Source organism: Agelaius tricolor, unplaced genomic scaffold (assembly GCF_023055355.1).
Source record: "Agelaius tricolor isolate 1412-34295 unplaced genomic scaffold, bAgeTri1.0.p SCAF_13, whole genome shotgun sequence".
Classification (NCBI taxonomy): Eukaryota; Metazoa; Chordata; class Aves; order Passeriformes; family Icteridae; genus Agelaius; species Agelaius tricolor.
This window is the reverse complement of record NW_027269273.1, coordinates 19,000,378-19,577,093: the sequence shown is the minus strand read 5'-3', so window position 1 is coordinate 19,577,093 and position 576,716 is coordinate 19,000,378. Positions and strand designations below refer to the sequence as shown.

At 40.2% G+C, this 576,716-nt stretch overlaps 11 protein-coding genes and 1 long non-coding RNA gene across 20 annotated transcripts in view; 9 read left to right on the top strand and 3 right to left on the bottom strand.

The window, feature by feature from the left end:
• Positions 1 to 8,377: 8,377 nt before the first annotated feature.
• Positions 8,378 to 24,649, top strand: TMEM273 (transmembrane protein 273). The gene is made up of 6 exons (XM_071439068.1): positions 8,378 to 8,520; positions 13,614 to 13,667; positions 14,385 to 14,495; positions 15,009 to 15,033; positions 21,717 to 21,743; positions 22,524 to 24,649. The coding sequence occupies exons 1-6, from the start codon at positions 8,469 to 8,471 to the stop codon at positions 22,567 to 22,569; spliced, it is 315 nt and encodes a 104-aa protein (XP_071295169.1). The 5' UTR covers positions 8,378 to 8,468; the 3' UTR covers positions 22,570 to 24,649.
• An 8,581-nt stretch (positions 24,650 to 33,230) lies between these two features.
• LOC139595322 (uncharacterized) lies at positions 33,231 to 33,962 on the bottom strand. The gene is made up of 3 exons (XR_011681006.1): positions 33,838 to 33,962; positions 33,419 to 33,501; positions 33,231 to 33,295 (listed from the first exon to the last, which is right to left on the bottom strand). It is a non-coding gene; the product is annotated as an uncharacterized lncRNA (long non-coding RNA).
• Positions 33,963 to 41,514: 7,552 nt separating this feature from the next.
• Positions 41,515 to 73,352, top strand: VSTM4 (V-set and transmembrane domain containing 4). Its single transcript, XM_071439067.1, has 8 exons — positions 41,515 to 41,874; positions 47,091 to 47,489; positions 51,105 to 51,173; positions 51,961 to 52,068; positions 54,588 to 54,621; positions 59,536 to 59,648; positions 60,470 to 60,531; positions 70,758 to 73,352. Exons 1-8 carry the CDS (start codon positions 41,706 to 41,708, stop codon positions 70,881 to 70,883), a joined length of 1,080 nt encoding a protein of 359 aa, XP_071295168.1. The 5' UTR covers positions 41,515 to 41,705; the 3' UTR covers positions 70,884 to 73,352.
• A 6,605-nt stretch (positions 73,353 to 79,957) lies between these two features.
• On the bottom strand, positions 79,958 to 192,837 carry WDFY4 (WDFY family member 4). The gene is made up of 62 exons (XM_071439064.1): positions 192,686 to 192,837; positions 188,467 to 188,749; positions 184,767 to 184,881; positions 184,052 to 184,155; positions 182,520 to 182,666; positions 181,972 to 182,161; positions 180,694 to 180,883; positions 178,659 to 178,819; positions 177,842 to 178,294; positions 177,360 to 177,464; positions 176,305 to 176,495; positions 173,155 to 173,762; positions 169,086 to 169,179; positions 164,286 to 164,500; positions 163,315 to 163,415; positions 162,148 to 162,355; positions 161,801 to 161,877; positions 160,894 to 161,112; positions 159,724 to 159,908; positions 156,551 to 156,782; positions 154,450 to 154,601; positions 153,857 to 153,968; positions 153,549 to 153,739; positions 151,906 to 152,058; positions 151,485 to 151,558; positions 150,526 to 150,687; positions 148,276 to 148,367; positions 147,317 to 147,416; positions 146,312 to 146,517; positions 145,559 to 145,728; positions 145,057 to 145,182; positions 144,452 to 144,613; positions 144,144 to 144,341; positions 143,033 to 143,150; positions 142,304 to 142,461; positions 141,618 to 141,856; positions 139,667 to 139,776; positions 138,509 to 138,700; positions 137,810 to 137,949; positions 128,871 to 128,948; positions 127,735 to 127,938; positions 126,818 to 126,869; positions 125,792 to 125,958; positions 122,291 to 122,439; positions 121,032 to 121,152; positions 119,431 to 119,516; positions 118,021 to 118,083; positions 105,655 to 105,697; positions 104,743 to 104,862; positions 104,150 to 104,267; positions 103,351 to 103,460; positions 99,585 to 99,738; positions 97,887 to 97,978; positions 94,778 to 94,990; positions 94,098 to 94,245; positions 93,498 to 93,655; positions 91,755 to 91,913; positions 87,739 to 87,918; positions 84,643 to 84,825; positions 83,967 to 84,054; positions 81,611 to 81,722; positions 79,958 to 80,633 (listed from the first exon to the last, which is right to left on the bottom strand). The coding sequence occupies exons 2-62, from the start codon at positions 188,746 to 188,748 to the stop codon at positions 80,567 to 80,569; spliced, it is 9,597 nt and encodes a 3,198-aa protein (XP_071295165.1). The 5' UTR covers position 188,749; positions 192,686 to 192,837; the 3' UTR covers positions 79,958 to 80,566.
• Positions 114,418 to 115,321, top strand: LRRC18 (leucine rich repeat containing 18). The gene has a single exon (XM_071439066.1). The coding sequence runs from the start codon at positions 114,433 to 114,435 to the stop codon at positions 115,261 to 115,263; it is 831 nt and encodes a 276-aa protein (XP_071295167.1). The 5' UTR covers positions 114,418 to 114,432; the 3' UTR covers positions 115,264 to 115,321.
• A 16,864-nt stretch (positions 192,838 to 209,701) lies between the features above and the next one.
• On the top strand, positions 209,702 to 331,120 carry ARHGAP22 (Rho GTPase activating protein 22). 3 transcript variants are annotated; one of them, XM_071439051.1, is made up of 11 exons: positions 209,702 to 210,382; positions 223,729 to 223,928; positions 227,892 to 227,979; positions 290,919 to 291,095; positions 307,868 to 308,075; positions 311,728 to 311,860; positions 316,341 to 316,414; positions 317,377 to 317,498; positions 319,726 to 320,629; positions 324,655 to 325,745; positions 325,894 to 331,120. In XM_071439051.1, the coding sequence occupies exons 1-10, from the start codon at positions 210,349 to 210,351 to the stop codon at positions 324,881 to 324,883; spliced, it is 2,169 nt and encodes a 722-aa protein (XP_071295152.1). In that variant the 5' UTR covers positions 209,702 to 210,348; the 3' UTR covers positions 324,884 to 325,745; positions 325,894 to 331,120. The 3 variants fall into 3 exon arrangements, with proteins under 3 accessions (XP_071295152.1, XP_071295153.1, XP_071295154.1); XM_071439052.1 differs by having other exon boundaries at positions 209,704 to 210,382; positions 290,919 to 291,047; XM_071439053.1 differs by lacking the exons at positions 209,702 to 210,382; positions 223,729 to 223,928; positions 227,892 to 227,979; positions 290,919 to 291,095 and adding an exon at positions 302,120 to 302,301.
• MAPK8 (mitogen-activated protein kinase 8) lies at positions 328,980 to 560,174 on the bottom strand. 6 transcript variants are annotated; one of them, XM_071439059.1, is made up of 14 exons: positions 560,047 to 560,174; positions 498,112 to 498,243; positions 451,105 to 451,262; positions 352,229 to 352,395; positions 349,595 to 349,724; positions 348,317 to 348,375; positions 348,065 to 348,203; positions 343,699 to 343,864; positions 339,558 to 339,629; positions 337,102 to 337,284; positions 336,206 to 336,330; positions 335,185 to 335,248; positions 334,398 to 334,475; positions 328,980 to 333,945 (listed from the first exon to the last, which is right to left on the bottom strand). In XM_071439059.1, exons 4-14 carry the CDS (start codon positions 352,348 to 352,350, stop codon positions 333,800 to 333,802), a joined length of 1,284 nt encoding a protein of 427 aa, XP_071295160.1. In that variant the 5' UTR covers positions 352,351 to 352,395; positions 451,105 to 451,262; positions 498,112 to 498,243; positions 560,047 to 560,174; the 3' UTR covers positions 328,980 to 333,799. The 6 variants fall into 6 exon arrangements, with proteins under 6 accessions (XP_071295160.1, XP_071295162.1, XP_071295161.1 ...); XM_071439061.1 differs by lacking the exons at positions 451,105 to 451,262; positions 498,112 to 498,243; positions 560,047 to 560,174 and adding exons at positions 354,984 to 355,041; positions 369,062 to 369,141; XM_071439060.1 differs by lacking the exons at positions 451,105 to 451,262; positions 498,112 to 498,243; positions 560,047 to 560,174 and adding an exon at positions 399,490 to 399,628.
• LOC139595660 (FERM and PDZ domain-containing protein 2-like) lies at positions 392,083 to 403,564 on the top strand. Its single transcript, XM_071439199.1, has 10 exons — positions 392,083 to 392,224; positions 393,077 to 393,203; positions 394,988 to 395,119; positions 397,486 to 397,570; positions 399,569 to 399,719; positions 401,346 to 401,417; positions 402,092 to 402,266; positions 403,084 to 403,234; positions 403,330 to 403,468; positions 403,541 to 403,564. The coding sequence occupies exons 1-10, from the start codon at positions 392,192 to 392,194 to the stop codon at positions 403,562 to 403,564; spliced, it is 1,089 nt and encodes a 362-aa protein (XP_071295300.1). The 5' UTR covers positions 392,083 to 392,191.
• On the top strand, positions 404,198 to 413,162 carry LOC139595589 (FERM and PDZ domain-containing protein 2-like). The gene is made up of 10 exons (XM_071439056.1): positions 404,198 to 404,497; positions 405,834 to 406,019; positions 406,915 to 407,071; positions 407,893 to 408,103; positions 408,979 to 409,082; positions 410,062 to 410,160; positions 411,251 to 411,358; positions 411,478 to 411,594; positions 412,062 to 412,294; positions 412,855 to 413,162. Exons 1-10 carry the CDS (start codon positions 404,345 to 404,347, stop codon positions 412,981 to 412,983), a joined length of 1,497 nt encoding a protein of 498 aa, XP_071295157.1. The 5' UTR covers positions 404,198 to 404,344; the 3' UTR covers positions 412,984 to 413,162.
• Positions 424,209 to 444,034, top strand: PTPN20 (protein tyrosine phosphatase non-receptor type 20). 2 transcript variants are annotated; one of them, XM_071439055.1, is made up of 15 exons: positions 424,209 to 424,413; positions 425,564 to 425,601; positions 428,113 to 428,199; positions 428,607 to 428,671; positions 430,107 to 430,268; positions 431,106 to 431,274; positions 432,529 to 432,605; positions 433,873 to 433,958; positions 434,503 to 434,618; positions 436,530 to 436,678; positions 438,378 to 438,468; positions 439,003 to 439,337; positions 440,563 to 440,778; positions 441,049 to 441,111; positions 441,928 to 444,034. In XM_071439055.1, the coding sequence occupies exons 7-15, from the start codon at positions 432,594 to 432,596 to the stop codon at positions 441,997 to 441,999; spliced, it is 1,140 nt and encodes a 379-aa protein (XP_071295156.1). In that variant the 5' UTR covers positions 424,209 to 424,413; positions 425,564 to 425,601; positions 428,113 to 428,199; positions 428,607 to 428,671; positions 430,107 to 430,268; positions 431,106 to 431,274; positions 432,529 to 432,593; the 3' UTR covers positions 442,000 to 444,034. The 2 variants fall into 2 exon arrangements, with proteins under 2 accessions (XP_071295156.1, XP_071295155.1); XM_071439054.1 differs by lacking the exons at positions 424,209 to 424,413; positions 425,564 to 425,601 and having other exon boundaries at positions 428,049 to 428,199.
• On the top strand, positions 559,599 to 570,019 carry GDF10 (growth differentiation factor 10). The gene is made up of 3 exons (XM_071439057.1): positions 559,599 to 560,327; positions 563,801 to 564,708; positions 569,001 to 570,019. Exons 1-3 carry the CDS (start codon positions 560,030 to 560,032, stop codon positions 569,190 to 569,192), a joined length of 1,398 nt encoding a protein of 465 aa, XP_071295158.1. The 5' UTR covers positions 559,599 to 560,029; the 3' UTR covers positions 569,193 to 570,019.
• Positions 570,020 to 574,619: 4,600 nt separating this feature from the next.
• The window catches only part of GDF2 (growth differentiation factor 2), a 3,290-nt gene continuing 1,193 nt past the window's right edge, over positions 574,620 to 576,716 (top strand). Inside the window, exon 1 of the mRNA XM_071438351.1 lies at positions 574,620 to 575,207. Coding sequence (XP_071294452.1) covers positions 574,865 to 575,207 — 343 coding nt within the window. The 5' untranslated portion in view covers positions 574,620 to 574,864. The remainder of the gene's footprint in view (positions 575,208 to 576,716) is intronic.

Sequence of the window (576,716 nt, the reverse complement as noted above, 5' to 3'; positions counted from 1 at the left end):
GGATAGCAAGAGCTCACTGAAGAGACAAGGATAGTCTGAACAGCCAAGGGGATATGGACACTCAGTCCATGGGATCAACTGCAAGAGGCACCTGATTGCTACAGGGCTTCTTTGGAAAATGCTGCATGAGCTTGGTAGCTCTGCAGAATGAGCCAAGCCCTTTTACTGGCTCTCTGCTCAGACTAACATTGCTGCTATGCTGTATCTCTGTCCCCTTGTCTGACCTGACATCTGAAACTTCATCTAAAATTTCCTTAGCCTAAGAGCCCTCAAATATGCTTTACAAAATATACCTACTCATTTAGCATCAGTCCCCACATGCCCACCCCAGACTTGGCACTTCATAGTCTGTAGTTTTAGTGTGACCCTCAGTTTTGCAATTCCTTTCTCCTTTAACATGTCATGCCACTTTTGCTGTAGTCAAGGGTGTCCCTGGCCCTGTTCTGTAGCCATCAGTGTCCTCCTACAGCTATTTAAATCTTCCCACTTCTGATACTGTCATTCCCTCCCTCCCCCATGGCCTCCCTACATCCCTACCCCCTCAAACCCTGCTCCCAGCTCCACACAGAAGCCAGAGACTATACTAACCTCTTCCATGGGCATTTGTCTCAGAAGTGAATAATGATCAGACTGGGCTTCCCTAAGTCTTGCATTCTTGCAACTTCAAGTAAATACAGAAGCCCCAACTAAGCTGTTAATTACCCATGGTAAGTGCTGGTAAAAGCTCTTGTATTTCAATCCACTAGAGGCTGCCAGGGTGAAGGAATGACCTCCTAATGCTGTTCATAAAGGACTTCATGGGGGAGAGTGCTGAAAGAAAAAAAGACACCTGGTAATTTTATTGATGTTGTCTAAATGTTGCTGGATTGGGGTCCTTCCTACTGGTGACTTGAGAAATTTAGAAATCCTTCAGTTACAGAGAAAACAGAATAAGATACTAAAGCAGTGACACAGTAAGCTGTACACATGTAGCTCAGTCTAGAATTTTTCCTACATGATTTAGACAATTGATTGCCAAAGGAACATGATATGTGAGGCACTGGAACTGAGGAGGCAGTGCAAGAAGTTGCCCAGACAAGTTGGGGGTACCCCACCCCTGCAAGTGTTCAGGATTGGTTTGGGCTCTGAGGAACATGGTCTAGTGAAAAGTCCCCCTGCCCATGACAGAGTGGTTGAAACTAGATGATCTCTAAGGTTCTTTTCCACCCAAACCATTCTATAATGCTACCAAATGAACCCTTGCCTCCCTTAATCACAGAGTCAGACCATGTGAACATGTGGACCACTGAAAAATCTTCCATTTTCAAGTCAGAAATTTCCCACCACTACAGCAGGTGATGACTCAGGTTTTTATTAATTTTTTATTTTTATTAGTTTTGTCCATCTTTGGGCATCAGGGAAATAAATTTTGAACAAAACTTTCTGCTGCATCTGGATTCACTGCTAGGTGATAGTACAGCCAAAGGACTGGACTGGAAAAGGCAAAAGCTCAAAAAAGCAGAAAGCAGACAATTAATACTGAAGATCCCAAGAGATGCAAATGGATCCAAGCAAGTCAAGAGGACATCATTTCCAGCCCAGCCTACATTTCCAGGCAGGTGTTACCGAGGCATGACTTCCTTAGATAACCAAGGAAAAGAAAATCATGGAAAAATGCTGTAAAAGTAAAAATTAATCTGGACATGAAAAATGCCCAGAGGCATTGGACATGTCTTTACACTGGAAATGTCTAGGCAAACCCAGAGCTGTGAGCTATAGGCATAAACAGACCCACAAGCTGCAGGAGTGGCACCACTGCACAGAACACTCTCCCTGGCATCCCAGTGGTGGATGGAGGCATTTAAGGATACTCATCACCAAAAGGGGATGGGACGGTTTTGATTTTCTGCAGCCAAAACAGGGACACATAGATGTGATCTCTTCTTCATTCCTCATCCTGCAAACCCTTGTTTAGCTGAACCCACAAAGAGACTTGGGATACACAGGCCAGGCTCAGGTGCCAGCAAGCCCACAGGGAAAGTTAGAGCCCAAGAGAAGCCAAAGTGCACTTCAGATTTCCCTTGAACACAGGAGTCCCAGCCTAAGCTGATACCCAAGTACACTGAACAGATTTATACAAACCCTGCAAAATTCACACCAAGAGATCAGGGGTAATGTTCTGGGTACTGTTTCCACCTCTTCCCTGGGGGAGAAATAGAGGAGTTTGCCATGATGTCACTTGTGCCTCTTTATAGCAACCCTCAGAATCTACATTCCACTTTCTGTTCTACCCTCCCTGATGCTCCCCCTCGACCAAAGCCCTCAACAGCATGGTTTTGGAATGACAAATATCTTCACAGGCTTGAGTGACTGCAGTAACCTCACATTCCCTTTCCTGGTGCAGCTTGTGTGTCACAAATTCACATAGTTCGAAGTCAGCCCTTGAATACTTTACATGCTGGTTCTGCTGCTTCCCCCTATGGCATCAACAGCTTTAAGCAAGCCCATGCTGCCCCTGACCTGGTTCATCTGATATGCTCTAGAACAAGGCCAGTGACAAACAAAAGGGAAGGAAATCAAGAAACCTGTTATGGCAGAGGTCTTGATTTCTACAGAGCAATGAAGACCACATTTACATAAGCTGCCATCAGTGATCACCTCACATTTGTTGTCCACCACCTCAAGCTTTTAAGGATATCTTCAAATTAATCTAACTCACTAAGGGCTCTGTGTGAGGGGAACCAGAGGTGCAGGAGTCTGCAAGCTCAATAGAGATAGACAATGCAGAGGAATGGCATCCACCAGAACTTGTGGTGCTGCAAGGATTCAGTGAGAAAGGCAGTCTTGTTTCAGATCCCTCCCATAGGATAAAATTGGGCTGTGATGTAGGCAGACGTTAGTACACAGCAAAAGCTGAATGCCTTGGCTGTCACTTGATCAGGCATAGTGATGATTTTACTAGCAAAGTGCCTCTGCACTGAGATGCTGTTTCTGCTAACTGCCTATCATTAACTCTACCTCCATAGGAAAGACTTCAGGCCTCATCCATCAGAAAGATAACATAGGTTAGATCCTATAAGAGTTTAAGATTTTATCTTAAACCATTATGTAGATACTTAAATTCCTGTTGAAGGAGTTAAAACAAGATTTTACGTCCCTGTATCTATATATAACTTATAGGATTAAAGAAAGAAGGGAGGTAACATATTTAACTCTCTTACTTCAGCTATCTAAATTTGAATTTTAGTGCCATTCTTCCTTTGTCTATAAACATCTTTCCACTCACTTTGGCAGACACAGCCCTACCATGCACAGATGAGATTTCTGAATGCCTCTGTCAGAGGCTGAAAGCTTTCAGCTTTCCACAGAACTGTGCACGTGAGCAAAAGGACTGTTTTCACAGGCAGATACTGTAATCTATTTTGGGAATCTGCATGGAAATGAATGCTGAATGGTTGCTTAACTTTAACCTGGTGTTTATGAAGATGTCTAGTGACTTTTAGTGCTTTTAGATGTAAAAGAAGAAATACATTTCTAATCCCAAAGAAGGGATTAACTTGTTTATACCTCTTATATTCCATTAAAGATGCAACATTTGCTTTATGTCAAGAGAAGTCCCAGCTTCTTAAAAGCCTTGTGTAAGTGCAAATATTAGCTGGCACCAAAATGGGATACAGTTAGGTCTAATGTCATGTCACCAGTATTGCTCATATTATAAAGAAAGTGGCAGTGCCTTTGAATAGGAACTGCATGGTTTGTTCAAGTAACTCTGCTCTATGTACATTCAAAATTGGCTTCTGACAACAGGATTTCAAAAGTAAAGTGCAACATGTTTGTACATGCAAGGAATAATAAAAATGACCTGTAGGAGCCCAGCTGTCCACTGTTCACTAGGCATAGCTGCCCTTGACTAGCAGTCTGACAGCAAAACTTCCTTATCACTAAATCAAACACACACACACCCAAAACCACAAGCTGAACATTTCACCCAGAAACTAACCAGGCTTTCTTGTAGAAGTTACATATTTCACATTTCATGTTCCCTCTTTTGATGGTTGAACTGAGAAGCAATAGGAAAAAAAAAATACCTGGGTACATCAAATTTTTGCTGGGCCAGTGCAATGGATCATTCTGTTCTCTGGTTACAGCACATCATGAGAATGCAATTCAGTGGGTGACCCAGCCAAGAGGGAATAACAGGGACATGAACTACCTGAATTACCACTCCTATGGAGCACTGAATCTACATTTTCACAAAGGAACAGCTGGTGTTTTTTCAGGAGTTAATTCCTCACAAAGATGCTCAGCCTTTCCACTCTTACAGCATATTTTCCTTTGAAGATTCAGTCTGTTGAAAATCCTATTTTACACTTGAAATAGGAAAGACAAAAGAAGTTTCTTCTACTCCACTACCTATGTTCTTTAGTAGATCATTTAGAGGAAACTCACCATGGTTTCCTTTTAATAAAGTCCAACATGCTTATACAGAATACAGATGGACAGGAGATGCAAGAATATTGGAAGGAAATTGGACATACTTTACCCTTTCCTCTTGCTCTGACTGCATTTTGCTCCTCCTCCACGCTCCACCTTCAGAGAGTAAGAACCTAGCCATTTTCAGAGGCTGCTTAGGAGCTGTCTAAGTTATCATCATACACGTCAAAAGTATTTTAAGATACAGCTGAGTGTACCAGAATATGCAACAATGACAAAGCCAGGCTGCCTGGCATGTTTTGTTCATGCTGTATGAATACCTACATAGGAAAAATTCCAGCAGTGCTGCCTCAGTAAAGGAACTTTATCAACAAACACCCCTCCAGTGACTGAGATAACCAGAGGACCAGACAATATCATCCAGTGAATACTGGAGCCTTTCATTTAGGGTCACCCAGTCCAAAACTCACTGCCCAGAGAGCCAAACTCTCCCACAATGACTTGTTTCATGAGCTTTGTGGGATTGTTTCTCCTCCCTGTAGCATCCCAGTTCCTCTGGCACTTCTACAAATACTACAGTATCTCCACTGGGACTTAGAGTGCTTCAGAGAATATACACCCTATGGAAAAATCTCCTCCTCCAGTTGCTCACTCAGATTCCAGCAATGAGACAAATAATGTAGAGACTACTTCAGCACTGTCCTTCCTGATGCACACAAGAGATTTGAGTACATGTCCCAAGGCTTTTTTCTTTGCCTTCTTGCACCTTTCTGAGTTGGTAACAGGGCCAAGCTATAGTGTCTCTCAAGTAAAATCCAGAAAACACGTTTTTAAAATGTACCAGCATCTCCGTAACATAACACATTACTTTACATGGAAAAGGAAAGAGAGATGGAGGGGAATAAAAAAGGAGCAAGACTGGAATGCCGAATGGTTTCCCACAGTATTCCTTAACAGCAAGGGAGGAAAGCATTGAATAACTGGTGCAGGCGTGTTTCCCTTTGTTAGCACACCCGACATCTGTGATTCTGCTGCTTGCTGCCCTGTGGAATCCCTTCCAGTTGTCCCAGCAGCTCAGAGTCCTGACAGAGAGGGTGATGGAGAAAATAGCAAAGGAAGAGCAGCTGCGAGTTTTCAAGCATAGTTTCCATTTGTTCTGGATGCCCACAGCAAAAGCACCTTGATTTTTTGGCAGTAGCCAGCCTGAACATGTTTTCTTCAATTTGTTCCATGATGTGACATGACACATTAATGGAAGGCAGCATACCCACACACAGCAGGCTGCCTGAGGTTGTCTAATCACCACGGTATCCACCAAGAAAAATGTACAAAATCTTTCAATCTTTTTCAATTGGACTCAAGATTTACTTGGCCACACTCTGAAAGCATATATTTGAGCCTGAGGACTGGATCTGTGTGATGATGAGCTCTTCTTAAGAGCTGTTAAGGAAACAAAGGAAATGACCCCTTGGATCAGATCAAGGAACTGTTTCAATCGGTGTCCCGCTGAAGTGGATGCTGGAATCCTGTCAACAGAGGATGTTGACATGAGTCAGCCAGCAATGTTTGCATGGCTCAGTCTGTAACAGAATATTCTGCTTATATAGGGTGCTTCTTTGTGATTTTTCACTTTGTGACTGCATCCCATTGCACTGGACCTACTACTTGCTTTTCAAATAGGTTAGCTTGCCATTATTGAGAGATCTTTTGTATGTTTGTCTGTCTGATTTTTCCTGTTGAAACTCTTGATTTTACAATATTTGTTTTTTTCATTTTTTAAGAGAATCTCCTTTTTGAACCCACAACTATCATGGCACCCCATGCTACCATAAGCTGTTGCACTGGTCTTTGCTTCGTGCTGTTTAGTGCCATCTGAGTCCATTTTTTTGCCCATAGAATGAATCCCACAGAGAATCAAAGTTGGCCAGGACAGATTTCTTTTGAACCTCAGATGGAACAGAAGGAACGGCATTTTAGTGTGTCTTTAATTACATCCACCATGACAGTTCATATGTGTAGCAATAAAAATAACCATAAACCTACCTAATCATTAAAGTAAAGCAAACAGCTCCTCTCTGTATCATCATACACAGGTACTGGAGTTGCTAATAAACCAGGAAGAGCACTGAGGCACTGGAGTAGCATCTTTCCTATCTCCACAGTTTCTTAAACAACTTTAGAGGCGTATTTTTATTAAGTATATGAAAGGCAGATGATCTTAAACCTCAAAAAGAGTCTGTATAATAATTGTGTGCTCTTCTAATGCTCTCCAAAGACCTATTCAGAGTCCGTTCTGAAAGACAATAATATATCAAGAACTTCTGCAAACTTCCTCCTAATGAACACATGCCAATTTGAGACCAAGAATTCTGGCCTCAGAGGACAAAATAACCACTGCACTTAGTCTCTGGGTGTTTTGCTACTTTATTTCAGAGTGATTCAAAATCTAATTAAATTTCTAAACTCTAATGAAATTACAGAAGAAAAATCATTTAGGATTATATTATATACAATTACTCACAGCTGAAAATTACAGTTAGCCTCTTTCACCAAGACAGAGTCTCCTGAGAAATCCTTGTTATTCATATAACGTATAAATCTGACATTACTCCCACTATTTACAGGTCGAAGGTAAAAGCAGAATTAATTAAACATATATATCCTACCCACTGGCTGGATGGTGAAGAACAGAGGGAAGGCTGATAATGATGACGGTGCTTGAAGCCACATTTCCCAATTTGGTCAAGAATCAGAATAAACCTATTACAAAGCAGGATTATATTAAGTCTGTCTTATTCTGGTCAGTGCTTTTCCTTGCTGGAGGTCTGCTGTGAACAAGAACAGTGAAGCTTACACAGTGAGCTGTGTGCAGTCACCTAGATAAGCTCTTTGAAGCATTCATGGAAAAGTAGCAATGCAATAAAGCAAAAAGCTTTAGAGATTTCATCCAAATACTCAGATGCTTAGTTTCTTCTCTGAAATACTGAAACTACTTGAGACTGCTGATTTGGGCTATCAGAAGCAACAAAAGCCAACAAAAGCAAAATAAAGCAAAACCACCCCCAAATAAAAAAAAAACCCAACCACCAAACCCCAAAACAAAACAAGCAAGCTGACATTCCTGTTATTACTTCTAGAAGAGGTTTTCAGGAACCTTGAAGCATGGGATCATTTGCAGATGAAACATGAGGTACAAAAACACTGGAGGTTTCTTACAAGTGTCCTGATCTTTCCCATCCAGCTGGTGCAGAGATTTTTGTTTGCTTGGTTCTGGTGTTTTCAGTTCTGGTCCCATAGAGAACCAGGAGCAGAGAAAGAGCAAAAATGAACTACACACACACACACACGTGTGTGTGTGTGTGTGTGCACACCAACACTACAGGTCAAGGCAGTAACAAATACTTTCTATGACATCTGCCACACTCAATCTGTTGTAGCAATGCTTCACACAGCAAAATAGGACAGGGACATCAAGACATTTTTCTCAGAAGTTACTGTCTGGGAACTGGCTTGCAATAATTTAGCAGCCATAGTGTGCTGCTTCTCTACTCCTGAAAAAGCTGATTATGAAAGGGAAATATTCAAATGAGTGCTCTGCTGAAAACATGATAGCATTCAAGTTGAGTTCATAAGAAAGCTAGCAATACTGAAAGAGAATGCCTCAGAAAACTCTTCTTCTAAGATAGAAAATCCACTTGGTTATCCACAGATTCAGAAGATTTCAGCAGAAACAAATTCACTGTGATAGGATGTTTTCAATATGCAAAAATAACTGCTAGTGTTTAAAGGTCCCTTAGAAAGCAAATCTCTAATCTCAGTTGAACTAGGCTGTGCTGTTGGCTGTCCACCTTCTCTACAAAACATTTTCAAGTTTGTTTATGCATTGAGCTTAAACCCAAAAAAGGGAACTTTTGTTTGCAAATCTAACTACTCAGGATGTGACTGTAGTTTCTCAATAATCATGTGACCTGCTTTAGCTTTTTTTTTTCAGACACTGCAGAAGAGCAAAATTCATGAAAACTTGAGTGAAACCACTCTGTTGCCACAACTTCATAATGCCCTTACTAACAAGCTGGATATCAGCACCAACAGCATTTCTTCTCCTACGTAAGTGATCTAACTCATTTGTTTTCCATTCTTTCTGAGAGCTTTTATTCTTGAGCTTGATGGGCTTATTTGTTCCCCAGCTTAATTGTCTGTATCTTGTGTAAAACTTTGTTTCTTGGAAAAAAAAGTTTGTTGAGCCAGAGGGATATTTTGCTGAGTTTTCTAGGTCAGGTTTCTTATTCTGGGTGCAAAGGGCTCAGCTGTGCACAGTCCAGAAGACACAGTGAAGTCAAATGCCTGCAGCTTTGCAGATTAGATGTGCACCTGCTGAGCACCTTGTTTAGCACTTTGTTTCCTTCTCCCTGTCCAGGAAACAGTACTTCAGTAGAGTTTGAGGGAAAACTGACCTGCGTGCATGCTGGCTGCAAGCTGCTTTTGGGCTCTGCATCTCTCCCTTACTGACCTGCCAGAGTCCCAACTCACGTTGCTTCTAATGCTCCCTGCTGGCCCAAGCAGGGCTTTCTCACAACCTGTTTCCTACTTCATTCTTACTCATCTCCACTTTGTGCAGGGAAGAAGTGGGGCTCGTGGCTAGGAAGCCTCAGCAGGAGCACTGGGACAGTGTGGTCTAACGGGGAGGGGGGGCTGGCAGCAGTTCCATGGGCTATTGCCCTGCCTGGATGCTTGGTAAGGGGGCAGGCACCACCCTCTGGTGGCAAGGCTCAGCTTTTACCTAATGAGCTCCTCCCATGCTACCCGGCTTCATGCAGACATTCACAGAAAATCACCATCTACCCTTGGGGAGCCCCACAGGAGCAGTTTGCCCCACCTGAGACATGCAGACCAGTTATTCCCGCTTGCACCCACTGGGTACCCGCTCCTGCCTCACCTTCTGCAAAGCTGTCCACAGATCTGCAGCGTGCTCTACCCTGCCTCAGGGGCTCCCAGAGATTTGCATCCTTTCCTATTTGCTGCCTCAATTACAAATGGCAGTGAGGTCCTGGCTGCTGCAAAGCCACTGGACCAGCCATTATCTGTTGCAATGAGGAGAAATATGAGTTGTTGGAGGAAAAGAAAAAAAGTCATGCGGAAGCAGGAGGTAACAAGCAAAGGGACTAAGGCAGACGCTGTGTACTTAAAAAGACGAGGCACACATTGCTGTTATGGCTGGTTCACAATACCTAATCCGGTGGGGAAATTGAGCTCTTCCTGCTCCCTGATTTTATGCCCAAATTGCATTCTGCACCATTTTCCGGGCTGAGCTGACCTCTGGGCAAGGCACCGCTGTGTCGCAGGGAGCCCGGGCGCAGCAGTGTGACACAGAGGCTGCTCTCTGCTTGGCTCAGCTGTGTGCAGCAAGGCCTGGGGAGAGCTGACTCTGCCCAGAGTCACACCGAGATCACAGCCTGGAGGCGGCCAGCCCAGTGAGTTTATCTGCAGCTCCATCGCCTGCTCAGCAGCTCCACCTCGCCGAGGGTAACCGCAGCGGCAGAGCCGTACTCTGTTACAGTGCGATACTCCGCCTTGCAGAGAGATACTCTGTGTTACAGAGCCATACTCTGTGTTACAGAGCCATACTCCGCCTTGCAGAGAGATACTCTGCGTTACAGAGCCATACTCTGTGTTACAGAGCCATACTCCGCCTTGCAGAGAGATACTCTGTGTTACAGAGCCATACTCTGTGTTACAGAGCGATACTCTGTGTTACAGAGCCATACTCCGCCTTGCAGACAGATACTCTGTGTTACAGAGCCATACTCTGTGTTACAGAGCGATACTCTGTGTTACAGAGCCATACTCCGCCTTGCAGAGAGATGCTCTGTGTTACAGAGTGATGCTCGGAGTCGCAGAGCGTTTGCAGCCGGCAGGGAGAGCTTCCCCGCTGGCACCCGCCTCCAGCCCAGCTCACCCCGGCACGTTCTCCGTTCCTGTTTCTCCAGTGCCCCCACCTGTAGCAGGGCCCATCCAGCCCGCGGTCTGTGCCAGCGGCGCACTCACCAAGGTGCTCCCCAGCGGCTGGAGGCGCTGCCCGGTGTCTCAGCGGGCTCCTGGTGCTGCCAGAGCCGGGGGCACATCCCCATCCTGCGCCAGCTGCACACCGTGCCCGAGCCAGCGCACAGCACAGGGCAAACAGCACCGCACTGGCTTCGGGGCTCTTTGAAAAATGATCCACAAGTCACTCAAGCCTGGGTATCAAATTCATCTGCTAGGCTCTTCCACACAGGAGCAAGTACTCTGCAAGTCCAGAGGGTTTATTCAAGACGTGAGAGTTAGTCTGAACTCTCTATAGAGTCAGAAATCCAGCACTGCAGAGTTTAAACCATCATTTCTAACCCCCCCCCAAATGAGAGATTTTTGTATCTCCCCAAAAGATCTAAATTGCAGATAAGATCAAGATCAAACAGAAAAACATGTATTTGAATTAGTTAATCCACCTATTTCCACCCAAGAAAAAACTGAAACAAATAGAATCCACCTAACACTGCCTTTGAAAGCAAACGGTATTTAAACAGCATCCAGTAAATGATATTAAACCTTAATTAAAAGCATATTGCAAGAATGAATTGAAAATATTCTCTTTAGTCTTGTGGGTTTTCAGGAATTTTCCTCCCTTTTTAAAAAGAAACTAATAATTTAATCTCAATATATTAAACTGACCTACATATAATATTCCATGTAAAATATTATTTCTGCCATAAAACACATAATCTGTCACTGGTTTAATTCCATTAGAAAGCATACATTAAGGTCTATGTATTATGATCATTAGGATAATAAAAGTAATACAATATCACTTTTATTATGCTTGAATTTAAAACATTTTTCATATGAGCACAAAGAATAATTAAGGGGATGGAAGAAAGGTGGTTTTTTTAAAATTTATAATGAAATAAAATCACAGGCAAGAGCAAAGAGACCAGCTCTTAATATGGAAAAACCAGAAGCTATGCTTTTTGTGCCCACTGTGTAGCCTTAGAGCTTTTTGTTATCTTTAAATTTCCTTATCTTTATAACTTTGGTACTGGTCATTTAGTAGAGCCAGTGTATGTGACAGTGGTCACAAGGGTTCTTGGATGAGGGAAGAGACGAGAATGTTGACTCCATGTTCAGAAGGCTTGATTTATTATTTTATTATATATATATATATATTACATTATAACTATACTAAAAAGAAATAGAAGGACAGGTTTCCTCAAAAGCTTGCTAAGCTAAGAATAGAATAAGAAGAATAAAAACAAAAGGCAGCTCTCTCGGACTCTGTCTGAGATAGCCCCGTCTTGATTGGCCATTAATTATAAACATTCAAGATGGCCCAATCAAAAATCCACCTGTTTCATTCCACAGCAGCAGATAACCATTGTTTACATTCTTTTTCTGAGGCCTCAGCTCCTCAGAAGGGAAAATCCTAAAGAAAGGATTTTTAGTGAAAAAGATGTCTGCGACAAGTGTAAGCACAGATTCTCTACTCCTCACAACTCTCCTCTGAGTGTCATGGAGGTTTTGGAGAGAAAACATTTCTGCTTGCACAAAATAAGTTTCCAGACATTTTCATTTCGTAGAAAAGTTTGCCAAAAAAAAAAAATACTTTCAGCTCTGAATTATAGTTCCCAAAACATATTTGCTTGAAAACTCAAGATTTTTTTTTAAGCTCTTCTCCAGATTTTTGAAGCTTGATTTGTAATTTATTAAAATTTGAGAATAGAAATGTGATTAAGACCAGGAAATAAAAATAAATCTGTTGTAAGCCACCCAATATATCAGGGGTTTTTGGCATAACCTGGAAGCCCCAGGCCCACACTCAGCTCAAGAGTTTTAGCAGTCTGAAAAAAAGACACGAGATTATTTCTGTAAAGATACCAAAATGCCTTGTTTTGGAATGTAAGCTTCAAGCTTAAAAGCAGTCATGTTTCTAGCATTCATTTTACTGGACAACAAATGAAAGTACAGACCCCAAAACCTCAAGAAAATAAAATTCTTTCTCCACAAAACATGGAGGGGAGGAGCTGGGACTTACAATGTTGGACACCTTAGCAATAGGAAAACTGAGTGCGTTTAAGACATTGAAATTCTACTTGTGTTTCAGCCAGATAACACTCCCTTCCCAATTCCTGCTATGGTGGGGAATGCCAATGAGAAGATGCTGCTGTGTGCAAGGCAGCTGTGTCCCCACCAGGTGCCCCTGGTGCTGTCACCCTGGCAGTGACCTCGTGCTGTGCCTGCAGCACGTGCAGGGGGCAGGGGTTGAGCAGCACACAGGTTTAGAATGCAGGAGTCATATCTGCCTTTAAAGCCTCCTCATGGTCCAGCACCTCATGCAGCTGCACATCAGTTACATCATTTGGAGCTACTTGAAAAGCCCCTGGTGGAAATATCCTTGCACTGAAAAAAACATTCAAGTGTACATTTTAAACAATTTCCTATAATAACCAAGCAACATTAAAACTAAACGTGACCTCTCCCTTTTCTCATTTTTAAAAGATGTTGATTCTGTTTTCTTGCTAAAGTATGTGGGAATGAATTGTTTTCTTCAAAGCCACTCCATTCTGAGGGCCTGCACACTCTGAGCATCAGAGTGGCTTAGTGGCTTTATGGAGTAGGAAAGAGCCAGGAGGTGTCCTTTTCATGAACAGGGAACTTGGTGTAGAACTCTCTGGAAAGGTTTGTTTCCAGCTGACAAAATTTGCTTGCAAGAGGAAAAGACTCTTCTCTGCCAGCAATAAATCCCATTCTGAAGACTGGAACTCCAGGCAGGATTGGGATTTGTGGGAAAAGGGGTGTTGGGCTATGCCATATCCTCACTTATTAGCATGTTTTATTAGCTTTGGTGCATCTGTAATCTTTTCCTTGATTTAAAGCAGCTTCTCTTGCATAGAGCTCTCTGGCTTGCAATGACAAAATCATGGAATGGAAACAGTTGTAAGGCAACATAAAATTTTGGAATTGTATTTTCTCTTCTGGTCAAAAAGTGGCACATTTCTCTGTGTGTGGCCACATTTCTAGGATGCTGTCATTAACTTGACTGATAACATTTCACTACTGCAGGAAGGCTCAGATTCTATCCTAGGATTTATTAGAATCAAGTATCCCCTTGGAAAAAGCCAGAAATGGAATTCTGCTCAGTGTCCTAACAGGCTAAAATATTTCCATTCCAGATTTTTGGAGAGCAAAGGTACATGCTTCTGGAAACCCATGGGAGGAGGAAATAGGTGAGTTCATGGTAGGATTTTCACTTCCAGACAGGAAGTTAGAGGCAAAATAACAAAACTGAATGTCCTTAGAAGACTTCATATACTTTTTAGGTGTAGAAAATAAACATTGTGAGTTTGTAATTGCCTATGCTGCAGAGTCCTGCCATGTGACTGACTCTTTAAATCACGTGTATGAGGACAGAGTGTGGGACTCAGATCCTGAACACAGGCACCCCCTGCTTGACATACTACCCTTGTGTACACACAGTGATGCCAAATCACAACACACAGTTTACACTTTAAAATTCTCCTTCCTCCCAGCAAAGACTTACAGAGGCAGAGCAGCTGGGCAAGGCAGGAGGCTCAGGACTGGGAGGTGGATATGTGCATATCTGGAAGCAGCAATAACAGTTTGGAAGGATGCAGATTGGCAAAGGAGCGTGGATGGGGGATTTTGCTTTTGGGGTAAAAGTAAAGCCCTGGCTCTAAAACTCAGCTGAGACCTGCACACACCAAAAGCTGAAGTTGTTCATTATCATAAAACACCCTCGAGCCCCTCAGCCACAGGTTCACATGGCTTCATTTTATGCAGGGATTTTAAAGAACAGACTCAGACTCTCCTCAGCCACTTACTCAGGCTTAGCATTCTTTTTAGGGATGTGTTACATCTGAAACTAAAAAATTTATTTATTATTTAAAGGTGTATATTCACTGAGTTGTCTTCACTATTTGCAGATTACACATATGTTATTATAGGAGTTACTCTGGGAGCAGTTCTAGCACTCGGTTTTCTGGCAGTAATAATATGCATGATCAAAGACAAAGAGATTGACAGTGTCTTTGGAGGTAAGAAAAAAATACTCCTGATCCCTTTTCCATAGATCTAGCTCTCCTCATCTTCTGATACAGCAGATCTGAGCTTCAGTGTTAGCAATTGTGTATTTACAACAGCTCTGGCATTCCTGCGAAGAACTAATTTAAAAGTGTCTGAATTGCTGGACTGCCTATAACTGCAGACTTACATTTCACTTATAACCAAGTCTACTCTTTAGCCTCAAAGTTGTTTCTCATCATACCCTGGGGATATCCTACAACCTAACTCAAACCAGACAAAGTATTAGCTAAGACACAGGTCTGAGAAACCTGTCATGAGATATTCCAGCTGGAAGAATCAAGAAGGGCTTTAGGAAAGTTGCATGACACAACTAATATCAAAGAGTTTTGCCTCAGAAAGGATGGCTGGATCTTTACCAGCTGTAACTATGTACTCCTGGTTGCCTCCTCACAAATTCTGTGGAGGCCTATCACCACTCTGTTCCTTGTTTCTTGACTAACCACATTTTCCTCTTCTCACTTTAGAGTCAGATGGAAAAATGGATAGAAGGTAAGAGTCACTGTGTTTTCTGTTATGCACAACTTCTAATTTCTCTCTCTCATTATGCATGATGCTTCCCCATGCTGGAATGATTGCACATAACACACATGGTAAGCCCCTAGAGGACTGTGATATCTAGTGAGTATGCATGGAAAAAGGAATGTTCTTTTAACAACTTCTCAACATTTCAGAAATACACAAGAAAACCCAGCAGACATTCTTTTTAAAATGAAAATCCTTCAAACACTTGTGATGAAACTTCTTTTTTTTTGTACCATGAATAATAACAGCAAACTCTGGGTAACCTTCTAAGGTTACTCTGTTTGCAACTCAGTTCTGAAAACTCCCTTCACACTTACAAGTCAGGGTCCTGCAGTGATCATTCCTGCTGGGAGGGATGCCTCTCTGCCCTTCACCTTCCTCCCCCTTACCCAGAAAGAGCAAGGCCATTTTAGGGTCTGAGCACCTGACCAGCTCAGCAGCAGGAGGGCAGTGCCAGCCTCCTTGGGCAATGGCCACTCTGCATCTCCCCCAAGGACAGGCAGTGGGGAAGGGGTGTACAGGAGCAGAGGCTCTGGACTGCAAGCTCTGGTGGCTCATGGTAACCTACAGATGTTACACATGTTACAGATGTATCCTACAGATGTGGACACTTTTTTGTGTCCCTCTGAGACATTTTATAAGTGACTAAAAACCCCCAAACATCAACTAAAGAGCATTCTCATCAAGGGTAGACAACAGCTGTACTCTATGATTTCAGAAATGGCTTTTGGCCTCTCTCAGAGAGCTGGATAGAAGACTGTCCCCACCACAGCCATTCCTCATAAAGAGAGCACAGCATATGTAAACACTGAATTAAACTGAATTAAACACTGAATTAAAGACCAAAGCAAGGACAGCCTTTGCAGGAGCAGCTTCAATGTTTTGTGTGCCTGACAGAGAAGGGCCTCAGTCCTGCAGCACGTGTTATTTACCCAGGGAGACACTCTTTCAGTGTAACTGGCACAAAATGTTTCCTTTTTTAGTAATACACCATTCTCTGACAAGACTCCAGCAATTTCTGTGCATTAGCCTGAAATAGATTAGGGCTATGATAAAGTCAGAAGAACAAACATAGAATACCTGGTAAACTTTATGATGCTTTCAGGGCAGTGTAGACAGAGCAATTAATGGGAAAGTCATAAGGAAGAGCTAAGTCAGAACAGAAAAGCCAGAGACCAGAGTCAAGAGAAAAGAGAATAAAGGGATGAGAGGGACAAAGACAAGAAACACAGAAGGCAGTGGTAGATTTATTGCCTGGGTGAAATGCAGACAGGATGATCTATGAACTGCTCCACACTGGACTTCTCTAGCTCTCTTTGCTGTTTATTATGTGCCATATTTTCCTTCAGAGACAGTCTGAACATTTATTACATCATCCTCTGATCTTTCTAGGGGAAGTGGCTGACTTTGTGGTGGCAGCAAAATTTAACATCTTTAATGGTGACCTTACATTGACCTCTTTGATGTTTCCTTATCCCAGTCTACAGGCATTTGCTAAAAGGTAGAGTGAAATTTCCAGTTTCATGACAAAATTCTGGTCTTAAGGCTGGAAGTGTGACACAATACAGAAACGTTTTGCCTTAGAGCCACTGACACTGACCAGTGAGACAGACTCTAATTCCACAATATTTTGGGGCAAAACTATTTATGTTAAAGATGACACTTTTATGGCTAAGTAGAAAAAAACTTAGAAATCCACTGTCACTTCTTAATCAGTGTACTCAATTCTGCTGTACTAATCAGTAATTTACTAGCAAATCTTTGTTCTCATTCGCCTCAAGGCATTTATGTACTACTCTCTGGGATTCTATAATGCTGGTAATAATCTGTGGGAACAGAATAGCCTTCTACTGGTTTTGAGGAAACCTCTGGCAGTAAAAATACTACCAGAGCTATATAAACATTTAAAAATGCTCCTAATAAACTAATACTTAGTAGGATTTATTTAGGTCACCAGAGACACATATGATAATTAGGTCTAAGTTGATTTTGCTTACTTGCTTCAGTTCCCTAGGGAATTCTAATTAATGGAATTTTAGACCAGTGGCCAGTCCTAGAAAATGCTCTGATAAAGTGAAGTCTATTATCTGAAATCACCTGATTTATTCTAACCAACCATATAGCCATCCTGAATCCCTCAGGGAAAGGCAACCTGGAACCTGTTCAGTGTTAAGAGACACCATCCCTTTAGGACTGGAGAGGAGAATTGGCAAATCTTCTGCAAACAGCTTCATTTTCTGCTTGACCAGGGGTGATTATTAGTGCTTGTTCTGGAGAAAAATATTTAATCCAACTGATAGAACACTCAACCAAATTCACCTTCAGCCAAATTTTGTTTTAAATTTTACATCATTATTCCTACAAATGCCACCAGCCACTCAGTATTTCTCTAGATGGGAAATACTGAGTGGGCATCACCCAGCACTGCACTTCCATAGCCAGTGGAGTTGCTCAGCCTCATAGCAGCTGAAGGTCTTGATGCAGATAATCATCCTCTGTGTCAGAACCCAAATTAGCTGGTACTGAACCCTTCCAAGAACAGATTTCACTAAAATCAGGAAGTATTTGAATGCATCCCCCTCGATAATTTCCAAAACACTTAAAACACAAGTGTTTCAATACCCACATGCCACTGACAGCTCATTGTGAAATAATTAACAGAATTTACCACTTTATTTAGTCAGGTACATAACATTAAGGTTTAAACAATCAATTCACAATGGGTTGCCCTTAAACTCAATGGGGTATTTACTAACACTTGAGAAGAAAAAGGCTTGAGGCAAGATTCTGTCAGCCAACAAAACAGCAATTTATATGTCAACTGACAATTATTTAACGTCCTCTTTTTTAATTAATAGCTCATGTCAGTATCAAATGCCATCTTGGTGTAAGCTTGGTAAATTATAATGCCTAAAAATTTCATGCAAGTTTAATGTATTCATAAAAATGTCTGGGCACATTTAATGCTGGCAATATTTTGAGTTAACTACAGTGCATGTCAGCCAGATTTATTTTGACAGGAGACAAAGAAAGAGACATACAGAGACAAGGAGAAGGGTGGAGAGACAGAGAATGTTTACTAAAAAAGAAAAGGTACATATTTTAAACCTGCCATAAATGAATCTTTTGTCAACACATCCTGGGCAACAGCACACACAAAATTCCCCATGCCATTCACTGGGTTCTACAGGACTCCATGTAAATCATTCAGTAGAAAAATCAGGTTCTAAATGCAATACACAAGTTCTTCTGATGTTTTACGGAAGAGAGGAGGAGCTTGCCAAGCGTATTGGTGATTTTCTTTCCCTATCCAAAGCCTCATCTAAATATTCTCTTATATTTTCCCTCCTGACTTCTAAAGGACCAACTTCTCTCTCCTTTGCTAGACTGTGCTTGAGAAACACAGAATACTTTTGAGAATTGTAGTATTCTTTAGGTGAATGGAGCAGGTCTTGGCATGTAACTGCACTTTAAAACCTCGAATATGTTCTAAAATTCATTAAAAACAGTGCCAGACATTGCATAGGAAGTGAAATTGTCCACTTTGCAAATATAAACATCACAGACAGATGGCATGGAAAAGACAAGGTTTGGGCAATCGTGTGCAGGTTTCAATGTTGAGCTGCAGTTTCTTCCAACTACCAGAACTGTGGCAGCCTGAACAATTGAACCAGGAGTCTTTTTCCTAGCATTTTGTCATGTTCAGGTCTGTAGCCTGACAGGCAGGGACAGTGAACAAGATCTGATCTAAAAATATCATATCCTTCAAACAGGTTTGAAGTCAGATAGAAAGACAAACATCTTGTTTTGGAGATGAGAAGAGTTCTATCTGATCCAAAATTGATCTATAGCACTGTGAATTGCAGAATGCCACACCTCATGAGTCCCATCACCTGCATATGGGAGACACAGTCTGTCTAGTCACTGGAGTCTGAGCTCACAAATAAACTTAACTGGAGATCAAGTTTTGATGCTAGAGTGGGTACTTGAAAAAAACATATGAGAGTCCTTTGGAAAATGGTTCCAAAATTTACAAACCAAAATCCCTAAGTAAATACAAATTGAAAAAAAAAAAGAGACTTTGGCCTTGGCTGAGAGTGTCACTGGAAGGGTGGTGCACAAGGGGAAAGGGTCAATATGGAGAGCACAGGTTTCCCAGGATGCTGGGCACTGAAATGCATTGCAGCCCCTCTGATACTGTGCCAGCTATTCACAGGTAACACGGTAAGTTCAGCCCACAGCCTGGCAGCAAGTTCCCTGCATCTATCCTTACTCTCCTAAAACAAGCCTACTTTTTCTTTTCCTCTCCCAGGAATATTTTAAACTATGCAATCAGTTTGATCTTCTTGGATCTGCAGCAGACCAGTCACGTAGACTCAGCAGAATCCTTGACACCTCTGTGTGAATGGATTCTCTTAACATCCCTCAGTGGTGCCCTAAGCTGTTCTTTCACTTGCCACTCTTGGTTTCCCAAGCAGACCTTCATAAGGTCTTTCATTCTGACAAGGAGGATATTCTATGTACAATTCAATCATCATGTCAACAAAGTTTTCAGAAGTTGTCACTGGTTTACATTGAAGCAAAACCAGTGAGCAACGACACTTAACTTCTTCAACGATCCAAATAAGCCTTGCAAAATCAGTCACAAATTATTCTTGTGAGGTCTGTTTGGACTACAGAGCCTCTCTTCACATTGCCACTGTGGCCTACAGCCAGTAGTGAAGAACTGACACGAGAATGGGAGTGGAAGACAGCTTGGAGGGCTCCAGTCCTCTTAGGCAGGAGAACATTTGCACTTCCCTGGGTAGATAGCACCTGCACAAGACAAGTGTGGCCCTGTTGATACAGCAGCACAGGCCCAATTCCTTGCTCAGCACTGTAGGGATTAGTGGGTGTTGATAGGCAGAAGGCTGTATTCACTGCTTTAGGCTTCCTAGCATGCATCCTGGGAATTGAGTTTAATGGAAAATATTTAAAGCTTCACAGATGCCATAATAATGCATGCTATTGCAAATAAATATAAGGACAAGTAGAGATGATCTAAACAACTCCATGTGTGTGTAAATGTTTAAAAATGGGCAAATAATCTCAGCAGAAATGGCTGTCTCAACTCCTTGTACATATATATTTGCATAAACAAAATGTCAATACCCATTCTGTGTTGAGGCAATAGTCACCAGTGACTAGAGTAATAAACTGTTTTTTCTTCCTACTCCTGTCACTGCCCTGTCTAGCTGAACTTGCTCTTCTGAACAACCTTGGACAAGTCCCTGGCTCAGGTTACCCGTTCCATAAAATGAAATTAATCTTTTTATCACACACTTCAAAATCAAGGACATTAAGCTTTGCACTATGCTAGGGACAGCAGGCTTTAAAAAGCATCAGTAAGACACTCTGTAGGCTTCAGCTCCCTTAGCACCATTCCTGGATTGAGGGAATACAGACACAAACAGTCCCTAAAAGACAGGTTTTATACATATATATATATATATATATACATGCACAATACACATGTATGTATGGCACAAACTTCTAGGGTGAGATTAATTCATTAAACCCATTTCAATGATACAGCATACCTCACTGATGCCAGCTATGAACCTGATGGGCAGAGCCACACTTCTGGCTATTTTTTGCTCCTCTGGCCACCCTCCACATTCCCTGGGAGGGCACCTGGCCCAGGGTATCTGTTCTCCTCTTGGATCTGGGGACTGCCTTTGTGGTTGACCTTTTCACAGCTGCCAAACAGGGAAGAATCCTTACTCCTTCCTACCCCTCTGCACAACTGTTTGAGGCTAGTCTTGAGCAGCTCTAAATAATTTGATTGTAAGAGTTGGTGCCAAACCTGCTGAGTCAGGAGAATGCTTTCCTGGTAATATTCAGACACCTGTCAGAGGCAATTCCTTCCACAGCCATCGTGGTTGCTGCTGGCAAACTTGCTGGTGCAGATGATTCCAGCACTGAACGAGTAATTCCACCCTTCCCTAGAGCTGCTGCAAGTGTGGATACAAAAAAAAAAAAGGCCAAATGTTTCTGGAAGAGCACCCTCTTCACCCCTGTCAGCAGGCACCCAGGGTAACTCAAATATTAGATGCCACTGAGCAAAGAGCCTCCTGCTCCCTGGCAGCACCAGTCTGCCAAACAAACTGAGTAGCTTTGTGTTGCCTAGGGCTTGTCAGAGAAGTGACAACAAGGGATTAGCCAGGAATGAAAGCTGCTATGATAGCTAAAGGACAGCTTAAAACCAACACAAATCAAGGCCTCTTGACGCAAGAGACAAGAGTGCCAGGTGTTAGTCAGACAGGAACAGCATCGAATTAGAGCTCCTGCATGTTCCAGCTCACAGGTTCCTGGGGATCACATTTAATTTCTGCACACAAGTTCACACCAGCCTTATGAAAAGAGAATCACTGATTTCCGATCCTTGTGGTGTCGTGACATTTAACATAATCGAGGGCTGCAAGACAAGATCGCTTTCCCAAGCACTGACACTAGATGGAGCAAAACTGAATAAAAGATTTAGAGCAGTGAAGAAAAAAATAAAAAAGTTCACGCATTTCTGCAACTCTAATGTGCTACTCATTTGAATTCTCACCTTTGATTATGGCTCTGGAAGTCACAATTAATAGCTCACTCTTTACACTTTGCAGGTCAAACACGGGATCAAGCCAAAACAGGTATGTCCTGGGGAAGTGGTGCTGGTGGCACAGGGAGGTGGGGTGGCAGTACTGGGCAGACCCAAAGCAGTAGAGGCACATCCACCTAGGGGAAGGTGCACAGCAATAAAGGCTGTGGGGTTACCCTGGGTTACAGAGAGCCCAGATGCGCTGGGCACTGTGCATGGGCTAAGGCAGGTGATTTACCTGTGCTGTGCCACAGCTTCCCAGTGCTCACCTGGGGCTCCCTGGCACAGGCACACTGCAAGGCTGGCTGCCCTGTGCAGCTGCCCCACAGCAGCAGCCACTCCAGGTAATAAACTCCTGGGAAAATGCAGCCACAAAAGGACCCAGGAGCTGCCGCTCAGCTGCTCCCCACCCTGTGAAAAGGCAAGAGTGGGAAGCACCCCAAATGAAAATAATCCAGTGTCTGCAATTCAGGGAGCCCTGGGATGCTACCCAAAAATGCATGGCTTGCTGATAGTGGATTCCTGCTTGGCAGTGACAAGGGCACCTGGAAGTCACCACAACAGCCACAAACATGAATTTATTCTGTTAATTCACTTAGGAAAAACAGATGCCTCCAAAGGTACAAAGGAACATCTACTAAAAGGAAAGTTAAGTGAAAGGAACTTCATGAATGTAACTCAAGCATCTCCATTAATAATTTTCTAGAATTCCTGTGATTTTTATCTGAGTATCTCCCAGCTCAGCTTTTACAATGATGTTTTACCTGGCATAATCCAGGTAAAACCAAAGCCAGAGAGTTATTGTTAACCTGCAATTTTTCTTTCTTTTCAGAGATGACAGCAATACAATAAGAAACCAAAGTACAAGAGATCAATAACCCTTTTGCAATCAACAGTTACCTGGTCTGAGGATCAATAGAAGTCTCTTGTGCACAGGCAGGAATCCTACCAATACCAATCCTTTTCTTTGTTCTTTAGTTGAAAGGCTGATTGATTGTTTACAGGAAGAGCTTATAGTGCTCCTAACTTCAATCACCTGCACCCAAAAGGTCTGCAATCCCCCTCAGCATGTCTATGCAGGAGATGTGTGAGGAAAATGAAATAGATGAGCTCTGTTCACTAATAGATCCTCCTTATTCTGTGATAAGTATATGATTGATTTATAAAGTCAGTGAAATACCAGATAATCAGAAAAGTGGCAATATAATTCAGCAGCAGAATTCATGGTCACACCCATATTTCAAGATAAGTAACTTGATAACTTGAAAAATCATTAATTTGAGGTTAGAACAAAATAAGGCTTCTCATTTATTTCAGGAAATAATACATTTTTTGTGTTAGTAAAAAACCATTTCAATCATTTAAAGTTTTAATTTTTTAAATCTAGAACTGAGGTCTTTTGTAGGTGTTAGTGATTTCAACCATTTAAAATTAATTACAACCATTTAAAATGAAAAATTCCTTTTTGAAACAATGTTTTTCATGTTTTGTTGACACTTCATGTCAACACTGTACAAACAAGCTAATCTGTTATTTCCATAATTTCTCTATCTCTATTTTTTTAGTATAAAACAATGCACTAAGTTCAATCAGAACTTGTGAATAATTTCAGTTTCCCAGCACCTTCATTCTTGTTCTCGCCTTATATGTTCTGGTGGGCTTGATTACATCAAAATTTCTTTGCCTGGCTCCAATTTCAAGCTTCTTACAGTGGGAGTGATAAGAAGAAAAATTAGAGCTTCATTTCAGAACAATGAGTGTAGTTTAAATAATTTAAAATAATTTAAGCCCAAGTTATTCTGTAAACACTTCCCAACTTTTAACAATGCTTTGAGTCAGTGGCTCTGGTCTCAGTTCAGAAAATAATGCTCTAGATTCTATTCTGTTTAATCCTCTTCTTTCAAGAATCCTGTATATAATCACAAGGTGCAAGAAAACAGGGAGATTTTTGTATTTGTCAGCTGTGGGAGCTTTGGGAACTCTTGGCCAGCATCCTCTGCTATTCCTACAGCTTCTCTCAGGAAACCCAGCAGAATTTCAAGGCTTGGGGGCCTCAGGTACATGGCATGCCCAACTTAATTAAGTAATATCCCAATATTTCACAGGCAGAGCTTTATGTTGTAGCATTACAGGATGACTCCAAACAGGATGTTACATTATTTTATTGCAACTTACCATTATCCAGAACCTAAGACCACAACCTGTAAACAAATAGGATCTTCATAACCTTTTAGCTCAAGCCAATGTCTATAGACATATGGGTTTTTAAAATCTCTCACCTTACATACATTCTTAAGGTTCACTTTTGTACCTGTTTCTGCTCTCTGTGTGGCAGTTCATAATGCAAATAATAAATAAATTCTTTCCAGCTCTCCACTAATATAAGAGATTTAATCCAACTTAAAAAAACCACCGACCAAACAAAAAAGCAATTGTAAGACTGAAGTCCAGCCTAGAAATTCTGTGTGTTATTAAGAAATATCACTCAGAAAAATCACGGGGACCAGGGCGTCCCATCCAGTAACCAACTTCCAGATCAGGCAGAGCTGATGTGCTGGGTCAGGGATTTGGAGGAAACATGCTGTTAGAGCATAAAGGCAGCTATAACAGAATTTTGTTTTTATCAAGAATAAGTTACTGTACTACTTGTAACTAACTGAAGGGATTTCAATATGGGCATTTTTTGGCTTTCACAGGTCATTTGTCAAATGTACAAAGAAAACTGGATAGTAATTTTTCCACACATTTTGAACAACAAAATGTAAAATTTATTTTGAGAGAAGAATGATATATTGGAATACTTTCCCTGGTTTCCTAGGTGTCTGTTACCCATTGCAGTAACACTCCAGTTCATTAGCAGCATTTGCTAACAGATAAACTAAAGCAGTAATGTGATACTTGTAAGTAATTTTGTGTACATGTGTAAGTGAATAAAGCATCTTGTAAGGTATCTGTTAATTGATTTGCTTCCTGTAGTATCATTTTAATTAAGACTTGGAACAGAAGAGAGAGCATGTGGTCAGGGAGGAAAGCTATCACCTTCCCTTATTTGTGTGAACAAATGTTTCAGTACACATCATTTCAGTACACTATGGGAAATAAAGATGAAAATAAACAAGAAATGCTAAGTTACAAGCAGTAGAGGAGAAAGGCCTGGAGAATTAAGGTAGGTAATCTTGATCAGGCAAATGTGCTGGGGTGGTGAATAGATTATGATTTCTCCAAAGCTTTTGGTGAGTGCCCTGGCTCCCTGGGAATGGGAGAAGGATGAGCAGTACTGAGACATGACAGCTGGGCACAGGGGACCCTCAGAGCTACTGCTGCTGCTGTCACTGAGAGCTTTGGGCACACTTACACGGGGCTGCAGCCTTTTGCCACCCCAGGGAATTGCTGTTTTGCCCATTCCTACAAAGCAGCTTTACCAGCACCACTTGGAGCATCAGCAACTCCTAAATTCAGGCCAAACTGCACAGCAGTGCTTGGAAATAATCATTGAAGGAAAACTAAATGAAAGAGGAACATCTGGGAGGCATTCAGTCACAAGACTGAACAAAACACACTGTAAGCCCCAGGAATTTTTGGTCAAGGATTCAGCCCTGGCAGTCAACATGCAGTAGAACAGACACCTGTCTGCACTCCTGCCTGTCCAGCACAGGTCATGGCTGTCCATGCTCAGCACCCCCTGCTCCCCTGAGCTCATGGGCATTCCCCTGGATGGTAACAGTGGGAAGCTCTTTGCAGCCAGGGCTTGGACACATGCCCCAGCATGTCATGCTGGACCTCAGCCCCTTCTCAGCAGATGCCCAGCAACAAAATGATGCTGGTGAATGGAGTTATTCAGAGGAGCAGACAGTTGTAGGCACAAGAAGTGAGCTAAGAGGTGCAGGCACAGCATGCATTTCTAAAGAGATAACGACACAGCTTTGGCTTTAATTACAATGCACGAGCACAGCAACAGTGAGATCATTCAAGTCAATTCCTTCTGTCAGCTGCATCAGTGCAAATCAAAACTAACTGCAGGAGTCACACAGCTTGGTGCAGCCCTTGTTCACATGATAATAAATCAGGCAAAAATCCACTGGACTCAGTACAGCTGCACTGGTAATAAAAAGGTGTCAGTGGGTGGAGTCCTGGAAATCAGGCCCCAGTGATATAAATCCACTCTAAAAAGTATGAGGAAGAGGAGAGTCTGATTCAGCTCCCCCCAAAGAGAAAGGATGACAACTGTCAATGATCAAAACATTTGCAATATGATTTTTTTTTGCTTCCCTCATGCCTATAAATGAAAACTCAGATAATTTTAGTCAGGAATGTTTTTTCTGTTTCTCGCAACTGCACTTGATCAAATAAAAAAGATTATTAAAATTCTTTGACTCACCAAGCAAATATGGGAAAACACAAGCAAAGAAAGTACCTAATTAGCAGACCTGATAAAGAAAGGATGTTTATACTATACAAATAGGACCTGTAGAGGCTTCAAACTTCTGAAAATTGCTCTCATCACACACAGGGAATATTACAATAGTCAGCCTAGGTCTGACAGAGGTCCATCTTCTCTGATAGCCTCTTTGCCCCAGCAAACATCTAGATGAAGCCTAAGAGCATTGCAAGCATGTGCCAACAATCTCCTAAAGGACCCTACTATCCTACAGCAAACTTCTGCTCTGTGTCACTAAGCCAAAAGTGTTGATTTTATTGTTTTCTGGTGTATTTTTCTTCTATTGTCAGAAGTGGTTAATTTCATAGATACTATATAGTTACATATAAAAAAATCACAAAGGCCTTTGTCCTCTCTGTCAGTACCTCAGTGAATTTGTACAAATTTTCATCCTAACACATCATGAAAGCAATTCACATAGTCCTAAGAAGGCATGTTCACTCTTAACCAGGAGGGGAAATGAGACATGGAGCAGCCCAAGTGCTGCAGCAAAGGCTAGTGCAGGATCAGCAGAGCAAAAAATACAAAGTTTTCCAAGTTCAACATGGTGAGCTACCTAGTAGACCATCATTCTTCTCGATTTCTGCTTCCAACAAAAATGCTGCTTTTGGAAAGGTTAGGTGTTAAGTATTTCACCCTATTGAATATATATGGTTTCAATTCTCATATTTCTGGCTTTAATTCCTAGACAAACCTTGTGCTTTCACTGACAGCTGCAGCAAAGGGAGCCTCAGCAAAGTCAGTGACATTACACTGGGCTTGAACACTATGTGAGCTAATTACAAGCCCAAATGCACTGTAAGCAGTGTCACAGTGCACACATTCTGTCTTCTGCATCCAGACAAAGTGTGTTCCATGTTTCCTGCCCATAATCCACAGGCTGCTTGCACGATGCAAGTGGGATCATTTGCACCCCTCACACCACTGCTGGTGGGGATCTGTCCTGATGCAGACAATTCACAAGCCTTTCCTTTACAGATCAGATCCTATCCAGCACTATCAGAAATCTTCCTCGGTCAATGGGCAATTAAAATAATTACCTTTAATCCTATTCTTCAATTACTCCACAGTACTGAGGGAGGATGCAGAGGGCTGGGACCAGATGCAAGCATATTCTGTTGTGATTAAAACTACTGAAATGCTCCAGTGAATATAAACCACTGACTATTCACCTTTTTTGGAAACAACCCCTGTATGTTTTAAGCTGCTTCATATTTAAACTCATTAGAGTGACACCAGGGAAGCAACAGAAAGCTGTGCTGAGTGCCCAAGGGCTCCTGAAGGGATGCCTGCAAAGGAGCTGCTACCTTGAAATGCAGGCAAAACACAAAGTAGCTCCTCAGAAGAAAAGGCCACTGTGTGCTCCTGCCTGCAAAAGGGATGCAGTGCCCAAAGTAGAGCTGGAATGGCTCTCAGGTACCTCAGGGGGTCCTGGTGTGAGGAGATGACTGGATGTGTGTGGTAGGGGACTGTGGACAGTGGTAGGGTCAGAGACTTGGCTGGGCATGCCTGGGAAATTGTTTTTTCTTACAAGCCAACTGATGATATAAAGGACAAGTAAATATGAGAGAGAACCAACTGATATTGGGTAGGGGTAAAAAAGTGATTGCAGAGGAAAAGGCAGAATATGTGAACTTATACTTGCATCAAATCACTGTTTTAGCAGTCAGAACAACAGGAAAAGCAGAGTGGTGCCAACAGTCATTATTTAATTTGGGAATTTTGCACTATCTGATACTCTGCTTGAGACACTAAGCCTTCAAGTCATGTGGCTGTGGCAACACCCACTATAATTTTAAATATACCTTACTTTTGAGCACATAAATAAATAATGCAGATCTAATTCATAACATTTTCCAAATAATGTTAATGAGACAGTAATTCAAATTTAGTTCCTATTACAGCATGATCTACATGTACAAGACAGTGCAAATGGAAGATTATTCTCAAACTCATGTGATGTAATATTAACATAACCAATGAACTTTTGATTAAGATCCAACACCTGCCAGGCTTTTCAAACAGGATGACAAAGCTGTGACAGGACCTTCTGTGTGAGTCATAAATGCCCTCCTACCATGACTAAAGGAAAATTAAAAATACATCTCATGTTGTTGATTATTCAGTAGAAACCATTCATTGACCTAAAGGCAAGTGTTTTTTCAGGCATCCTTCTTGGGGAGGTGATGTTATTGATCAGAATTGGGCTGAGGCTTTGAGCATGTCAGGGAAAGGAGCAAAGGGTGGCTGTGAGAGCAGCAAGGCTCATCTCCAGCAGCAGCAGCAGCAGCAAAGAGCCCATACAAGGATCAGGGTGAATCCAGAGGTGGCACCTAGACCCAAACCAAATAACAGCTGCTAGTTCTCTGCTCCCAAGCCTTCCTACTATTATCTTTTATCTTCTCCTGCATAATTTGTCATTATCTCTGACTCGTAAGGCCAATTAATCATGCTTCAGAAAAAATGAGATTTCTCACAAGCAGATTATCTGTCTCTGACAAACAAGAGATAATTCAATTAGCTTCCTTTTCTAAACATTTAGTAACTGGTTTTGGTAAATTAGTCCTTTTCGTAATTTAGCTATAATTTAGGAAGATTTAATATATCATTAGGCACACCAAATTCTGTGTTAATATAACATTATGGCTGAGATTTTAATTGCCCCAGAGTCAGGAACTGTATACATAAATGGCTTGATTCCCACATGGAAGCAGCTGATAGGAAATACATAGAGCTCCACAGAAATTCTCCTTAAAATCCCTTCTTTTAGTTAAACACATGCTTAAGGACTCTGGAGAACAGAAGGCTTTCTCTGACTTGGGTAAGGACTCCAAGAATTCAGTGTAAAAGACAAATATTCACATATTTATTTGCAGAATTTCTACATACTACAGAAATTTATGGATTTAACTTGGATTTAACCCTCTTCACAGTTCTCAAAGTTCTTGTTTCCCATCCTGCAATTTCCTGGGAAAATCCCAGTATCTAACAGTAGTATCTGACTGTGGCCTGTTCGATGAGAATTTCTTCTGTTTCATTCTGGAAACAGGCCTTTTAGTCCTTTTGGACATTGCCAATTGATACTAATGTAATGGCATTAAAGAAGTCGATGAACTACACACTGAGAGTAAAAATCAGCTTCTTTTGTGCTGGGGGAAAATCAAAGCAATTGAGTTGTATGGATGTTAAAAGGCCAAAGTGGAGAAGCAGATTTCAAAGCAATGTTAATTGCTCTACCCCAGCAGGGTCAGCCAGACTTTGCCTGGGCTGAAAGTGAAGAGTCAGTTAAAGCAGACTGATCCCCACGCACTGCTGGCTGCAGCCTAGCCATTCCTGACTGGTCCCTGGAACAGATGAACAGGGTATTTCCCACTGTACTGAGTAGTAACCTGCCCATGGCAGACCCTTTCAGAGCTCGTGTTTGACTGTATGGATCCACCAAAAGGTGCTATGATTTGGAGAATCTCTTCTTTCAGGGAATTTTGGAGCTCAGGCCAAGGCAGCCTCCTGCCACCATTTGAACAGATTTGCCAATTTCTATCAGAAGTTGATAAAAGAGCAGAAGCCTCTCAGACTTTTACAGTCCAGCATGCTTCATGAAGGCAAGCAGCTGAAAAAGAGGACTCAAAACCCTGTTTCAAGCTTTTTCCCAGACTGGGGGCTTCTCTAGATCTTTCTTTGCAGGTTTCCTGCTGCCTACTAAGATCCATGGCCTTACTTAACAAACATCAACCAAGCACATAACCAAACATGTTGGGAAGCTGACTTCATTAGTTCTTTCTTTCTCTCCCAAGGCAAATGTGCTTATACTGGAAAAACATATCTCTCAGCAGAAGTAGTAGGAAAATTGCCACAACTTACACCAAGGCAGTTCAGCCCATCAGACTGGCACATGCCAACTCTGCAGTAAACCACACTGAAGAAAAGAAACCCTAAGGTGGTTATCACGGACCTTTTTCTCACAGCCTTTCTGATTCTCAGCTGGAATGACTGGTACCCATTTACAGCCAAGTTGACCAAAAAAAGCCTCAAAGCAGCACAATCTGATTCTCTACCTGCCTTGAAAACACTCATCACTGTCATGACAAGGGAGTTTATACCTCTGTCAAAATGCCATATGTGGTAACCATTCTGCCATCACACTTTCATTTAGAGAAAAATAAGAATTTTCCTCAATTTTATTTTAGGGTTAAGATACTGCATGATTCATTAGAAGTCATGCTGTTCACTAGTTTAAAGCCCTAAATTAATATTTGAATATTAAATTGTGTAAAACTGAGGCTTTTCATTAGTTATTTCATGTGGTAATAGGAGGCATGATTCTGCACTCAGTGTGCACCAGCAAAGACTGGAGTAACTTGATAGAATTACTGCAGGAAAGAGCAGTACAGACAGAAGGAGATGTCAGCCCATGTATTTTTTAATTTAAAATATTCCTATATTTAACCACAGTTCCAAACTCAATGCTTATTACTATTAAGGGATTTATTAGGCAAGGATTTCTCTGGACAAAGCCCAGCTGACCTCAGTGGGAATTTTGCCCAAGTAAACTTCCCATTGGTGTATGCAATACTCTTTGTATGTTCACAATCATAAGCATTAGCAGAGACCAGACCCACATCTGAAAACTGTTTCATTAGCTCTCAAAGGTGACATTACCAACAGAGGTGAAGCTTTAAAAACTGTTGGGACAGATTCCCTCTGTGCCTTTTTGGCCTGCATGGTGTCCATTAACACTCTGCAAGCAGCTGAGATGAATTCACAGCCCTGGGCTGCAGCCTGCATTAAGCTCTTTTAATTTTCCACCTCCACAATGCCATTGTGGGGCATAAAAGTGAGGGGTGGAAAGGTAAATGTCCTGGGGAAAATGTGCTCACAGCATGTGTGCAGCTGTGCCTTTAAAACTGCTGTATGGGACGTGTAGAAGGAAATGCTCAGTTCGATGGTGCTCCATGCAGAACAATGCTGACACATTCAGATATCACATTTACAGGCTGTCAGGCTCTCAGACTTGGCCTTAGCTCAGGACAAAGTACAGTATCAGGGAGAATCAAACTGTTCTGCAGCAATGAATAGAGGAGTGGGTAAACTCCCTACTAGTGGAAAAAAACCCTCAGAGAAGACATGCACAGATTCTACAGCCACAGTGAATGCTATCAGAAGGATACTGGGCAGAAAGTCAATTTTATTTCTGATAAAAGTTGGTTCTGAGTTGCTTGAAGTTTTATTAGTTTTCAATTAAGACAGCCAAGAGTCTCGCAATGAAAATGGATTGCAGAACCTTAAGCAGGACTGCATTCTGTGCAAAAATGGGGCAAGACTGTTTTAATGCAGGGGGAATGGAAAGTATTAGAGGAGTCTGTAACAGATCAAAGACTTGAAAGATGAACATTTTTTTTTCCTGGAGTGGGGAGTTAGGGGGTTGGGGGAGCATGGTAGTTGACTAGACCTGATAAGAGCAGAGTTCATCACAGGCATGATGACACACATACATGCACAGAGAAGCCAAAGAGAGGATCATGAAAGACCCAGAAATAAACTCTGCCAAAACATCTGGAATCTGACAAGAAAAGGAAGTCACCCAGACTTAACTGAAGCTTACAGGGAGCAGGCTGCTCTGATAATGTGGCCATGATAGCATGAAAATACACCATAAGTAAAGAAATAAAGACAGGACCTGCTCATGGCATTCAGAGTACAAAACAACAGTACGTGACTCGGCACACAAGCCAAAACCATGCCCAGAGCTTAAAACTATTTTAGAGCTGTAATTCTTGATGAGATGGCAAGGGAGGCCTGGCAAGTTCAGTGATGACAACACCAACACTGCTGCTTTTGGAGATGTCTGGACACCATGGCTACAAAACATGATTTGGCTGCAGCTGTGGGCTGCTCAATAATATTGTGTCTTCCAAGATTTAGTGAAGAAGGAAAAATCTTATAGCTGATCTTAACATTCTGAGTCTGGTTAAAACAATGCACTCATTAGAGAAGGAGTGACCAAAACAAATAAAAATGGCTTTAGTGACACTTTTGGGAAATTGGGATGCTCTCAAAGAGGGCAGAGCAGTGCTGAAAGGACACAATTTCTCTAATTCACAGGGTTCCAGGAAAACTACTCTTGTAAAGAGAGGCCAAGCTTAGACACATTTGTCTGGGAAGGCAGAGAAGAAATATCAGTCCAGTTGTTGAACATTTGTTCTGGTTGCTGAAAGGGGCAAAACAGACAGTTCATGGAAAGCCAGGATGTCCCTGATGACAAATACTGATATGAGCAAAATCAAAGTACAACTCAGGGTATTTTAATTTTTAAATTTAAACTTCAAATCTGCTTTTGCACATTTTATTAATCCAGAGATTGTGCAGCCTTTAAAAACGGAAATATGATCGCTAGAAAGAACTACAGATGCTAATAATCAGTGACACATTACTCACATTTTATTGTAAAACAGATGTGTGTACTAATCTAATTATAATGACTAATATAACATAGGCCTTTGACATACATATGTGAGCATAATGTTTTCTGTGAATCAGTGATTTAAATATGGTTTTGATTTTGTTTACTTTCCTAAGTTCAGTGTCAGAGAAGGAAAGTGTATTTGTTACAGGCCAACAGATCAAAAGAAGCAGAGAAAGTCTCTGGGTATTATCGGAAACCCGTGTTTTGACAGTAGGCATTTTCAACGGGTGAGTGGAATGTTATGATCTCCAGCTTCACTCAAATTACTTCTTTTTAATGATAATACTTCCTTCCTCTGAGGCTGTACCACAAACAATTATAGAACATTTTGGAGCCTGTATTGTGTGCTATTACTTTTAAAAGATAGTATCCTGCTTCCTTTTTTCCCTATAATCTTTTTTTTCTTCAGAGCAATGTTCAAATAGACTCCTTTTCGGAAAATCACTTGCCTATGCCATGGCTCATATTATGGCCATTTAGCACTGTGGTCATTCACTGTCTGGCTAGCTTTTCTTTTGAGTCAGAGTGTTGACTGCTTGTGCACTGAGGATTCTGAATAACAAAAATAAATAAATCAGAATTCAAGAGCAGAATCAGCAGCAGATATTTAACAAGACACTACAAGGTACAACATACCTTATTTGCCAGTCAAGCAGAATTTAGATGCTCTCACTCACTCATCTGATTTAACTTTAGAGGTTTCCTAGATTCAAATACAGACTTCCCTTAAAGATCAGCATGATGTCTGCTGTGAGTCCCAGAGAAGGAGGTGAGTTCTCCTCCTTCCCATTTGTGTCTCTCCCCAGCCACTCAGGCACACACAAACCTTGTAGCCAGGTGAAGTCAGCCTCAGGTGTGGGACACCCTTCAGCAGTCACTCCCCAGGTGGAAGCCTTTGCTCAATGTCTGCTGTGGATAACATACATTTTGATAGAATTGCAGCTCCAAGAAACTGCCCTGTTTTTCTAGATATAATCCCACAAACCCATGAAAAGCAACTCAGCCACTGCTTACTGGCACTCCTCATCAACAATCCCCATCAGAAACTTCCACTGCTATTATTAACTTTTGACAGACTTTAACCATCAGAATAGAAATAGTCTACGCATAGGCTCTCCACAAAGAGAATTGTTTTTTCAAACTGTGCAAATATTATTATTCTCTTTAAAACAAACAAACCAACCAACCCACCACCAGAGCTTTGCCAATATCTGACTTAACATCAACACAGTACACTTTTAATACCTTCATGGGTGACAAAAATATTTTTTTCATTTTTCCAGGGTACAATCCTGATTCAAAGCTGCCTATCCCAAGCCATAAAGAATCATTCACACAGGTTTTCTGTCATTTGGAAAGTGCAGAGGAAAAGCCCTCTTAGTGCTGTGCAGAGGAATTTGACGGATGCTCACTTGTAATTCTGCCCACGTCCCAGCTGCCCTGCACAGACTATTGTTCCACGTAGCCATGGAGCCAGCAAATCAGACCAGACACAGTCAAAAGGGATCTGGCTGCTACTTCACCACATCAAAATCACTAGTTTTTCATGGGTCAGGACCTCTCCTCTTCCATCAAACAATGCAAATAATTTGGCACCTTTCAAAGGCCTGCTGTTGAAGCAGTTATCTTCTTCCTGCTTTAGGAGACAAACTTTGTCTATTGCCTTCTCATGTAAGGAGAGGAATGCAGGAAAAAAAAATCAGATTCTTTTTTTTAATAGATAGTGCATATTTGGGAGCTTATTTGAAGCAACTTCTCAGACAGAAAAAATACAAGCTGGTTTGGTGATATGACATCTCTACATCTTTTCCACGTGGCCACAATAATGCTAAGAAAAATATCTATTTTTGGTTAAGGGATGCATCCAAGCTTATGGTATGTGCAGCATGTGAGATTGGCTTCTTTCTCTGCAAAGAATCTTTTAACAAGTGGCAACTGAACTTCTGTACTTTGAAAAAGACCAGACATATTTCTTTTGCTCCTTATTATTACCTTTAAAGGAAAGAAGATGAAGAAGACAATATTCAGTACCTGACAGGTACATGAAAGAGATGCCTTTAATGTGCTACTGTGTCTGCCTGTTTTTCACTTAGATGCAGTGTTGAGGAACATATGTCCTCATCTACGACATGAAAGACATTCTATTCTAAAATACCCTGTATTTGAAGGACATGAAACAAATATTTTGTTTATTCAAAGCTGGGTCAAAAATTCTTCAGAGAGCTCATCTTAGAAACACAAGTGAGGTAACTTTTTAAGCAGTCCACAGACCTACTGGATGTTTGGATAAATACTTTTCCATTATTTCACTGCTCAGCAGGAAACACAACCACTTGTCTCATCCATAAGTCCTCCTGAAGCTTAGAGTTCAAAGTTCAACCACTACTCAAACCTGCATAGCACACAAAATTTGACTGAAGTTCCCTGATTAAAATGTCTCTGATAAAGATTTTTACTGGAAGAATTCCTTAAGAAACAGTAGGCTTTTGCTTCTGTTTTTAAGTTTAAAGAATCTGTTTTAAAATTAGCAGCTGCCGAAGTGCAGCAACACCGTTCCTCACAACAGAGCAAAAGTGCAGCACATCTTCCAGGGACATTCCTGAGGTTAGGGAAGGATTCCCTGCTTTTCTGACAACAAACTGTGCTGTGACTATGTGCGTGGGTATTTTGTTTTCAGCTTGGAATGTTTTAAAAAACTCAAAACTCAGAGTCACAGAGTCACAATTTATTATCCAAATAAGAAATTTGGTCAAGGATTTATTATCCTTAAGAAAAGCAGAAACAGAAGAAACTCTTGGTGGACATGGTAGAAAATGGAGATCAGAGGGCAAGATTCTATCTATGTCCAAGAAGGACAAAGTAGGTCAGATACAAAATGTTTTTATTCCTTGGGATGTGAAGACCTTAAATGATTTCTTCTGTGGTCTGTTCAAGAATTTAGTATTTCTACTAAAGGAGACAACATACAGAAAGTGTAAAGCAGTCTCAAAAAAACCCCCAAGGCTAGAAGAGCTCTTTAGATCTCATTTAGTCCAACATTCTTCCCTTTAATTCACCTTCACCCAAACCTTGCATTCCACAACCATTCAATTCTCTGCTTGGACACTACTTCAATCTTTCTCAATCCAGGTCACTGGGTAAGGGCAGATCAGAAATACCAGGAAAGGGGAAGGGGTACATTTCTTGTAGTATTTCTGGTTTCTGAACAGAAGCAGGTAGGTCAAAAGAATTTATATGGAAGCATTTATTCTTAAGATACATCAAGGCTAAATGAGCTACTTTGGAAAACTTGTTGAAGAGATGTTTGAAAACTTAAGACAATAAATCCAAGTATAACCCAACAAATCTGAGACAAGTACACTACACCTTCTGACTTTAGTTCACTGCTTTTGTAGTGTGACTTGCCAAGAGCCATGTAGCAGCTCTTCAACCATCCCTATGTAGATACAGTGATTGTTTCATGATCAGCTTCACCTTAAATTTTTTTCCTTCCCATCAAGTTTTATTCTATTAGAAACCACATCTGGCGCCATTGGAGCCACACCTCTACCCTGTCCACAGAGGAGGGATGGACTGGAAAACTTCTGTCTCCTCAGCCCAGAACTGAGTGACAAAAGAGCACATTGAGTGGTTGGGTCTGGTCAGGAGGCTCTGAGACACATCTTGCTGAGACAGTACATGCTGCAAACCATATGAAGCTGGAAAAGTCTCCTGGGAACACAATACTGTGTATTTGCCCTGCCCTTAAGTGTTTGTTTATTCCAGCCACAGTCAGAAAAAGGGCACTGAACCAGCAGGATAATTTCTTTGTCTCAGTAGAGTCATCCTTACATCAGTCAGTCCCTTAGAAAATGGCAAGAGAGAGAGAAATTATGGACATAAAGTCCATATAAAATATGGTGCCAACACAGAATGTGTGGAAAGCACAGACTGAATTCCATGAAGCATGAGACTTCAGAGATAAACCATATCCTGTGGTCTTTCAGAGAGACTTGTCCTTCCCCAAACCTGCCTGCAATACTTGTCTGGGGAGAAAGGCAAGGCAGAACAGGTGATAGCACAGTGCATTATCAGGACAATCTCACTGACTGTGTGGTTCTGGAGTCTGTGTCCTCTCTGAGCTGAGCAGAGGGAGACCAGCAGGCTCACAGGGGCTAGCTTGAAGTCCTGTCAGTAATGTTTTAACTGGGACAGATGTCTAAGGAGAATGCATGGCCAGAACATACCAATCCACTGAAAAGCCTTTGAAATCCATATTAACATGATATTTGCTCACCAACTGCCAGAAATAAGGCCACCTAAAATTGACATTTTAATATTTTTGGAGAATAGAACTGGAGCAGCAATGGACTTTTTAATGGTTCCAAATGACACTGCCACCTACCACTCTATGAAATTACTGCCACCTACCACTCAATGAAGGTGACACTGCTATATTCAACTGTATGAAGCTGGAACTGTGTCTTTGTGCATGAAAATCACAGTAAGACTCTTCAACTCTTGCATACACCTAACTATGCAGGAATTACATGACAGAGTCTCTAAACTCTTGCAAAATACCCACAGGTCTCATTTTTTCTCAGGATTACCAGTGCCCTGAAAATTGGAATGATCAAACTTGAAGCAAAAGCTAAAAAAAATATACTAAATCCCCTGTGCTTTAGTGCAGTCCTAAACGGAATCATAAAAATAATAACAAAAGCAAGTTTCCTGTAGCAAAACAAAATGTGCTCTTATGTGAAGAAAGAGAAAATGAAAACTACATTACAGCATCAATAGTAAGGATTTCACTTCTTGAAAGTGGCTGCACAACAGCTACAAAACCTCAGACCCTACCCAGATACATCAGTATCATTCATTCATAATCCTGAAAGAATAAAGGAAAAGGGAATGGAAGAAGGACACTTTACTCAGGGGGAAAGGAAATCTGCAGTTAACAACATCACCCTATCTATTTAGATATTTTCCAATCAGTCAGAAATAAATGGCCACAAGAAAAATATGATCAAAGCCCCAAACACTGTGTAAACATTGCATGATGTTCAGAGACATAAAAGGCATGATGCTTACAATTTGGAAGCTCTTACATAGTGTTTTTTTCTGTTGACAAGGAGCTGGGTTCACAAAACTGTATTTTCCACATACTGGTCCACCAAATAGCCATAGAAAAATACCATGAGCAGAACCACATTGTTCAGAAGTTCTGGATTGCTACAGTTCAAAGGTAACTTGGCCCATTAAAGGAATAGGAAAATTTGGATGCAGATCCAAACACCCTCCATGCTTGGCAACATTGAATCAGTTTGGATTTTATCCATCTTCAATCACTGAACATTCATTTTTAATTAGGATTCCATGGGCCATGGGAGCTACCAGCTGCTGGCCTCTGAAAAAGACCTGGCCATAACTCATGTCTCTGAAGGTAGGTTCCAGACAGGCAGAGAGCATCTTTGCATGCTGCCTGCACGAGGTGTGGAAGGGTGATAAGCTGTAGTAGCCCTGAAAGGTGATGGCCAGGTGAAAAATGAAAAGTTCAGAGAGACAGTTTATTGCTGCAGGTGGGGAGCAAACTCCCATACATCACTCAGAACAAGCATAGCTCTCCTTAACAGCATATCAGGTGTGAAAGCAGGCAGCCCACCCCAGCCCCACAAGAGAGAGCTGCAGCCCTGAGAAAACCTTTTTTCCATGCTAGAGCCCAGCCAAAGCAGTCCAGTGTGAGTTGCAATGGATGCCACTGTGTCCCTCTGCCACCCTGCAACACTACTGTAAGGGCAAGCCACAATCCTGCTCACAGGAATCCTGCAGCAGGTTCTGGAGACAGATTTGGGAATGCAAGTAAGACCTTTCAAAGAAAGAAGGCAGGTTAAGAACAGCCAGAGAAGGAGGACAGGACAGCAAAAGCCAAGAGGCTGTGGTTACCTCTCCTGACAGATGTGGCTTTGCAGAGAGGCAAAGGGGATTTGCACAGCAGGTCTCACCCCGAGCGACTAAAGCTGGTATTTCAATAACACTGCCCCAGGGAGAGAGGGGCTCCAGGCTCTGCAAACAGCCAGGCTGCGCTGTGTCAGCTGCACTGGAGTGCTGACTAGGCACTTTTCTCCTCAGAGCAGACCCATTCAGCAGGAAACGAGGCCACATGCGTGCTGCCAGAGCTGAGAAAGCCATATCCTGCGGGTCAGAGGCTCCACTGGCGTGCGTCAGCACACTTCCACAGCAGCAAAGGGACGTGCGCTGTCTTACAGAGGGAGCTGTGCACCCAGCCTGGGCAGAAAAAGGCAATTGTACTGCATGTTCATTTGGCCTTTGGGATTTTTGGTGCGTGGGTAAACTGTGATGGCATCAGGTAAGAGACATAAAAAAATCTTGAAAAAACTTTTTACAAAAGCAGAAACATTTCAGTAGCAACAAATGGGTGGAAAGGATGTAAGATTTTAACAGCAAAGAAAGTCAAATCATACAACTGCCACCTTTCCTGGTTGCCTTAGTTCCAATAGCAAACCCTTCCAACAGAGGGACAAAGGAAAGTTGCATATCATCCACCTGCAGCCCAGAGGTGAGAACTGATTTGTAAAAAGTCATCCAACAAATCTGTATTTAACCTGGGAAGATGGGAGGTCAGAAGTTTATGTTTGCCCACAGCTCACTAGCCTGACTAGTGCTGTCGGGCCCATGAGTATTTCCTAAGGGATTGGCACAACGTAGATTTCCTCAGGTGTGTTAGCTGCTGGGTTACCTGATGAGTGCTGCTGGCAGTACAATTTAGAGATAGCAAGAGAGAGATGTGTACAGGTCCTGTTCTAGCTGTGCAAAGAAAAGCTCTCCCTTAGCAAAAACCTAAAAGGGCAGCATCACCTGAGCTCATTTATGCTATGACAAGTAAAAAAGACTTTCAGCCTAGACCACTTTTAAAAGTACCTCTGGAACTTTAGAATAAATATCCCTTTAAGAGTAAGAATCACTTTTTATGTTTTTATGTTGAAGAAGTTTCAAGACGGAGCAATAAAAGCGATTCTACACAAAAGACATAACCCACAACACAGAGGGAACTGTCAAAAGTACAGAGATCACATGCTCAAAACAGAGAGAGTATGTTTTCAGTAAACTGTCAGACACAAGAGACTTCATAAACTGTCAGACATGAGAGATTTCATAAACTGTCAGACACAAGAGATTTCATAAACTGTCAGACATGAGAGATTTCAGAAGTCCAGATGTGCCTTTGACTCCTCTTCTGTCTTTATATACATTATATAAAGCCTTCTCCCCAGTTAAATGATCTAGTTCTGTCCCAAAGCTTGTTAGGGCTCTTGATGCAATTAAAGGAACTGTTGGTGCCAATAGGAATGGGGATTGTTGACAAACAACAAAAATTGATACTGACTCTTGCAGTGCATCTTTCAGCTCTGTAGGGCCCAAGCACTCACATGGGACCTTAGGCAGTCCTTACTGATGTCTTTACACCAGTATTTTGTATACACCATTAAAAGATTAGTAGGCTGAAGTCATTTATAAGAGACATGGCGTGAGGCATGAATGAGCCTAGCAGAACTATATGAGAAGGTTTAAGATGTCCATCCAGCCTAATATCTTCTCTTGAGCAACAGCAAGGAGTAGATGCATTGGAAGGGTATGCAAAGTCAGTCATCCCTGGTTTCCTCCCAATCAGCAGACCAAGGACGTCCTAAAATGGAGTTTCCATCAGGACTATCAAACTACATAATTGCTGGTAGAATGTTTCTGGTGAATTTGTCTGTTTGTTTTTGAATTAGTTTATCTCTTTGACAGGATTTCCCTTTGCTGTGTTAAAAGAGTAGATTTGAATCTACAAATTTTAATTACTTCCCCAGGCAGCATAAATTTTAAAAACTGCTTCTGCTTCCTCAAGTCTGATAGTGCCCTGTGCATAATCCAGACCTGTCACTCTCTTGTGAGAAGAGTTTGCTGTATGGACACCAAAGTCTCTTCCTGGAGGAAACAAATTACAAGATTTTAAAGGCAGTTTTCCGTCTCATAAGGATCAGATTTAGCACATGATAAATTATCTGTGATGCTTAAAAGCAGACATGTATGATCCTGTCTAAGTAATTACTAGGAGAGGGGTGGAGTAGCTAAATCCGTACTAATTGCCCTATCCAGGGAAGCAGGAATGCCAATGTGTTTGTATCATCCATACTTCATGCAAGCTGATATATAACCTATCATACCTGCTGGCAGAAGTATTAAATCCATATCTGGGGAGATTTGTAGGCTTTCAAGTGATAAACACTTCAAAAGGAGCACAGGGGAGAGGCAGGAATGGACTGCAAGGTGCCAACTTCCCTTGTCTGTTCTGGCCTAGCACTGTAGTACCATTTGTGAAAACAAGGACATTAACGTTAGGGTGATGCACCTGAAGCTACGCTATCAATTAATTTAGGATGGTTTTCGAGAGTTTGATTGTTAGTGGTCAGTGGGTGCGCTCACAGCAGAGGGCAAACACGAAAGCACAGTATGCAATGTCCTGGCACAGGTGTCCTAAATGCCTACAGTGTTCATTCCCATGCCTGCTGAAGGGCTGCTCCTGCCTGCCAGACCTCCTTTTCTCCAGGCTGCCACCACCTGAACCCACGGAATGGGAGATAATGTTAACTAGAACTGCCAGGGAGTGGTGGTCCTGTTCCAGCTATGGAATGGGATGAGTGGAATGGGCATGAGGGCCTGCAAAATTGCCAACAGATCCAGGATACCTGAGAGGATGCCTGATACAGCCTTCCCCATCCCAGCTGTCTACCCCACAGCCTCCAGCTGCCGGGCTGCCTCACCTGCTCGTACAGAGGTTTTCTGTACTCAGGGAGGGAGGGAGTTTCTCATTTCCCCTCGACACAGACCCGTGTCCTTTGGGCAAGGGGTGTGTGTGTGCAGAGAGGATCGCGGAGGCTAGAGATGGAGCATCCCTGTCTAGCCCTGATGCCACCCTACAGGCATGGTGTGGACAGAAACGAAAGGCAAAGGGAGCGTGAAAAAGAGGAGAGTTGAAGGCGTCAGGGGAAGCGCAAAGGAATAGGGAGGGAAGGAAGAAAGCGCGAAAAAAAAAAAAAAAAGGAAAAAAAAAGGAGGAGAAAGGGGAGGAGATGAAAAGCAAGGAGAGAAGGGAGGACCGGGCGGGAGGAGGCGAGAGGCCGGGAGGAGAGGAGGGAGGCAGCTCGGCAGAGGGGGACGGGACGGGACCCGGCGCCCCGCGGGCCATGCGCCTCTTGGCTACGGCGCTGGCCGCCCTGCTGGCCACGGCCTCGGCCCCAGGTAAGCGCCAGCGGGACCCGATCCTCCCTCGGCCTCGGTGGGACCCGAGCCCTCCCCCGGCCCCGCGGGACCTCGGCCCGCCTCGGGCAGCCCCCGCCCAGCGCGGAGCGGGCCCGGGTCCCGCAGCAGCGGGCGGCTCGGGCGGCGGGACGGGCCGCGGGCCAGAGCTGGGGGCCGGGCCCCGGGGCCCCTCCGCCCGCCCGCTCCCTGTCCCGCTCCGCTGCCGCTTCCCCGGCTCCAGGCAGCAGCGCTTCTTCGCAGCGATCCGATCCTGTTTAGAAAGGAAAGCCAGACTCTCCATGGAAGTTCATGGAAATGGGTCCTCGGCCGTCTTCTCTGCCAGGCAAAGCCGAAGCAAAGGGAGATTCGGCGTTGTTTTTGCCACAGGTGCCCTGATCCTGTTGGCATCAGGTGGAAATAGAACCTGTAGGTTGCAGTTGTAGGTCACTTGTAAAAAGTGTCCTCGCTTTAAGACCCTTTATTGCTCTAAAAACAAAGGTATGTTGGACAGCATTATGTGTCCTGAAGCTGCAGAACAGACACAGAGTGTGGATCTGAACTTCCAGGTGCGGTGAGCTTAGAGGGGTGAGGAAGCCTTGCTCATTCAAGGCTAATTTAAAGACTTGAATTCGAACTTCAGAAGGGCAAGAGATGGTGGAGGCAGAGGTTTGGTTCAAGTCCGTCTTTAGTCAGTGCAGAAGCTTTCTCTGAGGGGGGCTTCTGACTTGTGAAACTTGCTGACAGATCTGTTCAATTGAAAACGGCTGGTTGTTTGTCGGTGCTCTTGCTAGTCAGCTCCTAATTATTTTCATTTAAACAAAGAGCTTTGCTGCTTCTTGGCTCATCTGCTCTTTTTAATTGTAAAGAAATCAAACGAAAGCAGGCTTTAACAGTAGCATAGCTTCACTGAACAAACTACAACACAGATAAAAGCCACCCCATATGCTTCTGGTTGTGCAAAGCTAGATCAGAAGGTAAGCACCTCCAGTCCCCAGCTATCAGTCCTTGCGGCACTGGAGGCTGGGTTGCAGATTCTGCCCATCATCTCCATGGAGGAAGAGAGAGAGGCCCGTATACAGCACTAAACCTGGACTGTGAGCAGCTGAGCACAGGAGCAGCTCCACTTCTATCTCAGCTGGAGTAACTGGGGTTCCCCACAAAACCACAGCCATGCTGAAACTGCTCACCACCTGTAAGGACCCAGTGGCCACTGTAAGTCCTCTGGCACTGTTCCCGCACAGAAAGAGGGGAGCAGCCCTGGCATAAACAAGATTCTGGGTGCTAGAAGTATAGTTTGGTACCCCTGACAGTGCTGTTAAAGTGTTTTGCTGTGTAATATGGCAGACAGCAAAGTCCAAATCTAGCTAATTCTTGGATTTGAGCTGGTGTAAGCAGAAGTGGACTATTTTCAAAGTGGATTTTTTAAACATAGCTTAGGCAGCAGTCACCTTTCCTGAGTCCCCACAGGCTATGGAGACATGCTGGTGGAACATACCAGAGAAGCAAACAGGTAAAATGTTGGGATGGGAGCAACTAAGCAAGCTCATTGCAAAAAGGAGAGAAGTTTGATGGTTAAGCACACTGCAAAGAAATCACCAAGTCTCTGACTCTTTCTCCTCCCATTCTATAAATAATTTCCCTTTCCAAGCAGAAATGAGACTGAAACTCTTGTGGTGAGCTCCACCTGAACAGCTACATCGTACTAAACCAGGAAGGCAGAAGAAGATAAACAGTGATTCCTCACTCGAAACAGCAATCTCAAGTCTAGAAATTCAATGTTATGTTGGCACAGAAGCCTGCGCTTAAGTTGTGAGGTCTCTTGCTCTTGGCAAGGAGCCCATTACAAGGGTAAACCTCATGTTGGGCCTGACCAGTGCCTGCTAAAGACAGGAGGAACATGTCCACTATTGTCTGAGAGCCTTGAATGAGGGTTTTGCTTTCCACATTGGAGGGAAATGAATTCTTTCATTAAAAATCCACTGTTTCTCTTCCAATGGCAGTAGGAGGATAAAGTCACATGGATACTGTTTTTCTGCTTTATATAAAGCATCACCTGACCCTGTTCAACATGAGCTGGTACCATGATAAAAGCAGCATGAGATCTCCAAAACTCTTCTCATTGCTATACTTGTGCAGCTGCACCAGTGGGAGCCACAGAAGGAAGATAAGGAGATAGGTTCCCACTGATTAGAAACATGAAGGATGCAAAATTTGATATGTACCTATAAAAAGGCATGTCCCCAGAGGAAAAGTAGAAGCATTAGGTATAAAATACCAATGTTTGTAAGAGTGTAAACAGCTAGAAAGGGATCAGAATCTGTCCATCATCACCAGATCTGACTTCTTCTGCATTTTCTCTTGGGTACTTCTTGGCACTATGTTCTGCCTAGTTTGGAATTAAGCAATGATTTCTTTTTATTTTTTCCTTTTATTTTGGGACTCTGTTTCACAATTACTCCTAGCCAGCTTTTTCAAAAAAGAAATTCACATGTCAGGAAAATGACATAATTGTTTTTCTTTACAGTTTTCATGACATGTTCACAATTTCAGTAGAAAAAAGGTCTGTCTTTTTCATTTACCCAAACCATAATTTTATAAATGATTTATTAAACATTCATTGTTGAAGTACATTTGAGGACACCAAAAAGTGTTGAAAACCTCAAAGTTATTCCTTATTTACTAAGCAGCACAGCCTTCAAATTTAATCTTATTTTGATAGCAGAGACAGCCATTTACTGGCTTCCCTTCTGCTGGTAAAGCACCAAGGTTGGTAAGTCCAGAGAATCATAACTGAAGTTTCATGCCTGGAAAGCTTTTGGTGGGATTCAGCCTTAATTTTAAATTTCAACATCCTGTTCTACTTTTATGCTTTCTACAATCCAAAATAACCTCTTGCTTTGGCATTTACGTGAATTGCAGACAAATGCATTTACGTGAAATGCAGACAAACATAATGCACAAATAATTTTATCAATAACCTCATCCATGCTTAGCTCTAGTTTCTTCAATATTTTTTTAAAAAATCCAAATTGTTCTTTATACAAAATATTTTCTCCTTCATAACAAAAAAATAATGTCTACTTGGAATAAACATGCCATTCAGTAGAGACTTTGACAGAAGTGGCACAAAATAATTATCATACTATTAATTTTCAGAATTCTTCTCAAACAGTTGCAATGCAACTTCTTTAATTTAGTGGATTTACTGTATGTAAGGTGATATAATTCACTACTTCATTTCACTGCTTCACTGGGGTTATAAAACCAGTGTCTCCAAAACTCCTTCAGAAATAGAATGGAAATACTTTACTTGCTTATTTTGAAGATAAATATATGTTTGTGTTTCAGGAGCTGATGTCAGACAATAGTCTCTGCCAAAACACTCATCCCCTTTGTTAAAATGTTCCTTGCTGATGTGCTAGAAAAGTGTCCAGAAATGAAAAAATCATTTTCCCAGAGTTGCAATTCTCATTAGAATTTGAGTACAGTACAGTATTCACATAACAGGAAGTTCACAGTTTAGAGGACATTTCATGCTTTGCAGAGTGCATTGCAGGGAGAGCTTGCTCACTGCTGGAATATGGTTCTCTCTCTAGTGGATGCCCTCAGACCAGTAGATTGCTCATCACAAATCATTTAGGGAACACATTGCCACAATACAGCACTGGTCAGAAATAGATCACTCTCTGATATGACTAATCAGGACTTAACGTGCATTAGGAAGGAAATAAAACGAGTGTTGATTCCCATGCCTCAGAAAATCAGTCCAGTATAAATCAGTTCTGTCAGGAAAGGGAAAACATCCTCTGTTTAACTGCTATGGACACTTCTTTCATCCTTCACCTATACTGGCTATTACTAGAGAGACAAAGAACTGGTCTAAGTGATGGTTTAGGATGAAAAACATTAAAGACAAGAACCAGAAATTAATGGAACAATGGAATAATCATTTGTCCCCATATGATCTCATGTCATATTTTGTAATGCAAATACTGTCAGATTAACTTGAATTTGTAGTCAGAAAAACTCGTCTGATGAATTTAACCCAAGTTTGAGATGACCATTTGATTATGACAAGGAGAACATTACTTAAAACAGAGGACATGGGGAACAGTAGGACATAGAGAATTCAGTGGTCTTCCAGTGATAGTCTAAGGAACAGTATGATGTAAGGTCTGCACAAATGATGTCTAAAAGAAGTAGACAGAAGCATGCACATTGAAATGCTACATTCTTAAATCAGCATAAGAAGAGGACAGCACATAGGAAAAACTGAGGATGGGGTAACAGAAGTGGAGCAGAAGTTAGAACAGCTAAATCACATACTTGAGGATTAGTAAGAATTTCTTCGATACGCTGGTGACTGAACCGCAAATGACAAAGAAGGGAAAACACCCAAGTATCCTATTTATTTGTCACCTGAGATAAAATCACATATGGAAGTACCATGAGAAAGGAGGAGATAATTCTGGGATATACCAGGCAAGGTATATCCCAGTCAAATCTGAGCAGTACTGTGAGTATTCCACAGGATATTGAAGAACTTCTTTCTAGACACTGCCTGTAACAGCAGTCAATTACATTAAAAAAAAAAAAAAAACACCAATCAAACCCAAAATTGAAACTGTAACCAATGTAGAGAAGGGCTGTTAGGGTGAATAGGAAAGACACTACTTTACAAGAGGAAACTAACAGAGCTTGTCTTCTTTAGCTCAACAAAGCAAAGGCTGAGGCCAGATAATTGTTTTGTATATGGAGTCAGGAAGTAAGCTCTAGAGAAGAAAGCGCTATTTTAAGCTTAAAGCTGGCACAGGAACAAATGAGCATAAACTGGGTATTGAAAGCATTTAGCCTGGAATTCCTAAGAAAGATGCAAGCTGTCAGAAGAGCTGATCACAGAGCAGTTTCCAAAGCTGTTAAAAGACCGATAAAAGATTACGTGAAGTTGGTCCTGTGACAGTAGCAGGGTCTCCACATCAGCTCTAGGTTATTGATTAGTGACAGAAAAAATGCTGGGGCAGACTCAAAAAGGAGGGTCCCCTGCCATCCTTAACATTCACAGAGAGGCAGACAATGTCAGGTTCTACAAGGTCATTAAATTACTGCACACTAAACAGATGCCATCAGTTTACCTGCTGTGGGCTTGCGTGCTGGGACAGATTATGGTGCTGTTGTGCCAGTATGGAGGATTCTCACCATCTTTTCTTTCCTTACAGATGTTTGTGAGGCTTTAAATGTGACAGTCTCTCCTGGACCAATGGTGCAATACTCTGAGGGGGATAATGCTACTCTTTACTGCCACATTTCTCAAAAGAGGAAGACAGACAATTTGCTGGCTGTGCGGTGGGTTTTTGCTGCATCACCTGCCCAGGAGCACCTGATGATCAAAATGACAAAGTTTGGGTCTGTCCAGTATTATGGAAATTATACTCATCATTTTCACAAACAAAGACTTCATCTTCTTAAAGAGGAACATGGAACTATGTACAAATTTCTTATTTTAAGTCTCCAGCAAACAGATCAAGGACATTATATATGCAAAGTACAGGAAATTGGCAAACACAGAAATAAGTGGACAGCATGGTCAAATGGTACAGCAGCTACTGAAATAAGAGGTGAGAGATTACTGATTTCAAGTCTATAATTTCTTCTTGTCCTGTGATCCCTTTTTTTTCTTGCAAATTCACCCATAAGACATTTGAATTTAGATTATTTTTGAGTGTAATCTGTGGATAGGAGAAGAAAACCTAATATTCACATTTTGCCTCTCTCTTAGTGTTTCCCTTGGTCTTAGTTCTAGCCTAGCAGCAGTTGGTAAGTACTCTCACTTCAGTACTATTGTTTATACCACTTGCAGCCAGAAAGCAGAGCTACAAAAGCAATGGCCAGCTTGCTGGTATTGAACTTTGGATAAAATGACCAGCAACAAATGGCAGATGTGAACCAAGTTGAAAACAAGCCATCCCTTTGGTATGGATAAGCTCAAATCTTAAGTCACCACACTTTCAGAGATGGGTGAAGTTGGATTTTGGGAACAGACTCCTTTGCAGAGGTGGTTTTGTTTAGCAGCTGTGCCATCAGTGCTAGCTGGCAAACTACCCTGCTTGTGTCTCTATAAACAGAAAAGTTCATATCTCACAGGGACAACTTTAAATATAATGCCAGAAAGCAGTGTTGAGTGTTTTCTCGTTCACTGAATGATGTAGGTTCCTAAATGCCTGTAGTAGAAACATGTGGATTTGTCAGGAGTTCTTGGAGATGGAATGGCATGTTCCAAGTAAGTGGCAGCAGAAGAAAAAGCAACATAAAATATTGTCACCCCACCTGTCATATTCCTCCTCACAAAGAGACACTCCACATCTTTCATAGCTTCTCAGGCTATTGCTAATTATACCACTGAAACCTCTCATTACTTTTCATAGCTAAACTATGGAGTTCAGATCAATGAAATTATTGAAAAGAAGGAAATCCATAATTTTTCAGTCCAGTCCTTAAATAATATTTCTACCCAGATTTCGAGTATGAGTCATGAATATATGATTAGAATAGGGATTTGAGACCTCATGACTTCATCATTTTCACACTGTCTGCTCAGCTATATTGCTGCTCTCCACTTCAAATGACCCAAAGCAGAGCAGGAAACCTGAGACAAGAGAGGAAGGCTGGCCAGCCTGCAGAGAGTTTTTGACACCCTGTGGGGATCTGAGGCAAACACCACAACCACCCTGGCCTCTTAAAAGCATATTTATTCTAACTCTAAATCTAGATTAAACATACCAAAATATATCTGAAATACTGCATGTCTTTAAATGTCATAGCAACTGTTTTGCCACTTAAAGCCTCTTGACTGTAAGCAAAGGACCACCTTTGCTAGCATTTGCCTAATGCACCCTGAGTGCCCAGTACTTGCTGTGCTTGAGAGGGAAGGTAGCTCTTTTCCAAGTACTGATAAAGTTTCCAGTTTTCCCAACAGTAACACTTGGGCTTTTCAAGGAAATTTTATTCCAAACGCATTTGGTATTTTATATTATGATCAGTTACACTTTTTATTGCAAAGGGATTTACTTCTATTACAGTTAGACCCAGGATACAGCAAACGGAGCAATACAAATTGCCTGAAGCATTTGGATACTTAAGTTGTACTGCTTGTGCTTTATCAAATAAGGCACCAGTGTTCCACCACATCACAGTTGCTGTGTTGCCTAACATTTTGTTCCAGTAATGTCTCTGCAGTTATGCCCAAATTCAAAATAGTATCTCTATGCTAAAGCACCAGACAAATTTCTTAAAACTTTGCACATCAAGTAGAGGCAGAAATAGAAGAGTTTCTTTTTTAAAAAAAATAATTTACACAGAAAGAGGACGTTACTGTGCAAGACGCAGATTTCCAGGGGGAAAAGGATAATTCTGCTTCTTCAAAATGTAACTTGCTCTTGAAGCAAGTTGACAGCTGGATCTGTAGTATCGACTGCTATTAATTTATATTCAGATTTTGTTATTTGCTAGCAAGTTTGCTTGTGCAAATTTTCATAGGCCATTAATAAGTTGCAAATACATTTTGTCACAACACATAAATTTGTACAAATACACATATTGGACTTACAGAAAAACAGTTGAGTTACAGGCTGCAATTCCTTTCTATGTAATGATGACATTTAAATTTTACTTACATATCTGGCTTCTACTTTGATGGCAAAATACATTTCTTTGGAAAAGAAGCCTTTTTGTGGAGATGGAATCCTTACAGTTTTCTGTTCCTGCACTTGTGTCAACTACAGCAATTCTGTAGTGTGTTCAGAAGGTCCACCCGAAATTTGAAATTTGTTGCAAGTTTGCCCATTTCAGTGTTGTGAATACAAGACATCAGATAGCATTTATAAGAAGGCTATTGTTAAATCTTGTTAATAAAACCAAGAGAAACCCATGTGCCAGTGTTGCCAAAAAGTGCCTCCTAATCCAACCACACAGTGTCTTCTGTCTAAGTTAAGTTCAACTTTTTCTCCTCCTCCATATTCTCATTAAAGGCATCTCTTCCTGGGCTTGTGTCATCAATGTCAGACTAAAACCAAGTCAATTATAGCAGAGAATACACAAAAAGCCAAATTTATCAGAGAAAAAAAAATCAGAAAAATGGTTCTTCTGCTCCCTTCCTATCAGAAAAATCAAAATAATCAGTATTCTTCTCAGAACAGTATTCAAAAAAAGCATCCCAAAAACATCATTTACAATTAGGCAGTCCCTCATGATACTGCACATCTCTTAGGAAGATGTTCCAAATGGTTTACACTCCAAGAGAAGAGACTACTTGTAGGAGGACAAACATAGAAAATTAGGCAGTCCAACTATAATCCTACTGGCATGGACAACAAAAACAAGATGATCACAACAATCTGTCTTGTTGGAAAAATTATTTATCAGATTTTCCCATAGAAGAAAGTCTGAGTTCTTAAATATTAGTAACATGTGGCAATTTCTAACAGTAAAAATTTTGCAAGATACACGAATGCAAGATTTTTTTTTTCCCAAAATGAACAAAAGCCCTTTTCTCAGGGAAGTTATCCTGAAATACTTGCCAAAAATCTACACATGTGATGCTTTCATGTAACAAATGAGCAATTTGTTAAAATATTCAGGATGAGCTTCCCATCCCAACTGAAGAGAAGATTTCATTGGTCCTGAAAGTTGTATATCCATTGATCTAGCCTCACCCTTCACATGCCTGCAGGGCACTCCTTAGTGAATTCCCTTGCCAGTAAGATACTTGTTCTCTAATGATTTGCCACATGAAGCTCTCTTGGAGGTTCAGACCTCACAGGCAATCTGGAGGACATTGCCAGACTCCCATTTCATTGCAGTGATTAGTAGAGAAAGAAATCCCATAGAATTGGCCTAAGTGACATCATCTAATCTGATATCATAAAAAATATCAGCATGCATAAACAATCTGGCTGAGGAGAGGAGAGGGGGTTTTGAACAACATTTCAGCAGTCAGAGCATTTGCATTCTGGTTCTAGACTGTACAGCTGTTATCATATTGACAGTCATCCATCCTCCTGAAACAGAGAGGACAATTCTGTGACAATTCTGAACTGTTTCATCAAAAGGCTATTAGACAAAGCAAGATCTTGGGACACTGAAGTCTAAGGCAAAATATATTTACTTCCAGAGGTTCAAACTTTTTATGCCACACATTTTTCAATTTTTTTCATGTCTTGTTTGGTTTCTTTCAGTGATTTCATCAAAATCTTCTGATCATCCCACTTTCAAGAAAAATCATGAAGCTTGGAAGTTTTTTGAAGGTAAAGATACATCTAACTGCTACTGTGTTTATACATGATGTTAGTTTAGTCCAATGGACAGAACAACTAAAGTGCCCCAAATCAGGACCAACTTTTCTAGTTCCTGTGCAAACCCAGCCTTGCCTGAGAAATTATCCCACAAAGTACAAGAGTTACTGGACAAAAGAGAATGGAAGAGTCCAGCTTCAGTTTCTCATCTATCTGATATGGCCAATGGGAAAATAACCACTGGAATTATTTTACAACACCTGAATAAAAGCCATGAGGGGAGACTAAGGCTGTAGTTTGAAAAAGAAAAAAATAATCATACAAAAATTTCAAGCCAGTGCTGCCAGCAGAAGAAGCAATTGCAGACTTCCTTCTTCCCCAGCCACTCAGCACTCTCCCTACTGCCACTTTTCGTGTTTTATTGGGTGTTTGCTTTTTTTCTTTGTTACAAAAACAAAACAAAACGAAACAAAACAGCTGTTTGAGCTGGGAAATAACCCAAATGAAGTCCTTTTGGGTTTTGAGTTGTTGCTCAAAAAATCTCCAAACCAGTTCTTTGTTTGCTCCTGAAAGGCACAACTCATAAGTGCAGTTATGCCTATTTGCATTTGTGCAGACTTCAACCAAATTTCAAACTGAGCAGGATACTATAGGAAAGTTTCAAGAGGGTTAAACTACTTCTGAACTGTTACCCTAAATCTATTGGACCAGAGTCTGTTTAGATCTTGTAACTTTTTTCCTGTCCCATTGTCATGAAGCATCAGCTGCAGCACTGACCATAATCTGTGCTTGGTTTCAGATCTGTACGTGTACGCTGTGTTTGTGTGCTCCATAGGAATCATCAGTGTCCTCCTGTTCACACTTGTCATTCTCTGCCAGTCCCTTCTGAACAAGAGGAGATCCACAGGTGAGTGAAATGCCATTCTTGATGACTGTAAAGCCCTTGCCAAAAATGGAGCAGGGGGAGAGGGGAAGAGAATGCAAAGAAAGCAGGAAAAATAAATATTTCCTTACCTTGATTATAATTTTAATTAAAATTAGTAGGAAGAGAAAAATTCTGCCAGCCAAATTAGAACACAGGCATTTTCTTCCCTTTAAATAGAGAGGAAATAAAACTAAATTTCCTTTGGGCTTTTCAAAAATCTTCTACCTTTGCACCAACATAAGTTTAAAGTAGTTGGAACTTCTTTCAGAGGAGACCAAATGCTGAATCATTAAGTTGCATTCTGACCAGAAGCTAAAATTTTGCATGAGTCATTTTTCTCCAAATATGTAGAGGGGTTTCAAAGCAATGTTAAAATCTTAACTCTGTTCTATTTTATTCTCCTTTCTTGAGTAGTTGTCAATATTCTTGGGAATTTGAGGGGTTTTATTAGCACGATCTCGCAGTATTTTCTGAAACTAAAGCATCATTTTAACATTCAAATCTGTCTTTTCATAATGATATTTCAAAATCAAGGGTTACTGTGTCATTCTTGGCCTCAGAGAGGGTTTCTCAAAGAGGCAGCATCAAAGCAGTGTTGTTGTAAATGGAAGTGCTATTTCAGATCTGTGATGTAACCAGTGCAGTTTGAAAGTGGTTTATTTGGAGACCTCACACAAGCTGCAGGGATGAGATACCAGCACACTTAGCAGCCACCACATCAGAGCAGAGTGTAAGGACCACCTCTGAACAGAAGCTTTCAGGAGGAGCCTGGTTAGTGAGTTGCTTTGTTAATGACAGGAGAGAATGATGACTTTGCTGCCTCTGCAGCCTACACAGGTCCCAGGAAGGAATGAGTGACTCAGATACACCAGTGAGAAGACATGCAAGCTGGAAATAGATGTATAGAGAAACCCTTGCCTGACCACAAACACATTTCAGATTGTGGCTCCATCTTCCTGGTAGTGCACTTAGCAGAGTTACTCTGATTCTAACTGAACCCAACAACTCTGCTTGCCAAGAGGAAGGAGCAAGATTGATGTTATTCTTCTTACCCTGTTAAGTGATGACAAAGGTTTTGTGCCAAGAGAGTACCCACACTTAAGTATGTTGGTCATGGTGAGTCACCCTGAAGCCACAAGCACTAGACTGATGTATCCCAGTTCTTCTTGAGCAGACATTGGGTTAGAATTTGCTTGTTTTTGTCAATTTATTGCTGTGAGCATACAAGCAGCTTGAAGGAAAGGTCTATTTACATTGAACCAACACCAGCTAAATATTGAAATAATATACAATATAGGATAAGAATTTACAAAAGAGAAAAAGTAGGTTCTTTGGAGCTGCTAAAACCTTCTTTGCTACCCAAATATCTGAATATTTGCATGCTCAAAAACGTGTCAGCACTGTACATGAGCATTCCCTTACTCCTGAAGGATTGGGCCTACTGTTCTCCTATACATTTAAAAAAGGCCTGTCAGGTAGACAGAAGCACTGCCTTGACTGGCTTAAACATTGTCTCTGTATTAGTCCCAGCTCCTAGTGCCCTCAGCACCCATTTCCTTAGGATCAAAATGCACCACCTGGGAGCAGTATAGCTGCCTTAGAATGGGACAATTTAGCAAAGTCCAAATATGAAAACTTTCCCATAGAGAGGGGCAGGATCATTTGAGTGTCTGCTTTTCATGGCCCTTTAAAGAACAGAGAATGAGAAGGTAGGGGCACGTCTGTGTTGCATGCAACTTCACATCATGACCCAGGGATGCACTCTCTCATCCTTTTGAGATATAAATTGGCAGTAGGTTGACCAGAAGAGCCAGAGTCTGTCCTTTAAGAGAGGCATAGAAGCCACAAAGCCACAAAAGAGCATCTTAATAACCCTGGCTCCTAAAAGGCTGCAGTGGGGGCAGCTGCCCTTGCTCAGGACTACTGACTCAAAGGAATATGAAGAAGGATTTACACAGCTCACACACACAGCTGTCAGAGACAGGATGGTGGCTGGACTGGACCTCTGATCTGATCCCAGAAGGGATCCCTTTATGCCTGTGGCCACAATCTGACTTACATTAGCAACAGCCGTGGCTCCTGTGGGTGAATGGTTTATTTCAGGCTTCTGGAAATAAATACAGGCACTACAAGGGAAATAAAAGTCTTCAGAGTAAAATTACTGGCCTGCTGTGCTTTTCCTTAGCAAGCTGTCTTTTGGCTGGGCTGACCACTGGAATGTGTGTTGCCCAGCATTTCCACAGCACATTTTTGGTGTTGTTTAATGCATTCCCCTCTCCCAAGACTAGCTATGTCTTCTGCATTTGTGCTATGTCTTCTTCAGTCAGACTGCATTTTAAAGCACAATACAATGTATGGTGACTATCATTAGCTCTCCCAGTGTAACAACCTGGCAACTCCATCATCTCAGCAACACAGGTCTGATGCAGTGCTCATTTGAAACACATAAACTATGTTGGTGTGAAGCTACATTTTCTTTCTTTTTTTCTTTTCTTTAACAGTGAAGCATTACCTGGTGAAATGCCCCCAGAACAGGTAGGAGATTACACATCTCTTTGCTCTAAACCAAGGTACCAGTTCTGGATTTGTTTTGCTATGTGTGCTGAAGAACTGGAGTAATGTTTTCAAAATGCTCATGGGAACATAAAGATTCCCAGATCCCTGAATGTTCCTGCTGTTCATGAAAAGGGAGAATCTGCCTGGGCTAGCTGTAGGTCCTGCAGATGTTCCAGTGACAAGCCTCTCCTTGGTGTTCTGAATTGCTTTCTGAAGAAGCCTACTTTCATTTGTGTTGGTTTCTAGAGTTCCCCAACACCTCATGGGATGGTAATGACTTAAACTCTCCAAGCACACAGACCCAATCACAATGTTACCCAGGCAGTCCCACACCCACGGAGGGAGTGGTGTTCAAAAGCAGATTTTCAAGGCCCATAGTCTGTTCCCAGCTGAAGACTCAAAGTGGTGGGAAGAATTCTTCTGCTGCAGTGTTAATCACTGTCCCTTTAAATACCATCAGCTGCCATAAGGTTTTTATGGTGTGGCTATAAAGCTATAAATCCATTTTATGATTTTCCTGATATGTATATTGGACTGGAACTGCAGTAACAATATATGACAAATATTTTACAAACAAAAAAGATGAAAGAGAGATGCCTCATAACAACACAGAAACACAGCTGTTTCCCAGTTTTCAGTGACAGAAACCATGTGTTTCTAGCCTTGCAGTTTAAATCCAGTACCTGTTGGTATCACATACTGTTTCTCATAGTCTCTTTAGACACTGTGGGATTCAATGCCAAGTATAGCACACCCTAGATCCTCCAACAGTGTGATTTTTAGTGCATTCTCATGGGATTATCATGGTATTCAATTTAACTGCCACTCAGATGGAAGTGAAATCAAAACAAAGCAGCACAGGGTTCAGGAGAGGCCAGTACAAACCAAAACTTCCACGTTATTTATGGACAGATCTTTGTTCTGTGACCTTGACCAGCCATTGCACCATCCAAAAATTTAGAGACAGCTCAGCAGTTTTCATTTCTTCCTGGATGTGTTCGCTTTCCCCCTTCTTTATTAACTGCTGGGACAAAGTTGGAATTACAAAAAACAAACAAACCAAAAAGAACGGGAAGGGGGAGGAAATCAAAGTATACTGGTAGGGAACATAAAAAGAGAAGAAAAATGAGACCCAACTGAAAAAACGGAGCATGGCAGTGAGATAAAAACGCACACTGCAAACTCTGGCTCTCTGGAATAGATGATGTAGCAGTGATGCTGCTGCAAACACTGAACTTAGGGAGAAAACAAGCCAATGTGATTTCTTCACCATAAAACAGATTCTCTAGAACTGAAAGAAATGCATGACTCTATATGGATAAAAACATGGTTTCATGCATTTCAGTGTGACAAGCTATGCTAATGAAATCCTCAATCACACAAATGCATGCCTAAAGTGCATTGACTTTGGGGCTTTAAAATTAAATACCTATGACAGGGTTGCCAGCATCATAATTATGTTTCACACTTGGGACCATTTATTTTTCATCCTCTGCTCAAAATACAAACCATCACTTCCTTCAAACTCATTGCTCTTCACCTGCAAATTCCTTGTCTTTGAACTTAATTCAACACATTTAGACCCAAAGCCTACTGTCTAAATATCTATTAGGCCAAACTGATTAACTAATTTGCATGAGATTCTTGTCATTTAAAATTACTACTGTGCAAAATTCAGCCTTGATTAGAGAAGCTCAACTCCAACTCCCTTAGTGATATTTCAGACACAGAGTAGAGTCCACTTTCAAAATTACATTAATAGTCCGGTGTCTAAGAAATGTCTGTATTCCCACTGCAGTAGTACCTAAGCATCTTAAAATATTTTATGTCTTGACATCAGAATGATGTTTTTGCTTTTGATTGGAATCTAAAGCACAGCAGGCTAAATCATTTGCCCCAGGTCTCACAAAATGGCTGTGGTAGGAAAGAAAATTAAATCCAGATTTCCTGAGTATAAGAAAGCAAATGTTTAGGTTTTGGTTTGCTACTTGACCAATAACAAATTAAGGAAAAAAAATGAGTTGACCAAAACCCATTTCTTTACCACATTTTAAAAATAACTACCTAAATAAAATAGTATAGTTATTTTTAGTTTTCCAAACCACCTAATTGCATTTTCTGGTATTTTCTTTAAATATCCTTCTTCATATTATTTTCCTTGTTGTTGGATCATTTTGCCAGTTTTCAGATCCAGAAACCCCCAGGAGGTGAAGCTTTGAAAGCAGGAACATTTTTTTCTGTCTTTCATGTTTGTGTTGGCCTGAACTCTCTAGTCCTTCAGTTACTGCTCTTCTGGAGATAAGTAATTGGAGGTAAATAAAGAGTTTTCCTCAGAAAGCTGTCGTTCTCAACACCTTGGTTCCACAGTGCCAATCTCACATTACAGGAGCACTTACTGCTGCATGGAACCAGAAACAAGAATCCAGATATGCCTGGCACCTTTTCACACAACTCTCCTACCTGGAAAATATCCAAGTAACTCCCAGTTCACTCAAGTGAATTTTTTGTCACCCCCCTGCAGACTTTTAACAAGAAAAAATAGCTGACTTAGTTGGCAACAGGAAGAGTCCCACATCCTAGACTCTAATAAGGACAGCAAAGCCAAAATTCAGTAGTTTTCCAGGTCTAGCAACAGCCACGACCTTCAGGGCAACTGCTGCCCTGTTCCATGATCATTACACATCTTCCACAGGATACTTCCCCAAGCACCCATATTATTCTTGCTCTCTATAAACTCATTAGATCCTTCAAGAAATGCACAACATGACACCGTTGAAATAGAAGCCCAGGGGCTGAAGAAGGAGCTGGAGATAAAAAACTAACTTTCCTTTTAGGCATAGAACAAGACAAGCTCACAAAGAAGCAGTGTTTCTGGGCCAAGGAGTCTTTTCTGAGCCTCCTTGTTTGGTTTGAGGAGCTCAGTTCTGAGACAGCAAGTATAGTTATTGTATCTCCCAGAATTAGTTAACCCTGTGGGGCCCTGGTATTTAAAAGAAATCTGCAAGTCTCAAATACATTTCTTTGTAGCTTCACTTTTCCTGGCAAAGCAGAAATAATAACTAATGCAATGAATTGACACTAAGCTTAAAGAAGTTATGTTGTAACAACAGCATCTTTAGGCTACACATCTGCCTTAACGACCTTGGATTATTAAAACCAAAAATATTTTTAAAAAAGCATTCTCATCTCCTTTTTGGTAGTCTTTCTTCTTAGTAGTTTGCTGTTTGTACAAGAAGCCAAGCAGAACAATTTCATTTTCTGCTGGTTTTAAACCATTTCATCTTGATTTTAGTATAGAAACAGATGGTTGTTGTGGGATAGGTTCATAGTCAAGCAGGAAGATTTAGAAAATGCTTCAGTGCAGCCCTCAGTTTACATAAAATGTGATTTATTTGTAAATCACGAACATATTTTATTTTTTAAACACTTTTTAGAAAGTTTGGCAGCAAACCTATGTTTTTGACTGAGTACATGAAGTAGAACAGAATACCAGCAAACCAGAGTCTTCTTGCAATCCACACAAGTATAAATCCAAAATGATTTTACCAGTGGTAGTGACATTCATTTGAATTTACAACTGTGTAAAATGTGTCTGTAATTTTGTTGTTCTTGCGTGGGCAATAGCTGAGACATCTTAACCTTCATTAAGTCTTTTGCCCTGAATACTTTATTCTATTAATATAAAGAATATTTTATTCTGTTAATAAAGAGAATATTCCATCATGCAAAAGAATCTGGAGAGGAACAGGATCTTGGGACAAATGATTTAAAATTCAGTGAAATAAGTGTTAGCAGTGTTACAACCATGGAGACCCTGGTTGTGTTCCATGGCATGGTGGAACTCAGAGCACAGAAGGAAGGGTCCCTGTTGAAGCACAACCAAACTGCCCTAACCTTCCCCAGGGTGAGCCCAGGAGCAGGTGCAGCTGAGCAGCCAGTGCTTACCAAGTCACCTCCATCACTGTAGTCACCATAACTGAATGGTTTACACTCTCCCCACACCCCAGCTGTAAGTTAAGATTCCTTTCATTCCCACTTAAGCCAGGACAATTTCATTCCCCTTTACCTGCAAGCAGGGAGCCCCTGCAGAGTCAGTTCCCACAGCTCAGTGACCCACAGTGACAGCCACTGCAACCTGACTGCAGATCCAAGCCTGAATATTCAAAGCAGGGCTTTTGATCTCAGCCTTTGGGAGGTGATAAGGGTAAAAAAATCCAGCAGAAAAGAGTCTGTTTGCAGTATAACTTGTATTCTTCCCTCATAGCTAAGAGCACCTTTTCACCACAGATACACTGGGGAATGCTTGAGTTAGAGAGTGGAGCAGAGCTTCTTGTTTTATATTCCCTGGGCACACTGGCCCTCTTGAAGAAGCCAGATTTTGCAGATGTGGGTTTTTGAGCTGCCTGAAGACATGCTGCATGCTCTTCTAGTCCCTCAGCCAGTCTTAGCCCAGAATCTGCATCAAAGATTTTGCTTTTCCATTCAGTTCCCATGGGAGCTTATGCAACTATTGTAATCTGCCTGAGCCTCTGAGCCTCGAGGGCAGCTGGCAGAAGTTCACTCTGGGTGCAGCAGTGGGGTCATACATGCTTTTAAGGAATAGGTGCTATGAAATGGATCTTGTTTAAACCTGACAGTTTGCATTTTCTATGCCAGGATGAGTGAGACTCTTTAAGTTTCTCACCCATATTATATGGCTGAAAAAATGCAAAACCCAGAGCATTTCAAACCCCCATAAGTGGTTTTTCATTTTATACCCAGATCACATTCCAGGTTGTTGGGCACGGACTCCCACAAGTGGAAGATGATGTGTTTGCCTGAACTCACAGGGACAAACTTTCATTCCCTCCTTTGCCTTCATTTTCCCCTCACTTTTGGGCCTGTGCTTTGCAGCTCTGGGGAGACAGTTACCAGTGTGACAAGCATGTCTCCTCTACAGCCTAAGAAGGTAAAGAAAAAGAAGGAGAAAGAGAAACTGGAGCAGCCACCAGCCATCCCAGCAAAAGGTATGAAAACAGAAGCACAGAGGTATTTCAAATCCTGAGCACAACCATGGAGGGACAGCAGAGTGTGGGACGTCAGGAATCCTGCACTTTGCCACTGTCTCTGCCTGTTCTTGCTCCCATCTGGGGGGAGGAAATGCCCTGTACCTGCTGTGGGACAGGCTGGCACCTCCCTGCAGCTTTAGCCATCCTGAGATGCTACTCAGTGAGTCCAAGCAGGAGGTCTCAGCTCCCACTAACTAGAGGAGAGAGAGGAACCTCTGCAGCAATATTCACCCTGCTCAAAGAGAAGATTAAAGTTAGGCAAGTTGAAATTTCATTTTGGGGGTATTCTGAGGGAAGCCAGCACATTGCACTCTTTAAAACTACCCATGCACTTGGGAAGTCAAGCAAACTGAGTGGATAGAGACCAGCCTCTTGGAGACTTCATTTTCCAAGAGGATTTGCAGCTCCAGGGTCTGTCTCACTTTCTGAGCAATGCTGCCAGTGCTAAGCCAGTGGGAGAGAAGAGGGAAAGCACCTGAAGATTTGCTGTTGGTTAGGTCACAAATGATCAGTTCCCAGGGGGTAAATTGCTCTAGCATTTGCATACAAACAGCATATCTTGCATATCAGATTCCTTAATCTTATGAATTTTCTAATTCAAAACATTCATTATGTTTCCTTGTATAAAATACCTGAAATGTGGTTAAACACATATATAAGTACATGCATTTGCTTTTAATTTGCTATTAATATGTAATTTATGGATTGCTAATACATATACTAAAAATGACAGTGAATGATAATGATGTGAAATGATGCCTTAATATTTATTTTTGTAGCTCCAATTGTCAATAATTTCCCAAAGCCCAAGCTCTTGAAACCTCAAAGAAAATTGATCCTGGTGAGTAAGTTTCTATGGCATAGTTTTTTGTATATTCTTCTCTCTCAATACAAATGCTGTATGTTGCCAGAACTCTAAGTTCAGATATTATCATACAGGTCCTTTTTTTTTTTTAAATAATAATTTTTCAAATGATGAATTATCTTGGTTCTTTTCATTTTGAGCATTATGTTACACTGTATTATGCTTTCCAGCTTTCTAACCGTTGTCATGTCTACAAACTTGGCCTGTCCTTAAATGAAACCTGGTATTCATTCTCACGTGCTTCTAGCAGCTGGTGTTTTGGAAAAAAATACCAGTTACTGACAGAATCATAACTGTACTGTTCACACTTCTTTTGAGACTTTTCAAGTGAGAAATGAGGAGCCTTATTCTGCACTTCATTGGTGTAAGTCAGAAGTGCAGGAATAACATGAATATATATAGCTCATACTAAGGAAAAACCCTTCATATGACAGTTTCTCTTGGGTTTCTCAAACAAGTTTCTGTTTGAAAAATACCCTTGCAGATACATGCCAGACAAACCAGATGGATGGTGAGATGTTTCTCTGCTTTTGTTTTAAAGCAGTGCCTGGACAAGACATCCATTGGTAATAGAGTGACAGTTTTATACCAACTCACTTCAGATGCCTACAGCTGCTGTGGTCTGCTCTGTTCTCTGTGTAGGCAATAGAAAGAGAGATGAGTTAAAGCCAGAGTCTGATACTTGTGGTAATTCAGACTACTGCTCTAAGTTGCCTTTTGGGAATCCTTTCTTCTCTGGCAATAGAGAGATCCCAGAGAGACCAACTTTCTATATTAGGTGAAGGTGGGTGCCTAAAATTATGCCACTGGAATACCTAAAATGCCATGTGATGGTTTCACTTTCAGGTGAGGCTTAGAACTGGGAGCCATCTCACCAATTATCAATAAAAAACCTCTACTTTTTACAACCCTGGATACCTGGGCATAATGCCAGGTGACTTGAGAACAGCTCAGCTAATACCTTAGGCAATTTTACCTCTTGGGTATGGAGCTCATTGTTCCTCTACTGGTCCTGCTGGGATCACCCCTCAGCCAGACTCTGATTATACAGGTCAGGCTGTGGTCAAGGAAGAGGCAGAGTTTTAAAACTCCATGAAAAAGGTCTTGTGTTGACATGTGGCAGGCCAAAGCTATGCTAAGAGCACAAAGACAGATGAGAGCACTTGGCACCAGGGGTGAGAGCCACCCTTTGCTGAGCACCCAGAGTAAATCCCAACACCTGGGCACAGCAGTAATCAGGCAGTCTTCAGCCCTCTTAGGAAAACTTTCACCGGTTAAAACACTCAGATACTTCCTGCAGGTCAACAAAGCACATCAACACACACTGAACTTGAAGTAAATCTGTTTCCAGATACTTTCTCTTTTTGGAATAATTCCAAGGATAGCCCTCAAATAGCTGTTGCTCCTCCCTTCCTGCTACACAACACCAGTCAAGGTGCAAACACTTTGGAGGTGAGCAGGAGTAATGCCTTCTCAAGCAATGAAATCAGCTTTGTCTCCCCTAGCACAACTGAGGGTCCCCACGCTGCAGGCAGACAGCAAACTCTGTTTTAATGCCTTGCTGTTGGACTTCAGTCAGGCAGCTGTTTCCATGTGTTGCTCTCTTCCCTTTCCTATTTCACCTCAGAGTGCACCCAGCAGCCCCCAGACAGTTCACAATCTATGGACATGAGTTAGTTTTAAGTTAAAAGGTGATGCAACAAATACAGACTCACCTAGCAATAAAGTGCATTAAGGGACAAAGTAAACAAAGCCAAAGTCAGTCTATAAGGCACATTCAGAAGCTGAGCAGGGCACTTCCCAGAGCAGTTTCCCAAGTCTGTTCCTCTTACCTCCTTTGACAACACAGTTGTCTATGTTTTTGTATTCTCAGGAAAAACTAATCCACACTTTCTGCTTTTAAACTACTTTTTTTTTCAGTGAGGAAAATTAAACTAATTGAACTTAAAGAAATTTAAAGAAAGATAAAAAATACAGAAAATACAGAGAAAAAGACATAAAATACATCTAAATGAGACTATTTTTAATTTTAGTAAACTTCTCTCTCCATTTTAATTCTCAAAAAATTCTCACATTTTAAATTTTCAATCTGCTTTGGGGCAAAAAAAATCATCATCCTGCCAAATCTCTGCAGGATAAAATAACCTTTTCTTTCCAACTGTAATGATTGCACTGCTGGTGTCTACACTAGGTGTTTTTTCACTGATGGCACACTTACCATGTAATCACTACTGCAAAGACAGACACAAATTGCTAAGTTTCTGGGCTACTTCTGCATCTTTCCTGAGCAACCCAAGGAAGAGACTATATTGGGGCACCAGGAGAATATTCTAGAAAACTTAAGCTAACAAGCTAGAGTGTAAAGGAACATTACAAAATAATTCCAGTGTTTTGGGAAATTTTTTGTAATAGCCTAAATACCAGCAAAATTATTTCCAGAGGACATATGCTTTTGGTTTCTTGAAAGATGTTTATAATAAGCTAGAGAATTTCTTTTGTTGTTAACGTGCAAGAGTGGGTTGCAGTATAATTTTACAAGAACACAATAACCTGGATAAAATATGGACATAATCTCAATGAAAATTAAAAAAAAAAAAAAAGAGAGAGAGAAAGCCTAATACCAAGTTCAATTGCACAGCTTTGAGTAAAGCCTTTTAAATATTCTGCTTAAGTCATATTGCTTTTGCTTTAGCCAGAATAACAATTCTATGCTCCCCCTGTTGCAAAAATATTCCCCATCAGTGTCATTCTCTATTAGCATCAATGAGAAATGTGTACAGATCAAAGGAAATAGAGATGCTGAAATGCAAAAAGGGATGTTTTTTATAGCATGCAAGAAGCACAGAGAGTCATTACGAAAAAGAAAATTCTGGGCGCCCACAAATTCTTCTCTCTAAGGGCTGTTCTGCTTTAGCTTTAACTACTTAGCCCTTTGAGTTGGTAGAGATAAATCTTTTACTTCCTCAACCAAATTTTCTGGTAAGGCTTTCATTGCCTCATAGAGATTAGCTGTCATAGCCCAAGAGTGTCAGTTACAGAACATCATCTAAATGAAAAGGCTTTAGTGTCTTCATGAAGGTTTAAACCATCAATCTGAGGAGCTCCTGCGTGATTCACTACAACCAATGGAAAGGATGCAACTTCAGGTTGGATCAAACGTTCAAATCTTCACTTACACAAAATTTTTGTTGACTTCATCATTTTCACACTAAATTTTTAAGGGAGGAATATCTGCTCAGATAAGACAGGCTGTAGGGATTCTTCTGATTCTGCCACTGGCATGTGCACTCTGCTATATCATATAAATATCACACTTTGAAATCAGGTATATATCCCCTGTGTTACAAATTATCCCTTGGGCTTTGTTCTTCAGACACATCCATGTAAGTGTCACAGTCCACAAGAGTTGGCTTCTGCTGTTCCTACACTGACCACACCTTGAATACCCTCTCTGTTGAATAGAGTATATCTGGTTGTTCCCCAGCACAGAGTACAGGTTGTTCCTGTGTGACTTGTGGAGCAGAGTCCTCCCAGTGACCATGGTGCTGTTTAAGAGAAGCACACTTCTGCCTTCAGCTCAGACAGCATAAACAGCATTGTTTATTTCAGCATGGACTGGATCACCTGTGGCCCCAGGCTGCATGGTTACTGAGATCTGCTTATGATGATGATGTAAAAACTACTTGAGAAACAGGAAGGGATTATGGTTATCTAAGGTGGAGGGAAATTTCTAGCAGTCAGTATTTTGCACAACTAGTAGGATTCCTCAGTAGTCTTAACTGTAGGTACCATTGGCCCTTCCCTTGAGAAAGAAAAGGGAAGTGAAATACATCTGCTCAGTCATTTGTGAATTCTGGAGCTGGGAGCAATCAGGTCTTCCCCTCTACTGGATGACTTTAAATTAAAAGCTGTGCCACCCTCTATTAGAAGAGTTGCTTCCTCCACAATATGTAAAAATGAGTGATGATTCAAGCTCCCAATTTCTTAAGGCATTATTGAGGTCCACAGACTTCCAATAAGAATATACAGATGATATACAAAGGGGTGATGAACAGTTTTTCCCTTGACTCTCTGTTATTCTTTAATAATTCCATTCAGTCCTCATAATTCCTCTCTCTGTAAGATGAATAATCCTTTTTTTTTCAGTTTCTCCATAGGATGTGAGATGTCCATAGGACATGGATATCATTTGCATGTTCAGGTTGACACTTGGAACCCAACATACTCAAAGCTACTGAGTTATGTCTCCTGCTTTCCCATTCAAATTGAAGTTGCTATCTTTACTCTCAAGAAGGAATAATTTGTATAAATACATAAAATTACTCGTTGGATCAGTGTTGAGGCTTGTGTATTTACAAAATGCCACAGTAGATGATCTTTGTGTTACTCCAAACATTTGGAGTAACAAAAGTGCAACCAGTGAAGTGAAAACTTTTAATTACTTTGTTGGCTTTTTTTAAATAATAAGAAGAAATCAGCCTGATTTCCAGCAATGCTGTTTTAGAATCTAGGAGTAACTGCAACTGTAAAAGCCATAGACCATTAGCAAAGGTGAGGATGCTCTTCCCCCAAAACTCATTCAGTGAGACTTATCAAATCATCTTTGTCCCTGACTCTGTAATCATAACTTCTGTGAGATTCAATGACAAAATTTAGATGCAATGGTGAACAAGTCTTCACAAACTGTTGTAGATATTGTTCTCAGGTAGTGTAGGAAACATTTCATGCTATAGGGAGTAAAAAACAGGCGTCTTAATGGGAAAAACCTTTTTAACTGATAATGCCACTAAAAGATATAATTACTACTCTCCTTATTTTCCAATATTGTATTTCTTAGCTTCAGCACTGAATGTCTCTCTTGATATTTCAACACTCTTACTGGCCAGCAGATGGATTTCTAGAGGATAAGTCATTTTGCAGATCTAGCTTCAGAACTTCTGCAGAAGTAATTTTTGAAGCTCCTCTGTTACAGGGGAATCTCTGGCTTTCTGCTAGCAATCAAGTCACTGACATTGGTAAACACTTGAAGCTCTTAAAAAAAGGAATCTTTTTCTGACTTCTGAGTTATGGTACAATCTTAATGAGGAAGTCATCCCACTGAAGTTCACAGGATTTGAGCATTAAGTGTATCTGTGGCCCTCAGGAGCACTACTGATTTTAGCACAAGAAAAGCCACACATTTTAAAGGGAGGTATTTTCCAATGTAGATTTAAAAACAGGACTGTCAGATCCTTTTCTCTCTGAAGCCACAGTGAGTTTTCTCCTGCCTGACCCCACTGCCAGCATGTGCTTTCTCCAGTATCTCTGGTGGCCCAGGCAAGGGAGTTGCAGCCCATCCACCAAACATGCTGGATCTTTCCTTCAGCATATCCTCACTTTCACCTCCATCACTGCCCCTTCAGTGATGGCCAAGCTGGCAGCCATATCCCATCCCCTCCACAGCTGTCAAAAACAGATGCTTTGAAAAAGAGATATGCAGAAGAGATGATGGGCTACCCCCTTTCCCTCAGGCTGCACTCAGCATGCAGTTTCCACCCTTCTGGGCATGCATACAGAGACAGCCAACAATCTCTTCCTGTGGAAACAAGCCCAATCAGTTGGCCTGGAGAGTCCTGTCTCAACACTTTCTGATGGAGTGTGCTCAGCAGTGACACTGGATGCTCCTGAGCTGTGCCATCTGGACAGTATTTGCATTTTTTCTGTGGAGCTTTTTACCGACTACAAAACAGGATGTTTCTCAAACATTAAAGGAAAAAAGCCAAAGAGTCAAGTTTGGCTTTTGCAAGAGAAAGGGAGAGAAAAATACTGGTAGTTCCAGGGTGTGCTTGCTAAGAAGAGCTCCTTCATGGCAGTGGGGCAAGGCTGCTTGCTTGGTGCTGTGGAGTAACCTGGCAAGTGCAATTCCTAGGGACTGGATCAAACAGGCATCAGCAGCACCTCTTGACTCTGTACCTTTCCCATTTGCACTTCCTGCAGCATTCCTGGGCACCACATGTCCACCCAACAGCAGGCATGGCCGGGCCACAGGTGGCAGTTTGCCATGGACTGGCAATCACACCAGCAACATCTGCAGAATTGGCAGGGTGTTGTCCTTGCTGACCTCAGCCATTCACTCATGAGTGCAGGGCATGCCACTGAAAGTGGAGTTTCATTTTCAAGTGTTACTGCAGGAAACCCGAGTGACTAAAAATACTGTGAAACTCTGACTGGAATTTCATAGAATGGCTTTAGAAGGGACCTTAAAGATCATCTAGTTCCAACCCCGCAGCCATGTGCACAGTTTGGGACATATGCTTGTTAAATCCAGAAAACTCAGAGCTGAAAATTCAATTTCATCTTTAGGTTTTTTTTCCCCTGTGTAAAAGTCTTTCTGTATCATACCTCAAACAAAAACTACATTACCTGTGATTATATAGACCCTGAATTCAAAGGGGAATGTTTGCAGCAATAGTCTCTTAAAATATTTAAGACTGAAATGAACTGGCAAAGTCAGGTTTTTCCTGCTTATTTTTGATAGTAAACTAGAAATTCACACTGGGTTTGTCATCTTCATGATAACATGCATGGTCATGGAACTGAGATTGCAGAAGTCTCTAAGTGCAAGTTAGCATCAGTTGTTTTTCCAGAGAAGTTAAATTTAAGCAGTTATTATTTGCTTGTTTTCTTCATAAGTAATCACAAATTTGGATGAGAATAGTCTTAGTTAAAACTTCAAGAACTTTCAAGTCTGACATTGCGCACAGTAAACATCCTTGAGGCTGCAAAGAGACAAACGAGCTAAGCCTGGCAGGAGCAAAATTGACATTCCTGGTAATTATGAAATAAAATTCAGAATAATTTTGATTAAATCTCCAACCCTTCTAGTTAATTTCTAATACATTCATATACTAGACAAACCAAATAAAAACAAAACTATATACACACATACTTTAGTTTCTTTTACATAGTCACATGATAGACCTTGCAGATTGCTTAATAAGAAAAATGTTCCTATAAGTGAACTCTTTTGAATACTTGCCAGTGGGAAGCCCTGTGACTGGAATAAACTAAAATTAAACTGGAAGAAGCCTGGAAGAGGAATCATTTTGCATTTGCCAGAAGATACACTGGAAAATCATAACTCTTCCTAATTTATATTTTGGCAAAGTGTATGATCCCAAGATGAGAAAACAGACATACAAGATAAATACTGTATCTAGGAATGCCACATTGAAATAGAATCCTGCTTGAAAAAGTAATTTCAATATTATTTTAGAACAATGATGCAATTTTTTATAAAAGAATGTTGTAGCCCTAGAAATCCCAGCAAACTCCTAGAGGAAGACCCAGGACAGAAAGAGAGGGGTGAATGGCAAGTCATTGATTTTCTCTTCCTCTTCTGCCCTACCTTCCCTCCCACCTATAACACCAGTTATTGAAGTCACACAATTGTTCCAGAAAGAAGGTGGTGGCCCAGTTCCAGATTAATACTGCCAAGACAATATCCAATCCTAATGAGAGATGAAATTGTAGAATTAGGGGGCTTTTTCCCCTGTCTGCTCAAAAAAGTTGGTTTTGGACAAACAAACCAGCAAAATTAAATTAAACATGTGGTTGATAAATGAAGTGCAGAAGAGTGTATGGAATAAAAACCTGGCTACCACAAGTACTTAAAGTGCTGTTGGCTCCAGTGCACTGTTATTACACATCTTTTGCTGAAAACTGTATACCTTTCACAATTTTGAACCTCCTGTGTGTTTCCTCATATTTTCAATCAAATTATTACATACTAGAAATATGCATAAGGGAAATTATTCTACACATTTTATGGTGTGCTGTTGCTTGTAGCAGTAATTGAAGTACCTTTTCCACTTATGAAAGTACTAATTTTATTTGGTTTTATTGCTTTTCTAGATGCAATTATTTATTTAGTGTGTTTTGGCTTTATTAAATTATGTTTACTATAGGAACATCATAAAAATGTATGAAAGCAACACATCAGCCACTACTGCCCAATGACTTATTTTGGGGAATCTAGTGTTATTTTTCATATCCAAACATAATAGAATAAGGTAAGAATAAAGAGATAATCTACACTGGAAAACAATGCAATTTTGAGATAATGTAATAAAACACCTGGACAATATGATTTCATAAATCTTACTTCTAAAATTTACATGAGCTGGGCGTTAGGGTGGCTATTTTAGGACATGCAGCATTTTCTAAATGGAAACATAAAAAGAAATATGATTAAACAAAGGGGAAAATATACACAGATTTAGCTTGTCCTGAACAACTAACTGGTTCCTACAGAACAATGAAAATATTTCTACCTCAACAGATGTGTGCATCAGACTTAGGAAATGTAGAGTTTTACTCTGGCAGTGACCAACAGCTTTGTTTCAAAAGTTTTATCAGATTCATTTTTAGGAGGCTTTTCACATGCAGTGTATCATTATGCATTGAAGGTCTGATGTGACACTAAACTGGCAGCAAAATTCTCAATACCTTCAAACAGAAATTCAGTGTATTGTCATACACTGAAAATAAAATCCAGCATTTGTTGGTGCTACTGTGGAGTCCACCCTCAATGTAACTCCTGTATTTAGCATCTGTTATTAGCATGACTGAATAGATAGGCACTTATCATTTGAAATCTCAAAAGGAATATCTAACTTAACATAAAAGCAAAAAACCACTAAATGCCTAGAAACTGAGGCTAATACTTTCAGGATAGAAAGAAGAGGGTAATATCAAAATTTTTGAGGATTTGATCTGCAGGGAAGAAATAAGATCAAATTAATGCTGGAAAAGTGTAAACTTTTTCACCCTGATGTAAAGAACCCGAAATGCTGAGTGTGAGCAACTGTCAAGGCAAAAGGAGAGGATTCCAGGGCAGTGCAAAGGACAGGAAGCAGGGGAGCACAGGGGCTGATTTCAGAGGGTATTAGATGCTTATCTTTTTAGGCAGAAGATGATACAATACTTACTCAAACACATTTCAAGGGAACGGGAACTGTTTGTATTAAATCAGAAATAAATAAGCAATAAATAAAATGTGAATCTTTTGGCCTTGGCAAATATTTACAATTCCTTCCTAACATTTAAGTACTGTGTCAAAAATCTTGGGTTACAAACTTCGAAACATTATTTACTTTAAAACTTCAGTTTTAAGTTTACAACTGCCATTTCTTCGTCTGAGAGATGCAGCTTTCTCATGGTTACTTCTTGTGACTGCAAAAATTTGCATGGCTGAAATGTTTTGGTTTTTTAATTGTCTTCTGCACTTCAGCTTGAGGACACCAGTTATTTGGGTAGAACACAGTACTCAAGAAGATAAAGAACAAATTCTCCAGTTCACTGGCATAGGGCTGTAGAACTTCACCCTTTTTCAGGGAGCATAAACCTCAATCTTCTACAGATAAAATGAAATCCATTTCAAGTACTGAGGGTCTCACATACAATTCCACAGCAACTCTTTTATTTGTTGCTACATTTTCTGAGGTGAATTAGACATGAACAACCCACTCCCAGCTGTGAGCATAACACACACAAGAGTACAATACAAGATTTTCCTCCTCTAAGCCACCTGAATCTGGATGAAGCTGCCAATAGCAGTAGGCAGCTTCTGCCACACACAATAAATTTGTTCAGCAAATTTTATTGACCATCTCCCTTCGCTAAATTTTATAGTTTTAAGTCAAATTCAATCATGGTAATACAGCAGACAGTTTTGGTGGAATGGCCTTTGTTCTAAACTCTGAACTCATCTACAACTTGGCAAAAGTGGTGAAATTCCACTGGAATGGCAGTAATTCTATCCAGTTTTTTCTGCCTTTTGTGTATTTTTAACATTTTTTGGTTCTATTAAGAAATATAGTGAGAGGCTCTGTGAGTGGCTGTGATTAGAAATGTAACTGGTCCAAGGTTTACAGCTGGAAAGTACATCTGGTATATATCTTTAAAATTGTGAAATCTGTAATATTTGAATTGTCAAAATATTCTTTTAAATTAGAAGCAAATCTGAAAATCCTACTTAGCCCTGTTTCCTATTTTTAATATTATTTTAATTTCATCTTCTACGAACTAGCTCTAATGCAGAGTAAATTGATGAACAATATAGTAGAATTAGAATGGGTGGAGAAGAACTATACCCAATGTCATGAAATATCTTCATTCAGTGGTAACGACATTATAACGAATTTGTTGGTTCTGTTTTGCAGCCAAAAATTGCAGAGGAGAATTTAACATATGCTGAACTTGAACTGATGAAGCCAATTCAGGAAGCCAAAGGCATTTCCAGTATGACAGTCTATGCACAGATACTCTTTGAGGAAAACAAGCTGTAATAGTTCATGCCTGTATAAATGTCCTTTGTCTGTGTTCTATTTAATTCTTGCTGTGCTGTTTATTTATAAAAGTCATACAAATATCCTTATTTTTTTATTTCCATTCATACACTTCTATTTTTCTATGAGACTTTTAAACACTGTGTAGTTGAAAGTAATCATAGAAAAAGCAGCTGGCCAACAAGTGACATGCCAGAGATATCCTTTGTGGTGTTCCATACCTCTGTTGGAAATGGACTGAAGGTCCACCTGGGGCATTTTTAACACTAAACATTATTCCTTCTTTAATGCTGATGTGACGGGTCCAGCTGCCAGCATCAGTATCTTAGCAAGCCTCAGGAGGACAAACAGCAGGATCCACACCCATCAACCTGCTACTGAAGGAAAAGACCACTGACCAGGAAAATGGCCACTTTAATGCATTTCACCCCATCAGAAAAATAATAACCCAGTAAAGCTGAGACTTTTTGATACAGCCAAGGAAAAGCTAAAATTACTTTTTCTACTTCTTTTCCCCTTCTCAAGAAATAGTTAAAAAGGTTTGTGCTCTATGTTTTCAAATTCCCTTTCTAAATGACATTGTGTTGAAAAACTTATGTTACTTTTAGTATGGTTTGAAATAAAATATTTCAAAATAATCTGAAGGGAACATTTATAGTTAAACCCCTGTGATTTAAGGAAGAATATTCATAGCTTGAAAACATCTCAAGGATTTGATTTTTTAAAATTCTGATTGGGAGTAGGAAAAACTTGATAGTGAGTAAAAAACTGAAAGAACCAGGACGCTGCTTTTGGTCTTGGTTTAGTTTGGTATTTCCAAACCTGAAAAAGTTACCTCCTGTAGCCTGCACTAATGAGCTGCTGATCTAGAGGAAAAAAATTACATAGCTTCTCCTTCTGCATGGAACCTTCCTTCTGTAAAGCCCTGCTGACTTTGGAGTTACTTCTTTGGAAAGACCTGGGCTCAAGAGATAGGGAAATGAGCCTAATATCAGGACACAAAATAAAATTCCTCTTTCCTTACCTCTTGATAACTGAGAGGCATTCTTCCTTTTCCTTTGATACACTTGCATGGAAAATGAGCCATTCTGTGCCATCCTGGGCATTTCAGTCATGAGGAGTAGCTGGACTGATGTTTTCAAGCTCGTGTATCTTCAGTGTCTAAATGTCCCCAAAGCTCAGTGATAATTCAAATACCTAACATCTTTCAGCTCTTGGGAAGCTTTAACCCTTGAGTAACTGTGCAGTTCATGGAGCTGTAGAAGCTTGGGCTCTTAGTCACCATCAGGTGATGGAGAGCCAATACTTGGCACGTGCCAGGTCTTCTCCCGGTCTGTGAGGGAGCCCCATGACAGGCACTCATTCAGCAGTATCTAATGTGGGTTCTGGAGTCATAACTAAGATAGCCCAAGCTGCTTCTTCCTTTACAGATCACACCCCTTTAGTGATAGAGCAGCTTCTCACCAGGCTCAGAGCAGAGCTGGGAATCACCACAGGAACACTCGTGCCCTTGTTCCTGCTACATGGGAGTGCAGGAGAGGAGGGTGGCGGGACAATCGGGGATGGGGACAGACATCCAAGGGCACCCATGTGACAGAGCACATCACTGCATTTTGGAGGGGTTCACCAGAATAAGCAAGTCTGTATAAACTGCTTTTTAACTTTTTTGAACAGTAGTAGAGATTAGGCAGCACACATAATCTGCTATTGTCTAGCCAGGATCTGTAAATATAAAATGCAGTCATCCTCTTCTACATTGGATAAAAATCTCTTCTATAAAAAGGAATTTAAGAAAAGCTTATCAGGCTGCCATTATGTACAGTACTAATTCCAATTCTATTCCTTCATCAAAACAGTTCTTTCCAAACTACAGCCAGATTTCATCAATAGATTTGTTAGTAATTATTTGCATTTTTAATGTTTGCATTTGTGAGCTGTCAAAAATAATGTTTGTTTCACCTTTGCATTATTCCAGGATTTAATCACCCACCAAAAGGGCATGGTATCTTTCCTTGTTCTTGATCAGGTGTTGGACTTTCAGTGACAACAGCAATGAACTCATTGACCAAAACCAAACTGGTGCTAATGAGTGATTCAACATTCAGGCATCAATTTTGGAACATCCTAACTGATTATTCAAAGAGGACATCTGTAATGCAGACAGCTCTTCAAAAGGCCTTAGAAAAATATAGAATTTATTAGTTGCTATTTTGGAATTTGAAATCCTAACACATTAATGATTTGACCACTTAGCTGTGAAAACTTTCAGGTTTGGTTAGAAACATTTCTTTTGCATAGAGCTGGCCATTGTGCCCATTGTTCAGAAGAATCCTCTATTGCATATTTATGCCCAGCATGTTCGTGAATACCATTCTTTATGCATTAATATCGTATATATTCTTGTTTGTGTTTGATATCTAATTCCCCAAAATAATAGTTAATTGAACTGAATAAATTACCTTTTTTTAAGATTTGTTGTCTTAGTCTCTCTGTAGGATTTATTGCTTCCTAGGGAGAGATATTGCTTCCTAGGTTGAAGGACATGTGTTTATCTCTTACACAGCACTTAGAAAGTCACAGTATTTGGAACTGAATTCTTCATTCTGCAGAAAATTCCGGCTTTTTAAAATGTTTTCTATTTGGAACTGACTTCAGATGGCAGCAGAATCCCGAAAAGCAACAGACCAGCTGAGCGAAACAAGGCCAGAAATATTTACTTGGGAGAACACCCATCTTCCCAAGAAGACACCTCCTATATCTTTTCTTAAGCAATGTCCACCTAGATTTAATCATGTCAGATCATAGCACTGGGGAAAGTAAAAATATTCTCTTGCAATGAATTGCATATCTGTAAGTGTCAAAGCAGCCCACTGAAAGACTACAGAGAAGAAAATTTCATTGAGTGTAATATGCTTTAGTGTGAGAAATGCAGAATAAATGGATTTAGCTCCTTTTAAGAGGAGTTGCAAGGCCAAATTAATCCCTGGCCTAACTCTCTTCGGCTTTAGCAGAACAGCAGCAGAGCTGAAGGTGGCCCACAGTTCTTTTATGACAGGAGTTCCCATGAAGACTCTTAGTACCTTATTAAGCAGCAGTTGGAGTCTGTTGAGTCACACTATTTTGGTTACTCCTTCTGTTTTCATTGGTAAAAGATGGCTTTGTGCTGAAATCTTAACAAATACAGCTCTATTAGCTTCACACCAATTTAATATCAGATTGTTAAATGTTAATGTACTGCACCCTATAGCTTTAAATAGAATTAGATATGTTTACAGCTTTGGTTAAATGCACCTTGTTCCTCCACATTAAATTTTATTACTAGAATTTTCCATCAGCAAATAGGAGTAAATCATATTAGTGTCTCAGGCTGTGTGGGGGTTGAATCTGCAGCCCAAAGAAAAGGTATTTTATTACTCTTTATTACAATTTTCTAATTGGTAGGTGTGGTCAGCATGTCATTATCTCTGCAATTGCAAGCAAATTATTTGTTTTAGTATAACTGCAACGTAATTGTGGGATTCTCTTCATTAAAAAGTTCAATAAACTTGTGTCCTTAGCCAAGGTTTGGCCGGTACTGCTGGCAAAGAAGGACTCAGACCAGAAAAGATCGCATTTACTGTTTAATTTGTAGGTTAAATTCTGCTTTTAGAGGGGTTCTCCACCACACTTGGGTGAGTGGCGTCCAGGTTCCAAGATCCTTTTAGGCTTCAGTCTAACCTGCCAGGGTAAAAGATAAAATTCCTAAATTTTACTGCATAATAAGTGGTCATCTGAGTTTTCTGCACTGGTGTGAAATGCACTCATTCCATGTGCTTTGTTTCACCAGCAGGTTTGATTCCATTTTGCTAACTTGGTTGGGCTGATCAAAAGACTGCATGTCAGTGGAGGGCTCTTGCCTAGCAATGGGCATTTCAGGAATCCTCCCTGTCCTGGCACTTTGTTGTGTCTCTCTTGTTCCTTACCAGCATTGCTGGGCTGTTTCCAATCATTGAACAGCTTTACACATCTCCTTCCCCTGAACTTGTCTGCGGGGCTGAAGCTGGAGAGTTAGGCCAGGGATTCATTAGGCCTTGCAGTTCTTCTTAAAAGGAGCTAAATCCATTTATTCTGCACTTCTCACACTAAAGCATATTATACTTGGTGAAATTTTATTCTCTGTAATCTTGCAGTGGGTTGCTTTGATACTTATAGGTGTGTAATTAATTAGAAGATGTTCTTCTTTCCCCAGTGATGTGACCTGACCTTATTATATCAAGGTTGACATTGCTTAAGAAAAGTCAAGAATCATGGGCCAAGTGCTCAGGTCAGAGGAAGGTCAACAATTTTGCTATTCAGCTGTTATTTTCTACATGGCACCTCTTCATCTTAAATGGTCCTGCTTTGCAACTATACTCTGCTCTCAGAGGAAAATATGCCCTTTGAATCCTTCAGACAAACATAGCTATGCTCACTTCTACCTCTACTTCCTCCTTGATTGCTCTCAAAGAACAACCAGAGGATAGAAGAAGAACTAACACAGAAGCCAAAATTAGTAAATCACCATGCACATGATTACAGCAAATGGCAAAGGCCGCTCCTATGCATCACTATAAAAAATAACACTAATTGGGATGCTTTGCAATTTCCTGTACAACCCATAATTAGGTTAGATAAGAAACTAGCAGTGTCTAAGTGCTATAAATGTCTAAATTAAGTTATTTTGAAAGTGCTTGGCACTTTGACATTTGAGAGTTCAGAGTAATTGGGGTATTGAAATAAAATTGCTTCTGTTATTTAAAAGGTCATTATCTTCTTCGGGTAGATATATAAGGACTATTTTCTACTCTACTGAGCTGGTCTATTTGGTTCAATTAGACCTGCTTCAGTAGATTTCTAGTGGGCTTCCTCCCACTTATCACAGCCCCAGCACTGGCACAGAGAAGGGCCTGTAAATAGACAGTCCAGATATGGAGTATATATTCAGCTCATAACCAGGCTCTGAAGAGCCCGGAGCTCCCTCTATGAACACCACAGGCAGCTACACAACAAGGTGGCAAATGAGTCCTGACACAACAAAAGCCAGCAAATGCTGGCTGAAGCCAGCCTGCCAGGCAGAGCAAGGCTTTGGAACAAATCAGGATTTTGCCTTCCCAACCAAATAATCTCATAGTCCGGCAGCAGCTCTGGTTATTTCCATAACTACTGGAATTCCTGATTTACAGCATCCACAGTCCCACTGTCACACAAAGTCTTTTGCTTGCTTACTAGATCTGGTATTCTGCAACTGTGTCAGTCAAAGGTGGGAATTTAAATGGCTGCACCTTGACTACATTTGATTTTGGTCAGTCCAGCAGTGTCAGTAAATTAAGAAGTAAAAGACATCGACATTGGCTGAGGAGACTTAACTTACCACCACTTCTCCTGGAGATGCCACAGCTAGGAGATGGTAGGGAATGGACTGAGCACTGGAGGGGCCAAAGAGCACTTTCACCCCTGTGGCTCACTTCATGTGCTCCCTGCAGGAGAGCAGAGCATCCCATCAAAACTGGAGTAGATACGGGAACAGGAGAATTGGTTGTCTCTCTTGGCCAGAGAACATACGCAAGGGAGAAACAAAGTCCTGAGAGCCGCGTGTCCAAACTGAGCAAGGAGACAACTTCTGACCTAAACAAGGAAAGTTCCCATGCTGCTGTTACCCCCATGACTGCTCTACACCAAAATCTCCTCATGCATAGAGTTGCAACAGCTGAATATGAAACACATCAAGTGAGTGCTGGACAGAGGCACCACTGTCCCCATCAGAAGGGCTACATTTGCTCAGTACTCATTACAGCAAATCTTATGGTCACTAATATTCCAAGGTACTGCTGTAGGCTGCCTGGTTCTGGGTACCACATTTCCATAGGACACTTAATCCTAGTAAAGGGAATAAGGGTGAGTCCTTTGAGATGAGCCCTTTAAAATTTTTAATGTGGCAAATTTTCATGAGCTTCCTGATGCTTGGGAAGAGCACTGATGACAAACTGTCTGTCAGAAAAAAAATATAGAGAGGGTTGGCAATCCTCCACAGGAATTACACCAGCCTGTACCCTCTCACAACCCCCATCGGCCTTGGTGACTTCAATGACAATAACTGGCATGCACACATCTGAACAGTGACACCAATAATGCAACAACTGATCCCTGAGTTGGGAAGAGTAGCACATAGTGACAACTACAGGGAAAACTTCCCTGTGGGAATTACAGATTGCCTTGCATAGATTTCTCAAAAAAGGTTCAAGCAAATTGTCTTTTTTGAGGATACAAAGGCCTTGCTGTGCATGGGCAAATATTGCCTCATGAGTGTTAACTAGCCTGCAGAAGGCTAGAGATCAGACTCTACTTAATGCTCAGTGTAACACTTCTAAGAGTTCTGTTGCTGAAAAGGGAAGCAAGATAGCCTGTGTTATTACCAAATAAGTATAATTAAGGCATTTTAGGGTTTACGGTCTTCAATTAGATTAAACTAGTTTTTAAAGTTACAAATGTTCGGTTGCTCCATGTTTCTCTTCATTTCCCTATAGAGCAGAGTTAAAACTTATTTCTGCATTTCTTATCCTAATGGCAGTGGATTTCTTCTAAGGATAATTCTCACCCTGAGCTACTTACCCCATGCAAGAGTGGATTCTGAGATAATTATAATAGTCAGTTGATGTTCACACTGTTCCACTTACTAACAATGGAGTTATGCTAAAAGTATTTGCTGTGGAATTGCTAGACTTCATTTTTCAAGCATATTCTAGATCTGCTACCCCTACTTCCCAAGCATATGTCACACCAGGATATTCACAGTTCACAGCACTACTGTCCGTGACCTAGCACCAAGTCTTTCCTATGTATCAGTTAAAGCCACCTCCACATCCAGAGCTGATGGAATTTCCTGGACATTTTCATGGGACATTCCAATTTACCAAATACACAGGAGACCAAAACAAATATTAAAACAGGTGATTGCAAGAGGGTTGGTTTCAGGTGATCCTTCAACCACTTATTACAAATTTTGAGCAAAAACTTCCTGTCCCAGAGACTCATCTGTAGAAAAATTACCTGGTAGCACTCTACCCCTGTCAAACACACAGGCTGTATCAGGCCTCAAAAATTTGGTGACTGCAGCATGCTGACATTTGTGGCTTAACTCTGCAATCTGAGTCACGCTTTTGATACTGACATTATGTGTTTCTTCCCATGATTTATGTCATTGGGGAAAAATTCTCTGGAGCTAGAGAAGAACACACATTTTTTCAACCAAGCATTGTTGTACAGCAAATCCTTTTACCAGGACAAAACTGCAAACCACTTCTATTCATCTGCCTTTTATATTCTCCCAAATTACAGCTCCTTAAAGATGAGGAGAAGTTTGACTTGGGAAAACATTTAATGTGCTGATTTCCATTCACACATGTACACTCTGGACCTGTTCTCTGTGATTCAAAACAGATGTTGCTGAAGCAACTATTGAAGATTTAAGAGAACTGATGTTAGGCACAAGGAGCTGAGCTTGTCAAATCCATCCATGGATTTGGCATCTTATACCAAACAAAGCCAGGTTGATGTTTAGAGCAGTGGAGGCATTCCTGCAGCTGCCCAGGCTGCACAGTGAGTGCCACTGCCAGCTCTAGAACAGGGAGCATCTGCTCTTGGCAAACAGAGGCTGCATGGAAAGGCGGAAGGAGAAGGCAATTTGCAAGCTATTCAAGATGCTTACCAGGTAAATGAAAACACAGGGAGTGACCTTTTTTCACAGCTCATAATCACCTTTACCATGGTTCAGTAAAGCTGTATTTGCAGTAGACAGGAATCCAAGTCTTGCTGTCCACGTATCCAAATCTCAGCTTATTTCTAAGGAATGTGCAGAAGGAAGAAGAAAGAAGTAGCATAATTTTGTTGACAATTGACCTTTCGCCAGTCCTCAGGAGAAATAAAGATAGGCACAGTTCACCTTTGCTCCATATTTTGATTTGGATATTGGTGTGTCTTGGCCTGTGTTCAGTGTATGTTTCCCTGAGCAGAAAGACTTTTGACTCATCAAGTCATGCATATGGAGGTCAGAAAGGAAGACCAGACAGGTTATCTGTGTAGACATAATGCAGACTTCCTTGTATGCCTGCATCATGAGCTTACATCTAATTACTGCCTTTTCCACAGGCAATTACCTCACTCACTGTGGAGATCAGACCAGACCGGGCGGGGGGGCTGTGGTGAGGACATGTCTCAGCACTCTGTAGGGAAGGAGGCTGTATGCTACAGGAGGATTTGCTCATTCAGCAACATAATTCAAAGGAAGAGTCATTAGCTAAGCAGTGTCCCATAGGAAGAAGAAAGTTGATTATGTAATTAAAAGAAGACTGGTAAAAACCTGTGTTCTACTCCGGATTCCTCCTGATGATGCTAGCAAGTCTCTAGCACCAAGACTTTGGCATACAGCAACTCCTCATCTGCAGCACACATGGGGCTTCATTCCTGCTGTGCTATCCAGTCCCAGTGCACTGGAAATCAGGGAACTGTCTGCTCAAGGTGTGTTTGGTGGTATGAACAAAATGCCCACAATGTCCTTCTTGTTCTTCCTGGCACATCTCTGACCCAGTCTGCGTGTTCAGGATGCTGCTCTGCCTGTGGGGCTGCTCAACCCTTCTGTGTGTGAGGTAAGGTATTCAATCTCTTCACCAGGTCAAGGAGGAGCAGAAGGGAGAGGGAGTTATCAATTTAGCGCCTTTCAATTATGCTAAAATGTTAAAGAGGCTGATTTTTCACAGTTTTTCCATCCCCACTAGGGACACAAATGGCACTTGAATTTATTACACTATAGTATCAGCCTTCATTTACTACAAATACTTACTTTTACCATAAAGGGAGATTGTGGAGGTAAATCCTGAAAGATGTCTAATATACGGAACTTCCAGAGAGTATAAAGACAAGATTAGAAAGAAGACAGAAAAGAAGGAAAATTAATGAATATGTTGACCAGCCATGTCAGATCTTTCTCCTCACCGATTCCATGCATTTTGCCTGCCTTATTAAAAAGAAAAAGTCAAAGGTAGGAAACATTGCACCATAACACATGTTCACAGTGGGGCTGGATACAGGCACCAGCATCAGGCTGGGAATTCCAAATTTCACTTGGCAAACAAAATAGCTTTTCAAAAAGCATGCATACATTTTCATGCAAATTCAGGGAGTAGGGAAGAAGTAAGAATGGAGATATTAATATTCTTGCATGTCAGTGAAGAACAAAAATACTGGGACATACTTATTTACCTGTTTGAATATTTTTTATCTCATTATATTAAAAATACAATATGTTATTATTGAGCTACACTGCCCTTTGGCATAATCAAGGCAGTTTTATTTGCTAAATAATATTTGTGAAATACAATGTATTATGTCAAATTCAGTATCTAAAATAACATTTTAAATACAAAAGTTTTCCCAAGACAAATACTACAAAAATCTCATTGTCTATGTGCATATCTGTCAGTTTCTCTCACAATTTTGGGGTCCAGTGTCTAATTTAAATTATGCTTGACTGGAGGGTCAGTCCAACAACTTCCTTAAGATTCATTCCCCAAACAGAGGCTTCCAGTTTCTCAGCTTCTCTCATGCTCTGAAGGATAAATTTTCTCTCCATCCAAAGGGTTGAAAAACCAAGAAATCTTGACTGTTTCCTCCTACCCATCCACAGACCAGCAGCTGAGTCTTCCCCAGTCATCACCAACTAGGAGCTTAGAGGAATTTCTTGAGAAAGAGAGAAAAAGAAAAGAAAACCATGCTTAAGAAGACACAAACAGGATCAAGGCTTTTTCTGTACGTGCAGCAATTAGGAGGATGCAATCTTCAGAGGTGTACTTTATCTTTAAAGTTAAAATTGAAGACCCGTGTTAGAGAATATTCAGAGTTTGGTAGTTCAAAGATTGAGCTTAGAATTGTATCCAAAATTTTCTAGAGTTCAGTGGGTGAGTTGGGGACAACTTAACCAGATCAGAAGCTCTTAGCCTTCTCTGAGATTCTATGGATGTTAAATAACCTGCTGTCCAGATTCAGACTTGTTAGCATGATGTCCTGGCTTCAGCCAATGAAATCTCTGCTGCATGCAGTGCCACCAACACTAATGAAAGTAACCCTCACCCTGAACGTTCCCCCTTTCAATGCACATCAACATCACACTAACTGCTCTAAAGCTGAGCATGCAGAACGCAGGAACATTTTATCAACTGTCAAAATTGTAACACTTTCAGAGAAAGAAGAGAGTAAGTTTCTTTCAGTTCATCACAACATCTTGGAGCAGGAGATAACAACAAATATTACAGCCAGATGACTGCGAGAGGGGCTTGAGTAAACTAAAATACTGCTGGCTGTGCAAACTGAGAGGAGTTGAACAACAAAGTTGTCCTTTGGCCAAAACCTTCCTGTTCACATTTTAAAGGGGTTGTATCTCCAGCAACTCCTAAGATAGCACTTATTTCCATGTTGCAGAGATGTTGTAGCAGCTACTAAGTTCTACAACTATTCTGGTCAAAACCTGCTATTGCTCCTGGCTTGTCTCCTACCTATCCAATGACTCCCCAACATCGTTCATTAATGCACCTAGCCAGGCTAGCTCCTTGAGGGGCTGCTTTTGGCTACAAGAGGTCTGACTGAGCTGTCAAAAGTCCCAAACCGAAGGAGCAGCGGGAGCCCAGCCCCAGGGCCCCTCTGCTGGGCAGTGGCCCTACCTGGACACGGCCAGCGCCGTCACCGCCGGGCTCGTCCTGCTCGCCCTGCCAGTCAGGGCAACGCTGGGGTTCAGCTCCCGACAGAGAACAAGATGTTTTCCACACTTGTTACCTGTTGTGTGGTTTAAAAATAAATATTTAGAAAGCGTCTAGGGGGCAGCACAGATGAGATTGTTATTATTTACGGTCAGCAAGTTGTTAAGTTGAGAACAAATATATTTAATCTTGGCCTGTGCTGTTGCAAAATAGGCCCATCCCAATTTAATTTGTGGCTATGATAGTTACATGTGCTGACGTGCGGCGGTATCAATTGTGTGCTAAATTGGATTTGTGTATTATTGCTTTCTAAATTGCATGCCTAGTTCAGCAAAATTGTTCATCAGTTTTCACTGGCTCTGTGCTTAATAAGATGCCCCACAATACTTTGCTGCCAGGATATAATACAGCCTATAATTGCCTAGTAAAAAGAAATTACATAAAGCCCTGGTATTATCAACTTATCTAAATCTGCTCATAACAGAACCAATAATTAAATGCTGTGGACATTTCCCATACACACACATACATACACACACCTAACAACATAACTCAATCGCAGTTACTCTAGTCTTTCTAATGACTGTGTTTCGTATTAATTTTATTTTCTTTAATGCACAGAATGAGATGTGGGAATATTTGGTCATTTAAAATAATTCTATAGCCATCTGAATAGGTTAAGGGAGTATGATCCTGCTTTGATTACACCTTTCAACTCTTTATTAAAGAATGCTGTTCCTGTATCCATCTGAAAACACACAGCCTTCTGCTCATGTGCAAACAGGTGCTGTCTCTACACATCATTGGGTACTTGGGGTGGGCACAAATCTTTTACAGTCCTCTTGGACAAAACCCACAAACAATGTTCTTCTGTGCTCCCATGGATGGCTTTTAAGTCCTCATTTAGAGAACTGCTTAAGATATACATTTTACAAATAGCTAAAATTTCAACCTGTTCAAAAACATGCATATGCAATTATGCCTGGAAAGACCTGCCATGGGAAGTTATAGACAAGAACTTCAGAAATTCTTAAAGGAGACTTTTCTATAGGTAAAGAAAATCCACAAAATGACTACAGAATACCACAGGGATTTTGGAAAGAATGTTAAGTCTTTTGCTTTGACTTATGGACAAAACAATCTTTGATTAGAGACGAGAACAAAAACAAATATGAAGTTACCACAGCCAGACTGTCTCACATCTGGCATCTCAGGTGTTCTTACACCTTTCCTAGAAGCATCTGGCTCTGGCTACTCTGAGGCATGACAAAAGTTTTGATAAGCATCTGGTTAGGCCATTAAACATACAGAAGCATATTGGAAATATTTTCACAAAGCAATCTAAGCAATGCTGATGCCAAGTTCCATGAACAGCACTTCTGAAGATCTCTGTGGTAATGCCCAATTACTGTATAATATCTTTATTTTTGGCGATGTTACATCTATAGCTCTTTATTGATGCAAATTGCGTGCCTAAAATTGAAGTAATAGAGAATGTCTGTAATGAGGACCACAGCAAATAAGTGGAGTAAATTATACATAATAACACCACAATTCCTTCCTCTTAGAAAAAGCGCCGGGAAAAGAGCAAGCTGTGCTATTTAGGCTGTGTTTCTAAAGCTTTCTGACAGGTTTCAGCTCCTGTATTTGTTAGAACAGAGAAGTGAGCTTGAGTTGTTTTTAGTTCCAGTCAGCACCACAGTCCCACCATCTCATTAACCTCAGCTCTGTGAGAACTCCATGGTATCAGCTTCAGCTGCACACAGCCTTGAATAAACAGCGCCAAGCACTAGGGCCTGCTGCCGGCCTCCCACCAGTCTGAAGGACCTCTGACTTCTTTTAAGGTGGCAAAGACAGCAAACCTCTCTGTTCCATCCCAGAGCAGGATCTGGCACTGCCCACTCTGCCGTGATGCCAGGACACTTTAGCACAGGCCATCAGCAGGGGTGCCAAGGCAGTGGACTTTCTGGAACCAGGACTATTTCCAGGAACCAGGACTTTCTGGAACCAGGACTATTGGTTTAAGTCCACACAGAAAGGTCTTCTGAGGAAGACCTTTCACAGGCTCTCCCATGACAGAACCCGTGGGAGAGCCTGTGAAAAAGCCTTCAGCTTCATCCAGGTGTGCCCATGAGATGGTTGGCTCAGGTGTGCTCTCTGTTGCCACCCAGCACTGTTGCTGGTCACAGAAAGACTGCACCAGTTGCCCACACCATCTCCCCTTCACACCACAGTGCTCACACCCCTCTTGCTGCTCACCACCAAGCAAGGCTTGCAGCACTGGCTCCCAGTGCAGCTCCAGCCCATGCTGTGGTCATACCTGTGCCACCTGGCTCTTCCATCACACCGCTCTGCGCTCGCAGCCCAGCACCTTGCTCTGGGGTATTGCTGTATTTCATCTTCCACAGCTGTGCCAGGGAGGGGGCAAACATGGAAAAAGCATGGATTGTAACTATGAGAGAAAGATTCAGCTCCTGCTTCCCAGCAAGGCAATTTGACTTCTAACACCAGGATTTCGCAGCTGTCTCCCTGTCTGTCACTGTGCTGCAGGGTGTCACACTGGAGGAATGCATGCAGGGAGCTGGTGGGGATGCAAGGCTGACATGCTATTGAAAATCCCAGTAACCTACCATATTGGAGGCAGAATCAGCAGTAAATTCCTACCCATGAGAAAGTAGGTGTTAATATACTGAGATGTGAACTCTCAGAAACCATATTCATCAAACATTTCTGAAGACTGATAGAATTTTTGCTTTCAGAATCACCCCAGAACATTATCAAAATTCTCCCTGTATGGCAAGAAGTCCTCTTTTCAGGAGGATAAAAGTTTATAGGAAGCCAATATTTTACTCTGATTTTCATTTCTTGCCCTCTGCTGCACTGTTAATAAAGTGTCAGGGGCTTTTAGTAGCTCTGTCCCTCCATTTAGAATAAAAAATCTCAACCTCTGGTCTACAATGAATCAGGATTCCTTTTCCTCTCTCCCATGCACCTACCCTCACCACTCCATCTGTGCTTCCTGTGACGATGATGCTGCGTGTGTCCCAGTCCATCACTTCAGCAAAGCAGCAGCACACGATGTGGCAGCTGGGGCTGCAGGCAGTGCTGGTGCTTGCCAGGAGCTGCCCATTGACTGTCCACAGGTACAGGTAACATCCCGCACAAGACACAATGTCCCCCTGCAACACAGCAAGAGGCAATGTCTCCAAGTTCCACACTCATCCTCCTCATAACTTTTAAATGCTGATTAGAAATTGCTGAACTGCTCTGATGTAAATTCTGACCATTGGTTTTTTTTCTACTGGGCAGAAGATATGAACCAGACAAAGTAAAAATTACTTTTTTTTTTTTCCATGAAAAATTCTGACACCTTTACATCACAGAAACCTGAAACAACTGTCTCAGATTTAGCAAGATAATGCAGAAAAAGGTGTTTTTCTCACATTTTAAAATTAAAATATTTAATGAAATGTTCCCTTTCTGTTTTCCATAAAATCCAGGCTTTTAGTAAAAAAAGCAGACTGACCGTCTGACCCAGGTACTGTCAGGGACAGGGGCTGTGCACAAGCAGTGCCTAGCACAGGTTCTGGGCCAGAACTAGGGCTCTTACAAGTTTTGCAAATAAGCATTCCCTGAAACAAGGACGTGGCGTTCACCTGCTTAGCTATGAAGCCTTTGGTGATTTCACAATCCTCCTCTGCCCCTCACAGGGAGCTCACTGTCATCGCATTTCTGCACCGTGTTCTGCATTTGACCAATGACCAGCTCTGCATCCAGTGACCTGCACTTGTGATGCAGAAAACATCCTTTGCACCTCTCCCCTCCACTCCACGCAGGTGCAGCCTTACCAGAGGCTGCTTATAAGGAGCAAATACTCAGGTTAGTCTTTAGGGAAACACAAGGAACCAAGAGCCGATTGTGCAATTGCAAGTGATCTAATCAAAAGTGCATTTTGATCAGGTTATTAATTGAAATTCTACATGCCTTTTCTACTCTTGATCCATAGTAAGAATCAGCTAAAGAGAACCTCAACAGCAAAGTCATCTGATTCTGAGAAAGGACAGACATTTAAGTGCAGACACATTAAGGACACATGTAAGTGTGCCCTTAAATTAGCAGCATGCATCTGGTGTAACTCAACTAACACCCTACTTCACCCCTGCCTCATTTGGGGCCAGGGCTCTTCACACTGCTGGGCCGAATTCTGGAGATAAAAAATGATAGTATGTTCAAAACAGAGCTGCCAATAATTCAGGAGATTAAATTTCAGCTACCTTATCTGCATGAGAGTACACGATGTCCAGGCATTTGGCAATAATCTACAGCGCTTTTCAGGTCTGGATCAGGGATTTAAAACTAACTGAAATAATTACAGCAAGCTTCTACAATCCTCCTTTGTTTATGAACTTTTTGGGACAGTTCTTATTTTCTGTCAACACTACACAAACACCATGGAGTTTGGATCTATAGATGGAACTTCTAGATGTTCAAGCAACTCCAACAATCATATAATGAAGAGCTGTATAGGGTTCTTATTTCAGTGTTTTGGATTTTTTCTTCAAAACTTTGCTTTGAACCATTCTGAATTTTTCAGGAAAAAAACCCTTGCTACCAATCATGTAATTTTATGTCAGTCAAAACACTGTAGCACAATGGAAACACTTTGTTTCTATTTTCATGTAGCTTTACATAAACGTATAGAGAAGAATTTAAAAAAAATTACATTTCAGAATTAAATGTTCTGTTTTGCTAACGTCAAAAAGAATTTTTAATCCACAAGATATGGACTTTTTTTTTTTTCCTTGAAGCTTCAGTCATACTTTTCCAAGGTTTTTCCTCTATTAAATAAACCTTTTGATACACTATTGTCCAAACAACTTGCCCTCCAACAAAGTGGAGATCAGTCATTTGGATCAGTCTCCAGACTGTTCCTGGCACAGACTGTCTCAGTTTTGGACAGTTCCAGGAGAGCAGATACCTGAAAAGGCTGCTGTACTGGCTGGTGCAGAATGGAGAGACTCTGTCCCCTTGAGATCTCCAGCAGCTCTGTGCCAGCCCTCCCCTTCATTTCTGAATGCTTGGCACTGCTTCAGCTCATCTCACAAGGGACCAGCAAGATATTCTGAGCTGGCCTGCTGAGGCCACTGGCCACTTGACACTAACCAGCACTGCTAGGGCTGGGAGCTGAGCCGGCACTGAACAGACAACTTAATTCCCACCCTCAAATTGCTAGCCATCAGACTGCATGGTTAATAAAGCTCTGACAGGAGATGACTGCTTTGGCACAGACTGAGTCGAGAATATCTGCCTGGTTTCTTACTGCTATGAACTTAATTTTGCTCTTGTACAATATCCAGGACTGGATTCAACCTTGAATTGTCTGAGCAGCTGAAATCCTGTTTTATTATATTAGCAGAGAGAAAAAAAAAAAAAAACCCAAATATAAAAGTAACATTTTTGGGAGGTAAAAGGTTGGGAGAATAAAAATCTCATCCAGAGTGTTTATAGTAAAATCCAATACAGAATATTTTCCTATGAACATGCATGCAATTCTGGCCAGGCACAGACCTCAACAGATTTGTACCCACTGCTCTCAGGAGCTCTCCCTGCACCTGGGAGTAGAAAGGAAAGGAAAAAGCCACCATATCACTGCAAAGGTGTAAGGCAGTTGTCACCTGAGCTGGCAGACTGCAGTCTAACATGTCTCAGCTGCAGGAACATGCAGCTCAGATGTGGTTCTGCTGCATGAATGTCAGGAGAAATTAATGAAATAACAGGGGCAACAAGGTTATGGGTGATCCAAATCCAGGAGATACTAGGGTAATACTTCATGCTCCATAAAATAAAAGTTGTTTAATCCTGCTATCTATCTATCCACAGATGCTTCTTAGCTACTTAGCTACTCAGTCTAAGATGTTGCTTTTAGTGCTCGCCTCTCATCATTAAGAACACTATTAGCAATCTCGGTAGAAAGAAAAAAAAATCAATGTATCAGACTCTCAGGATGTTTTTATGTTGGGAAAAGCACCCATTACATTATCATGAAATGTTCATGGATGCATCAGAAGAAAGATGATAAATGAAGATCTTACTGTTGAATTGTTGATGGCAACAGAACGGAGGCTTTCCTCGTGGGCAGGAAGCTGGTTTATGAACGTCAGCTGGTTCAGGTCCCAGATGATGCACGTTCTGTCATCAGACCCACTCACAAAGATGCTGTAGGTTACAGATGCAGCAAGGCAGGTCACTGCCTGAGTGTGTCCATACAAAGCCTGGCGGGGAAAAACCAACCAATAAACCACAGCAGACGGTGGCTGATTTACTAGGGAACCACGGTCCTACCTCATTTGCTTAGTAAGAACAAGCAACCTAGTCATTCTTTGGAGAACTGAAGAGGGAATGAGGAGGAAATACCAAAGGATATTACAGAGAAGCATCCTTGTCCTCAATTCATAGTTGAAGAAAGCTGAGGGGCCAAGAGATTACATGACTTGCCCAAATTACACAGTGATTCAGGCCCCCTGGCCTACTCTTCAGACTCTAAGACAGTGCTTTGTGCTCAGCAAGAAAAAAAATCATTTTTCACTTCACTTCCATGGAGTTTTGACTAATATTTATGCTTGGAAATTTCTCAATATTTAAAAAACTTTTTGAAATACAATTTATCAAGATGCAATTCAGTAACCTTCTGAGTCCTATTTTTCTGTGTATCTGAACAAGTACTAACACATTTCTAATATTGGTTAAGAGGAGAAACAGCATTTATGGAGAATTCTTGCTTTAAAAGCCATGCAGGAATGCCTTTCTCTTTTATCATTACACAATATTCTATTGTTGTTGTTGTTTTATAGGTTCAGAGACATCAGGAGTGTCCAGTTAAACTTAGCTTTATTTAAACAGTTTCTTTAAAAAAGAAACATGCTTTAGGCAATTTAACAGCACAGATAGAAGGCATGGATTGAAGTATGCTGCTAACAATTGTTTTATGCAGTGTTCTCAAGTGATTGCAGTGTAGACTTCTGCTACATAACCAAAGTAAATGACAGTAAAACCTGTAGGGCAACAGAGAAAAAGTCCTTCACAGCTTTCCTAAAAAGCCTTTCAGGGCTCTTTTTTAGCTGCCTTACTGTGAAAAATCAGACCCACCAGTTTAATTTTTTGGCTTTCGTAGGAAATGCCTATTGCTTGCTGGCTTTCTTTTTATGACATTATTAGCACATTTCTAGATTCTATCTCAGCTTGAGATAGAGTTCAGTTCAGCTTGAGACAGGGGAGCCACATGTAGCAGATGGCTTTTCTGGACACACATTGTCCTCTTTCCCAGCATGTGAGTGTGAGACTGAACTCTTGCTGGCTAACACGTGCTGCCACTTGCCAAGGTCACCAGGACAGCAGCAATGAAACATCAATCCACTGGTGAAGAAGCTGAGCTGCAGCAGCCTCTGTGTTACTGAAAGTGACCTGCAACTGTGAGGGATGACTTTCAGCCTGGGATATATTCCATTCACAAGAACTGTCAACTACAAATACTGACACAAAACTAGGTCTCTAACTGTGGTTTTCAGAAGTCAAAAACACTCTCACCTAAGCATGGAAAAGAAGGCTCAGTGATAGCTTTGGACTGGCTGTGGAACATGTTTTTACAGAGGACTGGGCATAATCAAGTGCCTACACTTGAGAACTGTACAAGACTGCTGCAAAAAGGGCTGGGACAAGGCAGATTCAAGGGCTCAAAATGTCCTCTCCTTTCTCCAAAGCATAAAAGAAAACATATCCAATGTGAAAGCATCCGAACTGCAAAATCAAGCCAAGCTAAGCTCCTGCGCAAGTTTCACTAAAACATTTTTTCTCTCTTATTTTAACCCATGAAGATCCTACTTGGCAGTGAAACACTTTAAATACAAGCTGAGTGTGGAAAAGATGGATAGACCTGCACACAATTACAGTTTCAGCTTCAACCCAGCAGTCTCAATGCACATTCATGAAAAAGGTCTCATGCTTTTGACTCCCTACATCTTTGCATTATCGCTCTGCAAAGATTGACAGATTTTTCCTTAATGGGAAATCTCCTGCAGCATATTTGCATAAAGAGGCCTATCTCCAAGGTATTTTTAAAATCAAAAGACAAAAAAGAAGGATGCAAGGATGTTTAGTCCATGAAAACGTAAACCAAGTTTGACCACTCTAGTTAACTGGCTGACAAGGGGACAGACACACTACAGATATGTTTCACACCTTCCTGAGAGGTCTGTGAGGCAGAAAGGACACCTTGCCTGAGTGTTTTGTTTGGCCCAGAAATTCTGGCGACTGGATTGCACAGATCCCTCTGCTAGTAAATTGCATGGATCAATACTGAGGCAATTATGCTCAATCTTTAGTGCTCCACAAAACTGTAGAAGCAGATCCCACTAGAGAGGCAAAAGATACTTTTTCTGCAGAAATATAGTTTCTGTACTTTACTACATTCCAAATCAGAATGTGTCAGTCCCATGAGACAGCTGGTAAGTGAATAGCATCCACTTTATAGCACATAAGCTGTTCTTAAGCAAAGCTCACTCTCTTAGGAAATTTTTTTGTTCAGCAGAAAAAGCAGCCACCATGAAACAGTGAATTACAGGAAAGCAGAAAGCAATTCACTGGAAGACATTTAGAACCATAGTTCAAGTTTACATCCAGTCCAGACAGTCATAAAAAGGGAAAAAAACCTCCACTGGCAAAGTAAAGGAAAAAATACAAGATTTGTAATTGCATGATCTCATACCACTCTGTGGATTTTGGGTAATACCAAATTAATCACAGTGGAACACATCAGCAAGCTGATTTTAGATTGTTAAAGAGAAATACATTATGATGCAGATAAAAGACAGCATCTTTGGTTCCCTGAAACTCAGACTGACCCCCTAGATTTTAGATGCTGATGAAAATTATTGCTTATGATTTTCTCTACTGCTATTTCTTCCATTTCTAGATTCATGTCCTCCTTTGGAATAATAACCAGCTGAATTAAAAGGTCATTAGATCTCATCTCGTATTTGTCTTCTACAGCATTTAACATCATAAACCTCAAAAGAGAGGCTCCTCTAAAACAGTTTCCCACACTAATTGCAACACAAATTCCAACAGGAATGTCTGGTAAATGAAGATCTAAATACTTCTCTGGTATTCCAGCAGACTATGAAGTTTTCACTTCATTTAATGATAAATAAAATATGTTTTGGCTTAAGTTAGGAAGAGCACTGAGCTATCTGAATAAACAGAACAAACAAACAGAAGAAGCTTCTAACACTTGGAGACCTTGGTGATCAAAGAACCCTTTGTCTGCCTAAAATTAGCAGAGTTGTTTAATCAAGAGTATCTTCCTTTCTTTAGGGAAGAATGGCCCCATGCTACCTTCCAGATATGATAGTGGTGTACTCTAGTTCTACTTGTAAAGCTGAGAACTCATCATAGCTGGACCACACAAATCTTGCATGAGAATTCAATTTTGTAAATGAAATAGCATGTATGCAGGTGGTTGGTGACTATAGATGAGCTCTAAATCAACAACCACTTCAAGGCTTTGGATAATGAGGACAAAAGCTATAGCATTCCTTTTGGATGCATCCCTCCCTCACACAGTGACAGATAAACCTTTTAAGTTCTGAATTCAGGCTGAGAAAGAAGAATCAAGAACTTTGCCTGGCTGAGGCTTCATCTCCACCAGTTAAGTTTGCAGGATATTTTAGAGATCCTTTCCATTGCTGTAGCAGCCCAGAACAAATTATAAGCATCTCCAGGTGGTACTTGTTTCAGAAAATAACCCAAGGTCTGCACTTCAAGAGAGGAAAATATGCCTTATCTTCGTTATTTCTTTTATCATTATGAACTTTGAAAATGCTACTAAAGGGAAAACATCCACCAAGTGGCACTCATAGCTATGAGCTGTTGGTACAAGGTATATTATTAGCTCCTGCCCTGATACAGGCTGTCACATGTCTCATGCTTATTACTGCCTTTTTCCTGCCTTCTTATTCAACAAAGGTGCCTCTTCTGACAATCATCTGAGAGATAAAAACATTATCTTCTGGGTTTCATCAAGTTTCCATAGCAGAAAAGCCACAGGACTTACCTGTCTCAGGTTTAGACATTTCACTTTGTCCTTGACCAGGGAGAATTCCCAGACACACACAACTGAGCTTGTTCCAGATGTGATGATGGTAGTTGCTGAAGGACACACTGCACACAGGCACTTTCCCCAGTCTGCCATGCACTCAAATGTAGTCACATTCTGTACAAGAAAGCATCTTTAAGTCAAATTCTCATTGGGTGATACTATGCACTTATTATTACCAAATGACAGATTCAATTTTCAAAACTGACCCTCCATATTTTAAATCTAAGAAAAGCTCATCATAACCAGTCTCTATGTGAGGCCAGCTGTGAACATGTGGACCTGCACAGGCTGTGGCTGCATGCAGCTGTGCCATCTTCCAGGGACCAAACAGGAATGCTGAACAAAGCTCAGCATCTCATGTCTTAGGAGATCTGGGTCCCGATTCCTTTTGTGCCACACTTCCCACACAACTTCAGGAAAGCTCATTCTGCCAACCATATTGTAACAGAAGGCAAACATTACATGTAGATTAAAAAGCAGTCTCAGGCTGTGATGGCCACTGCCAACAGAGTTACTGCCAGGCCCTCAAACCCTCCCTTATTTGGATTGAAAAGCCAAAAGACAAAGCACTAAATTCCATTCTATGCTCTGTTAGCAGCACCCAAATCAGTCTAAAGCAGTGTCAGGTCTATTACACACTGCTACAATCACAGCACAAGCATCCTCCTGCACATTCTACATTAGCTCTTCCCCACACAGCTGGGACAACAGTCTGGTGCCAATGATTCTGGTGGAGTTGGATGGCACAGCTACAAATTCCCTAACCTAGACAGAACAAACCTTTACCTACCTACAACAAGGACTAAAGTTTTTTATAAGCCCATGTCCACTGGCACTGCTGACCCAGAGAAAATTCAAGTTGGACTCCCAAGTATTACTCACAATGACTGTGCAATCACACTCACCATGCTCAGCATCACCCTGAGTTTTGAAGTGACAAACTGAATAATTGATGCCTGCAGCAACACTATGAACTGCTAAGCACTGATTTTATTAGACAGGGAGCAGAAATTAAAATATATCTCATGGCTTTTTCATTTCCAATGACTTTAGGTATGTCTGTAAAAACATAATGAATGCCACTTGCACAAATATCCAAGCCAGTATCTTGCTGAATTACATGTTGTGCTATTCTGGTAACTAAGCTAACTCAGAATTCTTTGCGTAGCATTGTCCCAAATACATCCAAAAATCAGTGTACTTATGGCAGAGGAAGAAACTAGATCTGTCAAGTGCCCTAACAAGCAGTGTGATGATATAGACCATTTATTTTTAACAGCAAAGAATTAAGAGTATTAACTTCATTATTTTGAATGAATGCACTGGGCTATGCTAGAGCCTGAGGGGAATTGACAGATGGTTCTGCCTTAATTCCAGCAGAAATTTCTGCACAATGAAATTTCTAATCAGTGACCAGGAGACCTTGTGTTGTCCTTATGACCTATGGACAACACAATCACTAGATGGAAAACTTGAGATAATTTAGAGGCAAATGCCATGTTTTTGAGCAGTTTAAAATCATTTTACATTATCCTGGATATCCAACTTGAGATTCTTCAAGAAGGTTTACAGTGAGAAAGTCCTGTCCAGCATCCTCTGAAATCAGCTCCCCAACAGCCTCTGAAATGGGTGCCCAAACCAGTCAAAGACCACAACATACCATTAATTTCTTGAATTCTTAGAGTTTTTCTTATTTACCTTTTCAGATCCATAGGTGCCAAAGCAGCAGGTGAAGTCCTCAAATCCCCAGCAGAATGTTTTACTCCAAAGAGGAGGAATCAAAATTTTATTTTTTTCAACAGCCAGAATGCCTTTCTCTGTATGAACAATGTGCCCAATAGCTCCCTTGGGATAGTCTGGCAAGACAGAGAAAATATTTAATTCTTTTGGGTTTAGAGCACTTAAGTTTTCTCCTTGCACAGCTTGTGTGGTGAGGCTGGCATGTCTCACATCTGGGCTCAGTGCTTTGCCCAGGCCTACAGACAGAAATCCACTCTGAAACTGAGATTCCACACACAATAGTGGAAACAGGCCTCTTCAGTGGACAGCATAAATGCATGTGGAGAGGGTGACTTAAAAGAAAAATTGTTCCAAACTCTACAATAGAAGTTTGAAGAAGTTTTCAGTGCCCACTCCTAATACTAGGACACAAAAATCACAATTGGCAGAAGGGATCTTGATTGAACCAACCCATACAAAGCTGTGAGACTACTTGCATGATCTTGAAAATCCAGATTCATCCTGTCCAAAAATTGTGTACTTTTTAGCTCAGAAAATGGAACACAGCCCCTGCATCACCTTTTATGCTAACTGGTGAGAGCTTCAGATTTTGCAGACTGCTCAGAAAAGGAGGAAGAATTCCACTTGAGTGAAGGAACATCCCAGTCTCTCTTCCTGCGGAACCTTTCCCTTGAGCATTCCTAGATGGATGTGGTTTCGTGAAGAGCTAGAAGAAAGGAATGTCATTGAAAAATAAAATCTCTATTTGCAAGACCATTTAGAAGAAACACTTGTTTAAATCCTTAATCACAGACTCCAGGACCACCATACACAAACCTTTTAATTAAAATAAAACCTTACACATACTGCGTTTTCATCAGACTACATCCCTCTGCCCCTCAGAGAGACAGAAAGCTAATCCCAACAATTCTGGACAAGAAAGAAAACACTGGTGAGACTTCGAGCTGAGTGTTAATAGACTATACCCATTCTCAGACTAGTGATTACTTGTGTGGCTGTACTGAAGGAGCAGAACCCAGAGCTGATGCTGCAGCTGTACGGGATTCAACAGCAGCAGCATGGTTGGAAAGTGGGGGTGCATACTGAGGTAGTACCCAGCCTGGAAAAGCCTACAGCTCATCTTTCAGCAGATTTACATCAGATGATGTTTCTGATTTAAGTTACTATTTCTGGTTTGCAGTAAAAATACTGTAAGATCAAGACAGATTATGTTCTCTACTCTCATGATAAAATGGTACCTGCTTTGGTATCTGTCCAAAGTTGCTGATAAATCCCAGGATAGTGCCCTTAATCAGAGGATCTTTAATGTTGTTGAGATCAATCTTGTCTCCATAGAAGTAAGGGTGATAGGTGTTAACTGCCTCCACTGCAGCTGAGCCATGCTGCTTGTGGCCAAAAATCAGGTCTATCCAGCGATGAAGGTGGGCACTGACATAGTCACTTTCCAGTGCCTGGAACCAGAACAAAATGACTGAGTTCACCAGACTGTATCCATTACAAATGCATTACTGCTTTCCAGTCCTTGCTGGAGACAAATTTTCTGCAAGTCAATCATCACAAAACTTTCAGTTTCTCCACTACCACCATTCTCAACACAACCTCATAAAACACTAAGAGACTAAACTGGACCACCCCCTCAGGAAACAGGACAGGGTTGCCATGTTTGACTTAACAGACACCAGCAGCAATATCCTCAAAGACAACCAAGGTAGGTCTCACAAAGCAAAATGAAAGCATTCCACAGATCTTGGCACCCACAGTGATTGGCAAGAGGATTAATAGGACCAGAATGAACAATTAGTACTGGACACACTGGAAGAGATGCTACAAGGTAACATATACACCTAAATTTGAGCTTCATAGAAAGCTCAATGCAATCACAGAGGAAAACTTGAGCTTGGAAGACCCAGACAGCAAGTTCATTAGCAGGGGACACAAGTTCAAGCTGAACCTGTGCCCACCACCAGGTTAACCAGCCTTACCCATGAGGCTTCACTAAGTACTACTGCTCCTGCCAACACCTGCCTCACCAAACTTTTGTGTGTTCCCAAACAGCCTTGCCCAATGATTCAAGCAACAGTGTCAAGCTTTATTAAAAGCACTTTCCTATCTCCGAATCATTTGACTGAGTAATCCCTGATGTTCAGTGAAAGGTCTTCCAAGCAGACCAGCCCACCCAAAGCACAGCAGAAATAAACAAACTAATGGGATCCAGAACAATGGCTCATTTCACAGAGCAGGCAGTTGCCCAGTGCAGCTGGTGTAAATGACTGTGCCCACAGCTATAATGATCACAGGGCAGCTCACAGAGCAAGCACAGTGTACAATCTGTCCCTGAACAGGCTCAGAACTCATTAATAAAAGCAGTTAGTCCATGAATTACAAACTGTAAATTTTGACTGGCATTCCTGCCAAAGCAAAACAGAGCAACTAACAGAGCTGTAACTGTGCAGCCTCTCAGAATTTCACTGAGCACTATGGCAAGCCCAGCCAGGGAGGGAGAACTTGTGGTTTAGGGAGGAAGTAAATACATTTATTTAGTGACATGATTCCTAACTTATTAAGCATGAAACAGGAAGCTGTTCAGAGTTTTCTGTCAAAAACAATTATTTGTTCTCATATTGTTGAAAGGAATAGTCAAACCTCAGAACAGTGTCAACCTCAATCTGTTTTATGCACCAAACTCATTGTGAAGCCTCCTAAAAATGGCCACAATACCATTAGTACCTCCAGCCTTGTGGATATCATCAGAGGAGACAGAAACCCTCATGTTTCAGAATTCAAGATCTCTGACTCTTCACTTCAGGGCTAGACAAAGTCTCCCAGGCAGGTTAATTAAGATTTCTTGCAGTCCCCTGTGTAGTACCTAGTATCAGCTATGGTTGAAGAGACAATATTGCACTGACTGTACAGGAAATCTGATCAGGTCTGGCAAATTATTAACACAAGTCTATAAACATGATCTTTCATTTGCTAAGCTGTTCCTATTTGAGATTTAAATTAATTTATCAGCTGTGCCAATGTTATTAAATAGTACAGCCCAGTGGAAGCAGTTCTGTAAACAAATGGTAGAGAGCACCCAGTATCCACATTAAATGCTCTCTGGGGGTTTTACTTCCAACTAAATCCAGATTGTTCCTGCAGGCTGAATGCTACCAGCATCTGGAGCACACAACTGGAGCGCAGTTTTTCCTTCATTTCATCCAAAACAAATCTAGTTCACACAATCTGAGATCATTCTACAGTGACACCAAAAACATGCTATGCAGTGATGACTGTAGTTTGATTTCCAAACTGCACCATTACTCTAAAGCACAAGGCAAAAGCAGATTTCTCCATTGTATCCAAGTGCCTTTGGAGTGTTCATCATTACACAAGCAGTCAGGAGCTCAGCAGCTTATACTCCAAACAACACACAGAGTAGATAGGCTGTCTCCCTGTGTTTTTCTTTAAAATGCATCAGTGTAAAATTGCAGCATCTTTCAGTCATACATGGCTTTTTTTCAGCAGCATAGCTGGTAGGGAAGGACAGTGTTGCCTTTCCCTTATTTGGGGAACTGGGAAACAGAGATGGAGCACCTTGGAAAGACCACAAAACAGAGCATAAATTCATCACAGTTGTACACAGCAACAGTCTGTATGCACTCACACATGCAGCTCACCCTAAGAAATCTAATGGGGTATTGCAGGAGCACTAGAGAGACTTGCACCAAGATACTATGCTGCAAAGTCAGAGTTCAATGCAACAATCTTCATACAGAATTGCACTTGCATTCACTTTTATGTAGCAGATGACATCACATGGAAGACTTTCTAACTATTAATAGATAGCACTAATTGCAGTAAGTCTCAGGACCTTGGAGCTATTTGCTTTCAAATTGCCAAGGCTGATTCCATTAAGGGCAGAGAATTACATTAGGTTTCCCCCATCCCAACCCCCCAAAATAAAAAAGGACCTTTAGTTCTGGCATGACTCGGAGATGGAAATAAATAATTTAAATAAACACACAGAGTGTTACCAACAACATGGAACTGTATGCATATAAATTCCTGTGCATTATGCATATAAATTCCTGTGCATTATATTATGTTCTCTTACACATGGGGGCTGAGATGTGTTCATGCCACAAACCTACACGTAATCCACATCTGGTCTGGAAAGTTTGCCTTGATTGAAGGTGAATTGTTAGGCAGAGAAGCAGTCATGCACAGTTCAGAACCAACACAAACTTCAGAAAGGCAGGATGCATTTGGATCCAATGTTTTCATTTGTGACTCTGGCCTTCAGAGCTTCATTTTAAGTGGGACCCAGACAGCAATTTATCACAAATCTTTATATTCACCTACCTGTCTGTGCAGAAAAATGAATTTATGGGGGTCCCCATTTGCCCAAGGAGGAAGCTGCACATCTCCCAGCACTGTTCCATCCTGCATGCAGCCTGCAGGAATTACAAAGAGAGAATCCAAAACAAGAATCGGACACGTTGAAAATAGGAACAACTTTACTAAAACACTGAAGTCAAAGGAAATTGAGGTGATTTTCCCACATGCAGTTTCAGGTTCATCAAATTTAGTACCATAGAAGATTGAAGAACCAGTGTTCTGGGATTTCTGATCCAGTGATAAAGCAGTGAGAAGATGTTCTAGTAATTGTCACTAACAGCAAAAATATGCATGTCCTCAGCACAAACCATTTTAGTACAGAATGCAAATGCAGACAAGACAAATGTGTTTGCACAACTTTCTTTTTATACATAATCCTGCAGGCCTTACTGCCAAATATTCCAACCAAAGCAGCCACTGAGAGGGATTTTGTTCTCAAGTCCTTTGCAACCTGATCCTTTTCAGAAGGCGAGCATATGTTCTTAATTCAGAGCACAGTGTTGTGCAACTGGATGAATTCAAATCTAAATTGAGGTTCAGCTCTGGGACCGCAAGTTTCCGTACAATTTAGCAGTGAACAGATTCGGGTTCTTGGCTTTGCCTGTTTTAAAATCTTCCTGTCTATTTGCTCTCTACTGGCAAGATTCTGGTGCCCTTTGGGTCCCCGCACTCAATTCAGTCTCTGTATCTTGATTTCAGCCAGGCTTTGTTTCTTGGTCTTCTCTTAGGAGGAAACTACCCTAATTCCTTCTTATCCTTCAACAAACTTCTAATAGATTTTTTTTCCTTATTCTTATATAAAAATTTAGAAATATAAACATTACTATCTTTTAGCATGCCTCATTTCACTGATACCTTAAATGCAATATTAGCTAGATTTCAATGGGTTAAATTGCCTTTGCTATCAGAAATTCTGGATGATTCTTCAGGTATTTTTCCTCTGCCTTAATTGTTAACCAACCAGTGTCTATTAAAGAAAGCATCTTTGCATTGCAAATGGTGTGAAAGTCCTGTAAAATGAAGTGAGTCAGAACTGCCATGCCTATTTCTGACTAGTCTTTTTTCTGGATTCTCTCTGAGCCTTCGTCATGGATGCAGAAAGGTCTAGAGACAGTGTACATTCAGAGGGGACTGTGATGCTGCTTGAGAATAGGGAAAATCTATCAAGTTCATGTAAGTTGTGCAGAACCTTTGAAGATGAGAATGAGGACATTTGGAAACTAATCACCCTGTGATCTCATGCAGAGTGAAAAAAACAAAAACAAAAGTACCTTTCACCAACACCATTTAGCAATTGACACATCTCCAAAAGAAGAATACATTTTCAATAATTACACAAATATCATAATACGGCCAAACTTTCAAAAGCAGTCAACTAGATTGGTTATATAAAAAATCTACTTTTGTGTGACAAAACATGCAATTCTTTTGCCCAGAAATTAATAGGAACTACTTGCTTCTTTCCCTGGGCTGGAAACTTGGTTCTTCTGACATAATTCAGTTTTAGAAGCTTGTATTCTCATAGTGTTATTTGAATAAAAACTGATCTCATGGTTAGAAAGACTCATCCACATAGTCCAGAGACCAACTCTCAGCATATGATCTGGATGTCTCCTTTTGGTAGGATGCTGGAAGAACACTTATGTCCCTTCTAGAACTTACCAAGTTCAAAGTGATTTGCATTGGTTAGGAACTCTGGCAAGTAAAAGAACTCAGGGGTGAGCTCCCTGACATCACTCATGTTGTCCCTTGATGCTGATTCCCATGTGCTCTTGACACTGTGAAACATCCGGTCTGCAACATCAAAACTCCCGCCCTGTGAAATGGAGACAGACAAAAGGACTTCAGTGTGAGTATTCTGCTGCATTAGAAGCATCTTAGCCAATTTTGCAAGAATCACTGCCCTTTTGGCTCCCCCTGCATACTTGCACACTTAGGTTTCAACTCCTTTAGATCTGCTCTGCTCAGTCTGGCAACTGCAAGTCAAGAAGTAATTTTTGCCATGTCTTTTTTTAGGGAGAAAATACTTTCATGAAAAAGTTATCAGAAGACAGTAGTCAATAAACCTCAAGTGCTGAAGCCCCATTCCTTGCTTGTTTTTTCAGATAGACTCACACCAAAACTCAACATATATTCCAGGTGGAAAGATCCCACCCCTCTTTCCCCTAAGGTGAATTCTGGTCAGGCTTCTGGTCCAGCCTCATCTCTAAATGACAGCACAGTTCTGCTTTAGCTCCTCATCCTTCTTCCTTATACCAGTGACAATTGTGAAGCCTTCCCACACCCATTCAAGGGACAGAGTAAAAATGTGGCTAATCACATGAGCAAGCCTATCTGGAGTTAATCTGATGCACAAGGTCATCTTGTTCTTGATCATTATTAGGCAGGGACCCTTGGAGTCAAATTCAAATTGAAATTAAAACAGAGTAGAAGGAGGACTATAAATAAATCAACAGCTAACAAGTATCTCATTGAAGCATATTAAAGGGCTTTGTATATTTAATCTGCACACAGTGTGCTGTGTCTGGTGGTGATTGATGCTTTTTCATCTTTTTTTGCAGCTTTTATGAGAGCTGGTGGTAATCTCCTGAGAAACAATATGATTTGTAATAAAAAGATTACCTGTATTAAATAAAAATAATATATACATAGGAAATGCTGTTAGCGCGACAAATCTGGTTAAAGATATTACCACCACGAAAAAATGTGATTTTTTCCCTGGCTGTCTAATTCATTTTAGGGAAAAGTAATATCTTTAAAACTTAAGCCTGTATTATTTATAAAGGAAGCAATAACTGATTTTCCCATTTCCTATATTAATAAATTTATTTGCATATATTTATATCAGAATTAATGAGTTTTCTCTCTCTATGAATGCAAAAACTGCACTGAAAGGGAAAAAGAGAATCAAGAATTGCTTTATGCTTTTAGACTGCAAGACAACGAACTCTTATGACTTTTCTACAGCTAGACACAGTAAGTCTGTTTTCTTTTCTTTGAGTAGAGGCCTTACTGTCTTCAAAAATACTGGAAAAATATGCTTTTTAAAACTACAGTCCAGCAGGATACATACAAAGCAAGTAGGCAAAATGATCTCTAGAGAGAAGTCAGAACTTCACAAATTTGTAACACTAAGCATCCATCACCTTGGTGGTGCTCAAGACCCAAAGACCTCAGTGTTTCTAAGAGTTGCTTATGAAGGTGCAAAGACTTGCCCAGAGATGCTAAGAAGTTGTTTCCTGCTGGTAGTGACTGCTCAAGGGTCAGTAACACCATGAAGAGTAAAGACTCTGCTCTCTATAAGTACTTTTGAGAGGGAAATGTCAGGAAAAGTCAACCTAATAGCTGAAGTGAAAGAGTGGGATAAGAATAAAAGGGGATAAAAGAGTTGAATTGATCAAAATCTCAGTATTGAGGGCAGGTTCTAGAATGTCTTTCCAATAAAAACACTGGACATGGAAACCTTACTGCTCTTTTGTGGTGCTGAGACCAATTCTTGAAAAGAATCCCAGGAGGTACCAACCAATACCTGTTTGAAAAGCCAATTTTTCCTCCATTCCAGTACAATATGCAAAGCACATACAAACTTTTATCCAGAGCCAGATTTCAATACACTTAAAAAAAGTGAAATAAGGTTTCTCCTGTACAGTCCCACTACTGAAAGCAATGCTTCCTCACTTCAATGCTTCTGTGGTCAGGTGCAAATCAACTGTTTGACTTGAGAAACAAAATGTTATGCCAACATCAATTTTTCACAGAGAGTGCGCCCAAGTTGTTGCATGTCCTTGTCATGTATTCAGACAGTCCATTTGCAGATATAAATGTAGCTTTTTCACTTTTTAAGAATCTGAGAAACTTTCAAAGCTCCCAAAGGCAGCAGCACCCTTCCAAGGGTTTAAGTGTGGGAGTTCTCTTTTTGCAAGCTGACATTGACTTGATCATACAGTTCTCAGATCTGCTGTTTGCCTGAAAGCATCTCACAGTTAGCAATTCCTGAGCTACCACCCGGGGACCAGTCACCTGGGGAATATGACAACACTGAGCTCAGCAGAACACGCACCAAACACAAAAGCAAAAGAATAAGAACAGAAGGAGTTCAACAGTTTCTTTCAGTGGGTCCACACCCAGAACAATTTTTGCATGTTTGAGATCTCAGTAGCCTTTGAAGATAATTATGCTCATAAAACTGCTGGTTACCTGCTGCTCACACAAACACAGACACAAAGCATTCACTCAGACTGTGAACTCATTATGCATGAAAAGTGTGCCAGGGAGATCCAACAGCCTTTGTTGTTTACAACAACAAATAACTGCTCCACAGTCATTCATGACTGCAGCTAACATATGGCTCACAGAGTGTGATGGCAACCATTGCCTCAGGTGGTTCACTAACCCATCAGCTACTGCTGGTAACAGCCAATATCATAGGGCTTATTACTTAATTAACACAGCACTTTATTTGTATTACTTCACTGGAAAAAAACCCAAACCACAACAGCAAAGCACGTGGAAAGCTGCAGGAGACATGGCCATCCTGCACTATGCATACAGCACTCTCCAAGTGTGAACTATTCTGGCCAAGCTATCTTCCTGTATTTCTCCACAGGGTAGGTAGATTTCAGCAAGATGCTCTTTAAAAAATACACCTTGGAGGATTGGTCCTCCTGGTAGACCCCATTATAACACAACACATTACAAAAAAGAGGGTAACAATTCTCTGCTACAGCCCAAGAGTATTTGCTTGAGCATTACTAACTGCCTGCTGAAAAGGGTAATCAGGAAATTTGGTGCACCTATATGCTGGGCAGATGGGAAAGGTGTACACAACATTCAATTTCCATAAATTCAATTCCAGTGCCAAAGCCAGCTTGGCACTGCATAAACAGTAACAAGTTCAGAACAAGATTACACAAAATATTCCTTCTGGAGCATTGGTTGTAATCTCATCCCACTTCAGGAAGCTGATCCCACGATCCCTATCATTTCACACCTACCAGAACCTATATGTCCTCATCTGGCCCAGAAATGTTCTTTATGCCACTACAACAAGCTCCTAGTACTTGCCAGTAGCTGCATGGCTGTACTTGGGCTTAGAAGACCTCATCTTATAGAATATCATATCAAGTCTCATCTGCCCCAAAGCCAGAAGGTTATGGTCAGACAGGCAATAAAACATTATCTATTTGTTTATATGCCTCAGCTCTCACAAAGAGAGAAATCCTTCTCCCTCACATCAACCATGGTCTCCTTAAGCTGTTTTCACTGAATTCAACTTTCATGGCATAAATGTTGCTCCAAGTAAGCCCCAAGTCCACATATAGAGTACATCAAATGTCAGAAGAACTAATCCCCCTTCATTACACAGCCACAGTAACCCACTGCATGGCTCATAACAAGGAGTAGGAGGGAAGTTATCTTGCCCCCTTACCTGCAGAGAACAGAAGGTCTGGGTAAATGGCTCCATTCGGACCAGGTAAGATGCCACTATAATTGCTGATGAGTAGTGAGTACAGTAATGGCACTGGGCTGACAGGTCTCCTGGAAATTGCACACAAATCAGATTCCAGTAAAAAAACCCCACCATTTCAAGCCCATAGCATCCAGTCACCATAATACAACTAAACAGGTAACAGGTACTTTAAGCAGATGTGTTCAAAGGCCTGTGAGTTTCAGCACCCCTTGCACTGAATACATGCATTGAATGGGCACTGTTACTATTGAACTATGTTCATTTTTTCATAGTTCAAACATTTCATTTTCTGAAGAATAAGGCATTTAACTCTTCAGATCATCCCTTTCTCTAGTAGTGCCAAAAGAGGTCTTGACCTTCAGAGGTCAACAGCCTCAACATTCTGTTTCCTTTTCTTAAGGTAGCTGTTGGTTAACCTGCATGCAGCAGTCTCCTACATGTAGCCTTAGCTAACAAATAAGACCAATGTGTGCAGCTTTGCTAACAGCACAGTTTTTCCAGGAAACATTGCTTTCTGCTGTAGCTTTTTTTCCTGTCCAAGGGAAGAGAACAGAATGCAGCAGTACAAGGCACATAAGGCAGTACTTGCATTTCTTTCAATGAGACATTTCTCTTTGAATTGTCAGTCAGTATGTATACAGCAGTGGGAGAGGCTCTCCTTGGAATGGTGTTTCCCTTAGCCACAGATCTGCAAAGTTTTTGGGTGTTCTGGCAAGACTCAAGCCTCTGTTGTCTATTAGCCTCCTAAAACACTCACCCTCACTTTTTTCCACTTCATTAAAGCGCTGGATAAACTTTTGTTTCCTCTCCACAGTCTGTGCTCCCATGGGCTTTGACAGGTCTCGAAATGTATGAGGATCAGTGAGGTTTAGAGTCTGAAAAGAAACACAGCAGAGATGCAGATTTTAAGATCTTAGACATCATAACTATCCCAGTGACACTGGGAGTGACAAGGCTGTGCTGGAAGTTTCACTCATGCAAGAAAGTTACAGGTTTACCCTCCTCTGGAACTTCACAAATAAAGGACCTGGCAGGTTGCAAATTACTCTTAAGGCTTTTCTATCCAAAACTCCTCCTCTGTGTTCACAGAAACCTGTCCATGCCTATCTGCTGAGCTGATGCAGCATGTCCTTAACTAGGTCTGTATTAAACAGATGTTCATCCACGGAACATGATCCTCAGTCTGCTGACTTGAAGATTAACTTTATCTTATGGAATCAGTACAGTTCAAACTAACTACTTCAAATTTTAAACCCTTGGTCTAGACCCCTCTGCTTCAATGGCATCATTCATCAATCCTTTGTGCAGTTGCTACCATAGAAAGTATGGAATTCTGCAGCCAGCACTGACCTCAGAGTGGTAGTCAGCAAGGACCCATGGAAACACAGGATACTGCATGTAATCATTGTAGCTGCGGCCAGCCAGAGTGTTCAGGTACATGAGGTAATCAAAGTTGCTGATCTCCCTCTTCTGCAGGGAAAGGAAACAAGCATTAAAATCTCCAGACTCTGCCCCTAAAAAACCATGCAAAAGCAGCCTCAGAGGCCTGTGGCTCCCAGGTTCACCAGGACAAGAACTATGTAAATAGTGAAATCAATCATCCTTTGCCATTCAGATCAACACAATACCTCTTACACAACAATCCACTCCACAGAACCTGTCTTCATTCTGTCTCTTCTTCAGACAGGCCATTTGCATTTGTCTATAATCACACAGTGCTTTTATGCTGTATTTGCATAACAGAGCATTTTTTCTTGATTTAAAAGTGAGCCAAATGCATGCGACTGGATATTGGAAAATCCTGGACAACTGCCTACACAGAAAAGGCTGCACAAAGTGCTACATATAAGCAAGAAGGTATGGATTTCTTCATTTGCCTTGAGTCACCAAGATCATGGCTACAGAAAAGTAAACACGTCTCCCAGTTCAGCAAAACTCTGTGCATTGATTTAGCTGTAAAGATGATCTTGAACAGGCATTCAACTAGGTGGGTCTCTTTGGTCTCAAATTAAAAATGTGCACAAAATCACACTTAATCTGCCAGACAGTAGCACCATATGTTTCATAGCAGGAGGAGCAAAAACTCTGCAATAACCAGATGTAAATACTGTGCTCCTCTTGCCAACAACCTCACCTCCAGCAGTGAGAGAACAGCTTAGGCCTTGAGGTATATGTGTACATGCACATACACATATCTGTGTGCAGACATATCTGTGTGGTGGAATTCTTTGCTTAATTATGTACAGCCAAGATTTAGCTTACCTGCCACTTTTGGAGCATCGTCTTTTCCCCTCCTGAGTGCTTCCTGTATGGAACAAACATTTGATTGAAACAGCCTACTTCAGGACAATAAGAGAAAGTCAGCACATTAGCATCTGTGCTCCCTGTGCCCCCTGCTCCCATCACACAGAAATGAGAGAACACCAACACTAGAAGGCTGAAGTTTCTTCATTGACCAAATAATTCCAAAATCAGAGTGTCATTGATTAGTTTAGTGCTGTTCCGAGTCAAGCCACACTGCTCAGCCTGTATTCCCAGTCTCATGCCATTGTAGAACTATTGAGTGCTAATGACAGGTATCATTAAGCCTGTCTGATTCTATTCTGAAGCCTTATTCTCAAAAGCCCCTGCTTTTCTGAACCATTCAGAAAACACTGGCTTAAAACCAGAACTCTCTCAGTCTCCATATCAAAGACTTTTGTTACACAATCCACTTTGAAACCGTCTTTCTTAAAGAGTGGATTGCCATTTTAATACTTTTTAAAGTAATAAACATGTCATTTCCACATTTTTGCTTCTCAAAATGCAACTTGATATTAAAACTTAAAAAAAACCCAAAAAACAAACAACCCAGATCAACAAAAAGCAGGGGAATTCACTTGAAAATAGGAGTCAAAGGTTCTGAGGAAACAAAAGTTTCATTTCAACTGCACTGAACCAGAATGTATGTCAGTATCTGAAGACCATGGACTTGCTCTTGTCAACATCTAGAGACCAAACTGAGACAAGTGACAACTGGATTATCATGGTTTAGCCCCAGCTGGTAAAGGAGCCCAACACAGTCCCTTAGGCACTGTGTCCACATAGGGATGAAGGAATTGCAGGAGGAAAAGTGAGAAAACTTGTGGGTTAAGATAGTTTAACAATAAAGCATAGGATATGCACACAAGCAAAACGAAACAAGGAATTCACTCACTACTTCCCGTTGGCAGGCCAGCACTGAGCCATCTCCATGGCTCCATCACATGTAACCATGACTTATGAAAACAAACATCATCACTTGGAATGTCCCTGCCTCTTACTCTCCCAGGTTCATATGCCCAGTATGATCCAGTTTGCTGTGGAACGTGCCTTTGGCCAGTGGGGACCAGCTGTCCTGGCTGCGTTCCCTCCCAACATTTCACGCACCCCGAGCCTCCCCATGGTCCTGATGGAACAGTTTGAGAGATAGAAAAGGCCTTGACCTGTATAAGCACTGCTCAGCAATATCTAAAAATCCCTGAATTATCAACATTGCTCCCAGCACAAATCCAAATGTGATTTTCTTCTACAATGCGGAAAATTTACTCTATACCAGCCAAACCAGTACATAGATTGAAGAGACTTTTCATCTGCCAAAGTAAACAGGCTTACTGATGTGATACAATACTGGTGGTAAGAGAGGCTCTTCCCTTCAAGAAACAAAACAAATCCTAAGGTGCCAGCTCAGAGTCAGTCACTTCACTTCATGAAGCATAAGGAAATCTGTTCAGCGTAGATTATAAAACTACTGCAGGAATAACTAACTGCTACTTTTTACTCCTGTGCACTATATTTTGTAAACTATATTCTGTACACTATATTCTGGAGTGGGAACTCCAAAATACAAAAGCAGTATCATGAACACTTACCCTTTAAAATACAGTCCTCGCACACTCTATGTGCATTTCACAGAGCGCTGCCCCAGTGGCCTTTGTAAGGCCTCCAAGACACATTTGGAACTCAGAGAGGGTATCTTAAAGGGATGTAACAGGATCAGGATTCCTGGCATTACTTGAAGTGTGGCTGGATTAGGCTGTTTGTTACAGAGTGATCAAGTTAGGTTCTTCCCTTTCCACAGGGGCATACTCGCTCACTAAAACCATCCAGGTTTATTTTGGATTTCTGGTTGACTTAGAGAGCAGGGGAGAGCATTATAAAATGTTTCACATGGGACTAAACTGTGCCAGTCTTGTGTGGATGTTATGCAAATATACACACATTGATTTGTGGGTGCCATGACCCCCTAGTGAAACACTTGCTCTACTCACCACAAGCCTTAAACAGCTAATAAGACCACACAAGGGTCAAAATAATTCTCTCTGCTGACTTTGAGAGCCACTACATAACTCAAAGAGGTTGACAAGTTCACCATGTCATGAAAATAAGCCAGGCTAAATGTAGTCTCTCCCCTGTAAAATCCATCCTTCTGGGTCTCAGAGGATGCTCCCTCTAATTCCCCAGAGATCTGAAATTCTCCATTCTCCTCTGTTGACTCAGAGGAACTGCATTACAGGCAGCTAAAGCCTATTCCAACCTGCTCCTTGATAATCAATTCACATTTTGCCAGCCAACACCTCTCTAGACAGCACAGCAAAAGCTCAGTGTAGAATAAGGTCAGCTACCCAAGTGCAGTAAGTGAATTTAAAAATAAATATATAATCAAAGGCTGGGTTGTAAAAGAAACTGAAGTGCTTTATAAATATAAATAACTACAGTCCTAGAGGGAGTGAAATTATATGAACTCAAGAGAAGTACCTACAGATCCATCTATATCTTAATTTATAAGGTATTTGCAGGACAGTAGCCATGGCAGAATGTAAACATGATGTGTACTAATGATGATCCACCTTTGGCTACTCTATATGTGATTTATTAATCCCTCTTCCATTAACATCAGACTATGATCTCACCCTTGTGATAGTGAGTGTGCCATTTGCTAGAGACAGGTGGACCTCAACCCATTTGGAGATTCATTGCAGATGAGATAATCTGAACAGATAAGATTTTGCCCTTACTTTAATGTGAAAATTCCAATAAACTTAATAGATTCTTCGATTTCTGCCTTAATTTTCTTTTTTATTTTCTTCCATCCCTCAGACAACAGTCTAAAAAACTGTGCCAAGGCTCTCCTAAACCAACTTTTCTTTAAAAATCTTTGCAGTTACCAAGGATATTGTAAGGAAAATCTCCTTTTTGGTAAGCCACAACTTAGATTTAAGTCATACTATTAACAGAGGAAAGAAGCCTTGACAAGAAATACCAACTTTCCCTTGTGAAATAATCTGTCTCTCTCAAACTTAGAAGAGTGCTAGGTTAGATTACTTTACTCTAAAGGTACAGCAACTTCCTTGTTTAACTGTATCAGTCCACCTTCTGGTTTTGCTTAATCTGTGCTAAAGAATTGAGATGTAATTCAAAATAAAAAAATAAACATCATATTCAAGTACGGCTTCTTGAAGCAGGGTGTCTTGAAAGGGCTGGAGGGGGGGAGAAAGGAATCTCCCTCATGTATGGAACACTGCTTGCATCATGCGCATTCACAGTGCTTAAACCAAAGGGATAACATTTCCACTGTGGAGATGCTGCACTCAGGCATACTTCAGGTCATGAAGAAACACATCAAGTAAATCCAGTTAATTTGTTTAGGTGAGCAGAATGCAATCTCCAGCCCTGGAATCAGACATTAACATCATCAGCTTCTTTATGCAAATAATATCTTGGTCCTATTATCAGCAAGAGAGGTCTCAATGTTGCATCTCCTGTCAATAATACCCAAACAAACCACTCAGCTTCTTCTCATCCATAGTAGGATTTCTTTCAGATATTATTTTGAAATTACTGTGATCAGTTACTAAAAGCTTGAGCTTGGTAACTTCAGTCATAAGGACAAATTTCAATAAATTCACATGCTCCAGATGGAAGTCATTATACCAAGTGCACTTTTGAAGCATCACTGATAGATATGGCAGATAGATGTGACAGATAGATACATATGAACAGATAAATTGCAGCTCAAGTACTCTCTGCTGCAGCATTGAATGAGCCTTCCCTCCTGTGTCCACATCTATCCCATTTGGCACATGGTAAGGATGATATCACAAACATTGCGAGTTTGAACACACACAGACAAGTATCTCTCACTCTCTACAGCCAAGTAAAATTAAATAGTCAAGTGACTAAAATGGACAGTTAAGGCAATGTTAGAAGCTGACTAACAGCATCTAATGAGTTCCAGATGCTTTTTCTTTTGTCATATTTTTAAATACAACATTTCCAGGCACTGCATGCCATTCAGTTCTTTTCCATCCAGCTCGATCGTGCATTCTGGAACCAACCATTATGCTAATGATCTAATGATCTCCAAGGGCGTAGCACTCCTGTTGCTTGGTAACACAAGTTTCATAGGCTGCAGAAGTAACACTGAAGAGCAGGACCCTGGGCTTGGGGGGAACCCTTTAGCCACTCCTCTCCAGCATGATCACACAAGCTTGAAGAGCTGCCATTCTCCATCAAGGAAGTACCATTCTAAATCCACAGGACTGTGCAAAGGAAACTGTCCTGTGTTTCATGCTCATGGCTTTACTTACAGACTGAAAGACTAATTCATTATTCAAAGAAGAGCAGACAGAGGACACCTGCACAGTAACAGCCCACACTACTGAGAAAAACTGAGCAGCTTGTGACATCTGCACCTCATCCTCTGGGCCTTTCGAGCTACTTAGCTGGTAAGATCATACGCAGGGGGCAGCCTGGCAGAATTGTTGAGATGAAACAATGTTTTTGCTTATTCTTGGTGGGCCTTGGGTTTGCAAGTGACTTTGCACTGGGTGATAGTACAGTGGCCCTGAAAGTAATAATATTAAGAAAGGAAAGTAACATCTGGAAAGTAATAATATTAAGAATGGAAACTTTTCTCAAACTATTTATTCATGGTGGTATTTAGTCTAAATCTGGCTGTTTAAGACTGCATTTATGACAGTCAATGAATTAATCTCTTCCACAACAGATCACATCCAACAACGAGAAATGGTAACAGGCTTGTGAGCAGGGAAGTGGAACAGTTTGGCTTCATGCAAAATCATTTGCTGTATGAATGCTGGTTTTAAACTCCGCGTGCAAATATTTCACTATAGATGGTAGTATCACCTACTCCATGGGTGAATTAGCACACGTCACCTCACAGCCTTCCTGCCACAGAGGGGTGCAGGGAATGTGGAGCTCTGCTAGGCTTGCCATGCCTGCTCTGCAGCATGCAGAATTCCAAGAGGAAATTTCTCACAGAGTAGATCAAGATGGGCTCAAGATGGTCCTGTGCTGCTTTGGGTGCAGCGAACTAGGAAGCACCAGCTCTAGAAGAAAATAACAAGCAGAACCATGGAAAAGCAGGTCCCGAAGCACCAAGCAGTACTACAGGCAGAAGGCCAGTTCTGCTCCTACCTGGGCTGGGAAAGGAAAAAGAGATGCTCAGGGTCCAAATATGCAGTCTTTTAGGATCAGATCTTCTTAGGGCAGGCTTAAGATACAATGGGTCATGACTGACCCTTGTGCAAGTGCTTAAGTGCAGATAAGGAAAAATCCCCAATCCTTTCTTGCCTCAGAGAGACACTGACAGTCTTAGTACTGATGCTAAGGTCTGTTCTATCCCTGCAGCTCCCAGCAACAGTGAGCACCACAGACAGCATCATGTCCTTGACACATATTTTCTATTCATTTCTGTATCAGATCAACCTCTAAACTCTGGGCCTGTAAAACACTCCTAAAGCCTGGGCATTCAAAAGCCCATCCAGGCCAAAGATTCTAACAACTGTGGACAGAAAAGGAAAGGGTTTTCTAGTCAAGATTCATTTTAGTGAGATCTTACACAGAAATACAGCACCCTCCACCTGAGGAAAAGGCTTGCCAACAACTCAGAGGGTGAAGCCAGCAGTGGGGTGCAGGTTTAGAGAAAACAGATGGAAATTCTCATCATCATTTCTTAGGTGGTAGGGCAGCACATGTACCTCTGCCTTTCCAGGAGGTGCACTGTAAGATTGAACAGGCATAATCAACATTGAAGCAAGGAGGACTCCTGTGATTCCTGAATTTTTTAATATCAGTGGCTACAGGACTAGGGCCCTCTTACACAGAACCAAAGACAATGAGACATGGCTAAGTAAGCACCATTATCTCCAGCTACAGCCCTGTAAAACACTGATAATTAGTTTACAAGCATACAGAGGCAGGAGAGCTATTCATCCTCTTCAAGTTCTTAAGCACACTAAAATGTTTCTGCAGTCCTCTAGTACTAATCCCTATTTTTGGAATTGCAAATCATATTTTTCTAAGTTTGAAATATGGCTCCAACTTTTAACCCAAACTAAGTATCACTTAGAGTGAGCACTCCTTAGGGACTTGATCAGTGCATCTGAGAGGTTCACAGCTGGATGTAAAAAAACTCTGGCTAAAGTAGGCTGTGGGAAGAAACTCTTTGGAGTCTACACATTATGCAGTGCATCATACAAAGATCTGTCCTGAGAAAAATCACACTGAACTGTTTGCTTGGACTTCTTTAAAACTTGAAAGGTCCAGGTTCAAACTTTGTAGCAGCTTGGAAAGGGTTATTGACAGAGAAATACTCAAACCCTGCAGCACTCAGCCTCGTACGCCAGGCTCCCTCTAGTGCTGCCAGGCACGCACAGCGCAGAGGGACCCCGGCGCCAGGAACCAGGCACCAGAGCAGTGGCACAACTCAATGATTCCTTGCCTAGATGGTATTTTGTAAAATAGGAAAAGAAAATATTTTCGCTCAATGTTCTCCTCTTGGATTTTAAATGAAAAGTAATAGAAAAAAAATTTAGGAACGGAATACAATGTTTTCTGAGATTTAAACATGTTTTTAAAAAGCATTTTAAAAGAAGTTATAATTTTGAAATTAGGAAAAAAATTACATGTTTTTCTTTAAGGCCCCCATTCATTTTTTAAAAGCATACTTGTTTGAGAAGCTTCTTTTATCAAAAGCACTCAACGTCTTGGTCAACTCATCCAACACAAAATTCAAACAAAGAAAATGTCAGGCCCAAAGGCCACCTGGTTCATGTCAATTACAGGAAGCAGAAAGTCTTTCCATTCTGCCAGCACATAAGCAAGCTCCCCTATAGACCTTTTCCTGAAGCCTGGTAGTGACCCCACCTCTGTGCACCAGAAAGGACTCACCTGCTGGTATAGGTGTTCTGTATCAGCAGTAGGGCCCTGGCATTCCCCATACTGTTCAACTTTACCTTCACAGAATTGCCAACAAGAATATTGCATAGAATCCTTAAAATGAGTGAGCTGTGATTAGAAAACCCTGCCGTTTTGATCTCCAGAACTTTCTACTTACTCCTGGAGAAATTATTTACACTAACATCAACAAAGGTGAAAAGAGTACTTATTTACACTGTAGAGTACTTTGCTTTAGTTACCAGTCAACATATAGGTAGAACAGCATTGACATTGCCCTTGGTAATATGGTTCTGTAAGTACTCATGAGAGACAGAAACATGGGAGTGACACACAGAAACATTTAACTGTGAATATTTTCATATAAAATAACAAAAAACCTATTTTTGAACTTTCCCTCAGGGCAAGACTGAATCCACTGTGCTGCTTCCAGTACTTTCTGAAGCATCTGCCTCATTACAGAGCTCTTGGGAGAGTGAGTGGTAGCTGGATTAATGCTTTTGCATTATTTGGGCTATGGCATGTAATTGAAAAGAAGCTGAAATGCCTTAGTTGTAGCTTGAGCTTCCCCTTCATGTACTCACACATGATTAATGAGTAGCCAAAAAGCCTGAAGGGTTTGTAGTGCAATCTCTCTAATAGGGACATGTATTGTTGACAAATCTATATTTTGTCCTAAACAATCATTCATCAAAGCTGCAATTTGACTCTTCAAAATTAAATGCCATAGCACTCAGACCTGAGATTACTCAGCTGTAACCTGTGCTCCTCTCTAAACTCTCACTGGAAGGGACATTGTCATCCATTTCCAGGGAATCAGCCTATTTCCTTTGCCACTAGCCATAATTAGCAGCTGTATTTGATGACCTTTGATTAGAAAGAGTTCACCAGACCAGAGAGTAAGTGGACTATACTCTTACAGGCCTCATTCCAGGAAGCATGTAACACATTCTGAGCATCAGTAGGAGTCAAAAATCTGACTCCTACACCTATATGCATTTTTCTGTGGGCAGGGCACCTTGCAGTGGGAGACTCTCTACCCCACAGCATCAACAAGGTTAGAGTATCCAGAGGAGGAGACACTTAGCAAGGCCTGGTTTAACATGGCATTAAGCAGCACTGACATCAATCCCTGTTGCAGTTTACCCCGTAGGTGATGTATGAATTGCCAATCATTATGGCAAGCCTAGGAGCCCACCATGTTCCTGAGTCCTGGTCAAAAAAAAAAATTCTTAATAATTTCCTTTAAATTTTCCATCTTTCAATAACATCTAGAGCCCAAATCTCAAGTCCATTACACAAGAAATTTAACCAACCTGTTAGCAAATGCCAGGCCTGTAAAGATGGCAAGTGTTGATTTGGCAGAATGAGACAATTTTGGATAGCTTCTTTTAATGCAGTCTCTAAGGACTGTGTTGAGACCCACAATATATTTTTCTCCAGTCCTCAATTGGCTGATGGATAATAACATATTTCATTCAGTTTCATTATATCCTAAGCTCAAACCAGTATTTAGAAATGAAAGACAGCAAATGTGTCCCACTTGTAATTTCACCCTGTAATATAACATAGATGTCACATCGCAATGAAATGATATTATAAATTATTAGAATTTCACCGACTGAAAATACTTCCAAGAAGAATTTTCAGAGTTGCAGATTTTCAATTTAAAAGTTCTGACCTCAAAGAAAACCAACTTCAGAAAAGTCTAGCAGTAATGTTAACATATAACTGTGTGATTAACAGCCATGGCTTTCAAAGGCCTTATTGGAGTTCTCACATTCTGTCCACAGGGTCTGGTGTCTGTTTGTCAGCAGAGAGATGCCCAAGGGAAAAGGAAAAGGAAAAGGTCCACAAGGGAGAAGGATCACCTTGAAAGTGGCCAAAAATTCAATGCGGGTACTTTTTAATGGAAGGCGCCGTCTTGAGTTAAGCAAAATGGGCATTGCCGTGTTCCCCAAGTGCCTTCTGGAGCTGGCTGATGTGGAGGAAATTGATTTGAGCAGAAACATGTTAAAAAAGATTCCAAACATCATTGAGAAGTTCCAGAATCTGATGTGGCTGGACCTGCATAGTAACCAGATTGATGAGCTGCCCCCAGAGATAGGCACACTTCGCAACCTTACTTACCTGAATTTATGCAACAACAAGCTGACCACAAAAGGTCTGCCCGAAGAGTTGACCCTTCTCAGGAACCTGCGTACTCTCAACCTTGGCTTAAACTGTCTTGAGAGTATTCCAACCACTCTTGGGTCCCTGAAGGAACTTATTGAGCTAGGTCTCTTTGACAACTCCTTGACCATCATCCCGAAGAGTGTGAAAAAGCTCCCCAAGATTGAAAGAATGAATGTAAAAAGAAACCCTTTACCAGAATTTGCAAAGGAAGAGGAGCCGATTGACACCATTAAACGCATAGAATCACTTTACTTAGTAGAAAAGAAAGACCTGTGCAATTCCTGCCTGCAGACCTGTCAGGGTGAGAGAGACGAGCTGCACAAGTTAGAGGACATGACACCCGGCCCCTCAGAGAAGCCAAATTTCACTTCACTCACTACACCCAATTCTACTGCAATAGATAACCAAGAAGAATGGAGAATAAAAGATGACAGTCCTTCAAATACACCAAGGCACTCTCCAGACAATGTTCCATGAAGTCCAGCCCAAGCAAATAAAAAGCTGACTTCCCTCCTCCTCTGTTTTCCTGAAGTTCTGCTCTTTAAAGATCAGCTTGGTTTTAGAACACAACACAAGATATCTGTGGTTTCTAGAATGAAAACCATAACAACTAAGCCAGATGTGTATTTGGAAAAGGCTATTTACATCTGGGCCTGTCCCTACAACACGTTCTCCATGTTTGGGCTTTTTGGGGTCTTTTGTGTGTGCAGTGTCCAATGAAGGGATCTTTTAAACAATAGGTTTTTCTAGTAAATCCATTCCCACCATTAAGCCCCAAATATTATTTCTGCTCATTTTCATAGAGTGAGAAACAGTTGAACTAGTCTCAGTAAATGCCATTTGGAGGAAAAGGAAAAGACCTGGGAACTTTCTGCTGCTGGTGGCTGCCACCAAGCTCTCAGAGTCTCAAACAGGCACTGTCAGTGTAGGACTGTGAGCCTGTTCCAATTCAGCAGAGGCAGCAAACACAAGTGTTTATGCTCAGGAGTAACTAAGCAGTACAAACACAACGCTTAGAGATAGACAACCAGTGATCCTTGTTGCCATCAAGGGGCCAGATTCTGCAAGTTCTTTGGGATTTTGAGTGCTATACCTAGATGCAGCAATCTCCAAGTTGTACAACACAACCAGCACGACTGCCTATACTCATAGCATTTTGCCAGCCTCTAAGACTCTCTCCAAGGAGGATGTAGAAGGGGTGGGAAAAATATTTATCTTTTTAAGGGTCCCAGGCTTATCACTTAAGCAGTGACTAAAGTGATTAAGAGAAGAATCACTGTCTTCCATGATCCAAGAGTCAGCTTCTGCATTGACAAAGTCAAGTCTGGTAACCCCACAGCACTTTTAGCTTTCTGTTGACATGTACATATGGACATGTGCACCTGAGCACACATATTCACTTGCTGAAATCACATCTGTAGGGCAGAGAGTGCTGACATCCTGCAAACAGCAAAATACAGGGACAAGCAATGAGCAGATTATAAAAGCACTCAGGCATGACATGAGAAGGGCTGGCAGTGGCCATAATAACCTATGGTGACAGCAAATATTTAAGTATATTTGAATGAAGAAAAAAGTGCCAGGAGCACTTTATTTTTTAAAGGACTACAGTAGAGCCTGGGAACTCCTGCGTGTTTCCTATGAACTAGGTGTGAAAACTGACAAGGGATTTCCCAGGAATTCTATTACCTCAATGTCATATGATGGATCAAACTAGTAATTTCTTCTTTCCATGCTCCAACTGTGCAATTATTAGTAATGGGTCTGGGCAAAGAATTTAATCTGGCCTGCCTCCTTGTCTCAGGTATGGCAGGAAAAGCTTCAAAGATGTGGAAGTTTGCCATTGTCCCCTTAGATGGGGAAGAAGCCCCAAATGCTGCTTTTGAAATTTTCTAACTCTGAAAGAGCTCCCCAGTTCAAACAAAGGAAGAGTAAACTCATCAAGTCCTCAGTCTGTTAGTTCTAACTGGTAAAGGGAAGCACAGCTACTGAGGTAATTTTCTCTAATTTTCCACTTTAACATAACTTTTCTGGCTTCAATATTTAGGCAGGGATTAAAATAAATTTTACATTTATTTTATTTCAGTTCATGCTCTGACATGGTCCAGCCAAAGCTATGCCAAAGGCCTTTTACATTCTCAGAGTGAATAGGTTGTGCAGGGGCTTCTCTCAGCCAGTGGAAAAAAAACTAAAGGCAGAGCCTTACTGAAATTCAGGACAGATACTTTAGACCTAGGCATGCAGCCTGTCTCAAATTCTGACATCAACCATGATTCAAGTGTTTCTTCCAATAACCACCAGGCCAGTTAATGCCCAAATTTCTTGGAGCTCTAATGCATCTTCTCTCAAGACATTCACACCTCTTGAGCTCCCAGCAAGCAGGGGGAAAGGAAATCCTAGAGCCAGTTGCTGTTTACACAGAACAGATGTCATGCTCCACAGCCAGCCATCACCTCTGGCTTAGGTTAGGCTCTAGCTGGAGCTGGTTCCACATTGCACTGATATTTTTAGCTAGTCAATAAAAGTGAAAGCAGTTTCAGCACTGAAAGTGCTCACTTACAAGATAGGTAATGATCTGCAATGGGTAGACCGAAAATTAAAATGGATATAGCTGACAGGCTGCAACAACTCCAAGGCAATATGCACCTCAGGTCTCAACACAATTCCAGCCTCAGCAATCATTTCAGAGGACACCAATTAGGCACTTAGGGCTGTGCTCCCCAGATAAATTGAGAAAAGTTACTCTAACTCATGGAATGCATAAAACATTCTCTCAAGCACCTCCCACTAGGAGAAAACTTTTTTCCTGCAACAGTAAATCTGAGGGACAAGTTAGAATCTCTTCTCTGCAGCTAATACAACATGCCAAAACATCCATATGTACATCACTGTCTGCCCTGAGCATGCAATGAAGAGGTTGTTATGCCAAAGCATTATGGATTAGCTCTGTCCTCGCCTCACTATCTCTTCCCACAGTAACCATTTGTGTAGAGTTTATCAATAAAGTGATACAAAGGAGATAATAATTATTTATCATCTATGCACAGTCAGCTTTTTGACACTCATCTTCAGACTGTGATGAAGTATGCTAGAATGCTTTTTGAAGTCCTACTAACACATTTGAATTTTTAAAAGGATAGATACAAATAGGTATGTTTCTGTATGCTTTTTAAAGATGCAACTTATTCACATAATTGCACTTATTACAATTATCCAATGTTCCCTATGTTTTACCTTATATTTAGGGATTCTTCTGTTATCCCCTTCGACTTCAAAGCAGGTTGGAAAGAGCAAAATCTATAGGAGATATGAAAGGTCACATTATAGTTATGCAAATGGTTATTAGGACACATTACATATCTATATAACTGCTTTGTCCTCACAACTTTCTTCAGGAAGTCACAGCATTGTCCTGAGACACTAACCTAGGACAAAGCTACAAGACAACAGGCAAAAGCATACATTAATATGAAGGAGTTGCTATGGGGTGGATAAAAGCAGTTTCTTTCCCCAAGAGGACTTTGAATTTACATACACAGTTATGGATTTTTTGGTTTAAGATGCTATTAAAGTTGGAGAATAAGAACCCACTCTGATATTTATTTAGCAGAAATGGCAGAAAGAGGCACCAACCCTCATCTCAGCCATTCATATTTACATTTGTTGTGGGTTTATGATATCTGACAAACTATAGCCTTGAAATGTACAGTTTTGATGATCTTCAACTGAGGATCAAAACCTTGCCATGAACTGCCTTTGAAAGAGATCTCCAAGAGATACTTGTCAGAACTCAAAGACAGCAAAGATAAGGGCTGGCTCTGGGGCAGATCCTGGTGATTTTAAGTAACCTCACTATTCAGCCTCTTTGGAAAGGAAGAACAAATCTGCACTGACTTTTTAATGCAATACTGCAATAGGGGTTGTTCAGAGATTTCAGGAGCAGAAGGAACTCCTGTGATTCTTTAGAAATTAACAGTACCAATGCTCAGTTTGGGCTGCAGAATTTAGTACAGGAAGTGCTAGTACTGAAGTGGATTTTCCTGTGTAGAGGCCAGTGAATGCAATTCTGATCTAATGGCCAGAACTGCAGTAGACAATAACATGCAAGAAAACAAAGTGCAAAATTATCACTTCATAGTCTTACATTCAAGTTCCATTAAACAAGACAACCCAGAAGGAGAATTTTTTTAAAAAAATGCCATTGTTAAAAGTTAACTCCACAAAGATAAAGTTGGAAAGACAAAAATAAGTTATTCCTAAAGAATCTAGTGATACTATGAGGGTTGGAAGAAACCTTTCACCCAGTACTGTGAGCTGAGGTGGCTCCCATCTCAGTGGGAGGAAGGAAAACCGCTGCAGTCAAAATTTCCTGGGATGAAGGGACACACAACACCACTGGATGCTAGAAAAGTCCTACACATTAGATTCCTTGATAAGTCAATGGCTATATAATGCTCCAAACAGTCCACAGGTCAGCAAAAGAAAAATTTCACAGCTAAACTGTAACCCATTAAAACTCAAGGAAAAACTGGAAAACAAAGCTCCTGCGGCAACACAACACAGACACCTGACACCAGGATAAATAAGAGCAGTATACCAAGCATCACCAGGAGCATTCCCACGTTATTGTGAGCTAGTCATTACCTTTTAAATATCTTATTTCGGTCACTGTCATGGAAGACAAGAAATTTGGAGTATCCATTTTTGAAGAATATTTCCAAGGCAATCTCCTGGAAAGGTAAATAATTTAGTGTGAAGAGCTGCAGAGCAAAGCCTATTACTGCAAAAGGTCCATCATAGCCTGTCCAATTCTTCAAGGCTTTAAGACCTTGACTTTTCTGACAAATGTGCAGTACTAAAGCAAAATATGTCTAAAATTCTAAATTTCTTCAACTGTAGGGATGGTCCTACAAGATGACTAGCAGTTCAAACACTTCTTTGAAGCAAAACCAAACTCCAGAATATTGGTTCCATCACTCACCTTTTCCTTTTGCTTCTGAAACATTTTTATCATGAAATCTCAGTGTGATTAATAACACAATAGTAGCATTAAGTTCCAACTAGGTGATAAAGATAACACAGAGGGGATTCTAAATAAGAGTTTCTTTTAGAAAGCAACCATACTGCTTGCTAAATTAAGACAGCTGAACAGAACTGCCAAATAGTTTCTCCTGACTAGAAGCACCAAAGGAGAAAGGGGAGTTTATGACATTTTGCACCAAAACTTTGAGGAATTGAAGATGAAAGAGAAAACTTCACTCCCTTTTCCCTGTCCCCAAAATGTCTCTATACTTTGTTTAGATGGGCATTTGAATATCATCCTCTTATTTACTTAGTGAGAGGTCCTTTTTCTCCCCAAGTCATTCAAGTAAAACTATAAATAACATGTAGTGTCTGGGAACTCAGACATGAGTTTCAATCCAAATGTGGCAGGTGCAATACAAACCTAGAGAAACACTCTGATGACAGGTGGCCCATATATGATTCACAAATAAAATATAAAGCAGAAAGGTAATATGAGAGCAGCTATGACAATAAACAGCTTGCAGCATTTGCTCTGGAGCTCAGCTTTCCAAACCAGGTCTGCTCAAGTGTTGCCATTAGAGAATTGGGCCAGTGCTTTGCTCTGGGCTGGACTACGTGCATGGACAAGAGGAGACCAGCTGAGGCACAGTCACTGCCTCAACAGCAGATCTACCTGTCCTGCAGGGAAAGCACAAGGAATCAGCTTTCCTGTTTTCCCACAATGTTTTTGGCATAGAGTCCCAGCACAAGTCTGATACAGATACCTGAGTTTTCAGTTCATTAACTGAACAAAACAACCCTGGAACAACAAAAAGACCATGGAACAACAATAAAAAACCCTAAACTACAAAACCCCTCTAACCAACAAGCTCAGCCTTTGCCCCAGTCCCATTCAAAGACTGTTTCTACTCATCTCCACTTTTCACTTTGGGTCACACCAAAAATTTCCATTTTGTATGGTTAAAAAAACCATGCAACACTGACAGTCCAACAATTAATAAGCCAGCCACTCCAGTCAGGGTGTTCAAACACTGTGGTGTGTATAGAAAGGAGTTTGTATTAGCAAAGGCTAATAGAGCAATGATGGGACCAAAAGCATTTCGATACTCAAGCGAAGACATATCAGCAGTCTTAGTGGAAACTGAGCAAGTGGTTTTCAGCCACATGTCATTACTGCTCTTGCAGCTTTCCCTCAAATGGCTGAGCATGTTAATTCCTACCTGCAGGAGAAAGCGCATCAGATGAATCTCTTTGATATCCTGATAGGAATAACGGGAACATGTCTGGTCTCCCACAGGATGGTCTTTATGACATAAGTTGAAAATAAATGGATCACTGATTCTGGAGGAGAAAAATAAATTTAAAAAAAAATTTGAAACAAAAAGAAACCTGGAGAGCCCTCTTGAATATTTAAGTCCTCCCCTGAAGAAAAATAACAATACCAAGAGATATCAAGATCAACTGGGACATACATAAACAAAACCAAAGCTAAATAAATAAAGCTCAACACCAAAGGCAGATTTACTATTAGTTACCCAAATAAAGAGCCTGTGGAGGCTAAGGGTAAGTTTGAAGTTATTTTAGTATATGCAAGTAGGCAGACAGCAATGTTTTGCACACATTGGAGTCTGGGAATCAAGGGAATCAAGGGAATAAACTTGTTGGGAGAACCTGAAAGCACAAGTCAAGGGCAAGCATCATATGGACACACAGCTACTGTAAACAGCAAATACTTGGAATTAATAATTAAGCAAATAATTAATTATTATTTTAGTAGTGTATATATATTAGAATTGCAATCAACAGCCTAGCCCACAGAAAATCCCTTAGAAAAACAACCTAAGCTTTTATCAGATCCAGTCCAATCAATCCTTGAGTCACCTGATCAGATTGACTGATATTAAACTTTGTAAGATTTGGATGCAGAGCAGACAGGGAGTAAAAATGCTGAGCTACTCACTGTCCCATTGGGCTTTGCACATGAGCACACAGCATGCACAAAGAGCTTGGTCTGACAGACTCATTTGCAATATTGATCACTCTCAATAAATCATGAGTCAAGAGATGATAGCAGTGTGCCAAATATTAATTACGATTCTGTCTTGGAGAAACAAACAAAAAACTTATGAGACAATGAAGCTAAAGGTTCCTGACCTAACTGTTCCATATGAATAAAAGATGTGAGTTATTCAGAAAGAAATTTTAACATTATAACATGACTGAAAACCAGCAATGTAGGTGTGAGACTGTCCAACACCTGTTGAAGATGAGTGTTCTCATGGCACCTCCAAAGCCTGTGAACAAGCACCTATGTTAGTTATGTTAAACAGTTTTTGTAACAGATGGGAAGGATGGAAAACTTCTTGCTGTGCTATTATTCTGCTTGAAATCCCCAAAATATGTGCAAATTCAAGGTATCCATGTGCCAGTACTGAAGTTGACCAAGCAGATCTCTGGAAGGAAGGAAAGAATGACTCACCTGGACAAGCAGTGACGAGTACAATAGACTTCCTCCTGAAGGGATAACACAAAGCACTCACAGATGTAAAAGTACTCTTGGCCAAAGAGCAGCACCCCTTCCAGTGTTGTATGACCCTGCACAACTGCCACAGAGCACTTGAACGTCACCTAGAATGGAGACAAGCATAATAAGGCCAGGAGCTGGTAACACAGGAGGCAGCAGGGAGCCAGAGCCAGTGATGCAGAAGAACAAGTTTGTACCAAAGAAACTGCCATATTGATTCTTGGGTTCACAGTGACCAAGTCACAAAATCACTGCATGACTGACAGAAATCCAATCAGAATATAGGAATCTATCAATCTAATTGTCTTAAGGATTTAGATAAACATTCTAGAATATTTTTATTTCCCTTGATATACTAGGACTCAATTTCTTGTTTTTACTCTCAAGTAAACTAATTTGGCCCTTACAATAGGGGAACTTCTAAAACACAATTTAAAACATGGGGAATTTTTCAACTAAGTGTTTTGTTTATTATATATGCCAGTTGATAGAAAGCGTTCTTAGGAATTGACCAGTTTTGATAAAGAAAATAAAGCCTTTTTTTCTGGAACATTTTTTATAGCTGAGAGATGGTGCAGAGAGTAAACAAACTTCACTCTTTGCTTTTGATCCTAAACTCACTATTTCTGGAGTCAAATCTACAACCTTCCTTGCTGTCCCAAACTACATGTGGTCTAAGGTCAGCTGAAGCAGACCCACATTGCTTCACAAGCTTTTAGTCTTTGATGTTAGGATAACACAAATATTAAATTCATAAGTAAATTAAATGAAATCTTGTTTCCACACTTAAATACTTTACTGAAAAGCCATTATTTTACCAACAAATGGGGCGCTCCATTTTGAAATCACTTAGTGGGCACAGGAGGTTGTTTCCCTCATTCTGGGTTTAAGGGGAAAAAAAACAGCCCTGGGAGATTTCTGTGGGTAATTTTTCATGAAAATCTCTTCAATCTCTCTCCCTTCTAAACAATTTCTGAGAGGAAGGTAGCATTTTTCCATCACCTCTCCCACAGGAATGCTGTCTCTGCAGGGATGTGCCAACCACAGATCTCTGGACTGGAGCGCCTGCCATTACGTGGTTAGAGACATGTATGCTTGCACTGAGAATACTGGGGAATTCTGCTCACATTAGCAAACCACATGGCTTCCTGAAGTAATTAAATAGGAAAAAGATTGCTTCTTCCCAAAAGGAAGGTAACTGAATATTGAAACAACAGGCAGTTGCATAAAGCAGCTCTCCACAGACACAAAGTTAAAATCCAGACTTGTAAGAAATCCACCTCACCAAACCCAGAGATCATGCATGTGGGTATAGGAGGCACGTGGATCATGAAGGAGGTCTATGATCATTAACATGGTCTGGCACAAAAAGCCACTCTGCTCTTCTGCCTAAGGCAGAACCAGGGCACTTCAGTAGGCCTGGTTGAGGGGGAAGAGCACTTAATATCTCTTTCACAAACCTTAAACTCTAAGCCCTGTACTATCCAACCAGAAAACAGTCAACAGTAACAATCCCTTTCTTCAATTGTATATTATTTCTTCAAACTTATATTATTAATTAAACCTGCATTATTTGAAATAGAAAGCCCTTGAGCTGAGTGAATTTTTTTTCATTTGGGGAATGGGACTTATATTATTGCTGATGAATAACAAAGATCTGACTGAGTTGTACTGCAGAATCTCCACCAGGACAGTGCTGTACCTGCAAGTCTTGTAACTTCAGTCTTGCATTGAAACCCCAAGCAGCTTGGCATTATCATAAATTAAACAAAAACTTTCATTTTCTGTCAAAACAGATCAAAACCCAGTTCACAAGCTACTAGAATCATTAATCAATGAAGCAATCATGACATAAAATAATTGAATAATTACCTTTTAAGGTATTGCCCAAAGCCCTGCATCTCTTGATTGCTCTGTTCATTCAGATGTACAAGGGAACACATTCACTCAAACACACTGACACACACACACACACACACACTCAATGACTTTTCTGAGCAGTGCAGGAAATAAAATGGCTCCAGTTGCCTGCTTAAAGTGCAAACAGCTCAGAAGGCAGCCACTGACAAGGCAGGACCTCCGTGCACTAAGTGAGCACAGGACAGCTAATGTCACCCCCCGCTGCTTTTGTTAATACTTGTGTCAGCTCCGCAAGGCAGTGACTGCTGCTGGAAAAAAACATGCCTGGCATTTCTGATGGCTTCCTGCAGAGTTACATGGAGAAGAGACAGACAGCCTGAAGGCTCAAAATGAGATCAGTGCATGGAAATCAGGCCTCACATTTTCATGCCTGTCTCCTTCTGCTGGGGAGAGGTATGGGGAGGAAGGGGCAAAAGGAGGAGGGGCAGAGAAATGAATTCTGTTACAGAAACAGACTGCATCAAGAACTCTGAGAAAGTCATATTAGAGAGCACAAGAGTGACCCTTAGCCAGTGGCAAAGCATCAAAAAAATCTGGGGATGGTATTGAGCTACTTTAATAAAATAGCTATTTCTATATCTGTGTACAACTGTCACAGCACTGTGAGGTCTGAGTTTACATACTACAAGTATTTGGCTTCCACTATGGGATGCTAACTCCTGGGCCACTGAGGGAATGATGCCAATGAAAAAAACAGGTACACTGCAAAAAGATCAGGGAATGAGGCCAGGTTGTCAATTTCATTGGTGTTGTCTCAATTAAATTGACAACATCAAAGGTGCCATCTTCCTAAGAGTCACCCTTATTTACTCCACAACTCATTTCCTCTCCCAGTGTTCCCGAACATTGAGCCTCTTCCTTCTATTGGGAAGAAACCTTGGTGAAGAGCATCCAGTCCAGTACAAGAGCAAAGAAGGAACAGAAATGTTTTGAATATATAACACATGATAGAAGCATCAAAGAGGAAGCATGGAAAGTTTATATGGCCTTAGAGGGAAGAATCTGTCCAGTACTCACAGGGAGTACTGGACAGGGGAGACAGAAAGAAAGACATGTAAAAGGAGGAAGGAAACATTTTCAGGTATTCTTCAGGAAGACATGTAAACACCACTGAACTAGCAACCTATACAAAACTGGCCTACTCTTCCAGAGGTTATAAATAAATTTGATGTAGGCACTGCTCTGAGCATGAGTAAAGGTTGTAGAGCAGCACAGGAATTCTCAGAGTCTCATGTCTTCCATGTCTTAGGTAAATGCAGAAAGTCTCTCATAAGAGAATATCTTGCTTGCTATGCCCTAATTTTTTTCTCTTATTTCAAGGAATTAATGTTAATTGCTCTTCAAGAAAAGTTGTACAGGAGTTCATCCACAGTCTGGAAAACTGTATTTGCTGTAAGGAAAGAGAGAGTAATGATGTCTACTGTAGCCTGAATCCACCTGAACCCTGAACTGAAAGGAACAGATAGGACTCCATATGCAATTCACCCTCTAAAATGCCATGTCCCCAGAGAAAATTCTCTAGTTCATCTTTCCTACCTTTTCACTCTCTGCAAACTCCTGCAATATAATTTGCCTCTCCACGCACAGGTCCAAGAAGTCTTCTGAATGGAAACTTTCATGTAGAGCTGGGAAGAATGTTAGCTGGTTACAATCCAATCCCGTCTGATCCATCTCCCTCTCTGCTCCATTTAACATCAGCTCCCCTATATGAGTATAAAAGAGATTGTGGTTTTAGTGGCAGCTGGATGACACCAAAAGCATTTGCAATTTAGTCTTTCACACAATCTATTCTAACTTGGGAAATAGCATTATTTATCTCCAAAAAACAGGCAAGAGAATTAAAATCTGTGACTGCTGAAGAAGGATGCTTATTTCAGGGAACCAAAGACAGATACATGCAATCAGTCATAATTCAAACAAAATCCCTGCATTCACAGAAGATTAGGAAATTAGTAAAAATTTTAAACAGTGGTCTTTTAGGGACATGGACTGAGCAGGATCTTAAGAAAACCCAAAGAGAGACAACCCACTTATATCTTGCCCAAGCTATGCCCCAGGTTTTGCAAGCTCATGCAATGCATGCAGATAGAAAAGGCTCCATCAGCCTTCTTATTAAGGCTTCATGCAGAAACTACATAGTGCTTGCATCTTGTTTGGAGTCTAAAACAATGAGCTCCTCTCATTTATTTGATAGGCCCTATCACAGTAAAAAGTATACAATACTGCATATTTCCAGCAGCACTTTTTCCTAGTTTTAGCAATTAGGAGGTTTCCAGGTCCCCAAAAGTGCCCAAAGCTTACACTTCAGAATTGGTTTTTTGCTTTAGACCTTTCAGGTAGCAACAAGAGAGCAGAAAATTGTGAAGATAGCTGATGTATCACCTATGAAATTTGCATCAGTTTTGTCACAGATGTTACAGTGACATTTTCGCTCAGAGCACCAACAATAAGGTTTTTTTTCCTGGATTAAATTGTGACCTAGAAATTCATACCCTAATTCCAATTATCTTTGACTGTTTATGTCTACTGTCTTGATGATGCAATGTAGCCCTAAAAGGTTACCTGGATTCACTTCAGTAGGGGAAGTTGTTTCCTTTCTGCTTCCTAGGAGAACCTGTAAAGAGACTAGGTGTGACTAGAGTGGAACATGCAGATAGGTAAACATAACTCAGAACCTTGTTGGCAGAGAAAAACACAGATTTAGAACTATGCTGCAAATAAATGCCTTGGAAATTCAAATAAACTCATTGGAAAGGAACAATTAACCATCACTGGAAAGGAAACAAATGTAGACAATTTAGGAAAAGAACTATTATCTTTCTAAAGATGATCATACATGAGGCCAGTTATAGGATAAAAATCATACTACTCAGTATACAGAAAACTGCCAGAATCCAAGCAGCACAAAAAATGTCTTAGGTATGGGAACCTTACATTAAGGTGCTTCAGCCTTTTATTGATTGGGTTTGGCATATTGATATTAAAGAAACAGACAGGAGTAAATACCCCACATTCACAGTTCAGTCTTAGCTTAAACCACTCTTATTCCCCCTTTTGGCCATTCACCACTTTTAGCAGCACTAGTAACAGGACAGTGCAGGCTTCTAAGTGGACTCTGCTGCGTACATTGTAGAGCACTATATTGTTGAGATATTACTAGCAGAAAAGTATGGACAGCTTATACTGTCACCTGTCTGAGGAGATTTTATACAAGAAAAGACAAAAAAAATCATTCTGCTGCTGTTAAATACATTGCAGCCTTTCTTAACCTCAAAACCAGATCCCTTCAGTGGGTTCTCTAAACATGGAGCAGCATATTCAGGAGATAGGTGATGAGAACCAGAGGAAAGAGATGCATATATTTGTCAAAGGTTGGACTCTGCTGTTGAAGGTCTTTTCCAACCTTAATGTTTCTCTAATTCTATAAAGTCACCAGCAACTGCTACAGACACTGTGCACCTCCTGCAAAAGCTTTCTACCTCACTCTTCCTTTGCATCGCTGGCACTTGGGTGTTCACGTGCTGAATCCTCCTCCTCATTCGCGAGGGCCCCTCGTAACAATCAAGGATCCATCGTGGCTCTAATGAGGGTGAAGCATCTCTCCACGGGCCCCCTGTGTACAAAAGTTGTTCCTCGAGTATCATCCACTCCTTGGCTGCTTTGCTGTAAGCACACTGCTGCATCTGTGGGGCAGAAACACTTGGTGGTGGCTTTTGGACATTTCCCTCCTCTCAGCCACCAGTGGCACCGTCCCAGGATCTACCCAACCCACCAGATGGGACCTCTGCAGAGGGAGTGCTGCAGGCCTCACAAACACAAACAAAACTGACCACTGGAAGTGTGCTGCAGGAGGTGTTACTAGTGATAAAATAGCGATAGTCTGACTAGACAATACAGTGACAAATAAAAGCATGTCACGCACTTGAAAATGGCTGCTTTCATAAAATTTCCAACTGAAAAGCAGCAAGCCAGGAGAACTACATCACAGAGGTTTTTATTCACTCCATTTTTTTTTCTGGCAAACATGTATGACAAACAGCAACAACAGGGTTCACTGAAAACTGTCTGAATGATTCAGTTGTAAGTGCACTATGCTCCCTCTGAGCAAGGCATAAATTTAATTCTTTCTACCTTGGTGTTGTGTGCAAGCAGTTAGGGAGCATAAAATAGCAATTTAAAGGAGAGAAGAGGTGAGAATTCAAAAAGGCAAAAAGTTTGTTGGTCCCTGATGGCCAAACCTGAAAAAGAAACATACATGTGATGTTTTAAAGTCTATGAGCTTGAGATATATTTAAAAAGTTTTACTGGCTACTAAAGTAAAAAAAAAAAGAAAGGTCAAAGTTCTCACTTTCATTTCTGCCATTGGAAGAGTTGAATAATTCATTTAAACAAAGGGGGAAAAAAAGGTCCTGAAAATAAAGTGGGAGTCTGACTGCTGGGTGATGCTGTATCACACTTGTGCAATAATGTCAGAAAAGCAGTGCGGACTCATCAACTCTCAGCAATTCTTTAGGTGCAATATTCCTCTCACTTCTAAAATGCTCAGTTTCTCAGGGCAGTCCAAGAGTGACCTTTCAGCAACAGAAAGCTGTTGCCCAGTATTGCTGTCCTTTACCTGTACATGGTCCTTGTACAGAGAAGCATAGAGCTCCTGCCCGACTCTTCGGTACCGCTCCATACATGACACAAATCCCTGGAAGAAACATCAGAACGCATTATGCCAAGGTGCTGCAGGTGTAAATCCTGTCAGGGGCAGAAGCAGGCATTAGTTGCTCTGTCTTTTACTAGAACAATCAAGGAATATGGCCTGTGACTGCAAGTTGATTGCTCTGCAGGCAGAGTAGAGATGAGTCAACCACCTGAGAGCAAGTTGCACACTTACACCAGGAATATAAACATAGACATCATCTGAACAAGGGTCATTAGTGGAACTACTCAGAACTTTCTCAGAAGGAGAAAGAAAACACCAAATACAATGTAAGGTTCCTCTTTTTGCAGCTCAATTAGTACTGTAAATAGCATAAATTATAATCATCTATTAGAGACTCCACCTGAGGTAAGGATCTATAGTGAGACTGTAGGAGAGGTGAGTGCACCCAGTGCCATATGAAGGCTGTCACATCCAGCTGAACTTCCCTGACAAATGTGAGATTGCTGTGAGTCACAGCATGAGGCTAAACTTGCTGTAAAGTCCCAGTCTTGTACTACCTGAAGCCATGGGTCAGGCAGGTAACTTTTAAATGCAGGGACTCTGTGCCATGCTGGCAGTGGTCCCTCACACCAAACTTCTGTCTGCTGCTTGCACTGGGCTCTAATTAAGTTAACATACAGGGTCTGGGTGCTGTGCTGATTACTGCTGGCTGCCAGCCAGGTCTGTAACCCTGCTGTGAAGTCACATTTATTGGTGTTTCCCTGCAGGAAGCTCCTGTTTTACACTGATGAAAGTCATTATATTTTTGTTTGTTTAAAGCATCATTGAACCTGTAATCACAGTTGTGGCCTCACAAAATTATTCCATAATTCATATAAAACTCCCATAAAGGCTGACCTAGAAAGCAACAGCATTTCTGTGCTCTTAAACCAGTCCTGGTATAGGAGAAGAGCTGAGATCCTGGCTCTGTCTGGGTGGACTTGGGGCAAAACCATTCAGAGTAGAAAAATCAGTTCCTGCACTTTAGATATTCAGAGGCTGTTCAAGCCAAGTCAGTGGCAGCTATTTCAAAGTTGCTCATAGTCTGTATTTCACTCATGCTCATCAGTGAGACCCCTAAGGTTGATGTCCACATGGCAGATTCTCACTGACCCAGCTCCTAGACCTTGAAACATATGAAGGGTCCTAAGAAGGAAAACTTCTGCTACCCACATCTGGTCAACTGAAGACTAACCACTTTGGCTTCCAGATGAGCTTTAGCTAGCCAGCTTCAACCAGATGAACATGTCCCTGTTGATCTCATAGGAAAACCATCTGGCTGTAAAGTGAAATGAACAGTTAAAAAAACTGGAGATGACTGTGACTGAAGAAAAAAGTCAGATAAGCCAGACCAACACACAAAAACAAAACCTGAAAGAGATAACCAAAAAACATGGAGAATATAGATCAGACTATTATTTACTAAGTGTTCAGTCAAAACATTTGTACTGTAATGCCTAACAAATAACTAGTGCAAAGAAGTTTCCAACAAATAAACAGATTCATACAATTAAAAATTGTAGGTGCTTATCTTTTAAAAGAGCAACTCTTTATGGAGTAGATTAATACAGCAGTGCCACAGTAAAATCTATCTTATATAAGAACATGCCAGCTTTGATAATTGCTAATGTAGTGTAATATAAGGTTTGAGTTTTATATGCAGAAAAGCAGGTGTAAAGGTAAGAACTGTAATGTACATTTTTGGGAAGGGCATACTAAAGGGCCTTATTTATCCATCCTTTCCTAAAAATCTAGGAAACCATAGTAAGAAATAGTAGGAAACCATGCTTCAAGTGTTTTTAATATAGATTTCTCTACTTTGCAGCCTTAGGCAATCACATTGTGAGTAGAATGAGATCATTTTGCTGCCACATATTCCCCAGTCAATATTTAGAACTTGAAAAGGAGATAGAATTTACAAGTTATTTTCCTATTAAAAAACCAAAACAAATCACAGACTCAAAAACTCTTTCTTGTCTTGCTGCATGGAGTCCTCAAATAGGAGAGAAAATGATTAGCACTGAGGAAATGAAAGGTATGAATTTTCTATAATTTCTTTCAAGTAAAGCAATTGAGACACTGTTTGTAATGAGAAACAGTCGAAAAGAAAAAGAGATTGAGGTGTGACTTATAAGTTAACAAAACTCTACTGAGCTTTGGAATGCCTTATGCCTTTTTTTTTTAAATACATATAGATCACTTAACACTCCTGCACCTCAAATATTCAGGCAAGCTATAATATATTTGAATTTCATGATACAGACAGCACACATACCACAGTTCTTTCCTCAAGAAACATTATGTCACTGGGGCTCTGCACTTGGAGGCTTTGTATGTGTTGCATTACAGAATACGCATGCACACAAAAGTATGTGCCAAAACTCTTAATAAATGAAACTAAACATCAAGACAAACTAATTTTGGACTTGTAAGAGACACAAGGAAAGCCCAAATGCTCAAATCCCTTGCTGTGCCAAGTGAATTTTCCTGTGGATGATGGTGACAGTATCCACATAGTTGTTTTGAAGCATGTCTTTTAAGTCATCTGTTGGTAAGGGCTGAAAGTAGTGATTGCTCTTCTGAGCAAAATATTGTGTGTATATAAACATACATAGTAAGAGCATTAATGTAGCACCACAGCTATAACCCTTGTGCAGTACTTTTGACCAGTACCTCTTAGAGATATTTATGAGAGAAGGCAAAGTCTTCAGTTTACAGATGGGGAAGAAAAGAAGTGAGTTTCTGGAACATCACAGAATCACAGAATTGTTTGGGTTGGACAGGACCTTAAAGATCACCCAGTTCCAACCCCTCTGCCATGGGCATTTCATTTCAGAAGAGGAAAAATTGTTCCATTACTCCCCAGGTAACAATCATCAGGCTAAGGCAGATGATGTTTTCCTTAGCAGACTAAAGAGCAGTTTATCCTAGTCCTTCACATACACTCTCCACACTGAGGGTTGTTTGCAGGCTCTTTTGAATCACAAAATTGTTATTGCTGTGCGGATTTTATTGTTGGTTTGCCAAAATTCATTTAGCTTTTCAACAGCCTGAGTTCCAGCAGTGAAGTGTTGCATGGAGGCTTCGTGCCTCAGCCCGCTAGGAGGCTAATGCAATGTGCCAACTGCTCCTAAGGATCATGGATGGATTCCTGGCATTGCCAGTTGGTTGGGGAATAGCAGACCTAATGAGAAAATCCTCCATATTTCAGTGCATCATAAATGTATCCACACACAGGGGGGGTTTCAAAGGGTAAACCTAAAGTGTGGTGTGTACATGTGATGAGACTTCCACCCTGTATTTATCAGCTAAGGACAGGCAGTACAGAAGCCAGTCTACTTCTATAGCAACCATAAGTCTGCATGTGTGTGTGCATACACACAGCCCCCTTCAGCAGATGACATTCCTGAACAGATTATTTCCTGGGAGAACAGATAACTTGCCTCCTAATAGCAAAAATGCACAAGGCATGTTTGTTCCTTAATCCTGTCTCTGAGAATGGCATCTGTGACTTTGGGAGAGTTCATTCAACCTCTTGAGGACCCAGTTTCCGTCCTGCTACAGCAGGAGCATTAGGTTTTACCTCGGAAGTGGAAAGGTGAAGGTCAGACTTTGGCACTATGGGGAATAGCAGAGGAGTCTTTTGCCTTCACTTGCTCTTACTCACTGTTTTCCTATTTCTATTTAGAATGTGGAAGTCCTACAGGTGTATGTAACTTAGGCTTTATTACACACTATTATCTAAATGCATTTGTCCAACAGCCTCCTGTGCTGGCATTTTCTGATTACATTTGAATCATGGCTTTTATTTAGGGAAATTTGCCCTTCTAGTCCTTTAGCTGTTGAAAAAAATTCTGTAAACATCAGTCTATTTTTAGGGGTCAGAGTACAGAAAAACAAAACATTTGTCTCCTGACCCATAAAAATAACAGTTTTCCTAAAATGACTTAAATTAAAAGGTGAAAAGTCTACTTCTGGGGTTTTTAAGTGGATGTAGTTCAAGCTGCTCTGCAGCAGAAAGTATAAATAGAACACAGATAGACACAAGCACACTTGAAATTGGCTAGCAAAGATGAGAGCAACAAGAAATGAATGGTCACAAACTTCAGCAGAGTTAACAGCCCTGACCTAGAAGAAACATTTAAGCCAATCTTGCAGAGATTTCTAAGACCTCCCTTGATTTTCTGTTCTTTATTTTTAATTTAAATTGACACTTCAGTCTTTTGAATTCAAACCATTTCTTTCTGAAAGGATTATAAATAAAATCTTGAATCAAAAAAGCAGAAGAAAGCAGACATATTTGAACCAAGAAATATGAAAAATTATTTGTTTGTGTATTCAGCAAAGAAAAGAATAATCTGTTTCAGTGTCTAGCACATGTTTCTAGGGTTTTCTGCAACCAAATAAAACTCCTCTTTCATCCACATGAACACATTCAACTCATTTGGCATCAGCTCTGTTAAGTGAAAGGAAAACTCTGCAACCAGTAGCTCTTGAAAGGTGAGACTTTAGTGCCAATAGCTTTAAACATTGAATTCCACTTGCTGAAATCCAATATCCAGACTTAAGCCTGACCAGACACAATCTCTAACTTGAAAAGCAAACAGATATTTTTAAACAATATGCAGGAGAAATAACAGGCAACATTTTCATACAATGTGTAATTCAATGAAGGGACTTCACTCCCACAGAAGACCACTGAGTTTAAAAACACAGTAAAACTTCCCATGAAGAGCTACCCACAAAATATTTGTAAGCAATATCTCTTGTGTTTCAGGTTTTAAGATGAAACTGATATCAATCAAGAAAGAAACAATTATGCTAGGACAGGTTTCCTACTGAGCACTGGGCTATCACACACAATCTCCTGTAGCAGCCTCTGATGAATTTTTAGGGGACAGACAGAGGGGCCTGTGAATCTTAGTCAGTCTGAAGACTTGTATTCATCATACAACACTTATATTCCAATTCTCAGCTAAACTCTTGCCTTCAATGAATGGAGAAACGATCCCCACATGTTTCAGAAAGTTCAGTGATTTGTATCACATAATATGAAATAGGTCTATATTTTATGTTTTCATGCAATTCTTATCTAACATTGACCTGTTGAATGATTTCTTTATGATCTTGTGAACAATCTGAAAATGATAAATGAGCAGTGTGTCAGATAGGCGTGTAGGAGGACATGAAAATTTCTATGTTCAAAGTTAAAGAAACTTTTTTCAGCTTGCTACAGCATGCTGTAATTTAGCTTTGAGCCAGTTATTAAACAAGACAATAATATTATAATGGAAATTGTTTAATATACATCATTAATAGTAAAGTGCCTGCTTTCATTGAAGTAAAAAAAAATGCGTGCTATGAGCAGTTTTGAAATGAATATTTGATTCCAAAGTTCCCTTGTGCATTTAATGACATGCTAATTTACATTTTAATTACTTCCTAAGAAATCAAAGCATTTGTTGACAGAAGAACATAATGTCAACTTCACGGTGCACTGTTGGTGGATAGTTAATGAACTTAATTAGATAATTAGTGATGTTAATTATCCTTCTATTATGAAGATAAACATGTTACACAAATGATGCTCTTTTCAAAGAAATATCATTAAATGTTTGCTTGTTTTAACGCAGTCAACTTGAAAAGCTGATAAAAGACCAACTGAGTGACTGGTAAGAAAAAGATTTAAGTAACATTTCTGACTTTACAATTACAAGTTAGGAAGTCTCTTAACCTCTTCATTCTGAAGAATGGGATTAAAAAGGGGATTAAAAGGACCTTATCTATTTCAAGTTATATGGGTCTTTGTCATAGAGGAATGCAATTAATCAACAAAAACAGTAGAGGAAAGGCGCAATCAGATCTCCTGTAAAACTGAGAAGGCTCTGCATTTCTTGCAAAGAGTAACAGCTATGTCTAGAGTTCTGAGGCAGTGTCTTACAGGAGATAGAAGCATGGTGCTTGTAACCTTGCTCAGGCACTCATCCTAGGGAACCTCAGGTCAGGGCATGGAGAGGCTCTGACCAATTATTTACAGTTGACTGAAACACAATTGCTACAGTGGTCCTTTGCTGCTTTTGTAGCTTTTTATGATATCAAAAACAGTCACAGTCATTGTTAACCTGAGAGATTTTGACAGCAGAACTTGGTGGTAGGGGGAAAGGAGGAGAAAGAGCAAGAGATCAAAAGGCTCACTTTGAAACAGGAAAGTCAGTGATTTGAAACCTTTGTCACTGTATTCAGTCTTACAGACCTTACTGCTAGAAAATGTATCCAAGTCTGTCACCTGTAAGCATCAAAAAATCCAACTTTGTGCAATGCCCCTCATGCTCCTGCATGACTACTGAGACTTCCAAGAAGATACAATCACCACAGCAGATCACTGCCATTCTAGTACCAAAAATGTAATTACACTCTCTTTTCTACATGATCACGCCTCCCAGACAAAGCCACAAGCAAAGCATGAGATAGCACAGTATACTCAGAAATATGCAGAAAACACAGCTGCATTTGATGGCTAATTCCCACACTTGCCACCAAACAGCAGGAAATTGGCTTTGCTGATGATGGAGAACATGAGCAAAAGTAGAACGGAAACGTGGGGTCTGAGCTTTTGCTGGAGTGAATAGTTTGAATTTTGCTGGTTTTTCCAGAATGAGGATTGGGTCTCAAAAGCACTCTTCCTATCTTGTAAATAATCACAGGGTAAAACTTAAGAGGAGTGTTTTGCTGCTTGTTTTTTGTTTGTTTTTATCTGCAGCAAATACTACTACTGCTTCAGCATCTTTGTTTATTTTTCAGTTGATAAAGGAATCAAGTTAGTAACCCAGTAAACAACCACTTTCTTCTTTCTACTGGGCACACCTCTGAAATCTTGAGTGAATTTCTGCACTTCTCTCAGTAACTTTACTCAGTTAGGAGCAAATATCTTTATTTTGCTATGGAATTTAAATTCTTCATTCTTCGCTATGTAGTTCATACTGTTATTTTTCCTGTAATCTCCATGTTTCAACCAAACATGGAGATTTCCTGTTGCTTTAGGACATAAGTCCAAAACTGGCAGAAGTGAAGATAGAGGCCAGTAGTGAACACAGAAGTCACCTGACACAGAAAACGACATTACATCATTTTTTAAAGTGATTACCAAAGTTGTTAAAAATACAAATACCATTACTTTTAATGTAACTTTTCTAATATAAGTGTATGAAGGAAGAGGGCTGTTGAGAGGTAACTCAACATTTTGTTCCTCTTAGATTTCACCTCTCTAAAAAACACATCAAACTCTGAAAGACAGGCTGGAGGGAGAAAGAGGGAGAGGGAGAAAAGAGAAGAACATTTGCAACTGTAGCTTCATATCTCATTGAGAAGAACAATTTATCAGAGCTATGGAGCTGTCAGTAGTTGACATGATAAGGAATAACACCAAGTGAGTAATGTTTCTTCCAAACCCAGCTCCTTTAATTACAAGCAGCTTCCTTGCAGAAGAGAGACAGAAGATGTAGAAACACCAATTTCATGCACTTGTGCCTGAATAATGTCTCCGTGCTGCCTTTTCCAGATGGCAACCTTTTCACTGGAGGAACTAATGATGTGGGCATATTTAGGGAAAAACCAATAACAGAGTCTTTAACCTTCAACAGCAAAAAGCATGTTGTACAAAATGTTCCATGGGATACATTTACAAATATCAATTACATTGCTCACTGAGGTGTAATCAGCTGTAATAATCAAAATTAATTTAAAAAAATAATTAAACAGACCCCAGGGCAAATAGTCAACACTCTTGCAGTATGACATCACAGTATGCATATGTACCTGGGAAGAGCTCACTCTGTAAGCAGCAGTGTGATTTTAAGGAGTGAGAAGGATTCTGCAGCACACTGAAAAAGCCTTGCAGCTCAGTAAGGCACTGTCAGACATGTTAGCTGGGTGCCACAGTCTGCCTGGTCACCTGCAAGTGGACCAGGCATCACCAAACATAGCTGCAATCTCCTATAGCTTGAGCTGGAGGGTTAAGACTCCCTAAAGTGAGGCTAAGAACAGACTCCTTGTCTCCTCAGGAGGAAAAAAAAGACCTTAATATGTTGAGCACTACAGTAACTAACACAAGCTTGGTTTCAAGCTCTGAATATTCTGTCAATGCACTTCTACCCTACCCTATAGCTAGGTACTCTACCCCTAGTACACTCAAAAAGTAACATCTATCTAGTGCTTCTTATGTCTATTTTTGACAATGCTAAGCAAAAACATGGAAATGACCCTCTCTTTCAGCAAAGGGGGAGCTAACACACAGAAAAGATAGTTCACATCTTCACTGCTGAGTAACTATGCATACCCTCCAAACCCATCCCTGGATCATATACCAAGACTTGTTTCCCTGTTTCTAGGGGTTAAATTAAAATTTGGGCCTTTAATACTTCATACTGAGTAGAAAATGTAAGGATAGCACTATGATAACACCTGAGCCTTCCTTTCCTACTAATTCAGAGACTGAAGGACAAGGTTCACATAGGTGATGCAAGCCAACAGCAGCAAAGCTGGCATCTCCTCACCTTGCTCCACCCCAGGTGGAGGCCTGTAAGCACAAACACATCTGGTATGCTTAGGTTTTTCAAGTGCCATGATTGGGCCCTATGCAGAAAATATTCTTTATTAGACTATATGGACAGGCTGCCAAGAGAAGTTCTCCAGGTCACTGTTTCTTTGTGATTATTTGTAGCAGCATAGAAAAGGAACCTCAGCTGCAATAGCTGTCTAGTTTGCAATGGAATGTGTCAACCAACAGACACACTCAGAAGCCTCCCAAATCCAGATCCAGAGCTATACACAAGGCAGACCCAGAAAAGACAAAGAGCAAAATTTACCTCTGATTTACATGATGTTTCCTTTGTGTTTCGGCCAGGTATGAACCTAATAGCTGAAGAGAGGCTTTCACTCCAGGAATTGTGCTTGCTCTGAGACAGGCTTGACCCTGCTTTATTCTGGAGAAGCTTCTTTTCAGATACTGCAAGGGAAAACAGACAAAAAAAGCTTTTAAGACAAGGTTGAGCCTGTCAGAAAACAGAGGGGTTCTATCCCCATTGCACAAGACAAGACAACATGGCAGTGTGTCACTCCAGATGAATAATGTTCCATTTTTTATGAGAAGTGAATTAACACATACTTCTCAAGCTTTTATTTAAAAGCCTCATAGAGGTCTGCCATAGATCAGTTTCATGACACAGACATGAACTTTGAATCACTGCAGCACTACACACATTGCAATGCCCTTCTTTAAACCATATATCCTCCCTTTTAAACCTTCCTATGGGTTACAGTCATCTAAGGTGATTTCTCTTTCTTGCAGTACAACTGTATGGGCCCTGTGACCCCACCAGGTGATTACAGAAGGGCTAGATTATGACACAGTAAGTAATCACAGCCCTAAATGAGAGAAACTGAGAATCTGCTTTCTCAGCAGGTGAGGAAAGGCACCACCAAGGAGAAGCAGCTTTCCACCAGGCACCCCATTTACCGCAACATTTTTGCTTACTACAATGAGTGTTCCATAAAACAACAGAGACCTAGCAAGTGCTGCCAAGCTTTGGTCATAATCTCTTCCCATAAAGGAGTGATCTCCGTTATCTTCATGTCCCTTTCTTTGTCATTTCCTTTTACAGAGAGATCCATCTTGTAAATGTCCTCCAGAGCCTGCCGCCTCTGAGAAATGAGCTGCTTCCAGATGATGTCTACTGTCCTCAGAATCTCCTGGCGGACTAGGAAACAAAAGTAACACCAAAAATAATTCTTTGTTTTTGTTTTCAAGTCAATCAACAGGTAAAGCAAAAACATCTAATTTGGAAAAGCACTGTTTCAGAGTAACTGCCAGGGTCAGTGGAGTTGTTCCTTTTTGTCCACTGCCTCCATAGGTTCTAAGATAGACTAGTTAATCTAGTACAGAATACAGCAGGACATTTCTTCTATGATATTTCAGCTCCTTGAAAGAAACAAGTAGGAGTGACACACAGTTTCTTCTTTGGAAAACCATTTAATCAGAATTTTAATTTAATTCATCACAATAATAAGATGACCTTATTATTGTGCATAGAATGCTAAAGCACATAAAGGACATTCCTTTATGTTGCCAAACATTACTGGAGATGGAGGGGCAAAGGTAACCAAGTTGTGAAACAATTTGACACAGCAGGAGGATACTGTACAAGAAAGTGCTGAGTTTTTCTTTATTTCCCTGCAAACTAGACTGATTTGGTGGCAGCTTGACCAAGCCAATATATATTTCAAATAAAAATTAAAAAAACAAAACACTAATATGCTGCAGGGTTCAGCTGACCACACTGAATCCAATACATTTTTCCAGTGTTTCTCTGAAATGCTCCAACACTTCTTTCCGCATACAATAGACAAACGCTGTATGGACCTTGAAAAAAGAAATAGAGCAACAAATAGCGTATGTATCTCACCCCTTATACTGGCCATAACATGGAGGAGAGATCTCCAAACTGATACCCACTACTCCTGAGGATGCTGGGTGTGACTTTTGAATGAAAGCTTGATGCAAACACAAGTAATTTTTAGTACAACTCTCCTTTCTCTGTGCTGTGCCTGTAGTGGCTGTACACCAAAGAAGAAATAAGTAGCACTTGCACAAGCTGCTTTGATAACTGCTTAACACAGCTCTTTTCCTCCTCTCTAAGCCACAAGCAACACGTGCCATAAATTACCATCATCTGGAGTAGGCAGGCTGCCCTTTTCCTCTTCACTGGGTGCAAGGAAAATTTGGTGATAAGAAGCCAGCTTTGGTTTTGCATCCACCCCAAAACCTTCTGAACAGCTGTGACAAAGGGGAAAAAAAAAGAAAAAAAAAGGAGGGCAGGTAAGGAAACCAGACTGAAAACAAACTGAGAACAGTGAAAGAACAACAGGTGTTTCTGCACATCCAGTCCTACTTAATTCATTTAGTAGATGAGTATTTTCAGGTTTGGAGCTTATACCAGTCACGGAATACCACGGAATTTTCAGCAAGTGGGAACTTAACAACTGCCAGTCTGGTTTTCAAAGGCAAGGAGCAGTCATCATGACCCTGTAATCACTCTCCTGTATGTGCCTTATCCCTGCAATTTACTGCACTTTTATTCACTTCATTCACCCCAATTAGATAGAGAACAGGGCTGTCCTGATGTAGCTAGTCTGCTTCAGCCTTCTTGCACCTCCCCTGGGCATCTGGTACTTTGTCTCTTTACTCTGAATTCCTTTGCTAGTGGTATCTGCCACTATGTGGAAAGCAGTGTCTTGCTCTACCCTGCACTTGAACTGCTTACTGAGTTTTTTGTGTCATTGATGATTCACTCAGTTCCTGAAGTGCTCAGCACAAAAAAGCTATAAGCTCAGCTCCATGGATACTATTAGCATGCAGATGTGATTATTGAGAGCATCACCATGGCCAAGAGGACACTTCTGCTTTGGGACTGGGGGCTGTGCCACAATCTACCAGTCAGGAGGTAAAAGACACTAGGAACTTCAGTAGAGCAGTAATGCTTAAGAAAAAAAAAAAAAAAAGAAAAAGAAGAAACAGGCTTGTTTAAGGTATCCAGAAAATCTGGACTTTCTCACAGAATGGCTGTCAATACGAGCATATACAGCTACTAGTAACACAAAGTTCTTTCAATTCCGAACAGGCCCTACTATCTGGGAGAATCAAATCCTTGGGTATGCAAAGCTGCCATTTTTATTTCTGATTCTCTTTAAAATACCACATTTCTAATTCCCTGGATTGTTTAGCTTTTGGATATGTTTCGCTTTTGGATACCAAACTCTTCTGTACTTTAGTTTTTTGTTTAATAGTTTGTGCTCTTACTCCATAAAAGCAATCCTCATCCCATCTCAATGGGTTTTGCCTGGAAATTATTATCTGACTGGAATAAGAACATTCAGAAAAGATCTCAGGAAGTGCAGCTCATTTCTGGTGTGATACTGTATTAATGGATTCCATTCAGACCATCAAAGCAGTACAGAAGGTTATCATTGAAGCAAGAAACATTAAAGTAAAAAATGCATTTGCCAATGTTTGCTTTTTTTCACAAAACTAAGCTTCCAAGGTAACTCCTCAGCTTGCATTAGCAAGAGTACATCTGTTATATCAACATCTGTAAGAACAGCAAACAGTGGGTATGAATATTCTAGCCCTACCCCATGGCAGAGGGCAAAACTCCCAATGTCAGAACAACTAAAATGTTGCAGCTCAGATCCAAGAAACAATAACACAAAGATCACAAGATCCATTCACTCTTCTATATATGCTTTAAATGTTCTCACACACAAATGACTGCTGGATCAGAAAAAACCTCTCACTAAATTACCCCATGCAGATATCTCAGAGAATGGCCACCTACATGATTTGGGAGTGATCCTAGCCCACATCCCAGGAAGATTTCTAGATGCTCATTTTCCTGATAGGCTTGTGAGCCAGCTCCACTGAAATCAGTTCAAGCTTGCTAACTGCAGTTACTACTCTGAAGTGAATAGCTGCTGGAAATGCTGGATCCAGCTCAATCTCAGCTTCGAGTGATTCCCCAGAATGGAAATTGCCTAAGTTATGTGACATCTCCCCCTCTGCACCCACTTCCATAGGTACAGCACAAATATAAAGAAACATAATAAGATGAACACTTGTACCTGCCCGAGTTCAGTTGGCAAAGGCAGTACATCAGGCAGACGACAAAATTACTACTTGAGTTGTAAGTTGCAAAGATAATGTCCCACTGCTCTTGCAGAAGAATGAGAGTATTCAAGACATTAAACTGCTCAGGCAGTGATTGTTGAGGTCTGGATAAGCAGTATAGGATGGCTCTGTTTAAGCAGCTGTACAGGGCACTGAGGAAAACTTCCTTTTGAGAAACAGAGCTTTCTAAGACCTGTGAAAACACAAAACAGCAGTTTACTTGTCGTGCTCAAAGAACTTTCTCCCCAAGGATCCACTCCTCCCACTTCATTTGAATTGTTGGAAACTTATTTCAGCAAAATTCCCCTGAACTACCTGTTACATAAAAAATCCATCTTTTCTGTATTTCTGCTGAAGTCCCCATAACTGTGGAAGAGATTAATTTATTCCAGTTCAGCAATGTGTACATAGCCAACAGACAGTGTCACAAAAGGGTTAACTATCCTTTCTTTATGCTGCACCATCTTTCTCTAATTATAATTTACAGCTGTTATGTTCTAATGCAACAAACCAGGAATAAAAACAATCACCAAATGGATTACAGCCATCTTCTTCAGAATTGCAGTATCATGACCTCAGCGTAAAAAACCAGCATGTTACAGCATGTTGATAAAAGTTGGGGAGAAGAAAAGTGACTCACACACATAATCTGTTTGGCAATGAAGATCAGGATTTGCTTGGGATCAGCCACAAACATTCTGCTGCTTAGTTTCTCAACCAGCTTCTGAACAAAATAAGCAATATTCATCATGGATAGGGGTGCAGCTGATTCTGAAGTACCATGAGGATCAGTGTTCGCTGGAGAGGATATAAGAGGGTTGATTATTGCAGAACAAGAGAAAATGAAAAAAAGTGGAATGTGAGATTACCAGAGCTGAGAAGGAACAGTCTCATGCCGTAATATCTCAGAGCTGGGACATGTCTAAGAAGACATGTATCTAGGTATAGCAGAAACACCTTACTCAGACTGGAAATGACAGCTCCATCTTAAGGATGGAACCAAAATGCTGCAATGAAGAACTGGTTTAACTAACAACTCAGAAAGGAGAGCAGTAACAACTAAGTTAATGGGGCTGTTGCCAGAAGCATTCAAGGATGAACCTAGGTTTCTTTCTATATACTCCGTTTCTAATATTCAGAATCTCTTCTCAAAAAGAAAAAAAGAAGATGCTCTCCAGAAAAATTATAAAATTACAATAAGTGATGCAAACTGGTTTGCAGTAAGATACAGTGGACAGTGAAGCCTGCTGAGCAGGACTGTCATGCTAGCTATTGTTTCCAAACCTTTCTAACAATGACACCTACATGCTAAATATCAGGTAGCATGATATTCAAACAGGAGTTAAACAATCTGATTCTCACCACTCACCTCTTGGTCTCATTTTCCCCTCTCCTTGGCTGGTAACCTGAAAGACATCCATAGCAGACAGCAGAACTTTTGTCTGAAAAAGTCTCCTCTGCTCACTGGTGGCATCTTCTGGGGAAGCCTATAGTGATGGCACACATATTAGTACAGCAGGAAAACAGGAAATCTGACTGAACTCCACTTTCAGCAGGAGTGCATATGTGGACAGCTACTGGACAACAGATGAGATGGCAGAACTTAATTCCCAGATGGAAAACAAGGAACTCTTACATAGGAGTACACCATCTAGCTGACAGCCAGCACAGTCACCCTCAGCACACTGGACAGAAACAAGGTTTTGGAAAGGGCCAGAATTGGCTCACAGGTGGCTCCCAAGAGGTCTTGTGGTCAGGGACACTGAGCTCCATTAACAGGCCCAGGATTCAGACAACCAGAAATCCAAACTCTATTTTAACTGTACCAAATCTCAGGATAGTATATATAAACCTTTAGGGAGCTGGTGCTCCACAAGAGGATTTAAGTCATTACAATTGCAGTCAAGCTTCTTCTAATAACTTAGTAATTACTATCCATATTACTAAGCTAAGTCTGCATCAGAACCCACACCTGGGACACCTGGACTATTGACAATTTGGAGCTGAACCCTAAATTTTTCATTTTCCCCTTTCTTCAGACTACTCTGATTCTCTAGAGTGCTTCGAGTAGTTGAAATGTATAATCAGACTCAGCTGCTACAGCTTGTATTAATCTGTACTTACAATGGAGACAGGATTTTTTTCTTTGAGAACTGAGATTCTCTTATCTCAAAAATCAGTACACAGGATGCTCCATGTGACATTTTCTGTTCTCAAATTCAAGGGGTGCCCTGATGACAAGCAGATATTACTAAAGAAAAGGATTTTTTTCACACTTTTCTTCAATATTAAAGATTGCCTGAAAAATTTCTGTTTGCCAGGGACTGCATTTTCTTAGTTCATATTAATGCAGAGGAATTAGACAAGTCCTTTCCTTTAGTCACTGTTAGCACTTTTGTTACTAGGTCACTAGAAGGATATGTCCTGTCCTTCCACCCCCAGTGCAAGGTAGAACAGCAAAGCCTGCTGATGAGATAAACCTCAAGAAGCAGCTCAAGGGGATGTCCTTGTTTGCTTGCTGGGATGTTGAGAAGACTGTCCATCAGGAGGACTCGCACAAAATCCCACACTTGTTTCTTGGCGGGGTGTGGTAGGAGTGGGAGAGAGGAGGGATCAGCACAGCCTTTCCCTTCAGCAATGGCTGGACCATCAGGGTTCAGAAGGCCTTCAGACCCACCCTGTGAAAGCAGACAGCAATACATTTGCACTCAGTCTACCGTACATTGATTTTTTTTTTTTCCGCCTAGTGACCGATCTCTGGTCAGAAGGGTTTATGCTGTGCACATACCTTGGGTGATCCCGAATGAAAAGCAATCATAGCCAAAGCTTTCAAGAAGTCAGGACAGTGCCACACAGGGTCCTGTGTATAACTGTGATAGATCAAGCACAGAAACTCGATAACATTCCCTGGATAGGCAATTGCCCAGGAGGCTTCTGCATCTGCAATAGGCTGAACAGACAAATGTGCATCTGGTCAAGGCAGCATTCCTCTCATTCATAAAAGCTTATCTTTGTAAAAGCTTATCTTTGTTCCTCTTCAGGTATTATTAAGCAAGCATGACACAGGCACAAATTCAGACAAGGCACCAGTAGCCAATCCCATGTTGCAGACTGAAGATACACCCAACCAGAATCATCATCAAGAATGAAAAAACTGAGAGCTGTTGTGGGCAAGATGTGTCTCTGGTCTCTCTCAAGCATGAGCCCATCACATCCTGTGCTACATAACCAGGGCAGCAGCTGTTGTGTCCCTTGGCAGTGCCTGTTCAGTGTTGCCCTCTGAGGGCAGAGCAGGACTAGGGATTACAGGCAGAGGCTGCCACCAGCATCTCTCACACCTGGGCTCCTTACTCAGCCACTCACACTGCACTGTCCTTGCAATGAAACACTTACCTTGTCCACAGTGAATCTAACCATTTCCAGCAGTAACACAGCTGCCTCTGCACACAACCCAAATTTGAGGACATTTTCTCTATGGTGGTGCTGCAAGATCCACTGCAACATAGACTCAAGATCTTTCTACACAGGAGGAAAGATTTCATTAAGAGATGGGAATTGTACATGACACAATTTACATGACAAGAACAATGCCTACTCTCTCTATATCAGAACAAAACCAACATGTGTCTACGTCCAGCAGTTCCTTCCTCTCCTGTTAAATTTGTAACATTTAACACATGCGTGAACAAGGTTGTTCTGAGCATAAATTTTCTTAAATAAAAGTTAATTAACTTAATTAAAAAAACATGAATAGTTTTTATTATTACAAAATCCAAGTAGGGTTAACATGCCTGAGAATCATCTCATGGAAAAGGGCATAAAATGTCAAAATAGTAATGCAATAGCACATTCAGGCTTCAGGCACTTGTCTGCCTTTTTTTTTTTTTTTTCATACCTTGACTGCTTCAGGTGGTTCAGATGGTGGAGTTGCCAGAAAGAGCTCTGCCACAACCAAGTAGATCTCAGGGATGTGAACATGATCAGTCAGACATCTTTGCAACACAGAAAATCCAAAAATCAAGAAGTAGCCACTGTCAGGCACTGAAGGATGACTTTTTAAATTATCTTTAAAGGAAAAGAAAATGAAAGTGTCTAAAAAATAAATGTCATATTAGCAGAAGGATTACTGACACAGCTTTATCCTCATTAGTCTCTGTCCCAAACACAGTAGTCTGCTAGGCTGCAGTATCAACAGTTTAAAAAACACCTCCAGACTAACATAACAATTTTTACCACTATCACTTTTGTTAAAGGGCTTTCTCCCTGAATTATTCTTCTTCCTTTCTCTTTCCTTTCTCAGAACCCCAGGTCTTATTATCAAAAAGCAGGCTGAACAAATCTTTAAGAAACAAAAGGTCTCAGAGCACATGCTGACATCTGAACACCTTACAGGCTTGTCAAGTAGCCTGATTTTGTGCAACACAAAAAGGTCATCTAATCAGAGTTGCTAATTACCTGCAAGGGAGAAGTACTGCTTTCCACTTTTCAGCACAGAAATGCTCAAGTACCAGGACAAGTTTGCCCTAGAAAGTAATGTAAACTCTTGGTCTACTGAGATCAGTGGGAATCCTCCTATCATGTACACAGTGATCTTCTATCACTGAGCTGGATCAAGGCAGTGTTTTGGGAATGTTAAACCAGCACATACCCATTAGAATGTTCAACCCTGCAGAGCTGTTTTCCAGCCAACGCCCAACCACTATCCCCTCCTTGAATTTGTTCAGCAGCAAACGATTGTGGAGGAAGCACAGAAGCAATTTGATTCCCAGGACAACTGTGCTGAAGTGCAGGTAGCTCTGTGTGAACAGCAGAAACCAGTCTGGCCCCAGTGCCAAAAATGTCTTTTCTTTTTCCCTAGGAAAAACAGGTAAATGAAAACACATGGGAAGAAACATGATGGAAGACAGAAAGAAGATATTATATAAAATGATCTTGAAGTAATTTAGAACCCCACGTTTCTCTAGAAAAAACCTCATTAAAGGCATACCCTTTGAGAATCACAAAGATGTAACAATAGGCTCATCCACACAGCTGAAGTCATTCAATTCCTGCTACATCTAACCTTGTATTACTGTCAGGCAAAACAGTTCATTAATATGAAGCCCCTTCTGAGAGTGTGTATCAATAACCAAGGCAAACCACGTCACAGACCAGATCTTTCAAGCTATGAAATTCAAAATTCTGGTTTAAATTTTCAAGTCCAAGATGTGCTATCTAATGAAAATGCACAATTACAGCTCTCAGCAGTATGAAATCTGCCTTTCAGTAATGAAAGGCAGAATTCTAATAATGGCATTCTCATGGTCAAGATATGGCTGTGCAAGTAATCCCACATTAGATTGACTTGATTTTCAGAGACGGATTTCAACCCCTGCTATGCAGGAGAAATATCAATATCCAAGCTCCCCCTTCACTGTGTTTTCTGAAAACATGAGACTTTTTCCAAAATGGATATCAGATGTGTTATCAGACCACACAGCTGTGTGAATGCCAGATAAATCACTGACAAAAAAGTCTCTCTGAATCCAGTCTGTGCTTACTTAGTATTTGTTGAAATTCAAATATTATCGGTGTGTTTAGTCCTGGTTAAGCACCAGGACGATGAAAAATCTGGGAGACAGAGACACTTAACTTCCTAAACGTTTCTACTTACTCAGAGGACAGCTGAAGTTTGTCTGAGCATAATACATCTAACAGCATCTTCAGTAGCTGGTTTCGAAGACAGATTGTCTTCCCAGATGTTTGGTTTAAGGCTACAAATATCAGAAAGCAATAAAGAGTAAAAAAGAGACAAAACATGTTCCATTGCTTTGATGAACAATTTTGTTTGCACCCAATTATCCCCATAGAAGTACTTATATCTGGTTTTTGCAGAGTAAAAAAATGAGGACATGAAATTTTAGACATAAGGACTCCTGCTAACATAATAAACAACCAGTGCTTACGTTGCCCAAGTCCTCTCTTTTAAAACTCATTAACATTGCATGGTGAACAATATCTCAGGTTAACTAGAGAGAGAAATATAAACAGGCAATCTGACTTGTATTGCCCAGCTGAGATGTCTATATACAAGCTGCAGTTACCACTGTCACCTTAATATGATCTGTTGTTTAGAGGTGCAGTAACAATAAAGCCTCAGCTGAAAGATCCCAGTGAAAGGGCCAAATGACTGGATGCTCCTCCACATGAACCTGACAAACACACAGCTACTTTAAGAGGTGCAGAGCTCCTCATCATTATTTGCTACAACTCTTAAGGGTTTACAGAAAATCCAGGATGCCCATTGAAATTTTATTGCTTGTAACAGCCTAGTAGGTTGGTTTGGGGCAATTTCAAGTTAATGTCCTTTCTCTCTGTATATATCTGAAATCCAGCATTGTGTTGACTCTGGACAATGCAGCAAAAGTACTGCTGGTTTATTGGCAAAGAGAGAGCAAAGGGTCACCTCAGTGCAGCCCCTCCCTTTCCATATGAAGAAATTTGAATTTTGCCTCTTCCTGCAGCAGAAGGCAGAAGCACTAATGTTGCAATTAGGGTTGATCAGGTCCTGGGGAAGGAGGGAAATTCTGTAGTTAAACTATCACAACACATACCCCAAAGGCAGCCCCTCACCTTCAGTGGGCCTCTCAGCCACACTATCCAGGTAAATCTGATTTTCATCCACAGAAGAAGGTTTCAACGTGTAAACAAGGAACAATCCAATCCTTGCAGAGAAAGAGTGAAGCAGTTGTGGTCAACAGAAAGATTGATTTATTATTGATTTACTTAATTGGAGATTATATGCAAAGCTGCATACTGGTTAACAGTGACTTAACAACCACCATTAGACATTCTAGCCACTTCAGAGATAGGATGAAAACTTCATAAACTAGGAAGTAAATTAAAAGGTCACAGAATGTGCTGTGTTGGAAAGTACCCACAAGGATCAAAGCCCAGCTCCTGGCCCTCAGCAGGACAATCCAAGAGTCATACTTGTGCCTGAGAGCATTGTCCAAACACTTCTTGATCTCTGTCAGCCTTGGTGCTGTCACCACTTTCCTGGGGTGCCTATTCCAGTACCTGATCACTGTCCAGGTGAAGAACCTTTTTCTAATGTCCAGTCCCCTGACAACTTCAGGCCATTCTCTTGGGTCCTGTCACTGTCACCCCAGAGCAGAGATCAATGTCTGCCCATTCTCTTCCCCTCAGAGGAAGTTGTAACTGCAGTGAGGTCTGTCCTCAGTCTCCTCTTGTCCAGGCTGAACAGACCAAGTGACCTCAGATCTCCTCATCTGGCTTCCCCTAAAGGCTCTTCATCTTCATGGCCCTTCTTTGGATGCTCTCTAATAGTTTATCTTTCTTATATTTTGATGAATGAAACTACCTAAAAATCAAAGTAAAATAGATTCTGCTATGGAAACATTTTCTCTATCTACTTTAAAGGTCTTGCACCAAGAGGAAAGGAATACTGAGTAAAGCACCCAGTTTATCTGAAAGATTCTGAGCAGCCTGTGGCATTCTAATTTCACTGTTATTACCACTTGGTTTCCAAGCATATAGAGGAGAACAGAGAAACCTTAGCAGGTCCACAGTGAGGAGGACTGGCATCCTTTTTTCATCTGCAATTTGCTTTGACACATTATCTGGTTCTAAGAATAGAAAGATTAATGTGATATATACACATTTAGTGAAAGTCCACAATCTCCTCCTGCCCACAAGAAGGATATTTCTTAAGGGACAGACACCAGTTGTTCTGCAGGAATAGCCCACACAGCAATTCCCTCTAGAAGTCCAAATCTGGGACCAGCAGAAGCTGCAGCACCTCTCAGCGCTGCTGAGAGCCTGTTACAGTCCCTGCTGTCCTGGGGCCAGAAGGAAGGGACAGAGTGCTGTCTCTGCCCACTCTCAGCATTCATGGGCCTGACAACTAATTATATTACCATGGAATAACAAAACATTATTATTTAAGAAAAAATGCTCATTCACACTCCTTACAACATGACAAATTTGATACACTAAATCCACATTTGCCACCTGTCTCACCACCTATATGAAAAAAGAACAAACTAATTCCTACAAGCCTGGGGTAGGAATATACACATAAATAACACATATCCAGGAGCATAAAGTCACAAAAGAGCTGGAAAGCACCAAGTTCCATTATTAGCTTACTTCACAGTTAACTTTTAGAGGTGCTCATACTCTCCAACAGAGCAAAAGGCAGAGTCCACAGATTTGACATGCAACTCTGTTTTTACATTTTATTAAAAACAGAGCTTTAGAAATATAACTTTCATCTGTGCAGTACATTTCTCTGGGAATTAGGTGGCTGCAGACAGCACTGTGTGGACCTTCCTCAGTTAATATGTTGCAGGTTGATGCAGTTAGGCTGGGAATATAAAATGAAGCAGTGCTTACGTTCTGTGAAGAGCAAACAAGGATTTAAATGCTATGATTCATGAAATCCTGACAACATAACTGATTGAAATTCAGGAACAAAAAGGATTGTTACTGGGATATAAGCCAAACCAACAGGATTAGGTACACTGTTCTTTTGGGCCAAATTATAACTGTAGTGATTCTTTAGAGACAAGGCTTTAATGAAACCAATATTAAGTACATATTTGAGTAATCCCAGTCATACTACAGAACTGTGCCACCATTATAACAGGAATCACCATATTCATCTTCACACAAGTATAAGGTTGGAGTGAATGAAAAAGTTTTTCATCAATTTTTGACCAGGGGATCCTGCAGTTGCCAAAGATCTGGCATTCCACCAAAGACAAGGTGAGGGAAGCTCTACTGTCAAGCTCTCTCCAACACTAGCACAAGTATAGCTCATCTGCAATCTGAGGAAAAGCTATAGACTTTTAGGGTTACCTGAGAACATCCCTTGTATTAAAGTATCCTTGCAAGAGATGGGACAGGATAGTGCAGGCCACAGTGATCTTGGAGCTGCTGATTTCAGGATCATTGAAAAGGAAAACAAGCTTGGGCACCATTTGCACCTGGTAGGCAATTGCAATATTCTGACAGGCATCTCTGTAAAAAAACCACAGGGACTATTAAAGGTTTCTACTGGAAATGACCAAATTACAGAGTTTCAGCTAAAAGGATTCTCAGGTTGCACTGATACTTTGCACTTCTAGCTTCTAATACTGTCTTTATAACATTTCAAACACTGTCAGACAAATTGAACATGTGTCAGTGATGGAGATGGGAAGACTACTTTGACTACTGTGTTCTACTCTTCTCCTCTGCCCTCTCCCCCAGAAACTGATGCTTTCCAACAAGTTCAAAGAAAACATTATTGCATTTTCAAGCAGCAAGTTGGTAGCAAAAAATGCTATTCCTGTAAAACTTAGCAAGGGAACCAGACAGCTCTGCAGAAAAGCAGGAATCTAGCTTTACTCAGTCCCTCTGCCATGCTTTGTCTCTTTAAATACATTCAACTCCAGTCCAGATGATTAAAAATATTGATAAAGGGGTTGTGTTTTGATTTTAAACACAACTTCAATAATATATTAAAAAAAATAACTTCATAGTCAAGTCAAACATTAAGATTTCCCCTCCCCAGCGGATATTTGAATTTGCATTGTACAGTAGTGGTTCCACATGAACCAGGTAACCAGATATCTTTTCCCAGACTGTCCCCAAAGTCATCTCAGGAGCTGATCAAATCACTAACTCCAGGCTTGAAAGAGCAATACATGAATGATTCACTCCCAGAATCCCCTGATTCCAATTGGGATTAGACCCTTCATAGCCACCTCAGAGTTCCAGCTCAGGTTACAGATGAGTTTGTCCCACAGGTTTCTGACTCAAACAAAAGTTTATACCTGGAGGACTGCAAGATCTCCACAAGATGGGAAAGAAGAACAAGGTCAAGATTTTCTGGTGCTTTCATCCAAAGCTGAAAGACAAAGGAAAGCAGAGGTTTTACTGAGCTGTGAGAACAGTAGCTGCATCAGAGAAACAGTTAAAACTGTTTGAGGAGGAGAACACCATAAACGTTGAGTGTTTCTGTAAAGCAGCCTGCAGGCACTGGGAAGTCCCTGTTAGTGCAGGGAGCTGTAGCTCCAGTTCTAGCCCTGAGGAGCAGACCCTCTGGGAGTGTTCCTGCAGACCTGGGGGCCCACAGTCTGAAAAAGCACAACACACAAATATTGGATCCAGGACATGCTATGAACAAACCAAATCTTGTATTATAAAGCCATCTTTAATACAGCCAAACCCACAGAGTAACATGAACAGTTGTACCTCAAAGTTGCAGAGAACATACTGGAATGCACCATAATTCTTGATGACAGAAGACTCAAAGCCCAGCTCAGCTGTGCCCACTAGGGAGAATATTAACTGTAAAATCCTGTTGTTTAGCAGCTGAGTTTTCCTCTTCAATAGATAGCTTAGCAACTGAAAAGAAAAGACTGAATAAGTATCTGCCAAATATAAATCTGTATTTAATTCAAGACCAACATATAGTTTAGTCAGATGTAGCAGTCATGCATGCATGAGTTTTGCATAAGCATCATAAAGAAAATGAAGGTTTCAGTCCAGACAAAATTTCATGCAGAAGGTCTAAGGATGAATTTTTGAAGGTGTTGGCAACTCTGTGGCATTGAACAGGAGGAAAATATGTGCCATATTATGTTGAATATAATTTTAAAAAAGCAACAGACAAATGTAACTGTAAATAACCACAGTAGGTGTTCTATGCTATTCTCCATGATGTATTCTTAATTGCTTACAAATGGTGTTAATTTAAAAAACACTAAATTTTACCTCCCCAAATGAAAAACATTAGTGAAATATTGCCAGTTTCTCAGCTGAGCCTACCTTTGATTATCCAACAATTTTTCCATACTGTGAGAAGAATGTTCAGAGAGCCATTACATTTTGAGCAGGTTGGGAAGAATAGAAATTAATTTGAAAATACATATCAAGACACATATATTACTTGGCTTCTAAAAAAACTTCAATCCATTGCAATATAATGATAACTTGGAGAGAACATGTAGCAAAGAATCAAAAGGTACAGCTCATACACAATACAAAGGCATTGACCTACAGGAAAGGATTGGGCAAGCAGTATCTAAGTAGGATACATATATTCATATAAATTGCGATCAATTTATGAACAATTTGCATGTTGGGAAAATGGAAAGTTCATAATAAATCATTAACGAAACCCTAATGTTTAGGGTCCTGTTTGGAACCTTCTATATTAAAGAGTCTTTGTTCCTTCAGAGTTCTCTGCTTCACCTACACAGCACAAAGTAAATGATACTAAACTGAAACTTCATACTTGAGCCTCAATCCTTCCAATGTTACATATTTATACTTTACATACAACAAAAATCTTCAATCTGCATAGCTTTCAGGTTTAAAGATTAATTTGGGACCGACCTAATCAATGCAATTCAGGCAGCACTTATTTATATCAGCGCAATTCCTCATACACAGTGAAGACTGAGCCATAGGAATTCATTGTCAGCCCTACACTGGGCAGTCTGTAAAGAGGAATCTTAGGCTGGATGAACCAAGGGGAGGAAGAAAAGCTGCCTTAGACGTGGTCTTTTGTGTGTGGGATCGAGTGTGCGGGTAAAAGGCGAAGAGTGGATCAGTCACAAATCTGCTTCTCTGGCTTGTTTAGTTTTATTAAATCATGTCTGCCCAAGAGGCATCTGTCCTCACATTTCCTTCAGCAGAAAACTGTTACAGAGGTTCCCAGGAACTGTAAGCACAAGATGTAGAGCACCATCCTATATCCCCCTCCTAACCTGCTAAGTTCCACCCACAAGTGGCTATAGTCAGGATCTGTTTGGTTCATTCCCATTGATTTGGGGGTAAATATCCACAAGGGAGAGACTATAACCATAATGAGTGAACAAAAGTGTGTCTACCTGGTATCCATGGATGTGCCTCATCAGTTTTGCACTCAAGGGGCTGCTGTTGAGGATGGAGTTCAGGACTTTGACAGCTGCATACATGGTGTGGTCATCGCGGGCCTTAGCAATGAGACCCAGGAGAATGGCAGGGCCTCCAATAAAGTTCAGACTGGTGGCTGCTGGGGAGGACTGGAACACTCTCACCCCTAGGAAATTGCAGTGTTACTCTACCAGGAAGTTACACAGACAATCTATTATTGGACAGAATAATAGATTGTTCTATTATTCCACTCTTAAATGAATATTAAGACAAGTGCATTTACCATAGTGGCCCACAGCAACTGACCCAATAGTCCTCAAGGAACCTGAGAGGTGTCCAGCAATATTCTTAGCCAGGAATACTGGAGTTGAACTGTCCCGAGAATTAATCCCAATCTGAAACAGGTAAAAGGCACTTTAGGAAAAACTTTAGTAGTATCAGAGACACTAAAAAAATGCATGCTCTAATAGTTTAAATTATTTTAATAATTTTAGACTAATAAGTGATAAAAATTTGATTGTAAGGACAAGTATTCACCACCAACAACATCCTTCAATGCCACTACTTTCATATATCAATAGACCTGGTATTAGAAAGAGCAATAGACTAGCATGTGAAAAGTCCCTGTGAAGACATTCAGAAAACACAGACTGAAACAAATTATGCTAAAACCTGAAAATTATGGCTTCTGCTACTGCTTCAAAAAATGCTTTTAATAGGTGAAAATTAACCTACAAGTAGAACAAAGTTAAGGAATGGAAAAAGAAGTTAAAAAAAATCTCTGAAGGTACACAGGCAAGACAAAGTCAGAAATTTGGCTCTAGGAAACTGATTAGAAGCCAGAGAAAACTTGTTTAAGAAAGGGAAATTTGTGACCTCTTTGGCAATCAGCCGACCATCCACTTCATTGTAAGAGCTCTTTATATCTTGGACTGTAGTGAGAGATGAGCACACGGCATTGATTCCAAAAGAAATCTTATCTTCTGCCACCAGAGGTGCGATGATACGATCACTGCACTGGTCCTCACCTAAAACAAGAAAGGCTGTGAATGTCTAAAGGAGTTTCACTGTGCCTTATGCAAGACAGGAGAGAGGCAGGTGAAAAATAACTGAAGGAAACCAATGTTTAGGAAATAATTTTACTTTGTCTTAACTATACCCATGAAAAAGCATTCACCCTTTGCAACACAGGCCATGGCAGCTCGCATCACCAGCACATGGCTGTGTCCCCTGGTAACTGCTTTGCCTTGATTCTGTATCCTCTCATAACCTCTCATGGAGCTCAGAAATGTCCATAATAAACCTCTTTATCTGTCCACACAGTATAAATAAACTTTCTGGACATAGAAAACATTTCAGAGGCCTTCTGTTTCTGAGAACTTTATTGGGGTACTCAAAGCAAAGATTTGTGTGGAAGGAGAGCAGAGGCAAAAGTTCAGAGCTGCCAACTCACAGCATTTGGGAAACTTCTCAATAGTACCAGGTTCAGCAGTTTAGTATGAAATTCTCTTATGCATTTCTTTAAAGAATTTTCTATTCATTCTCACACTTGCATTAACTACATGTATCTTTATTTAAAAAAAAAGTCATGTTGTATTTTTGACAGTTTTATAGACTGGGAAAACAGCTGACTTACAAAACTGTTTACTAGTGCTGGTAACACAGCCCTTTTAGGCAAAAAATTAGTTCACACACCACATGAAGATTAACTATAAATAAAATGCCTCAAGACTGTGTCACTATTTCCCTTCCAGCAGGACTTGGTCTGCAGACTAAGCCTCTGTACAACTGCAGCTGATTAGCAAGAAGCAATGAGATAATGAGGAGACAGGACACACCTCTGCTAAAAATTGCCACTGCTGTTTGCAACAATGTCAAAAAACCCCATTTTAAGGGGGGAAAAAAAACTCACTGTAGTATTTGGAGGGATTGTGTAAAACTTTTTTAAAGTCAAAATTTCCATTTGCCCGAGTTCCTTTGGATGTTTTGATGGAAATAGGGAGAGTGCAGGGAGAGTGAGATCATTTCACAATTAGGAGATCACATCTTATATGCTGCTCAGTGATCTCCCCTAAACAGGGCATCCCTAGAGTCATGTGGCCACAACCTATGATTAGTACTGAAGTCCATCTGGGAAGAACTACACTCAGAACAAGCCCCCCAGACTTCATAAAGTCTCAATGATTCAAAAAATCAAATCTTCCTGACTTCTACAGGTAATGTTTTTATTTCAGAGTTGTATTTTGACACTATTTCTCTCTCAACAACCCCTTCCCACACTTGACTTGCAACTTTTTGTGTATATTTACAGCATTCTGTCAGAAGGAGTACTCTCAGCCAGTGTTTTTGTTATTCTTTTAGGCTGGAGCATGACCAAGAAAGATTATTTTGCTGTTTTCAAATGAGAAATGGCCATCCCATTTCATCCCAAGTTCTAGCACAGAGGGGAATGCACTACTTGTTGGACAAAGAGTAATCAATAACTGAAATGTTTTGTCTGTCTGTCTAATAATTGAAGCTAACAGCATACTTTAGTTAAAAAGCCTCTTCATTAAATTGAATGTAACTTACTCCCCTGCCCCTCTCTCTTATTCTGCAGGCATTTGCAGTTAAACTCCATACTTCTCTTTCTGCCTTTTTTTTTCCCCATTAGCACTGTTAATGCAGAATGTCTCCCTTAAAGCTTCTGCTTTAATGCTTGTCCAACAGAAATCACAATCTTGCAACTCAGGACACGCTGTCCCTCTTTACTCTTCATCTCTCTCTGCTGCTTGATTCCTACCCTTCTTTCCAATTCACAGGATGTTACAAGATCCTCATGTATCCCACTACAATCTTGTACAACATGCAGTAATGCAGTTTTGCAGACTTTAGAATAATCTCTAGACACAGTTGGAACACTAATAGAAGATTAAAAGAATAAAAAGAACACTGCCCTGACAAACAAACAGTGGCAGATATGAGAATTATCACATACCTTGAAGCTGTACTGCTTGGAAGTTGCTACAATACTGAGGGCCCAGCTTAATAATAACTTCTATGGTTTCCACAGAAATGGCTTCTTCAAACAAGTGTGTAGGACCAAGGCGCCAGGTCAAGGAGGACTTCTGTTTCCAAATGCGAGGAGTAGCTATGTACCCATAGACATCAATAAAGGAAGAGGGTTCCATGGAAATGCAGCTACCTGGTAAAGGCTGCAGATACTGCATCTGCAAAGAATGGAGGAATTCACTGCGGGGTTCCAATGCACTCAGGGTGCCCTGGGGTCTTGTCCCTGGAAGGTGCTGCCTGCCACCTCTTTGCTCATTGAAGTCTCAGCTGTGCAACACAATTATACTGGGCCTGGCTCAGCTCAGCTCCTTCTCCCACAGCAGCCCCACAGTGCTGTGCTCTGCACTGGCAGCTACAAAGGGCTTGGTAACACACCAGAGTTCTGGCTCTTACTGAGCAGAGCTGGCAGCATCAGCTCTCCAACATTGCCCTCATCAAGGGGCCGGGGGTGGGCAAGATCCTGGGAGGGCACACAACTAGGCCAGCTGACCCAAATCAACAACAGAGATATTCCATACTATATAATGTCAATGCAGACATAAAAGCTAAGGAAAGGAGGAGGAAGGGAGGGAATTCATTATTTACAATGGCTGCCTCCTATAGCTACTGCTCCATGTGCTGAAGGCCTGCTTCCCAGGAAGTGGCTCAACAGCACTCACTGATGGGAAGTAGAGAATAAACCTATTTTTTTTTTTCTCTTTGCTTGTGCACATGAAAACTCACTTCTGCTTTAATAAACTCAACATACAAGTAATTTTCCATCTTACTCTCCCTTATCTTACTGTCCAGCTGGGAAGGGGAGCAATACAGCTGCTTGGGGGGCACCTGGCATCCAGCCAAGGTCAACCCACCACAACAATTATTAACTACTGTTCAGAAATTGGATTTTAAGTACTGTAAACATAAGCATTTTGAATGTTTAAGCCAAATTATTGTTCCAAAAACACAGTCAAAAGAATTGCAAGTATTGGCAAAGAAAAACCCTGTCTTGACTCCAGGCATATTTCCTTTCCTAACTTCATAACCCTGACTTGACATTCAACACAGAGACAAGTTACAGTTACTTTGTACTGGCATAAATGGAGAATAAGCAGTTTCTGAAGAGTGTAGATTGTCCAATTGCATCAGTAAGCTTCAGTGGAACTAACATTGTTTAGAAAACAGGGCCATTTATTTTTGGTACCAGAATAATGATTTGGCCTCCTAAACTGAGTCTATTTTATTTAACTGTAGAGGAAGTAGTTGGAATTTTTTGGTAAATAGAAACTATATTGTACTTTGGGGCTTAGCCATGTCTTGAACATTTTGTTGCTAGGATGGGAGACTCCAAGCATTTACTGGTCTCTGACTACTGGGATTTAGAAAACAGGGATGGTCAATATTAAGAGGCAGGAGTTGACACTTCAGTGAATAGTATTAGATTTGTTGCAGCACAGTAACACACCCCACTCCAGCTCCACCAACTAAAAATAGCCTTTAGTAGTGTTAACAACCTTTATCAATTTCTAATATCTTAGGCCATCTTTTCTTCACTGTACATATCAAGATGAAGACTTACATTAATCAGTGAGCCCAACACTGGGACGATCTTTTGTTTACTAAAGGATTATTTTATTCATATGAGCTGTTTCACTGAATGTTAAACACACTTGTTGTGAATTCTTTCATCAATTGCAACGTTTAGGCCTAGTTTTATTGATGACTTTCAGTCTCATTTGAAGGAAGTCAAATCGAATTAAATTTTCATTCTTGAAATGGATATGGGTCCCAAAAGGCATTTATAAGACAGATGATTTTTCTCAAGTATGGGAAAGAGAATACTTGGAATTAAACAGGTTGTGTTTACAACAGTGAGCTTTGCATGTGCTGAGATTGAGTTGAAATATAGGAACAAAAAGGAGACCAAGGTTACAAGTTACAATTAATAAAAAGATTCTACTCGAAAACCAAAAATCCACCACACCAAGCAGAGTTATAATAGAAAGAACAGGCTGCATTTTCTACACTACATTCAAAACCCAAAAATCAGATCTCTGAAATAGTTTGAGATTAACTGCAATACCAGGAGCATGATGATATTAATAATAGAAACCAGGGGCTATTCTCATTTATCTCATAGATTATGAACCCTTCAGGTGCATTTGGATTACTTTTGCCTGCTATTTCATCCAACCTGGGAATTGACTGCTGTGTGACAAAAATCACAAGAAATTGCATATTAGGGGTAATGCCAGCACACCAATATTAGCAATGAACTCATGAATTGATATAATCTCAAACACTGAACAACTAACCCTGAGGAACACCTATCTGTTCCTGAATGCCTAGTGTTCTAGTGAGGAAAAAGACCACTGACTGATTGTTCAAAGGGTGTAAGAGAAAGAGGACAGCTTCACCAAATAAGATATAAAATAATACATGACCAAATAAGATGCTTGAGGAAATTCCTCCCACCTTTGGATTCTTGCAAAGAGCTGACCTGTCACAGCAGCTTATTTTTCTATGACCTTTCCACTTTCAAGAGCTTTCTTGAAAACAAAGAGTGGAGACCCTCTGTGTAAAAACTCACCACTTTTGCAGGTTTTAGCCTAAACCCAAGTCATCCTTGATTTAGGGCTCTCTGGCCACACCTTGATGTGAAGTACTTTTCATAGCTGACAACCTCTGCAGATGTTGGGCTTAAACTGATAAATCCTCTGAATCACTAGTAAACTCAGAAAATGCTGACCTAAGGGTACAACTGAATTTCAGCAACATAACCCTGACTACTGGCAAGCTAGTTATCCCCAACTCTACAGGAGCATCACCACACAAATTGCCCTGGTTATCTACATGCTGAAGGGGGAGAGAAGAGCTAGTTCAAAGCATCAGTATAAGCTGAGAACATAGTTCTGAAAAGCAGCACAAGTACACCCTGTTTTGTACAGATTTCTGACTCCACCCACACCCAGCACAGGGGCACGTGTTAAATGTGTAAATCGCCATGCTTTGAGTTTCTCAGATAATTACTGAAAAGTTATGGAAGGTGCATTGGGAAGTGGAAATGAAAAGCAATGCAAGGGCAAAGCCAGGCACAAGATCTATGCAGAGAACCTTTACCTTTGCAGAGCCAAGCATCTGACCATTTAGATAAGCTGACACAATGCAGTTCTTCTTTGCTTCTTTAGCAACTGTCACTGTGAGATGATGCCACTGGCCAGTGACCAGAAGTTTACCACAGCCAAACTTGACTTGCCTTGGAAATAGGGAGGGATTTAGGACCTCAGCCTCAGGTTCCATAATATCTGTAACAGCAAAAAAAGGGATAACTCAACAGAAAGTTTCTCATCTTCACCTGGGAACACAGCTCTCAGATGTTACAGGAAGAACATGACACTCTGTGGGTACAGTGTGCTTTGATGCTATTAGGTCTAAATTCTTTAAAACACAGCCCAAGGTCTGTCCCAGGACCTACAACTTCCACAGCTCTCAAGATGCCTGCAGCATACAACATGTCACCCTTCCAAATAACACCTGCTGTCTGCCTTGATGCTGCAAACCTGCCCTGAACTAGGACAAGCCCAACATGTTCACTAAGAGGAGAACCCCTCTGTGTATTTACAGAGTTAGCTGGCACAGAGAAAAAATCCCTAGCAGATCCGTGAGATGATAAAAGTCTCCATATTAATTTGTAGCTTTTATGAAAAAAGGCAAGCTGGAATTTTTATCATTATCTAAGGCAATCAGAGCACTCACACTATGTCAGCTGTGCATCAAAGTCCCAGCTACTATTCCCACATCATTTCCAACCTCCTCTGGAATATTCAATCAAATTTACATTTGAAGTATCTATTCTACTCAGTAAGGAAAAGGGATAAATATCAACAGGGAACAATATTAACAGACTGACATAATAGAAAACATTCTGAAAGCAAGGAGAGGAAATGAGTTGTTTCATTAGGAAGCTAGATCACTCCCCTAAATCCTCAGTCCTACTCTCCAAACCTGCTCTTGTCACACAGAACTGAATGGTTCATGCCCAGTCTCCAAAACTGCACACCACAATATAAGTAACACTCAAAAATTTTCCATTGAATATTGTAGTAATTCACAATGCCTACAGCAGACTTAAACATAGGCAGCAATTACAATCATGACTAGATTCAAGAAGAAAACTGGAGAGAAATCTCATTAATATCCTGGGTACTTCAAAGAAGAGGAAATTTATTAATGAAAAATTCCACATAACAAGAGGACACAGCACTGCAACTTGACTGAAAAGAGCCTTACCAAGTGGCTGGAATTCCACTTCTTCTGTGGAAATGACCAAAGAAAGGTCCTGCGGGAGGAAGCTTACAGAAAAGCAAACAAATTCTTGCTCTGCTCTTGACATGTGCCTCACAATGGTAAGGAAGCGGAGTGGGTGGCTGCTGTGCACCAAACCAAACTTGCTCACCAGGAACCAGCAGGACAGTGTCAGGCCACTTGAGGGAGGGAACGTTCTGCTGCCTGTAGACAGGAGCAAAAAAGCATTGAGGAAGTTGCTTTCCTTCTGCAGCCATTAGCAGGCTGCTTTCTGTTACATTCTTCCATACCATGGAAGAACCAACACTAGATTATGGGGTTTAATTTCTATTCTGTTGGACTTCATTGCCTGTATTCAATATCGCAGAGATTGCACATATGACTCTGTGCACATGTATAAATGACCTAAAGCTGACTGATGGGAAATGAGCACTAGATCTCCATGCTGTGGAGCAGATGAATTAGCAATCTTCAAGCCAGAAACAAGTTCTCAAATTTCGCAAAAAAATCAGGAAGCAAACAGTTCAGCCATTTCCCAGTCCACCCAATAGAGGATTTTGTTGTATAGGAGAAGCCCATTAAGTGAAAGATACTATTCCTTCCATAGATTAACCTAAAATCTGGTGGCTCTTACTGGTTAAGACTGTTTTCTTAGAAGCCTGCTTTAAATTTGTATTGCTAATATTCATTCATCACACTACGAAGTTGCAGTCAATTCCCCATTTTGCTGAGCAGTACAAGTTTTACAGTTCAGAGCAGGTCTGGGACACAGAGACAGAAGTGTTTTGGAACACACAGCTTATGGGCTGCCCTTTCTTACAGCTGTTGAAAGTTTTCATTGGGGCTGAGTAGCCAGTGCTCCCAGAAGCTGTAGGTGTGTCACAGTGCTTACCCGTGCCAGTCCCTCCCGAGACAGATTGGTCTGCACTGGATCCCATGACAGTGGCCAAGGTAGGCAGGTATAAACACCTATAAAAAAGCAAGCAAGAACCCGTCATCAGAAACAAAATCATCCCTGAGGGTCACCAGTAACTTCTAATACTGCAGAATCATGGTAGCAAGGCAGAGAGTAGGCTGTCAGCAATAAGACAGTAACGAAATGTGTTGGCAATGTTGCTCCATGGAAGGCAGCCATAGGATACATAGATTAAGATGAAGAGAGAAGTGAATAGTTGCTGTGCTCAGAGTAAGGGTTTGGAGACCCCAGAGCAGCTAAAATAAAAGCAACAGCAGCAATACCCATAGCCTTCCATGGACATGTCAAACTCCACAAATGATGGAGCTAAAGCTGTGCTGTGCAGCTGGAAGTTCCGAGGGGATGTCATGGAGATGAGACTCATGGCAGTCTGGAGTGCCAGTGCAGATCCCTTAGACAGCCAAGCAGAGTTCCTGACAGGCACAATGGTCTGAGGATCAGATTTACTGCCCACCACACTCTCTTCTGAACCTGAAAGAAGAACACAGTGCCTAGCCAGATCAATGTCAGCGAGTCATTTTCCATCCACAGGTATTGCCCATATTCGAGGCATCCCTGCTCAGAACAGCACTTCATGCTCTTGATATAACACATCCTCAGCAGCCCACAGAAATCCTACAGCAATACAAAAAAATATTGCACTGAAGACATTTCAAAATGGGAGGCATTCAGGAGAGCCATAGCCATATTTTAGCTATATTTTCTTCCTACACATCTTCAGGCAGCTCCAGAACTCACCTTACTAAAAAATGTCCCAAACCCATTGGTTTCATTTTTCTTATGCAAAGACCATTCATTCAACTGTGCTGTAACAGAATAGTCCCAAGCAACACTATGGGAGTCCCAACAAGCAATGGGAGAGGACTTGAAGAACGACTGCAAAGAACACAAGACTGACATACAGACCATGCTGTATCAGGTGTCTCAGGCATGAGACTAGTTTAAGCACCAAATACTGTAGCCTCTCATCTATAAAATACATTAGAGCAAAGAAATGACTCAGATGGAAAACAGCCTGCATAAGCAAGGTAGATTTCTAGGATATCCTAGAGACTACAAAAAGCAGTGCTCTTTATTCCCATCCTTATTCTATTTCTGTCTATAAATCACTAGAAAAATATGCTGCAAAACAAATGAGATATTCCCCTTGGTTTGTAGAATATTAGTATTTTTATAAACCATGTCCGACCCAGTAAAATCTGAGTATATACTCAGCATCTAACTTGAGCAAAGATTTAATTTGATCTCTGCTAGCCATTAGATCAGCTCTCAGTGTTGGTCAAGTACCACCCAATCTGGGTAATACCCAGTGAAACTCTCCTAGGCACACTCCACCTTCATAGGGACTGTCTTGGAGCAACCGACTCAACAGCACTTTCCTGTCATCACACAGACATCTCTAACTCAGCCCCTGTTCATTGTGTGCTTACCTGCATTAGCTGAATCACTCCCCTGACAGGGAAGGACCTTGGTCTTGTTGGTGCTGGGCCTAGAAGGTACTAATGGAGAACCTCCCAGCCACAAAAATTGCCTAACATGAAAAAAAAAAGTTATTTTAAAAAAGGAAACCAATCCAGACACTTGGAGTCACAGCAACCATGCAAATGGAGCTTAGACTTCTGGAGAACAATTTATTTTACTGAACACCAAATTTTAAAGACATCCCAAATCGAACAGAAGAAATGTTTTCCATTGTAGCAACACAAATATTTTGCTTGCTTTATATTTCCTTTCAAGGTTTTCACGTTGAAAAAAAAAATCAAAGATTTCTTTTCTTCATCACTATTTTTGAATAGCCCTAATTTTTCAGGAAAAAAAAATCTATGGATAGGGGTTTTTTATTGAGTTCTTTCTTATAAATCCTATTCCCTATTTGCCTGAAAGAAATACAGTCCTCCACTGAATATTTAAATTCATCTGCACTCTGGCAGCTGTTAGGTACTGTAATGTCTAGGACTTGTTAGCATTAATGAAGAAAGTGCAACCTCAAACTGGAAACAGTGACTGAGGAAGAAGAATGCACTTTTTATTTTTACATCTGTCATTAACATGAATCTGAGACATGAAAAAGTCATTTTTACCCTGCAGAAAATAGCTTCTCCATATAAATACCAGGAGAGAATAAACCTGTTTGCTTTACAATGACTTAATTAGCTCGTTCATAAGTGGCTTTATAACCCCTGCAGAGATGATGCAGAACACTACAGACTCATACCATCTTCAGGAGTCATTTAAGCATATATCCTGCAATCAGTGAGGAAGGAGGATTAACTGAGACTTGAAAGAAAAGGCTGGGTCTTGCTGAATTAGAGCACTACATGAAGCATCTAATTATTTTCTAAACTTTGGGAAAAAATGGCACCACTAAAGCAAATTGCTTCCATTAGATACAATCTCATACCTTAACACATGTGGCTCAACAGCCTGTGATGCAAGCTTCTCAAACACCCTGGTGAGGGGCAGGTGCAGGGGGTGGCTGTCACTGCAGAAAGCATCTTGGCAGGAGGTGATGACTGTGCTCAGCAGGCCACATTCACACATCACCTGACGACTCTTCTCTGACTTCACCAAGGACTGGATATGATCAACCAGAGCACATTGGATTTCCTGGGAAAGCTGAAATGGACACAGAAGTAAAGTCAGAGAGCTAGATAGGACAACTGATTTATTCTGTTTTAATTTGTTTTCCAATTGTCAAATCCCTGAGTGTAAACATCTGGTCCAGAAAAGAAGCCCCTGAGGCAAGAGGCTCAAGCAGAACTGCATGGCTGTTCTATCAAGCTCTGCACTAAAACAATGTGCATATATTCATCTGAGCAGCTGCCTGGCCATCCACAGCTCAGCTTTCCTGCCACGTCTCTGTGGCAGTGAAGGAAGAAAACAATCAGCTGGCATTCAAAAACAAGGCACCACCACCAAGGACAGGGTATTGGGCATAAACTCCAAGACCAACACAGGAATTCAGAATATATATAACAATAAGCCTGTGGAGAGCAATATTGATATGGTCTGCTCTTCATTCTAAAAGCACTGTTCTTAAAGAAAACTGTCTCAAGCAATGTCATGAAACAATTTTAAACACTTCTCTATATGTTTTGCTGAATTGAAGTTTTGCTTCATTATTGCTTCTTAATGATCTTTAAGTCCCTCAATTCTCATAAATTATCTTTAGAGCAATTTGTTTCTAGTTAGGAATGCACTGTACCCCATTGACCTAACTAGGTTTCATGTAGAAGTAACTGGATCATATATTTAAACACTTACAATCTTACAAGGACGAATTATTCCCTATTTCAAAGAGCTTTCAAACTTTCTCACATGATGTTCCAGGAAACAGACATGCAAACTTTTAAAGAAAAGGACAACAATAGGGACAGGCACACAAATAAAGGAATGGGATTTGATTTTATAACATGAATGAGAAGCAACTGGATTCAGAATAAGCTTATTAAGTGGAAAGAGGAATTGAGCTCTTTTGCATTCAACCAGACAAAGCCAACACAGGACAATTTTAAAGCCAACACAGGACAATTTGTATTCAAAGTGTCCCCAACTGCAGCACTTTGAAAACATTACATCCATTGCTCATATGTACTGTTTTTGCAAATTCAACTAAATTTGTCATATCTGAAGGGTGTGTTCTTTGTATAACATTTCCTAAGGGTGAGTTCTTTGGATAACACTTTCTTCTCTCTGAAGGAATATTCATTGCCAGGGACATCAGTTTCACTGTGCATCACATTACACACAGAAAGTGTCCACCAGACTAAACTACGTTATTGCAGAGTGTTTACAAGTTCCATAACATTTTAAAGCTTTTAATTAACATTTTACTTCATTTCTGACTATATGCAGGAAAGTATGTGTAAATAACACTAAACAGAGAATGGCACAGGTCTTGACTAAGTGAAGCAACTGGTTTATTCCAAAATAAATCCAATAAAAGCATAATGGTGTACAAAAAGATTGATTGTTTTCATTAGCCTAGCAGCTCTGTCAATAGCAATATTGCTTTGTTTTGAATAAAATGAGCTGTTTTCATGGATTTTTGTTCCAGTAAAATGAGATTTTAGTGGAAATATTAAAGGTGGCCAAGAAACCATGCTGTGTATTTCTGTATGCATGGATTGATTTTCTTAACACTTATTACTTGCACCTTGAATCAGGATATTGAAGTTGCAGTTAGAACACAGCTGAGCTCTGCCTCAGATTAGAGTTTTAAGGGCAAATGTCACCTAGCAATTTGCCCAATCTGCTTAAGTAGTTCCCAGATTCTTTCTCCTAAGAGCTGATAGTTTCAAAACTTGGTAGCTGAATTTAATTCACTGTTATTCATCTTCAGGGTTATTATGCTATTTTCAAGATAAGCAGAAATGATGAACTTTTGTCACTGTGCATTCACTTCAAAAGGATGCAATTTCCTTAGATTGAAGAACAAAATAGCAATAATTATGTGTGCAGAAATACTTGAAAAATTTTACTTTTTTAATATCTAAAGGGAGAACAAGTAATTTAGCCTAAATTTAAAACAGGGATAAGTGCCTTTTTAAAAAATGCAAAATCCTTATTCATGTTGATTTCACAACAGTGACTATGACAGCAGCTCATTATACAAGAGACATGAATGAAAACAAAAAGGAAAAATCCAGCTGTGGAAGCAATAGTATTACTTAGCAAAAATATAAATAATTTACATGATGAATTGTGTGAGGATTCTTTTTTGTCTGTATTCAGAAGAAACCTGCCAGGATGATGAGACAGAACTGAAACAAGCTTTTATTCTCTTCTCAGAAGTTCTTTCCTTTCCCTTACCCACCCTTGTCAGATCTAGACGATCTCTGTATCTGACATTACAAATGGGAAAGATTTGTCATGACACTTTGGAATCTCAAAATTTCAGTCAAGGATAACATGTGTCTGAGAGCAAAGTTCTTTCTTTTCAAGGTAGAAAATACCTTGAAAATTGTGAATATCCTGGGTCACATATCTGAAGTGGATGCGAACCTGTCTCAATTTACAAAGTGTTTGAAACATGTGCAAGGCTATCTTTCATCACTGAACAGACAACATATTAATGAAAGGAAAATCTATCTTGTATGTGGTCAAACAACACAGAGTCTGATGGAAACTGGCTTACTTTCAGTCATAGGCATGAACATGAGCAACATCCTCTAAATACAATTTACTGACTTGAAGACTGCTTACTGACTCAAACCTCTTGGTCAGTTTAAAATTTTTAAGCAAGTTTCTGGACCCACGACATTCAAATTATTTTTTTCTCATGCCTAGCAATGGCAAGAATATACATCCACAAATCTGTTCTCCTCAGCTCTTAACTGTCATTCCAGAAAGTATAAGAAATAGCTAAAGTGCAAAATCACCTGTTTTACTGTCTGCTACTGGGTTTTCTACACTGACAGGCTCAACATTGCTTCAGCCCATCATTTCTTGGGTCTGACAAAGGTCACTGAGACGTTGAAAACTTGGCAGGAAATTGATATTATTTCTGAGGGTCGGAATTGAAAGTACGTAAATTTTATTGAGTTCCATTTAAGTTTCTGTAAAAGCAGTGCTTTCTTGTTGCTAATTCTGTGAAAGCAAACGAATCACACATGACCTGAACTGATTCAAAGATTTTTCCAGATTACTCTCAGACACTTGGACCTAAAATATCTATCATGGCACTAGAACAAGCAGAAAGAGATGAATTATTGTCTCTTCTTCTCCACATTTGCTCCAAAAAAGGGTACTTTTTGATTCAGTCTTAAATTCAGAGCAAGAAGCCCCTTAAGACTTTTTATGAAAGTCTGCAGTGCATTCACAAAGCCATTATTTCATCTCACCTAGCTGTTTAATACTGTAGCACTAAAAAAATAAATAGTAACCAGTTTGGGACAGAATGTATCTACCCAAAGAGTAATTCCTTCAGTTATTTTCCTTCTAGCATGTAGCTCCCCTTCGCCAGCCACTGAGGTTAAACATTGTGCATCAGATCTTACCTGACTCCTGTGTTCCAAGCAGAATCTCCTGGCACAAGGATTCATGCAGTGATATATGTTATGATTAAAGCTAATAAAGTCCAGCCTTTTATGGCTCTACCTGGCAGCATCAGTGAGCTCCCCAAGCTCTGAAATAGTCTATTCATTCTCTCTCTCATTCAATGATTTTTCAATAGAAATAGCCAGGAAAATTCTATTTTTCCTTTAACCTTTTCTGCAGGTTATTTTATGAGAACTCCTCAAGACATTTGTCAATTCCTAGGTAGGTAGGGTTTGACTCAGGACTTTGCATAATAGTGGTCCAATTTTACCTGAGGTAATCATATTCACAACAGAAATACTAAAACACTACCAGTAATAATATCTTCTTGACTAAGAAAAAAGGAGTGAGAAAAAAAAGAAAATATGAGCATACTTAAATACATAACTGGAATGTGTGCTCTAGTCCTTCATACTTTTAAGAACACTGCCATCTACTGAGGATCTCAGGGGCTCTCCTTACAGAGCTCAAGTCCTGGAGCCAATTCCAATTTCTCAATGACACTCTTATCCAATTAACCCTTCTACTTGTTTTTCAGAATTTAATTACTGTAATTAACAAAATTTCACTAGCTGGTGGCTTGATTCCAATAAACAAGAATTGGAATGTGCCAGCAGTTATTTGTTCCTTTCAGAGCTCTGGATGAAAAACCTGGTTTTATTTCAGTCCCTTCATGTGTACTTTGACTGCATTCAAGTATGTTAGACCAAACAGCCAATACAATATAGGCCGTATATTTATTCAGAGTGGGTGTGTATATATATCGGGATGGTTTGACAAAGAAAAACACCTCCTAAGCTGCATTAAATGTTTATGGACCATTAGGTCTGAAGGGTCAGGCTGTTCTGGTTGCTTGGTCTGTTGGCTATACTTAAAACAGTTTTCAAGGCGCTTCTACATTATGGCTTTGCAATAAGTATTCTGGGACCAAAATCCATATACTGCATCAGGCAGGCACAGAAATGCTTTGGCAAACTGACAGCCAAAAGTCTTTTTTGCTCTTAATCTACTGACTCAGTGAAATTTGTGCTGTTCCTCCTGACAGCGTTTTAGGTAAATTTTAGTACTGCCACATTTGCAAAGACTAATCAATTCCTGGAAACAAAGCTACAGAGAAGTAGAAGACACTGTTTAGATGGCTTTTTGATATGTTCAGACTCACCTGAGCATATCCTTCTTTGTACAGCCTTGGCAACAACCTCACCATGACACAGACAGCACCTGGATGTACAATGGTGCAGTCTCTCATTTCCAACCTGCAGTAAAAAGACACATCATAATTATCATTAGAACAGCAAAGAGGTTCTAACCATGTTCCAGCAGAGCACAGCATTAAATCCTCCCAGTAACAACAGGCTCAGCATTGGAAACTAAGCAAACAACACAAATTACCCAGAACAACTGGATGCCTCCTGAGTAAAAAAAGACAGGACATCACCTGCTCATGAGCTGACATTTCAAGGACCTGCACATCCAAAGATGTGAGGCAGCCTCTTTAAGCAAATTTTGCCTTTGAAGGTATTTGCAGAACAGAAAACAGACAACCAGAGCAATCATTGATGCATCAGTCCACAACCAATGTTATCCTTTTATTTTCTAGAAGTTTATAACTTGGTTTATACAGTAACCTTAGTACTTTAAGATAAAATGGAAATAGGCAAAGACGAGACAGTCTTGATGAAATCAGTATGCCATCCTCCCCTTCCAACACTAGAATCTGTCTAAAGTAGTAAAGTTGAATATCTGCTTTCCCACCAGTTTTCATTTTTGCCACTTATGACCTTTTTATGTTCAGTCACAGGAAGGAACTGAAGAATCAGAAACATCACAGAGAAGATCTGCTTCCTCTAGCCATGATGCAGGCTAGAGGTCAGATATATCTCAAAAATGAACCCAGAGCACAGCAAAAGCTCTAGTTTAGCCACTACAAGCTCATCCTGTTTGGAGTAGCATCAGAATTTCTGGGTGCACCTCTGAACTGGAGTTGTGATGTGCACTGTCAGAAACATCTGTCCCAAGCAGATCTCACAAGAAAAGCAAAGGCAGCATCTAATGGCTGTAATTAGACTGACAAAATAAAGCATAATATGCTTTATGAACTGTATAAAACACAAGGTACAAGGATAAGAGTAAGCATAAAAAAAAAGTTTTACAAGGGACGTAAAGGTGGGTAAAAAGACTGCAATAAACATGTTTGTTTAGCCACTCCCAAAAAGGCTCATCTGATACAGCAGAACAGGGAGTAGTGTGTAGCACACTGCCACACAGTGACAAATAATTTTTACTGCACCCTCAAGAAGGATAATTTCAAATAAATTACTCATTTGCAATATTTTCTGTGCAACAAATCAAAATCAGGTCTGGTATAAAGAGTTGCTACTGCAGTGGTTTCAGTGTGGATACATAGACCTGTACTTAACATGAATGTGGGCAAGTTTTGAAATGTCACAGAAAAAAGTGCACTGAAAATACACCCTCCTCCTATTTCCCTGAGAAAACCCACACGACTTTAAAAGAGAGAAATGCAGGCTCACTAGAATCAACAGGGACAAAATCACAGTTGGAAAGCTGCCTGGCTGGAAACAAGCTTGGCGTGCTGGCCCATGCCCAGGGGAGCCAGAGTGTGCCCAGGTGGCCAATAAGGCCAATGGCATCCTGGCCTGCATCAGCAGCAGTGTGGCCAGCAGGAGCAGGGGAGTGATTCCAGCCCTGTACCTCACCCTGGCACAGGTGAGGCTACACCTCGAGTGCTGTGTCCACTTCTGGGCCTCTCACTACAAGGACCTCAGGGTGCTGGAGTGTGTGCAGAGAAGAGCAACAAGGCTCAGGAAGGGTTTAAGAATACTATATAAGCCTTATGTCCAGCCTTCTCTGTGGTCCTCATTTTATGGCCTTGGTACAAAAGCTGTGTTCCTGTTCCAAGTCCTCACCTCTGCAAACAGCCCATCTCTGCCACTCCTGCCCCAGGGCTATCCAATCAGCCCTGTGATTCCACTCCATCTATCTCACCAGCTTCATGGTGTGAATGGCAAATCTGCTCTGCACTGGTGCTACTTAAATAAGATAAATAAGAGGTTTTGGGTACAAAATGAGATGTCACAAAGAACCTGAAGAGCCATTAGCACAGTGAGCTGTCTGTGGCAACATGCTGCTTGGGTGGGCACAAAGAAGGGCTTCCCTCCCAAATAGATCAGCCCCAGTTAACACAGCTTGCAGCAGGCTATGTCTAATCACAAGGAACAAAAGGAAAACCAGAGACCCCATCTGCCACAAAAGGTGTTTCAAACATTACTGCAGGAGCAGGAGCACAGAGGGCTGGTTTTGAGATGGGAAGGACAGAGTCAATTCCCAGACGTTTGCAGCATCATTGACCACAGGACAGTGGAAGGGGCTAGAATATTATCCAGCATTAAAATGCTAACTTTGCTATGTATTAGGCACAGGCTCCTGCAGGATGACCTCCTTTCCCTGCCTCCTTGGGAATATTAAATGTGTTACAAGATGGGGCATCACAGGCCACCTACACTGACTGCATTCAAGTTCCTCCTTTCAAGCTGCTGCCTGAAAACTTTCAGGGGGAAGTGTGAGTGTGGATTATAGCTAAGAGGAAGCTGCACTAGGGGAACAACAGGCTTGCAGAAACTATGGGATGTCTTAGTTTTATTTTCATAAATTTTACTGGTGGAAAAGGATACAGCCTGCATATCTTGAAGACTGTCAGCTTTCCAGTACATGTTCCTCTTTTGTGTTTGCATACATTTGTCATGGACAGTTTCCAACCTCCCCTAGCTGATCTGGCTTCCTTTTGTGCCTTCACATCCCAGAGCAAACAATCCCAAATCAGACAGACACCGTGAACTGAAAGGGTCCCTATTTAGAGGATTAGTATCTCCACAAGTGGTATTCAGTTACTGCAGAGCACCACATCTCAGCAGGCAAAACAACACAAGGAGATGGGAAACCTTGCTCATTTCTTCATTTCAGACCTAGTAACTTCAGAAAGAAAGAACCACACCCCTCCCAGCACTGCCCCAACCTACTCTTTCTCCCTTAACATCCCATACAACAGACAGTGTACTTCACACAACTAACACCCTCTATGTACTCTATGCACAGGGACCCACGTTCTCCCAAATCAGGCTAGGAAGATCTGCTTGGAAAAGAGCATTTATTCCTCCTGAGCTATCAAGTCTTCTCCCTAACACTGAGTGCTACTCAGAAACATACAGCGTAATTTAAAGAGCAAACATATCCATGACTACTTTAAAGTCACAGGGAACAGAGAAATCCACCACATGTTCTTTCACTTGCTTCAAACAAGTATAAATATAACCAGAAATGCTTATTCAGCCTGCTTCAGTACTCATGGAAAAGAGTTCTGCTGACTTCAGTGGCTGCTGCTATGAGAGGCAGACATCATGTCTTGGTCTTTAACTTGGGAGATGACTTTGCAATAATCTAAGTGAGGGTTGAAGGAATCTCACACTTATCAACTTAGCCTTTTTAAGCATAACTCCAACCAGAAACAAATTTGGTAAAAGGATTGATATTCAAGATAAACCTAGAAGAAAATGAATGGACAGAAAAATCTCCTGAGTTACAAAATGCAGGAGATTCAGAACTGATTTCTAGCTGCCTGCTATACTGATTTCTGGTATAGTCTTCCCTTCCTACCAAGGATATATGTTTTGACATAAATATTTATTCAATAAGGTAGGCAGTATGACTCTTCCTTTTCCAATTTTCTCTACTTCAGCATGAATAAATGAGACACATCTTCTTGGACACACGTGCATGAGGGAGCATTTAAAATACCTTAGTGTAACTTATTTTCAATGTATTGAGTGACTGGAAGCAGGTTGCCACATAATTGAAAAAGTCAAAATTGATCAGAGCAGGTTCAAGCTGTGACTAAGCACAAGACTTAAGTCCCAGCAACCTTCTTCTAAGACTCCATTCCTGCTCCCAGTCTGCAGGTGTCAGAATCTTCAACATAAACTCTGCAGCTCTTGGGGCTGTGTGTCCCACTGCTGCACTAAATAATTTTTTCCAAATTTTTCCATCATTTACCTTTCCAAAAGCATTGACTTCTACTGCCTGGAAGCCTGGGAGTTGGGATTGAACTGATTTGCTTACCCTTGGCAGGTTATATCACACTTTCCCTCAGTTTATTACCATATAAAATGCACATATCTTTAGTACTCTATTTCCTGTAGTAAATAAAGGCTTACTTCTCTTCAGGGTTCCCCCATAGCATATAGGCAGAGGCAGGTAATTTGTTGCCTGGTCTTTTGAAAGGAACAGGATGCTCTCCTTGAGCTTGGGGTGCCTCCTCATCATCTCTTGCTTCTTCCATCTCTGGCTTCCTCTCCTTAAAGTAGCTTTCCTGATGGAGGGTTCCTTTGACCATGTGATCAAGAAAATTCAGAATCCAAATGCAGTTTTTTAGCCATTCTGGGAGAGGTTGTGAAGAACAGAATGCTGCATCCAAGAATTCTGCAAATGTCCTTGTCTTCTCAAGGCTCACAGGAATTTGCTTTTCCCCTTCTGTCCAGAAGCATCCAAGTGATCCAAGATCCTCTGCCATCTTTTCAAAGAGGCCATTCCTCTGGAAGAAGGTGCTGTTGACAGGGTCTAGGTGCAGGGCTGCAGTTATCCCCTGAAGAGCACAGCAAACCAGCTCCAGTTTGCAATTCTGTCCAACTGCTGCCCACTGCCCAGATGGAGGGTCCTGCAGTGCACCTTCCATGTCTGAGAGGAGGGACAGGAGCCCATTGAATCCACTGCAGGTTCTGAAAGCTGAATGGCTCTTGGGACTCTCCAGTATCCTCAAGAGTGACTACAAATGTTGGGAAGAACAAAAACAAACAAACAAAAAAAGCAGTTAAATCAAGGGGAAAAGAAGCTTTAGAATACTTTAAAATTACAAGTTTGCACAAAAATTCTTTCACCAAAATTTCACTCTGAGGAGGAAGGGGAAGGTGGTCAAAATAAAGGTCATCACTGCACAACTTCTCCTCCCTTTCCCCATATACCCAATGAATCATACAACCAGCTCTTGAATGCACCCTTAGGAGCACTAAAGCAGTCAGCCTAACGGGTACAGGACAGTGCTCACAGGAGGAAGCAAAGAAATCAAAACTTCCTGCTTTACAAATCCTAGTCAGTTTGGCCAGAGGTAGTTTCATATCTTTGGCTGTTCTTTTACCAGTCTTCTCAGACTCTCTCAAGAAACCTGATTTTGCCCTAGATAAATGGAAGTAAAGATTAAATTGTGAATACCTTCACATGGAAACGGGCAGGAAGGGACAGCTCTCTACAGACAACTGTTCCTGCAGCCCTGAATGCACATGAGAACCCACACTAGACTTTTGCTCCTATGACTGAGAAGGCCCTTTTCAAAAACACTGGTGACATGGGATGGCACAAAGAATATTGCAAGCAGCAGACTCTCTTCATTAAAAAAGACAAGAATACTTTTTCTCAGCTAAAGTATTTTTAAAGTTTGCACAACACTTTAGAGGAAAAAAAGCCATAAAAAGTAAGATCTCAAGACAATGAAGTCATTAGATTTTATCTAACTTCAATAGGCTTAAAGCAGGTTATAAATGAATACCACTTGACAATATAACACATATATAAAAATAACTTAAACTATCTTCCAATTCTGAATTTTATGGGTTTGCCATTTTAAAACAAATCTGGAAAAGTTATTAAGAACTGTGGAACTAAAATTGGTGAGAAAAAGGAGCTTGCAAGGAAACAGTCTACTGCACTTAAATATAATTGATCCCACATTTTTGGGGTGTTGTACAATTCATTTTTTACAGGGACTTTTCAAATTTGATGCTATACCTTTGCACATTGGAAAGGGTTAATTTCACATATAGATCTCCCTGAGAGATATCCAATGGAAAAGCTTTACTTCACAACCTCCTGAGGAGGAACAGTTTTTAACAGAAATATATTTGCCTTTAACAGGACCTGGGACTGTGAGAATGAGTTGTGAGAACTGAAGGGGGAGGGGGCACTCTATTACTGTCATTCAATTTTGTATGATAATGTATCAAACCAGGCAGAGACTTCTGAACAGGGAGTAAATTTAATAACTTAGAGTTGAAGTTATCAGGATGGCTTTAACACATTCCAGAGTAGGTCAACAGTAAACACATTTCCTCCAGCTTTAACTCAGTTAGAATTTAATCACCTATGAGTTAGTATTCCTCTGTCTTGAATCTATAAAACTGATGTCTGCTGGAAACCCCCTAACTCAGTTACTGCTAACAGAATTTATTTTGCACATTCCATTATTTGTTATTCCTCATAATTGTCCACGTGCCACACTGGAATACGGCAGTGCTAATTGCATTTGGGCTCAGGCTTTAACAGCTAAATGTACATTAGCAAATCAATCTGAATTTGTGTGTAACACAATCATAGTCCCAGAGGATAAAGAAAATAAATTCATTTGCTTACATTATACTTTAATACAGTTATCATTTGTCAAAATTAGACACTGAAGTTGCATTTATTTTCCTATTAGTTTGGACACCATACTCAACTTTTCCACAGGTATTGTTAAAGTTTACTATTTCAAATCAAAGCTATAAACTTGATCCTTTAAATTTTTTTTTAATAACATGGTTCTTTTGTTATAGAAGCAGTTGTTATATTGTATAGAAAAGTGAATTGCATTCACACTTGACAGACAAGGTAGAAAGAAATTGTAAAATCAGTGCTTACAACAGTGCTGCTTTTCAACTGGATGTCTATGACCTATAAACCAAAATAAAGCACTGTGATTCTTTGCTCTGTTTCATTGCTTAGGGGTCAGACACTCTGAGGTCAATAGAGGCTATGACTAGTTCTAGTTTCTTCCTCCAAACATTCATAAAATTCTTCCTTTCCATTGCCTCATCTCTTTTTACATGTGTTTACATGTGTTTACACTTGTGTTTGTGAGAAATGACAAAACTAAGGACAGCAAAGTTTTGACCTTGGAAACTTATCAGAACGAAGCTGTTTGTCTCATGCCTTTCCTGGCTCTTCCAATCTTGCTTCTTCACATCTTGCATCCTCTCTCTGCAAATCCACTTTCATTCACGTTTGTTTCTCCTTTCTCTGGCACCTTACATAGAACTGCCCATACAACCGTGCCTTTAGCATTTTCATTTTTCCCCCTTGCATTACTATTTATGTCTTCAAAATACTTTGTAATCTGATGCTGAGTGAAGGTATTGACAACACAGGCATTGCTAAAAATCAAAGTGCCCAAGTCACCATAATCTATAGCTGGCTTATGGCTCCTTCCTCTGCTCTTACATCTTGAAAACAGACAGTTCCCAAGAAAAAAATGCCCAAGTGGAAGCCACATTAGTTACCTTCAGAAGATCTAGTTTCAGGTGCAGTTCCCATTGAGTGGAAGAACAGAGGGCCCCAATAATAATGCTCATATATTCTTCATAATTGATGACTGATAACTGCTCCAAGATGCTGAGAGTAGCACTCCTGTAGCACTCATCATCCAAAAATATCTTGATATATGGCACCATTCCATAGTCCTTCAGAACAACTAGGGACAAACACATTATCATTTTTTTAGTTAAACTACCCTTTGCTTGTAATTTTTACAGGCAGATTTTCAGTGTTGGTGTGAAGTGCCTCATTTCTACAAATACAGCAGGACAGGTGAGAAGAGCAGCTGGTTAAGCTAAAGAGGACACAAACTGAATGGCACAAGAACAATTAGGGATTAAATGACTGGATGACCATGACTTACAATCATCAGAGATTGTATTCATACAATAATGAATGAAAAGGAAAAGACACCTTAGTTTCAGCTTAAGCATCTCTTTCATTTAGGAAGGGAACTTTTTGATAGTTTCTGAAAATATATTTACACCATGCAAGATGCTGCAAACATGATGATTTTAGGGTTCCAGAGGGAATTAAGTGGATTCCTGTATTCAGTAGCATTCACTCCTGTGCTACTGTGTTCCACAAGATTCCCTACAAACAGGTATAAGATTCTTAGGTATAACACACATATAGGAGTGCTCCTCAACATGCGCTGATCCAATCAAGATTTCAAATAACAGATAGTATGGCAGAAAATCTGGAACAAATGATACACAAGAGTCAAGTACACACACTTTTTTTCCACAAGCTAGGTTAGTGCATCCTATATAAACACTTCAGGAGTATGCACATGGATGAAGGAAACAAGCTGACTACTGGGGCAAAGCTTATAATTCAGGATGAGAATACCTTTGTCACATTTCCTTCTAGTGTAACACAGTTATCCCTACACTTCTTGCTTTTTTCCTCCATTTTTGACTGAAGCACAAAATTCAGAAAATTTGTTTGTGCTCCTTAAGACCATGGCCACTTACCACCAAATATTTCAAGGGTAACACAGTCATGTGTATTTCCTTACCTGTGTTCCTCACAGACCTTGCTGTAAGGGCAGCCACCATTTCCAGCATCACAACATTTAATTCCTTCTCAGTGCCTTCTTTAGGGTTAGGCAGATGAGTTCCAGCTGTCAGCATATTAAAAGTAATGTTACAATATACAAGAAATGGAAGGAAGTATTTTTCTTGCTCCAATCTCAAGTTTGCATTCTAGAGAACCCCAAATTAAGACCTGTTTAAAAGTGTGGGCTGAAGGGTGCCACACAGAAAAATTCAACATACACCAGCAAAGAAAATCCCAGAGCTATTTAGGCTAATGAGCAGAAAAATAAACAGCAAAGATTTCAGAGAGGACCCAGCTTGTGTACCAAATTTAGGCCAACTGGCTTGAAGACAATCTAGCTATTTAGTATAAAAAAATACATAAATTTACTGTAGAAAAAGATTATTTATTCCTATTAATCTGCCTGCTTCAATGGTCATTGTGAGTGGCATTAAGTTGTACCTGATTTCCTCAAGATCTTGGCTTCCTTCCTCAAGAGTGCCAGCAATAGACCTAAGAGCCCAGAGTCACGGAAAATGTCACTAAATAACAGGTCCTTCTGGGTCATGCTGAGAAGGCACTGGAGAGCTGTTAAGGTGCAAAATGGCACTATGTTTTCCTTTATCAAATACTGAACCTTCTTCAAAATCTCATGGGGAACATAGGACAGGTCCAGGACTATGGACTCCACCAGTCTGAAGAACTGGACTTGGACTGGGTGTGGTTTGAAGTGAATGATGTCAGTGAATTGGTTGATAGGTTGCAGTGTCCATTCCAGAAGAAAGAAATTCATTCTGTCCCAAGCCCATATGGTACCAATTGCTGACAAGATTCTTCCACACAGGTGCTGATCATTGCTTCTCTGGAAAATGGATTGCAGCACCTGGAAAGGCTGGAGGTTTTTCACTGTCATTCCTGTGTGGAAAAAACCCAGGTGAGATCATTTTGACATGAGTGTCATTTAAGTCTGCAAGCATCCTAATTGTAATGTTAGATCATCTGAAAGTGGAAATGAGAGCAACAGACATGAGGGATGTGACTGGGAGGAATATTCTTGAGTTTGGATGAGATGCTAGAGCTAACATGGTCATTTCAGTTTGATGTAGGTGGCATTCAGGCTCCTGCAGCACTGACACATGGATCTGAAGACACCACATCATACTCCTTTCCTCCATATTAAGACAAAATATCAATAGAGTTTCATTTTCCTATGACCCCCTACCCAGCCACATGTGCATATATAAATATATTTACACACACACTCAAATATAGACCATACCAGAAGACTGGGTCCGTTCAAAATCAAAATGTGGCAATTGTGGGTGCACAATATTGCCAGAAACTTTCAGTTCAGTTTTTCCACAGGTTGTAAGGCAAGTCAGCATGTCCAAGATCTCATCCAGATAGGGGTCTCCTTCATTTGGCTGCAAACCCTCACATCTAGGAACAAAACTCAGGACAGTCATATGTTCATGCCTTAATTGTGCAACACTTTGGATACAGCATCAGGCACAGAGTACATAGGAGCTACACAGAATAACCCACACCATGGTGACACTGAATCAGAACAAAACCTACAGACTGAAGGAAACTGAAGTGACACTGAAAGAGTCTTGTTAACAAAAGGAAGATAAATGTTTTAACTTAGTCCTGTTATGTGTCCTAAAAAAAAAAAAAGCTAATCAAAACAAGTCTGATTTGGGGGATAAAAATTTAAACTTTATGAGAATTCAAATAATTAAAACACCCTTCATATAAAAGGTGGACATACATATGGGTTGGCAAGATAAGAAACTTGATAACTGAGATAAATAACAAAAATCTCATTCCTGAGGAACAGAAAAACCTATTTCCTGAACTTTGTGAATCAGACATGAAGATGGCAGGTCTCTCCTAAGTAAGGAAATAGTTTGAAACGTAATCCCCAATTTACCATGGTTCATAGACTGAACTGACAGTCTGTCAAAGGACAGAGAGCTGTTTAGCACATCATCTTATTCTGTAGTTCTAAGATGGGTCAATTCTTAAGGAAAACTGCATAATCTGGGTGTGGGTTAGTGGCAGAGAAATAGACTGATACAGATAGGTTAGAAAAATCTCTGGAGAAAACAACAAAATATTCTGATTTAACCTAAACATGAAAAAGAAAAAAAAGAGCAAATGCTCTGTTTCAAAGAATGCTATTAGCAAGATTCTTTTTATCTGAAGAAAAAATTCTAACCATCAGAGAAGAGGGTACCTGCTCACATGAAACCTTCTGGAAAGAACTCTCCATATATCCCTTTATGCCAGCATATGCTGGGAATGAAGACTAATCTGAAGCCCTGAGCATCTATTATTTCTGCCTCTTCGGCCTAGTTACATCAGTTGAATAGGATGGGGACAGTCATAGCCCTTATGGAAAAGGATTCTGTGTTTCCTGCCCTAAAATGGCTAGAATTTAATCAGAAATATGCATCTCAATGCAGTTTATTTACAAGGAAAATCTAGACAGTCTCTGGTAACTAAAGAAAACACTGCCAGAAAAACATTTTTTTCCCCAATCATAAGTTAATAATTTTGTGCCATTCAAAAATCATGAACTGGCATAGTCACTCACAGATATCTCTGACTTCATGATTCAATTTACAATCCTCTAGATCCAAATTACAAAATACCCTCCCCACCCTAGTCGTTGTTCAGGGACCAAAGTTTTCACGAGTGTTGGATGAATACTACAAGAAGAGGCAAATCCAGAATGGAAACAAAAACATCTGGAAATGCTCTTTATTATCTGCTGATATTAAAGAAACTCAGCCTGGTGCAACAACACAAGGTGACAAGGAGAGTAACAGATTCTGCTTTGCACTTTGGACTGGGATAACTAGTGGGGATTTTTCCTGATGTGTTTATGCTCATCTGGGTTCTGAAGAATGTAAACATCTCAGATTTCAGTTTGGATGGGTTTTGTTTGCTTGCTTTTGCACAGCAAGGAGATAGTGTTTCCCTCCCTAGCTGACTGTATTCCTGGATTAAAAGCTCACCATAACTGAGACAAATGCCTCTGACCTACATCCTCTGTAATACTAATTGATGAAAAACCTTTGTCTTGTGTTCAAAAAGCCCCCATCCCACCTGCAAACTAACTTCCCCTATACTATTCTCCTTCTGTTATGGCTAAAGTAGTAAAACTTATGCACTGCTTCCCTTCCTAATATAGCAATGCTTTGCATCCACACAGAGTTACCTATGTGATTCATATTTTAAGAGACCACTATTCATTCTGAAAATTAAGCTTTACCATGCTCTAGAAGCCTACTAGAAACCTCTCTTACCTGAGTAAAATTTTTAGCAGGAGCTGGTAGCCATCATTATTTTCAAACTCTGTTAATAAAGCTGATGATACAGGATAAGAATCTTTCACAAAACACAACACAATGCTGGCAGCTTCACACACATCATGAGGAGGTAGAGTATCAGCCAGTGTAAAGAGATTCTGAACAGCTATTTTAATGCAGTCAACAGCTGTGAAGAAAAACCCCAGCAGGTATTTAAGAACTGACTGTCAAACAAATTTAAAGTTAGTAACAAAAATAAAAAAATTTTGAAGTTATTTCCCATTAAAATAGGAGTCAGATAACTATTTTTCTAAAAAGAAAAGAGGATATATGAATATCATACTAATTTCAGAAGCATTGCTGGCTTTAAAATAGGCATACATTTCTTTGCTTTACTACCAGAAACTGATTTAATCTCAGGAGTATAAGCTTTCAATCCCCCAACTCACCAAAATTGATGTATACTGAATTCAGCTGTCTGAGCACAAGGTAAGCAGAGACTAACAGATTTAATTGTATCATACTAAGTCAATCACACATCCTGTGCAGAGTTCACAGATTCATTCTTTGCTCAATTAAGCATATACAATGGGCTACACACATTTTGCTTTGAGAAATGAAGCCTAGTTTTCTTGTCTAATCTCATGGCCAGTCCTTCCAGGGCAGTTTCAAAATGCCCAAACAGTTCTTTCCATCTCACTCAGGAAGCCAAGTCTTTTGATTTAAAATATAAAAATATCTATATGCATTTACTCCATTACATGGAATACTGATGGTATTTTGTGCATTATAAAACTATTTTTTTCACTTCTAAGAAATTGTGCTCAGAGACTTGTGGCCTTTGCACTTCTTAATAAGAAAAAAAAAAAGAGTGAACTAAAAAAGCCTAGGAAGAAGAGAGGGCTTAACCAACCATGTTGTTGTCCCAAAAGATACCATTACTCTGACCCCAGCCTTGTATTTAGTGTTCATGAAGCTCAGACCCACAGACTGAGTCACACAACTTAAGAAAATCTTCCTCTTGCCTATGTCAGTGTGATTAAGTGGGATTGGCTCTTGCCTGTAATTTGGAGGGGGTTTTTTATGTTAAAGATCCTTCAGCTTCCAGATGACTATCAGTACTAAATAAAGCTCTCCTCTCTAAGTCACAAGCCCATGCTTTGCAGCTGACTACTGGATGATGTAAAGGAGATTACAGATGATGTAATCTGTCCTGGGGAAACTCTTTTTGGTAATTCATTCTCAGGGGAGCGATGGGGAAAGAAGAAGCCAAACCTTGTAGATACACAATGCTGTTTTTGGTCTGAGCCTTTGAAATTGTTCTTAGCACACAGCCTGTAGGTACTTTCCAGGAGTGGCTGCACTGGTCCCACAGAGAAGAAGTTGCTATAATTAATGACTGAAGCTTATCAGCTGCCAGCAGTTCCTCTATGCCTTGTTCCTCTTTGTACATGTTAAGCATTATCTGAAAAGCAAACAAATATCAGGTACAATAAACACCTCTGGAGATGCCCAGGAGATGAAGAAAAAGCCATTGGGGAAGGAGATGATAAATTTGATACTAATGCCAGGAGAAAGGATGCAGTGAAATGAAGAAGTAAAACTACCACTATGATATTCTTAATGGATTTTCCCAGTTGAAGTCATGTTGTTTTGTTTAGTAAAACAATATCAGATAGTTTTTATGTGGCTCCTGATGCTTATTCAACATTTTGCTGTCCAAGCTTACATATTTTTTGGCAGTTTGAATCAAATGAACAACTAGGAGCCTAAGTGAACATCTGAGTACCCAGGGCAAATAAACCCCCAAATGCACATCTCACCTTAACAAGCATTTCCTGGGTTTGAGCATCATCCTCACTTGTCTCCCTGTCATCACTGGTTTTCTTCAGAGGGACAGTAAAGAAAAGGTACAGGCACTGCATCAGAGCAGCTGGGAGTCCAGATCCAATAATGTTCCACATAGTCCTCTAAGAAGAAAAATACAATCAGCTCCTCCAGAAGCTGACCACAGTTTCCTTGTGTTCCTACACACTGAGAATAGCCATGGCAGATGAAAGACCCACTTGGGCATTTTACCCTCATGGGTGCTCTAGGGCACACAAGACTGGCAGTCACATAGCATGGCTGTGAAATCCACTGGCAGAATTAAACACACTTTGTGTTGCTGTAGCTGCTCTCAGGACTTCTTGCCCCAGCTGAACTACAGCTTTGGCAGTACTCTGTCCTGCATGCAGAGACCTGCAGTCAGTGAAGCACCAGCCTGCAAACTACCCAGCAGCTGGACCAACAGCAAGGCCAGGGACAGACAGTGTCCCCTTTACCAATACTTTCCAGGACACCCTGCAGCTAGAGAGGCTGGTATGCTGAAAGTATGAATTCTCCACTCCCTCTTGACTCAGGATAGCAGCAGTTTAACTATTATGCCTTCGCTTTTCTAACATATTGAATAACCGCATACACTTCTAAGTACAGGTTTTATAAATGCAAGTGGCAGTTTCTTCACAGTGTTTCTCAGTACTTATTTTCCTCTCATCTTCACTATGGCTGCATAGAACTTCCAGAGAAGTCCCAGTATGTGTGCGTGGCACACAGCAGTCATAACAAAAATCAGCACCAAACTAACTAGAAGAATGAGGTTTGTGATATGAAGTTTTGTGGGTATGTGTGCTACAAAAAATGGCAATGTCTTAAATCTGTGAAAAACACGAATCTCATCAGAAACTTCATGTAGTGACTAGATATATTTATAATTTTATAGAGCTCCTTATGATACAGAACATATCCACTATAATCTGACAGTAAGATTTTATTTTTGTGTGTCTTTGAACAAGAAAGACTAACACAAACTGTTTAACTAAAAGTCATGGATAAACACACCACAGATGCCACCAGCAGGCTGTACTCCTGATGCCAGTCTGCATTTGGGATGGCGGTACAAGTAGAGTGTGTGAAACATGTTAAAGTGAGAGACTATCAGGATTGAAAAGTAAAGTCAACCACCAGACAGATTCTTACTATTTATCTTTTTTTCTATGTAAACTAGACTGATAAATACACAAAAAGATACACAAAGTGGGGGGGAGGATAAGAAGTGAAACACTAGGAAAACCAGCTGTCTGATAACCAAAACTAAAAAGGTTTCAGAAAGCACAAAATGGTTACTTCTACCTTTTAGAAAAGTCTGGCCTACAAACCTGGTGGTGTGTCCTTTAACTGTATATCTCAAGTTAAAGGCATGCTCAAGCTCAAAATATTAGGGATAATGCAAATACTGAGACTTGGGTGTTCTACTGTACCTACACAGTTTCTCTGAAATAAAAAGGAAAGCATGCTTTGTGATACTTTCTCTTACCAAGTCAGTCTGTGAGAGCAGATACACTGCTTTCAGGAGCAAATGGCCATCTCCTGCTTCCCCTTTCTGCTTCAGCAATTGCTCCAAAGCCAGACGAGCTTCTTCTGTTATCACAAAAACATTAAAGTTTAATTCCTTAGTGAAAGATGAAAATGCTGCATTTATGCTTTATCTATGCATTATGCATTTATCTATCACAGATCTGACAAATTTAACAAAATTACAGTAGCAGGAGTCCACTAAAGTAAGCAGAAAAACATAAAATTATTTTGATTCAGCATCAAGCTCAGTTCATGTAAACTACATGTTTCAAACTGACAAATTTCACCAAGAATACCAGCTCAGTTCATGAGGCCTGGCAGCTGACAGCACAAGGAATGTACAACAGCCACCAGGAAAACCATATGTGGCTAGCAGTGTTTTTCTCATTTAAGAAAGCTCCTCAGAATAGTATGTAACCTACTCTTTCCCTCTTACCTGCATCATACATTACAAACTTCCAGCTACAGAAGTTCCAAACTAAAGATCAGCATGGCATACAAGGCCAAATCCTCAGTGCAACCACCTCAAATCAGTGCTAGCTCATACCCACTAAAATATCTGGCTTGCTACACAGCATTTTCCTGCTCCCCCTTTATTTCCAGCACAGAGTACAACTGAAAGACACACATTTCCAGAATAACTGGATCCAATGGAAATTGTATGGGATCTTTACCTGCAGGTTTTCCATTGAGGTTCCTCTTAATTTCTTTAGTCAGAAGGTTGGAAACCTTGCCGGCTAACAGCTGAAGGTTGGGGAATACAATTACTCCAGCAGACTGTTCCCAGGCCTGAAATCCAGGTGCAACTGTTAAGTCTCTGACACATCATGTCTTTGGTAGGTTGACAAAAACAAATAAACATAAATAAAGGAGCATAAGGCTAACATTCCTCTATAAAATTCCATCCCTAGTCAGTATAATCCATAAAGCAGTATTTCCCAGACAGGCTTAGGATAGGATTTCCCATACAACACTGAGGATGCAGAAGTCAAACTGGAGCTACCTTTTGAATCATGCAATGCACCTACTAGAGAGCTTTTACAGTATTGTCTACACTGAATACCATCCAAACAATGTAAATGTTGATCATAACCTGTGTCACTAATAATTTGTATCAAAAATTATATGCTAGCCCCTTTCAAAATATGACAAACACCCTGAATAAACACAAAATTATAGACAAGTTTATAAACAATTTTATAAATAGGTTTATAACTCCCTTGTTCAAGAATGGACAAGCAATTAAGTACAAAATTTACTAGATAAACAACAGGAAGACTTGCTGATTCCCTGAGTCTGACAAACAAACCCTTCTTATGTTTCTTAGCCCTACCTTTGGGGGAAAAAAAATCAACATCAATAAAGAAAATATTCCAGCAGACTAATACTATTGCACCCAACAGCCTTCAAGAACCAGGTGCCAATTCTTTTCGATAAAACCTCTGATGATGCACACATTTATGTATTAGCAAAAGCTCAGCATTCACCTCGAAAGACCAGTCTGAGATAACTCTGTCCTCAGCAAACTTCAAAATTTTTCTTTACAAAAGTCTCCTCCTTTTAGAAGCTCTGAAATACCACACTATAAGCCCCAATAATTAAAGGCAGAAAAATTACATATGTCTTCCTAAAAAAAATTGGATCAGACATCCCATAGTACTTTCTGCCAAGAAGTCAGTGCAACTTTTTGTAAATGAACGTTTTCCACAAATACTATTCCCTTCCCTACCGTGGCTTTCAATTTTTTCTTTCATCACAGATGTCAGTTTGTGGACAAAGTGTCAGTCACCTCTCAGTAATCAGACAAGCATCTACTTTTTACTTCATCTTACCACAGTCAATAAGTAAAATACACCCAAAATCTGTGCTACAAAAGTGAAATGCAATTGCAGTGTGCCTATTATTAATTTTCATCAATCAGGCAATAATATTAAAAGCAAACTATTTTTTTTCAGATTTTGACCCTAAGTTACTTTCAGAGACACAATTGCAGAAGCAAGGTCCACCAATTCACCCACCTCTGATGCAGAAGGGAGGGAATATCTATAAAGAGCAGAAGCAAGCTGGGCAAACACAATGACAAGAAACATACAGTCACTTAAAAATACACTATGTTTGTCATTAAGCTATGCCCTTTTTCAGAAGAAAGCAGTGCAAGATTTCTGCCCCTCTTCCTCAAAAAGGAACATCCTCTTTATACTTTAGAAAGGCCTTGCTATACTCACTCTTCTGCTAACAGAATGAGCAGGATAAGTTTTAGAAGCTCAGACCATACACAGCAGAGAGCTGTAATCAAATGTTCATAGCAGTGCTACTAGTCCATCTCCCTACAAAACAGGCCACTAATGTTCTGATTTGATTTTGTCAGTGCTCTTCCTGAGGGCCAAACACCCATCTTTAGAAAACACTGTCCATTAGGAACAGACTTAATTAATTTCATATTCATGTCTGAGCCTACAGAAGATCTGTATCTGGGAGCATATCAACCTGACTCCATTGTAGGATGTCTGCCTTTAGGGGAAACTCAAAAAATACGGTATCAAAGTAATCTGATTTTCTTTCTTCCTCTTAAACCTGTTTCTACATATTTAAGATTCTGCCACAAGTTCCCTGTGTCTGCTGTTCCCATCTGCCCTTCCTATTCCAGGGTTCACAGAGAGACACTAGCTCACAACCAGCCATGTAATAGAACGTTCTGATACTTTCTGAGGCACCAAGGGGGAAGATACAGAAGGCACATTAAAATGACTCCCAGCCCAGGCCTGAATCACGAGCAGATGGCTGACATTTCCCTCCCACACCTTCTCCTTCTACGTCAAGGAGCAGCAGTGAGTAACGAGCCCCCGCACCCCCGGTGTCTCCTGCTTGGTGACCCCTCTCTCCACCCGAGTGAGAGCTAAAGCACTGAAACAAAAAGGCAGAGATGCATTGGCATCTGCATGATCAGAACAGGGAAGTAAAGGCAAGAGAAAAATCTTCCAAGGAGGGAGAGGTCTCACTCAGAGCCCATTGTTAAACTGGGTAGTTTCTCTAAGAACTTCACAACGTGCACCACTCAAACTGAGACGCATTTCCCCAAGCCAGCAGAAGGCTGGCATATGAAGGGAGTAAAAGTCGTGTAGGGAAGGACATGATGACTAAAAGCTAAAGGGAAAGATTCTCCAGAATGTACTCTTAAATGAATGATGCAAAGCCAAAATGCTCTAGTCACACTTCTGGACCTAAATGCCTACAAGGCAATGCAAGGCTCCACTAGCATAACAAAGAGAAGAGGAGAGGAAGAATGCCATACCTAGGGAATAAAATCAAGTGTTAAGCTAATGAAAAATTCACTTCACCATTATGAATATATTCAGTAGAAAAGTTTCCTTTGAGAATTTAAAAGCCCCTTTTTCCAAGCATTACTGACATTCAGTATCAGGATTTTACAATCTTAAGGCTTATGAAGTTCAGCCCTACAAGAAGGAAACACTTGATGCACATGCATACGTACAACATTGCCAGTCCCTCAGCAATACTCATCTTGCCTCCTGGGAACAACTGTCCTTTGACCCTAAAGTACTAGTACTAAAATTTATTTGCTTATTTATTGTGACGTGGGAGAATTTTCTGCTATGTGGCCCAATTTTTAATTCCAAAGACTTGAAGATTTTATAACTTTTATCACCCTTGTTCTGCTTTCTCAGTTCTTTGAAAATTTCATTCCAAAAATTATCAGCTCATTAAAGGCATTCTTGTTTTTCATACTTAGTTAAGCATCAGTAAATATAAAGATGTTGTATATAATCTCATCTCACCATAACTTGTTTATTTCATGCTCACTACATGGTATTCAAAAACTAAAGCTCTAATAGAGCTTAGAAACTTTGAGATCTAAGAATTTCAGTTGTAATTGTAAATTTGAGGCAGGAAAATCTCAATGGAAGAATTTCACATAGAGCCGGCAATACATTTCTTATGAAGACAGGAGGAAGCAGTTTAGAGAGGCAATCTTCTATAGCAAGGCCAGTTCATTGGGATGAATAATTTCCTAGAAGCATTAAGGATGTATGTTTTCCATGGACCTTCGAGAGTAAGTACGCTGGTTTGGTCTGGGCTAGAGGCTGGTCTGGTTTCAATGGGGCTGTTTTGGATTTGTGCTGCACACAGGGCTGATAACAGAGATGTTGCTGTCATTGCTGAGCAGGGCTCACACAGAGCCAAGGCCTTTTGGTGCTGCCACGCTGGAGGGGAGGCTCCCAATGGAGTAAAAAATTATCACCTAGAGGGATCCTGCTTCAATTAACTACACTGGCTGTTTAGGTGACCACAGAATGGATAAAGCAAAAGAAACTCAAATTGTCATCTGCACCGAAGGCAATAAAGAGAACAAACCTTTAAGAAGAGGGGAAGAAATTCTAGCAGCCTTCTCTGTTGCTCCTCTGGGATGAGAAATGGAGCCACTTGTTCATATTCTACAAACTGTTTGCCCAGAGTCTCCCACAGGAGGGTACAGCTCTGAGGTAGCTCATCCTTGCTGTGTGGTTGCTCATCCTTGCTGTGTGCAGGCTGCTCCAGCACTTCTGCTGTGTCTCCACCATCACGGCTCTGCTCCTGCTGTCCTGCATTGTCAGGTGACTCCTCCAGCTGCCACATGAGTTCAGTTGCTTTGTCCATGCTGAGATGAGACCAGATAAATATACTGTGTTATTTACACCTCTTACCAGTCAACTCCCAAGAAATTAGACACTGACAGTTTTAACTGTTGGAGGTAGAGTTTAGAAATATGGAAACATTCTCAGTCACTGACTATTTTCCAATTTAATGGCAAATCAACCTGCTCCTGGAGAAGAACATTACTACACTGCAACTGCATGAACAAGCTCTCTTCCATGAGACGTATGCATGTGCTACACAACTCATCTGGGCTTTGGCAGAACAAACCAGTAAACCACACAGCAAATCTGGATTCCAGCCCCGGCTTTGTCACTGAGGCAGGTCCTCTCCCTTATACCTCAGCTACCCCAACTGTAAAAGAAGTTGTAACTATTACTATCAGCAGATCTGCAATAGAAGAGCACTAGCTAAGAGCCAGGTTACACACTTCATTGAGTATGGATGCTAAACCTAGCTGCGCATCACTGATATATGCCCCATTAGAGTGGGGCTGAAGCCCATCTGGAATAGTAGCTGTGTGGAAAAGCCAAAGATTCCTCACAGAGCTGTTCTGGCCCCAAGAGGCAGCAACATTCAGCTCTTTTTGTGGCAGATGTACAGCTCTGTACAATAGGTATTTTCACAACACTGCTTGTTTTGCTGATCCTATAAACTGAAGGGGATATGCTGCAGTGAAGGAGCATTGTGCTTCCGGCACTCTCATTTCCATCAAAATTAAAATGTGATTTTAATTTCATCTTCTGGTACCCTTATCTCAACCCCAAGTCCTCTCATCTACTTTACATCCATTTTTTCATCCATAGTCTTCTGGGGGATCACTCAGCCCTACTTTTTTTGCCACAGCCTCCGTGAACTTACCCTGCTATGATGAGCCTACATCATGACAACAATTACACCAACAGAGATCAGGCTTCTCCAGTTTCCATCAGTGTCATCCATATGCTTACTGGAGTCTAGGTCATTGTCTGACTACTACTGAGGACATTGTCTGACTACTACTACAACAGGACAAATTATGACAGTGTGGCTGGGCAGATGGGAGTGGTCACCAAGATGAATGTACCTCATTTTGCTTACCATATATATCGTTTTTTAAGAGCTCAAAAGAGTCTTTAAAAAGACTCAAATCATTGACCCTCAAAGAAAAACACTAATCTACCTTCACTTATGGGAAATAGGTTCTTTCTCTACAGTGTTTCTTTGATTGCTATTCCACCATTTCAATAAAAATGCCAAAAAAGCAAATATAACTAAAATTCTGAGTCAGATCCGCATTACCAACACATACATACATGAAAATAAATTTTAAAAGACAGTATTATGAGTCTGTCTTAGAATTATGAGCCCACACTAAAACATTTGGGATCTCTTCCTTCTTCATCCATCAGTTACACAGCTAGCTTACTGCTTGCATTCTGCCCACTCTGTGCCAGATGAACCAGTCTCACTTCCACACTCCTGCAGTAGTGCTGCACCACAGAGATGAAGGGCAGGGCATTTATCTTGTCACTGTGCACCATCACTGTGCACCACACCACCTGCAGCAAGATGATGGTCCCAGCAGACATCTATGTTTAAGTGCTGGTCCTTCACACTGCACCCAGGCTAGCTTATTTTACCACAGCCCATACTCTGTCCTTTGCTAGGAGATGGAGGCCTATATAACTTTGATCAGTCCCCAAGGAACAGTTAGTCTGGAACTTCCTATCTCCACAACATTTTCTGGTTTGCTGCTGTTGTTTTCCTTAATTATCTGTATTAAGACAACAAGCCCTATGAGAAGAAAGTGTGGTGAGTGCACAGAGTAAACAGGAAGACTCTGTTCCTCATGACTGTGTGGGAGTTACATTTGTCATATGTTATACTTAACTCTGGTGTGGGGATTTTGACCCACTTGAGTCATCCTGAAGCTGTGAGTGTGTTGGTTGAGAAAGCCTGGGTGCTGTTCTAGCAGTGAGCATAGTTCAGTTATGCTTTCAGTGAGGCTCAATTGCATCCCAAATAGGAAAGCCATTCTCTTCCACAAGGAGATCCCTCACCCTGGAAGCTACTCTGCTAAGCCTAAATCAATGTTTACAAGTAACTCACTCCAGTGCCTACATTCACCAGGGTCTTCTGCACAGAGAAGCCTAAAGTGTTTTGCAGAGGGATTCTATAAATGGTGAAATTAGTCATGGAGAGGTGAAATGAAGTGCTTCCACTGGCCTCAAATGAAGGTCAGTGACTGATGAGTCAGCTCCCTGAGCTGCACTGCATGGCCCTGGAAATATGGTTACCAATTTTCTCTTTCTATTTATGCTTGACTGAGAAGCCTTTCCTGTTGGTAGCACAGTTAAAGCAAGCAGGGATAGCTTCTCTAAGTGTTCACTCTGTGAATCTGTGTAATGAAAGAGTTCATCCCAGCTCCACAGAAACTCTTACAACCAGTTACTCACAAACAACTTCCTTAGTGAAGATCAGCTTGTAACAGGCTATGTGAGGCATTTAAAGTGTATATGAAACACTTTAATCTCCAAAACTACATGAAAGCAAAAGGAAGATTATGATATTCCTTGGTATTTATTCCAACTACCTAGACTACAAAAGCCATATCAGATTAAATATCAGCACTCCAGTATCAGTCTGCTGACTCTACTTGCACGACAGGCTTTAAATATTTCCACTAGAAGCCTTTTCTTGCATCTACCATTTGATTAGGACTTTTAAATCCTTTTAATTTTCTATTCATCTGGGAGGACAATTACTCTTCTAGACCAACCGCAAAATCACATAGCTCATAATTCAAATATCTTTGGTATTAAGGATATATTAGGTATTTTGAAAAAGTCTTATATGTTGTCTCTTGTACACTCCATCACTTGTTCTGATCCTCAGTGTAAGTTAATAGCTTATTTCAGTTTTTATAAGTTTTTTGATTCTTAAATTTGATAAGATACTTTTTGATAAGTATCACAATGATAAAAAAAGTAAAATCTAAATAATAAATATTTTAAAAGATATAAAAGTGAAGACTAATCAAATAAATCTGATAGTATCAGTCAGAATGCAGTGTCAGGTTACAGAGAGAAAAAGAGAGAAAATAGAACTTCATGGATTTTGCCTTTTTTCTAAATAAAGCTTGTGTGAAATCACACAGCAATGTGGTTACATCTTTCCAGACTGAAAAGACAGAAGGGAAGAAAGGCCTGACCAAAACTGGCAGAAGGACCAGCAGAATACTGTTGCTAACAGCTTACCAGTTGAACAAACATGATTTTTTAATGACATGTTAGTTATATTTATCTGTTATTACCCCCTTCAGCAGTTCATAGAAGCATTCAGGTAAAAAAATCCCAATTTGCACCAAGACCAAAAGAGAATCAAGTCTCATACCAAAATTCAGGCCAAAATTGGTCCCCTTTTTACAGTAAGTGTCTTCAAAAAATGTTAGTTAGTTCAGTGTACGTGCAATCTTTAATCTCCAAAAGTACATGAACACAAAATAAAGACTAAAATTGGCCTTCTTATTTACTTCAACTGTTCAGATAACAAGAGATATACTAGAAAAAATATCAGACCCCTAGTTCTAGGACTACCAGCTTTAAATATTCTTACTCTAATATACTTTGCTTGACTATTAAATTCCAGGATTCTATGGACTGTCAGAAACACACACTCAGATCATCCCAAAACTCCAGTGTGATATTCCTTTATGCTCCCTTCCTTTCATTAGCAGCCAAGATGACTCTTGAATGAACACAGTTATGACAGCTAATAATTGCAGATGTTAAAAACAGGAATTTTACTACTTCCTAAAGAAAACTGTCTTTGCACCGCAATTTAGAGTGAACTTTGACATAATCTTTCACTAATTGAAAGTAATCCTCTCAAAATACACCAGTGGCAGCCAACATTGCACTCTGTTCTGTCTGCTTTCACAGACCATCTCTTGACGTACCTGGGCTCCTAGATGTGGTAGCTCCTATTGCAGTCAATAACCATATCCAGAGAAATGAGTGTTGCTGCTTCTGCCCTTCTAGGCACGTTGGTGTATGCAGTAGCTCCCACTGTGCTCTTTAAACTTTCCACTGTGAATCACCTGATTAGCTGCTGCACTTACTTCCTGAGGAAAGCAGAAGTGAAAAGCAAATGAGCCACAGCTCAGGATCCATCAAGCTCCCACAGCAATTTAGAAACAGCTCAGCTAACACACAAATCTGGAAGGCACAGCATTCTTTTCCCCTCATCAAGAGTAACCAGGAATTTCCCCCTCTGTACCATATTCACAAGGGGGAAGGGGAGTGGGATTTCATTTTGGTTTTAAATTTAAGGCTTACAACGCTACTACTGGAATACAGCACCACAAAGCTCATGTTCTCTGTGCAACTATTGTTGCTCATGCTCTCTGTGCAACTACAATAGTCAGGCAACTATTGTAGTCCTTCCTCAAATGCTGCACCCTTAAAATAAATACATTTGAATGGCAAGGGGAACTCTGTGTCCCTGACCTGTTTACTGAAATGGTCAAGGCAGCTACTCAGATCAAGAGGCAAACAAGCACTATAAGCTCACTGACAACATAAATGAACCCTGATTAGATAGGGGCTTAGGGGAAGATTACTTCTCAGTTGTCTAGTTGCTTTTTTGTTCTTCCTAATAACACATCTGAAAGGCTTTATAATGTTTTTTTTTGTTTGGTTGGTTTTTTTTAAGGGGAGGTGGAGTTTAAAGATTTTTTACACAGGAAATTCAAGTGTTTCCAACTGCTTCTCCCCAGCAATTTTATGGTGATCTTGAGAGTCAACAGGATCATGACCTTACGGTGACTGAAACCTGAGGGGACTCTACCCTAGGTGGCTGTTTTCTGTTAATGTCTGCTTTATTCACATGCTTGAAAAAGCATTCAGAAGGAAAACTAACCAGCTTTCTCTTCCAACCAAGCTGCAACTTCGTTGCATAAAGTGCTGTTAATCCAGGCTGAAGACTCCTAGTAAGTCATAAACCAGGATAACAATTGCCTGTACTCCACAGGGACCTCTCTTGATGCAGTGGTGTTCCTGGCACAGAGCAATCCCAGAGGACAGTTCTCATTCCTTATGGGGAATGTCTTGTATTGGAATACAGGAATCAGCAAAATCATGGGTTCAGTTCATTCCTTTACACATTATACCAGGATTTAAGCAGAATTGTAGCTTTGCAGCAAACAGAAATATACCTTAGATCCCAAGGAAAAGACTCTGCACCAGTGTATACATACAGTAGCCTCTAAACTGACCACGTTTTGGAAAGCATTAGCTAAACTAAGTTTTATTTAGAGAGTATTTTCCAAGAAGATGCGAGGTCACCCGGAGCTGTGCACACTCAGGGCAGCTCCAGAGAACGCTGGATTTGGCAACTTCAGTGAGCCCCAGAGCCACTCCCAGCCCCTGCTGCACTGGTGTGGCTGTGGGGCCTCTGGCAGTCTCAGCACAGGCTGAGCAAGCGCCTGCAGCCTCCGAAGCTCTGTGCCAACACATCTGCTGCTTTCCTGCTGTAGGCCATTCACATACCAGCTGATCCTCTTCCAGCTGCAATCTAGCCCAACCCATGCTGCTGAGTTGAATGGCAGAAGCACAGAGATCCAGAACAGAATATTAATGCCAATCCAGAGAGAACATCACCATCTCAGACTTCCTAACTCAGAACCAAGCCTAAGTGTGCTCCATTTCCATCCTTCTACTACCACTTTAAAAGCACAGATGGTCATTTGCAGCATCCCCACCATGCTGTTTGGTTAAAGAGGTTTATTTCCCAGAGATGTTCCCAATCCAGTGGTACCTCCTCACTAGATGATGTCAGGACTCCAGCAGACACACACAGTCATTAGGAGAGTCACAGCAGAGGAAGTACCATTTCTCTTTTTCATACTTCACTAACTGTTGATGGGCCTGAAAGTCCAGTTTCAACACACCCACCTACTTAATTTCTGCTTCACTGGAGCAAAACAGATGTAACCAAATTATCTGTAGTAAAAATAACTCAAGGGGTAAAGACAAACATACAGTTCACATAGAAACAAACAGTGCCACAATACTCTTTGTCAGCCTGGGTTGTTTATGCTAAAAACCCCTTTGTACAAAAATGGGAAGAAAAATCCTTCTTTGTCCTCTTCCCAACAGTCTCAGGGAAACAACAACAACAAAAAAGACATGTCTGCCACTTGCATTTGCATCTATGTCAGGGCACCTAGTTCAAAGGAACCTTCACTTTGAGACATCTAGAAAGGGCACTAAATCTCCTGGTCCCAGGAGCCAGCTGTACCAACACGACTGGAAACTGCCATCTGGTAGGGCAGCACTGTGATGTGATCCATGGCCCAGTGGAGATGGTGACTGCCTGAGCCAGACCTACAGCTGGCTTTCTGAGACAAGAATCCAGAGATAACTGTAGCTACAAGGCCCACCTGTCTCACAGCATCCAATACTGTCCCTCATGTTGCTTCTTGTCAAACTTCTCTCTTTGCCACTCCAGTCTCCACACACAAGTGAAAAAAAAACTGATTCATGCCTTTACATCTATGATACCAGCCACACCAATTTATCTTATTGGTTCAGAATGCTAAGAATCACAGTACTTCTTCAGCCAGAGGTCAGCTAATGCAGATTTCCCCAAAAACACTACTTGCATACTTGCATACTGAAGCATACTTGCTTCAGTTGTATTACATTCACCAAATGGCTGACTGGCTACAGCAAGAGCAGACCCATCCTCTGGCTACTGCTGTGCCCCTGCCTTTGCCTGAGGGCTCATAGTTCAGCCCAACTGCAAACCCAAACAGGATGGGGCTTTACTGAAAAGCCTGTATTTCTCCCTTCAGCAGGTTTGTCTCCTTGTAGATATAAAAAATAAAATTCAGCTGAATTTGCTGAGACAATAAATTTTTGTGCTGCACATTTGTAACCTTCAATCTCAAGAAAAAAGCAAGTTAAACATATGTTCCTTTCAACATTTCAGTGTCCAAAAGTTGAATTAGCTGCAGGCTTTTCCCCACTCTTTGCCTTCTTCCTAAAATCCATCATCTTTTCTTGATAAAAAGAAAGTTGATTAAAAATGTTCTTAGAATGATTATTCATTTCTTTAGGGAAGCGGCTGTGTTTCATTTTCCTCCCCTCTTTTCAGTGGCAGAACGGAAGCTGACAGAGAAACCTCAGAGAAAGGCAATGCAGAAATTTAAACCATCTGCTTTACCATCATTTTCACTCATCATTTTTCTCAGCAAACCTTGAAATATGCAATGAAGGAGGCATTCAGCTCCCTCAGCACATCCTCCCAAAGAGGCAAAAGCAGCAGGAGCAAAGAAGCTGCAGACAGGGGGTCTGAGCAGCTCAGCTCCTCTCCCCGGGCACACGCACAGGGGAGGCGTGGAGCAGAACATGTACCCAGCCCACCCCTTGGGCTGGCTCTTCTCTGGAGGTCAAAGCCCTGGGGAGGTGGAAGGAGAAGTCAGCTTCTGTTGGTGCTGGCAGGCAGCCCCAGCTGAGCCAGGGCCCTCCCTGCCCAGGCCCTGAGGGGAAGGAGGCGCCAGGAGCCCAAGCACGGGCACACGGTGCAGACTGCCAGGTAACTCACCTGTCTGTGCACCTGCACGGGTGAATGCCTGCAGCTGTACATTACATGGAGCTCATGCTGAGGAAACCATGAGAGATGGCTGGTGAAAACACACAGTTTATCCAGAAGGAGAGTATTTCCTGCCTGCTGCCTGCCAGCATCCCTTGCACCTGAGCACTCCCAGCCTGTGCTGGGAGCCCCAGACACCTCATACTACCCTGGCACCATGGCTGTGGGTTTAAAAGAACTGGGCAGTTTTCAGCCTTGCTCCTGTGGTCAAGCTCCTAACTGTCTCAGGAAAGTGATCCATTTCCTTTGTCCATGTTTCTGCCTGAGCAAGGTCAGGAGTTCTGCAGCTGCTCCTCTGTGCCCCTGGCACCTTCCATCAGCAGCAGCAATGTCATGTACTAAGGATCATCTGTCACTTGAATTTTGCTATTTCAAAATGTTTCATTGGAAACAAATTTCCTCCATCAACACAAATGTGTTAATCAAAATGAATTTTTTCCAATGCTTTTGTTTTAACAGGAACCAACAGAGGTGTATTCAATTGCCTGCATCTTACATGTTGGGCTGCAACAGTGGTTTTCAGTCTTTCAAAATCTGTGCAATCCTGAGATAGTTTCCTACAAACTATTATGCAGCACATGTAAATCAGCTGCTTGATAGCTTCACCCTTTGGTCATTTTTTTGCCTTTGTAAAAATTAGTCAGGGGGACTCACTGGATGATATAACTACAGAAGTACACTGAATAATTTTAAGCTACACTTTTTAAAAATTCTGTGCCTGAATAAATCTCAAAATTATTCCAGAGTCAATAAAATAGCATCAACTTTTAAAAAGACAAGAAAAAAGAAGCCTCATTGTAAAATGTATATGCAATAAAAGTGAAAACATTTTTATTTGAAATTGTCAGACTCAAAAAGAACTGTATAAATTGAATATTTTTTCCCAGAAGGAAAAAAGTATCAAAAAGAAAGTTCCTCTGGGAAGCTGCTATTTTGATTAAATGTCACCTACTGACTAGAAAAGTGTTGTGCAGGAAAATTTTAAGGCAACTTGACTGAACACATGATCTCCACACAAGAATCCATGTTAGCCTAATGAGATGGAGGAAGTTGAAAGGCTGGTGCAAAAAATTTAATTGTCATATCAATGGCATTACCCCTCCTGTACCTCAGATTAGTTCTCCACTACAGGACACACAGGAATTCGTTGTTTTCTTATCAACACAAAAGTTGTTGAATTAAACTATCATGATACAGAAGTTCTGCATGATTTTTTAAAATATTTGCAAAGCAAAGTTAGACTAAGACAGAGTCAGTATCAGAAAATAGCTCTCACAGGCAGCTACAGATAAAACCACAAAATGTAATAACAAAACCCACATTGACCAAGACCTGCTTTTCTCGCAAGATTCATTCTTATGTTTTTCTTAGAATATTTACTCTTATTCTCTCTGCAGAAGGATCATCAAAATCTCTGCAGACAACATCACTTCCTTCAGTTTCATAAATGGGTCCTAGTTCCTGTTTTACACCCCCTTTGCTTTCTGCAAGGATGTTTTGTAGCTTGCACAGCCTACAGCAACACTCATCATCATCTTAGAGGAAATAGGGAGCCTGAAGTTCAGGCTAAACAAATTAAACAAGATCCTTCAAACACAAGTGTGAGAGCAAACATTTTTCCAGCTCTGATATGTCCCCTGCTAACTACTTTTTTTTTTTGTTGTTGGTTGGTTTGGCTTTTTGGGGTTTTTTTGCAGCTTCCAAGTCTACTGATAAACTCCAGCTCTTGTGACCTTGTTCTCCAATAAGCTGTGCTCCCAGAGAGACTCTGCACATATCCAGGAAGGCTGCTTTCCCACAGTCATACCTGCTCAGTGCCTAATAAGCCAGGCTCAGTAAGCTGTCACACCCTATTCATGGATAAGCCAGGTTTTGCTATTGATATTCTTCTAGCACTGTGAACTAGACTCAGGTATCTTCTCGTTTCTTCAATTCTTTATTTATAGAACCAATACTCCAATTGCATTTGGTTTGCCATGTCATACAAAATTCTGGACAAAAGGAATGGGGATGAAAACAGTGGTTTTGCTGTCTGGTATGCTCTGATTTGAAAAAAAAACCAAACAAACAATTCTTGAAGGTGAGTTGCTTCCCTGGGGGATCTTGCTTTTAGGGTGTTCAAACAACCCCGTTCTAGGCTAGTAAATAATTAGAAAAAAGTCTCCATCTCTACTTAATTTATAGCCAGATTCTACATTAGTGTTTGCTTTTGTATTAGGAACTGGACCAATAAGGACACACAAAATTGCTGCTGCTCATCAGAGAGGTAATTTTAGTCCTGAAATTAAACCTGAGCACTGTACAAGTAGAAAATACTTTGTTAAGGGGGTAAATTAGAGCAACAAGGAACTAGTCATTGGCTGTGTGATCATTTGGAGCTCAGAGCATTCAGCAGAACTTGAAAGCAGAGCTGTCACAGCAGAGGTAGCTACCACATGCAGTAAAGGAGGAACTGGTAAAAGAACACAGTCCTTACCTTGCAGGGGGGCTCACCACAAGAGGGAAGTGCAACAAGCTCTTCAGCAGCTCCACGTCACACAGGAGCCCCTTCTGCTGCTGTGCCGCTGCAGGGCTGCAGAGCATTGGCTCAGGTCTGACAGACCAGAGAATTCCTTCTGCAAGGCTGCACGTTAGGATGCCAGTCCAGACACAGGGTGTCTGGGATCACTGCCCTCAAGAGCTGCCTGGCTGTAAGCAGGGAAATGTGAATGGCAGGCTGCACATGGAGGCTTATTCAGTAACAAGATTTGTCAAGCTGTCTAAAAAACAGACAGCAGTCATAAGGTGAAGCTTAAATGATTGTTTTGTATCTCAGTACATCAGTCACAATACAGATGCCTCAAGTTATGGGAGGAAGCAGAAACCTACCTTGTCAAAGTCTGGGACCTACATGCACTCAGAATGTAACCTGCAAGGTTTGCCCCCTTCATCCAGATATGGAGCAACAAAGTAGTACCAGAGCCTGTGCTCAGAACGGGTTGACAGAAAAAAAAAAAAAGGAAAAAAATGTCAAAATCAGGCACATGGCTTATGCTTTATTCTGCACAAGTGGAAGAATAGCTCAGAGGGGGGATCCATCTTAAAAGACATCTGAAATGCACAGATGACAAGCATATGACTAAACCTTTAGTGAGGTAGGCCAGGATCTGGTGGCATTTCTGTTTCTATTTAATGTCTTATTTCATTTCCAACAAACTTTTTTTTTTTTTCCCCTCAAATGAGATGAGAATAAAGATGAAAAATTCAGACAGACAGCCTTTGCCCAACACAGGCATTCCTGCCAGAGATATTCAGAGCTATCCCCTTTCCACAGGGCAGTTTTGTCCATGTAGATGTTAAATAGGAAACTGTACCTTACAGCCTCCTAGCTGCTGTCTGAGCTCCAGAGAGCATCACCTGCTTTGTGGTTCCCAGCAGTAACCTGGGCAGTTTTCATTCTGAGCATCTTTTGTGTTGGCACCATCCTCCCTGAGTGTCACGAGGTGGCAGCACAACAGAAGGGCTTGCAAGGGCTGCTCCCGCGTCAGGCAGCCAAAATCTCACATACCTGCAAGTACACAGCTCAGTTTCGTCTTAGAGTTGCAGCTTCCAATTATTTTCCTGAGACCATCTTAAAAAATGAGACAGTAGAGTGCCACAGCACAAAATATAACCACTCACCTGCCTGTTTGCAGGCTTTCAGCTACTTAAGCATTTATAGGATTACATTTCACATTCCCACCAGCCTCTGGAATGGACAGGTTTTACTTGGGCACCCAGCAGAGAAGCCACTTAGAAAACAGTGCTGTATTTTGACCTTCTCCCTTTAGGGACACAGTTTATAAAGGTGTCAGCATGTAGCAGAGCAGATAAAAGATTGTGGATGAAGAATGAAACTCTGGGGGAAGCAAATTACCTTTACATTTTGTCAGCATTAGGAAAAGAAAAAACATAAGGGATATTTAGTTTAAAAAATAGTTTTTGATACTTTCAAAACCAATCTAGTTGATGCTTTGTTTTGGAAAGGTATTTTTTCCTTGAACAAAAATATTAGTAAGGTTAGATGAAGGATAACAAACAAGATACTGAGACAAATTGTATTGGTGGGGAGTTCAGGTGGGTGATTTTTAGAGGGTTATTTAGTTGCTTTTAACCAAAACAAAAATTCCATTCATAAAACTCTAAAGAATAGCTTGGCTCTCTCTGAAAATCCAGTAATATAGAACTTTTCAGTACCTTATTTTTTCCAAGTTGAAATTCTCTACAGGAACACAAGCTTAGGAATCTTGTTAAGGATCTAGAATCATAGGATTCTTTTGGTCCTACAGATTTCTGACTTTTCAAATGAAGTATCTCTATGCAGACTCATACTGCAGCTATGAGTGGACAACCTCCACAGCAGGACACATCTGAGAAAATATTTATAAAAATAAACAGTTGGATAGTCCAAATGAGTCTGCTCCACATATGAATATTGAGGGAGGCAAAGGGAAGAAGCATTTGTCTTCTTCCAGGAAAATGGTTCCCTTGTAAACAAGATGCTGATTACCAAGTTAAGACAACCTTTAATAGGATAATATCTGCTCTAAAATGAATGATGCTTTAAAATACTATGATTACTAAATTTTCTTCACCCATAGAGAAGTTGAAAATATTTTTAAAAGTAATATCACATTGTTTCCATAACATTTTGATCCAAAAATATTCATGGGAACATATTTTTAGATAACACATACACATAAGAAGTAATATTTCTTATTCTTCCATACATCTTGAAAAGCTTATGAGAGAGGTCAGTTTTACTGACTCCATTTCACAGGCTGGAAACAGTAACATTAGGAATTGAAATGACATTCCCAGCCAGTTCTGTGGCAGAGCCACAAATAGTACTTGGGCCTCCAAACCCCAAGTCTGGAAGTCATTAACAACTCTATTTTAATTTCATTATTTTCTTCTTCTCTGCTTAAAATGATTTGAAACAGAAGAAAAATGGGTCAGTATTAAAATAACAGCACATTTGAAATTTTTAGCTCCCTCCATTTTTCACCTAGCCTCCAGTTTTCACCCTAGTTTCATTTTGAATCAGATCTGACTAAATGACTATATTTTTCCCTGAGGCAGCAGGAGGAGATACATTCCTGAGGATGCCAGTTTCAGTCCAAGGTGTCTAAAATATGCATGCACTGCTCTTTGATTCCTGCCACTAAAAGAAAAAAAGTAACATTCATTCTGCAGAGATAGCATTCAAGTTTTAAATAATGCATTTCTTTAGCTCCTCTCCCAGCCAAGGACCTAATTTCTTACAGGCCCATAGGTGACAGAAAGGATAAGCAATTGCCCAGGTTCCTGTGTTTTATGCAGCTGATTCATGAGGTCCTGCAGCTCCTTGTCAAAGGATATATTACTGTCACTGTTCTCAAAGGTGCAGGGAAGGTCTGGGGGGTGTAGAGAAACAGCTGGACAAGAGAGAAATCCATGATGTTCCAGGCTTTCACATCCTACCTGTGTCTCTGTCTCTCTGCGAGCCTCTCAGGAACCCTGGGCCAGTCCCGAGCCGGCAGACACTGGAGGGAGCAGCCCCAACACGGCCGACAGCAGGGAGACACTGTCTGTGTGTGCCCCGAGGGTGCTGAGGGCACCTGGGCTGGCAGGGAGACACTGTCTGTGTGTGCCCCGAGGGTGCTGAGGGCACCTGGGCTGGCAGGGAGACACTCTCTGTGTGTGCCCCGAGGGTGCTGAGGGCACCTGGGCTGGGGGGAGACACTGTCTGTGTGTGCCCCGAGGGTACTGAGGGCACCTGGGCTGGCAGGGAGACACTCTCTGTGCCCCGAGGGTGCTGAGGGCACCTGGGCTGGGGGGAGACACTCTCTGTGTGTGCCCCGAGGGTGCTGAGGGCACCTGGGCTGGGGGGAGACACTCTCTGTGTGTGCCCCGAGGGTGCTGAGGGCACCTGGGCTGGCAGGGAGACACTCTCTGTGTGTGCCCCGAGGGTACTGAGGGCACCTGGGCTGGCAGGGAGACACTCTGTGTGTGCCCCGAGGGTACTGAGGGCACCTGGGCTGGCAGGGAGACACTGTCTGTGTGTGCCCCGAGGGTGCTGAGGGCACCTGGGCTGACAGCAGGGAGACACTGTCTGTGTGTGCCCCGAGGGTGCTGAGGGCACCTGGGCTGAGGGGAGACACTCTCTGTGGCCCGAGGGTACTGAGGGCACCTGGGCTGGCAGGGAGACACTCTCTGTGCCCCGAGGGTACTGAGGGCACCTGGGCTGGGCGTCTGTGCAGCACAAGAGACACCAGAGACATCCGTAGAAGAGAAAGGGCCGACTCTTAGCAGGGGTCAATCCAAGGTTTTATTAGGATCCCAAAGGAGCTCCTGCACCTCAGGGGCCTCCTGCCGAGAGCCCCAGGAGATGTGCCAAGGTCACATTTAAAGGGAGGTGGAAACCAAAAGTAGAGAACATTTTACCAACCAATGAGTGACCCTAAGGGATGGGCACTGGGGGATAGACATATAGGACAGCGTATGGGGCAAGGCTTGGGGGGCTGACCCCTGGCCTCTGGCTAAGCACTCAACGACTTGGGCCGAAACTTCTGGATGGAGGGATGGGAGGCTGAGTGATTGACAGAGAGCTAGGGTGGGGGTTTGGGGATGATCTTATCCTGGGAAAGGGATAACACAGGTAAAGGGAGGGGAGTACAGTCTGGGATAAACCATTTGGGAAAAATATGGGAATACAAAACAAAACTACTTCAAAGTATTACAAAATATAAAAACGCACTACAACATACCTGTCTCAGGAATATCAAAGAAGCTCAATCTGGCAAGTTTTGTTAGGTGATTGGAGCAGACTGCATAACTGGGTAGGTAACACAATTAGAATCAGAGATGTGAGCACAACAGCACAGTTAACTGGGACTTGGTCATGTCAAGAAACTTCATCTTGAAGTTTGAGATGCTTTGCTTACATAATGAAAAATCCAAACAATGTGAATTACTCCAATAAATTCTGATCCAGCAGGTCAGATAAGTATATATTTTGATGTGCTTGTGAGCACTCTCTCATTATTATTTAAATTTGAATAATTTCAAATGCTTTTCTATATTGGAATCAGGAAATTAAGTTCAGAAAGATCAGAATACATTTCACAGAGAATTTCAGTGAGAAGCTCACCCATTTAAAAGAGGCAATGATGAAGGGAAGATCTTCAACTGTGATTCCCTGATTTGACAGCAGTAGCAGCCCTCTTGGATCTGTGATGATCTGAAGGTGATAGTGAAGCAAGGGCTAGAGAGAAAAGTAGCATTTTGATAGATCAAAAGATACAGCAGCAAAAAAGAGGCTTTAAGACAGACTCACAAAAATGTTAATAGAAGGGAGCTCTGGAGGTTGCTTAGTCCAGACTTCTGCTTGGAACAGAAGTAGCACCAAAGCCAGACTGATCTAATCATCTTAAAAATCTCTGAAGGCTGACATCTCCCCTGCTCTGCAGATATCTGTCCCAGTGCTGCACCATCATCCTCCTGGTCAGAAAGATATTCTGGGCTCCATTCTGAGTTTCTATAAGGTCCAAACCTGGGGGCACTGCTTTTTCAGCATCTGTACTACCAGGTGTTTGATTTTATGCTCTGAAAATGCCCTTTAACTACTTGTGGGTTGATATTAGATTCCTTCACTAGCCTTTTTGCCAGCTTAACCAAGTCTGTCTCCCTCAAGTCTTCCCTGTAGGAGAGGTGCCCTAGTCCTCAATAGTCTGAGTACTCCCTATTCAAACGTGAAACATGTCAAACAAAATATGATTTGGGAAAAAATTATTTCTGTGTACCTTAGTTGTGTTAACTCTATTTTATCCAGCTTTGAGACACAAGCAGAAATGTCATTGTCATCCTATTTCAGATTGGAAAATATCCACTAGATCTTGCATGGAGCAGAACAAAATAATTCAAAGTCTCTGATCTGCCCTGACATGTCCCCAGTAAATATTACAATGGTTAAAAGATTTCTCTCTGCCTCACTGATAAAGTTATCATCTAGACAAAAATTAAGATGGGCACTGGTTGTCCATCCAAGTAGTATCCATTCTATATTTATCTCCTTTTCCTGTGAAAAGCAAATGCAATGCCATACTTAGAGCCATCCTGTCTCAGTATCCTTATGTTCACCTTCATTCCAAAGGAAATTGCTTTCAGACATGTTTAAAAATATGTCAACAGCAAGAGTCTGTAGTACTAAAGGGGACATATCATTTCTGATCTTGGTATAATAAAGGTAATACCACAAAGTCAAAACAGAAAATATAAAAAAAAACCAAAAACAAACTAGGAACATACTTTGTCTCTCTGATTATGAAATCTAGAATATCTGGATTTATAAGACACTTACTGCTCTGAAGAAAGTTCTTACATTCCTAATCTGAGTCTTGCTTAGATATAATAATCTAAGATATAATAATCTAATCTGTAATACATGAAGGTGCATCACAAAACACACTAGGAAATCTTTATCAGATCATTCAGAATTGTCTATCCATTTTTTTACCACCTATTCAATTGCACTGCCTAATAGCTTCTCAAAAGCTAAAAATTTCTGTCAAAGGTTTCTCTTCTCATTTGAGTAGTGCACCTTGACATGGTCAGAGATCCCTGTTTATAACAAAATCAGAAAGAGCACATCAACTTCTCTGATGTTTGTCAAGTAGAAACAAAAAAAAGAGAAAGAAATCCAAGCTCTGCTTTTTTAATCTTTGAGGGAAAATAGCATACAATTCTCAAGGTGTTTTTGCAGGGCACTTATGTAAAATACCTATTTTTCTTTCTTACAGGGCACTCTTTTGAATAAATTTGGATTTTGCTAAGGTATTTCCAATAGTAGTGAGATCTAACAGGAGTAGAGGTAGACTTGGTATATGTTCACCACTGCAGAGGGGAAAAAGTTAAGTGTGGCAGGAATATTTCTGCAGGGTAGTTTCTTATCCTACTGACGTCCAAGGCAGCTGTGTTATAGGCTTCTCTCAAGCTACAGCTGCTCTCTAGAGAGTCACTCTTACATCCTGAAATCAAAGATTAATTACTCTGGACCTATTTGTGGAACTTGACTAGATGGGAAGGAACATTGAGTGTAAAAGAATAATAAAGACACACAGAAATTCCCTAGTTTCACTCTGAAAAACAGTAAAAATTATTATTTTTCAGTGTCCCCCTTAATCCCCACTCCTTAATGTAGTTCTGCAAGAATCATAGTTCTGTCCTTTCCTAGCAACCCTGATGTGTTTGGCACATTCACTGCCTCCTGCAGTAACCATCACCCCTGGGAAGCCCAAGATGTCATTAGGCTTATGCATTTTCTTACTTTTCAGCCAAATCCAAAGAAATCATTCCAGTCTTTGTCCCTGGCATTAGATAATCCCCAAAGTTTTTCCTGAATCACCTTTTTTCCTCAAAGACACCTTTGAGCTTCCAGTTGTTTCCAGAGCTGCTCTAGAACATCCACACAGCTTCCTCCATTCTGCATTATCAGTTTACATGATACTAGAGAGGCCATCTCCAAAGAAGAACAGGAAAATCCTCACTTCATGGATTGAGTGTTTCTTGCTATAAGCCCCAAGACTGCCAGTAAAATCACTGGTTACTGGAAGCTGAAAGACCAGTAGCCTATTTCACCTGGAAAACCAGCTGGCATCATCAGCATCAAGAGATTTCAAGTGGTGACCATTTAGCCTGTAAGCAAGGGCTATATCAAATTGCAATTCCTTCTGGTCATTAGATACTTGAAAAGCTGTTAATTTATGCACAAACTTTTTCAGCAGAATTCCACAGTTCCTGAATACATAACCATTCAAACTTGCCTTGCAGAAGAAATGTTGCTGCAGTTACTGATCTCAAAGCACACACCGTGGTCTTTCGTTGTTTCTCTGGACCCTTTTCCATCAATTCCATTTTATAACATATTAGAACAGATTGCAATTTTTGTTACAGTCTAAATAAACTGTATCTGAGATTCAGTGGGGCCAAAGTCCAGGGTGGTTTGATCTTGGGCTTTGATCCAGGTGCATCATGCTGATGAGCAAAGAAAATGTTATCAGTCAGCTAGTTACAACAAGTCCTTGGCCTGCAGATGGAAGCAGAAGATGAGGAGGAGGAAAAAGGATATACCGTGTGCTAATTGGTAGGTGACAGCATGCTGTGTGTGCAGCCTGGGGAAACAGAGATCCATTCAATCTGCCTCACAACAGCTCCAGCAACTTCCCTGGCCCACGCATCTTCCGTCTCAAGCACCCGCCGTGTTTCATAGCCTCCAGTCATCAGCCTTGGCGCCAACACATGAATCATAGCTTCTGTGGGGGTCCCCACTGCAGCAACTCATTATCATCCTCTGCAGTTAGATAGCACTTGCCAATCCCAGATCTCAAAACACTGCATTAATATGGACATGACCTAGGCTTTAATATCTTGCTTGGAGCCATGGGAAATCAGCTGTCATTAGGACAAGAGACCCCATCTCCTTGCTCTCCTAAAGCTTTCTAATCCCTAAGTCACATCACCTGCCTTCATTTTGTGTGCTTAACCATCAATGGGGAACACTTGTGACAAACAGAAGAGTTTTTCCACATTTCAAAAAGGTAGCAGATAATTAATGACCACATTTATTTTTAGATTCCCATAAGAGTCACATACTAGCACTTCTTGAGTATGTGGCTAGTCAAATAATTTCTGTTTTCTAGCCTACTAGATGCTTAGTGCTCTACAATAGACTTTCCTTCTGGATTTAACCAAGCAGAGGGATAGAACCATGAGAGCACTGGTTTACAACAACTGGTGCACATTATCACTTTGGTATCCCAAGCCATCAGGGATGCCCCTCTCAACTCAGATCAGTCATAAAAAGTCCTATTGCCTACAGCTTAGCAGCTTCCTAACCCAGTCTGAAAGGCCTGCTAAATGGGTCAACCCTTAGAGCCCAGCTCTGGAATAGAATAACCAACAAACCCCCTTTTCCCCCTAAGGATAAGGGAGGGAGAGCACAGCAGGGCAGGCCGTGGTATCCATAGCATTTGAATAAAGTAAAGAGAAAAGATTTAGAAATGGCCAGGTTCAATGAGAGCATGAGCACATCCAACATGCTTAAGGCAAAGGAGAAGCAAGTCTAGGGTCAAGCTAGGAAAACACCCTGCAGCTCTAAGAGTGAGAATTCACATAGCATAACAATTACCAATACCAGATATAATCTTCTAATTACCAGGTAGATCCATAGTATTGAAGGAAACATAAGGTCTAGCTGAAAAAAACAGTCTCTAATTGTAACCCAAATTCATACATCACTAAAGGCTAATGTTCCTACAAGATAGCTAAAGCTGGATATGAAGCCCAAGCCTGGGCTTAAATAGAGGTCCTGGACCTGTGGGCAGAGGGTGTGAATGGTGACCATGTGAGGTGTGTTAGGGCCATTAAGGCTATTAATGCACTTCAGGACCACAACACAGGTTTCTTCCATCTTTGCAGAGTGTGTTTACATGGGAGAACATCTCTGCTTCTGGGATGGAAAGGAGCTGTTAAACTCATACGGGAGAATTAAGGTAAATGAAAATCATTGAGGTAACTCCTCCTGATTTTTTTCTTCAGTTTAAGCTTTCAGTATAGAAGCTTTAGGAATTAAACATTCCTATAGTGTCTGGTTTCTTCTAGAAACTTGTACTACCTTTCTACTGGATCTACTCTTAGTGTTTCTATAAGGAACTATTTCTCTAAATTTCTAGACTAAAGTATTGCAGCTAGTGTAGAACCACTTACTGGAGGTGGTTGTTTGGTTGTATTTTATTTTGGTTTTTTCTCTCAGATGGCTTGTTTGTTTTAATTTGGTTTGTTTTTCTTTCCTTGGCAAGCAGTTTACTTCCCCCAAATAGCGTTTCATAATTTTAGATCTAAATTTCAGACCAGTACTTAAATGGGGGGAAAACCCCAACATCCCCCCCCACACTTTCCTGGTCTTTAAAAGTTCATTTATGTTCATACTTTAAAATGGCTTTAAGAAGGGCCAAAAACATTTAAGTCAAAGCAAAGCAGGTCAAATTGAATGTTTCTTTTTCCACTGAGTATTTTTTATTTAACAAGCAAAAACTTAGAAGTTAGCATTTAGTGTTGAACTTGGCTTGAATGTTTCAATTTTACTCACAAACAGGATAATTATTTATATAGCTCACATTATATAATATTTTTCCTAGAGAGGAAATCAAGTTTTCATGGGAAATGACTTAGCAGGATGAAGTGTTCTGTGCTTCCCATGAGGTTAAAAGTTTAGTCAGCTTTATCCCTTGTCATGTTTACTGTACACACCTTTTGACTTCCTGGTCAAACTGTAAAATTATATGTGTAAACAGCACTAAAACAGACAGGAATTACTAAAAATACAGAGATAAAAATAGTTCTATTAAATAGTTAGTCAGAAAGGCAGGAGTGTAAAAAGCCCCTCTGCTGATGTTCTTCCTGCTTATCCACAGTATCAGCGTGCTTGCTAAGTTTGCTGGCCAAGGGACCATCAGCTATTCTTCACTGTGCTGAAACCCAGCTAAAACAGATGATTAGTGGAGAGATAGCTGCAGGAGGCTGTGTGTTCAGAACTGAGACAGCAGTTCAGATCCGTCTTCTGTCCTTCCTTACAGGTGTGTAAGTTTGAGTTCATGCCACCGTGGCCTCAAAGATTTACCAACACTTGTAAGCTGCTGGTTTTACCAGCAGCTAAAGGTCCAAAACATCTTAGCTATTGCTGTAGTTGCACATTGAGAAGCACAACCCCTGTAAAGAGCCAGAGAACCTCTTCCAGTACTGGAGATATGACTTGATAGCCAGCATTCAATATTCAAAATGTGATAGATCTTGGAAGAGGAGAAAACTGCCAATCTCAGATGCTTTTTGTCAGTATAACTCAGCAATACAGGGTGTTACTCCAATATACAAAATATGATAGATCTTGGAAGAGGAGAAAACTGCTAATCTCAGATGCCTTTTGTCAGTACAGCTTTTTGTCAGGGTGATACTGCAGGGCAGGTACACTGCTAGGGAGGTATTTACCCCTTTTTGGCACTCACAGAAGAAACTGCTGGGTGGATGGAGCTACAAGCAGCCAGGGTCAGGACATGTCCATTATTCAGATGCAATCATCATCCAATTATCTATTTATATTTTATAGATACTATTTAGGAGTTTCTATCTATGTCAATAAACGTTTGTCCTTTTCTCCTCTTCATTACTGGCTGCACAACTACAGACTTGCCTCCCTCCTTGGGAGGGGTGAGCTTAGCAAACAGTACAATTAAAAATGATGGGCGCTAAAATGTCATGTAATGTAAAACGTAATGAGGACATTCCCTTGTGCCCATCCTGCCAGTCTGCCAGCGCAGGCGAGAGGTATTTGTCTCTCTGGCAGAGAGCAGTGGGTCGTTTCTCGCTCGGCTCCCCGTCTCTCACCGGGATGCCTCGCCGGGAGGGATGCAGGGCTCAGCAGGTGGCCTAGCACGCCGCCGCCCTCAGGACCAGCGCTCTCGCTATTTCTTCCAGCGCAGAAGAAACCCCGCTGAATCAGGCTCAGCTCCCGATGCGAGCCTTGCCGAGCCGAAGCATCTGTTGAGCGCAGGGCGCGGAGGCAGGCGCAGCCCGGCCGCGGGGCTGAGCGCGGCTCGCTGGAAGCGGCGGCACATTGATCATCACATTGATCGCATTGATCACACGGCCGCGCGGCCAATTAGCGCCAGCAGCCGGGGCCAGCCCTCGTGTCTGCGCGCTGCCCATCTATCGGCACTAATTACCGAGACACTTCATGCCTACTTTGGATGGGAATTAATTCGAGGCCGGATAAATAATGCATTAGGGTTTATCCAGCCCCGCGTGAAGCGTCGCCCCCGAGGCAGGGCTGGAGCGGCGGCAGCGGCGGCGGGGATGCGCGGGGCGGCGGCCGGGGCCGGGCGCTGAGGCTGCGGGCAGCGCCCAGCCGGGAGCATGCTGAGCCCCAAGATCAGGCAGGCCAGGAGAGGTGAGTGTGCGACCCCTGCGCCCCGCGGGGTGGGGACGGAGACCGGCTGCTGGCACGGGGAAACTTCGCGGCGGCGGCGGAGGAGAGCCCTGGCGCTGCCCGCGGAGTGCACCCACCCCGGCTGCGGGGGCTGCTGCCCCGCTGGCCGAAGCCAGCCCTGGGGAGGAGTGACTGGTCGGGGAGAATGAAGCCTAGGAGGAGGAGACCTGTGCTGGTGCTCACCGGCGTGGTCTGCAATGTCTGGGCTAAACAGCATCGTTAATTAAAAAAAAATAAATAGTACTCTGTCCTGGGACTCGACATAGCCTTTTCATCCCCTTACTGGTTGCTAATGCTGTGTTTCTAATGCTGAGTTCATGATAACGGCTGGAGACAGGTGTGTCTAGTTTACCTGCAGCATCTTGGGGAAGCAGTTTGCTGTAGCACATTATCTTTGCAGGGCTGGATGCAGGAGGTGGAGATACTCGTTCTGTGAGCTGTGGGCAAAACAAAAGGAAGAAGGAAAACCTGCCCTGGGTTTGCAACAGATGCTTTGAGCAGTCATTCGGAGCTGTGAGGTGTAGTGTGCCATGTTTGTAAAGCAGAGAGCTGGGGCTGGGCACAGCCGTTGTCTCCATGTCAGGTCACCTGGAAGAGATGTGCTGGCAGGGGATGCATTCTGTGATCTTCAGGGGCAGCACCAGCTACTCGTTTGACATGGCATTTGGAAATCATCATTGCTACTCACAAACTAATGACAGTGTCAGAGGGATCTCTTCCTGCCCACTGGAAACAGATTAGAGTAATATCATTTAGGAGCTAAAGCAAACACATTCAGAAGAGTATGTAAAGATTAGGGTTTTCTTCAGCCATGCCAGTATTGTCAAATAGGAAAGATATCACTGGTTCTAGCTACTGTGATTTCTGCACAGGTACTTTCAGCCAAATGTCACTGCATCATGTATTGAAAGCCCTATTACGTGATGAACAGTCCTTAAAATACCGACAGCCCATTAAATAGCTGTTAGCATCTTGGAAAGAAGCTTCCTGCCATCTGGAGGTGTCAGGATCAGATATGTACTGCTGCACCCACAGTAAAGTCATAAGTACTTATTTTTCAGTTACACAGGGTTGTAGAAGTTCAGCAAGTCTTTTGTAGATGCTGTCTTTGCCATCCCCCTTCTAAGGGAGTCTTTTAATATATGTATTATCCAGCATTCCTGGTAGCTATTATAGCTCTGATGAGACAAGCTAGGTGATGCTGCTAAGGTTGTACAGGAAGGCTGTGTCATGCCTGCCATTCTTCCACTCTCTTCAAATCACCTGGAAGAGACTAATTTGTGTATTAATATATGTTGAAGTCTAGTTATAGGACAGACATTCTAGATCCCTAGGGCCTCCTGATACTCAGGGGACAAACTATAGTGTACCTTTGTGATTCAATTTCAATTTATAGCAGTATGTGTCATTCTCTCTGTGTTTGTTCTGATTGGTTCATTACCTGTGCATAGGTAAGTTTATTTCTGAATGAATTTAGAACTCAGGAAAAGAGCTGGGATTCTGGAAAGTTTCTTACTTTTGTAATGCTGTAGCAAAGCACTGGTAACCTCTTGCAAAACTTACCAAGTAGGACCTAATCCTGCAAGGTTCTTCTCTAGCTCTTGTTCACAGGAACTGTAAACAGGCCATGCTGGAGATGCTGAATGGTTCTTTAAGGTAAGTGTCCCACCTTGCAAGACTGAGCTAAGTAGGAAATGGCAGTTCATGCTCCCTGGAGTCTCAGCTGGGATTGCTAAAGAGGATTCACGTGATAAACAGTGGAAAAACAAAGTATTCAGAAGGCTGGGAGAATATTCTGCATACAGTGAACATCAAGAGCAGCTGATCTGCTGCAAGCTGCTGCTTGAGTTTGGCTGACTTTTCAGATTTGTGGCTGTCAGCTCTGCCATTGGGACTTAGTTGTGGAAGGGAAGCAATGTGACTTCTGTGAACAGACAGATTGAAGAGAAGGGACAAGGAGGGATATCCTGAATATCTGTCACACTTGAGTGTGGCAGAAGGCAGCAATGTGGCTGAAGCCAGAGATGTTCCTGTATTTGCAGAGTTCTTGAGGTTCAAACCCCAATATGTGTGTTTGGCTAGCTAGCTCTTTGCTTCAGGCTCCCCACATTTGTGGGGAATGTTTCATCAATTTCTTTTTTATTTCCAATTCTCTAGTGAGAATGTGCCTTTAAACATGGAGTTGTGATGTCTGATGCTGTCATTTTTGTTTGACTTGTAGATTGTCCTTAAGAAAGCTCCTGCGTTTAAAGACATTCAAGCTTTTGAAAATGCCTGCTCTGGACTTGAGCCTGACACCCAGGGTGTAGTTCCTAATGTCTGTGAAAGGCACAGTAGAGAACAAAGATAATTTGCCTTACTAAAAGTAACTATGTATAAGGCAGTCCTTGCTGTTCCACCAGCAGCCTCATATCTGTAACTCTGAAACGTGCATTCAGAGGTACACGTTCTTTTCATAAGATCTAGGAAGGTGTAAATCTCACAGATGGAAAATCTTAATGTGAATAAATGGGCCTTCTGGGAAGTCATTCATTCTGGCTGGGCCTGAATGGATTTTGCATTATTTTTTCATCTGTAGGGGTCCATGTACAGCAATTAGTGGAGTCCAGGATCCCAAAATAAGTAGCTGCAATGGAAAACATCTATTTTCGCTTTCTTCTTATGTGATAGGGTAGAAAAATATAGCCTTGCAGAGTGGAGGCAAGAGGACTTTCTGTATAGATTAGAGAGAAGGCAGTGTTCAGACTACATCCTTCAGTCTCAATGGATGCATTTTTGTTTAATTGTTTTTAAGAGATTAAAAAAAAGGCATTTGATCCTTGGCTTGAAAAGTCCCAAAAAGGTTGCCAGCCCAGTTGCATTTAAATGTGCTAGAAAATGGCAGTTGGACTGGCTACAGGCTTATGCATTTGTATTTTGAGTGATGTGATTGCCCTCTATAGAAAGAGAGTTAGCCTGCTGCCATCATATATAATTTACAGTATTCCTGTCTTCAGCACAATGTGTCTCAGTTGTAGAGGCACTAAGAATAACCCTTCTCCCCTTAATAGGGCTTCGTACTTTTGGGTGACACTATGACCTATTATTTCTGTTTGTGACATGCTCATACATATTTTACAAATTTTCCTTACAGTCATAATAATAAAACTTTTTTTGTGTGTTTTAATTAAAACTTAGAGTCTAGAAAAAGTGATGGGAGACATTGTGGTTAGTTAGGCTGGTGCAAAACATACTGATATCCTTCATATGCCTGTAGTGGAACAGTTATTTCCCTCCTGGTGTGTGAAGAGCCATCCTTTCACCAGTCAGAGAAAGATGATGGAAAAGGGAGCTCTCATGTGTCCAGTGTCCCTCACCAAATGCCAGCCTTGCACCTGCAGCCCCAGCTCTGCCCAGGGCAGCACTGGTGCCTGCACAGCCCCAGGTCAGCTCTGGTTAGAGGGGCTGGAGCTGTGCACAGCAATCCCAGAGCACGTGGGAGCCCAGTGCCTTGGCACCTCCAGCCTACCAGGCAAAGGGGAACACCCAGTTTCCTACTCCTGGAACCAAGGTAAACAGCCCTGGAGCTGTGAACTCCTCCAAACACTTCCTTCAGCCCTGAGAGCCCACCAACATTGCTGGGAGCACAGGAGGCCCCAGGTGGGAGCAATCAGAGTGGCTGGTGCAGCTGGCACAGAGGAGCCACCACTAAGGAGCAGCCCACCTGTGAGGGGGAGGTTCACTGCCCCACATCCTTGCAGGGGTGAGTCTGTAAGGCAGGAGAGGCAGTTTGGGAGCTCTCCTCTGGAAAGGTATGTGGGTTAAAGGCAAGGATGAGGTGTTGGAAAGTATAATTAGGTTTGTATCTCAGTTTGGTGGAGGAAGATATCTCTGAGATGGTAGGGAGCAGGAGATGGTTGTAGGGCTGCCTGCAGCATGAGCCTGGGTTTTGTCATGTTGCTTTGGAGGAGCTTGAGATGAAACTGCTGAGTTTAACTTAAAAACCTAAGGCAGGAGTACAGGGGCTGTGGAGGGAGTCATTGGTGCAGTATTGGATTAACTGCCCTGAAGGCAGCAGGAAGAAATAGGACCAGACTAAGGGGTAAAGAAGGGGACAAGTAAACTACAAGAGTTCCTCCTCACTGTGTGCAGCCCTAGGGAGGTGAATGAAGCATGGAGCTACTTTTGTTCTGTGGTACAGGCTTCTAGCACTGAGCTGCTCTGGTTGCAGGGGTGTGTGGCAATGACCTGTGTTATAAGCTCTGGGCTCTAATTGGTTTTTTTGTCTCTGTTCTGATTCAGTGGCTGTGTGCATATAGAGATAGGGTCAAGAAAGTGATGTTTGTGGCATTCCTCCAGAGACAGGTTCACATTTTCACCTTTACTTGGTGGCATGTCCCATGAAGAAGGACATGATTTGTTCAAAGGTGTAATCCTCTCATCTTTGTACAGATACCCCTCTCCAATTGGATTCACGGTGTGTGCTGGAGTAATTGCTGCTCTTGGCAATAGCAGCTTTCTACCCCTGCCTGAAGGCTCAGGCAGGCAGTCATTCTCCTTAGAAAAAGCCCTGAAAAGTTTGCAGGCAGGCACCAGCTTATTAAGCACAGGCAGTCTGAATTTGACATAATGAACCATAGCCTCACCTCCTGGGGAGGGAAAGGAGCATTGAGAAAGAGCAGTAATTCAGCTCTAAGGGCAGCTGGACTACTGGGGAGAGCACTTGTGGGGAGGGAATTAAATATTAAAAATCACAAAGTCATAGGCTCTCTAATTACTAATAGAACATCACTGAGGGAGTACAGGGTGAAACTGTCAGTGTATAAATAGCACAGTGGAAGGGCTACAAATGCAAGCACCCTTCTCCTGAGAGGACAGTCACCTGCACTTTTACCACCTGTATAAATGTATTACTCTTCATTGTAAGATTAGTACCAGAATTACTTTTTTTCCTTGCTGGCTTTCCCCTTACATTTATGGTAAATGATAGGCAAGCAGAGCAGCATAAACAACCTCATTTGTTTCCTTCAGCTCCCTGCAATATGGGCAGGGGTAGTTCAATGTAAGCTTCACTGGTGGGAAAGAGAAACTCCTTCATGAGGCTGCAGTGTGAGCTCTCTGCTGAGCTGGAAGAGGAAAGGATCTGTGCCCAGACTCTGCCCAGGCCTGCACATATTTAAGTCCTTAAAACTAACATGAGGGAGGGAGGGTCCTGCTGACAGTCTTTCTAACAGGTATTCCTTCCACAGAGCTTTTCTGTGCATCCTTTGTGCCCAATGAGTTGTAAATAAGCATTTATGAAGATCTCTAAAGAGAGATACTAGTTTTTTGCTGTGTTTGAAAGAAGTTACTTGTAATATCCTTCTTCTTAAAAGCAGGTGTTAGGAATTGTTACGTTCACTAAGACTGTCATCCTGTGAACTGGTATTTGAGTTAAAACAACCTGTGGTATAAGAAATAAAAGGTAAAGAAGCTGCATATGTTGTTTCTAAAATGAGAACTGATTCTGTTGCATGGGAAGGGATTGGGTTGCTCATGATCTCTTTGGAAGAACAGTAGACACAGGGTTACTACTGACTCCTTTGCAGAGCTCCAGTTCAGGAGGAGCCACCTTTGCTTTATTAACCAGTGATGTCACAAGTACTTGTGGCTTAATGATCTGAGTACTTAGATTCAGAGTATGAATTAATGCAGGAGTAAGAATTCCTGTATTTCTTCTGCCCTTGTACCCCAAATCAACCCTGCTAGTGCAGCGGGTTGTTTAGTCAGCTGTTGCACACAGTAGGAAGCAGGATTTGTTTGCACATTAAAAACAGGTACAACAGTGTTGAAATAGGCACACTGAGCTCTTGGTTATGCCCTAAAAAGCAGGGAAGGAATGATGACCCTCCTGATCTTTGGATGACTGAAAGAAAAGAAATATAATGTTGTGGCTGAATTCAGGGAAGTTTATTGCTGAAAGTGGCTGGGTTCTGGTATCATTTCATCTTATGGCAAGTTGTTGGTAAAAGGCCTTGAGAGAGTTTTCTCTACTCTAGATTCTATTTTTTCAGTCCAGAATAATTTTGGAAAATTATATCCACTGGAGTGGGGTGGAAAAATTTCTTTGGTGCTCATAACATCATTTTTTAGGAACCATTGATGCTGGCAGCCACTGTCTGAGGAATATGGCCCATGTGCTTGGCATGTCACAGACAGTATTTAACAAAAGCACATGGATGACCAGAGTGCCTCTGAGGAGCCTGAGTTTTCACACTGCAGTGGGCCTATGCCTATGCTGCATCTGTAGTGCTGCAGAGCTACAATTTTGATCAGGACTCCACAGTATTTGGTGCTGTACAAACTCAGGCCACAGTCCCAGCTCCAAACTGAATGTTATTGTAGTCAGCATTTTTTTGTTTGTTCCTTAATCTACTGTGACTGGGAAGATTATTAAAAATTAATAGCCATAGACATTGGGAGGATTACAAGGGGTTGTTTCTGATTGCAGAGGGAATTCAAGGTATTTATACAGCCTTCCTTCTCTGACCTGATTTGACTCACTAAAACACCAGGAAGAAAAAATATCTTAGAACTTTCTACCATTCCAGTGCACAACTTTTCTTATAAAAAGGTCTCACCTTGTCAGTGTAGGAATGTAAGCTGTGTGTATTGGCAGATGGAAAGAGCAGAATGGAAGAAGGAAGAAAGGAGTAAGACTTTTTTCTTCTGGCAGGGGTGAGCTGTAGCTCAGTGTGGTTGTCAGTGGGGTTACAAGTGCTGTGCCAGCAGCAGAGATGCCTTCAGCAGTGTGGGATATGGAGATTTCTTGTCAGGTATGCAGCTCTAACCAACCAGACAGAGAACATATACAGCTTCCTAGAGATTGTGCCAGGGTTCAGTGGGAGTGGAGGGCTGGTGCTCGGGTGTGCTGGATAACGTTGTAGTTGTGGTGTCTAACAGGTGCCATGTGCTTTAAAGCAACACATCCAATAGCTGTGACCTAAGTGCTGCTCTGTCCCTTGAACAGTCTGCAGTGGATCCAAGTAGGAGATCTCAGAGGATAGTGCAGATAAAGGGACTTTAAAATACAGTCTTTTGCTGGGAGCAGCTTCTGTACTTGTTCATGTATCATCAAAATGGCCGGTAAGTCTGGTTTTGCTATAAGAAAGGATGTGGGCTATTTCACTTTACTAGATTATAAATTGTTAGGTCAATCTGTTGTAGCAGAAAGAATTAAGTCATTATCCTTTCATCTTGGCACTTATCCATGATCTAATGCTAATGGTTTGAAAAGGCTGGCATGGCTATGTGGATTTGCAGGGCAGTTTCAAGAACAGCTGGTGGCAGGTTACTACAGTATTTAAGGTTTGTTCATTGACAGGTGTCAAAATCACCACACATTCCTACAACTTGAAGCTGTAACTCCAATTCTCTTGCAAATGCAAGGTTAAACTCAAATAATTATTCTGTGGAGTTGAGACCTGCTGGCCTTCTTGCTGATAGTGATAGTGAAGTTCAGGACTGAAGTTCAGGACTACTTTGTGCAATAGCTGAAAGGTCTCCAGTGTGAAATGTCAACCAACTAAGCAATGCCCCTTTACCTACATGATAGCAATGGATTGCCAAAAATCCATTTTCCTTTTCCATCCTTTTCCGGAAGTCCAACATGCCAACAATTTGTAACAATAAAGATGAATGTTCTTCAGGAGAAAGGGATTAAATTATCCCAATGACTATATGTTTTGGGTTGGGTTTTTTGTTTTTTGGGGTTTTTTTTGTATTGTGTGGGGTGGATCGCATCGATTATCAAATATACTTGTGTTTTCCTTGACCAGTAAATACACATAAACACACATACAGCAACACAAACTGATATATATTAATGCAGGAAAGGTCCTGCATTAATATATATCAGCTTGTGTTGCTGTATGTGTGTTCTCTGATGTGATAAAGACATCACCAGGCTGTTGGCTGAAAGAAAAACAAATCAAGGGAAGGAAGGAGTTAAACATAGCATGGCACTTTGCTCTGTAAAGTGTTGTGAGGAGACAGGTGCAGCTTTCTTGAGCAGAAGTGATGGAGCACAAGCTGGCTGTTAGGGTAGAGTTTCTGGATGTGGCAATTGTCATCCACATCACAAAATGTGAGCAGCTACATGGCTGTGTAGCACCATTTTGTTTCTGTAGAGATTGCTACTCTGTCTTGAGGGAGCTAAAAGCTCTTGTCAGTTCCTTATAAGTGATATTCTTCTAATTGCCTAAAAATATCTTGTCACTAACTACTTCAAATATTCTGCCTTTAATTATTCACTTATTGTGTTTCAAGATGCTTAATTCTCAGATTGTACTGAGGAAGTACCTTGGTTTTGTTTGTGTTTACTGACTCTGGTATCTTAGCAATCAAATTCAAACACTAATATGGTTCTGTGATGGACACAGAAAAATCTAAACCAGATATTTTATTGCCTACAGTTCAGTGAAAGGAAATTCAGTATCTGTTTATAGGCATATTACCTGCATTTCCAGTGAATCCTTTTTATAGGGACAAATTTGAATTAAATAAACCAGTGGAGAATATGATTTATAGTATGGGAAGCCACTTCCCTTTGTGGCTAGTACTTTAAATGAAGACTATATTAGAAATAATATGTAGTGTCACAGTGTCATCAGACTGAAGGAACACCAGAGCAAAGTGCCTTTATTGTAGGACAGTTTGTTGGCCAAAATCAATTATAATGACTGTATTGATTTTAGCTAACTGCCTATGAAATTTCAAAAGATTACATCTTTAATTGGTATTGAATTGCATTGATTTGATTGATTTCCATGTCTGGTTTAAGTAAGTACTTATGGAGTGCTCAGATCTCTAGTGGTGCTCAGAGCTGGTAGTGGGAGGGGAGAGCAGAAGAGATTGTATAATATTGCCAGGCAGGATTGAACTCAGGAAGGGGGGATGGTATGGACAGGGGAGGGAAGGTGTTGTCTCTATTGTGTGCATGCTCAGGGTGGGAGAGAGATAGATGTCATGAGAAAACAGGAATGTGGCTGTTGCTTGGAGGCAGGTCTGAGTTGCAGAGGAACTCTTGTAGTGGTGTGGGGCCCTCTGGATAGGGATTGCTGCCTCTGTAAGGAGTGGCAGTGTGGCTCCATCCAATTTGACCCATCCACTCCTTAGGATAATCTCTGGTTTTACTTTTAGATGCATGACAACCAAGTATGGGGTTTTGGAGGGGAGTTTATTTAGTGTAGTCTCAGGCATTTGCACAGTGAGTATGGAGCAGCATTTCACTGCCCTGTCTCATATTCCTCCTCCCATCTTCATGGATATGAGAACTTCCATGTGCCAGTGTCACTTCCAGTTGCAGGAGTGATTTCGAGGTCTGTAATTCTGATTCTTGCCTTACAGAACTATTTGCCCTCCCAGAATGGCCTGACTCGTTAGTGCCACCTGTGGGTCTGCCCTTACCTCGCTGTGCTGCACTCACCTTGTTTTTGGGGATGGTGTGGTTGTGGTTGGCACTTCAGTACTGCCGTGCTGTGCAAATGAATCCCAACCCTTTTCTCAAGGAGGGTTTGAATCCTTTCTACACTGATTTCTGTTTAGAACTTAGGTGTATGACTAAATCAATAGTCAGCTAATGATAATGTGAAGAGTGAAACCAACCTGTGTGGTGTTATTGAAAACACATTACTGGATCAGAACTCCAGAGCATGTAAAGTATTTGCTGAGTTGTGAATCTGATTTATTGATTTGTTTTCTTCCTGTTCTGCTGATTCCATAATTCTGTTAAATAGATAAGCACAAATAATATATTTCTACCATTAAGAATCAGGGGCTTGGTGTACTGCATTAGATTATCAAAGCAGATATTTTGATCCCAGTAACCTGAGATAGCTGCTGCTTAAAAGGCAGGCCGTGCTCATTCTGACCTCTATGCAATTATTGTATTCTGTGAAGCATGCAATATAAGCATCAATGCTGTTAATAGCCATAAATAATTCCTCTTTCTAAAAATTTCTATCTGATCCATGTTGTTGACTTGCAGATGAAGTTGCTAAGTATGTCCCTAATGAAATTAACTATTACAGTCTTGACCAGAAACGAAGGAAATGGAAAGCAAAGACAGCATGAAGAATTAACAATCATAGCAATTGATTGAGACATGGTGCTGCATAAAATAAAATAAGAAAAAGTTCTGCATTCTCCTGAGACTGATCATGAAAGCTCTAATTCTTGACTAAAATAAATAATTACTATGTGAGCTATACAAATAGTATCAAAGGGGGACTGAGGGAACATACAAGGTAACATATCTGGTAATATTTCAAAGCAAGATGTTTGATGTCTTTTGTGAGGTCTGTGTCAATACAGATGGTAGTTTTCCAGTTAAATTAAACTAATTTCTGTTTAGAGTGAGAGATAAAGTAGCAGAAGGTGTATATAACCACATGCAAGTCAGGAAAACTGGAGGCTGATGGGATTTTCATGCTGAAGTCAGAGAGTGCTAAGGTACTTCAATGTGGAGATGACTTAGATGCTTGCTGAAAGATGGATTTTGGTATCACTAGACTAATTGGTTACCTTAATAGCCAAGATGTCCCCTAAGAACCATTATAGTGCCTTTGATAAAAGCAAATTTTTGGGGTATTTATTTTTGTAATGACATAATTTGTAACATGAGTGTGGATTGGAAATTGGACAGTCTAAACCAGATTGCAGTTTGGTCATAGTTGTAAAATGGGGTTTGGGATGAGAGAGAGAGGTTTTATCCAACTCAATTCCTCTGGGCCTCTGCAACAGAGATTTAAACATGAGCAATGAGTTTTCTTACTGAGAAATAGGGTCCTCTGTGCCTGGTGGTGATGGGGAGGGGGCTGGAGGTGCTGGTACCTCTGTCACCATCTGCCAGAGGATGCTGTGCTGCCAGAAGGGTGGATGCTAAAGCCTGAGGATGCTGGCTGTGTGGGGGAAAGTGGTTCTTGATATTTACAGGAATGAAAATACCTGAGAGAGCTCAGACTACAGCGAGTGAGCTTAGATAATATGCCTGGATACACTAAAGCCTGATTTTAAGTGAACTCTGTATTATTTTTTTCTATTGTTTTGGCACATAAATGTAATCAGAATGAAGGAGTACTGGGTTGGAAGAGTCCAAAAGTTGCTGGTAAATTTTACTAATTTAAGACTAATGCTGTATATTAGCTCACATTAAATTCAGCAATGTATTTTGGGCATAAACTAAAGGAAGACTAATTCTTAAAAAGCTATGATGCTGCAGCAGCTCTTCTTACAAAATTTCAACTTTTAAATTAATTTTGAAGTGAAACTAAAAACAAACAAAAAAATTCTTACAGCACTAAATAGTTATAATTTGAAAACTAATTTTTCTTGAGTGAGCCACAAGGCAAAACCTGTTCTTTACAGTTTTGTGGAGAGCAGCAGGATTTACCTTAGTAGTTTAGAGAAACGGGAAAAAAATCCATACTGCCTGTCAATCAGGGCTTTCATCAAGTCTGAAATTTAACAAAGTGATACATCTTGTGTCTATAAATCTGGAAGGTTGATGGGGTCAGTATAAGTGCCTGCTGGATGGCTACAGGAGAGGTGAGTGGATCCTTAAGACAGAGAGGAAGGAGAAAATGAGGATTGTATCACAGAGACTTTTTGACAATGGGAGGGTGTGATACCATTCAGGTCTGCCCTCTGCTGATGGAAGTGTTTAGTGTGTAGATGTGCTGGTTTAGAGCTCTTTATAAAGCACAACATGATGACCTGACAGCCAGGTCATGAGGAAGGTCAAAGCAGATTTTATCACAGACACCAACGTGATTTTCCTCTCTGGATTACACTGAGGAGGCTCTTTAAAGATTTGACATAAGTCCCTTATCTGCCTCCTTATTTTGCAATTTGCTTCATGGAAGTGAAGAAATAGGATCAATTTTAATGTTGCAAATGTGATTTAAAAAAAAAAAATCCCCAAACCCTGCAAATCCTTGTTATTTTTCTTTGTTTGGTGAATACTGACAATTTCATCACTGTGTGGTGAGGCACCAGGAGCAGAAGCCAATCACGTGGTAACGTCAAGGCCATGGTTAGTTCTCTGAACACAAAAGAGGCAAAATTAGACAGTACTCTGAGAGGCAGAGGCTTGCTTTTCCCTTTCTTGTGGTGGTTTGAATTAGCTGTAGTGTATCGGGGTACCTGGATAAGAAGCTTGCCTGGTTTTAGCTGCAGCAGTTCACAGTGTTAATGTGAGATATCAGTGATGCAGATTTACTGGTACTGGCCTGTAAACTCATGCCTTGTTCCAAGTGGGCAGTTATAAATTGTGCTTTAAGTTAGCTGAATGCAGAAAATGGGAAGGGGCTGGATCATATTAGCCCCAATGAAGGAAAAATGGCATGAAATATTAAATAACTATTATTATAAGATACTTCATAAATCCAAAGGAGGTGGAGGGGGAAAAGACCTATGAGGACACCTAACCTATCTATTCTGGAGGACTGGCTTGCTGCCTGCAATATGGAATCATGGTCTGCTACTCCAGACTAGTTCTGACTGCCCCAAGCTTTAGTATTCTTAATGCAAGAGAGGAGGAAAGAAAGGGTCATAGACTTTTTTTCTATTTCTTAAACTTTTCCTCACTTGTTTTATGTTTCTGAAACCCTTCCTCAGATTTACATGTTGGTTTTTTCCTCTATTTTGTCTTTTTATTTTTTAATTTTGTTTTTCTGCTTCAGTGTCAGAATGCCCTGAAGAGAGAGATGACTTCAATAATTCTGGATAGCTGTGTTCTCTCTATGTCTTTTGTATGGATCACAGTCACTACTTTGATTGACAATTCTATTTTTAAATTTTCCTCAGTTTTTAATTTTTTTCTCTCCTATGGCAGCTGGGTTCCCTGGCTAATCCCCCCCAGACTGGTAGTGTCTGGAGTGAGAATATTTTTTTATACTCGCTTCTTCTCTTTGTGCCCCCTCACGATACATCTGCAAATCCTCATCAGGCAAGTATCCTGTTAGGAGAGAGCAATATCATTATTCCCATGTAGAGCTGGGAGGCAGTGATGATTTTTGCCACAAAGAATGGTTGTATGAGCAGTGGAACCTCAGTGGAGGTGTTATGTCTCCTTAGACACTCTGGAGTGAGAAGTGCCAAAAAAGGTGATGTTTGTCCTGTGTTTAACTGTCATGAATTTGAATGTACACCCTGAAAAACAAGTACCTGTTCAAGAAGGAAACATGTCTGTCCATATCTGAGGAGGAAGTGTGGAACAGTTATTTAGCCTCTCTGAGTGTTCTTGCTATTGTTTCTTTGTTTCACTTGCTCTGTAATTGCCTTTTCAGCCCGGTCAAGGAGTCTGGTGATGGGTGAACAGATTGGGCCTCCCTCCAGACCATCTTCCCCAAACCCTCAGGAACGTGTGCTGAAGTGTGGCTGGCTAAAGAAGCAGAGGAGCATCATGAAGAACTGGCAGCAGCGCTGGTTTGTGCTGCGTGGGGATCAGCTCTTCTATTACAAGGATGAAGAGGAAACGAAACCTCAGGTATGACTAGAGAGCTGCAGGAGCTGTGGTTGTGACTCCTGTGTGATCACAGCTGTGCTTGGATTGACAGCTCATTTCAGATGTTTTCTGTCCTCACCAAAGCCATTCACACTTAAGGAGGCTCAAAGGCATGAGATGTTGCAGGGAGGTTTTTCTACTACCAGACAAGTGGTGGAGCTTGGGAAAAGGTTAGAAGGTGCTTACTTACCCACTAGGGCATGCTGACCTCCAGATCTTAGTATAGTCAGCTGTGAGACTGGAGTTTGACAAGAAGAGCTATGGAGTTGAATATTACTGAGGCAGGAGTGATTAACCTTCTTGCTCAGCTGGGACTTGTTATCTCCCAGCTAATCCTTGTTAGCCATGAGGTGAAACAGCTGCTTAGAGCTGGCTTGTGTGTGTGGAGTGTGTAGGTTTGGCTACATGCTGAGAATGGGCTGTAATATGTGTTTTAGTGGGGAGGAGGGAGTGGGTGCTGTGCTATGGGCTAAAGTTTGCAGAGGAGACAAAGAATTTCTTATTCATGTTTTTCTAAGGCCTGAAAAATTCTCTCAGAGCATTTGAGCTAAGGTCTTTCCTGTTGCTGTAGTAGATTATGCATCATAATTCACGAAGACATTGTTTTGACTGTCAGGCCTTTAACCAGAGTCATTGAACAGAGGGAACATAATTGAATGAGCCAGACAATGTCCCTGTGCTGCTGGCTCCTGATGAGTCAGTACAGGCATTACAGAGTGACAGTCAGCCTGTGTAATATCATCACCATCCACACACTCATTAAAGACAATTATTAAACTGCTTGATGCAGCTGCCTGCTTGACTGTCACACATAAATTTCATTGTAGAGTGAGAATGGAAATTAATATTCCCCTGTGGGTCTGACATAAATACAGTAGATGAATGAGGATGTTGACTGCATCTTATATCTTGCACTCTCCTGATCAGGGATTTGGTCCATAATTATGGAAAGTCTGCTGTGTAAGGGCTAGAGAGATTTGAACTTGATGATGTAAGTTGATTACTCAGGATGCTTCCAGCAACAGATGGATTTTGCACTTTCAAACCAGGCACCTTATCTTCCATATGCAATGCATGTGGGAGAGCTGGGCACTTCTGAACCATGTCAGTGAACATGATGAGGAAGAAATGGCCTCAGCAGTCAGGCTGTAAAGGGTCTCTTTAACCCTGGCTCTTTTTGGGCACAGGGTTACATTTATCACTGTGGGAAGATATTTTGTACAGGGTGATACAGGACTATGTTCTGACTATTCTTGTAATAGTTGCAAATTAGGATTTGCATCTGACTCCAGCCAGGACTGCATGCATCCCATAGTGAGATGTACTTGTGGGACTCAGAGACAGCTGTGGCTTGGGATTCTCTGGAATGAAGGGGCAATGGCACAGGTGTGCCCATGCACCTTAGGAAGACAGCTGAGACCCTTTGTTGTAGGGAGATTTTTTTATAGGCTTTGAAGATATTTTCTCCAGTTGTTATTGATATTAATCCCTAATTTTCTTCAGCCCTAAAGGTACTCATGCCTAATTTAAGTATTTTTGGTTTATTTATTAAGTATGGCCTTTAGCTTGTATGTAAGAACTAAATCAATAGTTTCACTGAAATTCCCATTGATCTTCCACCTACTTGATTATTTCTACATAGTCTGGAAGAGAGTTGTATTCTTGTTGTTTACCTGATAAAGTCAAATGAGATTTATGGCATAATGTTTCAAAAGAGAAACATGAAACAACTTCTTTTTCTTCATGGATGTTGCCTTGCCTATTTTTATGAAAACCTGTTGTTTCAGATTCTTAGAGGAAACTGCAGATACTCTTCCTTTAATAATATTGCTGAAAAGGTGGAATTGTAATCTAATGGCAGGAGAATCACACAGGCTTTCTGGAGTGAAGTCGAATTTTTCTGTTGTCTTAATGGTTTGAGTACTGTTGAAGGTACTCAGTTTTTATTTGTGTGCCACATGACAGTTGCAGTTGCACAGCCCACTCCATCAGAGACCAAAGGTTAGAGGGTGGATCTGCAGCCATTGTTTTTCTGCAGAGTTTTCTTTTTTTTGCCCCGTGAGGACAGGGGGAAGGGAGGACTGACCTGCAAAGAGTTTTTGATGCTCCTACTGACTCTGTCAATATGTTTGTGTTTTTAAAGGAGCTTTGGGCTTGTTTCTATTCCCAGGAAAGGAGAGAGCATACATCCCTCCCCAGTTTCCAGGGGAAAAGAAGCCACTGTGCAGCTGATTGATTAACCCTTCCTTGAGTATTGACTTGACATGATGAAAGGCTTTAATGCATCTGCAGTGGGCTTGAATTTTGCCCTTTAGAAAGCTGCAGAATTTTCTAGAATGTGTTCTGGACTCTAAAGATGGTGTTCTATGCAATACTTTTTGATGCCATTTGGAATTCAGATGCATCTGCATTTTTGTCAAGTTGCCTTTCCTATGTTTTCCTGTTATCGATGGAATGTCTTCAATTTATCTTCTAATTTCAGTGAACCCCAGAGCCAAATTGCAGGGCAACAGGATTGGGAGGTAAGGGTGGTGAAGGCTTATCCTGTTGTGTTAACTTATTTTACCTCAATTTTAAATCTTACCACCATTCTTGAGAAACCACTCAGCATGGACTTTGCTAAGTGCCCTCCTCCATGGTGTCCTTCCACAACTTACACTGGGTAGGGGACAGGAGCTGAGCCTTGACTCTGTTGAACAAAGCATTTGTAGGAGGATGTATTCCTGAGGAGCAAATCTATGGAAGCTATACTGAATAGTGACAATGCAAAGTAACACATCTGGCTTCACTGTTTATAGAGAAGATTGCAAAGCTCTTATGATGAGTTGTCTTCTGTAAGTTGAAATTCTGGATTGTCTGTCTCATGAGACACTAATTGTATTACTCCATTGGATGTGGATCTGGAAGCTGACAAATAGCATAACTGGAATTTGTTTTGATTACCAATGTTATGATGGTCCTGTGTGTCTTGGATTTGGTTGTTGTCAGATCAGTAAACATACATAGCTACATTCTCATCAGCCAGAGATATGTGTGAAAAACCCAACTGAAACTTTCTTCATTTTCTGTTCATCAAGAAAAGATGCTTTGGACCCTGTTTGCATTCCAGGGCAGTTCAGTGCAGGAGTGGGAACTGCTGATTACCTTCTTCATGGCTTAACTCTTGAGAGTCCCAGAGTCTGTCTGATTGTGCATAGGTCCTGAAGAATGTTAGCTGGAAACCCTTTAAAATACCAGAAATTAAATGCTTGTTTCACTCAGGTTACTGGAGAAGAGCTTCTTGTGATGTCTTTTTCAGTTTTTCCATAGATTAAGAGGATTTTGTTCACTTTGAAGATACTATGTCACCAGCTATGCAGAGTTCCCAAACTGGAATACATTGTGTTAATTATGCTTGGGCTCAAAATGGAAATGAAGCTGAATACTGGCAGCATTTGAACTTTGGAAGTAAAGGGGCTCAGGTTTTTTCTAGGGAAGCAATAGTCTTTGGGATTAAAAAGCAGTCTGTTGTTTTTCAAACCTGAATTATCTGCTCTCTTCAAGTATTTCCCTGGGAACTTCTGTGTACTGAGCATCTCTGGAAAATCAGCCATTTTATTCAAATGCATGCTGCAACCAGAAATTCAAGGGTGTCAGAAGAGTCGGTGTAATGTGAGATGAAACTCTTGCAAGGGATAATTAGGTATGGAAACCAGGGAGAATCATTTCTGCATGCTCAGAGTAGTGTTATTCCAGAGGAAACAGCCTTAACCAGCAGTGTCCAGTGTGAGAGAAAGGACAGTGAAGCAGGTGGACGACCAGCTCAAATATTTTCTTGCTCAGAACTGTGGAAAGGTGTAGGGATCAGTAGATGAGCAGGACTTGAGTTCTACTATGCATTTTATTATCTTTTCCTTACCCTTTTAGAGGCCTTTTCCTTTTCACTAATGTTTGTGTCCATTACAGGGTTTGATACTACTGCAAGGCAGTCAGGTGAACGAGCTGCCACCTAATCCTGATGAACCAGGGAAACATCTGTTTGAAATTACTCCAGGTATGCCAGCATTTTTTTGTGCTTTCACTACAACATCACATCACTCCCATCAGTTGTCACTAATGGTAATTGAGGTGTATTGATCACTCCTGAATGTTCTGATACACTGGCAAGATTATCCAGTGAGACTGAGAAAGGGGACTTGACTACATGGTGTTCTTTTTTCTGGATATAAGTGCTGCTGTGGTGCCTCATTTTCATTTAACAGTAGTTGAGATGCATCATGATCCTTGACTTTCCTGTTTGGAGAGGCTTTTTTCTTGCAGCATTGTGTGGTCTCTCTATGGATGCATTCTTCTGGTTGTTGCAGGAGAAACAGGCACAGAACTTAAGGAAAAGTGGTATCTGGATGCAATTTCTTTCATGTATACTAATTATTTTGGGAAGTGGGTGGGAGTGCAGACAAAAAGCTTCAAAACACTTCCCTTTTGGATAAAAGGTTTAAGAAAATAAATGGCCTAGCATGGAAGTGAGGTTGAAATTTTTTCAGGTAGAAAATCTAATGATCTGTCACGGTAGTATTAATGTAAAACTTTTGCAGTCATTTTAGGTCCCATATTAATGCTTTCTGGGGACAGAGTTGGTATCTCCAAGATAGATTTAGAATTAAGTTCCATATTGCAGGAGCAATTTGATTCAGTTCTGATTGTATTTGGGAATATTTGTTGTTGTTGTATTTGTGTTCAAACCCTGCACATAGATTGTCTGCAAAATGAAGATGTTTTCCCTAACTTATGCTAAATCCCATTTGTAGTTAACTTAGTTGCTACATGGATAGTAAATATTGAAAACCACCATGAATAGCCAGTCAATACAGAATGTGATTGACGCAGACGTCACTGCAGAATGTGGCCCGAAGAGTTGCCCAATTTGTTCACAGTACATTTATTCTGTGCTGGTTTTGGCATTAATACCTTTTCTTTTTTTTCCATGTGTTCTGAAATGACCGTGTTCTGCGTGGCTGCCAGCCTGCAGAACACCCACATAGTGAACAGCTCTGAAACAGATGCCAGATAGGAAGGGCAGCACAAATGATCTTGCAGGACCCAGATCTCTATTTCCCATCACTGCCCATCTTTCCCTGTGTTGGATGTATGGCCATGATCACATTTCTGCCTAATTGTGTTTCATTTATCCCACTATAAGCTAGGACTCTACAGTTTCTATAGCAATGGTAAGATATTATTTTAAATCTGTCACAGCTAAGTTGGGGATGTTGTGAATACAGGTACATTCAATAGCTCAAGTATAGATTAGGGTTTTACTGTGCTAGTAAGCATCAAAGCTTTAACCAACAAAATTAAGAACGGAGTGAAACATTCCTAAAGTGTACCTATAGCTGATACCAGTTTATCTGGCAAAGAGAAGAGGCTGAGATCTGAGAAATGTCCAAAGGGTTCCAAAGTCTGTGGTACCAGTTATCTCCAAAAACCTATTTTGTGATTGTTGGCTAAGGTATTCAACGTCCTTGTTGTGCAACTGTTGCTGTGATCTTGCCACCTTTCCTGTGCTGCAGGCTGTATTAAGCTTGGCTGTGAGAGCTGTTCCCTCAGAGGGCAGGGACTGGAGTAACAGCATGTCCTGTGCTGTAACAGAGCCTGTATTGATTTTCTGCTGAGTAACAAGAACTAATGATGGGCATTGTGTATTATTCATGTTTCATCAAGTTCATTTCTAAGCTGTATAGGGCAGCTGGGAGAAGGGTTAACTAGGGACATGAGAGGCTGCAGAACAGTTCTACAGTCAAACCAGGGTTAGATCTGGTCACAGGACTTCCTGAAATATATTCTCTATATTCCTTTTTGGGGAAACTGTGTAAATTTCTGGACCCTTTTGAATCCATTCATGCTTCCCTCCATCATAGAAGTTCAGAGTGGAATGGTGGGGTAAGCTGTGGGTGTAAGTTGCTCTCATACTCCAGTGCACATTAGCAGGTGGTGGGGGATGTTTTTGTAAAGTTATGAGGGTAGTATGAGGTCAAGTGCAAATGTTGTACCATTTGGGGTAATCATTCCACAGCAGCTGGTATTTATGGATGAAATGATCTGTGTTGTTTGGGAGAGGAGTCCGAATCTGGCAACAAAAAACAGCATCTGCTGTTGCCAGGGGCAACAGAATAACTCAGTGCTGACCTGGGGTTACAGTGCATTTTGGAGTGGTGTAATGCAGCTTGTAAGAAACCACAGGGATTAAGCTCTGAGAAAGTCTTAAGGAATGTTGACGACTTAAGTGCTTCTGAAGTCTCACCTTTTAGAAAACAATGTTTTAATGTCTACCTAGTTTCATTCCCCAGCCTTTGCAGCACTATGAGATGCTCAAGTTCGTTGCAGACAGAGATTTCCTGATACAGTAAGGTTTTTAGAATCAAGAAGGGGAATGGTAAAAAGGTTCAGAAGTTAGGAGGTACTCATGGTACACATTTTGATGTCCCTTATCACTGATGATAGTTAGTTCCTGCTTCTTGCCATGGTGCTTTTCGCCAAGGTGAACAGTGACAGCTCTTAGCTGAGGGTTTCTGTGAGAATAGAGTGCAGTTTTGTAATGAGTTTAATATTTTCATTGGAAACAGCTGCTGAATGGGTTGATCTTGTTTCTGTATATTTAATCATATCTTTCATTTCAGCTCTCATGACTGAAAAAAAGTTCTGAAACCAGTTGGACTTCAGGTCAATCCAACTAAGGTGGTGAAAACCTGCAGGTTGGCTGCACCTTCAGGTTGTTTTCTGTGCTCCAGTTGAGTTAGCAACAGCCCTCTCATTGGTGAAGCAGTTAATTCCTTTTCATAGCTGTTACCTTGGTCTTTTTGCAGACTTAGCCAGAGCAAGGGTCACTGCTTATACATGATTTACATGTCAAAGGTTATTTTCAAAACTTTAGAAGTCAGTTCTCTATGGTGTGCTCTTTCAGTTATTTATAAAGACTGAATTCACCATAGGCAACTTGCCCTTACAAAAGGAACTTGCATGGAATACTGAGTCCTTCAAAGATGGAGTAGTGGTTGCATAATGCCAGAAGTTAGGCTGGGGCAAAATAAAATGCCTCATGCAGAAACATTGTGCAGGGCTTATGCAGGAGCTACTTCATGGCCTTGGTTGGGCTATATAACAAGAAGGAAAATCAAGAAAGGCAGAATAAGAAGGTAGGAGTCCTAATTCTTACAGGAACAGTAATTGTTGTCTATTTGTTCTGTAGGTGTCCATTTATGTTGTTGACAGTATCTGACAGAGAAGTTGGAGTGGCAGCTTGTTTGTCTTGTACCAGCAGGTGGAACGGTGCCCACAGAGCAGTCTGATCTGTGGTACACTTCTGCATCCCAGGTGATCAACACCAATTAAGCTATTTTTGTGGCCTTTTAATCTCAGTTCCTGTTGAGATGCTGTGTAATTAAAATACCAGGAGGAGAAATTAGAAATTCATACATTGAAAATCATTCCGTGTTCTCTATTATTCAATGCAAATTGCAATTCCAATTAACAGCAGGATCCTGAGTTTGCCATTGGTAATTAAGTTTTCTCCTGAAGTCTACAGCTGAAAACTGACTGTGCATATCTAAATATGCAATGATGTTGATATTTGAGAGGTATATTTAGATTCCTGTGATTTGGCATCCACCATATTGACTGGGGAAATGGCAGCAAAATAAAGTAATTTTGGGTCCTACAAGGAAGTTTAAGACAGAGTAGTTGCAGCAGTGAATTCTGGAAACACTTAGCAAGAGAGAGCTGTGGATGTTACCATGTCCATGGCATTGCATTGGCCTGGACAAGAAGATTGGTGGTGTTGGTTTTGCAGTGGAGGGCCCTGTCAGATCTGTGTTTATTACTTGTAGATGTCCAGAGCATAGCTGAGAGCATGCAGTTATAAGTCATTAAAAAACCTAAATGTCTCTTGGAACATAAGATAGACTTTTCCATTTATTGAGGGGTGAGAAACAATAAAAGTTGTTTCTAAATTGCCTTTCCAAAGGAGTGCCTAGAATGATAAAATTGTATGCTTTCTTTGCAGTCATAGTCTGGAAACAGTTTTTTGTATTATTACATTTTTTCTTGGGTTGAGACCTTTAAGGTAATAACGTTCTAACATTCAGATGATGATGAGTGCATCTCCTTGCCTTTTCCCAGCTGCAGTGTCTTTTTATGCTCAAGAGCAGTTTGAGTTTCCCTGGAAGCGTGTATGCTGAAGTTCTGTGCCTGGGAGTGCTGGTGCGTTGTTCTCTCTGTTCTGCTTGCTCCGTCTCTCCTGAGCACTAGATGGTGCTGCTTCTTTCCAGCTTCTGCTGGGGCTCGCTGTCTGTGGTGGCAATGCCTTGAATCCCTGGAGCGCGAGTTCGTCCTCTCGGAGCAAACTAACCACTCTGTTTTGCTCATTCGTGTCTCCTCAAAGCAAATCAGCAGCCAGGAGTTCCCTAACGACGTCTTTGCCCAGCCTGTGAAGCCAATGCTGTGCTCTGTAGGCAGAATGCAGTACTGAATACATTCCTGCACGTTTGCTCAGTTGGTTAGAGCGTGGTGCTAATGATGCCAAGGTTGTGGGCTTGATGCCCCTATGGGCCAATCACTTAAAAGCTGGGCTTGATGATCCTTGTGGGTCCCTTCCAACCCAGAATATTCTGTGATTCTGTAATATTCTATACTGAACACACTCCATGAATTCACAATGTACAGCTGCTGTCTCAGATGCCAAAATCAACAGTCTTTGAAAACATTCAAGTTCATATTGTTTGCCTATTTCAATCTTCTTTTGGTCTTAAAACTGTAATATAACAGAGAACGTGCTCTGTATAGACACACACAGTAATGTAGGGCAGCCACTTGGATGTAGGTCTCCACTGTTTCAGATTAACATACTGACCCAGTGCTTATGGGCTATTTAGTGGCATCTGTCTGACTATTTTCCTCTTTCCCCATTCTGAGTCTGCTAAACTTATTTTTAAAAATATGTATCTTCAAAATTTTGCAATTTTAATGCATTGGCATTTTCCAAAAGGAAAAATAGCTTCCTTGGGATTACTCCTTTCTTAATTCTACTGAGATTCTTTTATTGAACTGAAAAAATAGCTTTCATGGCCTGTCCAGACCTTGATAACTTCCTTTAGTTCAATGGAAATATCAATCAGGTGCCAGTATTTTTAGGCTTGTTTTACTAATGGATTTAAGTTGAAGAACTGGTACTTGAGTAATTAATGGAGTCCCTCATTTCCCTTGTGCAGATAAATGCTAGCAGCTCAAATCTCCTGTAAGCAAGGCTTCTCTTCTTACTGATATTCTGATCTGTACTTTCCCTGAATGCTTGACTATATCATGTCACTGAATTCTTATGAAAAGAGAATGTGGAAAAAAAAAAGGACTGAGCTTTGCTCTCAGTTCATGTAACCTTACTGATTTCAGTAAGTGTTGTGTTCAGTCCAGTGCTGTATCCCTACAGCTTGACCAATCCTCTTCTGCCTGCTTAAGGTGATGACTCCTTGCAGGTGAAGGTCTTGGGACTGCATCCAGGGTTTTGGGCAGAAAGGCTATTGGGCTCCTCTTTTCCCCTGAGGGTGATGAGGCTCTCTGATAGTTAAGAATGTTTTGGCTCACCTTATGTTATCAATTTAAAACATCTTGAAGGGCATCAGGAGGCACCTGCAGCCTGTAAATTGCTTTTTGCTTTGTTTTCTTTTTTCCCCTAGCATATGCAATGCCCAAGGCTTATGTTTGCATTTGGCAGGTAATGATCCTGCTTCATGCAATAAACAAGATCCAGCCTTTGTTTTATTAGAAGTGTTTGATCAAGTTGTACTGTTTCAGTCCCTCTGTGCTCTGGGGCCATGGGCAGCTGAAAGTAGGACTGGAAATGGGCTGCAATAGCATACCTGTGTTCTGCTTCCAGGAGAAGTTGTGCATTTGATCCCTGATCAGTAGCACCTAGCTGTCTTTAATGCACGTGCTGGCTTTAAAGAATGATGGTTTCAAAAACTTCAATTGCATTCGCATAAGGCCTGCTGTGAAAGGAGCGTGAGACTTTAGAAGTTTCATGAATAGGGTTTTCTGCTAGTGCAGATCATTAACATGTAACCTCTGACTGGTTTTGAGCAGTCTTCCTTAACCCATTGTGTTCCTGAAAGACAAATATAGCATTTTATATAGGTTGCCCTTTGGGTATAGAAATATGGCTTTGTAGTGTGATGACACATTGTAGTGGAAATGTACAAGGCATCATTTGATCTCCTCAGGTTGATTTTTCAGTGCAAATTAGGTAAGATTTGGAATACTTCCTGGTGAGACCTTCCATAGTGAGTTCTGCTATTGAATATTCTGCCTTGAGGATAATGTATTAAGTCCTAAGGCATGTGTAGTTAGTAGAGGGGTTTTTTTTTTAAAGTATTCTGATGCAAGTACAGCTTTGTTACACAGAGATTTGCTTATCAAACTGTCAGCATGCTCAGTTTTGTAGTACCATCTCTATATTTCTTGCTAGTTTGTCAGAAATCAAGTCTTCAGTGACGTTTTACAGCTTGTGTGCTCTGTTGCTGCTGTTATGGGTTATGTTTTGTTCAGCCCCAGAAAGAGCTGTTTTCCCATTTGCAATAACAATGGGTGAATCCTCCACAAGATTCATGCAATGTCTGGGATCTCTGAGGCTAATAAACTACTCTATTAGGTTAGCATGATGAAGTAAAATAAGATACATGATATATGGCAATGTCACAGCACACATTAAATTCTGGCAGAAGTGAAATAAAGACAGGAGGAAAAGGCCTCAAGCTGTGCCAGGGGAGGTTCAGGGCAGACATTAGGAAGAATTTATTCACTGAAAGTCTTGTCAAGCCTCGGAACAGGCTGCCCAGGGAGATGGTGTAGTCACTGTCCCTGGAAGTGTTCAAGAAAAGACTGGATATGGCATTTAATGCCATGGTTTAGTTGACATTGTGATGTTCAGTCAAAGGTTGGACTCACACTAATGATTCTGTGATTCTGTTCTGTGATACTGGCAATCCTGTAGGGCAGCACCACTCACCCTTTTGAGGCACCTGTTAGTGCTGCACCTTAACTGCTCAGTAGAATACACTGACTTGGAAATACCATGTGGAAATCATCCTGGGAAGCAAAGGTAAGAAAACTAAAGCACAGGTCCTTCTTACAAGGCCCACAGAAAGTGTGGGGGGGAAAGGGAGGTGCAGCTGATAGTGTGCTGATCCAGGATCCAAAAGAGAAAACAACTGAGAAACTGCTGTCTGGGATGTTTATGAATGCACCAGTACCAGTTTGAAGTGGCAGCTGGCCCACTGTCAAACACCTGTGAGAGAGGGTTCACAGGCAAAACCCCCTCTGTATTTGTCTGAAATGGCTTAGGGATAATTAGCGTGCTATCAGTGAGAACTTGTTTGCTCTGGGCTTTTTGAACTTCACAGGGAGGAGGAAATATGACAAGGATGTATTGCCTATGGGGTAGCATACCTTACACCCAGCTGGAGAACATGCAGGAGGGTTGGTTTGTTTGTTTGGTATTTTTTGTGGTTTGGGCTTTTTTGGGGGGTGTTTGTTTTTTTACTGGGAAGGGATTTAACTCCCTGCGCTGGTTATCCAAGTATTGTTTCACTGTGGGGAATGCATGAGTGCTGAGTACCCTTATGGCTAATATATGTTGAATTTACTAGCATTACAACAACTTGATTCCCTAAAATTTGTGATAATCTTCACAGTGTCTCTATTGTACTCATCACAGGGGCTCTGCTCAATGTAGTGTTCTCTAAAGGCAGTGAGGCAGCTGGGGCCAGGACTGTGGTCTGTATAGTGTAGTACATTCTGATGAGCTTAATATTCCTAATTTTTTTCAAGTGTTCTAATTGATATGAATGTGATGTCTTCCACTAGGAAGCCAAAGTTCAGGTCACTGGTCATTATACAGCTTTTTCTTTTGACAGACTTTAAATGTTTACTTATCAAAGTTTGTGTGTTCTGTCTCTGTTCTGGCAGGTGCACAGGCCTGTAAAGACACATTCTTTCAAAGTCTGCCTTTGAATCTTAGCAGGAGTCCATTGTTCTTCTAATTGAAGTCCACTTGAGATGTTGATACCCATGTTTCCACATGGTATCAGAAATGTTGTGTATCATCCTGGACCCCTAAAGCACTGTTATTAGTTTTGGAGTTTGTTTTTAACCACCAACTGTCAGACAGACATGAAAACTTGGGGTAAGGGGCAGGAGGAATTTGAGATAACAAAGAAAAGAGTTGTGAAATCAAAAGTATATTGTTAAAAGGGAGTGTGTGTAAGACAATAGAGAAAGATTGTTAAAACTGACCATGTATTATTTGCATTGAAGGATAATTGTGCAAACTGTGTTGCTTCCCTGAATTTTGGATTGTGTATTTTACTATGAAGATTTATGAGCACTCTGGCAACTGCTAATTTGAGAGATGAAGAGCCTTCTCTATATTAGTAATTCTGTTCCAGTATAATTGTGTCAAAAGAAAAGCTGTACTGGCATAATAGTGTAATGAGGAGAAAGATTACTTTTATTAACACAAAGAGAAATGTCTGCAAAGATCACTATTGTGTGAGAATCCTTCTGCTCCACAGAGACCACAAAGGCTCTGCTTTTACAATGTGTGGTTTGTATATGAATCAGAGACTCAAAATTATGTCTTTTGGAAGGGTTCAGTAGAAGATATATTCCAGATTAAATTAATTCTGGTCCACTTTGAGTGGACAGACCAGGTTTCAACTGCCTGTTTCTGTCCCTGTGTCCTGTATAGGTCTTGGGCACAGATCATAAGTGTCATGTGGTGCCAATACTCTAGAACATGGAAGGAGACATCCTACCTTTAGTTAGTTCTGTGACCCAAACACATCACAGCAGAGAACAGAGAAGTAAGTACAAATGGAAATATTGTGCTTATGATCATACTTGATAAGAGAAACCTTAGCACCTCAGCCCTGGTTCTGAAGCTGGTGGAGGTCTGTGGAAGGTGTCATAATTGTTGCTGTGGGCCTGTAAGGTGACTGTCTTACTGAAGGGAATATGTAAAGATTGAGGAGGACCAGTGAGAAGAAATTCAGTGTTCTCCCTTAGTAGCATTTTGAAGTTACAGCTCTTTCCTCTTGGAAAGCACAGTTTTGCCTTCATTTTTAATCCCAACATCAGCACAGGGTTCTGCTTTGGTCTTGGTAACTTCAATAAATATACTAAGCTATACATAAGGAGTTACTTCTTAGTTGCCTTCAGGAAGACATCCTTGGCTATAGGAGTCCAGATATTTTTATCAAGCTCAGACCTCTATGCCATTAGCTTTAAGTTCTGCAGCCAGTGAAGAGTTGTCTCTCTGTGAGCCAAAGCAGATCCTCCCCTTTTTCTAGAAGCAAGGATTCTTTGAAGTTAGTGAGTGCAAAAGCTTGCATACATTAATAGTAGGCTGTCTGCTCTGTGTACACTGGGATCTGTTAGGAAAGAGTTCCTTTTAGCAGTTTTGAGGGCTGAGGGCAGCAAGATGCCTTCAGGTATTTGCAGTAAAGCTGCTTCTCACAATCTGTGTGCTTAGCTGATCTTCCCCTTTGGGCTCTAAGCTGGTGTGAGCTGTACAAGAGCAGCTGTGGATCCATGGCTGTGCCAGGCAGGAATTGCTGATGGCAGCCCGTGTGCCTACCTGCTGCTGAGAGCTGTGCTAGCACTCAGCCAGAACTGCCCTTCTGCTGCCAAAAATGGAACAGTAACAATGGCAGCTCTGCCACAACCAGCTGCAAAAGGGGGCTTTGTCCATGTGTAAGGCTTGGCTATTTGGGATTTTTTTGTGTTCCCTCAGCACTTCAATGCCAGAGGCCCAAGAGCTTGCTAATGCCCTCGAAGCAAAAACCTGGGGATGTACTCTAGCACAGTGTGGCTAAATCTGTATTGGAATTTCCAACCAAGCTTTCTTCATTTGTTGATGCCTGCACCTAGAATTCTTTAATTTTTTTCAGTTCATCAGAATTCAGGAAATTCCTTTTTGCACTTCACAAGTGCTTTAGGCTGCACAGTCATTAATTGAAGGAAAAAGCAAAGAAGGTGGACACTTGTGAATCTCCTAAAACATGGCCATTTTCATATTCCATTAATATGAAAAAATGTCCAAATGCCAGTGAAAATTATTGTCATGGGAGTGTCAGATGGTCTGACTGAATATCTCTTGGAATTGCTGTGATTGGATGGAGAAGAGAAAGCAATGGATAAAGTCAAATCAGAAGAACTTTTTATAAACTTGGTGTCTTTTGACTCTTTCTGGACTAGAAATTCTTTAATAGGACAAGGCAGAACAGGTGACTTTTGATCCTTTCTTTTTTTTCTTTATTTTTTTAAGCCTGTGAGCCTTTTCATAACAGATCTGTGCTCATTTGTAAACTTAGCCTAACCTGGTTAACAGGAATGCATTTAAGGTCACTTGGGGCATGGCAACCTGTGAATACAAAATGTTTCCTTTCATGCTGTCTCTCATACAGTCTGGTGATGTATCTACATTGAACTCATGTTTTCTGTGCTAATGTCTTCTGTGAACAACAGATGAACTATAAATTGTTCCTTTAAACCATGAAGGTCTAATTCTTCTCTCAGCAGGTTATTTTTCAGAGTCTTAGGAGCTCAGAGAACTGGAGTTTTCAAAAACATTTCCTTTGCAGTTTATATTAAGCATACTAGAAGTGTGTATTTGTGGGGCAGGGGATGATGAAGACTGGGGTTTAAAAGGGTGAGGATGGTTTACATTGCTCTGCTCTCACAGGAAAAACCTTAGGGGAGGTAGCATGTCACTTTATTAATAAGTACTAGGCTAGAAAATTCACTTTGTAGTTTCAGACTCTTATAAGAAATGTAGTGGGTTTTAAGGGGGTTAGAGTATTTAGATATATGTGAACTAAGACTGGTTGTAATGTACTCTTCTACCTCTGTTATTACATTTCCAGAATAGTCTCTTCTTTCTTCTGAGTCCAATGCCTATTTGGAAATCTGTGGAGAGTCATAGTGTGTTTCCACTGTGGCCTGGCAAGCCACTTCTACTTGCTTCACCATGTATTTTGGAAATCCTGGGAATAATCCAGCCTGAATCTGACTTAGAAAGTAAACTTTTCATTTTATGAAGGCTTTAACTTTTGAAGAGGAAGTCTATAATTTGCCCTGGTTTACAAACTATTTGATTGATATGGAGAAGATCATAGTATAAATAATTTTACAGATTAGGCAAAACAAGCTTTTATTGGCCAAGCTTGAAAATTCCAACACATTCTTCTGAATTTTGAGCATGGGTCTTAGTACAAATTGTGAGCTCTTCATGAGTGCATATTTCATACTGGCTGGCTTAGGTCCATTCTCTATGAAGCCCAGCTCACCTGTTTAATAGTAATGATGCAAGGTGGTGTTAACATTTGTGTTCTTCAGATGAGTTGTTTTGGGAGGGAGGAAATGGTGAGGAAAATCCCCAAAGCTATGTAACCCTGGACTTGTGTCTAAAAAAGATTCCAAAATTATTGCTTGCCCAGTTCTAGAGGTGTAACTGATATAGTTGGGAATCACAAAAACCATTTGTTTCCTAGTAAAGGAATGATTAATAAATACCTTCAACCACTAATACTCTGTCATGTCTGCAATGAATCATTGAACTAGAATAACCTATTCCTCTGCCATCCTGCAATTTTTAAAAATTTACTTGGTTAGAGTATTTTTTCCTGCAGAATATAAGTGGTTGGCTTAACTAAAACTGAAATCTTTACCTCTGGCTTCCAGATGTTTAGCATTATCAAGAAATATAAAAGTTGTTTTTTCACACAGCAGAATTTAGCAGCTGGCTTTCCTTTTTAGTGGCAGGCAATACACTACTGTATTTCTTAGAAATGAGAGGGAAAATAAACTTTAAATCAAGAATTTCAGATGGTGGAACCAAGAGCTATGGCTGGAGAAAAAAAAAAGTGCAAAGTAGATGAATTATTCAAAAACTCTTAGGACACTCAGTCTGCTCCAGTTCATTTTACAGGGATCTGTCAAGTCCTTGGAGTTTTTGAAAGATCAGCCGAATTTTTTAGCATTTGAAATCCAACTTTAGACACTGAACTCTCAGCTCCCAGTTTTGTAAATCTTAGTTTAAAGTTGGTGTGTGCTTGGTGGTGTCTTAAGGAGAAGACATGCGTGGTTGACTCAAAAGGTAAGACAAACTTTTTGTCAGTTTTCTAAATATTTTGTGAAAATAAGGAGAGTTTAAACCGGTAATGTTTCAGTAATAGAAATGAAAAAAACCAAAAAAATTCTTGAAATGCTTTGTTGAAGCTGTCAGATTGATTGTCTGAACTAAGCACGTGTGCCAAACCCCTCATCAGCCTCACCTGTCCATGTGAAGTGATATATGTAATAGTCCTAAAACTTCCTAAATACTCCAATTTCAGGATCTTGTAGGTAGTCTGGGGGGTTCCTCTGACATACAGCATCCACCTTTCCATGGAGCTGACTTGGCTGCCAGGCTGGAACAGCTGCAGAGGAGGGTGCTTCCTCCATCCATGTTATCTGCCACTGCTCTGACAGTGCCTTAGCAAACACCTGGCTTTTCCAGAGCTTGGGAAGCTCCCCCTTGCTGGGAGCTGCCTGGAGCTTGCTTTAAAACAAAATGGCCAAGTGTTGCCAGGAGATTGTCCAGCCCCTCGAGCAGGTGAGATCAGATCACCCTCTAGCCAAGAGAAAAGGGGAGTTTCTGCTGCTGTACAAGGGCAAGGGAGCGCTCTGCACAAGAGATGGATTTCCAAGCAGCTGTCAGCTATTGGCACTGTCTGATGAGTTTAGAGGCTCAACAAAACAACTGAGATGAATTCTCACACATCTATCCAAGAGGAACAAGTTGGTACCAGCAAAGCTGGAATACTGGATTTCCTTCAGTCCTCTTGCAGGAATATCTTGAACTTCCTCAAGTGTGTTTGGTGGCAGTGGGAAAGCTTTCCTGCCCTGTCTGTCTTCTATCCTGTGTGGGATTTGGTTTTGTTTTGGTTTTTTGTGCTAACTAATGAATGCTCATACTCTGGGATTGCTCAAGTGTGCAGTTAACAGCTGAATACTCTGCAGAACATTCTCTCTGTAGAACATTATTTTAGTTTTTTTGTTTTGTTTTTCTTTTTTTTTTTTTTCTTTTTAATGATGGGAGACCTGGTAGACATTTACCCTTTAGGTCATTCATTTTCTCTCCTGGAAGTCCATTCTGGAGAACTTTATCTCAAGCTCAAGAGGCTGAAATATGTACTGGGAGCTGGAGCTGCAGATCAGTTCTTGAGCTCAGGCTGTTTCTGGTATTTTAACTGTATTGAAAGATGTAGCTCCTTGTTCCCTCCCCCACCCCCAAACCTCTATTTGTCTAGCTTTCTCCCCTCCCACCCGAACTAATTTTTGTGCATTGCATACTGCTATCAAAGAGTGTATTCTTCTGCAGTGTCCAGCCTGGAAAAGACTTCATCATTCAGTCACTTTCTTGTGCCATACAACTCTTTAGCTTGATCCAAGCTTTGCAAAGGCAGCCAGTTTGCCTGTGAGTTGGTGTATAAAACAAACTGTGTCTCTGCTGCAGTGCTCAGGGCATTGCTGCACCTGGGCACTGGGGCTTCAATAAGCAGGGTCCCTGCTGAAGTGAAGTGCTGCAGGGTCTAGGGAACAAGCACTGAGTGACCAGAGATCCAGCAAACATCTGTTCTAGGGATGTTGCTCTTTCCTCATCCCAAAACAAAAAGCTTATCTTGTTTTGGCTGGTGACTCAGTTAGGTTAATGCAATTAAAAGTGAGTGTGTAAAGGAGCCTTCTGAATATTGCTAGAGCAGCGCTGACCTTTGCAAGAATGCAAGGTCCCTGTAACACTCAGTATCTCTGTGGAGACTCAGATATATGGTGTTTACTCTTGCGGGGGATATACCATATGACCCTGTCCTGTCGTGAGAGAGTTTTGCAAGAGGTGAAATAGTCTATCTGGTATCTTTTTATGCACACTGAAGGTTTGTGCTGGGCGTCTGTTGCCCTCTGGCCATCTGAGAGCCTCTCGCACAAAGCAGGCTCCGGTGGCTCTCACCCTTCCAAGGGTGACTATAATTAATAAGCCAGTGCGGTTTAAGGGGCAGGGAGCCGTGAAGCGCCGAGTTCTGCCTCGAGGCCGGCTGGAAATACGGGCGACAAAGGCTCCAGGGCACCAACCTGCGCTGTCCCTGCGTAGCCTCTCGGGAGCCCTGGCCCGGCTGCCCGCCCCGCTGCCAGGGATGCTGGAGGCGGCCCCGCCTGGCAGGGAGCGGGCTGGCCGGGGCCGCGAGGGACGCTGCCACCTGCCATGGGGCTGTGCTCCTGCAAAGGCTGCCGTGAGGAGCCCAGAGGTAACCAACTCCCCCCGCGGTGTGACGGGGCAGCCCTGCTTGCCCCGCGAGTGCGTGCGGCGGGTGCGCGCTGCCCCGCCGGGAGAGCGCGGCTCGGGGCCGCCGGGCGAGGGCTCCGGGCTCCGCGCCGCCTGCGGGACCGGGCACGGCGAAACCAGGCCGGCTCCCTCCGTGTGCAGCGCTCCGCCGTGCCTGGTCCTTGGGGAGCTGCCGCCGCTTCTTCCGTGCTTCAGAAAAACCCGGCAAACTAAACCCTTGAAAACTGTCTCGATGGCATCTTATGCCTTAAACACGATCCTTGGTTCTTCTTTTTCTGTGCTAACTAGTAAAATTTGATGGGAGGGAGACTGGTTGTTTCTTTTCAGAAAGGCTGTTAACGTGGCGTTAGCATAAGCTGACAATCTTTGCTCATCTTTTCTGTGTAGTGGAGGACTTGGATGTTTTCTGAAGGGTCGAGCTCCCAGTAGAAGAAACTGCTTTAGGAGGCAGTGTCTCCAGAGCACTTAAAGCTAGTGGAGTTCTCTTACGGATTTTCACTTACTTCCAGGGTGGCTCCTGCATGGGTTTATGTGTTGGGAGCAGCCTCTGACATCCTGTCTGTTTTGGGAAAAGTTTGTAGTTGACATTCAGGGGCTCAAAGAATAGATGGTGTGTGAGCCCAGAGAGGAAGTGTATCTTTCCTCAGTAGAAAGCAGTTTCATAAGAATAGTGTTCAAAAATGTTACTGTGCTTGGAGTTTGTAGAATTGATGCTTGAGTGTTTTGACTTTTTGACAGCTGAAAATAATTGTCTTTCATTAATCAAAATCCTCTGAAGTTGGATTCTTGAGGAAAGAGGGGGGAAATTGCTTCCTGTGCAAAACTTTGGAATAAACACCCTTAATAGTTGCTACGCTGATGAAATATGATTCTGATAATGGTAGGAATTTAGCACACACATTCTAGTTTTGAGACAAAGGGAAAAATAAACACATTGCTGGAAATTCAGTGAGTATGGGGCTGCTGTCTTCATCACAGCTGCATCAGGTTAAAGTTTACAAGTGAAGGTAAGCTTCATAAAGCTAAAGGTGGCAGTCTAAAAGCTAAAGTGTGCTGATGTGAAGTAATATCAGTAACTGTCCGTTATATTAGAAGCATAAACACTGAAATAAATTTCCCTGTCAGGAGTAGAGAATACCAGGTGGAGGTATATGTAGTATTTCACTTATTATTGAGTTGACTATGCCTGGATTGTCAGTGTGGCACCCAGTGAATGGATGTGAATTTCCCTCCAAAGACAGGATAAGGAAAAAAGATTTGAGCAAAATACCCCTGAATTTTGGATTGGGAATACTGTAGGATTTTCCATACGCATCTGGTTTTAATCTGTTGAGGAAGGAGAGGCTTAGATTGGGTGTTATCAAGAAACATTTGTCCTCATTCTGGCATGAATCCAGTCACCTAATTCACTTGACTGAAATTGTATTTATCTTCTTCGGGAAGAGCTTCTACAAACAATGAGTGTTTCAGCTAGCATATTGCATTCAGGCTTGAAAGAACAAAGTATGTTTGTGTCAAAATTGCACATTTGTGTAAGCCTGCAGACATCAGTGAAGCCACACCATTCTCTGAGAACTGCTACAGTTGAGATACGTATTTGTGTAAAATTATACTTTGCCTGTGTAAACCTATCAAGTATGTAATACTAATAAATGTTTTGAGGACTTCTCTCAAGTTTAGCCTGTTAAGGGTCCTGCAGGATTCTTTTGTCTTATTTTGATAATATATTTTAAGTAATTCCTGTGTACCAGAATAAATCTATCTCTTAGTTGACTCCCCTAACCCATGTAGGAGCCTGAAGACTGCACAAGGATTGTGTGCATGAAACTTAACAAATCTCAAGTTTAATACAACTTTGCTGTTGATACTAATATGATTTGTGAGGTAAAAAGTCCGTGCCCTGTCTTGCTGATCAGTCTCTGTGAGGGAAGACCTCAAGTGCCAGGATGTCATTTGTATTCTTAATTGGGGACCAAATTTGGCTTTGAATGATGCTGCTGAAATTCATTTGTTCCTTGGTGTTTGGCATGGGTCCCTTTATAGCAGTAAGTTTATGTTCTAGTGCTTTTCAGATGTCTCTAAATTTGTAAGATCTGTAGAGAAGCCACTGATTTAGATTGCCCCTGCTGCTTTGCTTTTTTGGCTTTCAGGAATGGTTTAGGCTACAGATGCAGTGGCCTTTTGATCATGAGCTTCAACAAGTCCTGCTTTGCTGTGAAAATGCTTTCAGCAGATGTGGGAGGGGTGTGGCTGGGGACATGGTACTGATAACAATGTTTTGTGGTTTTGCATATGCCGTATCAGCTTTTTCTGATAGCCTTTTAGCACATCAGACACAGATAGGGCTAACTGATGAGTGGATTCCTACTTCTTGAAAGTTGCAGGCTGAAGTGTCTCCCTGAATGCAGCAGGTTATCTGCAGATAGCAGAGACTTAATAAGCTTAATAAGGTGGGGGGGGTGGGGAGTGTTTAAGGATATTTGCATTTGTTTAAGGCCAGAATGGAAAGCTTGAGTTGTCATCCTTCCTCACTCATCTCCCCTTCTGTCCCTGCAGTAGAATTCCCCTACTGGCTGGAAAGAAACAGATTCCTGGGCAGGAGTACTGAATTGTCCCTTTACCCTGTCTGTTAGATTCACTTGATTGCTGTGTGCTGAAACCATAACGTGGGAGAAGGACGTGATAGCTGGTAGGAATTGGAAGGGATCTGGAAATAAAATCCTCCTTCCTCCTCACCCTGTGGTGCTGTTGGCTCCCACTAGCCTAGAACTGAAGCTGTTGGGAGAGTGTTTGCCATGAGCTATGGTTGATGGTTTACACTTCACAATTTCCTGTGCCTGCTTGTTTCAGTGTGATTGTATTTCTTCTCTTGGCATTTTTTATACTGTTCCACACCAGATGTTTCAAAAAATTCTTGCGCTCTAGTGTTACAAAGATTTTGGTGGCTTTGCAGTGATGCAATGTAACCAAGATTGTGACTTCTGCCTTGGTTTAATCTGATCATCAATTGGTCCTGCTCAGTTTAGGTCTCTTGGGGAGACCCACCTTGTGTTCGCTATGAAAAAAAGTTTCAAATTGGTGCAAGCATGAAGGATGAAGGACAGCTCTAGTTCTCAGCCAAATGGTATTTGCCCTTTCAGTCTTGTCTGGTGTCAGCAGCCAAGGTGTGCTTTCTGTTACAATTTTGTGTTTAAGAAGGTGCAATGTTTATATAGGGCTTGTAAGACAGGGAAAATGGGGCTTATTTGAGATGCCAAAACTCACTAGGTTTTTTGATAATGGTTGTGCTTTGTGTAAAAGGAATAAAAGAGTTAAGTCAGTTGCATCTGTTGGATGACCTTATTACTTTTCTGTGTAGAAGCAAAAGGGGTGAAGATTTAGGAGAAGACCATGCTTTGGAAGTCTGCAATTCTTAAAGCAAATGAAACCTGTTCAGTATCTTCCAGTCTGAAATACTTTAGAAATGTGGCCTTGGGATCCATACTACTACCTCAGAGCTAAGGAATTAATTCTTCTGTTAAAAAAAAAAAAAAAAAAAAGCTAAATAGTTTCCTCTATCTTCTTGTTCCAGATTCTTTTTGCACCTCCCAGTAACTAAATATAGCTTCTAACAAAGTCCAGAATGAGTTCTCACTAGAAGTGCTGAGAAGATTTTAATCATAATCTTATACATTTGGCTCTCCCAGGGGCAGTGTGATTGGCCGTGCAGTCGTGTGAAGCACACAGGAGCACAGTTTCAGTATTTTACAGCTATAAAGTCCCCAGTAAGTGTATGAATAAACCTGCGTGCTTATTGTGTTGCACACTTTTTTTCCTGTGAGAAACAGTTCTCTGTGATGTGAACCTGAGAACTGTAAAAACAGCCTGTGTTGGGTGGGAATGTATATTAAGTTAGGATGTGAACTCATTCATCATTTCAACAGGGTGGTCAGTTTACATTACAACTGCAGTAGCAAAAAGGATTCCAGAGTTTTCTGCATTTTTTTGAAAACTGAAGACATAACAAAGGAGATAAAGGAGGAATTCACAGTCTCTTCCAAAGCATAAGATCAAGTGAATGGATTTTCTTAGTGAGTACAGCAGAGAGTGCCACCTGCATGGTTCTCCAGCTGGCATTCCCTGTGTGCACCCAAATGTGCTTCCTCTCCTTTTTCCATGTGCCTATAGCTACTCAGGGTGGCATTTGGAAGGTACATTTGGGGCACATGGGAGACTTTGGTTATTTCTGCTAAAATTAAAAAAAAAAAGGCTAGAAATTTGAAAACTTGGGGGATTTGTTTTGGGAAGAAAAATTATCCTGAAGTTATCTGGTCAATTATTACTTACCTAGGGAACATCTCTGTGACTGGTTTTGTCAATGAAAGCAAGGAGCAACCTTTGCCCTCACACAGCAGAGCTGTTGCTGTGTTAGTTGATGGAAAAATACTATTTACCTTTATGGTCTGTGCTACTTATGCTCTGAAGAGGAAAGGAATTGACTGATAGCATTGCAAAGGCTTGATCATATGTTAAGTCTCTTGTCCAATTCACCATCTGTTTTTTGATGTTGACTAGTTGCTAAGCAGAACTAATTGCAGTTCTTTTGTTGAAAACACTTCATTAAAAAGACTTTTTAAATAAAAACTTGTATTTCTACAGTTCTTGATTGCTGTAACTTGAAAATATCAGTTTCAATTAAGAAGATTTATTTCTTCCCACATTATTAATAATTTAGCAGAAGTGCAAAATATTTTCTGTTGTCATTTTTATCCAAGAAAGTCTTACTTTGTGCAGTGTTGGACTATGTCCCTCAAAAATGAGCACATATGGCATATTAAGTGGAGTGGGATACAGTTTTGCAGGAAATATGGGTCCAAAAGCAGAAAAGCCAAGCAGTGGATCAGTACCTGTATGTTAAACAGGGGAACTATGGAATACTGCTACATTGAGGGCAGATGCACAGAGGTTTTTAATGTGTAACAACTGCATAAGCTGAGAAGCTGAAGCAGCTCTTTCCTTAGTCTCTGCCCCTTCAATGAACTTCCATTTATAGGTTAAATTGCCTGCTGTGTTTTATCTGTAGACAACTGAACTAACACCTGAAGATTTGGTAACATCTGCTGTATACATAATCCCTAGCTTGTATTTAATGTCAACAGTCTTGTTACTTGTAGATCTGCATTCAGGCTTTCATAGTGAGAGAGCTCATAAATGCAGCATGAACCCCTGCAGTGACATTGCTTCTGCTCTCTCTTACTGCATCATTTGCTTGACAGGAAAGCTTTCTAAACTGCACAAAATGGGATGAACTCTTCTCTTCTCCAGCTTGTTTTATAGCCTCTCTTCTCTTTTTTCCTAAATGCAGTGTTCATCTCTACATAAAGGCTTTCAGTCTGGCCTCCTACCACAGGCAGAACTTGCATTCATTGCTCTTGGGGACATCTTCCAGGGATGGTGACTTCACCACTTCCCTGGGCAGTCTCTTCCAAAATTTAACTACTCTGGGTAATATCCACCCTTAACTTCTCCTGACATAACTTTTCCTCTTGTCCTGTCCCTGGTTACCTTGAGAGAAGAGGCTGACCCTTGTAACAGCCTCCTTGCACGTAGAGAGCACTAAGGTCTCCCCTGAGCTTCCTTTTCCCCAGGATGAGAAACCCCAGCTCCCTCTGCTACTCTTCAGAGGACTCAAGTTTCAGACTCTTCTCCAGCACTGTTGCCCTTCTGCTCCAGCACCTCAATGTCATTTTTCAAGTGAGGGGCCCAGACGTAGACACAGGACTTGAGCTGCAGCCCTACCAGTCCTGAGTACAGGGGACAATTACTTCCCCGGTCCTGCTGACCACACTATTCTTGGCATAAGTCAGGATGCCATTGGCCTTCTCTCCACCATGCTGGATCATTGTGTTCAGCTGCTGTTGACCAACACCACCAGGTCCTTTTTCCCTGGGCCACTTTCCAGCCACTCTGCTCCCAGCCTGTAGTGCTAGAAGAAAGATCTGCCAGACAGTGCTTTTGGGGTATAAAGTGCCATTGGAAAGAAGAGTTGGAGGTGTGAGGAGCACAGCAAGTCTGCAGTCTTTGATGCTCTGTTAAAAATGACTGTCTAATTGGATGTCAGAGCAAGTTGGATATTTAATTTCCATTCTCTTTTCTAGCCCACACTACTTAGTAGTACTGTATGTACATCTACTTAGTTTTGATTATGTAAATTGGGTGTGTTGTAAGCAATTGTTTGTGTTCTTCAAAAAAAAAACCCAAAACCAAACCAAAACAGACTTCTGAAGGAATTTCCTTAAGTATAGTGAAAATGGACACTAGAAGGGCTGTTTTCTGCCCTGAGGTGTTCTACATCTCTCATTCTAGGATGTTTCAAACTGAGAAGCCATCTCTGTGCTCATAATCCCCATTCCTTCAGCAGCCAGCACATGCAGCCTGCTGCCAACATGCAGTATCACACCTCTCTAATTGGTGAAAATGCTTTGTCTTACTGCTGGGCTCAGGTCTGCCTATTTAGCTTTATAGTATTGTCCTTGCACTTTTTAGGGTGATGTTATTTGTATGTAAACATTGGACTCTGATGTTTGTCCCCCGATTTTCAGGAAGATGGTCTTTTTTTCGTTAATACTTGTCAAGTGTACTGTCAGCGCTAACTGCTCGTGCTTTGGGGTGAAGCCTTTCCCATCCTGCAGCAGCTGCTGTCCCACAGGGCCCAGTCTGCTTCCAGTGACACTCAGCAAGGTACTCCAGAACTAATTAGGAACTCCAGAACCATTGGGAACTGAGTGGGGACTGGGTGTGTGCAGTTTGTTTCCCACCAGTCTGCTGCCCAAGATGGTTTTGCCCAGAGTTGCTCTGGATACTAAGGGAGGTGCTCAGGGTAAGAGACAGAGCAGTCAGTCCCTTAAAGCAAAATTCTTGGATGAGCCTTCTACTTTACTGCTGTCTCCTCATACTCTGTGAAGGCTGGTTTCTTTTCCATATGGAGGTCAGCATCTTCCTGAAGTTTAAACCACTTAAGCACCTCTAAAAAGGTGGAATTTGGGACTTTACTCCCATTGCCCTAAGCATGTAGGCCTTTTGTGTCTAGCTCTTGAAGTAATGCTTTGAAAAACCAGTGTTTCGGCTTTCTGTGTGGGAAAATCTGTGTGTGCCAATGTGTGTGCCTTGCTGATTAGCCCAGTGGGTCAGACAGCCCTCTGGAGCACAGAGTAGGGCTGAAGGGTGGTGGGAGGGAGGGCTTTGACTCCATCAATCCCCTTCTGTCTGTAGCTCTCAGGAATGCTGAGAAACCATATGCAGTATTGTTCCCCCCGGCATATTCTCATGTGCTCTGAGTGGCTTGGCTGTAAACAATTCAAGTGACAGGCATCCAGCTCTCCCTTGGGAGCCAAAATATAGTTCAGTCATCACTATAGGAAGGAGAATGAGGTTCCAAGGAAATGAGGGGAATCATCTGCTTGAAAACAGCAGCAATGTAATGGTGCTCTTAGACTTTGCTGTTAGGGATTTACCCAGTCTCAGCCAGAGACAGACTTGGGCAGTTTTGTACCTGCTGACAGTGGCAATGACTTAGGACCTTACTGTATGTTTCTATATTATCTTGTAATTTTCTTCTGATTCTGAAGATTTAATATTGCCATATATATGGTAGAGAGACTTCAGTATAGGGGAAACACACAAGGGAGTGTGTGACTTGAGTAAATCTTGTGAAGCAAAGGACACTAGACTAGTTGAGAGGCTTCATAGGCTGTTTAGGGGGCTGGAAAGGATCCCTGAGCACACTGATGGTGAGATGATTTGTGAATTACTGCCTTTAAACCTCTTGGTTCCTTGCTTATTAATACACAATGTGTATTGCTAGATCACCTGGCAGTATAAATGTGATTTTATCCATGTCATCAATTAATCAGTGTTTATATTGGATAAGGCAGAGCACATAGTAGGGTTTCATGGTGGTGCTTTATGCCTGTGGAAGCAGACTATGCCTGATCTAACATGAAGAAATTTATTCTTTCATAGCATTTTAGTACAGCTGAACCAGGCAGACAGAATTGGCACCCTTGTTTTGTATTGCACAACTGGGATGTTTTCTGGTATTATGGAAAATGCCCTAATATTTGCTTTGCTGCCTCAGAGAACAGTGGCCTTTCTAGTCTGTTGGCATCGCCCACTCCTGTTTCCCACAGCTCTGTATCTTCTCAGCTCCACACTATTGAGCCTCCCACATGAATTCATGGTAGTCTTAATTAATCAGGTAATTTCTCTCACTCACAGCATCCCAGTGATTTATCCATACTGAGTAACTCAAACTGTTGGAGACACTGTTGGTGTTGCTAACAGATTTGGCTAGTTCAGGGAGGGTTGAAGAATCATTCTCTCTTGTTTCTCTGATGCTGTAGGGGAGTGGTTGTTAGTGTATAATGGAGCCATGAACATTTTGAGTCAAGGAATACAAATAAGCCTTAGGAAGTTTGTGGTTTCTCCTCAAGAAAAGAAAAGTGCATTCTGATTTCATGAGCTTAGAAGCTGTTTTACCCACCTCTCATCTGCTCTCAACACTCCTTTCTGAATTACCTAAAGCTGAAGTAATATCATACTTGAGGAAATCTCTACAGCAGTAGCCTTTTACTGATAATGGCTAAACCAAAACATGCTCAAGGTCTGTTTTCACTTACAGTTCAGTTTCCCTGGATAGAACTCTTGCTGTGCTGTTAATATCAAATTATCAAGTCTGCTGTTTTCTTTTTTCTGAGAAAGCAGCGGTTGCTAGACTGGGTCTAACCCAGGGTCTGGTGTTCTGTCTCTGGCAGTGGCTAGCACCAGATGTCTCTGGAGCAGCAGGTGGGAGCTAATCTACCCCTACACTAGCTTTAATCATGTCTTTAACAGCTAGTGATAACTTCAGCTCTGGAAAAGGCATTTCAATATTTCAGCCAAATGACTGCTGTTGTAGTGGAGTGATCCTTCTGGATAGTCTTGCCTAGCACAGGAAGCATACAACATTTTGAATCATAAATTTTGTGTGTTCCTTAGTATTTTTCTCTTGTTTTTCCTTTTCTTATTGGGCTGGTGCCTCAGATATCTGTTGCCTTTATGTGGTGCTACTGCTCTTGTTTACTGAACTGTTAGTTTTTGTACTTTTTCTTCCTAGCTTCTCAGTGAACTTGGTAACTTTTTTCTTATGAAAGAGGAGTTTTCTTCTTTGTTGAAGCCAGGTCAGCTGCAGTCATGGTAAAAGTGTTTTTTGCTATCTACTACTCTTGGAGGCTGCTCTGCTGAACAGTGTTAACCTCTTGTTGCCTAGATGCCATCTGGCCACTTGTAGAAGCATAATCAACATTACCTGCCTTGGTCTTTTGTTAGCTAGAGTTCAGTTCAGTAAAAATAGCTCCACTTCAGTAGATGTATTTTCTGTGTGTTATAGAAAGGAAAACTGAGGCAGAGACCAAGAATGCTCTTTTATCAGCTGGAATTTGAGCCAGGGAATATGGTATCTCAGGTCCAATAATAGGCACTATTTCTTAAAGGAAAAGTCTGGGCTTGAGATGTTGATCTGTTAGTTCAGCTAAATAAGAAGTGTATGATCTGAGAATCATGAATTCTGAGAATGGAATAGCCTCAGTAGCACTGAGCACCACCCAAATATCACCACCTAGTGTAGTTCAGATTCAGATCCAGCAGGACCTATTTTGTTGCAAATTTTAACAGTAGCTTTCACCCTAGAGCTGCTTGTGAATATCCTGTTACTGACAGCTAGAACAATAACTTGAATTTTTAGAGCTGTATTGCTTGAAGAGAACCTACAGCAGCTGTAAATCTGCAGTTGTTGAGTGCTCCATTGATTCAGAGCAAAATAAAGACAGAAAATAAATGATGCCACACATTACTACAGTGCATGAGAGTAATTCAGCTGGAGTACAGATCTAATCTATTCCTATTTTACTGATGAGATTGCTGAGACACTGAGGAGTTGAGGGACTGACCTTCAGAAATGCAGTGCAGAACCCCCACTGAAGGCAGTGGGAGATAGGAGGGCATGGCAGCTCTGAAAAGCAGGTCCTGGCAGACTGCAGGAGAAAATTTGGGATTCCTGTCTCCCAGCACAGATTAGCATTCAGTAGTCTGTCCAAAAAAATACATGCTTAAATGCCACGTTGATAGATGTCTTAACCTTATTCTTTGCTGTGTGACAATGCAGGTTTGTTTCTGTCTGTTCAGTTGTGGAAGGAATGCAGAGCCCCAGAGGAGAGAGGATGAAGACTTATGTAGGCTATTTTAAACAAGTCTCTTTGCTGTCTTCAAGAATCAAAAGGTGCACAGACTGTTCTTTCATGGGGTCAATATGTGGGATAGTTTTTTATTAAATGAAACATACTGAGACAATTCTCCTTAAATAGCAGCAATGCTCCAGGGGTCTTGGTGTCCTTTTGTCCTGGAGCACCGGGAAAATTTTGCACTGAAGACATCCTGAAATAGTTTGCTTTTGTCTGGTTTTAATTTTTTTTTTGGTACTGTTCGCAAGAATCCTTTCTGGGTTAAGGTGTAACATGGCTCTCAGAAATGATGGTTTAATATCATTGGGGTGTGTGGCAGTCCCTGAAACTAATGCCACTGAGTGAGCTCCATCAGACATTAAGTGTAGCCTAAGAATAGATCTAGAGGCTTGTAGCAGAATGGCTTTTACTCCCAACCCTTTCCTTTTTGCTTCTTTCAATTTAAATTCAATTTAATTCCAGGTTTGAAACTGAGCAGAACTTGAGTGTAGGACATGAAATAATCTGTGCATGATCTGACAACTCGGCACAACCTCTGGTGCTGTTAGCAGTCCAGATAAACCATAGAATGTTGGGGTGTCATCCCAGGACATAGGTCCAAACCTGTACCATTTAATAGCAGAGTAGATGAGATCTATCTTTTGTCAGTCTTAAGTGAAAGCCATCTTTAAGGCAGCAGAGGCTAGCTGTTATTGCCTGGGTCCCAGTGAGACAGTGTGGCTTGATGAGGGGTTGGGAAGGAATGCCCAGTCTCAGAAACCAGTGTCTGATCTGCAGGGGAGGCATTGATATTTTAGTGGCAATTTCCTAAAAGATACACCCTTTAGCATCCAATACTGAATCCATAGTGAGTGCTCTTCATGTGAATAAATGTTGCCAAACTCAGTGATAAAGGATCTGATAATCTGGGTCAAAAATAGTAATAGAAAGGAGAATCTCCATTTGTGATTGTGTGTGGGGATGAGGAGGGTGATTTTCTTGGGTAGGTTTCTCCTGGGGGGAAATCAGTCAGTTCTGACATCCTCAGCCTGTGTTAGGATGTTGTGTCCAGTCAAATCAGAGTAATAGTCCCAGTAGTTTTCACTTCTGGCAGATCTATTCTAAAATGTAAATGCCATAGGGAATCAATATGAACAAGATAATAGCTTTCAACTAAAGCCTCCATCAAGCCCTGCTCCTCTGGGAGTTTTGTAATTGCTGTCACACGAGTGGAGTTGATGTTTTGTGAGTTGTGTGCCGAACTAGTCCAGGTTACCATACAGAACTCAGCAGCCATGAGAACTTTCAGAAATGGCTAAATCATGCACTAAAACATGTTTTTGCATTGTATGCATCCCTGTGATTTCTTCATTGCTGAAAGAGAATGAGCCTCAGAAAATGCAGGGGAGGATATCCTCAGAAAAATCGGGGAAGGCAACTTCTGCTTGTGGGTCTAGAAAAGGTTGTGTAGGTTTGGACTCCATTTTGAATCCATGCAAATGAACTGGAAAGCCTGAGACACGCAATATTGGAGGTCCAGCTTAGAATGAAATGGGGAAGAGTCATAATTTTATATAATAATTTTGCCCTTTTCAACCCTTAAATATATTCATACCTATTAAATACGCCTGAGATACCTCCAGCTATTTAGTCTACAGTGAGGCCCTGTTTAAGGAGGGTACATAAATGCTGTCATCCAAAGTGTCTTCCCAGGATGGGGATTATTGGAAGGGGCAGGACAAGTTGTTTTGCACCAGAAGTATGTTTGGCCTTGGCAATACTGACAGTGCTGTAGAGGACTTTGAGAGCAGTCAGACTGGTGCTGTAAGGTGCTCCTTGCAGTTGTGTACCAGCCTGCTCACTAAAGGAGGTGGCTTTTACGCTGTCCTGTTAGGGGAGAGGTGTGTCCCTTTCTGCTGCACCCACTTTGCCTTCCCAGTTGGGCTTGGGAGGGGCAGAACTAAAACCCACAAATCCTCAGTTCCTTGTATCTGGCCATCTGAAATGTATGGAGAGCTCTCCCTTTGTATTTTCTCTAACTTCTTATTCAGTTGTTGCATCTGGGTGTTTTAAAGTGCCATGTGAGCGCTCACTAAAAGTCACGTTAGTGATGCTATCCTAATGGACTGGCTAAACTGTGTACATGCAAGTAGCTATTGTCACAATTAATTGCTCAGGACTGGTAGTGCTTCATAATCAGAAGGATGATTTTGACAGTGATTTTTCTATTTCCTGTATTTTAGCATCCATGGTGAAGGGGTGAAACTTAGGTGCTGAAACCCTAGTTTTTGTTATTGCCCAGAAAAGTTCAAGCAGTTGAAGTCTATCACAGTGTTATCAAATTGGGTTGAAAGGAATTTATTGAAAGCATTATCTTTTGAAGTACAAGTGGAAGCTCTGTTTGGAGCTGTTACAGCCAGCAAACTTTCTTAGCAATACTTGTCAATAGCTATGCATTCTCCTGCTGTGGGCTTGTGGGTAGATCAGACTATGCATCATTTGTAAAGAGTGACTTTGCTTTGAAGGTTTCCTTCAAATCCAGTGAACCTTCATCAGAAGGACTTCTGGAGAAGGTAGATGTAGCATTACTTAAAGACCCTAGATATTATTCATAGCTCTGTTATTCTCAGCACAGATGCCAAGGAAACATGCAGTTTATAATGTAAATACAAAATGACTGTGTGAATAAAAATTTTTAAATTCTGGAAAAAAATAGAGGAATGATTCTTCAGACTCTAAAATACTTCATAAATTCTGCTCGGGAGTTAAGGCTTCCAGCCCAAGTTAGACCAAAAAGAGGTGCTGAAGAAAAGACACATGGGAAAGGAGAAGTATGTTGTATATAGGAATGAACTTTTCACCTCTGTATCCAAACTAACTAGAAGCTCTGGATCAAGGTGCTTAAACTAATCAAAGAATTAAAAAAAATATCTGCTGGAGGCTAGATTTAGTAAATTCAGAGTAGCAAATTAGCAGGTCTTTATCTAACGGAAGAAGAGCTGATTATAGCTCCTGTGGTGTTAAATTCCTGTTTCCACTGAGGTTCTCTCCTGCACCAGATTAAAATCTTCCTAGGCTTCAATTATTTCTGACAGACTGGTGGCCTCTTAGTTTATATGTATGTTAGACAAGACACATGCAAATATTTCTGTGTTACTTGCTCACTATGTTGGGAAGTCAGCAGCTGCAGCAGTAGACTCTTCCTAGCATTATGGTGGGCTTGTTTTCTACATCCTTAGGGTCAGTTCTTACCTTTAAGTAGTACTTAGATCTTTCTCAATGTGTGTCATTACTCCCTGGGCATTTCTGACCTTGGAGTATCATCAAAGTATTCAATTTGCATAAGGTTCTCATGCTGTTCACTTGTGCTGAAGCTTTTTTACATGTCGTGTCAGATTATGGGGTCTGCTGCTGTAATGACATTCCAATCTTATGGGGAGACTTCTAGAATAACAATTTTAATACTTTGTGCCTAAATGTTTAATAAAGGAAGGAAAGCATGCAGTACTTATGCCTGTGATATTTTAATTTTTGTCTGCTTTATTTAATTCTAACAGCAAACTTTTATGGCTAAATCAAAATTTTGTACTCAGCTGATTGTCCTCACTGGGTTACTTATGTCAGCTTGCTTGCTGTCAGTTTGATCCTCATTTGAAAAACATTTTAAGGAAATTGGCTCTTAAAATATAACTTGTTAGGAGAAAAAGTTCACACATAGCATGGAGCCTGTAAGCTGTGGACGGTAGAATAAAATGGTTGTAATTTGAAGTAATACGTCATTGACTTGTTCTTGAGTCTAAAAATGTAATACACTAAGATTGCTCTGTATCTGGGAGGTAAATTTTATTTTCAGTCCTTTGGCCTGACTCCAACATCTGTAGACTGTTTAAAGCTGCAGTTGTTTGAAGATATGTCTGTCCCTGCAGTGATACTCTTGTTTCCTCATCCCAGTTCTCAAGGGCATGTTGGATTAGTTTGAATAATGAATGTGTCTAATTGAGGGGAGTTGACATTGGATGTAGCTAATACAAAATAGGGTTGGAAACAGAGTGGGTATAATGTAACCTTTGAGAGGACATACTAATTTTTCTTTGGAAATGTATGTCATGAAAGACCATTATTACAGGTGTTGGCATGCCATGGTTATTAATATCCCATTCTCTGAGACTTCATGGATACTAAAGCTGGATTTGCCTCTTCGATCCTCATTTTGAATTGCTTGGCAACAGAGTGAGCAGGAGTGATGTTTGTACTCTGCATCTGCATGCAGAGCATGGCCTGTGGTCCCTCTGTTTCCCTCCCTTCCTAACATCTTTACTGATCTGCTGCTGTTTTTCCATAAAAGCAAATCTCACTCTGGCTAAAGAGATGAAAGCTTGTAAGAGAATGAGTTTTACATGATACAGAGTACAGTTTACAGCACAGTCACAACGGGCCAAATATGAGAATCAAAGCAGGTGGTTTAAAAAACCTTAGCTATAAAGAAAGGAGGTGGTGTGATAGGATCTCAGATTTCTGGATCAGCGCTTTGTCTAATGCAAGTGCCACTATTAGAAATGAAAAAACAAAGTAGGGGAGAGCCTCTGCTTTGTTTCATAACAGCCTTTGTTTTGTTTTTTTTCTCTGTTGGCTCAGCAATGTGTGCTGGCTCATGCATAAAGTTGTTTATTGAATGAATTGAAGGTTTTGCTTTTTTGAAAGAAAAAAGATTACTCTCTCTGCCACAAGAGGGAGAGCATGAGAAATGTCAGCGAGAGAAAACTGCAGTGTGGCAGTTCTGCTCATGTCTTCGTTTTAGACCCCACAGAGGGATAGGGAGGTTTTTGGAGCTGAATTCCTCCATCACTATGCCCAGAGTCACTAGAAAATGGAGGTGTTAGAGAAGGTCAAAATCTAGCAAAGCCTTGCGTAATCAGTGTTGCCTAGAGGTTCTTGCATTAATTGTGATTATATCGTAGCTTGAGATGTATATCACTAAGGTTTTATGAATTAAACTTGCAGACTAATTTATACAGCATGTCAGTCATAGTACTGGAGCTGGGACTTGGAATCTAGAGAAGAAATAACAGCAGTTGTTAGAATTCATCATTGCTTGTGTCTCATTGGCACTCTATTACTGAGCCCACTTAACTAAATGGAAATTGATTTTTAGTTAATTCGCTATCCAACCAACTCATGCTGATACACTTTTAATGTACTCTGACTTTAGTTATGCTGAAGGGCTACATCTATTTTAACTGTGTTGGGGTTTGTGTCAATTTAGTTAAATCTGTATAAAAGTGAGTATTGACATACTCAAAGTGTTTCCTAATGGAATTTTGCCTTGTAAGCTCATTTTCCATTAGGGTCGGGTTTAACCTCATCTTCTGTTCCTCATTTGTTCTTTGGTGATAACATTTTCTAGGTTTATCTTTTATTTTATTTTATGAAATCCAGCACAAAAGCAATTGAATACTAACACTCCAAGAATCAGTACTTCCAAGTCAAGAAATAACATAAATCTGCCTTTGGTTTTGCTTTCTTCTCCTTGCTGTAGAGGAGTGCTGTAATAAAAGACATCTCATTCAGTTATTTTGTCTCATATAATTTTTTTTCTTTCTCCTTTGATAATAGCTTTGAGATACTTTCCAATCCCTTAGTATTGTGATTAACTTGCAGAGTCTGTGAAAGGTGTCTGTAAAAGTTAATTGCACACAGACTGCTCAGCTCAGGTGAGTGGAATATAAAGCAGAAAGCAGATGTGCTGGGAATGTGTGTATTTGAGTGTGACAGGTTGCTGTTGTGGACAGTGGATCAGGCATGACAGAAGGGAGCAGTAAGGGTTCCTTCCCCTGCTCTGGTGATGCCTGTTGTGAACACACACTGCTGCCTTTGTCTGCCTGCAATTCCCTGCCTGTCTGTTCTCTAGTTGTGATGATGAACTCTGCAAGGCATGGACCAACTCTTGTTGTGGTCTGAAAAAGCCAGGCACGTGCTCATTAGCTACTGTTCTCTCCTCAGACTATTTTTAGTCACTGTTTGTCTCAAGCAGTTGTTACTTCTTGCAGACAGCAGAGACTGCCAGCTGCATGCTTAGACAGCACCCAGCACTTGGCAGCCCAGACCTGGTGAGCATCTTTAGGCACTACTATCACTCTCTTTCCATGTTTTAGTGGAGTGACACAAAGGATTTCTGGTATCACCTGAGTTTTTTAGCTGTGGCACTTGTCACAGCTAATTCAGTGCTGCTGTTATCAGCCATATTTCAGTGCATCTCAGGCATCAAGTTTATAAGCTGAGTTGAGAGAGCCAAAGTTTCAGGCATAAACTGAAGGGCCAAATTGCATACTAGCAGTAGTATATAAATGAGCATATTGACTTCTATTTCCTGAAAACTGAAGGGAAAAAAAAATCAACTCTCTTTAGCCAAAGTAAAATCTTCAAAGTTTAGGCAGGCATATTAATTCAGGACATTTCATCCTGCATTTACAGCTTTTCAAAATTGTCAGGGCAGCCTGAGGTTTCAGAAACATTAATCCAAAGATGCCAAGAATACACCAACACAGGCCAGAACATTCCCATTCCCATCCTGTTTTGTTGGTGGTTCTTCAGCTGTGGGCAGGAAGTGGTTTGAGGACTAGAGGTTTTATTCTTCTAGTCCTATCCCCATTCTGCTCCTACCTCAGAGGCTCCCTAGATTTTTCCTAGCACATGAAAAAAGTAAATTTTTCAGGTGAATGAAATTCTGACAGCTCCTATGCATGCAATAAGAGCACATCTGGTCATGTGTTAGAAAATGCCAGGACTCTGCATTAGAAAATGCATTGGACTCTGTATGTGCACATCCCATTGCAAGATGTCTCTGTTGTGTGACACTTACCTGTCATGTCATTTCTGTAATGACATGATGGGGTGCCTCTTAATGCTTAAGAGCCTCTAGAAGAGTTGATTTGCCCCGTGATCTGGAGTTATTGAACCTTGTGGGGCATCACAAATGGCAGACTTCCAAGTAGACCCTGATTACAATCCCCTGGGATCTGCTGTTCAGTTTGTTCCCAATCCACCTCACTGACCACTCATCCAATCCACATTTCCTGATTTTGCCAGTGAGGATGTTGTGAGAGGCAGGGATGAATGCCACACTGAAGTCTAGGTAAATAGCCACTGTTCTTCCCTCATCCAGCCAGGTAGCTGTTTCATCATAGAAGGCAATCAGGCTGGTCAAGCATGATGTGCCTTTAGTGAATCCACACTGACTACTCCTGATCCCCTTCTTGTCATCATGTGGAAGGAGATGGCCTCCCAAAGGAGCTACTCTATCTCCTTCCCAGGGAATGAGCTGAGGCTGGTTGGCTGGTAGCTCCCCAAATCCTCCTTGCCTTTGTTGAAGACCAGGATAACGTTTGCTTTCTTCCAGTCCTCAGGCATCTTTCCTGATTGCCACATCCTTTGAAAGATGATCGTGAACAATCTTGCCTTGGTGGTCCCCAGCTCTCTGAGTACTTGTGGCTGCATCACATCAGGGCCCATGGACTTGTAGATGTCAAATCTGTTTAGGTGTTCTCTGACCCCACCCTCCCTACCCAAGGGAAAGTTTTCCTTCCAACATTCCTTTACCCTCTCCTGGGTCAGAGATGCCTGAGGGCTGGTCTTGTCAGAGAAGACTAATGCAAGAAGGTGTTCAGTAACCTTTGCTTTCTCCTGCTCCAGAGTACCCTCCCATTTAATAATATTATCCTTTATTTTCCTTTTGTTGTTGATGCGCTTGGAAAAGCCTTTCTTGTTGTCTGTAACACCCTTGGATAGATTGAACTCCAGCTGGGTCTTGGCCTTTCCTGTTTCATTTCTACTTATTCTGACAACCTCTCCACATCCACCCCACGTGGCCTGACCCTGCTTCTATGTCCTGTGTTCTTCCTGTTTACGCTTGAATAATGACAGACAGCAAGGGCAGCAAACTGTGGGACTGAGGTGGCTCCCGTGCTGAAGAGCTGGGCAGACAGGAGGCTGACTCCTGGCTCCTGTGACTCCTGCCTGCTGCCCTCTCTCCAGGAGCTCACTCATGCTTAGCAACTCTAGTGCTGCAAACTGAGCTTCAGGCTGGAGTTGGTTTTGCAAGGGAAGGGGCATGTGAATAAAGAAAATGGTGTCACATCTTTGACATGCTTAAGATGCAGCCTATGCTTCGTATATGGAGTCTGTAATATGAATCTGTTGGAATTATTAATGTCTACTTCAGATAGGCTTGCTACCTTTTTTCCTTTTTTATTTTTTTTCTCATATGGCAACAGCTGCCTATTTTTATGTGAGCTTATGGGAAAATTGAGTATTTCTCCAATTAAAAATAATTCTGAAACTGTTCATATAGCTGCACCCATACAAAGGGCAGCCTAGCAGCCAAGGCAGTAGCAAGGGCTTGTGCCAAAGACTATGAAGAATTCCAGCTGTGAAAAAATGTGAGAGAGCAGCCTCTGGGTACCCAAGCACTGTTCCCTCCCAGCTATTATTTCTTTCACAGCTGTGGGAATGCTTTAAAATTATGGATGGCTAGGGAGGAGGGGGAAAAAAAGATCACACTGACTTTCAAATATTTGGCTGAAAGCCAGAAACACTGTGAGCAGAGATTCAGCATTAAAACTGCAGCCATGAGAGACACTCAGAAATGCTTGGGATTTATTTTTAAAGTGTACTTAATTCCAAGCTTCTTTCTCAGAGCATGTTGGCATGCTGAGGTCTGGCCTGTCCTTTCTCTTTCTCCTGAGAGTATCACGCTCCCAGTCTGTCTCATTGATTCTCCATAGCTGTAATTAATAGAGATCACTTAGTTAATTTTTCTTTCTCCTTCTTTCAGCTATTTCCACTCCACTTCCACTTTTAATTCTTTAGGAAGTTCAGACAGCTGAGATGGGAGTGAGGAAGCTGGGTTGAATAGAGAAGTCAGGTTGCAGTCTCTGAAAGATGCTCACCTGCCAGATTATAATACTGACCCTCCCACCACATCTTCGGGGAGCTTTTAGGGACTTGCTTGCAGCAATTGTGGTTTGTGATGCTCAAGCTGTTCTTCCTTGGGTACCAGTTTGAAATTCTCAGCCCGTGTAACTGGTGCTCTTTTCAGTACAGCTATTCCTTTGGGTGTGGGATTTGGGATAAGGAGGCATCCAAGATATGTGAAATCTCATTGCTAGGATTTCCCCCATGCATCCAAACAATTTCTAGGTTTAGCTTGTCTTCAACGAGAACTTTATAATCAGAGGTAGATGAAGAGATAATATTGTAGATTGCTGCATATCCAGAGATTTGTTTGTGTTAGAAAAACTGGGGGAGACAAAACTTTGAAATGTTATTTTTCACATGTCTTTGTATGAGCGATTTTTCACAGAAACAAGAGTGGGCAAGGTGGTTTATCAGCTCATGTGAAAAGTATCTGAGCACTAAAGAGACATTAGGATGAAATAATGTACTTACTTCTCAACAAATACTACCATTCATCCACCTGTACTGTAAATAGTTTCTAAGATCCAGAGACTCCCTGCTATTTGTAACTTGACAACAAATTCAGTTTCAGTGCAATTCAGGCAGAAATGTTAACTACCCCAATAGCTTCTGTGAAGATGTTGGCTTGAGGGCCATCATCCACCAGAGAGGACATAGCATAGTAGTTACCACTTAGCCATAAACATATTAGTTATCATCCTTAGAAGGATCACTCCTTCATGGCTCAAGGTAGTACAGCATTCAACGCAGCTCTTAAAACAAAAATATACTTCTATATAGAGTTAAAAATGCACATTTTTATATAAACAAGTAAGTGAGAAGGATGAAAATAATTGACTTGTAAGGGTATTTGACTGAAATTAGTAGCAGCCACATAAGGATGGGGGTAAACACTATTATTGAAAGTTTTGATGGATGCAGAAGTTAAAAACCCTCATTCAATGAAGCTATTGACATCAGTATTCAATTATTTTATTTCCTTCATGTTTACCATACAAGACTATTGAGAGAGCAGAATCCATTCCAAGCAGTGAGGTGCATAGATGAAGTAAAACTGCTAAAATATGAGATCAGAGTAGATTTAATCTTAAACCAGCAATGAGATGGTGAGTCAGTCTCTTTAAGTGTGACTCAAAAGACAATCTTGCTGTCACAAGAAAAACCAGTTTTGTTTGTTGCACCATCTTGATTGGTTCATGTTGTAGCAATTGAGCCTTTGAGATTAATTTTTGTCATAAACAGGCAAGTGGTCTGTATATGTTGCGATGAACAGCTGTAAATAACTTGATTAGGAAGTGTGTGCCTCACTGCTATCGACACCAATCCAGCTGGAGGGGAGAGAGAGACAAGGAACTGTTGCTGTGGCTTCTTGCAGGGGTTCCCTGCAGGCAGGAGGGAGAGCAAGGGGTTTGGGGGAAAGACAGAGATTCCATGTTGTAGCATTACTATTCTGTCCCATTGCTTCCTCTTTAGGCCCAAAATGGCACCCCAGCTCCCTTTTGTGGGGAAGATCTTGCAGGAACTGAAGGTCCTGGCAGGGTCTCGAAGGGGCCAGCCAGCCCTCTCTCCCTACCACTCTGGCCTTTGGTGCTGCAGGCTGTTGGCTTGCAGACCACTTTAGATTTATTTTTTTTTTCTGACTCAGTAGCATGGCCCTGTGATGTTTTCACATCCCTCTTAAGTTCTGCATCACCTTTTTTTCTACTCACTGTCTTGTCTGGAAGCCCTGGAGTGCTGTAGGAGAGATGATTCCATCAGAAGTGATTGCCTGTTCTGGATGAGGGTCAGCCTGAATTGTTCCTTGTGTATATTCTCCATGGTTTAAGCTTTGCATCATTTCTGGATAGTATTGTAGACACTAATGCTGAAGTTCAGTTTTCTAATCCCATTTCAGAAGATATGATCCTTAAGTATAAATGGATAACTTTACAGAAAATCCTAGGGAAACATGAGACAGCATTTAGGAACATGTTGTCAGTGTAAGACAGTACTAAATCTACTGGTGAGAACTACAGGACTGTCTTCCTGGTTGAATAGCAACTCAGCACATTCAATATTAGTTTATAAGAAAACCCTGCATGGTACATGTGCTGGGAGAAGGGGTGGAACGAGTTCTGAATCACATAAGTAGTTGTGATAGCCTTTAAAAACTGTTTACACTAGCTTGTATGTAGGCTGTATAGTAACAGAACAGCCAGTAACATTTTAACCTTGCTTTTTCATGGCTAGGTCACCTAATAATTTTGTTGAAAAATAAAACTTTCACAGAAGACTGATTTTCACTAATATTAGGCTTGTTCCAATTTTAGTAAAATCGCTTAATTCAGATAGGAGTAGCAGGGAAAGAATCCTGTCTGAGAGGCTGAGAAGGTGTTCAGCTGGGCATACAGCAGGTAACTGTGCAACATCATCTGAAGTTCACAGAGCCATGTCATATATTGGAAGAGGATTGATGATGTGAGATCTCTTATTTTTGCAGACAAAACAATGCTTTCTTTACTACTTTTATCACATACAAATTCCTTCGTGATTAACCATTCCCTGTCAACTGTGGTGGTTGCCAGGATTCATTTTTCCATAACATTTCTTTCCATATAATAGATTATTTTTCATCTCACATGGTTATTTTGGTCTTTGTAACCTATCTAGGAGTCTTTGTTCTACTTCTGTCACTGCAGTTTGCAGTGCTTGTACTATCTTCACACACTCTCACATATTTCTGTTTACAGATCTTTATGAAGATACTATCTGAACACTAAATAAAACATTAAAAGATGTGTTCCCTAGGGAGAGAGAAAGGTTGGAAGTCTCTAAATGGAGATGCAAACAAAAATCTAAATACAAAACTTGAAGAGCTGATACTAGAGCCTCATACTGTGTGCATTTGATGAGAAATTTAACATGTACTGTAGAGTTGACAGTCTGAGGCTGTTCAAAAATTGAACATGGTTTTGGAGCTGTTAGTACCTAAGATGCAGGCATGTGATCCAAAGTACTGTTCTGATAGAAGTTCTTTTTGATGTTTCAATTAAAAAAATAAAAAAATTTAAAAAAATCCCCCCCCAGGCTGTAAACTAGCAAGCTTTATTTTTACTCAGATGTGTTTGGCTTATATAGATATGGTCTGCTTCTATCATTCCAGTTTTGTTGGATTAGGTATCTTTTCTCCTGCAGCTGGAATAAAGCTGATGTAAACTATTGTGTGCTTTCCCTAAGTTGACAGAAATGTGATTGTGTCTGTGCCTGATCTAGCTCAGTCATGCCTTATTAAGTGATTTTGGAGCTTAGAGCCAGCATTAATTGTTGTGGAGCCTCGGCCATGTTACACAAGACAGAAATAAGTAGTCCTTTTCCCCATTTTGCATATGGGGAACTATGGCAAAGGAATCAAAGCCATGTTCCTGTTAAGGGCAGAAATGGCCTCCTCTCTGTCAGCTTCCTGCTCTGCTGCTGCCTATTGCATGTTTCTTTCCAAGCTGAATACACTGAGTGCTATGATAATGCTTTTTTGAGGAGCCTGTGTTTTGAGTACCTCTGACAGTGTTCATATTCCAGACAACTTGAGTTTTAGTACTAAGGAATTCTGGAACCATGGATACTGAAACAAAATCCAAGCACCTTGCCCCTGCTGCACTTTGCTTGTTTTACAGCCTCCTTGCAGCAAGTTAGCCCATTTTGTCTGGAATACTTTGCCCTTTATAAAACAACACTCTTTCTGAAATCCATCATTTATTATGTTCCTGTTGATAAGTGATTAGTTACCTTTGTAGTACTTATATTCTTGCTTGCACGAGTGGTCTGGCTCAGGACAGTAATTACATGTATTATTTCTCTTTCTTTTTATGACTGCATGTAAAATATATGTCACGATAACACAAAGCTTTATAGGTAGCTGGAAATTTTGTACTTCATAATAACGTAAGCTTGATCCTTATGTTTAGAGGGACTGTCAACCCTTGGTTCCTTTAAGGTAGAGTTAGTGGCAGGTACAGAACATAGTTGGCTGTTCACTGCCAACTGGCTAGCACTGTCATGTGTGCAAGGCCATTGGAGAAAAATGAGGAAACTTAATTGTCAAAAGTATTGTGTGAGGCCCTGAAAGTCCAACCACCAGTCTAAGCTCTGTTCTGTCAGCTCCTGGATAGAGTGGGCTAAGTGCCAGATCGTCCTCCAGGGTTTTCAGAATGGGAATTACCCACTGGCCTTGGGAAATCAGTCTGGGACAAGATCTGGAGAGGAAAGTGCTGAGGAAAAAGGTAGTGCTTTAGAGCACAGCAGGGAAGACATGAAAGCTGATTCAGGAGGGGCAGGTGAGAAGCCTCTATCTCAGAAGAATCAGTTGCAGAGATGCTCTCCCTTCCCTGGGTCCCCTTCCTAGGTGACCAGTGACCAGTCAGACTCTAAGCAGAATTTACTTGACTCCTTTCCACCAGGGCAGAAGGACTTGTTCTGCTGTCAGTGCCAGGCTGGAGGGGCAGATCCATCCTGGGCCATGCAACCCTTTCTGCCCAGGGTGAGCTGCCCAGCCTGCAGGACACAGGTAATCCTGTGCAAAACAGCTGTGATACAGGTGACTGAAGGAGTCTTACAGTGCCTAGTGCTGGGTAATAATGCAAAATTCTTAATTTAAGAGTTGAACAAGAGTTGGGCAATTCGAGTTTTAGCCCCATTTATCTTGCTCAGTGGAATATTGTGATGAGATTGCTTAGGCTAGCTGATCTGACCCAGCCTGCTCTTTTGGTGGCAGTGCTATGGATGCAGTGTTGGGAAAGGTGGCTGCAGCTGGGCAGTGCCTTCAGAAAGGCTCCTTGTCCATGGATAGCAAGTGGACAGTGCTCAGAACCGTGTCTGTTGTACTCTTTCATTGCTGCACCGTGAGGCATCCTCTGCAGTGTGCTTCAAAACAGGAAAAGCATATTCCTAGCTAAGTTACTGCTTGCTCTAATGAGTGCATCAGGAAAGACCTAAGGAGACAGGATGACTCTAGAAAGGGTTCTCACACTGGTTGTAGCAGGCTGTTCAGAAGTCCTAAATATGGCCACCCATGAATCACAAGCATGAGTGCTCTTAAAATGCAGACATTCTACTACCATACTCTGGAACCACACTGTACACACACGTTGCAGGAATGGGGAAGAAACAGCAAAGCAAAAAAAAATTAGATGAGGAAATCTGTTGTTTCCCTACTCCACCAAGATACCAAGATGCTGGTATCCTGGGGAAGATCATCAGTTTCTTTGTTTTGATTAAAGTCTCAAGTTTGTGTGACATTCTGAAATTTGTTTCAGCTAGCAGCGAGGTCTGCATGGTATACCCTGAACTAAACCATTTATCTACTGTTGATACTGGGGGATAGAACTTGTGAATCAAGATGTTCCAGGCTGCTTCATTTTCCAGATTGTTAGGTAAACCCATAGGATCCAACCCTTTTGAGCCTAAATATATGAGGCTTTTGAGTGCCCCTGCTCTGATCCTTCCATCCTCTCATCCCCCTCCCTACCCATCCTGTGGGTGCATTATGTACTTGATGTAAGTCGTTGATCCCTTGTTATCAAATCTAATCAATAATGATTTCTCTGTCTAAATATTTAGTTCTCAGTCTTTTAAAGTAGTACCATGATGGAAAAGCATATTTCTTTTCAGCTATAGGAAGCAGCTGTCCACAGCTCTAAAATTGAGATTGTCATTGTGCAGGTGGTGATGGGCAGAGCAAAGTGTGTTACCTGGGTGTTCGTGTGCAAGTGATTAGCAGTAAATCACCTTAACCTGTTATATGAGGATATTTACATCACCACTTGTGGGTTTTAGGGTTAGCATCTCAATTCCTGGCTCCTCTGATGTTCGAGTGTATCACTGCACTGGCTTTAAGTGTGTTGGGATATTTTTCTGCTGCACAGTGGGGGAAATAAACTTGGAGGGGAGGAGCCCCTCCCTTTAAATTGCAAGAGTGCAATTTAAAGCAGAATGGTGATGAGTTTGCATAGTACATCAAGCCTCACATCTATATATCTTCAGTATGAAAAGTGGAGAGGCTGTTGCTCTCCATAAGGACAAATGAGTAAAGCAAAGTACTGCAGATTCTGAGAAGTGACCCCTGTGTGCAGTGGGAGAGTGATGAAGATGCTGGCAGCCCTTATCAGTGAGGCTGCTGGTGTGAAGTGCTTAGCTGGTGGTGTTGATGGATCAAAGCAGTCTGAGCACAGAGTGTGCAAATGTCTCCAGCTGTCTGTGCTACTCCACTGGGAAAGGAGGTGTCTGAGCCCCCGTGACACTCTCACCTGCAGGGCCTTTTGTGAACTAAGAGAAGCTTTTAGGGCTTAATCTGGATACCACTGGAGAAAAGCAAAAGCATTGTTTAGTCTGGGGGGGTCGGGGATGGTTTTTGTTGTTTGGCTGTTGGTTTTTTTTTGGGGGGGGGGGGTTGGGCTTTGTTGTGGGGTTCTATTTTTTCTCAGTTTTTTTTTTATTACTTGGCTACATTTTTTTCCTGTGAAGGTGTTGATCTCAGAGTAAGAAATCTCGGGAAAGATATCAGTTAAGACTTCCTGGGGAAAATCAGATGACAGAGAGGTTGAAATTACTTTTCAACAAAGCACAAAATTCATTTTGTGTTATCCCAAGACAGAAAACTGTCTTTCAAGTGTTTTTACATAATTTTTGCATCGATTGCTTTTGCCTGAGCTTTTCTTCTGTTGTAGATCAGCTTTTAGATAAGAAACATATTTTTTAGCAAAGACATTGAAATATTTTCTGCAAAATGTAGTATCTGGAGAGGTTTTAATTTAGGCCAAACCCATTTGCACTGAATTAAAAAAACTGTTCTAATCTCCTTGAAATGCACTTTCATTTCTTCTGTCTCTGTTCTGTTGTGAGGATGCTTCTGTGAATAAAGGTGCTTAAAGGCTGAATGTACATTATACCCTCTTTACTGGTCAAGAGTGAAAAGAGATGTCCTCTCTGATGACCACATGTGCCTTAGCAGACACTGCCAGTTCAATATCCATTACCTGTCTTTACATGACTGTTGTCAGCGAGGGCCACAGGATGTGCTATGGTAGCAGATCTGCAGCTCCATTAGTCTAAGCTGATGGTGTGCTGGAATGATGCTTCAGCCCTCTGCCCCTCTGGCACCACTGGACAAGCTCCTGGTATAAATCTCACCCTAGAGCTCAGGCCTAAAGCTCCCAGCTGTGGTTTTGCTGGGAACAAGTGGCAAAAGATTAGTCAGCCGAGGATAAATGGGGCTATGCTGACATCATTATTGCTGACTGAGAATTTGGCCAAGTGTCATGGCTGTATTTATTTCTCCCGCTGTACCTCGAAATACAGGCAGCTTTTGCTGCATTGAATAAGCCTGTTTTCTAGCTGGGATAAAAACTGCTGTAATTGTCATTTCTCAAGAGAAGGTGTTTTCCTGCTGTCATCTCTGGTAGAGGCAAAGGAAAATAGAAAGTTCACTGTCAAGTTGCTGCCCTGAGGAGGTGTCATCCAAAAAGAAGAAATCCTGGCCTGGGCAGGTCCCAGGAAAGCAGTGGTGTAACCCTTAAAGAAGATGCATTCTTGTTCAGGAGTCTTACAGGAACCTGCACTGTCTCTGTTTCCTCACATTTGTGCATGAAAGAGAAGTTCTGTCTCAGTCTCTGCCCAGTGGAGGGATGTGAAAATAGAAATACTGAAGTATAGTACCTTGATTCTTCTGCCTGACTGTAGCACAGAATTCAGATTCTGTTCAAAGCCAGTGACTTGCCAAGGCAGATGTTATATGCTTGAATGAGTTTAATAAGATGATCAGGACTCTGTTTATCAGTTTGGCTTGCTTAGAGCAGTGCTCCAAACATCCAGGGAAACAGGAAGAAATTGTAATTAAAGGCAGCTTTGAAATTCAGTATGTGACTGATTTGCATTTTACTACTTTATTCCTCTTTCCCTTTCCCTGTAAAAGCCTGGGGAGGTTTGCATGGTGACTGGCATTGCTGTGGTACATTATCTATGCTTGAGGGACTGTGGAGTGGCAATTGTGTAATGAGGATGAAAATCGGAGCTTACTCTGAAGAGAAAAAAAACCCTTTTTCCCTTAAATCCTGCCCGGGGCCTTTCCTTGTCTCAGCTGCACATGTGGGGCAGAGTTGTGGTGCTCTGAGGGGCTGTGCTGGAGAATCCAGCAAGAGATTGGGGGGCTTGTCTGGGGCTCTGACCAGCAGCTCTGCTTTGTCTCAGTTTCCATTATTCTGATCAGGGTGGAGAGTACATGTGTCTGTGCTAAACTTCTTGCCTGTAGTACTGGGAACAGAATTGCATCTATTTCCTGTGCTGAGGATGTAAGCAAAGACTCCTTCCCCACTCTCACAGCACTTACAGGTTTTGTGATTGATTCTGTTGTGGTTTACTTACTTGTCACTAAAAGCCATGCTTTGTGCCCAGATGAAGCAGTAAAAATGTGTAACCAATCAGTTTATTGTATCAGTGTCTCTTAACTAAGCTCTACAGATTTACCATTTTGTCTTGTTCTGCTTTGTAAGTGCTGTAGATACTTTTGTCCTCATCCTGTTCTGAGTACCTGAATAATTTAATTTACTCCATTTCCAAAATGAATTAAGAAAAATGTGACAAGGCTCTGGGATTTCCTGTTGAGGGTACAAAGGCCTGAAGTTATATGCTGTCTCACTGTGTATGTGTTTTCCCTTGAAAACCCTAATTCTAAATACTATGATTATGTAAAACTTGCAGCTTTCATCAATAAAGAACAATCTCTTAATGCTTATGGATTTAAAATAAAGATACCAAATAGGATCAGCCAAGGCTCAGAAACTAGAAGATGGATAATAATGAAGAATTCCCATTGGTTGGAAGCCCATCTCCTGATTTTGGTGGGCTGACCTGATATTTATGAATGCCCGGAGTGGCAATGATTCAGAAGCCAGAATGTGTTCAGGCTGGTTGACCAACAAAAGTCACTGTTACTTTACAAACATGTCATTCAAAAATCAGTTAAGATAGAAATGCCTTCTAGAAGCTATCAGTGGACTTTGCACTACACTGTAATCTTCTGAACCAGGTGGGTTTTCATCACATCACATCTACGCAGCACATCTATCCTTGTAGCAGGGAAACAGCATACAGCATGTCTTTCCCCACCATTGCCTGTCCTGTTAAACTAGGGAAAAAAAAAAAAAAAAAGGGAGAAAAGTAGGGCAAACTCTGTAGCCTTTATGCAGGGAAAGTCCCATCAACTTCAGTGGGAGACTTGGCTCAGGGAGAAGTACAGGAGCCAGGCCAAAATTTTCATTCTGCTTTTTCAGAAGCTAGTATTCCATGTTTGTAGATGAATGCCACATAGCTTTGCAGAAGTGGCCTATGAAATGCTTTCAACTCAGTGGATTTCTGCCTTTTAATTCCTGCAACTTCCAGTTGTTGTGTTTTAAAAAAATCTATTCTTCATTGGGATGTGTTTGCCTGAATGTCACATTAGGAACACAGCCAGCAGTGCTCGAATATACATTGGCATAAATTAAACCCCATCCTTGCTAAGGGACAGATAAGCATGAAGGGTCTCAGTGTTCTCAGATAAATCATACTTAGCTCATCAGTGGGTGCCTTGATTTAATGAAGCCACAGTATGTTAATGTTAACACTGCAGAAAAAGCTGAAAAGTTACAGGCAGCCATGCTAACTAGCTACAAGCATTTAAAAGCCTGGGCATGAGCTCCTACTTGGCTATTCTGGCCATAATTAATGATGACAAGTATTTTGGAAAAATAATTATTTTGCTTGCTTTTAAAGACAATTACTTTGCTTGAGGCGAATGAGGGGGTGGGATTTATGTGGCTGTAATAAGCATATGTAGATGGCATCTTCCCAGAAGAATATTATAGCCACAGGATCTTTTTAATTGACCTGAGATTCCTTTGTTCTCCAGATACAATTTATGTATGTGGTCACAGACTAAAATGACCCTACTTGTTCTAGGGCAGGCTTAGTTCTAAACTGCTGAAAGGAAAAAAAAAACCCCTGCTTTTATCAGCACAATCAGCAACAGATAGAAATCTCTCCTGGTCACTTTGTAGGGGGGAGAATTTTTTTTAAAATTGGTACCCTGAGTGCATGCTCTTTTCATCTGATAAAATAGGAGTTGGGTGTATGGAAGCAGGCTGAGGTATTGTTGCAGTCATCTGGTATCACTCCTGTGTCTGGGCTTGCAAAGCAGAGCAGCTTTTGCCTGGCACACTGCGATGCCATCCTCTGACAGCCACCTGCCTGCTCATTTACTCTGCTGGGCTGCAGAGCCTTGGTCCCATTCCAGCCTGGACACGGTGCTGGAGCCAGGGAGGGAGCACCTGCTTCTCCCCAGCTGCCATTCCAGAGCAGGCAGGTGTGAGTGCTGGTGGAGGACAGCTCCACCCTCCTGCCACCTCTCACTGAGCACTGGGAGAGCCCCACAGCCCGATCACAGAGTCTGTGATGAGATCCTGTAACAATAAGGTTGTGTCTTACTGCCTTTCTCTCTGAGTTTCATGCTAACTGGGCCCAGGTGGGAAATAACAGCAGAAAATCCCCCAAGGCTGCAATTCAGTGGAAAATTTCAACATGTGCAAACAACTAATGACCTTTAATAGAAATGAGGGGTTTTCATGTTTGCTGTCAGTCATTTCATTGTTCATCTAAGATAGTAAAATTTTCTTGGGCCTCTCTCTTCTTGGGAGAAAGAAGAGGAAGCAAAAAGCTATGTGCTGCTCACTTACATATCAGAAAAATCTCCCTGTAGTTCCCTTTTTTAATCATGTAGTGGTTATACAGAAGTCACAGTCCCTTTCTCCAGTTCCCATCTGTAAGATGGAGAAGATGATGTTGTCCTTCAGTAAAGTGTTTTGAAACCTGATACTGAAATGTGTTACAGAAAATGCAATAATGAAGAGCCGTGGGTGCTTTTCTCCACGCTATTTAGCCTGCTGCTAATAGTAAAGGTTGTGCTCTGTGCACTCCCAAGTCAGTCTCTCTGAATTGGGATCTGAAGCTGGAGGAAGGAGGAAGAATAAAAGAGGAGAAACCCACTGATTGTATGGTAATGTGATGATGCATAGTAGAAAAATCTAGATTTCTTGCAGTCTTGGTTGTATCTAGCCCTTTCTAAAAGCATTACTAAAGGAAGCAGTCTTAACAGTGGGTGAATGATAACATTTGATAGCTTGGGTCCAATTCATTCTATTCTATTCTCTTCTATTCTTAGTGTCTACAGATTTTTGTCAGGATGGAAATTTTTACCTGATTTCAGTCTTTTTGGAGAGCTGATTAAGGAAAGCTGTGCTTGAGCAAGAGAAGAGTACCAGAGGATAAAGAATAAACAGTTCTCTCCTCATGAAGATACAAGGTCTTAGGGTTTCTCAAAGTAGGCTGCGGTGGTAGGAGGTAGGGAGGGGTAGAGAGAGATCCTGTGTTTCATGGCCCTGGGTGAGAGATACAAATGTTTGTTTATATAAGTTCAAAGTTCTCCCTGGAAATTGCAAGTCTAACAGAAGGGCAACCTCTGTTTTTAGCTCCAAGGGCAGAGAGAGCTGGAAATGAGGCAGAACGCAGGGCACTGGAGTTAAAAGCACCAGGGGTTTGTGCACGGTCATTAAGGGGCCAGGATCTCAGGCAGCTGGGAGGGATTACTGCATTAGTCTGTGTTTGACCTTGTGTTAAACTGGCAGAGAAGGGAGTTCCCTTGTGGTTGTGCTGTGGTTTTTACTGGTTGGGTTTTGGGTTTTTTTTTTAATTTACTGAGTGCAAAAAGGCAGACTTAGTTCATCAGGAACTCCAGTGTGGTGTGTCACTGCGTGTGGGACATGTTTGCTGGCAAAGAGGAAGCTGGTGTTTTGAGGGCTGTTTGGGCATGACATCTTTTCCCATGTACCACACAGTGATAGCACGAGGAAGTGTCATAAGGTTTAGGAATGAGCTCAGAGTTTATCCTGACTATTTAACTTCTCCTTCAAAATAACTAGATTCTAGAGCAAATTTTTGTTTAGGGTCTGCTGGAAGGAATTGGGAGTGTTGGAAATGGCCCCCACCCCCAAATATTTCCAGATATCCATGGAAAGATTTGTGAGGCTATAAATTATGTTAAATCTGGGAGAATGTGTGAGGGAGTTTTTTGATGACACAAGATCAGGCAGTGTTTCCAGATTAAATATGGTGTAGATTGGGCCATCTCCAAGGGCCCCCATTCCAAGGTGATATGTTGCTATGGCAGCTGAGTAATGCCAAAGTTCTACCTGAAAAAATGCTTCCTCCTTTTGTGATCTGTACATTCCCCAAGTCCAACCCACAGCCTGCAGTGGTTCACAGATGGCAGTTGCCTCTGTCACTGACTCATAGGGACTCTTTCCTCATCTCTTTCCTTTCTACTGTTCCTCTCTGCTCCATATATGCTTAAGAATGAAATGGGATTTTACAATATCGGATTAACCTGAACCTTAGTTTGAGGTGTGCTATGGAAGAATTATTTATGCCTGAAAGCTTGTCAACTGATTTCAAAACTATCTAATGAAAGAGAAGACAGTTGTTGGGTTGTTTGGTTCAGGCTTTTTTTTTGTGTGATGGAACAGATACAAGAACAATGACATCCTATTGAATATCATGGCATTTATGAATTCTAACCTGTGGTGAAGTTTTTCAGATGGCTTCCTGAATGGATTTTTCTTGAGCATAAAATTTGTCTTTCCCAAAAAACTTAATATTTTTCTGTGCCGACAACAAATGGTTCAAGAAAAGGCACAGCTGGGAGCTCCATATGTTGTGAAGTGCAGCCCTGGTTTTTACAGTCTTCATTATAGTGTTGTATATTCTTTTACCTTATGAGACTAATGCTGGTTTCCTTTGGATCAGTTCCTTTGCCAGTCTAGAAAGCTGACTTCAGATCCAGTCAGTGGGTTAATGGTTATAGATTACAAAACGTTTTCCCTTGCTGACAAGTAGCTGCTTTCTTGTATCTCAGTGCACTGATGACTTGGCAGTACCCCAAAGACTGAAATCAGTAAAGGCCAAGAGCTAAAGCACCACTGGAAGTATGGATTATTTCTATTTATGAATTTTCTATAAATCCATGAACCTTTAAAAGGGTGAATTCTATCTTTGGGTCATTACACATAGAAGGACTTGAAGCATAGAAACATTTGTATGCCCAAGACTGGATAGTCAAATTTCTGGCATTGTCCTTTATATTCCAAGGAATGAGGTGTTGCCTATCCAACCAATATGCTGTTGAGTGAATTTAGAGGTAGGTGACTAGAAGGAGGCAAACACTGATAAATGTCATTGCCATAAATGTCAATCCCAACTGTATGGAATTAAAAAGATAGGAAGTCAGTACCAAACTGCCTTAAACACTCCAGAGAGGCAGCAGAAGCAACAGGAATAAGACTGAATTTCAAAATCAGGTCATCTTGGTAGAATAAAAGCAAAAGATTTTTAGGAGACCTAAAAGCAACATGGCAGATTAAGGGGAAATAAACAGCTGTAATCATATAGGACAAAGCAATGGGGTTGAGCCCTGGTTCTTATTACCCACTGCCCAAGAGTCTCAAAGATTTTTTTGTTGTTGTTTAAATAGAAGCACTGTCACACTGTTGCCCCATTTAAAAAACAGGGAAACTGAGGCATGAGGTACTGGGATGAGTGTCTGGAATCAAAACATCCTGAAGCAAATTTTCTTGTGCCTAAGTGGAAACAAGGAGATAGCCAGAAGTGCCTAAGGAGGAAATGAAGAGATATGACAGGGGATTTATAGTGACATGACAGGAGATTTATAGTTCTACATTTTCTACTCAGGACAAGGAGTGGTTAATAGAATCAGGTTTTTTATGTTATCCAAACCTGTTGTGTTTTTTTTTCTTTTCAACATACGTGTCTGTAGCAGCTGAGTAATGCAGAAGTTCTGCCTGAAAAAAAATGCTTCCTCCTTATATGATACTGTACATATTGTCATGGAAATTGTCCTCATTTCCCCCGAGCACACTTTAAATAACTCAAACAGCAGTGCTAATGAGCAGAAAGATATCTGCAATCCCCACCGTGCAACTTGACATACTTTATCCCACTCTGAATTCCCTTTGCTCATCTCTGAGCATTTTAAAGATCTGGTATAATAATTTGCTTTCTCTCTTTGGTCTGTTCATTTTGCTCTTAGCACTTGATAATAAAAGGTCAGCTTTGGCTGAAACCTCAGTGTTGCAGCCATGCCGTTTTTTACTGCCAAATATCTTAAGAAAAGCAAGTGTCTCCGAAAGGGTAAGTCACGATATTTTTGATGTGTTTAGTGTTGTCTGTTTTGCTTTAAATCACAGTAAAGGATTTATTTTGAATTAACAAGCAGTGGAAATGGATCTATTCATGCTGCCTGTTGTTCAGCACTGGGGGTTTTGTTGGGCTGTGTGCAGTTTTGGTTCAAGATACAGTGTATGTTATTATCCTGCATTTTACATTCAGAAAAGCCGACTAAGCGAGAGGATGTTTAACTCTTTAAACATGGAGCATGTGTTTTGCACAGGGATGGAATCCCTGATGCAGAACAAAACAGCAACAGAGAATATGTGTGTTTGTTTTTACAGATAAGTTTAGGTAGGCAGCTGAGTAATGGTCCACTATTTTTTGTCTCTTTTGTGCAAAAGGAGTGTTTTATTTTCAATCTACACTGAAACAATAAAATAAATTATACTTAGTGAAGGAATAGCATATTTCCTCTTAGCCTCTCTCCCGTGTAGGGCTACCTGTGTGCATGACTCCACACAGATTTTTCAGCTTGCTGTTATGAGATTCACTTTGTAAATTGCTGTGTGGGCTTTTTCAGGAAATACTGATTTTTCTCCCGGTACATACACAGCTCTTCATGAGAGCAATCTGCCTCTAGCATTGTAGAAATTGACAGTGTAGTAAAGTCCCAATACACACATTGATTGTAAATTATTTTCTTCTTTGCATGTGTCTTCATTGTGACATCTGTTGTTTAGCCAGCAGTCCAGAAGTGGGGTTTGCATAAAAACAAATGGCAGTGATTTCGTGTGTCTGGGACATGCATTAGTTCCACAGGATCTGAGGAATCTGACTTACTCACCTGGCTTATTTTATATATATTACTTGGCATTTATGAATGTTGGTGTTTACTTAATATGTGCATTTCTCTAATTCCTTGTTTACATATTAATTTTTTCCAAGGGATACATGCAAATGGGAATTGTAAAGGTTTTCGTCACTGGTGTACATATGATGAAAATTTCTTGGAAAAAAAGTTAAAGAGAACAAATTTGCATTACCTTTTTTGTTTTCTTCTGGGTCCTATTTTAAAATGGGATTGCACAAGAAGTAGCAGTTGAGATGTGATAATTTAGTTAAACTGACCTGTAGATGCTGGTTCCAACTATTTGGTATTTTATTGAATGAAATATGTACGCGCGTACAAATTTACACAATAATTCAGAAATTACTAGGGATAGAATTATCTCAGTAAAGCTTTTATTAAAAAGAAGGAAAAAAATATTATAACTGGATTATTAATTTGATTGTGACAAATTAGTTTTTAGAGTTTTGTTGTACATGTGTACATATAAATGCCACTTTCCAAGGTGGCATAGGATGATTTTTGCTCATCTCCTGGGGGCACCCAGCTGTCCAGTGCTTCGTTCCCTTCTGGTATGGGCCACAGTAGCAATGTGTTTCTAGACAGGGGCTGAGGAAAGGTGCCTGCCTTACCTGGGTCTGCATTGCAGGGAGGGGCTGGCGGTGCAGCCAGGAGAGGTAAGGCTGGGCTTTTGAGAGACAACTGAGGGATGCTCAGGGAGCAGCAGCCAGTTGTACTCTCAGTGAGTCACTACCAACAGGAAAATTGTCAGCCAACTGAACTGAGGGTGCTGCTTCTTGGAGTCTGTTTCTGCCAAAAGCTACGTGATCTGCAAAATCCATCAAACTGTCCAGAACATCTCCTGAATCGGGCTCGCTGGCAGGGTAGGGACTCCTGATTCCTTCTGGTTCCCTCTTTGCTGTGTGCTATCTCTTCTCTTCTTGCTTCCAGGACAGTCTGGGAAGGGCAGTGCTAAATCAGTGTGTGTCTGAGTGGGAAATGCTGAGGTGGCTGAGCTTCTCCATGAGCTGCTCAGTGTCAGTCTGTCGCTAATCTTGCTTTGAAGAAGCTGGACTCCTGACAGCTTTTGAGCCACCTTCCATCCATTTACTTAAGGCAATTCCCTTTAACTCCCTTTCAGAAAGCACTTAATTTGCAGAGGGTTTTACTGTCATCTGAGTAAGGACATCCTTCCCAGTAAGTAAATGTGGTTGTTCAAAGGCGCTAAATGATTAGAGTGCCCTAGGCATAGCATCAAAAATGTGGTTGCATAAAAACTGTAGCAGCCACAGGCTCCAGTGGTTCTGACCTTGCTGTTCTCTGTGTCTCTGAATAGGGAAGGAGCAAACCATTAGGAAGAGTGAGATTAGTGTATGATCTGTGGTCTCCTTGCCACAGGTTCAGATGGTCTAGGGACAGAAGCTGGGCTGTGGACAAGTTCATGGCCAAATGGGAAACAAAACTCCCAGGTAAATGCTCCTGGTTCAGCCTTGAGAGGGACTTGGCCTAGATTAATACAAGAAGTGGACAGCATAGATGGGAACTGGAAGCTGATTCTCCAAAGTCTTATATCTGAAATCCCAGGAAGTGCAGGATTTTGTGGCTTAGCTCTTTCATACCAGGTTGTAGCTGAAGCCTGTTTCTTTCCAAGTGAGATTTATTCTCACAATGCACCATTTTATCTCCTCACTAGTATTCCAGGCCAGGCCACACTGTGTTTTGAATTAATTCTCTGCTTGTTTTTGTGGAAGCTGCAAGAGTTTCCAGACATGCCTGAAATGAAAGACCCAAGCCAGAGTAGTGTTCTCTCTTGCTGTATATCCTTTGCTATGCAGACTGTTGGGCCTGTGGAGAATTCCTGTAGGTCTCATTTGGTCACACAGCCTTACCCTACTCATGCCCTCTGTTAAACAGGCAGATTCTGAACTCTAAAATTTCTTTGTTTTTTCCTATTATCAGTTTAACCTCAATCAAACTCCTATCAGTTACATCCACATACACACCTTATTTAAGGCATCAAAACAATGAAACTATTTATTAATCTTTGCAGCCTGTTGTTAAAACCTTCAGTTTTCTCATGTCTTTTTCCAATAATTTTTTTTGTTTTCTTTGGCCATTTCCTGAGCACTGGCTCAATACTATTCAAAATTGGGCTATAAAATGTCATACAGTCATATTTGCCTGTGATCTGGCAAGTCATTGTCAATTTTTCACTTATGTCTTCGTTTCTAGTGGGCAAAACAGAAAGTTTCAGTTTCAGGAAAGCCTTTTCCACTTTAATTCAAAAGAATTTAATAATGAATGTTTTATTGCCAAGTGGTCCTTACTTTTCTGCAGCTGTAGATTTACAGGACTTCAAAGCTGGATGATTAAGGTGCAGTTTTAGTTTGTAGCCAGACAAGCCAAACAACCTAAACTTCAAAGGAGAGGAGTGTTCTTTAATGTTGTGGGCTCGCCCTTTGTGTTCAGCAAAAAACAGTAAAAGAACTGGACTAGATGATGTTCATCTTAGGATAAGGAGTATGGTATAAAGAGTTCTTTCTACTGTTGGCTTCCTGAGAACCAGCCTTCCTCATATTTAGACTCATAGACAGGAGTAGAATATCTACAATATATCAATATAAGTAGAATATCTGCATTTGAGGCTTACAAGTGCTTGACTGTGCATTTAGAAATATACCCCTTCATTATGATCATTTCAAGCAGGTAGTGCTTTCACAATTAGGCATCCGGATCACCTAACTGGTGATCTTAAATTAAACAAGGCAAGAAAATTAAAACGTCTCTGAAAGGCTGGAGAAGCTGTGTCTGTTTGACAAGTGCTTGCAGATTTGCTTTGGAGACCATGGATTGAGTTTTCACTTAGAGGTAACTGGCAGAGACCAGGCTTTGAAGACAATAGTTTACTGCTGTCTTGGGTTTCTGCTTTCACAGTATGAACCATTTAAATAAAGAACATGATACAGTGGAACCTTCTCTGTCTTTAATTCTAGAGCACTGAAACTGGCTGCAGTCACAAGCCATACAAGCTTATAGCCCTTTTATTTTTCCCTGTGTTTTAGATTTATATCCCCTTTTAGGGACTTTCAAACTCATCTGATTGCTCTTAATTAAAAAAATGTAGAAGGGAAGAGTAGGGAGCACTTGCTATGCTCCCCTCATTCCTTCTGTAGCCTGACTGGGGCTCTGACAAATCCTGAAGTCATCAGTAATTTTTTTTCCCAGCCTTGCAGACCATTAACCCGAATGGTTCTTCGATTTCCGAACCGTGTCCTCCCAGCCCCCTGTGTACCACAGCTTCACTATAGATACATAATTCATTATTTGGAAAGCTGCTGTTTTAATGTAATATTAAACAGGCAGCAGTCAGCAGGTGTCCCCAAGGTAAGGATGGCTGCATGCTGCTGGCAGCAGCTGCTGCCTTTAGGCTTATCAAGATTTCTTTGTTTTGAAACGGAAGCTGGAAGGCTTTTTAATACGTGCCCTGTCATTGGCTGAGCAGTTCCTGGTTTCTGGCTGTTATTCTGCTTTGACTACAAATTCTTATAATACATTCTGCCTGCAATGGCTGCATACAGTTCTGTGCCCTGGAGAAAGGAGCAGGGTGAGGAGAGAGAGGAGGCTCACAAGACAGATACGTGTGCCCTGTTTCCTCCTTGCTTTTTTCTTAGTGGACCAGCCAGACTCAGTGAATCTGTGCAGCAGCCCAACTTTTGTCAGCATTTTCAAAATGGGCTTTCTGCTACTATAAGCATAAAAATAAACAAATATATTGCCTATAGAGGGCATTCCAAATAGTGAGGATGATATTCTGCTGGTCTCATGGAAGTTCTAGTTCTCTGTGGCCTAAATCTGTGTAATTAGATTTAATTTATGTTGTTCATACCACAAGCAGAATCAGCTCAAATAGCAATGCTGGCATTTCCATTTAAGTAGTATATCACAACAAGCATTGAGTAAGGCTTTTCAGTTCTTTAGGATAAGAACTTCAGCTTCCGATTTGAACATCATAAAATGCATTGATGGTTGGGTTTCCCCAGAATATGTGGGTCTTAAAATGGTCACATATAAACTGTATGTGCAATGTTTCTTGCTCTGGAGATAACTGGGGTGTAGTTACAGAATTTGGCTGCCCAGCGTGGTCATCCATGCAGCAAATATGCTCTCACACCAGGAGAAGGTTGTTCTATTGCACTTGGTTGCTGTGTTAGCCTTCAGGACTTTTGGGGCAGGTTCTTGAGAGTTGTGATGTCTGTTGAGCATTTGCTTCCTTTCTGTGCTCCTTTGTGGAAATTCTTTTAGTTTCCTTTGTTAATAAAATGCCCAGCTTTTTGCACTGCCCAGCCTGGAGTCCTTTAGCCACCCAGAGTTGTGTTCTGAGTGACAAGCGTGTACTTCCCACTTTTACCCAAGGAGCGTTGTTGTGGCAGTGAAGAATGCTGTGTGCTACAGTCATGCTTAGAAGGTTTATTGGTCACTCAGTGCTTAGCCACATACAGGAAGAGGCTGCTGTAAAACTGTTAGTCTGTGCAAACTGTAACAAGGCTACAGACTTGGATCAGAATATCCCTGAGCTCCTAAGTTTGGATGTGGATCAGCAGAACTTCCATCTGCATTGTCTCATCATTAGTATTGGCAAGGGTTTCCTCAAAGTTGTCAGCATTTTGCCAAAGGCCTACAGTATATATGCTTTGGCATTTCAGTCCTTTTTCTGTGTTAATGTGACAAATAGCTTCGTTTTTTGTAAAAACAAAGTCTGCAACTGTTGCATCCTTAATGATAGTCCATTAATTTGCTGCTGCCAAAACTGTGCTTGTAAAGCTTCAGTTACTTTACTAAAGAAGATAATAATGTTCGTAATTGGTTGGCTTGAATTTCTGCAGTACTCTGTATTCAGTCTACAGAGAATCAGAGTCTTTACAGGCTCAGCTAGAAGCTCTGGCATCTGCAGCCTAGGCTTTACCAGGGGATGGCTTCTTCCATTCTCCTTAGCTCAAGGTTCAGAGCTTTGGCTAAGATGGGAGACATGTAGTCTTTTAAAAATACAGTGAGGATGTCTTCGGTTTCATGGTGGATTAAGTGCAGGAGAAAGAAAAAATAGGCATATGAGGGGCAAGGTGGAGGAAGAAGGTGGTTGTAGAGAGATGTATTCAGAAGGCATGACCCACTTCATTCCTGTCATGGAGCAGACCTGGCAAATGTGAGCATGATAGCTCAGAAAAAGTGCAGAAGTTGGGTATTATCTCTCCAATATGAAATTATTAAAGAAAAAATAGATAAAAATTCACTATTCTGATGTTACAGTAAGTAATTTCTTGTCAGAATATAAAATTTTTGTCAACTTTTGGTTTTGGTGTCAAAGATTTGAAGGAATTTATGAGAATTAGAAAATTACTTGTGGTTGCATGGTAATGCATAAAAATTATCCAGTCATTTTCATTCAGATTTTTCAAAGCATGAAGTATCATCATCTTTGGTCAGGAAGGAATTTCCTCCCTTATAATAGCATGTAAACATAACCACAGTTGGAATACATAATTTGATACATTCTTCAGAAGTGTTGAACACTTGCTGCTTTGGAGAACCACGTGGAACCATATGGCCTGTTTTGCACTGTGCTACTATTTTCTGAGTCTTTCATGCTTATACTTGTAGTTTCCTTTTTGTGCCCTCAAATTAAGTTGACTTAATTTAGATGCCTCCTGCCTTGTAGGGACAGACACACAGCTCCTGCCAGGTGGCCACATAGTGAGTGCGTGGCTTCTGCTGGCCTGAGAAATAATTCATTTCCTCTCATTTCAAATCAGAGGTTAGCAAAATGACTGTAGGCACAGAGTCCAGGCAGTTCCACACCATCACCATAAAGTCTGGGCTCATTGTAAACCTCTGGGTCTGAAATTTGCTGAGGAAAGGCAGTAAGGGTTAATTTTCTGGAGTGGAAGAAAGGAGGGTAAGGGAAAGCAACCTGCGCTTGGTACGAGGCTGTCTGCAGAGTGTGCTGGGGGAAAAAATGTCCTGCCATCACCAGGTCTTCTTCCATGAAGGGATGAAATTACTTCTTTCCCCCTTGCCCCCCCAGCACACTTGTAGAGAGGGGTAGAAGTTTTTGTTATTCTGACATGGACAGATCATGAAGTGAACAGCTCCTTGAGAGCTGGTAACTATCAGACAGATTCTGAAGGAAAGGTTTGTGAGTTCTGAAGCACAACTGTGTGTGAATGGAAGATGAACTGCAACTATGCCCAGGCTCCCAACACTTTCAGATTCTTTTCCATTGGGAGCTCTGGCAAAAAAGCAGTATTAGCATTGGCAGAGGCAGCCCTATACCCTAAATTTGTCTGCTTTGTCAGTAGATACTGCTGTAAGAGGCAGTGAAAGTGCCCTTGCACAGTGAGAGCTCCACCTAAGAAGCCTCTGTTATGATGCAGGCTTTGAATTGAACATCCTCAATCTCCACAGTAACCTCCTATCAGGAATCATTATTTGAGTCAAGAGCCAGAAGGGTTTAAAGTAGTCTAACTCCTGAGGCATCTTTGGATGTGATTAGAATATTGGTACTCTGGAATTCTCACTTGGGATGAAACATGCAGATCACCACAAAAGTGAAGTGGTGCCATGCACCTCCTAGAAACTGCTGGTGTAGTAGTTGTTGCTCGTGTTCATTATTGCTGATTGGCTCCACTTTGAAATCCTCCTTGCTGGCCTCCTAAACTAGCTGTGACCATGCTGGAAAGTTTTCATCCCTTGCTGCTAGCTAGTAGAAGCTGATAACAAAGCAGTTAAAACACAGCTTGTTTATAGGGATCCTGTATGGCGTTGGGAGCACATTCCACAAGCTCCTGAAACCCCTGTGGAGGCAGTGTGATCATTGTTAATGTCTGTTCCTTTCATGGAGCAAAGTAGTAGTGGGCAGAATGGGGAGGGATTGGTGCCTGAGCTGTGCTGGTAGGAGGGAGATGCTGTGTCCTTGAAAAAAGTGTACTTAGTTGCATGTTATGCTGGGCTCATCTGAACTCTAAATATTGAACTGCTGCAGTAGAAGTGGTCTTTCCTCCACTGTGAGTCACTTCAGCCCGAGCTGTACTTCATGGCCACACATCCCAGGCAGCACAGTGGTACTCTCTTGTCTAAAATTGCAAATAGCTGGAAACAGGGAGACGTGAGAGCATGGGTGTACTAGTACAATAAATAGGTTTTTAATGCCAGAAGTACAACTTTAAAATGACTGAGCCTTTTTAATTGAAACTTTGAGAAGTTAAGACAAGGGCAGATAAAGCACATTAAGGAAAAATCAGCTCAATTAGACTCAATCATTACACAGCACTGAACTCATGTAAGCAGGTTTTACAAGCAAAAGTTCAAGGTGAAGCTTGTGTGCAATTCTACTTACTTTTTCTTGACGAGTACTTGAAGTTATTTTTCTCCCTTCCTCTTACCTTGCATCATTTTTTTTCTGCTTGCTGTGGTTCCTGGAGTGTGACATCACTTTACTAGCATTTGGCCTACCTGGAATATGGGTTCTGTTTATTTCCAAGCATTGCTTTATTTGAAGTGGTTGGTAGTCTTAAACAGTTCTTCACTTTAATTAATAGATAAAAGTCTAGAGTAATAAGGTCACATGCATTATCAAGAAAGACATCTCCAGGCAGGAGAGTCAAGCTAACCAGACACAGGTTATATGTATAACAGGTCAAAGATTTAGTTTAATCTCATTTCTTTCATATAGTTTCAGTAATCCTACACTTGAAACTGACAACTGACACAAATCACTAGCCTTAGGTTTATAAGGGTTTTCTGTAGTCCCTGTACCAGTACAGAGAAGCTTTATTAGTGACTCTGTTCATGTTAAATCTTGTCAGATGTTTTTGCATAAGAAACCACAGCTCTGAGGTCTCATCTCTTTGTTGGTGCATTTTTAAAGCAGTTTAATGGCTTCTGAAACCACAGAAGGCATGGGAGGGGAGAAGAGATCACAGGGCTTTTGGATTGCTTAATAGATGGCAGTGACTTTAGAATGTTTGCAGGCTTTAACTTTATTCTCTGGGATGAGGTCTAAAATATGGTATCAAAAAACCATTTACAGACTCATCAAAATCCTCTGCAGTGATTTTGCCTTGGAAAATTTGATCAAATTCTGCTTGGAGCTACCAAGGAACTTGGTGAAATAAAAAGTGCTTAAGGAAATTATACATTTAATATTTGACTGAGAAGTCAGTGAGATTTTAGTGCATGCTTGTAAATCCTGCCATATGTAAATGCGAACTGTGTCAGTTTGAGCTGAACTCCCTCATTACAATAAAGGGTATTTAGGATTTCCTTTTTCTCATTGACACAACCAAATGAATGTTGAATGCTAAAATCCCCCTAAGCTCCTTCCAAACTGTGGAAATGAAACACCTTTCACCTACAAAGGTGTCTGTTTCTTTAGAAAAAAATGTGATTATGTTGTCCATTGGAACTGTGACACAGTGAATGTCTTTTGATTCAAAGCTTGTTTCTTTCATTTGTACTCCACATGATACTAAATTCTTGTGCCTTGTTTTTTCTTAGTTTTGTATGCCTTTTAAAATATGATCATGCATCAGCTCCAAATCAACTTCCAACTCATATATTCCCTATATAAATAGATGGGTGGGTGGGGATAGATGGACAGATACAAACAAATTAAATCATGGCAATCACACATCACTGTTTACTGTACTGTTTAATTCCTCACAAATCATACCCCTGCTGGGAAACCCCCAGTTTTCCTCGGTTTTTATCTTACTCCTTGGCTACTTCAGATTTTGCTTGTTCTTTTTTCTGTACTCAGGCAGCCTAAATGGACCATTTCAAGATGAGTTTCATATTCACAGAAAATTTCCCCTTTTATTAAAAAATAATTCAGAAAAAAAAGAAAAAAAAGCAGAGATGATAAAAAAACCCCTGATGCTGGTGGCAGGTTAGGCCAGGTTTCAGCTGTAATAGACAGGGTCTGTCTCCAGCATTCAGCCTTGTGGAAACCTTTGGTTGGGGTGGAAAGTGCTCAGGGTAGAGCACTTCCAACATTAGCTGAAATCAAAGGTAAGAAGACTGAAGAAATGGAATTAGGTTTCAAGTGTCTATTCAAAGCATTCTTAATGAACTTGTGCTTACTCATTGATATTTCTTTCGTCTCTTGATCCAAAGATCAAGATTGGTTTTCTTTGGGTTTTTTTCACTGCTGTGCAAAGAAAGATTCTCTCTAACAGAGCTGACCTTATGCTTGTCAGAATTCATCTCCTCTTTTTTCACCTTCTTTATTATCAGGGTGATCTTTGAGCCCCAAATTCTGATACTCACCTTAAAGTCAATCATAAAGACCAGGTCAGGAAGATGAATCATCGCAGTTGTTCTTTTCGGCAGTGAGTGCTACTTTTTGACCATTTGTCAAGGTCTTTGTTGCTGCTTGTCTGCAGTCAGAGGCTTCCTGTCCCTACCTGCTGCAGCACTGAGGGCAGGCACGTCAGCTGGGCCCTGATTCCCACCAGCCACCCTTCCCCATCCCGCCTGGAGCTGCTGCTCAGCCCCCGCTGGAATCGCTCCCTGACAGCGCTGCAGCTGCTGTCCACACCAAAGCCCTGCAAACACCAAACAAACACTGCAAACACCAAACAGGGCAGTGTGTACACGTACACAAGCTACTGCAGTGGGGTAGCTTCTCATATAAGGACAATACACAAGCACATCAGTACGAGGAATGATGTAAGAAATGGGTGAAAGGCAAACCAGAGGGAGGAGGTGGAAGTAAGAGAAGTTACCGAAGCAAAGAAAGAAGCTGCCAACTTCAGAACTCAACAGCAGCTTTGCTTGAGAGTATGAAAGTTCCTCCTTTTACATGCAGTGAGGCAGTCTCATCTCCATGCAGAAGTCCAGTCCTGTTCCCCCTGAATTTCTTTTCCATATGGACAAAGGGGATGTAAGGCTTGGCTTCACAAGTGATCTTCAGAAGGTTAAGCTTGAGTGAATGAGGTTCAAGGCAAACAAAAAAATTCAAGCTTTTCCTCATTGGAAAGGGCTGTATAAAGGCAGAGATGCAACCTGTCTGTTGCAGTTCTTTGAACAGGGATATGGGGCAGAACAAGCATAAGAAAATGATACCTTATGTTCTGCACATTCCAGTGAATGCTTATGTGTCTAAGGATGGTCAAAAAAAGAATTTTCAGTAAACAGGGCCTTGAAGAGTAGATGGTGACCCCTGCTGCTGTTGCAGTACCCCATCTCACATTTAGCGAGATTTAGTCCCAGCATTTTTGTATTTAACCTTCCCTTTTGTGGGACATGGGAGGAAAGCTGAAAGGAGGGTCACATCTAAGGACTGGGAGGTGGACGCTACTCTGAGGTGCCTGCTGCCATTAGCAGGTCATTGCTCCCAGGCCATATGAAATGAAGAAACCATGAGTGGAGGCAGAGGAGAGCAGTTGTGCTAGCTTGAGTTAGTCTGGTCCTGGAGAGAAGAGAGCATTTGTGCACTGCAGCTGGGGGCTTGGAGCTAAACTGCTCCCCCAGGCTAAGAAACCTACCAGGGTGTGTAAAGAGCTCTGGCAAAGGTACCTTGGGACAGGGGCAGCAAAGCACTCCAGTCAGCTGGGACCTGCAGCCCTTTTGATGGGAGCAACAACCAAACAAGTCTCTCAGTCCTTCTAGGCTCTTACATGTACTGTGTATGTTGACAGAGTTGCCATCACCTTTCCCACTCTTCAGGCTCTTTGGTTTCTGTACACTGGATGAGAGGCAAATTGAGCTGCCAACTTGCTTTGTGGATAAGGATGAAATCCAGTGCATCCTGTCCAGCATTCACAGCAAGGCTGCAGCAGGCAACTGAATTCAGGGTGCCCTGGTCATAGGCTAATGCTAAAACAGTGGACTGTTCATCCCCAGAGTTAAGACCCCTGTTCCTGCCACATCTTTTGACACACTTGTGTTTGCAGACAGTTTTATTGTGTCTTTAGTCTGGAGATTAAAGTAGGTTTGAGCAAAAGGACTGGAATGTCTGCCCATGGCAATCCTGAGCTACACAGGGGTTGTCTCTGAGGCTCAGTCCTGTTTATATGGGAGCCTGATTAAAGATGAGTGAGAAAGGGATAGATCTCCCATAGTGGCAGAGAAGAGGTGTGAATTCAGTAGCTGAATATGAACTTTATCCTGCTGTGAGAGGCGAAACTAAAATTCTGTCTGCAAGTGTTTCTGGGCAGGAAGCTTTGAAATTATTTTCTAAAACAATTCCTAAAGTCTAGTGTGTTTGAATTGATGGAGTGTTGTGTTTCCAATTCAAACCTGAAATCCATAATAGGATCCTGCTTTGTGTCTGAGCCCATAAAAGAAACAATCTGTGAATTTCAGGTAAAATTCTAGACTTCAAAGTTTCTTGTGACATTGTTTCCTTGGGCTGTTTATTTGTTTGTGGGTGTTTGAATTGGCTGTGTCTCATTCTTGTGACTACCGGCACTGAAAAGCTGTTGAATGTCACAATATAGAGAGAGATGTGTCTGAACTCTGCCTTTTAGAAACCCCCAATTTTTCTGCTTGATGCCTCAAGGATGTAGTGGAAGGAACCAGCCAAGTGTACAAAGAAATATGAGTAAAATGTTCCTAAAAAGAAAAATGTTTACAGGTGGATCTTCATGCTCTGCCACTGGATAGTCACATTATGCTAACATAAGCAATTCTGAAAGTGCTTATTTCTTATTTTTAAACTGGCCTTCATGTGTGGAGTTGCTTTCATTTGCTTGTACTTACATGTCTAGCACTACTGACTCTCCCACAGGCAGATTGTAGGGTCATGGCCTTGCTCCTATTTCAAGTTTCAGTGGGGAAAGCCAAACATGGAGGAACTATATGTAGTCTTTGGCAGAATCTCAGGTCTGGTGTGTACAAAAATCTGGTTTTCCCATCCAGTTTTTGCTATTTACAGACTCAAATAGAATTATAAATGTTTTTATATTTTTCCCCTAAATGCTTGCCTGAAAACTGTCTCTGAAGGTTTAGAAAGCAGCTGGCTGGTCCAAAGTAGCATCTTAGGGGAAGGGGACTTGTAGTCAGCTCCCTCTGGTACAGTAATTCCTGTACGGTAGAAGATGCTGATGCCAGTTTTGCAGAAGTCCAGTAAGCCATCATCCTCTGCTTATTGTGCTTCTTATGGCAATCTTTGTATGGGTTAGTGCAGCTAATTCCACTGAATTTAGTTTGTGATTAATTCTAAGACAAGATTCTGGTCTCTTCTTGCCCTTCATGGCTTGGGTGGGCAAGATCTCAGCTGATCCCTTTAAACTTAAGAGCAAGATGTATTTTAATCTTGACCAAACTCAGTTGTTTGCTGGTGGTGGGACCCATACAGTAAATGTCTTTTTGAGGCTGTTTAATTCCTTTGAAGAATGATGGCCTAGCTTGAGCTCTGGCCACCTATGTGCCAAAACACCACATCCTAAAACCCATTTCTGATGTGTATTGAGGGCTGTGGAAAGCCCCTTTGAATTGTAACTCTTATGAAACATTTGATTATGGGAAAGGGTGTGTCAGTAGGTGTGTCATTTGATTATGGGAAAGGGTGTGTCAGTAGGTCAGCTGGGTAAGGTGCAAGAATTAGACTTCACAACCTCTGCATTCACCATGAGGCTGAGTATGCTGCTAAAAAAGATTTAGACAGTGACAGGAATTCTACAGGCTGCAGTTTCCTGCACAGGCAGTTTTGTATGCAGAGGATGAAGCATGTCATCCTTGCAGTGGAAGATGGTGGAACACTGATCTGTTCAGATGCCTGCACCTAGCCTTGAGCTAGAGAGCTGTTCTCTTATATACCTTAAGGAATATGAATAATTCAGTAAATCAAAAAATGGGAGACTGTCCAAGAGGATTTGGGTACATGTGGAGGAGGAAAAGCATCATGGCTTTTGTTTCTTAAGCTGCACAGCTAGTCCCTGGTGGCTGCTGTTTCTCCTCCTTACTGAAAGACTGCCTCAGTTTCCCAGTTTAGTGAATTGCTTCTCGGAGAACCACAAAATACTTCCCAAAGCATCTCATTTTACCACTTCTGCTTTGCAAATCAATAAATGTTCCATGAGTCTGTCAAGGCAAGAAAACAATTAATAGCAAGAAAAAGTACTTCCTTGGCTTGCAGGCAGCTCCCAGCTTGCTTCTTTCCCCAGATTAGTGAGGATTTAAGAAGCACATGTTCTGCGTATGCTAAATCAGCTCTGCAGAAACCACAGCATACCATCATTGTGCTCTTATCTCTGAATTCCATGGGCAGGCAATCTCAGCTGCTCAGCACAGGCTGGCAGCTTCAGCTTGCCAGTAGGTGCTGAGAGCCAAGTAAGCGTGGAAATGACAGTGACACAGAGCTCAGATGTTATCTCCACAGCAAAGCCAAAGGCAGTTTCCATGGTGATGGGGAAGCTCCAGGCTGCTGGGGATGCAGCTGCTGAATTGGACAGGATCAGTAGCCTTTTCATACAGAGGCTCTTCTAATAAAGCTTTTATGTGTTTGTGTGGCACTCACTAGGTTGTATCCAGCTCTGGAACATAAAATGAAGGGTGAGGGGAAGATTTAAATTGTTGGAGTGAGTGCTGACCTAAAAATGAAACAGGAAAAGCGGGGTCAAAATGTTTCGAGTATTGAAGTATCCACAAGGGAGAGTTTTTTGTGACTGCTTGAGTGAATTTGATATTCTGGTCAGTACTTTTCTGCACACCAACATTAATAGCTCCTAAAATTTTTACATCAAGTGGAAGAGTCAGAATCATATCCCCAGCTCTTAACTTTCTTCTAAATTGGATGCAAAATCAGAATAGGTCTCTTTCTTTGTATTGAGACTATAAATATCCCAGAGACTTGGGGAAAGTGGATGATCTTGTGACTTCTACATCTGAAGCATTTTAAAATATTTTACACTCCACTTGGTCCCACTTTTGGATAAAAATCTCTCAATACTCAGCACAGGTATGTGGAATTAATTTCTTACTTTTCCTATAGAGTCTTACGGCCTGTGCTTTCACTTTTCTTATCGCTGAGACAACAGGTACAACATCTCCAGGTTTCCCACACTGGAAATGCATATTTTGCACTTCTGCTTTGATCTTCCATCAACCTGTGCTCTGTGGGTGCCACAGCACATCTGCAGGAATTGTCTGTAAAACTGCTCAATTAAAATAGTAATTTAATTATTTTGACTGAGATTTTTGGTGGTGTTAAACTTTGGTTGCTCTCTTTTAAACAGGCTGCTAAAAGAGATTTGTATTCTGTCTTTCAGGTGGTGCAGGGGACCGGGAAAAGACGCCTGTCAATCATGAGGCTTTCCTGCTCATGGCTAATTCCCAGAATGAAATGGAAGATTGGGTGAAAGCCATCCGACGGGTTATATGGGCTCCATTTGGTGGAGGTATTGCAAATAGCTCACATGCACATAAATTAAAACATTTGCCTCAAGGTAAAACATATTCTTGTGATACTAGGATATGTGTTACACTGTAAAATCATTGAGATGTCTAGATAAGTTCCTGATTGTCTGAAATGTTTTGAAGCAAGGGATGGGGTTGGGGTTTTTTTGTTTTGTTTTTGGTAGGGGATGGACAGGAATGAAAGGAGAGTGCACATCCACAGTGTATAACTATCTCAGAAAGGGGTGGTAGTAACAAACATACTACTGTCAGTATTCAATTCTTTACAGCAAAATATTCAGTGGACCTCATGGGAATGAAGGATTCTGTCCAGTTATCTCAATTTTCTTCCATGAGGCAGATGCCCATCTTGAACATCCATACAGCCAGAGACAGCAAAACTTTAATTAAGTTAATGTAGGGCCCAGTTGAGAAGGCAAAGCTTCCACTGGCTTCGCTGGGGATGTAGCCTGAGGAAGAAGAGGGTCAGGCTGAGCAAACACCTGTAGGGTAATACAGCTGTTGACAATCCCTATAGTTAAAATGAACAAAACATCCAGACTTTCGTTGTTGATATTATCCCACAATCTTTGAATTCTCCAGTCAGTAGACTAGGTAGGAGTTGTTTTTCTGTTTTTGCATAGAACAAGGACTCACAGATGTTTTCTTCTGGGTTTGGTGTTGGTGACAGCAGCTGCTGGCCTGGTCCTGGACACTGTGCTTTGAAGTGGCTTGGGTACTACTGATGGAGTGCATGCAAACAGTGGTATCACAGGCAGACAGTGCTGTCAGCCTCTTGTGAGAGGTACAGATAAAAGAGTGACAGATAAGGGTTAGGTAATACAATTACTCCTGCTGAAATGTAGTTACTAGTTTTCCTGGATCTAGGGGGTAAAAAGTGACCTTGATGTACTAAGATCCAATGGTTGTTAGTAACTTTTGTCTTGGGTTTGGGGATTTTTTTTGTTTTGTTTTTTTTTTCAAGTGACTCTTGAAATTTGGGTTCTCTGGGTAGCAGCACTTGGTTTGTCTGGAGGAGATAAAATTTCTACTGATGCAGTTCTTTCCAAGGTCCTTCTTTCCCTTGGCAGAGAAGGTGTAGGTACAAAAGTTACCTTGCGTCTGATCTGAGGTTGCATGTGATGCCGTTGTGCTGAGGGCAGAAAAAGCCTTCTTTGCTAGTAGAAAACTGTACTACCAGAATTTCTCCTCAAATATGAGGATGTGCTTCCTTTGCTTCCCTTCTGAATTCCAGTCCACAGTGAAGGGTCTTTTAGACTGAGGTCAGAGCAGATCCTCCACCACAAGTCTCATACTCTCAGAGCTGGTATTTCTGTAGCTGTTTGTAGTTGATGTTATGGTGTGTATTTTATAACTTTGCAATGTACATTCAAGAAATACTGTGAGGAAGAAGGAGACATTCAGTCATGACAAATGGTGCACTCTCTAGCAATAGCCATCTTTAGGGCATGATATTGTCAGCACTGCTGGTATCAGTGCAAATTTCCCTTCATGTTTTGTCCATCTCTCGAAGTAGTTTAAAAGCAAATATCTTCACATATTTAAATAATAAATAATTTTAAATCCTAATATTTTAAAAACAGAAGCATGAGAATGACATATAGGTAGTGATGGATTTCCTGGGGGTTTTTTGTTTGTTTCTTTATGGGACTAGTATTGTCCTGATTATTTCACTAATTTTCTTTACCTTTGAACTTCTCTGCAAAGCAGTCAAATAATATTTTGGTCTTTTCTTTAAATGAGGCAGATACTCTTACATTGATTCCAGGAACTGGAGCTTTATGAGGCATCAAAAAATATTAAATCATGAGAATGTGGAAGCAAGGCAGCACAGGGGAGATTAGTGCAGGGGGGAATACAGGAGCTTCTGTTTGTTGCTATTTTCACATCATGCAGACTTGATGTGGTTCAGTGATCAAAGTCAGTAAAGGCTGCTTTGGCTGTTGGTGAGAGCCAGCTTAAGCACTGTAGAAGAGAAGCACTGGAGTTTGCAGAGTTGGAAAGAATTGCTATTGTGCATCTGTTTTTTCTGCAATTTCTTATGTTGTGGCCACTTCTCTGAGCTGGTCAAGTGCCAGCTACTGTCAGGAGGGGTCTTCTACCCCCCAGCAGCTGTGTCCCACCACGCTTCCTTCTGCTGACACTGGTGGTGTGAGTTGTGCTGTAGGAAACGACCTGGCAGGAAATACAAGGTGGGGAGGGTGAGTTTGTAGGTAGATTGATTCCTTGGCCCTGCCAACCATGCAGCTGCAGCACCAGTAATTCCACTGGGGAGACACGATGGCGTGGAGAGGGGCAGGCTGCTTCTTCTGCCTGCAACCCACGCATAAATGGCTTAAAGAAACCACGGAGCTGCATCCTCAGTTTCTTTGCACTTCAGAAAGAATGTGCAGGAATGCCAGTGACTGGGAAACAGTAAAGATATTCAAACTGTCGTTCCCAAATGTTTTTTAGCCAATTTGGGGAAATGATCAAACTTACACCTTCTTCATCATAATCAGAGCAGGACAGTTTCTCTGAGTGAAATTCCAGCTTAACTCAAATGTGGGAGGACAATAAACATAGCTGTCTCTGTTTTAATGGAATGATTTGAACTCTGCTTTGCCACCACCGCTAATTTGAAAGCTAAGTCTTATCTATCAACGCTTTTTAATATATTAAGCTAAAGGGAGGAGTTAAAAAGCAGGCTTTATTATTAATATGCAAATATCCACCCCTGGAGAAGGTTGATATGGTGTAAAAATGAATTATGCCAAGATAAAAGGAGTGGCTTAACCACACTTTAATCTTTGCTGATGTATTGAAGAAACATAAATAAAAAAGGGTTGAGGGTACCTTCTTATGCTGATGAGGGCATATGAACTGTGCTTAAAGGTGAACAGCAAAGTCTTCTTAAAATAAAACAGAAAACTCCCCAAAGCAGCTGAGGTTCACAAATTACTGATAGAAGATGCAGTCAGGTTTAAAAGCCGTATGGAATGTGTTCTTTGAAATACGCTTCAAATGTGGCCTTAAAATAAAATTGTAGAGTTCCTAAGTCTTTTGAAGTAGAGCTGTCTTGTTTATAGGGAAAATAATCTCTAACAAGTTTCCTTGAGTTTCAGGCTCCTGAGTTCTTGAGTCTAGTGCATCTCATTTAGAGCAGAAGATTGTGTAAACTGAGATTTGAGAGTACTCCATACATTTTGATTGCCATTAAGAAAGAAGTTTGTCACAGTGACTTGATAAAAGTGAGTTTTGGAGCAGATTCTGACAGAGGATGATTCAAACTGTTTTTTATGATCCTTCAAACCTCTGTGATTAATTTTGCTCCATGCTTGTACCACTAAAAGCTTATCTGGAGAGTCCCTCTGTGTCCCACAGTCGTGCTGTTCAGTGAGTGCTCATTGATGTGAAGTGCAGGTAGCAGTGCCACAGTGCTAAATCAAAGGGTTTGTGCCCATAGGCTTGGGTGAGAGTGACCTTGCTCTTGCTCTCCCAAGCTGGATTGGAAGTTTTTGATGTAGCTGGGGGAGAGAGGAGGTCTTGGTCTGTATAAGTGTGGTGGGACTGTACTTCTAGTCTGAGGAGGTACAGCCACTGCAGAGAAGTTCCTTTCCATGTGCCTTCCTCATTTCTGTCTTAGGTCATCTGTAAAGCAGAGTTTGTCTAGGACTGAATTTCTGGCCATGAGACACAAAACCTAAACTTTTTTGGTGCCTGAGTTGAATGCCAGGTGGCATAATTCTCTCACAACGCAGCACAAAACCAGCACAGCATGGGGACAGAATCATTCTGTGTTAATCTTGATTTATGTTTGTGTTTGTTTTCTTCTGTTTACATATTCTGTCTTGCCATGAGCAGTTCCTTGCTTCTCTGCCAGAAATACATGTCTCAGCCCCTTTCTTTCTCCATTACTTTATCCTAATTTCTCCTCCTCTTCATCCCAAGCTTTCATCAGCTACTTGTGATGGAGGGGAGGTGAAGCAGTTGGAAGGGATGTGTTTCCCCTTAGGCAAACATGAAGAGCTTTACCCTGTGACAAAGTAATTGTGTTGCCAGAGCTTCATGAATAGTTTTTCTATTCAGGAGGAATAGTCACTGTAAAACTGGTGGGGTCTGAAGAAATGTCCACTGAAGAAGCTGTTCTGCTGTCATTTATTCCAGACACCTTTCCCATATAGATAAACCATGATGTGTGGATTCTTATCCTTCTGCCAGCAAATTTTGGGGTATTTTGGGAGCCAGGGCCCTATGAAATTGTCTTGTATTAGGGGAGAGCTGAAAGATGTGGGACAAGGTGTCTGAGGTGTAATTTAATTCCTGGCTCCATGTCCTAATGGGTAATGGAAGATTAACCCTGCATAGGGCTAATTAGGGATCCTGCTTTTGATGAGTAAATATCTTTGAGATAACATCTGCATGAGAGCAAACATGACTGCTTTGAAGGGTCAGATACTGATATTACATGCATATCCACCAGGATGCCAAACTATTTAGGAGCTAGGGTACGACATTATGTTTTGGGAGTCTTGATTTTCATTTTTCCACCTGTAAGATGGGAATTTTCCACTAAGAGTAGCATAAACCTAGAGCCATGGCAGTGAATTTAAGATGCTAAAATACCTCTGAAGAGGTAACGAAAAGGAGGAGGGAATTGGCTTCTGGTATTTGCCCAGTCTGAAGACAAAGATGTGATTTCTACTCCCTTGTTTGCAAGGGTCCCACAGAGTGACAGTCTCAAGTAGGATTCCTGACTGGGTCAGGAGGAGCCCCTTCAGGAGGTGTCAGGGTGGGCTTCCCCTGGGCAGGCTCCCCCAGGTGTGTGGGGAGTGGCACTGGGTGTTTGTTGTGCCTGATACCTGCTGTTATCTCTGCACTGAGATAGCTGGCGCCTGATGCAGCTTATCAGTGTTTGCTCCTGCTGCTGTCTAATGCTGGGAGATGGGCCCAGCCAGGGGAAGAGGAAGAGAAGGATGATGGGGTTATGGGGTCAGTATCTGCCCAGGACCAGGGGATGCCTGAGTCAGCTCAGATGTGAGGAGCTGCTGGGTTAGCCTTGCCCCCAGGCAAAAGTGTCACAAATGGTACACAAATGGTAGATATGGAAACTAAGATACAGTAACTAAAGTAAGATGGGAGTGGATCTTGCTGCCAGAACTGTTTACAACAAAGAATGTTTTAAGATCTGTTTCTGAGACCTGATTAAATTCTTTTTTTTTTTTTTTTTTCTGATGTATCTCTGTCAGATATATCTGGGGCTTCTGTTACTGCTTTATGACCAACATATTTTACCATCATGTTACAGCCTTGAGGTAGGGAAACACAATTGTCCTCATTTTTTGTTAAGGAGGGATCTGAAATATTGAGCAATCAGATGACTTGCCTGAGGTGATAATGACTGTCTGTAGAAGAGCCACTCTGATGGCATCATTCTGCAAGGCTCATAGAAAGATTCCTCCCATGGACCTTGACTACAGGGATATGTTTGGAAGAATGCCATGGGGTATGATCCTGAAGAGAAGAGGGAACCAGGAGACCTTGGCAACCAGGATTGTCAAGGGTTACATCCTTCAGTCTCAAGAATCCTCTTGCTTGTGCAGGAAACAGAGCAAAGGTGGCAGAGGTTTGCATGGTTGGACAAGATGCTTGTGACAAAGCTCATTAGCTAAAAAGGAAGCATAGAAGTGGAAGCAGGGACAGGTGACCTAAGAGGAGGAATACAGAGAAATTCCTGAGCGTGCAGGAGTGGACTTAGGAAGGCTAAAGCAATGTGGAGTTGAATCTGGCAAGGGATGTGAAGGGCAGTGCTGGGGCCAGGACTGTTTAACAGCTTTGTTAATGAGCTAGATAATGGGGCAGAGTACATCCTCAGCAAGCTTGCAGATGATATTGGGAGGACTGATTGGTGCATCAGATGATTGTGACATCATTTAGAGAGGTCCCAACAGGCTGAAGGAAGGAGTGAACAGGAACCTGATGAAGTTCAACAGAGAGTAATGCCAAGTCCTGCAGCGGCAGATGATGAACGTAGGCAGCAGCACATATGGGGAGCTGACTGACCGGAAAGCATCTTTGCAGAGAAGAACTGGGATGCTCTTGAACAAGTTGAACATGAGCCAGCAATGCACCCTTGTGGCCAGCAAATTCCTGGGCTGCTTTAGGAGGAGCATTGCCAGCAGGTTCAGGGAGGTGAGCCTTCACCTCAGCACTAGTAATTCAACATCCTGTTTTCTTTGTCCAGTTCTTGTCTGCCTGGGACTAGAAGGCCATGGGATCACTGGAGTGAGTCGAGTGAGAGGTCACTAAAATGATTAAAGGATTGTGCAAGAAAATGCTAAGAGAAGCTGAGGAGGCTTGGATTGTTTAGCCTGAAGAAGAGAAGCGTCAGAGTGGTTCTTATCAAGGATGGTGTATAGTGTGTAAATATTTGATGGAAGAGTCTAAAATAGAATCAAAACTAAAGCATGTCAAGACCTTACCTTTAGAAGTCAGATCCTGCTCCCCTGCTCCTTGCATGTGTTTCACCTCTAAAGCTGCTGGCCCAAGACTCTCAGTGATGGTCAGTGCTGGTGCCCAGGCTGGGCTGGGCTCTGAGTGGAGCCTGTGCTTGGTCATCCCAGAGCAGGAATGGATGTTCTTGGAGTGCTATATCAGAGCTTATTGAAGGTTAGAGACTGGCTGAGGTATTTCTGATGAAGTTTGATTTGGATAAACATCCATGTGTTTGGTGTTCATCCTGTCTGCATCTCAATGAATGACTGTGCTTAGGTTATCAACCCTGGGATATGGGGAGGCTTGGGATATGGAAAAGCTTCAGGACATAAGAAAGCCATGTCTGGCTTTCTGAATGGATAAAAGTGCCTAATGTGCTAAATGTTGGCTGTAAATGTGGATCTCGGTCCCTGCCAGGTTCCAGGATGGCCAGAAATCCAGGTGAGTAATTTTATTCCATACTAGAGGTTTCAGACTCCATGATCCTTTCATTTAAACCACAGCTGGGATCCATCTCTACTGAGATAAGACACCGATAGCAACAATTACACTATGTGATAACTATTTTTTACTTGCTAACACCCAGAAGTTTTGTAAAACTTTTCTGTGCATCATCAGTGGGGGCATCAACAAGCAGCACCACTTGAAAATGGTGACCTGCTGACCGAGTGCTTTCTACAGACATAGCTTCAGACAATCATATAGAAGCTGTCTTTTAAACATAGAGAGACATATGGAAGAGTCAACAAGTAAAAAATTCTGTAATACATGATCTTAGGATGTGGGGAGAAAGAAGTTGTCCAGGGCACATTGGTCCAGATCACTGCTTGATAAAAGGCATTTGTTGCTGCTCTTGCTGTTTTGTTCTCTAAATGCTCTTGCCTTTCTTTAGAGAGAAATAGAGCAATAAACACAGGGGGTTGGCTCTGGGTTCAGAATGCTGTGGTTAAGTGATGTTTAGGTCTGTTTATCATCTTTTCTCTGTGAGCACAGTTACAATCTCAGTTTGGAGCATAAACTGGTCAGCCCATCACTGGGTAATTTATAGTGCTGCTTAGTCAGTTCCTTTCCTGGCATATTTTAGAGAGATGGGAAGGCACATCACACAGGTTAAGAAGAATCTACTGTGGTAGAAAGGTGAGCATAGCTATTTGCAAATCTTTAACCCAGAGTGAACTGTTTTATCAGTCAGTAAACAGAAGCCTGTTTACCCTCAAAAGATTTAATTTCCCCAGTAAGGGTTGAGACCCCAGCACAGAGCTGGTGAGGGGTGTGGGGACATAATTTTGGTTAGGGAAGGATCTGACCAAAGTGCTTGAAGAGGGAGGAAATGGGAAAATTTCTGTACAGAAGATATTAGTGCTGAAGCTTTTCCTGCTGGGTTCAGCTCTATGACTATCACCTCTAACCAGTTCACTGCCAGCTTTCAGCAGATAAAAGATGTTCAAGTGCCCAGGTTTACCTGGGTTGAAAAATGAGTCTTTACAAGGTTCAACCTTCTTGTAAAATAGGGAACTTCAGCTATGGCTCTAACTTTGATACTAGGCCCTTTATGTACAAATAGAGCAATTTCCTAGATTTGAGTTCCCTCAGATCTGCTTGAGTGTACCTGTATATTAGCTAATCCTCTAATCCAGCATCTAAAAATACACACACCCCATGGGCACTTTCTAGAGCTGTGCAAGCCAAGAAGTTTGCTCACAGTCAGAGATGAGGAGAAATCCTCCGAGTTCATGCAGGTTCACCACTCCTGTCTGTTGCAACCAGACCCAAGATTGAATTTCACCTGAGTTAGATGCCAAGCCCGAAACATACCTGGATTTTCAGAGGTTGTGTGAGCTGTAGTGAGCTTCCCAGCCAGTCTCGAGGCTTGTAGTGATGTGTAAAGGTGGGATGCTTTCTTCTGTTCTGGTACCTGCAACAGAATAACTGCAGCAGTGCTAGCTCAGAGGAGCAGGGCTGGGGCTCTCTCCCTGCAATGACACTGGGAAAGAACACCTCCAGCTCCCCAGCAGCAAGTTCATGGGAGATGTAATGTCTGAACAATTTTATAAACCTAAGCTGTTTCATAGAAAATGAGAGCTGCTAAACTTTTCTGCAGTTAAAAAACTTCATACCAGTGTGGGAAGAGGGAGTTCAGTCTCCATTACCCATTCTCTCCTTGGCATATGTGTATAGGGAGATCTCCAGGTGGAAGTTTTCATGATATATGCAATGTGGCAAATGTTTTGGATTATATTGCTACAATTGCAGTATCAAGTATACTTCTGGATCCTGCAGCCCCTGCAGTCCAGTGATTATGTGTGAACCTTGGATTTCAATTTTGACAAATGTGGTTAACAGAGAAAGCAGGATCCAAGTGTGATGTGTAAATTCAAAACACAGAAGAAAAATTATGTGTGTGTGTATATATATATAGTGATTTTCATTGCAGTCTTATAATATTCTGTAGTCTAAGTCATGAATTTTAACCCCATGTTTTTAAAAGGTTTGAGAGCTTCATGTAAGAAGACAGGTGCTACTTGTGGAGTGTGTAGCACAGTGTTGCTGTCTCAGGACACCTATAGCTGCAGAGTTACCTTGTGCAGGGAACAGCACTGAAACAGCTCCCATTTTCTGCTTCACTTCTGATGCTTATGTGAGTGAGCATGTGCTCCAGATTTTTTTCTCACCGGAGAGCTGTGTTTGCTCTTTGGGGAAGAGTTTGCATCAGTTTCATCATCTCACAGCATTGTAAGTACTGCTGAAGTCTGATCATGCTTCAGTCATGCTGTGTCCTTGGCCACAGAGAGGCTGTGAATTTCACAGATTAATTATACTTCGGGTATAACAATATCCATGTTAAACAGCATGACTTTCTATTTCATTGGATACCTCCTTGTTCCTGTGTTCTGGGAGATGGAAAACAGCAGTGGAGAAGTGAATGGAAGAACAAAAGTCTGCATTTGCTATCTCCTGTGCTTCCATCCCAAACACTGGGTCCTAAGCTCCATAATGTTATTAGCAGATGTGGCACAATTCGAGGCATTATTCCAGGAAACAGTGCCAGAAATTCTGGTGGCATCTCAGCTATTTAAAAGCAGATTTGTTGTGCTCACCAGTTAGCATTGTGGGCAGGCTCTCCCTAACCTGTAGCCTGCTGTGTTCACCACAGGAGAAGAGAGGATAATAAAAGTGTGAAGGATACTGAGGAGCTCATTTGTACCTTGGGTTTAAGGATTTCCATCACTTTCTAAATATTCTTTAGTGTCCTTTAAATAGTGTCTGGTGTATTGACTGGCCTTCTGGTGTCTAGTTGTGCAGAACCATGCTACTCAGGGTATACCTTAAATAGCTAGGGAATACCTTACTATCTTGCCAGTCATAGAATATTTGAGTTGGAAGGCACTCACTAGGATCATCAAAGTCCCAGCTTCTGGCCCTGCACACGACAGCTCTAAGAATCACACCATGTTCAAGAACTGATGCTTTTGATCCTAGTACTGCCTTTACTTATGGTGAGAAGCACTGTGTTCTTCAGAAGTGGGCAAGGGGTGGGCCACTAAGTTCAGGTGAATGTGCTCTATATAGTGACCACAGACCTTTTAACAACTGAAGCAGATGAGCAGCTTCAGAGAGGGCTTTTTTGTTTGTTTGTTTGTTTTTTCACCTGCAGAGGGAGAAGTTTTCTCTAACTTAGCTAATAGTGATAAAATTGCTCAGAAGCCTGGTGCAAGGGTTTTGCGTGGTGACTGCTGCAGATCTGCAGTCACATGAGTGCATTTTGTGAATGGAGTGGTGGCCTGACCTTTGTATAACTGCACAGGGCATTGCATGGTAAGCGTTTTTGTTAATGACAGGCTTCTTACCCTGAGAGCAAGAGCTGGGAGGGGTGAGTGTTTTCCTGCAAGCACAGTGCCTGGGTATTGGTTCACATGTAGTGATTGTAGTCCCTTCCTCTACCAGTTATTCAAGTGAGCTATTAGTTCAGGCAACTTCTTTGTAAAGAGCTAAAGCAGAGGCAGTAAGCACCAAAAAACCTGCACAGGTCAAGGAGTGTAGCTTTTCCTAAGCTTTGTTAGACTTTCCAGCCTGTCCCAGAGCTGTGGAGGTACTCTCAGAGCATGCTGAGGCTACTGTGGGGAAATGTTCCCCTCCAAAACCAGGTTTCTGCTTCTGTCTCTTTGAAAGCAGATGGGAGGCCAGACCAGGGCACCAGTTTGCCTGCAGCACAGTAATATTGCCTGTATCAGGAAGGATCCAAAGCGTGGCATGCAGACAGCAACTGTTGCTCAGCTTTTCCAGCTATCTGGAATAGATCTGACAAGCAATTAGAGCATGAATATATTACAGAGCCGATGGGGGATGCCTTTGTTAAAACTTGTGACCCATACTTAGCTGCTGTTTACATTGGCGGCTGCTTCGAGGGTGGGCAAGACCCTACCTGCCTGTCTTTCTCCTCTCTCCTTCCCCGCGCGGAGCGAGCCGGGCAGCTCTGCAGCTCATTGGATGTTTCAAATGCTTTCTGCACAAGTCATAATTAATGCCGAGTTGTGGAGCTAAGACCAGATGTGCTGCCGAGATTATCTCCCAGGGCAGATCGGCTGCTCTGTGCTCTGTAGCGCTGGGTGAATGGAAAGCTGCCAGTGCTGGGACTCAGAATGTGTCTGATGCCTGAAGTCAGGACTTTCTTTCTCTGCCGCTCCTGCTGTCTGACACTGCCTGGTTTCTGCTTGAAGCTCAGCGCCTGTCATGTAGCGGAGTGCTGCACAAGAACCAGAGGTATGAGATGATTTTCCAGAGTTTAGATTTGTTATGGTTTTCTTTTGCTAGAGGAAAAGCAGATATTTAAGTGTAGCCTTAGACAGAGGCTAAGAATCTAAAATAGGAGCTGACTTTACAAAGAGGGAAGGAGTGGGAAGGACACAGTCTATGGCCAAAAATACTACTGGATTCCAAGCTAGCATGTGAAGATAGTCCTGGGGAGAGGTGTTTCTATTTCATATCTACAGAATATTTAAATGGATGTATGTAGATGAGAGCAATCACCTTCTAGTATACGGACTGCTCTTTCTGGGAACGGGGTCAGAAGACACCAAGTTGTACCACAGACTCATTTGTGTGACTCTAGGCAAGTTATGTTGTCAATTTTTCTCGATTCCTAGTTGTCTTTTGCCTCCTTTCTTTCCCCCCTATTCTTGCATTCAATTGTTTAGTTGTTCAGGACTATCTTTTTTAGTACACATGGCTCCTACCATGAAACTCCTTTTTCTGTTGCTGCTGCAGTAATTCACGTAGTCTGTGCTTGGGTGGGCTAGGGGAGAGGAAACAAGTTAAAGATTTGTGTGTGTTTTGTGCTGTGGAAACACATGCATTTCTGAATGTCTGCCCGTGATTTTTTCTCAGTGCTTTCAAGTGTGAGAGGGACAGATAAACGGGAACTTAAAAATGAAAGTGGGAAGGTAAAAGCAGGCACTTACCTGTGCAGGTGAGCACGTACACAATCTTTATATCCATAAACTGCCTGTCTGTGAGGCACCACATGCGTGCGCGGGTGTATGTGCTGTTGTGGAGCAGCACCCAGGTGTAAGCCTGATTATCTTCCCACACATCTTTTAACGTGTGTGGAATAAGCTGCACATAGAGCTGACGTAGGTGTGCCTGGACTTTTCACACTTTAAGCAGATGCGGAGTCCTTAGTCCTCTGTATGAAGAAAATCTACTCCAAAACTGACTTTATCTCTGTCTTTAGTTTATTTTGGTTGAACTCAGAGCCTATGATGAGGAAAAATGTAGCAGAGAGCATATATTTTCCTGCCCACTGCATGTCTGGACAGCATAGCTGAATGTATAGGCTTTGTATGCCTGGAGCTGGTGGGTGAGCTGTTCAGGCCAGGACAGAGAGCCTGTCTGTGTCTTAGTCAGTACATCATTCCTGGCTTGCTTTTTCCACAAAGAGTCACCTAAATCTTTAAAGAACAGAGGCAGCTTGTTGGAGTGGAGGAAAGAAATTCTGTAGCTCTGCTAGCTCATTTTTTTAGTATCTCTTGAATCTTTCTGAGATTAAGGATGTGGTTCGAGGCATGCTGGAGTTTTTTTCTGCTTTGAAATCAAACAAAAGGGCCTAGCTATAGATAAGGTTATGACAAGGAAAGTTAACCCTTAGGTTGCTAGTAAACTTTTGACTTTATTTCCAGCTTAACACTGTCTGGAGTGTGACTAGATGGCACTGGCTCCCCTTCTTTAGAATGAAGAAAAATACTTTAATGTCTTCCAGCAGGATCATCAAATGGAGTGAAGCGCTGCCAAGTTCAGTCTGAGCTGCAGGGCCCAGTGATTAAAAACAGGCCTGTGCCTTGAGGAGCAGGCAGTGAGGCTGTGTGTGACTGGCTCCACATTGCTTCTCCTTGCAGGGCAGGGCAGTCCCTGTCCAAACTGGAGATGCTGTCATATACTGGGAGTTTCAGGCACATTTAACTACATCACTTTTACAAGCTCTGAGACCTGACAGAAATGAGAGGAATGATACAGAGCCACAGAACCCCAGTTCCTCAGTTTGCCCTGTGTGGCACTGGGAGACTGAAGTAGGCGTACCTGCTAAGTGTGTTGCCAGTGTGACTGAGAGGGTCCAAGTGATAATTCTCCCAAACTTCATCAAGAAGATGCCCAGATAGCCAGCCCAGAACTGTCAGCATCTCAGACTTCCTTTTGACAGAACATTTCTAGCCCCACTCCATAAATAGCTTTTAGGTTGCTCTTTCTATGTATCTTTATATTATTTTTCTTTTCTAAGCCATGGACAAGTTCTGCAGCCACTGCACAGATGAGCAATTTCTCCAAGGCCAACTTTTCAGTCCCACTAACTGCAACTCTTGTGCTTTTTCTCTCTTAACACCAACCATAATGCTCTTACTGCCAAAAGACTCAGCCTGGGTGCAGTCCTCCTTCTGAGCAGCATCTCTGGTGGCCCTTGCTTGTGGCTCAGCAAAAAATAGTGGGACAGAGAGAAAGAAAAAGCATGGAGCTGCAGTGTAACTGAAAAATGTAACAAAGGGAAAATCGCAGTTAGCAAAAGACTTATCTTGGGTGAATTATTTTGTCTCAGCAATGTTCGGTGGTCCTTTCTAATGCTTCCCTGGAAAATTAGGGTTCAGTTTCACGGGAGAATGAAAGGCATAGATCTGCAGCTGGAGCTGGGTCGGAGTGGGGCTGCCAAACCTGGGTGGGAGGCAGCTGAGAGACAGCTGGGCTGCCAGAAGTCTTTCACCCCAGCAATGATGTGAGTCCTCTTCCCACCAAAAATCACCTATACAGACTGTGTGATCTCACTAGCACAGCCCTTCAGCAGACACTGTCACAAAAGAAAAAGCCCCCATGCTTGTGCCAGCTCCTTTCCCTCATTCTGTGATAGGTAGATCATCTTCTTCCTCGGTCATGTTTGTTTCATGTCTGGTTTTTCTTGTTACTTATTTGTAATGGTCTGAAGGGAGGTGAAGAATACTGCAGTATAAGAATATTTCAATGCCTTTATTTCCTCCAAAGATTGTTGTTTTCATCAAGGAGAAAAGTGTTACTGACCTTAGTGTGTGAGGAGGAAAGATGGGATCCCCAGCATCTGGCTGTGCAGGAGACACCCACAGTGATGGTGAGACTGTGTTTGTGAAGGGTCCATCTGCTGCTCCATCTTAGTCTCAAAGGAGATCACCCTTCTATCTCTTAGCATCACATTCCTTAACCTCTGTGTTGGTGCTCTCTATTTGACTGTAGTTCTCTTGTCTCCAGAAGTCACTCACTGTAGATTGCACCTACAGAAAGCTCTTGCTGTTGTGATCCAAGTTGACTGTGAAGGCAAGGACTGATGCTGCCTGAAATGCATTAGAGATGTGGCTGATCACAGACCAGTCAAGGCTGGGGAAAAGTAGATTCTCTTCAGTGGAGATTATGCATATGCTTGTTCTGCCTGTGCTTGCTTATGTGTGTGTCTGACAATGCTTTTGTCCTTGATCTAAGTGTAGAACATCAGAACATGAGCTTATAGAAGAACATTGTACATGTGCTTTATGCCTGGAGAATGCAGAGCATTTGCCTCCTTCCCAGAGTTTTCTCTAGACAGACCCATTAGGAAACAGATTCAGGAAGCTGGGATTTGAGAAAAGAGGGCTGCTATTGCCCTGACACGTGCCACGTCCCAACCTCCCTGAATTTATATGTCTTGCATCTGGAAAAGTGGACAACATGTGTCATTTTAAGGAAATAGATATGCCCCATCATAACAGCAGGGATTACATGATGGGATTATAAAGCAATCTGTGCAAAACCAGAAAGAGATTCTCTTTCCTAGAAACTGACTTCAGAGGCACCCAACTCAGTGAAAACTCAGATTAGAAATAAGAGCTAGTAAAACCTTTACTCTCCAATAAACCCAACACATACAGTGATAAAGATAAGTCACTCCCATGCTCCAGGGCATGCTCTCCTGCCAGGATGAGGGAATTTCCTTTGAGACTTTTCATGGCCCTCCAGCTTTGATACTGTAATGCAATTGTGTAGGCTGTGGTGTAAGGAAAGTTTCTGTCTTCTGATGTATAACAAACAGGCAGGGAAAGAAAATTGGGCTTCAGGATTCTTCTTGCAGCTTTCATTCAGTGAGTTGAACCTGATAATGAGAGGTTTGTTTTACTGAGGATTCAGCAGGCTTGGACTGACTATAGAAAGCAGGTATGGTTTGACAGGGTGTCTCCTATGAAGAACAGTGATGGATAGTTAGGAAATGTCCTACCAGCAGTTACCAGCCTCTCATGAATGTAGCACTAAAAAAAAAAAAAGAGGAAGACATGGTCTCTAGTGGGGGAAGGTAAGTGGAGCCTTTAGAAACGACCAGATTCCCTGGCCTGGTATGAGCACATATGTGCAAGTACTAAACACAGCTTCTGGCTATGGAGCGTGAAACAGTGTGACTCCAATATTGCATGCTGCCTTTTTTTTTTTCCAGACCTGCAGGTTTAACTGAGTGCTGAATGAATTATCTAAAGATCCTTGATATCTATAGAAAATTTCTTGGAGCTTTGAGAAATCCCTGAATAGAATTTCCTACCTGCTCTGGTCTGGTTTAATCTGAAGTTCTGAGTAGATTCTGAAATTCTGGAAGTAGATTCTGGGATTCCCTCATTTACTGAATTCTTATTGCCAAAACATTATTAACTTGGATACTCTCTTCTCTTACTCCACCAAACATAGTAGGGTGCTAGAATTAGAGTTTCAGAACTCAAATCAATGGCAGTCCTTTTAGATGGAGCAGTCTCCTAGTGGTGGGGATTGAACTAAGATCTCTGACTTACAAAGCCTGAGCCCCTTCTGTCTTGCTGAAAAAATTGATGCCAGAAAAGTGGCATTCAGCAGCTGGTATTGGCCAGGAACTCCATACTCCCCAGAGAAACAGACAGTGCTTAATGATAAGTGTCCACAGTAGATCTGACTAAAGAATTAACCTAGGCCAGTCTGGTTTTACAGAATATGGTGCTTCTGATATTTTCAAGATGCAAGAGGTACAGCACACAATTTTTAGTAGGAAGGGCAATCTGTAGTCAAAGATGATTTTTACTGGGTTTTTTTTTTTTCATTTTAAATTTTCATTCAGCAAGTTTAATGAAAGGAAAAGAAATAGAGTCTGCCAGGATGGTGGAAGATTCTCACAATATCCAGTTTTAATGCTGACAGCTGTACTCTGCTGTATTAGCAGTCCCTAGTTGGATTGCTGCCTGTTGGGCTGGCCAGCTGCAAACTAATGGAGGGCAGCTGTGGGACAGCCTAAGCAGTGGGTGCATGCAGCAAGGACATGTGCCCCATAAAGTCAATGTAGCCTTTGTTTTGGTCTTCTTGGGATGGGAGCTGCAATGAAAGTATAAATACTTAATCTAAATCCAGCACAGCTGTGGAAAACCATAAACATAACCTTAAGCCTACCTTCCTTGTGTATGAGATACAAACCAGCTTAGGGCAGAGAGCAGTTTGAAGCACTGTCAAGCAGAAAAAAAAAAATATACATCATGTAATTTTTGTTTTTAAAAATAGCTTTATTCTTCAGAGTCTGTTAGAAACTGGACCTTCAACAGGCTGCCCCCTCCATGTGAGAGCTTCCCTCCCTGTGTGCCCCAAGCAGGAGCTCAGGCAGGGTTGAGCTGACCCGCGGGTGTCTCTCTCTCTCTCTGGTGGCAGGGATCCCCCAAGCAGGAGCTCAGGCAGGGTTGAGCTGACCCACAGGTGTTTCTCTCTCTGGTGGCAGGGATCCCCCAAGCAGGAGCTCAGGCAGGGTTGAGCTGACCCACGGGTGTCTCTCTCTCTGTGGCAGGGATCTTCGGGCAGCGCCTGGAGGACACGGTGCAGTACGAGCGGCGCTATGGGCAGCGCCTGGCCCCGCTGCTGGTGGAGCAGTGCGTGGACTTCATCCGGGAGCGAGGCCTCACCGAGGAGGGGCTCTTCCGCATGCCCGGACAGGCCAACCTCGTCAAAGATCTGCAGGACTCTTTTGACTGTGGAGAGAAACCCCTTTTTGACAGGTGAGTTGACATCACCAAATTCAGGCTGGTGTATGTGTGACATGTAAAACCTGCCAGTAATGTCCATGCAGTGGCAATCCTGGCTTGCATGTTCTCATGTTCTTTCCACACCATCATCCTCTCTGTTGAAAGCGCTGATGAAGCTTTCTCCCACCTGGTGGTGGGTGTGGAGGCCTTTATTCAGCTCAGTGGTGGAGCAGAGCTCATTGGTCTGTGTGGGGCTCCTCCAGTGTTTCAGCTTAAGCACATGTTGAATGAAAAGCATTGCTAGATTTGGGTGCAGCAAACTGAGAGGCTGGTGGGATCCCATCAGAGAAATGGGTGTGACAGAGCTGAACTAGGTGATGTACTGCTTTCAGATGTTGCATTCTCCCAGCAGATCTGCCTGGAGCAATATCTTGACTCTTCCTTTGTCACAAGGTTTCAGAATAGTCACCACCATCTGACATGTTTTACCTGGCCTTTATGCCAGCAGCTGTTTTTTAGATGCTCAGCTTAATATTGGTTCCCATGGGAGGAGTGCCAGCCCTGTCTCTGCGTGCTCCATCCAAGGGCAGCAAGGGAAGGGCAGCTCTCAGCTGTGCTGTCTCTACATTGGCCCTCAGGCAGTCAGATGATGAGAAAGATGAATGCTGTCAAGGCCTTCCAGCCAATAGCTGTCCTTACCCTGTAACTAACATTTCATGCACTCTGTCAGAAGTGCATCCTGCCTGGAGTGAAGGTCAGCATTGTGCAAAGCTCAATAGCCCTTTGCGAAATGGGGCTTGACCCTAACAGAGACCTTGAACTTCAGGGATATTTGGATCCAAGGGTGTTGTGTAGATCTGGTCTGATCTCTATCACAGGTCCATAAATGAGATCAGATCTGGGATCTTGTCTTGGAGGCCTGGCATCATTTCTTGCTGATCCTCACTAGCCCAGACTTTCCAGGTGATGCCAGCGGCATCTGGCGTATTACCAACACATTAACCTTCGGGGGTTGCTTCCCCTGGACCTGCAGCCAGTCTCAACCTTGCCAATCCCTTCCCTTCCCTGCCTACCACTGCAGGAAGAGCCAGCACTGTCTCCTGCGTGGGCAGAAACAGTGTTTGGTCTCATCTTGGGAAGTATATCTTCAGAGTTTATTTGAAACATTCTTTTAATTCTTCCCTTCCCTCAGCTTCCCAGACCACCCATCCTCCTTTCTTTGATTCCTAACCACAAACAGCATTTGCTCCCTAAATGGAAGTGTCAAACATTTAGAAATATTTTCATGAAAAAATAAGTTTGAAATCATCAAATTTTCTCAGTTAATTTTTTCTTGAACAAAACCTTTGTGTTTTTAATTGAATGTCTGGGTGTTCTAGTTCAGAATTAGAATTATCTTAATTCAGTGCTTACACTGTGGAACAGGAGTATCTACAGAAGGAATTAATTAGGAGTGAAAGTTTCAATTTCAAGTTTTATTTAGCCTTATCTAACTTTGTTATGTAGATAAACCAAGCCTCCACAGAGCATTTTTAAAGCAAAATACAATTGTACAATAGTTTGGATTGGAAGGGACCTTAAAGCTCATCTCCTTCAAGCCCCTTGCCATGGGCAGGGATACCTTCCACTAGATCAGGTTGCTCAGAGCCCTTTCAACCTGGCTTTGAACACTTCCAGGGATGGGGCATCCACAGAAACCTCTTGCAGTGCCTTACCCCAGCTCAGGTGCAGAAAGCACTTTTATTTCCACAGGTATTTGCACTGGCTAAACAGATCAGGGCTAAGTCTCCCCTTTTGGAGAGGCACCAAGGACCTCCAAGAAGGAATGTCTGCCTTGTGTGTGTCAGTGTGTAATGCAGCAACGAAGGGTTCAGTGCACAATCGAAGGAAGCAAGCCTGGAGTACCCGAGTAGTGGAAAATTGAGGGTGTCCCAGTTGTTGTCTTTTGCTCTTTCCACCATTCCCCATACAGTCTGTCTCACACACCTGTAGTCACAGAGAGCAGGAAGGGAGAGGGAGTGCCACTCTGGCTAAATGAAATGCTTCCCCTCCTAGCAACCATCATTTTCTCAATGTGTAACTACAGCTTATTTCTGTATGGCCTGGGATACCTCAGCAGCAGAAGTGTGAAATCCTTATGCTTCTTTCCAAATCAGGTGCAGTGAAAGGAATATCCTTTCTTATTTCCCAGCAGCAGTCAGTGCTTTTAGACATCTTTTGTAACTACAGTGATATCCCAGGCTTATGGCCTGCCTGCTCCATGATGGATCAAACCTCTGCAATGACTGACAATTAAAATATTTATTTTTAAAAGGCTTTCTTTTCCAATGTTCTTATGAAAGTCCAGGTGTTGCTGTTTTGGAAGCACCTAGAGCAGTCTGTTGCTGTTGCACTTTCATGTTGACTGAAAGTCTGGCTGCATTTCATATGGCATCATGGATGAAACAGTTACTGCAGACAGTGGCCCTGAAGCTCTGTTCTGGGCTCTGCTTCTCAGGGATAGTCAGATCCACCATCCATGCCTGAAACTTCACACTAAAGGAAAAAAAAAAAATAAGGGTATTGATCTCATTTGTAAAACACTTTAATCAGCTGAAGAAAACCACTGTGTAAAACTCTGATATTCTTAAATATGATGGAGCTCTTTAATAGGAATAGCATGAGCAAGATGAGGAGTATGTAGTATCTGCTGACAGTTTCCTGTTGTAGTTTTCCCAGTTTTCTTTTAGGTGTGTGTTCCAAAAAAGAAACATACTAAATAGAAGAGATTCAGCTTTTGGAGAGAAGAAAGGATTTGAAGCTCTCTTGCCCAGTGCTCACTGATATGTTTTTCTCAGAATTCTTTAAAGACAGTCAGGGTAATGGTGGAGCTGGTGACAGAATCTGTTTAGACTTCCAACAGTCAAAACCTTTGAGGAGGTCATCTGCAATGATTAACAGTGTTGTACCACAGGAAAATTGGAATGAGGGAGAGATATCCCCATATCCAGAAGCTGGGTAGCTGGAAAGGGTTCATCATGGGATCTGACACCTCAACCCCAATTTCAAAGTGAAGGAGAAAAAAGAGGAAAAAGAAGTTCCTGGACTAGGAGAGGAAATAAAAGCTGATATCCTATCATAACAGATGGGCTAGGATGGTTCCAGATACCACAAGCCAGGCAGCCATACCAAAAGGCAATAGAGGACCTGGAGGAAATACAGCTTCTGCCCTTTTTACTGAATGATTGAGCAGGGCACATGGGAGCCCAGCCCATGAGCTGTACATGTGTGCTGGCTGGGGAGAGCATAGGAAGGATCAATGAGAGACTCAGCAGTTATGTTTCACAGAGCAGGGATGCATCTGTTGTCAGTGCTGTGTGATCACTGTGCACTTGCCTGCACTATTCCTCACATTCCTGGTCCACACTAGCAGAGGAACCACAGCGTCACCCTACCTTAAGCAGTATCATGGACAGGCATATCCCTTCCACTGCCTGTGTTACCTGAGGTGCATTTCTGTCCTGACAGAATGGAGATTTCCCTTGTTCCCAGGCAGACCTTCCTGCCTACTACCAATGACTAGGAAGAGCTTCCTTCCATGTGCCTACTTTGTCCCTAAGAGGGCCCTTGATGCACCCCCAAAAAAAGGCATCAAGCTTTGGGGTAGTGTGGGTTTCTAAATTTCCTTCCCTCTTCTCTGTTGCAGCAACACAGATGTTCACACTGTGGCGTCCCTCCTGAAGCTTTACCTTCGAGAGCTGCCAGAGCCTGTCATCCCCTTTGCCAAATACGAAGACTTTCTTTCTTGTGGACAGCTACTCTCAAAAGATGAGGGAGAGGTCAGTGATCCTTCTAATCTGCCTCCTCAGAGGATGTTCCCAAGAATCAATGTAGTACAGTTTTTTTCCTCATCTCTTCAAACTTGATTTAAATTAATGAAGTCCCTGGGAACCTTTCCCTGAATTTTCCTGGAGCTGTGAATGAGGTGCTGTTATCACAGGCTGCTACCTAAAAAAAAAAGTCAGTCCAGTAGCCTGGTGCATCTTTCTTCAGAGCAAAGCTCTTGTGTAGCATAATTGGCAAGAGATGCAAGGTAGGAGGAAATCTGGGTTCCTTTCTCACCTTTGCTGTTCACTCACTAATAAGCTGTATGGAGTCACTCCCTTTGTCTGTGTTTTCCATTTTATATATCAGAACACTATGCTCTCCTTCCCAAAGATTTTAGTGGATGAGACATTGATCAGTGCAATGGTCTTTGTATTTCTTAGAGGAAAGTCATTATGGGAAGGCAGGCTATGATATTATCCTAGAACTAGGGGGAAATAATGCTATGAATACTTTGCCAGAACCTTCTTACAATGCTCTTGTCTTTGGTTTCCAGGCATGGGAAAGGGCTGACAAAAGCTACCAAGTCTGTGGCAGTCATGGAGTAGGATCATTTGCAATGTGTTTGATTGATCTTTTTCATCCATATTGTGGTGCTCCCTTAGCCCTTTGCAGATTGCAAAGGCACATTAGATGTGGTCTGATGTGGGTGCCACCTTCTAGGACAGAAACTTAAAGAGGCTGTTACTTGTGTCTTTTCTTTGCTAAAGAAGCCAAGGCCCGAGGGCTTGTAAGTTGTGGTCCCCAGTTCTGTCCCTTTTCTCTGTGTGGTCTTGTCTTTGTCTCTGGCAGAATTTGTAAAAACTGTTGCTCACTGTGAGTCTAGGGTTCACTTTCAGTTCAAGTAGCAGAAGGCTCTGTGGAGATTGCCCTTTATGATGCCCACAGGAACATGCTTGTTTGCATGCATCAAATGGATCATATGTGGCAATATAAGTTTTTTATGGTTAAAAGGCAAATAAATAATGCAACCTCTGGTCAACTGTGAGAAAGCAAATTTCTATGCATGACACAGCATGTTACCACACGTGGATATGTACTTGCATTCTGGACACAGCCACATCAGGGTGCCAGTGCACTAGTGCTGTATTTTAGTAGGTAGAGGTGTGTGTCTACTCTCTCCAAAACTTGCTCATTTTCTGCCTTGACCTTAGTGAACTCAGGCATCTCTGCAGGGTGCTGTGTTACAGACCCCACAGCGGTTATTTCACAAGAAACTGCAGCATTTCAAAGGCAGTGGAGCTGGTTTGATTTTGGTTGTAAGATGTGCAGACTGGGAAGTTTTGCATCCATTAAGCACTATTGCACAAGAGTAGAGACACTGCCAAATTGGGCAAACATAATTGTACATCACTGCTCAGCTTATTAGCTATGTTGTTTGCCCGATTTTGTCTGCACAGGCTGCAGCAGTTTGGGAAGCAACATCTGCGTGAGCAAGGTCAGACTCAAATGACTTGTAGGGCAGAATTCTCTTTAGATTAGAAAGGCAATGGGGAGCACTAGGTAGCCAAAATGAGCACTTAGAAAGCACAGCACTGCTCATAGCACAGAGTTGTTTTGTTAAGGTGCTGTTGTAAACATAAGCAATTTTGGTATTGTCAGGGAAACCTGGAACCTCAACGTGGGCTGTTTACCTTTTCAGAAAGGAAGGTGGAGTGCACACAGCAGGGGTGGAGAGGCTGTACGTGCACAGTAGCACGTGGAACAGAATGCAGCACAAAGTCATGCCTAGCCTATGGGGCCTGACTCGCCTCCCACGTGGAAAATCCCCCTGCTCACACACGTGGTTTCAGTGAAACCATGATTTTTAACACGTCATGGTAAGCAGGGAATTTAAAAATCAAACATTTTGTTTTGTAAAGGTATTTTGAAACAACGTGTAGTTGTACTGGTTTAATTTGAAGTACTGCTTTCTTTTAATTTTTCACTTGAAAGTTTTGAGTGAGACTTTTGGACTCTTAGTATAATTTTTGTATTGTATGGCCATCCTCACCTCACACCCAAAAAACCAGAATTGCCTACAGCAAAGTAGCCTTTCAGATGAATTTGTGGGACCTCATGCTGCTACACTGGGACTATGGACAGGAGTTTTTTGTGGTGATTATTAGCCTAGCTCCAGTACTGCCCTAAGTTTTTTATTCAAATTGCTTTTCATCTTCATTCTGCACCCAGCTGATCTCTGGTGTTTGAATGCAAACAGGGCTGTAACAGGCCTTGGGTGGTGCTGAGGTCTCCAGGTATTTCAGCAAGATTGCAGCATTAGAAAAGATTTGATTCTGATCCAAACTGATTGGGAGGAGGGTTTGAAAATTAAGAGCAAGAGGGATCTTCAAAAGCCTAAAAACTCATTTGAGTCTGAGCTGCCTTTACATGGTGGCATTGTAGCCTTCCCAGCTACCTGTACACTAGAGATGCAAACAACACTTCAGTGGATTGAACACAGGTATTCAAGTTTTTTTTAAAGAGGCATCTGAATTTTTATGAACATTTAAAGTGTTGCTAGTTTTCCAGCCAAATTAGAAGCTCTGAATTGGTGCTGATCTGTTACACGCATTTCAAAATCCTTGGGTTTGGGATCATTCATTGGAAAGCAGCATTTTCAAGGAGGTAAGAGTTATTCCTGCAAAATCCCACGATAAATAACAGTACAGTGCTTGCATTGCTTGCTGGGCTGCAGACATTGGCAGTGACCAGTGCTGTTTGTCTCTACAGGAGTTTCAAGTTTGTGTTTTCCACTGTGCTGTCACTGTGGTGTTCCTAGGCTAAGCCTCTGCCTTCTGTTGGTCAGGCCTTGGAAAGGACCAATCTGGCAGAGCTGATACATGCTGCAGTAGGGAGAGAGAGCTTTTCTTACCTGTCAGGTGTTTGTACTTTGATGAATATAAAGATACTCTCTGTGTAATCCCGTGCCTGAGATTCCTTGTGACAAAGCATTGATTGTAAATTCTTAGAATAATTTTTTCTTTCAGGTAGCATCTTTTACCTTTAGGTTATGTTTCCTGCTGTTCACAGCTGCCTAAGTTTCTGTTTCAAAGTTTTCTCTTACATCCAGTAGAGCCAATGGCATTTTAATTCAGAGCACTTGAAATACAGTGCCAAATACCATCCTGATTTCCCTATTTGAAATAAATTGGGTTACAGAGCAAAATTCAAGAGGAATTAGGCCTGTTAGCTCACCTAATTCTGGTTCAAACTTGCCACTTGAAAGTTGATTGACCTTAACAACTGACCTTAACTTTCACATCAGTAGCAGCTATCTTTGGCTGAAAAATTTTTAGAAGTTGAGAAAAGAGGATTGAGATTTTCAGAAGAGACTGGACTTTTAATGGTGTCTCCATTGCTGTCACCATTAAACAAGCATAGTGTTTAAGCTAAGGAATTATAAAGTGGTTACTGCTTTTAAGAATTTTAAGTTTCAGGTTTTTATTAGAGAATTATTTTTTTTGTGCTGGGATGTACAGAATAAAAAAGTACCTGTATATTTAAGGTAATAAGGATGAAGGCAGGACTAGGCGCTGCTCTATGGATCCTTCTGACTTGTCTGGACCAGAGAAATCAGGAATACATTGCAAGAGTTTGGCCAACAGAATTCCCTTCCTAACAGTACTTAAAAATTCAAGGGGAGTTTGAAATAATTGTTCAGCTGCACTTTTTTGGAACCATTTCCTTCTGGAATTTCTCCATCATAAGTTCGCAGCTATCACTCTTCCTTAAATGTGCTTTGGTATCTGTTTTTCCACAAAAGGTTTCATTGTGTCCAAAAATAAGCAAATCTCCAGGGCAACAGCAGCATTGAGGAACAAGCAAATGATACTTGGGATTGTGGCAGGACAATAACCTCCTGAGTCAGAGGTTTTCATTAGATGATTTAAGTAGCTTCAGGGGTTTAAGTCATTCCTTCAACTGATGTGTCATCTTACATTTTAATGTAAAGAATGTAAAGACAGAAATTTTGTGAGGAAGTATGTCCCAGGTCAGAATGACTGCAAATGGAAGTATGTCATTAATTAGGAGGCAGCTAAATTGGACTCATTTAGCTTTTTCAAGAAAAAACTTTCCTCTGCTCAACTGAGCATTACTGCAATGTATTTATACTGCACTCAGTGCCTCTGAGTTTCAGAAAGGCAAAGGCACATCTGCTGGTACCAGTGCCAGGCAGGCTTTAAAGGCCGGCAGGCCTCACTAAATGAAGAGTTCTCTCTCAACCATTAAAGTTCACAGGAGGATTTCCACTGAGAACTGAATAGAGTTCTGGACATTGGGGTTTTGGTAAGGCACAACACACTGGATGCCACCTCTTCTAAAGGAAAGCCTTTGTGTTATCCTCTGTTTTCAGCATTTGGCTGTGGAACGAGGACTTTGTAGTCCTAAAGGAAGGTCACGTCTACTTTGTTTACATTAATAGCTCTGCTTCTTGTTTTTCCTGTCCCTCAGGGTACCCAGGAACTGGTTAAACAGGTGAAGAATTTGCCCCAAGCCAACTACAACCTCCTCAAATACATATGCAAGTAAGTGAAATTAATTAACACTTGGAAAAGTCTCTAAGTTTTGTGAGGCTGTCTTATATGCAAATAATATACTCTGAAAGTATGAATATTCAAAAACTACCACTTAAGTGTAAGTTACAACTCCTTTAAAAATGTGGAGGTGAATGCAGCCTGCCTGAAGGAAGCTCTTGGTTTATCCAAGAGGATCAGCCAAGCAAATTGCTGCCACCTGCAGCCTTGGCAGCAGGCATGAATGATACTAATACATTATATTGTTTATTTCAGAAGCACCTACAGATCACTAAAGGTAGACACTTATTCCAGATACTGCACACTTGGAAGATTATGACACAAGCTGAGTAGCGGCTGCAGTCAGAATAGCCAGTCTGGCATTTGCTCTGGTTTGGAAGTGGGATTAGTAGTGGCTTCCTCTTGGATTCCCAGGGACCCCACAGCCTTGCCTCCTCTCATCTCTGCTGACTTTCCCAGTTTTTGGGCTGCCTCTTTATCTGGGGTTTGGAAGGAGATGATTTTTGAAGACTACTTCCAACTCCAACCATTCTATGGTTCTGTGATCTGTATTTTGTTAGATTCAAGCCAAGCCACTAAGTTCTTTCCACAGGCTGGTAGTTCTTGGACAAGGAGATGACTTACTACTTCTGGTATATCTGTAAATGGAAATGTGCCAAAGTCAACCCATGTAAATTGAGAATTTCCATAAAAATGCAAAAATCTATCCTTTCAGGCCCAGTAGTAGGCTGGGTCACTGCTAGGTGGGTACTTCTGGCAGAAAACATCCTCTTTTCTCTGGTTCATACACTGGGAGAGATCTGGGGTTACACTGAATATCTAAGCTACAGTAGTTCCTCAAATCATTTCAGGTGTCAGGGTTGTATGAAAACAGGACAAAACTCAATGCTTTTAGTCTGAGAAGTGACTTATGAATTCCCTCTTCCTTTTATTTTTCTGGGGTTTTTTTCAAGGTTCCTTGATGAAGTTCAGGCTCATTCCAGCATTAACAAAATGAGTGTCCAGAACCTGGCTACAGTATTTGGACCAAACATTCTGCGGCCCAAAATGGAGGATCCAGTGACCATGATGGAAGGTAGGTGCTGTTCTGGGGGATGGCACAGCAGCTGTATTTTGGAGCTGCAAGTGAAAGGCATACATTCCTTGGTAGCTGTATCAGTTTCCTGCACAGTCAGAACAAGTCAAGCCATCCCTTTCATCAGGGCCTGTGAGGGGTGTTCCAGTTGGCATCTTATCCTACTCACCACTGGACTGGGAGTGTCTCTCCTCTCCACCATGAGGAGATGCCTCCACACCCCTGAAACTCTTTCTGAGCCTATTGCTAAAATGAAAGCTCAGCTGTTTTTTCAGAAGGACTGTGCTTAAGTACCAAACTGCAGTAATTTAGTATTGGTGCATTTCAGTGCTCCCTGTAGAGAGCATCCAGGCCATGAGCAGAGGGCTGTAGTTCTGGCTGTGCCACAGTGGCTACAACTAGAGGTGTCTTAGAAGCGTTGTCTTCTAAGGAGACTATATGGATCAAAACTTCACAGAATCAAAAATAAAAGAGTTGAAAATCAGTTAATTTTGGATGTAAAAAAATCTGAAGCTTTAAAATTATTTGCTTCCATACAAATCAAGCAGGCTGACATTAGGTCTGGGATACAAGTCTTCTCCCAGGTTCCACTGAAACACGACTACCGTAGTGCAAGTTTTAGCAAGGTTTTTGCCTAAAGTTTTGTAGGATTTTGGCAAGCCTGCAAAAAGAATTGATTAATTAATTAGGCACAGATGGAGATGCTGTGCCCAAGATACCTGAACTTGGCTCTGGTTCTGCTCCCTAGCTGTAGAGGACAGCTGACATGGTATTTTGTGTGATGCAAATCCTTCACAGAAGGTCGGTGTTGTCATGCCTTAGCAGCAGCAGTGCCTTTAGCTCTTCACAGGTCATGTGCAGATGTGTCTCCCACGACGGCAACTCACTGTAAGGCAGCAGGACAACTTCAGAGCATGACCTGACATGTTATAGTACTTCAGGGACTCGAAGCCTACCACAGAGATGTGGGCCATATTATTAAGGGTACATTTGATACCTTTCCCTGGCTGTGCAGAAGGTGCAAATATCGGGGAGGAGCAGGGAGTGCGGGAGCAGTGCTCGTTGTTCACCGGTGAATGTGGGGACAGCTGTGAGCAGCCTGTGTGCGATGCTGGGACTTCCCCTAGTGGCCACGGGGCCAGCGCTGGTACGGCTCTCACAGCCCTGGCAGCAGCTGCGCCCTGCTCAGCTGGCACAGGGAACGAGTCTGGCTCAGATCAGCTCAGGCATTGCATTCTGCAGCTCATCCGATGGCACAGGTGCCTGTACTGTGTGTAGGTGCACATGTGCAGGTGCTGGGGTCTCTCCTCATCATGGTATCACACTACAGTGATCTGACCCGGAATTCTGTATTGTCACAGGTCTGAACCGTAAAAAAATTGGGATATGTAGGCTGGATTTTTAGACTTAATAATTATAGCAGGATGTTTATTTTTTAGTTGAGAATTTAGTTGAGGTTGGTTAGATAAAAGTAACAGAGAAGTGGAAAGACTCTTTTTTTTTTTTTTTTTTTTAGCTTCAGGGTAGTCTGAGTCTCCTAAATAAACTGATAATGAGATCTTAACAAAAAGCACTCTAATTGTGTCTCTCTTCAAATTTAACCCATGCATTTCAAATAGAAATACCTGAAGTTTGACAGCTAAATAGTTAGGAATGCCCTTATCTTCAAGACATTTAGTTCTCTTCCTGCATTCACAGACACAAAATAGAAGCAGTAGGTGAGCTATATACATCTTACTATTAGGTCAAAAACTCATCAATAAAATCAAGCTCTTCCCTTGAACCCTGAGCATGTTTGCCTTATTCTCTTTCAGGCAATACTTAAAAATAGAATTGCTTACTCACCCTTCTAAAGGTTTTCCTCTTTTATAGGAAGTGATTTATATTAGGTTTGGTAAGTGGTGTTCTCTATTAGTTCATAATGGTCTGCTCCAGTTCTGGAAGACAGTGGCCTCACATTTCTGTGGATTTAAATAACTGCGAGCACTTTCAGTACTTGCTGTACACCCCCTGCAAGTGCATATATAATGCAGATGTCATACTTCCTGCAAGTTTCTCTAGACACTGAGTACAGCCTGAGCTTAAATTTGTAGTTTTTCAATAAGAATAGTTCTGGGCCTGCTCAGACCAAGAGACTGGGTGCAGCCTAGTCATGCAAACAGGCTGGGGTGAGTCGCAGAGGTCTTTCATGTCTCCTCACCTGCTTGCCTTCGTTTTCCATCCACAGGCACGTCTCTGGTTCAGCACCTGATGACAGTGCTGATCAGTGAGCAGGGGCGGATCTTTGCTGTTCCTCAGGCGGATGTGCCAGGGAGCCAGCTGGAGATCAAACCAATGCGCCAGCGCAGCACTGTCGAGTGGATCTCCGAGGAGGACGGGGAGGACAGCAGGTCACAGAACAGCGCTGCCAGCCCCACTGATTTGCCTTCTGGCAATGCTGTGGCTCTGGAGGCCACTCCAGGACCTGCAGTGAAAATTACTCCTCCAGAGCAGAGTTGCAAATCGGCCCAGCCTGCCACGAGCCCCAGTAAAAGAGTGCAGACGCTGCCTCCGTGGAAATATTCCTTCCGTCAGCAGGGAGCACGGTCTGTGAGCCCAAAGCTGGGCAGCTCATCCTTAGATATCCCCAACCTCTCCTCCAGCGGGAACTGGTTGATGAACGGCCTGTACTCCCTGCGAGGCCATCGCCGGACAGCCTCTGGGGAACGAGTGAAAGACTCGTGTTCCTCCCAGAGACTCTCCACTTACGACAATGTCCCCTCATCCAGCCTGTCCCTCAGCACACACAGCATGGCCAGCACCACCTGGTCCACATCATCCTGTGAGATCTCCGTGATGGACTCGGTGAGCAGCTGCCCAGCCTGCCGGGCCAGTGACTCTTCTGCTTTGAGCTCCCTAAAAACAGAGTGGGTAACTCAGGGCTCGCTGTCCCAGAGCGAGGGCAAGACTGCAGATCTGGAGAACAGCATGGACAGGTTTGAAGCCTGCAGCAGCAGCAGCAGTGAACAGAGTGACCTGGCTGCAGCTTCCCGAGACTCTGTCCAGTGCTCCAGGGCCTTACAGAGCTTGGTGGTGGAGCTAAAGACAGAGCTGAGCAAACAGAGGACTGAATATGAGACTAGTATCAAAAGGTAATGTCATTTGCAGGGGGCAAAAGGAAGTAATCTGTCAACATTTTCCCCTGTCTGAACATGGGTGTGGGCTGCCAAGGGTACCAGGTCTCAGCCCTGAAGTTTGGGGTTGGGTGACAGCAGATTTGTTTCTACATTTTCCTTGCTACTCTCTGAATCCAACTTTTCTTTCTCTGATTTGAGAGAGCATCAAGAAGAAAACAAAGGGGACACAGGGAAATCCAATGCTTCATATTCTGTGTGTTCACTGTAAATGAGAGTTGCACAGGTAATGCCAAAGTCTGCTCTCAGTGTCAGAGAAATAGCAAAGCAAACATCTTGTAGGGAGGAATTGGGACCCAGGATGGTCAGGCCTCAACAAGCATAATCTCTGCAGGTGTGGATACTTGCACCAGACCAGTCTGAAACTGAGGGCTTCTTGTTCTTTTCCCAACACCAGCATTATTGAGGAAACTGCTCTTGATTATTTTCCACAGGTTTTTTTTTGGGGTGGTAGTTTTGGGACTCTATCTAAGATATAATGTTTTCAGCAGCCTTTTTGTGTTGAACTTCTAGAAATCTCACTTTTGGTATCTGATGTAGAAGAGTGGTCCTTGGCTGACGGGGCAGCCTAGCTTGGAGGAGCAGCATGAACCATGTCATTTGCCACCTGGTGTTTCCTTGCACAACTGCTGGTGCTGTACTTTCCATCTGAGCTCAGAAAAATTTATTTCAGCTTTCAGGAGAGCTGTGTGTAGGGCTGGGGCTGTAGGAAGTATTAACAACAAGGGAGTCATTAATTTGTGTGAGTATGTTAGGTTTTATGAGTGTATGTGATAATAGAAAGACTTTTAGGAAAGCATTCAGGGGAAATAGGCACACGAAATATTGGTGCTTAAAGGAATTAGATATATTTTAATATACAGCCATGTGCAAAATTGCACACCATATTGTAATACATGCTGCTCTGAAGCACCAGTACTCTGCACTGAAGAAGGGCTGTAGTCCCATTTCTTACAAAGAGTTGAGTTCTCAGGGTTTAGGGTTTTTTAGTTTTAAGGTGTTACTGTTATACTCCTTCAATTATTAAAACTCAGATTGGAAATTGAGGTATGAAAATGCTGCCAGTCTCTCAAACATGGTACAAAAGCATGTAAGACTGTTGGGATTGTGTAGCACAGCTTTAGGCTGCGTTTTTTGGCACTTATTTCTTGTTAAGGTAGATTCTCAAAAATGTATCTGAACTGTGATCTCTTCCCATGGGCCAGTTGTTAAGGCAGGAATTCCTCTTGCTATCTTCCTGCTTTATTTTATTATTTCCTCTGGTGGTGGCTTGCCAGCCTCTGCTGCGTTTCTGCCTCTTGCACTGTGCTACCTTGGTGTGTGGAGCTGGAAGGAGAATCCAGCTGCGCAGCAGTTCCAGTTCCCACCTAACATCCCCAAGTGGGAGAAAAGCCCCACCTGCTGTGTTTGAGGTGTAAGAGCTCATGAAACACCAGCAGCTGCTAGCATGGGATGTTGGGAAGGGTCTGTGAATGAGGGTGGAAGTTCATGACTTACATGGTTTGTTTTTTTTGATGGCCTACTGATACAGAATGGGAGGAGCCGAGGGTTATGTCTTACATTTAATTGTGCAGAGCTGCCCTGGCAAGCCTTGTTGCAGGGATACAGGTTAATAAACAGAAATACCAGGCTGCAGAACCTGGAAATGTGTAGCTGCACATTTCTTGCCTGCTGCCTGGGGGAAGAGATGGTTTTCCACCTTTTATCAGTAAAACTGTTCCAATAGGGCCTTAAGGTGCTGACATCAGGAGCATCCAGGAAGATCTGTTCTCCATTCCAGCTGTTGAGCTGCTTCAGCTCCAACACCTGCCTTTCCCCTGCAGCTGGACAGGACAGAGAGCACTATGGCTCCAGGGGAGGACTCTAAATTGGCCAGGTCTCACAGGGCAAAGTAGCTGAGAGGAAAATGCTTAAGGAACGAAAGAGTTTCATAAAACCTGGCAAGGTGCAATCACTGCCTTTCTGTATTAAACAGGATGACTCCAGCTGTTTGGGCCTACAGCCTGAAGGATTATGCTGTCAAGTCTAAGAATTTCAAGCCAAGTTTTTCAGCTCTCAAAAATTTTGCAATGTTTTTACTACATCTGCAGCAATTTATAGGTGCAAAAGTATGTTCCTTTTCAGACTGCATGGAAGTCTGCTACTATGGAAAGACAGGAGCTAACTAGCCAAGTAGGGAGCTGCTTAGCACAAAAGATTTAGGCTGCCTCACCAGCTTTATTTTATTGAAGATAATTTAGTCCCCTGAAATTGTACATGTGCCTGTGTGGTTTGCAGAACCGTGTGTATCTAGCAGGACATATTTTAATGAAAGAATATGAGCTTTTTTCTTGGCACGTACATAAGTGAAGGGAAAGCAGAGTGAGTACCTGCCTGGGGCAGAGGTAAGGAACACTTGCTGATGGAAAAGCTGTTATTTCTCATCAACTGCCCATTTTCTCTCTCTTAGTCAGAGGGAGGCAAGTTTTATTGCCTTCCTGTAACCACTCTGTTCCCAAGCATTTCTCCCTCAAGGCTAATGTAATTACCAGACATTCTCTGTTGAGTTTCAGTAATTCATGTTTACCACCTGGCACTCTTAAGAAAGTGTAAGCACTGGGAGAGGACTGTTATGAATGTAGCAATGCTGTAAGCACTGTGACCCTGTGTAATTCAGTCCTGAGTTAGCAGTGCAGGCTGCTGTAGTTGATCCCTGAACTTAAGAGGTAGAAAATGTAATTGGCAGCTCAGAGCTGTTACGTGTGTGTGGGGCAGCATCCCACCTTCAGAAGTGTCATATTCCAGCTGACACTGGCTGGACATGAAGGTCTGCCTTCATCCACAGGGGCTGCTTTTTGCTGGACTTGGTGCAGGTTAGGGCACCTGTGACTTTGAATAATTGTGAAAACCGTGACAATAGTCAAACTGCCATCTTTAGCTGTATGTAAGGGAACAGAAAAGAAAAGTTTAAGGTGATGCATTGCCTCTTGGTCATGAAGTGGAATTCAGACCCTTCTGGGACTGCCCAAGGCCCTCTTTTTTTTCATTTTTGTTTTGTTATGAGGCAGTGGTGTGGCCTTCTTGATAGTCAGTTCCCTATACTAAAAATAACCTGTTCACAGTTCCACTGGGATGCCACACCCCAGCTTCAAAGTTGAGTATTGGACTGATCAAGGAGAGGTGGCGGTGGTTTTGTGTTGGAAATTATTTTTGAAGGTTGTATTTATTTTATTTAAAGGAGGGGCATCTTTCATTGTAAAAGTCTCATTTTTAAATTCATATTCTAGTAATCAGTAATTCCTATCTGAAATATTCCTTCCTCAGTATTAATGTCTTGTGACTGGGAAACACAAGGGGGAGAACAGCAAGTGCTGTGCCTTCTGTGTTTCTTTGAAATCACAAAACCATGAACTTTGTTCTTTGACCTCCTGAGTGAAAAGCTCTGAATTTTGCTACAGAACTTTGTACCCAGATACATTTAAGAACTATTCTTTTGATTCTTTCTCATATGAAAGACTGGGTTTCATAAAATCTCATACCCCACCCCCATGTCAGTGATAAACTTCACAGAGAATATCATCAAATGGCTGGTGAGGAAGGACTGTGACCTCATTCCTATCTGATCCCTAAGGATGTTCCTCTGTATGGGATATCCATATAGGGAAACACAGTATCCCTATATGGATAAAGATTATTTTAGGATTATATACTGGAACTCTGCCTAAGTAAGGAGTTAAGGAGTTAATCAATCTCCTCAGGCAGGCAGTCCGGTGCTGAAAAGTAGGCATTGTTTTCTAAGATTTGAGCATTTTTCTCAAGATGCAAATAAAGGAAGCTCTGCCCTAAATTAAACAGTACTGAAATAGCATTTATTCTCTCCTTTAAAACTTCCTCTTAGAATATGTTAAATTTAAGTTGTTCCTCTTAGTTTTTTTATAGTTATCAGCAGTATTTATCCAGTCACTTTAAAAAGCCTTTTTCTTTTATTTTCTGTTGGTTTTAAGAATTGAAGAAACAAGTGCAGACCTGAGGAACCAAGTGGTTAGGTTAGAAGAAGAACTGGACCAAGAACGGAAGAAATACACGATGCTGGAGATAAAGCTGAGGAATTCTGAACGCGCTCGTGAAGATGCTGAGAAGAGAAATTACCTCCTGCAGAAGGAAATGGAAGAATTTTTTTCAACATTAGGATGTTTAACTGTTGGGAGTCAAAGTGCTAAAGTCCCCAAGTAGAACAAGTATAGAAAATCCTGTTCCTGACAACATGAGTGAAAATGCATATTTTGTTCTGGTATACTCATGTATCATGAGTAATGCTATAGTGATTGTGCTCTCAGTGACACTTGCCCTGTTGTCTTTACATGTGCTATAGTATTTGGGCCAGCTGGGAAAGACTGCTGACCATAATGTTTGAAAATTTAGTGTCAGATTGCCAAGAAAGAGTGGGTCCCCTCTGTATCCACAGAACAATAACACACTCTTCTCCAGAGTGTCCTGCTGCCATCTTTGGACTCAGCTGCACCATCCTTTTGCTGGCTCAAGGACAGCGGAAGGTCCTGCAGAGTGGGAGGATGGCCAGAACCAACAGACAAGCTGAGCCTGGAGCTGAGGGATTCCCACACTTGTGCTTGGGAAGGTGGCAGTTCCAGGCTGTCACCACATCCAGGACGTTTGCCAGATGGATTTAATGAGGTGGCTTTTGCCCCACTCCCTCCATAAAGTTTGTTCAAATTTCTCATTCTTAGAGTGGTATTATTTTATGAAGATATTGTGAAAACAAGGTCTGCAAACATGCTGAAGATACCAAAATCTTGACAATTCACTAAAATTGTCCCTTATCCACCTAATGGTTTCAGTGTTTCACAAAAAAGCAGCTTTAAATTAAACTGTGATTAATAATGAGATTGGCTACATAAACTCTTTGGAACTTTAAATATGCACATTTTGCCTTAGGTACTTGAAGGTTTTCTGAGCCAAAAACAGAACAGTATTAGCTGCAATAAAAAAAATATCCCAAGATGATATATGTATTAAGGCAGAAGATGGAAGATCCTTATCATCAAAACACTTCCAAACTTTAATAGCAAAACTTATGGTAAGAGAAATTAGTGCAATTGGGGTGGGGGTCGTCAGGGTGGTAAAGGGGGGAGGGTGTGGATCTATCCTTAACCTTTCCTGCACAATGTACACTTAACCTCCCTTGTAACATTTCTCCTTACACCAGCTGATATTTTTGTTGTTAGTTCTTACAGGGATATGAGGGGACAGGAAGAATACTGCAAACAACCCATCATCCCAAGTTCCTTGCTTCTGCTAAGGAAAGATCATTAGAACGAAGCTGTAAGTTCTGGTAATTTGCTGCTGGGCTGACTTCCCTTCCAAGTGATTTCAAGAAGTTCTGCATAGCATTTGTAACATCCTGAGCCATGCAGACCCTGCACACAGAAATTTGTTTCACCAGATTCAGCTTGAATTTCACCTGCAAGCCCAGCACTGTTCACTTTGTCTTGGCACTCCATCTTTGACATCCTGAGGTAGCTTGGGAGTCTCTAAGGAGAAAGAATTGTAACAAAAAGAGCCACAACATGAACTGGCTAAAGGGAAAGTATGGACTTTTTGAGTAACGAAGAAGATTGCTTTATTTTAAGTATTTTGAAAAAGTGCCCTGAATCTCATTTCTTACTAGAGAAGACTATGACTCACTGTCTGGAAATAACCTTAGAATGGGTTTTTACATATCAGGAAATAGTCAATACTGAAAGATATACTTTCTCCTCAGCATCTCACAGATATCCAGGTATTTCAATATTTAAAACATCTAGGTATTAACTTGTTTCTACTGCACTGTAACACTTCTCCTTATTATAGAAATGTAAAAAATGTAAACCATTTAAAGTGAGCAAAAAAAGAATTTTAACCTAATCTTTCCTGGATGAGAAATGTCAAGCAAGGTGATATAGTAAATCATGTGGATTGGTTCACGCAGTTATTTCAAAACCTTTTTCCTACTTCCCAGGCTCTCCAGCTGCCCTACATTCCTTACTGCCCCAGCATGAGGCAGGTACCTGCATGTTCAGCAGCAGCTGCCTGCCACCTGCAGGCATGAGCATCATCCCCATTTTTTTTTCCCACCTCTGCCTTGAATTCATTACCAATGGTCACAAGTTATCCTTTAAGGAATAAGATGGCCATTTAGAACAGCAGCATAATCAGATGCATAATGTGAGAGAGAAGCAGTAACACTGACTGAGCTGGAAAAGCAAGCAGTGTGGCAGGGAGCTGGGGTTATGAGGTCAGTCATCACAAAATAAACCTTAATATTGGAGGGTGGTCTAATGGTTGTAAGTAGAACACCAGGACTGATAGAAAGCAACATTCAATCCCAATCAGTACTAGTAGCAAGCAGGGTATTTTAATGTCTTTTTTTATTTCTACCCAAATCATAGAAGCCTTGACAGCCCACACCTCCCTTACACTAGTTATATTGCATTATCTCCGGTATGTATCCAGTGCAGACTGCTCCCTTTAGTTCACACAACAAACTCAAGAGATTTTACCAGCAGTCCTGGTCCCTGGTTGTCTGGTGTGTCTGGTGTTTAGTCTCCCAGTCAGCAGGGCTCAGTTCTTAAGTATTTATCCTTAGGTAACTGCTAAAAAACCCACCTATCCCAAACTTGCAGATCCAGGATAGGATCATGAGATCTGTAACACTGCATAATGTGGCACCCAAAATAAAATTAAGAATTTTTAATATACAAAGAAACTCTATGCACTCAAAATGAGGAGTGAAACAAACCAGTTCCAGACTGACTGTTGTGCTCGGGTAACATCTATGGCTTCTGTTCATGAGGAATAAATTTCAGCTGCTCCTGAAGATGAACCACTGCAGTAAATAAACCTTGCAAGAAGATGCAAACAACCCAGTTCACACTAAAATGCACTACAGTGGGATATTAACCTCAAGTGCAGCAACAGGACCATAATGCTAAATTCCTGACATGGGCAATTATGCAAGAAATGAGATCCACTTGTACACAGCTTTGAAGAACACTATGCCTTTATGTGAGGAAGATGATAAATCTTTTCCTACCTTTCCTGTTTCCATACTCTTCTCCACCAATGCATTTGCCCACAGCAAGCACTGGAGACTACTCTTAATTTTGCAGACATTTCACTTGTAACAGTCTCTGATTCAAATGTCAGCTTTCTTAGCAAGTGTTTGTCTGGTTATTGTTAATTGAACATGACAGAAGGTCACTGGAATAGATAAATTTTTACCACAGCTTCACCTGTGCCATCCTCCCAGCCTGGAATATCCTTTCCAGTATTATGCAGGCCAAAAAGACAAAACAGTAAAAACTTTTCAGTGAAAAAAACCCCAACATATGCTTTAAAAAAAAGCAAAACAGCAACACTTCAGAATAACGAAGAAAACTTCCATAGGTCGTGGCATTTCTAACACAAAAAGGAACATGAATTAATAGCTTAATGACTCATCTACATTCACAAGAGAATTCCACTGAAGGCAGCAGCATTATGGAGTGTTTCAGTCCTGAGCCACCAGACAAATCCTGGGCAGAGCAACAGCTCTCTCTGGCCTTGCTCTGTAATAGCATTATCATGAGAAACTGGTTGCACTTTATGCTGATATATGCAAATAAAGAAGAACATTTCTGAGTCCCCCACCACATTCCTAGAAAAGCATCCCACAAATTGGTGGCCCAAATAAACAAAACTGCCTGCACTGTGGTCCCAGTCCCTTTCCCTTGAAACTGGACACAAAGGCACCACCAGCACAGCTCAAGGGCAGCTGCAGTTGTTAAGGAAGCACTGAAATCCTGCTGGAAGTGACTTTTGTTGGGGCTTACCTGTGGGAGAAGTGCCAGTGCAGTGGGTGCTCCAGGCATCCAAGTCAGCTCTCCAGAAGTCAGATCCTTCAGGCCTCTACAAGATGCAGTGTTGAGAGATCCTCCCTTACACCAGGCAGCCCAAGGCTTACCTCTTTCAGCAGCACAGGCTCTCAGCAGCTGTATATTTCCAGGAATTGAGGTGGCTGCAGCTGGCAGCAAGGAAGTGAGAATGGATTCCCACTGGTCACAAAGACCATGCATGTTGTTAGCAGTCTGTGGCACATCCAAAGTACATGGGAATGAAGAAATGGAAAAAACACATCACTTTGCCCACAAGTGAGCTCACAAACAAGACAGGATAGTACCATTAAAAACCAGATGAATTCTCAGGAAGGACTCTTGCTAATAAGATTACAAGTGCAGCCCATTATGGAATCCACATGAAGTCCATCGCAGCCTGGCAATGAAGAAACATTAAATGCATGGTGGTCAAACTTTTTTTTTTCTTTTTTATTTAAAATATCATTATAACCAACTGACATACTAGATAACAATGTATACATTCCAGTGGTGCACATGTAATGACCTATGGCATGAATGAGTTAAAAAAACCCCACAATGTTCTCAGTAATGCCCACCAACAGCTTATTTGGAGGGAATAAAAGAAAAGCAGAAAAAGGTATCAAATGTGGGGAAGAAAAAAAAATTAGTTTTCCCCAGTATTTTTAATGGTGTATCTTCCCTTTGTACTTCTTGGGACATAATAAAATTAAGAACATACTTCAAGAAGGGCAGAAGGAATGATCACGGTAATTGGGGTGGGATTTTTTTCTCAACTTTAGTAATAAAAGTTAAAGAACTCTCAAAAATAGACTAGATATTGGGCCTACAAAAGTAATTCATCTGTATGCAAAGCTTACCAAGAATTATTCCTTTTGTAAAATGTAAAGGATGAGCTGACATTACTAGTAAGCTATTTTTACCCTACAAAACCAGACTACAATAATAAAATCACCAATTTACAGCTAACACAATTATCTAGATGTACATTACTGTACACAGGCTATATATATATTACACATGAACATCTTACGTGAAATAGATAAGAAACATACTGATATTGTCTCAACATTGGCCAATAGGTTTGTTTTTCTAAAGGAGGTGTATTTTCTATTCACATTCAGTGTAGTTCCAATAGCAAGGGTTAGCTTTGCTTACTTAAGAAACGTAGAAAGTTTGTGTGAGGTAGTTCAAGAAAACCTAGCTTAAATTTTGAACTGCAGAAATAGAAACACAATGTGATCTGATTTGTAACACATTTCTGTAACACAGACGTACAAAGAAAAGGGAGTGAGAGGGACCACTTAAAATACTATCATCCAGTGCCCTTAACTAAGAATATATTAAATTGAAAATTTGGGTGGGCAGTAGAGTCTTATCACACGCTTCAATAAAAACATCTTTCTAACTCTGCTGAAAAATACAGACAGGCTCTCCTTCAACTGCTCCAAACCACTGACAGGAAAATAAAATGTAACAGTATGGACAAGTTGCTGCCAAAAGCAAATAAAAACAGATCTAGAAACTGCAATTCACTCCCTTCAGCAACTTGAAAAAGCAAGACCAAGTACAAGCTGAACCTTCTTCTCCACTTTTGCCCATGATCTTTATCAAGAAACATTTACTGTCATACTCTTCAGATTATTGGCTGGGTAGGACCATCCTCCTGTAGGAGGTTTTTGACATTTTCCTTCATGCACTGCTGAGCTGAATGCTCCATCCATCCATCCATCCATCCATCCCCTACAGAGCCCTGGCCCCAGGAAGAAGGGCCCTACTGGCACAGCTGGTGCTGGGGACACAGGACACTCCCACCACACCACTGGTGCTGATGCTATGTCCACCTGGAATTCCTGCCCAGAAAGATGTTGCTGCATCTCATATAGTAAAAGTTCTTCAAAGCTAAAGGCCCAAGCTTGGCCAGGGCAAAGTGCCACATCTGCTCAGCTGAGCACTGACCCAGGGCTGAGCATGTTCCACTTCCAAGCACAGGGAGTTGTGCTTGGGCAGCACAGCTGCTCACACACACCAACACATCAGCTCTGAGCCACTGGCTTGCACCAACAAACGACTGCCCAGCACAGCATCACAGCACACTCTAAGGGTACTAATTCCCCCTACCCCATCTCTATTTCAAGTTCTTGAACAACCTACTTCTACAGAAGGAGAGAGCTGCTTTACCCTTGCTGCATGCCACAGCTTTGCGCAGAGAAGGCAGACATCAATCTTGCTATTACTGCCCAACTTTGAACCACACCTGAGGTAAGGGATCAGACAGCTTATGGTAATTCAATCCATATCAACTCCCAGTGGATTGGAATGGCCTTAGAAAGTTGCATGCACTTTAGTGAAGCCTGTTGTCTTGAGAAGATTCCAAATCAAACTCTAAAATAAAACTTAACAATACTTTAAAATTGTACAGTGTATTGTATAGCATATAATCTAACAACAGACAAACACAGCTGAATTCCAGTTACCCATTTGTTTGTAATCTGTGGCAGTGTATACCTATCTGAAAAAAAGTTTCTATTTCAACAAATAAAAAGGGAAGTTAAGACTAGGATGCTGTTGTGATAATTTGATTACTGAATATGATTTTGTCTTTGCAATTTGCCATCACTTTAATTTGCCTAAAATGCGAGCAACTGAAAAAAATAAAAAGCAACACTCCTGTGAAGATGGTGCCAAAAGTGAACTCTTGCCACAGGCAAAGCCCTGACCCTAATGAAGCAATACCTTTAAGCACAGCTTGCTCACACATTGCAACAAGCTGCAGTGGGCAGTTCCACACATTCACTAACCTTGTCTTGAAAGAAGAAAAGTTCAGTTCTCCTTAGCACTTATCAGTAGCTCAGTTACTACATAGTTCAGACACTGGAAAGCAATAGCAAAAAGTATTTTTAAGTTTCAAAATATTTCAGTCATCATTGCAATCCAGTGGGTTTCTATAATAAATTTAAATAGGAACTGTATTTACCAATTTATTTTTAACAGCACTGAGAGGCATCAGAAGTTACTTTTGTCAGTTTTAACTTCATTACACTGTGCAGACCACACTATCACTTGACCCTATAAAACAATGGAGTACTTTTGTTTGACCAAAATTTTTGGCTTAATTCACAGCTTAAACTTTGATAAAAAATTTACAAAATAGACTGTTCCATTGGTCTCTGTTCAACATTTTCTACATTCCAGTGCTAGATGAATCCAAACTTGTCCTGCCTGTTCTGAGGTAATATACAATTTGGCAGGATCCTGCAAAAATAATTGCCTTAACAAATGTGGCTTAGGAAGGCAATATTGAAATATTAGATATAAATGAGGAAAGCAAAATTACACGCACACAGCACTTACCAGCAGTCTAGCCAGGCCAGGAAAACAACTGTGCAGTTTATCAATTTAGTTATCTTTGAGACATTACCATTCCTTGCAACCCTGCATGTTTTTCAAAAAGACATGTTGGACATTGACATTACTATCACTTCTGTTTTTCTAAAACTTACTGCAAATACAAATTTTCCTCTTTCACTTAAAACTTCAAAAAGATGCTTATTTAACCCAACAAGCAGAAGGAACCACACTGAAGACCACCTGTCACTCCTGGATGACCTCTGCATGCAGTTACATTATTTGCTTATGCTCAGTGCCTGGCAAGACTTCTGTATCTTTTATGCCCATTTTTTGTGAGCTTTACTAATTTGAATTCCTCTTCACATTCTAATTCACTACACAAAATATGCATCTACACAAGGCAATCAATTATACGGCCTAGCTTCACTAAAAATCTGTATTTTCCAAAGAAATAAATTCTGAATGATTGTTTAACTCATACATAAACTTAAGTCAGTTATACATAAATCATTCTGTAAATATAAAATGTAAACAGTTAAAATACTTCTGTGAGGAGCAGCACCATCTTACATGACTATTTATTAACTGTTCTATATATCTCAATATATCTTTTGTTTAAAAAGTGTATTGAAACTTGGAGCTTCATTAATGAAAACTACTGAATATTTATGACTTAAAATGAACCACTGCTAAGATTTCTGCTACACTGATCTCATGGTGAAATGAACGAGATAAATATTAATTTATACAGCACTACTTCTCCCCCCTTTGGATGGCATATATTGCTCAATTAATGCATTAGCTACAGAAATCCTGAGGTTCTCCTACCACTTCATGGTTTTTAGCAATCAGTTACTTTTGGTGGAGAAAGAGTAGCTGAAGTTTTGCCCCTACTGCATTCATGTCATTCCCTCTTTGACCCAAAAAGCACTCAAAAAGCACTTGCCTTAGCAGACAAAACTAGTAAGAACCAGAACTCCCAAGAACCACATCTCACATGAAAGTATAGCTACAGCATATTGATATTCCCTCTTGTCAGTCTAAACATCCTGGATACACTTCATTCTGTGTGTACAAAAACAGGCTACGAACTAGAAGTAAACAGTTTATTGGCATTGCAATGTATTATTCATGAAGTATCCTCATGTTTTATGGTGATCACAAGATTTGGCATGCCACAACTCTGCAGAAAACATCACATTACTCTGCTAGGCTGGATATTTCTGCAGCTTTGAAGATATGCTTTGCTTTCTTAAGTTCATAAACCCATTCAGATAATATTACTTCACAAAGGTTTTTTTCTGTTTCTCTAAAAAAACCCCTCACTAATTGTTCCTTTTGCTGAAGTACTATAGGCAAGTGGCCAAAATAAAAGAGGATTTTGTTCACTACCCAGCACCACAGTAGTGTGCCTGAAACTACAGCTGGCTGCACTGAATTCTCTCCCCCTCCATCTGGGACACAGATGTATGACCAAGCATAAAACTTTGAAGGATATCATGAACAAAACATCTGGAATAAATTCCAATTAAAAAATTGAAAACCTATAAAATCTTAAATAATTCATCATATGGTAATGACCACAACATTAATATGTGCTTTGATAAAACAAATCTTAGAAATTCAGTAAAAAAAGATCAGCAGCATAATAGTAAAGCAAATATGCAGATTTTAAAACCACAATAAAAATTACCAGGTTTAATATTTTACAGTTAATTACAGCAAAAAAGTGGCTGCTTATAACACAACTTACAGTTTGAAATTACAGCACTTTATGATGAATTCCATGATTATTTTTGAAAAAACACTCAAAAATACCACCAAATTTTAAAAGTGCCCTATTATTGACTAAAAGGACCCCCCTCCCACCCCCCAAAAGACCAAGTAGTCATCTACAGCAACCCAGAGGTCCAGCTGAGGTTTCTAGACTGCTGTCTGTATCAGAGGCCAATGTTGGATCTGTTGACATTGAAGACACATCGTTGACAGATGACGATGAAGATGGGTGTTGAGAGCCATTGATCATTGCTGCACCTGTGCTATGAGAAACAAAACAGCAAATCAGTTGCAGATACAGTTGCACAGTTCAGTACTTGCATTAGTCTGTCTCTCTCTTCCTAATGGCTGTTACTTTTCCCTGTTTTGGCAAGTTTGAAGAGATGTGTCTCAATCCACTATCAAAATAAATAAAACCCACAAGTCTTAAATGTGGGGCTTAACAGATGGTGTGTCAGGAGCTGAAATAAATGAAATATCTGTGTCAGGAGCTGAAATAAATGAAACATCAGTTACACAGGGACAACAATATGGGGATTGAACAGATCAATAAAATGATGTCAGCCCTGAATATTCCACTCAAATATACAATGTCTGAATTCAAGAGCCCTATTTTTGAGTTAGGTTACTTTTGTATGTCTTCATCAGCTTTACTCCCTCCTGACCTAAAACTCAGTGGAGCCTTGTACTGTGCTTTTATTGTAACCAACCTAAAGGGGCTGGTTGGCCACGTATAACCCCGTTCTTGGTTCTTTCCTCCAGGTCCATGACTTCCTTGTATATCAACTCTGAAAATGCAGAGAAGGAAAAAAATTAATTTGCAACCCAAATACTAGATCAATAACACATCTCCCATTAAAATGTCCACTTCAATTTCATAGGTCTATTACTGTTCAGAATTAGTTTTGAACAACAGATTATAGACTACACAACAACTGGCAAGTGATATAAAAAAGTACATTCTTTTCTGTTGGACCTACAGGGACCTGGGACTCTTGAGAACACACTGGCATTGCTCTAGTGCTCTTTTATTCAGGCTGCTTGGAGACCTGAGGCTAAGTTGAGTCCTTAGGCCCACTTAGTTTTTATCAATGACTTCTTTGATAAGGGAAACTCAATCAGCAGTCTTCACTGGAAGAGCTAGGAATACTTGAAGACTTGTCCTTCTAAGTCAGCATAACATAGCTCAAGCTTCTGCATCTTTTTCAACTGTAGCAGCTTGTCCAGAAGAGTTACCCTCCCTACAAATGCTGTCCTATGGACTGCAAAAGGTGACTGAGACAAGCAGGTCTTTAGCTCACTTCAAAGGTTCACCTCCTTTGCAGGAAAAGCTTGTGTCACAACAACTGAGAGGCTGTGAAGCACTGATCTGCTCCCCTGACATCCAAGCAGATGAAGTAAATACTATCAGGTTGCTCAGAAGAACTTTAAAAACAATAATCACTGGGGCCCAGCATACTCCCAAAATGCTTATTATACTTCAAATGCCTTTCTTACCTTTCCACTCTTCTATCGTGTGCTCCCTCTCATCCAACTGCTTATCTGGTATCTTTGGTGGAGGCTGAAAAACAAAACTAACTCATCATAGAGCAATCAAAAGGGATATAGAACCAGTATAAATTAAAAATGAAAGTAACCATTCAGAATATGAACCTCATTTAAAAATAATATTTACATGATTATATATCTGCTCATACTTGGACTTAGCCTGTTTTTTAGATGCTACCACAGTCTTTAAAGTTCTTCTGATTAACAAATTTTGTAATTTGCTTACATTACTGTAACAGAGAAACAGTCTGGTAGAAGAGCTCCTAAATGCAGCAGTCTCCATCACAAGCAGCTCTTTTCAGCTACTGTTAATTACTAAATTTTCAATCTAGCCATTACAGAGCAGCAGAATTATAATTGCTCTGTCTACATCAAGTAGTTTTTTCTATTCTTAGTGGCCATCACTGAACTTTTCTTTTTAAAAAAATAGCTTTTATCATAAGCTGAAATTATCCTTCAACTAATTTCTCAAGGAAAAAATTTACATTAATATCTTTGTTCATTAGTTTTAATAACTGAAAGCTCAAGATCTTGTATTCAGATGTTGCTGAAACACTTATTTCTAGTTGAAGAACAGTATCAATTTGTACAACTGATGAAAGCATTTCACTTCCCCAAGAATAAATACCTCAGAACCCCATCAAGGGCAATCAAATCACTCTGAAACAACTGAAGCTCAACACATTAGAACCCTATAGGAAAGATTTCAGATGTATGACTACATGTTCAGGAGATGATAGGAAATTATACACCAACACAGAGATACATGAACACAGAGAGAGGTACCTCAGCCCATTTCTGATGCTATTTCTAATAAGCACATCTATCAACGTCAATAAAAATAATTATGGCTCAGTTAAGCTTCTAATGAAATGTGCAGCAATCTTTTGTCAAGCAGTTGTTCCAAGCATCACAGCAAAATGGCTTCATACAGCAGACTCGTAAGCAGAGACCTAAACCAAGAACTTACAGCTTCTGCTTCTGATGGATCATACCAAACATTGATGTATGGGTGCTGCAGGGCTTCATCCACAGAGATTCTTTTAGAAGCATCTATAACCAGCATTTTTGATAACAAATCTCTTGCTTGACTTGCTGCAAAAATAAAATTTTCTGTTTAGATTACTCCCATATACAGAACACATAACACATTGTTTCAAATTTCTAAAGAGAAGGGTCAGAGTAATCAAGTTCTAATTAAATGTCTATGCAACCCTCACATCATATGAGGTTTAGGAGAGTGGTCCATTTGATGGCAAAAAAACCTGAAGAGAATGACACGGCTGGGAAAGGGGTCAAACATGTTTCATTATCCATTTTCAGCAGTGTCCCTTGTTGTGACATCCTTATGTGAAACAGCTCAGGTGGCAGCCTCGTCTCAAATAGCAGCAGGCAAGCACCTACTGCCCCTTTGTCACATGCTTTTAGTCCCAGAGAACACTGTGAGAGATTCCACTGAGTAGGTGGCCTTTAGAACCAGTAAGTCTCTGAAGTAACTAGAGAGTATCTATATATTATGAACATAAATTCCTTATTCTCATCGCTACAGAACAAAGATCTGCTCTGCCTACACAACTTCTATTCCAGCCTCCCCCCACTTTTCTCTAAACTGTGTTGGCATCTGCCATTGAGAAGAATATAGATATTTACATGTCTTTATAAAGACAGCTCCAAAAATAGGAACTGTCTCATGAAGATATGAAAATGGAGGCAAACACATGTCAGCACGTTCATCCACTCTCACGATATAAATATGCAGAACCTAAGCAGGATGATTCTATAGTGAACAAAACCAAGCTACATTTCTGTTCAATATATCACAGTTTTAAAACTTTTAAAACATACAACACAGAAGACAAACCTTACCTTTAAGTTTATTGTGTTCGGAGTCAGCTGGGAAAAGGACATCTGGAAAGAGTTTTTCAAAACTATATCCAGCGTATTTAGGTCTGTTCTCCACGTAAGTTCGGACTGTAGGCTGTAATTTCTTCATAAATTCGGGGCATGGTGTTCCTAGCTGCTCTATAACTTTATTCCATTGATCAATATCTAAGGTTATGCAGCTAAGAAAAATACTGTGTCTGGTTTTCAGCTACAAAGTTATGCTAAAACCACATGAAATAACCACATGAAATAACAGAGAAAACAGAGGAAATTAAAGTATCAAGTTCATCATCATGACTTAGGACTACTTTCTTACATGGTGAAACAAAGCAAGACTATGACAGCGTAGTCAAGGCAACATGTATTTCACTCAAAATCATTACTGGCTAGAAAAGGATATAATTCTGAGAAACAGAATATTAGAAGACTCACAAAATATTTAAATACAAAAAATTTAACTTAAGTCCTTCTCTGGGTCCTGGAGAACTTGCTCCCTGATCTGAACACACATTGGCAGCAGTGAAGCTTCTACACATCACCAAGGCATTCCTGAGAATGACCCCAGGTGGGTGCTTTGTCCTTCTTTCTCATCTTGGTACCTCAGCCCAGTCCTGGGCAACCTCTCACCAAGGACATGCAACACTCAGCATCAGTGGGCACACAAAGAACCAAGGCTTGGCCCACACAGGTCAGTGACAATATTGTCAGGGACTTGAATGAAGTCAAAGAGTTTCAAGGATGCATAAGGAACATCTTAACTAAGAAGTTTACACACTGTAAAGGGGAGACTGACCACTTCAGGGCAGAAGAATTTATATATTTTACTGAAATGAAGAAAGTAAAAATTGGTTCAGAAATCCCTAGTTGCAGATGGTTAAATACTGGAGAAGAGCTCGGATAAAATTTTATATACACAAATTCATATTCTCCCCAACATTTTCTCTTTGGCTGCCATCAAAGACTGGATACCAGGCTACCCAAATCAACAGCTGAACAAGGGTTGAAGCAGACCCTCTCTTCTATTCTTAAAACTCAACAGCAGATCTCTATATAAGGATTCTCAAGCTCTGCTGAGCTTTAGTAGAGGCCTTGACAAAAGGAACTATTTACATTGTATGGTACCAAGTCTAAATTGAAAAGCCATGCCAGCAAACCAGATGCATAAAGCAAAGCATGGTGCAGCTCATGCAATGACAGAGCTGTGTGAAAGTAAGGATGCTCTGGATTTCCTTACCATGGCTCAAAAATCTCGACCCCATTTTCACCCCTAAATGGTACTACATCAATTTTTAAACAGTAACCTGTACCAAAAGCAGGAAACATTTCTGATGGCATCTAAAAAAACACTCTGTAAGTAATAATAAAACAAATAGGATGTCAAAGTCCAATTATTTTCACTAATTTTAGCAAGGATCTGGAGGTTTTAGTTCTGTTTGTTTGGAGCAGACTCTTTTTCTGAAATACTGTTCACAGGATAACCCATATAGACACCACCAAACCATCCACGGAATAGAAAGACAGAAATACCAGATATTTCTGAAAGCTCCTTGCAGGATCATTTCTGCATACAGAAAATAAATCTCCAGAGTGTAACTAATGAAGATGGTTAGGAATTTTGGTAAACATTCTCTATAAAATGCAAAGAATAGTAACTACTAACATGCTCAGGCACAAAACAAGATTAGTAAATTACTACATAAAAATGAATTCCAAAGTAAAACCCAATGCATATGAACCAAGAAAACACCATCTAAACAAAAAGAAGTCTGTCTTAATTGTGACAACATTCAAAAGTAATGAAGAGGGACTATATTACACTGGAAAAAGAAAAGAAGAGGGGAAAAAAAGGAAAAGAAAAAATAAGTCTGTTTGCCCAAGTGGTATATAATGAACTTGCACACTGGTATTTGAAAAGGCAGTTTAAAACCAGTATTTTAAAAATTAGAACCACCTTAATCTGGAATTGTATCACTGCAGTATCTTTTGACCTTTTACAACTACATCTCAGGCCAAGGGTAAGGATACGATCTGTACCAGGAAATAAAACACCACCTTTGATCATTTCTCCCATGATGCACCCAACTGACCAAATGTCAACTGAAAACAAAATGCAATGATATTAACATAAAAGATAGTTATTAAAATAAAATAAATAAAAATATCTAGACACAGACATACACATGAAGTGACTATAAAAAGCATGTGCAATGAAAATGAGTGAAGGTGAATGTATGCTAACTACAGGACCAGCAGAGACTATGTCCTACTGCTAGGTGCAGCCTGAATATAAATGATTTTTTTTAAGTGTATCACAAGAAAAATCCATGTTCATTTAATAAAAAAAAAAATTGTACAATATGCATCTTCATGACACAACATCAATAAGAAAGTTAATGACTTCCTAACTAATTCAACCTGCTGCAGCAGCACAAGGATACAGTCCCTTCCTGGAAAGAGGATTTTGTGGCAAACCATTTCGCCCATAATGCACCCCACAGACCATAAATCCACTATGTTTGTAGCACAAAAAGAAGGAAAAGCAAAGCAAACGGTCATTTAAAATTAAAAGAAGCATAACATGACTGCATCCTATAAACTGCAGAGACAGCACAGGAAGAAGAGCAAGTCTTTGTATTAACCAATGAAAACAGTTTAACATACACCATGTGTAAGGATTAGCTTTTAACTGTCTCAAATACAAGGCAGAAAAACATCCTTTTGTTTAATATAGTGCTAGAGCAAGAGCTTGAGCAGAGAGAGAGAGACAGGAATCAGGCAGAGTAAAGCTCTTCTCCAAGGCTGGATGCTTCAAAGTTACCTCTGCCAAGGCAACACATTCAAGCACCAAAAAGAGATTGATTCCTTGAAAGTAATTCCACTGTAGTTGGAGTAATTCTAAAAGTAACTAAGTAAACTGACCTGTAAAAATATTGCCTATTAAAGCAGTTCATGCTTTTTAAGAGAATTACATAGGAATTACAATTTGACATCAAGTATTTCCTAGAAGTCAAGATTACCATGCATCTCTCTCTCGCTTTAAATAAAAAGCAAACAGAATCAGTAAAAGATCACTTAGAATTTTAGAGGATCAGTTAATGACAATGTTAGTATGCTCCTAGATTTTCAGTTTGAATAATTTGTTTTAAAATATGTCTCCAGGTATACTGAAATAACATTTTATACAAAAGAAAAACTTAAAAACTTTAAAAAATGAAATATGCATTTTCTACATTACCTTAAAATAAATCACTCAGAAGACATAAAGATGCACAAGTTTACTTTGTACAGGTAAGCCAATTTCTTTTGCAGTTACTTTCAGAAGTATTGTTAATTCCATATACAAAAGTTTTCTTGAAGTCATAACAATGAAATTTTATTATTATAAATGTCAAATATGACACTGGAATTTCAATTAAGCAGATAAGAGGGGGATTCAAGTGACAATAATAATATAGTAAGAATTTATGTAAATGTTCTGAAGGAGCTCAACAATGTCAAGCAAACAATATTGCTTCTTATTTTTCAATATTCCTTCTCCTTTATTTATTAAAGTTCCTCTAAAATAGTATCTAGATAATATGATAGGAAATCATAGTTGTGCATATTAATAGGTCAAAATTAAGGGCCTTGCTCATTTAAAAAAATGTTGTCAACACCTTAGTTTAGTGCTCTTTTTCCTCTAAAAACTTTTTTTTCAAATACTTAAGTACATATTATTTGGCTTAGAGACCCAAAGAAGCCAAGTTTTGCATTTGACTTTTTAAATAAAATTCTGAATGTTGACTTTTTGATCTGCAAACAACCTGCTGCTATCACAACCCAAAATATACCTAAATCTCTTGTAAAGAGCTTGTGTCCAACATGATAAAATTACCATTCTTCTGGTATCCCTACAAAACCAAACTTGAGATGTCTTGTGGTGTTTTGACTAACTGCTTTCTATAATCAGACAAAACCCCATCTAATTACAGGTCTCTAACTTTTGTAGCAAGCTGAACCAAAGCTACTGTGAATACTTTTACAGAAGACTAAAATAATCTCATTACAGATTTGAAAAATACTACTTGTAAAAAAATCTATTGCTGTCATAAGGAGTTCATTTTATTCTTAAGCCTGTGAAGTGAACTTACTGATTTTTATTACTCTAGGAGAAAAAATACCATGTGAAAATGAAGTTTAAACCAAATCTACCTAGTAGGAAATGTAAAAGTACTTTTTTCATAGTGTTTAGGGCTTTCCTTGTTTTTCACTGTTGCCTTCCTGATAATCATGGACATAACAGTGCATAAATCTGTTAAGGAGTATGTGCACGGACAGCTCTGGTGTCCTTTAGCTGGTTTCTTAATGTGACACCCCCAAACATCCTTCAGTAGAAAAGCCTACATAAAAGTTAACTCTGTGTATTTGTTTGGGTCCTCTAGCTTTAAAACAACTGAAGATTTTGTATATGTGTAGTATAGCACCAAAAAATGTTACCCGGCAGTACATTATCTCAGTCATCACAATACATATTGCAATCCTCCCACAAGTTCAGCAGGGCACAAACTACAGGAAACTGCCAGACAACCCTGCAACCATTGGAAAACTGTCCATTTTCAATATTTAACTCCACACTAAATAAGGTCACAGTTAGTTTAACTTTGGGTGTAATGGGCTACAATAGGCATCAATACTAGCAGGTGAGGTTCCTGGAGAGCCCATGGTTCTTTCTGTAAGTGCATCCTTGATGCCCATCTCCCTGTCATGGCAGCTCCACAAACTCCTTGGCAGAGAAGACTTAACAGCTCACCTAAACTGCCTTTTAATGAGAGCAGTATGTATGGAAATGTAATTGTCTCTGGACTCACTCCATACATTTACATTCTCCAAAAGTGCCACTCTCATTTCAGTGACCATGTATTTGGCTTTGGGAAGATGTAATAGCTTTTCAAATGAAAGTAAATTATTATTTATGATGCACAACACAACTCATGCTTCCATTTGGTACAGGATTATCACAAGCTTGATACTCCAGAACACAATCTAACTCCAATAGTGGAAAGAATGTTTCACGATTTTGCAAACCAAAATTACTTATTATTTAAGAAAAAAAATTAAACTGGGCAAGCTGAGTTAGAAAACTTCTGACTTTATCAATTCCTTCTGTAAGGCAGCTGCATGACTCACTACTATAGCTTTAGGTACTTTTCTTTAATGTCCCTTAAACAGCCAATATAAAGTCTTTGGGGAAAAAAGACAAAGTTAAATTTACAAATCTAGAAAACTTTAGGAATTAAATAACTAATTTGCTGTACTCAGCCTGTGACTCCTGAATTACAGGAAAAACAGTCGACCATGGAGGACATTTGAAGAAATGTAGGTTCTCTCATGCACACTAACAATCTAAAAAAATAAATATCTCAGTTTTGCAATACAGATCCACTCTCATTCCTCTGAGCTGGCTTTTTTTCATTGCTAGCACCATTCACAGACAGTCTGAAGTCACTTGCTGCAATGGTATGCAGTTGCCAGGCAGGTTTGCAGACTGTGTTAGGAATGCTGAAAAGCAGAGCAAGCCCCAGTTGTGTCAGGAGGTGAGGAGCCACATCTCACATCCCCAGGAGACAGCTCAGGGCCTCCCTGGAAGCCTGGCCAGCAGAGTTTGAAACACACAGGGTGACCTGTGGGCACTGCCAGCCTGAGGTGTTGACAAGTGAAAGCAGGGGGACAGGGACAGCACAGCAGCGAAATGGCAGCAGAATCAGGCCACTCCAACGGAGCATCAGGAATGACACCACACTTGGTTCTCCTAATGGGTAACCAGAGCTGTTTCCTTGCAGGTGCAATGTATTTGATGATGTGTTTCTCTCAAGTGACAGATCTTTTTTATTTTCCCTTAGAAGATACTGAGAGGCAGACTGGTCACAGAGTGAGTATGGTCAGGAGGAAGTGTATGCAAAGTAAAATTCCCCTGGAATTTGTCATGGACCTCAAGAATCTATTATGCATGTACTGTCATCTTGACAGTATTCTCTGTAAGCTTGTCTCAAGTATATTATTGAGTTTTTCTTCAGCAACATTAAGAACTTAGTGCAAAAGGCTTAAAGGAGGCTGATTTTAATAAAAAGCAATGCTACAGTAGGTAATCTTAACTTGTTTGTTCCTCAGTAGATTTTATGCTCCCTACCTCCTGAAAGGCCATACCCAATATAGTTATTTAGCACCGAATTTAGTACACATATCTACTGAAGAATTAAAATTTCTTCTTCAACAGGAATCATGTCAGATGAAGGTATATCAAAGTACATACCACATACTAAGAAAATATACTTCCAGTTCTTCCTGGATGTCATATAATCTACCAAGGAAGTTATTTGAATTTTTAAACAAACAAGGCCCTCAATTTCTTCTCCTATTAAATGCAAACATTTTCTAATGGGTTGAGTTGAATAAACAAATTGGTGTATCCAGAATCTGCATTTTGGTCACAAGACTAATTTATAAAATTTCTACAGCTTGAAAAAAACATTAACATGTAAAATGTGGTGTGCCAAACAAAAAAAAATAAAGCTATGCCAAAGAAAGACTATATTTGCTGACCGTTTTCTTTGTATCCCATCCCTAGGATGACCTCTGGTGCTCTGTAGTAACGAGTCACTACATAAGGCGTCATCATAAAACTAGTTCCTGCAGTTCTGGCCAGTCCAAAGTCAAGAATCTTCAAAGTGCAGTCTGACTTTACTACTATATTACTGGGCTTTAAATCCTTTAAAAAGAAACATCATATATGACTGCTAAGACAAGCACAAAGTAGCCTGTGGTTCACATTTTAAAAAGATAATATTGCTAACATTAAATCCCACGCACACAACTAGGTTATTGCTATAACTGCAGCTTTTTTCCCCTTGCATCAATTTATGTGCACTCAGCAGATTACAGAATTAATTCCTTTATTGTGCTTGTAGATTTATATAGCAATTAAAGAAGGAAAATACAACCAGCATTACAAGATATGTTAGCAATGTCTGAAATAAATTGAGGTTAGTAAGACGTGTTAGCTCTCAGGAAAGGTCTAGAAACTGCTCACTGGAACAATAATTATTACTACAATGCAGAACACAAGTAACATGACAATTACTTGATTCAATAATCATCTTGATACAAGAATTATTAGAATTATAATGAATGTAAAAGGTTCATTTGCTAGTTGAGGTTACATTACCTCTTTTGAATCAATATATTTCTCTGAATAGAAATCTCCATGCCCACATGATTTTAGTTTCCAATTTATGACTTGGTTTTATGTTAAGTTTGGCAACCAAACCCAAAAAGACACCATTGAAAAACTGCCAAAAAATTAACACAATCCTTGAATTGGAGTGGAAAATGCTGACATGCTTCAGATTGTTTTGGTGAGCAACATAGTAACTATTCTCCACACTTGAACCCTATTGACAATAGTGCCTTTGCAACATTTATTTATACAAACACTACCCTGGCTTTCTCTGTCATCACCTCAGCAGGGATCTTACACACACCTGAATGTCACAGAGTAAATATTATAGAGTAACTTCAGAATAACTTTGCAATCATCAAGTCATTCATAGCACACGGGACAACACAGATAAGACTAAGATACATCCTTTCCCACACTCTACTGAGATTAATGAGAGAAAAACCTGAGATGTGACAGAGAACTCCAGCACCTGAGCAGTAAGCATTTGATAAGTAGCCCTATCTGTCTTGTTTCTTAAAGACTTAAAGATGGATATCTGCCAGATTTATGTAGTTTTCATTTGTATTTGGATGACTTTCAACAATCTCCTCATAATGCTAAGAAAACTGCATTAAAAATCAAGAGGAAACAACAAAAAGAATTCCAGTACAGCAGAATTTTAATGACTAGATGACACTCTTGCATACATACATATTCACGCATGCATTTCCACACAAAGACTCTGCAGACAACTTTAGCTTAAAACATTCTCAAATACCACAATTAATTTAAGTTCTATAAGGCCTTCTGGCCATTTAATATGCATGTTTCAGATTCTGCTACATTCCTTTTTATTATCAGCTTTATTTCTACACACTTATTATTTTCAGGATGTTCACTGCAGAATGCCAGGCGCATGCTCAGGGTATTAACTACACTCATCCTCCCCAAAGCAGCAGGATTAGCACTCAAAATGTTAAGAGATCTTCTCTTTGCTTACCAAATGCTGTCCATTCTTATTTCTGAACACCATGTAGCTGTCATGAAGCCTAGGATCAAAATGATGAATTGACTTACACTACATTAAAATTCATGCAGAGATGCAGAACCTGCATCTCTTATATATATATATATATATATATATCTCTATATCTATCTTCTGTTAAATAAACAAAAACTAAAAAGCTCATTTGGGAGTGATCAAATTAATTAGGATGGATAAATATAACTAGAACCTATAGCAGAAAATTTCTCACTGAACCTTGAAAATATAAAATGTCAGTGCTTAAGAAACAGATTCTTGCATGGCCGTCTCCCCATTAGCCAAAGAAGGAGACAGGGACATCTCTGGAGGGTAATTCATGGCTTCTTGGGGGCTTTTCACTTTCTAACAGAAGATTTGTGAAGGGCTTCCATAATTAGGCCCCTTGTTAAGTACTCAAAATTGGGCAGAATTCACTGTTTCAGAGCCTCCATGCAAGACTAATGAGCCACTCTGTGTCCCTCAGAAAGTCAGTGAGGCACAACTCTGCAATGCTGATCATTCATCCTCAGACTGTGAAATATAAATTAATGTGTACTTCTATATTGGCTGGAAATTGCTTCTCTGCAAAATGTTTGGAACACAGTAATGTTGATTGGTCAACATCTGTTAAAGTCAGTGCAAAGTTATGGTCAAATCTTTACCCATTGATATGACAACTAAGTTTGCCCCTACAACTTCAAGGTGAAGTTGAATGAAACTCCTTGTGTTTGATCTCTGCCTTGTTCCATGCCTCTAGCTTGCTATCAAAAAACCACTTAATTCTAGAGTACAAAGAGTTACCACTGCAGCCACATGGTCTTTGTGACACATGCCCCTTTGCAGGATATCTTCCTTGTACTCCAAGGTTTTGTCCAGCTTTCTCCATAGAGAAACAAAATTTTGACACTTTGCATCTTGATGCAAAAAGGCACAATGCACTTAGCAGGTAACGCTGTGCCTGAATATCCTCAATCTTCTAACAAAGTCTAAGAAGAAGCTCTCAGCTGAAAATCTATCAGGAAGACATGCAAGTGAAATGTCCTTCAAAAGCATCTGCACATGTCCTTTAAAAGCATTCATGCATACATATGGTGCTATTTACATAGCAATTGTATTTAGTTTTCTTAGGATAGTTAATCCCTGTATGATAGGAAGCATTTCAAAGACTTAACCCATATTTACAGAGGAAGGAATTCTAACCTCAAAGCTGTCTTCACTCTTGCCCAACTAACTAAGTAGTTACTTCTTTTCTGTAAACGTAAAAATGTTTAAATTAATCCACAACTTCTACAGGATCAATGCCCACTTCAGAGGAGTACAAACCACCCTGAAGCAAGCACACTTTTAGAAGCTCCCCTAAGCTTGTGCTAAGATCCACAGAGAGACATTCTTACTTTATGTACTCTAGCACATCCAGACAATACACTGTTTTCTGAAACTAAAAAAGACCCAGGAAAATCCACAGCATTAAACTTGCACACTTAAATATTGAAGAGGAAATGTGAAACTGTATGCAAACCATTATTTCAGACCTACAGGCACATGACATTAGAACACCACAGGCTGCATATTTTCAGTCATAAGCAATATAGTACCACAACACTAAGTGGAACAATCTAGTTTTGCTGAGCATTCCCAGAACAGTGCAAAAGGCCCAAGTGACCGATTTCAAATGCCCACAAGCAGACCAAGCAGCATCAGGTACAATGCCTGGCTGCAGGCAATGCTCCTCCCTCCCTTGCACATCTCTTCCAACACAGCAGTTCAGTGAAATTGCATGCAAGAAGGAAGGTTTCACTTTCATTCCTTGAGCTCTTCACTGGAATGACACAGCTAATGAGTACTAGAACCAGCTGAGCAAAAGGAAGCAGCATTTGCCCATTCAAGCTGTATTTTCCATTCAAATAATTGTCCCTGTTTCCCTGGGGAAAAGATGGCACCCTGAACAGAAGTGTCAGACTGCAGATCCATCTTGCAGACCATTCAACACTCCAGTCACAATGTGGTGGACCACTGACCTGGACTAGCATCCTAACATAGCAATTCCTGTGGCAGTGCACAGGAAGTTATAACCAGACAATCTCAAGCAATTTTTAATCTATATACCATTACATACAAGATGCTCACTTGAACAGGGAACCCTAAATTCAAACCTTCTTGACTAAATTGCAACACACACAGGCCATTTAAAAAGCTGCAGTCAGTTTTGCCTGTTAACCATCTGAGTGAGTGATTTGTGACACACAGGTGTTATCCAAGTTCCAATGACAAGTCTTTATCATCATCATCTTATCTGGAGATTTCAGATAGTTATTCCTTACTCTGCTAGTAAAGGAGAAGAAATAAAACGGGCAGTTCTTTCCAAAGATGGAATTTCAGGTTTGGTTACCAAAACAATAAAGGCAGAGACGCTTCCAGATATCCTTTCCTGCCATGCCTACTAAAGTAGAATATTATACAGAATTAGAGGAGGTAATGCAACTCACTGCAAAAATCTTCAGTTTGCTCTGTGCAGATTGTTACCAAATCATTTATTTAAACATTAAAAAGGCTCATTCCAGAATTATTCTGGAAAAAAGCGTGATGATTTCCCTTCAGCTTTCTCTCCCTGCCTATGGGACAGGCTATGAAACACCCTTCATGCTCCTATTTCTAACTTCTTTTATCTTTTAAATACTCAAGAAAAAGCCAGGTGCAATGCAAATTATACATTTTAGTTCACTTACCCTATGAATAATCCCAGCTGAATGAAGATGTTTGATACCACACAGCATTTGATAAAGAAGATAGGACATTCGTTCATGGTCCAGCTCCATCTGAATCACTTGGCAGAGATTTGCATCCATGAGCTCCATCACTATGTAGCTTACGAAGAAAAAAAAAAGAATAATCAGATAATACTGCCATTTTACTGTATTCTCTCTCTTAATCATCTTTTCATAAAATAAATTCTCAGCTTTAGCTCAAATCTGACTTACACATCTTGAAATTCTTCCAGGGATTTTTGTGGTGTGAACACATTCAGTAGGCCGATTATCTGCGGGGAGGGGGAGAGGAAGGTAATTGTACCACAGCAATAAAAAGTTGCAGAGTCAACATTTCAAAACTGATAACTATTATTCTGATATGAACCTCCTGGTATACACTGAAGCTCAAGATGCTCAGTAGCTCAACCAGGCCTAACATAATGTAAACAGATCCAAATGATTTTGAAAGGAGTATTTTTCCTCCACAAATCACATAATCTAAAGACACTCCATGTGTTAACAAGATGATATTCAAATCTTAAAACCTAAGTAGCTTAGTACTCTTCCCCTTCTTCCTACTTTCAGTTTGAAGACCTGGTAAGATTTCTTTTTTGTACATGAGGAATAATAAAATTAAAACTGATGAAGACTCCCTAAAAGAGACCACTTGGCCACTGACAGAGGTGAAGAAACAACTTCATCCAAACAGAAAAACAGAAACAGGTTCTTACAGATGCATTAGGACATTTTGCATTAAGAGTGGACAGGATGTACAGAAAGAGGTCAAGCTACTACTCATGAAGAATCATCGTACAAATTATGCTATTAGGTGGAACATCCTTCAGTGAATCCACATATATACCACCTGTGTAAGAAAATACAAAATTTTCCCAAAAAGCTAGAAGACCGAGTAAGTTTCCTATGACACTCTCCCTACCTAGCAGCCAGGAGAAATTTTGTCTTCCTGATGGGGGATTAAAAGAGAAGGTAAAGTAGACTGCACACATCTGACTCTGAAGGAAGAAAATGGCCAGCACCAGCCTTCTGCAGTTCAACTCCAATAAATTTATCACCTACCTGCTTCACATTTCTGTGATCTTGTCTACTGCACAGCTTCATAAATACTGGACAGCTACTGCTGTCACAATGTAAGATTCTAAACTCATTCATGCAACAGGGGGAGAAAATAAAGGTATTACAGCCTATTTCTTTTTTCTCCTATTTGTCTAGCAGCAGGATGCACTTACCAGCCATGGTATGCTTACTTGACAGCTGCTTGTAAATTTTAGCAATATAACACTGAGTCCCTTGCTGAGCTTGAAGGGAGTATTTAAAGATTGGGCAGGTATAAAACCTAGTCAATAATAGCTCTTCTGCAAGACACTTCTGTACTTATCATGGAGATACAGCTATGCAATGGAAATCTCCTCTGAAGTCACCTTCCAGACTTTTACAAAGGATAACCTTCCAGTTAATTCTTCAAGATCTGAAGGAGGACACTGCACTCACATTTTTGTGATTAACACACTTCATAAGAACAAGCTCTCTGTAGGCTCTTTTAGCGTGGGTTTGGTTCTGAAAAGGTCGGCTTAACTTCTTGATTGCAACATTCCGCTCAAGGATGGCATCATAAGCTGCACTGTAATTAAAAATAACATTATTACATCTCTAGTGTCAAGGTCCTTTAAGCTGTGGCAGTTGTAAACATTTCCAGCTAATTTGTATCATGTCTGCAGAAACCCCAAATTTTCAGTGTTATCCAGCTTTAGGAATGTGATATAGCAAAGTGCTCTTGTATGCTGAGTGTATCAAAATTTAAAAATATTTTCAAGCTTCAGAGCATTAACACATGACAATCTCTACAATATAATGCAGTATTTCTGCTTCCAAAGATACTGAGTTCTTGCCACTCACTGGCAAGAACAGACCATCTACAAAAGATCCAAAACACTTCAAACATAAAAAGCACATCAATTTTACATAAAATCTTCACACTAAAAGGGGGACGGCAGGAAAATTAGGTTATAAAAAGGTCCAATGCTTTAAATTATGTAGTTGCTTAATATTCTGATGACAATGACAGCATCAAAGTCAAGACAAAAAAAATGCTAAGAAAGCTTTAACCTCTAGATGTCACTGGCTTTAACTTGGTGAAAAAAAAACCCAATATTTTGTTTACAGACTAATGCCAACACTGTCATACGATTCAGTGACACAGGCTGTTTAACTGATGAAGACTGTTATTGGAGACAACTCCCTTACATATCACATTTCCAGGACAGGAAGGCATGGCTTGTTTTTCCTGTAAGTGCTAATATAACAGATGACTGCCATGCAGACTCAGGAAATATTTATCAGTTACTAAAAAAGTCTCAGCAGAGAAAATATTATTTTCTTGTCTCTTCTCAAGAATGGTACTCCAATCTAATGAAGAATATCTGCCAGTAAACAGTAGGATCTATTAAATCCAACCCACTACTTTAAGAAGTGGATTGTATGTATGTAGGCTTGAATGATTTGTAATTTATCATGAACAAAACCTCTAGACACTGCTAAAGAAAAAGAATGGGAACAACATGTACTGGTAACTTTCTTTGATGTACATTTTCCACTATAATTGGAATTCCCCCACCCGCCCCAAAGATAAGGATTATTTTAGGAAAGGTGGCCAACATAGGACTTCTGTTCTAGTATTTAAATTTCTGCATTCCATGTACATAACAGAAGCCTAGAGCCTATTTCAGCATCAGGCCATCTACTTAATATTCCACCAAATAAAGTAGGATCAGTTACAACAACAAAAAAAAGAAACAAATACAAACCATCACCACAGACAACAAAAACTCCAGTCCAAAGAATTGCACTGTATGGAGACACATGAGCAAGATTTAACCACAGCCCTCATCAGGGAAAGCTGTGATTTAACTAAAAAGGCCTCAATTCCACCACTAGCAGCAACTACAGGTGGCCCTAGAGTAACTACGTGGTCAGCTTTGGGATCTCCCCTCTAGGAAGGGCAACAAATTTGGAAAACAGGCAGTAGTTAACATATGACTGGCCATCAGAAGGACAGTAATAATATCTAAAGCTTTTATTGGCATTTCTATAGCAACTAAATAAACTAGTCAAGCAACTGTCTACATCCCCAGTCTGTTAACACACATGTAAACAAAATTCAGATCAGTTATTTTGTTGCTGCTAGTTAATACCAGTAATCTTAATGCCAGAAGTTACCATTTCAAAAACAACTCTTTCTAGTGTTTTTTCTTCAAATCTAAATTTACACTGTTTTATTAATTCTGCTAAAACACAAACATGAATTAAAAACCCACCTATACCATTCTCTTTACACTGATCACAAACAAGATCAAATTAGTAAAGAGGTGACAGAACTGAGATTACACTCTCCCCTTTTTCTTCCTTGATGCTTTTGTATTTTTATGTACTTGGTTAACATCTTAAGAGTTACAATAAACTGAAAAATTGGCAAGGTCCTTTGTTATTTACATCCTTCTCAAACATTCAAAAAAGCTTCCAGGAAGGTTAAGCCAACATTTCTCTTTGAGGCAATACCAATGCACAGGAAACAGTGCCTACAAGCAGCTAGTTGTCAACAACCTAAATCAACTGGACACTTTTCAGTCCACACAGCAGAGCTCTTATTCAAAGAATGACACTGTCAGGTCATACTTTCCCAAACTGCATCAGGCACTTCCATATGACAGCCAGCATGCCAAATACTCACTCATTGGTATCAAGGACTACTCAGATTGTGAAACAGACTCCTAACAAGCCATTTCAAGTAGTGCAAATATTTACAAGCAGCAAATATTATACAGAGTATTTCTGCTTTTTATTTCACTGCAAGCAGTGTGGTTTATGATTAGGTTTAGTTTCTTTATCCCCATTAATTTACAGGACTCAGCACAACTGGCTGAATTTGCACAGAAGGACATAAATTCTAAAGGTGAACAGGTCAAAAAGCAACAGCAAGCCCTTGCTGAGGAAAAATAGTCACCAGTTACCATTCCTGTTTTGCCCGTAAAAGGTAATTCTCCATACTCCTGGCTCTCTAACATACAACACCCAAAAAACTGTGTTAAGGAAACCTAAAGGTACATTTAAATTTTAAAGAAACCTTACCATACTATTCCTTGTGCTCCTGATCCTATTGGTTTCAAATTCTGATACCGTTTCAATACGGTGAAAGTTGAATCTCCAATTTCAACGCTGTAAAAATTGTTGTCACGCTTGCTCCTGCTCATGACGGCAACTTGGCTACTTCACTTCATCCAAATTTTGCTTCTGGCCTATGAAGACAAAATTGGAAAAACTAAGATTTTACAACTGTATGGAACCTGACATAAGGCAAAACTCCTTTTAAGACACACAAGACACTTCCCAAATAAATCCCAAGTGCACATGTAAGTTATTTCTAGTGACTGCAGGAGTAAGATGGCAGGTGTTTGAAATGCTGTAATGAATGATAGAAAAATCTTAGATGGAAATGACAGAAGATCAAAAGGCAGGAAGTTCCATCCAGAGAGCTCCAAGAGTCCTCCCATCCCTCCACACACACTTGCAGCACAGGAGCAGGGCCTGGGCCAGACACTCTCCAGAGGCCCCATTCCACCTGAATTATTGCATAATTCCATAAATAAAAGAGTGACAGAACACAAACAAGTCTTCCAGACATTGCAATCATTAAAATACACTTGGTCACAACCACCAGGAATACCCGACACTGATATGAAAACACATACAGTCAATTGAAGTCAGAAAAGGAAAACTGGCCTTGTCAGACATCTTTCATGAGGAAAAAGTAACAATCACAGAACAAAAGTAAGCGAAAAGGATTTATATTCCACCAAAGTCCTCTCGTATTAAAAAAAGAAATGCAACACCTCAATGCAGATGTCCCACAGGAGAAAAAAATAAAACTGCATCATGGCTTTTACAGTAATATTTCTCATTTCTTTAATGCTAACAGTGCACTTTTAACTTTACACAAGTTTTGAGTGGAGCTTTAAGAGATGCCTAGTAGTACAAGTATGTGACTAGAAGAATTGTATTTGTTTCATCAGCATGCTGTCTTCCATTGTTATTAACTTAAGGAACATCTTCCTGTGTTACTCAAGTCCCAAAGAGACTCTTGCCTTCCATATGCCACAACACTATACATTTCTTAAATTTTACGCAAGCTTTGAGAACACAGACAGCGCAAACATTGCCTCCACAAATAATAACAAATTTTGCACAAGTAGTATTATTCTTAGAATCTATGTATTCCACTTTTAACTAGCTAACCCATATTCACTTCACAGCCAGAGGTACAATCAAAACACTCTGATGTTCTCTAAAGGAGACATTTTAAACTATTTGATATATTACTAATTAAAAATGTGCGACCTTAATTGGCATTTATCTCAAAAGAAATGTCAATTTCAAGACCCCTTTTCCAAAATGCTGTCAAAAAACCAAACCTCTGTTATAAAGAGTTAACTAAATACCAAAGCAGCTTCTCTCAGTGTTTTGGCAGTTTCATTAAATGCTTCCTTCTCCAGCTGCCAGGAGAGGCATAATTGGGCAACAGTAACTGTTCCTTAACACAAGGAAAAAATCTGTATCCCGACTGTACTGGTAGGGTGCAGGTCAGCTTACTGGAGGGAGACCAAAAGCCTAATTTCTTAGCAATGTATGACACCAACCCCAGCTCTTTCTTATCTATCCATCTTATCAATAAGTCTTTGGATTCAACACTTTGTTCACAGATGTACTTGCACACAGTTTTGGAATAAAAATGCCCAACAACATATAATGATAAACCGCCCTGTGAATTAGAAAAGAGAAAATTTGTTGTGGACAGTATGAAATCAGCCAAACACATTTTTGAAAATCAGAAAACAAAGAATGAAGACACTAATTCATGTAATCTTACATTTGTTCATCGTCAGCTGAGAAAACCCCAGTACCTTGAATTTATCCACTAAAACTGTATTAAGATCGAGTGACACCTGCACTGACCAATGCAGGATTAGCTGGACCAGCTTAGTCAATAGAACTCTGCTGTTTGGTATCAGCATCAAGATAATGAAAACTTAATACTTCACTCTGGATAATTCCTCAGAAAAAAATGCAGGAAGGACTCTCCCCTCCTTCCAAGGTTTCCAGGTGAGTGTTGGCACCATTCCATTAAAAGTCAGTATTTTGACTAGTCAAAGCTAAGTGTTTCATTGCATTTTCTTTCATTTTGGTAAACTTCATAGAATCAAAGAGTGAAACCAAGCAAGCATAGTTAAAGAAAAGGATCTTGAGAGATAATGTTCTCTGAGAAAATAATTCCTTTATAGTAACAGATTTTACTATATATCATACATTGTATTATAACCAAGCAAATTTTATTGCTTAAAGCCTTATAATTTGCTACACATTCAAAACTGTACAAGGAAGCTTGTATTTACTAACCATTTTATAATTCATAACAGTACTTTAATACACAGCAGCATATAAGAGAACTCATTGTTTATTTTCACTAATAACATGAGGAAGGAGGGAGAGATATCCCAAAGTGAGGAAGAAGTGTGTCCACTTGCTGTTAAATTCTCATTCCTTTCTCTGCAGCCCTACACGGTGTTCATCAAAAATTATCAATCTGTACTGTGACAGCAAGAGGTACAGTCTCTCTCTTGATTGTACATGCATGCTCTCCTAGCATAAAACAGATGTACTAAGTGCTTCAGAAGACATGGAGCCAATTCTCAGAAAAGCCATTTCTCCTTGCACATTTTGTTTATACCTTCATTAGACAATACAATATGAAAATCCAGGATTCATCCTATCCTATAATACATAATCTCTTACTTTAGGAGTATGCTTTTATGTAAGAAATCATACATACTCAGCTTATTTCTACTTCAAAGAAGTACAGCTGACAAGATATTTTCACATCCCAGTACCTTGAAATACAATAAAACAGAAGAAATTAGAAAAACCAGAGATGGGAACAACCATCACTAACTACAAGTTTTGCATTAAATCAGACTTGGTTTTCATGATCATGACTTCTAAAGCAATCCTCTCCTAAACAAGCAAGGATCAAGTGAGCTAAGTCTTGGAAGAAACTTTGGATGCTAAGCCAGCAAACAGTCTCTGGGACAAGGCATGTCTGAGGTACAACACAAACACCAACTGACAGTGATCTGTGTACATGTGCTGGCACAACTGTTCTACAGTGAAAGATTACTACAGGAGCTGCTCTGAAGTAGGACTGACAAAAAATGAAAACCATGACAGTCAAAGAGATGCAGAAATGGAAGAAGGCAATATTAAAATAAAACAATTACATATATTAATACAGTAAATAGTAATATAATCAACATAATATAACAACATAAGCTACCTATCAATGATGATTCAATAACTCCATTTAGAAGGCATCTAACACCATGAAAATCAATGTTCTGTAGGAATCTGTGATTGACCTAGAAAAATCCAACAGTTCTTCAAGTACATGCTAGTTTGCTACTGAATGCAAAACAAATGGACAGTGTATATAAAGCTCTTGCATTAATGACTCTTACTTAATTTCTCTGTGAAAATACAGTTCACACATAGCTGATTTGTATGCATCATGTGTTTTTGAATGCTTGTCTAATTTTCAGCTGTCATGTTTAAAGGTATCTGGATAGCTGCTAAATGGACAGTTCAAACACAGCCTAGTTTTCACATATGCTTGCTTCAAAGGCTCAAATTTAGGCTCAAAACAAAAGAATAGTTTCTAAAGGTAACTTCATAGCTCATTCAGTTAGTCTCAGAAGTAATTATGATTTTAATGTTTTGTTTGTCCATGCTGCCCTCGAAACTGAATGTTGTATTTTGCAATACTTCCAGCTCTATTAAATATTAATGCAGATAGAGCATTTGGATAAAGGACTTCATATTAGCTGGGTGAAAACTGCAGCAAGATATTACTAAACCATTACAAATGCCAAAGATGTCTAAAAACCTGAAGCTTATTCTCAAATGGAATATTCTCACTGCTGACTCTAGGATTTGCATGGCTTTCACAGATCAGATGGCTTTAAGCTGAACAACCTCCAGCTGCCTGAACTACTCCTAATGCTGCCATGTGTTTAGGGAGGCCTCCAGCTGCTGTGCCCTGGCAGTGCCTCTCCCCTAGCTACTGCACACCTGCATTACACAGAACCCTGCCTGCTCACACCACTCACAGGACAGGAGGCACAGCACAAACTAAAAGTCAACAGCTCTGATCTCAGGAGCTATTTTCTGCTTGCAACTATTAACGAAACCACAAATATCCTGGAGTGATTCTTGTATAGCTCAGGTCGGAAGGACAGTGCAGGTACATTTCTTAAAAGAACTAGATTTTAACCTATCTTCTGTCCACCAAGAAGTCAAACTTCACTTGTTACAGATTCAGTAAAGCAAAGGTGAACACTAGATCTCAGTGTTCACCAGGAAAAGAAGTACTGAGGCTGGGGAAAGCTGCATAAACATGACAAGGGCACATTTAGATTTCTACGTTATGACTTGCCTTCTGCTTTCAAGTTCAAACAGAAAAGGGTAGTGTCACCCTGTCTGCTCAAACACAAGAAATTTAAGGCACATTTAATTTTTTTAAACTTTAGGACAGTTACATTTTTTGTAGCCATTTATATATGGAGAATTCAAAGCCAATTACTTGATTTCCCAGAACCTATTGAGTATTCAACAATAAACAGATGGCTTTCTCCACTAAAGATGGTAATTTCAGAAAAGATGACAGGCTTGGTACAGACAAATAAATTTGGCTATAAAGCAAAATATTCCTGAGTACACAACAGCAAATGAATCTTAAAAAAATGTAATATGGGCAGTTTAAATCAAGGAATTACTTCACTGGCTTGGCAAAGATTGTTGCCAGATTGATACATCTCTTGCAGAGATATAGAGCCCTCTCTGTTAATCTAACTCTGTCCTCAGTAAAATTTAACAGAGAACAACTAAGTAGAGTCCTAAATTAATAAACAATGGACTAAATCTACTAATATGAATGCAACCTTTGCCATAATTTAATGTTGCAGTTTACAGGTTCATACAGTGACTTACAACATGCTCCAGCTAGATCACAGGATGACTTTCCAGTCATCTAGGAAACTAGATACAGTTTTCTTCATATGTGCCATCTCACCTTATTAAGACAGTGTAATTGAGGAGTTTACTAGAAGGGCAGAACATACAGGGAAATAAACCACCCCCTTCTCCACTCCAGCAGTCTTTTCTCGGCCAGTAGTCACCTTACTACAGTTTCCATAGAACAGATGATAATCTATTTAAAGGTAATTGCAATGGACTGAACTTAATTATGCACTCCAAAAGTCACCTGGAGGCTCTTTTATAACAAGGAGGTACCTACTTCTTAAACAGCACAAGTTCACAGTGTCTGATAATCTGATTTTAGTCTTCACACCTGATGTGTTTGCCCAGATTCCAGTTCTGTTTGGAACAGACAAGTAATCCTATTACCTTACACAGAGGGAGCTTTCATGCAATGCTCAGCTGCAGATATAAGTATATAAAAAGCATAAAGGGCCCCAAGAGCCACGAGGTCCTCAGAGTTTTCACCCTGATTAGTAGTGACTGAAGAGTTTTTCCAGATCTTGAATCAAAACAGAAATAAATATCTAAAATTTACCAAGGAGAACATGAAGACAAAAATAACAAAGCAGAGCCTGAATTAGTAGGGGAACATTTGGGTGGTTTTTAACCCCATCTGTAACACATGCAATGAACATGATGCAGGAGATTAGAATCCAAGTGGCTTGAGGATGAACTGAGGATGTTCTAGGGAAACACTAGAGGTACTGATAAATGCTACTCAATTTATCAAAAATTCTTCAACAGACTCCATGCTCAGCCCTCTATTTTTTCCTCTTACAAAAATAGGCAAACTTTTATCTTTTATACTGCTGAAGTAGAATTTGAGGGGCAGGAAAGGAGAAAACCTCATGGAAAAAAACAGCAAATCTTTCTTTTTAATCTAAATTATACTTAGCGAGCTTCCTGCATTTGAAATCTTCCCCACACTAGTATTTATGTACTTTATAAACTACAATAGAAGGGGGCAAAACGAGTCAAGAAAATTTCATATCTACTGAAAGCCAGCTTCCATCTCAGAGACAGACTAGAAGTCATCAAAAGAAAACAGGCATGCAAAAAAAGGACCTATCCTTTTTTATCCCTCCAAAAATGCATGTTCTGTTTTTCATCTTAATTCAACTGACCTGCTGCTTTTTTCAGTCACTTCAGTCAGCCCACAAAGGGGCTGTGCCAGCAGCTACAGCACCTGGGTAGAGCACAGGTAAACAGCCTGATCCCCAACCACCACTGACACTGGAGCTTCCTTGTTTGCTTTGAAGGGAGGGACAGGAGAGGGGAATTATTACTGACAGCCAGGCAAGAGGAACATACTCATTTCCCAAGTAGAGCTTCCAGCAGCAGCTGCTGGCAAATGCCGCCCCTTGAGTTTTCCCTTTTCAGGCTGTTACTCACCCTCTGGTGAAAAAGCCAATTTCATTGACTCTGAGGACAGACATGCTCTGTGGTGTCACTGAAGCAGGGATGCCCCAGGAATTATATTTGCAGAGTCAGTCATACAGATAGGAACTTGAAGCTGGCATGTTCTCCAGTGCTTCCCCTGTCAGACTTCTCTGATCAATACTAGAGCATCTAATCAAAAGTGAACATTTCTACTAAAGATTGTGCTATTTTGGGAACCTCACCCCAAATGGTTTCAAAACTCACAATAAAAGGTTAATAACAAAATGAGGAATGAGCTCAAGCAGCTAGTTTTCAACATAATGTTTTTTACACCAGTGCTGGAACTCCCTGCATCAAATTACCTTCAAATACTATTTAGCCTGAAATAGCAACCACTCACAGGTGCAGTCACCAGTGCCAAAATATTAACAGCTGAACCTGAAATTAGGGAAACCTGAAGTTGGCAACAGGGATTTTTGTATAAGGCAACTGGAACTTGAGCTTTTCCACTTCCATGTCTCAAGTACCTTGGAACAGTCTGGTACCCTGTCAGAAGTAACTAATGACTCAGAGACTGTTGAGTGGCAAGGAAAGACCTCCAACTGCCAGCAATAAAATTAAGCCTGTAACTAGCAAAATACTGATACTGCCTATAAACAGGGAGTGTAAGATCACATGCAAACATGCAGAAAGCCACAAGAAACAACTCCTGTTGTTAAACACTGCTCCTCCAGGTGACCATTTCCTGGCACTGCTGGCGCAGCTGGAAGGGACAGAACCACTGAAGCTCCACCAGAGATTTCACACACTGCTCCCCATGGAGCACAGGCAGAGTCAGCACCTCCACACCACATTTCCCTCAGAAGCTCAAAGCAAGCATTTATGCAAACCAAGTACAACATACCAGTGTTTTCTCATCCTGCCTGCTGAACAAGGGTCAGCTGAACTGCTGAACCTGCATTCACAGCTTCTGAGTACCCTCTATAGAAAAATCAATATCACTGCACATTTCTAAAGCAAATTCTCCTATTGTGAAATATCTCTTGCAAAACATCCAAAATAAGACAATCACGTCTGGTATCACTAAAACATTAGCTTTGTTTAACATCAAATTCAATTCATCTGAGAACTGAATTCTTTTGCATTGATTCTTATTTCAAAACAGGTATTTTTTGGTTTTTATCAGTAAATTTCCTATTGAGAGGATTAATCCACCTTCTTTCTTTTGCACCTACATTTCTCTATACTCTAAGACATTGTCCCATAATGCCATTAGTCTACAAATTACAGCCCTTTTACTACAAAAAAAAAAAAACTCAAAAAATGCATATAATAGTCATTCATGAAAAGTTAAGGCATTATTTGTTAATGGCACAGGACAATTAAAGAGACTGCCATAAAGCACAGGAAAAATGCCACATGGGCTGTATGTTTATCTTACACACACACACATTACCTAAACCAGTCAGGTAACTGATTCACTTCTCGCACTTTGAGCTAGTCAGTTTTATTTTTCTTTTACAACTGTGACTAAAGCAGCTGGTCATAGAAGAAATTATCCATACTTTTGGTTTAGGGCCTGCTGGCCAATTAGGTAAAACACACATTACAGCCACCAGCAGGACTAACTTCATCACATGGGAAGTTAAACAAAATTAAGATTCAGAAAAATGAGAAGTCAAAACATAGAGACTTAAAGTAGCCTGAGGGCAAGGAAAGAAAGATGCACAAATGAACACATGCTATCAGCTCCATGAAAAGGTGAAAATTTGTGCTTGCTTATCTACCATTCCTTCAGCCATTTCCCTCTCCCCTCTAAGCAAGGAGAGTCTGCCAGAGTGTGACAGGGAAATGAAACCTCACATTTCTTCATCATCTGTGATTAGTACATACCAAGTGCTATCCAGATTGCCAGGTTTCTGAAATATTATATCTTCAAAGGTACATAATCTAAACACGAACCTATCTCTAGAGAAAAACACCACCATAAATACTTAAACCTATGGAAATTTGCACCACGAGTTACAAAGCTTAAGAATTGCCCAAACTTTATCTGAGGCTTTCAAGTTGATTTTGGTGATAGACACAGTCCTGGTGATCCAAATCAGCAGCAAGTAAGACAGCAACACTTACAACTTCCCAGCACTTCTCACAGTCAACTCCTACAACACAGCTGCTCTGGAATACCAGCGCACCCTCTCTGGAAAAATGTCACCTGTGGCCAACAGCACTTTACTAATTCTTACCAAGTACAGATCACTTCTAATCTAGTTCACTACAGTGCCACTCTGCTGCAATATGGTATTTCTATTACATGTTTTCCAGGGGGCTGCATTTTGTGATAAGGCTATGTGTGACACAAAGCTTAACATAGGAGGTTGTACAGTGAAATGATGTATTTGCAATAGAATATACTGCAGAGTTCATATATTCTTATATATTCTTGTTTTATTAAGTCATTAGACATCAGCAGACTGTTTTAGAAAAAAGTATCTTCCATTCCTTTTAAAAAGGGTTTTAGATTCAAATGCCAGGAGGCTGTAAATGAAGCAGGCTGCAGCATGCAAAACTCACCAGCCTGAAAACTGGCATTTCTAATGACGAAGATTCTCATCCAACCTTTCCTCTTGACTTTTTTTATTGACTCCTGAACTGTGACTTTAATTAACCATGAAGAAATTTATTAGGTAGCATTTTTCTAGAACAAGCATTATCAGAATGAGTAGTGCTATATTTACAGAAAAAATATCACTCTGCAAACTCTGCTGTGCTACATTTGATAGGAGAACAGCTCTACAGCTTCTTAGTGAAATGTCATATGAAGCGCCACTACAGACTGGTTCCATGACAAATCCTATTATCATAATATATGATAATATAAGATGTTGTGTCTTCCAGGTCAGTTTTGTCACAGAAATCATAAACCACAATAGCTTCAACAAAAGAAAACTTGTGTAACTCTACATTTTGGTAAAGAAGCTGTTATGACAAGAGATTAAAAGACTATTCTTAGCAAAACTCTCCTTTTCAGAAATAATAGGATAAGACAAGGATCTTCCAATTCCTTAATCCTTTATCAAGTAAAAGATTATAGAAAATAATAGTAAATGGGGAGAAAAACAAGGTATGCATGTTTTTCAAAGCTTAAAATATTCAGGTTTATTGCAGGGCACTATTTGTCAATTTAATTTGGTTTGGTTTTTTGTAAATACTGCTCTTAAAATCTGCAATCAGTGAAAATTCAGTAAAGCAACAGTTCAACAAACTGTTCTATTTTAAGCATCTGATTTAACTGTCAGAAGTGCAATCTAAGTGCCTGGTGCTGGACCTTGAAAACATGTTTAATCATAATCATGCCTAAACCATGACTGAAACCACTGCATTCTAGGGAATGCCATTCCATGTTGCCTTATGTAGCTCCCTTTTCACGCAATCGTGTGTCCTGGCCCATTCAGCTTACTCAGGTACTTGAAAAAACGTAATCATGTATAACTTGAAATTGACAAGAAAAGAATAAATTACTAATCTGTTTCAGCTGACTGCCTAAAGCAGTGCTCACTCCCACCGTTCCACAAAGGCCTGCCTTCATATAGCAGCTCTCTGCACATCCAACAACCACTGCCAAAGCAACAAAGAGGCAAACCATCAGCAAAATAAACCAGTGAATATAACTCAGAGTGCCTCAATGGGATCTGCACAAGTTTAGAAGCAGAATCCTACCCTGAGTGCAATTCTGGAGTGGGAGGAAATGCTTGTTCTTTAACCTCTTTTTGCAGGGGAAAAAAAATGCATATAAAAGCTAAATGTTTCAGCAAAAAACAAAATTAAATGGTTTTTTAATTGTTTTAAAGGACAACAGTAAACAAAAGATACCAGATACCAAATGACTTAAAATAGTAGTTAATATCAATGATCAAGAGGACAATAGCTATAGAACATTAGAGGAAGGAAGGATTTGGGTAACAGCTGGGAAAAAAGTTTTCTGAATGCTTTAAAACTACATTGATTTTAACTTCTAATCCCAGCTACGAAAACTTAGAATCCAATTATGAATGTGCTACTTTTGTTAATTCATGCATTTATCTGTGAAATACAAGCAGATTAATGTGCTATAAAATCCTGTCTAAAGTATTTGGCATAAAATACCTCTATAATAAGAGCTTTAGAATGGAAAAAAAAACTTGAACACATGACAACTTCAGCACTAAGAATTCCTTCAGAGATACCTCTTGTAACACAATACAGTACTTTGCACAATTTCTTAGGAGTGGGGTGGGAAGGAAGGCAGCACATTTCTAAATAAAGCAACTACTTTCTGGGTAATTTGTAGGAAACTACACCAATAATTACCAATTAGTACAGCAATACAGCAATAGTCTGTTCTGCTGTCCCATTTCTCCTAGACTTCAGTAGTGGCTGATGCTCTGCCCCAGTGTATGGGGTTTGCACGGCCAGGTCTCAGTAGCAGGGGTCTAGAGGGGTGGTTCTGTGAGAAGCTGCCAGAAGCTTCCTCCATGTCCAGCAGAGGCAATGCCAGCCAGTGCCGAGACGGACACCGCTGGCCAAGGCTGCCCAGTCAGGAGTGATGAACACCTCTGTGCTAACAGCTTGTACTGGGCCTGGCTCAGCTCAGCTCCTTCTCCCACAGCAGCCCCACAGCGCTGTGCTCTGCACTGGCAGCTACAAAGGGCTTGGTAACACACCAGAGCTCTGGCTCTTACTGAGCAGAGCTGGCAGCATCAGCTCTCCAACACTGCCCTCATCAAGGGGCTGGGGGTGGGCAAGATCCTGGGAGGGCACACAACTAGGCCAGCTGACCCAAATTAAAAAGAAATATGCCTTACCATATGGCAGAAGTTCCCAAAAATAGGAAGAGTTTGAGAATTTCCATTCTTTAAATAAGAATATTAGCCTTCAGAAGCACTGCTGTGCACCGTACACTAGCGCTGGGGGATATGCCTACAAAGAGTTGTGATGAGAGATTTTCTGAAGAAAACTAAGAAGAATTTCAAATAAACTAAAACGGGGAGAATAAAGTATCAAGGTTTTGTGATTTTCCCACAATGCCATGCTAGTATTAACAAAACCTTTTTATGTCCAATATAATCTTATTATAAACTGAACTGTCTTTTTTCTTCCACCATCTTGACACTTAAGTGGCACAAGAACCTTGTAATGCTTTTTTAAAAAAAAGTAAAAGAAACCCTGTCTATTGTTCAACAAGGATGAGTTTTGTACTGCTGCAACTGTGCAAATAAAAGTCACCCACTGCTGGAAGGCTTCGCTGCTCATTAAATGAGCCACTGCCATGCACAAGGACCTTCCTCTCACTGTGGGTCTCACGAGTAGTCACTTCTTGGCATGAAATTAAACAAGTGAACCTAGCCCACACCTTTCTAATAAACCTTTTTTAGTTTATCATGTTACTACTCTTCTGTGAAGGTGACCAGGATGTTTGTCACCACCCAAAACACAATGAACAATGCAGAATTTACCAAGATTTATGCTGGTTGGCATGTCAGCCATGGCATTCACTTTTACTGTTTCCATAGTAAAACTTAACATTAGGATTACATCTTCAAAACTGTGTATTTTTACATGGTACTGCAAGTAAGCATTGTGACTCGAACTTACTCCATCATCTTAGGTGTTAAAGCTACTAAAGAATACATCTAGGATTCTAAAACACGTGCCATCCCTAACACCAGATTTCCTACACAATTCTCTCAAGAGTCACACATGAGCAGCTGCATTCACATATTAAAATACTACAGGTTCATATCAGGACAGCTGCTTTGTTAAGATACAAAACACTCACTCTGGGTTGTAACTGTCTGTATTGCTCACCTCACTTTCACTAAGACCTCTGGTTGGTTTTGCTAAATAGACAAATATGTAAGAACTTACAGAAACAAATGAAATGCAGAACCTCTTCTAAAGGCAGAAGAAGCATTAAAGGGAGATTTATGGCCCTGTTCCTTTCTTCCAGCTGCCATTAGTCCTGCCCCTCTGCTGTGATGGACTGCCACTGTGACCAGCTGGAACTCAGAGCTGGTTTGCTCCATGAAGCCACTTGCTGGGATAACCACATTCCAGCTAAGCATTAGGAACCATCACCCACCCAGAAGCTGCTAACTTGTTACTGCAACACAGAAAGCAAGACCTGGACTAACTTCAGCTGGCTACCAGGCTGCTGATCACCTGCTGTTTCTTTGGAGATGGGCTTCTAAGTTCATCATAGTGATCACAGGCATGACAGGTACCATAAGCCTTTTTTTTTGGCCTTTATGCTAGCCTAGAAGCACTTCTCACCTAGTCAGCTGGAAAGTTCAATGCAGGGCAGAAAAATCTGTGTTGCCACCATCAGACTTGAACTAAGATGCTCATCACAACTCACTACTCTTCCCAACTTGTAACAGTTCTGAGCAACCTGGTTTACCTAAATCACTGTGCCTTTGTTTTGCCAACTTCGTCAAGCTACTTGGAAAACAGAAGTTTTAAAATCCATAAACAGCTGAATTAGAATATTGCTTGGAAGCAACCTCTGTAGATTATCTACAAAACAAGTAGAACTTCAAATTTGTATCCTCTCAGGCTGCTCTGGACCTTGTTGAATCTAAAGGCTGTATGGATGAAGACTTCATGGCCCTTCTGGGCTCTTGATCCATAAGCGGGGCTGACTGCTACATTAAGACATTAATTCCCTCATAACCTACTGAAACTTCCATTTTTATCTCTTGCAGCCATTGATTCATTCAGAGGGGCAAGTGGCTCCATCACCTCTCTAACCCCTTGCTTAAAGCTGGTAAAATGCAGCTGGTAAAGTGTTCTCCCTCAGGTCCAGTCCTTTGTGCACCCTCAGGTACTCAAGCTCCCACCCAGGTGCAGAACCCAGGGCTGGATTCCCCCGTGTGTCTCTCCCACAGCGGGGGTGTGTGTGACCCCAGCAGCCCTGCAGGGAAGTGTCACAGCTGGGAACAGTTCCTGCTGCTCAGGCCCTGCCCCTGGCAGCCCAGGCTTTAATCACCCTTCAGGGCAGCAGGGGCACAGAGCTGACTCCCACCCAGCAGGAGCCCCAGCTCCTCTTCTGCAGCAACCAACAGCTGAAGAATCATTTTCATTTTATAAACATGGGCAATTCCATTACTTATGAGATTCCAGTAGGAAACAGGATACCCCCTGCTCATCATTCTTATTTCACAAATATCGAAACACCAGACTTGAGACATTTGAGACATTTCAACTTTTGTTCAGCAGACAATGAGAAAGGTAAATGCTTGAATGGATACAGACTACAATAATGGAACACTTTAACCATAGTTCACAGGACAAAGAATAAATAAATGTCTGAGTTAAGACATTTTCCTGCACACTATATAAATATATATATATATATATATATATATATATATATAATGAAAAAATTCTTAATATAGCATCAGTAAAGTAAGGGAAGATTGTCAGAGTTGTGTGCTTGTCTTCATTTTCTTAAACACTCAAAAATCAATAATTACAGCAAACAAGCTGTCCAGTAGCACTGCAGAATCAATGTGTGCCCTTTTGGTTAAAGTGTACACACAAATGAGCTTATATACAGTATTTGCTTTGTTACCAACACAAGTGACCATTGAGCTGAAGTATATTTTTCTGTCAGTCCTCATTTTACCATTAGTCTGCAATATTCAGCTAAGAATGATTAATAAGCATCCCATCTGTTCACATATCAAGTAGCATTTATCCAGCAATAAAAATGACAGTATGGGCAACAATAGTTTTAGTATCAAGCTTACAGGCAATCAATTTGAAGAGGAAAAGAATCAAGAATTAGTCCTTAATAACTTAGAAAAAAATATCATTTAAGGAGAAATCTGTAGTTGTTAATTATAAGCTTGGCACACCAAGATCATTATCTATTCACACACAAGAATACCTTAAAAAGTGTTTCAGAGTCCATGGCAAAACTGTGGTGAATTTCACAGCAGGCAAGCAACATAAGTAGGCTCAACTGGATTTTTAAAGAGCTTTCAAATGCCAAGACATCTTTCCATAACATAAACGGAAGCCTGTTTCTGCAGCTTTTGAATTAAGGACTAAGGGATTTCTTAAAGGAACCATTTACAGCAATAAACATTTAGCCTTTATTAAAAAACAACAAGGCTCAAAACAAGATTGGTCTAATTTCCAAAGTGGAACACTGTATATAGAGAAAATAACAAATACAGTAAAACTCTATACATACAGAGCCCTTTTGTTGTCAAGGAGAGGGATTGGGAGGGTGGGAAATGAAGGTTAAGAAATAGCACTCCATACTTTTCAGGAGACTATTAAAAAGGACATATATATTTGTCCAGAATGCTGGATCAATCTTCAGAAATGAGGAGCTAAATGTGTAGTTTCCATGCATCTTTTAAACAATGAGCATAATGAGCATCCAAATAATTTAGGCAGCTGAGGAAGGATGAAAAGAAAACCAAGACATACATATATAGTAAATACCCATTTCAGGCAAATAACAGGCAAAAAATAAATCCAGTTGTTACCATCCTGAAACATTTATTCTTTAATATTTGCAAAACAATTCTACCCAAGGCATTTGCAAAGAAGCTTACACCTGCACACCTAATAAGCCACCAAAAGACTTGGTCCTTAAAGAGCAGAGTTAAAAGTAAAAATACAAAATCCACACACAACAGGCAACTTTATTTCTGCCTAGAACACACAGTCCAAAAACTACAGGACCTGGAACCCTCTTAGATCACCTTACTAATGTTTCTGATTTAGAAGTCTCCATGAAGTATATGGTAGCCTACAAGACTACACTGAAAGCTCATGCAAGCCACTGGTCCAGAAACCTTGGGAACTTTTGCAGTGGAAGACATTAAAATGCTTTGTTTCAGAGTACAAGTTTGTACATCCTCTGCAATTAGTTTTGGTTCAGCAGATACTTCTCTATTTCTCTTCTCCTATCGCACTTTTCCCCAGCTAGCCTTGAAAACCATCAAGATCTGCAGGCAGTTTGCAATGTGTCTGGTGGTCCCTGCCCTGGCATCCCATGTTATGCATCCTACCACCAAACTAGCCTGTATTACACATCTTTGAATCAAGTGGGGCAAAAATGGAAGGTGGCTGTGCCGAGAAACTGCGATCAAAGCAGGGGACTATTTGAAATTCAACATTTTTATTAGCTACAATCAGAAGAATCAAGAGCTTCGCTTCATTACATACAAGGAATGCTCAAGTCAGTGAAATCACTTTGACAGCACCTTTAAATAAGTTTGGCCCAGATTCATTTCATGTTACAGTTTAAACCATTTCCAAGTTATCTAACACACGGATGTACCCGCAGACACATACTGCCGCACGTCAGTTCCTATCCTGCCCTGCAAGCGCATTTGTTGGCACCTTCAGAACTGAGACCAGGTCTCACCTGACTGCAATACCATCTCCACACCTGTAAAGTCTCCACACCTGTAAGTAAAACCCAGCTGCAATGAGTAGGCTTGCTCAATTCCACATGCACATGCCCTAGGGCAAGTAATACTTTCCATCCCCGAACAAGCATAACACCCTTTGTGTTTGTATTATCAGATAGGCCAAAGCGTGTAGGATTTGTCGATTGCCTGAAAGCCTTCAGCAAGCCTGTTCTATACAACAGTTCCGTTCAACACCACACCATATGTGCAAAACCATTATTGTAGCGAGGGAGTGGAACAAACAATCAAGTGGAATTTGTTTTTGTAGGTTAATAAAGAAGCTCAGATCAAACTTCAGTGATGGAACTGCTCCAGGTAGAAAGGCATAAAGAAACAGGAAGGAAAGCTGGACGTAACGACACAGAAATCAAAAGCAAAAGAAATACTGCAAAGGGACAGCTCACCCTTTGAAAGAAATTTAATAATTAAAAGGCAAAAGAACCAAAGACATTGCCGGTCACCGCCAGCCCGTGCATCTAGAGCAGTTACATTATCCCAGAGAAGTATCTTTTGCTTTAAGAGGCATTTTTAAGAACAAGGTCACGGTAGGGCTGCATTCCCACCACCCCGCCCTATAACGCTCCTTCCCCGAGGACGGAGCGGCCAGCCCGGCCTGCCCGGGTGCCCCCGCTCCCGGGAGGAGGAGGAGGAGCCCCGCGCCGAGCCTCCTGCCCCTCCTGCCACACCAACAAAGAGGTCCCCGCCATTATCCGCCCGCACCTCTCCCGGCCCCCCGGCCCCGAGCAGGCACGGGAGGTCCCCGGGCCGGAGTGCCCCGCACCGCCGCCCGCCCCCGGGCAAGGGCACGGCCGGCCCCAGCTCCCTTCCCGCCCGCCGAAACGTAAACAAAACCGCCCGACCCGGGCCGGGCCCCGCGGTGCGGCCGCTGTCCGGCCCGCCCCGGGCCTGCGCCGCTGCCCTCCGCCCGCCGCCGCTCCCGAGGGCTGCCCCCGGCCCCGCTCACCGACCACCGCCTCCGGCCTCGGCCGCTGAGTAATGAGCCGGACCCGGGCCGCGCACAGGCTCCGCGCTCCGCCCGCCGCGGCTGCGGCTGCGCCGCCCCTGCGCTCGCCCCGCCCCGCCCGGCTCGGCGCTGCCCCGCTCCGCCGCCCGCCCGCCGGGGCCGGGGGCCCAGCCCCGCCGCCTCCAACCCGCCCGGTTCCCGCTGCCCCCGGCCCCCACCGCCCCGGCCCGCCTGGCTCCCACCGCGTCGCTGCGGGGCTTTGGCGCCCCGGGCCCGCGCATCCCTGCTGGGAACCAGCATCGCTCTGCCTCCTCCGCGCCCTTTCCCTGGAGCTATTCCTTTCCTGGATTACGCCCGGTAGCCAGAGCTCTCTTCCTGCTGGGACTTTCATGAAATATTTGCATGTTTTCAGGCCTTTGCCCTGCGCTCCGTGCCAGTGGCTGGCACGCTCCCTCGTAGCCTGGCATGGGTGCCGCTCGCTGACACCGTTCAGGCCTTGGCAGCTCCCGCTTCCCGCTGCACGCCTGGCATGGCAGTGCTTTACCTCATCATTGAGCTTCTGGAGTGGTGTAACATCCTCTTGTTCTGTGTCTGGTTTAGTGCAGTTCTTCCTCTAAATCATTAGGGGAATTCTCTTGACTTTTTCATACCATTGCCTTTGGTTTCTGGCACCTGACATGAGTACTCTCTCTCCTTAGACTTTAAATATTTTGCTTTTTATTTTTATATAATTTTTTATATCATTGGGGGGGGGGGGGGGGTTGTTTGTTTGTTTTTGTTTTTCCTTTTCTTCAGGAAGGTCCCTGCTTAGAGACAAAAGGAGGCCAATCAGCAAGCTGCAGCAAGCCTTTGTATATTTTTACTGCAAAAAACAGGCCCTATGAGCAGTATTTAAAAATACATACAATCTGCCAGGTAGGCACAGGGTACTGTGAAAACAGACATTTCACGTTTAATTCACTGTCAAACATGTGGCCTGTGTAACATTTTTGAAGATGCCAATCTATCAAGATTTTTGTTGATGACAGCTTTTATCCCTCGTTAATAAGCATAGACTTTTACATGTTAAAGGCAGTGCTTTAGAATATTCCCACTATCTTGGTGTTTAAAGGTTCACCTCCATAATTCTGTCCATACCTACTCATACACCCAATTTGGTGACACTACTACATGCTGCCCTTAAAATTCTCCCTTAATTTAAGCAATTTCTTTCCATATGTTAAAGTGGTTCTTTCACAGATTTCCACAGGCAGATATATGAGGCCTCCTTTATATCTACACATGAAAAACCCCCAAAAACCAAAAAGTAGTGTTCAGACTCTGCCACCAGTCCTCCTTAGGTGCCTCTGGGCTCTGTCTAAGACACACCTCCCACATTACCTCTGATCATTTCCGTGGGACATCCCTCAAACAGAATTAACCAACTTTTAGCTCCAAGGCTTTTTCTTATTGCAGTGTGTTAGATCAGAGCCAGACATTTCATTCCCTTCCATGTTTACATATGCCAACGGCAAAGTTCAGAAGGCACAAGGGGCAATATGAATGCCCAAAGTACACAGCAGGCAAAACTTTATCTGGATAAGTCATATTCATCTTGGCCAGGTAATTAGAACAGCCTGCAGATTGAGGTCTTGGCACCTTCAGATGTTTATTTGTGTTGGCACATAGACTTCCAGTGTTAACCTCTGGTCTCTGCACAGTAAGAAGCAGGTGAGGTGACATCATGTTCAGCCAGGTCAGTTATTTGCAACAAGTCCCATGTCCTTACAGAACTCATGTTATCCAAATGATTTTGAGAGAGTCATTGTTCTTGATCATCCCATCTGATGTAAAATTGCACTCAGATTTGCAAGTGAAGAACAACAGTCCCTTTAAAGTACCATGTGTTGTTTTGCTGAGGATCCACATTTGTCATCAGATTCTTCCACATTTCTTTTTTCCTTTAAGGTATAATCAAACTCTTAAGATTTTAAAGTTAATGCTTTTAGAAAGAGACATATTTCTGAGTGACTTTTTAAAACTAGTCCTTACAACCTTATATACAATCAGCATCTATTGCCATCTTGAGTGTAAAGCTAATAAGCAACAGAAATAATGATGCAGAAATTATACAAAAAGATCAGATTCGTGTTGTAAAGCATGATAGTAGAGGCTGGAAAATACATAAAGGTAGTATGAATGAAAACTCTTAAAGGAAGAATTTAATTCCATAAATTTGCTGTTTACCAGTATATTGTTTTAAAAATAAAGATAATATGATAGATAAGCTATAAAGTTCCTGTACAGTATGGAAAATTTGCAAGACATCAAAATAGTAACTCTTCAAGTAAGAACAAAAAGTTCCTTTGATTGTGTGTATAACCCATTTTTGAAACAAGTCCCTATATAAGAAAATGAAACTTTGAGAATGTCACTGAGCATCACTATAGTATTGTTTTCAAGCATTGCAGAAGTATTTTCTTATAAACATTATGGCTACATTATAAACTCCATGATTACATATGTCTAGGTAGAAACTTTTCTGGATTGTCCTTACTGATATCCAAGAAAATACAAAACTAAATTCCTAATAACCATGAAAGTAAACAGGTATTTTGAAACAGGTATTTTGAAAAAAAATCACCATTTTTCTCTGGACCTCTCAACAGATCAGAAGGATAAAGCAGAGAGCAGGAGTATGAATTCATTAGGAGAGAACAAAGAGACAGCCAGACAGAAGATTCATATTACTTCATAGAGAATCAGTAGCAGAAAGGGGAAGACATTTGGAGAACAATATAAAGAGAGAGGACTGTGGAAAAAAGTGTGGCTTCCTGCAGGGGTCGGATCTTTCCAGCAAGGACTGGCCCTGCTGAGGCCCCAGAAGGACATAAACCTGACAGGAGTTTTGGTGATAAGTTTGACAAGGTGCACAGTAAATAGTGAGAAAAGCTGAAAGGTGGTAAGGGTCTCTTTGGAAAAATATTGGGAATCACCAACCTCAGAACATTAATCTTCCTTTTCAAAATAAATATGAAATTTTATATATGAGAAGAATCTGATGAGCAGGTTTGTTTTGTAATAAAAACTCCAAAATTGAATCGGTGAACAATCTGGAGCCTGAAAATCAACCTCTGCCTACATGCAATTGTTAATCACTCTCTTACCTCCTCAGTTTCAGTGTTTATGTAGCAGTAGTCTTGGATTTGGACTGCTGCTTTAAATTAAGTGGTTGTTGAGTGTTTAATAAATATTTGGATTTAAAAAGTGTCAGTAAAATCTGAATTATGTCAAAATACTGCAAACTTTCTCACTCCCCTGCACTGGTGTACAAGTAGGTTTATGAACATTAAAGTGTTTGGATTCAGCAGTCATGAAATTACATCCAAAATGTAGTTTTGTCTTTTTTTAATATTTTCATTAACTTGTCAATTACCATACTTGGGGTAGTAAACAACATTTTAGCATATTGATGTTTATAAACTGCAAAGCAAAAAATTCAGACTCAAATCTTTAGAGACAAGGAAATAGATCTCAATGTCTGACACAAATTCTGATGTACAAAAATCAGAATGTCAAAAATGAGATTCTGTAACATAAAATAACATGTTGAAACATAGAAGGAGTATTCATTTTTGTTCACAAAGCATCCATAGTAAAGAACAGTGATTTATATTTGCACCAGAATGGATTAGCATAGTAACTCAGCTGGGTGGGACTGTAGTGAACATCGCCTCAGTCAAAGGGAAGGTGTTTGAAAGAGCCACTTTGTCAAGAAGAGATCAGTAGGAATTGTGGGTGCTCAGGGAACCCAGTTTTTCCTAGCTTGGGCTTGAGAAGCCACAGCCAGGATCAACATCCATATGCTCTTGTGCAAACAGATTGATAAATACTGCTTGCTGAGCCAGATAGATATACGTGGAAAGGCAATACCAACTATGTAAGCTTTTAGAAAATTCTGGAAGCAATACAAATATAAATAAGTAAAGCATTTTTAGTAATAATATCTTTATGAAACATTTTTTTCATCATTGGTTGTGGCAAAGAAGCTGCATTTCACAGAAGAAAGTGAAATGGAAATTTGCTAGCAAACCCCAAATTAACAGAGGTATTACAGCCTGGAAAGGTGTACAAAAAAATCACACGTACTAATTGTTGATGAATGCAGCTGATGTTAAAATGTTTCCTTTTAACATTGAAAATAATCAATGAAAGAAACGTTGTAACAGCCAGATTTTAAAAATTAATTCTGTCTTGCAAAGCACTATGAAATCAACTCCAAGTAACAACTAGAGTGACCTGTATTCCCTCTTTAAATGGAACTAGAAACAGGCAGTAGTTGCAAAATGCCATTATACATTTGGTTTCTGACTGTCAGCAAATAATTATGAACTAGAGCAAATATTTTTGTTATTAGTAACCAAGCTGAATGGAGCACTTTCTGGCTTGAGCAAATGCAAGAGGAGGCAAGCAGCCACCATGGGGCACCCTGCGACAGGTTACAGCGGGAATGGGAAGGTGGGACCATGCTCACGGCTGATACTGAAGCTCAGACATTTCTGCACATCTAGTCAGAAATTTTGTTCTCTCAAATACCATTTATGCTATCAACCCCTTCTTTGGTGTTCCTAAAAAGTTCTTCCTCAGCTGCCATAATTCCACGTACAGACAATTTGTATTAATTGTTGCACTGAGTAAATAGGCAGCAAAGTATCTGCAATCCTTAGACATATTCAGCCAATTGGAAATTGTTTGTGGAGGCATGTGTAGGTAAACTGTTAGAAAACAGTGTTTATATGGTCACATACCTCATATTTCTACACACTGACATTAACATAGCACAGGGTGCTCTTTATTCACACTACTATTCAATAGAAATTTTTCATAGGCAAATTCAATAAAAGTTCTTGGGATTTGGCATTACCTTTCTAAATTACATACTGGCATCCCTTCCTGCACCCTTATCAATGAAGAATTAGTATTTCGCTTTCTAAGAATAATTCCAGAGCAAAGGGCACTTTCAGGATTCAGAACAAGGCCATTGGAAATTTTATATCAGCTTTTTCTTCCTTGTTATTACAAAGTGATCATAATTGGAAAATCTCTCTCTTTATGGCTTCTGCTACATGAGACCATCCAAAGTTGTGTTCTTCATCCCTGACCTTGCCCTTCTGGTTAAAAAAAAAAAAAAGAAAAGAAAAAAGATTTCCCAGGAGTGCATCAATTCTTGTCTAAGTTTTTAACTTTCAACTCCTAAATGCAAACACCCATTTTAGGTTAGATAACATGTCATACATTATCTCTGAAAAGAGCTGGAAAAAATTAAATTGGCCAACACCAATTATCTTATATCCTGTCTAAATTCTCGTTGAATCTAGCACTGCATATAGTGATTCCAATACAAAACCTGAAAAGTTCAGAAAGTAGTTCTGAAAAACAAGACACAGTGAGATAAAAGGTAGGTAAAGGAGGAACACAGACAACTTAATCTCTATTGACTTGGTAAATCTTATGATTTTACCAAAGCATTTTGAAGATACTTGATAGTGTGTGTTAAGACTATACTGCACAAAACCTTACTTAGCACTCAATGAACCACATTAGGCAAAATAGGGAGGATAACTTCAATAGTAAATGATCCCCTGTGGGTGAAACTGTACTCTTTATGCTAGTTTGGTGCCTGCACACATCTCTGCCTTATGGAATAGCACCCTGTGACAAGTTATGCACACTCCTTCTAGGATTTTGAAATGAAGATATATTTTGATCACTTCAGCTATAGTAAAGAAAAACTACTTTTACTCTATAAATAAAGTGTTAATATGATATATGTTAATGTACACAGGCTTCATTGTAGTGACAAAGCATAAAATATAGAAAATCTCTGTTGCAAAAGAGAGAAATTTTTTTTTTCCCCTTACCACCAGTGTCCATGTCCTTGCTGGGTAAAATGGCTATTGTTCATGAAACTATGCATCGATTATACACATGGAACTCCTTCCCATATCCCAGAAACCTTTAGAACTTCAGTCTTTCTTTCCTCAGATTAATGGTTTGAACTTATTTTGTAATTTAGAAAGTGGCTCCATTACAGTCTGAGAGCATTTGGCATTAAACAGTAATCACTTCACAGCCTCTCTTCTTGTATCCTAGAGGGATGCATTGGAGGATGTATCATAGGAATACTGGCCTCCCATTGAATTACTTCTGGGATCAGCAGAGCTGTAATCAGGTGTCACAAACAGGAGCTATTTGTTCAATAATGTTTTCTTACCTCACATCACATCTCAAAAGCAGTGTAAGAAGCAAAAGCAAATTAAACATACTGAACTCTAAGTGGTATTTTAATTGGGTCTCATCCATTCATAGAACTTTCTAAAGATTTAGAAAGTCCCAGAGGTTTGAGCCAGACTTTGCCAGCTAAGGACAATTTTCTTAAGGAAAACTAGTTGCTGTCATGAGTGGCAATAAGAGTTATGCTGCCTTCCTGCACTCTTCATACACAAACTTAGAAACAAACTCCAATACACCTCCCCTCCCAGTTTAGTGGTATTTTTTTAAATTATGTTAGGAATTATTTCTTAAAGGGAAACAGGCTGTTCAGATACTGGCCTCTTGCCTTTTTTAATTTTTTTTTTTTAAACTGATCTTGGGGTTACACAAATCAGATGTAATTCCCCCTAAGATAATGCTGTGAAACACCCCTGACAGCAAAGACCAGAACAAGAGCATAAACTCACCTCCCTGTATTACTTTGCTAAGCTAAATATAGGTGACTGGACCATCTGCTTAGAAACTGTGATGGAAATTAAACTTTAGTTGCACATCTAGTAGACATTGGGATGAAGCATGGAAGTGGTTAGGTCCTGTTGTATGACTTAAGAAGATCAAAAAAAAAAGGGAGATTCCCTGATTTTTCTGAAAGCTCAAGCTCTGACAGCTCAAGCAGTCCATGATCTGTTTCATGGGACCCCAAAGTAAAACTAGTTAAAACTTAACAGAAACCACAGGCCCAAGCTGTGGTTGTAGTTTTGACAGCTTGCTTGTACCACCATCAACTCAGAAGTAAATAGTAATCTTCACCTTTATGTAAACTTTAAGAGCTTCCCACACTTCAGCTTCTGTGGGATAAAAAGGCATTAATGTCAGAGAATAATTGGATTCTAGCCATTGCCAGTTCTCAGAAAGCTGGGAGGAACATAAGGGAGATTCTAAGCCTCCATCCAGCAGTTCCTTCACTGGGATAAAAAGCCTTTCATCTTGTTAACCTTCTTTCATAGTGATCTAGTTACATAAACTTTGCTGCAATTACATACATGTCACCTGTACACCTATCAATAGATAAACAGAAGGAATTCAGCTGAAGCTCTCATACTGTATATTTTGAGTTTATGAGTCTGAAATACTGCTTTGTTTCAAATCTGTAGGTTGAAAGTGATTTTTTTAAAATGGCTGCTTTCAATAACTATTTACAATAAAGAAGGAACCATGGGTGAGAGTTTGATCTCACAAATCTGGAACTGCTGCTTACACCAACAGAGCTACCACAGGTTTGCAATTGCATGTTTTCATGAGAAGAATCATCAAGTCTTTTCTTAAAGCAATAGAACATAAATTCTTTAGGAACTTTGATTAGTTAATCAAACCAGCATTTCCACCTGACTTAACAGAGGCATGTTCACAAACACATTATTTCTAGCAAAATGATTCAACAAGGCACACACCCTGTTAACTCTGCAAACAGCATTATGCACACACCTACTTAAATCAAATTTGGTAGCTACAAATGCACCTCTAAAAATAACTTCCTATCTCCTCCCCACTCATTACCTGGGAAAGGAGCAGTCACAAACTTCTGTGTTGCTTTTGTCCTGCAGTGTGACTGTATCAGACAATAAGCAAAATGCTTCCTGAGCTGCATCAATGCTCAGATTTTACTTTTTTCATTAATAGCCTTTTGCTGATCTGTTGGTATCTGGATCTACAAATTCAAAACATGAAGAGCAGTATCAGTCTAATGATCACAGGAGAAGGCAACAAATAGTTTCTTTTGGTAAGGTTTATCAATAAGTTTTCATTTTCCAACTCCAGCATGTTCTGTTTGGGACATCTCAGATGTGAGACCTTTCATTCTATTTTTATTCCTGCCTGCAGTCCTGTTAAACTTCCTGTCAGATCAGATTTATGACTTCTGAACCAAGCCAGAATTTATAAAAAATAGTTGTATTTTGCTGCTTATCCAGAGAAGGATATGAAAGGATGGGTGATGTACCCAGTGGGAGAATTCAGAAAAATATATGTTTTCTGTGATATTTTGGATAAGGCTATATTGCACATCCAAGTGTCAAAAGAGAGGATTTACAGCCATTGAGATGATGAAAACCTGAATAAATTTTCTTTAAAGACAAATAAAGAAGTCCATAGCTTGTATATTTTCCTCAAAAGCACACAATAACACTCATACACGGGAAGGGTTGACTAAACTCCATGTGAAATCCAGAGTGTGGCCTAGGAACAACAGCGGCAATATTCACAGTGATTGAGAAAGAAAAAAGGAAATATGAGGCTGGTTTGTTCTTTTTTTTCCCATGTTGAACGTAAATGACTAGTTGCATGCAGTTAAGCAATGAAAGAAATCCAAGATTTTCATTTTGACGTGAACAGGGAAATCTACACTACAATAATCTGTGAGATATTGCCATAAGGATCGTAGATGAAAATGCATTTGCAAATTCCATTGTTCAGGGACAAAATACAGAGAGAACAATTAAACAAATGAAGATTTGTGGACTTATACAAAAACTAAAAAAAAAATAGAATTAAAGAGAGACAGAGCTGGGAAAAGTGGAGGAATAACTAATGTGAAGAGCTTACTGAATAAGTCCAGTCAAACTCTCTTCTGTTTTACGAAGGTTTCGCTTTCCCTTCACTTCTTACAGCCAGCTCACAGTTGCCCTGCAGCATCCCAAGAGCTCCCTCTTCCCTGCTCTGAGCATAGCTGCACCCTCCTGTAATTAACAAAAAATTTCAGACTAGACAATATTAAAAAAATTATCAAATTTCCTTCCTTCAGTTTTAGGTTGGCTTATTTTCCTGCCAGGTAGACCCATCAAAATCTTATCTGTATTGTTTATTGAGTCTGGAGGATTTTGCTGCTCATAAAAGACACACTCACCCCTCAGACCATCAGTCTCTGCTTTGGTTGTGCTGTTGCTCCCTGGATTGGCTGGGGGCTGAAAGTGACATCAGCCTACGGGGTTTAGACCTAATGCTCCCGTGTGCGTCAGGTAATCCAATTGAGCCCTTGTAAGTTGACAGACCCAGAGGTTTATACTGAGCCACTTCCTAAAAGCTGATTCTCATTACCTGCCAAGTGAACTACCAGGGGAAAAAAAAAAAAAGAAAAAAGAAAGAAAGAAAAAAAAAGGAAGGAGTGTAAACAGCCTTAGCAGATATGACATTGCCATCAACTTTAAACCAGGAGCTGCTAGGTTTGGCTTGCAAGTAAGAGAAGGAACTTTACTTGCTTAGCCACTTGCCAGACCACACAGTGCTTAGTTACAGATACAAACAAAGCAAGAGAAACAAAGGAAGAAAGGGGGAAAGAAAGAGAGAAGACAGAAGGTAAGAAAGAGAGAGAGAAAAATCCAAGAAACAGGAGTCCAATAAAGAACTGAATATGTTTCATGTTACATTTACAACTATTATGGTCTAAACAACCATTATTGGGCAAAACCATAGAAGATTAGAGACTATTCTGGATGCGGCATCTGTCCAACTTGTACAGGTAGGTTCTTACGTGTTTCTCTTAATCTCATTATCAATTAAATAAGTATTAAATCTCTCATTTTCTTGGCTTTGTACAGCAGTATCTAATATTTACCTCATTGTTTGAGTTTTTTACATTAAATCTCATTTCATTTCCTCTTAGACCATTAGCCAATTCTGATTAGTAGGCTACTTGTTTGTATGAGAAATGATAATATAGAGCTGACTGGATTGTCATCCAGAATGTCACTGCTCAGTCCCTCTTGCCTTCTTTGGGAGTTAGAAACATTCACCTACCACAGAATTGCACTGTTAAAAAAATCAGGGTATCTCAGCATAGTCTTGTTTCCTATTGAAGGCAAAGAAGTGGAAGGCACTAAAGTGTTTCTGCTCTTACGGCAGGGATAAGTGTTTGTTTGCATAACACAGCTGACATGATTCTGGAAAACATGTTTAAGTACATTATTTTTTCATGGATTTTTACTAAGTACTATTATTTTGGAAAGAGCACTGAACTCCAAACAGCAGAAAGATTACCAGTGATTACAACCTGTGACTAAAGACTCTTAACCAAGAAATTGCTTTCCTAATTTCTCCTCCACTGCTCTTCAATGTTTTTAGCAAGTCCCTACATTACAGTTTGCAGTTTCTAAAATAAAAGCAACCTCATTTTCTGGACGTTTTCTCATAGGCATCATAATCATTACTGATCTAGAAATTTATAGATGTAGATTCCAGAGGAATACAAATACTGATAATTTACCATTTACACGTAAAATGTATTATTAATGATGGGAAAACATATCATCCTCAATGATGTGGTAAAATAAGAGACTGAGTCTTTCTCAAGTAAAAGAACCAGTGAACATCAGAATCAAGATCAGAAGCTTTGAATATCTCTCTTCTGCAAGCAAAGGTGTAACTGTGACACTGTCAGAACTCAAGAACTCGCTTTAACAATAAGCAAACCACAGCAGCATTGACTACAATAGGATTAGATGTGAGAAGCTATGGAGAGACTTTGGGAAGACTGGACAATATAATCTAAAATCTTAGTTCTTCATCTTTCATTTAGCACATTTTTCTTTTGTATACCTGAAGAAGCTGGTGTACAGCCTGCTGAGATTCTTTTACCTGTGTTGTGGTGTTACCTATTAACCTCAGCATCAGCATTTCATTTGACCCTTCATTCCCTGTCCCTATGTCTGGCACGAGGCTGCCTCATTTCAGAGAATTAATAATGCCTTAAAAAGGACATACATCAATTACTTTAAAAGAGAAACATTACTATGGTGTTTGAGTTCTACTGCCCTACTATATCTGGCACTGCAGCAGCAGAGAGCTTTGAAGCTTCAATCTTTGAAGTGCTAGAACAATGTAGATAATGTATTAGATGTATTAGATTTAATTCTGGGCCACCAGTCAGGTCTACTCTCATGTAGAATGAGCTTTTATGAAAGGTGCATGTAAAAAAGCAAAGAAAAGCAGCACCTGGCTACTTTAGAGGCAGTAGCTATCTATCATAGACAGGTATTCTATGAGATCCTTGGCATTTGGCATCAGCTGGGGCAGAGGAGAAGGGGCATATAAACTTAGCAAGAATAAAGATAGTACAACTTTCTTTGATTGCAGTTATCCAGTGATATCTTTGTAGGCACTTCTATTGAAAGAATATCTACTTGCAAACTGCAGACAGTGTAACATTTTCCTCTGAAATTCACTAGTAGGTTCCTTTTAAAGAGAGAGGAAATAGGAATTTTACCCTATAAGTCTGATTTTGTAGGATGCTAGGTTTTTCTACATTTTCTTTTTTTATCAATAACATTTTGTGTCTTTAAGGAACAATATCCATATGTCTTGTAATAAAGTCAAACTTTCAGCACCCTTACCACCCAGCTAATGAAATTCCCACCCAGAGGCACATACCTAGACTATTGAGGAACTAGATTTCAACTCTCAACGAGGCAGGCACCTTCTGTCCCCAGAGTCTTTCCCTTTCCATTTCTCTAAAAAATGCATACATTTATGACTGAGATACTTAAGATACTACATTTTTTTTCAATAGAGTTTTTTCTGTATTTCCCCTAAAATTATCAGTAACAATTTGGTGATAGCAACAACCAGTTGAATTACCTAAATTCAGTTTGAACTGTACTTAAATATATTTTAAGAATTTACTTGGGTTTTCAATTTTACATGCTCTAGATTAATATTGCCTGTAAAGCAAATATATTTAGTTGTCATTTCTTAGTAAAATATTTCTATACTATATTTTTATAACTTTGATTTTTCTTATGGAAGAACACTCTTCTTCAAGAACAGAATACAACCTGAAGTATTAAATCAGAACAATCATCAACATAACAGATGTAATCAGACCCTATTCAAAGCTCATGATTACAGGCTAATGTGATCATCTTCTTTCCTCTTGCATGTTACAGTTTTGTGGGTTGTTATGAATCAGATGAAAACCAAAAAAGATTTAGAGTTGTCACTTACAGTTTGATCACAGCTTTCATTGATTCTTCAGGATCTTCTAAATACCTAGTCCTAAATATTTTGGAGACCAACATCTCTCAAAATCTCAATACAGTATTCAAATTTACAGGATTTCAGTTGGGTTTTTTTTTTAGTGTTTGGGGGTTTTTTAAGAAGCAAAAGATGAAGCCCCAAGCAACAAAGAACTGTGATCCTCATGTGAAAACTGTTCATTTAAGAATATTTCAGTGTAGACACTTCAGTGCAGCAAAATTATTTCACTGATCCCAAACTGTCTGTGGAGACGCAGAATCAGATTAATACATATGTGTTTTGGAATAATCTTGTGCCTTCATAAAAAGCAAGTCATATCTTCCCATTTTAGTTCAGAAATTATTATCTATATCAAACATTTAATCTCTATGCATGCTAGGATAACTTTAAATTTCAAAATTGTCTCTACATTCAATTTTATAACTATATGATCTTTAAGGGCATAAAGGAAATCAGTTATTTTCCTAGAGATACTTCCTACTAAATGCAGGTTCATACCAAATGCTGTTCCTGCCACCATGACTCAGAGGAGTCAGAGACAGAGAGACTGATACATCATTCCTTCTCTATTGGTGACCACAGAAAAGACTCGAACAGGTTGTTCATAAATTCTGTAAATTTACTTTGAAATTAACAGAGATTATTTCAAAACTATAGCTCAATCCCATTTTTATCCTATTTTTAATTCTCCTAATTTTGTATTCCAAATTTGATTTATTATGCAGCCAGTCTTGAGATAGGTTGCAAGAACTTTTCTTAGTATATTAGGAATACTTGATATTAAACAATGATTTTCCTCCCTTAGTGAGATACTATTTGTGCTTTGATTTACATCTATTCCTCCATGCATTTTCAGCCCCTTTTGATGAAGTTTCTGAACTTTTGTGTCATAAAGATGTAAAGATACAAATTTATCCCTGCTCTTAAATATAAGGCACTTCAAAGCAATGTGTTACAGTCAGTTATTAACGTTTGATGGTGAGAATCACATAGAAAAAAACAAGAGATAGAAAAGCCAGACTGATTTTATCTTGGTGGAGGTCCTTACCCGGGTATGGTCAGAAATTACATTACTTGATATGTAATTAACCCACTGTCCAGCACTCTGGTCAAGTAAAAGGATGCTGACTTGCTGACTAAAAACGCATTTTCTTTGTAACTTTTCATTTTAAAAGATCTTTCAGAATTAGCAAGTCTGTCTCGTTCATCTGTCTCTATGGAACCCTTTTCAGTACTTATTAGCCCTCCAATATCCTAGAAAAGTGATCACTTCAAGTTTCCATATTTCCTGGTCTTGAAAGCAAATTGCTTGAAGTCTTGCTGACCAGCACCTGAGGTCCTGTGGATAATTCCCTTCTTTCAGAAAGTTCTCTTTTCCCCCAGTGCATCTTGCTGCCACTAATACAAGAAGTTCTGCCTTTTGCTATTCTGAGGATTGAGCACCCTCAGGTTTGGTCATTTTTAAGGTGCTTTTAGACTATCAGGCAGCACCTGAGACCTAAAAGGGACTGCTAACAGAGCTAAGAAATTGGAGTACAACAGATGAAAGGGATAGAAGGCCAAGGAAAATACCGTGTCTAGAGAAAGATGCCTAAAGACCATCTCTTTAGAGACTTGTGTCTAGTTCTATCAGTATGTCCTTCAATCCCAACTAGAAGAAGCAATTCTATGTCTCTAAATTGCCCTTGAAAATGACTGATGGATTCTCAGGCATTGCAGATAAATTAAGCACAATCTGTATTAGCCAACTCCAGGTGTGTTCAAGTGTAGTGGGTTCACACCAGCTTCCATGGACTGTTATGAGTAGGGAACTTTTCCGAGATACAGTGGTGCAAATGGAAGAAGTTACACTCCAAGTTCCTCTCACTTTTCTGTCAGTACACACCTACACTCCTTTAGTGAGGTTCATGGCCAATGCTAGCAACCACTCGGGTCTTTCAGAGCACCTGGTTAAGGGGCCCCTCTCTGGCTCACTCCAGTCAAATCAATTAGTCACCTCATTATAATAGAGGGGCTGTGATGGGTATATATGTCCAAACCATAAATAGGCCTTCCCAGACAGAATTGTTTACAAAATTTACAAAGTTTACACCTTCCAGCAATTTAAGAGCTGGTTAAGTTTACAGATAAGTATTTTGCATTATACACACACAGAGCAACGAAACAGAACTGGAAGTTCAGTCAAACAAAAGCAAGACCTCTGCATAAACAGCTTCCAGGCAGTAAAATTTGAAAGACCTTTCTGCTTTGATAGAAGCCCTTCCAGTTCACAGAATGCTTGATTCCTACCAAGGTTAATCCTTTGTTGTTGTTGTAATTGCTGTTGCTGTATTTATACACGAACTATTTTGCCAGAGTTCTCAGTTCCAGTTGTTCTTCAGGATGTCCAGATGGGGCAAATCTGTTCTTGCTTCATGCCTTTACAAATAAACCAGAAACAAACTTGACTCCATATTTTCGAAAACTAAATGTGATTTCTCCTTTCTCATCATCTTCTTCACTGGTGTGTCCTATGATCTCCTTTCATCTTTTTTCACCATCATCCAGATAATGGATTGACTTTCATGCCATAAAATTTATGGTACAGCCAAACCTACTCCCCAGTAAATTCCCTCTGATAAGTGGGAATGAAAAGGGCTGTCATGTAGTTAGAAATCCAGTTAACCCATTCCTCTTGAAGATATTTAATGCACTTGACTGCGTTTGCTAAGGGAAGGTCAGTTTTCCTACAAAAGTAATAGTTTTTAGCTCTTTTGCTTTCTTTACACAGTAAACAAAATAGCAAAAGTAAAGATGAAGATTAAGCCAAGTTGCTCCTTTACATTTTACTAAAGAAGACTGCCAAATGCAATAAGGTGACCTTGGCATATGAAAATACTAATGCACAATTGTTGCTAAGTGTAAAAACTTTTCAGATGTAAAGCTGTAGATCATTTACTTTCATGAATTCAATTTCTTTCATTGATTCCAGTTTTCAGTGGATGAAAACTTGCACATATGATAAAACAAAATGCACCAAAATGCACCAATGAATTATTTTTTAAAAAAAGCAATAAATAGGCAGATGTTGCTGGCAAAATAATGGGTTAGCCTCACCCCAATGCAACTTTTCATATCTATGCAAGAAGAGTTGGGAAAAATCTTTTCACTTTAGAGAGGCCACATAATGAATAAATGTGTTGCAAAGATTAGAACAGGGAGGATATTTTAGGCTAATTTGGATGGAACTATGTTCTTCCAAAGACATCAGCAAAATCAGTCTTTGACCTCAAAGTACGAATTGGCACTGGAAGGTCTTTGCTACTTTTTCCAGTCACAAAAACATTAACCTCTATACCCTGGCCAAACTCCAAAGTGGGTGATTACATTCTGCTGCTCTAATTTTCCCCTGCAGGCTCAACCAGATCCAGCATAATTTCCTGATATGTAGTGTTACTGAAAAAAAACCCTTTTTGCAAAGTTGGTGTCAATTTTTCCTTCTTGCCTCCTCATTTGTATGCCTTATGAGTTGTAGATTGTTTGAAGGTCAGAATTGTTTGGTTCTGGATCACAGATTTTACTAATCTGAGGGACCATGAACATGGCCGGTGCTGCAATGATAACAATATCTTTCCATCTCTTTTACTCTCTTATAATACACATAGTGTAGCCTGGCTGTAGTTTTTTCCCCAAGCACTCACACAGTCAGACTTTTGTTGAATATCACATCATGTTGGTCTCGAGAATCAGAAGTCAAAAACACAGCCTAAAGATACAGGGCATTCTGAGTGTGCTTAAAAACCAGTTGCCAATTTGATTGTAAAATGTCACATTGCTTAACTCCACATTGTTTTAAAGCAGTAATTTGTTAAAGTGATTATTATTTCCATGGCCATACAAGCTAATATTTTTTCAAGAAGTTTGGATATAACTGATAGCAGAATTAAGTTAATTCATATTTAGTATTGATCTGAGACATTACTTTTACTCTTAGAAAAAAACATTCTCTACAAAAGCATCTCTGGTGTAACTGCTGATTTCACTTTGGTTCTATAAAGCTGTAACACCTGCACTTTGGGTAGTTTCTTGTTGAGTAACTTAAGCTAGTTAGAAATATCAGCACTGAGATCACTTGGTATAAGCACTTCTATCTAAAACAGAGGATGTAGTGCCTCTTCCCCCAGCACAGTCTCAAATAAAACAGCAATAAGTACAATCTGGTGGATTCCCTGTATGGAGAAGCCACACAGATTCTGCTCTGGGGATGTGAATTTATTGCTTAGTCCCAGTACCACAGGGTTAAGTGAAATGCTATCACAGTAATTTATTATTAAGAGAAACGGTGATGGCTTAGATTAAGAAGATTTGTCTGTCTCTTCTAATTAAGGTTAGGTTTGTAAGAAGCTTTACTGCCCTTTGAAGCTACAGAGACTAAAATTAGGACTCTGGTTCCGTTTAAAATGTCACTAGGTTGGTCTATAATCCTGTGGTGGTTGCAACAAGGGATCATTCCTTCTATGTTGTGATTCCTTGTTTGCAAGCTAGTGAGCCAGGACAAGACCCCACGAAGCAAAGTCTGAGCAGTCTGTTAATCAGCAACAAGCTGGTCCTACAGGACACTCTGATGCTCTTCCAGTTACCCCTTGAGGAGTCCATACTGAACAGGAATTTGGCAAAGCAAGCAGCTGTAAGACACAAAGAGTTCTATTGCAGGCACAGAGCAAATGGTGGCAGTAAGTGGGCTGTGTACAGAGAGTGAAGTTTTTGGGGGGGCAAGAGCTGTGCCAAGGCTGTGAGTGAACTCATTTTACAGTGTTAACAATCCTATATGTGACAGTAACATCCCAGGCTATAGTGTCCTCACTTGCTGGTCTACAGACAATGTCAAAACTCAAATCAGTAAATGGATCACTTCCAACTTTTCTTATTATTCCCTTATTTACACAGCATCAAATAAACCTGTGGGGCTGTTACAGGAGAGTAATAGCAAAAGCTGTTCAAAAATTTTTAGGAATTTTGAAGATTGGATTCAGTTTTCCTTACTGATGTGTAGACCTAGAGCAGCTCTGACTAGATTAGTAAATTACAGAAACAGAAACCTCATTAGATGGAAAGATCAAGATTTAGAGCAAAGAGCAAAGCCCTCTTTGAGAATATTTAGCATGACAAAACATTTGAAGGAAAAGCAGCCATAATGCTTCGAGTCACAACTCAGTTTCTGGTTGGCTGGGATTATGAAAATACTCTTCCAGTAGGTAGGACATGAAATTATGATTCACTACAGAGTGCCTTTCTCTAAATGATCTGAAGCTGTGTTTCAACTGAGACAAAATAGCATGAGTGTGTGAATCCACATTCTTCTGCTAGGTCTTATGTACCTGCCAGATAGGACAGTGTGCTGGGAGCCACTAAATTGCTATTCAGTAGTTTAAAAAGAGAATAATCTTTTAATTTGGTTTAGTGAAACAAAGCAAGTTTATATGTATATTGGAAGGGATGAAGTGCAAGCACTGAGTCTCAGATATGTGAGCAAGGAAATCTCTAATCAGTTAATTCAGTAAGAATCTACCAGCTTTTACTGATCAATTAATGAAATTTAACTGCTCTGTTGCAATGTTAATAAACTTTTTATGTTACGGGCATATCTTCTGCATTGTATTCTTTTTTTCTTAGATAAACTCCGTAATGTTTTTATAGACAAGAAAATCCAATTAAGCAGCAAAGTCAATCACCTGTCATTCAAATAACCACTCATAAAATCTGAGCAGCACATATTCATGAAGGACCTCCTGAGTAAAAACTATTTACTCTCCACAGAATCTTATGACTGCTTTCAAATGAGGAGTGAAAGGGCTCAAAAAGATTACAGGAAGTCACTTAGTTCAGTCCCCTTTATTTACTCAGATTAAGACATGGATAAACAATACCCACCTTTTCTGAACAAATAAAGCAGGGTGGTTCATAAAGTATTCCTTACTGTGAGAGAAGGGTACAGGTATAATCAGTAGGGCTTGTCTTGAGCAGTTCAGTCTATTTTACTGTGTCCAAACTCCAGTATCTACTGCAGCAGGCATGAGCAGTTCCTGCGTGACATTGGCCGAGGTCCTGTGGGCAAAAGGAAGCCCTCTGGAGGAAGAAGAAATATGGGCTCTCCTGCACCTGTCCACAACGCAGCTTCTGGAGGATCTTCAAAAAGGTGAGGTGACAAGCATTTTTATAGGAGCTCTTACTGTTGGAAATTAATTATTGAGCTACTTTAATTCTTTTGAGTTTGTTTGTTTGTGGGGGTGGGGTGGAGACAAAAAAACTAATGGCACTAACAGCATATTGCTAATAAAAGTGAGAAATCTTTCAGTGCTACTGGGATTACGTGCAGATTGCTCTGCCTACATAGAAGATCTTCACACAGTTTTGGGGTTTTTTTTTTCCAAATTAAACATCAAGTAGTAATTAATCTAAGTACAATTATATGCAGACAGTAGAGTCACTCCTTCCTGAAGTCTGAATAACATGCACCCAGAGAAAGTGCAGTGCCAGCTAGGCTCGCTAGGCTCATGTCTTTCATGGACTGATAGAGAAGGGCAGATAAATCCACATGTCTCTCCATTCAGCTAGTAAGAGATTTTATCCTTGATGATAATAATGTAACTTATGATGTTTGCTTGCCAAGCAGGCCAGCTTGAGAGAGCACAGAGCACAACTGAGCAACAACAAGAGAGCACAGCTGAGCAACTGTCACATTTTGAGAACTGTTTATATGAATAGGTATTCCTTTTGAGGGGAGAATGGATGAGACGTGTTCTTACCTCATAAGAATGTAGAATCAAAGTACAAAATACAGAAAAGAAGTGATGTGTAACTTCTACTATAGCTGGAGGAGTGAAAATTCATTATCAACTAGTTTTTAATGGGCTGGAACACTATAGCAGCTTGACTATACCATCAGTTCCCTATTAAGTGGTGTAACAAGGGTATAGAATAGCACAGGAAATACAAGCACCATAAATGTGCAAAGGAGTGAAGCACAGAGATACCCACCTGGATGGGTTCAGCATAGGTCCATCTATTGACTCTGTGCCAGACACTAAGCTGACACTATGCTCTTGTGATTGCTGACTTAACAATTTTTTTTTAAAAAAAGAGATAATCAGCCTATGTTTCCTATGCTACGCCAGATAAATTTAGGGTATCAGAACAGGAAAACTAAACCAAGAAGAAGTAGGGATGTACAACCAAGCTGGGCTGCAGGCCAAGTGTTAGGCTGCTAAAACTTGTCTTTAGTTTGTCTTTACTTGTCTTATTTTGCCTTTTCTTTTCTTTTATTGCATGGTGCAATAAATCATGCCAGATCTCATGATGATCAGCACCACTTGGCACAGAATATTCCTGGTGTGCTGGGATCTGTCAGGTTAGGCAGGAATGCCACTTGTTGGCTGGCCAGCCCTACAGAAGGCCTGGTATTCTCCACTAGGATGAAGTACAAGCTGGCTGGCTGTTCCTAAAACAGACAAGTTTCCCAGCATGTGCGACTTGTGTTTGCATACAACACTACAGAAAACATGGAAGGAGCAAAAGAGAACACTAGCTGAAGGTAACCATGGTCAGAGGGCCCAGTGACCACCAGGCAAGGCCACAGTGACAAGGCAGGTCTGAGGTCAGGCTGGGCAGTCAGTCTGTGGCTCAGGACCAATAAGGTCCCCAGTCAGGCAAATAATTCTGGGTCCATCTCCAGTGATGAGTTTGGTTATACAGGTGAGATGCCAGAAACATGATTTTCTGAGTACAGTGAATTAAACACTAAGATCTCCATTTTATCAACTTCAACATTTTTCAGACCCTGCCATCTGTGTGATTTGCCCGTGGTCAGTACTACTGTCTGCTGAAGGAAATTTGTTTTTCCAAAACAATGTGTCTCAGACAGAAGCTGCCCCTTTCAGTGCACCAGAGTTGCTCCACCACCCAAGTAAAAACCAGCACTTTGGACTAACAAAGGTGAGGAATATTGCAACGTGCATCTTGACAGCACCTCATGGAGACAAGCTTGTGGGTTTTAATGCAACTTGCCAGGCACCTACTGTCATATCCCATTTCTAACAAAACTAATCAAATTAGGCTATAGTTAGAAAGATGTTACATGTATCTTGCAGCTTATTGTTGGATTAGCATGCATGTCAAATTCAAAATCAATTTTGAACATCAGTCCCACAGGCCTGAAGAAATGTATTATTTGTAAAGGCCTAGAGAAAGGAAGAATATTTCTATGAAATGGTGTTCAAGCAGATATGGTAATTGTAATCCCAGAAGCAGCAGGACTGCAGTATCTGTACAATCAGAGGGTAGAAGCAGTCCCAGGAAGTCAGAAATATGTTCAGTTTTGTTAACAATTTATTTTTCTTTTCTCTGACAAATGAGTCTCTCTGGAAAGATAGTAAGATATAATATTCAGGCATCTTAAAGTTTCAAATTCCACTCAGACCACATACTCCTCTCAGGCAGAATACAGTATTTTCAGATTTCCACATAACTGACCACTTAGACACTAGGCAGAAAAATGAAGCTGCAGAATAGGCAGCCTTATTCCAGTAATTATTTTCCTGCATATAACAGCTAGTCAGTCCCACAGGTAGGGGAGAATTTTAATCAGCAATGGGAGAGCTTCAAAATTAAGAAAGGAGTTCAGATTTCTTTCCCTCCTTCTGGCATCTTGGAACAGAGGGCAGTCTGACTCAGCCCCCCAAGCAGAACAGTACTAATGATGCCAAGATTATTTTTTTGCCTTTTCTTTTATATTCCTTTTATGGAATTTTTACGTATCCTCCGTATTCTTAGCATGCATACTTGTAATCCCTTAAGTCTGATAACTTAGCCCTAGTAATTTGTTAAGACAGGAGACCAAACATCCTAAAGGCCTCGTAGTAGGAGGCTGGAAAACCTTACGCTGTCTTGGGAAACCAAGGTCCTGTCTAGAATGTACCCTGTAAACTACAGGTTCAGCCCATCCAGGGGGGAATTCATTGAATGGGGAAATATCACACCATTCATCCAGGCCTCCCATTGGGGCACCCCTGTGAGATATGCAAATTTGTAAGATCAATGAATTGTATACATGATCTGTTGTGTGTGTGCATTGCGGCACATCCCACCTTGGTGAAACAGTGCACCATAAGGATCCTTATTAAAATACCAAGGCAAAAACCCCTAACCCCTTACATGTTTAGCTCTCAGTTTTTTAAGACCAGGAAAAGACATCACTAATTGCATGCAACCTAGCCCATAAGCTAGGTTTTTATCTATTTTACTTTTAGATACATTTAGTCTAGTTTTTTAAAAAAATCATCTATATGATTCTCTGACTTCTGTCATTTTGTGACCAAAGACACAAAAAGATGGTGTGTCTAGTATGAGGCTTTCCTGTACTGATTTCCTGTATTGATTTCACACCTGATTTCCTGTATTGATTTCACACAGGGTTTCCTTTTCTGTTTTGACAGATGCTGGTGTATTCCTTAGGAATGACTCTCTATTGGTCAGCAGATTACCAGGTTCCTCCAAACCAGGCCAGTAACACAAATATTTTTGTTTTCTTTTATTCTGTGGGTTCAAAGAATGAGAAGCATAGTCTGAAGTATCACTAAGAGGGGCTTTGTGTTTTGGACCACTAGAAAAGAATTAAAGAGCTTGTGTCAAGGTCTAAGCTTCACCAAAAATATCAGTTCACACAAATGAGGGAATTTAGTTTTTCTTATTAAGATGAATTGTACCTTGATTTTAAGCATGAAGATTATTGATTCCAAGACAATTAGGAACAAAATACCGAGGGAAGTGGTTGAACTTCATCCCTGGAGGTATTTAAAAGATGTGTAGTTGTGGCACTTAGGGACATGATATAGTGGTCGACTTGCCAGTGTTAGGCTTATGACTGCACTCAATGATATTAAAAGTCTTTTTAAACCTAAATTATTGTATGATTCTATTATTCTAAGATAGACATGACTAAAACAAAAACATCACATTGGCATGATTGTGGTGCTGTGCACATTTGTGTGCTTTTTCAAAAATGGATGGAAGGGATGGAAGAATAAAACTTATAACTCCCCTTATTTCTGAGCAAATTCTATCAGTATCTCTGCTAGCTGAAATTATAAGTTTCTTGCTTACCCAGAATCCTTTGAAAGACATGCAACATACATTTTGCTTCATTTCTATATTTATGCTTTTAGTTGCTTGTTCTCAATTTGGAGAGCACAGGTTTCTAGTAGATTTAGCCTCCCTTTCACATTCTAAGAGAAAAAGCTTTATAAGCTAAATGGCCTTAAAATATAAGTATCTGGTCTCTATGACAACAGTTATGGCTGGTAAAACTCCTCACCTTTTTGAAGCTAATGCTACCACACACCTTACTTTCATGAATCTTTGATTCACAGTCTAATTAACAAAGCTCTTGGAACAAACTGAACTGTCTGTCACCAAGAAGCCCCAGTTGGGCCTACAATCATTCTTGGAGATGTCGATTCCCTCCAAGGCTATCCTGGATCCCACTAAAGGTTCATTTCATGCTCTTATGCTGCTTGTTTGGAATTCTCCCAAAGTCTAAAGGAATTCAGTGCCTGTTTCTCACCCAGGCTTACAGAAAGGCTTACAGAAATTCCTGGTCCCAGTTTACACAGGATTTCAGTCCCCTGGGAGGTGTCATTTAACAGTACCTCTATTTTGACTCAGTCCCTCCAGCTGAGTGACCAACTACATACACTCTTGCTGACACTGTGTGAAGATCTACCACACAGAAGACTTTCTCCTGAATCCATTCTGGACGCATGTGAAGCACATCAGAAGGAATCTGCTTCCTTACCAGCAAAATTCTACATAAAGAGAATGGTTCAGTTTGCAGTGGGAAGTGTCAGTGAGGTAAGTACTACTCTCATACTCCAGTCATCTCCTTTTCTGCAGTGAGAGAGGTGCCCAGCAACACAGGACACAGGTGAGTGACTGCCAGAATTAATGTTTGTATGGATTCAGGAAGTGAGATTTGGTTCTAAACTTCTAGGCAGGAAATTGTGTGGGCACGTGTACAAGCAAATAAAGCAATGAAGCTGTCTCACACACCACTTCTACACTCCCGGGAAGTGATTGAGCTTTTGTACTTACAGTATCTTAATTTCTTTAGTTAGTATTGAAGCAATCATGACCTTTACAGAGACCTCATATTGGCCAAAGTAAAGGACTCTACACAACAGTAAAACTTTTTCCATTGCCATTCCTGTTTCAGACTTTCTTCATGAAATTCAAAAAAATCTCATTTATATCATGTTGGTCATTGTCCTGAGTGGAACTGAATATTTGCTGTGCAATCAAGCCTGACCACATGACATCTTTAAAAAATGAGCACATAAGCTTTTTCAAAATTTGAAATATCAAAAACCATTTTTGTTGACAAGCTGAATGACAACAGAAGAAAACACATTAGATTTTTTTTGGTTTCAATCAGTATTCATTAAGACTCTGAGAAAATTTTTTCCCTTGCACACTTTCTTACTCTCTTTGTTACTTTAACAAAGGATGTTCCCTATTAAACTTAGCTAGCATGAGAGCATGGAACCAACATACTCAGTCTCACTTTGTGTTACTCTGAGAAAATGAAGTTGCTTATCCAAAGCAGATCAGCAGCCTCTGACAGCCAGAGGGCAAGGATCACTTCACTTTGAGAGTCTGAAGTTCACATATCATATGACAGTGACTTTGAATATTACTGCCTTCTAGACAGAGCAGGTGGTCACTGAAGACAGCACAGCCTCTCAGCTGAACAGAAGTCATGTGATAAGGAAAAGACTGCATGAAAAAATATTGGACACCTCAACACTGGCATCCCAGATGAATTTTCACCAAGGTAAAGAAAGATTTATAATCTGAACTCTCTACTAAGGATACAGACAGCCTTTTCTCTGTCTTTCGCAAAGCAGATGGATTGTTTAATTTCATGCTGTAGTGATTACATGTAGTGTTAGATAGGATAGTTATTGCTGTACATATAAATTACTTCATAATGGAAAGACTGTGAGGCAAGTCAGTGAGGTTTCTTTTCCTTATTTCCACAAAGGACAGTAGTCTCAGGGCTGTGAAGCAATGATAACAAATCAGCTTGCACAGATTTGACTCTTAAAGCACTTTGCATAAAACCTGTGCATATAAAACTCCTCTACTTTCAAAACTGCTTTTGTACTTTGCATACTCCAGTGCATTTTTGAAGGTGGGGTTCTGTGAGGTTATCCTCCTGCCATTAAGGAATATATATTCATCTTTCTTATTTGATTATTCAAGCAAAGATTTGTGGTTTCTTTTTTTGATTTTAGGTTAATTTTCTATTGAAAAGATGTTTTATAAATTCACACATGAATTGCTGGAGTGATTTCAAGACAAGGCCAAATCCTGCTCACTATATAAACAAAACAGTATATACCAATTTTTTATTTAATTTGACTAAGATTAAGATTTATTATCCCTCAGAGTAATTCTGTAACTGTATACGTAATTCTATCTTTTTTCTAGTGTCCACACTGTACTGTTCACTTTGACAGAGATCTCTGATTTTGGAGCAAGGGAAAAGCTGGCCCAAGCTAGACAGGATTTTTTTAATATGCTCAGCATTAGGCATATGAGCAATACAATTCCTATTCAGCAAATCACACATATGCTCCATGAAATCAGCTAGAATCAAACACAGACTTAAATATATCTGGAACATTAATATTAGGTAATATTGTTTATAAGAAAAGGGGATTCTTTTGGAAACATACAGGCAAACTATGCCTCAAGCCATATTGGTTCACTCACTCAAGAACTGAGCTTGTAGATTCACACTTGCAAAAGTAGATAGAAATTCTGCTGCTGCCAAAAGGGATGGCCCCATTTTCTACCCCATATTAGCCACAAATTCCTGCCAGTTTCCTTCCACTGGTTCTAGGGATGATGTATCTGGTGTGATCTCTGTGTTTGCCCGTGACTCAGGTCACTTGACTTATACTTGCCAAAGGATTTCAATGAATTAGAGTGTCAATTATATTGAAAATGTGTGAGCTGCACTTTGCAAGACAGCATTACATTTCTTCCTTTTTTAAAATTAAAAATTATGCTTCTCATAATTAAAAATTATGAGATTCTGTAAAAGGACAAGAGAGAACGCAAACAAAGTAAAGTCAGTGTGAAAGAAAAATATGTACATCCTAATGAATTAGGATGACCCATTAATGGAATTTCTGCATCTGACTCTGGTAGTGGATTCTGTTTGGACATTGTCCAACCTGCACACAGAAAGAAGAAGTTATAGCTCAAGGTTTTGGACCTCAGAGTACAAGGAATAAGAACTTTGCAGGTTATCTGCACTTTGCAACCTTTCAGTTAAACATGTAGAACAGAATTAATGTATTAGATTTGTTTTATATGGAATAGTTGAGAACTATGAAAGCAACTTTTGATCAGAATAAGATTATGAAAGTAATAGAATTAAGTTACCAAGCTTTCCTCAGTCTTTAAGGAATTGGAGTCAGGGTTAGAAGACAGAAGGATGAGGACTATATAAAAATTAGCTGATCCAAATGTTATTTACATTAACATGCAAATACAATGAATTATAATCAAAGTATATGATTCACCACATTTCCTTCCTGTTTCCAGACAAAGGGCCCAGATTAATGAACTATAGTCAGTCAACAGAAGATTATAGACAAGTGTCTGTGGATTATAGCGACTCTAATAGTATTTCTGAAAGTACATCTTTGATACTGTCTAACCGAGGACACAGGAGAGGTAAGATTCTTAAAAAAGATTATGTTTTTGAATTATGTATTCATCTCTTTTGTCCCCTGAAGTGTGGGACTGACCATGTACCAGGTGAAAGATATTCCTATGCAACTTGTGGTTATGTGACTTGGGAGGTATATTTGTGTTAAATTGTAGAGCAGAAAGATACTTCTATATTAGATTCTTTTTCACTTGTGTCCTACAGTAAAGCTGTATATTCCCTGGTTACTATGTAACCCCATCAGCTCTTTCTTGCTTCATGCCCCCTTTGCCAGGTAAAGCTGCTCAGCAGGTCACAAAGTTTGACATTATGTTTTTAGCACATGGGGTCTTGACACAGAAAAGGTGGAGCTACCCCTCAAATGCATACAGTGACAATGTCAGGATGTCAGCTCCAAAATCAGTTGAATCTATAAATAATACCTAAGAGTGAATGTTCTATGAGGACATAATTCAGAGAGAAATTAGGCACATCCTGGGACAAAAACCCATCATGTCAGCCTCTCAGCCCTAAGCCCTCAGCCCAAGGATGAGGAAAGTGAGGTTACTCCTGTTAATGCTCTCCTCCTGCAAGGTGCTTTTCTGAAGCTCCAGAATTGCAATCAATATCAGCAGCAATAAAAACCTGAGACTGCAGCTGCTCCATGAGTGACACATACGTGTGAGTCACATACACAGTCACACACAGGGAAGGTAAACTCAGAATAGAAATCTGTTTTGTAAGGAGTTTAAAAGACATTTTGGTCATAAACTTGACAAAGGCTCATTCCAGTGACTTTGTGCATATCTCAGTCTCCACTGAAACACTGGTAGCTGTGCATACTCAGGATTTTGTAAGACAGGAGTCTAAAAATACATGAGTAAACACAGAATGTGAGAGCTTGTTTGTCACAGGCATTCTTTCATGACATCATATATTTTAAAAAAAGCATTTTTCTATGAAAAGAAATATTACCATCTAGTAGAGCACCATTATCAAAGGAGATAAATATCTCTATCAAGACAGTACATTAGGAGCTCCTTTAACATATAGTAAATCTACAGCATCAACTTCTTTGAAGAATACATGTTAATTTAATGTCAGGTGTGTTTTGGATTTGTGATCAAAGCATGGCAGTCTGGCCACTGAAAGTAGCCAAGTTGTCCCACTGCTATAACAGCTGATATAGAAAGACTAAGGGGAATTTTATGGTCTTGTCAAAATATATTTATGCAATTATATTAAAACCACAGTGCAAGCAGAGAATTTTGTGAGGTTTGCTCATTAAAAAGCATGTTGTTTCAGAACACAGGATTGAATCTTGACTTTGGTAACTAGCTTATCTCAAATCGCACATTTTGTCACTACCATCTGCAGCTTGAAAAATCCCCACATGTTTATGCTTATTTTAGCAATGGGACTGTAGATTTTCTAAGTTTCAAAATTGCAGTTGGTTGGTTGGTACACTAGAATTCAGTGTCACGTTTTCATGTTGGAATTCAGAGTGAAGTCTCAGGGCGTAGTGCATGAATGTTTTATCAAAATTATTCCACTTCCATGATGAGCTTCCACACAGCTTATCTTACCACCTCTATCATCCTACTTATGTAATAGTTTGATATGCAATTCTTCAAATAAGATCAATGAAATGATCCAAGTGAACAAAAAATTAACCTTCTCACCCTTCCCTAAAGATTTCAAACATCTCTGCTGATACAGGAAACATTCACAGAACTACCACTTGAAGAACCCTCTCTGGTTCTCCCTCTAAATGTCAACCTTCATGTATTTGGACAAAGCACACCTGTCCATTCTGTAACAAGAGAGATGACTGAAGGTGAAAAACAATGCAATTCTTATTTGCTAAGGCCCCACAAACCATCCACTACTTCTACCATGGCTTTTTTTATTGTAAAAGCATTCACAATATATTTAACATAGAAAGTAACCAGGGGAATAGACACAAACATTTTCATTTCTTTGATTTAATATTCTACTCTGATTAAGCCAGAGAAGTTTCATGCCTTTTTCTGCCCATTTTATGCCTGAAAATAGAAGAACAAAAATTGGGCATAATTTCTGAAGAGAAAAAGCTGATTCACAAATTACCCCCATAGAGATGGAAATGACAGCCATTGTACCTACACAGCTGTTTTCCACATTACATTCACATAAAGGGTTATGAAAAGGAAGTAACAATAACTAGGGAACTGGGAATACTGCTGGTGTAGTATTCACTAATCCTATTAAATAGCCATTTATCATGTCCAAGCAAGGACACAAGAGAGGAAGCTGCCAGTCTAAATTTCTTCCCTGTTGTAATTGCCCCAACATCTGATGCTGAGTGCTGCTACTATCGCTTGAATATTGAAATTTCCTTTATTTATTGCAGGAAGAGTTCCAGAGACACACAGATCATGTGACACCACACTTAGTGGGTCAAGGACAGAAAGTAGCTACAAGCTCTTCATAAACAGGTAAGCTCAATTCAGATTCTACAAGATGGAAGCTGCTTCATAAGCAAGTGGAGCCAGCAACTAGTGTGGCTATGCCAGTATCAAAAAAGGCCTGAATTGCATTTGAGACTGTTTTGCTAATAGACACTAATTATATAGAATAAATAACTTAATAAATACATAATATTCTATTATGTAGAATAAATAAATAATATTCATCTAGACTTGGTTTGTTTCCAAGTGGAACAGTCCAAAAGCTCTAGTGAATGGAACTTGGGCCCTGAATAATCCATAGAAAACAAATTCAGGATTTCTACATTTACTCTGTACCACTGTATCCTGCCAGATGCCACAGGCCCTCCAGAACAGCTGCCCCCAGCTGTGTCTGCACCAGGCAGGGAAGCAGCACTAGACCTCTGTGACTGAAACAGCTGGGAAGCTGCTCCACAGAGACTGTGAAAGGATTTGATGATCTTAGAGGTCTTTTCTAACCTTACTAATTATATACTTTATGAAGGGAAAAATCTGTTGAAAAGGTATCAATAGTCATCACTTTCCATGTCAAGGCATTCTGTCAGAGTCTTTATTTGTCCACATTCAGATTTTGGATGTGATCTTGCCTTGCTGTCACCTAAAGTGCTGTCACACCTTAAGTGTTCTGGAGTGGTTATGTCAGACCATGTATGTAATGTATAATTTTCATTTGCATTTCCACCTCAGTGCTTATACTGATTTTTCTCACTTGTGTCAGTCATATCCAGCCCTGCACCACCACTGTACTGGAGAGTTACGGTAACCCAGGGTCACAAGCAGTAAAGACCTCTGCTCTGTCATGAGGATTAGCCTCATTTGAGCCATGGCATGGACAGCAGCCCTGTAGACATTGGCAAAGAAAACTGAGGATTGTACAACTGATATTAACTCCTTTTCAAAAGCCAGGGAAACTCCACTGCTGCCAAACAAGAGTTTCTAGACTGGGTGTTAGCACAGTGCAGATATAGTCATGGCTGCTTCTAAAGGAAGAAGAGATGTAAGTACTGTCAGCCTCTAGGCACCACAAAGACCAGAATCCCATAGTTAAGCACCCTGTAATCCCTACAGACATCCCATTTAAATTGGGTTCTTGACCCAGTTAAACAGGAGTTTCTTCTTTTAACCATGACACGAGTAATTCAAGCCCACAGGAAATGCTCAATTTAGATCAACTCCCATTTAAATGTGTCCCAAGTAAACAGTTTGAACTTCCTGATAAATCAGCCATGATAATCTGGGCAATATGAGATATCCCAGTACACCTGTAAAACTGCAACAAGAGATTGCTGGATAGTGACTGTTTTGTCAAGAAAAAAGTCTCTGTCTACTTGTCTAACTACACACACACACACATATTTATACATGTGTTCACCAGCATCTATATATGCTCACATGGAAAACACCATTACTTTCTACATTAAAACAATAGTACAAAGACAGCTTTCTGATTGGAGATTTCACATACCTTTTTCTTAATTAAATTGAAAATTCCCTCAGTTCCCTAGGACATTAATTAATCCTAATGAATTAGTATTCAAATAATTTAATTCCCATTCCTGGAAAATTCTGAATAATGTAACAACAAATGTTAAGGCTTTCTGAAGCTTTTTTCTTGAGAAAATAATAATTGAGGAATTTGCTTCATCCTGTAGAATTCCCAGAAGGGAATGAGGCTACAGTCTTTGCCTGTTGGCTTCACCAAAGTTAAACCAGCTGGATCTGGCTCACCGAATGAAGAAAAGAAACAAACCTGACTCTGTTGAATCAAAGCAGAGTTAAGATTTATGTATAAAGGGCACCAGTAATATTACTCCTGTTAAATTATTTCTCTTTTTCTCTAAAGAAAAATTAAGGAGCTTATAGCAGACATTGCCCTGGACTTCAGAGTATTCCAGTAGTTACTGTACCTTAAGCTCTCTGTCCCCAGGTCGCTGTTGTGTTGATTGCATGTTATATCTTTTCCTCACAATGAAATTTCCCTTGGAGGTCGGTGAGTGCTGTAGAAGAAATCCCAGGTGGAACTCAGAGGAACGGCCGACAGAACCTGCTGAGCTTGGGCTCCACCTTCTCTGTGTCCACAAAGGACTACTCAGCAGCTGCTGCATCACAGAAATGTTTCTTCCACAGGAAGGAAAAGGTGAATGATGAAAAACATATAAGCTGATTTCAAAATGTAAATATCACTAAAGAGAAGCCACTCATCTAATTTTTGTTTGACAGTGATGTGCATAATAACTACTGACTCATCTTATTAGATGAGTATTCTAAATTGACAGACTCCAAATTAGGTATAATCCAGTTGTGCTGTCAGAACTGAAGGCAGTGAAAGCAACTGTCCATAAGTACTATGCAAAAGCTCAAAATTGAAACCTCTCTGACCTACATATGATCTCTGCCAGCATCAAACACCATATGGACTGTTTTCATCAACCACTTTCACAGCAGCTTCAGAACAGCAAAAAAATTTACAGAGACACTTTACCCAAATGTCTGCCAGCCAATGATGCTCAAAGGACTTGAATTTTTTTTACAGTGCATGTCTGGACAGAAAGCATAGGCTGGCAGTGAATGTGCCCAGACAGTAGTTCTCCTAATTGACTATTTCTACTTGCTAAGTTGTGGTAGGACTCTGTTAAATGGAAAGGATAATGTTTCTTTAAAAGGTATGTTGTTTTGCAATCTTTTCCAGATTGCAAAAATTCAGAAATAACTGAATCACAGAAAACTCCACCATGGTCCTTTATATGGAGTTTTCTGTTGTGGAACAAGAAGGGACAGGTTTCAGGCTGATGAGCCCTTTCATCTCCTCCCAGTTCAGAACCTCAATAGTGACCAGTGACAAAAATTTGGTCAAGAGCTTCAGTTAGATACTTTGGAAAATTATCTTTTCTCATATAAATTTTGTTTTAAATTTTCTCATTATGGTTTTTGTGGGGAATATAACAGCCTTTTACAGGAGTTCAGCAACTGTTACAACACAGTGTTAGTCCCTCTTTAATGTGATACAAAACTGCATTGTCTGTTGGTAGGACCATAGTATTTTTAATTTTTTTTTTTTAAGTATCTAAATGGGTCAAGTTACTAAGTCATGGTGAACAGCTGGAAGGATTCACATCTTATTACTTGAAGACATTTAATTATTTCTGTCTGCTTAAGGGATCTAAAAGCATAGATGTATCTGATGAAAACCCAATATATAAAATTAATTGAGGTGGATACTCAGCAAGAAAAAAAGACCTTAAAACTGTTGAAGTTATTTGAAATTAAAACAAAAGAATACAATGTCTACTAATAAGAACCATCAGTCAGCCTTTATTATGGGGAAGAAAGCAGCTCTGCATTCCAGTTTAGTTCCTAGGGAAGCTGGGTTTATTCAATCACAGCAGTGCATATGTATGCGTTTACATGTCTGTGACTGTCCTTAGAGAATTTGGGAATCAAATGAGAAAAGGTCTCAGAATAAATTAAGTTTCTATAAGTGTCATGAAAATAGGTGCCTTGCAAAGGAAATGGATCTTGATTAAGTGACTTTACAGAAGAAGAGGATTCAGCATGAGCTTACCTCTACTTAGACCCTGGAGAGTCTACACAGGAGAGAACCCAAACAGAGAGAAGTCATCAGTCAGCATTTGCACCTTATTAGACACTGAAGTCAATTAGGTCCAGCATATAGACCAATAGAAATGGGTTTCATTGATACTTGTGTTTAGGATCTTCATTCCATTAAGAAGACTTACTAAATTTCTAAATTGCCTCCTTGCAGTTTTCAGGTCCAGAATTTGTTATTTTGTCTAGTGAACCACCAGTGACCTTACAGCTGCCTGGATCAATTGTGGTAAGAATGAACATTATGAATCTAGAACTAATCCAGTGGCATTTTAGTCAGGGGTCTTTGTAAGTAGCACCTGAGTCTCAAACCAGTATTCTCTCCATGTCCTCCTCTCAAAACTAGTTAGGGTTCCCGCAGAGGTATTGAGACTTGAAAGGATGTGCTTTAATTCTTAGTGCTATTTAGTTTTTTCTGTTGGTGCAAAAAAAAGCTTAATTTATCCTTCTCAGCTAAGAATGCTCACTTTAGCCCTAGACCTATGAGACAAGGACTGTACAGCAAATCTGCAATATGACATATAGTTCCAATGTATGGGACTTCTCCAGCTTGCAAGCACATACTTTACTTTTCATTAAAATAAGGTAGAAAGTTGACAGAGACAGCAGTAAAAATGAGAGCAAAGCAAATTTGGAATTAGCCCCAAATCTATAGTAATCCTGGTGACTGGAGAATTTGAGTATGCTCAGCTGTTTCATTGTGATTCTTTGGGTTTTAAGAAAATTAGAAATGTTTGTGATATTAATTTATGAGAAGGGAGACAGAGAATAGCATGGCGTTGAGACCAATTCTATCAGGTTGCATAGAGACAGGCTACTCGTGGGCCTCAGTAATAAAATGCTGTGGAACTTGCATTGCTTGTACTTGACATTCATTCTTCATTCTTTCTTATATGTTCTTAGACTAAAAAAGGGAAATCCTATTTGTCCCAAAGGGATCTCAATGTGATTCTACTCAATGGGCAGTGCCTTGAGGTGCAATGTGACATCAAGACCAAGGCAAGAGATGTTTTCAACACTGTGGTGGCATATGCAAACTTGGTGGAACATTTCTACTTTGGCTTGGCTTACCTGAAAGGTAATGAGACAGTTAAGTACAGCTCTGTCCTTCAGTGCCTCTGTAGTTGCTTTATCGATGAATTCCAGTAAGAATTCATCAAAGAATCATTCAAGAATTCATCAAAGAATCATTCATCAAGAATTCATTCAAAGATCCTTTAAGATCCTTAGGTAGAAGCAGATACAAAGCTTGTGCAGAAGTAAGGTATGTTGGATTGAACTGCACTGCACTGATGTAAAGCATGTCTGACCTAGGAGTGTTCATCAGCACAGCCGTACAACATTGACTGGCTGATATTCTCAGGCAGAAATGGCTCTGCCCCAGCCTTGCACTCAAATAATACTGAGCCATGCAGCTCCAGCAGAAATTCCAGGAAGCATTGCACTGGGAAAGGCTGCCTGTGTTTATTCCTAGACATAAGTGGGATACAGATTCAGCTGTGTCATCTACCAGACCCACATCTCCCTAGTCCCCTTCTGATGGCAGGCACAGCTGAGGCACTGGGAAAGAGCACACCTTGTGTGTAGGGCATGAGGATTACAGAGCAGTGCAGAACCTGAGTGGTGAAAAGAATGCAAGCCCCATGAATCCTTGAGTGATTTCTCAGATACCATACTAATCCAACATCTAACATTTGTAATCCAAAATTACATACTGTCCTAAGTTCTACATCAAAGGAGCAATAAGTTAAATCATGACACAGAGAAGTAAATTTCAGTTGACATCCCAAATCCATTTTTTTTTTTTTTGCTAGTGATACACTCTATGAAGACAGCAGAACTGAGCTGCTGAAGTTTATCCAGGTTTATCACAGAGCCCAAAATTCTCATTTCAGGTAAAGAATTCTTCTTTTTGGATGAGGACACCAAACTCTACAAAGTGGCCCCAGATGGCTGGAATGACCAACCCAAGAAGAAAATGTCCATCATTAATTTCACTCTCTTTATAAGGATAAAATTCTTTGTCAACCACTTTAATGTTATTCAGTAAGTGAAAAATTCTGCTGACTGAAGGAAAACTAGTAGCATTTAGGGATACCATTAGAGCTCCTCCTGAGTTCCTAAACCCTTCTCTATTCCAGGCATGGCTTGACAAGGCATCAGTTTTACCTGCAGCTTCGTAAAGATATTTTGGAGGAGCGTTTATATTGCAGTGATGAGACTGCCCTGAAACTCGGCGCTTTGGCTTTACAGGCAGAGCTTGGCAATTATGCTTCTGAGGTGTGGAAAAATAATACAGTATTTCTCAGAGGTCTCTCTCTACAACTTTTGCAGCTTTTGTTTGTCACATAGAGTTTAAAGAAGAAATATGAATAACAGAGAAGTTCAGTTAAGTCCTCCAGACTTAATTTTAAAAATTACAAAATATTCCTGACTATGGAGTAGTAATGAGCCAGGTGAATTTAACAAGAAATGTGGCAAAATGATGAGAGAGTCTAGGTCCTTATAATTGATAATATATCCTAGAAACTCCAGAAAATCTGTAGAAATTCTCCAACACAGGCCCAGCTTGGATGTGCGGAGGGGCTTAAAGAGATAAGTAAATAGGGAAGAGAAAAGCAAAGGAACACTTCAGAATTCACAGCTATCTTATGTGTAGGCTCAGATCCACAAGCTGCAAAGACAGGAGGGTCTCTGACTGCATATCTGAACTAGCTGTCCTAGTTAGTTTTCAAGTGTAAAGAAAACACCCATTTATGTCGGCTTCCATATCTTCAGCTATGTAAATCAGAGTAGCTCTGTTAATTGAACTCTGAGTGGTCTCATCCATGTGGTCAGGTCTACCATGGCAATGGGTCCCCCACTGATGCAGCTATAGCTGTCAGCTCTAAGAGCAGGACACACCTGCAGGCTCAGCTCCTTTCTCCCCTCTGCCCAAGGAAGTGGTGTGTGCTTTGAGCAGCTGCCTGAGCACAGGGGCAAGAGGCAATTTGGCTGTCAGGGCACTACGTGCTGTTCCCACTTTCTTTTGGGAAATGGCAGCAGGGTGATTTCTGCATATGGGTCACCCTGGAAATGAAATGCAATTAATAAGAAAAGTCAAGAAAGAACAAAAGGCACCTGTCTCTTTGTTTTTTCAATTTTTTTGCCCCCTAGATGCATGGAAAGAGCTATTTTCGTGTTGAAGACTACGTCCCAGCCAGTCGAATAGAGAAAATGACCCTGGCATATGTACAGCGAGAGCTTGCTAAATTACATCGTATGAATCGCTCCCTATTTGAGGATGAAGCTGAACTAGAGTTTTTAAAGGTAACATGTCATACCCCGAACACTATTTATTAATTTTGAGGTAGAAAGCCCCTCTCTATTTACCATTGTCTATTTTCTTCTTGCCTGACACAGCGGATTTTAGACATGGTGAAAAAATTTGAAGAGTCAACAAAAACCTCAGAATTTCATTCTGCTCTAGATACTGTCACTTATCACTGAGAGTTTTATAGCATGTTTTGGTGTATTTGCAGCATTCTAAGGTTTGATGTAAATTTTTGGCATGTTACCAATATGTCTGGGCTCCAGAAGATTATAAAACATGCAAATAAGCAATTTTTTTACTTCTGAAATTACAGCAGCTGTTCAGGCACTTCCTAAACACATAGCGATTGATTGTTTAAAAGTATCTGTGAGCCCTGGAAGTGAGGAAGGAGTTATCTGAAGTATTTTCTCACTTGACTATTTCTCTAGGTCCCTAAAGTTTCATGATGATGTGGGATTAACTTTTCTCCTGCTAATTTCTCTTTCTCCCCAAACCTCTTTGCTTTCCATCAAATGAAAAATATCAGGGATTAGATAATGGATAAATACCAGTAGTCATTTTGCTGCAGTGCCACATGCTGGTATTTATAGCATCATCTTAGTTTAGTTGCTATTTATTTATATTAGTTCCTCGTCTAACACTGTCAGTGCAATTGAAGAAATAGATTGAAGCTTAGCCTCAATGACAGTCCCATCATGTGTGGCAAATCCAATGAAGAAAAAGCAGCTTTGTTAGTCTCTCTTTCAATGAATAAATCTGTAGAAGGAGCCAACTCATCATAGAAAGTGAGAAAGACAGACCCCATGGCAAGAACATGTAAATTCCAAATATGAAAGGGATTAAAAATTAAAACCCAGATTCAGCTAGTGATTATAGATGCCCCAGTTTTCAGGACCTGAACATTTGTACTTTGGTTACTTTCTGAGAAAACAGATCTTCTTAAAGTGTTTTATTTTGGTCACTGAAAATCTCTGTTCACAATTGAAAAGTCATTTGAGGATTCTACATTAGCTTCCCAGAAAGAAAATGTAAGGTTTTAGGATAAACTCACATTGGTCTGCAGATCAGACAGTAAATCCTAGTCATATTCCATAGTTCTGTAAGGTGTCTGAGTCAGATTTTAACACTTTTGTGGCCAAGTACAGGAGGTAGAAAGACAAGCATGAACACCCAGAACCTCTGGGTGAGTTTCTCAGAATACCCCCTGCATGGTTAGATGGCAGGGACAGACACTGGCTCCTGAGACACTCAAAAGCATTTTCTCCTCTATCTACCTTTCTTCCCATGAATCTTTTTGAGTAAGGCATGGTAAAAGCACTTTTTCTCTACAAGGTGACTCAGCAACTTCCTGAATATGGAGTGTTATTCTATCGTGTGTCCCAAGAGAAGAAAGGGACAGAAGGGGACATCATCCTGGGAATCTGTGCCAAAGGCATCATCGTCTATGAGAACAAAAATCACACAAGAATTGCCAGTTTAAGATTTCAGTGGCGTGAAACAGAGAGAATTTCAGCTCATGTGAGTTGGAACTAACTGAATCTCTTCTCTACTGCTTTACTGCCTTCCTGTCGCTTTGATAAATTAATTGCATTCAGAGCAAGAATTAGATTCACTCTATATGGGCAAGTCCTTTCTGAAAAGAGTTTAAAATCAAAGCTGGATCTGGATGTGCATATGAACATACTGAGTTCTTTGTGAAGTATAGTTCTGCAGTATTTATGCCAAGGCCAAAGACAAATTACCATAAAACTGTATAATCTGGTGCTGACTATTACAGAGACTATGCCAAATCTCTCCACAGCATATTCCATATCCATTCCTTTCTTGTCTTTACTGCTCTTTTCTTCTGTTTTTATGCCTACATCAGGTCATGGGATGATGTCTTCCACTTTCCAGATCTCATTATTCCCGCCCTCATCTTTTAGTATATGAAGATTGTTAACAAATTAGTATTGGTGATAAGATTGTGACCCATTTCTAAATGGGATTTTGACATTAGAGGTATATCAATGTACTGTTGTACAGTTTAGGTGTCAAACTGGATCACACATTTCCCAGCTTGTTTGCTCTGCAAAAATGGTCCTTCTCCCCCTTGAAGATATGTTCCTTGTCATATTTAATTTGTTTAACAATTTTAACATCTGTAGGGCCAAATTCTGCATTTTTAGCAACCTGCTATCACTGCATTCAATGTCCTAAGGTTCTTGACTTTTGACAGAGAAGAGTTCTGATCCCAATGACAGACACCTTGCTTACAAGTGCTGAATTTACAACAGGCATTTACTGAAAACAAAAGGGATGCAGTCAGGCATAAATACAACTGAACAAACCAACAAGATGATATAAATGAACTGTCAGTGCTTCAGTGTAAGGACTGATATATAAAGCAACCTCTGCTTTTTTTTCCTCTTAGAGAAAAAAATTCATGATTGAAAGCAGTTTCAGTGGTAAGAAACACACCTTCATTACTGATACAGCAAAGACATGTAAATACCTACTGGACCTCTGCTCTGCCCAGCACAAATTCAATGCACAGATGAATTCTAGGCAACTTCGTCAAACTTCATCAGGTATATTTTAAGCTCATGTTTATGCTAGTCTGTACCAAGCCAAGTTTTTGTTTTATTTTTCAATGTGTCTCCAATTTCCTGCTGTCTCTTCATCCTCCAAGTCCCCTCTCGAGCTACCAAATGAGAACCTAAATAAATTAATATCTTCTTCAGCACCACCTTGTTTCAGAAGAATGAAATCTTTTAGAGGACAGATTTTTATATAGCAGAGCCCAGGCATCATTAAGCAAGTAGTAGGTTTCACAGAAAGGTAGAAAACTGTACAGCAAGTGTTACCACCAAGATGGTCCCCATTTGACTTCACTTCTGCAAACAATTCAGCTCCTTGGTGTCTCTCTGAACTTTGGAGAGCACACGTTCCTAGAGTTCCTGTCTTCCCAGATATAAATATGCTGGAGTGGAAGGCCTGTGAAGGATGAGAAACTACCAACCTGGATAATTCAGACTCTGAAAGACAGACGTTTCTTATACACCAATCATTTACAAAATACACTTCACAGAAATATTCAGGTTTAAATTATATAGGGTTCTACAGTTCACCTGTCTTTGTGGAAAATGCATTTGTAGTATAATTCACAGAGATTTAACCTAAATGCAGCATATACTTTTTATGAAAGAAACTCCTTCTACTCACCCAAGGCCTAGGCACCCTCAAGGATAAAAGAACCAATATATCTGTAATATAAAGGATAAAAGAACAAATATAGCTGTAATTTTTCCTGGCATATTCAAAAGATTTAATTTAAATTTCCTTTAAGCTTAAAAAATGCAATAATATCAGTGGATTTTTCTTTGCTTCCCTTCTCTTGCTTCTCATTCAGAGGACAGTAAATTTGTGGAAATAGACAAATCGAATTCTGCATATGCAGCTCAGCATGAACACCTTGCCCTTATTCAGAGACTGTCTCGCTCAGAGAATGTGCTCTATGGAGCAAACCTGGAAAACCTGTCTGCTGGGATGATGAGCAAATCTTGTGACAACCTCAGTGTGGAAACCAACAATAGGACTAGACACAAAAGGAATCTTGGCAGGTAGGTTTGCCTTTTCTCTCTGAACATGTGTAAGACTCAGGCATAAACTATTTTTTTTTACAGTTCTTATTGTGGTCACACCAAAAGGTCTGGGGCTCCTTGATGCCAGCAGTTGTGCAAATGCAGGCAGGAAGTTAATAGACTGAGAGAGAACTTGAAAAAGAGTGACATTTAAATTTGTACCAGACTCAAGAAGAAACCACTAATTGGGTTATGAGGAAGTATAAAAATGAGGAAGAATAAATGTAAAATCTTCAATGTCTGTGTATCTTCACTGGAAATTACAGTATGTGAATTAAAAAACCATCAGGAGCTGGTTTTGATCAGGAATGCAGAGATCATTATTTAGTTGATTCCTCCATGTCAAAATGTGCAATTCATAGGGAGCAGTGCAAGAACTTCTCCCTCTTTGTTTTGGTGCATTCATCTGTGTAGGTGGTTACTATAGCTGCACAGCCTCAAGATGAATTCTAGTGCCTTTTAGAGTACTAAGAGTTAGAATAGAGTCGAGGAGAACATGAACTACCAGAAAAACTTTCAGACTTGGTTTTGTCTAAATGGACTAAATGAATGATGGGGAAGCTATGCTGTGTTTTCCTGATACCTGCACTCAGCTCAGAACAAAACACAGGAGGAATAAGTCATGATGAGAGGTCCAATGGCAGCTGTTATTTGGAAGTAAATGCTGGCAAGGATAAATCACTTCTCCCCTAAAATGAAATATGTCCCAGAAATCAGAATACTCATTGAAAGGCTATAAACCTGTGCATTCCCAATTCGGCTCTGACAGACTAATGACAATGAAGAGTGCTAAATACCACTAAATACCACTGCTGACTTTTTATTGTAACACAGTCTTCCTTCCTGCCCTGCAGATCTCTGTCAGGGCTATCCCAGTCAGAAATGCACATCAATTCAAATGGAAAGCAAAGGAGTTATGATTTTCTCTCTATCCATTCAACTCAGAACACCATCAGTGGTGAGTATAATAATCATAAAGAGAGACAGTACCCTTCCATGTTTATTGTTTCAATAGGAGGAGACTAACATGTATTTTGCTTACAGATTAAAGACTATCTTTTTTTCCTTCTAGTCCTGGAAATTAGTCCAGAGTTTAGCAAGACAAGCTGTTTTCTTCCCCTTAACTCCCACTTTGCATCAGGTTCAGTGGTAAGGGACTTGGTGATAAAATGATTCTATAACGGTGCCTAATGCTCTACAGAGATGTAGTTCAGTACACCCAGAGACTCTTGCATGGGACAATATCCCTGTGCTCAGAGGTCATTGTTTGGTTCAAAACTGAGATCTACAACTCAATAAATAATGCATGAGACAGCATAGGCTCCAGGTCTTTACTCTGCTCTTGCACTTGCATGATACTAAGGACTGAATATCTAATTTTCTGTCAGAAGCCAGACTGCATGCACATGGGGAGCCAATCAATGGAACATGAAACTATGCTTATCTGGTTAGTCTATTTAAAAATTAGAAGAGTACTATAAACACACTGTGGCAATTGCCCAATGTTAAGCAGTCACCATTGCAATCAGTGTTGGTTGGATTGCACCTTCAAGTCCCACAGGGCCTAAGGCTAGAGCTCGCAGGAGATTTTGTGTTCAAATCACCCTCAGGTTCAATGGGCACTACATGCTTGACTCTTTAAATATTCTAATCTTAATAAAAACATTGCAGAAAAACATATATTCTCCCAGAAAGGAACACTGTAGGACGAGATCACACAGCTCTGTACAGAGATTTTTCGAAAGAATGAAAACTTCTGAACACTTGTTTGAGCTTCCTTCCAGAACTATATTGATTCAAAGTAACAGCAATTTTGAAGTCAAGGATAAAACACATATTAATTTTGAAGCTTCAGTTTTGCATAATAGATGAATATTCCCAGCATGCTGTACTCCTAGCATTAATCTACATTTATTCTAGTGGTTTTGTTTCTGCAGCACCTGGATCACCAGCCACCCAAAAGGAAGTTTTGCTAAGTGGTCTAGAAAGAGAAATCATATGTGTCAGCCTAAAACGTGACCCTAAGAATGGATTTGGTAAGTAAGGAACATAAATGTTATGTTTGTTACTGGGACTATCAGGTCCTGGTGCTAACACTGATGCTTGCTGACTCAGGCTGGGCAAGACTGTAAACTCCTTTAGTCCATTTATTCTTCTTATAGAATAAGAGTACCAATATTTGTGAAGGACTCAGAATTTCCAGGACTGAAAAGGACTAAGAACAAAAATCAAGACCATTACATTTTCAGAGGATTAAATAAGGCCACAGACACCAAAGGAACCAAGTGCTAAGAGTAGATTGAGAAAACGATGGTTTTAGTTTTGTATATGAAATACACATGTACTGATTTTATTTATCTTAGACCTTATAGGGGGTGCCTGTGAGGGTGCAAAATATTTACACCAACTTTGCATAAATGTTTCCCAACTTTTGGATTATTATCTGGATAATATTTTTGTTATATAATACTTTAATCACACTGTATCGAGTTCTTGTGGATGAGTTCAGAAGTTCAGACCATCAGGTTTTACAAATGACCATTAATACAATTAAAAATCAAATTTATAAATGGTTCAGGTCTGTGTGTAATATCCTAATCCCAAATTCAACTATTATAGAAGTGAGAAGTATATATTTCAATAGTCAAAGTTAGGATAGTGAAACTAAACTACTGAACAATAGATTTCATTTTCTTAGATATCTTACATTAGAAGTTCACATGGCCCACCTCAGGTTTCCTGTTTGCATGATGTAGAATGATGTTCAAATTTATCTCATGAACTTTTATACCATTTCCCTCCTGCAGGTGTTAAATGCTGCAGGTCCACCTAGTTCATGACTCATGAAATAAAGTAGTTAGAGTCTCTAAAAGTACTGAGCCAGGAAAACGTTGTTATTGGGAAATTATATCTAAGTAGTGATCAAAGTCACCAGCACACTTTAATTATAATGTAAGCTTAAAGCTCTCCCAAGTCAAGACCTTAATGCTCTGTAAATCAAAGCTCCCCATCCTTCAGATCATGTACAAAAGGTATGCCACTGGAGTAAGAGCCTTTTGTGCTCCTAAGATTCATCATTTTTAATACTGCCAGTGTTTGCATTCTCATGCTATCTCGTTTTTGCAGGTTTTGTAATTATTGGAGGAGAAAATGTAGGAAAATTAGACCTCGGTATCTTTATCGCTTCAATTATCCCTGGGGGACCTGCAGACAGAGCTGGAAATATCAAACCAGGTCATTTTCTGTACTTTTTAATTAGAATTAAAATACTTGCATAGTTTAAAGTTAGCTACTCTGGATTTATTTCCTTATTTAGACATGCTTTCTCTTGCTTTTATCTTTTTTTTCTTAAGGAGGACGACTCATCTCTGTGAATAATATTAGTCTTGAGGGTGTTTCATTTAATACTGCAGTTAAAATCATACAGAACTCTCCCGAGGAAGTGGAGCTCATCATCTCCCAACCCAAAGGTACAAAGGCAAAGGCCTCTGCTGGCTCTGGGATGCTAATGGTTAACTCAGGACACTCATCTCTAATGGGCACTGGGATGTAGTGCTACATTCCTGCTACTGACTGCCAGTTAGAACAACCATACACTAAAATAGTCAACTTCTGGTAGGTATCATGTGATGTCTCTGCTACATCAGTCTGAAAAAATCTATTATGGGCTGCCTCGCTGAACACAAAAGAAATTTTGACATTTCTTTCTCTGACAGAGAGGCATAGTCCTCTGCATTGAGGAAGCAAACACATTTCTGAACACCTACAATAGCAGTGCTCCATTTTACATTGACTAACTCATTTTACAGATCTGATTTCACAATCAGATGAAATAAGAAGTTACTCTGTCCTCTTGTGCTGGGTTATAATAATATTTTTCTTCAAGTTTACTTGCTACTTGCATTCAACAATGTCTTATTTTGATATGGCCTTACAGACATGTATGAAGAAGGATTAAATGAAGAAAAGAATCTATCAAGAGGAAACAGCACTAGTGGATCTGAGATCTCTTGTGTAGATAGTGGGAGAAAAAAGATTCAGGATTGTCATACAGCTCTCCCCAAAGAACAGGACACAAATACAGAACTTGAGAAGACTCACTCTTGGAATTTAGCATCAAAATTGGGCCCTAGGATTCCAGTTTCTTCAGCTAATAGCCTGGATATAGAGGTAACTGAGTTTTGATGCTGCTCAGTAATGTTACACCCAGCACACAACATACAACAACATACCAGATACATGTAGAAGGGAAAGTCACTGTGAAGGAAAGGAGATAGAAAAACTTGAAATAAATTACATTGGAAATGTCAAAATGATGGATGTGTCTAAAATATGTGAATAAATGGGGAAACTGTTCTACAAAACGTTTTAAAAATTCTCCTTCTTTTTCCAGAGGAGGGACAAAATTTTGATTATTTTCTTGCAATCTTTTAAGTTTTCAAACCAGGCCCAGAACATGCCATGTCTAATATCCTGCTTCTGGATATCCTCCCTATATATACTCAGGTTATGTGCATTTAGACAGATTGCATTTTGAGTAGCATTAGCTTAAGCTTCCAATAATATCAGAGATATAAATGGTATCGCTCCAGGTTTATAGTGACATCAGGATCAAGCCTTTTACATCTTTTGGAAATGCTCTCTTCATTTTTTTTAAATTCCTTCCCCTCCCCCCTTTCTTTTTAAACCAAAATGCTGTAATCTCATTAAAGTTTTTATTTTTGATATAGGCAGCTGATTCTTCCCACTTACCATCTCCATCAGAAACCAACTCAAAGGAAGTCTACACGGTGGAGCTTCTTAAAGAAGATGGGACTTTTGGAATCAGTGTGACTGCAAGTGTCACTGTTACTCTTTAATTGTCTGTCAAATTGTTACCTGACTGAACAAAGACAGAAGATAGGCTGATAACAGAAACTGTTAGCATGGCACATTGTGAACCTCAGTGTCCTGGCTGACACAGAATGCATGAAGCACTGTCTCTGCTCATTGCCTGGTTCCTACCCACACCATCTGGGAAAGAAGTGTCCTGGCATAAAGCACGTGCCAGTACAAACCCCTTTTGTCCTGACTTGATTTGAGAACAAAACCTACCACGGAAAGCAGAGTTTGGTCAGGGAGGACTAGAGAAGGTCAGGGGGGACTAGAGAAGAAATGTCTGCCACATTTGGATAACAAGTCCTTGTCCTAGCTATTTAATTTGAATTTACCCCTCCAGGCTGAGATGTCTCTACAGTCTTTGCTGAAATGGAATGTGAAGCAACAGCCATTTCATTGCCTGCAGAAGAAATTAAGGGCCATTTTTTTCATCTGAATTTGGCCAGGGGATGTAGATGGACAGAACATGATTCTTAGGTTAATCTGAAATTTCTCTGAGTGCTCAAGTTCAGGTCCATGTTTAATATATTGTCCAAAAGATTAGTAATTGAAGAATGGATATTGCACAGCTTAGAAGCTGAGCTAGAGAGTAACTGAAAGATGCAAGACCATTTTATGTGAGCATAGGGAGAAATTTATGAACATTTAGTAAATATTTTTATATAGTCACATTGAAATACATTGCATTTTTCTGAGAAAATAAGATTACTGCCTATGGAAGTATATTACAACTAGATGGGGTTTTAGAGTAATGGGGTTTGGAATAATATCCTCTTTCCCTTTTCCCCAATAGTTAAAGAAGAAAGCAATTCCTGTAGCAGTTACTTTGCAATGCATGTGTAAGTTGCTTTGATGTTTACCACAGGAAGAATATATGAAGACTCTAATCTGTGGGCATGTTTTTGCAGGGTGGAATTAACACCAGTGTGCGTCATGGTGGGATATATGTGAAGTCAATTATTCCCAGGGGACCAGCAGATAAGGATGGACAAATAAAGATAGGTAACATGTTAGTGTGGACAATGAAACACATTTGGGATTGGAGGTGCTACAACTGCAAAGTGTAATATATGGTCCATCATTCCTCAGCCTGTCCCTGTACTATATGTAGGGATCCCACTGAAAATCAGAAGCCTCACACCAACACTGTAGAGTTACCTTCTGTGGCTGCCATCAGGCTAGTGACTCTGACACCATTGTTACTGTGCTAACCAGATGCTATCACTGCATTTACTTACAGAATACCCTGGAATGCTTTAGCTGCTGGTTATAGAGTGCTGTGCAGCAAGCAGTATTGCTTTCCTATGAATCATTATTAATTTGACACATGTAAGCATGAAGACCTATTGTAACATGGGCAGCCTCAAGGTTTACACCTTCTGAACCTGAACATCAAAGCAACTGGATGTTCTTTCTTTTACCTCAGGTGATCGTCTGCTGGAAGTAGATGGCATCAGCCTCTGTGGCATCACCCACAAACAGGCTGTGGAACACCTGAAGAAATCTGGCCAGGTTTGTACAACAGCAGAGGTCAATAAGATACACAGTAGACTAAACTGGACTTAGTATGAAGCACAGTAGCCGAGCTTGGCCAAAAGAACCATCCCCCCCTCTGCTCCAACTCCATTCCTCTAAACAGAAAAGTACAAAGACTTAGGACTCACTGTGTCCTGTGTAACTGGAACCTGTTTATCACTGTTTTAGGTTGCCAGACTGATTCTAGAAAGGGGAAACTACCAATTGGCAGAGCCTTGTCTGACTGCTAATGACAGAAAGGAGGACCAATGTGCAGTTGTTTCTGTGGCAACATCCCTCACAGATGGCACCAAGGACTGCTGCTTTTTGACAGATGGTAAGTGATAAAGAAGGAACTCAGGGTGACTTCCTACAATGTGTGGGAAAGGAATGAATGAAAATAATTCTATGAAATTCCTTTGGGTTGGAAGGAAAACCGTATACTGAATAAAATTATGATATTCAATATTAATGACATAATAAAAATCAATTCTGAAAAATATATTTCTAATGTTCATAGAGTTATAGTGGCTAGATCTAGCTGAATTTACCCTAGGCATCAATATTATATCTCTTAGCCTTTGTGAGATGGGGCTGGCAAGGGAACACCCCTGTCTGTACCCCACAGCAGTCTCAGGCAGGATGCAGCTGTGTGGATGTGGCCAGACTGATACCCAGGGAGAGCCTCACCAGCACAGCTGCTGATGCTGTGACAGTGATGAAGCTGGAGGGAACTGGAGACTGCCATCACTTAATTTCTCAAAAGCACAAGATTTAGAGATCACTTACAGAGAATTTAGCCAACAAATAAATGCTGTAGCTTTTACTGAAGGTTGTCTCATAAACACCAAGTCTGAACCATACTTTTCCATGGGGCAGTTACTCCTCTTCACTGGAATTCAGCTACAAGCGTGGTGTTTGGGAAAGGTCTGATCTCTCATTCTTGCCTGGAAAGAGCAGTAGCTCCAATTCCAGCTTATGCTGTTAGTGCAAGACCTAAACTAACTACAGAATGGTAAAATCTATGCAACACTTACAGAAGAACATCAGAAAAAGATAGCATGTAAATCTCTTTATGTTGGTACAAAAAGCTTTTGGTACCAGACTGCGAGCACATGGTGGAATAGATTTCAGTTCTCCCTATTCTGACTGTGAGATTTCAAAGACTTTCATAAGATAGAGGAACACCTAAACCTCTTTTTGACTTTATTATTAGTAGATCTACCTCTGCAGCACACAAGTAAAAAGTCTTTTGAGAGTATAGTTTATATTGGCTCCTCAGGGGGTACATATGCCGTGGTTCCCACTTTTTTCCCAATCTCTGATTTGAGCAGATAACACATTTGAAGTGAAATTAACCAAGAATTCTGGAGGCCTTGGATTTAGTGTTCTGCAGACGGAAGGAGATGCTTGTAAACACCTTGGAGGAGCTATTGTCAGGATCAAAAGACTGTTTCCAGGGCAGCCAGCAGAAGAGAACGGAGAAATTGAAGTTGGAGATGTCATTTTAGCAGTGAATGGGAAACCTCTCAAAGGGCTCCTGTACCAGGTAGCAGGAAGTGTTATTACTGGGGCTCCATCTGGGTAACAGGTTAATAAAGACAATGCATTTAAACTTAATTATCACCAGAGGGAGGCAGAATTTGCATATAATTAATCTGATTTCTGTGTAGGATTCTTCCCTAGAACTCCTATGTAGAATTTCCTTTCTAAATGAATTCTGACAGCGAATTTCGTCTGCTGTTTAATTTCTAAGTTTCTACCATTAATGTATGAATTCTATTGTTAGATGCACACCAGTTGTTAATTAGTTGGAATTTTTGTTGCTTTTATGCATGATTGGAACAATTTTACCCTGTGGTCATTTGTGCTTTGTAATGTCATGCTAAATATAATGCCCCAGATTCAAATTTCTACCAAGATTGGTAAGTCCTGTGTAAGTTTTTAACCTGGAATGAGAAATTCTATACTCAATTAAGAAATTAAATGGTAATGGCCTATGTGTGGATTTATTTTTCTTCATTGGAATATGGCAGTTTGGGGAGCTATGCTGAAATAAATGACCAAAGATGTTACTGCCACACGTGGTTTGAATGAATTTTCCTGAAAATTCTGTTTTCTTCAAGAAAAGAAAACTAATTAACCTAAACTTATTATGCCTGATGGCAAAGTGCAAGTTTGTAAATAGAACTGACTTTACTTTAGATGCATGTTTACCTATAAACTATGGTCCATTTGTATGACAATCCTTCAGTGGTGAATATTGGCCCTCCTACCTCTGGTATTTGTGCTGAGAGGCATAAATACCAGAAATGTAGCGTTGTTAATAAAAATTCTCTCCATCTCAGTTAGTAAAATGACATGTAAGATTTGTCTGTCCCATCAGAAATATTACATTTCTTCTTTCTGTTTAGGATGTCCTGCACTTGTTAAGAGGAGCTCCTCGAGAAGTCACACTGCTGCTTTGCAGACCACCAAAAGGTGTTCTTCCAGAAATAGAGCAAATTGCCCTGGTAAGGCAAAGCTTCTGACAGAAACTTGCTTCTGTAAACCTGCAAAGACATTACTACATTTTCTATCCAGTCTTGAATAAGGCAACTTTCCCTTTTCTCCAAGGCCCTCTATTCCATTTCTTTCCCTTCCTGGTTTCAACTCAGCCTGCAAAGTTCAACTTATAGTTTCTTAGCAACCAAAATAATACAAATCTGGCAGACATTAAACATATTTAGCCCAGTCCAACAACTTTTGAGTTGCTGTACTATCATTGGAGTGAAACAGCACGTACCCAAGCAGGTCTTCTAGTGGTGCTTCTAAAAATGCTCTACCAGATCCTCAGCCAGAAACTACAGATATTCTGAAATGCAGCTATTTTAACTCCCCAAAGTGAGAAGAAAATAAAGAATTTTTCCTATCCAGACTATCTCTTAATGAAGTTAAAAAATGGAATAATTGTTTCAACTGGTTATTCAGGTTCTTATTGATAGTTAGCAGAATCTACAGGGGGAAAACCAAAACACAAACAAACAAAAAATATCCCCAAACCATAGACACTGCAGAGACTAAAACATGGCCATTAGATGTGCTAGCATTATTACTCCTGCTTCTTGAAGACACCTCATGGACAGTACTCTTGTAAGGAAAATGCATCAGCACTACTCTTGCTCCATTCAGAATGGCCCACTGATGGTTGCCATCCCACTAGGATTTATAGCACCCACAGGCAGGCAGAAATGACAGTAGTCAGAACCATCTCCAGATATCAAACTGACTCCAGCTGCTCTGCTGCAGTGTGCCCTTGGCTGATTTCTATGGTCAGTCACACGGGAGTCAAGTCTGGAAGCTACTTCCATGGAATGAAGAGAGTATAGACACAACACTGAGGCATGATATCAATAGATATATTAAAAAAGAACCTCTAGCAAATAATTCATTGGGAAAAGAGATTTGGTGTTGTAGTTTTGATTGGAACTCTTGTAGAATGTGAAAAATAAACATTAAGACAAAAGTGTTATTTGGTAAGAGAGTACCTTCTATTTTTTCTCCTTCCTTCCAGCTACCATTTGGTATTTTCCCATTCAGAAGCTCATTAATATTGCTTTTTCAAAACATTTTGCTCTTGAAGGAAAAAATATGGGAGATTAAAAAGGAGTTACACTAATCTTTCTGGTTTTTTAATAGACTCCAGCACCATCTCCAATCAAGGACTTTGTGGCAGAAATGCCAGGCAGTACAGGGGCAGGAAACAGTATGGATCAGTCTACCAGTGATGGAGATAGCTCCTCTCCAGACCTTGAAGACTGCCTTGATTCTCCAGTGGGAGAAGATTTCAGTGAGCCACCTGAGGATGACAGCTCAGCTTACGAAGAGCAGGAAGCTGAGTTTCAAGAGAAACCCATACAGAAACTCCCAACTTCCAGAGAAAGTTTCTATAAGCATCTTTGGAAGATTCATCAAGAAGCTTCCAGTTCTGAAGTCTTCCACTCCCTAGAGGAGGAAGTGAAGCAGAACTGCTACTCACCATGTGAGTTTGGACAGGCCAAAAGGTAGGGAATACCAAAATCTGTTCTGCAGCCTTTCCTTTGACTCTTAGAACTTTGAAAGGAAATTGCTTAGGTTTAAGTACAGGGCTCTCTGCTTCTAATCACTCCTGATTACTGAAGATTTTGTTTTATTATCTTATTCTGACTCACCTAATCTGCTTTCCCTATTTACTCTCATCTTATTAGAATTTTGCATAAGTCTGCATTGAGAGTTCTGCACCACTGTAATCATTTATGCTGCTCAGCTGAAGGTGGTTGCCATTTGAAATAAGTGGAAGGATACCTGTTCACCTAAACAGGAAACAAATACTTTTTTTATTGATTGTATGAGCTTTTGCTTTCATTTTTTTTCAGAGTTGACTTAAATAGGCACCAATTTTTTTTCTTATTGTGTGATCTCTTAATTTCAAATTTTTTCATAGGAAATAAAAACACCTCAGAAGAAAAACTGTGATCAAGGAGGGAAAAAAGGGGTTATTTTATGTTTTCTGGTCTGCAGAAGCCAATAGAACCCCTGAGCCAGAGGAATTCTACAATAAAATGTAGTGCAAATGGATTTAGTCTCCTTTTACACTCCTTTGGATATATCAGACACTGTCACACAGAAGAAAATTCATTCAATTTTCATCATCTTTTCTAGTGCAAAAAAGTAGAAATTATCAGAACAGAAAGGATTGATACAAAGACAAATTGAAAGTCTTCTAGAGGCCTTTAACTTACAGCTTTAGTAATTTTATTGAGAATCTAATTTCTATTTCCCCATACAGTCACTTGAAAGGATTTTGTTACTTTTGACTCTCACCAAGCACAGCCCCAGGCAGTTGTCTCTGGGGGTGACAGCACTACCTGACACTGCAAGCCAAGTGGGATCAGAGTGGCAGCTCATAATTTTATCATCTCTTTGTCAAGTACAGAAACTTCACTCAATTCATGAATGAGGCTCCTGCTTAATTATCTGCTTCTATACTTCTGAGAGTAAAATCAGCAGAAATATGTCTGCAGCAAACATACTTGCCAAGACATAATACAGATTCAACAAAACTAAGTTTATTGTGGGAAAATACCAATTCCAAGAAAAATTTTGGATTCTTTCCAAAAAGGAAGTCCTGAAATAAATGTTTTTGTTTGATACATTTTCAGTATCATCTAGTATCAGCTTTTGCATTTTTAAAAGGAAGCCAGAGAAGTTTAGGATGCCATGCATTTTAAACAATATTTAAAATATAATATCAATTTAAATCCTTCCAGCTAAAACCACACAAAATCCCCAGAAGGAAATAGGCATTAATAAAGACTTCCTTTTGATTAATGAAGAAATTTCTCCAGATTACTCAAAATATTTCATGCAAATGTATAAATTTTCTGATAAGAATTTTACAGCGATCTTCTGTGATTTCATACAGGACATAGAATTTATTTTAATTTTAGTTATCTATGTTTGCTTGGGAGACATGGACAGTTCACTTCTATGAAAGAGCAAAAGATCCTGGCTGACACAGATATGAATATGCCATTTTAGGTGTTTTTAAGATGAATTAATGTTTAGCAATATTTCATTAAGGATTGATATGAAGAAAACATACTTAAAAAAAAAACAAAACGTGTTTCTAGCATTTCTATGAGCTTCAATGGTAAATTTTTGGGAGACAATGCCAGAGCTGTCTACTCAGGCTCATGAAGGGCAACAGCCAAAACTATTAAACACAGCATTTATGATTACAGTTTGGGCTTGAACATCAAAAGTGCTGAATATTTTGTCTGCAATATAGTGGAACATAATCAATAATAATTTTAATTCAATTAATTTAATAAGTCCATTGGTGGTTTTCAGACAACTCATATGCTTCAAGGCAAGCATAAGAATAAAGGCAAGCTTACAAAGAGGAGTAAGGACTTCTTTTCATGAAGAAACAGGAACCACTTCATATTTCATGTTTCCGGTCTGTGCCCAGTTACCAAGGAAAGACCTGTAGAAGCCAAAAATGTGGCTGGCATTCCTTTTCCCAGAAAAATGCTAATATGAAAATTGTAGTGGTATTTTAATGTCCATATTGCTTACCAGAAAAGTTAATGAATTTGTTTATGGAAGATTAAATAATTAATGGTCTGGGCTTTGTCCAATTATTCTTTTTGAGAAGCAACCAAAGTACTAATTAATGCCTTAAAAAAATTAAAAGAGTGCAAGATTTTACAAAGGTAAATAATGAACGCTTTTTAATCTTTCAAGTAGCTTTGCAAAATATTGATTACTTATTTGTTTTTATACTACCATTGGAGGATTCAGACAGCAATTCAATACCATAACTAGTAATTCAGTTAAAATGAAAATAAGGTAATGCATAAACAGTAGACTTTTCAGTGGCCATCTAATAAAGCATATGGAGGAAAACCCCAGCACTGCAATCTTTTTATTTTCCAGCCGCGTATTTAATAAGAGTCATGATGACCTGTTGAACACAAAATGTATGCCTGAAACTCTCTCTCTAACCCCTATTGATGAAGAGTATCTCACTGTCAGCTCAATGTCTGTGACCTCACTTCCACGAGGAGGAAGCTCCAAGACAGTCTCTGCAACCCCACAGCCACGTGTTTGTGGTCCCTCGTCATCATCCCTGCCTGCCAGAGAGACACATGACAGTGACAATGAATGGGAAGACTTGGAGGAACCAGAGGAAGAGAAGGAAGAAAATGAAGACTGCATTCAGGTATGTCATGGGCATCAAATTACCAACTGGTAGAACACAAGGGAAAAGAAACAATTTTAAGAACGTTACAGTCTTAAACATTAATTTTAACCCATTTGCTATGCTATTTTCACATGACTTTTTTTTTTCCTGAATATCCACAATCTTCAAATAAAGCAGACCTTCCACTATGCCCAGCTCTCCAGAATTCTTAACCATTTGCCTTAAGGGTACTTCTTTTTTCTTGACATCTTACTATTTCTCCAACTTTCCAAAATTCTGCATTATTATTCTCAGTATACAAAGGCCTAAAAGCTGTCTCGTAGCTTCTAAAATTAACTGGAGTCAGCTACTTGGGTTTTTTCTGCCATGTTTCAAGGCCATGCAGAAAATCACTTTGTTAAAGCGATATTGCTGTAATGTCCTGATAAGAAAGTATGATTCTTGTGCTAATTACTATTCAAAATATAAGGCTCAGTCCTGCCAAATGCTGAACATCTTGCATTCCTATGACACTAATGAGCTCTGAATTCCTACTAATTTGAGAGCACTGTGGACAAAATTTAGCTCCAGGCATTTCCTTCAGTGGGACAGCAATAGCAATAACAACAGTGATCTTTGCACCCTGCTATCACAATGCTTGTCAGCTCAGAGGCCTCCAAGCCTTTCTTTACACATTCCAAATGCCTAATCCCAGATCCTGGTGGCATTCTCTGCTTTACTAGGCCCTGTAACTCAATCTACATGAACCTCCACAATTCTGGGATATGGCAGAACACCTTTTACACACTCTTGTACCATCTGAGGATCTGATTCCTACCTGCATATAAAAATTATGGAATATGTTACTGAAGCAAGAGAAAAGCCTACATCAAAAAAACTGTGCTTGTTTTAACAGGAAATGGAGATCTTTGTGACTTTGACAAAGTCAGAGAACAATGGTTATGGATTCTCTGTAGTTCTTAACAAAATGGACACCTGCTTGTATGTTGATGAAATCTTGAATGATCCTGCCCTTTCTGATGGAAGATTGAGAAGGGGAGATAGAATCATTATGGTACAGTAATTTTTTGAGTTTATGCAGAGGAGAAAATATTTGCAGATCAATATTATTCAGCTTTGGCATTCTTTGTTTAGTATCACCCATTTATCATGTATTAAGTATTTTAATAAATAATATAATAAATCTAATTCTGCTGACCTCAACTGGATAAATCTCAGGCTGAATAGATTGTATGATGAGGAAAAATAAAGTGAATCTAGGAGCATTCAAGACAAGTGAAACGTTAAATGCCTTCCCAATTAAATGACATAAACTGAATTAATGTAATAAGGTGATAGGTGACACACAAAGGATGCAGGAATTATGTCCTTTGTAATGTAATAACAAAACCTTTTTTCAGCCTGGTTCATGTTCAATTTTTTGCATAAGACCCTCTTCCTTGTTTTGCGCAACAAGACCTTGAGTTTCAATGGGAAAAAAAGCTATTTTTATTAAAGCTCTGCATTCAGAAAAATAAAAGTTCAAAAAAGAAATATTATTGCAATCTTAATTGTTAAATGTATTGACATTAAATACTACGGAAAACCAATAAGAAGGAAGTAAAAACTGATTTAAGTTCATATGCAAAATTCAGAGTAGAGGGAGAAGTAAACGATGGTCAATGAGACTTATGACATGATTTTACTGGTTTGTCATTTAGGTGAATGGAATTGATGTCACATCTTTACCATGCAATGAAGTCCTGACTTTACTGCAAAGCTCTCCTCCAGATCTGCACCTTGTGGTTGGCCGTGCCGACAGCGACCCACGTCCTTCAGTCAGGCCAGATGAGATTCCTGAAATTACTCTCACAAAGGGTGCCGATGGACAGCTAGGTGTGTAATAAATGCTGTATTTGCTATTTTGGGCAGGAATGACAGCATGAGATAATCATAAGCAAATGTGCTCTAGGATCAGTATGACCCAGACTGACCTTGACACCTTTATGCTCTTCATCATCACCCATGACCAAGGCATGAGAGCTTTTTTTTGGGGGAACACCTAAGAGGGAAGACTAATATCTCTTCTTAGACTAATGAAGGTAGCTGGAAAAACTATCTTAGCATTATCACCCCATTAACTGAAGCTTCTGGCAGATTTCCATTATCATATTTTAATGTTACTTATATATATAAGTTTTAGGTAGTTGGATAATAATGTCTATTAACTGCAGAGATGCATAAAGAGCTATTTGGAGGGAAAGAAAAAAATTGAAGAAAAGGTAAAGTTTAAGAAGGATAACCCACAGGTTGAGACTACAGCTTGCTATTCAAAAAATCTCCATTTGAATCCTTGTCTCACCACAGAAACAAGGCTTTATCTACGAACAATACAAACAATAAAAGAAATCCCCACAATGTGAGTATCTTGATATTTCTGTAGCCTGTTATGAGTACTGCACACAGATAAAACTGTAGACCCAGGAAACAGTATGGCTATATGTGCTCATGTACAGCATCCTGTTTCCAGGTAGGAACTAGTTAGTTCAGAGATTCCTTGAGTGTAGTTTGCACTGTGTAGGTCCCTCCTCAGCTGCTGTAGGCCTCCTTTCCCATGGCACCCTGAAGACTGCAAGGCATTTAAATGTGCAGGTAATGAGGGAGCTGCTGCTATGCAGCTCAGTGTCCTATTGCAATGACTATTGAACATCAGGGGAAATAAAGCACTAGGACAGCACTGAAACACAGAGATAGACACCACCATTTAAGTTTTTCCATACTTTTTTTTAACATCTAATGGCACTTCACTCTTTCAGTCCAGCTTATAAATCCCATTTTACTGGGGCAAGACTGTTATTTATAATGTCAGTGATTTCTTCAGCCTATCTTTCAGTGACTCACATTTATTCCACTTTCAGTCACTGACAGTGAAATTCAAAACACTCTGCCACAAAAGATGCTTTCTCTGCATTATTCTAGGCTTGAAGCTGACAGGAGGAGCTGGAAGCAAGTTACAAGGTATTTATGTGCTAGACATAGTGCCTGGCTCTCCTGCCAGTGTGGAAGGCAGTTTGCAGCCACGAGATCAGATTGTTTACATCTGTGGACTGTGCACTGAGGGCATTAGCCTGGATGATGCAGTGAGAGTGTGTGAAGCTGCCACCCAGAATGTTCAAATCAAAGCCACAAGGTAAATCTGAGCATACTTCATCCTAATGCTGAAGCAGGTTTCTAAATTTTACATCAACAAGTCAGACCACACAAAACCAAAAAATGCTTTATCTCAAAGGTCTGAATGTTGCAAGTAAGTAACATTCGTAAGACATCTTAACTCTTTGTAATTAAAACTAACATAGCAAGTACAAGTAGACTCATATCAGACAAATGAGAACTCTTCGAATTTCATCATCCAAAACCAAATGTGAAGCCTTTAACTGAGGCTGAGCACCATTTTCATATGTTTTGTTCTCTAGGGAAAATCTTTGTGTTTCCATCACTAGTGTGAACTTTCCCTTTATAATCCCAGATTCACACCTACAAGGAAGAAACTATTTCTGATCAGAAATTTTGAGATAATTCCAACAGCCAAAACATTTTAGAAATGTACTAAAATGCAGCATTTAACCTGCAGCATGACCAGAAAGTCTTTCCAGACCTGAACAATAATTGGCTGTAAAGGATTTTTCTCAGCAGTTCATGGCTGCACTTTTGATTCATTGTGTTCCACAGTCTGATATCACACCAGCTCAGGTCCTGGACTGATGCAGAAATAGCTTCCAAAGATCTCAGAGGAACAGTAAAATATTAACTCAAAGCATGTGAGTAACTGAGTTATGTAACCAGAGCCTGTGACAGAATGGCTGTCACAGCTATCTTAACATAGTTCAAACTTCTATTACTCTTTTATTAACTTGTGCTTATCTAACAGAAGAAGAAACTGCTGCCTCATTATACATCTTGCTGTACAACAAGTTAGTAGCAGCATCTCCTGATTGTCAGAATTTACAAACTAAGGAGCTAAACAGAAATAGGATAAAAGAACTTACAAAAGAGCATTCCCACTTTATACAGGGGGTAACCAAAGCTGAATTCAAAATGGACCAAAAAGCAGCTCTGTATTTAACATGCTTATTTTTTCCCCAACACATTTCAATAAAATGTTTCCCTACAGTCAAATATTTTCATATACTGATATCAATTCTCTTTAGAAAAGTACCACTAACAAAATTATAGAAGGACAACTACTATTTAGACAACTGAATTTCTAAAAATAATTTTCATATGTGCTTTACAAAGCATGCAGCTTAATGGCTCACATATTTCACTTTTTCTGCCCCCAGAAATGGCAATCCAGTGGTTCCTATAGAGCAGGAAAATAGTAAGTAAGGCTAATGTTTTTGGATTTTAGTTCAAAACTTGCTGATTTTGAAGAAAAGCATAAGGTATTGATTCATTGCATTTAAAACTTATTAACAAATTGTAACTCGCCATTCAGTATTTCTGTTATGGCCATTTTAAGAGTCTGAAGAAAATTTGGTAGCTGTTTAAAGAGAGAAATAAAATGTATAGTTCTCTGTAAAAAAGTAACTTATTACATATTCAGTTTCTTTTTTTTTAATTTGTTATTAAATAGGAATTTTATGTGGTCATATTTCAACATCTGTTTTGACTGAAACTATTCTATAAGAAGTTTTCCAGCACTTCTTGAGCCACTATTTAATATGAGCCCCTACTTCATAATCTAGACCACCTTTTTAAACTGTTATTAATGAAGAATTTAAAATCAGCAGGCAGCACTAATATCTGTTAGTTAATATAAAAGCATTCCTATAAGGGCATATATTTGATACTCTAACTGATACTAAAGTTCAGCCATCATCTGCACCACAAAGATTTGACCAGAATTGCTCCAGCAGCCTAAGGAGTCTGAGCGAGCACAGGCTGCACCTGCACCCTCAGGTGGAAGGAGAGGTATCACATCTAGGTCAGCACATACAAAGGGTGTTAGTTATGCAAGTAATACTTTCAAATGCACATTTGGCTGCAGCATTAAGTCAGACCTAACCCCAGTTTCATTTACCTGACTGGATATCTCAATTGTTTTTTCAGTTTTTTTTTAAATCATGCAAACATGACTTCAAAAAGTAACTCTGGACCACAATTATTCACATGCCTACACTCATCTGAATACTGGCATATGGTTACCTGAAGAACTTATTCCAAGTCAAGTTAGTGACAGATTTCCTTAGACATGTAGCCATGTGTCTGTTTCTATAAACTGAAGCAATTTTCTACAAGATATGGATAAAGTTATGTGTACTCTCAGTTAATACGATAGAACTAAAGCACAGCAAAGGTGTAGCCTGGTAGGACTTTGCTTACACAGCCTTGTGTGAGCTTTGCAGATTCCAAGATTTCTCAAGACACCTTCAAATAGGTAATGAGACCTGGTCCACCTCTGACAGAGTTATGAATGCTGTACTGGCACAGTTACCTGCCTCTCCTATAAAACAAGATGTGTAAGGTCCTGCACATGGTTCAGAGCAATCCCAAGCATAAACACAGGCTGGGCAGAGAATGGATTGAGAGCAGCCCTGAGAAGGACTTGAGGGTGTTGGTTGATGAAAAGCTAAATATGACTGAGCAATGTGCAATCACAGCCCAGAAATCATATCCTTGGCTGCACCAAGAGCAGTGTGGCCATCAGGTTGAGTGAGGGGATTCTGCCCCACTACTCTGTGAGACCCCACCTGGAGTCCTGCATGCAGCTCTGCAGTCCCCAGCATAAGAAGCACATGGACCTGTTGGAGCAATTTAAAGGGGAGGCCATGAAGATGGTCAGAGGGCTGGAGCACCTGAGCACAGCTCTCCTGTGAAGACAGGCTGGGAGAGTTGGAGTTATTCAGCCAGGACAAGAGATGGTGCTGGGGAGACCTTACAGCTCCTTCCAGTTCCTAAAGGGATACTGCAGAGAGACTTCTGACAAAGGCATGTAGTGATAAGACAAGGGGGAATGGCATCAAACTGAAAGAGGGCAGGTTTAGATTAGGGAGAAAATTAGGGAGAAATTCTTTACTGTGACAGTGGTGTGACACTGGATCAGGTTGCCCAGAGAAGTTGTGGACACCTCATCCTGGAAAATCTTCAGGTCCAGACTGGATGGGGCTTTGAGCAACCTGGTCTAATGAAAGGTGTCCCTGCTCATGGCAGAGGGTGGGAACCAGATGATCTTTAAGGTCCCTTTAAATCCAAACTGCTCTATGATTCCATGATTCTGCACTTTTATAAGCACTTTAAAAAACCTATACTAATTTTGTATTTGATGTTCCATTTGCTATCATCACTCATAGATTTATTGATAAATCTGTAATAATTTGTTATTAAGAAAGCAAGCCTTCATTTTTATAGGCTTAGTTACAAGAATGCATACTAAAATTGCAATTGATAAAGGTAGCTTTTTTTCAAACTACAGGACATTAATTATTTTCAATAATTCACACATTAAGAGTACTTTGTGGAAGACAGCTAAGATCAGAATATGATAAAGCAAAACCACAAAACTGGGGGGGCTGATAGAGGTGGGAGTGTTCCTTCATCTGCCTGATCATTGCCACATGTCTAGAGTGACTCAGTCTGGTCTCTGATTGTTGTTACAATTTTTAAAATAACAATGGCTAAGATGCAGTAGCTCTGCAATTCATGACTGAAATGTTTATATCTCTGTGCAAATTGGCAAACTTAATCATGCAGTGGTCTCACACTGCTTCATAAAGCATCAATATTGGATATTGATGCTTTGTTTAATAACCTAAGCACAGAGTTTACATTCCATGTGTACATGAAGTTTAGCAGGAGGCCTGTCAGAGCAAACATATGTGTTTGTTTTTAGGGTCACCAGCTGAAACAGAGAAAGCCAATATTTCTTTGTCAAATGAAAACCTGAACTCCCAGGAACAGCATCTGCTGCATCAACATGGTAAGAAACTTTGCATTTTCCAATTAGGGTTAGTAAAATTCTGTTCTTTGAAAGAAAAGTAAGTTTATAGGTGATAATGGCATCACCTGGGAAAGATTAACTCTTCATAAAAAATCCTGCCACCCTCAAAGTTTCAGAGAACATTTATACATTACTGCTCTCCATCTGGTGTCTCTGTAGCATGCAGCTCTTAAAGCTCATTTTGGAACCTGCTCACAGGGAGGTAAAAAGGTCACAGTGATTCACATTTCAGGAGTTTTAGGCCACATAAATCTGAGCAATTTATTTTGTATTTCACATATAAAATATAACATGTTTTATTATGTCTCTGAATGAGATTTTGAGTGTTATACTGTAGAGTATTTTACCAGGACAACTATCTAAAAATTGTTGTTGCTTTTTCACAGAGAAACATTTGGAGGAAACAAACTGTAATGCTCAGCAGAACACTCCTGATTCTCCAGAATGTAAAGTAAGTGACACTCTGAGGTGTGAGGCGGTTCATCAAGTGAAGTGAGCTATATGGAGAGAGGTTTTTTCAATAGCAGTATTTAAAGCATTTTCTTCCTCTCTTTGAAAACGTGAATATAATGCACTTGGAGAGTGTCCTGTAAGTGTTGCATTGTATTCAGCATTCACAGAGTAGAATGCACTGGGCACTTCCTGGGGACAGACTCTTCTGTCGCTGTCTTTCAATGCTTTGAAAGAAAGTAGCACAGGAAAAAGACACAGAATGTCACAGCATGGGATTCTGGGGAAAATATGGGCAATTGTGAAACATTTTCCACAACAGTCTTTGAAAACTGAGATTAATATGTTTCATTCTTCAATTTTCAGATAGACATTTGAAAATAGTGTAAAATTAGCCCAATCTTTGCAGTATTATGCAGCACTGATATAGACCAATATGGTTTGAATTTGGCAAGAGTAATGCACTTTTAAAGTTATTTATTATTTATTATGAATTCCTGAATACACAGGAATGTTGTTTATTTCCATGAATGTTGTTATTTCCATGCTCAGCATACAATGCTTGGAAGTTCTTACAAGCACCAACATCACTTCTGTTGGTGCAAAGACATGGAAAGTAACTTTAATTGAAATTATCCAAATTGGGACTGATATTTCATGTGAATAGATTAAATATTTTTCTCTTGATTTTGGTTTTTTTTTTTTTTTTTTTTAAAAAAGCTGTTTCTTGTTAAAATTAGACCTCCAACCTGGCAAAAAAATTGGAAGAATTTTCTCATTTTTGGTTATGTCATCACTATTACTGCTTCTTCTGCATGATTTAATCCATGATGGTTTATCTGTTCAACCTGCAAAAATAATTTACAAGGCTGATATTTGTGGCATTGGAACTAGTCATGCTGCAAGTCATAAACATTTCTAGCTTGCTGCTATTTCTGACATAGTACTTGACCCTAAAAAAGCAGTTGATTTTAAAAGCAAATGAAGTGCTAAAGTAAAAGAGATGAGAGTGTTGGGATTACAAGATCAAGATCTAAATTATAGAAAAATAAGAGAATAAACTATGTACTGCATTACTGTCATGCTGGAGGTAAGAATGCCTTATTTGTCAGTTAAGGTGATTTATTTGATATATTATAAAAGGATTACAGAAGTACACATTTCTTTGCTCTTAAGGGGTTATTTTCCCCAGCAGCAATTATTAAACATAGTATGAAAATAAGTATGTTCTATTTTTATTCTGATACATACATGCAGCTCTTATCTTGATTCCTAGAAGCTCTGTAGATCTATTCAAGAGTAGAGTAGGATATATCCCATAATCCACATCAGACAGTAAGGACTGTGGGAATAATGGCAATCTTGGGTAATAAAAATGCAAACAAAATACAGCCCTGAATAAATTCCACTTTTGACTGCATCCTTGTCTATTGTAGGACTTCATTATTAAGATTGAGCTGGAAAAAGCAGAAAATGGAAGTCTAGGATTTGCACTGGTAGGTGGAAAAAATGGCAGGGCTATCCTAATAAAAGCCATCAGCCCAGACAGCAGTGCAGATCTGGATGGGAGACTTCAAGTTGGTGACATCTTACTGAAGGTAATGTTTGCTCTCCATTGCTTTGGCTCACATTTTCTCTACTTTATAATGGGCATCTGTCCAATACAAAGTGGTGCAGGTTGGAAATCCGAGGCTGCTTTGCACAGTAACAGGAGGTGCTGTCCCTTGGCTCCTGGTGGTCAGAGGGGTTGTCCTGGGGCCCCTGTGGCTTCCCTGGAGTTCAGCCTCCTGTGGGACTGAGCCTCCCCAGAGCTGGACACCCCAGCAGAGGCAGACCCAGAATCACAGAGCAAGCAGCCAAGTGCACCTACTCCTGACTGTAACTGTGCCTGGTGAGGATTCCACACAAACTTCAGGGAAACCAGAGGTAAATGGCCAGGCAGGCAGGTCACAGCTAACCAGGAGCCTACTGGGAAGAACTTCTCACGTTAGGTATTATCAAGACAAACAAAAAACAGTGGAATTAGGGCTTTTGAGTGTTTATTTAAAATCTTACTATCCTAGCCACTCTGCCACCTTTTAATATAAATAATCCTTTTTGTTCCACCAGATTATGTTTTCTTCTCCCCCCATGAGTTTCAAAATTGTTTGATTTTCTGGCTTTCATTTACTTCCATCTCTCTTTCATCGTCTCAATGAAGAATGGGGGAAAGCCCACTTACTATCTCAGACTATAATTCTGTGGTGTCCTGCTGGCAATCATGGTGTAAAGATAAAGAGGAGAAGGATCAAGTGAGTTAGGAGAGAATGAGAATTCTCTCCCACAAATGGGAGAAAATAATGACACATGAAGTTCAAAGAAGTTATATGAAGATTTCCCAGGGCTAGGGCTTTGTGTTACAGGAATCTGGAAATACACATCATTGTATTTTTCAGGTGAATGAGACCTTTGTGTCTGGTCTGCCACGCCAAACAGTTACGGATCTGCTGCGCAAGGCACAAGGCACTGTTCAACTCACTGTCTGTCGAAGCCTGGCTTTGCACTGGGCTTATTCAGGCAACCAGAGCAAAAGAGCTTCCACTCCAAACACAAAAGCAGAGCCTGGTAAGCAGCCACATCCACTCATCATATGACAGAAGTGGGATTATGTGTTGCCTGAATTCAACTTTGGTCTTAGCGAAACAAGTCAATTTTACAGTCAGTCCTGTCTCATAGCTGTAGGTACAAACACGTTCTTCACCCTAATTTGCAGCTCTGGCTAAACTGCTCAAGACATAGGACCACAGGGAAGGATTGCCCAAGTGTGTTTTTTAAATCTAGGAACAAAGCTGTAAGATCCTCAAAGATGCTTTAACTCAGTTAAAATTTTTAAGTCATGAATGTTGGTCTGATTTTACCCCATTTTATGCAACTCATTGATGAAATCACAGCCTGGTTTTGGCTCAGTTGCTAAAATACTTCTCCCACAAACTTCACATCCCATCACTCCTACTTATCTTCTAGAAGCACTACACCTCCTGTTCTGTCTGGCAGACAGATCCCCTCTCTTCTGTGGTGTTCATGCTCAAACCCAGAAGCCTCTGCTCCCAGGTCTATTGTTATTCATTTGAGAGCACACCCATCTTGCAAAGGGCAGTACTTACAGGCATGACTAACTCTATGGAAGAACTTTGTGCTCTATGCTCTGCTCTACTGAATACTCAAAAATTAATTACTAATTAAAGCTGGGAATGGAAGCAAGGATATAAAACTACCAATAGATTACATAGTTATAGTCCTCAACTTTCTATTTCTTTGAATACTGAAACATTTCCTATAATGTGGAGAAACCTAAGTGGGAAGGATATAGAATTCCTCCTTCTGGCCTGCTGGTTATTGAAGGCTTTGTTTCAAGTATTCATGGTCAGGACACTGCCATTGCCATTTTTTTCTTACATGACATCAATGAATTACATAATTTCTGGGAAGTTTAAACTGAAAAACACAATGGTATTATAGAAGTACTGGCAGCAAAGTTAATTTATGGTATTTTTCCCTTAGCATTGTGAAGGAATGAGCTGGGTTAGGGAGAGCAGATTTAAATTGTTTCATGGTTTTTTATAGCTGCTGTTGATACAGGGCTTTACTTCAGTGTATCTTCTGGCAGTCTGAATTATGCTGGCTTCTTTGGTGGTGACATATGGCATTTGTGCTCTATTAACCCTCCCAGGCATTCACAAGAGGGAGATTCCATGCAGTTTAAGACACTGTATCTCAGTGTCCCATCTGAGGTCAAAGTCCTTTGGTCTAAGCAGCAGAGAAGAAATGGACCAATATTTTCATGTATTTGATTTTTTTTGTTTGCTTTCTGGTATTCAGCAAGTGGTGGGGAATGCCTGCAAGCTCAGCCTGTTTTCAGTTTCAAGCAAGAAGGCTCCAATCAAATGTGCAAAAAGGTAAAAATCAGAGAAGTTTTTAGAAGTTATCAGGCAATGTACTCCTGTTTGTTTACATGAGTTTGCTGCAATGTGGGCAAGAACCACACCTTCTTAATGGAAAAAATGTTTCATGTGAGGGAAGTGTGCTGCCATGACTGGAGCTGCTGACATTTGAGTGAGTCAGTATTCCACTGAGACAAGAGCATATGATAAGTAGAATACATATGCTAAAAGGGTGGAGGGAAGAAAGGCTGCATATGCAAGTCTTGTTCTGATTCTTTATAATACTGAAATGAATAATTTATTAATTTTACCATCCTTTTAGTATTTCTAAACCATGTACATTAAAAGATTTCTATCCAGCTATCTCCCCTACTATTCAAAATTCAAATGCATCTAAATTTCTTCAAACATGGCTATGATTTTGAATTTTAGTAAGTCCTGCAAGACATTCCACATTAAATTTCAGAGCATCTATTATTTATAAATTTAAAACTGTAAAACTCCTTAGTAAGTGCAAGAAAATTAGGTCTTCTTATCCTCCAGAAAACAAATGAAAAACCCAAACCCCGATTCAAGTAATGTAATTGAACCAGAAAAAGAAAAATGGTAATTTGAACTAAAATTTAAATAATTGTTTATCAAGTGTTACAGCTGAGAAGAAGCTACTTTCATATACTAATAGCAGATATCCTGCATTATTATTTAAATGCAGGACCTAGTTATTACTCTTTAGGATGGATAAACAGCCACCTGTACCATTGCTTCTATTGCATATGGAGGATCATCAAGGGTCTGCCTTCTCTATTAGTTGAGTGCTTCTTCAGCAGAGCAGCTGCACCCTGCTCCTACCATTGGCATTGTTGTGTCTAAGATAAAAAAGGAAATTATTACCAACAGTTCCATCTCAGATGCTGGTGCTTCCTGCTGCCAAGAATTGGGAGATGAAGAATGTGACTCATGATTCCTGTGATTGCATTTTCTTTCTCAGATCAGAGAGGATATAACAAACCTTTCAAAGTCAGTCATGCATGCTGAGATGTAGAGGTGTCTCTAGACTGTATTGTTCTATTGCTCAGAAACTTATAAATGATAAGGCTTTTTACTCCAACTAGTTACTGCAATACACACTTTTGTCTGAAAGTGGAAACTATTTTATTTTCCCTTTCCTTCTTAAGCAAAGGACACATTTCTGTCAGAAATAAGAGTGTTGATGAAAGTAACTACATTCTTGATGTTTCTGTGTACTGATTTTTCACAGCTTTTTCTTATTTGAAACATGCAGGATGCAGAAAGAACAGACAAATCTCCTCTGCAAGGTCAGCTGGCTGGACAAGACTATAAGGACCTCATCGGTACCGTTTCAGACAGGTAAGTCTTTCAAATGAAGTAAAACTATTAAAATAAATAGTATGGATAAATTATTTGTATATTTCCAGCTCTGTCCTAGTGTGGTATGAAAGCGACAGAACACGGGTCTGTTGGAATGCAGCTCCACCTTGAGGAAGAGCTGCTGAACAGCTTCCACACAAGTACTAAGACAAGAGAATTGAAGCTTACAGGTGTAACGGCTAACAATTGAAAAATATCCTACATGAAAATGGTTCCTAGCTGTGAGAAACCTTACTTCCAGTCATTTTTGAGCTGCTTTTTATTCAGAGTATGTTCTAACCTCTGAAAAAACCAACCACAATCACATACCGAAAATAGTTCTTTTCAGTAGCTATATTTGTAAACAATAATCCAGATAAAATGCTACTACAACTCCTTGAACTTATGATCTTCAGAGTTCTGACTAATTCTTGTAAATAGTTGCTCAATAAAGTTAAAAGTAAGCACAAATAGATTAAACACAAAATCTTTTATGGTTCAGATTATCAAAGCTTCTGCTACTTCAACTGACATTGTTTTGCAGGTCACAGAAATGTGCAGAATGTGAAAGCTGCAGAAAAGAAAATCAACAGTGTGAATCAGGCAGCTGGAACAATGAAGATGATGTTATGCCCCAGAGGATTCCTGTTCTACCTAGAAGTAATCATGCAAAAACTTCTCTTGTTTCTTCAACAGTATAGCCCAGCATCTCCATATATCTACATTGACAACAACACTAGTCCCTTGTACACAAGCTAAGAATTTGCTCTTTCAGTCTAAAGGACCAGAGCACTCAAGACCCAGTTTTTACTACTGATGCATAGATAGGCCATCCAAACTTTTGTAACTCTCAAAGGAGACATACATCATGAGGTCTCTCCTCTCTTCCTTACTGTTCCCATACAACTTCGCAAAATAAGTAAATAAACACTTAAAAATGCAGAACAAAGGGTCAAATTGTCTCTCAAGACTTTTTCCCCAGAATCACTGAATTTCACCCCCCATGACAATTTCATTAAAATCTCTAGAACTGATGTGCTTAAGCATGTACTGAAGCACTTTCACAACTCAGGTGCCAAAGCCCCTCTGACACCCAGAAGAGTTTACAAGAAGAATCTGCCTAATTGTTCCTTTATGAAAATTAAGCTCCTTCTGCTCCAAATGAGAATAATTTGTGAAAGAATCATATTGAGGATGCTGTAGTATCTCAGAGATTCTGTGAAATTCAGATTTCTCTCTCTCTCCTTGCTTCTTCTCACCTGGTGGAAGCAATGAGTTGCTGATGGCTCTCATTAGAAGTAAACCACAGGTAACTCCCTCACACTACCAAGCTTTGCTGGCCAACAAACAGAAAATCACAAACAATCTATCCTCTACTAGCTGCTCAGAGTTTGGGTTTTTTTAATTCCCCTTGATCTGGAAGAAGAGGTGTATGGGAAATAGTATGCTCTGTGTGGAGTGGGGATCTGCCTTCACTGGCACCCTCAACTCAATAATAGGAGCCTCTTCGAGGGTTAGAGACTGGAATGCAGACAGAAAATATCTTAAAAGCTCAGGCAAAGAAGGGGCAAGTTGTAGCCCAGACACAAACATAGCAAGCACAACTCTATTGTAACAGAAATTAATTCAGAGTAGTGATGGTACCTTACAGGAAGAGAGCAGAACATTGCTTCTTGTCTTCATCCTGCAACAAACCCCTGGAACACATCATCAGCTTTTCTTTGAGACAGCTGGTATGTTATCCTCTGCAGACAGTAGCCTATGACTAAAAAACCCAAATTCCATAATTCCTCTGCCTCAAACCATTATTTTTTACATAACAAGCTACTGCTTTTACTCAACACGGGAACAAAAGTTATTCTATCACTCCGGTAGAGTAGTGATATTTCTGAAGATGCACTGTTTATCCCTTTTCCTAATCTGTCAAGTACTGGACCAGAACACACATTTCAGAATGAGCAAAGTAGTAAAACTGAATCCTGACTTAGGTGCATCAAAGATAGTTCATATATTGCTCTTGAAGGGCAGTATGAGTTAAGATGAGAAGAAAAATATATTTGCTTACTTTAGGAAGGAAGAATTTGCCGTGATTATTCCTAGCAGTGGAGTGTGGCAATACTAATTGGCATGGAAGTGTTGGAAATGTGAAAACAATTCTCTGTAAAGATGTGGCCAGTCTCCCATACCAGTATAAACTAGCATTAAAGTCTCCAATTCTGCTAGAATAGTTAATTTAGAACAGACTGTATTTAGAAACTGTGTGAGGAAATAACTTGCAGTAGTTGGATCTCCTTCCAAATAACATGAAATGTGGTGCTGGTTGTATCCATGATGTTGACTTATTCTTCTTTCTGCTGTGAACATAAGTTGAAAATATTTTCTTCCATTTTCTCATATTTCTCTTCCACAATATAAGCAGCAAAATATATATACATACTGCAGCTCCCTAGTTTTTAAAGCCAAGATTCTGCACTATGAACAATAATAATTAAAAACTTCTTGCTTTTTTGTTATTGTGTTTTGAGGTTTTGTTTGCTTTTTTTTTTTTTTTTTTTTTTTGTTGATACATAGACAGAACCTTTGCTTCTGGAGATGAACTGACTCAGTTAATTAACTTGAAACCATCACAGAGTGGAGTAGATCCAAGGACTGGCATAACAGGTCTTATTCAAGGACTTCAGCTGCAGATTGAGAATCAAGAGGTGCTAAAGGAGTTTATGGTAAACTTTGATCACTTCTTAAGAGTTAAGAGTTCAGCAAAGCTAAGAAAGTGGCTTTCCATACAGTGCATACTGTATGGGAGTTCAGTTTGTATATCTTTACTGCATCCTTTTTCTCTGACAATTATTCCTGCCAAAATGGGGTTTCTGCTCTGCTGTTTGGGTGGTAGTACAGTGTTTGCATCTCTCTTTCCATGCATATCAGTCTTACTACGTTCGCTGTTCAAAGATGCTGCCCATGTAGAAGGAAATAAAAAATGTAACATTCACAATGTAGATTAGGAATCACTTTTTCCTAGAGTGACTTCTTCTTATTACCCCCTCAGCTCTGCTGAACATCTACCTAAGAACTATCCTAGGGGCTGCACCTAAGCAAGAAATCCCTGCTGCTAAGGATTCACTGAAGTAGAAACAGTTGAAAGGAAAATGTTCCACTCAATGGAACACCCCAGTTATCCATGGAACTCATTGTAACAAGATGCTGTTATGATCAGGAACTTTGTAATGAAATTACCAAGAAAAAGTAATGTACCTCCACAGAAAATGAAATCACATAATTACATCTGATTGCATATAAATCATGAAAAAAACGTAAAATTAGGAAGGCTTGTAAAATCTCTTGTTTCAGAACATAAACAGAGTATGAAGTTATCATCAAATTCCCAAAGAACAGATTATTTCATAATTCTTCAAGATAGTACCAGATTTTCCTTTAAAGGACATGCTCATTACCAGTGCAATGGATTGCTGCCACTTTTCCATAGTAATTGCAATGTTATCAGTTTCTTTCACTTGCCTTTATATCTCTGACTTTCTGGGTACAAAATCCCACAGGCTCAAGTGTGTAGGATTTGCTGACATTCCCTAAAGGCTCAAGGGCATGTATTAATTTTCATTCATTACATTCCATTACTGATGTAGGTGTAGCTTACTATGAGCTCAGTCCCACATCTGCACAGAAAACGTAAAGATCTAATAAGTAAAGTGCTGGTTACCAAAGGCAGTGGATATTTTATCTGAGTAAAATCCATAGGAACTGATGCAAGTGTTCAAGAACTGTCATATGTATTTCAGTTCTTATATAGTGGCAGAATGTGATGATTGAGCATTGTGCAACACACAGAAAATAGGTAGAAGAATAACAAAAACATCGAGGTAACACAAAAATGTAATGAAATGAACTTGCACATTCCTGCTTCTGACTACCCTTCATTCAATTCCCCAAAATTTGCTGTGAAGTTCTTAATGACTGTATTATTTGCACTTAATATCATTGGTGCTTTCCCTATATTTATCACTTACTCCATCACTGAAAAGTATTGAGTCATTTTTGCACTGTTCATAGTGCAATAGTTAGTGCTTGTGTTATCAATCATAAATGCTGACATTTGGCCAACACAGTATTGCAAACATCTATAATACAGCAATATACAAAAGGGACTTGTAATGATGGGATCTGAGGATGAGGGTTGGAAATATCACTTGAAAATGCAGAAATATTGTGCAGGGAAGAGAAAATACAAAGCAAATTGAATTTTTGCCTAGAAGTTTAGAGAATGATGTACTGATTCTCTTCTGTAAGAAGTCTATTTTCCAGCCTTGGGTTATATACAGCAGTAAAGTTTGTTCACACTGACACTGTAAAAGCTGTCTGTTGAGGATGTGAACAATATAGATTGACTATTTCTTTTTGATCTAGGCTTTAGAACATGTGAAGCCAATAGATGACTGCAGAACTGGCAAAGCACCAGAAAACCAGAATAAAAACAGATACCGAGATATCCTTCCATGTAAGTATGCACAGAAATGAGAATACACATTTGGTGAACAAAGTCATCAGAGGAACACAAAAAAATTTTCTGGACCCTTGATGTCTTCCTAGACTGCAGCAACAGGACAACACATGCAAAAATGTGTAGCATCTCTATATTCAGTGATGCAGTGTGTATATTCTTAGAGGTTCTTCTCGTTTATAACACCAATATCCAGTGACAACATTCCTATGCAATACATGAGAAGCAGCACTGGGTACTTACTCTATGTTGGAACACTGGCAAACAATTCTATAGGAAGCTTTTTAGAAGGCTTTTCACAGTGTTACACAAGTACCTCAGGAGAAACCAAGCTGCAATGAACCATACAATTTATCTGTGAGAATTCCTACTTTCACTGGTTAATATTAGTGCTGCTAGTCAACTGTGTTCTAAAATCCAGAGGGATACTTTTCTGGAGAGACTGAGGTTTCCTATGTCCTGAGTGCTGGAGAGGGTAGGACTCTTGTTCCAGATCCACAGCTGAAATAGCATCTTTCTGTTTCTGTACAGATGATAAGACACGAGTTCCTCTGGGGGAAAAGAATGGCTACATTAATGCAAGCTACATTAGAATGAATGTTGGAGAAGAGGAACACTTTTATATTATAACCCAAGGGCCTCTTCCATCCACTATGGCTGATTTCTGGCAAATGGTCTGGGAGAGTGAATCAGATGTGATTGCCATGATGACAAAAGAAGTGGAGCTAGGGCAAGTCAAATGCCATCGATACTGGCCTGAATCTCCCTATAACTCTAAAGAACTGGCTAATTTCTATCTCAGGCTACACAATTACCAGACTCTGGAATACTTCATAATTAGAAAAATAGAAATTATCAACAAGCAGGTAAGTTGATTTAATACTTTCATATATGATGAAACTGATTACACAGTTTATGTGAGTAGATACAAGTAGTATTGTCTGCTTCTTCTATAATATATGCCTAGTATTTTTTGGGGATGTAAAAATCTGAATAACAGGCATGAAATTAAGATTAATGAGGTGCTTTCTTCTTGCTCATTGCATAAGCAATGGATATAATATTACATACGTTTGGACAAGAACTTCCAAAAATGAGACCTCTAATAGTCACAGAACTGGTTTGTTCAGTGTTTTGCAGAATTGTTTACTGTTCTCATCAAATCACATCTCCACCAGAGTGGATTCATATTTGGTAATGGTGATTGAATGGAAAGAGGGGGAGAAGGCGGCTTTCATCCTAGAATTTAGGACAAATGATACTTTTTTTGTTCATGAAAAGACACAAACACACATGAAACTACAAATCTAGCAGCAACTTTTAGAAACCTAACAAATACAGGATCCAGGTGGAAGAACACAGAAAACAGGGCACGTATACGTCCATCATTCTTGCCTCAATATTAAGTAAAGCTTTGCAAAAATTTCTGCAGGACATATTTAGTGGCATAATTAAAACATCTGTGCCAGACTAAACTTGGTGCCTTTTCCATCAAGATAACAATTTGAGGAAATGCACCTTATGTCACTGAGTGTGAAGCATTGCAAAGCATTTGATAGGAGTCTTCCTGAAAGACTCTTAAAATGGCAAGATGGAACACCATATGTGATTGTTTCAATGAACGTGCTAAGTTTGCTATGTTTGTACTGAATCAGTAGCAAACTACTACAGAAAGCCACAGGTCTACTTCAGCAGAAATCCATATTTACATTCAAATTCTTCTGATGGTAAAAATCCAGGTAGTTAGCATTCCGATTTTAACGTGGCTTTGTGGACTGGCAACAAGAAGCGTTGACCCAGGAAAATTTAATTAATATTACCAATAAATGACATAACTACATTCTTTCAAGGCAACTGAATAACTTCAGCGTCTCATCAAAGTCACATGAAGTAAATTTCCTAGGCCTGTGTTCCTGAGTGCGTTTCTTGAAATCTAAAGAAACATTAATAGAGTCAAGTATGAAAAGCTAAAGAACTGTAGAGTAAATAAACAATTTTAAGAATGAGGCTGTGGGAAAATTTTTAGTGGAATTCCTTGAAAATTGGTTTTGGGACTGATAATTCTTAACCTTTCTGGTCTCTCTCTTCCAGACAGAAGAAAAGCGCATTATAAGTCATTTGCAATTTACCACTTGGCCAGACCACAATACTTCCAAACTGGCTGAGCAGCTCGTAAAATTTATTTGTTACATGAGAAAAGCTCACAGGAGAGGACCTATTATTGCTCACTGCAGCACTGGCATTGGAAGAAGTGGAGTTTTGCTGTGTGTTGAAATTCTTCTCAGCCATATAGAAAAAGATTTATGTGTAAGTATCAAACAGGTCATTGTTAAGTATTACAAACTTGGTATGGATGTCAGTGGCATGGTGGGAACATCTTAGAACAGAATAAATCCTCTAAGAATTCACCCAAACAAAACGGAATAAACCCAGCTTTCATTGTTTTAAACAACAAAGATCGTAACTACAAATATACTGTTTCTAAAAGAGCTGTCACAGCTTCCCCATCTGAATATGCTTAAATCTTTCTTTCTAACTTGCACGTCAACCAAAGTAAAAACAATTCTCTTCTGACAGTTCAACATCAAGCAGATAGTGAGAGATTTGCGAGATCAGCGTTTTGGAATGATCCAAACTAAGGTAAGTTCTAAATATGCAACTAGATCATTATGTTTTTTAAAAAGCCTCAATCTGTGGTACAGGTCCATATGCTATGATAAAGCTAGGGCTTAAAATAGCAATTTAGTGCTCTCATTTGAGGAAAATAAGAGCCCTCTAGGCAAGGGGTGTCTAGTTTTAAATATGAAAGTCTGTCCCTTACTGATTAAGTGAAATAAAAGTAAAACAGCAATATAAGACAAATACAACACAGCCCCCTTTCTTTTTCTAAAGCAAGAAGAAAAGCAAGTATCACAGAAACAGGGATTTACTATAAACCCTACCCTGCAAAATTATACCCTTTAGTTCAATTCTTGCTATTGATGAGTTATCATCACCAAATAAACCCTTCTATCCTGAGCTAAACCCACTCCTGAAAAGATTTTTCACACAGAAAAAAGAAAAGATGCTGCTAACTCACCTTAGAGAAAACAGCTGGCGAGAATAAAAACAAGAGAAGACTAAAGTTCTTCCTATAGGCAAATATTTTAGCACAGGCTTTGATAGATTTTTCTTCAGGGTAACGATTGAGCATGGGACTAAAATTAAGCAATATATAACCTTCACTGTCCTACATGAGAGTTGAGTACATGCTTAAACTACAGAGTTCCTGTACTTTTACCAGAACAAAAAGAATAAGGATTCTCTGAAATATGTACGTTTTGCATCCATATGACATAGATGGGATATTTTAAACATATAACATTTAAACATGTAACTTCAGCTAGTCCATCCTTCTTTGTCTAGAATTTATGTTGAATGTAAGCAGGTGTTTCACACTGGTGTCTCCACACACAGGATGAGTATTTATTCTGTTATGAAGTTGTGCTGGAAGTCCTTCAGATCCTGCGAGCAATGGATTCCTACTGAGTATGATTCCTACAATATGACTCCTCCTGTTGCTATTCCACTGGACTCCAGGGACTGCTCAGCAACTACTTTAAAGAGATGTCATGCCAGCACAGACAAGTGTTATATTATATGCTTTTTTTAGATTACAAAGTAATTTAAAAACCTTGCTTAACGTGTCCTGCACAAGTCATTTATTTCTTGGCTCAAAGTATGAAGAAACAGCCAGCCAGCACTGCAACACTGATGTGTCAAACTGCTATGGACAATTTTTGCATTCTGTGTAATAACATATTCATTGTTAGGAATATGTGTTGGGACTGTAGCAAGGATGTAGCAGCCTTTGGAATTAGCTTTACTATCCAGAGGGCAAACTATCAAGATCTAGGATTCTGTTGGTGTTAGGGGAAGATTAGTTGTCCCTCATCTATTGTTGTGCACTGTTTGCTTCTGGACTGCAAATCAGTGTTTACCCCACCAGTTATGCTTTTGCATGGAAGGACTCGGTTTGGTGACCTTTGGTGGCTTGAACAATGTAAAACCATTTCCAGCCCATGAGTTTATACCACTATCACCAGACATCTTAAATCAAGAAATTGACATAAAAAATAGGATGCCTTTAAATCCTGGTCCTCTTCAAAGGAAGAGCATTCTAATATTAAAAATAAAAATAAAAAAATAATTGGATGGGATATTAATTTTTTCCAGCAAGATGAACAGGTGTAGATAGCATCAATATTTTCATTCTACATCCATAGAAAAAGAAATGCAATACTAAGCCCAGTGAAACAACTGTGTGTGCGTTGTGGTACACACAAACATTTCATCTTTCCCTAATCCTTTACATTGATTAACTATCTTCTCATTCTTACCTAGGATCTGAAATATGGGATGTCCTGCTGGTTTCAGTTGGGGCTGAATCAGATCTTTAAATTAAAGAACTCTCTGTACAGTTTATATTTCTTGTAAAAAGTGTTTCTGTTTGTGTGGGTGGATTTGAACAGAGATCTGCTGTTCAAGGTGTAAGATTGTATTTTTTTTCCATTTGTTGTACTTCTAAGTCCTTATCTAGAAGGTGACATATGGAAGTGATTAGATATGCATTAGAATATATGCATTATTAGATATTTTTACAAGGAATGCATATTATTAGATATGCATTCCTTGTAAACATAGGAAACTGAAACAATCTAACTAAATTGTATATATTTTTAAAACTTGGTTTCTGCAAAAGAGAAAAGATTAGGAGGCATTGGGTATAAAACTGCAGCTGAAGCAAGAAAATAAAATAACTATTTATTTTATTACCTATTACAAATTAGAGGTTTATAATTCAGAAAGAGTGGGGTATTAAATAAAAATTTAAAGTATGGCTTTTAGAAAAAGCCACTGTAATACAATTATAATTAAGGACAAGGCCCATTTTTTCTTTCTGCTCTCCAATAGTCTGAAGGCAGTCTCCAATATAGAAATGCAATTAATTATGTGAGCCAGATGCTAATTTCAAACTTATTAATAAAGTTCCAGAGCAATGCTAAATAAATCCAGGAATAACCCTGGATTTATATTGATATAAACATATAAAGAACTCAATGTTTTGTCTTAAATTCATTGAATTTGGTCCTTCCTCAGAGCATTACTCTCCATGTATTCTGCATTTATTATCTTTATGTTGCATACAAAGGTCTGTTCATACAATTTTGTCAAATATCAACAGCCAATTTTTTTCTCATAACTTTTTTACCTTCATTTGGTATTTGGCCTTTCACTTTAATTACTTCACATGTACTAGGCAATCAATGCATTACACTGTAATGAATACACAATTCATCTTTTGTACCACAATAATTTAATAAGCTTCCTAGTAAAAATATTCCTGTATTTTACGCAAAGGTGGTTTTTTTCTGCAGCTTAGAACAAGTATTCTGGACTTAGAAGACAATCCTCAAAGATCATTATTTGTACATCATCTTTGCAGCTGTTTGACAGATGTGCTTGCTGTTTGACACAAGTTTTTCCTGTTTTACAGAGGTATTAAAAAGATTTATTAAAACAATCTGCTTAACTTCAATTTCTTTTTATAAAAAAGCAGCTGCAATACCTAACTATTAACCAATTCGAGCTCTAGGGAAAATATTTTATTCATGAGGGCTTGTCTGTAAACTTCCTCCAAAGGCAGATTTTGTGATGATGTATAGTGGAATATGGCCACATCCAGCAGCTGATAAGCATTTCCCCCACACACAGCACAACTGAGTGTCCCATCTCTGTGTTCTTTATTCATGCACAACTCCCTGGAGATCCAGGCTCACTGATATGCATTCATTTGGAACAAAAGATAACCCACTCTTTACAGAGCTCACACTAGTTGACAAGTCAGGATACACTGAAAAGAAAGGAAAATCTCCTGTCTCATTTCATTCATAGGTAAGTGAGGCAGTGGTTGGTGATTTGTCCAAGGTTTATAGAGTTTTGGAAAACTTGGGAACTAAACACAGAGGATAAAATCTCTCATTCTTTGCCTACACACAAAGCTATCTTTCCTCAGTCAGACAAGAGGATCATACTGCTCTGGATGATTTCTGATGAGATATTATTTAGCACATAAAGTGCTCTGACTGGAATTTGCACACACTAATATGCAAGAGATGTGTTATGGCAGAGAACCTCAGTCTGTGCCAATGGTCACCCTTCTTACTTCAGAGAAGTGGTATTGAGATCACCCTTTGTGCTCTAACACCGGGTTGCCAATCAGGACAAACTGCAGTGCAAATGTGAACAAAAAGAGCACGTTTTTTGAAGACAGTGCCTACCATAACAAGCACACCAAAGAAATAAACATATGCTAGTCCTCAGATTCATACTGTAGCACAAAACCTTGTCAGTCACACTCTGTGTTCAGACAGTAGCTCTGCCAACAGAACAGCACAACTTGTAACCATATTTTGGAGAAGTACCTGTTCTACCAGCACTGAGTCTGCTGTTAAGCTTTTTTCTAGCTACCATTTTATCTCAATTTAAAAGCAAGTACAGCAAGAACAACCACTGCATAGCTGTAAGGTTACGAAATCATGTGTGTAGGGGAAAACAAATGTCCACATTTTTCTATTAACATTTTCATTGAGTTCCATGGACCCAGAACTGCTTCATGCTGATGTCTCTGTGTACTCTAGTACCCCATCTGCAACGGGTAAGATACCTGAAAATACCCACACCTGACAAAATGGGTGTTACTGTCTACAAGAGCATTGTCAGGTATAAATAATTGACTTGTCCTAACATAATCATGTTTCCTTTAAATTTTCTTAGATGAGAAAGAGAGACCAGCCAGTAATTTTTTTCTGCCTTTTCAGTTGAAGGTAAGGCCTCCCTGAGCAACAGGCCCGTCTGTGTCAGAACTAATACAGCAACTGCAGAGGGTCCGTCCTGAAAAAGAGCAGCGATCGCTGCCATCTAGGGGCACATCGCCACCACGACAGGGCCGGTCGCTCCTGCCCGGGGCACAGACCCACTCCATGTCCCTTAGCTGCAGAGTAAAGACAGCCAGATAAATGTAACAGAGGGCTTGTGGGCAGATTCCACTAGCTAACTGAAATGATGCCACTGTGACTTCTTGCCTATACCTACAAGTGCAGCTAGAAGCCCTCACAGGAACATTCTTTCTATTGGATAATAGAAATACTGAATGGAATTATTTTCTCAGGAAAAAATAAAAATCATTCAAATGACTAAAATGGGGCACCCCTTCCACAGACAGGGTCTTCACAGTGTGTTGCACCCACACTGGATGCTTGCTTGCTGCAGCACAAATCAGAGTTCCCAACATCTGAAGGAATGTAAGTTTATCTATACTATTCTCTCTTCCTTTAAAGTGTTAGCATTAATAAATAGTACTTTGCATAATCTCAGTGTCTTAATTATTGGAATTACACAGGAGCAGGAACTCCAGCTTCAAGACACTCAGTTACTCATTAAGGATAATGGTACTTCTCACAGCTTAAATCACAAAGCTGGACTCAACATGAAGACCACCTGCCTACTGCTTGCAAAGCTGACTAAATATTATTGTAATTGAGCTCTTTACACATAAAAGAGAGCTCACCCTTGCAGGCTAAGCAGACAGAGTTAGAGTCCACTATTAGATGAATCTTTTAAATGTCCAGTAATGTGTGTGATAGAAAGGCACAGCACTTATAAGATATGTGTAACCCTGAAGAGTGGTTTGCACATAATCTTGCATGGGTGTAGCTTTGTAGGGTTAGAATTAAGCTTGTGAAAACAGAAAAGTATTCTGTATTGTCATACTGATATATGACAATATATCACTTACTTTGTGCACATCAGAAATAATAGAACCTCATACTTCATGCATGCTTCTCCAGGCCCAACAGCATGGAAAAACTAACACTGGATCCCAGAACCACAACTCAGAATAGCTGAGATTGGAAGGAAGCTCTGGGAACTGTCCAATGTAAACCCTCCCACTCCCAGCAGTGTCACCTTGAGCTCAGGAGTCTATTCACGTGGGTTTTGGGTATCTCCAGGATGGACACTCCTTGACACCTCTAGGCAACCTATTCTGCTATTTGGCCATCCTCAGAGTAAAAAAGTTTTTTTCTGATGTTTAAAGAAAATTTCCTGGGTTTTAGTTTGTGTCCATATCATCTTGTTCTGTCTTTGGATACCACTAAGAGGAATCTATTTCTGCTTCTTTACCTCTTTACTCCCTCCTGATAAGGAATTTGTACATATCGATATGATCCCCCGAGCATTCTCTTCCCCATGCTAAACAGCCCAAACTCTCTCAGCTTCTCCTTACACAGCAGACATTTCTTAATTGCAATTTCTTAATCATCACAGTGGCCTTAATATGCAAGTACTGTTTTAGAGAGATTATAAGATTCCATCCAACAGCTACATCCAACAGCCTACTGAAATTAGGAGGTAGAGTTATTGGTGCCTATTGACAAGTGATAGCTCCTGTTTTACTACCACTTAAGGACTGATCAAGGCCTGAGGAAACAATACGGGAGATTAAGAAAAGATGCAGAGTATAGAGCATATCTTCAATGTCAGCCTGAAATATCTGCCAGCAATCATCTCTACTTTTTTACATAGTCTTAACTGTTCACTGTCCTCCCATATGAAGTTAGGTAGCTATTCAGAATTCACTGCCTTTTCTGCACAGCACCAGTTACACATTCATGCCTGAGGGACAGTGAACTTTTTGCAATCCTGTTCTGAATTATACAGCTATTTAGCTTTCTCATTAAACCATTCAAAAACAAAACCCCAAAAAGCAGTTAAAATGCCTGAGAGCAGTACACCCCCAACCAGGCGACAGACACAATGGAGACTATACAGTAGCTGTCCAGCACCCCAGCTCATTACACAACCTAGCAATTAACGGAGGTTGCCTGTGCTCCCTCCCCTCCCTGCATTTGTCCTCTTGAGAGATGACAATCCCTTCTTCGCCTTCCTGTTCGACACTCTTGGAAAGACATGCCAATGACTGTAGGCTTTCCTTTCCCATCGCTCTGCTGTAAAAAGCTTCTAACTACTTCCATTACCACTTCCTTCATGGCTGAAGCAGATTTATTCCAGGCAAGGCACCAGCTGCAGTACCCTTGGCTCATTCAGCACACCTACCAATAGTTCCCAAGGCAGAAACAACATGCTGTGAGTTTGCTTAATGCCAGCACCTTTGGATAAGTGACAAGGACACTATGGGAAATAATGAACATTAGGGAAATGTAGCTATAGCAACACAAGTATTCACAAAGCAAATCCCCACCATGAGCACAAGGAAACTGCTGTTATTGTATTTCTAAAAGTGCTGATAAAGCAGGAGCTTGGGCTACAACATCAGGAGAAGGCATGCCTGGCCTGCAGTCTTGCCACGGATGGTAACACATACAAAAGCACCCCTACAGCAGACAGAAACTTAGCTCACACACTTTCAGAAATGTTGGATGAAACAACAGATCCAAATTTGAGCCTTTGTAAGAAAATCCCAAACTCCCCGTACCTCTTTATTTTCCTGCTCCAGATTTTACTGCAGGTTTAGCACCATGTCATTAAAGGAACCATCCTGATGACACTCTCATGCTGATCAGGAAGCTGCCATTGTTCCAGAAGCAGGAACTGAACCTTGGTCTCTCATTAACCTATGCTACTTCCACTCTTTTTATCCACTTAAAGCGGGCAAAAGTTGTAGCTAAGTCTTCAACAGGAACACAGACAATGCTTTCTGACTTCTTTTTTTAATCATAAGATGAAGCAAGTGAATTACTCTCAAGGAATTTTGACTTTCACTTGATATAAGAAATAAAAAGTTAGTTTATTTAACTTGAAACAGCACTACACATATTTCTCCAGAATTCCTGGGTTCCTCTCTTCATCACATCTATAATTCACTTTAAGAAAAGTTTCTTAACAGTATCATGCCTCATTTTCTCTGTCTACTGCTTTGCTGTCTTAAAGAAGATGCATAAGGCACAGGTAATGCTTGGGAAGAGTTGAGTGAGTACTCAAGTAAAAGACAATACAATACATTAAATATTCTTCATGCTTGCACTTTTCAGTTACCACACATTCCCCTTCACCCCTGTGTGTGAGTTAGGACACACATAGCATATATCTATCTCTATTATTAGGAAATTAGCACTGAATTGTTAAGGGGAAAATTTCACTAAGGGAAAAAGTAGGATTCTGCTCAGGTATAATTTGAAAAAGGAATAGGAACAGAGTAGGAACGAAGTGTTTTTTGACAGCTAGAAATTCTGCTAGTATCACCTAAGTTGAGTCACTTAGCATGGACTCAGCATCCTTCCTTTTGCTTGACAGCAATTTTAGATCAAAAGACCTAAAACTCTCTGGGACCTCTGTTCCCATAGACAAAATCCACACAAAGCCTGGAATGACCACACCTCTCAGATCAATACAAATACCCAACTCCTTCAGAGCAACATTGCTCTAGGCAAGAGCATCTCCTTCCAGAGTATTCCATGCCAGCCCCTACTGAGATTTTCAATGACACAGAGATTTCTCCACCTATTCCTTCTCTCAACAACATTCACTTAGATCCCTGGATAAAAGCTGCTGGGTTATGCTGGGTTATGCTCCTCTGCTAGACTTGGTCAGTGACCCAAAAGGTTCAATTATCCTAAGAGTCCTCCAGGGATTTACATAATACTCCTTTGAGGTCTATCAAAGCACCTAATGAAACTCAGTTACTTCCTTGAAGTTCTGAGAAGAACACAGATTAAACTGGGAACACAAACATCAAGTTAGTATGTTAAAAATATCTAATGAATAAAATATCTTTTTCCTTTTCCTTTATCAACAGTTGTCCCCTCTTAATAGTTTCATTTATAGGGCAAAAGGTTTACACACCTCACTTCTGGTTGGGCATCTTGACTTCCATTTTTTTGTAAAGTCCTTGAGGAATTCAAATTACAGCTAGGCTACCTCCAGGTGGTCAGGACTTCACTGATCAACGGTCTGTAGCCAGATGAAGTGATTACAGCCTTGGGCAGGAAAGTATTGTTATCAAAGCTGCTGCTTTCTGTAGCTTCAGCCCAACTGGCCTCAAAATCATTACACAGCACAGATGGGGGTAATGTGCCCATTATTCCCATGTCTATATGCTCATAGAGGAGCTATGTCCTCTCTGTAGCTTTACACGTGTTCAGTTCCCTTCACAGTTTCCCTCCAAAATGCCAGCACTTCTCTTCCTGTCTGGCTGTTCTTTGAGCACTGATTGGGATGTGAGTGATCTGCTTTTAACTCCCAGTTACTTCTATAACAGCTGAGAGCACCAAGCCTATATATTGCTATTGTCTTCACTTCTGGGAGAGGTAGAACATACTCTCCAAATTCACTTCATGTCACAAACACACATTATGTGTACCAGTATGTGAGAAAGCTGGCAAGATTGGGAAGGGCATCTGCATTAGTGTGGATGCATTTACCTGCCATGGGAGCAGGCTGATAATGGATACAGATGCCAACAAATTATGCAGGAAATGGGGCTAGCAGGGAGAATTTCCACCTTCCACCTTTCTTTAACTTTTTATGGTAATGTTCTTTTTTCCTTCTTTTCTCACCTTCTGCCAAATGACAGAATAATCTACACTAAAAGCAGACATCAGTTCAATCCTTAAGACACAGTAATGTCTGTGTTTGCATGTGAGTGCATGTATGTGACTGCTTTCTACAGAACAGAATCAAAACTATTCAACCAAGTGTCCTTCTACAGCTAGTAGGGACTTTCTAAGTGTGGATTATCTTCATTCCTATCTGGGCAGGAGAATCTTTCTGACCCAAAAGATGATATGTGAATAGCATAGTGTTGAACAAGGCTTTCTGTGCATGGACTTAACAGCTTACCACTGTGTCATACTTCCATGAACTCCTCATTGTCAGCAGAACTGACAGCATCCAGCTCCAGCGCTGGTCAGAGAAGTTAAAATAATGGTCTCACCCAACCCTAGACTCCAAAGATTCCGTATAATCTACCATGTTAAAGGCCTAAGGTCTACCCAGCTAGTTGTAGGTTTGTGTCCTGTGCTCACTATGCCTGTGCAAGCAGCTCCTCACCAGACCAGCTTTCAGCAAGGGCCCATCTGTGTGCAGCTCTGTGCTTGCATGAACACAAGGCAAGGGCTTGCAGAGTCCTGGCAGGATGGGTGCTGACAATGGCTGTCAGAGGGGGAAATCTCCCAGTGGGAATGTGTGTGATGGACCCACTGGAGTGAATTAGGTCACCTCATGCTGTCAGAAACAATAGGGACAGAGCTCATACAATGGCAAGCAGCCTCACATATGAAGGTCTATGGACAACTGGTTCTGCTAAAAAAGGTAATCAGCAGTGATACTACACAGCATCACATCACTGCAGAGGTGAACTGGCATGTGAAGGGAGGCAGAGGTCTGAGCAACTCAAGGCACAAAACCAGAATCCTTAGATTAAAAGCAATTTCTCTTAAGTAGCTAAGAGGGCATCTGCTTTGGACTTGATAGGCTGAAAATCCTCCCTGCTTTGTCCTCTAACTTAACTCTTTCTTACCAAAGAATGAAAATATAAATAAGCTGCAGTAACAGGCTGAAATTGTTTAAACTTACCAGTAACTTTAAGGTTTTCAGCATCCTTCAATGCTCATCCACATTCTGGACTCTCAGTTGCAGCTAGATCTATGGTGTAGCCTTCATAATTGCTCCTGAAAACGTTGACCATCATTTTACTGATTCCCTCCTGAATTCATTCTTTCCCATTACAAATCCTAAAAAGGGAGGAAGAAGAAAAGGAGGTTGGTTAATAACCGATTGATTCAGACTTTTCTGTCTTTATCAAATATCTCACAAAAACCTCTGGCAAAAGCAGGGAATGCTCTGTTTCTCAGGGGACATACTCTTCCCATATCTGGAAGAAAATCTTGCTGGTTATTATTTGCTCCATCATGCGAAGGAAGCTGCAGAAATGCTGTACACAGCTAGATCCAAAAAGTGCACTTGCAAAAATGAGAGGAAAGGCAATAGTGCTTGTGTTTATGGAATTTGAAAGAGCAGAAAAAAAGGGAAAACCCATTCACATACCTACTCATGCAGATCAAATAGGATAATTATTTTGAACTTCATGCATTATATTTCCTCTTTCCTTACCAGAATTAGCCTGAATATAACTTTAACTTCACTACCTTTCCCTTCACTGAAATTTTGTGTCCACTGCCAGACCCATGCCTCATCCTAACTCTGGACACACATATTTAACTGCTCACTAGTGGGATGCTGAACAAATCCACAACAGTACATTCTAGCTAGGGTACTATATGTGCTTTCTGCAAATTTAAACATAATGGAGACTGTTTTTATCATGGGGGCCTAGAGCTGCATGATGAGCATTTGTGCCCTGCATAATTTGGGTTTTATACTGATACTCTGACCAGACTGATAAAAAGATAGCATTTACATCCCTGCAAAAATCCAATGACAAATTCCTTGTATTTCAGCTCTGTTATGTACCCACCAGCATTTCAAGCCCTTTGATCTCTGAACTATACAGCATTCAGCATGTATCATTATAACATCATGTTTAGATTTTGTACTCTTGTGATTCTGAGCATAATATCAACAATTTTTTTTGCTTGTTTTTGGTATACTGTTTTTAAAATTTGTTTTTATAAATTTTTACAAATTATTTTGCAGTCATCACAAAAGGCTTGTGATCCTTCCAGTTCCCACCAGATGTCACCAAGCTCTCAAGGATCTCTGGAGTTAGGACAGTAGAAGCCTCTTGCTTGAGTGCTAGTGCAGTGTCTTTCCCTTTTCAAGAGATCAGGGTAAGGAGCTGAGGACAGTCTTGCCTTGTCAGTGCATGAAACGCTGCTGAATCACCAGTGGGCCAAAGCTGTTATGACTTCACTGCTGTTGAACAGTTTTATCTGGAAGAAGTCAATCTCTTTTCACATACTACCAGGGAATAACACCATCACAGCTCTGCTCTCTGGCTGACACACGTGTCAGAGCAGGAAGCAATACAATAACATGCACAAGAAGCAAGTTTGTGTTATTGCCTTCCAGGTTACACACTTAGGTGAAGTGGCCTGCTTCTGGCCTGCTCAGGGAATACTGAACTAACTGGGCACTGAAGCCAGCTTTCCATGCCCATTTTGAAAAACATTTGCCAGTAAGCATTTTGCTTTTCTAGGCAGTGGTTCTCTTCTGAGTTTTACTGAGTGCTGAGCATTGTGGTCTCCTGCACAGTATAAATGCCTGAGGTCTCACTACTCAAATATGTCTGTTCCCCTGGAATGAGCCAGCTTGCCAAGAAGCTCTCCTCAATGCACCCCAATTGGCAGAATAGCACTCTCGAGGCTCTGCCATCAGAAGAAATATTCAGACTCAAAGGCATTAGATGCACAGACTAAGATGAATAGAAGTTGACAAATATCCAAGATGTATTTTTGAGAATGAAGAGGCTGAACTGAAAATGAATGGATTTTAATGAGAGAAGGAAAGGAAATTCACCATGAATTGCAGACATCTATTGTCCTGAAAGGACATTGTTCCCCATGGCCCCAGAACAAACATGAAAGGAACACATTTCATGAGGTATTGTTGAGGCTGGCTTGACTACGGCAGCTTGGGCTTGGATAGAACTTTTCATGGAGGGTTTCAAATAATTTCACTTCTGAGAGCATTATTTATGGGCTTTTTACAGACACTGAAGTACACATTGAGACAAAATTACTTGGCCTTACAGTGAACAGCTCCCAGAGCTGGGAAAGTGAATCCTGATCAGTATCAATGAACCTCTGCCCTAGGCCTTATTTCAGCAGCCCTGCACATGGGGAAATTTGGCAGTTGGTTTTCTTGCACCAGCTCTCACAAATGACATTGTACTGAAGCAATTATTGTCCATAAGAACAGCAGAGCCTGTTTGTCCTTTGTAGCTGGGAATGGATTGGACATTGCTCCCTACAGAGCACAGCAGCCAAGGGCATGCAGAAGAACAAACACAGTTGGGCACAACTGTTAGTGCCCTTACAAGCTGACAACAGTCTCAGGGTGATTCAGCTCAGGAGATAATCTCATTCCTGTGCAAGTCACCCTAGTTTGTCTTGTGTCCTGCCCACTGCAGCTATCAGTGTTACATTCTCCTCCTGGCCCATCAAAATAGCTTCCAATCTAAACTGGAATACCCTCATTTTAAGGTGTGAGTTGTCTCTAAGAACTGTGTATATCTTTTGAAAAGTTCATGACTGCAGATGGAACACGCACCAACTATTCACCACTTCATGATTACATGGTCCCAATTCTTATTGCTGAGAAGTAGAGGGCAAATAAAATTCCAGCCTGGGCTTTCTCTCCACTTTCTTTTTTTCCTACATAAACTAAAGTGATCTATATAGTTATCACAAACACCTCTTATTCTGGGAACTTTTTCCTCAGCTGGGACAATGACTAAAAACAATATCATTGTATTTCCAATGCTTTCTTTCTGACAGAATAGTAATTTCTCTTCCTGCAGAAACATCTCACTTTGACAAGTACACAGAAACAAACAACATTTAAAAGGCAAGGGTGTAACACATTGTCATCTAGTACAGAATCAAATTACCCTTCTTTTCTCCCTCCCATCAGCATCAATTTTCATGACATACTCTACTTACACACATGTGACTCTGGGATTAGAAGCACAAACCTCTGCCATTTACAGAACATTGCTTTTCTCCTTCACTACAGGCAGACATGATCACAACTGACACAATGCCTTTGCTCACACAACAGCCAGCCTTGTTCAGTTTGTGGTGCAGCCCATGCTATTGAATGTTCACTGCTTCTGGTACCCAGTGCAGCTACACAGTAATTCTAATAGCTGGCAGCTCTTTTGCAGCTGCCTGAGCTGCAGTCAGATTCATGACCACAATGTTGCTATGAACTTGAAAGGCCATCTGAACATTTTGCTTTTTATTTGTTCTGTAACTGATGGGAATTTTTCCACCTTTGATGCTATTGTAAGGAATTCAAGCCATAAAGCAGAAGGGTAGCAGGACTCTGGTCAGCTGAACACTAACCAATTCCAATCTAAAAGGCCTGTATTTTACTTCTGACTCTTTTCTTGATCCATTTGACTTCTCAATATTGTTCTATTTCTCATCTCTTAATTATAACTCATCATTATTCCCAATTAAGAAAAAAACAGATGAAGGGAAAAGAATGAAAAAAGAAAAGCAACAATGAATTTCAAAATGTATCTGAAAAGCCAAAACATTTTTGGTTTCCTGAAATCTAGACAAAACTGTAGAAGCCCCCAGGAACAATTCCTGTTTCCAAGCACTTCAATAAGCAATTTGAGCCAGAGATATTTTAATTCTTCATTAAAAAAGATTCCTTAGAGGTCAACTTATCTTGAGTGGTCCTGCTGTAATGAAGTATTAATAGAGAGAAATCAATTTCCAATATTACTGTCATATTATGCTGTCAGAAATAAGTGCATCTACCTATTGTGGCTCAGGTTTAGTTACCTTAGTCCTGCTGTAGAGAGGCAGCCCTACCTGTTTCCTGGCCCTACTGCAAAGCAGAATAGCACATGCTATCCCACACAGAAATATCTGACTTCTTAGTTGCATCAAGGGTTCTTATTTGCCTGTGTGTTCCTCCTTGACAAAGAAATGAGGCTCACAGCAGTTGATCATAGAAATCTCCTTGTAGTGAAGATTTGTGGTTTCTCCCAGTCATGTAGTCCCTTCAGGCTTAGTTGCATTCCAGTCTGGGTTTAAAAAATTGCTAATGGAAAATACTTCCACACCCAGTGGCTAATTACTTTCTTCCTCAGAAGTTAAAATCTCGGGTTGGTTATGAATTCACTGCTCTTAACTGTTAGTTTCAAGGGAGAGCAAAAAGGCCTAAAAGGGACAAAGGAGATCCTGTAGTACCTATAGGATTGTTCTTATGCTTTTGCCTTCTAAACCTTACTTCTAAGTAATTGATAATAATAATAATTAGGATTTGTGTTGATTCATGTCTGCAAACCTAGAGCATGAAAAAGGTTTTAGTGATATTCACTGAACTTTCTATAATTCCCTTTACCCCCTATAAGGTTCAGCATTGCTGACATCAAATGCCCAAAAATGAGAGAGGACATTCTTCAAAAACTAGATATTCATTAAAAAAATAACTATTTATTTTTTTATTCAGTACTGTTCCAATTGTTCAAAGTTATATGTTCAGATTTTCTTCCTCAGCCACAAGCATTTTTTACTTCAGAAGCAGATGACTCCATGACCAAGTTTTTCAAGGGAAAAAAAGAAAAAAAAAGACAAAATACTGCTCTTTAAAACACAGGTCTTACTGATGCTGACAATTCCTACACGGTTCCAAATGAAACTGCATATAGGCCACAAGTAGTAGAAAGTTTCTTGCTGGCACCCTGAAGTTCAGAGGCTATGCTTTCCTTCCTGCCCTATCACCACCAAAAAGGAAAAATATATGAATATAAAAACAAATTGTGATTTTGTTCCTGGAAGGAAACGTATCAGGTTAAGCATGCAGGAAGGGAGCCTTGGTGCTCTCCAGAAGGTTCCTCAGTTTCCAATATGAGAGGCACTGGGTGTCATACAAACTCCAATATCAACAAAGCAGTTGTGACCATCTAAAATGCACTATACAGTCTGGAAAGCCACATTCAGACCCACAGTTAGGGGCAATACACATTTAGGGAAACTACTCTGATCCTTCCGATTCCCTCACTGGACTCTGAGATAGTTAAGAGCCAGAATCCTACAGACCTCATCTCTGTCCAGATTTTGGTTCAGCTGCCTCTTCTGGCACAAGACAAAGCATAATGAGCTCTAACAGCCTCTCAATTGCCCATCTTGTCTGAAAGAAGGTCACTCTGACTGGGGCATCTGGCAAGCTAGAAGTAGCAGCAGAGTATTTTGAGTGTGAAAGGCAATGCTGAGAAATTGAGTCATTTGGTTCCCAAGCAAAGCTGGCTACCTTCATGTCCCTGAGAGGACTAGGGCTTGGGGGAGGGGTATAAATTGCATGTTTCAAACTGTCCTTATTAACTAGACATTTCATTTAAATTGTACTTAGCACCTGCCTCCAATTACCTGACTCCAAGGCCCATGTGTGACAGAAGCTGGAGCTCTGATTAAATCCATGCTTCGTACTAGTGAGCCATTAAGCCCAATCAAGGCTCACTGCTCCTTTGAAGGAGATCATTTGTCTTCATTAAAAGTGTCCATCCTTGATTGCCCTGACAGGAGCTTCTCCCTGAAAGATAATAAGGTCTGTTATTGTTGAGAGGTAAAATAATGTATTGCAGTCCTCTAGAGAGTGATTTGTATTTATTAATGTTCTCACAAATTACTGTACCCTGATTAACCTGTGACTGTGACAGGTTACAGTCACAGGGTGTGCTGCTCATCACGGCCATTCATGCTGGCCACTGAGATCACTTAGGGGTAACAGCACATAAGGAAGTGTGGCCATCTCTCCTGAGATCACTTAGGGGTAACAGCACATAAGGAAGTGTGGCCATCTCTCCTGAGATCACTTAGGGGTAACAGCACATAAGGAAGTGTGGCCATCTCTCCTGAGATCACTTAGGGGTAACAGCACATAAGGAAGTGTGGCCATCTCTCCTGAGATCACTTAGGGGTAACAGCACATAAGGAAGTAGCCTCCTGCCCTTCAGTGATGCCTTAGGTCCATCAGGGAGTGATGGACAAAGCCTAGCCAAGTTGTGAAAAGCCAACTGATCACATCTTTGATCAGGTCCTAATCTTTGGTCCAGATACAGAGGACAACACAAACATCAACATCTTTGATATTAATATAACTATAATGCTACACATGTGAACTAGTGTCTTATACTTCTCATCCACAGAGTTTCAAGTATTTTACAAAGGAGGTCCAACTTCAGTTGAGAGGAAAGGTTTTGAATTCCCATTTTGAAATGGGAATTCAAAACCTTCCCATGATCACCTGAAAGGCCAGGGAAAGAAGAGCAGGTGCAGAATTCATGTTTTCTGAACTACCACTTGGCACAGTGAAAACTGTACAAATCCTCTCACACTATTCTTACTATTCTTTTGTGACAATCAAAATCAAACTAGTATCAGTGTTCTTCCACAATGACGTCAAAAGTAAACCTTTTCCAGAGGTCCTGTGCAGAGTTGACAGGAAACATACAGGAGACTTAGAAGTAGTTAAACAGCTGCAATTCCTACCGCAGTAAGAGTGTTTGGTAGCTCATCTCTGCGTTCAGCTCTGAGTCTCTTTTGTCCACCTCCCCAGAAATTTAGAGCTTATAATTTGCTACAGTAGCCAATTCTGGCTAAAATAAGCTTACTCCTTTCCCTGGCCTTTAGGTAATTCTCATCAGGCCATTATGCTGGGGTTCATTTTCTGTGAGAAAACACTGTCAGATAAACACTTCATAGTGCCCAGGTCAGAAAATAGGAATGTGTCTGAAGATCTGCTCTCATCTGTGCCATCAAACTTCTCTTAGTTCAAGCAAACTCAAAGGGATTTTCCACTGAAGCTTCAGGGTATAGCCAGTTCCAGTAGCTTCTAGTGTATCTCCAAGTCAGAGAACTCTGGGGTCATATTACTCCCTAAATTCAAAACCAAACTGAGCTTTTGATACAGTGACAGAAAATGGATTTGTGCTCTGAATGCTCTAAAGCAGAGACAGGAACTTCCCAAGCAGAAAGGTTCAAAAGTTTCCACAGCCTTATTATGTTATGGAGGCAAGGGCTGTCAGGCCACTGCAGCCATGACCATGGAGCAAGCAGAGGCTGACACTGCCCAGAGGAGCAGAGCCAGCAGCACTGCAGAGTGTGCAAGAGCTCTGGTCATGCAGAAAGCACACCCAGGCTCAGATTAGGCCATACTCTGCCGCGGGATGTGAGAGCCAAGGAGAGCCATCGTATGCCCTTCTGTAAAACAGTATTTTGGTCTGTAATAGGAGAAAGCACTTGGTTGCCAAAACAATTTAGACTGCCTGCATAGCTGAGGGATGGCCAGGGAGAAGTTTCAGTAGCCTGGAGGCTGGTAAACTACTCTTGCAGATTGAAGCTCCAACTTTTTTCCAAACTTTGAATCTCTTGTTTTGGCAAGTTTTCTAATTTCTTTAAATACACACTTAAACAGTCATTTGTTTAGAACTGATTTACTAGTGATATTAGCCTGAAGAAGAAGCAGAGCATGTGACCCTAAAATTCTTCAAATGTCTCTTTAAAACTCTCTTCCATAAAGATCTGTACAAAACACTGGGTAATGTTTAGACAGTTGAAATGCCCTCACACTTGTTTTAAGTATCCAACTGTCAGGTCACAAAGAGTCTGAGTTTGCTACAGCCATCCTTTCTGAGTATGGCTCTAATTCATTAAGCCTAGCAGCTCAGAAGTCATTATTTTTATGATAAAATTCTCTGTCATATTGGCCACAGAAATAGCCAGAACTTTGTAATACACATATCCTTATCCATTGCCTCTTCCTTTGTACATCTTTCCTGGTGTTTCACTTTACTCATGCTTTGCAAGTGATATTTAGCTGTCACATAGAACTACTTGCAGCATTTCCACTGGAAGTTTCATTGTTATCTACTGACTTCAACAAATTAACACTGAAAAGTACCCAGAAAACCTTTTTCATAATTCCAACTTTTAAATTAATGAGGTTTGGACTTGAAAAATTGTATTAAGTTCATCCATCTTATACAGCATAGACACATCTCTAGGTGAACAGATACGTGAAATAATTTAAAAGTGCTGTCTTATAAAGTGTGTTTGTTGTTCTGCAGTGAAATTTTGTATAATTCTCTTTCCCTAGGAATTTTTGAAATTAAACATAAGTAATACCCAGAGATCTAGGCTGTTGAGCTCATGTCTATAATAAATCATGCATATGATTATTCTGCAGCTCTATTTAGTAGCAGTAGAAGTGATAAGAAGGCATTTTATCTAAAATTACACACTGAGAAGAACACAGACTTCACCTTCATACTGTAGTTTACCTTGCCATCAGAGCTCTTTGAGCCAAGACAGTCAAACAACTGAGAGGTCAGAAAGAAGAGAGGAAAGACTGATGGACTCACATGTGGCCTGTCAGTACCTTACTGAGAGCAAAACCTCTGCTCTCATAAGCAGCCTGGATTCCTCATCATTCCTCACAGGCAAGTAAAACCTGTCATCCCTCTTAATGTGTGGCTGAGAACTTATCAGCCACTTATCAGAAGCTGGTGGATCTGGCAGAGCCATGTTTTATGGAATGTAATGTTCAGGTGGCTCTGATCATGCCTGTGTCATTGAAAACGGGGTCGCTCTGTGTATCCTGTGATTCTCTCTGCACCACAGCATTCTGGATTTCTCTAGTCTAAGCCTGAAGTCTTTAATTAGTCCATTACACCAATCCTCTGCCATTTCCTCACTGCCCAGGAATCCTTTGGTATCCCGTCCTGTTATCTCCAAGGCAAATATGAATAAGGGTCTCGATGATTGGATAAATAGTGCAGAAAACAGATGTGAGGGGCTGCAAAGTGTATACATTATGAATAGTATTGCAATAACATCTTTAATCCCTTAATGAGGGCACTTTGTCAGGGTAAGGGAAGATAGACAGACTGAGGGATTTTGCAGCTGTACACAGAAGCCCAAAGAATGCTCTTAAGCTAACAAACGTAACCAACATCACAACATGTTCTTACTTACTATCTTCATGAAAATTAATAGTCCATGAAAATTGCACTCATTTGCACATGTTTTCAGAAATGCTGTTTTTATTTTCATGGAAGGACCCTCTTGCTTATTAATATATTTATTGGCTTTAACAACAGCAGAGAACCAGAGACTGAGAGCTATAATCTGAATGACAGCTGAGACCGACATACCTTTGTTGGGCATTTTGGGCAATACTTTTCATGATCTGCTTACAGAAGTTGCCACAAACTGGCACAGTGCTGTGTTTGGAAAGTCCTCAAGTGCTGCCTACAGTTACATGGGAAAGTGTGCATGTACCCAGCAACCAAGAAAATACAGTCTAGGGAGCTGATGGTCTGACACTGCTTTACTTTCCAGAGCTCTGGGGGATGCCTGCTAATGCTGTAACACATCTAGGCCCTTCTGGGGGCAGGCCAGATTCCTGTCCATGATTAGAAATAGCATGCAAGAGGCTTGTCTTGTGGTATTCTGGCATTTCTGCCTCCAGACCCAGATGGAAACCAAACATGACAGAACATCTTATTCCAATAGTTCAGACACTCCAAAGGTTTGGGTTATGTTTGGTACTAAAATTGTGGGATGAAAGCGGGCAGAGAGAAGAAGGATTGGCACAAACAATTTTCCCCTGTTCCCATCTAGACTTGTGTTATGGAAAGATGTCTGCTTCCTTTATTTAATCTTTCCTCTAAGATGTACACCTGACATGTCACAGAATTTAGTGCTACTGCTATTGTGGCTGTTAGTGCATACTCACTTATCCCTGGTGTAATATGACAAATCAGCACTTACACTCCTAACCTTACAGGGAGCAGCAGCCTAACACTAAACTAGGTGTACTACTGGATAGAAGATACAAAAAATGCTGGAATAAAGAAGTAAGAGCAGCATTTTCTGTAACAAGGCAATATCACATCTAGTGTACTATCTATGCAATTGTTTGGAACAGTGGGGAAAAATGAAGTACCTAAAGTTTCCTAAACTCTCAGTGCAGTAATCATTAGCCCTCTCCTTATAAGAGCAAAGGCCAGGCATGGAAAAGATGAGATCTGTTTTCTCAGTGCATTGACCAGCATAAAGGATCTGACACAAGAAAAAGCTACCCAGAAAATAATGGTTGGTAAAGTTAAATACAATTTAAATACAAGGATAAAAGAGAAGAAGCGCAGCCAGTGTTTCCCTTTCAAGGGACAATCTGTTTACAGCCTTGGCTTTTACAGCTTTGTGCCATTCCACTCTATGACACACTGCAACCTGCCAGTACTGACCTTAAGTGGAGAGGGTAGCATAAAAATTGTGGAAGTATCAAAAAAGTTGTGTCTTTCTCTCTAGATGCTAACCAAACCATCTAAATCTAAATGTGTGAACAGAGGTCCAGTAGGGGGCATCCAGGCCATCAAAGCCAGTCCTCCACAGCTGTAGACAACCAAGCAACAACTGAGCTGGCAAATATGTGGAGCCTCTTTAGCAAGATTCCCAAGACTTCCAGCATCTGGCTGGGCTGGAAAACCCCAGCCTGTGCTGCCAAACATTAACACACAGCTTCTGCTTCAGACTCCAGCTGGAGCTAGGGACTAGAGAGACATCCATGAAAAAAATCCCTGCTAACAAAAAGGGACCCTTTGAACCAAGCTTTTCCAAGCTGCCAAGATGAGCCACAGAAGCCATTTGAGCACTCAGTGGTTCAAGTAGAACAGAACTGGAAAGATGAGTCTGCATCCATTTGGGTACAATGCAGGCAAGTGGAATATTACTATCTCATGGCAATACAGAATACGGCACTTATATCTTCTTAATATGAAAAATCTTCTGGAATCTCTTTTGTATGTATCATTCTGCTTGCTATCACAAAAAGTTACTTGATTTCACTGTGAAAATTGTCTTCACCAGCATTGAGACTTCATTCTAATGGGTGCTGTGCAGTCCCTGCCTTCTAAAATTAATCTGTAAAATATATCTGATTTTATATATGTTTGCTCTGGAGATATATCCAACACTAAATATACCCCATATACCCTGCTCCAAACACTTACTAAGTTTATAATAAAATTATCTTCTACTTTCTTTAATTCTAAGAATGAATAAAACGAAAAGAGATGAAGGAGAAAACCAGTAACATTTAATTCATATGGGATGAGGTGACTTCACTCAGCATAACCCTTCCTGTTGCTAAAAGAAGGATTTCCAGCTAGCAGTCTAAGTGACATTGCAACCATTTTTTGTGAAGTTTTCAATTTCTCCATTTCCTATTATCATGGCCATACAATCTTTAGAGGTAAATTATTCTAAGTCTCAAACCTCATAAGTTCAAACCAGATATTAAAATCCTGCTTATATTCCATTAGCACTTCAGGGGACTCAAGTGAAATTCCAAGTGTCCAGCGCTGTCCAGATCAGAAAGAGAAACAAAAAAACAGTCCAGCCATTTGTACTATGCTATATAGCATGAGGAATAATAAACTTCTAAGGGTTTTCCACATTTTATACAGTCAGTGGCTGCTCTGAGTAGTGCCTGATCATATATTATTAAACCTCAGGTATTGGTGGGGTTTTTGCTGTGCTGGATCCATACATCATGAGGATCCAAAGTAATTGTAAAAAGTTTTCATTTATTCTATTGAAAAGGGGATTTACAAATCTCAGAGCAGGAGACCTTCTTATTACCTGTACTAGTCAATCTTCATCCTTTGATCTTCCTCCAATTAATTTCAAATGGCATAAGGGAATAAACAGGATTAGCCAGTCAGCCCATTCCAAAGCTTTAATCAGTTTTTAAATGAACTTCAAGACAGCTAACCATTCTCCAAGTGGGGAAGCTCAGCATCACCAGTGATGAATGCCTACATTTCGTGACAAGGTCTATTTCCACTTGCACTGAGACTTCCTAATAGCACACATGTGGAACTTGTGCAACTGCTGCATTATGAATTGGATTGGAGAAATTGAAAAGCTTTTCATTCCTTCTGTGTACAGAGTGGGCACAATGCCAGACCTGGAATAAGGGAAGGTGCCAAGTTTCCAGTTGTCATGAGTCACTACTGCTAAAAAAGAAAATGCGCACACACATACGTGTATGTGTGCATGCGTAGAAAACATATTCTGCACTTTCTCTCTGATACTCTGTACTTTCTCACTTTTACTCAAAGTAGCCAAATTTAAGACAGATAATTCCTGCCTAAATTTTCTGATGGGATAAGGGGGTAGTCTCTTCCTTTTCATTCAGTTTTGTATTCCACAGAAGCGGGTCAATAGCACCTGTTCCCAAATGCTACAAAGCAGCCATGGAATAATCCATTATCTACAATTCCATCTGATAAAATTACATCTCATACATTTGATAAAATCAATGACTACAGCGTGATTAAGAACAATTGTAAATTTAATTCCATTGACACTCACTTTTAACTTTAACTAAGTGCCACTTTTCCATGGCTTTATTGCTTCCTGAAGCTGGCTCAAACATTGCTAGCTTTGGGTATAGAAAAGCAGCACAGAAGGGTGTGATAAAAATACACACTTAATGCTGTTCTGAGTTTCACATCTGTAGAGATATAAAATTATTTGCCTACTTGGGACATTAGATGACAATTTATTAATTTAAACTAGATATGCATACTATGGCAGAATTCAGAATTTGAACATCATGTTTACTTTACATCAGTTTAGGCTCTCTGAAAATTATAACCACACCAAGCTCCAGGGTTCTCCACCTGATTTAGCCTCTGTGTGATGAGCATTAATTATACTGCATATAGATCTGGCATTGTCCTACCTTGAAGTTACCTTAAAAATGTGACAATTTAATGGATCACTACTTAAACCAAATATATGTCTCTCTAAATGTTTTGACCCAGAAGCAGTACAAGGAATCTCTGAGATTAAAGTAAATACATTTTTTTCTTTATTTCTGGTACATAATCTTCTGAACTGTAGTAAAATGAGACTTGAAAACCAAGTAACAAAACACAAAAAGGTGATTACTGAGCAAAGAGAGCTGCACTTAAAAAGCAAAGCAACCAGTGAATTTTAGCAACACACAGAATTCATATAGCTTCAAAGCATCAACATAAACAAATAAATCTCATTTGCTGGGAATTCCTAATGGAGCTCTATACCACACCAAGGAAGCTCATAACGTTGTCAGAAACATAGATAAGAGATAAAAATATTTTGCAGTCTTTTTTATACACTGTAACCTTTGTTGAGGGGTTTGGGGGGAAGGAAAAGAAAAAAAAAGTAAAAAGAAAAGGAAAAAAATGCTTCTAAGTAGAGTGAGAAGATGAAGGAGAAGAGGGGGGATGGATGGGTGGGACCCCAGACCGAGTGTCTCTTCCCTTCAGAATTTGTTGCACATGTCAGCATACAAGAAGCCAGTGGAATTGTTCAGGGCAGACCTTATTAATTACTGTTCTGTTGGTGGCAGATGATAGTGCTCACAACTGCAATTGTCATTATGCCACCAATCATCCCAATCCATGCACTTGCCAGAGCAGCAGCCTTTGAAAAATGCAAGCACAAGCAATGAGCAGGCATCTGTGATGATCTACAGGGGCTGCCCTGGGAAACTGCTTCTCTTTGAATATTCCACTTTGAATTTGCAGTGCCTTAAGAAGAGCATCCCCTCCTACCCACTTTGTTCTTTAAACTCCTGCGCCTTTTTCTCCTCGAGGTGCCACACTCTGCTGGCTAGATGGATTGGCACAATAAGCTTTCATTCACATAAACCTGTACTGTTCATATAGGTAATATCCTTCCACAACACTGGCATCTAGAGGTGAAAGCCAAAGCAAATGGAAACTCTCAATACTATTGTCAGGTGAAAGTTTCCAACTTTTTGGTGGTGGAACTGGGATGCTTATTTTTAGAAACTAAAATATTGACTCCATCCTGCCCCCCTCCTTCAAACAGATGGAAAAAGAAGTCATGCCAACCTATACTGATGAAAAGCACGCCCAATGCTTTGGGGGAAAAGCTCAGGAACAGTTTATACAAGGAAAACACTAGTCTGACATTTTCTGGCCAAATCAGTGGCAGCTTAGGTTATCTGCAGCAAACATACCACTTAGACATACCCACAGAAATGTCAGGCTTTTCCAGCCTGCTAACTCATAAATAAATTCTCGTCAGTAATAGTGATTTTTCACCAAGATCTATTTGCTTAGCCCTTCTGCAACCAACAATTTCTGCCAGTGATGCATTCTTAGATGTAACTGAGCAGGTTCAAGTCTAAATGTCATACCTGTGCCAAGCTAGCCTTCTGCACTGGAATGGAGTCTAACTGAACCTCAGGAGCAAAGACCATCATGACCTTGTTCAGCATGCCACAGGAAATGTTCAAAACAACCTGAACACACTGCAGCAGATGGTGCTAATTTGGGGGGGGGGGGGGAGGGGGGGGGTTGGCTTTGTTTTGGTTGGGGTTTTATTGGGTTGTGTTGTTGCTTTTGTTTTGGTTTTTTTGGGTTGTTTTTTTTTTTTGTTTTGTTTTTTTGGTTTTTTTTGTAATTGCTGTACTTCTAGTTTCAGGAGTTAATTGAATACAATATTCTAAGGAGAGCTCTACTTCTCAGGTTTTGTGAGGATAGGCATTTTGGAGATAAAATACAGACATATGATTCTGATGGCTAGGAGATTCCAGCTGTTGAATTCTTAACCAAACTCTGGTTATTTAGAGGTTCACCCACTACTTGGAGACCAGATGGGGTGAGGAATTCATTTGCCTTGCCTGGGAGCTTCTTGTCACATTCACCTTTTTATTGCTAAGTTGTTCTTCCAGTTCTCAGCATGCTTTTCTGCTGTGTTCCAGGAACAATAAGAAAGTTCTCCCATTGCATATTCAGTGCATGAGTTTCCATGCTTGCAGCCTAACCCCATAAGCCTAGAAAAAGTCAAGCTGATGTGGCCAAAAATTGCCTTGAAATTTACAGTGCTGCTTAGATTCTGGTAAGCAGCTTCTTCATAACAAATTTTTGTTTACTGACAATGATGAAAGACATCATAGTCAAATCTGTTCTTTGTCATAAGACACACACATGCTACTGCTGAGGCCTGCTTTTACTGTCCCACACACAGCACCTAACCCAGAGTCTTGTGTTGGTGAAACAGAAGTGTGAAGAGACTTTTTTTCCCAAGTAATACATGTAATACAGTTAATATCTCATAATGACAGGTCATGAAAGGGCAAAGGATGAGAGAACAGTTTGCCCATGCTGCCCCATTGCAGCACACATCATATCTATAATCCAGTTTACACCTCCACAGCTCTTTGCTTTACTTTTGATTTTATGAGAACAAACTCAAACTTCCAACTGGAACTGGCTTCTCTTTTAGAGTCCTTTTGTTTGACCCCTTTTTTATTTGCTTCACAAGCACACACAATTCCTTTTACATATTGTGGGGGCCATGACAGAACCTACCTGCTGTGGATGTCTAGATAAATTTTTAAAAAAGCTATTATCACTATAGTATTTTCCTAACTTGCCCTTATCCCTCTGTGTATATATACTTTAACATTACATTGTGATCAACACCTAAAATGGTTTAAAAACACAAGGAGGGCTGACCCATTTCAAAATAATACTCCTCCTCTTCCTTTGTGTTGTTTTCAGAAATCTGAGCATTGGAAAAAAGCAGACCATGAGCAAGCTGTCTGAGTCAATAGATCAGAACCAGTGTTGAAGTGATACACAATGTCTGTCTTTTCTGAGGGCAACACAGTTCATTTATGTTTAACTTCCATTGCAGTAAGAGCAAATATGATTCTTTTCCATGCTGTTAAAGAATATTAATGTATCCCTTGAGAAATCCAAACCTAATCTTCATCTTAATCTTCTATTCTGCAATGCAGCCTCAAAGAAAGCTGGTATAGACTAGATGTTAGTCTGCCAGTCACAAAGTACTGACCAGATCTATTCCTGTATCATGAACACTTTTGCAGCTCAGTTAAAATGTTTTCATTAGTCTCCTAAATAATCTCAATCCCTATATGTTTATTGTACTAAAAGAGCTTTTGAATCTTTTTCTACCTTTAAAAGATTAAAATTAAAAAACTAACGCATGTAGCTATATTTCACAGATTCCCAAAATGGGTAAGGTTGGGAAGGATCACTGGAATTCATCCAGTCCAATTGCCCTGCTCAAGCAGGTCTCCCAGAGCACAATTGTGTCTGGATGGCATTTGAATATCTCCACAGGAGACTCCACAACCTGTCTAGGTGATGTCCAATATGCCGTTGAAACTTAGCTGATAAACTCATTTGTGTCATAAATCTGGAGAGAGATTATTGTATGCAATAATGCACAGACAGAGGGCAGCACTCACTACTGCAGGGGGCACAGCCAGCAAATATCATACCTAGGACATGAGCTGATTATTTTCTGAACCCTGCAGACTTAACACACCCTGTACAGCACCCAGCCTTCTGCTGGGTTCCTTGGGCAGGCTCAAGTCTGATTTTCCAGGACTAGTTGAAAAGGAGACACTAATGTACAAAGAAGGAGGAGAATTCACTGTGACGAGCCTTGGCATCCTCTTCCAATCATAAGCACAAAACAGGTAATGTTCTAAAGGTTGTTCTTACTTCCCTAATGAAGTTAACTTTGATGGCACACAACAGCACTTGGAGGCAGAAAACCTCAAAATATGTGCAAGTGTGACTAAGCTTTTCTAATTTTTTCTTCTCAATGAGAAATTTTGTTTTGAAAATTTAATTTCTGTGTACAAAGTGCAGGCATTTTAAAAGTTCAAGGTGAAGCAATGTTTTTAAACTACTGAAAAAAATATTTCAAGAAATTCAGCCTATTTTCTTTGACTAGCAACTTTTTAGATTTCACTTTTTCATTCCAGTAAATAAAATACCCAGCTTTTCTTATTCTCTCATTTTTCATGGGAAAAAGAAACCAGAAAACCCAACAAATCAAACACAAAAAACCCCTGCCACCCCAAAACCCAACCACAACAGAAATAAATCTCGCAAAGTCCATATAACTGCTAAAGGAGATAAGAAGTAGTAAGGGATATTTTATAAGAACTGGAGTGCCACAAAGATGTCAGAGTAAGGCTTGCAGGCATTTCCATGACAAGCATTATTAAGCACCAGAGAAACAAAAGGAGGTTGTTTTTAACTTTTGGAATATTTATCAAGTATCAAGTATATTTATCTGTTCTGGATCACTTTGAACTTCAGAGGCAGCAACCTCTTGCTACGTTTCAACAATGATCAAAAAAAAACCTAAATGGGACATTGTGAGCAGATCTAATTTCAAAACATTTGAAGGTTTTGCACCCTGAGTTTGATTCTGCTTAAGTAAATCTCATAAAATCATAAAATATCTTGTAAAAGCCGCATAGAAAAGAAGCCTGTGCTACACTGCCCTCCAAGTCCCTAATTGTGTTCTGTCCCCATGATCTATCACAATGTCTCCACAACCTCTCATCCTCTGCAGGAACAAGGAGCCCCAGTCCAATTCTCATGTACTCCAGCAGAGGTTGGAGAGGTTTAAATGTGGGTCTAACTGTCAGTAAATTTCATTTCACATAAATAAATTTTTACTGACATTTAATCACTGCTGAGGTGAACAGAGCTAATTTGTTTCTTCCAAAGCCTCTTCTGGGTAAAGTCAGAATTTCCAAACTTTTTTGTTGTTTGGACAAGAAAAGTGGCAAATTGCATGATTCTTCTCATCTTTATGTGCCAGGAAAGGATCATGGTGAGCAAAAGGAAAATAGACAACTGTGGTAAACATGGTTTGGAACAAGCTTCCACTGAGAGTCTTTGGCAACAGATGAGAGCCTTCCACCACAATATCATTATTTCCAGTTAGCAAATTCAGATTTCATGGCTGGTCTCAGGAGACCACTGTCCCACTACTATGAATCACTACCATCACTGTATGACCTTCTGCAAGTCCAACAGCAAATCTGTTCCTTGCACTGAAGCATAAAATAAGGCTTCACTGCCCACTCTTCATGTCAAAACCAGTAGCACAAGAAGTGAAACGCTTATTACCCATGTACTTACTTCAAAAAAAATCACTTCATTCCTCCTCCCTCTACAATATTAATCTAACATAATTTTTTTCTCATTTAAGTATTATCTGTAATACATTAGGAGCCCATAGCTCCAGTTCAGAGTGTTGTCACATTACAATAAATGGTCTGTAAATGCACATATTAAATCTTCACTGTACACTTAATTCAAACTTTTATTCCCAGCTGCCCCACACTGGACTTGTGTCTGTGCAGCAATATTGTGCAGTTATCAGTTTAAGCTGACTGGCCTAAATTTTTCACTTTTAACAGCCTTTAAGCTGAGGCTCCTTGATTGATAAGGGAGGTCCTAGAGGGGATCTTGTGTGCTAGCTCCACTTAATTTGCATTTAGTCAGCTAGCTGAAACTGGTATGGAAACTCAGTTGCTCTGGAAAAAAAATAAATCAGTGGACTGCATTGCATATTCACTCAGCTCTTTCTGCATGAAATCCCCTTTTTAATCTCTCTCAACCTCTCAGACTTCCTATTCACTCTCTTCCCATGCAGAATCTTTTATTTCTTGTCTCTGTTTCCTTCCTCCCACTTAAAGGCTTTCTCCTCTCATTGTCTGTTTTATGTCCTAAACTTATTTAGCAACAGCCTTTTTCTTGTCTTCCCATTCCTGCTCAGCACTGACAGTCACATTGGATCTCTCCAGTTTCTGGGCTTTCAACCACCTTTTCCATTTCCCCCCACACAGTCACATACCACTGCACATGTCTTGCTCTAAGAATCCTCGGTGAAATCTCTGTATTTTCCTCCTCATTCTGTTCTTTTCTGCCTGGGCCCAGTGATCCTTGAGTGATGGGGAGTGATGCTGCTGCATCCAATTTCTTCCTCAGAATTTGTCTATGGAAAGACATATCTAATAACCAGTTTCCAGGATGGAAGAGGAACATGTATAGGTTCTGTCCTTACACTCTTTATGCCCCTACACTCTGCATTTGAGGGGCAATTTCCTGCAAAACTGATTTGAAACTATTTGTAAATGAGGCCCAGAATGCAAGACTTTTCACTTAGACAGACTAAAAAGTGAGGAAACATGAGGTATCCCAATTCATAGATACACATCTGTTTCCAGCTTCCTCCAGAACTGACATGGAACTGGCATCATGCTTTGCTCTGCATCCCCACAGAACCTCTGCGGATTGAAAGGGACATAGCAAAGCAGCCACATGGTTTTTGTTTATTTCTCTTTTATCAGTCTCTGTCATGAACCTCTCCCGCCCCACAAACAATTGAAGTATCAGAATTTCATCTAATGCTTTCCATCCCTTCTTTTCAAAGGCTCTGCTCTCTCAACACCTTCCAGCACATCCGCAGCCCAAGGTTCCCCTGGGTCAGCTGCCTCTGCTCAAGCCTAAGCCTATCCCAGGTCTGGCTTTAGAACTGCTCACAGCTGTGGGAGGGGAGCAGGGAGGGAATGATCTGCCTTCTCTGTGCTTGAGACCCAGCCAGGAAGCTTAGGGCAAGGTCTACTCCATAACAGTATTTTGGAAAATCTTAAAAAATCATCCTTCTGAGTTTGTTCTGCAAAATGTACAGACTATTTCATTTTGGGAACTGTCTGAAAACATTTCAAAGCATTTATCTGTCACATAGGGTTATATGTATCTCTGTTCCAGATCCCACTGCCTGTGTAATTTCAACAAAGCATTTCACATTAGGTCAGGAAGAGAAAAAACCAATTTGACCAAGGAGATTCACGTTATAAGTTAAAGACAGTCTGAAAACTAATGTCTATTTTTATATTACAGAGAATTAGCATGCTCATTAGGTAAAGTGTAAATTCTTGTGTGCATATTTTTTCATGGAATGCTCTTGAAAATCCAACTATATTAAAGTAACAATAGGGTTTGAGTTTTTTAATGGACCATTTAGTAATTATTATCAATATTTTACCACTGAGGCACAAGATCAAGTTGTTGTGGGCCTGTTGTTTTTCAAAATCACATTCTCTAATGTTTCTGAGCCTTCTAAAATCATTAGGAATTATTCTTAAACTACCCCTGTTTTCCAAGAGAATATTGAACACATCCCAGAGACATGAAGCAATCAGACAATGGTCAGAAACTGAATTTCTGTTGTCTGGAATGCAAGGCCAGATTTCATTCATAATTCTTTCCTTTCTATTTTGAAAATGTTTCATATTTCAAATTCCTTATCTCCCATACATTTAAAAACAAAGTTTAGATAGACCTCCAGTGTGTAGATTAAAACATTTGTCTGCTTTTTGGCAGCTATTGTCATCAAACCATTGAGATACAGAGATTTTCTTGTATAAGAGAATGATCACTGTCAAAAATTGGTATAAGGTCCAAGTGGAAAACAAAATATGTTCAGCTGTACAGTTCAACATCTCAATGGGCCTTGAAGACATTTATTTTGTTCTTTGAAAATAGCTCATAAATGTACTGCTGGCAAAGAACCACAGGTTGCTACAGACCAGGCTTCTAACGTGGCTGCAGTAGAGGGAGCTGTTTTACCGGCAAAGGCAGAGAGAGCAGGTTGGGATTCTTGGCTTGGTAGGTCCTAAGGAGCATTTTCAGAATGAAGTACATCAGTTCTTTCCTTTGACAGCTGCATTATTCTATTGTTCTAGACTATTTGGACTAGTAGCATCCAACTCTGTAATTAAGCACTGATTTCTGTGGAATATCAACTCCCTACTCTTCCAGCAGTACAAATACATACAATAAAATAATGGAGTAAGAAATCATGGGGTTTTTGTCTAGAGTGCTCTACCCTGCAAGTGAAGTCCATGACATCCAAGGGCCTGATATGCTATATAGTAGCTTTCAAATATCAACCTAGAGGTAGGTGCTCATCACCTTGAAAGGATGGAACATCTTCACAATGAGAGTGCCACACAATGAGACCAGGTTCTGCAGGAGTATATGTAGTACTGTGATGAAAGTCCAATAGTGATGGAGGAGTCTTTGGTAAGCTAGAGTAGATAAGGTACAAGAAAAGCAAAGTGTATAATGTGCCTTGATAGGTAGGGATTTTAATCCACCATTTGGATGCATTGTATTCATGAAGTCAGAGGTCTGGATTTTGTTGGAAGCAGTGTATTAAGAATAGTAATAGTTCTATCCCAATACTATGTCATATGTAGCACATTTGATGCCATTAAATTGTCATGTCATCAACTGAAAAAAATAAATTCTAGGATAAAATGCAGAGGGATTAGCTGGGACAGAAACAAAACAGAAAAAGAGTTGGAAAATAGCTGGAGAGACTTTCCTCTTTGTTGAAGTATTGCCACATTGCATCCTTGTCCTTGTCCTTTCCCATTTCTGGGCACTAAAGTAGTTCCAATGGCCAAGAATACTTTCTATGTGCTGGCTGGTAGGATATACCTTTTTTCCTGGAACCAGTCATACCACAATAATCCAGGATTTTGTCTGCACTGCTGCAATACATCTACCTGTGACCAACTGCACATGGGCCACCCAGGAGCTCCAGCTGAATCAACAACGCACAGCAAGTTACCTCTTCCAGAGTAAGGGAAAAAGAGATGAAAACACATTGCACTGGGGCTTCTTGCTATATATTGGTACAACATGGAGCCACTTAAAGGCCTGCCACTGATCTTCAAGGGGTCAGTAAGTAAGCTACTTACTGCCAGCTAAGGATAATAGCTATCAGTGAAAATGTTTAGGCTCTGCAAGGGAAAATAGAGGTGAGCCACAAACTTAGAGTTCATCTAATGGCTTTCTATTAGAAGTCAGGAGTGTCCAAAGATATTATGCTCTGATCTGCGATGAACTGGAATCACATGAAAATGTTATGTCAGATATCCTATTAACTACTAAGAATTGATATCTGAAGAGACTTCTGTTCATAAGAACAAAACTGGCAATTTAAATTAAATTCAGCAATATGTTTAATCTGAAACAGATATAGAAGGGGAAAAAAAGACATTTCAAATAGTTTGGATTTAACAGAAAAATAAAATCCTATTTTTCACTTTTAAAAGTGTTACTTTTGAAAATTATCTTAAGGGTTCCATACCTGCAGCAAAATTAAGATATTTCAAACAAACACTGGGCAGTGGATGTTCAGAATGTGAATTGCTTCTCTCCCTTACCTCCTCCATCTATTGCATTTCCCTTGCTGTATGTGAGCTAGTTTCTTAGCAGTTACCTCCACTGTTAAGATGCTGTTCATAGGTAAAAAAATCACTAGCCACTTCCATTCACAACTCTTTGAAGCCATCTTCTCAGTATATTTTTAAAAATTATTGCTATTTTGATCATTTTCAGCCTGGGACAGAGGCTCAAGTTTCACAAAACATTTAGATGTATTACTTAAATCAATCTTTGTTCAGCAAAACACATCAACATATGCTTAGTTGTAAGTATTTTGGTCTTAGCTGGATTTTCAGCTGCCCTGTTACCTACCTGTCACCACAGCAAGGACATTAAAGCCTCTGGCACCTTGGGGAGCTGTGCACACATTGTACACGAGTGAAGAGAGCAACCCACACCCGGCCAGACATGTACACAGAGATCTGGGAGGAGCACGCTCTGATATCAGGACCTGATGAAGTTCTTGGTGTTTCAACTCTCCCTGCACAGCTTGAGATGATATTTTGTCCTAGTAAAGCCTTGAGCCTTTAAGCAAATAGTGCTCCTGATTCACAAGCATACATTTCTCTTTAGAAAGGTGAACACAAAATATATTTCAAGATACTTTTCTGGAATTGGAAGAAAAAGCCCCAGCCAGTCTTCTGTGTAGCACTCAGATTTTATATTAGCCTTCATCACTTGCATGTGAAAAAATGTGTATATGCAGTTTCCTTCCTGTATAAAATTCCTGCATCAGGAATGAAATTTAACTTCCTTCATTTCTAAGAAGTAATCTGCTTGTATAATTCCCATAAAGACCCACCGGTTCTGCTAATCTAAGTATCTCATACCTGAGCCTGAATCTCTAAGAAATTAAATTTAATAACAAAACCATCAATCAAACACAATAATATCTGTATTTTAAACATAAGTTATTATCTGGTCTAGAATTCTACTTGTATCCACAGATAAATAGTGTATTCTGTCAGGCAGCAAGTTGCCTACTAGATACTAGTTAATCATAGTCCAAGAGATAAGTAGGATAGAATCACTGCAAAATTTCCATCTTAAAGGGAAATTTTTGCTGCATTTAGTTTTAGAAAAAAAAAATCTGACAATATCTCATCTGTAATCAGAACTTAGAAAACACCTTTGCCCCAAAAGTTGTAACTCATGCATAATTATACTTCCTACCAACTAGACAAATCTTGTGTGTGAAATTTTAACTTTAATATTCTTACATGCTTTTCAGGGTGGAATTCTGAAGAGAGAGAACTGGTAACTTTCATTAGTAATCAGATAAATTGGTTATTGATTATTAAGAAGAGGGTTTAAGCACTCTTTTTAAATAAATGTTTCAGAATCCATTGCAGATTTAAAAATTAGATTGAAATAGCATGAACACCAGTGGAAAATTTCATGAACAGTTTGTCATTCCAACTCACTTGCCACTTCCAAGCTAAGTCCCCGGCTTTCCCACACCCTCCAATACCATTTTTATCATGACAACTTCCATTCATCATCCTCCAGCTACACATCACTGTTGTGGAAGGAACTGATGATAAAATAGAACCTCTCCAAACATACATTGAGTTCACTGATAGTAGTAACTGTTGATTGCTGCCACTCCCAAAGGCACTGAGTAAGAGTGGGCTTTCTTTGTTGCCATCTCTTTAAAAGAGGAATTGTTGTGTGTGCCCTTCCCATCTTTCTACCCCAAGCACCAGTTACATCTCTGCAGTGGTTTCTGGAAAAGCCACTCTTGAGAGATCAGCTCCGTTACCTTGAGAGGTGGCACCACTTCAGATTCTCTCCTCCATCTGGAAATTCTTGCAACTGAACTAACTAACCTATTAACCCCAATATAAGATTTTGGATTGGTCACCTTAGTAAAAGTTGCAGCAGCTCAAAACTTCCCTACAACCTTAAAGAGATCTGAAGACCCATAGCTACAGAGAGGCTTATCAGCTTTAGAAAAGAGGGGCTCAGTGGCACCAGCAGCTACATAAGTGTGCATGTACTCAGATGCAGAAGGGAGCACAGCACCTGGCATCAGGGCTACCTTGACTTTTCAAACGTCTGCAGCTGACAAGCACCGGTGGCCAAGACATGGGGAATGTCCACAGCAGGGACAATCCAGAATGCATCAGCTGCTATGAATTGTCCTTTTTCATTTGCCAGGTAAGAAGCAGCAAAGAAGGCAGTCATGAAGAAAAGGGAATGACTTAATCCTAATACTTACATGCAGATTCCAACAAACAGTAATGAAGTGTGCATGGTCCAAGAATAGAAGCAGAACAAGGAAAAGGAAGATGCCTATCCTGGGATGCACTGCCATGATTTTAAGAAATTTACTCATGGTATACTTGCCAAATAGGACTGTAAGGACCTCCAAAGAACACAATGTGGACTAGATTAAGCTGGGTTGGTTAAAGCTAAAAAGTACTTCAAGGAAGGATGTGCTCAGGAAGCCCTATTTACTTGCATCAATTGTTGTAAAATAAATGTAACAAACGTGTATATATATGTATATAAATGTATGGTAAAAACATTACACAAACATCTATTTCAAAAATTCTTACAGCAAGAAAACTGACATTTCTATTCTCTTCCCATGCAAACTTTTTTTAACTAGAAACAACACTCTTCTTGAAAGTAATTTTATTTGGAAAAAGTCAAGTTTAAAGAAGTTAGAAGATGGGACACATCATTTCATTCTAAAAAAAATCTCCACCTTTTATAATTCATATTGGAAAAATGCTGGATGTGGGGGGAGGCAAGACAATTTTGGCTTTCTGTCATGGGGAAAAAAAAAAAAAACAAAAAGAAAACTCACAGGCCTAAGCAAGTTGAGTTGAACAGCTCTCATTTCTTACTGCAGCGTTCTCCAGTCCAGCTTTTTGCCTTAGCAAATGTGTTTCTTCAGTAGACAGTATACAATGCTACCTGCTATCATGCATCACTGCCACCGTACCTGAACCCTGAGAACTACATTTTATGAGTGGATCTTTATATTTGATTTTTGCAAAACCACAGCATCTCTTTCCCTTCCAGGCTCAATAAACAGCTTAGTCAAGGTTTTGACTATCTGTTTCATTTAATTACATATGCCTTGATTTATGGTTCAGGAAAGGCTGTAAATGAGGACATCACATTTGCAATCCAACCTCAAAATGTTTTCAAAAACAGCAACAGAAATCCTCACATGAAGTCTTATGAAAACAATCCCCAGGGGAACCACATGCCGTGCAGCCTAGTCAGCTTCTGTGTTTATCAAACAGGAGAGATGAATGGCTGACTTTGATTTTTTCCTAGGTGTGCAAGTAAAGAGTATTAAATTTGCTTATCCCAAAATGTTTACCTTCATCTGTCAATGCTGGGAGCTGAACAGGTCGCTCTGTGCCCCAGGGGAGGCTCGAGCCAGGAGATGTGAGGCTGAGCTAATGTGGCTTGGCAGAACTACATGGTACCAGAAGGGCTGAAGGCTGTGGACGGTCAATTAACAAGGATACAAGGCATCAGAAATCATAAACCAGTTTCCAGGTGCTCAGTAAACCCCCCTCACTCAAACACCAGAGATTCCAGTGAGCATATAAAAATACAACAAAGAAAGAGAGGTAAGACCCCTAAGGAAATTAATATCAAAACCTCTTCATAGCACACCTGAATTTTGGAGCCATTAAAAGCAAATTCTGCCTGGGGCTCCATATTTATCAAGTGTCCTGTTATATTAATAGTGCAAGAAATTCTATCTTTAAGTTTTCTGTTCTTTAAGTGACTCAAGACCAATGGCATCCAAAACAGCAGCAGATCTGGGATCGCCTGCACCCAGAGCTGCTGCAAGGCACTCTCACATGACACCCCCAGTGTATGCAAAACCGTCAGGAAAAAAATGTCAGGCAGGAATAAGCTCAAATAATTAATTTCATGAACAGGGATTCTAAGGGAAGTTTCAGGATATGTGGTAAATATGGAGAAAGAGTGCTGCGGGACTCTATACAATCTTGTATTATGCGAAGCATATTTTGGTTCAAAGATAGGAAAACTTTAAAATCATATGGGACCACCATAATAACTTATGCAAGACAACATAATTATTCCTGCAACAACCTTACAGTACATGGTTAATCTGTAGTGTTACTTTAAAGTTATGATGGGTGTTTTGTCAAATACCTGTCAGTAACAGAGAATCCAGCATACTTTTGGCAAATTATTGCATTAGGGAATTATATTCTGTTCAAGAAACTGTTATAATCTTTTTTATCAACAGATTAAACAGAAATCTCTCCCTCTTGTAGGTGTTTTAACTTCAATAAGATTATTTTTTTGAGCTTCTTAAAGCCTTTTGATCTAAGGCATGTACTTAAGACTTCCATCATTCTTTTCAAACTGTAAAGGAGTGGAAAAAGAGACACAATAGTACTGAACTAATCAGCACAAGAACTAGTCACACTTTGAGCTTGTCAATATATTTATTTTCTTTTCTAAGCTAAAAATGTTGTGTTGGGTGTTACTCAGTCACCCTCACACAGTGCAGTGGTTGAGGTGAAACACCAAGCGGGAAGTTCAGGTACAGCATGGAATTTCTGATCAAACTGCAAAAGTAGCCTTTAGCACAGGCAGCAGTCTGTAATGGGGCTGTCAATGTAGAAAGGAAAATGACACTGAAGTTTCTGCTCTAGGAAAACCATATCACTGATATGAGCTTGGGTGTCCCAAGCCCTTGGTAAAGTCCTTGTGACAGACTATTTTAGAATGTTTCATTTGCATAGCAAAAAGATAATTTGAAATATCTGTTTCAAGAACTGGAATTCTTATTTTCCAATCAGCCCCAAGTATTTTGGTGAATGTTTCATTAGGTAGTAATACAGAAGAACAGAAGCAATAAGCTTCCCTTATCCTATTTGCTATTCCTGTGAATATATTTGGGCAGCAAGCAGGGATTCAAACAGAAAGTTTAAAACAACTCTTTCCAGCCAAAGGTTTTCTCAAGAAAAATGCCCTTTCTATGTTTCTTTCTAAAAATCAAATGCACTGTTTGTGTCTAGGTCACCCTGCACTAAATCACTGGGCCCACGTCTCCCCCAGAAAGAGTGGAGGGGAATCTGATCATTCCCACAATGGCTCACTCACCCCTAGGCTGACAGGAAAACTTAAGCCCTTTTCATGAGGCTTATGAAATGGCTTATGGGCAGGAGGTGCAGAATAGAGGCCAGGGAGTGTGATGGCCAGGGTAAACCTGCAGCAGTGCCAAGCAGCTGACTATACCCAGTGCTGTGCAGAGCCTTTGTACACAGTTGTCTGGAGATGGAGGCACCCTGCTTCTGTTCTCACACGCTCTTTATTAAATGGGCTTTTGTTAAGCTTATAGTTAAGATTAATGCAGCTCAATGAAGTACCAGCTCATTGATTCTACATTTGATGGGTAAATTTGAAAACCAGACAATTAATTAGGATATCTCACCCCCTACAACTTAATGTCTTTATGAAGTTGAAAGAAGCATTCAATAGCAAACAACTGTTGCTGATACTAAAGGTATTTCCCATATATTGAAATGCTTTTGATTCAGATATACAGGAAAAATGTGATTTAAGTCACTGATTACTCTGAGATAGGAAAAGCTACATTTTACTATTCCCTTAATATGAGCCACTGTAGAGCAAAGGTTTATGCAAAGAGCATCATTTTAGGATATGCATTCATACCACGTTTAGGCACAGAAATGTTGGGATCTAAAATTGCGTCCTCATCTCTCTCTTACCTTATAAAGGACACAGAACCCACACTGGAGCTAAACTCTTACACCATGCTTACCTCACCTCTCCCAGTTATGGCAAGAGAAACTGGATAATGGCTTCCTCTGTTCTATACCTGCCTACCATCAGGAGCAATTTAACCTCTAAAAACCTTTTTTTGTTTCAAAGTGGCAATGATAATAACATAAGGTGCCTTCAAAAGCAGACTGCAATTTCAGGTGAATGCCATCAATTGCTGCATTTCATACTGGGCTATAAAACAAGAACAGCTAAAGTAGATCACAGGACTTACAAATCTGAGTGGCTTTTGTGACTTGCAGAAGGAAAACCCATCATTTTCAGAAGACCAAGATGCAAAGAAAATAAATGCCAAACTCATGCTCAACAGCACTGTGGTCTTTCAGTTGCCATTGAAAGCCAATTTCATGATTTTGTGCAGTTTGATTTCTGATTTGGAGATTTGACAACACTGGATATATTCTCCAGTAAATTTAAGATCTCTTTTGCTTACTGAACCTCTGTGTGTTTTAGAGAAGTCATCCTCACCATTCCTGCCACTATATACTCTGCTCTACCCCTGACTGTGCTCCCTGTAACCTCTATGGCTGAACCAGCTGCTTATTGAACTGCAACAAAACATCAGAATAGGTTGCTTCCCCCAGGAATATGCTGAAGATTGGCATGCTATTCCAAAATTCATAGCTACATAACTTTCCAAACATGCTTTCCAACAGCCTGAGGACTCTATATGGTTCAATAGCCTGTCAGAGACCGTGAAGTAGAGTTAACAAGATTTTTGCATAGAACTCTAACATCATAGCTCAGTCTGACTGATTGGTAGGCCAGGGCAAAGTTGTGGGAGGGAAGCACTAAAGAAATGTCACAAAATACCCTTTTCTCTCCCTCACCAAATATTGAAACTTTGAAACAGCTTGTTCAAATAACTTCAAATTCAGTAGAATTCTCAACTGCCTCCAGCCCACCCATGAGACATTCGAAACTCAAAAGAATAAGAAGGAAAATAATTTAGTAGAGATGCCAGTAAAAACTGGATTTATAGAAGAAAGCAAATTTTGCTTTCACATAAAGAGTGTAAGATTGTGTGTTAGACTTACAGAATGGCGTTCACTTAATTCTGAATCATCACTATATCCTCCATAAAAAATCAAAAAATGCACCCAGTTCTACCAACTTATCTTATGAAGATATACAAAGTGGTTGTTTCTGCTTCTGAGTTCCTGCAGTTCAAATATACAAGATGCACAGAGGAAACCTGTATTCACTTCACTTGACATCCAGGCACAGGAAAGCCAAGTGAATCATCCATTGTCACTGAAGGAATGGAATTAAACTCAGATATATTTACCCCTGTGACTGAGCGTTGTCTGCTCATTTGTGTCTGTCTGTTTGTAATCTTTTCCTTCACATTAGTCAGCATCTGAGCTATAGCAATTTGAGATCCCTTGATGAAAAATTTGACAAAGTAAAAACATTCTTATGCTACAGTGGAAGCATAGATTTATCAAAGGGGTAGAAAGAATTGAATTCAGATTATTCAGAATTTATAAGCATTTCTCACATTTCCTGTTGATTCAACTTTTGAGAAATCAGTGAACTGATTTTTGTGGGTATTGCAGGACTTAGACGAGTTGAAACTTTAATAAAGTTTCCAAAGGGATGAATCCACTCCCCTTTTGACCCTAAAAATATCTGTAACCTAACAACTACACAAAACAATAGTGAAGTGTGACTAAACGTGAATGGCAATGTACTGCTGACAAGCTCTGACCATTAACATTTTTCTTTCTGTTTAGCTCAGCAGGCGAAAGGCAGCTAACAGAAGCCGTCTGCTGTTATGAGCACTCAGAAGCATTTCATTGTGAGCAGGCAAAAGAAAACTAATTTCTCTCGAAATTCGAAAGGAAAAAGAAACTCAATTCTCTCTCAGAATGCTACTTTCTAGGTTTTTATCATTTATTTACAGATTAATTGTGGATAAATGCAAGCAGCACGTTTAGAAACAGGACACTTTCTTCTGTTGAGATATTTGGAGCCTGCAACCCAAGCAGGTGAAATAATTGAGACATACAAGGCCAACATCTGTTGTGCAATTGTAGTAATATGATTAGTTTTGCCATGGTGTTACTAAAGGAAGAATGTAGTCCTTTTATAGCTTAATTGATCACATTTAGATGTTTGGTGAAGTCTGAATGCAATTGGAAAGTCTCTTTAGGGGTCAAAAGTGAGTTCTCCTCACAGTAGTACGTAGCCACATTATTAACTGATGTGCCGAGCTCCCTTAGGCTTCAGCATGGTGTGGGGAGGCACTGAATTCAGCTCTCCTCCTTTTGGGGGAAATCACCAGATACTCTGTTCTCATGTAAGTGGTGTGTCCTGCTTTGCTTGCAGGACAATGAGCCCTGCTCGGTTCTCTGCAAAAAGACTAATAGGGGCCTATATTCAGGAGGTGATTCATGGCATGGATGGACGGACAGACAGATGGATGGACATACAAAACCTCAGAGAGGTTTCAGAGAGAGCTCTGTGCTTACAGTTCCAGTTGGTCACTCTGTGTGGCTTCCAGCTCCTAGCACTGGTTGTTTGATTCTCATTCTAAAACATCTACATTGGCCCACCAGGTACCAGGAGCCTTCACACTTAACATTAAATTGTGAATTCTTTCTGTGCCTGTAGTCTGTAAGACAGTGGTTGGTGACTACTTTCCTCTGTAATGTTACAGAAACAGTCAACAAGAGCTATTTCAAACAAGTCAACCAGATAATAAAGGGATATTTCTAAAAATATTGCTTCACATTTCTCTGTCTAAGATATAACAAGAATCAGATTAGACTAACCCTTTGGCTACTGTAAATCAATGCATATTATTGAAATTGAGGCAGATTCCCATCTGAGGAAAACCTGGCTGGTAAGATCAATGAGAACAATTATCTTAGGAAAGAAATAAAGATTGTACAGAAATGTCCAGTTATAAGAAAGCCTCTTCTTTTAAATGTCATGTTGGGATTCTTACTGAAGGGTTCTATGGTACTTAAATATAAAGGGGTACTTTTAAATACAAAATTTAAATAAAGAAAAAGCAAAGCCCATGCTCAGTGAATTATGAAGAGTCCGTGAAGGGTGGTAAGTGTGAGAATCCAGTCCCTGCTCATAGAAAGAGCCCTACTGTATGTTCCTACAAATATTGATGTTTGAAATCCAAAGCACATGTGATGCATTAGTGTGAAACAGCGATTACATACATGCTGCTCTCTGCCCTGCAGTTCAGGAAAAGTCCTTATGTAATGAAGAACTGAAAGAGTTATGAGGGAATCCAATAGACTGTTATCGTGTAAAAATACCAGTGCTCTCCAAAGTCAACTCACAGCTCCTCAAATGTATGCCGGTGTGTGTTTTGTTTTCCAATAGGCCTGAGAGAGAAGGAGCTCCATTCAAGTCAGACCCTGTTAATCTCATACCTCCAGCTCAGTCTGTGTGAATGGAACAGTGACTTGGGAAACCACTGCTTTTCTTTCCAGTCAATTCTCAAACACATAAAACCTACCACAGGAGATCCAAACACACTCAAACAATAACAGGCAATTTTGCCAATTACAGAAACTACTTATGGGCAATAAGAAGGGAACTTTTCATCCAACTCTGATTTTGGGTGTTGGAAAAGTAAGAATGATTTCTTGATGTTTCCTTCGTCTGCTTCTGCCAATAGCTTTCTGAATCCTGACAGTTTTCATCATACACTATCCAAATGACTGGAGCAATTCCTGATTTAAGAATTTAAGAACAAAAACACAAGCAAAACGTAACAACAGAGCTCTGAAGCTATATAGTCCCAACATGTTATAGATAAAAATCATATTATTTAATGGACATCCAAAGAGTAGGAACAAGCCCAGAGTTTTTCACAGGTCAAAATCTGAGTTCAAGATAAGATCTTTCAGCTAAGCAAAGTTCCCATTAACTTAATGGCAACTCAATAATAGTTGTGGCTGCCTAAGTGTTGAATAGGACCTCCTAATCTAATATATTCTTCAGATCTAGAAAATGCTTATTTCCAAGACTTTGGGAATGCTTTATCCACATGCCTTATCCTACATATTAGAATCCCACTAACCCTAAAGAATATTACTGCTATAGAAATAATATATCTGCTTTTGAGAATTTCTCAGGAATTGTTTGCAAATCCTTTATTCTGATTCAGATCTCCAGTAAGACATGATTGTAATTGTCTCCTGCAAACTTTAATACAGTGTATAAATTGTGCCATCAATATCCCAGAGTGTTATAATTCACTGTTTCTGTAGCCAAGCTAGCAGCGCTATCTGTGCTTCTAGACCACCTGGGTCTCAGTAATATGGTGCTGGTATGGAAAAGCCATTGGACACCTGGGATAAAGTGGCCTCTGACTCATACAGAGATGGAAATACAGAATAAAAAAGCAAGAGTCCTTTATATTCCATTCAAATAGATTGTGTATGCTTTCACTGAAGTCTCAGGGTAGAAAATAATCTGTCTTCATTTCCAAATGGCTTTTGTGAATTCTTATTTTTTCAGTATATTAAGCAGGGCATTGCTAAGTCACTGTGCTACTGCAGCAGCTGCTTGATCACACCTTTTTAGAAGAGGAAGGGGCAATCTATGTTACTGTTGCATGGAAGGAGCACCACAAGTATGCCATGTCAGAAGATTTACACAGGTAAAAACTTTAAGAAGTGCTGGCTTTCATTCTGTGACCCCACAAGCCTCCAATTTCTTCAATTGATCTTTATGGCAGCTTGTACATATTATTAGATGTCCAAAGAAAGTATTTTTTTAATTCATGCAAATCATGTAAAAGTAGAGGGCTCAAAATGCAGGATAGCACAATCCATTCAATAAATTTTCCGACTGGAATACGACTGCTATTCTGGAATTTTACCATATATGTGTGTGTGTATATATATATACACATACACTGTTTTTAATATCAAAATTAACTGTCTTTTCAATGGCCACTATAGAAAAATAACAATTATTTCTGTGGTGGAGAACTGTGGAAAATTAGTTTGGTATAAAAAATACTAGAACATTTCCCGATGCTGGGAAAAAAATACGTTCTGTACAATATAAATTATGGTATTGACATGGGACTCTCCAGATAAGACTATATAGCTTCATTCCTCAAGAAGGCACAGTTGTCTTAAAGTCTCATCTGGGGCTCCATGCAAATCACAGTACTTCTGGTCATGCTTGAAGTACTGTATGCCAAAAAGAAAGAATGCAGGAAAGGAATGATCAGAGCAGAAAGCAACCAGCTTTTCTTTGACAGCAAAAAGCAATTGTAAATTGAAAAGAACTTGCTATTACAGTTGGCTTCTTCTACAAAGCGCAAGAATTCCATATTCCTCATAATTTGCCCTGGATGCTCACATTCATCTAACTGTTTCTGAAAGCCTAGTAAACTTTCAGTCTTCACAACATCTGTGCCAATGAGTTCTTCAGATCAATCATCTGCTATGTAGTTTTTACTGTGTTGACTCTTGATCCCTGCTTTCAAAGAAGTGTCCAATATATTTTCACTAACTTCTTCCCTAAGCTTTTGCCAGGCCTTTCCTCACTCATTGCCTGTTGAGGTTTAAAAGTCTGAGATCTTACAATTACACCTAGCTGGTTTTTGGTACCTCAGCTTGAGTTTGTAAGAGTTCCTTTTCTGTTTTGTGTGAATTGTCTGTCAAAATAAAAATGAATCATGAACAAAAATTAATCATGTGTCAGTCTGTGTCCAAGGCCTTAGTTAGTTTACAGTCACTAGGTCACTTCAGTCCAGAACTGGAATAAGTACTAATATATAGCTTATGTGGACAGCTGGGTCAAAGTCTTGCCCAAAGACAGCATAACATTCTAGACCTATCCAGCCCCTCCACATACAAAAAAAAATCCCACCTTATAAGAATTATTACTTACAAAAATATATTTAAATTACCAACACTTGCAAATAAAGCATGAATCTCTGTGAACAAGAGATAATCAGAAATAATAGGACACGCTTTCGAAAATGCTTTCTGCAAGCACCTTACCAATCTAGTACCAGAAGAAAGTGCAAAAAACACCTGGGAGACTGGTAAATTGCAAAGAAGAAAGAGCTCTGAACGAATAACTGAAGATAGACAGAATTCTAGGAACTTTAGGCAAGAAAATAGCGATGAGGGGAAGTACTTTGAGCAAAGGAAGGAACAAGGGAAGTGTTGCCATCTTACTGCAAAGCTCTGATACTGTCTTGGTAATTTCTCATGGGCACCTCCTCACAGCACTGACTCCTTTTTCTTAACAAAGTAGCCAACTGGCTCCAACTCTCTTCACAGCACAACCAACAAACTGCATCTCTCCTCACCCAGCTCACCCACTCTTTTGTAGCACTCATCTTCTTATTGGACACAGCTGTAGCCTATTAAGGGAGGCTTGTTCCTAATCTTTGGTGATTAGTACAGCTGCAACTCCTCAGGTGTGAGACTACCTTCTGCACTGTTTCCTTACATTCTAGCCCTGCACAGGGAAACAATAAGACTGGGCCGCCAAGATGAGACTGTTTTGTGAGTTGGAGAACATAAATTGAGTGCGACCATTCTGACAGAAACTTGATATTTCTCAAGTGTGGAAGCTATTTGGGGACTTAAAGAATACCTGTTTCTGAATTGGAATTGGGAAATATTTGGCTTAGGAAACCTTTCACATTCTTTCTCTTTTGCCTTCTGCAAAGTCTCATTAGGGCACTTCCCCTCAGCACCAGGATAACATTTTGCATGACATCTGCTATTTTCTGTAGATGGGCATCACTTAAGTGTCTTGCTTGTCTCTGACCCACAGCCCTCGGGTCTAGACCACTATTCTCCAACCTACAGCAAAGCATATTGAGTGAGTGCTTGGTGACCTATATCTTAATCATAGGCAGAGGTGTTTATTGTGGCTTGTACAATACAGGCTTTTGTAGAGGCTCGCTACCTCCCTACCATGCTCATCCTACAGTAACAGGAACTGCTCCTGCCTTATTATTGCTACTGTCATCAGCTGCTCTAGCTGGGTGGCCCTAAAACTTCCAGGGACCTTGTGTCTGTAGCTAGGGAAAGCTAAAGTCTCCTAGCTACAATACTGAGGGCTTTTGGTTGCATTATAGCTGGCAGGAGAGCTTCCTGCTCTGGCTACTGCAAGATGAGCTGAACATCCTTCTGCCCCTTACAAGACATGGAGACAATGGCAGTGCACTGAGCAGCTCAACAGTCAACGAGTTTTAAAGCCAGGATCTGAGTGGGAGCTGACAGAAGCAGAAGAAAAGAGAGGCTTGTGTGATTATTAGGATTATTAGAGCCTGCCCCTTCTGAATTTATGCATGTGCCTAAGAAAACTGTGCCATCTGTACTTTAAGCTCATAGGAGATAAGCAGAGGAAGAAGGGTTTTTATCACATGTGCTGCAAAGCCTTTGTAAAGAATGAAAACAAACTGTGGTGCTGACTTTGTCTATGAAAAACAGCAAGGTATCAACCATGCTAATATTTTGTCAAAAAATATTGAATCAGTTAGTGACCATAACGTTTTCTAATGGCTTCCAAACATCAAAACAGATTTTGGCATAAATAAAAATCCTCCCTCTTTATTAAATCCTTATATGGGAAGTTTCAGACCAGAAGGAATTCTTGGCATCAGAGTCATCAGGCTGGACCTTTGCCTCAGGAGAAACTTTAGTATCAGATAGGGCACAAAATACCAAATTGTCACTGCACAATTCAGGTCTCACCTTAAGGCCAACTGGAGTTGCTAAATGGGTATCAGCGGGGCGTCAAGCAGAAAGCAGATGAATGTTTACACTTGGTACAGCAACTATATAGATCAGGATTTTGTCCCCCAGCCCTCCAAAATAAGTTTGCTGGGGTCTCTAATTTGGCTTCAGTCTTCCTTTGTTAGTCAAAACACACAAAGTAATTCACATGGTAATTTGATCTTCTGAGATGATTTCCAACTGACTTTCTTCCATCTTGAAAGTACCACCCAATGGCCCCCAGTGTTAATTGTCTCTCCAAAAACATTTTAGGTTTGTTAATTCTGAGGAGTCCATTCAAGACAATAAATATATAATAGTCCCTATTCTTTCTCCCACCCTAATACCTATACAGAAGACAACTTCCTTCCTGATTCATTTACTCAGTCATATGTTTGTTTCCTCTCAAGAAAACAGCTATCAATCTTCTAAAAGTACAGCTCAGGTATTCTTCAGTCCCCCATAAGTTTTCTCTCACTTTGGTGTTTTTTATCTTCAGCTTTGGCAAGGCCTGCAATCCCAGCTGAGGAAATAGCTCATCTTGAAACAAATTTCATGTTTTGAATATAGAACAGATAGATACCTAGAGGAAAAACTACACCCACACTGAGCACAGCTGGAGCATGGGGGATTTAATTTGCACTTCTAAAATATTCTGAAACATAAAACAAAGACAATATTTCAAAGCAGTTTTTTTACTCTAAGCTGTACAAGGTTACCAGTACCAAATATCTTACAGCCATTAGGCATATCGATACCTAACATTTTTTTGGATGCTTACAGAACTTTGCAAAAATTACCTGTTAGAAAAGAAATTTCACATGCTAAATGTCTGCCAGGGAACTATTATTTTATTTTGCACATTGTTCTGCAAAAGATTAGAAGTTTCCAACAATGAAATTAGAGAGATATTGTTTTGTGCATGTTAAATATATTCTTACAACCGTTTTTTCAGAAGGTTCTGCTAAAAATAGATTTGAAATACACTGAGTTTCTCAAGTCAGAGATGAGCCTTATCCTTCTCTCTAAAACCAATTAAAAGTTGTCCGAACCAAAAGTCATTAGAGGCAAAAAATGAATGTTTGCCTATACACAATAATGAGGTAGAGATATGGTGAGTATATTTCAAATGAGGGATGCAGGAGCTGGCCAAAATTGCTGATTTATTCTACTGGCTAAAACATCAAATCTGAGATTAAGAGAAACATTCCACTTTTATCTATAGGGTTTAATTGTGCCCAGATGTCATGGGACATAGAATCATAGGCTTATAAAACTATAGAACCATTTAGGTTGAAAAAGACCTTAAAGATCAGCAAGCCAAATCATAAACCTAAATCTGCCAATTCCAACTCTAAACCATGCTCCTAAACTGCCACATCCAGGCAGGCTATGAAAATAGCCTGACTCAAACACAAAGAGAAAATCATGCATGGAACTAGAAGCACCCCAAGAGACAAGAGCATGTGGACAAGGAAATGAGGACCATGAAGGAGAAAAGTAATGATGGTATGATAATGGTGATGATGATGATACGGGAAAGGGAAGTCAGAGCAAATCTGACTCAGAGTGATAAACAAGCAAGAAGTACCTGTAACCAAATTCTCAATAAATCACTGTTCCTTTCATGTCAGCAATCACCCTCAAACTACTCTGGCTGTTTAGTGGATAGAGATTTGGGCATTACTGGCTTGTTTTGTTCAGCTTTTGTCCTCATTACCATTGCTTAAAAAAATTTCCAAAGGCATTTGGAAGAAGACTACATGTAGGTTTCAGGGGCTGCAGAGCCAACTATCACGGAAGGATGCTGAGGCTTGGCTCAGACCTCTGCTTGCCCACCTCTGTCTTACATTGCTGTGCACTCCAAGAGCTGCTTTCAGGAAGGAGATCAGTATTTCCCTGAAGGAACTGGAATGAGCACAACAATGAAAAATACAGTTAACAGCACGCAGCTGGCTTCAACTATGTTGCCACCTAAATTTTAAATTAAAGAAAAGCAAACTTAGGCCGGGTAGAAGAGTCTGATGGTTCCTCTCCTCTTTTCCCAGCTAAATGAAGTAGGAGAGCTAGATATGTAAGAGGCCACAGAATCTAAGCTTCAAACAGAATCCAAGATATTCAAGCCAATTGTTTCTAATTGTTCCACTAATGCCTAAAATATCTAAGAATCAGTTGCACGATTTGGCTTTAAAAAAGTAGTAGTACACTCTGAAGAGTTATGTTTTTTTTCTTTAAGGTGCATTTTTCCTTTTGTTTTCTATTCCATGGAGCTCTGATATTCCTGACCCGTTCATGTTGTGACACCTTTATGGTAAAATTTTAAGCCTTTGCTGTGGCAATGTCCCAGCATACATACTGCCCTGTGCTTACATATGGTCTGCTTGAGCCCTAGATATGCAGATACCTGATCTGTTTTCTCAAAACTTGTTACTTGGACAAGATTCTGACAAACTGGAATGTCGGCCCAGGTTTTTTGGCAGAGTGCCTCCGTTTTCTGTGTCCGTAAGAGGCCTTACTTTCCCAAGCTCCTTGTCCCACTGGTAGTTTCATAAAAAAGCTCAGCATGTCCCTGGAAGTTCACAAAGCCTTCTTCATTCATAAACAAGTTGCTTGCGAGCCCATGAACAGAATGGCTCTATCCGTGACGTCTGATTGACCTTCAAGAACTGCACACATGACAGAAAAAATAATAATAATAAAAAAGGGGGCAGAAAGTTTAAGGAAATAGACAAATGAAGAACAAGGGACCCATCAGTGTGTTAGTAATGTGGTGAATGCAAGAATTAAAGATATAAATATCATGACGGGCTGTATTTGCACTGCCAGAGTCTGTTTAAAAGAAAGAACCCCAGAGCTAGGAACCGATGCCTCCTGCATCCCTAATGGCTTCTATATAAAAATTGTCATTTTCTTTGTATGATTAAAATAAAGAGCAACGGCAAAATAAACTCTCCCTTCCTACATGCTTCTTTTAATGACTCTACTGCTGATAGAAGATGCCAGTTTAACAAGTCTGCAGACAGAGGCCTTCTGTCTGCAGAATAGGTACAAGACAAGCCGTGGCAGGGAGAGGGTCCCTGCCACACACGCAGCTGCCTCAGACCAGCAAGACCACCCCAAGAGGGAAAGGAGCATTCAGTCCTTGGCCTCCTTACTGTCAGCAGCAGCCTGGGAGCCAATCAGTGCCATTTGCCAAAGAAGTTCCAGGCAGTCTGAAGTCTGAGCACTTGTCACTAGCATGGAGTTAACAGTTCGTTTAGCTTCAGTTCTACTGGGTGCTACTGACAGCTGCTCCTGAGAATGCACAGAATGTCATTACTGGTCTCTACTTATGGGTCATTCACGCAACTGCCATTTCTAGCTATTCCATTAGTCACCATTCCCTGTCATCTCCCTGGTTTATCCTCTCTGGCAAGCTCGCTTGCTCTCTGACTCCTTCATAGTGAATTTTTTGTCCCTTTTCCTTTCCAGCTGGCACTTTTCTTATCTTCCAGTGCTGTCTTTCCAGTGGAATCCCAACAGAGCAGCAAGGACTTTCTTGGCTTTAAGTAGCTAACAGCTGACCATCACCCTCTTTCTTCTTCGCTGAATTCCGTGCTCACACATTTCTAACTGTACATTTTGAAAGTCAGAACTTCTAGTTTCTTTCACCTCTGCAGTGCAAAGCTTCTTGCGGCAGAATCAATCATTCATTTTGAAGGTAACTCAGCCACCTCCCAGGTACTGTGGGAGTACCTATCAGCTTTGTGGTACTGAGTATAGGAGAAGAGAGATACATGTTCTCTCTTCTCTCCCATTGGATTTCATTTGTTACAGTGCCAGAAATGATGCTATGAACTTTCATTTAGTGTAAATCTCAACACTGAGCAACATGGTGACTTAAAAGACTAGCAGTGGAACAGAGTTCCGTTCAGACCAAGGGTGAACACAAGCAAAGATCAGGGGCTGTCCCCAGGTGGCCTTATCATAATATATTAACTAACTTTAATCAGCATCAGATGCTGAGTTCCCTAACAACTAAAAAACATCATCATTTTAGGTAGCATAACTGATAGTTCTCCATCAAGATGTCTGCCAGTGAATCAGTCATGGAAACTAAATTAGGGTTTATTACTCTAGAAGCATTATTTCAGTTTAAGTGATGCTGGCAAGGCTCTGCAGAGGAAATGCCGGCAATTTCCTAAACTGAGTGTTCTGTGGGTTAACAAGAACTTTCACCTTTAGGAAAGTAAATCCAAAATATCTCAGCAGCGATAATCACAATAAGATCATCACAATAAGATTATCTTGCAAGATTGTCATTTTACTCACTCCTGCTGACTGTGGCAGGAAAAATTAAGTTGCTGCAATTCACAGTGTTAGTTTTATACTTGGCTGAAGTATGGTTTATAGCTTCTTGGCATTTTTTACTATTACTGGAAGTGTGGCTCAATTATAATTTGGGTGACCTTGTGATGGGCAGTTTTAATATGGAGGGGGAGATCACCTACACACCTAGTGTAGCAACTTTTCTGGTGCACCACTCAAAAAGACATTCCTTCCAACCTCACAGAAAACCATCAGAAGTTTTATATTTACTCTACAAGCATCTTTTGGTTGCAGTGATCCATCCCCCTCTGCCTCAGAGTCACTGGGTTTTATAGTCTCCTATTTAGCGTATTAAAAAATGCTACGCAGTTCCATATGTAATGAAAAAGGCAAAGACTGTGCTTGATTTTTGTATCAGGCTTTTACCATCTCAGTTTGCAGTGATGCACTAAAACTGTTCCCCAAGGCACTGGAAAGAAGTATTCTATGTTCTTTGGGAATGTGCCTAAGCTGAAATGTTTGAGACCTCAGCAAGCACAGACAAAATTGACTGGCACTCTGACATGGTCACAATTTTCCATTTGTGTATTTGTGGAGCAGAACATGTACATTACTACATCCAAGTCAGAACACGAAGAGAGCTGTCTTAAAGGTCTTTTCCAACCTAAATAATTCTATGATTCTATCTTAATGAGAATTTCAAGACTCATTAAGGCCAGATTTTATGAGTATCTTAACTTACTATATTTGGTAACATTGGTTTTCCAGCTATAAAGTGTATTGTTTTGCTTTAAGTCGTTTTTGTATTTTTTTTTAATAACCAAACATATTCCAATTATATTCCATTTTTCAGTTCTCTTTCTGAAACCTGGGCTTTGACATCTACCTGTTGGAACTACCTTACCTTAGCTGTTTGGGAACAAAGTCCAGACATGCATCTGTTTTTCCCAGATGTTTAGCAGTAAGAACCCTACAACTTTTAGCAGCTTCAGCATGAGCTTCCTAACTCTCTGATGTTTTCTAAAGGGATTATGCATACATCTGCTCTAGTGTTAACTTCCTATCTCTCCTTCTCTAACCCCCTTCCTCCCTCTCCTGGACAATGAGAAAAAAATACAAAGGTCATGAACCTAACTGCAAGCATCTCTTCCTGCTTCTTGTGTGGTTTTCACCCTGACCTTGATACTCTCTTCTGTTTCCCTAGTGGCGCCTCATGAACCCCCTTGTGCTTCCTTAAGAACAGGAACAACAGAAAGAGGGAAAGAAACCCTGGCAATTAGAAACATACCCTGAGATTTCCTGCTTCTAATGCCTATTGCAAAGAGGCTGCTGTTCCTCAGTTAACAGAGAGTAAAACAAGAGAAAATTAATGAGCTTAGCAAATTGAGAACAAATTGAATGAAAGGGGGCAAAATTCATCCCTGATGTGTTTTATTGGACTGAAACTGATGGGTACATTTATCTTGATATTTTAAACTATTTTTTAAGTACACAAGTAAGGACTGGGGGGGTTTGTTATTGTTTTGGTGGTAGGGTTTTTTCTTAACCATGCATCATTTGTTGTTTGCAACATAAACTACTTCATTAATTTTCTGTAACTAAATATTGTTAATATATTCATGTAACCAATATGATAGAGGGAAGAAACAGCATGATTAAATGGCTGACTTACTATGGAATAAAACAGCCGCTGCATAGAGGAATGACCTGATACAGGTAATTTTTGCTCTTTGTGCCTTTGGGTATCATCAGTCTAGATCATTCCCTTAACACAAGTTCTAGAATACAGATACCATCTCTTCACTATGCTTAAGTAGTTATTTTTAATCCTTTTAGTCTTGGCCTAAGTGAATATTTATTACAGTGAAATGTTTTCATAGCTGGATTACCACAGAACTATAACAAGGACTCTTCCACAGTACTCAAGTGCAAAAAAGTGCTATGTCCTACATTCAGTGCTAAGAGGTGTTGACAACACTGTCACCTAACAGATTTACTTGGCCTTGGGGGCAAAAACATTTTTGGCATGAAATTGTTTCCAGTGAATAAAATACTAATTTTCATTAACCACATTTAAACTGTAAATTTACTATTACATAAGTCACATGTAAATGAAAAGCCTTAAATCAGGTGTGGAACGTACTTGTAGACAAACACCTCTTGGTAATAAATTCTTACAAAGCAGCAATTGCCCTGCTGTGGCCTAGGTGGAGCATTTGCAAGGGCTGCACAAAGAACTGGCTATTCACATGGTTCTGGCACTCCTTCCTAGTTTCCTGCTGCTAAATTACATTAAGAGACTCAAAACATACTTTCTTAATATCCCTCCCCCCTACAGGGAATTACTGTGGTTGCCACAAGAAAGTTACTTGATCATGATGGGGCAGGAAAAGAGCTTGGTACAATCCTGAACAACTGATCCATGTAACCATCTCTGGGGTCCCAATTCAGCCTGCTGTCTCTACTCAGCAAAATACATGGCCTCTCTATTTTACTTACATAAGAGGTTAGGTAAGATGGACTGCAATGAGAACTAACACATTTTTAATTTTCCCAGTGGTGTCAGTGGAGTGTTGGAGGTTACCACAGGCTGTACAACTGGCGTTATAGACAGTAAACTCTGCAGAGCATAGACTGCTTTTATGATTTTCTTTTTCTAAAATACTCTTTTATCACTAGGGGCTGAGTTTTAACTGTGACTCCTACAGTGCTACTGTAACACAGCATGACAGTGGCATACAAATACAGACATATTAAAAGATGAAAAGAGAAAGTCACAGTATTCCAAAAGTTTCATCACTGAACTGTTGTGATGCCAGCCAGTGAACTGACATGTCATTCAAATTAAGCTATTTCTCTGTTTCTGGGACCCAGCTTACCCATATTCAGTTTTCATACTCAACATTCTTAAAGTTTTTTAATTCATGACAGTACATGCAGCAGAATTGACTCAGAAAGTGCTACTCAGTGATTTAAAACACAAAAATGTGGCTATATCCTTGTTTCTGAAATTGGTGATCATATATTTACCTCTGAAATGCACACTCCTGAAAGAATATTCATTGAAAATTCTGAGTAAATAATCCCCAAACCTCTGTTTAGATTATGTTTCCTGACTTAAATGCACTTGCCAAATTACCATATTTCACTAAATATAAACCAGCAACTTTAAATTCATATTAACAAGCCAGGAATTTTGCTTAATGATGTCCACAGCAATTCCGAAACCTGTGATTCACTAAACTGTTGGAAATGGCATTTTTTGATCAGGTGGATCAAGTTTTTCTTTGGATCAATCCTAATTTCTATCTTAATTTAAATTATCTTAATTTAAAGATCTTAATTTAAATAATATAGCCTAACATGCTATAAATTGGTCAATGGAACTAGGTCAATTTATAATTAATGAGGACTTTATGAAGCAAAATGTATTCAGGGACTACAGGTGTGTGCTTTTATAAATAGACATATTTCTTGCAACAAAATGCCAGGGAAGTCTGATATAGTGTAATGACATTTCTAAAGATTGTCTTCTGAAAACATGAAGGACACTCCATCTGTGCCACTGCCATCTGAGCTTTTATGCAGCAGCTACTGCTCTGTCAGTAACAACAGTACCGGAATACAAAGGGCAAAATCTGAGCTTTCAACCTTTCACCTGTCTGTGCTCTCTTAAATTATCTTTGCCCTGGTTACTTACATTGATCTCAGTACAGAATTCACACAGATTATCCTTCCCACTGTATCTTAAGTCAGATGTGAGCAAGGCAAAGCAACTACATCTGTTTTGCTCAGAGTCAGAACTGCTCCTTGCAAATCTCTCCATGGCAGCTCTTCCAGTTGCTAACTTGTATAAACAGACCATGCTTTGCACAAATTCCCTTGTATTCTGGGACTTATGCTGTCAGACTTGAGCATGCTTTTCATGTTCATGGTGTCCTTTTTATTTTTTTCCATGTCCTTTACCAAGGACTATATTGCCTGACAGAGATGAGGGGTAGAATACTCAAATCCCATTCTGTTACTTTTATCTGATGGAGAGAACAAGCATATGCTTTTCACAGATGCAGCTAGAGAAAAACAAAGGAGTTACTCAGAGGCTGCCTCAGAGGTTGACATAGTGCCTCTCATATTGCTGCTATTGGATTCTGGCAAAGATGTAAAATAGCCAATACCTGCAGCATATTGTCACTAATCCCAAGGTCTCTCCTCAGCTCTGATAGTGCTTGATCCCAGGTTTCCAAAGTAGTTTCAGAGAATTCAAATCTGCCCATTTTTAAAATAGATCCATTGATATTTACTTACATTACAGGTAAATATGGCACATGGTACAATGCTTGACTGACTAACATTTGGGAAATTCTTTGAGGTCCTTGATTTATAAGCAAATTTGATGCTTCTAACTAGCTGTAGCTGCAACCTACCATCCTGTGTTTGGACCAAACTCAAGACAAACCAGCCTACTAGCTGCTAGGACAGGAATTTGCTAGTCTCCAGCAAATTTCTGTTGTTCAGACTCCTCTGTGCTGGGACTGAGTCTCCTCACTGCTGCTACATTCTTTACGTGGGGTCCACAGAAGTTCAGGAGGTTCAGGAGGGGTTGCACTGGGCCTATACATGATGAGTACTCCCCACATGATTTGAAAAGACTAATAAGGTCTGTCTTCCTGCTCTGTTGCATAAGCAGAACATAGAGAGGAAAAAAAGGAGTTGGATCTAATATGATTTTCAAATTAATTTAAGCACCCCTTTCTTCTGAAATCTTTTATTCAAACTGTCATGTTTTCACATATCAGAACAAAAAAATGCTTAAATTGTTTTCTAAATTATGCACAGTTGGAAGCTTTTCAAATCAAAGGCATCTTTTGGACTTAATCAAAAAGCAAGGTACCCAAACATGAGATTTAGCAACATCTAGATGTTGACTTGTCTATTAATAACAGATTGCCATATGCCTATGGAGCTGAAAGAGATTTCTCAATTCTGCTTCATCAAGGTACTGTGTCATAGAATGTGGGGAACTTGATATTAATGTACCAAGGGTCACTATTACTGTGACAGAATCAGCAGCTTTATTGAAACCACCTACTCTGGTTGCACAGAGTTAACTCTAAGCGTTAATTTACACACACACATTCTGGTATCTCATGCAAATCATGCAAATCATCAGGGCTGGGTTCTAAAGAGCCAATTTGGCCTTGATCAGGATGAGGTCTGTCTTACTGACTTTTACAGTGCAGTGCAAAATTCTCAGATTTTGAAAATGTGTGTGTGTGTGTGTGTGTGTGTGACAGATCAAGAGACACTATTTCTGATTGACTTGATCTGGTACTCTGCTACAGATATATATGATTGTGCACACAGAAAGCCATTAATGTCTGCATATAAATATAGATCTTCCATGACTCTATTATTTAAGTTCAAGGAAAAGGACTTTTACTTACAGTGAAGCTAATAAAGAAGGGAGAAAATACTTTTTGATGACAATTTATGACTAAGCTTGTTAATTAATGAAAAGAGCCCTTTCATGAAAAGTTTATTCCTGATAAAAGACATCTTGCTTTCTGTATGAAAAGTTATATAATTACTTTTGTGTGTCATAGTTTGTGGGAGAGATATATCAGGAAATCTAGAAGAAACTACTCATCCCTTTCTGTCCAAGCATACATGGCGTGTTGCTCCTTGCCATGTGAATGAAAAGAAGCTGTACCAGTGTGCAGTCTGCTCACTTCATCATGAATACAGCTGCAGCTGGCCAGGGATTGCACAGTACTTTGTAAGAGAGTGATAATTTGTAGCTGGAATTCTATGGTTGCTTTATGTAGAAATTTGGGCAAGATAAATACAATGATTGCTTCTAACTTTAAAATTAAAAAACAACACCCTGGGAATTCATACTTCTCAGCTTATAAATTAAGATATGGCAGCACAAAGAAGGAAGGTGATTGCTTAGACTCATGCAACAGGCTGAAGGAGGTGGCTAAGGGGAATCTCATTGTCATGACTCCTATCTGCTAAATCTTGCACCTCAAACCATTATGAAATTAACACCTTTTCATACAGGGAACAATTGCCTTGGCAACAGCTCATCCCATGTCACATGCTTGATTTTCTCTATTTACCAAGTTTCATAGGCTACCAACATCATCATTGCTGATTCAGCATACTTCTATACAATGCCAGTCCAAGCTTTTGCACTTCACGGGAGTTAACTGAAATTGCAAAGGTGCAATGTCCTGCAGGCTCTGCCTTTGGTCTCATTGCAGCAATTCCTCCATCATTATACAGCCAAAAAGACAAGTAACTATGCTGACCTTTCACAGGAATTTCCATGCAAAGATCCAAATCCATTGTTGAGAAAGTGTAACTCTTTAGGAATTCTATCCTGGAATACAGCGATGGTCAGTTAAGTGACAGGATCATGACTTTAGCTGAATTGCTCCATACACTACGTGGAGCACAGTCTTGATATAAAATTCACTGATCTAGTTCCTGTGTTTGAGATAAGGTAGGACAATGAAAATGACTCAAGGCTGGCACAAATGTTGGAACCATTTGGTCCCATACAACTTCTGCTAAATAACTTGTATTTAACCTTTTAATCTTTAATGTTTTAGTATCATTCTGCAAATGGTTGAGTATCACTCTGATTCCCACTTCAGAGCTAACAAAGTCATTTATCTCTTGCAAGAGGGATATTAGTGGAGGAGAGGACAAGGTTTCTGACGGAGGCTGACTCATAGTCTAAGCAATGGTGGAGAAAAAATTGCCTTAATGATTTTGACAGTCTGTTGTTGAACCAAACATCTTGTTCCCATAAGATGCTTTGCAACTATCTCTAGACAGTAACTGTGTGATCACAGCTGAAATGCAGGTTATTCCATATGTGTAGTACCCTTATCCAGACAGAGATAACATCATTTTGCTTACCATACATGCCTCTAGAGCTGAAAAACAATCTGAGTCTCCACAGCACATTCCAGCATTGCTGCTTTTTCAGAAAGAACTTTCCTCTTCCTCTCCAACTTCAGCTTGGTACCTATATAACATAGGCATTGTGCCCTGAAAATATAAACCAAAACAAACTTTGAAGTGCCTTTAAACTAACATAATTATTTCATCCTTCTAGCACATGCCTGTGCGTAGATTCCCATTCTGCAACTGATATTTATTGATCTACATTCATATGATCCAAGAAAAGCTTGACTGCATTGCCTTGTGGTAAAATTATAAGGGGGAAAACTGGAATGTGGGGGAGAAGGAAGGAGGAAAGCCAAGCTTTTATAACTCTTTGTAAACCTGGTTTATGTGAGCCTAGCCAACCCAGGGTCTAAATGATCTGTTACGCTTAAGATGTGAAAGGCAGCACTGTTGCTGAGCTGCTGGTGCCCCACAGAATCAAAATATTTCTGCTGAGCTACAATTTAAACAGTCATACTCCAAATATGGGAAGCAACCCCTGTGAGGAAGTATGTTTTCCTTCTCAAAGCACTTTACCTTCAGTGAGTAAATGTTCCTAAGTGTAATAATAAAGCACTAAAGTTTAGGTGCATTTTTATTTTGTGCTAATAGAGCAATCAAAAGTGCACAGTCTCAATTTTGCATTTTTATTCTGAAGAGATTTCAATGTTTTCCTGTAGATATACATCTGATCAGCATATCCCCATCTGTCAAGAGAATAGAGAGCTCTCCTGCCTTTTTACTTTCATTAACATAATAATTATTATGGGTTCTCAGCCATGATCAGTTTCTGTTTAAATTATCAGACTGCATTTCCCCATGACTGTGCCTTGCTCTGGCACAAAACTCCAAGGAACCATCTACCAGCTGAATGCCTTCTACCTGTCACTTGTTCCTCTGCTTGCCTCCCACATACAGGCTGTATTTTTACTTCTCCTCAGACTGCAAAATCAATCTGAGTAAAATAAGATTTCCTAAAACATGAAACCACATTTAGATCCAGATTCCCCTTCTTCTTCCTCCTCCACCCCATATAATGAGAGCATCTGTGAATTTGGCAGATGATAAAACCATACTGGTGGAAAACCATAGGCTTTCTGACAGTGGTGAATAGACCCAAGAAGAGTAAAAAGACTTGTGCCAGCAATCAGGGGAGGTGTCCAAAGATATGAATATCATGATTGTGAGAAACTTGTACCATGATGGGTGGAAAGGGGGACATTTACAACTTTCTAGTGAGTCTAGTATCTAGTGGGTACAAATAATTGCCAAGCACCACATAAATCAGAATAAAGCTGTATTTTCTAAAAGATACATCCACAAAAAGTGAGAAGATTTTTCAAGCTCTTCAGCTACTATTTACCAGCCTTTATGCACACTCAGATTCTTCAAATCTGTATCGATCTCATCTATATACCTAAAGAGGTGCCTTGCCTTTGAAAATCTGGCATCTCTTCTGGACGTATAAGCCTTAAAATTTTGAGAGGAGTTCTTCCAGTAATGTACTCAAAGGCTGAAAATGAATTCTAAATGGCATATGGCTCTCACACAGCTCCTCTGAAAGGAATTTATCCATTATGGGATAGAAAATGGAAAGAAGATTTGGAGGTCTGTTGAAAAAAAGGGTTAGCCAGAATTAATTCAAGCTTATTTTTCCCCCACAACTTCATGTAGGTTAGAGTCTGAAACCATCTCAGCTGAGGCCCAAAACTAAGGTGATGCTCTCCTCACTGGATCTTCACCTCTGTTCAAAGATGTAATGTAGGATACAGGAGGAGAGGAAGCCAATACACACTGTATTGATGTTTAACAATTGGAGTAAAGCTCTGGGGCCACTAATTAATTTTTAAGGTCTCAAGGTCTTCATGCAGACATGCAATGTGAAAGATATGCTTTAGTCAAACAAAAAGGTTCTTGGACTCATTGCTCAAGCAATCAGATGATGTTCTCTGGCCTGTTACACCAAAAGGCCAGATGACTTAATGGTCCCTCCTGGCCTTAAAATCTGCAAATCTAGAATTACATACCACTATAAAGCTTATGTAAGGGATGGGAGAAAAGAGGCCAAAGAATTCCAAAGAGTATTTACAAGCCTGCTACAGTCATCACTAATGTACATATAATTGGCAAAGCATTTACATCAGAGGCCAGTTGTAACACATATGTTTATTGAAGGCTTGCACATTTCATTATAACTGAATTACTGAATATATCTAAGCCATTTATAGTGAACTGTGGCAAACTCTAAAATAAAGTAAACACATGTGCAGGGATTATTGATGTGGTATGGCTGTTCTGATACTTAAAGGCATTATAAACGATTTGCAAGGCATTTAATAAAAGTGACCTACATTTGTATAGCGCCTTTTATCCTGAGGTATCCCAAAAATTCTGTACAAACTGCAACTACAACTCCATTATTCAGGCTGACACCAGTGTGGCTATTCTGAAGCTGGTTAGGTCACAGTGCCATCATGCTAGAGTGCAGTTATCAAGTCTTGCATCTATAAATGGTGAAGGGGAAGCAGCAGCTGTATCACAAGTTTCATTGGACATGAGTCCTCAAGAAGCTATTAGATCATCTGATATTTCATATTACTTAGGGCATCTAAAAACAGGCAGAGGAAATGGCATTTTTCCTTACGTGTCTGAATATTGCAACTCTCAAACCTCACATCTAAGCTTGTCTCACAATAATGTCTTTCTTACATATTCTCCTTGGAAATAGAGGCAATAAGAACTCTTGCTGGGATGGTTATTTACAACAACATCTCACTCCTCTGAATTTCCAAGACAGAGTCTCACAGCATGTGGGAATACCTTACCTTCATAGTCAGCAGTCTTAAAACTCTGTTTGTTGGAAGACAACATGCTCAGATGATTACAGTCACTCTATGGAAGAATCTTGCTTTCTTCATAATTTACCATTTCATTAATCTTTATTTAAAAAATATAATTCAAAACTTTATTTTATTATTTTGTTTGCTGAAGAAAATATGAAATCATATTGGAGCAAAAAACAGTCCCCGAAGGCCTCTTCCAGCATGACTTAACAAAGAAATGAGATTTATTGGTGATACAACTTTTAATACAGCCTTTAATTCAAACACTACTGACTGGTCCAAAAGGACCATTCAGACCTGGTCTCCTTCTGTGTCTTATGGAAGGAAAGATAGATGACTGGGGAGGGACTTCCAAGCACTCTACTGGGTGCTCTCTTTTGATCATCATAAGATTAGGACTGGATTGGACCAGGTGAGGGGCCATTACAGAAAGGCCTGCACTGAAATGCAGCCAAATCCTATCAGTACTAAGTCAAAAGCTTTGGAGAAAGCCAAGCATGATATATGAGAACACTATTCATACCAAATAGATCAACAATCCCATCAGAAAGAGGTGGATAATATATTCACTTTGGGAGATAGAAAAAAAAGAAATAATTATTTTGACCAAAGCTACAGTGTGATAAGCCACTGTGGAACTGAAGAAAAATCAGAGCACTAACATTCCTGAAAATGGTATTAAGGCATCTTTAATTGACACTAAATGGTCAAGATATAATTTTAGGTCTCCTCCAGAAACATTACCTGTAGAAGCCCAAAGTCCATAAAATTCTGGCCTCTAACACATCAACATTCTTTCCTAGCACAGGAAGGATCTTTCTATCAAAACCTCAAACCAAATGCTAACATCCTTTACACTCTGTGAGATTGTTGTGTCATAACATAGCATGATGGCTGATATACAGGTTTGATAAGGAAAATGGAATTCTGAACTCATCCATTTTCTTAACTCCCTGAAACTAATGAAAGATATTATTTCTCCCTGAAAACTATTCCTCTTGTATCATTATGTCTTCATCACTCTCATTAGTAATGTAGTCTGAATTCTGCTGTAGTAGTCAGATTGCCTACTGCTGAAATTTATGATAATGCATGTACTCACCATAATCTGCAATTTAAAAAGTCAGCATTGTTGGCAAAACGATGTGCTTCACCTATAATATACTCACCCTCATCTAAAGCTAGCTGTTTAGAATACTCTTAAATTCACTGTATGAATTACAAACCAGGTTTTACAGGCTGAAATACCCTAAAGTGATCAAAGCAGAAGCCAGTGAGGGACCTTGTACTTGCATATTGTTAAGATCCTGTTATGTAACACTCATGAAATATTTTTACCTCTCACTCTCACAAGGGAAAAATCTAGCAAAGAAAATATACCTGGAGTGATATGAGATTCTTTTATCTCGTTTTCAGGGGGAGGGACTGTAGATTTTCCATTTTGTGCTCTTTTAAACCAGCCATTTCTTAGATTACTTTAGATCACAGTTACACAGACAATTTCACTGGTATGACCAAAGGGCTGTGGTGTCTAGCAGGTGGCAAGAATCAGCAGCTGACGGATGTAGGCAGGCTTGGCAGGGACAGGAACAGGAACCCCTTACACTCAGCTGTGAAAGGATTTGTAAAATGGAACTGCAACCTCAGGAACTCGAACTTGCTAAACGCTAATGACAAATCAATGAGAGACTCAGGATATTCTCAGATAAACGCTTTCTCTGGTGCCAAAGCTGACCTAAGAAGTTCCTGCCCTCCCCTGCACCTGCTCTTTTTCTTTCCCTGCAGCACTACCCATTTCATCACAGAAATGCGTTGGATGAAATTGAAAACTTTTAACCCTATTTTAGTTCTGGTCTACAGAGTGGCTCCATGAACTGTTGCAATGTAAGTGAAGTGCTAGAATGAAGGGGTGGGGGTGTGTGGGTACTCGGGCAACATAATTATAACAATAGCAAATATGCGTCTTCTGAGTTTTAATATATTGTTAGATAGCATATTTCATCTGATTAAACATTTCCTGAGCATTCATGAAGAAATTCTGAGTTCAATTTGAATGAGGCCCCAAAAGTAGGTATTGTGTCATAACCATTTTATCCGTCTCTGACTAAAAGATTTAGTCCAAGAAAAAAAACCCCAAAGTTTAGAAAACATTCAAACTCTCAAAACATAGATCTATCTAACTAACCACTGCTATTTTCACTGTTCCATATGATTCCATTGCTACCTTTAAATTTCAGTTTTTATCTGTATCTCTCTGTTATCATTTTACACTGCTATCCAGAGATATATTATATAGATTCATGTGGTTTTACAGCTGCCTCACAGTCTATGAAAACTCAAAACACACTTGTTTAGACTATGAACTTGTTTATTCTGGACTACGATAACTAAATATACTCTCTGAAGTTAATGTGATTAACTTGGCCAAGCTGATTCATAAAGAAGAATGTCAGGAATTCATCTTCCAGATGTAGCCTGCATTGCTCAGAACCTTCTCCAGCAGAAGCACGTTTCCCAAGCTCCACCTAACTTCCCATAGATGCTGAAAATCCGAAGATATACAATTAAGGAGGCAGAAGGAGGAGTGGGAGTAGGCAATGATTGCCTTAGATGTGTTCACACTTAACTGAATTAACATTTGCTGATACAATAGAACCTAAGGAGGCAGGCACATCATTTAGTGTGTTAGACTTGCAGACCTTTGACTTTTTTATGGTTAATTAGCCTTTAACTTAAGAAAGCCCCCAGTTCATAGAACTTCCATCAGCTCTGAATTCAAAGCTTTGCCCTCTCTCACCCTGGCAGTTTACAGTGTAATGATGATTGATAGCCAGATGAAAGCTTTAGCTGGGGCCTGTCTTCTTGCATTGTGCTGGAAGAGAAGTGCAATGATCTACAGCTGCAATGGTTTCAGAACCCATTTTGGTTAATTGTGGCCTTAATTACCCACTTAAGCAGGTTTGGGCCAAATTGATTTTATACTGCTTTTTTCTACAGCAGGTTAAAAATTAACCCTGCACTCTTAGATGCATTTGACAAGGTTTCTATTCATTTATTGGCTAATAAGCCTTGGGAATATGATCTCGAGCTGATATTCATGAACTCAAGTAAAAAAGGAGGAATGATATATTTTAATGGTAACAGATTACTGCTGACACTTAACTGCTATCAAAGATATACAAGTGACCAAACACCCCCTTATATCTGGTTAGTGAGCAGTATGTGAGAGAAACTCCCACCAAAATGAAAGTTTTTTTGTTTAGACCCAGGAATTAGAAGCAGCTTTAAAATGTGAGGAGAAAACTGCCCATTTACAGGATCAAAGCTGACTTCATTGGTCTAAGTAGCATAGAGATCAGACTGGCAGGGTATTTGGAGCAGGCAACACTGTACTTCTCCTCAAGAAGTTCAGCTTTGCTCACATTGCATAAGGAACATTCTGTATGAAATGTTTCTAGACAGAAAAAAAATGGATCATAAAGACATACTATTCTTTCTGACTTAAAGAGGACCCTTCAGAGAGAATTTGAGTTTACACTATCTCACTGTGCAAACTCCCACATGCACTGGGAAGCAGGCATGGTAAACCTATTCTAGACCTATTCTTATTGTTCATACAACAAGAGCAGACAATGTCTCAGCATTACTCCTAAGGGACTCTTAAAACTGTCTTTCACAAAGATCAGTATTTGCACACAGTCCGGGCTCCCATGGGAACACTGGTAAACCTACAGAGCTAAAGACACTCCACATCAAAGTGCTGTGGACAGGTGAGGCTGTTGGGCTCTGACCTGCACCATAGTTCAGCTGACTGTAATGTACTGCAGACATAACTTCACTCCTGTGCATCTTATGTATTGTATAAATCCACAGTATGCCTCATTTCTTCTCTTTAATGTGATCCATTATTCTTAAATCTTAACTATAAACCATTCCAAAACCTTCTCTTTTGTATTGATCACATTTCTTAATTAGAATAGCTGGCTCCCCCAGGTTATAGGCTAGGAACTGAAGAGCATGTTTATTGTAAATTATAGCCTGTTCACAGAAAACTGACAGCCTCAAGCAGAAAGAATCATATACACATTCAGCTGACACACACACAAGAACTGCGAGACGTTCCCAAGCATTTGCTAGCACAAGAGGTAGTGTGGAAGCAAGACAGTAAGGACCAAAAGAAGAAACAGTTTTGTGGGTGCAGCTTTACAAAACAGCTGTTGCTCACTGCTAGAGATGGAAAAGGGATGCTAATCATCCAGACTAGCTCCCTAGCAATAACACACTCCATTTGGTCTAAGTGTTTGTACAGGTCTTTTCAAAAAAACCTCAGTAAGCTGACATATCTGTTCCATAGGAAAAAGTCAGCTTTGCCTGTGCTCAGCAAGTTCTGCATGATGCTTTTGCCACCTCTGTTTTAAGGAAAAAAATGTGTTCTGTTTCATGCCACTTGCTCCTGCCCTCTGTGAGAGAGAACAGCTGTTTGATGTCAGGAAGACACCTTTGTCAGACATAGCTTCCAATTTATTTTATTCCCACTATCTTCTACCGTATTTTTTTGGGTTTTCTAACTTAGCATTAGGGGACTTTCTATTTAAGGGCCTGGAACAAAAGCTGATTTTGTGGCCTCACAACAGAAAATTACTCTAGCTATATTCTTTGCAATACTGATTATGAGATCTGAACAGGTAAACACCCATGAGGGTGTTCATATCTGGGGATTCTTAGTTTTACAGTGTGAAGTTCCTTTGAAGACTAATATCTTAGTTGATCTAGCTTGCAGTATTCAAATTTGCTAGAATTTTCTTCAGTTTTGTATGTCCTTTTTACCAAGTATCATCAAAAAACAGCAGGAAGTCTGAGGTGCTTACATCTTAAAGATCCAATATTCTGCATCATGGCTGGCATAAGTAATGAAAGATACTTGTAAAGCTGCTCTAAACCATCCCCCTGAGCAAGAAAGCTTTTGTTAAAACCACTGAGATAGGCACTGGAATTATTTTGCTGTTGTTCCTTCAGGCTCTTAGCCTCCTCAATAAAATGGTCCATCCTGGAAAATGAGTAAATTCAAATAAACGTCCCTTGTATCTTGCTGGCAGAACCCCATTAACATGATGGAAATCTTTGGCTCTCCCCAGTGATCAGTCCACACAGAACAGCTCTTGAATGTCATTTCTTCAAAGGAATAGAAGCTACCCTCAGCTAAACGAACAGATGTACACATACCTGCATACTCAAGTTCTCATTTAATTTTCTTGAAATAAGCATGGGTTTCATTTTGGATTTTCCAGAAGACAACAACATCATCTTCCCCTTCTGCTTCTAAGTTCAAAATGACAGACTTAGCATATTTATTTTCTGGAGTCAGGAAGGGACCGCACAGCAGACACAAACAGATTAAACTGCCTTTATATTGGAAATGTTTCAATTTAAAATACAGTTTTTGGTTGGAGTGTTCTCACATGTGCCATTGCTTCCTTCACATAAAACAAGGAGCTTTGATATTCTCATTCATGAAACACATCACCACGCTTTTTAATAATCCCAGCACAAAACTGCTAAAGTTAAACCAGCCCCCTGGTCTCTATATTGTTTGATTACTGACACATGCTTTGATCCTGAAATCTGCTTGTGACTTTATCAGGATGGGATGAGGAACAGATTTGCCTAAATTCTTGGCGACACAAATATAAGGAGGATAAAGGAGAGGTTATTTTCCACCATAACTGTTATTTGCTTAAAAAATTCTTCCCCAAAGCAAAGTTATAATGTGATATCTTGAAAGAACACTACTCCATTCTTTGCTCAGACACCCTTTAACTTCACATTAGCAAGAGAGAATCATATCAGCTAACTAAAGATTCTAAAGATACTGATCAGATTGTTTTAAATTTCACTGAGGCTAGAGCTGGGAAACATTAAGATGCACTTCCCTGCAAGAAAAGTAGAAAAAGTTTGCTGCCAGGGTAGCCAAAAAAGCTACTATAATGTAGATAACAACTTACTGATTCCAACAGCTACTTTGATGAAGGCATTCTTTTATTTCTGCAATCCTGCTGCGGCGGGCTGGAAAGGTAATGCCAAAGGAACACAGTTGGAAAAATATTCCATGAACATAGGAACATTCAGCAGAGAGAGTGAGAGAGAGAAGTGAGTGATTGAAAACAGATGAAGCCAGCTCATGATCACAGCTTCCACTGCTGAATAACTAAGTCCATGTAAAACTGCCAGGCATTTCCCTCTGCCACGTGAGAAACCCCAGGGAAAGCCAAGTCTTTGTCTTCCTTTGACACATCAAGCACTGAGGATATTATTGACTGATAATATTGACTGATAATATTGACTGAACATCCACAATATACATCACTCCCTTTGGCTCTGGTGAATGTTAGTATATCTTGCCATTTTCAGACATGGGTGAATTATCAGGAAATTATTATGCCAGAAGCCTGGTGCTGCAGATCAACAAGTTCTCCAGTGCTAATTGTGTGCACCTAATAGGATTTTCTACCCATGGGATAGCACATAGGAGACATACCTCTGTCAAAATTTGCAGTATAATTCAGATGCAGTTGGGCTTCAGTTAATCACTGAACCACCTGGGCCCTTGTAGATTTAATAAATAGTATGTGTGCAGCCTGGTAGGTGAGAATTACAGAGGAACTCCAAATTTTTGCAACAGAAGTTGCAGTCACAGCCTTCACTACAGACAGACAAGATTTTAAGCTGTTAGAGTTAAGATCCAAGAGCTTTTTGTTCTGTAGAGCACTGCACAGTAATTCATGATAAATCACTCTGAATGCTACTACTATACAAATGGTAACAGTGGTCATCTGTCTGCAGTTATTTAGAGAAAAGCAAGCAGCTCATGCCCCTCATTGAGACACCTGTGGTGCAACATGGTGTATGGTCAGATTTAGGCAATGACACTTTCAGAATTCTTCCTATAACCAGACAGCTTGGTGGAAGCTGGAATAGCAGTCATCCAGTGATTCAGAAGAATACAGGAGCATACCCACAAAAATCACTGTAAACATCATTCAACAATGGCATGAATATTTGGAAGAGAAGGAGGTTCTCCCCATTCTAGACCCTTACAATGGCATTCAAAAGAACATGAAAAGGCAAGACAAAGTCTGATACTTGTCAGAGATGCCCAGAAGAGCATACTCATCACATTTCCATCAGTGAACAGCACTCCATGAAGGTTTAGTACTTTTTGTGCTTTGGAAAAAAAAAACCAAAAATGCAATAGAAGCTGGAATGTTGCTTCCCCTGTAGGAAAGCCAGCCAAGAGCATTTCCAAACCTTGTTGACTCACTTGCCACTGCAGCTTTAAAGGGGATGAGAGAGTATCCTCACAGTTTTCATGCTAATAATTTGGTAATTATCATATGATTATAAGTATAGAAATTCAGATTCTAAGTGGATTTGGCACTAATCTCTAAAAATTAAATGTTTTATCTCGTTTTTAATCTCAAATGATAGAGTTATGGAAATTATATCACTTTGTTGTGCAGTGTTAGGAGGTGTCACGAAACCCAATCCACTAGTGAAATGTAATCAAGACAGCAATTCAACAGTGAAGAAAGATGACATCCCTCTTCACTCCTGCTGTTTCTATCCAGCAGGTTTTCAGCTAAATGCAACTTCAACATTCAGTATTTCAAAGTAAAGGTTTAACTTGCATCAAGGTGCTTCAAAATACCAGCTAGACTATATTCAGACAAGCTGAACAGCCTGAATGAATAAATGCAGTGCATAATGTAGACCACTGGAGGGATCATATGAGCGGCAGATGGAAAGGTCAAGATGATAACTTATTTCTGAACCAAAAATAACAATTTCCTTAGTAAAACAAACCAGTAGTACAGCTACTGAACTGCTACGCTCTGAGAAGGTCAGGCAGGACATCAGGTTTCACCAAATGACCTCAGAAGAACCGTTTCTAATAATTAAATACTGTTCAAAAAATAGTTTTGCAGGTTGAGGCAGATGGCTGGTGTCCACTGTCCCCACAGCCTGCAATCATGGTGCCCTCAGTTCAATGACTGTTGGAAAGGGGGATGTGCTGTAAAGACCAGTTGAGACATTTGGCTTCAACATTTTTACTGATGGAACATTACATCAATTGAACATGTATTTCCTCCATGGAACTTAAGCTGTAGGCATTATTCTTGATTTAGTATTTTCTGATTTTCTGACTTACAATTCTCTCTTTGAAGGAGAGGAAACAGAGGAATAATTCCACTCTAACATATTTCTACGTGGTTTAGGTTTTTTTAAGAATACAAATGTCAGCTATTTGAAAGTTAAATGGAAGCATTTTTCACACCTTCAGATTCTCACATAAAATAAATCTGTCTTTTTCAGATGACTACTAGCAACAGAAGTTACAATTGAGACATATCTTGGAAGGTGAAGACTAACACTGCAGGTGCACCTGAAAATATGTGAGAAGGGCTTGAAAAATGAAGAAGGCAAGAGTAAGAGGTAAATGAGAGAGGCAAGGGTATATATCCTATTCCTGTATCTCCTTCTTAAGGGCAAAGACAGTCCCTGAACTGACAGAGCTCAGCGGCAATTTTTCCTGAGCACATCTGGAGATTCTCACACCTTTCAAAAGAAAGAAGGAGATTGGACCCCCCTATTCCTGCTTTCTGGCTACAAGTGGGAAAATAGTTGTGTTATTCAAGGGAGCAATATCTTACATTCCCCTCTTGCCACAACCAACAGCTTGTTCTCTTGCAGAAGGTGGCCCTGCCAGGCCAGCTAAAAGAACAGCATATGAAGAAAAGGAACAAGATGAGGAAGTGTTTGGGGAAATGCTGCTGGAAGTTACAAGACTAAAAACGCCTGGTCCTTCTGCACTGTAATGTTCTGGTTATGTTTTTGTCCTTACTAAGCACTGTGAGGGATGACAGAATCTACTCCATTTAAACTCCACTAAAAATCCCCTCCTCAATCTCAAATACATCTGGCTTGCAATGCTGCAAGAAGAAACTTAGTTTTTTCATATTTTTTTTTTTTTAATGGACAGGATCTTGAACCAGCATGAATGGGGAAAAGAGATGCAACCAAGAACTTCAAGTTAAATCACATGAGACAAAACCACAGAATTGCTGCAACCAGGGCAGAGTCCACACCGAGTTAGCTTTTACCTCTTCAGTTTCCAAGAGGAAAGACAGAGGATGGTAAACCAGTGTGGGGAGGCATTAAAGAGAAGCATGTAGAGAAAATTGGATTTTTTTGTAAACTGATGTTGCAACTGTTGCACTGACATCAATTTACCATGCTTAATCAGCCTTAGGTCACGCAAAAACCAGAGAAACACAGGATGATTTCTCCTTCTTAATGTTGCTTCCTGATACACAAAGATATGACACAGAATTTGCCCAGGACTGAAAGAGGGAAAACTTCCAGCACTGTTACAGGATTTATGGGAACAAAAAATATAAATTGGAGATAAGAAACCTTACTGAGGTATCCGCCTTGCCTACATAATAATATAGCACTTAAAAACCCTCTGATACAGTCTCCAAGTTGTGAAATTCCTTGACTGAGATGTCTGTGGTATTTTTCTATACTTTTTTAATCACCATGCAATAATTTGCCACAATGTGGAAAAAAGGCAATAAAATCCATTCTGAGAGTACCAAGAACATTTTCCGTTTGGGTTAGAAAGAATCTGCAGTCTCCTCAACACAGCTACAAATAAGACTAAACCAGGAGTCCCAATCTGCATGCATACAAACCATCACCTCAAAGACATCTTCCAGATGTCTCCATCTTAGTTTCTTTGGGGATTGTTTCTTTTGTTAACGAACTTCCAACAGTGCTGGCATATTCAATATGTGCATCCCATTCCCGTGACTCAGTGTGCTTCCATCAGGTCAGGTCACAGGTGCCACCCTCTGCATTCACTGCTCTCCCATAACAATAAATATTTGCACCTGAGATGCACTGATGAGGGATTCTGCTTTGTTCATTGTCATAGCTAAAACAGGAAAGAGGAAATCCCTGCCCCACTCATTTTTTCCCCTCACCTCATTTTCCTTTCTCTACCCTGTTTGGAAAACAATCTAGCTTGAAAAGATCTATAAAGCCTCATTCCTTCCTGCTGGTGACAAGCAATGGAATAATTTCTGCTAGCACAACAAACGAAGCAAGCAGATAGTAAGGACAACAAAAGTACTCATATACAAGCAGATATCATCAATATCAATGGCAAATGAGTTTCTGTGGCAGCAATGTGGATACCAGTGGTGAGGCAAACACCCTCTTTACTCCACACACAGTAAGCTCCAGAAAGGAGAAGCAACATCTTGCAAAAGTGGGAAGATTCATGAAGAGGGCACAAGAAGTAGTTACAAAAGTGATTATGTTCCAGAAAGAAAATTATGAATTTCAAGTCAAGAGAAGTACTGCAAAGTAGAACCAACCAGAAGTACCCCAATAAACCATTTTTTGTCATTTTTTTCAGAACTTGCTGATTTAGTCAAATTAAAATATTCTTTATAAACAGCTTTACTTCCAGTCTCTGAAAGTTTTCTTTTATTTTGGGACAATAGTTTTTGAGGACTCAAAATTATTTCCCAGAACTAAACCCTTATTGCTGGCACATCAAACATGCTAAAACCACGAGTCAGGAATTTATAGGCCTAAAACTGTACTATGGGAGTCTTAAAAACTGAGATTAAGTGCAAAAATAATTTTTAATTAATTTGGTTTTGAGCTTTGAGCTATCAGAATTCAAGGGTGTCAAGCTGTGCTATAAAACCTTTTACACCCAGAAAAGCAGGATGTTTAGTAAAATAACTAGAGATGAAATTTCATATGACTGTGGGAGCTAAAGAAAGACACCTTGACAAACATGAAAAAAAAAATGAAGCTATTCAATTTCACAGAAATAAGTTGCATCCAGTGAGCTTTGCAAGATCAGCCTGTACAGCCTTGTTTTATATTAGTTAAAGAAAAAGGCTATAAAGGACAAAAACCATGTCTCAGGAAAATAGTGTGGTATTCTTTGCTTTAAACAGGGTGTACATCCACTGTTTTTCCTAAGGGATTTAAGAAGATTTGACCTATTTGGATGCCTGTCCCTTAGAGATTGTGATAGCTAAATATACAGCCATGTCAGCAAATGGAAAGAGAATTTCATTCATGTAACATCCAGCCTCATTTTAACTCATTAATGCTTCTCTGGAATGACTGCTTAGTCAAGATAACGAAATAGCATTTAAATATGGTCTTGTTATTCATCTGTCATCCTTTGATACAGAGATTAATTTAGGTGACCTAAGAATTTAAGTACACAATTTCAACAAGCAGGTAAAACAGCATTCATGTGGATTAATCCTGGCAAATACGAGGCTAGTTTTAATAGATATTGATGCATGGGCATGGGAGCCATGGCCACCATGTAAAGAAGTTAAGTCAGTGTGAACCAAGAGATTCCCACACCCCACAGGGGTCAGGAAGGGCCACATCTCAGTGGTATGCCCAGAGAGACACAGGGAAAAGCAGCTGCCTGGGACTACTTGGTAATATGAAGCTGCTACACGGAACTCCTCAGTAGGCTTGGGCTCTGCTGTGCTGTGCTCTGCACATACAGACTACAACAGAGCAGGAGCTCCTTAGAAATTCCCATCTCCAAATATGAGATGCACACAGAGGGAAAAAGGAAGACGATGCACAAAAATAAGCAGCCTGAAAAAAAAGGCTGACAGAATGACAGGGGTCAAAGCATTCCCTGCCTTGAACCAGCAGGATGGCAATTCTATTCAACTCCCTGCCCTGAGCCAGCCTTTACAAACAATCAAGGATTGCTGTTTAGGGTCTACAGCCCAGAGACCTCCGCTTCCCACAGTGGCTCTGTGCCCAGCCTGCTGTATGTACTGAGGTGGTTCTCAGGCAAAGGACATCCCTGCTGGTGCTCAGGCCTCGCAGCCTGGCTGGCCAGGCTGGGCAGAGACTGTTCATCTGACACTTTCCTGCCACTGGGGTGGAATGTTCTCTGGAAGGTCAGAACCAGGATTATTTTGGAGACAGAGTTCCTCTGGAAAGAACAAACCAAGTACTGTGCATTTCAAAAGCTGTTGCCAAAATCTTCTAAAACTTACTAATCCGAACCTGGTTAGAGTTTTGTTTTTATTTGGGGCTTTTTTTAGATGAAACCATCTAAACCTTCTCACCATGAGTAGAGGTGGGGAGGGAGGGAGGGAGGGAGGGAGGGAGGGAGGGAGGGAGGGAGGGAAAAGCCCTCATTACCTTGAACCTCAGCTCAAGCACAAACCACAAAAAATAATCAACCATTGGACAACATATCCCAATGTAAATATTGATATTTTTCAGTACAAGTAGCTATTGAGAGATGAATAGCCAGGGGAACAAATTCAGAAGACAAGCAAGTTAGTAGACATTGAAGAGGTCTGATTTAAACCTCTCTTTTATTGTTACAAGCTCCCTTAATTTCATGGGATTCAGTCCTAACAGATATATCAGAACAGTGCTCTAAGCCTGAACTAATGCTCCAGATGTCTCAGCTTGTCTCCTCTGCAGGTGCACACCAGTACAGCCTCAACAACCAACTATCCTCACTGGTGGCAATCACCGCTGATTTACTCTGAAATGGAGGACCTGCATGTACATATTTCAATGCTCCTAATGCTTTCTTTTGCTAGAATTCAATCTATTTGGTTACAGGATCATGGAGGACTGAGATAGAAGAAAGCATTTTAAGCTCCCCCTTTTGTTCTGACACATTGTACAGAAGTGTCTCTACTTGTTTTATTCCTCTCTAAGGACTTCTCTTTTTTCGTCTTTCTTTTTTTTTTTCCAGAACAGCATACAAGTGTTAGGAGAAGGGATACATAATTAAAATAAAACATTAAAATGTCACACAGAGATTAAAAAATAAAGAGCTGCTGTGCTGATTTTCCAGATATGCAAGCCAGGCATCCATTGGCAACTCCAAGCCTGACCTTTGGAAAAAAAGAATCCCCCTCCTCTTCAGTGCTTCCTGTAGCCCTGCTTAAAAAAACCAAAAAAACAACAACAACAACAACAAAAAAAAAAAAAAAAACAAAACAAAACAAAAAAAAACAAAAAAAAACCAAAAAAAAACCAACAACCCAACAACAAAATAACAAAATCAAAACAAAGAACATGTGACTAACTGCATACATTAGCAGAGATATTGATCATTCTGAATGCAAAGACATGCATCTTTTTGTGATGCACGTTGTGAAAAATTTTGGGGTAAGGAAGAATAATATTTTATTAACTTAGTAATGAGAAGTTTCCACAGCTAAGGTAATACATGATAATATGGACTGAACAGCAGCCCATTGTTTGAGAGCAGAATGGAGCCCTGTATGGGATCACTGCTGGATTCTGTATACCACAGATGGAAGGGAGAAATTACACCCTGGATTTGGGGTGTGAAGGGGGGTATGCATTTCTTTTATGGTTTTATTGGCCTTGCACACAGGTCAGTGAGTCACACACTCACACACACACACACAAAGATATGCTCATGCATGCACACATTGCAGCACTGACAGTCTGTCAGAGCTGGAAGGCAGCTTGTCTAAGTTGAAAGTTTAATGAGTGCCTGACACTAAGCTAACAAGTTTTTCAAACAGTGGCTAACAAAAAACAGGGATCAGGGAGACTGCATTTGGTGCCAAGAGATTTGTTTTAATATTAACAAGGACTGAATTTAGGCAATAAAAGAGGAGGAAAATAATATCTTCTGAAAGTGCTGAAAGCCAGGCAGTTCAATATATTTGAAACAACATATGTTTTTAAACAAGAGATTTTAAATTTTTTTAGGATGAGAAAGAAAATCCATGAATATGAAGCAAAAGTAAGTGGTTAGCAACACAAAAATGTTAGCAAATACACACATAGTAGAATTCATTTTCTATCCTACACTTCTAAAACTTGACATAATAACAGCTATGGAGTCTGTATTAGTACAGAAACCCAGATTCCCCCAAGAGAGTCACACTACAGTCCACATAGGTCATGATAAGATCTTTTAATAAGAGTGCCCATTTTAACACTATTGGGGGTCTGGATCTCTGATACTAAGTAAAAAATGTTGTTAAATCTTTCACTACACTTCCCAGGCTTTTTTTGAGGATTTTAGGATCTGGGCTTAGAACTTTGAGACACACCAATGGTGGTTGACCTGTCTTAGAGTCTTCTGAGATGTGTTCACAGCATCCTCTTTGGAGTAAAAGATGTGTGCCGAGATTCCTGGTAATGTTTTCTCTGAAGATCAAAGATGACAACAAACCTAGACAAGTGATCGCTGCTGCCACCATAATAAATGGAAGGTTCAAATTTTGAAAAAGAGTTGAAAAAGAATGTACCAATGAAAAGGTATTGATGCGCTGACCCCGTGTTATGACTTGCGATGTTATCAGAGTCTCATCATTCCAAGCCTACATTGAAAATGAGACCTAATTTCAGAAGCTAAACGGAATTGAATTGCTTTATAGTTGAAAAGGAAAACACAAAGTGTACTTGGGATTTAAACCATGACCTTTTCTCTCTGATTCCACATAGCAGTACCTCTTTAGTTCTAAAAATGTCACACATTTGGGAAATTTTAAACTGTGCCCAAAAGTTAGAGGTTTTACACAAGAGACAATTTACTAATACAATGTTCAATTAAATTTTCAAACAGTTTCATATACCTGATTTGATCAGAACCACGCAACTTTTCTCAAAGCCGAGACAATTGAGTCAGATAATAGTTTCCATAGCCAATGGTGCCTAAAGAAATTATGTATCTGAGGGTACTGTTTCTTTGAACCATTAGCCTGAATATCTACGTAACAGTCTCCAGCTGGGTCATCTGAGGATGCTTTTGAGGATCTCTTCAAAAGCTTCAACCTGTTACTTTACCAAGACCAGAGTCTAAATTACTGACCAATATCCTCTCATTCATTCGCCATGATTCCCTATATCTCTGTACAATGACAGAACTTGATACAAGCAAGTTCTCATAATTTTTGCTTATTGCCTTCACATTCTTTTCTTCATCTTTCCTTAAACCAAATAACGTGAGGAATACATACAAATTCTTGTGACTGTGTAGAAAATCAGGGATCTTTTAAAAATATTTGACAAATACTAGTTTGAAAATATATTGAGTTTTTCTAGCCAAAGCCACTTCAAATGATTCTTGGAGTCAAAGGCTTCCTGGATTCTTTAGTAAGGGAAAGAGGGAATGAAGCAGAGAGAGAGGAAAAAAAAAAAAAAAAAAAAAAAGAGAGATGGTTAAAAAGCACTGGCTATGAACATCTAAAAGATTAAAGTCAAATCTGACAAGGCAGCAACTTCATCCATAAATTAAACAAAAATTGGTTATTCCAAATCTATAATCCAGTTGCAAAACTATGTAATTTTTACCTTCTTATATGGATCTAACAGCTGGAAACTACCAAAAGTACCAACAGATGTCTAAATGCCTTTGAAAATAAATGCTGTAGAAAAGTACTAGGGATTAAATGGAATGAATTTAAATCAAATTCTTAGATCAGCCAGAGTTCAGCAACCTTTTATTTATAAAGTTATTCTACAGGGAAAATGGAAATATCTAGAACTTTTTGTAAGTGAAGCCAGAGCATTTGCAACAGCTGACATGCCATTAGGCAACTGAAAAAAAAATGTAAAAGGAGATGACTAGAAGAATTACTCCACAGAACAAGTGGAAAAAGAGAAAACTTTTGTGATCTATTTGTTATTTAATAATGTGAGCAGCAAGACAGAGAAAAGGAAAATAGCTGTGACCTTTTCCCAACCATCGGATAACATAGTAAGAATCAAATTTTTATGAATTGTTTATCTTTACTCAGAAAAAGGAATTCCCCATGGAATTTTTTCTGTAGTATCTACTGAAGTTTAAATTTACATCTTATTCAGGACTTATTCCATGTTTTGTTCATCCTTATTTCAAATTTTAAACAGTATATTTTAAGAAAGAGACACTGTCCTTTTTTGTGGTTTTACTGCTCTTGACATAAGGAAGACCTGGTCTATGATGAACACATAGATACAATACAGAGAATACCCATTTTCATGCTACTCTTTGTTTCCCTTTAGATTCATAGAAACAATAAGGGAAAATACAGTTTCTAAGAAGACAGTATGTCACCTTTGAAGCATACATTGGGCTTACTCTATGAACAAAGTGTCAAACTTAAACATGTAGTACCGAGAAAACAAGTAGTTTCACAGCTTAATGGACAAAGCTTTGTTAGAGCTAAGGGGCATCTTGCTTTACTATCAAGTAGTGCTTTGTTATCAAATAATGCAAGGAATATGTTCTGTGTCTTCAGCAACACTGAGAATCATCAGTTGCACTCCTATAAATATTAGTGGTTCACATTTTGAAAACAGTTGCTTTCCAGAAGACTGATCCTCCCTTTTAATACCAGACATGATGAGAGTTGTTGACACTACAGGGGAGGAAATTTTAAAAGCAAGAAATGGAAAGACTTCTGAACAGCATTAAACAGACCTGTTAAAACTTACCACCCCGGAAGGTCACAAAGGGAGGATAACTAGCTGGGTATTAATGAAAGGCTTGGATCATTTTATGGCCACTTACATCTTTAGCCATGTTAGGCAGAGATGATTGCACTAATCAGACCAAGCTTCAGGGCATAAACTGTCTTTGGGCTGTACCTGCCACAGATCACTTGCCAAAATAGCATTCTTTCTCCTTGCCTCTCTCCTGCCTCATAAAGTTCTGAAAAATTAGCCTTCTACATTAACTGTCAACCATTTTTTTATCCAGTGGTGGGCACTAGTCAGTGCCAGAGACACTGGACCTGATTTCTCCAGAACGTGTGGTTTCTGCAGTCGAGACGTTCCATCGTGTCACTAAGACAATGCCCCATCTGGACCTGTGCAGGCTGGGAAATGGCTCAGCTCAGGGCACACTTGAATTGTGAATGCTGTCTGCAGCACATGTGACCTTTGTATCACAATCTTCTAAAAGGCTACATTATATATTTCAGTATGGTGGACTCCAAAATTTTTGTCACTGTCAACTCTCAGCTCTCAGAATTTCTCTTTGCCCCACCCTTCTCATCCAATTTTTCATTGGAAAGACAACAAAGGTGATGTAGTTAGAGAAACCAGCTACAGACCCATTTATCATTGTTTTATGGACCACCACTGGTCCATAAACCACAGTTTAGGAATTGCTGGCCTAAAGCATCAAAGAAACACTAGGAAATAGCAACTAAACTATCTGTGGATTTAAACTACGAGAATAATAGTTTTGACAAATCTCTGTCTTCTTTTTTTGACCATAAATGCTCTACCAACAAATTGTGACTTAGTTTATTTATTAGTCACAATTGCTGGGCAAATAGAATCCACATGTCCCTAGACTATGCTAGCACAAAAGATCTTGACCTCAGTTTCTCTGCTAACATGAATTGGAACAGTCACTGTGTCATTTCAAGTAGGTAAAGATTGTATTTAAACCAGAGCTCTGGGCTGCTGGTCAAATTCTGACAGTTTTACAAGAAAATCCTTGTCAGTAGCTATTTTCTGTCTTTTATTATAGGGGAACAGGAGCAAAATGGTCTGATTTGATGGCTATTTGCCTTACTGAACTGATGAATAATTTGTCCATTAGATGACTTGCCTACTGGAAATCAATGTCAGACATGACATTAGTGCATATGAGATCCTTTTGGTTTTCAAGTCCAGACTTGCACATCTGAGACAATTATCTCACAACTGCTCATTTTCAAAATTGACATTTATGGTCCTAGTCCAGTGGTAGCTAACTAGATGTCACACCTGTTCAAAGGGACTGTTTTCTGTTTAAAATAATTGTTATGATGAAGCTGAAACATTCTGTGATTATTTAGATGGTGCCAAATTACAAGCTGTCTTTTTTGTTGGGGTTTTTTTTTTTTTTTGCCTAATTTTGCTTTGGCCTACTTTATTGCCGTTTCTCAGCATATTCTGGGAATATCTTGAATATTTCCCCATCTTTCATAATAATGCAAACAAAATGATGTTTCTATGTGTCCTACTTTTGCGCTTCTGCATAGGAGTATTATGGTGAAATCACTGTGCCTTATGTAGGGCTAGCACTTAATCCTGAGCAAAGATTTTGGAAATAAGAGCCAGAAATGGAGAAAAATAATTCTAGAAAAAGGAATAAATATTTGGTATGATATGCCCTTGTCCTGCTTTAATAATTGCTCCTACGTCTATAACGAGATGATGCAGTTTTGGCTTTCATTGCTTTACAACAGTCCCTCACTCTCCCAGTTTGGTATGAGCAAACAGCACAGCAATGGAAAATAACAGACTACTTAGTCATAAAAGATATTTCAAACATCTCATAATATTATGACCACATAAAAATTGTTGACCATAGAAGATCATAATCCTGTTAATTTTCCACAAATTTTCCATGGCTCTAGATGAAAGAAAAAGAGGGAAAATTTTGATATCATTGTAGTTGGTTTTTGTTGTTAGAGGTTTTTTGCTTGGTTGAGTTTGGGCTTTTCTGTTTGTTTGTTTTTAATACAATTCTGTAGTTTCCTTTCTGGCAGAGAGCTGTAATATGTAAGCCCAGAAAGTTCTTCCAATTTTCTAAAACTACTGAATGGTTATGATTATGATAATGATGATGATTATTATTATTATTAGCTATGGTGATATGGGATAGCAAGAAGATTGTTTTGTCACTTGAATTTTGATTAAAGTACAAAAATTTTAATGAAATCTTGTAAGTTGTTCTTGGAGCTACATCATCACTTTTTGCTTTATGTTTTATTCTCTAATTTCTTAGTTAAGAATTATTTCAATTAAAGAGGTGGGAATTTGTCCAAGAGGAATCAGTGTCTGGTTGAAATAAAAATGTTTTAGTTTATGGTATTGACAAATGATACGGCAGCCCAGCAATACTAAGAATTGCACAGACACCTAACAAGAATCCTTCCACTAAATCTCATGTGAAGTCAGGATGGTGAACAGTGGAGCTGGGAATAGAAGCCCAATCTCCTGGCATGAGTCCAGTACCCTTCCCCAGGACTATCTCAAATGATGTCTTTCTCCCATTTTCAAATTTCTGTCTCTGTTTTTGAAGTGAGCACTGGCACTGGCATGCTGGACCAGCTTGGGGTCAAGTCCAACAGCTTCCCTCTGACAGCAGTCAATGCCACATGTTTCCAAGGGACATTTCATCATAAGAATTGTTAAAATGTAAGGACTAGGCTCTCTTCTGCCAGGCTTCCTGATGTGTATCTTTGCTGCCACATTATTGTTCTCTTCTTTGTCATTTCAGCTCCAAGGTAAGCTGTAGAAATGTGAACTGCTCGTTTTATGACTGGCAAGGAGACAGGGCAATGCCAGAGTGAGTGCAGTACCCTCTCAACATTTTCTAATCTGTCCATCCCTACTTTCTACCTACATGCACTGGGTTCCTGCTACAGGTGATGGGCAAGCACCCAGGCTGAGCACTCCCAGTTGTGTGCCCACTGCCACTCACAGCATCATAGAATTATTAAGGCTGAAAAAGTCGTCCAAGATTATGAAGTCCAACCTTTGACCAAACATCATCATGCTCATGAAGTCATGAAGCATTCCTGCTGCTAGAAACAACAATGGGTAACCAAGTGTTAGGAAGTACCTTATTTTTCTGCATGTATATACATGCATAAGTTCACTTTATGCCTCAGATTCATGAGTAATAAAATTTAGACAATAGTATTGTTCTGTCCTCCAGGGCTGCTGGGGATGAAAGCACAAGATACTTTATGCTGACCAGACAGTGCAGCTACAAGGATCAGCTAGTTCAGAAGAATGTATTGTTTTAAAAGGGCAGCTGAGATAAAACCACACAACCTTGGATTTGGGGTTGGCCAGGGATCTATGTCTCATCACAGTTCCAGTGTTAGGGCTGAGACTACAGCAGCAGCTGGGCCAGGACTCTGGATTACAAGCTCACTGTAGAGTTTGTAGCCATTTGATTTTGGTCTGTATTCATCTCTACTTCACCCAAAGCAATCATAGAAAGTGATGGAAGACACACAGCTGGCCACTGAAGCACAGACAGTCAGAACAGAAGATGAAAGCTGATTGCTCCAGCTCAAAACTAAGAAAGTCTCCTTTAGCTGATAAAGTCTGAAGAGCCTGGACTTGGTATATGGCTAATCTGTGCAATGAGAAGGGCAATGAAGGACACAGGCAACCATCCATTCCCTGCTGCTTTGTGTCTAGCAGCAGACTCCCAGTCAGGGCACATATGCTTTCTCCTCTCGTTCTGCCACTCTGCTCCTGAATTTTGCCATTCTTCTCCACCAATTCTATTCAATCAATACACAACTCAAGTCTCCACACTCAATGTGTGTGGAGACTTCTCTGTGCTTTTTTTCCCTTCATCCAGGAATTTTGCAAACCCATCCCTGCCTTGTCCGGATGCAACTAAAGCTCTTCCCTTTATAAACAAATAAAAACAGAAAAGCTGCAGCCACAGAACTTTGTTGATTCTTCTTGTTAGGGTGCACATGGTTCCCAGCAGCCTTTGAAAACCCAATGCATGGATTAGCTACATCAGCACACGAAGCCCTTCACACACACTGAAAAAGGAATGATGTTTTTTTATTGTAAAAGCCCTGCACTGTCACTGTCTAGACTTACCAGGCACCCATTCCATTTCAGTGCATCAAAACAAATTTAACCTAATGCATCTTAACAAATGAAAGCTCCCTAAACAATATACCATCAACAGGGCTTCATAATTGCAGGCTCAGTGCTTCTGGGAGAATGTGATGTTCCTGTGAAGCTCATATCCTTAGGCACAGCATTGTGAAGGAATACTCTCCACAGTCAAAACAAAGGTAGAAGAAGCATGCCCCAAGTTCTAAAATATTTTGTTGGCTTAACAAAAATTCTCACTTCTTTTTTTTTTTCTTTTCTTTTCTTTTCTTTTCTTTCTTTTTTTTTTTTTTCCCAGTTCTTTGCCTTCTGGGAGGTTTTTTGGGGGGAAGAAATAAAAAAATGTGGCAGGACCCTCCCTCGAAATGTTTATTAAAACAAAACAATAACAAAAGGCTACAGATTCTAAATGAAATATAAACAGCAATATTAACTTCTTTCCAGTTTGGGGGAAAATATGCACAATTGTGTACGGTTAAAATTTCCCAGATGGCATTTCAGAACTTGTTATTCTTTTGGCACTTTTTGTCACAAAGGCAAGAAAAAGAAAATGGATTTTTACAGGCCTTCAAAAAGTAAATGATATGGCACAGATAGCACCCATGCATTCAAATATTTAATCACTTTACTCTCTGAAATACAGGAAACCAAAATCAAATCAGTTTAATAAAATGGACCCAAAACCACTGGAAATATTTATATTAATTAATCAGCCATTTGTTGGTTACTTAGAGTTAATCCACACATTTTATCACAGACTAGGGCCTCTTTCAGTTATTACTGGCTATTTCTCAAGCAAGAAGATCTGATATATTTTACAAAAGCAGTTTTTAATTTCTTGCATAGTCTGAGGCTCATGAAATTATCCTTTGATGAGGCATATTTTAAATAGGGACCATTTACTCAGATATTTGCAAATGTATGACATGGCACTTCCCAGCAACTCCATAACTTTCACACTGTAGATTGCTCAGCTCCCTGAAACTTCATGCAGCCACCTAAGGAATCTAGATCTTCCATGGCTTATTTTTCAAACTCTGTTAAGACTAATGCTACTACATCAGGAGTTGGTAACGGAAGTGTCTTTTCCACTTTTGATAGTAACACCATGGTTTTGACAACTCTTTTTCGTTGGAATTTGAAGTCACCCATTGTAATAAATTTATATCCAAACTTAAAGCCAAAGTTCTTGCTCCTGCACACATGGGCTTAAAAAATAACATTTTTCTGTTCCTTCTGATTTGGGTGCAAAGACATGCTGTTAGAGTTTTGAGACCTCCCATGGGCAGGAATTATTATCCTGTGTTACAACATGAAGAGAGGAAGTTTGATCTGGGGTCCTGTAAACCTCATTTGTTTACTGCTGCTGCAAACTCCATGCGACCTTGGCTTAGGCCTACATTTTTTCAGAAGTACCTATCCTTCAGTTCTGTAGGAGAGTTATTTTGAAGCACTTAAAATACACTTTTCAGGAGGTAGCATGGTCCTAGCACTGATCCTTAGGAAATCAATCCCTTAACAAACATTTCTAATCAGAACTACCCAGGAAGGCAGCCAAAATCCCAGTTACTTTAAAGAATTTATTCCTCTCTGTTTCTGCTTCCCAACAACATCTCTAAAATTAAGAAAGATCTAAATCATAGTGTGTTTTATTGAAAACACATAAATCAGATGCAGGCAACTGGAGTCACGTAAGTTTTGAATAGACAACTAAGCCACAAGAACATTGAGTTCTACACCCAAGTTATGCAAAGCTGAGCAGAAATCCAAACTGGCCATCTATGGTTTGCCTGAGCTCTAATTTTCGGTTTTCATTGTTGAATTATGGTCCCTCTGCCACCTTATAGTAGAAAGAATTGTCTTTTCTCCTTTCCTTCTGGCTGCACTGGGTGTTGAGTAGGGATGAGAGTGGTTTTGGCTTCCCTTTACTGAATTCCGTGATAAAAAGTGGTGCTGGTTAATAGTCATCAGCTATCTGCTCTAAAAGCATCATGAAATAAAACAAAACAATATTATCTCCTTCAAAGAAAACCCTGACTTTTATGAGTACCTTGTACTAAAACCAGAAGGGTATTGTCTGCATTCTGTTTTCAACTTTGAAGAGCTACTGTGATGTAAAAAGCACGGCTTTTCTAAAGCACTTACTAACACTATAATAAAGTGTGAAGCAGCAAAGTCCCTTCTAGTTCTGGGGCAAGCTTGCAAAGCCTTTTTTCCCAAAAAATGCGTAAAGTATGAAATGAATTTGTGTTTCTTCATGTCCTTTTATTTTAATTGGCAATTCTATTTTTATGGTTAGGTCCAAGAAGCATAAAATTATCACAGTTACATAAACATATATATTTTGGCCACTAGTAGCACAATTTATAGAACTGACCACTGTAAAGAACATAGGCCTAAAGTAACATCCAGACCAAAAACTTAGCAAGGGAAGTCCTTTGGTTAGAAGTCAAGACTCTCTTAACTGGAATTCAGTGACTCTTTCCCCATTGAGTGAATATATTGTGTACCCAGACAGTCACCTTTCTGGTTTTTTATGGGAGTCACTTTGACTGAATTATTTTGTCCTGCTAGTCCTGAGACTGGGACCTCATGGTACACTGGAACTACTTATGCTGCAAAGACTGCAGTTGTGAAATACTTTAGCATTGTGGCTATAGCTGCCTTTAAAAGCCTTGGCCTTTCATCAGGAGAGACAGGTTTTGAGATAGCTGAGGAGACCAAAACCAGACTGAGGCAGCAACATGTTCCACAGAATAACAAGTTTTCTACAGCATGTTGTTTTCCTATGGTTTCATTTGAAAAAGATCTTATCTTTTACAGCTGAATGCATACTCTGAAAAGATACCCTGGAATGAGGAATCTGTCTGAAAATTCATCAAAACCAGACAGATGTGTGAAACTGCCCCCTTCTTCATAGTGTAAACTTAATTATTCCAGAAAAGTCTTCAGCTGCTTCATTGTTGAGCCATGATACACTGAATTCATAGAATATCCCTCACTGAATTTAATTGAGACATAACTTTGCCCTTAGTGGTCAGATAGAATGACAGACCAGCATACTCTGAAACGTATAAAAATGATGGAGATGAAGACTACAGCACATGTGCCCCTTCGGCAGCCTTTGGAAGTTCAAAGGAACAGCAGCCATAGCATCTAATGCAGCACCTTTCCACAAATAATATGTACTATCTGTTCATATCCATATTTCTTATTTCTACTAGTGTGTATCCTACACGCTAGTATAGTTCCCATAAATAAAACTAGTTTGAGTACTAGAATTCAAATAATTCCATTTTGGTAAAGTAAGCCATTAGATCTGACCATTTTACTCTGAAAATGAGAATTGAAAAGTAATAACAACTCTTCTATACAACATTTGGACACTTTCTTTTGCTAGTACAGTATCTAATTTCCCTCTCCCTTTTCTCTTTTGAATATTGGCAATCCTTTGTCTTGTGGTTACTTTAATTTCTGCTATGAATGCTTCCCTCCAAGCTAAAGTGGCTTGCTTTTGATTTTGCTTTGTTTTGTTCTTGTTTAACTGGTGGATTGGAAACTTCCAGATGTCAATATCTAGTAAAATTTTGTCTTGGAGCAGCCCTTCCAAACATTCACTTCAAAACCTCAGCATTCTTCCAGCACTGACTTATACTCCAGTCCCCTGGCTGGTGAGTGCACCACCACAGCAGGACAGCCACGCACAGGCTGACAGTCTGCCCGCTGCCATTGCTGCCACTTGTCCTTTGGAAACAGCACTTGGCACATGTGGCCCCACAGTGCACATTCAGCTTTGGCCTATGGTAAATGTTTCAGATGAAGAAAGGAAAGTCTTGGTCACAGCCAATTGCAAAAGACTGTACATGACCGGGATTAGGGACGTGGTGTCAAACTCCCTTTCTCTGCGGATCAGCATGAACCTCTGGGAAGGAGAAAAGATATCTATTCCTTGAAACACTCTTAGCTTGCCCTAGCTAGCTACTGTCCAAATGAATAGTGAGCCTTTCTACAAGTCTTGCTCAGGTCCAGAGAGCAATTACTCTGCCAAATGCTGTTCAGCCTGAGCTGCAGTTATGTGTCCTGATGAGCAGTGATGGGCTCTGCGCTTGTGCCTGAGAGGAGGAATGACAGGAGACAGTTTCTAGTCCTGCTTCTGATGTCCTGCTTTTCTCAGCTCTGTTCCTTACCACCTATGGTATTTTTAGACAAGCAACAATTATTCATTGGCACAGAAGCTAAGTTTAGCATGAACGGAGATTGAGCTCTTAACAAGAATGTTTACAATGAGATAAAACATTTTAAAAAATAAATTTGTCACTAAACATCAAAGAGATCATCATCACTGGTCTAAGATTACAATTAGAACTGGATTTACAATTTCAGACCACAGCAACAAACAAACTATTGCTCATATTGCTAGGGAAAAAAGGTTATCATGCTGGCAGCTGTGAAACAAATTACTTATTTTTATTCTTGAACTACTACTCTTGACTACGAGCTTTTGGGCTATTCTGAAAGCCCTTCTGAAAGGATTAGGGCTGAGGGTAAATTAGGGTTAAGAACAACAAAGGCTGAAGAAGCAGTCACTGGATTTGAAAGGTTGAGAAGATAAAATGAATACTACTGCTGCCAGGGGGAATGGTTTTTTAACACTTTAGGTAGCAGATTTCAGTCATTTGATAGTCTAATTTGGATCACAAAGGAGGACTTGGATCAGAAATTATAGACATGAATTAGTAGATGGATTTCCCAATGTCTACATAGGTAGGAATAGAGCTCAAATGGCCAGGGGTTCCTAGTCAGTAGTTACTTGTGTTGCACTTGGGTTTGTGATAACTAGGAATGGAGAGGTTTCCTTACCTGAGTCCCATATAGAAGAGGACTAGTGTTGGCACAGGTGAAAGTTGCGAAACCAAGAAGTAGGAGCAAGCAGTGGTAGAAGTGAAGGCTGGCTGAAGAGGCAGTGTGTGCATGTGTTGGGAGAAAGAGTTTTCTCACTGCCTTGCTGTACATTGTCTGTGGGTAAACAATGCTGTTGAGTCCATACAAAATTCACTTAAAGGCAAATATACTAGACAGAAGCATGAGTTTCTCTTTGTACACTGTTCAAATTTATGAGGTATTCCCACAGAATCACATATTCCAGAGATTCTACACCTGAAGACCTTTTTCTGCTTTTAAATATGCTACAAGCCTGATTATGATCACAAAGCAGCTTCACATCAATGAAAGAAAATACCATTCCATCAGGTCAGGTGGTGAAAATCAGCATAACACTGACTTCAGCAAAATTCACACAATGTCCAAAGGTCAGGGATATATTCCACTGAGTTCATTATCAAGGTCACTAATAAAATCAGTGGATTCCATCTACCACCTCTAGTTAAAAGTCACACCACAATGAAGTCAGACCATGCTGAAAATCCACTTAGCTGAGAGTAAATACATTACATATTCTGAAAGAGTGATGGAGAGCTCCACAGTATGGGAGAACATGCCATCAAAAATGAGTTTCCAAACTTAAGAGGATGCTGAAGAGTTTGGAATATTGCTTTCAATAAAAGTCTGAGCATAGCAAAGATGATGGCAAAAATACAATATATTTTTAAAAAGGTAATATTTGATAAAATTAGAACTGATTACAAATTAAAATATACAGTAAAAGGAATTCTGATAAAAGTATTGAAATAATAAAAGATGGAACTGACCAATGGGAAAATGACTGCCAGCAGTTGTCTTGAGCCACAACATAAATTATTGTGAAACATAACTCCAAGTAAAATAAGAAACCAGCTTTCAGTTTGAGGCAGAAGTCACAAATTTGTAAGGAATCAATTAAAGTGAGGAGAAAAAAAATCACTGCAATGAACTCTGTAAGGGCTACTCCCACACACTGGATGTCAGGGGACGTTCAGTCAGCAAGCTACATAAACATTCCATGATTGCTTATGTAATACAAGTAATATACTCATCCAAAAACAAAAGCAAAACCAAAAGCAAACCCAGAAACAAACAAAAAAACCCCCACCAAACCAAAAAACATCAATAGGGTCTGAACTTGAAGATGTGAAAAAGACTGAATGTTTCTTAATTAATGTAAACGTTATAGTTTTTTTTTCTTTGAGTTTGCTCTAGCTTCCTGCTTTTTTGCTTTCAAGAGTCACTGTTGTCTTTTTTTGCTTTAATAATGCAGGTAATAACTAGTAGATGTTGTGATAGGAAGCCAGGCCCATGAAACAGATGCACCAAACCCACCAGAACAGTCCAAAAGAAGTGGTTAGCAGTATGACCATAATAATTTTTTCTCAGCAAGCTCTTATTCCCAGCTTGTGCCTTCCTCAAATATACAACTGATGACAATGCCATTCTGCATCATTATCAAGTAACTCTCCAAAAGCTTGAATTTCTTAAATAAAACTGGTCTTAGGGTTCTCCATTAAGACTACCAGTCTGTAGCAGTATAACTTTGCCTATATTAAAAATCAAGAAGTTTCTGCTCCTGTAATGTAACTACCTAAAGACATGGCAAACAAAAGAAATATCATCAGAGAAAAACAGGTACAAATTAAAACTGAAAGGAAGGAATTTGATTACAATTGTGCACTGACTGAATCACACATCCAGGAATATAAATGGAATCAGCAGCCATGCCCCACCAACCCCAGAGCAAGATTTAAACAACAAAGCCAAAGTGCTCTTTCAAGAATGGTGATGCAGACCTGAGAGATTTTTTATGTAAGGTCATACTGACCATCAGTATCCTAATCTTAGCTGCTGAAAATCTACATTTTAAACAAAAGCCAATTTTTATTTTTAATAAAGTATTTTGCTGTATGCACCTACTGCATTTTAGTCCAAAGGAACTGAGCTCACAGTTACATCAAGTTTCATGACAGTGCTGCAGCAAACCCTCATTCCTAACATCATTTTGAAGAGTACATGTATGGTGCTGCGGTTCCAGGGTTTTTACTTTCACTGAAATTCTGAAATGTCAGCTATTCCACAGTATCTTACTCAGATAAAATACTTATTTCTCTTTACTTGCATCAGAAACCAACTAGGTTTGTGCCTAAGAAATGGATCTGAAAATGCAACTGATTCTAGATTCCCTGCACTCTAGTAGTTAGGAGTGATTGCCATTATTCTCAAATATGATGCACCAATAAGTTTTACAGAGTCATCATCCATGACATGACATTTCATTAGATCCCCATCCTCGAGAGTCAGACTATTGGAAAGCATTTTTGTCTGCAAAGATAATGCACATGCCTTTTTTCATTGCCTGCTTACTGAAAAGTATGTATTATGTCCCTGGGTGTATTTTTTATTGCACTCTATTATTCAGTTTTTGCATAATTTAAAAGACTTGATGGAAGGAACAGATCATTGCCATGCAAATGACTGTGAGATGAAAACCTCATCATTGTGCTATGCCAACACAACTGAGCCTTCAAAAGTAGTCAGTTCCCATTGCAACCAAAGGAAGTTATGTGGTGAAAAGCCCTCTGCAATCCATTGAAATTGTGTCCCTTAATGTTTTACAAATGCCTGCAGCCGCAATGACTTTCAGTACTGCTTGTATCGCAGCAGCCAGCTCCTTTTGCAACTCAAATCAGTGACTACAGCAGCAAAGGACATTTGCTTCTCTCTGCAGACATTCACAGCAGCTAAGGCTGGTTAGCACTTTACAGGCTTCTCACTGGTAAAATTTAAAGTTTGCAAATATCATCAATTCTATCAGCAGAGAAGTGAAGTGACTTGCCCATGGTTATTTTGTGAACTGAGCACAGAAATCAGTCTCTGGTTGGACTGGGAGCTTCCCCAGCTATTGGAATATGCAGATATTTTTGAATCATTGCATTAGTAAACATTCCTTGCAAATCCAAATTAATAGCTGAACACTAGCAAAGCAGTAGACTTTCCTAGTGCCTTACTCTGTGGTACTGACAAAGCTTCCAAATATTTATTATTTTAATCTATCACCTTCATGAACTTACTGAAGTCCTTTGCTTCATGTTTGTAGCCAGCTGGAGTACATACAGTTTTAGAGAGGAGTAAAAATGAAGACAGATGCTTTGGACATTCTTACCATATTGTTAGAACACGTGTAACTGATTAACACATGTACATTAAAAAAACTATCTCTGTGCTAGTAAAATATTCATGGTTAGTGCTTAGGCTCAAGCATACACTGGCATACAACCACTCATACTGTTGATTTATTAGTACACTCCCTGGCATAATTTTGGCTCATGTCAACTGACACTCTCTGAAGCAATGCCTGGGCATGGTATGAAAATTCTTGAAGTTTGGGACTGTTTCCAGCTGATACTTTAAAGCAGAATGCTTTGCTTTGACTGGAAGAGAGCAAAGCAGTGTGGGCATGACCTGTTCCATGCCCTTTGGTACAGGGCTCACAGAATGGGCCTTTGCCATTTTGTTTACATTAAATAGTCTGAGAGACCACTATTAGAAAAGCCAGAAGTGGAGACATATTTCAAGCATGATTCAAGTGATCCCCATATCATGATGTGAGCTTATCTACATGGCTTTCTTTTGAGGCTTATTCCTTCTCCTAGCTGTTCACTGAGTGTACATATGTGGTTGTAGCTGGAGGTGTGCACTTCAAATCTTGTTACCACATTGTTTTTCAAGTGTTCATGATGTCATTTTCATAGGTGGTAATTATTAATTTGAGCTTTCACTAACTTTAGGGGCACTGATGGCATTCTGCATAGCTGTAAAGATGTGCTTTTATAAACAGTTGGCTTGAGTTTCAACATCTGCAGAACCCAGTGCAACGCAGAGATGTTTCAGATGGATTTTAAAGTAGCTATAGCTCCTGTGCAAGATGCTTCCTTGTACTAATTCATATGTACTAAGCAACGAAACTAGGTTTTATCTCTGCTCACATTTTGACAGGCACCGTTTTAGTAAAAGCCACAAACCATTATGAATTTGTCCATGAATAGAGTCTCAGGCTAGTGGGTTACAAAGGCTCCCAACACAATATTCTCCTTACCTAGAACAACAAATGCTCTGAAAAAGCAGTGAAAGATTGCTAGTCATTTGATAAACACCAGGTGAAAACAAAAGAGAAGATATTAGTTATTATCTTTGAGATATTCTGTTGAATTATTATGAATAGGGTTTATCATGGTAACCCCTCCTCTTCAATGATAGAATTATGGACTGGTCATATTTTAATGGTAATTCATTCACGGGGTAATGCAGATTTATTGAAGTTACATACAGGGTGATTAGAGTTATTAGATACAGATGTTTGCTGACCAGATGCAGGGGTACTTACCACATCAGATCAGTTCTATTTTCACTGTACCCCAGCATGGCTGAATGCATGGAATACTTTTGAGTAATGCTAGTTTCTATCTAGTTTATGAAGGTGCATGTGTTAAGCTGGACATATATACATAACTTATCTTCCATATACTAAAATACAGCCTCTTTTTTCCATGAACAGTATGAATGTCTTGTTGGCCTGTACACTGATTGAAACATGAGGGCTTGCAACAGCCATCTGATTGGGGTGTTTTGTTAAGTCTTTTGAAGCAATTGTCCTGTATCAGTTAGACTCTAATCAGTAATTATTGGGAGCACCTATGCTTCCTTTGGAAATCTGTTTTGTCAAAGCAGCATGCCTGCTATGCACTTATGATGGTTTTCCTTCTCTAAGTAAACATTTGTTCACAAAGGTCTCATTTTCTCATCAGATTGTTGACTGTTGGCTGCATGTTTGGGAGCTCATGTCACTTGTTTACATCATGGATAATAAATCCTCACCTTTTCTCCATTCTGAACCCAGTTTCACATCAAGAGAAGTAGCTTTTCATCACTTAATTATAACAGCTGAAAAAGGAGAAATCATACTGGTTTTGTCAGATAGTGCTTATTTCAGAATTGGGCAGATGTAGTACTCCTGTACTTTCTACCTAACATAAAAACATTAATTCTATGTTTACACTTCATTGTTTATTTGATTTTTTTATTTGCAAGAAAAATTTCCTAGTAGAAATAAATATTTAATTTTTTTTTTTAGAAACCCGAGCTTTTTTACGCAACATAATATAATTCCCAAAGCAGCTGCTTTGTGAAAGAAAAATAAAAATTGCACTTTTGTGGGAAGAAAAATTCCAAATAGAAGTAATTAGGCCACAATACCAGTTATTTGTTTTGGACATGTAGAGTGGTACAGATGCTTCAGTGTAGTTGCCTCATTTTGGACTTTTCTGCATTTGCCCATTTTCTTCTCTGGATCAGGTCCCTCACTAAGCATTCCTCACCACAACAAGTTTCTCATATCCTAAGGGGCTACCTTGGTGCACCCTGGAACACAACCAACACACAACCTCTGAGATGCACTCCAGAGGGCAGAACTAAAGCAGGAGGGCAGCCCTTATTCAGCTCTTGGGCAGAAAAGGGAATGCACACCTTACATAGCCTCCCTGATTTGCTGGCAGTCAAAGAGAGAGGAGCATTTGGAGTTAGGGCATTTGGGGGAATTTAACAATTAAAAGAATTATGCAAGACAACCTGCTGCTTACAAAGGATTTAAACTAAGCACAATTCTTTGTCATATTAGCTGAAACTACAAAGTTTATACTGCAATATTGTGCAATCTACACAGCAAATAAAATGTCAGAAATATGCAGAGACATCCTTCCACAAGTACTTTCCTCAGAGCCAGTGAATTTGGGTATGCTTTGTGGGGAACTATTTGGAAGCATGTTCCATAAGAGACATCTCCATATATATATATGTGCATATATACATATACACATACATATATATCATGTTCACCTGACAAAGTATTCTCCAGAAGGTGTGGAGCCACATACTCCTGTATGTGGAGCCACATACAGGAAGGCTTAAGTAATTGAAAGAAACAGAATAAAGGCTGACAACAACCTTTGCATTAGATGCCACAAAAATAAATAAGTAAGTGAAAAACCCAGCAGAGACCTTGGAACCTTATTGCTCAAACAAGACAAAAAAATTAATTTACTCAAGGTTACCTAGTGTGTCTTCAGCAGAACCAGGTAAGAACCCTCCCTGGAGCCTTTTTTTGGCATTTTATCACATTGCTCCTCATTTTCATAAGGCCTCTACTATAAGTCATTTGGAGAAAAGTTTTTTAAAGCTGACTAAGGACATCAGAACATGACCCATACTCAGGTATCTGTGGCAATGTCTTATACTGTTCAAATAAATCATAATGTGCTTTTATGGCTCACCATTACTATTAAATCAGGATACTCAGAAAATGAAAAACTGATTTCTGTATCACACCCAATAAAATCCATTATAAATTTTGAATTGTGATTCTAGCTGCAGACTGAATTGTATCAATACTTTTCATAACTAGATCTAAGATCCACCTAGCCTGCTTCATGAAGCATGACTATTATAGCAAGCACTATAGTCAATAAAATAAACCTCTCAAGAGCACCTACAACTTAGGCAAGCATATCCACCATTATCCTTAAAGAATGATACATATCCTTGATATATAGGATGGAGGAAACAAAAGCATAGAAGGTGACATACAGGCAAGCTAGGAATGTGCTCCTTTGCACCAGGAGAATATATGTAACATTTTCAAATCCCTTTTCAAAACTCTTTTATAGCATGAAGCATGTTTAAAACTGCTAAATTACAATATGGGCCACAGCATGGTTAGAAATTTTCCAGATATGCTGCAAGTCCTAATTCCTCAGTCCCCCAATCTCTATTATTGCAGCACTGCAATTGAGAGCTGCTCCACTAGGTAAGATCTTCAACTGATCACTCAAAACCTGTCCCATAAAGGCTCGGATTCTTTCCAACACCTCCATGCTCACATGCTACTTTCACTAAGCAAAATAAGTACTCTGAGAATCTCTGTCTCTTACCATTAGAAATCACCATATATCAAGTGGTTTGTAACCAGTTTGTGTCTACAACTCTATTCAGCCCAGTAATTTATGTAAGTGCTTATAAAAGATATAAAAGGGGGAAAAAACCTCAGCAAAATCCATTACACAAGAGAAAATTTGAATCTCTAGCTAGAATTAATTTGTTAGGCTTTGTTACTTTGACTAGTGGCAGTTGGATTCCTTTTCTCACAAAAGTCTTTTTATTATTTGTCCTCAGAGGCATTCATTTCAGAGAAAGAGAAAAATAATAAATTTCACTTCAGTTTCAAGCTATCTGTGACAAATACACAGTGACATTTGATTTTCCTTGACTTTTTGATGTCACTTCTAAATAAATACTGGTGGCCTGTCATTGCATGGCTATAGCGAGAAATGTTTTCATCCAAAAATTCAGATTTTTAAACAAAGTGTGATGGGCAATAGAAAAGACATGTTTTCCCAGTGGCTTTTAGTTTTCACAAATGCTTACATCTTTTGATTCTACAATTTTTAGAGACAAGACAAGCTGGAATTAAGGGCAGAAGAGGTCATGCTTTTATTTTCTATTAAAGAAATAAATGGAAATTATAATGGAAAACATGCAGAGAAATTGACTATGTTTTTATGTTCCAGTAGAAATAAGATCAGATCTTCTTATAACCTCAACACATGCAAACTCTGGGAAGTTCTGATCCTTTTACCAAGTCTGAATCTTGTGACTCTTTGCTAAAGAGACCTCTGGACCTTTATAGTATCCAGAGGCTGAATCTGACTTGCTCAGTACAAATCAACCGAACTAAATTCATTTGCCTTCATTTGAATGCAATTCAAATTAGATAGTCCTTCAGGTTCCAAAATTTCTGGTGTAATGGAAAGCCTTAAACACTATATTTATCCCAGACAATGAAATTTTGAAAAAAAATTGATTTAAATTTAAATATTGCATTTTGTGTCCACCTTTGCACCCCATGCTTGGTATTTTCCTCTCTTGAAATTGTAGGGTATGAACAGGGAGGAATCTTAGTTATAAGAGACAAGTGTATGTATAGACAGAAATGGGAAACATTTATCAGAGGAAGTAATGCTTGTCAGTTGAGAATACTATGTATTTTGAAGGACTATTTCTTCTATGGAAAAACCCAACAATACAACATTTTCTTTCATATTATTTTTCTGTATCAATTTTCATGCAGAGTTTATGTTAATGTAGCTCATCTACAGACTGTTAAGACATTGACTGTCTAACAATACACCATGTATTCTCTTTTGCCCAAAACATGATTTTGACTTCAACACACCAAATAACAGCACAGCACCATATTGCTAGTATAAATAAAGCATGTGGTCCAAAAAGAACCCAACTTGATATTAGTAGGATTTTGCTGTATGACAATTGTTTGTAATGCATGTCCACACCAAAGCAATAGGTATATTGCACTCATATCTGCATAGTAGGTCTAACCAATGCAGCCTAATCAAGCTTTTTTCAGGTGAATTTGGATTGATAAAGCCATTCTTACAGCTAGTACTTTTGTCTAACACTAGTGCAAAAAAATGGTGATACCATGTCAGCAACGTGGGCCTTTGCAGTTTTTCACTGCAATGCAAACTATTTACAATTCAATGAAAATGAGTGATCCTTTACATAATACTATTTGTTCACAAGTCAAAGCACTCTTTAGTTAAGAAATGCCTAGGGGCGAAGTTTTGTCTAAGTGGGAATAGACCCCTGTTCCACTCTGAATAGAAACTCCATGTCCTGCTGTTTAAATGTTTAAGTGCAAGCTGAAATACCAATATCTAAACATTCTGAGATTGTTATTTTGACTGAATCTACACTCTTGCTAGAGTTCAGTCTTATTAATGACATAAACATAGAAATTTCAGCCTAAGGGAAGACGTTCCTGATAGGTCTCTGAAGAGAAGTGTTCAAAACACCTCAGATCAAAACCTGTTTTCTTCCCTTGCCTACCGGATTGGCAGTGATGCTTAAGTTCAGCATGATGCAATTACATAACCATTAGCAGTTCACAGTTTACTTATCCAGGTCCTGAACTCACCTCATGTATTTACACTTCAAAAACTATTTCAAACATAATCACTTGCCCTGTGCATAAAATCCATTACAAGTACTTAGGATTAATTGATCTCCAGAGCAGAAGGCTGAGCAAAGACAAGAAACTCTTTACTGACACACGCGAATGGACACATAAATTTCACACAGAATAAGAAACAACATCTTCCAGAAATACAAATCTACAGAAATACTAACCTGAAAAATGCTATTCCTAATGTTCACCAACCACTTAAACTGAGGTGAAATTACCAAATTAAGTTGCTCCAAGTGTGGGCTGCCACTGAGATGGATGTTTCTGTGGTTGTACAATAATCTGGGTCAGGGAACTAATCCAACTGAAAAACCAACCTGCTCCTTCTGCAAGGGGAAGTTTTCATCCAGTTCCCTGATTAAGTTCCCTTTGCAGTCACATAAGCACAAGTGTCAGCACAAAGGCAAGTAGAGCAATTTGAGTGCCAACTGCTTAGTGTTTTAAAATCCTTTCCCTCTAGTGAATTGTTCCTATTACTAAACAAGCTGTTTTACAGACACTGCTTTGCCAGTTTCTTCACTAATACAGTTCCTGAGGGAAGAATGACAGGTATTGAACTACATAAATTGAACTCTACACAATGTGCTGGCTAGTATTCAGTGTGAAGTAGTTCATGTGCAAGAAGGAAAAATCCCTGAAAGATTCAACTAGGAAAGGGATAAACTATGAACTAACAGCTGAGAGGTGCACTCAGAAAAACACAAACAGAGACAATAGGGCAGCCAGCTGCCCCACCCTTAGACAGGCCTATCAGAATTCACCACGTAGGAAGTCAATATTGATGATATTAAAACATTTGGAAACTGATACTTCTATAGTCAGAATTCAGTAGATTAATGACACCTTTCATAAAATACCATATTTTAAAATCAAAACATTTGCAGCTGTATGCTTTGGTAAAAAATAAATTAACTTTTCATTAAAATATTTGTGGAAAAGTGTTTCTTTCCACAGTTTCTTTCTGTATCAGCATTTTCTCAGTAGTTACAACAATGTGCACCAGTGAGGGACAGGCTGGCTAAAAGAGCAGTCTACAATGAGAGGGTTTGTAGCATATTGTTGGTACCCTAAGGCTCCACTCTCATAGAAGGTAGATTTATCTATTGTCACTCACAGGAATTGTTAGGAAGTTGTCAGAAAAGCATGTGACTGTGAGTATGGCACTCAACAGGGAGGGAGAGTACCCAGATAATTCTTACCACTTTACCATCTGATGGCAAAAGTGCATTGAATTCAGTGAGATCCATACAGTGCCCTGGATTACGATTTTCAGCTCTGCAACTGTCTCCTTTATGTGGGTTAATTCCTTTGTTTTTTAATGCCTCTCAGCCTTCTAGTTTGCTTGTTTAGCCTGTTGATACTGTGAACTCAAGAGGGCTAAGTCTGTTTCCTGTAATGAATTTAATAGTTTTTGTCATATGTGATTTAAGATAACTTCTCTAAAAATTTCTGCAATGTATATAGAATTGACCATATATCACTCCTTGATAACAAATTTTTCTAAGTTTTTCCAGTTTCTAGTGTTACTGGAGCTTGCTTACGTGCCTTTCATGTTTTCACCACACACCATGCACCTCACATGTTTTAGGGTGTTGTTTTTCTGGAAAAAAAAATTATCATTGGCATGAACACTAGGTGAATGTTTGCATTGGCAGCAATGGACATCACTTCCTGAGAAAGTTTCTATTGGAGGTAAATAAATTTTCATAAGCTTAGTCCTCCTAATGTGCTGTCAATTTGCTGCAGCACATACAGTCTCTAGCATGGTATTAGAGTGAGCACTTCCAGGATCCATGCAAAAAAGGAAACTTCCCAAAAGATTAATGATTCAAAATCAATTTCTTAATCACAGAACTTGAAATCTGGCATTTCAAAGAAGCTTTCATGTTCCATGCTTCATGGTTTCTCTATGCTCCTGGAAAACACATTTTTCTAATTTAGGGCTATTGTGAAACCTGATGAACATCAGAGAATTTTTCATTTAAAATAGAAAAGAAAAAGTATGTGCCAGTGTGCACAGGAGAAGATAGGAGATGAGAATCAAGGTTGCACTAATATTTAGGTGGTGGTGGTACTTCTAAAGTATCAACAAGCTAGACTCAGGTTAATCACAAGCCAACATTTTATGGTGTAAAGTTGGAAGAAAGCACCACTTTTACCCCAACAGTGTCATTTTTAATCCAAACCAAAATTTTGTAGTTAGATTTGAGAGATGAAAATTGCTTTCTCCATTTAAAAATAAAATTAAGGGATATTCTAAAGTTTAAATGAATTGTATTCTGAAAAATCGAAACTTCATTTTAAGGAAATTAAAAAGAACATCTATTATTATTTTAAAGCAGGAATGCATCTTCACAAATGAGTAGAAAGATGAATCTGAAACAAGTTCTTTTTCAGAACACTAATCTGCTTTGCCATTCAGTTGAAATACTTTGTCAAACTCTGAAGCCGCTTAAACATGGGTAGTCCCTGAAAGAGCTGACAATACCAACCTGTGAGTTTCAGTCAGAGTTATGAAACCAACATGCAAGACCAGCAGGGAGAGTCAGGCTTTGGCCTTTCACTCTCTTGTGGGTGGCCTTCACACATTTTGTGCCAGTAGGAACTCCCATCTGATGGGCCTTCTGTGCTGTGCCAGAAGTTAAGGGCAGTAGGGACAGCTGTAGTGGTTTTCTGTGTAAAGTTATTTCTGTGATAATTAACTTACTTCCTTTAACAGCTCTGCATAGCTAGACATAAACCAATATATGAAAAGAGGGCAACTTTCTACTATATCTTTCATAAGATACATTTTGTCACAGGTCAGAGATAATCTTTATTATTTGTGTCTTTGTTTATTCAATTTCATAATACTTTATCTGCTTTAGTTATTTATTTACTTTAGTTACCTTACCTTACTTATTTCTGCCAACCAACTCATTCATACCTGATGTCACAACCTGGAGTAGGATAATTTAATTCTAGTTAATACTTGTGAGAAGCTTTGAGATCCTCAGATAACAACACGTTTGTGAGGTTTTGGTAATATTTGCCCCAAAACATTAGAGTTTGTCACATACCAACATCAGAAAGACTTAAATGGTCTGTAAAGGGATATCACTCTTTGTCTGAGTCTGAAAATGGCAACCTCTCTTAAGCAGAAATGGAAATCAGGACATCATAAATTCATGTATTTCTCATGTTACTCTTAGATTCAGAGTAAGACTATTCATGGAATAGTCTTACTTGGACAGATTAAATTCTGGACTGAAGAATCAGTAAATGCTTTGACACAGGAACAATCAAAAGTTCCTATGGCATTCCTATGACTACTTTGTGTAAATGCCAAAAAAGGTAGGCATTCCAGTTCTGAGCAATTAGAAGCTGTCTAGGAAGTATCAAATCTAAACTATGGATACAACTGACACCACCATAAATCTTAGCTGGAATTGCACTAGATATGGTGGAAAATTTTCTGGAGCCTAGTCCACCAAGTCTCACCTACAAACTGAACTGCTGGCAAAGATGTTTACCTCTCTAAAGGAAGCCTGGCAATGCAGCCCCTTTCACAGTCCATAAAGTCTTTTGAACTGGACGAAGCAACATGTACAAGAAATGTCCAAGCAAACTGGAAACAGGCTGCCTAAGTTAAGTCAGAACTAAGTTAGGAGCCACACAACTAAACACTGTTATTGAAACCCCAACTCAATATTCCTTTACCTGTATCATCCAATCCTGATCCAACAGCAGGGGGCTACACGACACAATACCGTGTGCCACCTCCACTTGAAGCAAACAAAACAGAATCACCTAGAGATGTTCTGTGGGTTTTGGTCACAGAAAATCTCCTTCTTTTATATGTCTTCCAACACTCAATAAAAAAACACAATGGTGCTCAGTCTTTTTGGAGCCTACTTGGTTTGCCATAATGTGGTATCTCTACTATCTTTAAAATTGCTCACAAAAAATCCAGTTTTAATAAACTTCCATCATGGGAATGAAACACATCCATACATAGTAATCAGCCAAGGTAGTTAGAAAACACTTGATATGGAATTGTGTTTAACGTCCCATGCTGAACCACTTTAACTTTCCCTTAGTTTTGGCTTCACTAAACTAAAAAGCCCAGTTCCAGTTAGCTTTGTTAAACGTGCTTCACGTCTATACACAATGTGTCTAGAATGAATCTATCTGTGAACATGAACAAACACAGACCTGTCTTCATGCAGCTTGTGTTTTCCTGGGCTGGCACAAATTTGTGTCATGAAAAGTGAGTCATCACTGCTTTGCTTTAAGGTAAGTTTTTTTAATTATTCCTCTATTTTCCAGAATCATAGAATTATGTTTGACAGATAGCCTAAGATCTTAGAGATGCTGACTTAATCCATGCCTTCTTCTTATGCTATACTCTGCTAAGGTCCAGCATCTGGAGGATAAATAACAGCTAAAGTTATACCATACCCCAGCCACAGAACAGAGACTAACATCCATGCCAGCCCCCTGAATCCCCACACTAATGCACAAAGCAGCAGACAATGCCACTTCTAAATTCATTAACAAGAACACAGTTGTGTTGCAGACACATAATGAATATGTGGAAAGGTCTTTTGTTCTATTATGATCTGGGGTCCAGCTGTGGGGGCAGAGATTTAAAATGGTACAATAGCTGTAGGGTTTGCAACTTGTTTCCAAGATCTTTATAACATCCCACATTCTGAGTAGTAGCATGTGACAAACAGGACAGTAAACTAAAGAGTGTGTGTCATGTTTCTAGTGGAGACTGCTGTATAGCTTCCTCTGCCCTCCTTGGATCCTCTTTAAAAGAAAAGGCATAATGCAGAGAAGTGTCCTTTTCCTTTATGAAGCTGTCTGCCTTGATGCCTTTGTTAGATACTTAAAGGACTGAGATCACTTAAAAAAAACAACCACCCCACATGAATTTCATCAGTAACAAGAACCAAAGTATGTCAGTTACACCATGGAGATATTTTTCTATGCTGAGACACACTGAGGGATAATGTAGCCTACTGCCTGGATACCTAATATTCTTTATGCTTTTGCTAGAGATGTGTGGTTTTGACAGCTGCAGAAATTAAAAAGGCTATTACCATTAATTATCAGGTGTTACAGAAGATTATGCTTGTAAAATAATATCAGCAAAGTTGAGGGTGAACAAAGAAGTTAGATGTTTTGCCTGTTTGTTTTAAAGGACCCAGGATAAGTGGGTGGCCCAGTGTTGGAAAGACTAAAGCAAGATTCAATTCAATCATTCACCTTGAAAATTCAGAGATGGGTAGTCACTGATAAGTGAAATGAGCAAAAATGAACATAGGTGGAGATGCAAGTGTCTGCAACACTGAGTAGAATACAGAGTACAACAGAATTCATAAGAACTACAGGAGGCATGAACAAAGTGAAACTTCAGATTAAATTAGTTGACTCATATTCTCAGGCTCTCTATAGCCAATTGAAGAATAAAGCTCCTGCAGAGAGAAAGTGATTATTTAGGTTAGAGCATAAAATGAAACAATATCCTCCATCTACAAGCTGTTCAGAAGCTGTTACAATTTTATTAGTCTGGCACCCAGAAACTCATGGTGTATTTGGTGCTAAATAGAAACTATTGCTCCTCTCCAGAGTTTAGAATCTCAATGAGCAAAGGAAAGATTCAATGCCTGGAGAACAGAAAGATGAAGAGGTTAAATTACATCCCTAAAGTTACAAATTGAGTATATGACAGAACTTAAAACAATATAGTCTTGTCTTACATCCTCATGTGGACTGCATGCAGACTGCATGTTCTGGTGAGCATGCAGCATACCATGAATAGAGAAGGGACTGACCAGCCCTTCCCCTGAAACTGAATTCACTCCTTTCTTCCTATAATGTGTTTTTCCAAGGTGTGAAGAAGCATCTGCTCTCAATTAAACTGAATCCTTTCAATTTTTCCTATTAGCTCAAGGAATAGAAATAATCACTTCAGCTTTAGTTTTTTCACCAGCCCACACAGACTCAGTGTCTCAGACTTTTTAACAACTGTTGAACTTCATAGAGATAATCATAATGCTCTGTGTGTCTCAGTCACTTGTGGGAAAGGACATAGGAAACTGGAATTGCACACTTTGAATATACACCTGTTTCCCAGAGCTTAGATTTGTTGGTAGAATGGACTGAAATAAGAACCTCAGGGCAGGCTTTCTTCCTTGACTTAGCATGTTATGAACTGTCTTGCCAGACTTTATCACCCAAACTTCAATTTCTCATATCTTAGAGACACTATCAACACCAACATGAAGACATTGTCTGTGTTAGAAGGAGAGCATGGAATAAACATGCTCAACTGAAATCTACCTTACAGAGACAAATGATACACATATCTCACTGGTTTTTAAACATGAACACGCTTGGAGCTAGGATTCTGTTACCAGCCTACAAACCAGCTTTTGCTACCAGGAATGACTATTACAAGGAATGACTATATCACCCTAAATTGGTGACTCTCCACCATAACCATCACCAAGTAGTTATCTGACTCTGTGCTATGAACACAAAAAGCCATAGCTCTGGAAAATCACAGAATTTATTACTCAAGCTGATGACTTTCTACAGCTCTGGGAAGCTTCAAGCAGGATGCTTAGCCCTTTCCGCCTTTCAAATTCACCACCATCATTGTTACAACAGCCTGCAAGTCATATTTTTACTTGAATGAAGCAGAACTGATCGGACCTATTTTAGAGAACACAGTCTTTCAGCATTCTGTCACCATGTGGTACCCAATCAGTATTCTGTCTTTAGCACAATCATCCCAAGAAGTGGGGAGGAGGTTTAAGATGAACTGTTCTTAACTTAGTTGAAACTCCCACACAAATACTGCTGAATTGACTGTGCTGTTATCAAGGCAGCTATTATTTGTACAGTAACAGTGTGTAAGGGCCCCAGGGACTCACCTGTGCTAGGTTCTGTATTTCTGTTTCCACCTCCTGCTTTGCCAACCAACTCCCCATGCCCACTCTGAAACATGTGAGGCACTGAACCAGCCTTTTAAAATGTCATCATGTACACTCAGGCCAAGATGATTGATGGGTGAGGTCTCCAGCTGGGAAGGAGCTTTATCGGAAAGTCAGAAGCAGAACTGAGCCCAAGATGTTTACTTCCAAAGTGGAACTGGCAACTCTCTTGCTGTCTGCCAGCTCCACTCAGCACTCCACAAGTATTTCCGGCATTTTCTACAGGAAGCAGCTTTGATGACTGATTGGAACTGCCTTCCCCATCTGGCAAGGCAGCTTCAGGGACCTGAAGCCTCTGGGAAACATACTTCAAGCCTTACCTTTAGCTCCTCGGCAGCACAGTTTTGTCTGGTAATGTGCTACAGCCTCTACTAGCCACTAGTGACACACTCTTATTCCTATACACTGCATTTCCAGCACCCCTTTCCTTTCAGTCCACTTTCTTTTTCCTAAAGTCCAGGACTTTAAAGAGAAAGTCTGGACTTTAACTTCAGAAAAGAATGTTTTGCTCAAAGGGAGTCTGAAATCTCCTCCTGAAAAACAGTTCTTTGTGGTAGGCCCCATTATCCACAAGAAAATGTTTTGACTTCAGAGGGACATATCAGGACTGTGGGCTCAGCACATTAAACAGGATGATAAAGTTCCAAGACCATCCTACTTGGCTTGCTTAGAAAACTGATGAATATACAGAGAAGTTTCTGACCTGAGACTGATCATTGATAAAGCATACCTAGATCTCAGCTTTAACCAGTATTTTCTTCCAGGCTCAAACACCTTAAAAGTCCTGCAGATACTCTTGTCTTAAAACAATTTACGCTCTTGAACTTCATCTCAGCCTAACACATTCTCCCTAAATGGATTCAAATATTATAAACTGATTGAGAGGAAAAAATTGTAAGTTCATAGTAATTCACAACTTCTCCAAGAATTTTCTGTCTAATGTAGTTTTTTCAGTGATCAGGTTTTGACCAGCAACAATTTAAAGGGTTTTTTCCCCTTTGGGTATTTTACTGACTTTGCTGAAAATCCAATTAGAAAAATATATATATATATAAATACATGAACACCTATAAAACTAAATTGGACATCAAAGTTTTCCAGGAAAGAGACATTCTTCCTGAACTATTTTGGGGTTTGTAACAATTTTTGGTTTATGACTCTTCAATTGAATTCTTTTCTAATCAAACCAGCATTTTTTTCTCTAATATTCCCAACTGGATGTAAAGTCGGTTTTTATTATAAGAATTTAATGAAGGAACCTTCAGCAGCTCTACCATCTTTATTTCTAAATAAAATTTTCCACGTACATTAATAACAGGCATGAGAGGAACACTGTACCAATGAAGATCACCTGCTAATACACAAGTGAGAAGTGAAGCTGAAGAATGACAAAGCAAATTTCCCAAGCAGTGAATTACAGCTTGCTTCTCTAAGCAGATGTTGGGGATGTCCAGACAAACAGATGCAGGCAGTTGGGATTTTTACTCTACCACACTTCACACAAGCCAGACAGCAGCCAGCTCTCCAAAAGCCATGTAACCATACAAACATGGCATTGAGCCTGAGCTAATATGTCTTGCTTTTCAGCACCAGCATATGGCTTCTGAATTGGACTTCTCCTGTTTGGTGGGCTCAAAAAATGGGCAAAGCAGATGCACACCTGCCATCATTCAGCCAGAAAAGCATCTCCTCAGAAGAATCATTCCCATGTAGCTTCCAAGTGGGAAGCTATGGATATGATGCACTATGATGAAATATCATTTGAAGAGAAAAATTCAAGAAAAAATACATCTCAATACAAAATTCAGTTTTGCCAAGCAACACTGATTCCCACTAAAGTGCTTCATCCTCTTTCTGTTCTTAAATGCATATTGTCAAAATAACAACCTGCATGTATTAGTTTTCTGGAATGACACTGATGGATGACAAAATATCTCATGGAAAAATTCTGAGCAGTTCTAAATTTAGCCCATGAGGTGAATTCCCATGGTAAAAAACTAGTACACTGCTGGTCTGTAACTTATTGGTGAAATCTTTTTTTGTTAAAAATACATTAATGTCTTGGAAACAAAATTTATTTATTTCAAGAGAAATTTATATGCATTCTTAGATCTTGAATTGACTTCCTGGCCAAAACCACACTTGTCTGAGTGGGTGTCTGAGTGGATAAGTGACTTGACCAACTTTAAGCTATGTCTCATGACACAGGAGAAGCCAAGACATGCAGCATGGCATGGCTAAAAGGATTCCCACTATGGCTGGTTTGTAAAAGTTCCTTATGAGCTGAGAGTGAAGGAAACACAGCATTAAATCAAGTTAATACAAAAACCTATACTAACTTAAATAGAAATATATGATTAAATGAGTTTCCAGTTATAGCTAATCCCCTAGGGAGGAATACATAAACAGTTAACTGGATTATCTTCCTTGAAGATTTAAGACTTCTAAGGAATGGTGTTAAGAAGACAAAAGTAAGAATGATAGAGCAAAAACAACTACAAGCTGTTCAGAGCAATTATGAAAACACCAAAATAAAAAAGATCAAATTCATTTTTTTCAAAGTAAAGTTTAGGTGTGGAAATGCCATACAGTAATAGTGTGAAACCGAGGGAAAAAAGTATTGTTCTGAAAACTATAGTAACAAAGCACAGGAGATATGGAACCAGCATGAAAATGGAATTTGACTCCCATGAAATGCTGTTTTCAGTCAAATCTGCCTTGCAGCACTGTTTCTAACTCACAGACAGATTTCAGGAATTTCATTAGCTACTCTATTTTCCTCTAGTTTCTTGAATCTTAAGGAGTTTTACATTCATTCTTCTGACCTTCCTGAATCCTTAAGAGGTAAATAGGTATTATTATCCCTATTTTATGCATAGGAGACTTATACACAAAAAACCATGAATGAGTCACCAAGATCACACGACACTTCAGAGAAAGTCTAGAACACCATCCAGGAGGCCTGACTGAGCATCCTCTTCTCACCCCTTGACCAAATTTCTTCCTATTGTAGAAACTGAAAGGATGGAAGCCAATTAGCCACCTGTTTCATTGTTCGGCATTTTTAAGACATCTGGTGTTGTGCTAAGTGAAGCAATGGGCTTCACACATACAGGACCTCCTGCTACTCAAGAAGGTTGAAGTTTCACACATGACCAAGACCTTTCACTGTGTAAAACATAAATTGCACACATTCCAGACTTCTGTTTCTATTAAACAAATGTTTTGACTGGGAGCACTGATTCCATTTTACCTCTGTTGTTTCTGATTTCCTATTGCTGTTTCCTTTCTTTCCACTCCTCTTCCTCTTCCAACACTGGTGCCAACACACTGGCCACACACACACACACGTCATGGTTGTTAGTAGCCAGCTGGCAGGTGGTGGATATTTTTCTTGCAGCATATGTATGTGTGGATGACTGCTCTTGCTGTGTGACTAACTTAGCTGCTGGCAGTGATTTTGGCTGGGGTATACTCTCTGGCATTATTTTAGTTCCAGACATTTGATGCATTGACTCTCCTGTTTTGTTCTCCCAGACAGTATTTTTCAGTATTCTCTTTTTTCCAGCCTGAGACAGTCATGGCTGTGTGGATGTCTTTTAATGCTGTTTGCAGAGCTCCAGGCCTTTCTGTCACTTTATACAGCTGTGAAGGGAACCGTGGTGTGTAGGTATCTATGTGAGTATTCATGCGATATTGTTCATGGTCACGTGGCTCCCATTTTGAGTATTTGAATTTGCTTCTGATGTTGATGTGCATGCATAGCCCTATGCCCTCCTGGCTTTGAGTACATCTGGGCCTCTGTGCATATCCTTCCTTCAATGTGCCCATTTGTACAGTTGTGTATACCTGAAGTTCACAATGTGAATGGATATGTGTCCTTAGTACATGCAGAAAAATAATTTCAAAAGTATTATTAAAGTAGCAAGTCAAACAGCAGATATGTGAAAATACTATAATTCAGTTTGCCTGCTCACCCTGAATTCTATCCTGTATAAAAGTATCTGCTGAGATAATCAAAAAATCGTATCTATAGTTTTCTAATTCAATGCTCAAAGTGGACCTGCTCTAGGAAGACTGCATAGCAAATGTATACAAAATATCCAAAATCTGTTGCAATAACCACCTTATTTATTACCAAAATAAAAAATTAAAAAAAAAAATTGAGGCAAATGATTACAAAATGAAGGTACTCTGAATCCTTGACCCAGCACCTTATCCTTCCAGACTTCCCTTTGCAGTCTCTCGGACACCTTGACTAATTCTTTATTCTGATTTCATACTCATTCTCCAGCCATTTCCAGTTTTCACTAGCTTTACATCTCTTCTCTTTCCAAAGAGAAATGTCAGTGTCAACACCAGAACTGTAAATGCAAGTTCCTTCTGCATTTGGCATTCTTCACTTACATGCCCACAATATCTATTCCTCTCTTTTCCCCCAAATATTTAAACAATTTCCAATGCATATAAATTCTACCTTCATTGTTAATGTCCAAAACATGCTTACAATATGCAATGTTTGATTGTGAAAACAACACATGACTGTTAAGAACATAAGCATAAAAGTAGATTTCTATCATTAATATTATAAACAGTTTAAGATTTCTGTAGCACCTGTAACACAGACAGAATTTCTGTTTTTTTAGAAGCTCAGAAAAAGAATAATGACTCAAAGAAGTATGTAAAAAGCTATATGATGGTATATTCAAACAATAATGATTTTTTATGTAGTAATAGAGGACATATAACATCAGGATATATTCCTGAAATATTTTTTTTAAAAATTAGGTATTATTTTCCAAACCTTAAATTCCTTAATTCTTGCTGGCAACATATTTCCTTGAATAAAGAAAATTATATAATATATGTGCTGCTAGTAAATGGTGACAGCAATCAACAAGTAGGATTATGGATGCACACTGTGAACCACCTGATGAGAAATGGACAAAGAAAACAAAACAAAAGAAGAATCCTCAGTTCTCCAACCACAGCCAGAACAGTCAGGAAAACATCCTGAAGAGACTACTACAGTTTCGCCTTGCAAACATGATGAAAAGACAGGAAACCACAACAGGTAAGAGCAGAGTAGCTCATGACTCTTGCCTACAAAAGCAAAATCAAAGGCCACAGTAAGAACACACAAATACAGTCCCCAGCTCATTGCAGGCACTCAGCTGAGTGATGACCTCCAATGCTGTCAAGGACTGCAAGCACATAGCTCAATCCAATATTTGTTGAGAATAAATTAAAACAGTCCTAAAGAGTCTTAAAATATTGGGTGAGCACTGTGATATTTCTTTGATGAATACACTTCCATGGGCTAGTTTGAGAGCTCAGTACTGTTTCAGTAACAAATCATCGTTGGTTTGAGTACACCAGACCTAGAGCTTAGTGCTCTGAGTACTCACTTGTAGTCACCTGATAACAACAAGTCTTTTCCAGATTCTTCCACTCATCAGTCTCAGAGAAGAAATGTGGATGTATGCAATGCATTAAAGCACAAGACAATTTATAGCCAGACACTAAAATTACACTGGCAAGAAAGTTCCAGTGCTAAGTACATGGTTCAATGGAGAAAGTGTTACTGGCTAAGCTGCACCAGTAACATTTAAAGAAACATTCAGGCTATTCTGCTAGGGTTTTTCAAAAGGGAAATCACTTATGTTTTCTCTGGAACATTTTTTAGAAACTCTTGCTGCTCATATACTACTATTAAAGCATACAAGTTTTTCTACTGCATAGGCATTTTTCCTTAGCCTTGAAAGTACACTGGCAATATAATTGTTCAGAATATAATATAATGTTGTTTTTATTACTATTAACAATATATTTTTTTTTTACTGAAGATCTGTTATTGCAATTCATGCCGCAGTAATTATGTCCCAGTTGCTTAAAATCACAGATTTCAGGAATCAGAAATGGGACTGATCATCCCAATCATAAATGTTATCCATTTAAAATTCTAAGCTGATTGCACATAATGTAACTATTTTCAACTAGCTTCTTGATTTATGAATATTCTTTTCAATTGCTCAACTCATAAAAATCCTAACAAAAGGCAAACAAAAAAACACATGGATTATGCCTTACTGAAGTCTAAATTTTAATATCTAAACAATTTTTCTGGAATTTCCAAAATTTTCTGTTGGCTGTAATAGTGATGCATAAGTGCATTAGAAAGATTAGGTAACTCATATTTCTGAAGTAATTCATGATCTTAATATTAAAATATTTTTAATTTTCTCTATAAAGAGAAAGCCCTTGTCTTCAGTTTGGTACAGCAATACAAATTTAGATTATCTCCAAATTCAAATACATTGTGCAGGGAAATTTTAACATATATCTGTATATTTTTTCCAATTATTTTACTTCAACCAGTTGGGCAAATAGGAATTCAAAAGTAACAAAACCCATCATTGTTCTATATTTTTCATGCCTGTTTAAAATTTCAATGGACCTTCTTAGAAAACCTATTTTAGATGGATAGAGCTAAAGATTTAAGGCCACAGAACACTAACCACATAAATTGCTCTCATTCAGATCTTCCCAGCATATCACCTGGTGTTTTACAGGCATACCCCCTAATGCCACATACTGAGTTTCCAGTATAAACTTGCAAATGAAGAAAATATTTACAATAGTTTAAAAGTCAAAAAGAAAAATTTTATAAATAAAATTAATTACATCTTGAAATTAAAAATCCAGCTTTGCATTACTTCCTACTTGAGTATCTCTATGAAAACAACAAGATACTAAACACAAAATTAAGCAATGTGCCTTGTGATCTAAGCTAACTGAAATCATCCACAAACTTCATGCAAATTACATTGAAATGCATCTTTTTGCAGAGCAAAGTGTAGGTAGAGAACAGAAGGACATGTGTAGTATATATTAAAGACTACACGCTGAAGATAGAAAAAATAGTTTAGAAAAATCTATAAAACTTATTGCACAGGGTACAATATTTCATATAGAATATTTTCAGAAGAATGGTAAAAAGTTGAAACAACACACTGGATTAAAAGATACTTTGTCCCAGGGGCAAGTACTGTAGTGATCAATTACATCTTGAACTGCAGAAACAAAATTAACTAACTTGATGGAAAGCACCACATTGCAATAAAATATATTATATACAGATGAACAGGAATTGAGAATGCTATTTATTTGAAACAGCAGGTATAATATACTGCACCTCTATACCTCCTGATGGAATATTTCTAAATGGGCTACCCATATTTTGCAACATGACTGCACGTTGATTTATGGAGCCAAAATAAATGATATGCTTTGCCAATAAAAATTCCTTGCAAAGGCAGCTTTTTCCATTTCATTTTAAAGTGAATATGAAAAGAAAGACATACAGAGAACTTTTTTTTTAACAAACAGAGCTAGGCAAAATACATGTTACAGGTATGAAAGTATGTTTGTATATGTGTACAAAAGTATTTTCTGTACTGAATCAGTTTTTGATACAGAAAATCACTTTGTACATATGCAGACAGCACAAAAAGTACTTCCCATCTGAGGGGTGGAAATAGTCAATGAAAACAATTCACTGATTTGCTTTACAAGTGAATGAAATACCCTGAGTAATTCTGTGTTACTGTGTGCTAACACAGCAGTTCAGAATTGGTGTGTTAAGGGATGCACAAGCTGCAAGATCCATGGATGTGCAAGCTGCCTGCCATGGGGCAGCGGACTGCAGGCAGCTGATGGATGTAACACACATCCACCATTATGCATTACAGGTCATGGGAAGGTGACAATGCCTGACACATTGATGGTGCTGACATTGTCAGCATGACAGTTCCATCATGCTCAGCTTCAATTTCACCTTCAGTGCTGCCATGCAGCCACTCAATAGTGAGGTGGAATGGTCACTAGCACTACACTAATTAAATTTAGGAAGCTGTAATTTCCCATCCTCTCAACTAAGGTGACCAGTTTCAATAGGTCTGTAAAATCAGTACCATAACACTTCTTCTGCTTTACTTCTGACATCATAGAATAAACACTTTCTCCACCCTTACAGACAAGTGAAATTATTATATTCATTCTAAGCAGCTTCTCTCCCTGCATTGCACCAATATCACATTGTATCATCCCTTTCAGCATTCAATCCCATGGCATTCTCTACCTCACTTCTTCCTACTTCCCCTTTCCCAGCTTCTATTCCTCTTTGCTCTGAAATAAAAGCATAGGCTTCTTTCTCTTCCTTCCCATCAGGGTGGGACACCTTCCTTTGAGAAACCTGCTGCATAACTGTTCATTCTCCTTTCTTCCTAGGAGTGGAAGCTTTTAAAATCTTCCAGCTGGCATCATTGTCACTTGTGATTACATGCCTTCTCATGAAAGGTCAACTACCATTCTAGAACCTTAAAAAGGCCACATGCCCCGTCACTAGAAGGATTTTCTATACTCATTGTACTGTTGAACCACTTTTCACTGCAATAAAGCAGGGATTATTTAACAGTCATCTCAATGTATTTTCAGTGATATTTATTATAAATCTTTTCTGCTGTAAGAGCTCCTGCAACACTGGGTAATGAAGCAGAACCACTGAACTTATCATCTCCTTTCAGAATAGTTCCCTGGAATCCTTATTTCTTCTCTGGGACTAAGGAGAAAAGAATGAGTGGAGTTTCTTTGGCAATGATAAAAAACCCCATGATGAACTTGTGTTCTCTGAATCATGAGTGTGAGTGATATTAAATGCAGACTGTTAGCAGGAAGATGAATATAGTAACAAAACATCTTTGGGGACAAGGGACCACGGACAAGCATTGGAATGCCTTGTGGTAAATGCATCCCTTCTGAATGCATCATCATCAGAGGATTTATTCCGGGTCTTGGTGATGTTGCCATAACCCTGAAGTGGCTTTCAAGAACTTATAAAACATATGAGCAAATTAAGTGAAGGCAATAATTAATAATAAAATACATTCCTTTTCCAAAGCTCTTTGATATTAAAGCTCACAAGGAACCCAATTATATCATATTTAGGCATGAAACAATTTTGATTAGTGCCTAGTAAGCTTTCTGAAATTCCTAATATAGATACCACCTCCTTCTGAAAATGGCATTAGGTACAGAAACATCTGCATCTTAAGTTATCTAAATACCATTTAAAAAACAATACAAGTACATAGATGCTCCACTAAATTTGTTGCCTTACAGATTTCAGTTTAATAGAAATAAAAGGCATTTAAAATTCCCACATGAGATTTTAACTGAATTACCATACTTAGGAGCTTTTTCATGCAGAAAGAGATTCAAACAAACATCCTTACAGAACACTCTATCTTACAAACATGAAAAAGTCAGTGCTGCCCCTCATATACCCTAAGGAACTGCTCTCTATATTCCTCACTGTATTTCCCACTGTCCTTGAAGTACTTGCTCTCCAGTCTAGTTTCATAGTTAAGGCCCTGTCAGCTGTGGATAGTGCAGTGTCCGACCATGATCTCTGCAACACTCCCATCCCTGGGAGCACTGCCCACCTCAATCTAACAATAGTTGGTGATTTAGTGATTTCTAGATCTCATGGCCTGCACACAGAGTGAATTCTGCTGCCACACTAAACTTCCTTTGTACTTTTTCTTATACCTGAATATGCTGGCTGCTTTTTAAAACAAATATACCATTCTCCATTCTGTCAAACTTTCAGTGTCAGCAACTAACCATAGTTGCTTTTCTCACTGTATTCTTTTCTTTACTGCTTCTTTACTGAAACTCTTCACCCTACTCTTTAATCTGCTGCTCGATTATTTCTAAGACAGTGTCATTCAAGACACATTTTTTAGTGATCTCTCATCTGCAGTATTTATACAAACTACCATCTTCTTTTCCTGGAGAAGTCAACCCATAGGTGTCAATTCCAGTCCAGCCACTGTGCTAAGAGCTTTGAAGCTGAATAAAACATGTCTGAAATCAAGACAGTGTTTAACTAGAAAGAGGCCGAGATGATTAAAGCAGATAAGAAAGATGTATTAAGATAGTCTTTGTTATTCAGTATTTCCTAGGGGCCCATGCTGCACATAGCAAGGAATTGCTACTGATTGTGGAAATGAGCCATGGCAAATTTTTAATGTGCTTTGTTATACTTTAATAGTAAAACCCATTAAACTATAAAAATGTAACAATGCTCATAAAAACTTGACACTCCTCACTAAAGATAGGGCTGCTGGAAGCTGCCTCTGCTCCAGAGCAACCCTGCTGAGCCACTTTACTGGGTTTCTGACTCCCAGCTCTGGGACATTGTGGCACCATGGCTGCTTTCAGCTCCTATGGAAGGAGCCTGACCCACCAAAAACACAAAGTAGACGCTTAGAGCTTTGTTTGACTACAAACTTTTACTGCCTGCTGCAGCCCTTTCCAATTTCAGAATACATTGCTTTACTGCTTTACATCTGTCTCACCAAGCAGAACCACAGAGGTTAGACCTTGGTGAAGCCAGAAGCCTGTCTTTGCCCATCTTGATACTTTATTAGGTAATGCCTGTTTCTCTAGGGAGGCTCTGGGAGACACTAAGATGCTCATACTAAAGGTCTAGAACATATCTTCTAACCTATGCAGGTTGTGCTGTATCACCTTAGCATCAGAATGCCATACAATGGTATACTGAGCAACAGAGTACATATATGTCTTCCATTTGTCTGTAAAATATTTTAAAATATTAATAAAGAAATGACTGTATTGAAAAAAAATGTAGTGTTAGCATCATGATTCTTCTGCTCCAATATTCATCTACAAGCTTTTTTCATTAATTTGCTATAACTCAATTCCAAGTGAGTCTTATGGAATTTCTGGTATTTTTTCTTTCTGTGGAAAAAAGTCCTTCTGCATAGAGTTTGGGAGGAAGAAGTTTGGCAAGTGTTCTTATACTTGCCAAAAGTATAAGATAGGATAGGATAGGATCTTAAATGTGTGTTCAACCCAAAATATCCTATGATTCAATGATAGATGGTTTTAGATTCATATAGGAAATCTGTCAAGAATAGGCCTTATTTTATTTATATCTATGTACATCTACAATTAATGGGAGTGAGGGGCAGTGAAATTTACAACTGAGACTATCATAGATTAGATTCCACAAAATGCCAAGAACTAGTACAATAACGTACTTAGAATGATATTCCCATTTTTCTCCACTCAGATACTTCAAACTGTTTTAATTGTCATCTTCCTAATAGTTTAAGAGTTATATAATGTTAATGAAAAATTAGTGTGGGACTGATGAACAAAGCATCTTATTTCAAAGCTTAATTTTTCAATTTACAGGAAATAAGAATTTTGGTGGAGTTTCAGCTGATGATTACTGTGGTTGCTAGTCTGGCATGCTCCCTTTCTAAGCAAGCTGAGATCAATCATAGCAAGAATTCAACAACTGACAGGGCCAAACTCATCTTGGATGCAACTCCAAAGTTCATATAGTGACATTAAATTTTGGTCCACAACTTCGTATAACAGAAAACATCTCCTTAGTATTCTTTTACAACAAACAAAATATCCACATGGACCCAAACTACACAGCAGTGATCTGTGGAGTCAGTTTCACACAATGTGTGAATTCTGTTTACCATCAGCAATTCTGTCTATGGAAATCAGATTAAAAACCCCACTTTAAGCTCTGGCATACTTCTGTGTTGGCTGTCGGGTTTTTTAAGCATACTGAATATAATATGTGATGATAACCTAAATAACTCTTTCAAATGAGACAGCTAATGGTGCAACCTTCAAGAAGTAGTGTTCTGCACTCAACCACTCATCCACATTTCTTCTGGAGGCTGCAGGACAGAATGGGATTTTCTCAGAAAAAGGTGCAAGGTTGGTCTCTCCCCTCAAAAATTCTGAGTATAAGAAATGAGAGACAGGTAGATCAAGAAATATGAAAAAAGGGATATATCTGGAGAAATAAATTCTTCCGTGTTGTGGAGTTACTGGAAGAGGAAGGTAACTACTTACAAGAGAAACAAGAGAAGAGGCTTCATGGATTCAGAAACAAAGTAGAGAGAGAAAATAGCTCTCATTGACCCACAAATATGGGTGAAAAATTAAAAAAACACCTTTCAGCCTGCCTATGCTAGTTATCAAATACAAAACGCTACCTTTAACCTCAGGTTCTCCCACTAGCGCATGCTGGCAGCAGCTCAGCCAAGGGTATCCTAAGGCTGAGAAGGTAGCGACCGTCCGAGCTGGAGACAGGGAAGCCTCCCGGCAGAGCTGCTGGCTGGGAAGGCGCCCCCGGAGCATGGGGCTGCTGTCCCCAGGGCTGGCACTGCCTTCGGGACACGCCTGTCCCCTGCTGGTCACCGTGCCCGTGACAGCGCCCCGGGAGCCGGCTCAGCCCGAGCCCCGTGCGCGAACCCGCCGTGCCATGGCGCTGCGCAGCCTCCTCTCGGCTGCACCCTTACTCGGAGCCAGAAAACCCCGGAAACATCCCAGCTCCATCTGCAAGGAGATCTTTGCAAAACCAGCTGCGGTCACCGATGGTTCCCAGCTGCTGCTGCCTTTCCCCCACCCTCTCTCCAGGGCCTTCAAATTCCACTTGCAAACGGGAGTCTGAAAATGCAGATCGCAGCTGGCCGTGCACTGGCGCAGGGGGTACAAGGGTACGCTGCAGCCTCACCAGGTCTGTCCATTGCATAGCCCGTTCCCACTTTTCTCTTGACAAGCACGAGTGTTTAGAGTGGCTCATCAGATATGGGTCCTGCCAGAGTGCATCAGGCGGAACTCTGAACGTGTATTGAACACTGACCTCAGTGAGTCTTTGCTGCCTAGGAAACAAACTGCCTAAAAGGACTGTAAATTCAAAGCCTTAGAGGTGGCAGGCTGGAACTTAAAGACTAGTGCCTAGAGCTGCTTGAATAATTTCCTTTAAATTTGTTTTGAACACGAAAATGGATTTAAACACCACAACCACCACCCCTTTTCCTCCCTGAAGTTGTCAACTTCTGCTTCAGCCACAATCTGAATGGACTGATTACCTTCTGCTCTCATTCTCCTGCATGATCTATAGCTTCCCTCTCCCATGGAAGAAAGGTATCCCAGGCAGGACAATGGCCAGGCACTTGTGATGCATCCTCTCACAGTAAGGAGAGATCTCAAACAGTAACAAGAGCTACTACAGTTCAGATGAGCTCAAAGGCAGAATAACCAACATGGATGAACCAGTTTTTCAACAGACATGAGTTACCACTAGAATTTCCACTGGAAAAGTTTCTTCCCTTAATAGGAAAAAAAATTTCTTCCTAAATGACTCTACATGGTGGTGCATGGGCCATTGAAAAGTTGAAAGTGCCTGCTGTAACAAAAACAAAACAAAACAAAACAAACCCCAAAAAACAACAAATCAAAACATGGTCAGTACATGGTAAAATCACAGAATTACTACTTCTGCAAATACCAGCTGATACCTTTGCACTTGGTAACCTATGCATGGAGAAAATCCTCCCACAGAGGCTGGTGGCTTCTGCGTAGCAACAGAATGGGAAATACTTGTCTGATAATTGTCCATACTATCCTCATTACAAGCATAAATGGTGGACCTCAAGATAGAAACACATGTCTTTGGCTCCTGAGACCTGTCAAAAATACATGTTCTGAAAGTCTTCCAATATGGAAGAAAAAAATCCTGGACTGTCAGTGAAATAAAACCAGAAAAGCAACAGATACAACATTTCCATTACTGATGGGGATAAGTAATTATTAATGCACCAATGCTTGGTACAAGCCAATTGTGTAAAGAGAAACTGAAACTAACCCCAGACTTGCAAAACGCTAATCCTGAGGCTGAACAGTGCTACCATGGCCAGTGGAACTGGAATGGGAAGGTGCTCTCTACTTCACACAATCATCCTCGGGGACTGAAATCCTCCTCTGCACATCTAGCCAGTTGATAGAGATTTCTTGTAGCCAAAGAACAGCCACAGACACCACTAGACCACAGAGCATAAGAGCGATTTTGGACATCTGCCGTAGGGTGGGGCAAATTACACTTCATCTGTGCATCCTAATTCCTTAGTTTCTGTAATGATGATCATTACAGTGTGGTGGGATGAGAATAGAGGTAATTTTTGCTTCTTAGCAAGATAGACAAAATAAACTTTTGTCACTAAGGATGAAGGATGGAGAGACTGTCAGGGGGAAAGTTTATTCTTGTGACAGACTAGAATATGTAAGATCGTGGATCCAGAATGGAAATCCAAGGTGAGCAGTTGTTCTTGAGCTGATGGGATGGACTGAGAGAGTTAGAGGTGCTTCTTAAGAGGAAAATCTTTCCCTGCCAACAATAGGCAAAGCTTTCCCTGCCTGATATACCAAACTCTTCTCTCAGCATTAAAAGCCTTCCAGAACTCTGGATCAACTCTGAGCATTCTGCTTCCTCTAATACCTAAGCACCACTTTGTTCTTTCTGGGGTATTAAAATAATTTCACTATTGTTTAGGAAAACTGAACAAAATGCAAAAGCCCATTTTACTGACCATACATCACTGACCATATAACATCCTTGCCACACTATGTGATTTTGGAAGGAATGTGAAAAGGCTTTGTAGAGTTCTGCCACCAAATTCTATGAGAACCTGCAGACCACTGCATTTCACACAGCTAACTTCTAATTAATAAGTTATATAGTTAAGGAATGGTCTTAGCTAATTGTGTAGCATTACACATAGCGAGGTATTTTTCTGAGTGAAAAATGAATGAGCTGCCCTACAATAAGTAGTAGCCGGAAATTTGGACTGAAGCCCAAATTCAATAATAATTTATGTTTCATTAACTTCCCTGGAATTTTAAGCTTTATTATCCCTGCTACTGACTTTATTATTAAAAATAATAATTTTATTTTAAAAATAAAAGAGTCAGGCAAAATTATTTTAATATACATAGATATAATCCTAAAGGGAGTTAATAATTTATTTTACCATAGGACAAGAAGAATAGATACTACTCTGGGTGCTCTCTATCCCCTTTTGTATATTTCCTGTGTTTTTCCTACAACAAAATACCACCACAGGTCACAATAGTTCCTTTGTGAAGATATCACTAATTCCATAAGAAAACATTATTTGGTTTCTTTTTCACATATAAGCTGTTATTAAGGGTATGTAACACTATTTATATCACAATTATTTTAGCAGGAAACCTAGATTTGCAGTTTAAAATCTTGAATGCATTGTTCTAACTATAAGGAGACTTTCTCCAAGTCCTGGCTTGCAAAGCTTTGACTTAAGCTATTTAAGAAGGGAAGAAGAAAAGAAAAAAAGAAAAAAGAAAAAAGACTCTACTTGGCAAGAGCTTTAATTAGCAGAAATTTCCACGCTAGGAATATTATTCTGCATGAGCAGAAATTGCATAGCTCTTGCCTCTAGATGCCTTAGAGATGCCATTGATTGGCCATATTCAGAACAGGGGAATTATGTGACCCAGTGCTAATTTGAATTCCTTTACCAAACACATTTTTATTTCATCATCTCAGCTGCATAAAAGAGTCAAAGTACCAGAGCTTTAAAGACTTTGAATTCCTGCTGTTCTGCAATAAAATAAGGCAAGAAATATTAGCCATCCCTGGTTGATTCTTCAATTCTTTCCCAACAATGTCAAAGTATCAGTGTCCTACAGGTTTTAGTGCAGGTTAAAGACTGATACAAAGTGTATGCCTGAATAGAAGTTTGGAGTGAGTTAAGGAGAGGGAGAACATTTTAATGGGACATTGGTCCAAAATAGCCCAGCTTGTTTCTACCTCCTGCTGCCTCTTCCTCCTTTTCACAGGACCTTGATTGTATAGAAACAGTACAGACAAAAAACCACAAACAACAAAAGGTTCGCTCACACCCCCAGTGGAGGTCATGAGCATGCTACCATGGAGAAAAAAAAAAGCATCAAAGGGTAGTTTGGCTTACTTATAAGCAAAGATTAATTAATAGGAGGTTTGATACTTTAGCAATGTACATTTGGGCAAATTTGTATTTGCAAATTGTTTGTTTCACACATTCAAAGGGCACAGAGCAATGAGGCCTGGTGCTAATTTTAAAAATGAATCAAACCTTTCTTTGCTATGATCCAAAAACTACAAACTTGTGGTTCAGAGGCTTTCAATGGTATCTGCTCAGACTTGACACTCCACGGTTAAGAGAGAAAAGCACAAAAGAGTTGTGTTATACACAGCAACAGTAGCTTTTTCCAACAATTTTTCAATTATTGCTTTGTATAATCTCCAAAAAAAGTAACTGTCTTGGCTACTAGAGATAAAGCTTTTAAAACGAAGGCAGAAATTTAAAATTCCCTTAAAATATACCCCTCTTCTTAGAGGTTGCCTTATAGATTACTGCTATTCATTACACCAGCATTTATACCCGCTGGATGACTACGATTCAGAACTACCTGTGTCACATGAAGAATAAATGCAACACGCACCATTCACTTTTAAATCAACCCCCTCCGACCTAAGCCATGTAAATCCTTCAGAAATTCACACCAGTATTCTCCTCCTTCAAACCACACATAGAAACAGTCCAATGACAAAAGTTTACCCATGCACAGCCCCTTTAACCCCGACCATTTAAGTATCTGCTTGGAATTATCAGTGACCCTTGCTGCACTCCCGGCTAGCTCACACTGGCTCTTCCAGAGGACGGACCCACGGGCACTTCTCTTTTCTCAGGGGTCCTTGAAATAACCACTATTCACAGCGTTGCCTTCACAAGACAGCACTGTCAGTTCTGCCAGCAAAGGGGAAACAGCAAAGACTCTTCCACTTTCGGCACGTATATCACACCCTTCCCGTGTCATGCTGCCCCTGCCACCCACTCACCCTTCCGTGCCCTCACCGCCTGCCCGCCCTGCTTGCTATCTGTTGCTTCTATCTTTCAGAAATTATTCTCAAGCCCCCCCGCCTCCCGGCTGGCGCAGGCAGCCAAGGTGCCGTCCTGCCGCAGCGCTCCATGCCGCAGCGGCGGCGGTGACATGTGTCTCTCATCAGCAGCTGGGCGCTAATTAATTTAGATCCTTTTCCCGCTACGCTTTAAGGAGCGGGGAAGCCCCACGTCGGAGAAACGCAGTGTCCCCTCCCGCAGCCCCCCGCACCCGGAGCACTGGAGCTGCCCCCGCTCCGCCGCCCCCGGCCCGCAGCTCCTCGCCCCCGGGCCCGGGGATTGGCCCGGCGGAGGCGGCATCAGCGGCGTGGGGGGGCCGCCCCCACCCTCCCTCCTCCTCCCTGGCCCCGCCGCCCCCTCGCCCCGGTGCGGCAGGGCCAACCGGGAGACCCAGACGCAGGCAGAGACCCAGCCGCCGCCGCTCCGCGCCCGGCCAGCCGCCCGCAGCATCCCCCGATGGCCGCCCGCCTGACCTGCTGCCTCCTGCTGTGGGCCCTGGGCCATGGGGGCTGCCGCTCGCCTGAGGGGGAGGGCGCCGGCAGCCCGCCCGCCTGCCCCGTCCAGCCGCCGGCCGGCCCGGCCTCGTCCACCCCCGGCCGCGACCCCCGGCGCGGCTCTTCGCCGCCCCCTGGGCTGGGCAGCATCGCTCAGGACATGGTAGCTGTCCACATGCTTAAGCTCTACGAGAAGTACAACCGGGAAGGGAGCCGGCCCGGCGACGGCAACACGGTCCGCAGCTTCAAAGCCAGGCCGGGTAAGACGGGCCGGGCGCGGGGGACACCGCTGGAGCCCCCTCGCTCCTCTTTCGCTTTAAAGTGACGGGGTTGCGTCGAGGTTGTCACTGACTGCGGGCGGTGTCGTTCTGGGTGAATGCTGGGGATCCCTTGCTACCTGCACGGACAGGGTGTCACCCCTCGCTTTGCGAGGCTTCCCACCTTCCCTGGCTCCCTTCCTTTCCCGGAGAGCACCTTCCCTGGGAAAGTCTCCGTTGCTGTGGATGCAAACCAGCGGCAAAAGAAGCGCCGTTCCCAGCGCACATCGCAATGGGCCAAAAGATCTGTTCAGAAATACTTGGAGCATAAGCCTAGTAGCGAGTGCTCCAGGCACTGGTCCTCTCTCCCCGGCTCCTCTGGCAGCCTCAGAAGTTCCTGCTAGGAAGAGTGCCGCCTACAGGACCGCTTAAAATTGCTCGGCATCTTAAATTCCTGCACTGCCTAAACCTAAGACAGATACCTGACGTCCCTCTCCCCCGTTTTACTTGGCTTGATTATGAGGGTGGAGAAACATATGTATTGTTTCTCCTTCCTACACTTTCATTACTAGACTTTCATTATCCCAATATCACGTCAAATAATAAAAAGGAGGTTTGCCTAGTTGATAGTCCATGCATTTGTTAGTTATCCTTTGCCAAGGAAACGCAAACTCTTTTCTGGAAAACATCTTCCTTTGGTTAACACTTACAGACTGTAACTAAGATCTTAGTTCTTAAAATAAGAACTGCATGAGTTTCCAGAATCTAGTTGTTACTACCTCGTCAGAAACATTCATTATTCTATTTAGACAAATCAGATGGATTAAAACTCACAAAAGAAAATTTTGCATTAATCTATTTCTCCTCCACTTAAGTCTCATGTATAGAGTACAATGCAGTATACAGTGGTTTAGGGAATGCTTACTATAATATTGCACAATAATTCATAGTCTCTTGTTCACCTTAACTTAATTTCTATCCTATGTCAACTGTAATACCAAAAAGTAATCATATTCAAGGAGGGGGAAACTCCAGGGAAGAGTTAGTGGCTAATGAAAATGTCTAAAAATCTAGGAGTTATTGTGTAAAGCAATTGCAGACACTTAGGAGAAAAATTAATTGTCATGCTCTAGATCATTATTAGTTGCTATAAGAGGGGTTAGGAAGGAGCTTCCACTGTGGATGGTTTTCCATGACCTCCTGTTAACACTTTCATTTTTCTGTGAACTGAGCAGCTAATACTGGTTGTGACCCAAATAAGGCCCTGGACTACAAGAGGGATCTGGGGACAAGGCAAGAATTGCACTATATTATTTTTCTTAATTTTTCAAATGATCTGATGCACACACTACTTGCATCAAAGTAGTCTAAGTTGTAACTCTGTTTTAAAAAACGAAAATATCAGCATTTTCTATGCACAGGTAGACTGTGCTGACCAAATACAAATCAATATTATTTCGCTCATTTGTCTGATCGTGCAAGCAAGGCAGAGAGGTCCAAAGTTACCTTCTGAAACCCTGAGACACTGGTGTTTGAAAAGTCTTTATCCCAAAAATGCTTGTGCTTCACAGCAGTAACTACAGAACTGATGGTGCCTGGAGCATTTTACTACTAAAAGAAATATTTAAAAATTCAACTGTACACAGCTCGCGTAGAGAGAACCAGTGGATAGACGTCTTCTTAGAAGCATATGCCTTCTGAAATGAACATGCAAAAATAAAGCCTAGTGTTCTAAAGGAAGTATTATAATTACTCTCTTCCTTGGCCTGAGAAATCATATATTAGCCTTGTGAAATTTCTGTGCTTGAAAGACTTGAATAAAATCTAAACCCTTAAGTTTTTTCATAGTATGAGCACCTATACATATAACTAGTGTTGCCTAAAAGCTTACTAATAGGAGTCCTGCCCTGCCTGAACTGACAGAAACAAATAGGCTCTTATCACATGAGTGCAAGCTGTTCCACTTCACTGTATCAGGAACAAAATACAGATGGTGTAGATGGAAATTGCATTTGAACATTTGAACTTGAACATTTGTACTCCAAAATTGCCTGTGTGGGTTTGGGATTAATGATCATCCTAATCTACTGTTCTTTTAGTCCAACTCATGGCTCTATCCAGCACTAACTGGGAGATAGCAACCAGCAATTTAGTAAGGTGTAACACTACTCATTTCCTTCTTTCAAATGAAACTGTTTTAAAGAAAGAATGTTCCAACAGGTGGCAGTTACCAGTACTGCCTTTCTGTTGTTGCCAAAATTTCTGTGGCTCATCATCCGTAGTGCACTGAAAAACAAACCTAAATGTTTCTGGGAAGCCTGCCTGTTGCATTTGTTGGGTTTTGTTTGGTTTGGGGTGGTTTTTTACTTCCTTCTGCCAGAGAATTTTCAGGTATGTCAAACAGGGCTGCCAAAGGGTTGGTCCACTTGGGTTAATTAAAGATGCAAATTTACAGACTGTAATCCTTTGATGCACCACTAAGTAGTGGTGTGAGCTTGGGAGAACAGGAATCACTTCTTGGTTCTGCTACCACCTTCCTATATACTGTTGAGCTAGTAAAAAAAACAAAGGCAACTTTTCACAATGATAGGCTATTAAGGCATCATCTTTTTATGTTGGGATGGAATTATATTTTAGCACACTAAGAGAGGTTTCTACTGTTTAAATAAACATGGTGTAAGCAGTTATCAGTGTAAAATTGCTTGTCTTCCTCTAAATGAGAGTAAAGATGTAGGCTGAGCACAAACTGTTCAACTAGCTAAAAAGCTGTTTCAAATGGAGTTTGAATTTTAAGAGTCAGCTTCTGTTCAATAGCATTTGTCACTAGCTTTGTGCAGATCTAAACACAAGCCTTAGAAACCAAGTGTGTTTTAGAGTGCTTTAAACAAAGCTCCTACACGATGTGTACTGGAAAGGAGGATTGCTCAGAGGAGTAATGACCCCCAAAAAGTGTAACACTGCTTACTGCCAGGCCCCTTATGAAATGTCTCATGTGCAGTACTTACAGATGATGAGCTGTTGCCCACAGAGTTGGCACCCAGATATCCTTCAGGAATCTGCAGTCAGCTTTAGATTAGACAATCTTGAATATTAACTGTAAACCTGGTTTCTGCTAGTACTGATTCCAGCAAAGTATTTCTCTGAGCCTTTGTTATGAATGAAATCAATCAAGGATTGCTTTTCTTGTCTGCTTAGAATGAAAGGCAGTCTGGAACTAAAAATCTCTGGAAGGAATTTTATCCCTTGTGTGTACGAAAGATGCCCAGTATGTTGGACATTCTCAATGCTATTGTAATATTGCTATTAAATAGTTAAGTTTTTTTTCCTCCTCTTATGCACCATAGTTTTAAGCTGAAGTGGCAAGCTCACTACACTAAGTGAAAACTAACATGTGTAAATTCACTTAAATGGAAATAAGATTTGACTACCATTTTTGGTCTCATCTATACATCCATGTTTTCCTTGCTCTCTTGCAGAATTCTTGGCCCAGAAGCCCTTGTACTGCTTCAATCTGACATCCATGCAGGATTCAGAAATGATCCTTGCTGCCACTTTTCACTTCTATGCTGACAAACGCCCTCGGCATCGGGAGGTGTTTTGTAAACGTTCCAAGAACTCGTCCTGCCGCCTCCTTCACCTGCCTCCAGTCCTACGGCTCAACCTGGTGTTCCAAAGCATTCACCAGAATTCTGCCTATGGGCTAGTGAAAGGGAATATCACCGTGCTTCTTCAAAGGAGAGGGGCTTGGCATGCAAAGGACATTTCACACATTGTAAAAGAATCAAAACGAGTTGGAGAGCTCATTCTCTGTGCTGAGCTTGATTCTGGGGAGAAGCACCAGAGCTTCCCCGAACAAGTTGCCAGCCATTTACCTTATATACTAGTTTATGCCAATGATCTTGCAATCTCTGAACCTAACAGTGTGGCAGGCACCCTACAGCGTTATGACCCATTCCCTCCCAATGACGGGGACCCAAATCTGTCCCCTAATGCTTCTACTGACACTCGAGTTAGGAGGGATACGTACCTTGCCAGCTCTATTCAGAACAATGAGTTGCCAGAAGTAGATTATAACAACAATAAATACAACAAACATGACATATGGGAGAATGCCTACAGATCCTTAAAACCAAAAGCCTCACGCAAAGATCGAAGGAGAAAAGGGCAAGAAAATACAGAAACACTTAAAAAGTCTCAGGTGCTAAATTTTGATGAGAAAACAATGAAGAAAGCAAGGCGAAAACAATGGAATGAGCCAAGGATTTGTTCAAGAAGATACATGAAAGTTGACTTTGCTGATATTGGCTGGAATGAATGGATCATATCTCCCAAATCATTTGATGCTTACTACTGTGCAGGTGCATGTGAATTTCCAATGCCCAAGGTAATATGCCTTTTTATTCTTGTCAGCTTGTCAGCTTAGGCCTACTGTTCTGCTTATCCAACTACTTCTTTAATTAGAATTTCCATTTGATTTTTACCTTTTTTCGTTGTGTTTTGTTGCCTTGACCAAAAGAATTTAAACAATGTTGTTTCCATCAACTTAGTCATCAGAGTGCAGAAAGATTGCCACTTTTCTTCAAATGCAATCTGAAGAATAGGAAAAAAAAAATCTCAGGTTTATCTTATAATTTCTCATCTTATATCTTGAAACCATAGCATAAAGATTTTTGTAGCTTATGAAAATATGGTTATACACACTAAATCATCCAAATACTTTATTGTAGTGACAGGAGTATGAAGTATTATATGCTAATATTAAAACAAGCTACTCTATCAGCATATTTCTGGATTCCACTTGTAACACTTCAGAAGAAAAATAAAGAGTAGTTACACTGAAGTATTTTTAACTTCAGGAAACTGCTTGTCACTTTTGAAAACAATAATACTGTTTAAGATGATATTTGTGTATCTAAATTCTAAAAATGTTAGATAATCCTTCTGGAACAAAAATGTTGATTTACCTTATGTCTCTAGAAGTGCCACAAAATTGGCTCTAGCACTCTAAAATAAGCATACTGAATTCCTCCTATAGAAGCAGTGTGAAATTTGCCAGTGGAGAGGTAAACATTTGTCTCACTGCCACTCTGCTCTATGGCAAGAAGTAGAAGGGCTGGTAGTCCTATGTTGGACAAGAACTTTTAGGATTTTATAAGGCTTTCAAGTAAAGGCAGAGGGGAGGATCTGAAGCACTTAATAACCTGCATATTTAGAAACTGTAATTATTTTGCAATTCTGCCTACAAATGGCCTGATTATTTGTTCGACTGACATTTTTGTATGTGGTCATTTGGCACATAAACAAAGAATAGTGCTGTACAGCACAGAATTTCAAGGCTCTGAGACAGGAATCTGCCCTACTTTACATCCAGGGAGATTGATGTATGTTTGTGTTGAAACAAGTAGTATAATTCCAGGAAGAGTAGATATGTTTGCTAGTTTTAAGTCCAGGAACAGTGGAAATCCAGATTTCATGGTAGGATGTACAAATCAGACCACATGTTCTTGTATAGCTGGCCAATGCTGAGCCAGGTGTACATAAATTGATACATGGTCTGGCAAAAATTAAAGCTTGCACGGACTCACATTCAACTTCACTTTGTTGTTGTAACACAAATTGATCATGCAACAAAATCACCACTTACCCAAAACAAAAGACAGTCTGGGAATATGGGTCCTTTGCCATAGACTCACAATCTAATGCACAATTCACAAACAACAGCATAAACCCAAGAAATAAAAAAACCCCAACCAAACAACAACTCCACCCTTCAAAAAAGAAAAAAAGATTCATTTAGCACGTCTGGCTTCTTGTGAGCAAAACAGCATTACACAAAAGCTGGTAGGGCCAAAAGAGAGGGGATCCATTTCTAGCTTGAATTGTTAAATAAGGTTATATTGCTCACTTACTTAATATCTTATCTAGAAACATAAGCATTTACTTGATATATAATAAGGATTCCCTTTCACTATTATCTTGATGCCCAAAAACCAAAATAAAGAAAAAGAAATCCCAACTGAAAAAAACCCCCAGAACATCCACCCCCTCCCCCAAAAAAACAAACACAAACACCAGAGAAACTAAATCATTCACATTTATTGATTTGGTTTGCTTTGAAAGAGGTCTACTACTTGTTAGCTTTGTATTTTTCACAGAAGATAAAAAGAAGCAGATTGAAAGCTGTAGCTTTTTTGGATGACTGTTTCAAAAGGAAGAGAGAGAGGATGCCAGCATGGATGAAGATTCAGTTCAGAGCATGAGAATTGCTTTATATTACTAAGGAAGACATTTGTTCTTTCACATATGCTGTAAGTCAGGAGAGTATCAAAGGCCAGATTAAAGCTATTCATAAAGACTTGGTCTGCACAATCAACTGATGATGGACAACAGACACCTTATTTCCAAAGTACCCTTTTAGAACTGTGGAGATAGAATTACATACCTGGCATGTATCATCACATTGTAGGTTTATTTTTTTTTTCTTTAGTATCAGTACATCATTCTGCACATCCACTTTAATAATTGCAAGTCTTGATTTAGATAGACACTCAACAGCTTAGGTACAAATCTTCTCATAGTAAGTTCACTTACTATTCCCTGAACTGTGAGGAGAAACACGAGGTTATACGTATGGCTGGCTGCAGTGCTGCATTCACCAAATAAATTTCAGTCCTGCATGTCATAGAACCTGGTGTGTTGTATATAACTTAGCAGCCAGCATTTAAAACATTAGCACTTCCTCAGTGCCATTATTACTGGGCATTCAACTAATTATTTCAAGCTTTCTACTTTAGCACATTGGGACAAAGTTAAATGTGAAGCCTAGCCCATGATGACTGAGCACTGATGCCAGGTTTCCAGAAGGGCTGGAAAAATTCAGAGCCTGGCTGGACATGGGATGGGTGTGCTGTCTGGCTCTGCTGTGGATTTAGGGCTCAGGCAGCCAGATTCCATACAGAGTACTGCTCTATCATAAGCATTTTCCCTTCTAAGCACTTTTCTGCATAGCATATCCACATTCAGGCATTAGAAACATAATTAATGTTGTTGTCTTGGGAAACAGCTGCTCAGTCTAGATAGACTGTGTTCACATGTCTTTGTTCCTTGCAGATATTAGAGGCTGCACAGTGGGAGAAGATCCTTGTAGGATCTTCTGCAGGTTCATAGCCAGGAATCCTGTAAGTCTGTAACTGGCCATGAGGGCAGTAGTGGCTATAATGGGGGCAATAAATGCTGTTGCAGTAGCACATTGTGATCTGTGGCTGTTTTAAATAACATAACACAGGTGCTAGGAACAGTTCAGGAGGTTTTTAATAATGGCTAAATTAAGAACTTGATTCTAGAAGCTCTGATTCTTTGAATTTCTGTATTCTGCAGTTGCTTAAACACTCAAATCTCCTGTTTCTCTCTTGCAGTCCACATATGCTGATATGACCAACATGGGTAGAAACTGATTTCTACTTCACACAGCAGCTGAGACCACCTCACTGCTGCTTGCCTGTGGACAGCTTTGAAATCTAAAGATGAAGGAGAGCAAGAGAGGGCAAGCTGCTGCTAATTATGCTAACATGCTAATTACAGAAAGGCACTGTGCAGGATTGGTCACTTGTTGGGACTTGGCCATAGGGACACTGTCTTGAAGGGTCAAGGACAGATTTCATAGTTACTCCTTATAATGGCTTCATTAAGGAAGATCTGAAAGCCTTAATGGCAGTTAAGGTTGAATATGATTTGCTGATATGTTACACTTAATGCAAACGTTTCAAAACTGAATTATCCTAAAAACACCTCCTTTGTTCTATCCATGGACTGCATAATTTTTCACGTTGAAATGGAAAACCATGGTTTTTGTGGCTATTACCCCAAACAGGTTATAGATGTAAAGCTGCTGTGAATACTCACTTCATACTTTTCCCAGCCTCCCAGCCTTTTTTTCCTTCTCCCAGTTTGAGGCTAGCCCATGGGAAAAAAAAAATTTTAAAAAAGCCTGGTGATGAAGGCAAGGGACACAAAGACCACAGATATTAACTATTTGCCATGCAGTTATGATCAGAAAGGCTCTGTCAGGGTCCTTGACTATTCTATACTCTCTCCTGTGTACACTGCTTCTGGAGTACTCTGCTCTTTGAAAAGAGAGTGATCATTCCAGGAAAAAGTAACTAATTTCAGGTTAGCATACATGAGAAAAAATTCTATTGGAACATAGGGATAGTTATTTTGGAAATATTTACTGTAGCAAATTTTCTAAGTCAGACAAGAGGTTAAGAAAACAAAATATAGCATCTAGCAACTGAGAACTATGCCCCAGTTTAGGCTTCTTCTTCTGCATGTCTGCCTCCAGCATGTAGCAGGTACATTCAGGGACATTTTTCTTCAGACCTCTGGCTGCTGGCTGTGCCACCAGTGCCCTCCTCTGGTATTTATGAAGGTAGCCTAAGGAACACCAAATATCTGTTGGATATATCCAGCTCAGGAAAGCTGGAAGTGTGAGGGACTGGCTGAGCTACATGGCCCTGTAACTCAAACAATGAAGTATTTGCTTTATTGAGAAACAAACAACTGCATAATTGTTGTGATTTTCCAAGTTCACATAGGAAACTGATTGCTTAAACCAAGTCCACCTAGGAAAGTGACAATTCATAAATGAAGTTGTAACTATTTCCTTCTCTGTTCTAGATTGTCCGGCCATCAAATCATGCTACAATTCAGAGCATTGTGAAAGCAGTAGGAATCATTCCTGGCATCCCAGAACCCTGCTGTGTTCCTGACAAAATGAGCTCACTCAGTGTCCTGTTCTTAGATGAGAACAAAAATGTTGTTTTAAAGGTATATCCCAATATGTCAGTTGAAACTTGTGCCTGCCGATAAGTTCGTACAAACACACCTTTAACAAGGCCTACAAATCCTGCCTGACTGCTCTGGGAAGTTGTAAAGGAGAAATGAATCCACTTGTGTTGAGGAAGCAATGCAAGTCTCCAGTTCCTCTACAGAAAGCACACGGAAAGACTAAAACAACGCACGTGCTTGCCTCGAAGGATGGGCTGTACTATCATTTGTCTCTCATATTCATCCTCCAGGAATTCCATACTTCAGATACCTTCCTAACCCACCTAGCCAAGATACCTGGTGTTTAGAAAGAAATTTAAGTGTAAAGTTTTCCATAATCAAAGGACTAAAATATGTTTTTATATGTTATTTTCTGACTATTTTATCTCTTCAGTTAACCGAGAAAATGGGAAGTGAACTTGCAAAGGCAGGCTTATTTTAGAATATCACTTTTGTACACAAATCAAAAGTTTTTGCCTAAAATACTCATACTCTTAATATGCATATTTATACTGAGAAATGCTGTAATAAAGGGCTTAAAATGTATATTTTCTTCAGGATTCAAGTATAGTTCACTGCATAAGTTTTCATATAAACAGTATGTTAATATAGTCATTTTTGGTTACCCTTCCTTAATATATAATTTGTTCTACAAAAGACATGTAATATCCCACATTTTTGGTTTGCTGGATAATTTCAGGTTGTTAAACATATTCTCTGAGTAACACATACGGTATAGTAATATGTTGAAATACTAAAATAAAATAACCAAGATTTATATTTTTGTAAATTATTCTTTATATCCTCTAGATTGTTACATGCTTTTAACAAAAGCTAATAAATTAAAGGTACAGTAGTATCTAAAAATATTTGATTGTTTTTCTATAAATGCACTCTCCTACATTCTGTTAATTAGATGGAAACTTGTAAATACATGTTAAGCTTGTCATAATGCACTTCAATAGATTAAAGACAGAAGGAAATACTACGATCATCCAGACCGACCTCCTGCATAGCACAGATCAAAGAACCTTCCTCAGCAGTTTCTGCACCATGCATTATGGAACTTCTGTTTTAAGCTTGGGAATATCTTTGAAAAACATGCATAAATTTGGCTTTAAAGATTTCATGTGATAGAATATCTCTACTGGACTACAAGTAGTTGTTCCAAAAGTTAGTGCTCTTTGTTCATATGCAGTGGCTTAATCCTAGACTGAATTTGATGAGCTTTAGCTTCAATTCAATGGATCTTACTGTAACCTATTTCATTAGATCCCTTTTATCTATTATCCAAAATACTTTCACTGTGTATTTTTAGTATAGAGAGTAGGGTCAAGTTACATTTTGGCTAAGATTTAAATAGATTGATTTCTTATTCTAAGCCTTAAAACAATTTCTCACAGCTTTCTTCTGAACTCTTTCCAGAACTTTCATTAACTTTCTTTTCAAACAATGAACATCAAAATGGGAAACATTTGGCAGTGGTTCCATTGGAAGTCTTTATAGAAATAAAGTCTCTGCATCCCTCTAACTCCTACACAATCCCCTGTTGATACATTTATGGTAGCCTTTTAACTACAGCAGTCTTTTAAGAGCTGGTGTTCCCATCGTGGTGTCTGTCAATCCTCTGGGTGTTCTAGGACACACTTGCCACATACTTCATTTTCACCCACCTACTGTACAATAGCATAAAGAGACCAAGAGTGGAAGAAACATCTGAAGTTCCTAAGGTAGCACAAATTATGATAAGGAGTGCTTCCTCCTCAAGAAACAGTCTAACCTTAGGCACTACCTTGTCCTAGATAGAGCTGCTTTTTTTAAGGGGAGGATACTACATGCACTTCCTTCTGAATAACAAATAACTGGAAGGCTCCTGTCCTACTAAGGTTCTGGGTATCTTCTGCCACCAATTTTCTGTGCTCAGGTGGTGCAGTTTTTCAGACAACAGAGGTGTGTAAATGTGGTACTTCCTGCTAACATACATAAAAGCAAGATTCAGCATGCATGGGAGCAGCATGGGAGGCTTTGCAAGGTTACTCTGGCAGCAGTTCTTGCTAATTCTTCCTAGGAAGCTCTGACTAAGAAGTAAAAATGGTGCCCTGTAGTGAGTGCCAGTTATGTCTAACAAAAGATCACTGATCAAGTTTGCAGTTCTTCTCCCAAAGTACTTTTTTACTTTGTAAATTACTACAGTAATTTACACTAGAACTACTGGAAAAAACCTTTGTATAGTGTCACTTTTAGAGATCTCCCTTAAAAAATTTACAATCTTGTGGTTTTATAAATCATGAGAAACACAACTACAATTGATAGAGTAATGGTAACATAGAAAGAAAAATTCAAAAGTTGTCAGAAAGTCATCATTCCTACAGAAAAGACATATGCATAACATTTTTCAAAGTATCTTAAATCCATGTTATTTCTGCTCTCAATGAAAATCTACCCTTTTATGTAGCTCTAGTCTTGCTCCCATTTATCACTAGATCTGAAAATCCTGACATATTAACTTAGTGTGCTTATATTCTCATCCATAGCATTTTGTTTTCCTTAAGGAATACTTGCTATATCTTGAATTAGTCCTTGGATAAAAACATTTTTTCCAAGATGTGCTCATGCAAGCTATTATGGCAAGAGATGCCACACTGTGATCTAAGGTCAATAGGACATATAGAAAATGCTACTGCTGCACTCATAAGGACACCTACAAAACTCCAAGAGGTTAAGACTGCATTAAAAGTTCTGTTTGCAAAACTATATATTATATCTGTAAGTGTGATTGTTCTCAAAATATACCCTTGCTACACAAGTCATACACATCTCTTATTAGTAAAGCTTATTTCATTTGGAGTTTAGCTGTACTGGTCAATTCTTCAATGCAAAAAAAGGTTTTCAACCACTTTTAGTGGCTTAAGTTACTCCTTTCTGGATCTTTGGAATTTGGATGTCCAATCTTTCTCTGGAAAGAGAAACTTTGCATTTAAAATGGCACAAATGCAGACAGCTGCTGCCAGAGGATGCTGATACCTTCACTGTCTTGGTTCCTACAGATCTTTTTATTTATTTGAGCATCCTATAAACCATTCTGGTCAATGCTTGAGTTTATAGAGAAAGTTACTAGTGATAAACACAGGTCAAGATAATTCCACTAACTAATCCTAAAAGAAAATGGTATGAGTAAAGGCAGATAAAACATGAAAACAGCTGATAGTAACCAGCAAAGTGTTAAAACACATTTTTTTAAAAACAAATCCAATTTCATTTTTTTAGGCCACTGTTTGATTTCCAGAGGTAACAGCAACAGCTACAATGTACCTAGGTTTTTGTGCAATATTCAATTTACTTGCCAAGGCTGTATAATTAAAATAAACCACTGGACAATATTAATGTGTCTCTGTATCACATAAATTTTAAAATGTCTCACTGCCAAACCTCAAAGAACAGCTTTCAAAAGGTATTTCCACTGAGTTAAGCTGTTCATTGTAAGGTTTCTGCAAAGCTGACACTTGGCCTGACACTATTTGACACCTTTTTGTGTGAACTTAGAGTCTGTATATAGCAACCCCAAAGTATTTGCAGGAGGAGAAAGGTGTTTATACAGATCATTTGATCTAGCTGCACTCTATGTAATCAAAATTAATTTTAAAGTAGACAGATACAGAGCTTCAGGTACTGAGTCACAAGGAATGGAGGCTGCTCCTACTGAGTGCAAGACTGCACCCTTGAAAGTCATAACCCCTAAAAGTTTTGTGGCTGTCATGGATTTGTGATGCAGTTTGAGCACCCAGCATGATGCTATGTAATGGCAGCCAGTGAAAGCTTGGAAAGATACACACTGGAGCAGTGAGCCACATAAAGAAAGGATATGTTATTTCTGCCAGTGGCACTGGTGGACTGCCACTAGAAAACTATATATAGCCCTAGGTTTCACCTTGTCAAGAAGACCTTCAAATTCTGAAAGAGAAACAAAAAAGAAGGAAACAAAACAGAGAGAGAAAATGTCTTTTGCTACTGAAAAGAACAATCTGTTTATCAGAAAGAAAACTGAGAAGTAACTTGATTACACTGTGCAAGCACTTTCAAAGGGGAAAATTTCAGTGCTATGGGACTCCTCAAACTAGCCAGAAAGTTACAAGAATTCCTGTCTAGAAGGTAAAGTCAGGCACAATGAAATCAGGAACATGGCATGAAGGTTTTTTTAGCTGTAGGTGATAATATTTTAGCAACAAAAATTGAAGAAATTTTTGATTCTTTGGCATGTTTAGGTAAAGTCTGTTGGCACTTTAAAAGTTATGTTTATCCAAACACAAGCAATTTAACTCTGCATATATGTAGGAAACACAAAGGCCCTGAGAAAATATAAGTCTTGCTATGCAAGAGACCAGGATCAATGCCAAATAATCCTTTTTGACTTTGTCATAGGTACATAATTAACAAGGGTCTTGGATCCAAGTTATCACTTGAACAGACAATAAGAAAGCACTGCATAAGTCTTGGATCACTTTTAATGCTGTGAATCCACTGCTAAAAAACAAGAGAAATGGCCAAAAAAGGTAAAACATGGCCACATGTTTACAATGAGATTTTTGTTAATGTAAAAGATCAATATTCTTCAAATTTTTTGGCGTGTCTAAAATATGAATTGAGTAGTTCTTAGAAAAAATAATGCATTATTAGTATAGAAAAAGCAATTACATATCATCAGATTAAATCATAATACATTCATTAAGATAAACCTGGTTTTTCTTCTGCATCATGAGAAATTCATTTTCCTTGGCCTGTTCTTCTTATGCACACTATATCTTCTTCAGAGATAACCTTCTCTATCTCCAAAAGGACTTTTTACTTTCCATGTGGCCTTGTAAAGCCTAGTTGTGTCTTCATTTTGAGGTTGCTAAAAAAAATTACTGGTTGTTCTTGGACTGAATTGACCATCATGAATCTATGAAATACATTACATAAGATACTATAAAAACAAGCCTAAATTCCCATACACCAAAGGAATGAAAATGGACAAGCCTGCAAACAACATGAAGCAAACTTGACACAAAACAGATATTTCACTGTGTACAAACAATAGCTCTTGGCTGATAAACGGAAAGAAGTTTTAAGGTTGTTTGTAATGTCATGAGATCATGTTTTGCAGAATCACAGGTCTCCATCAAACTAAGGGGTGTTTTCTAATCATAAGTGGAGGGATTGTATAAATGATTTGTGAGATATTATTTGCTAATAGCATGATTTTGTTCTAGGTTTGTATTTTCTAGTCTTGCTGAAAACAGTGTAAACTTCTGCGTCCCTAAGAAAGCTTCTCTCTGTGTTGGCAAGGAAATGATAGAAGAATGTAATTAAGCAAAGATGACCCTAAAGTGAAATGTGGATTCTTTACAATATACAATGTCCTTCCCACCAGCCACATGTGTTTGTCAGATGTTTACAGAATCTTCATTAACTAAGAGCTTTGCTAGATAACAGAAGCTGAAGCATGGCATCAATGACTCTGATAAGGACAAGTGTACGACCAATCTGCTTGACAACTGACAAGAGGCTGGGGTTTGAAGCAGACTGCAAAAAGAGCACCAGAAAGTGATTTGCAAAGGGCATTCCAGTTGTTTGCCTTACATCTTCTTTCCTCTGTCAGTATTGAAGCAAGATTTGCAATCAGCTAAAATACCCTTGTCCTCTTGTCTCTCCACCAGAAAGTAAATATAGAAGAAATGTGCTGTTTTGGAGTATTAGCTGCACTGTCTGTTTTCAACATCATTGCTTGTTTGACAAGAGGCAAGCCTTTGGAAGACTGGGACAGGCTGTCAGGTATGGGAAAGTCTGATGCACATTTTCATCCTGGGGAAGCAGAAGATGAGACCCATTTCAACTTTAAATCTTTCTTGGAGAATATGAAGATGGATTTACTGAGGAGTTTGAATTTGTCAAGAGTCCCCCCACAAGTGAAGACCAAAGAAGAACCACCACAGTTTATGATTGATTTATACAACAGATATGCTGCAGACAAGTCCTCCATCCCTGCATCCAATATTGTAAGGAGCTTCAGTACTGAAGGTAGGAAAAGTCCTCAATATGTGGACTACAATTTTTAAAGAACTAAATTAATAGTAAATAGTCAGATTCTTTTAAAATTCGGAAGAAACCAGTTCCTACCTTCCACAGATTCTTTAGAAATTAAACATTAAAATTTTGGATTGTATTCTTACTATATAGTTTCTTTCAATCCTTAAAAAATGCAATAACCTTTAGTTTTCTTCTTTGATATTTTCACTGTACAGTATTCTCTTCTCAAATGCTTGAGCTAAGAGGATGCACCAAATAACAAGGTTTACATGAAGCATGTTTCTCAATCCTAGATATTTCAAATTGAGTTTTTATGTTAGCATGCAAATTTTGATCACCTATAATTGAGACTGGTGCTAGAAAGCTTCTCTTTCTGGTGGGCTCTGAACATATTTAAAAACTACAGCAACTAGGTGAGAAATTTGTTGCAGGATCCAAACAAGGACCAGCACTGCTCCTCCAAAATTCTGGGTTAGACAAAGATTTACATGGAAATGGCTAGTCATGTTTATATCAACAGAAAAAATTCAAGATTCCTGACTATATAACATTAAATAGACTTATAAAAAATCATCAGGCAGTAAAAAAGTTAGAAGTAAGTGCAATCCTTGTTACAAAAATGAAGCAGGGAGAAACGAAGTTTCTTTTTATATGAAAAATAGACATACACAGGCAACAGCACTACGGAGAACTCCAAAGTCCCAAATTAGTGTCCCTAGTCCTGAAATAGAAAGAAATCTCAACAATAGGACCTAGATGATAGTTTCCATATCTTGCTCTCCCCTCTCACTACTTTACAGGGTAAATGATCTGAAGAAATGGCAGCAACAGCCAATTAAAATTGCCCTAAAACCCAGTCATGATTAAGCAGTTAGTTTACATTGAGCATTAAATGGACATCAGGGATGACTTTTAAATACTTCTAATCTGATCTTCCAGCCAAATACCTGCCCCTCCCAAAGCAGACTTGCTGGTACTGCACATAGATGTGCAGAGAACAAACAAACGTGAACAAATCCACACAAACTCAGGGAGTCCAGCCTGGAACAGTCTGGGACCTGGGCATGAAATGTTATTTATCACCAAGACCCAGTTCAGATAGAAACTGGAACTTCAGTTCAGGACTTTCAAAACCTTTTTTATTTCCCCAAACTCCCAGTCTAAGCTGCTTTCAAACTTATCTGAAGACAACAAAAGCCTCGGCACAGCCAGTTCTTAAAGACACTTATACATGTATATTAGAGCAAAAGAGTAGGAAATCATTGTTGTTTTTACAAATTCTTTGTGTAAAAAAGATCTTTAGCAAATTGCTAAATCTGAAAACTCTGCACTTTCCTTATTTATGTACTTAACACTGCCCACCATCATCCATAGTTTGTTCTAGGCAGCCTCTTTATGCTTCCCTCCACACACTCACCTGGCTATGCAATCATAGTAAAATACTACCAACACCAGGGACTTCCATTTCCTCTTTTCACTCTCTGTCCTTGAAACTTGGCC

What these genes read in the sequence shown, in the direction of transcription:
- LOC139595589 (XM_071439056.1), top strand. Translation starts at nt 404,345, where the DNA reads ATGCATGGAAAGAGCTATTTTCGTGTTGAAGACTACGTCCCAGCCAGT. An exon ending in ACTTCGTCAAACTTCATCAG is followed by an intron (nt 407,072 to 407,892) that starts GTATATTTTAAG and finishes CTTCTCATTCAG; the next exon opens with AGGACAGTAAATTTGTGGAA. An exon ending in CATCATCTCCCAACCCAAAG is followed by an intron (nt 411,595 to 412,061) that starts GTACAAAGGCAA and finishes ATGGCCTTACAG; the next exon opens with ACATGTATGAAGAAGGATTA.
- MAPK8 (XM_071439059.1), bottom strand. Translation starts at nt 352,350, where the DNA reads ATGAGCAGGAGCAAGCGTGACAACAATTTTTACAGCGTTGAAATTGGA. An exon ending in CTGGAAGAATTTCAAGATGT is followed by an intron (nt 348,204 to 348,316) that starts GTAAGTCAGATT and finishes TTTCTTCGTAAG; the next exon opens with CTACATAGTGATGGAGCTCA. An exon ending in GATGGGATACAAAGAAAACG is followed by an intron (nt 339,630 to 343,698) that starts GTCAGCAAATAT and finishes CTACAAACATAG; the next exon opens with TGGATTTATGGTCTGTGGGG.
- PTPN20 (XM_071439054.1), top strand. Translation starts at nt 428,097, where the DNA reads ATGTGTTTGTTTTTAGGGTCACCAGCTGAAACAGAGAAAGCCAATATT. An exon ending in GCATCTGCTGCATCAACATG is followed by an intron (nt 428,200 to 428,606) that starts GTAAGAAACTTT and finishes GCTTTTTCACAG; the next exon opens with AGAAACATTTGGAGGAAACA. An exon ending in TTGGTGACATCTTACTGAAG is followed by an intron (nt 430,269 to 431,105) that starts GTAATGTTTGCT and finishes TGTATTTTTCAG; the next exon opens with GTGAATGAGACCTTTGTGTC.
- TMEM273 (XM_071439068.1), top strand. Translation starts at nt 8,469, where the DNA reads ATGCCCTTACTAACAAGCTGGATATCAGCACCAACAGCATTTCTTCTC. An exon ending in AACAGCATTTCTTCTCCTAC is followed by an intron (nt 8,521 to 13,613) that starts GTAAGTGATCTA and finishes TTTCCATTCCAG; the next exon opens with ATTTTTGGAGAGCAAAGGTA. An exon ending in ACGGGATCAAGCCAAAACAG is followed by an intron (nt 21,744 to 22,523) that starts GTATGTCCTGGG and finishes CTTTCTTTTCAG; the next exon opens with AGATGACAGCAATACAATAA.
- LRRC18 (XM_071439066.1), top strand. Translation starts at nt 114,433, where the DNA reads ATGCCCAAGGGAAAAGGAAAAGGAAAAGGTCCACAAGGGAGAAGGATC.
- GDF10 (XM_071439057.1), top strand. Translation starts at nt 560,030, where the DNA reads ATGGCCGCCCGCCTGACCTGCTGCCTCCTGCTGTGGGCCCTGGGCCAT. An exon ending in CAGCTTCAAAGCCAGGCCGG is followed by an intron (nt 560,328 to 563,800) that starts GTAAGACGGGCC and finishes GCTCTCTTGCAG; the next exon opens with AATTCTTGGCCCAGAAGCCC. An exon ending in GTGAATTTCCAATGCCCAAG is followed by an intron (nt 564,709 to 569,000) that starts GTAATATGCCTT and finishes TCTCTGTTCTAG; the next exon opens with ATTGTCCGGCCATCAAATCA.
- WDFY4 (XM_071439064.1), bottom strand. Translation starts at nt 188,748, where the DNA reads ATGGACAAAGCAACTGAACTCATGTGGCAGCTGGAGGAGTCACCTGAC. An exon ending in ATGTTCTCTGCAACTTTGAG is followed by an intron (nt 151,559 to 151,905) that starts GTACAACTGTTC and finishes TTTGTCTTTCAG; the next exon opens with CTTTGGATGAAAGCACCAGA. An exon ending in AATACAAGGGATGTTCTCAG is followed by an intron (nt 148,368 to 150,525) that starts GTAACCCTAAAA and finishes TTTCTCTGCAAG; the next exon opens with GATTGGATTGTTCCTTGTTT.
- ARHGAP22 (XM_071439051.1), top strand. Translation starts at nt 210,349, where the DNA reads ATGCTGAGCCCCAAGATCAGGCAGGCCAGGAGAG. An exon ending in AAGAGGAAACGAAACCTCAG is followed by an intron (nt 223,929 to 227,891) that starts GTATGACTAGAG and finishes TGTCCATTACAG; the next exon opens with GGTTTGATACTACTGCAAGG. An exon ending in TCTGTTTGAAATTACTCCAG is followed by an intron (nt 227,980 to 290,918) that starts GTATGCCAGCAT and finishes TCTGTCTTTCAG; the next exon opens with GTGGTGCAGGGGACCGGGAA.
- LOC139595660 (XM_071439199.1), top strand. Translation starts at nt 392,192, where the DNA reads ATGGTTCAGTTTGCAGTGGGAAGTGTCAGTGAG. An exon ending in AACCACTTTAATGTTATTCA is followed by an intron (nt 403,235 to 403,329) that starts GTAAGTGAAAAA and finishes TCTCTATTCCAG; the next exon opens with GCATGGCTTGACAAGGCATC. An exon ending in TTGGCAATTATGCTTCTGAG is followed by an intron (nt 403,469 to 403,540) that starts GTGTGGAAAAAT and finishes TTTGTCACATAG; the next exon opens with AGTTTAAAGAAGAAATATGA.
- VSTM4 (XM_071439067.1), top strand. Translation starts at nt 41,706, where the DNA reads ATGAAAAGCAAGGAGAGAAGGGAGGACCGGGCGGGAGGAGGCGAGAGG. An exon ending in AGCTTGGAAGTTTTTTGAAG is followed by an intron (nt 51,174 to 51,960) that starts GTAAAGATACAT and finishes GCTTGGTTTCAG; the next exon opens with ATCTGTACGTGTACGCTGTG. An exon ending in GTGAAATGCCCCCAGAACAG is followed by an intron (nt 54,622 to 59,535) that starts GTAGGAGATTAC and finishes TGTGCTTTGCAG; the next exon opens with CTCTGGGGAGACAGTTACCA.